The sequence below is a fragment of the Sebastes fasciatus genome, chromosome 2 (genome assembly GCF_043250625.1).
Source record: "Sebastes fasciatus isolate fSebFas1 chromosome 2, fSebFas1.pri, whole genome shotgun sequence".
Classification (NCBI taxonomy): Eukaryota; Metazoa; Chordata; class Actinopteri; order Perciformes; family Sebastidae; genus Sebastes; species Sebastes fasciatus.
Window position 1 is genome coordinate 34,202,783 of NC_133796.1, and position 464,807 is coordinate 34,667,589.

General features: G+C 39.8%; 10 protein-coding genes across 17 annotated transcripts; 5 read left to right on the plus strand and 5 right to left on the minus strand.

The window, feature by feature from the left end:
• The first annotated feature begins 14,960 nt into the window (after window positions 1–14,960).
• anp32a (acidic (leucine-rich) nuclear phosphoprotein 32 family, member A) lies at window positions 14,961–23,613 on the plus strand. Of its 2 annotated transcripts, none has more exons than XM_074621345.1 (7): window positions 14,961–15,207; window positions 19,404–19,553; window positions 19,637–19,759; window positions 19,852–20,050; window positions 20,150–20,259; window positions 20,345–20,399; window positions 22,349–23,613. In XM_074621345.1, the coding sequence occupies exons 1-7, from the start codon at window positions 15,154–15,156 to the stop codon at window positions 22,411–22,413; spliced, it is 756 nt and encodes a 251-aa protein (XP_074477446.1). In that variant the 5' UTR covers window positions 14,961–15,153; the 3' UTR covers window positions 22,414–23,613. The 2 variants fall into 2 exon arrangements, with proteins under 2 accessions (XP_074477446.1, XP_074477437.1); XM_074621336.1 differs by having other exon boundaries at window positions 14,964–15,207; window positions 22,346–23,613.
• Window positions 22,344–83,135, minus strand: coro2ba (coronin, actin binding protein, 2Ba). Of its 4 annotated transcripts, XM_074621326.1 has the most exons (14): window positions 82,986–83,135; window positions 82,526–82,663; window positions 80,561–80,674; window positions 46,270–46,470; window positions 36,484–36,600; window positions 33,807–33,956; window positions 32,930–33,094; window positions 30,910–31,026; window positions 30,688–30,792; window positions 29,651–29,747; window positions 29,239–29,351; window positions 28,646–28,736; window positions 27,560–27,699; window positions 22,344–27,301 (listed from the first exon to the last, which is right to left on the minus strand). In XM_074621326.1, exons 3-14 carry the CDS (start codon window positions 80,573–80,575, stop codon window positions 27,167–27,169), a joined length of 1,446 nt encoding a protein of 481 aa, XP_074477427.1. In that variant the 5' UTR covers window positions 80,576–80,674; window positions 82,526–82,663; window positions 82,986–83,135; the 3' UTR covers window positions 22,344–27,166. The 4 variants fall into 4 exon arrangements, with proteins under 4 accessions (XP_074477427.1, XP_074477410.1, XP_074477418.1 ...); XM_074621309.1 differs by lacking the exons at window positions 82,526–82,663; window positions 82,986–83,135 and having other exon boundaries at window positions 80,561–81,017; XM_074621317.1 differs by lacking the exons at window positions 80,561–80,674; window positions 82,526–82,663; window positions 82,986–83,135 and adding an exon at window positions 49,978–50,185.
• A 5,241-nt stretch (window positions 83,136–88,376) lies between these two features.
• On the minus strand, window positions 88,377–90,690 carry LOC141759355 (RING finger protein 148-like). Its single transcript, XM_074621356.1, has one exon. The coding sequence runs from the start codon at window positions 90,542–90,544 to the stop codon at window positions 89,462–89,464; it is 1,083 nt and encodes a 360-aa protein (XP_074477457.1). The 5' UTR covers window positions 90,545–90,690; the 3' UTR covers window positions 88,377–89,461.
• A 26,656-nt stretch (window positions 90,691–117,346) lies between these two features.
• Window positions 117,347–185,711, plus strand: itga11a (integrin, alpha 11a). Its single transcript, XM_074621370.1, has 30 exons — window positions 117,347–117,554; window positions 129,691–129,805; window positions 145,141–145,253; window positions 145,765–145,856; window positions 147,127–147,241; window positions 147,385–147,512; window positions 148,349–148,497; window positions 148,586–148,730; window positions 149,254–149,419; window positions 151,165–151,235; window positions 154,870–155,014; window positions 155,852–156,000; window positions 158,482–158,625; window positions 163,684–163,887; window positions 166,122–166,252; window positions 166,506–166,672; window positions 168,465–168,604; window positions 169,478–169,588; window positions 169,712–169,797; window positions 169,895–170,105; window positions 171,394–171,492; window positions 177,033–177,109; window positions 177,361–177,444; window positions 177,699–177,789; window positions 178,683–178,796; window positions 178,994–179,077; window positions 179,157–179,267; window positions 179,448–179,543; window positions 181,352–181,465; window positions 184,471–185,711. The coding sequence occupies exons 1-30, from the start codon at window positions 117,482–117,484 to the stop codon at window positions 184,546–184,548; spliced, it is 3,603 nt and encodes a 1,200-aa protein (XP_074477471.1). The 5' UTR covers window positions 117,347–117,481; the 3' UTR covers window positions 184,549–185,711.
• Window positions 185,712–191,397: 5,686 nt separating this feature from the next.
• On the minus strand, window positions 191,398–194,887 carry LOC141762118 (relaxin-3 receptor 1-like). The gene has a single exon (XM_074626039.1). It carries the CDS (start codon window positions 194,327–194,329, stop codon window positions 193,157–193,159), a length of 1,173 nt encoding a protein of 390 aa, XP_074482140.1. The 5' UTR covers window positions 194,330–194,887; the 3' UTR covers window positions 191,398–193,156.
• A 2,494-nt stretch (window positions 194,888–197,381) lies between these two features.
• adamts7 (a disintegrin-like and metallopeptidase (reprolysin type) with thrombospondin type 1 motif, 7) lies at window positions 197,382–303,415 on the plus strand. 2 transcript variants are annotated; one of them, XM_074621750.1, is made up of 24 exons: window positions 197,382–198,020; window positions 203,805–204,172; window positions 214,240–214,423; window positions 218,585–218,784; window positions 226,999–227,082; window positions 229,314–229,438; window positions 232,951–233,100; window positions 235,992–236,135; window positions 247,426–247,570; window positions 257,454–257,546; window positions 258,721–258,866; window positions 260,218–260,387; window positions 260,489–260,622; window positions 262,689–262,809; window positions 262,988–263,232; window positions 266,294–266,435; window positions 270,730–270,856; window positions 273,414–273,627; window positions 275,631–277,403; window positions 277,810–277,962; window positions 279,393–279,566; window positions 281,422–281,568; window positions 283,147–283,309; window positions 299,072–303,415. In XM_074621750.1, the coding sequence occupies exons 1-24, from the start codon at window positions 197,906–197,908 to the stop codon at window positions 299,215–299,217; spliced, it is 5,463 nt and encodes a 1,820-aa protein (XP_074477851.1). In that variant the 5' UTR covers window positions 197,382–197,905; the 3' UTR covers window positions 299,218–303,415. The 2 variants fall into 2 exon arrangements, with proteins under 2 accessions (XP_074477851.1, XP_074477858.1); XM_074621757.1 differs by lacking the exons at window positions 197,382–198,020; window positions 203,805–204,172; window positions 214,240–214,423; window positions 218,585–218,784 and adding an exon at window positions 220,004–220,050.
• calml4a (calmodulin-like 4a) lies at window positions 302,861–310,142 on the minus strand. Its single transcript, XM_074622167.1, has 5 exons — window positions 310,019–310,142; window positions 309,869–309,899; window positions 309,404–309,544; window positions 308,271–308,459; window positions 302,861–303,637 (listed from the first exon to the last, which is right to left on the minus strand). The coding sequence occupies exons 1-5, from the start codon at window positions 310,019–310,021 to the stop codon at window positions 303,540–303,542; spliced, it is 462 nt and encodes a 153-aa protein (XP_074478268.1). The 5' UTR covers window positions 310,022–310,142; the 3' UTR covers window positions 302,861–303,539.
• Window positions 310,143–312,218: 2,076 nt separating this feature from the next.
• cln6a (CLN6 transmembrane ER protein a) lies at window positions 312,219–325,650 on the minus strand. Its single transcript, XM_074622037.1, has 7 exons — window positions 325,513–325,650; window positions 322,654–322,774; window positions 322,434–322,532; window positions 318,805–318,993; window positions 314,854–314,909; window positions 313,396–313,518; window positions 312,219–312,611 (listed from the first exon to the last, which is right to left on the minus strand). The coding sequence occupies exons 1-7, from the start codon at window positions 325,632–325,634 to the stop codon at window positions 312,341–312,343; spliced, it is 981 nt and encodes a 326-aa protein (XP_074478138.1). The 5' UTR covers window positions 325,635–325,650; the 3' UTR covers window positions 312,219–312,340.
• LOC141759680 (neuronal acetylcholine receptor subunit alpha-7-like) lies at window positions 325,606–364,721 on the plus strand. Of its 3 annotated transcripts, none has more exons than XM_074621974.1 (11): window positions 325,606–325,755; window positions 327,059–327,232; window positions 336,472–336,611; window positions 337,481–337,525; window positions 342,560–342,669; window positions 347,709–347,788; window positions 351,320–351,487; window positions 351,605–351,799; window positions 360,150–360,236; window positions 360,632–360,741; window positions 362,445–364,721. In XM_074621974.1, the coding sequence occupies exons 3-11, from the start codon at window positions 336,516–336,518 to the stop codon at window positions 362,976–362,978; spliced, it is 1,425 nt and encodes a 474-aa protein (XP_074478075.1). In that variant the 5' UTR covers window positions 325,606–325,755; window positions 327,059–327,232; window positions 336,472–336,515; the 3' UTR covers window positions 362,979–364,721. The 3 variants fall into 3 exon arrangements, with proteins under 3 accessions (XP_074478075.1, XP_074478067.1, XP_074478060.1); XM_074621966.1 differs by having other exon boundaries at window positions 327,059–327,132; XM_074621959.1 differs by lacking the exons at window positions 325,606–325,755; window positions 327,059–327,232 and adding an exon at window positions 330,836–331,025.
• A 1,661-nt stretch (window positions 364,722–366,382) lies between these two features.
• On the plus strand, window positions 366,383–461,164 carry trip4 (thyroid hormone receptor interactor 4). Its single transcript, XM_074621945.1, has 13 exons — window positions 366,383–366,639; window positions 368,990–369,171; window positions 369,383–369,513; window positions 369,704–369,922; window positions 370,024–370,102; window positions 370,197–370,302; window positions 371,070–371,285; window positions 371,386–371,515; window positions 372,131–372,324; window positions 372,460–372,584; window positions 372,699–372,790; window positions 401,572–401,674; window positions 460,815–461,164. The coding sequence occupies exons 1-13, from the start codon at window positions 366,560–366,562 to the stop codon at window positions 460,877–460,879; spliced, it is 1,722 nt and encodes a 573-aa protein (XP_074478046.1). The 5' UTR covers window positions 366,383–366,559; the 3' UTR covers window positions 460,880–461,164.
• The last annotated feature ends 3,643 nt before the right edge of the window (window positions 461,165–464,807 follow it).

Genomic DNA, 464,807 nt, shown 5'->3' on the forward strand with positions numbered 1-464,807 from the left:
AATTTTGAATAATAATCCAAACTTTAAAAATGATCTTCACATAAAGGTATGAAATGCTGAGATATAGACCAAGTGTATATTTAAAAAAAAAAAAAAAAATCTTACACTCCTTCCTCGCGACCCCCCTTGAAGCTTTGGTAACCCCTATTGGGGGTCGAGACCCGCAGGTTGGGAACCAGTACTTTATGGCAATCCATCCAATAATTGTTGAGACATTTCAGTCTGGACCAAAGAGGTGGACCGACTGATCAACTGACATTCATAGAGCCTTAGCAATAGCTTGGCTAGTAACATTGCAGTAACTACCGAGTCATGCAGAAACCACTTGATCTATGAAAATATGCCTCATCCGATGCAATTGATCCTCTTTGCCTAATGCCAGCATACTGTACAGATTATCAGATCTGTGTCAAATGCTCCTCCACCTCATTATAAACACGAGGACACTGCTGCAGATTAGCACTCGGCAAATATGTAATTATGCATCATCCACCGTGTTGAAATATGATTAGCAGAGGCATGGATGTTTTGTGTGAATGTGTGTGAGAGACATATAGTCACAGAGAGAGAGAGCGATGGATGTTATAACAGAGTGTAAATGTGTCCTGTCTGTATGTACTGTATGATTGTATGTGCACAACAATAGGCTACTGTAGACTGAAAGAATCTCAGGAAGGTGAACAAAAGCAAACAGTATAAAGATAAGAGGTGAGAGGACAAAGCAGAACATATTGTGTATTCAGGGTTAAAGAAGCTCTGGCGAATGCATCAATACCAGAAAGGATGTTCTTTCCATGATTAATACTCCTAATGTTCTCATATGTCTCAGCTACAGTAAACCAAGGAGAGGTAGGTCTAAAATCTTCCCTTTTTGTGTGAACTATAGATCTCACATTGATAATCCAAAGAAATCTCATCCTACAGCAGATGAAACACAAGCAGCAACTCCACAGATCAATCTGAGCTTTTTAAAGAAGCCTGAATATTATTTTTCATGTGGTTTCTTTTGCATGCTCGTGGAGAAAAAAAAGCTAGCAGGTGACGGGAAGAGGAGAAGCTGGAGAGCAGCGTGTCTGCACGGTAACATCTCACTGCTCTAGTTGAGCAGAATGGAGAGGCCTCATTAAATTTTAATTGCAGCGCGATGCTGAGTGCATTGCCATCTACAGCAAGATGCATGTGACCTTCTTTTTTTCCTCTTTTTTACTTCTACCAAATGTGAGTGTGTACAATCTCACTTGTCCTCTTGTCAGCTTAACAGCCTTGTGATTAAATGAAAGGATGTCGGAGGAAACGCGGACTCGGTTCATTTTCACCATTTAGATTTTAAAACTGATACACAGAAAAACACTCTGAGCTGTTCAGGATCCCACGAGACTAATCTGCATTTGTGGATATACTGTATGTGCATTTTTGTGGAAACTGTTGCACATGTGTTAGACATAGTCTGCGTATAGCATTGCACTAAGTTACAAAAATAAACAAATATGGGATCAGCCTGCTTGAGATATGAAAAAAAAAAAGAATCTGTGTAGCTAGATTAATCTATGAAATACTACACCCAAGTTCTTCCCAAAAGGGTCATTCATCAGAATCAGAATCAGAAATCACTATATTGATCCCGGGGGGTTCAGTGGCTCTTATGTAAACATAAAGAAATGTAAGAAAATAGAAATAAAGAAGTAAGTAACATGTCAAAATATATGCATCATGCTACAATATTGTACATAATGCTACAGTATAAACACAATATATGTAAAGAAACATAAGTAAGTAATACAATTAAAAATATGGAATAAAAGGAATATGAAATATGTTCAAATATTTACATTAAGACGTGCAATGTATAACATATAACCACAATGCAAATAAGTAAATACAAAATGCTGAGAAGTGGGCTTTATTAAGTGCGTTAAATATAAATGCCAGAATGGTATACAAAAGAAATGAATACGAGTATTTCTTGAAATATACTGTAAATTTCAAGAATTAAATAAGAGTGTATATATATACGTATATATATACACTGTATATATATATATATATATATATGCCTGCCTAAGTGTTTCAATATGAACAATTTCCCACTTAAAGATGAGTGTTTATCGTATGCAAAATAAACACTGTGAGTCTCTAACAATACAAATCACACTCCAGCATCAAGAATAAAACCTGAGTCACACTGTTCTTCACAGGTTGATGTGAGAAGATGGAGTCACGTGAGCAGGAAGCAGCCTGTTCAGTATGCATGCTGGAGGAGATGAGTGTGTGTTTATCGTCTTCCTGTCCTGGATGGGTGTCGCATTACAAGGTATTGTCTCCAAACTGCCAGAATCAATTAATATGAATAATGAATGCCGACTGACGCTGTTTTCGTTGTGAGTGCTCGTTTTGTTCCAGCTCCCATTGTTCTCGCACACGCAGAGCGGTTTAATTTTGCAGGAGGTACAAGAAGCTAATTGTTTTATGGATAAAAGTGAATTATTTTTTATCGAGTTAAAAGGCGCCACATGTGTTCAACAAGCCTCACACCACAAAGTCATCATGCACTCCCCAGCAGCACCACGATGACTAAACATGATCCTGCTCTTAGAAAGGAGAGGGGCCGATCTCATCTCAGAAGTGGACTGACACCACTGAGGGAAATCAAGAGACATCGATGACATTACTCACACTACTAAGATCACTTTACTCACTTCAGCAACCACAGCTGGAGGACATATTAGCCAGGTCAACATGGTCACCAAGCACCAGCAGACACTGACTTGGCTCTTTACAGCTTGAATGCTGATTTTCCATTCAGCATTCAGTAAGACCACAAAGGTAAAATATGCTCATTGAAATCTATTAGGCCAACTAACAAGAACACCGTGAATCAGAAAGTAAGTCAATTGAACTAGTTTAATACGGCAAGACTTTCAAAGCAAATCATTTTATGTAAGTGACGAATCTAAAACTAAGTAAAGAGAGTCCATTGCCATGCTAACAGCTCTCAATGTGAGGCTCCACTTAGGCACAGCAGTGCTTTGAGCTAAATGCTTATATCAGCATGCTAACATTCTCATAATGACAATGCAAACACGCTGATGTTAAGAAATTATATTGTTTACTATGTTAGCTTAGTGTGTTAGCATGCTAACATTTGCTAATTAGCACCAAACACAAAGTACAGCTGAGGCTGATGGGAATGTCTTTAGTTTTGCCGATATTTGGTGGCCCGAGGTTAAAAGTCTGGAGATATACAGGCAGCAACCTCCACTTCTGAAAAGTGAAGCCAATGCAGAAGTGCCTTCAACTGTCATTCTATCTAATATCCAGCAGGGGGCGACTCCTCTGGTTGCAAAAAGAAGTCTGATTGTATAGAAGTCTATGAGAAAATGAGCCTACTTCTCACTTGATTTATTACCTCAGTAAACATTGTAAACATGAGTTTATGGTCTCAATCGCTAGTTTCAAGTCTTCTTCAATACAGCATGATGTTCATTTAGTAAATTATGGTCCCATTTAGAGTCAAATAGACCATCAAGCAGGGAATGCTTTAGGATGGGGCTACTTTGTTATTGACAGGTCGCTACCACGGCGTTGTCCGGTCTGGGAGTCGTCCGTGTTTTCGCCGTAGAACTTTAACCCTTTCACAGTGTTTTTTCAGGTCATGAAAATTAATTGTAACATTTTGGTCGCCTAAAAATGTCTGATTCAGCGTTCGGTTGTACTTAGCTCCACCCTCTCGTGTCACGTCTGGTTCCAAAAAAACAAGATGGCGACGGCCAAAATGGCGAACTCGAGGCTTCAAAACCATAGTCCACAAACCAATGGGTGACATCACGTTGACTACATCCACTTCTTATAAACAGTCTAAGGTTAATAATCAAAGTCATTTGGATTCATCATCTGGAAACTACCAACATTTTGTGATAATCCATCTAATAGATGTTGAGATATTTCACTTGATGAGTGAAAACGCTGACCTGTTGGTGGCACTAGAGGAAAAGTCAGGGGATCACAAAAGTCGGAGGGCTTCATCCTATGAGGTCAATGAATGTCTGTACAAAATGTTATATCGATCCATCCTATAGTTGTAGAAATAATTCAGTCTGGACCAAAGTGGTGGACAACATTGCCATTCGTAAAGCCACGCTGCTCGCGTGTCTAATAAAAAAAAACTCTTAAAAGTGCTTTATCAGTCCCATCTGAACACTGGTGCTCCACCCATTGTTGGAATCAGGCTTTACATGTGAACGATTAGTGTATCTCACTGTCCATGTACATATCGATAGTACTGCTCTTTACAAACACAATGAGGTATCATGCTTGCTTGACACTCTTCCTTGTGTTGCTATGGCGAGTTACATGGACGCATCAATTTTGCATGTGTCACACTCCCCGGAAGTAGGGGATGAAGTTATAAAGAATTCATTGCAATTGATATTAGTTGGCAGCGTCATGTTATTGGCTGTTCTGTTGTAAATAAATGGTGGTTGTCGACCTTTGACCCTGTGGAGTCAGAAAAGTTAGAGGCCTGATTAAATTTGAGCAAAAGCAAATTAAAAGCTACGTCAACCATTTTCGCCTGTGTAACTTATTGATTATGATGCTGTGAAGCGCATAGCAAAAACCTCACAGATTAAACTAATTACTTAGATCACTGGTTCCCAACCTGCGGTCCCGACCCCCACGAGGGTTCGCCAAAGCTTCATTGGGGGGCGCAACTCGAGGCCTTCTTGATTTTAAGGGAAGAAGACAACTTTTTATAAACATATACAGTTGGCCTAATCTCAGCATTTCATTCATTTCTGTGAAGAAAATTTAAAGTTTGGATTATGATTCAAAATAAAAATAAAATTATATTATTATATATTATTAGAAAATTAAAAATTAGAAAAGTACGCAGTTAAAACGACCAAAGAGCTAATAGAACAATTGGCGTCAGGGAGAAGAAAACACTGAATTTATCAAAAAAGAAGCCTTTTAAGTATGAATGATTGTTAAAAAAACAACAAAAACAAAAACATAATATAGAGAATTGTATTAAAAGTCCCTGCAAATAACAGGAAAACTCATCTCTGATGTAATATTCACAGGAAATAATCTGCTCAAAATTCATCTAAATCACTCATTTTACACAAATTTCCTGCAGTTATTGCGTTCACTATTTGGGTTAATTATAGTTTATCAGTTGTTCTGTACTGTTATTGTTATGCTTTGAATATATGAAATATCCATAAAATGTCATATAGTCAGGGCTCATAAGTTTACTCAATGCTAGAAAAGGGTCCCTTTTGCAAGGAGCTGTCCTAATGGAGCCCTTCAGAATCTAATAAGGGCATTTTGTAACTGGAATTTTGTTGGGAAATGCGTTAAAATGTTTACAGCAATTACTCTCATTAAATGTCTCCTCATTTTCAAAACACAAAGAAAAGGAAAATGTGCAACACATTTGTATGACATAGACTTTCAGATGCAGAGAAATGGTAGTAGAGAGAAAAAATATATTTTTTGGCCTTTGACTGAAAGGGTTGGTATGCATTTTTTCCACAAATGAGTAGTACTAATGGCGTGTTTAAACGTGAACTGCACGGTTACATTTGAATTCATTAGTTGGGGTTGGTTTTTGCAGCTCTGCAGGATATAGCTAAAGCGATCTATTCCTCTTTTCATTATTGACTTTTATCTCAATGAGCAATGAGTTTTTTCATTATTGACTTTTATCTCAATGAGCAATTAACGAGTTGTGATTAATTGTACCCAACGGCTGCAGGCTAAACCAGGAGCTCCAGATAGTATTTAAATAGGTGTATTAGGATGCATACAAAAATTTTACAATTGAGATGGTAATTTTCTCTGAATACCTAAGTGTGGAAAAGCATTATTTTCAACATCAGCCCAAGATTAAGGCCAGATCTGAAGAAAACATCTTAATAAAAATTATTACTTATGTAACTCACTGGGAAACTCATTCTATTCATAGACTGTATATAAGAAGTGGACATAGTCATCTTGATGTCACCCATTGGTTTGTAGACTATGGTTTAGATGCTTCAAGTTTACTGAGGTAATAAATCAAGTGAGTAGTAGGCTCATTTTCTCATAGACTTCTATACAATCAGACTTCTTTTTGCAACCAGAGGAGTCGCCTCCTGCTGGCTATTAGAAAGAATGCAAGTTTAAGGTACTTCAGCATTGGCTTCACTTCATTGGCTTCAGACCCGGAGTTGCCCACAGGTTTTTCTAGTTTTCTATCTTTCTTAACCACGTCGTGATGCAGTGCTGTTTTGACACTATATAGAGATTTCTTGTGCTTCATATAGTATAAGTCTGTCTTGTCTTGACAGTGCAGCTGCTGTTTTAATTTGACACAGTATATAAGCAGCAGCAGCAGCACACCTGCCTGAATTCTGCATTTAAAAACTGGTTGTTGCCCAGGAAAGCTGCCAAATCGCTCCAAACAACAGAAGAAACCCTTCACTCTAATCAAGTCTGTTCAGGTTTTATTTTCAGGCAGCTGCTGGTAGGAGATGAGTTAATTAAAGCTGACAACTAAGTAACATTACGAAAAAGATTTAATGCAAAATGTGTCCGTGTGTGAGCATTTAAGTTGGGGGTTACCACAGGCATAAAGTGCTGCCATGTGGTGAAAAGTGGAAGAGCTTGATTATTTCTGCAGCAACTGTTCCTCCCTGCCAACGCTGTGCTGTGAAAACAATGTGTTCACTTTTAACCTGCCTTGTTAAATCATTAATTAATGCATTTTGTTTTTTTACAAAAAGTGTGAAGATGTTGTGATCATCTGAAGATTACTGAAGGTGTTGAATTGTTCTTAACGGTGGAATTGAATCACAACTGAGGATTTTAATGCATTAATAATCTTCACTACAATAGACAACAGCGATGTCTATTGTAGTTTAATCCACAGTGTTAAACATTTCCAAAAGCTGCTCAACATGGACTGTTGGTGCCGTCTCTTCTTAACAAATATCACCCTCTTGTGGTGCATTCATTCTGTCACAAGCACATTTTCAACAAGCCTTCAATACTGTTTTCTTTACATATGATATGCACAATTACATTTACACTTGTTATATTTCTGTGTACCAAAGCCAGCCACATAAGAATAATAATTTTCACCAATATAATTCAACCTTGGTAGATTCTCAGGGACTGAAAATGATTTGTTAAACTCTACAGTGTGTTTTGAAATTGATTAACATGTTGAAGAAAATGTTTAATCTTAAACTAGGACCAGGGGTTAAAGGCCCTGGCTGATTAGACTTCTGCTCAGGCTGAAATAGACCCATTTTGACTCGTCTTCATTTTAGGAAAAGCACAGATGTTACTAATAACATTAACAATGGCTTTGTTGTATTCAAGCATCCCAGTTAGCCATACCACAGATTCAAAGTTAAGACAATATGACCATACCTGGACCCAAAAAGAAATTCAGCCATCATTTTAATCTGTGCTTTTCTTACTGTGACAAGTCAAAACATCTGTGAAAAAAAAGGGCTATTAGGTGAAGTTATAACCTAAGCCTAGCCTAGATTTTAAGCTCTGTGTACTTGACATCTGTAAATAAACATTACTTATACCATCCACAAAGGAGACATGTGATCTAAACACCGCAGTATCAAACATCAAACCTGTGAATTCACAAAAGATTATAAATGTAACATGTGAGCATGGTGTACATACCCCCGCTCACTGCTTGACCCCTTCTAAAGTAGGGCAAAAGGTTTTGCCCTTGTAGAAAAATTTCAAATATTTCGGCACCCTGGATTTCTAACCCCCAAAAGACACAACTAGACCACACTGTCAACCATCATACCAAATTTGAAGTTCCTAAATTACATAATTTTCGAGTTCTGCTCTGGAAACGAAAGTGTGACAGACAGAAGGAGCGCTGTATACCCCCGACTACGTTGTCGCGGAGGTATAATAATTCACCTAAATCAATTATGTGTTTCCAATAAAGTGAACCTGATTCTTCTACTGGGCAGCTTGCATTCACAAATCAGAGGGCCATGAGAAAATACAGCAGCTGCAGCAGATTTAAAAACACATGATTTGATAAAGAAGTGGCCGATGCCTCAGTAGAATTTGCTTAAAAGATCCAAGAAAAAATATTTCTATGCTGGCAATTCCTGAAAATACAAGTCTCAAGATTCTGTCTCCAACAAGTTGTTTTGGTATCTGAAGATCTAAATTGAAAGTCAGACGGACGAGAATCTTCGACAGAGAACGGCTGCATAGAAAATCAGAAGGTTTTTATTAAAGAGAATCATGTAAACATGTCTGCATAAAGACTGCATGCACAGACGCTTCTTTCAGAGTCTGCGCCCTCCAGCCGCAACAACTTGTGAGTTAAATACATTTGAGATTATTTGGATCTGGATGAGCCACATATTTTGAGAATGACTCTCCTGTGACAATAAACAGCTTCAGGCATATTAAACCATTTTTAAAAATTATTTCACAGACACAATTTCTGACTCAATAAGACACCAGTGGTCGTGGTGATATCAACTGATGTTACCAACAAAGCAATCCGATATCAGATGATTTCTGTTAAGTGTCCAGAGGTAATGGGGTTAAGGAAGCATTTCTCGTGTTCCAGTATTCAAGATAAGTTACTTAGTTCAAGCCAGACCACCATATTATGTGTCCTAACATGATTTCGGGCAGCATGGTGAGGCTTGCAGTCTGACAAATACACATCAGAGATATCTCATATTACGTCTTTCTGGCAAGTTAACCAAGATTTATACACACAACCCCGTGTTTGGCATCCAGAGAAGAGAACAAACCACAAAACAATCAAGCAATTGATCTTAAAAGTTATTTCTTAGACAAATTATTTAAATCATCTTGTCATAAACTTCACTCCAAGCAAACACAATCACCAGATCTCACAAAATGTCTGATTGTTCAACAGCAGTTTAGGATGAACACTGACATCAACACCTCATTCCTCTTCATATAAAAACCAGACGGCTGGTTGCTTCATCATCCACATCCACAACTCTCCACTTTACGTCACTGCATGACGTCTGCGGTTGCTTCAATTTATATTAACTTTACTGTACAAGTGAATTATCGGCTGTTATCTTGCTGCTTTGTAGCTCATTTGATCCTGGAGGATAATTAATGTTCTTAATAACTTTGTTAAGGATCTCATGCTAGGAGCCTCTTCTTTTGTGAAGTGAACCCAGTGTACATCTCCGGGGTCTGAGAAGTGAAGCCAATGTGGAAGAGCATTAAACTTGCATTCTCTCTAATAGCCAGCAGCAGTGCTTGAAGTGGAAAAAAACAAGTGCCGGTACCCCCCTCATTCACATGTTGGCGTGTGTATCGGCCGGTTTCAGCAATTTCTGTGACTTATTCTTATTTATTCTTTATTTCTTATTCATTATTATCATAAATGGGCTATGCATCTTCTATAGTAGGCCTATAATACTCCAATAATATTTACACTGGATCATTATAGCGGGGCAGTTAAGCACAACAACTGTGCATTTTGCGATAAAAGCAACACTTTTGGCACAGATGTAGGTTTATAAGTTATGAAAAGATATAGATATCGGGGCACTACTGTTTTTCCCTCTTTATTTTTCAATGGTGCTTTTTAAAAACTTTTAACCTGAGAAATAAAACCTGACATAACAGAGCATGGGAATGGCCATCACAAACTCATATAATCATGTTCTAAAACCTGATACACTTTCATAATTTCATTCATTATCCGTAACCGCTTATCCTATTCAGGGTCGTGGGGGCGGGGGGCTGGAGCCGATCCCAGCTGACATGTGGCGAAGGCGGGGTACACCCTGGAGAGGAAAAGTCAGGGGATAACAGGCGGCAACCTCCGGGACTGAAAAGTGAAGCCAATGCAGAAGTTCCTTAAACTTGCATTTCTTCTAATGGCCAGCAGGGGGCGACTCCTCTGATTGCAAAAAGAAGTCTGATTGTATAGAAGTCAATGAGAAAATGACCATATTTCTCATTTAAAGTTTGGTTGTACTCAGCTCCACCCTCTTGTGTCACTTTTGGTTGCAAAAAAACAAGATGGCGCCAAAAACAAAGATGTTGACGGCCAAAATGCCGTACTTGAGGCTTCAAAACAGCAGTCCACAAACCAATGGGTTGCTTCATGGTGACTACATCCAATTCTTATATACAGTCTATGGGTGAACCTGTGCATCCTCCCCAAATGTGATAGACATAGACAGAGGATTCACTTCTTTTAACTGATAAAACATCAGTGGTGGATTCAGACAATGACTCTTTAGTGGCCGGAGTCCACAGATTGTTATTACAGATTGTAAATTCATCAGGACACACGGCTGCTCATTAACTGTCAGAGGTTGGAGGTGGATTTGGCAAGAAGTAAGCAATCTTGATTTATTATTTTTCTATCTTAATTCTTTGTGACTTTTCACTAAATTTGCTTTGCTGTTTTCATATTTTCAAAATATATTTTTGAAATAGGATGTTTATTAAATTACATTAAATTCTGTAACTGTGACTATCATGAAAATGTGATAGTCAACATAATATCTCACACTGGATATGAATGAAAGGTCTAATTCAGTGGACTTAGAAAGACATAGAAAGCCTTATGTCTGTAGCAGACAGCTAGTTGCTTACTGGACTACGGATTGTTATTGTCTAGTCTCTATTTGCCCTTCCAAAAGAAAAGTATTGTTATGCAGTGAATGATGGCACAATCAAAGAGAGCTAGGTTAACTCTGAGCTAAAAGCTTGGTTCTAATATCTATATCATCTCCACACGGCTCTCAACATGGCAACGGCTGAGCGAGCAGCCAACGGTGCTAACAGCATGAACAGTGCAAACAACGACAACAGTGCTGACAGTGCTAACAGTGTCAACCTGAGGGGAAACTGGATGGTGGGTGGTCGGAACGGCGTTATCAGCAGTAACCGCCGTATGACATTGAGCGAAGGCGGGGAACACCCTGGACAGGTCGCCAGCTGTTGAACAATCAGACATTTTGTGAGATCTGATGATTGTGTTTGCTTGGAGTGGAGTTTATCAGGAGATGGTTTGAGTAACTTGTCTTAGAAACAACTTTTAAGATCAATTGCTTTTTGTGGTTGCAGTTTGTTCTCTTCTCTGGATGACAAACACGGGGTTGTGTGTATAATCACGTATAGTTTGAATGGTTATTCATGAAGTTGAAGAATTTCAAGAGGTCATTCTCAGCTCAATCAATTCTCTGTGGGTGTTTTCCAGACTGAAATCTTCATGGTGGAGTCGCCCTCTGGTGGTCGTGTTCCTATTAACCTCCTCATCCTAACCATCCCCACTGATTTGTCGGTCAGTACAAACTTTGTTCAAGCCCAGAGATTTATTTTGAATTGTAGTGCGGATCCTAAAGATGGCAAAGACACCAAATAAGCTTATAAAATGATGCACAAGACATCTAGAATATCAGATGGAATAGTGCAGCCATAACAATACCATTGTGTCTTTGGGTTTCAATATTTTCACTCATAGAGCTTGAATGAAGTGATGATACAAAACTTTATATGTGATGCTGTCAGAAAATAACACCACTTTCACAACCTTAATTCTATTTACAGTAACTCCTGATATAAAACTGCATTTTAAGAGGTCAAACAGAAAACTCAAAACTAATACTAGATCTCCATCTCAATAGATTTAAATTGTTTTGGTGAAGCAGCAGCTATTCTGCATTGCATTCATTATCTGTAAACAATGTTTTATTAATAATACATGGAAAAGTTAGCTTCATTAACCATGATTCATGTGTGCTGCTTTGCTAATGTGGCTTGTTTGACACTAATGGAGTAAAGCAGGGAGTTAATGTGTAGAGTTGGAGAAAGGCGACTGACTGGCAGACTGCCTCGGAGGCTGGCGAGGATTATTGACAGTTACTCGCATGTGTCCTTATCCTGAACATGTACATTATTTATCACACTAATAAAGTTACATGGATAAGGAGCGAGACACTCCCTCTTGATAACCATTGGCATGTATTTCTATTTGGTAGGCGAACGCTCCATTCAGGCTGTTTCATCATTTTCTCTCCACATCAGGTTTTTAATTTGCTTAGACAAAGCTTGTGGCTTCATTAGACCAGTTACTGTTCATCTCTAAGTGGATTGTGCTAGGAATGTGATTAGAGTCCCTCCTCATCAGCCTTTATGGTTTCTTTTACTCTTATAAACACATTGCTGGTGGTCACTGGCTCCACACTAGTGACTCTGCTTCCCCCTTGTGGATAAACTCTTCACAGCCTCAGACTGAGCTCTGCTGCCTGCTGACACTGACTGAGTTCATCTCATGAGAAGGCCTCTCAGTGCCCAAATGAATGGTCTTAAGTCAGAACAAAAACTCCATTTACTGAGGTTTTGGAGTGTTCGATTTATATAAATGCTTGAGAAGCTATGTATTTATTATTCAGATTAGGGCTGCAACTAACGATTATTTTCATGGTCGATTAATTTCTCGATTAATCGATTAGTTGTTTGCTCTATAAAATGGTGAAAAATGGCGATCAGTGTTTCCCAAAGCCCAAGATGATGTCCTGAAATGTCTTATTTTGTCCACAACTAAAAAATATTCAGCTTACTGTCATAGAGGAGTAAAGAAACCAGAAAGTATTCACATTTAAGAAGCTGTAATCAGACACTTTTTAATTTAGTTAATTACTTAAATCGATCGAACAAAATAGTGATTATTAATTTAATAGTAGACTACTAATCAATTAGTCATTGCAGCTCTAATTCAATTAAATCAAAATGCATAAGTTTATCATACGATTGAGAAAAATCACATAACTTTGAACATAAAACTGTAGTTTAATTTTGTATCTTATTTCATTTGAATATTTATTTATAAAAATTTCTGCTTGCCTCCCAACTCATATGAACTGATACTTATGTTAAACCATCATATCAGCACCTGCAAACTAACATCACCTACAAGTTGAGAAACGTTTTTTCTCTTCTTCTCTAAATGTATAGTAAAAATATATAAATGGGGCAGGATGAATGAAACAAGTGACGAAACTCATAACCTTTAATGTAAATACCAGTAATAAAGTAATTACACAATATAGGAACGGATACTTTTGGTGGAGATCCCCCCCATGGATTACAAATCAATAACATATTTATGTTTCATTTGTATAATATGTAATACCTTCAACAATTAAATCTACATGTCAACTTACATTTAAGTTATTAATGAAGCAGAGGTTCAGCAGTTTTTGTTGTTAAAAACTTTGGACAAGCCAGAACCATTGTAGAAATAAGTTGTACTATCTTTAAGGAGTACCTCAACAGTAAATCAAATTTTTAGTTTTTATATTATCTATAATAACTATAATTTATTTTGGTCCCATTCTATAGGGTTAATTGCAACAGCAGTTATCAGTCATTTTCCAGAAAAACAAAAAACAGGTAAATCTTTATTTTGTGTTTTTTTTCTGTGACATGCTTCAGTTTTGAGCACAACACCTTGTTTGTTTTGCATACTATTTACTGTTGTCCCCCCTTCTTTTCTTTTGTGAGTATTGGGACAAATGTATTATGCGTGTAATACCTTCAACAATCAAATCTACATGCTAACTTACATTTAAGTCTGTAATGAAGCAGAGGTTCAGCAGTTATTGTTATCAAGACTTTGGGCAAGCCAGTTAGAGAGTCAAAATGTTGAGTTAGTAAATGAAATATGACACTTTTTATACTATCTATAACTATAATTGATTTTGGTCCCAGTCTATAGGGTTAAATGCTACAGCAGTTATCTATTTTCCAGGAAAACAAACAAAACAAAAAACAGGTGAATCTGTTTTAAGTTTTTTTTTTTTTTTTCTGCAATGCTTCAGATTTGAGCACAACGGCTTGTTTGTTTTACATACTATTTATTGTTGTTTCCCCCCCCATTTCTTTTCTATTTTCTTTGCATGTCCATGTCACATGTGGGATTTAATCAGTTTTTTTCTTTTGTGAATATTGGGACAAATGTATTATGCGTATATGAATTACCTGCAATAATTAAATCTAAATTCTATTTGTGATGAAGCAGAGGTTCAGCAGTTTTTGTTATTTTTGAGTTAGTAAATTATTATCTATAACTATAATTGATTTTTGTCACATTCTATATGGTTAAATGCTTTACATCCATAAAATAATAATAAAAAAAAAGGTGAATTTTTATTTTGTGTATTGTGTTTTTTCCTGTCATGCTTCAGTTTTGGGCACAACGACCTACTGTTATCCCCCCACCCATTTAATTTCCTTTTACCTGTGTCACATGTGGGATTTAACCTGTTTTTCTCTTTTGTGAGTATTGTGACAAATGTATCATGCGTATATGTATTACCTGCGATAACTAAATCTACATTCTATTTAAGTCTGTAATGAAGCAGTTTCAGCAGTTTTTCTTATATTTGAGTTAGTAAATTAGATATACAGACACTTTTTAAAAAAGAATATTGTCTATGATAACTATAATTGTTTTTTGTCACATTCTATATGGTTAAATGCTACAGCAGTCATCCATCCATAAAAAAAAAAACCAAAAATAAAAAAACAGGTGCAATTTTATTTTGTGTATTGTGTTTTTTCCTGTCACATGTGTGATTTAACCTGTTTTTTCTCTTTTGTGAGTATTGGAGACAAATTAATCATGTGCATTTCATTTTATGACAGAATAAAACCCAAGAGCTCTCCATACTTACCAGTTTATAAAACAAGGCTTAAAGTGTGTTGGATGTTTAATAGTGATAATAAATGTGCACTGACAGACCTGAAGGCATCCCTCTCCCTCATGGTATGTATTCAGTGTGTAAAACATTAAAAGCAGCCATGTAAACTTAAGTTAACAAAACAACCAAACTTCGACAACAAAACCCCACCCAGTGTGATGAGGGAGTCCTCATTGGCCCTGGTGTCTGTAGATCCGTTCCCTCTCTATCTGGCTCGCCTCATTGGTCGGCGGTGACGACAATCCCGAGCCGTGCCGAGCGCCCGCCCACCGAGCGGATCAAGTTTGAATGAACAACAGCAGTCTGCTCTGGAGGGTGCTAGTTGCATTTGCAGTAATTATTAAAAGTGTGTGTATTATATCGTGTGTATCGCGGTGGTGTAACGCGCTGCTGATCCAGGATGGACATGAAGAAGAGGATTCATCTAGAGTTGCGGAACCGCACTCCGTCAGACGTGAGTTGATCCTCCACATCTCTCCGGTTTAACGCTGCTTCACTCTCTCAGCTAATGGAGAACCTCTCTGTTGTGTAGTCTTTGGCGTGAGGGATACAAAGTTTCTTGCAAGTTAAAAAAGATGATCTGGGTCACATGTTTGCAGGTTGCTTCAGGTAGCTTCAACTTTTAATGCACGACTCTGATGTGCAGTTTGAGAGGATGCAGCAGCTTTCTATACCAGCCGTATAAACAAGGCAAAGCAGTGTGAGAGATGAGGAGCCATATTTGTAACTTTTGATCTACGAACGCGCCCCTTTTTCCTCCTAGTTTAAACCATATATTGTTATATATATATACCCGCTGTTTGATGAGCTATATCTAGCATGCTTTGATTGGTGAGACGCATGTTTAAGTCGTGCAGTTTGGCGCGTTAAAGGATGCGGATACTCAAAGTCATGTCATTATCAATGATGCATAAAGATCACAGCCTCGAATAATCCGCCTTACAACTGCATCCTGCACCTAAAGGTGCTCGGACAGTCCAGTTGAGCTCGTTTTATTTCATGCATGAAGTGCATATTCAAACGTAGAGCAGGAGTAGTGGTGGTGGTGGAGAGTCTGCAGCTCCACGCAGCCAAACTACCGGAGGAGACTCCACGGTGCGCACAGATGGCCGAGAGAAAGCGGCGCTAGCATGCACCGTTACACCGGGAAAGGGCGACACACACGACGGACAAATTGTTATTTACTGCTGGTTGTTCGTTCAGCTGTTTTCATCGAGCCTCTCGTGGTATAACGACGACATATCCAGCCCACAATGACAACAAATGGTCGAGCCGCGTTGTTGCTCTAGTTTTCCAGAACTAGGACAAGCCGCCATTTTACCGGAGAAACAAAGACAACCCGAAACACCCCGATATATATCCCCGTTATATTCGACATACACGACGAACGAGTCATCATCATACCTTCTTATTAACAGAAGTCTATACACGCCTTTCAATCCACTCGGTCGACTGTTTTAGCAGCACAAGCAACAATGAAAGGTTTTGCCTGGCAGCTATCTAATGTGCTCCAGCTGCCCCTCCTACTCACAGATATGACCCTGTGCACGACTCGTAGCTCTGCTTCTCTCTCTGCCTCCGACTTCTTCTGACTTAATCGCTCTGAACCGTTCACACTCAGCTCTTATTACGTTTTTAACCCGGTAACCGGGATTAAAACAACCACCCTAACGTTACAAACCGTCTGTTTCAACTGGATAAGTAGCTAAAATGTAATATTTAGGCGACGTAATGGACGGAGTCAACGCATCGCGATAACTAGAGCGTTGAGAATGTTCCTACGGATTATTGATACACTGCATTCTTTTATAGAATCCTCGGTCCTCGCTGCTGATTGGCTGAGTCATGTTCGAGCCCGTTCTAGAATATCCGATAACAGCACACCTGTGACCGCATATCACTCTATTGAAATACTGTATCAATGCGCCGAGATCAAATCAACGTATAATGTATCAAGGACTATGTTGATGGAAGAACTCTTTATTACCATTAGCATTTGTGTTCAATTCCTTTTTATTTCAAGTGGGGTTTAATCAGTCTTATGAAAGTCAGTGTTGGAATAAGTATAAGCATTAAAATATACTTGAAATACCAAAAGTAAAAGTACACATCATTAGGGAAATTATTTATAGTTATTTCCAGTGTTGATTAATCTGTTGATTATTTTCTCGATTAATCCTTTAGTTTATAAAACGTCAGAAAATGGTAAAAAAAAAAGTGTCGATCAGTGTTTCCCAAAGTTCAAGATTATGTCCTCAAATGTCTTGTTTTGTCCACAATTCAAAGATATTCAGTTTACTGTCATAGAGGAGTAAAGAAACCAGAACAAATATTCACATTTAAGAGGCTGGAATCAGAGAATTTTGTATTTTTTTTTACTTAAGAAAAATACTCAAAACAATTAATTGGTTATCAAAATAGTTGATTATTAATTTAATAGTTGACAAATAATAGATTAATCGTTGCAGCTCTACACATTGTGCAGAAAAGGCAATTTCAGAAAAATATACATTATATTATTGGATTATAATTATTGATGTATTGATGGCATTGAAATGTGTCTATGGATAATTGATGGACTGCATTCTGTTATAGTTCCGGTCCTCGCTGCTGATTGGCTGAGTCACGTTTGAGGCTGTTGTAGAATCTCCGATAATAGCACACCTGTGACTGCATATCACTCTATTGACATACTGTATCAATGCGCCGAGATAAAAGCAACGTATAATGTATCAAGGACTATGTTGATGGAACTGTTTAACAGCAGGCTACTTAGCATTTGTGTTCAATTAGTTTTTATTTCAAGTGGGGTGTAATCAGTCTTATGAAAGTCAGTGTTGGAAGAAGTATTAACATGAAAATATACTTGAAATACCAAAAGTAAAAGTACATATCATTAGGGAAATTATTTATAATTATTTCCAGTGTTGATTATTTTCTTGATTAATCGTTTAGTTTATAAAATGTCAGAAAATAGTAAAAAAAAGAAGTGTTGATCAGTGCTTCCCAAAACTCAAGATGACGTCCTCACGTCTTGTTTTGTCCACATGATGCATGAACACATGATGCAGAAAAGGCTATTTCAGAAAAATAGGCCTTTATATTATATTATAATTATTAGTGTATTAATGTAGGGCTGGACAATATATCATTATTTTATCGATATCGTGATATGAGACTGGATATTGTCTTAGATTTTGGATATCTTGGTTGTAAAGGCTGCATTACAGTGTGCGATGTAATTTTCTGAACTTACCAGACTGTTCTGGCTGTTCTGTTATTTCCCTTTACCCACTTAGTCATTATATCCACATTACTGATGATTATTTATCAAAAATCGTAATGTGTAAATATTTTGTAAAAGCACCAATAGTCAATCCAATAATATTGTTGCAATATCGATATCAAGGTATTTGGTAAAAAATATTGAGATATTTGATTTTCTCTTTGTTCTGTGAACACATCACTTTAATGTTGCTGGTAAAGGTGGAGCTTGTTTGAATTACTCCATATACTGTTTGGTGGCTTACCTAATGATAATACATCCTAATTTATGAGTTGATTATATTTTGTATTAATAATTTCACTCTGCAAAGTAACTAATATATCAAATAAATGTAGTGAAGTAATAACTGCAATATTTGCCTTCAAAATTTAGTGCAGTAGATGTATAAAGTAACCTAAAATGGAAATACTCACGTACTTGAGTAAATGTAATTAATTGCATTTCCACCACTGGTAGAAGTATAGATCCTTTACTTAAGTAAACATAGCAATACCACACACTAAAAATAATCCCTTACAATTAGGCTACAACCAGCCTAAGTCCTGCTTTAAAAATGTAATTTAAGTAAAAGTACAAGTCAGCAAAATGTACTTAAAGTATTATAAATACAAGTACTCAAGCAACAAAATGTTATTATAATGTATTATATATACATTTTGGCATTTTAATGATGGTCAATGTGGAGCCAATTTGAACTACTTTATATACTGCTGGTCAGTTTAATATATACTAAAGGATCATTTTTAACAAGCTGGATATATTTAAACAAACTGAAACTGCAAAGTAAATAGTAACTAGTGGTGAAAGCAACGTAATGGAGTAAAAAAATACAATATCTCCCTCTGAGTGGAGTATAAATATAAAGTGGCAAAAATAAAAGTAAAAGTAAATGTAGGGTGTACTGGCCATAAGTTGACTGCAGATAAGGTTTTAAGGTTGAATTAGTGTAAATCATCCTGTGATAGCTTTCTCCTTAACTAAACACAACTTTTAAGTCAAAAAGTCTAGTCAGGAAAAATGTACTTGAATGGAACAGTAGCTTAAATACAACAACTACAACCAAATACTACTTTACATTTCATTTATTATGCAGACACATTTGTCCAAAGCGACTTATAAGTAAAGTCACATTCAACCTCAGTAGGAATACGAGCTTCTCATCAGAATTGTGACTGCGTCCCTCTTTAATAAAATAAAGATTTAAACCTTGAAACAGTTTAAACTTTCTATTCAATTTCTAACCAGACAGAAAGTGAACAGATACTTAACATATTGTAAGCACTCTGTATTTGAACTTTTATGTATTTTTGAACGATTCTTTAATTTAACAAAATGCTGACCGGATGTATTTGTTTGTTCTCCAGGTCAAAGAACTCGTTCTAGACAACTGTCGCTCAAACGAAGGGAAGATCGAGGGTCTAACAGACGAGTTTGAGGAGCTGGAATTTCTAAGCACAATCAATGTTGGACTGACGACAGTTGCCCACTTGCCGAAACTAAAGAAACTCAAAAAGGTGGGTGTTATTCTGTACAGAACACGTCTGTGACTTAAGGCTTTAAGTTTTTTGCATATTTTGATTGTTTAATTGCTCCACAGCTTGAACTCAGCGATAACAGGATCTCAGGAGGGTTGGAAGTTCTGGCAGCGAAATGCCCCAACCTCACACATCTCAACCTCAGTGGCAACAAGATTAAAGACCTCAGCACAATAGAACCATTGGTACGTGGGACCCTACAATACTTGGGGGGAAAGCACAATACACAAAGCAACTGGCTGTTATTATTCATCAAACTTGATTTTTCTTTTGACAGAAAGAATTGGGGACCCTGAAAAGCCTAGATCTGTTTAACTGTGAAGTGACAAACCTGAACGAATACAGAGACAACGTATTCAAGCTACTACCCCAGCTCACGTACCTGGACGGGTACGACAAAGACGACAAAGAGGCGCCAGACTCTGATGCTGAAGTTTACCCAGAGGGCTTGGATGATGACGAGGAAGATGAAGACGGTGAGTTTTTGAAACTTTCTAGCATCTCTTTAAGTTGCTAATATTGACGTTTGAACATTCGGCTGATAATTAACCCCCACTGGGTTCACCCTTATGTAGATGAGGAGGAGTATGATGAAGACACAGCACCAGGAGACGAGGAGGAGGAAGAGGGAGAGGAGGAAGAAGAGGAGAATGAAGAAGAGGAAGAGGAGGACCTAAGTGGAGAGGTGAGAATAAATGAGATTTGCACTTTTAAAAATGTTCAGTCTGAAATAATTATATATTAACTTAACCTTGTGTTTTTAAAAAAAGGAGGAAGAGGAGGAAGAGGTCAATGACAAGGAGGCTGACGATGAGGATGAGGAAGGTAAGTCAAATGGTGGTGACTTTAACTCAGAAGCTGTTCCATACTAAAGGTTGAGGGCGTGACAAATAAATGACACAAAAATGCGAAGAACTCGCCTGCGAATATTATATGTCTAGGGCTTTTATTGTGAAAGGTAAGAACGTAAGGAGTGGATCTGGTCTGCGCAGCCTTTGTCAAGGTTGAAAGGAGTAATAAAGTTTTTGTCCTGGGTCGGACTACGGAGCCTCAGTGTTGGTGTGTAATAAATATAGGCGCAACTCAGCCAGTTCCGCACAATGTGATTGGTTGACGTCTTTGTTTGTCAGCGAAAGCTCAGAAAATCGACCTTGAAAAAAATGACGTTGCTTTTTCGCCGCACAATATTTGTGTTCTGTGTGAAAGTATTAATGACAAAAACAGCAACAAATTAATGATTTCTATATTCAGTGTAACTCACCAAAGCACATTGTGTGTGCATCCTTGAACCCTAACAAACATGCTGAAAGCATTTCCTTCCACATGAAACATTTGCAAAGCCGACTTTTAACAATATTTTACATCGCATCTTGCTTACATCCAAGGTTGCGAGCTAATTTACTGCTTTTGTTGGTGCATTGCCACGTTTCTTTACATTTTACCACCACCGACTGTTGAGCAGCAATAAAGTATCACGATATTATGTTTTGTGATACCGTAACGATTCTCAAAAACGCTATTGTTTTTAATCGATAGTTTACATGCAAAAGATTAACTCAGTCAATACTTTATTTCATTTACAAAGACATGCGTCCTCAGTGTATGAGCCCTCTCAGAGTTGGGCTATGATGTTGTATGTTGATTGTGATAAATACAAATGCAGATCCCACTGTTCTGATTGCATAAAAAAGTAAAGTTTTTTTACTCAGATTTTATGCATTTGGAGGTGTGTTCTTTATACTATGATAGTTTTCCTAAAATTAGATTTAAAAATCGCAATATATCACCTTGCTTACATTACCTCACTATATCACAATATATTGATTCATAATGCCTGTATCATGATACGTATTGTATCGCCAGATTCTTGGCAATACACAGCCTAATCACGATACATTAAACTCTCATCAAGAAGGATTTTCTCTTCCTAATTGAGAAAAAAAAGGGAATTTGTATCAAATTTATATTGTGCAAACAAAATAGGGACCCACTTGTGAAAACATTGCTCCATCGCTCTACTAGTGGTCAAAACCTCAACAGGAAACATTTTAACTGTTTTTATATGAACAGGAAATGATACGATGCATGCGCCATGCAAAGACAATTAAACTGAGACTTTAGAATGAGACGGCCAATTAAACGTAACAACTGTTTCTGGAGCCGTTTCACCTCCAGCCACTGTTAATTGGGAATAGAGCTGCAACGATTAATCTATTAGTTGTGAAGAATTAAATTAATTGCCAACTATTTTGATGATTAATCGTTTCAGTATTATAATGTCTTTGAGATGTGGACAAAACAAGATGCTTGAGGACGTCATCTTGGGAGTTGTGAAACACTGATCGACATCTTTCACCATTTTCTGACATTTTATAAATCATACAACTTATCGATATATCGAGGATATAATCGTTAGTTGCAGCCGTAGTTGGGAAGCTCCTCGATTTCCTTTTGCGCATTGCTTAGTGGTAGAATAGTCTTTCGACACTCAAATTTTAGTTGTGAGATTACTTAATTTGTCACTTTTCCAGTGTGAACTCACTACACACTGCTTAGAATTAGTACATAGTATACATATGGGAGCCAGCTGATTCAGAAAATCTTTATTGTCCATCACAAAGCGATGTAAATTTGTCTTGTAATGTGAAAACTGTGTAGTTTGAGCCAGCATTGCTGTCGTCATGACGCAACAAACCTGAAAGAAGTTTAACAGGAAACATTTATTCGCTTCTGGTGTTTTTTTTCTTTTAAATGTGACTTTTATTTTCCAGAAGAAGAGCGAGGTCTGAAGAGAAAAAGGGAACTGGATGAAGAAGGGGAGGAGGATGAAGACGATTGAGAGTCCTCTTCAAGCTAAGTTGTGAACTGTTTTAAACTTGTATCTCCCAGTCACTTCCCAACAACCCCATGTATTTTCCCCCCAGTTTCATATTGCAGTAGGAGTGATTTTTGTTATTGGCCAGTCAGGTAGACGGGGTTGTCTGGAGAAATAAGTTAAATTTATGTACCTTTGATGCTCCCGTGTTCCAGTCTTTACGGTCCACTTTTAACTGCTTTGTGGACACCAATTTTTGTAATATCAAATAATAGCAAAGATAAACCTTTTTAAGAAATGTTTTTCTTTTCTCACCGTTTGTGTAAGACCAGTTTCTGATGACTTATGTATTTTAAGACCCCCCCTTCAAAAGAAAAAAACAAAATGAAACAAAAAAAGAGTGCATGTCTAATACATTTTAAAGTCAACTACTGGATTTCATGTATGGCTGTCCTCTCCTCGTCTTAAACTTATTTTTGCATTGTACTTTTTTTTTTTTTTTTAAATGTAAGTTATGTATTTGTAGTGTCACCAGTATGCCAATACTCTCTGCTGTCCTGGTGTGAAACTTCTGTCTGAACATGCACAGTGTGACCCTCACAGGGCATATTTTTAAATCATAGCAAAAAAATGTCTGCCCTTGTCAAAGCCGCTCCTCCTCCTTAAACCCTCAGCTTTGATAGTTCGGAAATTACGTGTTCTTGTAAATAATGACCAAATCTATTTTTTTGTATTCTCTTTGATGACGGCAGACATTGAACAGACAACGGAGTTGAAACTATGAATTGTAATAAGATATTAAATATGTATGCTGCTTTATCTAAAATACGCAGTGTGAAATTTCTTGGAATTTGAACATAACTTTGTATGCATAATCTTTCCATAAAGAGAAATGTTCAACATCAGAACTCATTATCGCTTTTTCCATGTTTCTTTTTCTGTGACACACGGGTGGCAATGTTTGAATTTGTGGTGGTAGTGTAGAGAAGTACTTGATATAAATGGAGGTTACAGCCGCAACTTATGTGCATTGAAAATTTATTGTTTCAAAGTGTAATCTCTGGAAAACTCTGGTCAGTTATTTGGACTTTGTTTTCACTATTATACGTACCGGTCAAATTGGCCTACCTCAGTGATTTTTCACTCCATGTTAAATCCACTGTCATCAGCCAAATTGTTTCTTTTTTCCCTCCCATTCACTTCAATAAATCCCTTTTATATATGTTTTGAAGTTTGTGGTCCTTGTTCAACATTAGTCAAGTCAAATGGTAAAGTGTATAGAGAGGCAAAGTCCCGCCCCCCTCCTGTGGACCACATGAATCACACATACAGTATGATGCTTGTCAATTTAAAGCATAATTTTGCAAGTCAAGAAAGTCGCAGTTTGTTGTTTGTTTATCGTGGTATCATTTAGTTTTGTTTGAAACCGCTCAGTGAACTACATCTCTGGTCTCGCACAATATACAGTACGTCACCAACACTAACGTAGCTATGACCACACACAAATTAAACGTTATCTGACCTGATGTGTTTTATCAAGCGACTCCTGGTCTTTTTATCAGCCGGGAAGCGAAAGAACGAGTAAGCCCCGTTGCTCGTGTGAGTACATCCCAGTACGAAACACAGACATCGTAGCTTCAGAGAGAGACGTCACTTGCACGACTTTTGGGTGTGTAGTCTTGCTAATTACGTATTTTCCCAGTCTGACAGTCCCAGTTTTACAACAAACTGCGACTTTCTTGACTTGAAAAATAATGTTTCAAATTGACAAATATCATATGTGTGATTCATGGCACAATTCAAACAGGATCAAAAAAATATTTGTCTCTCGCCGTTGACTACGGTTCATATTTTTTCCGAAATAAGGTCCCATGGTGGTCCACCGGAAGGGCGGGACTTCACCTCTCAATAGGGAATGGGAATATGGCGTCACCAACAGCCATTGGCCATTTTTGGAGGATAAAGGGTAAGAGTGCCATCTGCTGGCTGTTTGCAGCAGGTATCAAAAGCTAACACAAAACTCTACACAATGAATTGGATTCAAAAGGCGAAATGTATGTACAGTATATAGTTTACAGTCAGACACAAAGGTAGTCTTATGTTATGGGTTTCATTTTGAAAATACCTGTAGATTAAATATGCAGTATGAGCCGATGTTTTGTTAGTATTCTGTTAGTATAACATTAGATAGCTTATCTTTGTCTGGATGATTGTGTAGTTGGCATTTTGCCCTGTAGATCTTAATGTCATATACATACCCGTTTGTAAAGGGCATCGGCCTCCAAAAATCGACATATATTGAACTGCTGACAGGTGTTCACTAACACCAAAACACATCAGTAGCCATAATGGGTGACAAACTGTCATGATGCTCCTAATTCGTAATAATCAATATCATTAACTAACTTAAATTTTGTAATATATCGTCCCTTTTCCTCTGTCAGCTTCTCTTTATATGGGTATTTGTCTTTCGCATGTATTTTATACAATTCTGATGATGAACGATTGACAGATGACAGATGAATAGACCGGTGATATATAATGACTGCGTCTACCGTAGCGCCGTACGCTACCCCTTCAAAAATGCCGGGGTGACCCAGAATTCTCCACGATTCCCATTCCCTCGACAGGATTCCAGTTTTAGGTCATCAGATATTGATGATGGTGGAAAACTGATCTCGGATGCATTTTTCAGCAGTGACATGTGGAACTGTTATTCTATATCGAACCAGATTTACTACAAAAGACCAAACTAAGCAGATTTAAGTCAGGGTTTACTTTCTTGTTCAAAAAGTGAATTGATGCCAAACAAATTCAGAGGAACTGCCATGGTAACGCTTGTCTGTCCAAATTCAACATCCATTCAACAACTGTACATACAGGGTTTCAGTCATTTTAAAAGCCTTTCTGTCCTGTTCTCCTACCTTCCCAAAGATTTACCAGTTGAGTGGTTGATTTTAGTCCTCTGTACACCTACACGAGAAGCCCTGACGTAACACAACTCCAGCCCAACTGTCTCTCCACTGTAGCTGATCCCTTTCTGGTAGATCCCACTGTCTACTTTCACTGTAGCCTTTTATTTTTCCTGCAAAAAACATACGTATTTACCATTATTGTGTCAGTGGTTCAAGTCTACATTTAAAGGGTCCATATGTTTGTTTTTCTAACAGAAGCTATACAGCTTTGGACCCTTTATGTCCCCATTACAATGTGATCAGGGTAGACTTGTGACCTTCATTTCACTTTTTACTTACTCGGGGTACAAACTCCATTCTTGCTATTCATGCAGCCGATTCATCTTTTCCTTTTCTTAGTCCATCGAGAGCAGAATCGGTAATAAAACGAGGTTTGGGCCTGGATTAAAAGACACATGGCATGTTTAGCAGAATCTATTTTGCCAACTGATAGAACCAATGAAATATCAATCCAGCACCCAATGCTGTTAAATGGTAAAAGAGGTATTTAAACTGCATATTAGACTAAGTCTGTTGGTGGCACAAGAGGAGGAGGAGAGGCAGATGACCTGGAGTCTCTAGAGCAATATTACACATCTACAGTTAAACACATCTCACTAATAGTGATATACTTAGTTTAAATGTCAAAGGAGGGTTATTATTATTACAGTTTTCTGCATTGTTAGGAAAAGGCAAGATTCTATATATTTTTTTACCTTATCTGAAGTTATGTTGTTGGAGTCAAATACCATATAAGGTACGGTTTCACACATATCTTGCACCATTTCAATCGGAAACATTCAGCAAAGGTCTATCAAGCATCACAATCATTACTTGCGCAGCCATATCATACAAAAACAATGGGATTAACAAATATACATGTTATTAGCTAAAAAGGTAAAATGTGACAAATAAATAGAAGCAAATATACATCACCCCCCCCCCCCCCCTCCCCCCCCCCCCCCATCCTCAAAATTAGCCCTAAAAAACAATAACAGCCAGCAAAGCTTTCCTTGAGACTATATTTGAGTTAGTCCATCACCTCTGGATCCACGTCTCCTCTGCTGCTTTCCCACTATTTAAATAAAGAATAACATACTTAAAGAAAGTGAGTGAACTATCCACCCAGTCAATTTATAGCCAGCAACATCTGGAGGTGAGAAAAGAAGCTACGGGATTGGCAGTTCTGTGAAAAAACATGATCCAAAGCTCGTCTCGTCTGTCGGGTGCAAAAGTACTTCACGTGTCAACCATTTTGAGATGACGTTGCAGCTCGCCGCAAACTGTGTCTGCAGCAGGGTGTAAGGCCTTGTGGAAGGAAAGTCTTTTTATCCTCCAGTTTTGCCTCAGCAAAAAATGAGGATTAGGTGGTGGTTTGGTCATTATAGGAGGATGAGTGTGGAGGCTTTTTTGAATGGAGATCAAGGTATTGAATGATAGGGTAGGCACAGTGAGACAAACACTCAAGAGGTCTGGCAGAAAATAAGCAGATCATAACACTAGAGAGAGTGCTAGATCGAGAACAATTTGTAAAAACATAGATAATACCTAAATGGATTGGATCTCAAATCGATTTCTTGTTAAATCCATGAATACTGCCTTGCCTCCCTTTACTTATCATCTTTGTCATTATTACAATATTCCAGTAATTGCACCAGTTAAGACATTATCCAACACTTATCATATTATTGTGTGCACTATGCAGGGCAGCAGGAATGAAGTTATGATATATCAAAAAAGAGGCATAGGAGGGCTCAGAAGCTTGTTGGAGGTCAGAGTCGGGGGGGGCAAAGGGAGCTTTGCCAGTCCAGGAGGCTGAGAGGTCAGACGTTGTTGGGGCTAACATTCTTCAGGTTGTTGAGCTCCAGCTCCAGCTGGCGTATTCGCACGTCCTTGGTGGTCAGCTCCTCCTTCAGCCGCCGCAGTTCTTCCTGCTGCCGGAAGAACATCTTCAGGAGCTACGTAGAGAAAAACAATACATGTTAATATGCACCATGCTCTGTTATATGCAGTACAATCACCCTCACCAAGAATAAAAAGAAACACTGTACAACAAAAACAAATACTATGCTATAAATACCATAACTGCATCATTGAATTTGCTTCTATGTTTACTGCATAACTAGTTATTAACTCCTTAAAACCCCTTACAACTATTTCCTAAAACTAGTTCCATTAGATTGTTTTATAATAGAGGAGCAGCAGGCTAGAGATACCTCGTTCTCTGTCCTGGGTGGTACGTTCTCCAGCAGGTCGATGCCGTTCACTACCACACTCTTCTTTTCCTTCACTGGAGCCTTGAACACTAACTGGTTTGGCCGCTGGTAACCCTCCTTCAGGGACATCAAGACTGGGTCTGTTTGCACAAAGAGAGAAAAAACGTGAAAACAAACCCAAAAGCACAAAAAGGCTTAAGCTCTTCACAGATCACCAGATCAATCTTCTATTGCTGTTCCCTGTGTGTCTTCAGCTTAGTGTGTCCAACTCCTATAATAGTGACAGATGTTTAACATGTGGACATCCATATGTACAAGTCATCTAATATTAATAATAATAGTCAGTTCAAGTTGTATGATCTGCATTAAAATAAAGGGAATAATATCTGTGGGAGTTTGCATCATGTTGGTGACAATACCAGCCATATGTTCATGGGTGAAGAGTTAGCAACGAAATAAAGACACTGTGATTGAAGGTGACTGTATTTCGTCACCATGCTTTACTGTAGTTTCATTTTTAGAGTAGAGATATGTGAAAACACTTCTCTAATGACAAACTTTGTGCACAAGTCAGTATAGTCAAGGTCAAGCATTTTAAGTGACATAAACATTTTAGTTTTTGCAGGATATGTTGGTATTTGATTAAGATCTTTGCCTCACATTGGTTTATATTTGGCGAAATTAGAATTATTGCCTTGCGGTTGTTGCCTCTGCCAACCAGCCAAGTTGCACTTTACATCCATGTCTTTCCAAAATGTCATCACTTCATCATTTTATCCTGTTAGACATTTGTGTGAAATCGCAAAAAACGTGTTTTGTGAGGTCACAGTGACCTTGACCTTTGACCACCAAATTATAATCAGTTCATACTTGAGTCCAAGTGGACGTTTATGTCAAATTTGAAAAAATTCCCTCAAGACGTTCCTGAAATATCGCGTTCACGAAAATGGGACGGATGTGAGGTCACAATGACCTTGACCTTTGACCTTTGACAACCCGAAAACATAACATAGAAAAAGTGGCTTCTGTTAAAAGGTTGTTTCATAAGCCACCAAAGGAGCATCAACTGTTCCAGTGTGTGTTTACCTCTATTAATGCCGCTCAGCCATTCACTTGCAGACATGGCCGGTTCTGTTCCTGGTGTCATGGGGTAGATGTCCTCCTGGTATGTGTCTGACTGTAAACCAGGAAACATCACATACATTCTTATTTTACTGATTAGATTTGCTATCTGGATAAAAAAGGTCATATTAAGGTGTCTTAAACAAGATTTATTTGTCTCAAAGCATAAAATGTAACCTCTCTGCATGGGTTTGAAAAGATTCTTTATCCACACTAATGCCTCAGTGAGCACTTGGTCACTTACTGGCCTCTTCTTAAGCTACCAACACATTTGTTCTCAAGTCAAACCAGTAAATACAAAAAATTGCATTCCGATTAATTACCTCCGTCCTTGTTTGCTCAGCTCTGATGAGCTAGCTTACTCGCTGTGTATTTCTGCTCATTACATGCCAGAGTAGCTACTGTATGTCCGAGTGTTGCCAAGAGAGGTTGATTAAAGTCAGACAAAACTACTTAATGGCTCTTATAAGCTGGATAAATGTGACATATTGCAGAAATGATTAATAATGAGAGACCAGAGTAGAATCAGTTTATTCCATTGTTTCATTCCCACTCACCCTTCTTGGCACAATCATGGAAATGGGCTCAATCAAACCCTTCAGGGTGACGAGCTTGTAGAAGCGGAACACCTCGCAAGCCCCCACTTCCAGCCCGTGCTTCGGCATCACACCTGCAGACAAGACAAGAAGCGTGTGGTGACACAACCGTTTTGACAACATGACATATCTTCCCAGAATTTATGGCCAACAACAAGAGAAAAATATCAGCCTGCTCTAAAATAACAAGATAGTGGAGCTCATGAAGCTACACTGAGGGAATATTTCAATTCATCTGGCTCTTTATTTCCTTTAATGAATTTCATCCTTTCAGCAATAAAACACCACTTTTAGAGGAGTAAATCCACCCTCTCATCCCTAAAGATGCTTTCAGCAGGCAAAATCATATATTGCTGGTCAACAAGTGACTTACCGAGTCCTTTCTGTGGGGTCGGAGACCGGAACTCCATCAGGTATTGTAAGTACGGCTTCTCTGTGGTAATCTCAAAGTAACGGATGTTGCCGTCCCCCTGCCAAGGCACCAGAATGTGGCTATTACACTACAGTTCAAGAAGTAGCTCTTCACAGTTTCAACCACGTCAAGTTTTTTTTTACATTTGGCTTCTTAATATTTTAAGTACAGCCTCATCTTATTTGGTGCTGTGCTCTGATTCCCAGAATAAACTGTGCTGTCTTTGATTTAAATTATTTTTAAAAATGTTTTACCTACAATTTTAAATCACTGAAGTTAGTTTCAAAGTAACTAATACAATATAATAATATACTAATATAATAGACATTATCAGATATATATTTGACACTGACAGATCAAATGTATCTCATATTGTTTTGACTTTGACCCCGTTTGTTCAATTAATATATGAGGCACTTCCTCCTCTACATTTATTGTTAACGGGATGCAAAATGGCCTCATTTTGAATGATTTATTACTGCAAATTATGTATGTATGCTCTTGTAACTTAAAAAGGGCATCATTGACCTTTGTAGCTTATTATGTCAGCACTGATGCTATTTTATTCACCGTTAACATGAGGAATGCAGTGTGTTCTTAACTATTGTACATATTGTATTATTTTTATTATTCCAGGATGCCTAACAGCATCACGCAAAGGGACTGCTGATGAAAACTAACCTCTCAGCTAACTCGGGTACATTTACATTTGTTTGAATGTTGATTAACGTACATTGTCCCTTTTCAAATAAAAAAATTAAAAATTGAATTCAATTACTTTGTTTGGTATTTGCCATATTAATTTTGTACTGATTGCCTATATCCTGTTACCCTGTCAGGTAAATTCATAAAAAATTAAATCCTCAATGTGCTGTACAGCTTTGTTCATTTGATAGACTTCAGAGTAGAAAAATATGTCAAAATGTCTGAATTCAATGTGGATCTGAATGTGGTAAATCTGAGAAATATTATAGTTATGAAGAATAATTTGTGCTGACCTTTCCTGCCAGGTACAACATGTGTGTGTCGGCATCGTAGAAGGGAAACAACAGTCCTGAGAGGCCGTCGATGTCCTCCTCCACAATTGGCATGGACAAATCCTCCTGGGAAGAGCAACACACACAAACAGAGAATTAAACACGCACGCATGCACACACACACACACTCGCTCCACCCACTCTGGCATCACGTGCATGAGCCATATGGAGGTGTTGTCTGACCTGATCCCAGAGAGCGATCTGCCGGGTGTTCCAGCGTGAAACCCCTGTGGTGAGCAGTCGCTTCATGTTGCCCACGAACACCACTCGGTTTACGCGGTGGTTCTTATAACTGGCTTGCTGGTGGAGAAGCACACAGAGATAGAACATTAATGGTACATGCACCTGCTATTTATTCTTGTGACTATTATGTTGTTGTGACAATACAGAGAAAGGACACAAATACATTTTACGATAATTGCCACCCAGGTGGCATAGGCTCTATAATGGGAAACCCTTTAATATTTTAATGGCACTAAGTAAGATATTAATCATTCCATGCAGTTTTCATACAGTTATTCTACAAGCTTTGCATACCAGCATGAATATTATTATATCTCATTTACTTTTTAAATTAAATACAACAGCCAACAACACGACTCTGTTGGAATCTTTGAAAGTAAATCGGTGTTTCAGCTACGGAACATTTTCATGATTTGTTCCTTTTTCTCTCTTCCTGCCTGTTTCTACTCCTCCTGCTGCTGCCTGGTCTTGATCACCTCCACTTGGTGCAGCAGGGGTGCAGCACGCGGCTCTAATCAGAAACCATTTCATGGTGATCAGGCGGCAAGATCTCCAAGGTCAAACATTAAGTGGTTGAGAAGTGGTGTGGACAAGCTGCAGCATGTTTTTGTTTGATCTAACAGCAGGAAATATTCTTAAATCTATTAAGTGACCTTGATGGAAATGAATTTGACCAAAGATTTTGGCTTTAGAAATTGAATTTGTGATCTCATGGAGCTGCAATTTCTCCAATGGCTTTTTGTGGCTTAAGACCTGCATAAATATCACATCCCAAAACCATCAACATCAATCCGCTGCTATAACAACCACTCCTCTGGTTTCAGGCTTTCCACAAGATTTTGCATCCTGGTTGTAGGAGTTTCTCCCATTCAGCCACACAAGCATTAGTGAGGTTGGGCGATAAGGCCCGGCTCGCTGTCGGCAAACAAGTTCATCCCAAATGTGTGATGGGGTTGAGGTCCAGGCTCTGTGCAGGTTCTCACACACTAAACTGGGGAAATATTTCTTTATGGATCTCACTTTGTGCGTGGGGGCATTGTCATGTGCGCCTCTCCCAAACTGTTGTCACAAAGTTGGAAGTACACTATTGTGTAAAATATCAGTGTGCTGTAGCATAAAGGCTTCCCTTAACATTAATTAAAGTGTCCAAACTATGAAAAACATCTCCAGACCAAAAGTAAACAAAAGTCCACATACTTTATGACGAATTTGTCAACTACTAATATATGGACACTATAATTTTATAATGGTGGTAAATAAGATGTTCAGTAGAGGTGAAACATATAATCATTATTAGAGTTGTTCCGATACCGATACCAGTATCAGAAATGCGTCCAATACTGCCCAAAATTCGGTATTGGCGAGTACGCCTGTCTACGCACCGATTGGATATCACAATTTATTAACCCAGAAAAAAATTAACTTGTTTAGCCGGAAATCAATTCTTCTTTGCCGGTCCAAAATAGCAGCCTTCACTGTGCTGTCGCCCTGGATATATCATGGCTGCCACTGGCAACTACAGTTTTAGAGCAGCGAAGAAGAACTGATTGCAGGTAGTTTGTCACGTGACGACAGCAAACAACAACAGTACGGTGCTAGTGGAGAGTGTAACAGTAACGGTAGTGAAGAGTGAGGATAATGTACTAATGTAGTAAACAGCTGTTAATAATAATTATAATAACTATATATTTTTTTGAATCACGCTGGTATCGGATCAGTACTTGGTATCAGCCGAAATTGCAAGTTCAGGTATCGGAATCGGGAAGGAAAAAATTGTATCGGAACATCTCTAATCATTATTATTCAAATTTCATATAGTGTATATAAGGACAAATAATTAATATTTTCTTCAGCAGCATCAGTCGTAGCATCATTATAGGATATTCTTACATAACATAAACAGTTGTTCCCTCAACGTGCATGCACACTCCCATGAAAACGGCAGCCCCCTCCCGCAGACCTGAAGGACCGCCCCGGAGCGCGGCTCAATGACTCGCAGCTTCTTGTCTTTGCAGCTGGTGGCCAGCAGGCTGCCGTCTGTGTTGAAGGACATGCTGAGGATGACGTCAGTGTGGCAGTCGATCATCTTCACCGGCTCTCCGATCTCCAGGTTCCAGATCAGGATCTGACAGTCAGGAGGGAGGGAGGGATGGTTTGGGTGGAGCTGATTAGAAGGCTGCGGTGTTTGAATCAGTGATGTGATTATGTTGCGAGCTTGTGAATTTGTTTTTGTGTGCTACTACCAACACATCAGACAGTAGTTTCTGCTGGTATCCAAAGTGAAATGAGACCATATTGTCCCAACTCTGTTCTTTGGAAATCACTAACACAGTTATACAGGCCTGTTATTCAGGGAAAGTCGATACGCTGGGCGGCAGCAAATGATTATTTTCCATTATCGATTAATCTGTCTGTTAGTGCTTTGGTAAATCTATTAATCATTCAGTCTATAAAATAGTACAATTTGTCAGAGCTGTCAGAAGGTTTCATCTTTAGAGTTCATGTTTTATCTGACCGAAACCTAAAATTATTCAATTTACAATGATATAGAATGAAAAAAGGCATCAAGTCAACTAAAAACAGTTTGATTCATTTTCTGTACACCAATTAATTGATTAATCCAACACAATGGTATCTCTTAAAAAATACTTTCAACATTACAAAGTAACTCCTGAAACGAGCTAAATGACACACACATTGACAATATCTAACAGTATGTATTGCCTTTAACTTGCATTCAATGTTGGTTAAATCATTGTGCTGGCGATCCTCATAGTGCTGTCAGTGTATATTGTTTTAATTTGAGCTGGCTGTGTTTGCAGTCACTGATGTGGTACCTTGTAGTCGTAGCCAGCGCTGAAGAGGATGCCGCTGCTGGTGGGGTGCCACTCGATCACACCCACCCGCCTGCTGTGGCCGTACAGCTCCAGCACCGCCTCCGTCATGTTGCGTCTCAGGCCGCCCTCCGGGATCTCCCATAGTCGCACCTGCCACGTTCACGTACACACAGTAAATATAAAGGAATACACATAAAGCACACATATAATAAGCAGTGAAAAACATTTTTAGTAAACTGAAATGAAATAAAAACTATATCCTATAAAACCGCCAGGGGTCGCTGTATACCTCAAACCACCAACAGGTCAAATTTACCTGCTATTAGAATGCATTAACTTTCAAGGTACAAGGTTAATTTATTCATCACTCTACAGCACAGGATTGTAAAACAAAATGCTATAGTTGTAATCCCTTTATGCTACTCAGCAATACAGTCACAATCAACTGAGGACACATCGCTCAGTCCTGAAACCTCCATCAGACTCTACTTCACTCAATGCATCGAGCACGTCTAAGGCCTGATGAAGCCTCATTCATAAATCTCTTTGTCTTGTCCATAGTGAAGGTTAGCCTCTGATGCAGCTCTATCACGCACAGTAGTAGGCAAAAATACGTTGCCATAGCAACACAGAATGTTGATCTAAACGTGCAAAATTAATAGCGTGAAAATGACTGCATTAGGGGTAAGTTTTACCCGCTGACGCTTAGGCATAAATAGTCAATTTTTTTAATCTGGCTTTATCTTGACAATTTTCAACAATAAGAGGTGCGACATAACACATTTTTAGGAAAGGTCACAGACTGTGGGACTTTCGTGGGATATTTTATTGAAACAAAGTTACAATCGAAAAACAGCAGCGTGTAAATTTTACCCGTTCTAGTGTTAAGAAAAATTCAAACTAAACTGAAACGATATTGCCTGGGTAAAAAAACTAAAACGAATGTAAATTCATTTCAGTTTTATTTTTTTTTAACTATAATAGATCACTACCGAAAAATGTAGACAGTATGAATTTCCGTCAACTCTTGTGACATTGAACAACAGAAATTGAACAGACTTGACCTTCCAGGAGATGGCGCTATGTCGCAATCACTTCACAACGGACACTTAAAGGTCCAGTGTGAAGAGGACCTGCTCCCTAAGTAGATATGAAGGACTCATTCTAAGGTAACGAAAACACAACGATTCTTATGATCATGTGGTTATATGCTAAAGAAAACATAGTTATTAATATTATATTCCATTTCTGCCAATAGATCCCCTAAAATGTTACACACTGGTCCTTTAAGTAGCAGAGATTAAACATAGATAGATTAAACATTAAACATTATAGCCATTCATACACAGTTCTCCAACCATGTATTTTGTATGTATATGTAGCTACATATTTCTGAGACATTATACCTGGCCCTAATAAAAACTACTGTAAAACAAAATATATAAAAACTAAACCTTTCTGAGAAACCGAAACGATACTAAAACTAGCAAACACAAAAAACTAAACTAAACTAAAATGAAATCAAAAAGTTTAAAATAAAATGAAATAACAACTAATTGAAAATTCAACACATTGACACACAAAGGTACAAATTTCTCTGTAAAAGTCGGATTTTTTAGATTAATCAGAAGCCGCGTCTTACTTATATACATTCTTTTAATAACAGATGTTAGGATCTGGACACTTTCTTATTTTTCTGCACTTACTGCCGTCAGAGACATCAATTTAAATGCAGCGACAGATGAGACTTCAGTCTCTCTCTGTTTGAACAAACATCAATATGAAGTGTAGTGGTAGCAAATCATCTGATGTCAAAAACACGTCAGAGAAGAGATGAGGGGTTTTGTTTTGAAACAAAAATATAATGGACTGAGCCATGTTGGTTTTTAAAAAGCTGACTTTTCAGAATGAAACGGATCAAAAGGTCACCAAGTATTATGCTTTTATCAGAGGTCATTCCTATTTTCCTTTAATATGAGCTCCAATCTACAGTCAGTATGACACAGCTAGAGATCCCTCTGATCAAAAATAGCACTGGTATCAATGCAGCCCATTGCATTAGGATTAGACTGGATTACAGCTATGGCTGGAGGCTCTGTGTTGGACCAGAGGAGATTATCCTCCAACAAGTGAGAGTACTATACAGGACACAGCGCTGCCATGGCTTCACTATGCTCGGTAGAGTAACGTAACAAGTGCACGTACTGAGAAAAAAGGCCTACAGGTTCTTAGTATATCTTATGTAACATCTGAGATTAAGAGTCATACTGATTTAGATTTGATATTGTGTCTGATGTCATTCATGTAGTCAGTACAGCGAGTGGATTTGTGACTTGCTCAAAGGCTTTTCACATCTGTCATTTACCATTTTCAGGCCACTGGATCACAACAACAACCAGGTCAGCTGCCGGTCAAAACCAATCACAAGCTTGAGTCCAGAACCAGAGACCCTCTGGCCATAATGACCTGATGACCTCTTTGCCTTCTGGGTCAGAGGCTGGCAGTCAACCTCAGCATCTAACAAACTCATGATTTCACAGATAAGCTGGTATGTTTTTCACATCTTCAAAGTGTTGCAGTCATACAGAACCAACCCTTTATAGTCGTATATATCCTGAGCCGCATACCTGTCTGGTAAAAAGCAGACACTAAAAATGAGAGAAAGTGGGTCGCTTACCGAGGTGTCCTCCGAGCAGGATGCTATGATGTTTTCAAAGAAGGGATTCCACTTGATATCCAGTACTTTGCCTTGGTGGCCACACACTTTTGGGTAATGAGAATCCAGGCGGCCAGACTGAAACAGAGCGACAGAAAGACGTTATTTTACATTTACTTTTTCTGTTTTAGGGCAGTGGTTCTCAACCGTTTTCATGTCAAGGACCCCTAAATTGATGCACATTAGGTCATGGACCCCCATTGGATAAGATTTTTGCTTCAAGGACCTCCATCTGAAAAGATTTTGGTCGTTAGACATGATCAAGACCAGAATTCTATAGTTGTCAAACACAGTTGAAGAGATAACATGGAGGAAGGGTGTTTTAGGGTATCTAGCATGTAAGTGAAAAAAATGAAAATTTCTATTTATTCATTCAACCTTTATTTAAACTCAGAAATACGTTGAGATAGAGAGCTCATTTACAATAAAGCGAGTGAATTAATAATTAAAAAAATCCTAGGTATTAAGAAACACAAATAAGAGACTTAGATGAAAATGGTGATAAAAACTAAAAATAATAAAAAGTGAAATCACATCAGTGATTCAGACTGTATGAATCCTGAACAACAACAACACAGACCTGAGGTTATTGTAGAGGGACATCTGAGGCCCATCGTTGTTATTGCAATAACCCAGACAGTCCACAGAGGGGCAGTGGCTCATAACACCAGACGACACAAACCTCTTAATGTCGGTCATGTTGTCATCAATGTTTGATGTCACTTCAATCCACTGACCTCTTTTTTTATTTCCTCAGAGATTTGTTTAAGAGCGTCGGGTCATGCCTCACTGAAATCCTGTGCTTGTGTGTGCGTGTGTGCACTGTCCTCAGTGAACCCAGATGCATTATCAAGCCTTAACAAACTCTACTAGAATATAATAAAATGTTATTAGCAGTATTTCTACACTTTAGCTCTCAAAGAAAGATTGAAATAATGCATTTTCAAACACCAGCTATAAACAATAAATTTATATAACGTCAGGCGAAACGGTGAAATACAATCATACATAAGGACAAGTATTTTCTTTTGTCTGCCACTCAGAAATGTTATCTGCCACTTTTGAAATCTATGCGCTAAATGAAGGAATAACATTTTAGATCTGATGTCATTCAATGTTCGATATATTTACACAAAAAAACATTGTATACATCGTTCGAATTAGACTGTAGCTTCCGGGGTAGCCCTATTTTTCAGGGGGGGATGGGAAGGTATTGTACACATCCACGCGTATACATGGATGTGCCCACCTACATGCACAAATATACCATCAAACCACATACTCCTTCAGACGAAATCGACATGTGAGGTAGCCAGTGAAGTTGATACAGTAACGAGCGGGCGTGTAGCTCTATCCAATCACATGCTGCCCTTACTAAACATGTCTTTCTGTTGTGTGTTTTCCCTGTCCGCCAAAGTGGCAGATGGCCTGATCATTTTACCCACCACTGCCAAAGATTTGCCAGAATTTGGCGGGTGCTAATTTCATACCCTGGTTTACCCAGATTGATCATTATTAGCTTGCTGCTGACACCTAGCTGACAGTTAGATAGCATATCCATATCACATATTATCTCAGCAACATACTTAACAGATACAGTATAGGCTATATAAACATATACACAAAAAGAAAGCACATCAATAAATACTTTGTACTGTTAAATAGTTAAACACTAAAAAGCAGCAAGCAGGAAGTCTGCCCATAGAGAAATGTTTCAAGTTTGCCAAAGATACTGAAAGCTTTGCTAACAAGATGAGGAACACATGCCAAAACCAATAAAGGCCGATGTCTGCAAAACCTTGAAGTGGGACATCAATTCAGTCAATAAAAGAGGAAAGGAAGAGAGGAGACAGTGTGACGAAGCGAGACAGAATGATTCATAAACATAACTAACTCGAGTTAGCACTGAAGGCTCTTTGACATCACTCTTTAGACCACAATACATTCTCACTACACTCACATGGAAACGCAAATCTGCTCCTACATACACATGCAAAGATGTACATTTTAGGAAAAGTAAGAAAATAATAATAAATAAAATGACAAGCCAGGCTGCCAGGTTTCATGACGCATTACCTTTTTCTATAAATATTAAAGTGATTGGGAGGTTTTAACATGGCCTCAAAACATTAATAACACGGGATCTAAGGGACTCCTTATTAAGGTGGAACTAATTACCTGCAGAGAAATAATGTCTGTTGGGAACCACAAGGTTCAGAGGGTCCCTGAGGTAATGTGAGGAAATCACAAACTATAATGGAGCATGATATAAATAAAAGGTAGCTATCTCTTTTTTCTGAATATTTTCCCTTTAACGTTGGCTTCAAACACTTGATTTTAATGTGTTTTGTATGATATCATGCTATGTATTTATTTTGCATTTGTTTAATGTTGTGGCGTCTGAAACTGAAATGCTGCTGTCTTGGCCAGGTCTCTCTTGCAAAAGAGATTCTTAATGTCAATGAGTACTACCTGGTTAAATAGAGGTTAAATAATAAAAGAAAAGACCACAATCAAGAATAAAAGTACAAATTAAAATATGAATGAAAATAATGTTGCTAACGTTTTACTAATCTGGATGAGAAATAGACACAGATGTGCATGAGGCCTCATTGTCTTTCTGCTGCTCATTTCCTCAGACGACAACATACTGGTGTCACGCAGATGTGCAGGCCAGCTTCCAACAGCTCCAGTAAACCAGAGACACCACACTGTGATTGCTACCAACTCTTATTGATCTGTAATGTGCAAGGTTATTAAATGAAAAGTACTTCTAGTTTTGTATGATGCGATGTTTAGTCTCTGTACTCCTGTCTGAATTTTAACATTTGATGCCACAACTCTTTTGTGGATTTTCTTGCTCAGGGACTGCTGATGAAATTTAGCTATCTAGCTAACTCCAGGACAGTCAATGACTCTCCTTTGTCCCTGTTAAATTAACAAATAAATAAATAATTCTCAATAAATCCCCATTACCACTGATGTTCTGTGGTTACAGTATTGCTTCACCCTATTCCAACAGCAGTATTTTATGATTTCTCTGTCTGTAATATGCAATAATATGAAGGAATCAAATTATAGAACAGGAGGGAATTAACAACTAATGTGGATTCAATAATACAAGTTTAAGATTAGCAACTGGGTCTTTTCTATCCTGCTGTCAGTTTCTTCTCTTAATGAATTCACTGTTGCTGCAGCTCCACATCAGTGCTGCTGATTCAAAAGACTATAAATCCTAGCAGAGGAAAAAGAACATGCTGAGTCATGCTTATTAAGTTGAACTGATATCCTGCTGCTTTAGTTTATCACATGGTAATGGTCCAGTGCATGCTGTTGGTGCTTTCATATTGTACAGTATGCACCAGCAGCATGGTCTGCAATGCGGTCATTGGATCACTGTTTGCCTCGACAGTAGTTGTTCATAATGACCTCACAGTGAGAGTTTAATTTCATTTAATGGTCATAATATACTGTAGCAAAATAACATCCATACTCATGAATATGCGTATTGTGCCCACAATGTTGGAAATCCCCTTTCTATTTAGGCCATTAAAACATGAACACAGGAAATGACTCTATAAAGATGATGAAGACGTAAGTATAGGCATCATATTATATATATTATTACATTACTTGCGCTATTTTATGTCTTTGATTCTCATTTTGCTTTTACTTGTGTGATTTTCCTTTTTTATATTTACATTTTAATGAGCATTGTTGACATGAGACCTAAGATTTGCATTGCCAACGACTGCTTCGTTTGTATTGTTGTGCATATGATGAATAAAGAAGCTTTAAACGACATTAAGTCCTGCTGGTGAACCAAAAACAAAGCAAAACTAGCAGTTAAAATAAACTGCAGAAGGTTTATTTGAGGTAAGAAATATTAGCTGCTACTTTCCATTGTTGATTAATCTGCTGATTATTTTCTCAAAAAAATTGATTAGTTGTTTGGTCAATAAAATGTCAGAAAATAGAGAAAAATGCTCATCATAGAACCCAAAGTGACGTCTACAGATTACTATTATTTTTCTAACCAACAGTTCAAAACCTAAAGATATTTAGTTTATAATCACATAAGACAAAGAAAAGCAGGAAACCCTCACATCTCTGAGAAGCTGGAATCAAAGATTACTTGGCATTTTTGCTAAAAAAAATTCTTGAATGATTATCAATTATCAAAAAAAGTTGTTTATTATTTTTCTGTTGATTCACTAACGACTAATAATCGAGAAACTGATTCATACAACTCAATGTGCTGCGCACACTAGTGGTGCAACAGTTCAACAAGCCCACGGTTCGGTTTGTATTGCGGTGTTTGGGTCACAGTTTCGGTTTCGTTTGTTTTGAACATTATAAGAGAGGAAAAATAACCATTTCCAATGTGTTTGAACTCATATTGTTCAAACACACTATGAGTTTCAAACACATTTTGAACCCATAGTCAACTTTATGTAAAAAACGTTAACTCTGTGATATAATATATAAATAGATTGAGTGATAGTAATGAATGATACTTCTATATTATATTGAGCCAAAACACTTATTTTGTACATGAAATAAGGCAGTTTAGTTAATGGTCTAGTATAATATTATAGTATAGTATAATAGTAGTGGTAATAGTAATGGTAGCAGTGATTGAAAAAGCACCACACCCACTGACTGCCCTCTCTGTCTTTGTCTGAGGAGATGAAGAGGTGTGTGTGACCTTGTGTTGGTTTGTGTGCCGGTGTGTGTGCCAGGTGGTGCCAGCGGTAGTCCGTCCATTTGCTAACGGTGTTGTCTGTGGTGTGACCATATGGCTGTCTCGCCGGCTGTCATCATAATATGTCCGCCGTGCTCATAGCTCGCCATTAGCCAAACCCACCACAGAGTAGTTTGTGTTTCTAATGGAGCGGGAGGAGCTCATTTTGAAAGCTCACAAGTGTTTGGGTGCCTTGTGTAAAGATTTTCTATTTCTAGTGCTTATATTTTCATTCTTGTTTGTCTCTTTGCACTCTGCATACCATACCTCCTTCTAATTAAGATTTAACCCCATTCATTGATTCAGCACTTTGATTTACTTTTGATAAACTGCTTTTCACTCCACAACTGTAGCCTAAACGTCACACTTGATAATTAAAATTTTAACATCACAAAGAAGTGACCACTTGCCTTTAAAAATGAACAAATAATCACCTTAACTCTTCAACGCCATCCTTTCAACATGAACAATGAAAATAAAATAAGAAATATGCTTTTACTGCTCATCCTTTCGTTAACTGTCTCATACAAGGAAGCACTTAAATTTGCAAATTTATTGTTTTGATCAGAGGATACAATGTGAAACAGCAACCATCCTCCCACAGCAGCTGTCATCTGAGCTGCTGCTGCTGCTGAATATGAGAAATGTAATTCCTGAACTCGTCGACTCAGCAGAAACTAGAGGAAATGCTTCAGTGCAATGCTTTGACGAGGAGGAAATTGATCAAGTTTCAAGGGTCGTGGATAGAGTCATTGCACAGCATGAAAAATAGCAGAGTCAAATATGAGTTTCACTTCAAGAATGATTAGTTACTGTAAATGATAATGTGCAATAGGTATTTTTTTACCCTATAATCAGAATATACCATTAAACACTTCAATAAAGAAAAAGAAAATATGTTGTCGTTGTTTAGTGCAGATTATTTTCACTTTCCTGAGATGAATTCATAAAAATACCCAGCTGACATCCAGAAAATAACCACCTTAATCGCCTTTATGCAAACAGAGTCAGAAATAAAACTACTACTAACATAAACTCCTTTCTTTATATTCACTGTATGTGCATTTTCCTCTTCATGACTGGACAGACTTTCTTTCTCAGTAAATCCTCTATGTTTAAATTATACTATATTATATAATTAAAGTCACCTAGCAGTCACATGTGAAACCAGCCAATACGACCTTCTCTTTCTATCTTTGCAAGCAAGTTTATTATAAATCAACATGATGCCAGCAGCGCTACCTTCATTGTGTGATGCTGTGCAGCTCTTCTTCATATTCAAAAGTTCAAAATAAAGTGAGTTTCATAAACAAAGAGCGCTGCATCTTAACTGCCCAGAGACCTCTGAGTATTACCTGTAGCCTCACCAATTTCAAAGGCCATATCTGAGGTGTGAACAGTGTAGATGGACGAAATTAAAAAACACCTTTTCTTAAATGAGTTTCTGAAAGGTTATATCAAGTGATGACGTGAGCTTGTTATGCACTCTGTTGTTCTGTATATAAAATGATACAGCATTGCTGATGTGATGAGTTTATGTCTTCAGATCTAAAGAAAATAATGTTAAAGAAAAGGCTGACCACATCGTAGCACTTCACATCAGTTTACTCAATGATTCCTTAAGGCAGTGGTCCCTAACCTTTTTTCTTAGGGGACCCCCTTTTCTATTTCATATTACATTCGATGCATAACAATAACAGTACAGAACAACTGACACATATACAATTAACCCAAAAAGTGAATGCATTAACTGCAGGAAGTTTGTGTAAATCGAGTGATTTAGATGAATTTCGAGCAGATTATTTCCTGTGAATATTACATCAGAAATGAGTTTTCCTGTTGTTTTTAGAGACTTTTAATACAATTCTTTTTTTTTTTTTCATTTTTAACATTCATACATACTCAAAAGGCTTCAATTTAGACAAATTCTGTTTCTTCTCCCTGACACTTGGCCATCCTTCTATCAGCTCTTTGGATGTTTTAACTGCGTTAAAGGGGGAAGGCTCTGTGAATATAACCTGTGTTCAGGTCTTCACCGTGCCCTGATCCTGTTTATATCCTAAATAATAATCTAAACTTTAAAAATAACAATTTCATTTAGTTGCTCTTCATAGAAATTAATGAAATGCTGAGATATAGGCTTACACCCCTTAAAATCGAGAAGGCCTCGCGACCCCCCTGCAGCTTTGGTGATCCTGGGGATGGGGGTCAGGAACCAGTGCCTTAAAGCGGCAGTGGGCACAATATTTTTGGCATCATTGGGCAAAGATTTCATAATAAACTTTAAGCCGAGAGACTTTGGCCCATCACAGGTCATTTGAGAGAGAGAGAGCATTCCAGTTCCGGCTGGTGGGCGGTGCTTGGTATTTCTTCAACTGATCTCAACATGGCTGCCGGGTCACAAACTTTCTCATTTTACAGCTAAATAGTACACTACAAGATGTTTCTGAAAACATTTGAGGAGCGATATAGGCATTACAGTAACAGAATATTGATTCATATTTGATCAGCGCTGCCTAGTTTGACCGTTTGATCGGAAATCGTGAATGATCGACAGCCTGCTCAAAGACGGCAGCTGGACAGCAGGCTCCAGCTTGGCTCTGATTGGTTGTTTTCCTCCGGTATGTGAAATCTTGCAGATGCCATTAGGAGCACCGGAGGACACCGGAGGACACAGAGGCACATGATTTTTTTCAGATTACCTGTCTCATGCACTACGGTCAGGATATAGTGATTATAAAAATAACCTTTTTCAATGATATTTGCTCCAACCTGCCTCCCCCAGCTTTAAGGAAAAAGGTTGGGAAGCACTGACCTACATGGCAGAGTCAGTAGTCTGTCTTTTTCCATGACTGCACACCACATAGCTCATGAGGATGTGAAGTAAAATGTAGCCGAGGTCTCCCTGCTACTCAGCTTACTGAATACTTCTTCTGCCTGATAACAGCTTGACTCGACTCTGCTTGGCAGCTGAGAGCTTTTCAAGTACCTTGGCAGAGTCGCTCTTAAAGAGGCAAAGCACTTCATGGTTTCTCAGACCTACACTGTGAACTACAGAGTGGAGAGAGAGGCAAACTATATCATAGCCTCGTGGAAAAATACCACTCATATTTGTGCTGCACTAATACATAAAGACACACCAACAATCAGCATCACATAGGAAACACATGCTGAATACATGAGCACCTCAATTCCCTATAGGCACAATAGCAACATTTAGAAACTATTCTATACTCTCCATATCAAACTCAATATATCACCACCACATATAAAATGTTATTAAATGCAGTTCTTGGAAAAAAATACTTTCCATTTAATACTTTCCACGATTTATCACTTTACCATCAGCATAATACCTCTGTAATGTGCAACTGCGAGGCTTATCTTCCATATTAAAATCTGCAATACTGTTGTATAATGAATAATCCAGCAAAGGCAGTAAAGCAGAATGTATTTGCTGAATGTGAAAAAGAAACACATTCCCGTTTCCTATAATAAGAAAAAGAATTTCATGCTTCCCTTTGCAACAGTGCTCTTTTGTCCAGTTTATGGGAAATACCAGTGTGCCTTTATGTGATCCTATTGGCAATTCTACCCTGTTACAACTTTGGCTTTAAATTCTGGCTTGATGATTTAAGGTTGGCATGCTCTGCTATAGAAGGGAGGGAGAGTCTGTGATTTGTGTGAAAACGTTTTTTCAAACTTCAGGTCTTACTGTGCTGTGCAGTAGCTGAAACCACAGTAATCTGATGGTCTAAACCCTAAACCAATATACAGAATAATGCACCTCAACACCCTAAATGCTTTGACTCACAGTAAGTGACTCAAGCTGTGATCTTTAAAGGGCGAGTCCATCGGCGTTCTTAACCTTTTTTCCCAAATGGAAAAGCCCACTCAACCGTTAGCAAAAAGCTGTAACATAGGTTACCAAAGTAAGCTAATCGAAGCTAATCAATAAGGTTATGAATAATGTGAACACTAGCACTAGCTGAGTCAAAATTAGCTGGGCTAAGTTTGGTTAGTTTGGAAATGGAGTTGTATGTGTACACCTGTGTTCTGCGAGGTAAAATTACTGCTTTTGTGAATGAAGTCTGGTGACTTTGAAGAGAGCGATATAACGTCTTCAGTTCCCCATCGGAAAGGGCTGTCTGACGGCGAGGTAAAGCGGATGTGGACGGGAGCAACAGAAAAACTCATTTTAGCCACCTAAAAACAATCAATATCAGTTTAAGTGTACGCTATATTTAGAATATGTTCACTTTACCTCGCCATCAGAAAGCTGCCCTTTCCATCGGAGAACTGAAGCCGTTATATCGCTGTCCTCAAAGCCGCCAGACTTCATTCACAAAAATAATAATTTTACCTAGCAGAACACAAGAGTTGCTGGTCTACCGCTGCATCAATCGGTTAGTTTGTTTGTGTTATTGTGTGACTGTCAGATCCGAACTAATGTGGCGTACACAGCAGTACATTTCTTAGTTTCCATGCCGGTACTCTTGTCTGCTTCTCCAAACTGGGGGCATGCAGATGGCCAACCAAGTTACTGAAGGTAATGCACACTGAATGGATCAGGATATGTGTATATGTAGAACATCATCATGCAGAAACCTAAAGTACATCAGGTCAAGTGGGGAAAGTTTTTTAGAAGGGCTTGGGAAAATAGCATTTTGACGCTAAACCATCCATACATCAACCAAAATTTGAATGTTCGGATTTGAATACATAAGGAACACCACTGGAAAGCTACAGAATGATATAAAAAAAACTAAAATAAAAATAATGGGTCTGCCCTTTAACTAAACATAATGTAAATTTTGAATAATGTACAAATGCCCAAATACTGGAACTAACAACAACTGAGCATTTTAGCACACAATGAAACATCCCATATCTCCCCGACACTGAAGTGTACAGTAAGTAGAAAAAATACGCTCAGGGGTCTCCAAAGAGGGAAAGACCCCATAAATCAAACATCAAATCAAGAGTGTGGCAGTGCCAGTTACCTGGGCTACAGGTATAACGATGAAAGAGCCCCCGCCGGCACTCTCGGTGACGACTGCCAGGAACTTGGAGTTGACGGCACAGAAGTGGTTGTCATGGACGTTCTTGGTGATGGGGAACCCGTCGAAGCAGTGCTCCCGGTTGCCCACTTTTCCGTAGACATTTCGAAACTTGGAGCTTCGGTAGGTCGGACGCCATGACATCTGAGGAGAATAAATAAATAAATATACCAATTAGTTTAGGTTTTGTAATTTTACAGAATTTTCCGACTAAGACATGTGGGATATGCCGATATTATTTTAGGTATTTAGATCTTAGGAGCATCCTTTGGACATGTACTGTATACAGCACATGCGGAATATGCGTCTCAATTGGGGTTCTTACCACAGTTTGCGACACACGGCCTCTTGCCTGTTTGCGGCCAGCTCTGTGCGTCGTACACAAACCAACTAGCTGACAGTTTGAAGAGATACATGTCCAAAAGAAAAGCCCACATTTCTGGTTGGAAGGAGAAACACACCTGCTTTTAAACATAATGAAAGACTTGGATATCAACAGATTTTTGGATATGAGTAAATATCGCAACGCCAACCTTTTCAAGAAGGTGGTTGAAGAAAGTCCACCACCTGTTACGTTTATGCACGGCTGCATGTAAATGTGAATATTAGTGGAATATTCATTTTCATTAGCTATTTAAACAGCTTAGTAGGAATATTGTCTTTTTTGGAATGAGGGCAAAAAACTGAATATTTTGTGCATGTAAACATAGTCATTGTGTGTAGGCAGAAGAGAAGGACATTCAGCCAAGCTGGTGCTGTAACATCCTAAAAAACCTAATTACATTGTAAGGGAAAGTGATCTTTATCCTTTAAGCATCACTTGGAACTTGACAGGATAATGCAGACAGAATAAATGAAGCCTAAATGTCAAATTCCAATCTACCAAACCCACAGTAGCAGGGTGGGCTGTCCCATCTGTGCAGAAATGATAACTGTCACACATACAGTTGTGGGAAATCGTCCAAATTGGTCATGGGTGTGACACCTTCCAAGGGTGAAAACTGGGTTTTGACACCATTTCATGTTGCCTGTTGTGATTAATATGTCAAGAAGGAAAAGCAATAGCAAAGACATTTCTTCCAAATAACTTATGCACAGAAGAAGACAGCTGTATAAACCAAAATAACATATTACAGTATGTCCCGTTGTTCGTCACTCTATTATGGCTCACATGGATCTTGTACAACAGAAAAGCAGCCTTTGTTTGCAGCCACTACACATAACAAAAGAGAAGTGGTTACATTTGACTCAAGACGCTCCTTTTGTTTGACACTCCACCACAAGAAGGCATTTATGGAGCTCTTGATTTTTTTTGGCGTGAGCTGGCTCTGCCTAAGGACTCAAAGGTTGACCCAGTCACAGGAAGTGGATGTCAAATGCCCTTTGTTTGGTGTCGTTTCGTGCTAATGGCTGTGGCTACATTCTGAGAAATCTTCTGAAACCGGATCTGTTTATGAGAATGAATTCCAATGACATTACTGACGGACTATATCAGTTCACAACAGGATGATGGCGGGACAGGATTTACGACTCTCGTCAGATCAGTAGCGGCAATGCCGGATGACATCAGGCAGTCCTCTATTCAGCATTGTTCTTGGGATGTGAAGGGGAACTGGGGGGAGTGGTGTACACATGCAAATAGAAACATCCTCAGACCATGCGGCTGCCATTGTCTTTCCCTGTCTCAAACCAGACTGGAGAAATGAGCTGGCATCCAGTAGGCTACAGCACCATGGGTGATCACTTTGCCCTCCCTTCAGCACTCAAATAGCAGCTGTAGTGAGCCTGCAGCATTATTACTGTAGAACCACTGCAATTACAGTGTCACAGCATTGTTTCACATATGGTGCTGAAACTATTACTGAATTATTTAAATAGGCAAGAAAATTCATAGACAACAATTTTCTGCTGCTTTACTCTTCTGTTCAAATACATTTCAGAGAGAATATAGTACTTTTTACTCAACTATATTACTCTGGCAGGTACTAAGTAGTTACTATTTCATATTAAGATTTTATATACATTTATAATAAAATAGGAATTATTGGATGGAGGATGGAACCTAAAAAATAAAATGACTTGATAAATGAATATGTCATTAAATATAGCATATCTTTGTGTTAATTCTTTTATTTATTTACTCTTTTATTTTTCCCATTTATTTATTTACGTATTTATTTGTATTAAATTCTAAATGTATGTATTTATTTATTTTTCTTTATTTTTAAATGTATTTATGTATTTCACGCCTTATTTATTTTCAAAAACGTATTTATTTCTGTATTCTTTTCTTTATACATTTCTGCCTCATTATGCAAATGAGGGATCTGTCACTCAACGTGTGTCATGTCATATTTTAGATTTTGGCAGCTTCCGTCCTCCATAGTATTGTAATAGACTTAACTACTTGTAGTGGCTACTTGTCCAGAATCTAAATCAAAACAATCAGGCAAATGATGCACCATAGCAATGAAATGTACACAGGAGTCCACTGGTGATACAGATGTTTCTGTTTTCTTGTGGTTTATTTACCCTAAGGAAGCAAACTAAGAACAAAGAAATCATGGCTCCTCCTGCCTCTCTTGCTCTAGTAAAATAAAACCATAGACCCTCCCAGGTGCATGCAGGTCCAATACCAGCTTGAGACCTGAGTGCTGTCAAATTCGTACAAAACGAAGAACAAGCAAAATAAAATTACATAAAGTAGTTAAAATTAACTCTCAACATGACCAGCAACAAAATTAAAATGCTGCTTACACGCTAATGCATCAGTAATAATAACATAATACTATAATATATATAATAACACTCTGAAAGTACATTTTACTGGTAACACTTCTTTACTTTTACTTTGTAAGATTTGGAAGGTAAGATTTTTTACTTGTAATGGAGTACTTTTACATTGAAGTACTGCTACTTTTACTTAATTAAGGATCCAAGTACTTCTTCCAGCCACTGCTTCTTCTATCTGCTTTATATAATGTTGTTGAATATCTTTGGGTTTCAGACTGCTGGTCAGACAAGACAAGCAATAAGAAAATGTTGATAAAGAATAACCGTTAGTTGCAGCCCTGCATATACAATTCTACTGTGAGCAGGTCATTTGCAGCACATAAACATCTCACCCTCATCCCATTCACACCCAGACCGACTGCTCTGAACCCATGTCTGTACGAGCAGCATAATAGCAGCTTGTTAAAGAATTAATGTAGAACAGAGGAGCAGCAGAGAGTGGCCTGAGGGACGGTTAGAGGAGAGACTCGCCTGCTTTGAGCTCTCTTCACAAGGATGCTCATTCATTGGTCACCGGGAGATGGCACAGAGAGGATATCTGTGTGTGTTTCTTATCTCACGAGGGTTTGCAGCATAACAACACATGCACAGACACACACAGACCATGAGCAGCAGCAGCGTGCACATACACAAAAAACACAACAACTCAGAGAAGAAAGTGATCAACACAGATCATAAGACTTGTGCGTTGTGAGCATGATTCCCTCTGGGCTTAAACAGTCCTTCATAACTTTGCAGGCAGTTTTTTTTTTTTTATATTTTCATGTTTTATGCCAACAAGTTGAACAAATAAAACCCCATTACATCTCTAGATACCACACTAAAGTTCTCATAATCACCCTGAAAGTGTCACCTTACCTTACCAGTGTCCATACAGTGACACTATAGTCACAGTGTTGCTGCGGCCTTCTCAGACTGCAAACATCCACCCTCCTCTCTAAGCCAGCCACCAGGATCTCCTCTCTTCCTTCCTTTCCCTTCAAATCCAAGCAGCCAGCCTGAGTCTGCTCTACCTCCTTCTCTCTCATGTTTTCCCACCCCCCTCCTCTTTAAACTCTCTCTTCTCCTCCTACTGGTACTGATAGCTGGAGGGCTAGCACTCCCCCCTTTCCTCCTCTTACCCGTCTCTCCCATCCTGCCACTCAGCCAGCCCTCTGTCTCTGTCTGTCTCTAGCTCAGTTCATGCTCCAGCCCGGCCTGTAGTAGCCATTCATCCTCTCTCCTCTCCCACACACTGCTGCTTGTTTGGAATCACAAGGCCCTTCTGGGCTGATTCCCAGCACCACCAGCAGTTTTTCACTCCATCCATCCTCCCGTCTGATAATCTCTCATCTCTACTCTAATCTTTCACTCCACAGGTATGAAACCTTCCTAATTTCTGTAAAGACAGGTGGACACCAGAAGGAACGTTTGCCTTGTTAGCGACTGCAGCAGTGCCAAAGGCAAGATTAAAACATTTTCAGAAATAGTGCAATGCAATAAAGACTGTTACTTTTTTACAAAACTTGAAACATTTATAGACAAGGAACGTAGAAGACATCTCCCCAATAGAGTTCTGCAGGAATGAGTCCTAAAACCTGTAAATGAGTTAGCATGTTAGCACTTCCGGTTCCCTCGTCACAAAGTCAATGTTTTTTTTGAATGAGTTTTTAGTTAGATGCCTGTCATAAGGTCTGTGATTAACACAAGCTGAAGAGATTTTAACATTTTGTTCTACGATATAAAATACGTCAGTAAATATCCCACCTGTGATTTTTGAAGCTTTTTACATGTCTTAAAAAAGGTGGTTGCTAACAAGCGGCTAAATGACACTACTAAATGTCATCACGCCGACTCGTCCGCCTTTACAGCCTTGTTGTGTATACTCGCTCTCATGCGGCCGTGGTGTAGTTTGTTTATAGCCTAACGTTAGCGTTTTACTTCTGCCGACTGCATTCATGCTTCAAAAATCATAAAAGTGCTGTTCATTTGTTGAGATTATTTTATGGAACAAAACGTGCAAGTATCTTAAATGTTTGTTTGCCACAGAGCTTATTTTCTGCAATAATCATAAAACCAATGGGAAAATCCCATTGGTTTTTTGTTAAGGGAACCCAGGGTGATGCTATCTTCCTGGTTGGCCTACAAAAATATGTCATCCCTGCACCACACTTTAAGGAGTTGTACAATCAACAGTTGTCTCAAAGCTAAAATAAAATGTCATCTAACTCTTCTGTGTCTGTATCTTACACATACAGCTTACTGTAATGTAGCTTTATTCATGAATTCAATATCTTGTTTTTGAGCCTGTTTCATTTTTGGTGCCACACCTAGTGGACACAAAATTAATCCTCCCATCCTTTGAACAATCTTAATAGTATTAAAGTAGGGACATAACTTTTTTTCTGGGCATTTAATGATACAAATTTAGCTGTTAGTTAACTGAAATGATCATTAAAGTTAGTTATTATATGTATTTATAGGGGAGGTAAAGCTTTCACATTTTGTATTTTGTTCCCACATTTTGCTCAAAAAGACCTTCTCACACAATCTAATAAAACACAGCTGTGATTTTATGTTCTGTTATAAACTGTAATTACTTAATTGTGCTCTCAAAAAATAGTTTTTATGATCAGCTATTTACTTACCAATAAAGTGTTATCAACAATGAATGTTGTTAAATTGATCTTTACAAGCATGTGAAAGTATTTATAAATTAGAATAATGCCTCTTCAAAGTCTATTTATATCGTTCTAGTTATTATAACACATAGGAGCTGTGTGTGACTTAAGGACTAAAGTAATTAATAAGATATTGACCCACATATTAACATCATTATGTTACCCTGGTGTGAGATGTACAGTATCAACAAGGTGCAAGCAACACTTGAAATAACTGAAGTTAATTTGAGCATCAGTGTTTGTTCCTATTTAACTACATGACTCCATTAGGAACAATAATTACATTTTATTAAAAAAAACACTGACTAAACCTCCTTGCAAGGGGAGTATGTGCTATTTCCATTGAAAGAATATTATTTGGAAACCAGTAAATCATCCTATTGAAATGTAGATAATTGTGTGAGAGACTCCAGGACCTAAATCCCTGCCTTTTTCTCACTGACCAGCCCTGAAGCCTCTGTTCTTTCACCACAGACACTTTCTGAATCAACCCCTGGTCAGATCAATACACAGAGGCAGGTGTTATAGCGAAAATTGCATCCCCTGATGGTTGTCTGTGTGTTTGAAATGTGGGTGGAGCCCTGCAGGTTCACTGTGAGGGAGGTTTTGTCTTGGCCTCTTGGCTTGGTGTGTATGTGTGTAGTATACTAGTCTTTTATGTGCATGTGTGTCCGTTTAGGTGCCCGCATCCATGTCTGACCATGTGTTGTCTGTTTGCAGCAATACACATTTACTGTAGTAGCTTTCATGGCTGCGAGGCAGACCACTCCAGAGAGAAGAGTGTGTTTATTGACTTGTTTTTTTTAACGTCTTGCTTCAAGACATTGCTGCTGCTGCTCTGTGCACACTCAATCTTTCCTCCTCTCTCTTTGAGGTTTTAACCCTCTTTCCGATATCCTAAAAGCAGCAAATATTTGTGTCTCGGGTAAAAACAACTAACAAAATATAAAACTAGCTGTCGAACTGCAACAAACTACTGAATAAAATAGGAATAGTAGCAACATCACTTGGCTTTGCTCTTCCATCCTCCCAGCTGCAGTCCGACATCCTCTCTCCTCTCAAACTATACACGGTCAATGGCAGCATACTGACTCATTATGAACCATAAAAGGCCATTCAAACACCACCAGCTCAAATCAATGGGTTAAACTATTCCAATCAAGATTTTCTCAATGTTAGTGCCAAATAAGGAAGTAGGGCCATCTGAGCTCACATTGAATAGATACAAAAGGGAAATCCGCAGGGCGACTGCGTGTCACTCAGACACAGTGAAGCCTGTCAAGCCACCATGTCTTCCTCTCCCTTGGCAGTGACACTGTACAGTCATTTATGATGACTTCCCATCTCTGCGAGGAGTACATATCACAAAAAGCGAGATATCCCATTGGTTCTTTTGGCCAAATGTTCTCTCAGCGTGAAGTGAGAGCTTACACAGGAAGTGTCACAGCTTGGCTGAAAGCGCTAGAATATTTTCTGCACTGCTATGGTGATGTCTGATGGGACGCCTGTGGTCATAAAAGGCTTTTTGTGGGCTGTGAAGTTGCGGATTATTAGAGGAGAGTATTTGCATTTTACTAGCTATCAGCTGACAGTCAGCATCCTAACCCTATCCCACATAGTCACATTTACTTACAAGTTTACAAGTGAAGTTTATTTCATTATCAAATATCAATATGCATTGTCTAAATTTCCAGTAATGACAGGCTGAGTTGTCTTCTGAATATGGAAAGCAAATCCCAGGAACATGCTGCATTTGTCCAGAAAGACCAAAGAAAGAAATGCTGAATGAGAGAGATGACATTGAAGCTAGTGGAACAGAGGCTCGGTCGGACATGATGTCATAACGTACACAGAAGTTGGCACCTCATTGTGAGGCACACTTACAAGTTTCTATGAAATGAGCCCACTTATAGATCAAATCTTATACTTCACAAAAAATCAGCTGAAACTGAAGCATAGTGCCTGATGCAGACAGCCATGCATGCAATGGTTGCTTACAGCATCACATACACACACACAGTGAACAAAAGGCACAGCCAACGCTGCAGGCGATAGCAGCTGTGAGCAAGTGGCAAATGGAATAAAATAAAACAGAACTGAATAGATTTAACACACCTGCTCCAGCAGCGGATTTTCCAGATGACCAGTTCAGGAATGTTGGAAAGGTACTCTTTTATTGAGCCTGCACTCATTTCAATCAGTTGAAAAGAGAGGTCACATGAGCTCTTGGAACTCACTCAGTCGCTATTATCTGGCCCATTACTGTCTATTATATCATTTCTGGAGTTTCTCAAACAATTAAGAAGACACACAAACACACCAGGAAGGCTCAACCGTAATACATCACATTAAAGTGATCAGTAAGGTCAGGTACTATTCATGTCAGCCCTTCAACCAACAATAGCTCATGCACTCAACTGGCAGGTGGAGGGTGGGGGTGGTGCTACGAACTCCACATGTCACATCTGCAAAACTACAGTATATCCCCCTGTATTACAAAGCCTTTAAACTGGACGCATACCCACACAATGTCTCTTAAAAAGTCACAGTGGAGCACTGCAGGTGCAATTGTTTTACTGCATGCTGTGTAGGAAATTGTGCAGGTATATTATTGGTTCCATTGAAACTACTGATGGCACACAGAGTAGTTTCAAAGGTCAGCTATGTGCTTAATGTTTGACAACTTGAATGGTGAGGCAGGTGCTTCATTTAGTGATTCAAGTAATGATAATAAAACAGTAAATGCTGATAGGCCATGATGTATTGTAATGCTTAAAGGTGCTCTCTGTATGTTATGTCGATCTATCAGTCAGGCATTCACTAAAGTCATGTGATGCATCCCATTGACTTTAGTGACCTCCTGACATTTGTGGTTCAGAGTAAAATACGTTGACAACTATTAGATAAATTGATACAGACATTCAAGGTTCCTAGGGGATGAATTTGAATAATTTGAATGACTTTAACAACTTTAACAAGTGATCCTCTGACTTTTCATCCAGCGCCATGATCAGGTCAAATGTCCAGTATTTTGGTTTATGACCAAATACCTGCAAAACTAATGACATTCCCATCAGCCTCAGCTGCACTTTGTGCTAAGTGCTAATTTACAAATGTTAGCATGCTAATATGCTAAACTGAGATGCTGAACATGGTAAACATTATGCCTGCTAAACATCAGCATAGTAAATTGCCGTTGTGAGCTTGTAGACATGCTGATGTGAGCGCTTAGTTTAAAGCACCGCTGCGCCTAAACAGCCTACAGCCTCACTGAGCTGATAGCATGGCTGTAGTCTTGTTATACAGACTGTGCCAGCCACTGCCTTGGCGTGCCGTAGCTTGTGTAGTGGAGAAGAAGAGCAGAAAATAGCACAAAATTATTGTTGTAGCTGTAATATTGTTCAAAATAGTGACAAAACAACGCTCAAAAGCTAGTGGTTGAATGCCACCAGTAGTACGTTTAATAGAGATGGGACCAAGCCATTGTTTTGCAAGTCACAAGCAAGTCTCGAGTCTTTGCACTCAAGTCTGAAGTCCTAAACTTTGAGTTTTGAGTCCTAAACAAGTCATAATGCGATCTTTACCAAATATAATGCCATTTGCGTCTCCGTCTGTAATTTTCAACCCACACGTTTTGCATAGGCCTACTGCAATACATTTTTCGTTGACCACTGCATAGTTTTTGTACTCTGACAAAATTATCTTTGGTATCAGTTATTCCAACTGGCTGGCGCTCAGTAAGGTAACGTTAATTCTTCATGATTCTCTCCTGCAACTTGATCAGATGCTGTCAGATTGGTTCAAACAAAGTAGATCTGGGGAATTAAGTGTTGACTTGCTGGGAATGAACAGCGATTCAGAAAATGAATTGATAAATGACACACTTTTTAATCTTTGGACTTGTGGGAACGTATCAAGTATTTTCAAGTCAAAAGGCTCAAGTCCAAGTGAAGTCACAAGTTATTGGTGTTAAAATCTAAGTCGAGTTGCAAGACTTTTTTGATTTTGTTAAGTCGAGTCTAAGGTCATCATTTGTGACTCGAGTATGACTCGAGACCAAGTCATGTGACTTGAGTCTACACCTCTGATGTTTAACCTTGGTATAAAGTAACACGACCTTGAAACTCATTGAATCCATCTTTGTTAAGATCTTAGTAACAACAGTGAACAAAGTAGACAGTTATATTAAGGATTACTCTTTATACAGTCTTTGTGCTATGTATAGGAGTCTGGTGAAACAGCAGCCAGTGCTGTTTGAGTGTATGTTGCTGATGATAGGGTATTACTCGATGATAATGACAGGAGATGCAGTAGCTCAGCTAATGGCAGCTCTTAGGCCTTAAGCCAGCCCCATTAAGTAGCGGTAATGGTGCAAAGAGCGCACTATACCCAAGGACAGGAAACCAACAACCCAGCTGAAGGGCACTTATCAGAACACAAGCACATGGAGGAGTGGGTGTCCCGGAATCCATCCATCCATCCATCGCCGAGTGTACAAGGAGGTTGATGACAGTGGTGTTGTCAACCAGGTAATATAATTATTATGGATATACACTGTGGATTTCGTAGACATTTTGATGTGCTCAAAAATACTTATTTTTTTTCATCCTTTTCTCTATCACATACAATATTTGACATTCACACACAGTAACACACACACAGACACATATTTTCCAATTCCACTTAAAAGGTCAGTCATCGAAAATCAAAATAAAGGTCTAAATTAATAATCTCCCCTGTGCTTGCCTTTTCTTTTCCCCAAGGAGTTTCTGCCACGTGCTTTTTGGAGCATAATGATGTGAGCTGCGGGCCTCCCAGCCCGAATGACAGAGGGGGGATGTAAACTCAAGGTGAAGGAAAAGTCCAGAGGAAAGACAGGGACACAAAAGAGGACGTGTGAGGCACAGTGACAAAAGAGAAACAGAGATAAAGGGAGGCAGACACACTGTCTTAAAGAGAGAATAAGGGACTCAAGGTGAAAGAGAAGACGAGATAAGAAGAGAGAGGAAGAAAAGGCAGGGGAAGACCAACAAAGGATGATGAAATATTTAAAGAAACAAAGAAAAAAAACAGACAAAGAGGAGGAGCTGAGGAGGCTTTTACCAGACAGAGATTAACTCCCCTCTGTCAGACCACCTGCCTGCCTGCAGCACACACACACACACACACACACACACACACACACACACTGAGCCAACTTCAACTGTCTGGAGATAAATATATTAATATTTTCAGTATCTAAAAACTCACAACTGAAGCATTGAAATGATTAAAATATCAAAGTCCAAGAAGCATTTAAGCTTCATCTTTAATTTGTCTTTATCCAGACAGCTATTCCCTCAAATCTCTTCTAATGCCATTGAGCTATCATTTACTACATCAATTCCTCATACCTGTAGATTATATTTTTATATATTAAAGTTTACTTATAATACAGCAACAAAAGCTGTAATCATTCGATGTTGTTGCAGTTTGAGGCACAGTTTCCATTCTTTACGTAGTGGACATCTTTTGAGTAAAGATAATACATAAAGATAATTGAAATTGTGCTTAAGGAGAAAGCTTAAAGGCTTTTTACAGACTAAAGAAGGTTTATTTATGTCATAGTACACAAATCCCATCAGCTCTGAAATTAAATTCCTCTGGCTGTGGTTGAAATTGAGAAAGCTAAATGGCGCCGAGCCCAAGACACAGGAGCACTTTCATTAGATTATTGCAAATCATCACTGAAGTACGACCAGGGAAACAGCTCTGTGGAATCATTAATCATTCGGTCAGTTATGATTTCAGATCTGTTTATATATTGAGCTTCAAAATTTCAAGGTGATTGCGGACAGAGCACGTCGACTTGCAGGAGGTTGGATCGTTGGTCATTTAACCCAGAAACTGGAGACTGGCATCATAAGCCTGGTTTCCACCAAGATGTTCCTGGCAATTTTAGTCCCGGGACTACTTTTAAAAGGAACTAAAAGGTTTCTTTAGCCAATTGTTGCCTGCTTTTCCACCGTGGGCTAAAGACCTGCGCAATCTCTCTCTCTCTTTTTAGAGAAGCCGACAGTAAAACCTAACTTTACTTTTATTGTTATCAAACAAAGAGTGTTCTCCCCTCGTCCTAAAATGGTCTTAAATTGATACTAGAGTACTTCCTTGTTTTATGAATGAAGCGGTACATGAGTTGAAGCAGCGGCGTTGTGTGAGTGTTTGACCAATCAGCGACGGTCATCCCTGCAAACTCCACCCCAAAAGTTCCTGTACTTTCAGACCAGGGCCTTTTTGGGGGGTAAAAAAGCCCCCGGAAAGTGTCCCCGGAACTTAAGTTAGACCCTGATCCCTGCGGTAGAAATGCAATGAGTTCCTCAAAAGGTTCCTAGTTCCGGCAGAAAGTTCCTGTGATCGAAACAGGGCTATAATTACCTCTTGTGAGTCAAATACAGACAGTAGCTCTGTCTGATGGGCATGCTAACACTTTACCCTAACTATAAGTGGCTGAGCAGTTTCTCCACAAGATATTTCAAATGTGCTGAGGTGTGCTTATGTCTTGGTGCTCTCTGTGTATAATTAAGTGTACACACACAGGAGGCACAAAGAGTTGATCTTGTTCCCTCATCACTTATTAGGTGACCATACGTTCACTAAAGTTTAATTGAGAGCCAAAAGGGTCCTTTAAGCAAGTTAATCAATGCAAAACTCTGCAGTGCGCTGGTGCATAATAAGCAATTGTCACGGAAGACATTTTGGTATGTACCGTAAGTAAAAACATAGTTGTAAATAACAAACAATATTAATGGCTGAATTTAATTCAGCTGCTTCAATTTCAGTGTCCTGGTATTGTGCATGCTGGCTCACTGTCACACTGTCATGGCACACTTGAATAGAACAGGGACATCATTAATGTTATTGGCAACGCCTGTGCTTTTCCTACAGTACTATGACAAGTCAAAATATTTGCTGTGAAAAACGCCTATTTTTGCATCTTATAATTCTAAAAAGAAAGTCTAATCAGAGGATACAACATGGAAAGATGGAAAAGACTGAGCAGCCAGCCTGGTCTCACTCCCAGGGCGCCTGGGCAGTTGCCCTCGGCTTCTTGATACCGACACACAAGGCGCCCTTAAGCGTCTGTACTCCTGAGAGGCTTTCAACTAACTCCAATGTAAACCCGTCCGCGTCATTATTAGATGCTCAGAGCAACGGACGTGGTATAAAGAGTGAGAAAGTCCGCTGAGGGCGTGAGGGGAGGGAGAGCTGTTGGATGGGTCAAACAAACACAGTACTTTTACTCAGGGGACCGGCAGTCGAGTCCCATTTGAAACCAAAAGTTGAGTGATTTTTACTGACGATGTTATGTCATGTGATGCTACGTCATGGAGTCACATGACGTTACGTCCGTAGCTTATGTTGCAATCAGACTTATTTTAAGCCAAAGCATCATGTTTTTTCTAAACCTAACCAAGTAGCTTTGTTACCTAACCGCCACTGTTTCACAATGTTAACCACGTGTTACAACGTTAACTGCGACCGTTTCACAACATTAACCATGTGTTATGTTAACCGCGACCGTTTCACAACGTTGACTACACGCGAACCTTCTGTGTCAAGATACTACGCCATTGTAGTTACGCTGGGGCTTTCTGCCCAAACGGCACAATATGAGGAGTTGGGATGAGATAACGTTGGGTCAGCAACTGGTTACTCTTCTCCAAATTAAATTAAAACCATCAATCAAACCATTTACTGGTTCAAAGACTAGTCATCTCTAATATTTTAAAATCGTCTGATCTTTTCAGTATATTTTTGGCTCAGTTTTTCACATGTCCGGGGAACGCTACGTGTTCATCCAAACCGAATGAGGCACAAAGCTTTGAAGTTCAGCGACCAGATGGAGTGAACATCCTTTTCGTATCATAACCTCCTCCATCTATCACTTGTCTCTTTGCTATGTCCTCTCACTATCTCTTTCTCTCACTCTGTCTTCCTTCGCAGGATTGATTGGATGGATGGTGAGCGTGAAAAAGCGAAACCTAGACAGAGAACGTAGCCAAGACAAGTGCCAGACCATCTGCCTGGCCAAGGACTTCTTCATTCCAGACAGTGGCCGTCTGAAGGACTCGGGCTGCTAGAATACTGATCTTCCTCATTATTTATGACGTGATACTGCTTGGAAAGACATAGAAGAATATGATAATTAATCCAAGAAGGAACAAAATCAGAGAGAGATAATATTCGCTCACTCTGTACTGGACTCTTTCTTCTGTTGATAACTGATAACTAGCCCACTTTACGCATATTGTATACTGTGATGTTCAGTTCTTTGTTGTATGTCTTTTTGCTTTAAAAAAAGGAAAAAGAAAGTATACTTATCTGGATGTCTTGTATTATGAGGATCCAACCCTTCACAATAAAATTAATAAATACAATTTGAAACAGAAAGAGCTAATATTCATCAACCCAATTTCCAACAGAAAATTAAATCAAAAGTTTGTCATCTTGTTGACAAAAAATACATCGACATAAAGCAAACAATACTTTGCTTTCATTTTTGACATAGCACTTTGATTATTACAACATAGGTTAACAAACACAAGATTGTACTGAAATGAAATATTGACTTACAACCACAGGTTACAGTATAATAAATATGAGAGCAACTGTAGTAATAACACAAAAGTAAAGGAGTTTGCACAAAGAATAACAGTCTAAAGCCTCCCTGGTGATTCGTTGATGCTGCATACAGCGCCGGCATACACGCATCACACGCTGTGCCAGAGGGGACACAAACATCCTGGCTAACACTGACGTTTGCCACCGAGGTGTCGCGGACCTCGTGGTAAAGACAGCTCTACTTTGGAGCGATACTTAGCCCCTTTCCCAGTAAGCTACCGAGACATGTTTGCTATCAACGGATTCATCGCAATCTCAAGTTTTATATGATACCACTGTATGTCCACTATATTAAAAAACGAAACCCGCAACGGCCTTCAAAATTCCGTAATGCTAATGCCAGTCAGATGATCCACCATCATTGTCAGAGGGTTGAAAGTAAGCCAAGTAAACCAAGAACTGAGGAGGAGCATAGTTCCAATTTTAAGATTATGGTGATCAATGAGACAGGCAGGGTGTAACTAAATTATAACCTGGTTCTATTTTTCCCTTTTAGATGGGTAAATTCTGTTAGAAATAGTACTACCAGTAGGCTGCAGTTACATTTTTGGTCTATTCAAACAAGTCAATTTCATTTAAAAGATATATCAATGTGTTACTGTTACTGGTGCATTCTGGTCGGATTTCTTTTTTTGTCTCATAATCAAGGTCAATATGGTAACTATATTATAAGCAGGTTAAAAGGCTATATGTCAATCCTGTATGCACAAAAATAACACTGCTTAAGAACCACCTTAAGAACAGGTGGAGAGGCACCAGCTAAAATCTTGTCTTGGGCACCAAATTGGTTCCTTACATCAGACAGCATGAAAGTGTTGGAGGAACAAATTATATACTGTCATTTATTTATTGTTAGGGCCTTACCAATGGGACTAAAAATGTAAAGTTTGTTCTCAGGGTTATACTAACAGATTGGTCTATCTCTTTGTGAACAGTAAATGTTATGCAATATAAGATAATGAGATACAGTATATATTGTGTTGACATCTCGGCACAAGAGTGGTGCGAGATGAAACTGAGTATCCATTATTGAAGGAATTCATCCTCTGGGGAGCGTGAATGAGTAAATCGAATGATCTGTTTTCTAGATTTAAATTTTTTTCTTGTGTTTAGGTGGACATTTTGGTCAAATGTTGGTGCTACAGAAAAAGTCGGAGTCACCAGAAACGTCAGGAATCATCAGCGGGTGACCTTGAATTTTCACAGCAAATGTCTAGCCAGTCTGTCCAGTCGTTGCTGAGATGTGTTGCTATGGACCATACGTATTAACTAACTGGCTGACAGAAGGTGCAGATGCCGGATGCCAGCAACGAAAGGATATTATAGGGCCATTTGTCTGATACAGTTACCCGGGGCAATGAGATAACGAATGTCCTTGTACAGGAACCTCATACACGTCAATATCATATTAGAGCAACCAGGTCAGTTCTCTGTAATCTCTTTATGGTTACTCACTATTTAATGGACTAGTTGAGTCACATTGAAGGTGGGTCCATGGAATAACGTGTACTTGCACTCCAAGAGTTGTGGTTTGTTGATGCTGGAGGATAAATTGAGTAGCCAGAGAGGAGGACAGGAATACAAATTTACAAGAGCATACCAAAATAGAGCTTCTTCCTGACGTCATTAAGACGGCTAATTGGGCCAAAAGATTTTTCTGCTTTTGTTGCTTCTTCAACACGAATGAATGATGTCTCAGTCTATTATCACGGGCAGGATACAAAGAAGAGCAAATCTGTGAGAGACAAACAGATTGCAGCAATCCGGGCACCTTTGCCAGCTTTAAAGTGGGGGCAGGGAAACTCCAGATGTTCCTGTTTGTTCAGAGCAGCTGCCGTGAGGAAAGACTTCCAATGGTTTTTTTTCTAACACAGTAAGCAAGTTAAACCACAACTATAGCACAGAAATCAAGCCGGTGTGGGGAGATGGCGACTGACTGTGTATTGTTCAAAATCTGACAGGTGAGATGAGGAAAGAGATGGTGCTTGTCACCTCCCTGTGGTTACAACGACCATATGCACTCCTGCAAATCTGGGATAATCTCTCCAGTGTCTCTTCAATATTGTCTTTCTTAGCTTTCTGTTTCAATCAAGAAAAAAAAAAAGATATACCTACCTGCACTTGAAAAATGTGCACACACACAGAAGAGAAAGAGAGAGAGAAACTGTAATCGCCTTTGCACACATGTGCGAGCTTGTTAAGCCACATTTGAAATGACAGTATTCCCATATGTGGGTGAAGGTTAATGTGTTGTGAATTTGACCTATTTCAGAGGAGCCACTCTGTTGATGAGATCACAAAGAAAAAAAACTACAATACTAATGCTGCTGTCATTCTACATCCACATGCCTCCATATGCTTGTTTTTTTTCCCATTTAATTGGTTTATTATAAAGTTTATATAAGAGCATTCCGCTCACATGGCAGGACAGTTTGGCTAGCTAGCAATAAGTTGGATATCTATCATATGCTCGCTCATGCACATCTTTCCAGTCTGTTGCATTGATCTGTTTATTGCCAGCCTGTCAATTGGACCTCTACAGTACAGTATGTGTCCCAGTTTAAAAGGCAGCTGTAAAACACAGACCTCATTTCACCGTCCTCTATGGGGACAAATATTTAATTTTGGCTGTTATTCCAGAAGGGATTCTGTATTGGCACCAGCTACTCCCTGCTGGATCTGCTCACTTCCCCAGTAATACTTTAGCTTACTGTATAATCTTCACCACCCTCGTTTCTGTGTATCACAGTTGTTTGTGTGTGTATTACTGGGGTTGGTTGGACTGGGTAGTAATCTTGTCAAATGGATCAGTGATGATGCATATTTGGAGTGCACACATGACATATTTAGAGCTGATCTGTATGGTACATTGTTGATGTCTTCCTCTGACAACTTGTCAACATCACAACATTTCCCAGTGATGTTCAAAATAATAATATTATACTGTAGGTACATTTTCAAACAATTTCTTCCCACCAGAGTCTTCTAGAGAGCCCTTACAGGTATGAACTTGGGCATAAAGTTGAGTTAATTGGTAAAGTTAATTTCTATAAAATCACGTGTTATTATAGACAACTTTGCACCTTTATTGATAGTGAATTAATATTTTATATTTGCACTACTTTGTACTGCAACTGCTGCACAAAAATTTCCCTCGGGATAAATACAGTTCCATCTTATCTTACCTTAACTGATTAGCAGTGGCACTGCATGGGAAAAAATATAAGGAATCCAAGTGAGACAGATCCTTTAAAAAGGCAGTGTGAAAAAAGCATTACATGCATGTGTGTACTGCAAGCAAAGTTAATCTTTTTAGATTTGATGTTCTCACGCAAACCACATATTCAATTATTTTCAATGCAGGATTATATTTAGACTTATCAAAATGAATAGATGGACTGGACTTGTATTTATACAGCGCCTTTATAGTCTTCCGACCACTCAAAGCACTTTACACTACATGTCAACATTCATTCCCCCATTCACACACACATTCATACACATGGCAGAGGCTGCCATACAAGGTGCTAACCTGCAGTGAAGTCAATGAATTATTGTACAGCACAACTTAAAACCAAATCCAAGATGAAAATCCAAACAAGCAACTATCAAACTTCTGCACAGGCTGCAACACAGTCAAATGGGAGGTTTGACAAATAATTTGTTTTAGGAAAATTAGTTCAAATCCCAGGCAGGCCCTGTCCATGCAGTAGTTAGGGTTATTTTTTTTTTAACCAAAATCACAAAAATCCAGCTACTTTCACAATTTAGTCTTACAAAAGCATGGTCATTAGCTATACTGGATGACATGCTAACTCTCCTGGTTGTTTCATCTGAATGACCTTGCTCAGCTTGCTATCATTCTGTGGTTTCATTGGTGTGAAAACACAGTGGCTTCCTTTCACATTTTTTTTCTATTCCAGACCATTAACAGTTTTACAGTTACAAATTGAGGGGAGCCAACTTCACCTAACAAATTCATTGCATTTCTCTGGTGCAGCAGAAACATAGGGGTGGTGTGGTAGCAAGGCAGGATGGGGTTGGATCAGATGTATTTGCAGACTCACAGTAAAGTAAAGATTAACATTAAAGCTTCTCAACCCATCTTTCCACAGGGACCTGCTATGCATGCCTTTCTTTGCTGCTACTCTCAGCACCTTTCCACTCAAAACCACAACAGATTTTTTCCCCTGACGGTGTGGAATAATGTCTTTTAGCCTTTATTACCCTAAACTCAGGAGTTCCCAGCTCCCATTCCTCGTGGTAAGGAGCATTGCCAGGTGCGTACCTTGTGTGACAAAAGGAATGCAGAGACGTACAGGAAAATAACTACAATACCTGTCTGTTCAATGATTCTATATGATTCTAATTAACTGATCATCTTAAAGGTAAACAGCACCAAATGTATGCAAGTGGAATATATTCAAAGTTTATTTAGGTTATCTTGCCCGTCATCATAATTTGGTTTCCTACTATACGTTTACAATTGTGTCTATCAGCAACATGTCAAATCAAAACTTCGAGCTAAAAGCTGCAAAGAGCTCAGGATGAGGTGTCAACTCTCAGTGGTATCGGCAGTACTAAAAACCCTTTTACTAACCCGTTCTCACTCCCAACTCGTCAAATACCGCCGTTTGGTAAGTGCCCCTCGGCATCGGAAACCAACGCGTGGAGGCACCCTTTAGCGACAGTATGTGATGAACCGGGCTTTCAACTATGGTCAGAACAAGTGACGAATTATTAATAATGCGAGAGTCCGCTGACCCCGCAGGAGGGGTGGTGGATGGGTCAAACAAACACATGACTTTCAACCAGGACACCGGTGTTCGTGTCCCGTGTGCAACTAAAAGTAACGTTGACTTATTTTGTCCCGTCAGTCTTTATTCACGTGACTAGTCAGTATCGTCAGTCCCGTGAGTCACATGAGTCGCTAGTCAGTGTAGTTCAACCACGACCGTTTCCTAACCCTAACGAAGTGGTTGTGTTGCCTAAACCTAACTTCCTGTGAAAACGGAAGTTTATTTTGAAAATACAGTATGCAAGTAACCAGCGTATATTGACATGTTGTCCCCGGTCCGTCCAAAAGTAACGCAAGAGGGGTACCCTATGCGTCAGTCTCCGATGCTAAGGGGCACTGACCAAGTGGCAGTATTTGACAAGTTGGGAGTGAGAATGTGTTGCTTTTACATGACAGGGAGTAATTTTATTCAACTTTAATGACAAAAATATGATTTAACGGTACTTTATTTTTTAATTTTTCGTTTTGATCCTTATTCAACCTTAATGACAGCCTTTCCTAAACTAACTTTTAGCGGCATGAAACCCAACATTAATTAAAAAAAGTTGTTTTTCTGGCCATTAGGTAAGTTTTTCATGTGTGAATTTAAGAAAATGGAGCATCCAAATCTTTCTGCTGTCACATTATTCATTTTGTTGTGGAGGGATGCAATGAAACAGACAGTTTAAGTGTTTAAGCACATTTCAACTTTAATTACCCATCTTTTATTAGCTTCTATGCGAGTCAAATCTTGATCAGGTCTTTTGTGTCTCTCCCTTTCTCTACCTTTTCCTCTGCATTTTTGACACATCTTACTCTCCTCCTTTCTACTTTATCTCTTTCCACAAACCATCTACATAAATAAATTAACCTGCCACATCATCATCGACCCAGTAAACCCTCTCAGCTGCAGTCGGCACCCACGGTGAAGAAGCAAGGGGCTGGAATGCAGACACAGCTGGCTCTCAGCTGGTGAATCCGTCCAGTAAACAAAAACACACTGAGAAAATGCATACAGTAGGTCTAAATGCATTAATGTGGTATCCACAGGATTCCCCCCAGCAGCGGGCTCTGTTGTCCTCTAATCAAAAGTGTATAGATCTTCAAAGCCAACACAAGATTATAAAAGTGTTTGCTTAAAGTTTTCTTTTCAATTAGAAAGATGGTTGAAGTAGCTTTCTAATCAAAGAACAATGTCTTTGTAAATTTGCCTCAAGCGTGTTAATTTATCTTCTATAGAATTCTGCATGAATGGGCAATTTATCAACATGTTTTATTAATGTCATAAAACAATGTAGTAAAAGTGTTATGAATAGTAATCACAAATGTTAATAATTCCACAAGTAGCAGAGAATACAGTTCATATTTGACGTGACGTGGAGAAGTATGAATTCTAATGTCCAATCTTTTGTAAAGACTCTTTGTTTCTCGCCTCTGTTGTTGAACTGCCTCTTTAGACAGACAGGCATACCCACTGTGTTACCATAGTGACAGCAATGGAAATCCACACAGCTGGAATTAAGATTCTCCAAAAATAAGGACCGATTGACATTTGACGTTTCTCGTAAAAAGTATCTGGCAAAAAACTCTGAAGGAAGAATCCGATAACAGTTCTGTGAAATGAGTTCTAGTATAAATCAAGATGCAGTGTCATGTCGCTGCCAACACAAAAGGTTTGCGAAACTAATATAAAGTACCTTTCAAATTATACACTAAATATATCAACATGTAGAACAGTTTAAGATTACTGACATTATTTTGTCTTTATTATCTTTGCAGTTCCTCTGCCTCCTTTCTCCCATTTTGCAATGCTAGTAACTCCTCTGTTGGTCTGAGGAGGTGTAGATGATCAACATGGTGCTTCTTTTCACCTGCCAGCTCACCGGAGCGGTTCTGTTTAAGCTATCTGCCCCAGATCCCATTCCCTCCATAGGACACTCTGACCAACCATTAGGAGTCACTATAGTACAGCAAGAAGAGCACTCCCTTTTACCAACTTCCCACCTATGAACACTCCCAACACAGAAATGGTGAGACACAATTCTGGAGGACTGAACCCAGGTTTCTGCATCACCAGTATCTTTTTCCATGCACCACCTGGCATCTGATCTCTCCAAATGTTTGAACTCATAGACTGTATATAAGAAGTGGACGTAGTTACCGTGACGTCACCCATTGGTTTGTGGACTACAGTTTTGAAGCTTTGAGTTCGTCATTTTGGCCGTCGCCATCTTGGTTTTTGGCCGTTGCTAGTGATGTTATGTGCTGTGCCGAGGCTTCGGAGCATGTGTCCAGTAATCCTAGAAGTTTTCTGTGAAGCGCGTATCGAGGCTTGTATCGTTTTAGACCAATGGCGTCATTAATGACGCCTAAAGCCGAAAGATGGGAAATTATTGTTCCTGAATAAAAAAGAATAGAGTCTCCCCTCTATCATTTTATATACAGTAGTTATACAAGCACATTCACTGCCCTCTCCCGGTTAAACCACTGCCTCACATCTGTATTATATATGCCTGTTTTACCAATAGGTGGTTTCGTGTGCACATGAAGCCCAGATGAAGCCTTGTGAAATGATCCATTTGGCAAACCAATTTGCTGGAGAGCTTCAACGCTTCATGAAGCTTCATCTCGCCATCACTAGCCATCACTAGCAGTCACCATCTTGGTTTTTGCAACCAGAAGTGACACAAGACGTTGGAGCTAAGTACAACCGAATGCTGAATAAGACTTTTTTAGTCGACCAAAATGTTATAATTAACTGTCATGAACTGAAAACACACTGTGAAAGGGTTAAAGTTGTAAGATGAAAACACGGACAACTCCCAGACCGGACAACGCCGTGATAGTGACCTGTCAATCAGAAAGTAGCCACGCCCTAAAGCATTCCCTGCTTTATGGTCTATTTGACTCTAAATGGGACCATAATTTACTAAATGAACATCATACTGTATTGAAGAAGACGTGAAACTAACGATTGAGACCATAAACTCATGTTTACAATGTTTACTGAGGTAATAAATCAAGTGAGAAGTGGGCTCATTTTCTCATAGACTTCTATACAATCAGACCTCTTTTTGCAACCAGAGGAGTCGCCCCCTGCTGGCTGTTAGAAAGAATGCAAGCCTCACTTATAAGACTGATTGCTCTGGCCAAAGTCATTTAAACAAATTGCTGACACACCAGGCTTTATCTGTGGCTCAGAGCTGACACTTTCACCATTGACTGTATCCTTTATAAGAGGATTATGTATTTATGGTTCATGTGATCTCCTCATGGGCTCATCTGTTAGTTCAGAGCAGTGAACCACCATGACTAACTCCCTTTAAAATACATTTTTATAAGTTTTGTGCATCTCATTTTTAGCAGCATCGAACATCACAGATTGTAGAATGGTTATTAAAATATGTTAAATATAAAAGGAGAGGGAATAGTAGAGATATGTAGTAAGAAAGAAACCACATGAGGAAAGGAAATAAATGAGGTATTTTGTGTTGCAGAGAGACTAATATCTATATTTATACTGCTATCAGTGCCCAAAGGCAAAATACAGAGCTGAATTTGACCCTGATAAACTCCAATGCGGATGTCTGTGTGTGTGTGTGTGTGTGTGTGTGTGTGTGTGTGTGTGTGAGAGAGAGAGTGTGGGTGGTAGTATCATCCATCGTGGATGTGCTCTCACTCGTTGCCCCACTCCCCACTCATCGCTCTCTTATGTTCACTCAACTCTCAACTGTCTCATTCAGTGTAGAATACAGTTCTACCTACAGTATAACGCGCACAAAGATAAATTCATAGTCTGTATGTTCAAATGTCTAATGTTTGAACCGGTGCTTTATCAGCATAAGACATCACAGTACATCATACCTGACCACCACACCACGTGTGAGAAATAAACAAATCACAAAACATTAGGCGTCGGCACCAGTGATAGAAAATATCTCAAATGTGAGCTGACATTGCACAAGCATGCAAGAAATGAAAACACAGCAGAGTATACAGCAGCGCTATTGTCAGCCTCATGCCTGGGAATGTGATGTGGGATAAAATTACGTAAGTAGATTCCATGACACTTCATCAAGCCTCCCGACCAGGCGGTGAGAGAATGGACCACCCTGATTCTCACTGCAGTGGCACGGCAATGGCCTGCATAGTTGACATGTATTGACCGCTGCAGCTTCACCAGTGCAACTGTAGTGATACTCAAATGAATTCGAGAGTGCATTCCTTTCTTAGTGTGTCGGTTCACTAAACTGAACAGTTTTAACTAGAAGAGCTCCGTATACTGAGTCATTCCACCTGCTTTGTGACTACTAAAGGGACTGATTGGTTTCTGGGGTTGATTCCATTTTAATACAACATGCATCTTATCGCCATTATTCCTATAATCGGTTGTGGTAAATTTCAACTCCAGTAATTTCTGAGATCTGGGAACACGGCAACATCACACATTAGCTACCACTTTATTTAGTGGTGTTAGTGGTGTTTCTGGTATTTCAACACATTCTCATCCCAACTTGTCACATACTGACGCTTTGTCAGAACCCTCTGTGTCACTTTTCGGTCGCGGTAAACACATGCTCAACGTTGTGAATTAAACGAAAACACTTGCTTAGATTTAGGTAACAAAACCACTTTAGTTAGGTTTAGGAAAAAACAATATGATTGGGCTTAAAATTATTTTTTGTACAGTGAAAATGTGACTTGACGATGTGAACTAGGGACACAAATGAACAGCTGATTGTAGCGTGAAAGTGAAACTTAACGCACGGGAAACAAACAGCTGCGTTGTGTTTGTTGGAACAATCCACCTCCCCTCCCGCACGCCCTGTGTGTCTTTTCGCTCTTTAACCTACCTCACCACAGCACTTTCTCTCAACGTTTACTATTGCCACTGATGGGTTTACATTGTAGTTAATGGGAAGCCCGGTGTGTTTCATATTGGCACTAAAGGGTGCCTTGTGCGGCAGTATCAAACGCCGACGGGCATGACAAAGTTTACACCCTGGGAATGAGAACGGGCTTGGTATTTAATCAACCCTCATTGATATAAATGGGGTGGACAAAACAAAGTATAACATTGAGTTTTCTGATATAAATAACATCCATACAGCTGCTGCAAGCCATCCAATCTGTTTCACTGCACCATAGCCAGAGACACACAGTGTCACAGTCTCTGACAAAAGAGCCTCTTGTGTCGCTATAACTCTGTTGTAAAGGCCACAGGAGTTGAAGGACCCTAAAGAGGAAAGAAAGATAGATAAAGAAAAAGACAGATAGCTAGAAAAGGCCAAAGGGACATTAACAAGAGGAGAGAAGAGACAGGGACAAATTGGAGATGTCATGCAGATATGTAAAGCATTAGTGGAGTTCACTTCACAAACGAGAAAGGAGTGTTGCTCAGAAGGAAAGGAGGTGAGACGCAGAGTTTGAATCCATCTAGGTGAGTGATTAACTCCGCAAAACATCTCAGCAAATTATTTAAACTAGTATTAAGTCTCACTACCAGTTTTTTGCAAATGGAGTGAAATAAATACATTTTCTTAAAGTCAAAATAAATTGCCAAATTCTTGAAGAGACTGAAGCTTCTTTGAATTAAGTAACCTCATCTTACTTACAAGTACAAGATAACGGGTATTTTACAGTGTAAAAAATACATTATACCACACATCCAGCCCTTACACATTTGCCCCAACGTATCCTCATATAACGGTTCGTATGATATCTTACAAAGAGTTATTCCAAATTTTTCGTGCGTTTTCCTATGAATGTCCCACAACATGAGTCAATTTCCACTCGTTACATGCATACAGTCTTTTCAAAATAAATTTCGGTCTTCACAGGAAACAACTTGGTTAAGATTAGACAACAAAACTGCATAGTTAGGTTTAGGGAAAGATTGAGGTTTGGGTTAAAATAACAGTGGCGTAATTTAAGTATGGAAGTTATGTGACAAATAAATCAACGTAGTATTCTGGTTTTACACGGGGTATGAACAGCGGTCTCTCGGACAAAAGTCCGGTGTTTTTTGACCCACCCATCCACCCCGATCTCCTCCCTACGCTGTGTTTCTCGCTTTCTGGTTCACGATAACGTGAATTACATGCAAAATAATTTCATGGAATATATACGAATTACAGTGCATTACTTTTCGTAGGTATAGCTATGAACGTCGTGTGAGAACAGCCTGCTTGCACATGCAAAGTCAAACACCCACCTGTCTCTCAATGCACTTATTGCCTTGGCCCTAGGCCCACAAACAGGAAACACATCCTATGTCCTGACTGCTCAGACAGATTCCATGGGATGTGCACCTAATCTCAGCTGGAGGGGAAAGGAGATGCTGGTAATGGTCACTCTCTCCTGGATCTTTATTTCAGCTGGAGGATATTCACAAATAATTTCACATTTTATTCCCTCCTCTTATTTCAGCAACCTCCCAAAGGGGGAACCCAAAAATGAACATTTGTATCCAACAAAAGCCACAACAAAGCTTTCCCCTGTGTACTTTTCGCAATGAATTCAAGTCATACTTTGGTGGGAAAGTCACCTTTTATATGAGAGTCTGGATTGTGTGAATGCATTTACAGTGGAGGAATGATTTATGCAGTGACACAAGGAGAGAAGAGTTTCCCAACTCTTTTGGAAACAGGCTTTTCACACAGATTTGAAAAGTACAGTTTTCACAGACACTCACACACACTTATTGAGCTGGGTATAGGAAGCTTTCTGACAGGCAATGAGCTCATGAGATCTGAATGTCTTCCTGTGGTGAATGCTTTTTCTGTGGCTTTCTCACAACTATTTCCCTTTTCTCACACTTTTGTCTGCCCCCCCTCTTCACACACACACAACTTAGAGTGAATATAAGAAACAAAAAAGCTTAATTCTGGATTTAGGATTCTTAATCTGCTAAACTCTTGTGTTTTTTTCCTACTCCAGGAATAGCAGGTTTTGGGTTGCTAGGTTGGCGATTTAGCTCTCTTTTTAATGTGTGTGTCTGTGTGTGTGAGAGAGCGTGCAGATAAACATTAACCTTGACAAATGGCCAGTGGTCTAAATCAGACTCGATTAAGAGTTATGGTGGGCGAGGTGCCCCGAGTAAAGAATTTAAGACAGCTTGAGTGTGGATGTGCTTGGATTAGTGTGCACAGCATTTCTACAGGAAATGTTTATTTTCTATTTTGATTGGACAAATAATAAAAGCAGATAGTCACTGTGATTTGTCAGAGCTTTCTTATCTTGAAAGTTATCTTGAATCGTTTTATGCTATGAGGGTCTTAACAGCCTTACATTTAATGGCAGAAGCTGTACCATAAACACCCAACAGAAAATGGCTCTCAGGCGTCTTTCCAACCGCATGTGTGTGTGCCTGACATCGGAGCAGAGTGGGCCTCCTTCATAATTGGGGTGTTTGCAGATATGTAATTGCAAACACACTTAAAACAGCTGGACTGCTACTTTGAATTATATAGGATTCACGTCAGCATGGTTAAATATAAAGATTTTGCGAGAGAGAAACAAGTGTGTACGTGTGTGTGTGTTTGTGCTTTTATCTTTGTGAGGGTTTCGGAGTTTTAGACCTACAGAGTCAAAGTGAGAACATTTACAGCATCTAGTCTTCAAAATCTTCAAATGTGCAAAAAAGCAAACTTCAGGCATTCATGTGTAGAGGAGCAGGAGTATGTGGAGTTTGAAACAAACGGTTTTGACATTAGCAGGTCTTCATCAGGGGGCAAATTAAGAGACAACACCTAACGCTATGTCCACCAGTTCCGGCGAGGACTGCTAGGGGGCTCACTGCTCCATTCAACTGGCCGCTTGTTGAAAAAGTGTCTCCTTCCCACTGGTGACCTACCCAAGCGTGGAATGCATCTGATTGGTCCCTCGTTCTCTGCTTGCCATTTGAAACTGGAAACATCTAGGGCTGTCAATTGATTAGAATATTTAATCGCGATTAATCGCAACTTAATCGCAAATTTGTATCTGTTCAAAATGTACCTTAAAGAGATATAGGTAGATTTGTTAAGTATTTAATACTCTTATCAACATGGGATTAGGCAAATATGCTGCTTTATGCAAATGTATGTATATATTCATTATTGTCAATCAATCAATAACACAAAACAACGACAAATATTGTCCAGAAACCCTCACAGGTACTGCATTTAGCGTTAAAACAAATTTGTATTAACGCGTTATTATCGCGTTAACGTTGACAGCCCTAGAAACAAAATGGCGACCTGCTCATAAACTTTCAGCTACTCTGTGTAAACAATCCACCAAAATCTATTTCTGGAAACATTTGAGGAGAGAAATAGGCTATGCCACTGCTCAATCTTGTTTCATTTTAAAACCACATTGCCTACAGGGTTTGAAATTAGCCCCAGCCACCAGCCAAATGCTGGTAAAATATGCAAGTTCTTTAACAGAAAGCGCTGAGAAAGAAATGCGTGACCTTTTTAGCTTTAGCGTGACCTTTTTATGCATTCATTCAGGGGTCTGTCCTAATTGGGTAAAATTTGCAAAATCTTATTTGAAGGCTAGGCTTTTAGTTTGAGGGTTAAAGTTACAATAGGATTAGGGCGAGGTTAGGGGGGCCGTGCAGATGGTTAAGGTTAGAGTTATGAGCCAGAAAATGAATAAAGTCATGAAGGGTCCTCTCAAGTATAGTAAATACACACATAAGTATGCGTGTGTGGGTCCGTCCTCTGGGAACAGACAATCATTTATCACCACACGGACTCCCTTTAGTGTTAGCTGGGGAGCATTTTTGCTGGTGTCTAAAGGAACAAAAAGGGATACTCCAAAGGCCAGTCCTCCCCCTCCTCATCTCGGCCACTCCTCTCCTCCCTATGTGTCCCTCTGTCCTTCTCCCCAACCCCCCCCCAGCCCTGGCACACTACTCTTTCTGTGGTATCCAACCAAAAACAACTGGACCATTTTAGGGGTTGCCGTGCAAATCACAGCTTTCTAATCAAAGGGGTATTCAAAAGAACAGTCCAAATGGTCTGTGAAACTTTTTCTGTGCCAGCAGCTTGCCGTTATGCTTTAAGTTTAACCGTTTTCTAGATGCACAGAAATTGGTTTGAATCTGAAACAGAGTTCAGTCCTTCTGTGCTTTTTCCCGGCTGGAGGTCGTCGGCAGACGGAGGGTCGAGTGACCTCAGCCTTCTGGAGAGGTCACTTTCTTGAACAGGGAAATCCCGCTGCGGCCATTATGCCTCTCCCTTGAGCCCTGTGGACTGAGCCCAAACTAAAACTGACAGGAAGGTAACTCAGGGCAACGATCAATGCTAGAGCTCTGTTGTCCCCTGTGTTGGTGGAGGACACAAGTGGTCTTTTATTGAACAAACTGAGTAGTATTACTGTATGGGTTTGTTCTTCCTACTTTTATCTTATGTAAGGGAGCAGCTGTGAGCTGCAGGGTGTCATCGAGCTACTCTGAGATGAAGTCGAACCGTCTTGAGGATGTAGACACACACATTCACACAGTTTCAGGTCAAAAGACAGCTAAAAAACAGGTTTGCTGATATCACAAGATCTCTAATCCTCGGTACCGATTTAGTAGTAATGGAAGCTATCCACCCACCTCCACATAATGTGTCTGCCAACTCACATTTGTGCCCTCCCACCCACGTCCACACACTTGTGCACGCACAGACACACACACAATCACAAAGCAAATGAGAACAGAGAGTGTCCAGATATAGTAATGATAATCCCATGCTGTGCCCTGATGTGCTAGCTGTGTTGGCAGTTTTCTGCTACGCTGCTGAGAGTAGCATGCTGTATGCAGCACTAAGCATCTCACTTAAGAAAACCCTATTCTCTTAAGTTCATTTTAATATTCTACTCATTTTCACGTCACAGCCAATAGATTTAGAGTATGAATATTCTGCAAATAAGCGAGCTTCAAGTACTGTCAAAGAGCATTTTCTATGGAAATGATTGGAAGTAAATGTAAACACACATTCAAGGTGTATTAAAACTGCAAAAAGCAGCATTTTAGGAGTAAAACATGCAAAAACACCAGTTTGACCTTTTGAGAAAAAAAAACGGTCAAAAGTTTTCTGTGGCTAGTTTTTGCAATAAGGGCTTCAGAATATAAATACTGAATACGTCCAGATAGAAAAATCATTTGTGGGTCTCATGGACAAATATACATACTATGTACTTTTACTGTAATATCACCAAGTCGAGGGCCTTTGTTGTATCTCATACCTCTCTCTCTTTTACCATTTCCTTTCTGCCTCTCTGTGATGTGATTACAAACGGAGGCAAAATGCTGGAAAAACAAATAAATATTCCTAAAAACATTACCTGTACTTTTGAGTACTTTGTATTTTCATTGAAAACTGTAGCAAGTAGTGCATCATCCATTTCCTTCAGCAGTATTGAAAGTCCTTGTCCCAGCACTGTGGCACCATTGGTATTGTTACACAGACAGAGTTGATTCTGCTCATAAACCTACAGCACAATATAACATAATTTAGGGAATTCAATACCCTCAGGTAGTTTACAAATCATATTATGATGTTCAATTTGAGATGTTATGATATTTGGTAGCAATATCAGGCCCAAAGCAATTACTGCCAATAGACTAAAGTGTTAAAAAGCTAAAGAGCTTATGGTCCCGTCTCACAGAGGACTCAGTCCAGTAAGGCCACGTTTGAAAAGCAAAGGTCATGGATTTAAAAATGCAATGACCTATTTTCACAGTCAGAGGAGTGAATGGTAGTTTCTCTCTCTGTTTGTTGATCTCTCAATCACACATACATTTCAGGACTCACAATATCTCCCAGAGGCTCCCAAACTTTCTTAGACCATGGCACCCCTTCAAGAGCCACCCCCAAATATAACATCAATCATCAATCAATCAATTATTAATGCCACGACCAAGGTCGGTGGTCAAATATGAACACAGATGCTTATCGGTTTTAACAATTTTAGATATATTATATATTGTATCAATATTAACTATCTATCTATACCTAACTAATATAGGCCCTTTCTCAATCACTCAAAATAAAAGCCAACAGGTGATCTGCAGATTTGCAGAAAATGAATACAATTGAATGCGCTAAAATGTTTAATGTATTTCTTTCATTTCTGCAAACTTAAATTTAGCTTCTATTTAAGGTGTACAGGAATAAACAAACAAAAAAAGGTAGCAGCCATTTAATGGGACAGTCTGGGAGAGAGAGCACAACCTGCAGGTCTGACTCCACTGTTTTTCACTAAATGTCCTGATACAATTGTATACTGATTATTTTGGTGTGAAATGTTCATATAGACACGCGCTATACATCACATACATGCTTAGACCTTAAAAAAAGTTCTCAAAGTCTCAATTTAGTGGCATCTCTTGAGAGAAAATCTAATGAGTGAGGTGTACAGCAGCCCAAACATCATGCAATACAGACTGTGTTTTTCTTAGTGTTTGGTCTGATACTGGTATTGGTTGCCAACCTGACGTTTGCTATTTTGCCATAAAATTGGGGGCGGCTGTAGCTCAGTGGATAGAGCGTTTAACCAAGGTTGCCGGTTCAATCCCCGGCTACTACACTGTCTGCATGTCGATGTGTCCTTGAGCGAGACACTGAACCCCAAGTTGCTCCCCGGGCGCTTTACAGCAGCCCACTGCTCCTACAATGCCTGGGATGGGTTAAATGGAGAGGTCAAATGTCATGTATGTACCTGTATGTATATGACGAATGTAATAAAGTTTTAAGTTTATATATGAACATTTGTATATGTGAAATATTTTAAATCTGGTGATGCGTCACCAACATTTTATTTCGCCCTCTGTCTCATTTAAAGGGACTATTTGTAACTTTCAGAAATGCTTGTTAACAGCGACACCTGTGGCCGTTAAGTCAACGAAAGTCAGAGTTGGGTTCGCGCTTGCTCGCTCTACATAGACATGAACGAGCATCACTCAAAACAGTGAGGCGTAACACGTCAGCTAAAACCACAATATCACTCTATATTTCAGCTGCTTGACAGTAATGTTAGCTGACCAGACGAAGGTCTCTCCATGAATCACTGCTGATCCTAGTGTTGGCTTTTCCTGCTTCAGCGTCGGCGCTTCGCAACGAGTAACGTTATCGTCTCCCGACCGCAGCCGGAGGGAGCAGGGAAGACACCGGCACCCGGTCGGACACGATAACGTTTCTCGCTGCGGAGCTCCGTCACTTCACAAGACACGGGAAACCTCTGTTGGTCTGGAGGAGCTGCAGCAGTTATTTCTGCACAAACGTCCACCATTCACTAGATATTCTCAGAGCTAAACTAACTCTTCTGCAGTGTGTAGTGAGCGCGCGTTCACGTCTAGAGGTGGAGCGAGAACGCGCGCGCTGTGTTAGTGAAGGCAGGCAGGCAGAGGAGCAGTGACTTCAGCCACATGCGAGCGCGCATATGCGAGCGCGCATATGCGAGCGCGCATATGCGAGCGCGCATATGCGAGCGCGCATATGCGAGCGCGCATATGCGAGCGCGCATATGCGAGCGCGCATATGCGAGCGCGCATGTGTCCCGACCCGGCACATTAATACGCTTAAAAAGTTACAAACAGTCCCTTTATTGGGTTGTTGATGCTAAATGTTTTACAGCAAAAAAACAAACATCTGACAACCTACTAAAAGAGTACAGACACTTCACTTAGTTTCCAACTACTGAGCTTTTAATTAAGTTTTTGATTAATTGGGTATGCAGATGTACTAATTAGGTTGCAGAGATAATCAAGTGTCAATACTCCTCCTATAAATGCACTAATGTGTGTAATTCTGTGTTGTTTAGTTGAAGTGTTGGTGCTCATAAGCCAACGTGACAAAAAACTAAACTAATCTAAAGAGATGACATTACTGTCACGCTCACGCTATGCTATATCAAATCATTGCAAATCATTGTAAATCTATGCTGTGCTGCTACGAGGTCGTGCCAGACCACACACATCTTGATCTGATAATAAGTAGGCATTGCAGGGACTGTCTCTCCAGAATATTGTCAGTCTGTATCAGTGTGCTGAGGGGTAGAAGGCTTTTTAGCCCCGTCAGCATACAGGCTCTCGTCCTGCATCCCTCCCAAGGTGACTTCTCTGCTGTTGGCAGGCGTAGCCATGAAAACAGCTCCCTAGACTCTCTCTCTCTCTGCTTCTCCCACACACCCATCATCTTTCAGATACCACTGGGTAATGTGCTTCATACCTTCTTTTTTTTTACAGCACGTTTTTGTCTTTCCTTTTTTTTCCTTCACTTCTTCCTCCTCCTCACCTCGTTTCCATAATTGCAGGTATGAATTCAAAATGCAAGCAAAGGCAAAAAAAATCACGTGTGTATTCATTAAAATTCTCTTCAATGCCTTTGGCCTCGTCTACAGTCCGATTTAGGCTTTGGCTCAGTGCCAACACACAAGCACCTGACCTTTTCCTCTTTTCAGTTCTCGTAGTGGAGAACGTCCACCTACGCAGCAGCACACACACACACACACACACACAGAAAGGAAAATTGTACTTTCAGAGCGTCCGTCTGTGAATTTGTACTGCAGGCTGGAAACACAAAACTACGCCATTCTGCATTAATAGAACTTTTGTGTGCAACTTGCAGGTGTGTGACCATAAGTGTGAGTAAATAGGCCATTGTCCTGTGTCTACAGTAGGTCATCTATTTTGGTCCAGGTTAATTCTCTACATGGGAGTAGGTGTGCTAATTTCCTCTCTCTCTGTCTCTTCCCATTTCCTCTCTCTCTTTGTCGGTCTCTCTCTCGCTCCGTTAATTGATTAAGAGGATTTAACCGGCTGCCGCAGCGTTAAGCAGACTACGACCACCAACACACACTTAGGTGCACATAAACAGTCAACCAAGCAGGCTGACACACCTACTTTAAGATCAGCTTGAGACTGTTGAAACACACACACATATTTGTTGCTGTCAGTTGAGAGGACACTGCATTTACTTGTATCTACTCCCAGAAAACTTACCATAATATCAACCATATTGCTATATACAGTACCTAACCGCAACACATACCCTAAAATTTAGTGGTTTGCCTTGTGGGAATCTGCTTTACTTCCCCATAACGTGACTGAACAGTTTGTACATTTTTTCATGTGATGCTTCTGTCCAAAGTGATGTGCAAATGAGGCACAAACCAAGCCACAGTAGATCTCTGGAAAGCCACGATATGACTGAAGCTTACTGACACTGCCAAATTCCGAAAGTTATGTTTTCATGTGAAGCACTTGGAAATCCTCTGCAAGCAAGAATTTGCATATCATAATGGTAATCTTTCTGTTAATTAGTATTATAAATCACCATTTGTCAAAGCCCCCATCGGGCTTTAGGTGATACTGTACACTTTGCTCCCTGCAGCTGCTAGCAAACAAAACACCAAACCTGCTTAGCAGCTCTCACATTCTTACTGAAAGAGAAATGAACAAAACACCTTAAACAAGCAAACATGCCAAAAATGATCACTAAAACACTACATCTCTCAACAATCCTACACATATAGTATGATAACTGAGCTTGAAAGGCAGTCTTATACAAAATGAAAGCACCTAAAAGACACAGTTTAGTCTTCAAATGCCAGGTGTGATGTTGAATTTCTTCTCTGAATACCAAGTCTCATCTAAATAAAGTTTATACATCTCCTACACAGATTAAAGGGCTGCACGGTGGTGCAGTGGTTAGCACTGGCGCCTCACAGCTAGAGGGTTGCAGGTTCGAATCCGGCTTGGGACCCTTCTGTGTGGAGTTTGCATGTTCTCCCCGTGTTGGCGTGGGTTTTCTCCGGGTACTCCGGTTTCCTCCCACAGTCCAAAGACATGCAGGTTAGGTTAATTGTGGACTCTAAATTACCCGTAGGTGTGAGTGTGAGCGTGAATGGTTGTCTGTCTCTATGTCAGCCCTGCGATGGACTGGCGACCTGTCCAGGGTGTACCCTGCCTTCGCCCAATGTCGGCTGGGATCGGCTCCAGCCCCCCCGCGACCCCTAACGGGATAAGCGGTTGCAGATGGATGGATACACAGATTAAAAAAAAAAAAAAACGTCCTCATACCCAGAATGAATTGTTGCCGGCCTGTAATACGCTGCAGATTAGAGAATGTAATCACAGAATTTGATTTTGGTCTCATCATAACCGGACTGCATTTCTAATGGGAACACAAATTAACACACATCCCTCAGGCAACTCCAACACTACTCACAAACTCATCTCCTCCACAGACAAACACACATACACACACAAATGAGAATAACACCCTCAAATAACCTTCACAGCCCAATCCAACCCCAAATCACTGGTGACATCCTGAAAGTTGCCCCCCATCCGGAGCGGTCTTACCTTTGTGACAGTCATGCAGAATCAGTGGGTGAGGAGCAGGCCAGTGTCCCCTTCAAGCAGAGAGCAACGCCGCAGGAGTGGCAGAGTGATGAGGAGGAGAGGAGGGCAGCTCTGCTGAATATGCAGAGAGAGAAAAGAGGAGGGGACAGACAGGTTAGTGTGTCTGGCTCACTAAATACGAAAGGGCTGATTGCTGCTGCAGTGAAGTAATGGCTGGCAGCCGGCGTGCGGTTGGTTACTACAACAGGGAAAAGCTCCCCGCTAGGATACACCACTCCCTCCCTCCTTCCTCCTCCCTCCGCAAACACACACACACACACTGATGATGCACACAAAGTCTGGCTGCCCTGCTCTCTCACTCTCTGTCGCTCGCAGTATGATTAGTGATGGGCTAATACAGCTTATTGATGAGCAGTCAGGCAGGGCTGCAGGAGGAGGCGGGAGCAGTGCTGCCTGGGACAGGAGAGGAGAGGACTGCAGAAACAGAGACAGGAGGGAGGGAGGGAGGGAGGGAGTTGGACGCTGTGTCGCAGTCTGCTACTTAGGCATGGAGCTGGCTGCACGTCATCCGGTGTGTATGGATGTGTGTGTGAGTATCACAGGCATTGATGGGAGGAGACAAGAATATTTTCGATTTTTGCCCCGTTATGTCCAAACTACACCGAGTCTAGTTATTTCTATGAGTGAAAACATTATAGAGACGTAGACACATACACATGGACACACAAAAGAATACACATGGTAAAAGTTGTAAAGCTGTAGGACACTCTTTAACTATGTTCATCTCCTTAGCTTTCACCCAATCAATCAATCCATCAATCAATCATTTAAATCAACGCCTCCAATGAAACAGGGATTAAAATCAGTTATTAAAGCTTTTGTTTTATTGTCTGAGTTAGGGCTGCAACTAACTTTCATTGTCGATTAATCTGTCGAATATTTTCTCAATTAATCGATTAGTTGTTTGGTTTATAAAATGTCAGAAAATGGTGAAAAATGTCGATCAGTGTTTCTCAAAGCCCAAGATGAAGTCCTCAAATGTCTTGTTTTGTCCACAACTCAAAGATATTCAGTTTACTGTCATAGAGGAGTAAAGAAACCAGAACATATTCACATTTAAGAAGCTGGTATTAGAGAATTTAGACTTTTTTTTCTTAAAAGATTACACAAAGCGATGAATTGATCATCAAAATTGTTGCCAATTAATTTAATAGTTGAACACAATTAATTGCAATGAACATGTTTGTTTTGATTTTGTATACATTTGCTTTTTGATGATATACTGTATATCCCTACCAGAAAATATTCGTATTAATGTCATGATATTAATTGCAGCCCAAGATACACCCCCTAAACTTGATGCAAATGCAATCTGAAACTTAAAAACTTAAAACTTTATTAGAATCATCATATATATACAGGTACATAAATGAAATCTGACATCTGTATTTAACCCACCCTAAGCATTTCTTTAGAAGCAAACTGTAGTGCACTTACAGTATGTCCTAACTCTTTGCCTTCTAATCTTAAATTTCAAATGTTGTCTTAAAGTCTTGAATCCAAATGAATTTATTAATCCTGCAAAGGGAAAGGACACGAGTATAGAAGCACAAAGGCACCCACCCACACTCAGAGAGTAACACATCTTTGTCATACTAATTGTGTAAATAGAAGGATGCTAGAGACAGGCCAAGATTCCAACTCAGTTACCATGGCTGAACTTCCCATAGCTGTGTGAGACTCTTCTCTAGTGGCTGCAGCCCACAATACTGGCTTTGTTTTGTGCAGCTACATGCACGCACTATGTGTATGTTTGTGTGTGCACTGTAAGTGTCTGCACATGCTGGAGTAAAAGGTCACAAAGACAGACAAAGACAGACAAAGACAGAAGGGATCCATACTGAATGACATGATAATAATCCATTGCAGGCAGGTCATTATGGTTTTCTGTCTTACTGTGGTCACCCATATTTTCAGTCAGCGGTCACTTCGCTCCTCAATCTCAGTCTTTAGGAGCTTCATCTGAGGCCCCACTCTCAGCATTTCCTGTCTAGAACAATAGCATTTCCTGTGTCTGTGTGCATGGGTGGGGGTCTTCAACATCTGTATGAGAAAATGATCTGGATTACAATTATGTCACCAAAGTTGGGCTATGATAGTACAGTACTTAGTTGTGCCCACTGGGCACATATTATTGCTTGCCAAAGCTTAAATAGTAATATGGCAGGTTGTGCTTCTTTATAAGGAACACCTTCTATGGAAGATTAATGTGTTTGTGTTACAATAAGTGCATTGACAATCCCAGACTCACTTATTTCTTAAAAGCATTTTCATTACAACATCAAGTAGTTTGGCATTTCAGCCCATTTAAAAGAAGAGAACATAAGTAAGTTATTCATTTTTATAACCTGAGTGTGAAACTTACATGTTGTGCCATAGCACTGACCCATTGAAGTTTAATTCTTCAGGGTGTTCGAAGTGCGTAATGTTTCTAATTTACAGCATAAAAAGGTGTGGGAGGAACAGACATCATCCAGTGGGTGGAGGTGGCAAATACAGGGACCTGCAGACCAGTAAGAGCCATCATGTCACACATGTTTCACCAGATGTCTACGTGATCCTTCAAAGAAACTGGAGGCGGGGGGAGAAAACTTTAAAACATTCATAGAGAAAGTCAACATGTATTTATATCAACAACGTTTCTTTTTTATAAATGGAATAAGAAACAACAGTGGTCACTGTCTGGCTTGGCTGTATGCTTTAAATCCATGATTCCTTTCTGTTCCAGTGAATTATGGGGAGTCTGTTTTGAATTAGGAATTTAATTTCCTTGTTGTTTCCTATTCTGACTGTCTGACAGTTGTAACCTGGGGGAATCCACCATATTTAATAGTTTGCTGCCATCATGTGGTGAAGTCATATTATTACCTCAAAGTGCTTTGGCTCAGGTATTCCCAATGTATTTGAAGTTTTCCTTCTTTTATTTAAACATATGTAAAAAAATTGTTTGTCCCCGTCACCATAAATTACCTTAATCTGTGAGGACAGCCACTTCCTGAAGCCAGCCTGCTACCTCAACACACAGCACTTTATTTATTTAACCTTGATTCAGTCCTGGTAACTGGTGCTCCTTTTAAATGTAGCTTCTACTGGTGTATTGTGTTTTAATGTGAATGTCTTTTAATGGGCTTCAATGTGTCCTGTCTAGATGTAATATGTCATTCTAATGTGCCCTATTAATAGCAGTTTTTGCACATTTGAACCAAAGACAAAGGTCTGCCTTTTGTATGCAAAAAGCAGACAAAGTATTTTCTATTCAATTCTATTTAACAAGACAAAAATACCTTGTGAGAAAATTTAAACTACAATTTGACACCCCAAAGCAGGAAGCCCCCACAGCCCTCAACTCCGAACAGGCACAGGCAGCCACCAACACACAGCACAGCAGGTGAATTAGGATCAACTTTGCACACATCATGGGAGAAACACTGCACCCTAATGGAACACAATAGACAGTTTTCACAGCAGACATTATTACTTGTCATAGCAAGAAAAACACAGGTGATATTTATAACGTTTTAACGATGAGTCAGTTCCATCAAGTGTCTAGTAAGTTATTCCAGTGCAACAGTAGGCACACTACCAGGACCTCCACCACAGGAAGTGGAATGCAGCTCTCATTAATATCATTTTCTACACCTGTGCTTTTCCTACTGTGGACCACTCCAAACTGTAGCAGGTCACAATGTCCTCACTACGGTATCATACAACAGGATTTCATAAATTAGGTAACAGAAAAAAACACATTATTTGTTATTCCCCAATAAACCTGGAAGACTTGTGTAATTGCACTGCATCTAGCTTCTTAATAAAAACTACTAAATTTCAAATTAGCCCAGCGGCTAGCAGCTAACTGTGCTAACAGCACCAACAGTACTAACAGCAACAGTGCTGTTTTATATCTACTGACAGACCTAACAGTGTTTACCTGGGGGGAACCAGAGGGTGGGAGACGAGCGTTGTTTTATATCTATGGTTTATACTCCCGAAAGGCCTCCTACACACACAGCTCCGGACACCACTAATTCAGGTTACTGTCCACTGGGAGAACGCGCTCCACGCATGCGCAGTAGATCACTACGCTCGGGACAGGTGTTGCGTCGAGTAGTGTTCCCCTGAAGTCATGTACACAATATGCTGGCCGTTTAAGTGGTCGAGTCGTGAGAACACCGCTGCTAGGCAACAGCAATATTAACGTTACTCCACGTACTTCCAGAAGTACACTTCAATGTGGCGCACTGTGTTTACTCTGTACTCACTTGAGTAGTGCGTACATTTCAGCGGGGTAGGATCGTCTGAAATCGAATACTCTGCGGCGCACTGACCGGAAATGACGATCGCAACATTTCACCGCGGCTCGCTACCCGCCAAAATATCTTCTGAAAAAAATGAAAGCAGAGTGGAAATTACGTTTCCAACGTCGTCGCCTTCACCTACGATGTGTCCTCCTGTTGGCTGAAAATGCACCGGTATGTTTACGTATTGTTTTATTCTGTTATCTACGTCTGTTTGAATAGTGGTCGTGGCCCCGCCCCTTCCGCGGCGTAGCCAAGACGGCGACAGTTGAGTGTGGAACGTGTCCAGCGTTCCACACTCAACGATCTGACCGTTTTGAGTACAACATCCGGGTACTTTGAGTGCACTGCATTTTGCCGTACTTCCCAATTGGAACGCACTTATGCACTCAAAGTAGTGAGTGTAGAAGCCACAGAGGCTAACAATTTAACAAGCTCGCAAGTGGGTAACATAATGCAGTAAATGCAAAGGCATAATGACAGAGGAAAAAGATGAGGCTGTTGGGAATATTAACATTTTCCTCGGACATATTATAAAATTACTAAGAATTACAATATACGACTAAAATTACAATATATTCACTTATTATGTACCGAAAAATAAACTTCCACGGCCTCCGCCATTTCTGACAACGTCAACAAACAGGTGACAACTCGTAAACTCTGACCTATCAGAAACTTTCCACTTACAAGGTCGTGCATATTAAACACGACCGCATTTGAAGGCACCAATTTGGGAAAAACACTAGTGGACAGAGGAACAGACTTCGACATAACACCTGTCGGGACCATGGTCAGGAGGAAAGGCATGTCCCGCCCTGCTCTGCCTCTGATTGGCTCGTACTCGTTGCCTTCTTTTGTATGATTGGTTAGGTTTAGGTATGAGGAGTTTTTTGTTTGTTTTGTATTTTTTTTTTTATTGAAGATAATTCATTTACAAACATTAAGAACATTAAGACATTGTAATCTACACTCATTACTTCTAACATACAAGGCACAATTGGATAGGAAAGATAACTTAAATTATAAAAAAATAATATAATAACAAAAATAAAAACAGGGTAGAAAATAATTAAAGGAACAAAAAAAAGAAATGCATAAATAAATAAATAATAAGACTGCACTCTTCCATAGTAGCACTAGGGGTCATCATCATATATGTTCAGTTCTTCATAAGCTCTGAGGAAATACTTTGCATGTTGTCCTTTATTAGTCTTAAAGCACTGAGATGATTGTCCACGACGTCCCTTTTGAAAACGGAAAATAGGGGGTTAATTTTCCTCCATTTGGATGCATGGATGAAAAAAATTGCCAGGCAGTATCAGATTGTTCAAAATCAAGTCTCTCTTAATGTCATTCATGTTAATACCAAGGTTTAGGCATGAGGAGTGAGATTGGTTAGGATACGAATATCTTTGTAAGCCAATCAGAGGCAGAGTAGGGTGGGTCATATCTTCCCTGTAGTAGGAGTCGTAATATTGCAGTCAGGATGGCGTTCGTCAATTTATCAGCAGTAACTGCTGTATTGAGCCATCATGGTATGAGCACAGTGCAGAGCAGCAGCGATTAGCTAGCCAGTGGGGAACAGACACAGGGCCGGGCCGGCTAGTGTTTCTTAAAGCACAGAGAAACTCAGATTACAACTAGATTATAACTCACACAGAGGGAGAACGACTCCATTCTCTGCTCAAATAGGTAACCATTACTCCATTAATGTTATATCTTTACATAGCAAATAGTTGTTTGCTATATGCTAATGCTCTGAATTTTGAATTTAAATGTACAGAAGTTGGGCTACCAAACTCACCTTTTCTGAGTCGGCTTTAAAAGATGAGCAGGACTACCAACCCTCAAGGCATCAGGTAAATTAAAGGCTCAATGCAGGTTAAGCCAGATGTTGATCTATGGATTTGTCATCTGGCCAATCCACATTTACAGATCTATGTAGATTATGTGTAGTTATCACTCACTTCTCAGGCTGGTTTGGCAAACCTTCCCAAACAAACAAGGGTCTAAAAGGCTACAACAGAGGGCCTGTAATTGTCTGTGTATAATGGCTGTCAAATAATTACCGGCTTTATTTATGTGGTGATTTATTGATTTCAAGACATTATCAACAAGGACATTGGTAAATGATAAACACGAATGTTGTGTAATAGGGAGACATTTACTTCACTTCACTTTACAGCAGATGGAAGCCACTTCATATCGACTCCCTCATAGCTTTTACAAGAGAGTACTACTACTGGTTATGTGTCTCTGCAAACTTTTAAAACGATTGTGCTCTCTAAATTCTTTTAATTCTTCACCCACTGGTATGCAGCTCTCTCCACAGCTGATAAGCCCTGTAATTGCAGCACTTCAGAAAACAATTGGCAGCAATAAGATGTGCAGTTAGATTTCTAGATACCTGAACCTCTGCCAGCAGGCCTCACATTCTCTGATATATTTGCACATGGATTTCCTTCATTGTTTTATTAATCCTTTTGATGCACATCAGTGCTCAGTGGAATCCCTCATGATTCACAGTATGAGGCATCGTTATTCTGTAAATCGTTATTTAATCAATCCGCTCAGCAGATGACTGTTGCAAAAGACTAAACAGCTCCAGTAGGGACCCCTGTGCTTTGGCCCCTCAGCTGACTCACCATTCAGAAACCATATTATACTCACAGTCAATGTGATGACTAATATTGCAGACTAAAGGCTGCTTGCATAGGCAACTTAAAAACTGCAATGTAAAAACAATTTTATGTTTGAAGTGAAGTGGGCATACAGGGTTCAAACATGTCATGCAGAAACTTAACTGTAGCATCATTCAGTGGCTAAAGTTTTGGTTGATCCAAATTGCTACAAATGTCTCACCTTAAAGGAGCAGTGTGTAGGATCTAGCGGTATCTAGCGGTGAGGTTGCAGATTGGAACCAATTTAAACCTCTCCTGTGTGCCAAGCGTGTAGAAGAACGATGGTGGCCGACGCAAAAACGTGAATGGCCCTCTCATAGAGCAAGTTGTAGGTCATTTGGAGCAGAGCCAGTGCGTAGAGTGTGTGTGTTCGTGTGAAGGGAAGAGAGAGAGAGAGAGAGGTGGCGACAGTAGCAAATAATGTTATCGACTCCGGCCCAAGCAGGAAAAGTTAACAGTATTTGGTTTGTCCGTTCTGGGCTACTGTAGAAACATGGCGGACTCTGTGAAGAGGACCTGCTCCCTATGTAGATACAAACAGCTCATTCTAAGGTAACAAAAATAAAACAGTTCTTAGTTACAGGTGATTATACACTAAAGAAAACATGCTTATTAGTTAGGGCTGTCATTCAATTAAAATATTTAATCGCATGATTGTCCATAGTTAATCGGAATTAATCGCAAAATAATCACATTTTTTATCTGTTGAAAATGTACCTCAAAGGGAGATTTGTCAAGTATTATCAACATAGTAGTGGGCAAATATGCTTGCTTTATGCAAATTTATATATATTTATTATTAGAAATGAATTAACAACACAAAACAATGACAAATATTATCCAGAAACCCTCACAGGTACTGCATTTAGCATAAAACATATGCTCAAATCATAACATGGCAAACTGCAGCCCAACAGGCAACAACAGCTGTCAGTGTGTCAGTGTGCTGACTTGACTATGACTCGCCCCAAACTGCATGTGATTATCATAAAGTGGGCGTTTTGTTTACTTTAGTGTTTTTTTTTTGCTGTGGTGAAAACGTTACTAGCGGTAACACTGCTGCTCCCGCTTAGCAGCGATCCGGCCGAAAACCAAAACAGACGGCTCGTTTCTTCCTCTTTGGCAGTTTTGGCAGCAGCTTTTCTGGTTCACTGTGCTGTTTGTTACAGCGCCAACACAGTGACGTAATGCCGCCAATGCAGTTACAAATGACAAAAATCCATCAAGTGCAATGCTTGTTAGAAAATAGTGTTTTCCATGAAGACACCCGTCAGAGCTTTATCGAGAGCTGGAGGCGGAGTGAAATTTGACGGAGGCCGCCGCCTCGTAACTCTCTATGCAGGTAAAACCCTACACACACCCATGACACACAGTCTCCCAGGAGAGAGGTCTGGATGGGGGCGGAGTCTGTGACGTATGTGTGTGTGAGAGGGAGCCGGAGGAGAGAGGGACAGAAGGAAATGCCAAAGCGAGTCTCATGCTGGCGGGATGGCTTAAAAACATTACATGACAATTTGTAGTCGATGTTCGCGATATAGTCATTTTATATACCGCGTGTGGGACAAGCCGCGATACATCGACTATATTCGATGTATCGCCCACCCCTACACACATGCACCAAGACAGAAACAAAGCAAATGCAGTGTCATCCAGGCTAATTACACAAGGTCCATTAACATTTTACATCCTTGGAATTTCTTTTGAAATCTATTTTTAGCATGCCTGCATTACAAGATGAGGATTGTTTCACCTGTTGGAACATTAAAGTTTGATTCCTTTGTGCTGGTTCAGCGTATCTCAGAAAAATAAAGGGACTTTGACTGTGTCCTGGTTTGTTGCTGTTTTGTTCCCGTTGCTGTTGTTCATCTCCTCCCAGCCTCTGCGTCTCCCTCGAAGGCGCCGTTGTCAAAGCGATGCTGCTGTCTCTCTGGGTCAGGGCTCGCTGGGTCAGTCAGTGGGACTTCGTAAATGGGCTCTGCTCCCGTCACTGTGATCACAGTGACCTCTGGTGGTGACTCATCAGAAAGGCTCTCTATTGATTCCTCCTCAACCCCCAGGGCCGTCAGGATGTTGCAATTACACATGGGGCAGGTCCTCCTCTCCAGCAGCCAGGGCTCGATGCAGGCTTTGTGGAAGATGTGGTCACATGTTAGCACCGTCACAACTTCCCCTGCCTTGTAAAATCCGATACACATGGCACATACATGGGTCTCAGAGGTAGTTTCCTCATCCCCTGTCTTGAGTATGCGTACTTGTAAACGCCCAATCGCTTTCTTAGCCTCAGATTTCAGCCTCCTCTCACTGCGCCTATGCATACTCAGACGGCAGAGACGATTTACGTAGATAATCGCACAGGTGGAGGCTCCTATCACAATGATGAAGATGCCGATCAAGTAGAGAAAGTTGAATGAGACTGTCGGGTCTCCGTTATAGCTGCCTACTTCGATAATCATCCGCACATCTGTCCCATTCTTCACCAACTTGACAATCTCCGCGCCCTGAACGTTGCCAATCATGATAGCCACAATACCAGCTGCATCTGAGTGTGCCATGTGTGTGGTGCTGTTGCCACTGCCGTCCACATTATACACCACCACACCAGCTGCTCCTTGACGTTTGGCAGCATTGATCTTCTCACTGAAGGTGCAGTTGCCCCTTTTAACCAGGGCTATCCATGATGGGGAGCTGGAATTGCGATTGTAGACAGGATCTGAGCCACAGCCTTTGGGGTCTCCACTGGGAAGCGTAACAATACCCGAGGCTTTCTCCAGGGGAGAGTTACGACCGTACACCCCACACTCACAGTATTTGTCCACAGTCTCATTGTTGTTTTTAGCATAGCTTATTTCCACCACGGCAGTCCAAACCGTCAAGGCAGCTGAATAGTGAACAAGCTCTGACAAACACAGCAAAAGCAGCAGGCAATGTTGTGTCTTCTTACCCATAGTAACGCTCTTCTTAAAACAACAGGAAGCCCTCCGTTCGCTTCTTTAGCTTCTTCAGAACTCCTTTGTTTGTCCCAGTTCCTGGTTTGTCCGAGCAACAGCGGTCTGAACACAGCCACAGTTTCACCCAAGCTGCTGTCTACCGTAAATCTGACGCGAGCTATGCGTCAGCCACTCACCTCTCGTTATCTTCCTGAACCTTGAACACTGAACACTCCTCGCAGAGGGCAGGATGCTGGTATTCAACAAGTGGAACTAGGGATGTCACGGTACCAGAAATCTAGTAGTCGATACCAATACCAGTGAATTTCCACGATTCTCGATACCAATTTGATACCACGGTAAAAAAACAAACAACAACAACAATAAATCCCATGTAATTCAACACGCACTCTTTTATTAAAAACATTTGAACATTACAAAAAACAGAGGCATGTAGCCTTTAAGTAATACATAAAAATAATTTACCTATTTCGTTCATTTTGGTGTATCAGCGGCTAGTTATCAATCGATAGTCAGACGACGGACACTACATACTGACCGTGAATGCATCTGGTCCGTCAGCTCAGAGTAGTAGGAGCAGAAGGCAGAGGATTTATTGTTGAAGCGAAAAGCAAACGCACCTATTTGGCAATATTTCACGTTTAATCTCAATGCTGTAAGGGAACCATAACGTTAATGAGGTAATCGCCGCGAGGCAGATGGAGCCGTCACAGCCGGTGTGCACAGAGCAGCGGCGCCAGGTAGACCCCCGCAGCGGAGCCCCGCAGCAAAAGCGCTACCGGAGAGGCCAGACACACCGCCACCCGACGGTAAAGATCAGAGTCAGCGCTCTGCACATGTTGACCGTCATCTTTCTTGTAAAATGTCCGGTGTAATCGGTAACACCGGTGTTTATTAAGTTTATTAACCGGTGGGAAATTTTCCTCACTGTCACATCCCTACCAATGACCATTACAGGCATCGTACGGTATCTTCGGTACTGTAGAAAAAGAGTACCGTCACTTTTTTAAAATTTTGGCATCGACTCGGTTCTCGTGACATCCCTGAGTGGAAGTACACAAAACACACAGACCTGTGCTGATTCGAGAGCCAAGGAACACCAAGCGGGAGCGCAAGACGCGATAAGCAAACAATAAGGATAATTTCATGGGCATAGGTCAACAACACGGGACAATCCTGTGAAACTAATAAAAGCTGCTAGCTTTCCCTTGTGTAATGATGAGCAAAGCAGCTCTACCAGTTTTTCTTGCTTCGCTCGTTTCCTTCCCCTATTCTCTGTGGCTGAGATCACTGTTGTGAAAAGCAAACTGACAAGTATCACTCGTCTACCTTGTGGTTATTTGCTCTGAAAGACTGTTAAATAGTCTGCTTCTACCACACATTTCACACATACACGGACTCATTATAAATGTGACGAATAAATCACTTTAAATTTGCACACATCATAAAATAAAGGTGTTCCCTGTGTTTAGATACCTTGAAGCACTTAGAGAGCTTTATTCCACACAGCTAGCAGCATACCAGTGACAGCTGAGATGGAACAAGGCATTGTTGAGTTTCCATTGTATCTTCTTACAAGTGAAAGTACTCACACACACACACACACACACACACACACACACACACACACACACACACACACACACACACACACACACACACACACACACACACACACACACACACACACACACACACGCAAATTAAAGCAAGCATCGAGGAAACTGGAAAGGATATGGCGTTCCACCAAACAGGAAGAATCTCATTTAGTCTGGCAAGATAGTCTTAAAACATATAGGAAGGCTCTCTGTGATGCCAGAGCAGCCCATTACTCATCATTAATAGAGAAAAATAAGAACAACCCCAGGTTTCTATTCAGCACTGTAGCCAGGCTGACAGAAAGTCACAGCTCTATTGAGCCATGTATTCCTACAACCCTCAGTAGTAGTGACTTCATGAGTTTCTTTAATGATAAAATCATAATTATTAGAGACAAAATTAATCACCTCCTACCGTCAACTGGTACCAATTTATCCTCAAACTTAGGAACCTTAGAAACAGCTGTACAACCTGATATATATTTAGACTGCTTTTCTCCTATCGATCTCCACAGATTAACCTCACTGATCTCCTCATCTAAATCATCTACCTGTCTCCTAGACCCTATCCCAACTAAACTGCTTAAAGAAGTTGTACCTCTAGTTAGCACCTCTTTACTGGATATGATCAATGTGTCTTTACTAACAGGCTATGTACCACAGTCCTTTAAAGTAGCTGTAATTAAACCTCTTCTTAAAAAACCCACTCTTGATCCAGAGGTCCTAGCCAACTATAGACCTATATCTAACCTTCCCTTTACCTCCAAAATACTCGAGAAAGTAGTTGCCAGTCAGCTGTGTGACTTTCTACAGAACAATCATTTATTCGAAGATTATCAGTCAGGATTTAGAGTGCACCATAGCACAGAGACAGCACTAGTGAAAATTACAAATGACCTTCTAATGGCATCGGACAAAGGACTTGTCTCTGTACTTGTCTTGCTAGATCTCAGTGCTGCTTTCGACACCATTGACCATGACATCCTATTACAAAGACTGGAACATTTAATTGGCATTAAAGGAACTGCACTAAGTTGGTTTAAGTCCTATTTATCAGATCGATCTCAGTTTGTACATGTCAACGATGAGTCCTCCATGTACGCCAAAGTTAGTCACGGAGTTCCACAGGGTTCTGTACTTGGACCAATTCTATTTACCTTATATATGCTTCCCTTAGGCAATGTTATTAGAAAACACTCCATAAACTTTCATTGTTATGCAGATGATACTCAATTATATCTATCAATCAAGCCAGACGAAACAAACCAGTTAACTAAACTTCAAGCATGCCTTAAGGACATAAAAACCTGGATGACCTGCAATTTCCTGATGTTAAACTCAGACAAAACTGAAGTTATTGTACTAGGCCCTGAGCACCTCCGAAACAAATTATCTAATGATATAGTTACTTTAGATGGCATTGCCCTGGCCTCCAGCACCACCGTAAGGAATCTGGGAGTTGTCTTCGACCAGGATATGTCCTTTAACTCTCACATTAAACAAACCTCACGGACTGCCTTCTTTCATCTACGTAACATTGCGAAGATCAGGCACATCCTGTGTCAAAATGATGCAGAAAAATTAGTCCATGCATTTGTTACCTCTAGACTCGATTACTGCAATTCCCTATTATCAGGCTGCTCCAATAAGTCTCTTAAGACTCTCCAGTTGATCCAGAATGCTGCAGCACGTGTACTGACTAGAACTAGAAAAAGAGATCATATTACGCCTGTATTAGCTTCTCTGCACTGGCTGCCTGTAAAATCCAGAATAGATTTTAAAATCGTCCTCCTCACCTACAAAGCGCTAAACGGTCAGGCCCCATCATATCTTAAAGAGCTCATAGTACCCTACTACCCCACTAGAGCACTGCGCTCACAGAATGCAGGGTTACTTGAGGTTCCTAGAGTCTCCAAAAGTAGAATGGGAGCAAGAGCCTTCAGCTATCAAGCTCCTCTTCTCTGGAACCAGCTCCCAGTTTCAGTCCGGGAGGCAGACACCGTCTCTACATTTAAGAGTAGGCTAAAGACTTTCCTCTTTGATAACGCTTATACTTAAGCTGCTATAGGCATAGACTGCCGGGGGACTTCCTATGACACACTGTCATAAGGAACTTCCTATGACACACTGAGCTCCCCTCTCCTTCTGTATATACTCATGTCCCATGTCCATGTTGTTACTAACTTCATTCCTTCCCGGGAGTCCTTGTGCCTCCTTGTCTCGCAGCTAACCGTGGAGCGGGGTCACACCTGGAGTGAGGTCATACCTGGAGCGGGATCACACCAGGGAGCGAGGTTATACCTGGAGCATGGGTACACTTGGAGCAGGGTTTCACCTGGATCTTGGTGGTCTCCGGTATTGTGGCTGCATCTGCTGCCGCGTCGGTGCCTGCTTGACACCAACTGCTACCATCCCTAATTAACTACGTCTGTACGAGGGACTACCAATGCTAACGAGGGATTTCCAACACCTAATGACAATGTGGCAGCCTGGAGAATAACACTTCTCAATCACTGCCAAAGACATCAAGAGCTCCCAGCAAGCATGCTGATGCTGCAGGAACCAATGCACGGGCATCGATCGCAGGGACGTCCCACACCAATACACATGGACGTACTGAGGAGAGATGCTGGACAGTGCTGGCTTTCCGATAGTTGTATTATCACTCTTTCCATCCACCACTATTGGTTTTGTGTTATCAGCCCTACTTGTATTAGTTATTACAGCTGCTAGACTGCTATTGTGGCTGCTTCTATATCTCTCTCTCTCTATCTCTCTCTCTCTCTCTCACTCTATCTATCTGTCCCCCCAGCCGGTCTCGGCAGATGGCCGCCCGCCCTGCGCCCGGTTCTGCTCCAGGTTTCTTCCCAGTAATCGGGGAGTTTTTCCTGGCCACAGTGCGCTTGGTGGATCCTGTTGGGTCTCAAAACTATGGTGTACGGTCATAGACCTGCTCTACATATAAAGCGTCTTGAGATAACTTCTGTTGTGATTTGACGCTATACAAAAATAAATTGATTTGATTTGATTTGACACACCACAGGCCCAACACGTTCACTTCTAAATTAATATATAAAGCATTATTAAATAAAGAATCTTATGAATAATATACAGACAAATATATATATTAGAAAAATATTAGGGAAGGCACATTTTTAATATGTTCAAAATGTACCTTAAAGGGAGATTTGTAGGAAGTATTTAATACTCTTATCAACATAGGAGTGAGCAAATATGCTTTGTTTATGCAAATGTATGTATATATTTATTATTGTAAATCAATTAACAACATAAAACAATGACAAATATTGTCCAGAAACCCTCACAGGTACTGCATTTAGCATAAACAATATGCTCAAATCATAACATGGCAAACTGCAGCCCAACAGACAACAACAGCTGTCAGTGTGTCTGTGTGCTGACTTGTCTATGACTTGCCCCAAACTGCATGTGATTATCATAAAGTGGGCATGTCTGTAAAGGGGAGACTCGTGGGTACCCATAGAACCCATTTTCATTCACATATTTTGAGGTCAGAGGTCAAGGGACCCCTTTGAAAATGGCCATGCCAGTTTTTCTTTTGCCAAAATTCAGCGTAAGTTTGGAGCGTTATTTAACCTCCTTCCCGACAAGCTAGTATGACATGGTTGGTACCAATGGATTCCTTAGTTTCTAGTTTCATATGATACCACTATTTTCACTATACGTAGCTTTAAAAACTGAGCCTACTCTGACCTAAAATCGAAAGTTGTGTTAATGCGTTAAAGACATTTTCTGATCCCCCTAATTGTTAAACACTGGTCCTTCTAATATCCTTTTTTTTTTTACCAATATAGCCATAATCTGATAAATGAGGTTCTTAATCCTTCAATCAGGACATGTGTATGATTACATTGCTGTGTGTTCTTTTAATCCAGTGAATATTCTCCTCTGCTGTTCTTAGAGCTGCCTTTTTGGGCTGAGGTAAGCCCTCATTACAAATCTGTAAATCCGTCAGTAAACTAGTAATGGGCATCGCAACAAATCCACAGTACACAACTTCCACAAGCTCTCATAAAACACTGAGCCTTGCAACAAATTAAAATTAAATGCCAAAATATGTCCTGGATTGAAGCCTGCAGTATCCAGCTGCGTTTCTGTGTCCTGTAACTCTAACACATACTGCCAGGGCTCTAATCTAGTTTTTTTCCCCATCCTCCCAGAACCGTCCCGAAATAAATACGGACCGTCCCAAATTTAAAATCTTTGTTTAAATACATTATCTTTAGTTAATCATTCAAAGTGATGGGCACTGACAGTATGCTATGTGCGTGTGTGTGTTGATGTTGTCAAAGAGGTTTAATAAAACTCTCGTCCCAAATTCGTCCCAAAATTAATTTTAATCCTCCCCCATCATATGTTTTCCGGCCCCCTAGACGACAGGACGTCCTTAAGCCCGAGCCCTGACACTGCACATTACTCTTTTGCTCTCTAAGTCATTTCTGTGTTTCTTTTTCATTTTTCTGCCTTGCTGGCCGGCTGACAGCAGAGGGAGAGAGAGATTAGACTGATGGTGGCGAAAGAAGACGATGATATGTGACAAAGGTATGTGGTCCGATTTTAATCCAGATCTACAGTATATGGCGTGCACTGAAACCAACTCGACCACCAGAATGGTTCTTATTTACAGTAGAGTCATGGTTCCCCCCATTACTACCCTCAGCTCGCTCTCTCTCTCCTTCCTACCCTGACTGAGCCCCCCCTCCCCGTCCCAGCCTTTAACACTGGCCCACCGCATGATTTCCCCTCACAGAAATTGTTGCTCTAGTGGAACATTTAATGCACAGCAGCTCAAATTTCGGCTTCCCCGGTGCACAGCGTTGTGTTCCAGCCAGCCACAGTCTGCACACAAACCACTTCCTCTATCTGAAGCAAAGTGAGGAAGAAGAAGAAGAAGAAGAAGGAGGCGAGTAGGACCTTGAAGAAATGGATAGAGGGAATCAGAGCAGCTGATACAGGTCGACAGAAATAGGAAGCGAGTGGGGGTGATTGAGGTTCTAATCAACCAGACCTCGTAAAAGTGCACACTGCCCTCATCAGCGTGTGCCTCTTTGCGGAGGTGATGCATAGCTCAACCATGAGTAGACAATTCCACAGTTTATTCACTCAACGCACAAACAGTATCGCCTTCTCTTTAAGTCGTTTTCCAACGGTTTTTAATTCATCCTCTGCAGCTACGTTTCCCTTCCTGGAGCCTCTCATTTGCTCTATTTGTTCACCTGCCGGTCATTGGGGCAGATTTACGGAGTCGTCTGATGGGAAAAAGCCTCCATCCCTCCCGGACCCTCAGACCGTGATTCATGTCGGCGTCGAGGAGAGATGCTTCTGAATTGTTATAATGTTGTTATATTTTTAAAAAAAACATTGCATAACCTCTCCTCCTCTGCTTCCTGCTGACCTTGGCAACCCTGTTGTTGAGTTAAAGATGTATAAAGGTAATAGATAACGCAATTATGATGCATTAAGGAGGGGGATACATCAGTGATTTAGGGTGATTTATGTCTTTTGGAAAAAGGGGGAGCACACTGAGTAACCAGAAACACATATACATTCTTTCTTTATTCCTCTCTCTTTGTCACTGCATATCTGTCTCTTTTCCTCTCTCTCTCTCTCTCTCTCATACACATTCACCACACACAGAGCCTGGAAAACAACACACTCACATGAAGTCAACGACAGCATTACAAAGGCTTAACATGTGGTAGCAGTTATAGCAGACCTTTGCAATCAAATAGACATAAAATAAAGAAAAAAAAAAAACTGGAAACATAGTACACACAAGTACTTGTCAAATATATGTACAGCAGGAAGAAGATAACTTTCGCCCCATGTGCTTCGTTAAGGTCAGATACTTCCATTATGTGACATCAGAGACAGAAACGCTAAAACTGCTCTAGTTCACTCATTTTCTCTTTACAATAGCCTAAAGACTATATATTTGGCTCTCATAAAAGTCAGTAAGCAATAGGACAACACGTTCAAAACGTATAATTCTCAGAGGAGCATTCACTGAACTGATTGAATGTGTCAGTTTGGCCCCACTCTGTCCCCACCAATAAGTAAGAAGTGCCTTTTTTATGTTCATTTGGTTTCCATTAGGGGTACCACACTGTGACACCTGACAAATTTCTGACTAATATTTTATGGCTTAACTGTGCCATAAAGATATTGATATTCCACAGATTTTAGTACAAAGACTTAAAACAGACAAAAATATGTGTTTTTTTTATAATCACCCATGATTGATGAGTCAGTGACAATAGCTCCGTTTTGATCCCCTGGAACTAAGAACCTTTTGAGGAACTCATTATATTTCAACCGCAGGAACCAACGTCTAAATTAAGTTCCGGAGACATTTTATGGGGCCTTTTTTCCCCCTAAAAAGGCCCTGATCAGGGGCTAGTACTTTCTGAAAGTACAGGAACTTTCTAGATGGGGATCGTAGGGATGACCGTTGCTGATTGGTGAAACACACACACACAGCACCGCTGCTTCAACTTGTCTACCGCTTCATTCATAAAACAAGGAAGTACTCTAGTATCGATTTAGGACAAGGGGAGAACATTTCTCCTTGTTTGATAACATTAAAAAGTAAAGTAAAGTAAGGCTCTGCTGTCGGCTTCCCAACTCATTAAAAAAAGACAGAGAGAAAAAGAGAGAGAGGTTGCGAGGGCGAGTGGTGAATTAGAGAATAAAAAGTTATTTCCTGATTGTTTAATGGCAGTTACGTTCTAAAGTACAAATAGATAACCATCAAACACTCAACAGATGGTTTACTGTGGAGCCAGACACTCTTAGTTTCATTTTCCTCTGCTGCATTTCATTCATTACATCCAACGCGCATCAGTAACGTCTTTTTTTCTGTTTTACCTCTAACTAAGCAGGTCATCTGAGCAAGTTGCTTTGACCCTCTGTTGAGATGATGTAACAAAAACACAAGTGTGTGGATGTGGCTGTGTGGTCTTCCTATCTCAAAGGCAACAAGGACAGACAGGCTCACTCCTGGTCCAGCGCTAAGTCCAACGCTCTTTCTTCAATTAGTGCAGCTCCCGTCATTGCTTACACAGCTTGTTGGCCAGCCTGAAGTTTTCACTCCCCAGGCTTAGCACTAACAGGCCAGGGCTTATCACAAAAGCAGAGGAATGCTCTTGAACCTTCTGAAGAAGTCTGCGTCCCTTCCAGTGGGCTGCCAAAAGTGAAAACAATGACTGTTGAATGATGTTTGTCTACACTTGAGGGTCAAGAAGTCGGGTCGGTTGCTTGAAAGCAGGGTTTTTCCTGGCTCAGACTGGGCCTTTGAGGGTTGGCTACGCACGACAGTAAGCATGATCGGCCCACGTACAGTAACAGCAATGAGTCTGTGTTATAGAGCCTGACTGACACTGGATATTTGGGGCCGATACTGATATTAGGGAGTTTCTCTACGCTTCCTGACAGACTAAGAACTACTCCTGGGTGGTTCAGGAATCAAAAATCTCTGTGATTTCTTACAATTTTGTAAATTTCTTTGACTCCTCCTGTTTTCTGGTTTGTTGTTGCATTGTTTAGATCTGACAAATTGCTTGAATCCTAACTGCGAGGGATTGATTGCATTCCAACTTTCCTCCTGATTGTGTTTGATTGAGTTGGTAATCAAAGTCATGCGAGGTCTGATTAGTGCCAACCGCCAGTGGCATATTTCTGCCACATGGAACAAGTGACACAGTGTTGTTGAGTCCGGGCATTTGCCTTGATTTATTATGACATAAGGCAATTTAGAAGCAATTTCTGCACGACAGAGGTATTAGATCACATTTAACAACTCTAGGGACGACTCAAGGATATCACAAAGATATTAAACAATCAAAACGTTGCTCCAGGCGGTGTACTCCTTGAATACTTCATTATGTACATTATGTTATTTGATATTTTCCGGAGAATATTTTGGTTGATGACTAAAGCAGACATTTCAAATAGTTGAAAGATGCTGGGCTTGTTGCTCTAGATCAGTGGGCAACTGCGGCATCTGAAAAGTGAAGCAATTGCGGAAGTGCCTTAGATTTGCATTCTCTCTAACAGCCAGCAGGGGGCGACTCCTCTGGTTGCAAAAAGAAGTCTGATTGTATAGAAGTCTATGAGAAAATGAGCCTACTTCTCACTTGATTTATTACCTCAGTAAACATTGTAAACATGAGTTTATGGTCTCAATCACTAGTTTCAAGTCTTCTTCAATACAGCATGATGTTCATTTAGTAAATTATGGTCCCATTTAGAGTCAAATAGACCATAGAGCAGGGAATGCTTTAGGGCTTGGCTACCTTGTGATTGACAGGTCGCTACCACGGTGTTGTCTGGTCTGGGAGTTGTTTGTGTTTTCTTCTTAGAACATTAACCCTTTCACAGTGTGTTTTCAGTTCATGAAAGTTAACTATAACCTTTTTGGTCGCCTAAAAATGTCTTAGTCTGCGTTCGGTTGTGCTTAGCTCCATCCTCTCCTTCTGGTTGCAAAAGACCAACATGGCGACGGCCAAAATGTCGAACTTGAATCCACAAGCCAAACCACAAACCAATGGGTGACGTCACGGTGACTACGTCCACTTATCTATAGTCTAGACTCTATGCTCAAGATTGTCACGAGAAATGATTGCAAAGTTGTTCAGAGAGTCTGTTGTTGTCCAATAAAACCAGATAAAAGGAGCGCGTTTTGTCATTGTGACCAAAACAGTCCATTTGCAATCTGCTTTGCCTTATGAGGCTGTAGATGTCCTCTCTAATGCTTCATCATGTCGCAGCTAATAGCTCATATGTGCAGTCACATCTGTGTGGAAACAGCTGGTGTTTGGGACAAGTATTTGAAGCTCTGAGACACAATACAACCACACCATCATTTCTTTCTGGGTTAAAGACGAAAAACAATAATTTAATTGTCTAAATCTGGTCTATAAAGGGGTTGAAACAGACTGTTTCTCTGATCAGACAGCAGAGGCTGATAAATCATGAGAAAATCTAAAGGCACGTGACCGGTGATATAAAAGCAGAAGGAGCACTTTATGAAACTGAACATGTTTGTAACCAGAAGTCTTCAGGTACAAAATGGACTCAGTGCTCATAAACTGTGTAATTGAAGTGGGGGTTCCAGCTGTCAACATCTTCAGGGGGCATATTTACCTGTGCCTGGCAGAGGAAAGACGCTCAGCATGCAGGGACTATGTGCAGCTCTGGACCCTGCTCCTGGAACCGTGCCCTCCTCTTACTGTAAATCACGTAGCGGTAGGGGTCGTTGAAACCGTTTAAAAGTCTGAGTTGGTATTTCCAGCTAAACATCTCATTCCTGGACACCAGCTGTTTGGCAGAGTAAAAATGGGGCACCGACCAGCTATATATCCTGGTGGTTTTCCGTAAAAGTAGCCGTGCATTTTTTTTTCCATGGATCATTTTTCAGACATTGCTGTTGGTATGTGATTGTTTGCTATAATTGGCAAGGCTGTGGTGTGTGTGTGCGAGTCTGTATGAGCTGTCTGTTACAGAGCCCACTCCATGTTATATAGTCCAGCAGGTACTCCCCAGGACTTTACGTCTAATCATATAATGAAATCTAAGCCTGTTCAAATGTGTCTAAAAAAGGTGGCACAGGTTTTATGACTAGAATACAATACCTTCAGCTGTATGTGAGAATCAACTAATCTCTCCCAAAGCTTTATATTATTTCACTAAGACATGCATTTCATCAGTGAAGTCAGTTTAAACTACAGTATTATGATGAAAGAAATTACGACCAAATGTTTGCACACAAATTGTCAATTTTTTGGCGAGATATACGAGATTAATACATTTGCAACAAGTCTTATTGTTATTGTTTACAGTCCGATTAGCACCTTGAGACATGAGAATGGTGTGGGAGTTGAGAGACGACGTGTACGACCGGATTGTTTCACAAGTAGCCAGTTTACCAGCTAATCTCAAGCTAATAAAAAGCTGTATCATCATCAGACGACAACCGGTGGGTGCATTTCAGCCAATTGTGTTCTGCCTCTTTTGCTCTCTACACGGACTGTTTACCTGCATGCAACCAAAGCATTCATGCGTTCTGCTGTTCATCTCTTTGTCTGTCTTTGTATTACATTTTAGGGAATTCACGGGAGCATGAATGAGAGCAGATAGGGAGGCTGTTCTGTAAGAGGAGGACTCCATTATTCTCCATGTTAAGGGAGAATAGGAGGTATGTAGTTAAGTATGTTACGTAAGTTAAAATCACTCAGCTTTGACTTTTGGTTTCATGTGGGACACAAAAAGCGGTCTCCTGGGTCAAAGTCCTGGGTTTATTTGTTTCTTTATACTGCATCACCTGACTTCCTCCTTTGCTCCCGTCATTACTACAGCCACTACAAGTTTCCACCTAACAATAAACCTGTCTGTTATCTTCCCATACATATTAAGGTGCAACCATGCAAGAATTGATCTAATGTTAGATCTGTCATGTAAGACATACACAAGGACTATGGAGGCCCCCTCCACTATGCTCGATCATTAGTAGCTTGAAGCCATCCAAATCAAAATTTAACTTAATGTGGCAGGTGACACGGACCGGGGAAGGGGAGGGGCAACCATGAGGGAGGGTTGCCGATATAGGGCTACCTGCAGGAGGGAATGTTGATTGTGGCATTGATTCAGGCCGGTGGAGTGAGGCAGGTGCACACCTCCTTCCATGTGGCAGGCAGGGAACGAGAGAGCAGGAACAACGGACCTGTTTCCCTGCTGCGTTGAAGGCGGCTGGTAGTCGGTAGGAAAGTAGATCGACGTACCAGAGCATCAGTCGGCCATTAGCTGCTCTTGCCGTGGGACTGTTTTCGGTTTGCGTTTGTTTTGCTTTAGGGTTTATTTGCTGTCTAGTCCGCCCTGGCAAGTGAGCCAGTAGCGGGCAAAAAGAAATGCGTATTGCCCGCCCCAAGGGCAATAACAAAACAACAAAAATAAAGAAAAGAAACTATAGTTTCTTTTCTTTATTTTTGTTGTTTGTTTTGTTTGTTTTGTTTGTTTTGTTTGTTTTGTTTGTCAATCTGCCTACTTCCCCACAGTGTATAACCTTACTCAGGTTGAATCCCAGTCAGACAGCCAGGGCAGGCTTAAAGTGTGGGAATGGTTTTCAAATTGTTTGCAGTGAAATCAATCACGTGTGACTTATAGATGTGTGAATTCACTTAGCGTGTGAACGCCTTGATTTGCACTGTATACCAGTGTGTATTTCAGCCCTACCCTGTTAGTGAAGCTAGGGGCTAAACAGTGAGTAGGTTACAGCGGGGGATATGAATTGTAAAGTTACATTTCTGTAATTTAAACTTCTACTCTTTTAAGATACTCCTTGATTGTCATTCCTTTGCCAGCACTTGTGGTGGGTGTTGCATTAATAAACTATAAGACTGTGTAGTTTCTTACACATCAGTATGTCCTCTTTGGGACAGCACACACAACAATACTACATTAAAATCTGTAATCAACGTACAATCCCTCATCACCTCATCATGCTTGTAAACAACATGATATAGCTTTTATCTTTCTTTCTAAACAAAACCCCATTAGCTCATGGAAATATGTAGCCTGAACTTGATTCAGTCAGGGCTTTGTGCACATGTATGTTTTAATAGTTCTTTGTAAAATGAGTTCATTCTCTAGAACATGTGTTGACCAGAGACACTAATAACTTTCCAGACTTATTTCACATGTTATCATTTATTCTAATGAAACACTTTTTTAGCCTCACACATACTTCCCGGTACAACAACACACACCGCCACCGAACAGTGTGTGTGTCAAAGCAGCCGCCCCTACTATTTTCTTTGTATACCCCCAACACTGGTAGTGGCTAGACGCGCACCAGCGCTCATTGAAGCGCCACCCCGCAACACTTCACACCACTGTCCTATTTACAGCCTCGCCGCCTCTGAAAAAACTTTTTTTTTTTCCCACTCGCTCCCTGCTTGCTACATCTCGGCTCCGTAGCAGCTCTTCTTTCTCTGCTTCCTTGGCTGCTTGACTTCTGATCTCCTCACTCACCTCTTGCTGTTGCTGTCTGTCGTATATGTCGATGATTAGTGCCAGCCGCCAGTGGCATATTTCTGCCACATGAAACAAGTGACACAGTGTTGTTGAGTCCGGGCATTTGCCTTGATTTATTATGACATAGAGCAATTTAGAAGCAATTTAGAAGCAATTTATGCACGACAGAGGTATTACATCACATTTAACAACTCTAGGGACGACTCAAGGATATCACAAAGATATTAAACAATCAAAACGTTGCTCCAGGTAACCAGAACGATGACTAGTTGTTGGGGTTGAGCAATATCCCGAGCTATATGACCCACAATGGCAAAGAAGATATTGAACTTGACGGGTGTCATGTATGGGGGCCTTGGCTGACCTCAGGACATGACCCCCGGTGGGGAGAGGCCTCTGGTAACAGACCTACAGGCTTGGTCAGTTATCCATCCCCAATGGCCCATGCTATAAATGCCAATCTCATACAATACATACAATAAAATTGCACATGACTTGGTTTTTGTGTCCAAAATATTACACCCAACATTGTGGATGTTGGAAATTGTCATGGTCCTATAGGGTTTTTGTTATTGTGTGTTTCCTGTTTTAGTTTGAAAGTCCTCTCCTCTTCTGTCTTGTCTTGTTTTACTTCCTGCCTTTATTTGTTTCCCGCCTTTTTGATTGTCTGCCCTGCCCTGATCAGTTTCACCTGTCCCTCATTAGTCCTGCACTCGCCTCACCTGTTCTCACCTGTTCTCACTTACCCAGTTGGTCAGTCACTGTTTATACCACCTCAGCTCCTTTGTTGAGCTTCCTTGCCTTCATTGCCACTTGGAGTTTTGACCGTTAGTGTTCTGCCAGCTGCAGCTCTGTATCTTTTTGGGAACTTGTAAGACCAATGCCCACTTTATGATAATCACATGCAGTTTGGGGCAAGTCATCACACTGACACACTGGCAGCTGCTTTTGGCTGTTGGGTTTGAGTTTACCATGTTATGATTTGAGCATATTTTTTAAAGCTAAATGCAGTACCTGTGAGGGTTTCTGGACAATATTTGTCATAGATTTGTGTTATTAATTGATTTCCAATAATAAATATATACATACATTTGCATAAAGCAGCATATTTGCCCACTCCCATGTTGATAAGAGTATCAAATACTTGACAAATCTTCCTTTAAGGTACATTTTGAAGAGGTCATGGACAATCGTGATTCAATTAAATATTTAAATAGATAGACAGCTCTAATTTTAATATGATCGATGTTCCATTTATATCTAGTATCGCAAATATATTTGACCTTTTTACTATTTTCATTTATGCTGAGGTAATCACATTTTCATTTAGTTTTTAAAATCTCAACCTAAGCACTGAATTCAGGTTGTGCTCCCAGAGAGGCCCTCGCTCTATTCTTGGCAGAAGCTTTTAAACACAATGTACAGCACAAACTATAACTGGATTAGAAGCCGTTTAGTGCAGACACCTTCTGCTTGCCAAATTCAATAGTTCTGTTGAAAAATACAAACATAGTTAGAGAAACTGAATCTGTCTTCTCCTGAGCAAACCAACTGCCTAGCCTGGTACGAAAATAAACAGCCGCTTTAAACTCTCGTTGGAACAGTAGCTGCCAGGGTGTAAAGCAACATGAAATACCATCACACATAGACTTTCCCTTTGGAAACACCACACCACAAGATGTGTTGCATTAACCATCGGTGTGTTGTCATAAGGATTGCATTTAAAAAGTCTGTGAGAGGGACTTAACTTGGTGTTTGAGTGGTCGACCTGCAACAGACAATTGCGTATAAGCTTCGTGAAACCTAATAATTACAAGCAGAAAATTGCAGACCGTTCGGTTTTCCGTTGAGATCCAAGAGGAGAAAAAAAAAAGCAGAGTACAATTTTTCCATCTGTCTCACAGTAAATGTAAATGCAAACGCAATGAAACAGGAGCGCGTGTTCTCCCATGATGAAGACATGACGGAGGCAGAAGTTTATGTGAGACCACAGGACGTTATGACCTAAGTCTCTATACGAGAACTCTGTTTGAGTTGTGAGATGCTTGATTGGATATAATGTGGTGAGTGACCGTAATTCATTTTTGATATTTTTTTTTTCGTGGAAAGTAACACCACTACAAGAACGTGGTTTATATAAGAGGTGATTATATATATACGACTGTCTCACACTCAGCACTATATTGTATCGATTATAAGGAAGCAGACTGGCTTACTGACATATCGCACATTACTAAGTCGTCCATGGCAGTAATTTCATACGGGCAGCGAGGCTTTGTGTTTAAGCTAGGTGTCGAGAGACATGGCTTTGCCCCGAATCTGGATGTGTGAGCTTTGCGGCGTTCCATTGTCGTCCATCTTGTGGCGTGCGGCTTTAGTTTCCACATTAGTCTGTTTTCCACTATTGCTACTGGCACAACTCGACCTGCACAATGCTCCGCCAGAGATCTGGAAAAGTTAGAATGACTCACTCGAGCTCAGACAGAAACATTTACTTTGTATGTGGCTCCTTAATATGTTCATTTTTAATATACAGCATATTGAGATGTTCCGTAGGCATTGATGAGATTTTTTCAGTCACTGATTAATTGTTTTATTCTTTGGGAAATTCATGCAGTGTACACACGTAGTAACAAACAGAACCGAGCTGAATAGTGTGCTAAGTTGACTGTTGGCTAAAAAAACTGTCTTTGGACCACTGGTAGATTCATGGTTCCTGTGATGATTGTTCCTCTTTCAAGCTCCTAAATAGATTTGGACCTCCATGGTGGATAAGCAGCCGGAGATGACTGAAGTACAGAAACGCTTAGTGCAGGTCCTCTGAGAATGATAAATTTACATCCCCGGACAAACTATTAAGTGGCTAATGACACAGTGCTGGAGATTCTTCAACCAAAGTTTTTGTTCTTCAGCTATAGTGTCAACAGCATAAGTGCTGTGGTGACGTTCGTGTTTTGGGCACCCATGGACTTTTAGTGTTAAATCGAGAAGAAAAATAAAGTTCTATCCAACACATCCAGATTCATTACGTTAAGTTCCTGAAGAGGACTGTGGAGTTGGTATTGACGGCAGGAAAGTTCAAGGTTCAGTAAGCTGACAAAACCACAGTCAAAACCATATAAAGCTCTTATAGCTCATGTGTTCTTATACAAAATATTAATTAGTGGTGCTTAAACCTGCAGAAGGCGGAATGTTTTTAGCATCATTGGGCAAACATTTCTTAATAAACCTTTCAGCATATTGTTATTCTGAGAAAGTTTGCTCCGGCTGGTGGGCGGTGTTTGGTATTTCCTCAACCTGGCTGCCAGGTCACAAACTTTCTCATTTAACAGTACACTACAAGATATTTCTGAAAACATTTGAGGCGAGAAATAGGCATTACAGTCACAGAATACTGATTCATATTTGATCAGCGCTGCCTAGTTTGACTGTTTGATCAGAGTTTGCGAGTGATTGACAGCTGCTCAGAGACGGCAAGACTCCAGCTCGGCTCTCATTGGTTGTTTTCATCCGGTCTGTGACATTTTGGAGATGCCATTAGGAGCACCGGAGGACACCAGAGGACACAGAGGCACATGATTTTTTTTTTCAGATTACCTGTCTCGTGCACTACTGTCAGGATATAGTGACCGTTTTATAAAAATAACTTTTTTAATCATATAGGCTCCAATTCTACCCACTACAGCTTTAAAGTTGCTTTAATTTATTTATGGCATTATCACCATCTTATAAAGTTGTAATGGATTAAGTCTTAGCAAACATTCATCTAATTTTAACCTTTTAACCTTTAAACCAGGCCATTAAAAAGGCGTTATCGGTGGTTATAAGCCCCATAGATGTGGATCAGTAGGGCCCTGTTACACCAAATATTAGGTTTTATCATCTATTAACATGGTCGATCAACGAAAGAAGGAATAAAAGAAGATGACAGCGACCTCTAGCGACAGTAGTAATTATGTCAGGAGCAGAAGCGGAAGTCAGGAAACTCCATATGGGGTAGAGGTTGGGGGCGAAGAGTATTTCCCTAAACTTGACTAAGTGGTTTTGTTGCCTAAACCTGAAGAAGCTGTTTGGTTTGAGTTCAAAACATAATGTTTCATTCAGTTTTACTACGTGTTAGGAGGTGTTGCTTTCTCTTTTTCAATGTAGTAGGTGTAGTAGACTGACCAATAACGCCTATTTAATGGCCCGATGATAGTCACAAAGGGTGCATATTCACTCACCTTTTAGCTCCGGTTTGGTTTCATGGAACTCAAATATCTGAGTCTCTCTGTGCTTTTTCTCCATAGCCCCCCCAGTAACATTAGCTGCCTATATAGTGAATGAGGAGACAGGCTTTGACTCATTCTGTATATTTGTGTGCTGTAAAATAGGAAATACCTTAAAAGAGGCTAAAAATCTACACAGAGCTGCAGGTTTGAGCGTTAATTCTTCATGTCTTCGTTCGAGTTGAGCGGCCCTTTCACATGTGGCGACGACGGCTCAGCAGGTAGAGTGGGTCCTCCACTAATTACAGGGTTGGTGGTTTGATGCCTGGTTCCTCTTGTCCACATTTTGAAGTTTCTTTTGAGCACTGAGCCCCGAATTATTCCGATGGCCAGGCCAGTGCCTTGCACGGTAGCATGCTGTCATCGCTGGTTGAGTGAATGAGAGACAAATTGTAAAGTGCTTTGATTAAAAGTGCTATAATGCAGCCTGTTTGAATTTCAATTTGATTTAATGTTTATTTTAAGAATATTGATAATGAATAATGTTTTTTTAGGATTCTACAGCTTTTATCAAATTTAATTATTAAAGCCAGTGCTCAATAATGATAATAAAGATACATGTTGATTTTTTTTGAGAGTCAATGGATGACCGACATGTGAAAAAATTACATTAAAAAGTGCCTTAAGATACAGATCCTCTAATGGCCTCTAAATACAGGCTAAAACAATTCTCTAACTGGAGCGAAATAACTGGAAAAACCCTCAAATTCCCTACAAAGTTCACAATACAAATTGGGTACATTTTATGAGATAATATTTAGCCCAGTTCTGATTGCTTGGAGACATTTCCCAAAGCCATGCCTATCTGTGCCAGGCCTATTTGACTTGTTTGTGGTAACTTTCTGCTTTTCCTCTAATCCATCTCAGGACAGGCTTCGACCGTGAAAGGAATAATTCAGCAACTTAAATGAATGATGGCACTTGGTTGTCTATTTTTCAGCCAGCTCTGCTTATTAACCCACAAAATGAACAGAAGCTCAGCATAAAACTCTGCATTTCCGATTTGCAGTTCCCAAAGATACCACAGTGACTTGCACATAATGATATGTGGGATGTATTACGTATTTCCACTTCAGCTTAGCTGTGGGAGGACAGTATTTGAAGCTTAAAACCATACAGTAGATCTCAGGTTGAGTTTACATGATGGACTGTTTATTCTAAATGCCATCTTTGGGGAAACATCCACAGAACAAATACAGAACAACCGAAGAAAAAGACTGGTTCAGTTTAACAGACAGAAAGAGATCCTCTCTCTGTTTATTTACCCATCAAAGTATAATCTTGCTTCTAGGTGGAGTATACACATCACTTTCCTACAACAGAGGAAACTTCCTGAGCCACATGCATACTCATAACATACAGTAACAGCAAGAAAGGCTTCAAGATACACAGTAACCCCCAAAATAATTTAAAAAACATCAGCCTGCATTCAGTAAAGTAACAGGATTTCTGCCTGGCAGCCTGAAAACCACTGAATTCCTCCCGGCCTGCATTCTGTCACTCAAGCTCTCCTCATCCAAACCCGCTCGCATTGCTTTGATTTGTCTTGCTTCAACGTTGGTTGACCGTCTCCCCTCATTCCTGAAAGATGATTTAATACAGTTGGTGAAACAAAAGACAAAAGTTTAAATCTTTAACCATAATGAATATAATCCAGGATACAATTTGACATTGTATGCTTTTTAATGTTTTCAACATTTGCATCAGTGGAAATGAGCATGGTAGATTTAATCAAATACATAATTTAAGTACAGATTTGAGTTACTGGGTTGCGCAACTTTATATTTTTTACTTAAAACCATTTTAAAGGGAACAAATCATTCTTTTTATTTAACCACATTTATGTGAAGCCTGTAGCTACTGATTAGCATACAAAATAACCTTGTAAAAAAGGTTGTATTGTTACAGATTTCATATGTAACCATGTGTTGTTAAAGTTTGCCCCACAAAATGTCTCATTTGGCATAATGATTATTCGTAGTTTTCTATACTGTACTTACATTTTAGTGCTAATGATTTATGTAGCCTACCTTTATTTAAGCAACATTTTCAAATCAGGACTTTTACTAATAGAATATAATTTGTTATATTTTGGCACGTTTGCTTAAATAACAGATCTAACTTCCATCTCTGAGTATATGTCCAGTTTGCCTATTTTCATATTGAAATTAGTTACAATACGTGTACATAAGAATACAGAAATGTTAACCTGTGTTAAAGGTAAGGATGTTAATAATTAAACGCTTAACCGTTAACCGACATTAAGAATTTTTACCGATTAATGCTATCGGTTAAACGGTTAAAAGAAATATTAAAAATTAAATAAAAAGCTGAGCAAAACTCAGAGGAGCCGCTTGTCCCTTAAAGGAGAATAGCTGGTCCACCTTAACAGCCCACCTTAAGTGAGTCTGAGCGGGTTTTGGAAGACACAGGAAGTTGGCTTGGGTCTTGAGGAGTTGTAGCATTTACTCACCAACAAATAAACTGTACACACACTGCACTGCTATGTTCACAGCTATAACGTTACTGAAAACGTAATACTTACCGTTGTCACACACACATGCGGTCGGTCGGACACTCGCTAACGTTACACCGGGTTGACAGACCGGTTGTGTGTGACAACGGTGAGCATGAAGTTATCAGTAATGTTATAGCTGTGAACGTAGCACATACACACACATATGGTTTGTCGGACACATGGCTGACAACCTCGCAGCTAAACTAAATGATGCGGTGGAGGTTTCTGCTGGGAAAGTGGCTCCATGTGTCCATGACAATACACGCAGCATTGTGGCTGCTACAGTAACTCTCCCGGATGGGTGAACTGGGGACTCAGTTGTCTGTTTTGTGCATATACTGCCGCTGGTGCTAAATGATGGATTTTGGTTGGTGATGGTTTGTGCATCGCCTTATCGCTGCAGCTGGGTGGCTTGTTAAGCACTACAACCACAACACCGCTGCATGCAATGCAATCATAGATATGCTCTTAATTTAGCACCTTCGATTATATTTGATATAATAGATGGGGTCTTGTTTGGTTCATGTATTCTACAGCACATAATGCCTGACAGAGAGCTTCCTGCGGATGACCTTCCAACACTTTCTCCAGGTTAATGCTTTCAGCAGGGCTACTTGCTGGAACAGTGCTGTAATCTCTCCCTGCTGTCCTCACAGAAGAGGATACGGGGCCAAAAAAGAGCTGCTGGAACAGAAGCCTGTTTCAAAAAGCTCCTTGGAGGACTCTGAGTGTGTGCTCTGCTGCTTTAAAAACCATTCATTGTTTCGTCCTGCTCCTGCCTTACTTGGCTGTGATTTGTGGAAAGTAACATCTCCACGGGCAATAAGCTTCAGCATGTACAGTTGAATGTTTGAAGAACAGTTTCCAAGAAATATCTCAGAGAGCTGACAGGATACGGGGCTACAGACATAAAGACCGCACATGGACCTTCCTGTGTCAGTAGATGGGGGAGGCTTCACGCCCAGATCTGAGTGTCTGAATCTACCTCACAGTTGGTTCATTTTTTTCAGTCAAAGGGTGAACACTCCTTTGCATTGTTTTGGTGCTTTAGATCCCATGCACTTATGGGGAAGTCCATCCTCGGAGGCAGAGAGAGATCTGAGAGCGGAGCACACTTGTGTTTTTGGAGTTACATCCCCCCTTACTGACAGTGAGCTAAATGTCTGTATGACAGTTTTGGTTAGCAGTAAAGCGTTGGGAAGAACTGTGCATTTGCAGTGTATTTGTTTTTCCTGCCCCCTTCTGGCCACAGATCAATTAATGTGTCTTTAAAGAAAAGATAGAAAAAAATATAAAGAGCTTGTGTTTCAGGGAAGAACTTTGTGCCCTTAACTGTCAAAAGAGTTTTCCACTCAGTCATGAATAAAATTGCAGAAACACTGAATCAAATTGGAGAACGTTTGTGAAAACAGTCAGATTTAAATATAGTAGCTTTCACAATTGGCATGACTTTAAGAACTGGCATGGCCCTCCAAAAAACCTGCATCATTCATCTCCTACCTTGGCTGCTGAACTAATGCTTAAGTAATGATGCCTCAGAAAGAAGCAAAGCAGAAGCAGTTGAATAAAAGCCCCAGAGACCAGGCTTGGAGGTCTGAAGCATGACAACATTATGACGGGTGATAGATGGTGGGTTTCAACATGAGGCACGCACCCAGCCTGAACTCTGCTGAGGGTCGGCTATTTTCCTCTTTACGTCTTTACTTGTCCTGTGTCTGGTTAAAGCTCTCGTCCTAGCCTGAGGAGACAGTCCATACAACGCACACAAACAGATAATCCTAGGGTGATTGAGGTAATTGCTTGCAGTTGTGGTATGGTGTCGGTGAGGGCCCTGAAAGGTGAGGTAAGTGCAGCTCCCGTTCAGTATTCATTTCATGCGGCACTTATGGGACTCTGTGTGGCTTTTACGGACTTGAGGAGGGAAAAATAATAAGATTTCAAAACCCAATTATTCACACTGCGATTAGATCACCTCTGGACCCCCTAACTCTGAATATCTACATGGAAATGTAGGTTAACAGCAAAGCATTGGGGAGATTTGCCCACCACCCCCCTCAGGTCTTGAAACACTGACAAATAGAGCTGGACTCCTTAACTGCACTGGCACAGTGCCTTCATTCAGCAGATCTTAATTGTAGGTTCCTCTCCGATCTCTCATTTGTCTTACAAGCTGACAGTAGGAGATTCTTGAGCGATGAGATGGTACCCACAATACTGGAGGAAACAGTCCTTGTTATGAAACTTTTCATGTTTATGGAGAACTTTATAATGACTGCCAAACCTCTATAACTTCTTAATTTCCCCTCCAATTTGGGAATGTTTTATTCCGATAGAGTTCAAGAATGCTGCCTTTCAACGTTTCTTTGTTGCATTGTCTTGTTAGTCTGCTTGAGGAAATCACTGTGTGCTCGTGATGTAGTATACCCTTTAGACTTTGGCCTTAAAATGATATAATGTCAGCAGGAAGCACAACATAATGTCAGTGTCATGTTGATGCTTTTATAGGTCAAGACAGAGAAAAAGTACTAACGTCAAATGCAGACATTTGTAATGTATTCAACCACGGAGTATCACTTACTTTCACACACATATTGCAGTAACTCATTTCAAGAACGCTGCCCATTGATATTTACGTCCCCCGTGGTATGGCTATGAAAGCTTCATTTCCTGACTTGAAAGAAACAAGGGGGCCACCAGGCCACTGAGGAGAAGTGATGAAGAAGGCAATGAGCTTTTAAGCACCCTTAATGAAAGCAAGTCTTGATTATTTTTAAGTTTCTGAAGGCGTGGTTATCCTAAGTTGTTAAAGCACAAACACTGGCTTGATTTGTGTGTTCTGAGGTTGCTCTGTGTTGAAAAGAGAAAAAAAAGGGGGGGGGGGGTTTGATTGCAAACCAAGAGGAAGTGTCTGTTAGAGCCAAAGATGTCTATTTATCAGTTTGAAAGATTTCCAGATAGACAGCTGCTCACAGGATGGATATCAGATCTGGATGTGTAACATAGATTTATCTACATGATGAGTTTCACAGGCGCTTCCCAGTCTCACTTGGGCTGTTTGGCTGCCTGTCTGCTCAGAATACTGTATGTGTGGTACTCGGGGAAAGATGTACAGGATGCCTATTTCTGAAGGCTACAATACTTTAATCGTACTCCCTAACTCCTTCGTTCATCAATCACTGCCTCACCTCTTGGCTCCTTCAATATATTATCCTGTCATTCTGTTATTTTCAAATCCAACACACAACACCTTGTATAGTTTATCCAATAAAGTACACCAGTCTTGTCGTCAGCCAACCATTAATAAACCACCCAGTATCAACCGAGTCACCATCTTCCCCAACTTCACCAACATCAAGATCGGGATAATGATGGCTAAACTGGAACGTTATGTGATTATGAAGCTCATCTACTAATGGAGACAACACCAAAATATTGGTCTCCATAAATTAGTCCCACCAAACTGAAATTCAGTTTAGTTGTATTTTACTCTTGTAGCTCCTATCAGGGTTCAGAAATCTACTTGCCCAAAGTAAATTTGCACTTGCCCCTATACATATTGTTTTGTTTATTAGCGGTTATCAAATAACAAAATAATCCTGAGGTTTGCCCACATCCTCTATCGCCACCCAACTAAACTCCCATTTCCAGGAAACATTAAATGTTTGCTTGCGCTCCAGCTCACAAATTTAGTCTTTACCCACTGCCAATTTCTTGCAAGTGCCCGATCAGTACTGCACATGTGCAACTCTCAACAGAGATGAAAAGGAAACAAGATTGTTCACTCCTTCCATCATCAGCTCCGGAAAAAACAATGTGTTTAATTATTTTTTTCCACTTGTCCGCTTGGGCAATTGAGTTGCAAGATTTACTAGCGACACCTTTCACAATAAACATAGTCATTTGATCCTTTGTTGGTATGAAAAGATGCTTTTTAGCAGCTTTAAGTTGTATTTTATTCATGTAGCACCTTAATTACACAGTCCAACATGCCTTACAGAATGGAAGAAAACATTAATGAATATGTCCATAAAATAGATCACAACAATATCGGCGATATGACAAATAGTACCATTACTAGTAATAAAAGCACTCTTCTTTTTCTACTCTTCACATTGATACAATACACACAAAATAATTAAATGAGTTAAATGAGCATGAAAAAAAAATCATGTGCACCATCCACCATTCATTTCTGTACATGGCTACTCTATAAGTGGTTTATTATGCAGGTGTTAATGTATTTTATTCAATAGTCTCAGTCATTGCCAGTGTAAAAATCATTTTCCAAACCAAAGTGAGAATGAGGCCAGTGTTAAGAAAAGAAAAGATGTGCGTTTATGTGGCACACAGTGGTTAAGTAGTGAATTGGAGATCGACCAGGTGACCACAAATGGATTTCAGGAGAGCTAATGTACACAAACTGTGTCTTATTACATAAGTGGGTCATTATACATTCTGTAGTTAGGACTGGATGGTTCAGCTGCAAGGGTATGAGGTAACATACAAACCCCACATTTGCGTTCCACTGTTAATACAACGGCTGGTTTGTGGTCGTGCCATGATGATAGCATTAGTGGTGCATAGCTAGAATCTGACAGAAGACGTTTGAAAAGTCACTGATCTACTGTTGAAATATCTTTGGAAATGTTTTTTTGGTTCATTATTTAAATTAATTCTCTATCAAGAGAATCCCTGCTGTCCTCCAAGCTGTAAAAAATACATAAATAAAACATACATAAAATAAATCAGACTTATCTGTGAAATGACCTCATTTCTTTCAGGAAAGCCATGTATGTCTACAAATAAAGTTTACAACCTGGCTCTGATTCAACAATTTTTATTACATTTGTTCCACAGTAACGACATGTTTATTTTGATCTTTTAGTGAAAAGATTGGTTCTTTTAATTACTTCACACCTGAACCGCTCAAAACGTCATTCCCTTAAAATGCCTGTCTTCATAAAATTCCAGTGGTGGAAGAAGTACTCAGATTTTTTACTTAAGTAAAATAGAAATACCATGGTTTAAAAATAGTCCTGATTTCAAAATGTCACTTAAGTAAAAGTACATTAGTATTATCAGCAAAATGTACTTAAAGTATCAAAAGTAAAATTACTCATTAATGGATCCTTTCAAAGTTGTATATTATTATAGAATATTGAATTATTCTCTTTTTATCACTAATGAATACATTTAAGTAGGGCTGGACGATATGGAGAAAATCAAATACCACAATATTTTTGACAAATACCTCAATATCAATGTTGAGACGATATTGTAGGGTTGACTATTGGTGCTCACAAAAATATTTACACAATGAGATTTTTTATAAATAATCATCTGTAATGTGGATATAATGACTAAGTGTGTAAAGGCAAATAACAGAACAGCTAGAACAGTCTGGTTAAGTTCAGAAAGTGACATCACCTTACTGTAATGCAGCATTTAAAACCAGGAAAAGACACTTGTGCAATATTTTGATATCCAAAATTGAAAACGATATCTAGTCTCATATCACGATATCGATATAATATCGATATATTGCCTAGCCCAACATTTAAGTAGGGATGCCTCGATTAGTTGACTTATGAGCCATTTTGGTCTTAGTCAACTAAGCTTTCTTTAGTCGATTAATCATTTTAATGCCTTTTCATGTTGATTGGCTTATTTCTAGGAAACTTATGAGCACATCTCTGGTAAACACAAGATTTAAATTGGTATTTGGTATTTAAATTTAGTATGATTTTTTGTGGAGAAACTCAGTTTTACAGATCTGTAGATAAAATCAGCTAATCGATTAGTCGACAAAATACTATGAGTGTTAGTCGACTAAGAATTTCTTTGGTCGTGGACAGGCCTCCATGTAAGAGCTTTTTAATGTTGTAGTTTGTCAATGTGGAGCCAATTTTAGATACTTTATATACTACTGGATTAATTAGTAGTATAGTACTGTGTCGTGCCATATAAGCATATCATGTTGTTTATGTAAAGTTTTAACTAGTATCTATAATTGTCACATAAATGTAGTGGAGTAAAAAGGATAATATTCCCTTCTGAAATGTCGTGAAGTCAAAGTAGAAATTAGCATAAAATGCAAATACTCTGGTAAAGTATAGGTATGTTAAAATTGTAGTATAGTACTTGAGTAATTGTACTTGGTTACATTCCACCACAGAAGTGTCCACTAAAAAAAACTTTACCTAAAGATGATCCATTAGAGTCAAAGTGAGTTGAATGAGTGTGTATGTGTTGTGAGTATTCCTGCCTGCTGTCAGAGTGAACCTCCTTCTTCTTCTTCTTCTCCTCCTACAGTCCCCTCCTACTTCCCCAAGATATAGGCAGCGCTTTAACTTAGACTCAGAGTCAATCAGAGTGGGATCTTTAACTGTGCCCGCCACTGGCTCTCTTTGCCTCAGCCCACCACATACACACTCACAGCAATCATCACTCACACACACACACACACACATGCACACACATGCACACTTGCACCGGCAAACATATGGAGTACTACTGCTTCCTCCTGCTCTGGATCTGCAGCCAGCAGTTAGGTGAGTGAAATGTGTTTAGTGTTATTGTTTCAGTGTGTGTGCACTGCATGCATCCTCACTTGCTGATGTATGAATCAGACCTTCTGTCTGTCTACATGTAGCTTTGCAGTATAATAATGGCTCTCTAATTGTTGGTTATACTTTGACCCGTTCCAACAGCAACTGGAAACTTTGAGACTGCTGCTTTTTAAAGTTTTTTTTTTATGTGCACATATATTTTTCTCCTTGAAGGAGCAGTAATATTTGAATAAGTGAATGAATGGCTGCCTGTGTGAATGACATCACAACCTGACATCTTGACCCAGTATCATGGTAAGAGACAGGAAAAGCAGAGCTCAGTGGCTTTACTGAAGGATCTGTTGTCCCCCCTCAGGTCTACAGAGGTGCCGTGTGTGTCTCCCTGGAAGCAGAAATGAAAGCTGATGCTATCTTTTCACAGTCAAGTTTCCAGCGACTGGAGAGTTGTTGGTGCTCTGCCAGAACTGTGGTCAATTGCCGGTGAAATCACTATACCAGTAACACATCTAGGCAGGAGCAAAGAAAGAGAGAGGCTTAGAGTGAATAAAAGGCACCAAAAGCATGTTTTTTTTTTCTTCAAAACCCCCCCTTTAAATAGAAGTGATGCAATGCTACAGTTGAGATGGATATATGGTTAAGTTTTGAGCTCAGCATACTGTGGACTGTAACCACATTATTTAAACACACAGTGTGTTGACCAACGTTTCCATAGAATACTGTGCGTGTTGTCACCATGAAGAGTTTTCTTCAACAATGAAGCTTTATTCACTCCTTTTCTGTTATGCTGCATCACCCCGAGGTTAATACTGAGGTCTGAGAGCGTGGAATTTTTTAAGAAGTTGAGAAATGAATCAATCTTCGATTTAGACATTTGGTAAATAACACAAAACTAAGACATGGAGGAGAGGAAATCTCTATTGTAAATATTTGGTTTGATTTTGGAATTCGTTGGAAACAAGTTTTGGCCTGACGCCACAGTGAGGGAGACACTGACCTTGTAGCTGGAGTCTGCGGAGAGAGACGCGATGCTGGCTGTGGTGGGAGATGTTTTGGCAGACACATGAGAAGGAGGCTGCATTTCAGTCATCTGTTTGTGGAATCCTGGGGCTGTTGGACCAACGATCCCATCCAGATAACTTTGAGTGGGGCCATCTCATATAGACGACACGTCTAAACAGCGGGAGCCAGAAACTACTATTTGGCCTAAACACTATTTTTTCCCTGAGAGAACATTGTCCTACTTGCATACATCACCCAGATGTGTCCTCATAAGAACTATTCCAGCAGGATATGTCAACACAAGTTTATTTCTTAACTTAGAATTTCCTCATTTTAAGAAGTTCACTGTGGCCACTCCATGCAGGGATGATGTGTGCAAGAGTGCACTGAAAATGAAAATGAAAATTAATTACTGGCATACATATAAAAAACAATCTATTACTGGAGGCCCTCTAAAAAAACAAATGTATGTTCCATTAAGGCAAAAACTACAGTGTGCCAGATTCTGGGTGGATTAAGTAAACAGGAATACTGGATGAGGTGTCCTGATAATAAATGAAGCAGATGCCAAGTCCATTAGTTTCTTCATGGGTAAACCTCAAAATGCATGGTAGCAATTAAGTCATGGCCACTTCCCAAAGGAAATTTAGGAAGCTGTGCTTAGCTCTGTTTCACCACTGAGTTAACTGATAGCGTTTATTGTCGCCCACCTTAATATTCATTGATTTAATGGTAGTTTGGCCACTAGAGCAGGAGAACTCCAGAACTAGCTGACAGACACCCAGTCCTTACATAATATCACCGTATACAGTTTCTTGAATATGCACAGTAGTGTTTCTCGCTCGGCCCATAGACTTTACATTGTGGTGACGTCACACGCTTTTCTCAGGTTTACAAATGTAAAACCTTCATGTACTGTATCAAAAAGTCACAATAGAAATAGTCATAATTGACCTTGTTTGCAGTTTGAGGTGTCCTGTCAACACTTTTACAGACGTCTCTTTTATAATTGTGGTCTATGGGGAAAATGCATTTTGGACCGTGGGGGTATTTTTTGCTGCAATACCGCGAGTTGCCACACCGCGAGTCACCACTGGGTAAAATTGAAAGCAAGGCTGAGCGGAGTCACCGTATCCATGTCTTATTATTAGGGATGTCAAAGTTAAAGCAATAATAACGCGTTAAGGCAAATTTGTTTTAACGCCACTTTTACTTTTAAAGCTAGAGTGAAGATACTGATATCATATGAAACTAGAAAACCTAAGGAATCCATCGGTAACCAACCATGTCATACTAGCTTGTCATGAAGGAGGTTAAATAACACTCAAAACTTATGCTAAATTTTGTCAAGGAAAAACTGGCATAGTGATTTTCAAAAGGGGTCTCTTGACCTCTGACCTCAAGATATGTGAATGAAAATGGGTTCTATGGGTACCCACGAGTCTCCCTTTTACAGACATGCACACTTTGATAATCACATGCAGTTTGGGGCAAGTCATAGTGAAGTCAGAACACTGACACACTGACAGCTGTTGTTGCCTGTTGGGTTTTTGTTTGCCATGTTATGATTGGAGCATATTCTTTATGCTGAATGCAGTACCTGTGAGGGTTTCTGGACAATATTTGTCATTTGTTTTGTGTTGTTAATAGATTTCCAATAATAAATATATACATACATTTATATGAAGCAAGCATCTTTGCCCACTCTAAAATGACTAGATACCTTGTTTGTAACAGAACGACGCGTTTTCGGATCTTACGCCCATATCAACAGGATGATCTCATTTATCTGTTTTCCAACATTGTTACAACATTAAATCACTGTTAATTTAATTAGTTTTATGATGTGACAAAGTTATGGTGAAGGTTTGGTTGGGTTTAGCCACAGAAACAACTTGGTTAGGGTTAGGGAAAGATCATGGTTTGGGTTAAAATAAGTACTTAGTTAAGGTTCCATGGACGGTTACAAGAAACCAAAGTTGATTGCGATACATTACGATACAGGAAAGTCCAAAGTTTTGTATATACCTCCAACCACCATGACCTCTTCCCTATGCAGACTTTGTGGCTCTTTAATAATGTCACCCAGCTTCCTCATTTCAACGGACAAGACTGATCATTCCTACGACCTCTAGAGGGCGTTGCCACTTGAATATAAAGCTATGTAGTTTTGGGACATTTCCTGAAACAATTGATGCTGTTGTTTGTCTTGGGAGGACAGTCTCTAAAGAAAACTGTTTGCTGCTGCTGCTAAGAATGTGATTCATGAGAGCGGTGATGAGACAGAACCAAACTGTAAATTTACCTAAAACAAAACCACTGGTTAAAACAGCTCATAAGTCAGTGGAGATGGATGATAACTTTTGATTGGTTTCTGTGACCTCCTTCACATTCATTCCTCCAATGTTGATTGTGAGTGTGTTAAACAGTTGACCCAAGCTTTATATGGAGTGTCCTGTTACAGGATTTTAATGGACACATTTCCTATAAAATTAGTAAATTCCACGTCCATTGTATAAAACCAATTAAATGGAATTATCCTATTTACAAGAACCAATTTCTCCAAGTTTGAAAACCCTCCTGGGACGTCCAGCAATCCCAGGTATTTACTGTTTCTCTGCCAACACTGGAGGAGGTTATGTTTCACACATCTCTGTAGTTTTCTTTGTAAGATATCTTGATTGATTACAATTGGTCCAAGAATCAGATGATTATAGTTTGGTGGTATAGTTTGGTCAGGGATTCATTCCTTCATGGTATGTCGACAGATCTTTCTGTGTCCAGATCCTATTTTCAGATGTGAGCCAGTCTGTTGGCATCGACTGAGACTATTATGTCAGTAGCAACAGATACTTAGGGTGTAGTTGATATTAAAATGTCTCATCAAAATGAATAATTAAAGCAATTGGTTGAGTAACTGTCAGATCGTTTAGAAAATACCTGCTCATTAATCAATAGTAGTAGTAGTTTTACAACTTTTATAGGCTGGTGAAGTTCTGGTGTTACAGTTAATGTTGCCAAAAGCAATTAATGCTCTATAAATAAATCCACGTCATGTTGTTTCTGTAGTAACAAACTAACCACTTACTAACTCCGTGCAGATGTCTTGACAGTGTCATGTAGTTGTGTGTGATAGCTGGTGGTACTAAAGACTTGGTTTGAATCCCCGGAGGTCCTTTTGTTGGCTCAGAGGGTTAACGGCCTGTTAATCAGTGCCCAGTTGGCTGTTGCGTTTTGGGAACATCTGGTTTTAGATAGCCCGTGCCTCTCAGAGTATTTACGTTGGCGTGGGGTGAATGTGATATAAGGTGCCAAAATCTTTGAAAGTATATTGTCAAGTGTGAAGAATCTTTCCAGAGGAAATCATTGTAATGGAAACCCAGAATGGATCGATGGAAAAACAGTACATTCTGCTGCTTTTTAGATTTATTTTATGAGGAGACTTTGTTCTCATATTTGTTAAAACACCAGTCAGATGCAGTGTCTATACTCATCATGATGATACCGTATGTTTTCATAAATCCTAAACCATATTACAGTGCGTCAACTTATAAAAGAACTGCATCATGCTCGTCTGATATGTCTCCGCGCCAGCAGTTTGCACAACGCAACCCGCACGGCTGCTCTATGTCAGTGGGTCTGTGGTGGAGCTCCTGCAGCTTGGTGTCGGGCCAAAGGCAGCAGCGGACTAATGTGGGTCGCACCGGCAGCCACCGGCCTGAGGTTTATTTATTTGGGCATGAAAGCCGGTACACAGGAAACCCGGCAAGTCTCCGACCTCGCGTTAGAAGCTGCTGATATTACTGGGAATATTAAATTGCTCTGCCATATTAGTAGCTTGAAATGGAAAAGTGGATCACCTCCATTCTCATGCTTCCACCCTGACACTTTCCTATGGCTTTCACTCATTTCTGGGTCAGACTTCAGCCTTTCTGTGATTGCATCTTGGGAAATGTATTTTAAAGGGGCTCTATGTAAGAATCAGAAATTGCTTGTTAACAGTGATGAAACCTGTGGCCGTTAAGTCAACTACAGTCAGCGTCCTGTTGCTCGCGCTTGTGCTCGCACTATGTAGACGCAAGCGAGCATCGGTCAAAACAGTGAGGCGACACACACGAGACTGAACGTGATTGACAGGCATCATGTTGAACGTTAGCAACATTAGCAGCTAAAACCACAATATCACTATATATTTCACATGCTTGGCAGTAATGTTAGCTGACCAGATGAAGTTCCCTCCATGAACCGAAGGCCCGGCCGATGTTGATCCTAGTGTTATCTTTTCCTGCTTCAGTGTCTCGACCGTGGTCAGAAGGCACCGTAGTTTTGGTCTCCTGGGCCAGAGTCGAGAACGTAACTCGCTCCAGAGTAAACCCCCGTCACTTCACTCAGCAGCAGGAAACAAGACACGGGAAACCTCTGTTGGTCTTGAGGAGCTGCAGCATTTATTTCTGCACAAACTGCAACTTCCACTGAACATTCACTTGATATTCTCAAAACTAAACTAATTATCATCTGCTCTGCCGCTCGCTCGTTTTCTCACACACTCGCTGCCGCTCTCTCTCTCTTGCTTCACCACTCACTTCCCACGTGCACACACACTCTTCGCACTAGCTCTGCTATACTCCTGCAACACTAGTTTTCCCCGTCGGTCACATTCCTGTTTTGCCAGACGGGCTTCACTAGATATAACTTTTTTTGTGCTTCAGTGGAGTTTGTGTTGGAGTCTGAGTTTTAGTGGGAGCTGGTCATTTGTTGGCGTTGGCGGACTCCATTTCTAACCGAACGTTAGCTATGGTTGCACGCTGTTGGCCCTGTAGCGGAGCGTGCATGGCATCACATCTGTTGGACTTTCCTGGAAAAAGCATCCCGCATTCTTCACATTAAAAGCAGTCTACAGGCTGATAGAGGAAACCCAGAAAGTCGCAGAAGGTCTAATTTTTTAGATTAGGTTACAACCTGTTCACGCACTGGATTATATGTGTTAAAACTTACATACAGTTGCTTTAAATGCTTAAAAGTCATCCTAGCATTAAATCAGCTACCAGATCTGTTGACGTTCATGTGCTTCAGTTGAACAATGATGGAGAAACTTCCAAATGATACAGCTCACTGCCCCTCATTTGTAAAATGATTTATGCTGCACCACAATGTCAAGAGTCACCTACTGATTTGTATTTATTTTCCATACACCTATCTGTTCCAAACCAGCTATTTTCAGTCAGCCCTTTTATGTTTCTAGGTAAACAGAAACTCTAGGAGGATGTTTGGAGGTAGGATCAAACACCAGCTGAACATGTGAACCATTCATAGGACAGGAAATGAGCGACGTGGAGAATGTGTCAATATTTACATCAAGAGTCTGCCTGGCAGATACGGTCATTTATTTTAATGGAGGTTTTCATGAAACTGAACAAATGGTCCATGGTTGTGCCAATCAAGGTGTTGTATACTCCAGGTCATTTGACAGACTTGAGAAATGAACTCATTCACTGTGTGGCGCTCACCCCACTCACATCATTTCCTGTGGTAAAATTGTGGCTGGGATGCACAGGTTCACAGATGCTTACTGAGGAAGAGTGGGAGTACATATTTGGTTTGCTATTTGTTTAGACAACATATTAATTCTCCAAAATATTCACTATCTAAGGAATGCAGATAACTTCCGATTTCTGTTAGAGGATCATTTTTCTTCAAGGAATACAGCTGCTCGATATGTAATTCCTCCTCTGCCTTTCAAAGTGCAAACAACTAGAATACAAATAGAGCTTGTCTGCTGTGTAACAAACAAAAAGCTGAGTTGAGTTGCAGCTGTTAGACTGTATATAAGAAGTGCACGTATTCACCGTGATGTCACCTATTGGTTTGTGGACTAAGATTTTGAAGCCTCGACTTTGGCCGTCGCCATCTTGGTTTTTGTCTGTCATACTATTGTTTTTTTGGAACCACAAGTGACACGAGAGGGTCGAGCTCAGCACAACTGAACTCGACCAAATTGTTACAATTAACTTTAATGAACTGAAAACACACTGTGAAAGGGTTAAAGTTGAAAGACGAAAACATGGACAGCTCCCAGACCGGACAACGCTGACCTGTCAATCACAAGGTAGCCCCGCCCTAAAGCATCCCCTGCTTTATGGTCTATTTGACTCTAAATGGGACCATAATTTACTAAATGAACATCATGCTGTATTGAAGAAGACTTGAAACTATCGATTGAGACCATAAACTCATGTTTACAATGTTTACTGAGGTAATAAATCAAGTGAGAAGTAGGCTCATTTTCTCATTGACTTCTATACAATCAGAATTCTTTTTGCAACCAGAGGAGTCGCCCCCTGCTGGCTATTAGAAAGAATGCAGGTGTAAGACACTTCTGTATTGGCTTCAATGCCATCTGAGTTGTACCCCATATTACTACAGTACCGTATTTTAGGAACTTGGACACTTGTAAGCTTGATTAGAAGGTAATATCATGTTTATAACACTGATGGGAGTTATTTTGATTTCATTTGACCTGCTGATGCAGTAAAACATGATTTAAGCACAAAACTCCCTCACCCAGAGTGAAGAGTCCTTTCACCCTTTAGTGTCAAATTGGATTACTTATTCAGTAGTCATAACAACAACTGTCTTTTAGCTGGAGGTGGAGCACCAGAAGCTTGATTTCTAAGGTGAAGTGTGGGTGAGGCTCATCTTCATCACATAACATGCTATAATAGTGATAATGATCCCACAGTTCACTCAGAAAACTGCAAATCTGTTAATAAGAAAATAAGGCTAAGAAAAAGGCTCTACTATTAGTAACTTGTGTTCTATTATCTACTCCTAAATGTGTGTTAAGACAGAACACAAAGTGAATTTTCGAGGCAGCACAGAAAGAATCAGAGTTTCTTGTGAAGATAAATCAGAGCTGAACAAATAAATAAATACAAACAGGAACAGACTCGTTTTTTTTTAATGCCGTAAAAGAACTAGTCCATACGACGTGTTGTCCGATCACATCGGAAGCCAAAAGTATTGATAGCTGTTGTTCCAAAGGGCCACACTTGAAGGCCGTCACAGAGAGGGGATAGACGCATTACTCGTTTAAATACAGGGATAACATTTCACTTTTTCAAACAGTCTCCTGAAAGGCATTCATATAGTTTTACTTCATTGTTTCTTATACAAAGTGACAGAAATAGTTCTTACTTTGCTCAGCTGTCCAATCACTGGATAAGGTGGGTGTGAATGTTGGACTGTTGGAAATTGTTGGATGCAGCCCCCCCCCACCCCCCAATTCAACGTGAGAAAGGGGGGGGGGGGGGGTTCTGGAGCCATTGGACCATCTGGATGTTCTGATGAAATATACTGGCACCTTATGGGGCCTCCAAAGCTAAATCTTGCTTATGGTTGGCTATGGAGCCAAACCACAAACCGCTACACAACAAGCTTTTGTATTTGACACAGCTCCAACCCAACATGTTGACACTGAATTGACAATCAACTAAAATATATATAGAGGATTTCTTAAAACATAACTATTCTGTTAATTGTTGCATAACTTCAGCTGTCAAAGTGTTGGACTGCTTTTCTTTAGAAAGCCAAAGTTTTGTCTCCATCTAGCTGACAGTGCAGACTTTGATAGTTGTTGTTCTTCATGGACAGCCAACAAAAGCAAGCAGCTCCTGTGAGGTGTGTTTAAAAGACTCAGCTGTAGTTTTCCTAACGGCAGACTGGTACACATTTTTACGTCTGGGAAATTTTGGGACACACAGTTCTTGACACATCAACTAGTGATGTAATGTGGGTAAGTTGGGCTCCTCGGTTTATCTTGGCAATACAGATTAGTATCATTAGGATAAAAGTGAAAACAGATGCTAGACTCACAATTAATGGGATATTGGATAACATAGCAACTTGATCGGGTCAACAGGAATCATATTAGGAGACTCCAACTGTTTTTCTCCGCATGGCAGTAAGTAATAGCACGATACACTTAAATAATAATATATTTTATGTAATATTCTAACCTGCACAATCACATACTTGTGTTCATTAGGTATGTAGAGTCAGCTTAATAACTGCCAATGAAAAGGTACACTTCTGATTCAAATCATTACAAGAGAACCATGGGAACAACTGTCTTGATTTGACCCATAGACTGTTTATAAAAAGTGGACGTAGTCACCGTGACGTTACCCAAAGGTTTGTGGACTGTGGCCGTTGTGGACTTTGAAGCCTCGAATTTGGCATTTTGTCAGTCGCCATCTTGGTCTTTTGCAACCAGAAGTGACACTAGAGGGTGGAACTAAGTACAACTGAACGCTGAATAAGATGTTTTCAGGCAACCAGAGTAATAAGATTAACTTTCATGACATGAAAACACACTGAAAGGGTTGAAGTTCTGAGACGAAAACACAGACAACTCCCAGACCGGACAACGTCGTGGTAGCGACCTGTCAATAACAAGGTAGCCACGCCCTAAAGCATCCCCTGCTTTATGGTCTATTTGACTCTAAATGGGACCATAATTTACTAAATGAACATCATGCTGTATTGAAGAAGACTTGAAACTAGTGATTGAGACCATAAACTCATGTTTACAATGTTTACTGAGGTAATAAATCAAGAGAGAAGTAGGCTCATTTTCTCATAGTCTATACAAACTGACTTATTTTTGCAACCAGAGGAGTCGCCCCCTGCTGGCTATTAGAACAAATGCAAGTTTAAGGCCCTTCCGCACTGGCTTCATTTCTCAGACCCGGAGGTTGCCCACTGATTTGACCTCAGCTGTCATTTGTTATGGGTTAATTTGAATTTTACATGTTTTCCAACTTTGTTGAGCATTCCTTCACCTTGTTGTTTACATTTCACTGAATTTCCTCTTGCAGGGAAAAAAGGTTCAGTTAACTTGACGTGACCCCGGAGCCTCCCAGAAGGGGAGTGAGCGAGCTGAGAGTGGGGTCGTTTAGTGGGAGGCCGAGGGACTGAATAAGCCCAACAGTGTGTGGACAAGAGCCACAGAGATGTAAAAGGTGGGGGAGTTCGTGGTGATTCAAAGTTCATCTTCAGCTCCTACAAAACAAACTTCTGTGTCTCATTAAATCTGCTTAACTTTCCCTCCTACTTTATTTTTTTAATGTATTTTTTTGGCTCTGAAATATAATAGTTCCCTATCTAACTATCAGTGAGCTCTGGTGTAAAGTTCAACATGATCCTTGACCTTACAGTAGCTAAAACGTCAACGGAGCAACACCGATCGACACGCACACTTAAGATAAGTCTGGCAACTGGTGAGGCAGAGATCAGCAGGAGATTAAGAAGAAGACAGATGAACGGAGAGAGATGGATCGAGAGGAAGTCAGAGTGGTAGACGATTACGTTTTTTCCCCTTCTCCTCCGCCAAAAGGAAAATCTCACCACCTCCAAGTCCTCACTCAGAGCCCTCCTCTTTTGATGGAAATCTAAAAGCCAAATAATGCCATCACCATTAATTAGCCATAATGGGTAACTTGGTGACATGCAAAATCTGGGGAAAAAAATACCTTCTCCGATTGGTATTTTAATTGGAACCAGACATTCACTGCTGTTTTCTACCACCTGGTAAGCTGTCAAAGATGTGAGAGGAATTTAAGTACACAATCGGGAAAACAGATTGGCTTTGATCGGGTCCCACAGCAGCTTTAACTTGTTACCCTCTTGCTACCTGTCAGGTTACACTTCGCCATCTATTAACTGCAATATCAAAACAAAACTCCCTGCTGGGTCTCTTTAAAGGTCTCATATAATGCTCATTTCCAGGTTCATAGATGTATTTTAATGTTGCACTAGAACATGTTTACATGCTGCAATGTTCAAAAACCCCTTTATTCTTCTCATACTGTCAGCCTGAATATACCAGCTCAGAGGCTCTGCTTGACAGAGGCTGATTCAGAGCCTGTCTCCTCCCACTCTGCTCTGATTGGTCAGCGTTTCTGTCAAATCTTATTATTGTAATTTCAAGATATAGGTAATGATATGGTGCAGGTTGTTTTGTAATTTCTTCATATGGAAGGACATTTTCAAGAGCCTTTTCAGCTACTTCCAATAAATTGTAAATTACAGATTTTACATGTACATCAAATTTAGACCTATTATATGTTTTATGCCATACTGGTGCCCGTCAAAATGTTCTTATGGTAGTACAATATTGTTCATAGATGGTTGTGTTGATACTATGCTGCTTAACCAAAACCCCTCTGAGTCTGCAAATTACTAATGGAAGAAAGTCAGTTCTGACAGATCAGTTCAGCTGCTCTGCAACATTTATACGATTAGTATTTGTTTTCTTTATGAGGGAAGTCTGTGTTTAGACTGGTGCAGAGGGACAAACACACAAGAGGCAGAGTAGGGATTATTTTAAGGATGAGTAATGATGAGTTTGCAGGTGTGTGTTGCACTTTGGCCAGGTGCTGAGGACAAATTAATGTTAATGCAGTCTCGGAACCCAGCTATCCGTCTGACGATCTCGACCTTCGATAAGCTTTTGGGGGCAAGGGGCTATATTTCTGCGGTTCCAGTGTAGCCAGCAGATATCCGGGCCAAGACTTCCTTTTTCCATGCGCTGCTCATTATTAACAGTCCCATTAGCAACTTGAGATGCCAGACTGCAGTTGGAGTTGAGAGATGACGTGTAGGACCGAATTGTTTCACAAGTAGCCAGTTTACAAACTAATTTTAAACCAATAAAAAGCTAAATCATTGTCAGACGATAGCCGGTGGGTTCCCAGATTGCATTCCGGCCAGCACGTTCCTCCTCTTCTGTTCTCCACACGGACTGTTTACCTGCATTCAGCCAAAGCCTGCTCCAACGTGATTGGTCAATACTTTTCAGACTACAAATGGAAAGCAGAACGCTTCCGATACCAAATTCCTGTCACGTTGCCTACAGATTCTACTGTATGTGAACGCAGAATCTGTTTATAGAGATTAATGTTAATGTAAATGTTTCTTTCAGACTTCTGAGATACTACCATGTGACACTAAAAACTAGATGTTCCGTATAGATTATATTAATGATAGGTAGGTAACATCAGGTCATTGATGGCATCTTCTTTTGCCAATGCTGATGAAAATTGTCTTTTTCTTTTTCAAGGCTTCCATGACTGCTTCAATATTGACACAAAGAACGCCAGGATCATCAAAGGCCCTAAACAAGCCCAGTTTGGATACACTGTTCAGCAACACGTGGCTGCTGGAGGAGAAAAGTGGTAAGATATGATTTACACACTGCTGCTGCTATGCAATATATTATAGCTCGTTGATGTTTTGCATGGCATGAGGAGATTTTGGGCTATATTGCTTCCATAACATGTCTTCTTTCAGTCTAGTGGATAGAAAACATCCCAAATACACATTTAGATGTTTATTTTACTACGTCTTGTCTACTTGTGACTGTAGATTTGTCTTATATTCAACCAAAGTTAGCATTAGATAATGCCTCATTTGCATATTTAAACATAACATTTCAGAAAACTTGCAATACACAAAATAATTGTCTTAATGTAAGTAATCAACTGGGGAAGTTTCATGGTGATATCTATTAGTTAAAATGTTTTACCCTATTCACCTGTAGTGTCTTCAAAATGACTTGAATTTTACAATCCATATCTTTAAAGGCCATTTTCTCAAAATATTTTTTTTCTCAGACTCTGAGCCAGAAATCTCCACTTCAGCAGCACTTACATCCACCAAACTTTACAGTTTCATTCCTCTCTATATTCTGAAGGTTTTTACAGAGGGGTTTGTTCATATATCATTCATAGCCCGATTTTTAGAACATATTATTCCTAAAAACATGGTGAACATTGATGACAGTTGACAGTAAATGAAACAAGAGTTTTTAACCTGGCTTTATCCAATGTTGAGATTTCTGTTCTGGAAATGTATTAAATTTAATAAGATAATGCCTCATTTGCATATCTAAACGTACATTTTCAGAAAACTTGTAATTCAAAAAATAATTGTCTTAATGTAAATAATCAGCTGAGGAAGTTTAATGGTGAGATTTATTAGTTAAAAATGTTCACCTGGGGTGTCTCCCCTTAAAATCAATTGATTTCAGTAACTGGAAAACTGCTCTATAATTGACATTATTATGGCTTCTGACACCACAATGACCACTTGAATTACAGTGTCCAACTTCTATCATCTATACTTTATGGCACAATTATGATTTATATGTGTAGCTTCTGTAAAACAGACAGAGTTGACCTTTGTGATCTATGGCTGAGATTAAGAGGTCAAGTACATAATAACTGTTAAACACATGTGACAACAAGCTATTAATGCTGACAGACTGTCTGACTTGGCAGTGAGACATTTTTCCCCTCAGAATGATAGTGATCTACTGTACCTCTCCTGTGGTGTGCAAAGTTTCCTCCCATTAATTTGTGCTTGCAAAACAAACTGTAGTTGTGAGCTGGATACCTCACATTCATCACGTTACCTCATAGCACAAACAGACTCCTGATGCACGCTATTATTAGGCCAACTGGCACCGTGTGGTGGCCAAAATTAGTCTCTGGCTTCACCAAAATGTCTGGTAGCAAACAGTGTGCTAGAACCGATGCCGAGTTCCAGCTGTGCTTCTGTGTGTGTGTGTAAATCATTAGTTCTGTTTATATATATTCCCCCTTTTTTATAAGTCTGTTTTTTCTCTCTGACTTCAATGATTTCCAGACGAGGAAATGATAGCATTGGCAGTTTGTTTAAATGCTTAAAACAACCTTTGTTTACTATTTTCTGACAAGTGAATAATGACTGTCCCCTCCCAAGTAGCTTCATTTGTTAGGGTGGATGCTTCGGTGTCCAATGCATGTGACCGTGACCATGGTTTGCATCTTGTTTTAACCATGAAAGTTAAAGATTACCAGATATTTTCTTAACCATACACAGTCTCGGTTGCCTTAGGCCGAGTTCAGACAGACAAAAGCACTGTGTGAAGAAATGCAGCCCCCTCATTGGCAAAAAAAGTTAAACCTGGCTCAACTTTCGCAGCAATACAATACAAAACAGCTTCATTTAATTTTTTTTTTGAATTGACCAAATAAAGACATACAAACTAACATTGCTGGTATTTGTAACATGTACGCTGTATTACCGTTTACCTTGTGACCATTGTGACGAACATACAGTAAAGCAATTGCCGCCGTGCTAAATTTCCAGAGCAGTAAAATCCTTCCTCACGATAATGTAAACTGCTCTGTAGCGTTTTGGCATCAGAATCACAGTCAAATACACGAACTGGACTCAAACTGGACTTTTTATGCCTCCGTGCCGGCGTAAGCCGTGGCCGGTGGCATTTTGTTTTCGGTTTGTCCATGCGTACAATCGTCTGTCCGTCCCATTCTCATGACCGCGACACTTCAGGTACGCCTCAAGGGAATTTATTCAAATTTGGCACAATCGTCCACTTGGACATTAGGATGACCTGATTAGATTTTGGTGGTCAAAGGTCACTGTTACCTCACAAAACAAGTTTTTGGCCATAACTCAAGCATCCATATGCTAATTATGTCAATTTCACACAAATGTCTCATAGTATAAAATTATGAAGTGATGACATTGTGGACAGACATGGATGTAAACTGCAACTTGACTGGTGGGCAGAGGCATACGTAGAACCGAAAGGCAGTAATTCTAGTTGGATCTTATTTCATTGTTCTACAAGTAGCTGTTCAATCTTCTGGGCAAAATGTGTGTCCAGCAAGTGATCATCAAACTACCTATTAGAAAACCCTGAACCCTAACCATAAGGGTGATATTTCAGAAAACACTCACATCAGTTAAAGCATAAGGTTAACATAAGCGTTGTTAGTTGTATTTTATCTGATTATTGTTGCAACAACATTGTGGTAGAAGTGGGCTTTGGATCATTAAGAATTTATCGGTCATTATTTACCTCAAAGAACAGCTCAATGGTATAATTCTAGTTTTTACACTAAGCACTGCTCTGCTAACATAATGAGTCCAGTGTTCAGTATATGCAGTAAATTGCATACTGGGCTTACTGTCCCATGCTGATTGTTTTTACTGTTCCTCTTGGCAAGTCATCCATCCTCCATCACCCCTGGGCAGCCTGAGATATGAGGTATATAGTGTGTGTATGTGTGTATGTGTGTGTGAAAAGAGAAAGAGTATTGTATTCACGTAAAAGAGCTTTAGAATATTGCACTTGGCAATGACATCACTATATTTTGCTGCCTGATAAAATCCCAGATCAACTGTTAGTAACCTCAAAGTAAAAAAAGAAGAAGCTAGAAGCTGATTGAGAGCATTCCACTGTGTGTGTGTGTGTGTGTGTGTGTGTGTGTGTGTGTGTGTGTGTATATTTATATTTTTGTGAGGCCCAATTTGAGTTTTAGACCGTGAAACTGAGACATTTTTGGAAAGCGCTAGGGCTAAGATTTGATTTTTGGGTTGAACTTACAATCTCGAAGATCTCCGTTTTGTTCTCTTTGGCGACACTTATGGCTATAAGCGGTAATTGCAGGTGTGTTTTGGAATCTCACTTCCCTTCATTATGCCGCTTGTGAGTTTTTCTGAGAATGTCACCACAGACACCCAGTTCGTAATACTGCAAATGCAAGGGCTTTCATCAGTGGGCCACAAGCTCAATCATCATAGTGTTTCCTCATTCTGCGATAGATAATGACTTATTTCAATGAAAATCTTCAAGATTATTACTTTAAATTTAGAATCAGGCGCAGGTTCAGGTCAGGCTTGTAATGGTTACAGGATGTCTGGTGATTTTCTTTTTCTTTATTATTGTCAATAAATCCCACGAAATAGTCCAAAACCAACAATGAATTGATCCTACTAACAGGGCAGGAATTTCACGGAGGCCATGAGGGGCCATGGCCCTCATGCCCCATCAGTTTGGCCTTATGCCCCTCAAAAAATGATATGCCCTGCGGCCACAGTGGCCTTGATGCCCCGGTCGCACTGCCCCAGCTGATTTCGCCATTTTCTCCTCTTTCCTGTCAATACTGTTTTTAGACACCAGTGTCTTTTATTGTGATTCTGAATTCAGGCAACATCAAATGAAACGCTGCACACATAACCAGTGTTGGATTCGATTTCATGCCTGGTATTATCTGATGGAAAACCGGGCTATTTATGACGATAGTGTGACACAAATGTTAGCCCTGGATTCCACCAAGCACAGCTGTGCCGTGGCCGCCTGAGCTGAAAGCGGCCACTCCAGACAATACTTGTTTCCACCAGACATGGCGCATCGCGTTTCAGAAGCTCCGCTAAAAATATGCACCAAGACTCTTCACTGCTTGAGGAGATGCGCCCACAATCGACTCCTTCTACTCCGGTTAAAAACAGTTCAAAATCATCCTTAACCCTTAAGTTAAATTAATTATTTCCATGGACTATAAATCATTGTTTTATTTGACGGCCTTGCTGCCCCGACATTTGGCCTTTATGCCATAAAAGAATTGACAACACCGAAGAGCAAGTGGCCTTGCCCCTAACAATGTCTTTGTAGCCAAAGCCTGATAGGGCTTATTCCTCTGAGCCAAAAGCCTCCATCTGAAAAACTATTAAAAACACATCAATGAGTCACGCTGTTTCACTGTGAGTCCTTTCATCGTAATGAACAAGGGCACTGAATCGATCACCGTCCTGCTGTCATAAATACTCACTAACACACCAAATGTATATTAACCGACAGCTCAAAATAGTCCTTAACAAATGCACAGTTTACTTGTGATTGAGACGTTTGGCAAAAAACAGCAGTGCCTTTAAAAAAAAGTATATATTTGTGAGCAGTTTTTCAAGATGTACATCTTCAGTAGGAATCACACAGTCAAAATGCTTTGAGACACATTGTTGGTTCTGGTCTTTTCATGAGAGTTTTTTGGCAATAATGAAAATATATAACATCACTTATCCTTTCAGGTTTAGGTAAGGGGCTATGGAGTGCAAACATGTGTGTTCTTGGTGTACAGGCAGGGACAGTGACACACTTGGAGAGTGAAGTGACAAACTAGCAAGAGCTGCCAGCTCACAGAAGTCTTCCTTTTGCACATGTCAGCGAAAGAGTCGATTACACTGTAAAATCCAACTTCTTTACCATTCGGAACAACCGTCAGCCAACCATGTCTACCAGAACTGAAAGGGTCTGGTGAGGCTGATTTGTGTGGAGTAAAGGTCACCAGGGACGCTGAGGTAAATGTCTGAGAACGAGGTGAAAACATTTGCAGTGGAAGAATAGTGCAGCCCAGACTGTGCAACCAGCATCCAGACAAATGGAGCTACAGGGATCAAGGCTTTGGCTTCTTTATTAGGTGTTCATACATCTGGTATAAAAGTGCCTTTATTCATAAACAGTAAAATAATGGTAGTGTGGAAGAGGTGAGAAACTCTTCTAATAGGTGCAGGAAAAGAAAATATTTCCGTAAAAGTCTCCTATTTTTATATGTTAACAATGTAATAAAGTGTTGTTTCAGTATTGTGGCTCTTGAGTATACTGTCTATCTCAACCTACTGTGACCCACAGTGCTGAGTCTCCCACTTGTTTAACACCTTTGTAATGACTCGTCGTCTGTCTCCCCGGCAGACGACTGAGTCATCCAGCGGAGTTTAGTTTTGAAAAGACTGTTTAGTCAGTGCAGCAGTGTGCGTAGGTGTGGGTATGTGAACACACAGCTGCATGCACAAACTCAAGCTGTACAGTATATTTGTATATCAGTGTGTCTGTGGGAGTGTGTGTGCAATTGATAGTCTAACGGTTCTCAGCTGGACTCAGGAATGTTGCAGGATCTGAGAGAGATGTGAAAACACTGTGTTATTGAGTGGAAAAGGATCATTAAAATTATGTTTTCAGTTTCGACAAGACTTGATTTGTTTCATCTGAACATCTAAAGCAAAGATGTTGTTGCTCAGGGTAGTTTAATCTATCACCAGCGGGAGCTTGCCTAAATGATGTGAGCATCCACTCTTTATCAGACAGTTGTAGAGGAAGTATTCAGATTCTTTACATAAGTTAAAAGTAAAAAACATTCCATTATATAAAATACTCCATCACGGTACATAGGTCCTCTTTTCAAAATGTTACATAAGTAAATGCACATAACTATTCGCAGCAAAATGCACATAAAGGGATAGTTCAGGTGTTTTGAAGTGGGGTTGTATGAGGTACTTATCCATAGTCAGTGTATTACCTACAGTAGATGACGGTTGGTACACCCACAGTTTGGAGAAGCAGATAGAAGTATAGGTACGGGAGCAAAGTAATATAGTGCTGTGGACGGGGCTGGCAGCAAAACGGATTTTAGCCACCCAAAAGAAGGCTCACCTAAAAAAATCTATATCAGTTGAGGTGTACGCTATATTTAGAATATTTTCTCCACTATACCTTGCCGTCAGGTAGCCCTTTCCGACGGGGAACTGAAGCCGTTGTGTCCATCTATGCTCTCGCCAAAGCCACCAGACTCCATTGAAAAAACCTGTAATTTTACCCTGCAGAACACAGGAGTTGCTGGTCTACCACTGCCTGGATCGGTTTGATTGTTTGTGGTATTGTGTGACTTTGGTGAATCTGAACTAACCACACCAGCACCTTCTGTGTTCTTTGAGGTAAAATTACAGTTTTTTTCAATGGAGTCTGGTTGCTTTGACGAGAGCATGGAAAATGGCTTCAGTTCCCCATCTGAAACATAGGCTGTATCGCTGTCTCACAGCAAGATAAACTGTGGAAAATATGTTAAATATAGCGTACACTTAAACTGATATTGATTTTTTTCTAGGTGAGCCTTTCTTTTAGGTGGCTAAAATGTGTTTTGCTGCCGGCCCCGTCCACAGCAGTACATTGTTGTGCCTCCGTGAACTCCTGTCTGTTTCTCCAAACTGGGGGCGTACCGACCGTCATCTACTGTAGGTAACACACTGACTATGGAGAAGTACCTCATACAACCCCACTTCAAAACACCTGAACTATCCCTTTAGGTATCAATAGCACTCATTATGCAGAATGCCTTTGTTACAGTTATATATACGATAATGATGTATTGGATCTTATTTTCACAGCTCCATATACTATTTATTCGATTAAATTATACTGTATGAGTGTTCTTTGTTCACATGTTTTTAAGTAAAATGTCAATCTACAGAGAAAGTAGTAACTATAGCTGACAAAAACATGTGTGGAGTAAAAAAAACTGTTGCATACAATGGCAATACTTAGTACAGTACTTTGATTTATTTGTTTTCTATCACCGGTACCAGATCAGCGAAGTGATGACTTGTACTCCACGTGTCTCCAGTTTTCATGCGTGTCAAATAAGAGGTCTGAGATGAATTTGTAGGTCTATTTGTTTTCCTCAAGATGAATGTGTTGATGAGGCAATGATCTGTCTTTGCTGATTAGGACAAAATCTGCTCTTTTTTGTTTCAAGAGAATGAAAATGCATCTTTGATGTGCCAGACAGCAGAACATGTGCTCGCCAAGTGTCAGCATTTCAGGGGGGCATTTCTGTCTGGGTCTGTATTCACTGTATTTCCAAATGTGACTTAGATTAGTCAATTAAAATTGTATTAGAGTGATACACTTATCATAAATTGCAACAGACAGTCTACGCGGTTCCTTGCCATTTATGTCTTTTAGCTTTCTAACCTTCACTTAGGTGGATTCACCTCGACTGAGCTTTTGAGACTGAAAGAATTTAAATTGTTACAATCAGGGATGTTGCCTGTGAGCATCTGCGCTAGACTGCAGCGCTGTCAACTTTTCCAGTCTGATTTCTCATAACCCTCAGCTCTGTGTTTGGATAGGAACGGGATCACAGCTGGAAAGTGACTCTGTAAAAAAAAGCTTTTTATGACCCGAACCTGAAGTCAGAGAGGCATCCAGCTCAATTCGAAAGGCTTTCTTTTACGACCAAATATAGAAAGTAATGTTTGCTGATTCCAGGGTGCTTGAATAAGTTATTTACAAGAGCTTGTCTGTATCTGAGATATAAACAAAATAGAAAAGTATGTGTAGAAGAAATACAGCAAAATCATTTCATTATTTTTTTGTCCCCTTACCAAAGCATGTGGTATTTATGTTACCAGGAAAAAAACTGTTTTCACAGTTTTTGGCTTCAGAGACATCAAGAAGTTGAGACATCTTTGTCAGGTCTGTTGACAGTTTCTGTCCATGTCTGTATGCTGATAGAGCTACCAAGTTGTGGAAAGGTCACAATGTCAAGAATGTGTCATTTCCTCACATGTCTACTGAGCATTATGGTGCTCTAAACACTCTGCCAGAGCAGACAGTCTTTGGGGAGCTGAGAAGAAGAACTTGGGTGTTTAAACCTGATGGGATACACGGACCTGCATACTTGAGTCATACACCACAGAAGCCTCCCCTCTTTCTACTCCCACTGTTTATTTGTTCTACAGTTGTACCAGGTCTCCTCAATGGAGACCTGACCTTTCCTCTTTAGCTCAGTTACGAGTTGAGCACCACAAAGAACTACAGGGAGTCTGTGAAGTCTTTCAGCGCTGGCCTTGAATAGTGTTCCCTTTATTTAGCTCGTTTGCAAAGCTGCAAAGAAAAGTGTTTTTACACCTCCTGAACTCAGTAGGAAAACAGAATTTGATCTATTGAATTTTAGTACAGACACAACACTCACAGCCATCTGATGTCATCGGTTTGAAGGATTATATGCCATTTAAGTTAGAGGATAGATACCTGATACATTGAATATAACAGAAACAGGACAGTATAGTTAGTGAGGTTGTATCATGCTAACATCTGCATGGCAACATGTTCAAAATGACAATGTTAACATACAGATTTTTGGCAGTGAATGTTTACCACGTTCCCCATCTTAGCCAATTGGCAACCTCCGGGTCTGAAAAGTGAAGCCAATGCAGAAGAGCCTTAATCTGGCATTCTTTCTAACAGCCAGCAGGGGGCGACTCCTCTGGTTGCAAAAAGAAGTCTGATTGTATAGAAGTCTATGAGAAAATGAGCCTACTTCTCACTTGATTTATTACCTCAGTAAACATTGTAAACATGAGTTTATGGTCTCAATCAATAGTTTCAAGTCTTCTTCAATACAGCATGATGTTCATTTAGTAAATTATGGTCCCATTTAGAGTCAAATAGACCATAAAGCAGGGGATGCTTTAGGACGTGGCTACCTTGTGATTGACAGGTCGCTACCACGGCTTTGTCCGGTCTGGGAGTTGTCTATGTTTTCGTCTCAGAACTTCAACCCTTTCACAGTGTGTTTTCAGGTCATGAAAGTTAATCTTATTACTCTGGTTGCCTGAAAACATCTTATTCAGCGTTCAGTTGTACTTAGTTCCACCCTCTAGTGTCACTTCTGGTTGCAAAAGACCAAGATGGCGACGGCCAAAATGCTGAACTCAACGCTTCAAAACGGCAATCTACAAACCAATGGGTGACGTCACTGGGACGTCCACTTCTTATATACAGTCTATGGTTTTAGCTTAGCGTGTTAGCATGCAAACATTGGCTAATTAGCACTAAACACAAAGTACAACTGATCTTAATGGGAATGTCATTAGTTTTGCAGGTATCAGATCATGAAGTATTGGACAAATTTAAATGTTGACCCGATGATTGAACTATAAAATCTATGTTGAGCAGATTAACAAAGTTATTACAGTTAAATCTGAGGGCAACATGATTGTTTACCAAATGTTTTGGCAATGCATCTAATAATTGTTGACTTAAATGAAAACCACATGGTGAAGCTAGAGGACAAGTCAGGGGATAACCAAACGATTGATCCCCTGCGACCATGAATATCTGTACAAAAATGTGTGGTAATCCATGTAGATGTTGAGATATACTTTATATATTTTAAAAGTATTTTGGGGGACAGTTTAAACCTTTATTATAGACAATAGAGAGAATCTAGCCACGGGGGCGTCCCATAGATTTTTAGATAGTTTACTGGATAAGTGAAAACTTTGACCTTCTGGTGATGCTATAGGAAAGGTCAGAGGATCACCAAAGTCAGCAGCCTATGGGGACCATGAATGTCTGTACAAATGTCATCCAATCCATCTAATAGCTGTTTAGATAATTCCGTCTGGAGGAAAGTGATGGACTGACCAACCAACATTAGCCGCTAGCGTGGCTAAAAATATATCTTGGAATGAAGCATAGACAGCTCATCGTTTGAGCTGAAAGAGACCAGCATGCTTTGTGGGTCAATGAGTTAAAGCAACAAGCATGTGCTTCGTCATAAGTCACCCTGTCACTGTCCGATCAATGCTCTCAAGTGAAGTAGACACGCTAACCGAATGTCTTTGGAAAATGCTTATGTGACCATCACAATTCCTCAGATTTACGAGGCAGCATTAACAAAAGAACACATATCCTGTGAATGCAGACGAACGGAATGTGATGAGCTAGCGCGAGTCGTGACATCGGAGTAGCACGCTCATGTTTGGGGGCAGGGATGTGGTTTCACAGCATATACATCTCTTCTTTCCAAATATGAATAACATTACCACATTAATGACAGCCTGGGCTTAGAGATGGCGCTTCCTCAAAACCCCAAAATCCTGTATCCCCCGGTAACCATGGTAGAAAATGTCCACCATGCATTCATTTTGGGTCGAGTTATTTCTTTCAGTGTCATTACCATTCCTGCAGTGATGATGCACCGGGGCGAGCACTCGACCCTAATTAGCTCTGGAACATGAGTGTTTGAACAGCTTCTGGTGAAATTCAGGAGGCTCCGAGGACCGGCGTCCAAGTCAAAGGCAACAATGGTCCCTTTTCATCCAGGTAGCTGTATCCTGACCTGAACTTGTGCTGCAGTGTCTCCTCTTGCCAAACGGGCAGCAATAGCTGAAGCAATAATCATGATATTAATAGCTCTGAAAATATGAGCACTGTTGGAGCCACTGTGGGGAAAATGACTTCCAGAGTTTGTGAGACTTTAAAAAGTTGGCTTCAGGTGCAATAACAGTGGAGCTCACTACCATATGAGTCCCTCTTTGATGTGCAGTGACAGACTGTTTGAACAACATTTCCTCTTGTCCTCTTCACTGCTGTAAAATGTCAAATCATAACTACACTTTCTGTGTATATGCCCTTAAAATACCACACATCACTTTTACAGCTGCCCTGAAAGAAGCTCACAAATAAAGATGCCACATGACATTAGAAAATAAACTCCTGAAGAGTGAAAGCTCAATCTGGACCTTGGAAACAGTAGTTGAACAAACAATCTCACCGCAAGATTCACTTTTGTTCTGATCATAGAAATTGAATAGGAGTAGAGCGGGCATTCCCATTCAAATCAACGTAGCAGGATTGTCAGAGCAGCGGCCATTTTTATGTGTACCGTTGCCATTGCGACCGTTGTAGCAGGCGGGGCTAACTTTCATATAAACTAAACCGACTTACGGCAAGTCTTGGACTCACTGAGGTGAGGTTGTGCAGTGACAAATCCTAATCTACACACTCTTGTCACAGCATAGGAAAGCACCTTGCTATCGCCAGATGAGTGATAACTTTGTTCGGCTCATTTTCTGTAAACGGTACACTGGTTGCAGAAAATGAGTTGAACAGCGGGCTGGTGGCCAGCGGCAGCGCTAGGTCGATCCCAGCTAACTAGCCAGCCATCCGTCTTTGGAGGTGCGTTCGCTGTCTTCCCGGCGAGCTGAAACCACGCACGTCACAGCCCAATTGACATATGCTGTCACCATAACAACTAACATACAACAAATACAACTTTATTAATCCCTGCAAGGCCATACTGTAGTCTGGTGATGAATTGTATGAAACAGCTCCCAGGTCAACAAATAAAAATACAATCGATAGAAGAAATATGAAAGAACATAAATATAGATCTAAAGAAACAGACAGTAATGATGTCCACAGTTCTGTTTTTATGTTTTTATGTACTTTATATACAGTAGTGTTCTTAATGTTTGAACTTTTACAGGATGAAATTCCTATGATATGTTGGAAGCTTGCTGAGATTAAAACAGCATATTATAAAAAGGACAAGACGGGGGGCACTTCTGGTGTCCGAATTCAAATGAAAAGTTATGTTGTGTTGTGTTTTACAGTACGTTGCAGGATTTTAGCTTTTATAGCACAAGCAGATGAAACCATTTGACATTTGAGCTGAATCATTTTAAAGTTCTTGTTGAGTGCAAAGTCCAAATGCTTTTTCAGGCTGTGCTCATGAGACTTGCAGAAAGACAGACATTTTTTTTTGGACAAGGCGTTACTGATTTTTGGAGAAACTGTGAGGAATGTGTTGCAAAATGCTACAACAGTATTATTAACAAAGTCCCTAAGACGCCTTTGATTTCCACTGAAATGATTCACATCCTGTTATCTCATACTAACGTTATGCAGTACGCGCCTTTCCTACTAACTATTATCAAAGTGTTTTCTTGTGAATTTGGAGGAACTCCAGGGATCATGAGCCTGACCTACTAAAATACTTAAACTGAAGATCTGTCTTTCTTTAATTGTTTGACTTTGACCTAGAAGTTCATGGAGGAGGTTGGCCACGGTCTGCTTTTGATATAAAGTGGTGTCAAGTGTCTTTCCTTTGGGCCACCACTGAACTGGAAATTGCTCCTTTGCCCGCTGCTTCCCCTGTGATTTTCACTAGGACTGCACAGTTGTTTAAATTCCTAGTTGACCTACTGTATTTATTGGAGCTTTTCCAGGAATGTGATTAGTTTACAACTCGCCATTGAATGCTTGAATTGGTCAAGCATAGTAAATTTGAAAGAAAAAAGTGAAAAAGCTGCACAAATTCTTATTTTAAACAAACACCCATGTGAATAATGTAAATAAATATACCATTAAATGCACCAAAAAATATTATTAAAAATAAATGTAGGCATTAAGTAATTGATACAATATGAAATGAATTGATATTCTGTTTTAATTTGCTTCTTTATTTTAGGGATGCATCGATCTGACTTTTTCAGTACCGATAGCAATACCTGGGATTTGGCCAAAGCCCAGGTATCACTATCGAAAAAGTCGGATTGGTGCATCCCTATTAATGTCTACATTTATTTTGAATATTATTGTGGATATATTTAATGGCATATTTTTTGTGGAGTCATTTATTTATTTATTTATTCATTTTCGATTTTGACAGGTTCCATCCTCCATAACAAAAAACATACTGTGAGACAGTCTCATGTTGGGATGACATACTTGGTTCACTTTTAGGTCTCATGATTCTCCAGCACTGTGTTCAGTGTATTTCTTCAGTCACTGAATGCGTCCCTCATCATGTCAGCATAGTCATAAAATGTGATTGGAAAGTTGGAGCAAGAAGTGACAGTACACTTTAAATGGTAAATGGCTGCATTTATGTAGCACTTTTAGCCAAAGTGATTTACAATTTGCCTTTCATTCACCCATTCTCTGCCTTTTACAGAACAATTTAAATGTAACACTAAATTACAAAGTTCATGGCTGTGATTCTGTGATTATAAAAAACATTATAACGACTCCATTGTACCTATTTTATGTCTTATCTATTTTGGTAAAGATTAAATAATACAGCTGGAGTCTATTATGTGTGTTATTATTGCCGTCTTGTTCTCTGTATTACTTTAAATGATGATATTGTTGTATCTATTTAGGGTTTAACAGGTTTAATACTGTATATGGGTTGTACTTTATGTACAATAGGAAAAATTTCCCATCGAGATAGAGCTGAGGGCGTTCTTGCAGTGTCATGTTATCTGTTAACAACATATGTTAAAACCTGAGGCATTCGGACATTGAGTCTTGTGACTGTGAAAGTGTTGACATGTAGAAATAGTGAGGCATTTAATGTAAAAATATCACGTGATAAACAGACACACGTCACAAGACATATTGTGCAACCCTAAAGGACTTTCATGAAGATCGTCAATAATGAATAAAACAGTTTTCGTTTCGAACACGGAGAGTTTTCATCTCTGACATACATGTGAATTCTGGCTCCCTTTAAGGCCTTTATGCCCTCCGTCAGTCCTGAAGTAAACACGCCAGACTCCTTTATATTCTCCATCACATCAAGTCATCTAAAACCTTTTAGTGACATTTATAAGACCACACTGACCCCACACAGGAAACCCACTGGGAAGCATAGTGCAGGACTGACTCCTCACAAACACTACGTCATGTGAAGAGAATGTCCAGCACGACTCAACACACCGCTGTTTGAGGAAATCTAAATCCTATGATGGTCTATGACGATAAAATTCCTCTGATTTAACTTTATTCATCGGAAAGCCCTCATGAAATTAAATAGTTATTTATCAGAAAGCCCTCATGAAATTGAATAGTTATTTCCCTCACAGTTCCCAGTAAGAGGGGGGTTGGAGCTGATTCCAGCCTGAACAGACCAAAACATCATAAACCCATATTCCAGCACTAATTGCAAGACAGTTTGCGGGTGTTTTCTCATTTATATTCAAATGGTGCTTTCCTCCAACACACTTGTCACATATTCAGGTGTTCAAAGACTTTTTATACCTGCAAAACTAATGACATACCTCAGCTGTACTTTGTGTTTAACTCAACTCAACTTTACATATATAGCACCTTTCATTCAAACATGCAGCCCGAAGTGCTTCACATTCACACGCAAGATTAAAACAACACAGACAAAAGAAAATGCATGTAAATTGGCAAGACTGAAAATTACAACAACAATAAAATGTGGAAAACAAATACAAGTCAATAAAATAAACACCAAGGATACAATTAATATAAAACTTTAAAACTTAAGGCTATAACTCATTTGCAAATGTTAGCATGCTCACATGCTACACTGAGGGTGAACATGATAAACATTAAACCTGCTAGACATCAGCAATTTAGCATTGTCATTGTAATATGTAACTCAAAGCACAGCTGTGTGCCTATGTACAGCCTCACAGAGCTGTTAGTATGGCTGTAGATGCTTAGCCTTGTTCATTTACCCTTAGCCATGAGATTTTATCTCACTTTAACCAAGAAGATTTAGTTTCCTAACCTTAACCACCCTGTAACCATACTTTGGTTGGTACAGTAGGACATTGGAGGAATAAGAAACTGGCACACACATTGACACATTGACAGTAAAAATGGTGCAGATATGTACTATGCAATATATGTCACAAGATACCTGTGTTTCACCATATTTTTCTAATGCAAAATAAATTTCCCGTAGAGATATGGTTGAATCTTGAATATCTGGCTTGCAACTGGTTGTACTGGGTGAGACTGTGTGGAACTGTTTATGAGTGTGAAGTCTAGTGCTGCTGGACATGATTAAACATGCTTAGTTAACGTCCTTGGATAAATAAAGGTTTAACATCCTCTAGGTCAGCCCATGTGTTTTGCGTGGGTCACTTATGTTAACAGCCAGTCGTCTTCCCTCAGAGGATTAGATACCACACAAAGACTTACTCTTAGAGAAAACAAAATGAGTTGTCAATCTTGCTCCATCACTACTTAACTGTTTACAGACATTGTGTAAAGCACACCATAATATTGATTTCACATTTTCAGTAATGCTAACTTTTGGATTTTGTGTCTTTGCAGGTTATTAGTGGGCGCTCCGTATGAAATGAACGGCCTGTACCAGACAGGGGATGTTTATAAATGTTCACTGAGCAGACGAACCAATGGCAACGGTTGCTCCAAGCTCAACTTAGGTATAGTATCACAAAACACAACTCAATGTTTACCAGATAATCACAAGATACACCCAGTAATAGTGTCATTAAAGTACAACATCTGGATGCATGTGTATTCATGTATAAGTGTTTATATGTCTGCACACTTTTCTGCATGTGTCTCAGTAAACATCTCGGAGGCATGTGTGAGACACAAGTGTGGGTACCATACCAAACATTCCCCATTTTACTATTTTCTTAAATGGTTTGTGGACATTTCCACATGTGTGATATACCACACATCTCACCGCATGCTTCTTCATACCAGTTGCACATGTGTTGTGTTGGTTAGGAAGGCACATGAAGTTTTGTCAAGGAAACGTTTAGGTCTGAGGATGTAGACGCTGCTTTGGCTGCCCAGACAGCAATAACAAACCAAAGTCCCAGATGGTGGAACTTGTGTTTGGTCTCGGAAGGATAGTGCACGCATTTATGTATATATGAGTCTGTGCATCCAAGATCCTCTCAGTGAGATTCATTTTCCCTCAAGGAAGGATATCTCTGACCAATGTATCCGAGCGAAAGGACAAGATGAGGCTGGGGATGACGCTCGTATCGAACCCTAAAGACAACAGCTTTGTGGTGAGTTTAAACAGGACCTATTATGCTTTTATGCTATCTCCCTTTCCTTTAGTGAGTTATATAGTTTTTTTGTGCAATGTTACAAAGCCCAAATTCAACGCCATAGGGAGTTACACTCCCCCACAGAAACACTGCTCCTGAACTGCCTGAAACGCCTTGATTCAAGTCCTGCCTTCTCTTCTGTGATGGGGTGATGTCACAAAGTAACACATTTGCATAAAACCTGCCTATAGCACAGTGGTTATCAAACCGCGTGACTGGGGGGGAAATGTAATGCACAAATAATATTTTGATGTCTGGCTTTTTTTCACGGCGGAACAGTAAACAATGGTGTTCATTCAGACAGGTAGTCTGCAGTTTTAGAATGGACAGATATTTAGCGGTGGGAGATGAATAGAGACCAGTGTGTATTTTATGTCTGAAAACTCTGGCAGCTGACAGTATTAGACATAAATATATATAGAAGACCTTTAGAAACATTACATCTCAGTCACGTAAATAAAAAAAGTGGTTTGATCAAGTTTAATCCTCACCCTACAAACCTATTTAACAGAGTAGGACTAGCGACTGAATAAGAAACAACCATCATAGGAAAATGACAACTTATTTCTTCCCAAAACATTATTAGTTATATAATTAATATCATCCGAAGAAAAAGAACAGGTTATTATTATTTTAGGAAAGTTAATTTGCGTATTGTGTAAAACAAAAAGGGGGGAATGACGGAAAAAGTTTGAGAATCACTGCTATAGCAGCTAGTTTGGTACGTCCTCAAACAAAGGTAGTTAGAGCGGAGCTGGAGCAGAGTCCGAAGAGTTTGCTTCGACTAACCGATCTAAACAGAGTGGGCCAGCTGACCAATCAGATCAAACTGGGCTTTTCAGGAGGGGTGGCAGGAGCTCAAACAGAGCGTTTCAGACAGAGGAGCGTTTTTTTAAAACATTAGAGCATGTTAACATGTTCTAATACAAACCCAAAATACAAGTACGAACCTGAAAATGACCATAATAGGTCCTCTTTAAGACGCATTGGATTTATCATCTATAACATACAGTAATGGTCTGTTGCTGCAGAACTTTTTGAGTAAGAACACGTTTAATAAAATAGCCATCGTCGAAATGGAAAAAAATCCCACAAGATTGTCTTTTGATTACACGGTTGTCATACTGCTCTCTCCCTACGGAAGTTCTCTGAGAGCATGAACCTAACTTTCTGTAATATGCTGAGGTCGATAATGTTGCTTGTGTGAATGCTTTCTTTTCTGTTTCAGGCCTGCGGGCCGCTCTGGTCCTACGAGTGTGGCAGCTCTTACTACAGCACTGGAATATGCTCCAGAGTCAATGCGAGCTTCAAGTTCTCCAGAACCATCGCGCCTGCCTTTCAGAGTAAGCCTTAAAGTATATTTCCCATTTGACAAACATTCAGGGAGAGTTCTTCGTCACAGCAGGGGATTATTTCCTCATTTATGAACATCTGTTTTCTCCATGTGTTCTCTCGTGATTAAGTCCCATCTTTAAATGTTTTCCAGGATGTGAGACCTATATGGACATAGTGATCGTTCTGGATGGCTCAAACTCCATCTACCCCTGGTATGAAGTGCAGGCTTTTCTCATCAACATTCTTCAGAAGTTCTATATTGGACCAGGTCAAATACAGGTGTGTAAGGTGTACTAAAAGAAGATATTGGTAATGGTCATGTTGGATAAATTCAAATACTGGATTTATTCAAAAGTCTTTTCTTTATCTCAGGTTTATTGTGCCTGTGATATGTTCATGAAAGCTTGTTTTTTCAGCCGGTTAGACTGAGGGTGTTATCAGTGGTAATAAGCCTCATAGATGTGTGTCAGAAGGGGCCTGCTGCACGCACTAGTAGGTTTTATCATCGATTCACATGGGAGATCACCAAAAGAAGGAATAAAAGAAGATGACAGCGACATCTAGCGACCGTAGTAATTCTGACAGGAAACGTAGTTGTTTGTGTTCCCAAGCATTAAGTTTCACTTTCATTTTCAAACGTAGTTATTTTAAGCCAAAACACTATGTTTTGTTCCTAAACTTAACCAAGTGGTTTTGTTGCCTAAACCTAAACTAGCTGTTTTGTTTGTTTCATTCAACATGTTGGAACTAGTGCTGTCAAAATGAACGCGATAATTATGCGTAAACGCATTTGCGATTAATTGCGATTAACTATGGACAATCATGCGATTAATCCTGATTAATTATTTGAATCGATTGACAACCCTAGCTAGAACGTGTTGCGTTTAAGTTTCGCTTTCACTTAGTAGGCGTAGTAGGCCCCTACTGACCCACATCTATGACGCTTATAACGACTGATGACGCACATTTAATGAGCTGATAACAGTCAAATCGGGTGTTTTTTTTGTAGGCTACGATGCCGGGAGAAAATATTTAAGCATTACTGTAGTTCACTGCAAGAAGACGAAGCTCTTATTAATTGTGACGGATCATTGTCATTGTGTTTCTTTGGACAGGTTGGAGTTGTTCAGTATGGTGAGAAGGTGGTCCATGAATTCAAACTCAGCGACTACAAATCTGTCGAGGAAGTGGTGAAGAGAGCGCGCAGCATCGACCAGCGAGGTGGAGAGGAGACCAACACAGCTCTGGGCATCAACGTAGCACGGTACAGTTTGTACAAATGAGCAGCACTGCTTCACCACTCCTGTATTCTGTGATTTATTTTACTGAACCTATCCAACATGTTGTCACAGCTCACAAGCTTTCAAACAAGGAGGTCGGCGCGGTGCCAAGAAGGTGATGATAGTGATAACTGACGGAGAGTCGCATGACAGCCCGGATCTCCAGCAAGCCATCGAGGACAGTGAGAAGGATGGCATCACCCGCTATGCCATCGCTGTGAGTCTGCTAGGCCTATTATTTACCTGGGTTGGATGGCTTACACTTTATGAGCTTTAACTTAGTTTTCTCATGGCTGATAAATTTCCACTGCAGCATTAAAACATCATAAACATTAATGAAGTGACCTCATGGAGTTCAATGAAAAATGCAGGCAAAAACACTTGAGCCCCCTGGAGAGTTTCAAGTACTGTATAAGCATACTGGAAGTGCAGTTAAAGGTGTAAATGATCTCCTCCAAACCACACGCTTCTTTGGTTTGTGCCACTGCAGCTTATAGCACACTTGATCCCATCCAGGGGTTTAGCTGGGCATCTGAGTAAAAACTCTGAAGTCATTTGGTTGAAAACCAACTGGAATTGGTGACAGCGCTGGCATTGGTGTAGAAAACCAAAATCCTCTGAAACCTTCTCAAAGAGTGCTAATGTTAACCTGTTATAGGGCTATTCAAATGTGACAGATTAATTCAATTGACACTCAACTACTTTGTGCACGTACTGATAGATTGATCTTATCTTCACAGGTCCTCGGCTACTACAACCGTCGTGGAATCAACCCTGAGGCCTTCCTCAACGAGATCAAGTACATCGCCAGCGACCCCGACGACAAACACTTCTTCAATGTGACAGATGAGTCGGCGCTGAAGGATATTGTGGACGCACTTGGAGAACGCATCTTCAGTTTGGAAGGTTTTGCAAGGAATTCATTAGAACCACATTACATTACATTAGTCAGACACTTTTGTTCAAAGCAACTCATAATAAGTGCATTCACAAAACAACTAAGAGCGCTTTCACAAGCTAACATTCAGTCTGTTTTAATCAAACTCCGGTGCGGTTCGTTTGGGCGGTTGTGAACGCAGTATTTGTACTCTGGTGCGGACCAAAACAACTGGTCCGAGACCGCTTGTTAGAGGTGGTCTCTGATAATTTCCAAGCGAACCAAAACGCAGGCTACCTGTGTGGGCATTTATTGAGATGGACACAGGTAAACTACAGGTTAACATGAGTGGGAGAGGACGAACCTGGACTTTTGCAGAAGTCTGTTGTTTGCTTGACATCTCGGCAGCAGAGAACATACAGAAAATGCTAAATAAAGTCCACAAAATAGTGCAGTTTATAAAGTCATTTGAGATAAACTGGAGGAGAAGGGATTTGCGCGCAAAGCAGATCAGTGCCGAGGAGTCAAAGTGGAAACAATTCCACAGCAATATATCAAAGTCTGAGATTCCCTGCACCGAAGTGGCAGCTCTCGAGACGAAAAAGATAAATTTGCTCCTTCGTACACTCCCCTCAGCAACTTTTTTTCGTTTGGTCCGCTTCAATTTGTGCATTGTGAAACCAAACCAGACTAAATAGAAAACAAACCAAAGCATAAATTTCACTCTGATTCAGACTAGCCAAACGGACTAAGGCTTGTGAAAGTGCCCTAAAACAACTAAAAGTGTGTTCAGTGCTACAGTGCAAGTTCTTAGGACTATACAGCAAAGAAACCACTTAGTAATGTACTGCTACATTTGTATGAGCATCTGTTAACTCAGTCTTTGTTGATTTTCATATTTATCAGAAGTAGAATCACCTTTTTTGGTCAGGTATATGTACACAAACTATACCAGGAATTTGACCCAGGCTATTTTGATGTCATTGTACTTACACAGAAATAGAAATACAGCTAAACACAAGGACAACAAAGCTGTATACTACACCTACATATAATTATAATAATAATAATATAAGTATATATATATATATAAACAATACAACAAGAAACAACAACATACACTGTCTATAAGTCAGCAACACAAAAATAATACTGTAGTGAAATGGTGCAGAGTGCAAATATGCTGGAATAAATATTCAATATTGAAATATTGAATATTTATCTTTATCTTTAACCAAAGGACACGGTGGTTCTCTTTGGAATGATATAAACTTAGATAAACCTTAGATACAGTCAAAAACCCATGGTGGTGGTCACTAGCCAATTAATGGATCAGTCAATTTGACAGAAAAATGCTGTACGACAATTCTAATAATAGGTTTTAAAGTTATTTATCAAGCGGAAATGCCAAATATTGGATGGTTCTAGCTTCTCAAATATGATGATTATCTGCTTTTCTATGATTGTAAATTGAATATTTTTGGTTTTGGACTGTTGGTTTGATAAAATAAGCAATTTGAAGATGTCACCTTGGCCTGTGAGAAATTGTGATGGTAATTTTTAAAAAGAAGAGATTAATCAGTCATAAAAGTAATCATCCATAGCAGTGGTAATCCTCTCTAACTAATACTGATAAAATATCTCTTATATGTGAAAAGTCCACATAGAGACTCCAATCCCACGGCTCTTCTAAGGCTTTGATTGCGGTTGGTAGCTTAAATTTCTTTGCTGCTGCAGCGGTTCAAGCCAGTAAAAGAGTGACTTGTTTACACAGGAACCAGTAAGAACGGGACAGCGTTTGGCCTCCAGATGTCTCAGGCTGGATTTTCCGCCCACAACGTCGAGGTGAGTCTGACTCCTGCTACCCCGTCGCCTCATATCATCTGTCAACATGTACAACAGCACACACTGTCTCAATTTCTGGCGCATCATAACTCCTCCCCACAACCTGCCATTTATCACTTTCCAGTCCCCCCCTGAGGTGCCTGCTGTGTGGCCCCAGAGGTTTAGGTCATCCTGATTTAGGAGCCCCTGAAAGGAGAAACAGGCCTTTTTCCACTTCAACCGTGCAGCGACGGGTAATAAGACACCACTTGTTCCCCAGGGAAGAGGCTGAGACGGGATTGAGACCGTTCTGCTGCAGATCGGGTCGTTTTCCGCTTATTTCACCGAGAGGTTTTTGATTGTATCTGAGAGCAGATAGCTGCAGGTGTGCTGGCTTTGAGGGTGACACAGCTGGAAGAGGGAGATAAGACACATCTCCTCTACTGTACCTGCTGTTCAGGTCATTGATTTTCATTCTTTCCTTTCTGGCTCTATCCAGACTGTTTGCCAATGAAACTGCTTTGATTTTCCAGTTCTCCTTCACAGTGTGATTCGTCAAGGGAGGAATAAGTATATCCCATTAATGATGAAAAATAAATATATAGCACATTTTGCAGCTGGGCGGCAGGAATTGCTGGAAAGTCTCTCCACAAGGCCAGATTCCAGAGATGCTCGACAACACCAACCTGAGTGTTGAGAGTAGGATAACTCATTGGAAAGAATGTCGGGCCTTTAAAGAAGAAAAACAGTCCTGAAAGCCCAGATGGTTTTGCTGAATGTGACATGTGCCAACTCCGAAGGCTGCTTATGTCATATGCTATCTATATAGACGTTTCTTGCATCTGCATACACGGCAGTTTCTCTGTCCGCTGTTTGTTTTGTGAACTAAACAATGCTGAAAAATAATATCGCAAGGCTCCGTGCTTATTTGCAAAACTGATTCTTGTATTTACCACAATAAGAATATACTGTACATCACTTGTTTGTTAAGCTGGTATGAAGTGTATATATCCTCTATACACTTTTGTATGTTTATGTACAACCACAAATCTGGCTGAGCCAAAGCGAGGCTCACGGCCGTACATGCAACAGCAGCAGAAATAGGTCACTGGTTTATACTGCAAGGTTGAACTGTTTTGGGGTTTCGTTCATTTACCATGGAAACCATTTTTGACCAAAAACAGACGACCACATTGGCGTAAAGCTGCTGTCAGTGAGTGACGCAGTGCGAGCGTGGTGAGCACACAATTCCATCTTTCAGGAAGGAATCGCCTTCCAGCATAATATGCTCAAACGCTGGAAAATGTGTTGTCGGCATATTGTATACGGCAAGAAAAAAAAACCTGAGCTCATTAAGCAGAGGAACCCTATAATTACAGTGCCAACAGTGATACAGAGTAGGGTGAACCATGGATGATAGAAAATCCCTCCTCGCGTCTGCAGCTAATTGCACTCCCCGGTTTGTTTCCTTTGTTGAATGACGATTTAAAATACACACTAATCAAGATTTAGCAGTGATGTGATAATGGACTTTAAAGCAGACTTACTTTCTTTGCACCCTGTGGTTTGTGATTTTGTGAAAATGTTGTGCTGAAGCTTTTGTGTTAGCTGGGGAGGGTTGATATTGTATCTCAAAGGGGGAAAAGGATTCTCAATGTTCAACACAGCTGGGCAAATGGAGGAAACCAAAGCTATGTGCTTATTGTGAAATTAAATATATTTTTTTTATGTTCTTCATAATCTATCAAAGACTAAAAGGTCAGGTACACTGTTTCTTCACATTGAAATGGACCGGCATGCTGCTGTATACCGTTTCAACAGAATTGCATTGTTATTGGTTCCATGTTTACTTCTTGTCAGCTGATGTCATTCACATACACTGCAACAGGAAATAAACTGGGACACATTTAGAAAGTTTACGTTTACAACTGTGAAATGGTCTTTAGACCTGAACTGAAGCCGTTATATTGCTGTCTTCATAGCCACCAGACCAGACTCCATTCACAAAAACAGTCATTTTACCTCGAGGAACACAGGAGTTGCTGGTCTACCGCTGCATCGATCGGTTAGTTTGTTTAATTATGTGACTTTCGGATCCGAAATAACGTGGCGTCCACACAGCAGTGCATTGCTCTCCTGTCTGCTTCTCCAAACTGGGAGCATGCCGACTGCCATCTAAGTTACTTTATGTAATGTTAATACACTGACTATAAGGATGTATATATACTTTATATGTAGCAGCATCATCATGTAGAAACCTACAGGTCACGTGGAAAAAAAGCTTTTAGAAGGGCTTGAAGGGAAAACAGCATTTTGATGCTAAATTATACATAGTTTGATCAAAATTTTAATGTTCACATTTGAACACATAAGGAACACCACTGGGAAGCTACAGAATGATATAAAAACCTCTAATGCAGTAGCTGATGGGAAGTAAACTTGGACCAAAGCTGTTGCTTTAGCAACAGAATAGCAATGAAAAGGTCAGTAGAAGAAGAAAGTCAGATTTGTCCAGTATGAAAATTTGTATCATTTAGTTTTTTACTGCCCTTTGTAGTGGGAATTTCATGCTCTTTTAGCGACATCAAGGAAGTCAGTTGATGGAGATGGATGGCTCACATCATCTGAAATTACTGTCTGGAAACAGAGACCTTCAAATTGGCAACTTATTTAGTGAATGCATGGAAGAAAATCTTGTATCAGATCATTAAACTTGTTGATCATGTGGACTGATTCACAGCCGGTAGTTGTTCTCTGTTGCACTGTAAATATTGATGTTTTATATAGGGCTGGGTATTGGAACTCAATTCCTTTAAGGTATCGACCGAAATAACCCAGTACCAAGTAGTATCAAAACCCAGATATAGGAAAAAATGACTATTTGTATGGTTTTGCTCGCAGCCAATCCCCGCAAGCAGCACCTACAACCCAAGTTGAGCGCGGTGTAGTTGACGGAGTTCGCAGTTCAGCATGCCGAGATGCCACCAAAATGTTTGAAAGTATGGCTATACTAAATGTTTATGGCGTCTGATAAAAATAAATCTGGTGGTGGCGGTATTTTACGCAGCTGAATGCTTCCATTCACATAATGGGTATCAAATAAAGTAGAGAAAAACTGTATTAAATTAAGTGCTGCAGTATCACTATAAGAGTTCTGGTATTGGTACTGGCATTGTAATTTTTTTTAAACGATACCCAGCCCTAGTCTTATAATCCCATGAGGGATGGGCCATGAGATGACAGGACATTTATGATAATATTCAGTTGATTCATTCACCTTAAAGTGGGCTAGAGATTGGTTTCTACATCCCTCAACATGTTCTTGCTGTAGCAACATCTGCATGGAAGTGATCTGATGTACTGTCGGGAGAGAGAAAGTGGACGGATACATTTAATTATATTTCCTACATATTATTTTAAAGTAATCCATAGTGAGAACCTCCCCTGTGTTTATCACTGTTACCAAGATTACGTTTCACCACACCATCATTAATCTGACTGAAACTAAGGTGAGCCAAACACACAGGCTGTGCTCCCAAATGGTGGTCACACTTTAAGTGCATCGTCATCATCGTATACAGTAATTACCAGGTTGCGTGCGTGTGCAGCTCTATTACTCTGCTGTTTTGAAGTTAACGATGCCCCCCCACTGCAGGATGGGATTCTGGTTGGTGCAGTCGGTGCTTACGACTGGAACGGAGCTGTGCTGAAGGAAACCCGACAGGGGAAGGTGGTCCCACCCAAGAGTTCCTACACAGAGGAGTTCCCTGAAGAGCTCAAAAACCACGGGGCCTACTTGGGTGAGTAACACCCTAGAAGTGATTTTAATGGAGTGGAAAAATCATGACTGGATTGTAGTGGTTACGTCTAAATGGGAGAGAAAGTACAATGCTGTCATTGTAATAATGAAGGCTACGCTTGAATACCGTTTATAACATTTGCTCCCACGGCCACCATTCATGTTTACATCCTCTTGTCCGAGTTGAAGACCTGTGGTTTAACACTAACTATATTAGCTGCAACCCATCTCTATAAAGTGTACCCATTGCCCCAGTACTTCCCATCATCCAACCCCATCTCCCTCCACCACCACAGACCTCTGCTTTTACCATCAGCGGTTTGTCTCTGAGCTTATCCACCAGGCTGCCAATGGACGCCATTCTAGACTCAATAGTAATATGAGGTGGAAGCATAATTTTTGGACAGGCAGGGAGAAAGTTAAAGCTGGGAAAAAAAGGGGGTATGGAGATGAGAGATGAAGGTGGAAAAGTATACGGGTAAGTGGAATTTTTAGTGGGAAAAGACGAAATAGAAGAAGAAATCTGAGAAACCTGAGAAACCAGAACATCCAGTTCTGAGTAACTAAACGCAGCTCACGGAGTTCCAACTCCTCAAATTGCAAAGTTTTAAAATTTTTCCTTGAGTCATGCAGAAACCTGCTATGAAATTATACCTAAAGGTCAGGCCCAATCACTCTTGTTACACCTAAACTGTGGAGCAAAGCATAATGCCTCTGGTCTTTATTACAATTTGAAATAATAATTTATAGAACCATAGACAATAGCAGAAACATGTTACTTTGCTCTCTAAAGCTACTTCAAAGGCAGAATTAATGTGTGTGTGTTTTATACAACCAGGTTATACTGTGACGTCCGTGGTGTCGGCCAGAAACGGCCGTCTACTCGTAGCGGGAGCTCCACGATTTAACCACACGGGCAAAGTCATCATCTTCACTCTGAAGAACTCGGGCAACCTCACCATCCTGAACTCCCTCAAAGGCCAGCAGGTACTGTAGCATCCAGAGCATCCTGTAGCACTTCACCTACTTGATAAAAAGTCTATCAGCTGTCGGCCAGTTGCTCACTGATGTAGTCCTCATGTCTGCTTTGGAAGAATGCCCCAGTGCAACACGGAATGTCGTAAAACATTGTTATAAAACACTGATGAAGAGCAGCTTAGTTGGTTATAAGAGTCTTTAAAGGGATAGTTTGGGTGTTATGAAGTGGGGTTGTGTGAGGTACTTATCCATATGACGGTCGGAGCAACTCCAGTTTGGAGAAGCAGACAGGAGGTACCGCACGAGAGCAAAGTAATGTACTGCTGTTGACGGGCCGGGCAGAAAAACCTATTATATATAATATAATATATATATATATATATATATATATAATATAATATTTTCACCATTACCTTGCTGTCAGACAGTTATACAGTCTCCAACGGGGAACTGAAGCTGTTATCTATGCTCTCGCCAAAGCAACCAGACTCCATTGAAAAAAACTGCAATTTTACCTGGAAGAACACGGGAGATGCTACTGCTGCCTTAATCGATTAGTTATCGATCGGGGCAGCAGTAGACCAGCGACTCCTGTGTTCTGTGAGGTAAAATTACAGTTTTTTTCAATGGAGTCTGATGGAGAGTACGGCTTCCATCTACTGTAGGTAATACACTGACTATGGATAAGTACCTCATAAAACTCCACTTCAAAACACCTGAACTATCCCTTTAAAGCTCCTTTGTGTAGATGTATGTGATTATACAGTAACTTCTTACAAATTATTCTCATGTCATAGGTATTTGTAGAAAAATTAAACAATGCCGGTATTGTCTACGTGTTGCTCTCGGCCTGTTAGCAACACACATTGATGTCTGCCACAGTGTTGTTTTTGATACTACCACTGGGGGGCACTAAAGCCTGACCTTTTTGAATTCTATATGTAGTGGCTTTAAATTGATTAGTAGGTAACTCATTAACATTTATAAAAGGTAGAAGTAACTCACAATATGTAGCAAAAAATACATTAATTTTGCAGCAAAATCTATTCTTTCAAATGGAATCGCCGCAATCAGTGGATTTTCTTGCGGGGGCGAAGAAAATATGTGATATTTTTTCTTTGCGTCAAATTGAACTTTGACACACAAATTTGCGTCGTTGATCAAAACAAGCTGTCTTGTCAACGTAGACCTCTGAGGGAGCAGAGACCTGGAGAGCTGGAAATGGAGGAAGCTATTGTAGCTTATTAGCTGTGTTGCACCGTCCACTTTTATTTAACATAGAAACCAGAATCACAACTGGCAGAGTAGGACAATACTTTAACCAGATTTGGGGGATAGATATCATGTATCCAGCATATTCTGTATATTTAACTTTGGAAAGCATTAGAATTATTCCAATTCGTGAACATATAAAATAAGACAAAAAGGTCGGAAAAATGATCATGACATGCAGTATTTTTCAGTGGAAAAGGCCACAAGGATTTTCATTTTGAAATTTAACCCCAATAAAATGACTGTGCTCAACTACTACAGTACAATGACATAAACATAACATACTGCACTGATGGTGCAAGTCGACGTGAAGACAAATTCACTTTGATTTGGTGCTATAAATGATTATTGTTGATGTTATATAATTTTAATTTTAGGACTTTGAGTTTACATCAAATCATCTGTTGGGATTTAATCCCACAATTTGAGTCACTTAAATTTAAAAATAATCATCCTCTCAAGGGGACGTGGTTCTGTGTGTTAATGACCGCTACACTCATAACTGGCAGCTCTTCACAGGCTGCAGGCCTGAAGTGATCCTGCAGCAGCTTACATTGTACCTTGTCAGCAACAGCTCATCCAGAACAGCAGATGTTTTTTTTGCAGGAAACTTTCTTGATCTCACAACTCTTGAGAAAAAGAGCTTTTTTATTATTATAGGCAGATGTTTCTAATCTGAGAACTAATAGATGAGGTTCCGTCCAGTCCCGATGACTGATCCAGTCTGCCTTCGAAAAACTCTCACAGTCTGAGCATCTACAAAATCATTAGGACTCTCACCAGATCCCCATTTGTTTACAATATTCAAGTTCATAAACAACTCCAGATTATCGGTGAATCATCAAACAACATGTGGTTTAACCATAGACTGTATAAGAAGTAGACGTGATCAGCGTGACATCACCCATTGGTTTGTGGACTGCCGTTTTGAATCCTCAAATTCAGCATTTTGGCCGTCGCCCTCTTGTTTTTTTACAACCAAAGTGACACGAGAGGGTGGAGCTAAGTACCACCGAACGCTGAATAAGACATTTTTAGGCGACAAAAATATTACAATCAACTTTCAGACCTGTAGGTAGCCCACTGGGTTTTCTCACTAACAGTGGAGAAGAAGCCAAGAATTGCAGGGAATATCATCACCTAGTTGAATGAATGCTTTTAAAGGATTCAAACTGATGAATAATAAAGATCTTACAATGACATATACATCTGTTTCAGATCGGCTCCTACTACGGCAGTGAGATTGCACCTCTGGATATCGATGGAGACGGTGTAACTGACAACCTTCTGGTGGCGGCGCCCATGTTCTTCAGCGGAGGCTTGGAGAAGGGAAAGGTCTACATCTACAGAGTGACAGAGCTGGTGGGTATAAAGTCTAAAAACAATACATATAAGAAGGACACATACTGGGATTAATTAATTTCTGCCACAGACTTGGGTCAACACCTGTTCAAACTCCAGACTTTCCCAGTACTTTCTTTCCCACCGCCAGAAGTGTCCGGTGACCCTCGCCAAACCAGACTCTGTTGCATTCCTGCTCCACAGTTAACACGCTGACATGCTGCAGGCAGACATTTGACACATGACCTTGTCAAGATCAAATGTGCAGATCAAATGCTGCCATGCCAGCATGCAGACTTTATTAGATGTGTAGAATGAACTCAACAGGAAAGTATTCTGCTGGTCCTAAAGCCATTTCCAGCAAACCATTTGGAGGCGAGAACTTTCTTTAATAGAAGGAAATATCCCGGTGCTCCAGGTCTGTCTTGCTCATTGGAATAATAAATCTCTTCAGCTGTTTTGAATCCATTGAGCAGGCATGGACGAGGCATTTAAATATCTGGTGTGGCCCAAACCACATCACAGGTGGCGGGCCAAGCCTAACAGTCAGAAACTAAACACAAACAGAAAGAAATCACTCTTCACGACAGCAATGCTACATACATGTTCAGGGCCATTAATAATCATGATGTGGTTGATTCAGGTGTTGCTGTCGATGCTGCAGTGATGTTATTCTGGGAAACTATTTAAGGTTGGACACCTTGGTTCAAAAATGCGCTCCTGTGGTTACAGTGAATATTACTCATCCACAATGGGATTCTGCAGACCTGACTCGAATAAGCGTGCTGTAGCACTGAGCATATATGGTGCTATCAATTTTTAGCCATACTAGCAGCGTGGCTTTATTTATGGCAATGCTGGTCAGTCGGTCGGTCCAGACTAAAATATCTCAGCAAAGAAAAATATGTGTTTTTTATATCTGCCTGTAGGACAGCACCTCACTAGAATGGATGGGTGTTATTGAAAAATCTCTGCAAACATTTGATGGATTGCCATGAAATGTTAAAGCAGCTTTAATCAATATTTTTATGTCAACAATGAATCTGAACCTACAGCCTCACTCACAGAGTGCTAGCGTGGCTGTAGACTCTTGTCTTGTTTATGTACCATAAATAACATTCCTGTTTCTCATTCACTTTAACGAGGGCTGGACCCAATTATTCAACTATTTGATTATTCGTTCATTGGGTAGGTATTCAGTTTCCAATTTTGGGATTCAGATATTTGTTTTTTGTGTTTTTTAATCCTCTCGGGATTACAAAAACGCATAAAACACAAAATGCTTCTTATTCAATAACTAATAAAAATACAAACAACAATACTGTAGAATAACAGAATCCTTAAAAATGGACGCCTTTAATTAAACCTAAAGACACGTGTTACAGCGCTATGCTGTCCAACAGAGAAATGTCTGGCTGAGTCCTTCCAGAGTCATGTGATGGAGACGAGCCAAGCCCTCATCGCTGTTGCTAATGTTGAAGTGCAGCCCATGCTAGGTTCAGGCCGAAAGGGCTGAGAGGAAGTGACCGCAGGCTGCATTACGCACACATAATGAGCAGAGACAGCAGGTTCAAAACGCCGCCGTTTAGGTGGAAAGGGCCTGCAAATGTGACTTTGAGGTACGACTGCACTCGCACGTACACAGAGGAATGAGGGGAGGGAATGCTGAGTGCAGACAGAGGCGTGTGTTTGCTGTCCACACGAGGCATTTTTCACAGCAGACATTTTGACTTAGTGGGAAAAGTACAAGTGTAACTAATAACTTTAATGATGGCTCTGTTCTATTCAAGTGTCCCAGTGAGAGTGACAGTAAATCAGCATGCACAACACCTGGATCCTGAAATCAAAGCAGCTAAATGGAATACAGCCATCGTTCATTGAATTATTCATACCTGTGCTTTTCATACTGTCATATGTCAAAAGATGTTCCGTGAAAAAGGTCCATCATGACACAATTTTGTTAGTAAAATAAGGTGTTGGCCTGCTTTTATGACATGAGTCTGTGCTGCCTTCTAACCGAGAGATTAAAGATTTGAATATTCGCTCTCTCCGGAGCCCAAAAAATAGTATTCAGGACAGCTCTAATTTTAACACATTTAATCAGAAATGTCTGTATGGTATAGCTGCAATCAGTTATGGTTAAATTATTTTAAGTACAGGATAAGTACTTCAGGGATAATAACTACAAGTCCAAAGCTAAATGAAGTTGCCTAAAGTCTGGCAGCTGGTCAAAAATAAAATTCCACTCAGTCTGACAAAAAAAGAAGCTGCACTTTTAACTTCCTGCTGAGCCACTGCAGGCTGGTCGTGACCCTTCGTGGCCTCCATATGTTTCAGATTTAAACAGAGCTGAATATATTTCTCCCCGTTTCTCCATCAATCTCCCTCTTTGTCACACATGCACACATCAGGTAGCTACCTTTCCTAAATCAGCTCCCTTCCCATTTATTCAACTGAAATAACAAGTGAGCTCATGTTTCATCCGCCGACCCTAAATTATATTACGGAGCCGGGACGCCAGGTGGAGCAACGATATGCATGACTACTGATGGACTCAAGTATTTGGCTCCATTTTGTCTCCAGTCGGCTAGTTGCGTTCAAAGACAAGGATATTTTCCATCTGACTTTACACTCGCTAAGAATAGAACTTCAAATAAATACGCTTAAGCTATACGGCGGTCTTCAGTTCTTTTACGACCCAGAGGTAAAATTCTTGTTGCCAGATGTTTAAGATATTTGAGTTCAAAAAGGCTGAATTAAAGGATTATGTGGAAAACACAGAAGCGGATACAAACTTTATCTTTCGTTTAATTAGATCGAGAAAATCTTGTTTGTTATTTTTTCCTGTAAAAATTCCAGCATGATTAGTTGACTAAAGATGGTTTTGAGATAATTGAAACAACAAACCCAGCTGGATGGAGGACAGAGAGGACAACAATCTCTTCCTTGATCTTGTTATGAGACATCCGACAGACCATTAGAAGAACAGGTCAGCACTTTGACTGGAAAATTGAACTGTGCCAGAAGACATAGATCTGACATACAGTAGGACCTTCTCTACACTATATGTGCTATTTTAAAAAATGTATCTGTATATATGTTTATAGATGTTTGCATGTAAGGGTGATTTTCCTAGACATTCTAGTTGCCTGTAACATTAACGCCTTAACAGACTTACTTGCTGGTAGTGATATTGATTAGGGATGTAAGAAAATAACGACACACTTGAGTATCGCAATTAGGGCTGTCAGTTGATTAAAATATTTAATCTCAATTAATAGCATTATTGTCCATAGTTAATCATGATTAATTGCAAATTTTTTATCTGATCAAAATGTACCTTAAAGGGAGATTTGTCAAGTATTTAATACTCTTATCAACATGGGAGTGATCAAATATGCTTGCTTTATACAAATGTATGTATATATTTATTATTTGAAGTCAATTAAGAACTCAAAACAATAACAAATATTGTCCAGAAACCCTCACAGATACTGCATTTAGCATAAAAAATATGCTCAAATCATAACATGGCAAACTGCAGCCCAACAGACAACAGCAGCTGTCAGTGTGTCAGTGTGCTGACTTGACTATGACTTGCCCCAAACTGCATGTGATTATGATAAAGCTGGCATGTCTGTAAAGGGGAGACTCGTGGGTACCCATAGAACCCATTTTCATTCACATATCTTGAGGTCAGAGGTCAAGGGGCCCCTTTTGAAAATAGCTATGACAGTTTTTCCTTGCCAAAATTAGCGTACGTTTTGAGTGTTATTTTGCCTCCTTCGCGACAAGCTAGTATGACATGGTTGGTACCAATGGATTCCTTAGATTTTATAGTTTCATATTATGCCAGTATCTTCAAGCCAGTGTCTGGTGTTAAAACGGAGCCCACTACAACCTTTGTGTTAATGCTTTAAAGAAATGAGTGATGTTAAAATTAATTTGCGTTAACGCGTTATTATCATCTTAACTTTTTAACATCTTAAACTTTTTTTACTCAGATTTTATGATACAGTTTTCAGAAAATTTTATTTAAAAATTTGTGATCATGATCATGATATGTATCATATCTTGATTGTAGATTCTTGACAATACACAGCCCAACTATTGATGCATTGACTCAGGCAGTGAGGTAAATGTAAACTCTGTATGTATGTTCTGTCTTTGCTGGAATGTCCTGGCTGGGTTGAGTTTGGAGAGGTTAATGCTTTTTGTTTTCTGACAGTGTGGTTGAGTTTTGGCCAAAAGACCAATTTTCCAAAACACTGGCCACTACATACATGATATATATTCTATACAGTATATAAACATTAAGTATGACGCTGTAGAGAAACTCATAACTGATACTTTGCTGGAAACAGCTCCACAAGAGGGACTAATGAAACTAAGGAAATACACACTCATACTCAGCCAATTCAAAACCCTATCTGGGAGGCCCAAACAAAGGTGAACTATCTGGGTTACTACCCCTAAATGCACCAGTCCAAGATGCACACTGCTGTTGTCTTTGCAGTGGATTGTGGGAAGTGACCTGGCAGGAGACAGTGATAAGCTGATAAGTTCAGTTAAGTTTTTTATGTTGAAAGAACAGATTTAAAGATATTTTTTTTGTTTTTATTTGATACTTCTTGTGGTTTCTAGTTGAGCAAACGTTTGAGTACAATGTCATGATAACGTATTGGTTTATTAGCCACAACAATAGGGTCTAAAATAGTTCCCATGATGCAGCATTTAGTCCCGTTACTCATATATGTGGACACAGTGTCTGGGAGGAGAATCAACCTCTGGAAATACATGAAAGGTTTTTTTCATCTTGTGTTGTGGTTTGAAAATGTTTTTGTTCATTGACCCTGTTTGTTGCAGTTCATTTTTGGGGGGATGAGCAGCCAGAATATAGTAAAAAAAAGAAAAAGAAAAGAAAACTAAACTATCCCGTAAGGGGTGATTACCTTTTCTGAAGTGGGAACCAAAAGGAAACAAATACATTCTCATAGCACTAGACTAAGATGCTTTGTGTAACATATCAAATATTTTTATGATCATACTGATGTCATGATGTTTCCCTTCATCCCTCAGAATCGTTTCATCCTTGAGGGAGCGTTGGAAATCCATAATGGCGGCCAGAACGCTCGCTTTGGCTCATCGCTCGCTCCTGTCCCTGATCTGAACGGTGATGGATTCAATGACCTGGTGGTGGGAGCCCCGCTGGAAGACGACCACAAAGGAGCCATTTACGTTTTCTTCAGCCAGCACAACAGAATAATACGCAAATATAAACAGGTAGGAGGTGTGACATTAAAAGACGATGTCAATGTATTTGCATGTTTTCACCCACTGACTTTAATCACATATTACTGCTAATCATTTTCCAAAGCTTACTATATGATTTTTATTTGATTTACCACCTTCCAGGTAGCCATTCATTTAAGTTCATTTAAAACAAAAAATTAACTTGCAGCTTGAAACTTGCTTCAAGTTTCATTCTAGACTTGTAACAGTTCTGTACCCAGATGTGTGAGGTACTTGGTCCGAAAGGCCAAAGTCAGTCAGAGGCAATCTGTCAGTGACCGTTCTAATTCCCAGGGCGTCAAATACCGAGGCTTTTGGTGCCTTCAAATGGGGTCGTGTTTACGAGATGGGAAGTCGTGTACACGATATGCATGGCGTTCAAGTGGTTAAGTCGTGAAGAACACCGCTGCTAAGCCACGGCAATATGAACGTTACTGTCGGCGTCTAGAAGCCACAGAGGCTAACAGTTTAGCAAGCTAAACTGTTATCCCGTTGGGAATATCAACATTTTCCTCAGACCTATTATAAAATTACCAAGAAAAACAATATACGACTAAAATTACAATATATTCACTTATTATGTACCGAAAAATGAATTTCCATAAGCTCCACCATTTCTCACAATGCCAACAAACACGTCACAAGTCGTGAACTCTGAGCTTTCAGAAACTTTCCACTTACGAAGTCGTGAATACGACATGAGGGGGGACATTCATATGGGCCCAACTCATAAACACGGTAAATACGACCCCATTTGAAGTCACTCACGGCCATTAACGTTCAATACCTACGCACAAGGCACCCCTTAGCGAATAGACACCGGGCGGCGGGAGTACAAGGGAACACAATACCGCTGTTCGTGTCCCATGTGTCACGTTACAATCAGCTGGTCATTCGTGTCCCGTGTTCACAACTTTCAATGTCATTTTCACTGTACAAACGTAGTAGTTTTAGGCCCAACCATGTAGTTATTTCCTAAACCTAACTATAGTGTTTTTGTTGGCTAATCCTAAAGTGACATAGCGGCGGTATGTGACAAACTGGGATGAGAATGTGTTGTCATTAAGGGCAAAAAAAAACAGACAAAGAGCAAGAGGGCCAGCAGGAAACAGGCTGTAGTCATGAACAGACAGGCAGGTGAGTAGAACACTAGGTGAATATGAGGGAACGAGGGTCAGGTGTGCAGGTGGGTGATTGCGGGAACACACTGAGAGCAGCTACTAGATTGGTGGACATTATCAGGCTCTGCAATAACAGGAGACTGTCAGACACGAAAAACTGACAGAATGTGCAAAATAAGTTCATCTGAGGCAGCCTACTTTAAGCGACAACACTGATTTGATAAACAGAAGCATCATTGGAGCACTGTTGAGGCCAGCTCAGCTGTGATTTGTAGCGCGTCACGCAGCGACAAGTGTCGTGCGGCAGTTTGTAGCTTCATGTCACCGGCTTCCATTGAAAATGACTTTAAGCCTGTTGCTGTGTCACTTGTAGTGTGAACTGTATATATATAAAATAATTTAGAGTGTGTATAATCCACGTTATCAATATTTGATTTTTAAATTAGTTATCGTCAGTACCGGTATATCGCGACACCCCTGAAGCTGCCTTCACATGATAAGACATTTGCTCTTCACTCACCGCGAGGTAGGGTGCACAGCCTTGCAGAGGCGGCAGGTAAAATACTGAATGTCACCAAAAAGAGCACAAGGAACGCCATTCACTGTTTCTAGGCAACAACAACAGTTGCAGCTGTTATCTCATTAGTTGCACTTTGAAAAGTCCGCGGCAACTGAGGTCAAAGTTGAAATAATGGGAACTTTGAGTGCAGCGCTTGGTGGTCTTTTCGAGCGGTGTGCCACGCCAGGGGTAGCGCTCCTGCCTAGAGGAGCGGCATCGTTCTCCCCGTAGGAAAACAATGGCACAGCCAGCGCAGAACGACTTTACCGCTGATCATGTGTAGCTGCCTCAAGTAGCACTGAGAGAATATATTTCAAGAAATACTATTTTGGAGAGATGAAAGAACCTTTTTTTTTATTTTTGAGTGAATTCTTTTTAAATGTATATTTTACTATCATGGCTTTAAATCTGCATACTGTATTTCAACTGCACAGTTTAATTACACACGACTGCTCCAACAATGATTTCATCCAAACATTGTAAATTGTGGTTGTTGTCGTAATGATCCTTGTTTGCTCAGATCTCTTCTTCTGTCTGTTCCTCAGAGGATAGCAGCAGTAGATTTGGCTCCCGGCCTGCTCTACTTTGGCCGCAGTATTCATGGAACGATGGACATGAACAATGATGGGTTAGTGGACCTGGCAGTAGGTTCCCTCGGCGCTGCTGTTCTCCTTTGGTTAGTATTTCACCCAGTAAATTATACTGTTGTCAAATATATAAAGGACACTTATTGCCGTTATTTCTGCAAAAGTACGAGGCGGGCTCAGCTCTAAAAATACATTTCATCAGTTACTTTAAAGACATCCATCTTATCCCTGCCTCGCTCTTACATTTACTGCTAATAGAGAGTTTTATGTACGCCTTCAGAAAGAATAATAATTTCAAAAATATTATTGAGTCTCACGGGTAACACTGTTATACCCTCACAGGTCACAGAGTGTCATCCGGATCTATACCACCATCAGGTTTGAGCCCAGTAAGGTCAACATCTTCGTGAAGGACTGTCAGCGAGGTGGCAAAGACGTGACCTGCATGTCAGCCATTGTATGTTTCAACATCACCGCCAGGACGGCCATTCCTCCCACACAGGAAATTGGTAAGCCAGCAAAAATAATCCACTTCTGTGGAAGCATCTCGGTAAATCTTCCAAGTTCCTCCCCTTTGTCTTGGCCTGATGTTTGGCATCTTCCAGCGGTTAATAAAACCCTATCTCTTCTATTAGTAATGCAGAACCTTTTACTTATTGCACAACCTATGAAATCTACACACAAATAATAAGGCTTAAGAAAGAAAAACATAATTTCTGGGACAGAAAGATGCTGACAGAGCCAGCTGTGTTGTCAAACCTCTGGATATTGTCAAACCTCTAACAGATAATTTTTACCGATACGCTTGAGCAGAGAAATTTATATTTTGGATCTGTAGTTGTAGTTCAGCTGCTGTTTGGATTGTGATACATGACAGGATGAAACACGGCTGACTTTAAGTGAGAAGAGGCACTCAGCTCTCTGGATGTGTCCTTCATGTCCTCCTGGCTCTGATAGACTTACAGCACACGGCTTCCTGTATGTATGTACAGTATGATGGCTCCTTCCATTCAGAGTGGCGCCAAAGCGAAACGTTTCTTTACTAGCAGTAAGAGATTCTGATCTCACTGCTGTTCTCTGCCAAAGATAATGCTGCTGCCTCCAAAACGGGTGTATCTGAACCACACTGGTGCTGTCAAATGTTCATTTTATTGTGTGAATGCTGGTTGGAATGTAAGTTTATCTCTTTTTAAAAAATGAGATCTGTTTCTAGTAGTTTGGCGATGGTAACAACTTAATCCGATAGTAGCCCACCTGCGTGTAGCCGCCGGGTTTCTCTGCTCACAATTTGTTTTCAGAGATACGATGGCGGCGTTCGGTTTCACTGTGTATCAGGGGGGAGGAAGCAGAGGTGCGGGGGAGCGTGTTCTGAGTTAACCTCTCGAACCCCCGACATCTTTATCAAATCTATCAGTCGTGCCAAAACAAAGTAGAGCGAGACTTATCTTGTCTTCGCTGGTTACATACTGTGGAACACGTTTATTTAATTTTCCCCTCATTGTCGTGTCTGGCTAGTAATGCATGGCAGATGTGCTGGTGTTTGTGAGTTCGCTGTGGTCTGTTTGCACAAAATGGAACTATTTTTTTTCTGTCCCAGTCTAGTTAATCTTATTTATGCAAATATGTATTTACAGTATTTTAGAGGAAAGACTCAACCAACTACTTTTTAGATGTCTTTTTTGGGGGATTTGAGGTAATTCACTGATGACGAATGCTGTTGTGAGGCCAAATAGATAAAAAATCCAAGATAAAAGTTTAATCATTTATAAATTAGAGTTTCTCTAATCAGAAGGACACACACATTGTTGCATAATAGTTGATACTGCTATTTGTAATGTGGTGAAAAGTGGAGAAAAGCTTCCAATTTAGTCTCCATTATGTGTAAGATTTCTCCCTCTCTCTAATTCTCTAGTTGACCCCAAACCCAACTCATGCACTAGTTCACCCTGAGCACATTTTTCCTCATACCATGAAAACACGAGGCAATAAATGGAAAGCCTTTTAAACAATGTGGCTTGGAAATGACCCACTACTGAAGCCTGAGGGTTTGGATTCTTGTATATGTTGGTCACACATCCATCAGAGTCAAGCTAGTATTGCATCGCATTGCTAGAGTGATGTCATTTACCAAAGCAGCCTGATGCCGCCATTTGTCAATTAGTCTGCACTAACCTAAGTAAGAACAGAAGCCCGTCTATCTATCTATCTATCAATCATAGAAACATTTAACACAAATAGAATAAGATCTTTTACGATTTCACATAGAAGTATAATTTCTTAACTCTTCCTTTGACCCACCAGGGATCAAATATAATGTCTCCATTGCGGAGAGACGTTTCAATCCTCGGGCCATACTGGACAACCCCAACAAGCTGCAGCCTCAGAACCTGACCGTGTTTCCTGGAGAGGAGACCTGCGAACACATCTACTTCCACGTCATGGTGAGGCAAATGATGAGCGAGCAATGAGAGAATTGGCTTTAAAATGTTTTTATTTTTTTTTATTTTATTTGTTTGTTAAGTTTTATCTGTAAATTAATAATTCATCCAAGACTGTTGTATCCCAGTGTTTTACTTTATGTATTAGGGCACAATGCATCTAAATTTTATCAAAATTGCAATATGGCCAACTGCAATTTTCAAATCGCAGGAGGCACAATATTTGTTTAAAGTTGAATTGTGTGTCAAAATACCATTTTAAATTAAATATTGTGGTGCTGCAGAGATGTCCTGGCCTAACACTACACATCCCCATGGTACAGATCCCCACGAAAAATCACACCATATCCATTTAAATCGTTTTTTGTTTTTTTTATGAAAATGAGAATAATGATGTAAAAGTTATCTTTGCCTCTAATATTGCAAATCATATCGCAATTAGATATTTTTTCAAAGAAAAGAAAAATCCCTCAGCCCTACTGTATATCACTATATAGGTGAGATGGCTGAAAGATAAATATATTACGGTGAATACAGGTATATTCAGACAGACAGGATGAGAAAAATAATGTATTTTCTGAACATGAAAGCATGTAAACATGTCGTAGTTGTTGTAGTAGAAACCCAAAATACAAGTATGAACCTCGAAATGAGCACATGTCCCCTTTAAAACGTCATTATTGATATTGGTCTCCCACATTGGTCAAAACCAACGCACACTGCACATTAAAATGAGATCATAATCATATATTTTGATCTTTTGATACATTTATGTAAACTTTTTAAAAGCAACACATATTTGAGTGCCATAGATAAAGTGCCACGATAAATGAGTAAATCCACAGGCTAATCTTTGGACTTAATGTTCTGTATTAGGAGACCACAGACTACGCACGACCCATAGTGTTTTCTGCACAAGTGGGGCTACAAGATCCGGCCCAAGCACCAGTACTAGATGACAGCTGGCCCACTGTTGTGAGGACTGAGGTGAGAGACAATCTGACATCTTAGCCTGTCTTTGCTTTCACGTTATTAGAATGATCATTTGACTCTATTAAAGCACACATGGGAAGGAAAGGATTAGTAGTTTCTTCATGTCTCTTTGTCCAGCTGCCCTTCTGGAACGGTTGTGACGAGGACGACCGCTGCATGCCTGACCTGGCTCTGCAGAGTATGACCGACCTGATGAGTCAAAAGTAAGTTACACACATCACAATACACATTCACACACCCAGGTAAAACTACTCCTCAGCTGCTCTGTTACTTATGATTTCACTTGTCTATCCCTCCCAGTCAGTTCTGTGCGCAGCCTGTACAGTCTCGCGGTGCTTTCTGCCGCCATCTGAGTGAAGGAGGGGCCGAGGGATCTCTGCGGGTTCTGGAGGCAAACCGGAGGAGGATGGTGGTGGACGTCCGATTGGAGAACAAAGGAGAGAACGCCTACCATGCTCGCCTAAATATCACCTACACACCCAATCTACGCTTCTCTAGCCTCATAGTCAAGGTATATTATCATCAGCTAAACTCATTGGGTTCATGATTAGAACATATTTTCTTAAATTGTGTGAAATTGTCTAAAGTATTCTGAAGAGTCTTAGTTTTAACCAGCAGATGAGATGAGATAAATGCTGCATTTAAGCTACCAGTACTAGAGTATACTGTATTTATATATTAGAAAAACAGGATAACACTTTAATTTAATGCATTATAAACATAGTATAATGAATTATAATCTGCTTATAGCACTGTATAATTATAGTTATAAACACTCATACATATCTATAATGTTTTATAACAATAATCATAGCACATTATAAAGCATTTTATAATGACTTATACTCATAATTGCTGGTCACTCATTTTAGATTCAATGACCACTACCAGCTTGTACTGTAATGTATTATATCTGCATATACCCCATGAATTTCATTACTTCACTTAAAGCACCCAATGACCATTAAGAGTCATTTATAATCACATTATAATGCATTTTTAAAATATGATAATGTATTACAACTATGGGAATTATAATCCTATAAACTATGATCCTTGCAACAACAAAACAAATCAGTGAGTGAGCAGCAATTATGAAGTATTATGATACTTGACCTTATAAATCATTAGAAAATGCTATATAATGTGTTATGATTATTGTCATGAAGCATAAAGGATAGTTATAAGTGCTTAAAACTATGATTATACAGAGACATAAGAAGATATAAAGCATTATAGATTCTATTTGATTTGTATTATTATTGTCATGCATAAATAATATGCCCAGCCCAAACAGGCTTACAAGACACCATTATTTAGAAAATAAAAAAGAGACAGAAACAAGAGCAGCAACATAAATTACAAATAATACTAAACAAATAAACCATCCTGGTGTTTTTTCCAAACTTTAGAAACAAAAGTTAGCCAACTTATAAGTATTAAAATGAAATTTCCAATCCATTCTGTCATCGTCAGTGCACCTAAACATTTCTGGATTTTGAAATTTAATTTAAAATAGATATTCTTAACTCATCATAGTATGAACAATACAATGTGATTCATTTTCAACTTCTCCTAATAAGCATAATTCACACAACCTGTTGTTTTTAAATCTGCCATCTTCAAGGGTTAGAGGAAGGATTCCTGTTCTCAACTGTGCATCTAAAGACTTTTGACTCCTTGATAAATTAGCTGGAACATTAGATTCATACTTATAATATATAAGTATGTTTATAATGCATTATAGACATGGGCATCATAGAGAGTGTCACCAAAAGTTGTTGTCATTTTTGCTCCAGGACAACTCTGACATCAAAATCGAGTGTTTCGTTGAAGACAAACTGAGGAATGAGAAGCTCTGCAACGTCAGCGCTCCGTTCATGAGGGCCAAAACTCAGGTGAGATGTCACACTCTGAATCAATGAAATTATTATTAACCTTTTTTAATGCCAAAAATGTGACTGTGGAGTTTGTTCATGATTTGCTGTTAGGCCATCCACATTGAGACTTAACTGGCTATATGTTTTGATGTTGTTTTGTGAAAACAGTCAAATCAAAACTGATGGATTGGCAGATTTGCAGGTTCTGCACTAGTTCGAGAGCATTTTATTTTATTATGTCTGTCATTTTGATCCTGGGTATTTTAAGTCCAAGAAAGTCATATGTTTTAGGTGAGAATCATCATCTCTGTATTTATCTGACTGAATGGGAAGCAGATGTAGAAGTTGATCTTTCCAACCATAAGTAATTCATTCATGTTGGAGTTTTCATACTGATTCCCAAATATGATAAAAAAAAAAAAATCAATTTAGGTGGTGGCACTTCTGACTGAAATAAAAATCTGGATCCATGTCTGCGTCGCCGTCAGAGCGACCTCACAGCCCACACTGTGCTGCTAAAACATCGACGTGGGCCATATTAGATCCGAGGGGGCCCAAAACACATGCTGCAGGCTTCAGATGACCACGGCAGACCACACTGTTAATGTAAAACCCACAAGCCAACCAGAAGAGCCCAGTTTAGTTCTGGTCTGTGAGATCCCTTCTTTCTATAGTCTGACATGAAAGTCGACAGTGTTGACACTAAAACATGCCCTCCTGTATTTAACTTTCTAACTATAACCAATGTGAGTAGGAAGCAACTGTAATATAGATTTAATCTTAAACATTTCCTTATTATGACATCAGCTTTAAAAAGCTTCCGTGGCTTATCAAGACAAAACAGCCCATTAGAGGTTAACATCAACATCCTTATCTTAACTTATATCCTGTGACTCAACATTATTTACAGTTCTGTGCATAAAGGATGGTCCCCCCAAAGCGCATTAGGATGTTTAATACTTTGTGTAGTTTCCCAGACCAGTCACATGCTCTTAAACCTGAAGACCTTAAAGTTCAAGTTACTAAGCAGAAAGTGCAAAAGGGGACTGTGTTAATCAAAGTAGAAAAACAAAATGTTTTCATCAACCACAGAAATCAAGAAGGCTGCACATTCATGTTTTGCTGATTGCTCTATGCACCCACCTACCTTTGATGAATGAACAAACTTTATTCATACATTTTAACATTTAAAGTTAATAGAAAACAAACATCCTAACTAAACTAAACCTGTGTCAAGAATTTGATGTGATCCAGAAAGTCTTCCAGATTGTGTAAAATGTTTCTAGTGAGTCTTGTTGCTCACACAGTTGTCTGAAAGTGACTTTGCATGTTTTGAAAGCATTTTCTTCAAGTTTAAAGTAACTGTTCCTTATTCTGACCTCAAAATCAGTCAAGCAATACCATCTTCCTCTGTACCATAGACTGTATATAAGAAGTGGACGTAGTCACCCATTGGTTTGTGGTTTACAGTTTTGAAGTCTCGAGTTCGGCATTTTGGCCGTCGCCATCTTGTTTTTTTGCAACCAGAAGTGACACGAGAGGGTGGAGCTAAGTACAACCAAAAATGTTATAATTAACTTTCATGAACAGAAAACACACTGTGAAAGGGTTAAAGTTGTAAGATGAAAACACGGACAACTCCCAGACCGGACAACGCCGTGGTAGCGACCTGTCAATCACACGGTAGCCACGCCCTAAAGCATCCCCTGCTTTAGGGTCTATTTGACTCTAAATGGGACCATAATTTACTAAATGAACATCATGCTGTATTGAAGAAGACTTGAAACTAGCGATTGAGACCATAAACTCATGTTTACAATGTTTACTGAGGTAATAAATCAAGTGAGAAGTAGGCTCATTTTCTCATAGACTTCTATACAATCAGACTTCTTTTTGCAACCAGAGGAGTCGCCCCCTGCTGGCTAATAGAAAGAATGCAAGTTTAAGGCTCTTCAGCATTGGCTTCACTTCTGACACCCGGAGGTTGCCCACAGGTCTATACACCATAACAATTTTAATTAGCATCCCATTTGGTTGTAATTACATTATTATCAAGATCTCAGTAACATGGTAAATAGAACAGAACACTTTCTTCACTTTCATCCATTCAGAACATTTTCTCTCCACTTCAGCCTGGTGCACCAGGTGAAACTGAGAGTGAAAAAGATACTGAGAGTTGTTTTTTTCTCATCTGTTACTGATTCTCACGTTCAATTCTGCTGTTTCCAAGCCTTTCCACAGGCTTGTAATGTCAACGATATTTATGAGACTTCAGTGTCTTTTACAGCAAGGCATCAAGTTTTATTTTTACGAGGGTGATGTTTGAATTAACTTTGTTAGGGATGACACTGATAGTACATCGCACGGCGTAATTAAAAGCTATTAAACAGCGAGCAGATTATACGTAAGCCATGTTTTCCATTGATGTCTGAAGAAAAAGTCTTTCTTACTGATACAAAATCTGCTGACAAATTCTGCAGGAATGAAGTAATGAAGGTGATCGAAAGAGTTCATGAAATGTCCTAACCAACGTCATTATCAAAAACAATAGTCGTCTCCGGGGCAACGCAAATATCACTGCATTTCTCTGTAACGTTCCCCAACAACTGAACCAAGATGACTCCGGGTCCGAGTGATTCATACCAACTCATTCAGCCTGAACAGCGTCCAGAGCCACAAGGCTTTTAAAAATGTGGCACAGAGTTAAACAAGGCTGATTGTACGCCGGTGCTGCTGCCAAGCCTGCCCACACCGCTGTTTAGCTGAGGGAAAGTATAGGAACCTCGGGGCAAGCGTTTTAAAACAGCCAGTTATCACTCTTGTTTTGACTTTTCCGGTTGCTTTTGACCTGTAAAACTAGCATGTAAACTTTACTACTACTGCTGCAGCAAAGTGAGGTCTAAATTAAAAGTTCAAACCGCGGTGGTGACAAATGTGTTTGTTTCTTGTGGGCGTACGCAGAAACAGGGAACAGTAGTTATTGCAAATTAAATGCTTGCTGAGTGACAGTGAATGTGGACTACATCCACCAGAGGAGGAAGGGGAGCTTCATGCTCTGTCTGAATTTCCATGTTCAGCTATGCTGGCGCACGAACATCCTCTAGCCACGAACCATCATGTCTTCCAAACCCATATACCACCACCATGCATGTGTGTGTCTGCGCATTCTTATGTGTGTGTGTGTTTTCATCTAAACTTCTTCTAAATCACCGTCAACATAGATTCATCCAATTATTCTGAAAACATGAACCTTTCTTTTCTAGGATATTCATAACAAAGACAAAAACAAGGGATCATTTTCCACTAATGGGATATGATTATATGAAAATAGGCTGTGGTGGAAGAAGTATTTAGATCCTTTATTTAAAGGAACAGTGTGTAACATTTCAGGGGATCTATGGAATATAGTAATAATAAGTATGTTTTCTTTAGTGTATAATCACCTGAATATAAGAGTCACTACCTTAGAAAGACCAGTATATATCTACATAGAGAGTGGGTCCTCTTCACAGAGCCGGCTGCCATGTTTCTACAGTAGCCCAGAACGGACAAACCAAACACTGGCTCTAGAGAGGGACATTCACGTTTTCGCGTCGGTTATCGTAGTTCTCCCACACATTTGGCACATGGGAGAAGTTTCAGTTGGTTGCAGTCTGTAACCTCACCGCATCTTTAAATAAAACTATCAATTAAGGCTGTCAGTGTTAACGCAAATTGTTTTAACGCCTCTAATTTATTTAACGCATTAACGCAACTTCCGATATTTTTGGTTGTAGCGGGTTCAGCTTTTAAAGCTAGAGTTAAGATACTGGTATTACATGAAACTAGAAAAACCTAAGGAATCCACTGGTATCAACCATGTCATACTAGCTTGTCGAGTAGGAGGTTAAATAACGTTCCAAACTTGCGCTAAATTTTGGTGAGGAAAAACTGGCAAGGCCATTTTCAAAGGGGTCCCTTGACCTCTGACCTCAAGATATGTGAATGAAAATGGGTTCTCTGGGTACCCACGAGTCTCCCCTTTACAGACATGCCCACTTTATGATAATCACAGGCAGTTTGGGGCAAGTCATAGTCAAGTCAGCACACTGACACACTGACTCTGTTGTTGCCTGTAGGGCTTCTTAGAGTTTGCCATGTTATGATTTGAGCATATTTTTTTATGCTAAATGCAGTACCTGTGAGGGTTTCTGGACAAGTTTTGTCATTGTTTTGTGTTGTTAATTGATTTCCAATAATAAATATATACATACATTTGCATAAAGCAGAATATTTGCCCACTCCCATGTTGATAAGAGTATTAAATACTTGACAAATCTCTCTCTAACATGTAGTAGAGTACAATTATAAAGTAACAGAAAATGGAAATCCTAAAGTACAAGTGCCTCAAACTGTACTTGAGTATGGTATTTGAGCAAATGTACTCCACCACTGAAAATAGGTCTTCGCTTTTATATATACAGTATATGTGCTAAACTTTATGCATTCCTCTTTGGTCAGACGGAGTCCGTCAGGATTTCATTACGGCATGGAGGACTGTAAACAATGCTCGTCAATCAATCGTCCTCTCCTCTCATCTCCTCTCTCCCCTGCCTTCTCCTCTCCCCTCCCTTCTCCTCTCCTCTCCTCTCCTCTCCTCTCCTCTCCTCTCCTCTCCTCTCCTCTCCTCTCCTCTCCTCTCCTCTCCTCTCCTCTCCTCTCCTCTCGTCTCCTCTCCTCTCCTCTCCTCTCCTCTGCTCTCCTCTCCTCTGCTCTCCCCTCCCTTCTCCTCTCCTCCCCTCTCCTCCCCTCTACTCTCCTCTCCTCCCCTCTCCTCTCCTCTCCTCTCCTCTCCCCTCTCCTCTCCTCTCCTCCCCTCTCCTCTCCTCTCCTCCCCTCTCCTCCCCTCTCCTCTTCTCTCCTCTTTCCTCTCCTCTCCTCTCCTCTCCTCCCCTCTCCTCTTCTCTCCTCTCCTCTCCTCTCCTCTCCTCTCCTCTCCTCTCCTCTCCTCTCCTCTCCTCTTCTCTCCTCTCCTCTCCTCTCCCCTCTCCTCTCCTCTCCTCTCCTCTCCTCCCGTCTCCTCTTCTCTCCTCTCTCCTCTCCTCTCCTCCTTCTGTTTTTGTTTGGACTCCTGTAATGATTTCCATTTTCTTACACACCCATTGTCTCTCCTGTTTCTGTCTGTCTCCTCTCTTTTCTGCCTCTGGGCTCACATTTTGCCCTGAATCTGACTCTCACTCGTAGTTGTATATATACTGTATGTGTGTATGTGCGTGCGTGCGTGCATGTGTAGTCATGTCAGTCTGTATTTCCTACTTTGTCTTCAACTGAGGGGGAAATTCCCTGGTTTTCTTTAAGCAGCACCGACTGTTCGGCCGGCTGCCTGAGGTCAAAGCCCGCTACTTACAGCAGGTTATTGCAGGCTTTACTCCTTAATCCATAATGCAGGGCCTGTACTGTAAACGGCAGCATATTGAATCAAAAGAAGCTTCTGATCTTTGCATTCAGTGTTTTTGTTGTAAAAATGTAATGATGATAAACTGGTGAAACTGATTTATTTTGTTTTCTCCTCTGTGTAGGTATCATTTCGTCTTGAGTTTGAGTTCAGTCGTACCGTCTTCCTCCATCACGTCAGGGTTATCCTGGAAGCCAGAAGGTGAGAACCTTTATCAGTATTTTATAATGATTGACATAGAAATACATCTCCTGTTTGCATGGAGAGAAGTCCTAACTGATGCTAACGATCAACAAATCTAAAAAAAACACACCGTATATATCATGTGGCAAACTCGAGATAGAGATGAAAAGCTGCAATTGAGCTACAAGGATAAATATTTCATCTGGTGTGTCCCGCTGTAACATCATCGCTCACGTTCTTTGAATACTTTTGTCTCGTTCTCTCAACAGCGATGGCGAGGAAACGAGCACAGCTGACAATTTCAATGATATCTATTATTCGCTGAAATACGAGGCAGACCTTCTCTTCACCAGGTTTGTCAGTTTCTCAATGTCTTACCAGACAATGCATGTTGCTGAAGCTTTCGAGTTGATGGAGCAATTAACTTGGGTGTGCAAGTAACTGGAACAATGTAATGCTATATTATTCCAGATGCCATTGAATCAGTGAACATAAGGACTAAGGGGACTTTGCCATCATGTATTCAACCTGACAACATATGCAGATGAATGGAAGATGATAGCTCTCTCACATATTACTTGTTTGTGTTTATTCTGTGTTTCAAAAGGGATTCAAATCCGACTCGATATGACATCAAATCAGAGCTGTCACTGGAGGAGCCCGGCGTCATCGGTCCTCCTTTCAACTTCACTTTCCAGGTAAGAGCCAAAAGCATCAACATCACCATCACTTCAGTTTACTGTATACAGGAAAAACACTGCTTGGAAATCCATCCATCCATCCATCCATTAGCTATCTATTTCCAATTATAGCATTTAAAAATGTATGTGAAGGGTTTGGAGACTAATTCAATTGGAGTTTGATATTGCTTCTGCAGCTAGATCCATGTCCTCCTCTCTGTCTTCCTTGGCATGTGAACCTGTAGGGTGCTTTAACGTTTGCGTGTACGTTGTTTGAACAGTCTACTGTGAGTTTGTTTTATGTGTTTTAATTATTTTAAAGGAGACATAAGATGCTCATTTCCAGGTGCAAACTTGTATTTTGGGTTTCTACTAGAATATGTTTACATGCTTTAATGTTCAAAAAACTAATTATTTTTCTCCTACTGTCTGTCTGAATATACTGTACCTATATTCACCCTCTGTCTGAAACACTCCGTTTCTTTTGCCTGTCTCTTTAAGACCCCCTCCTGAAATAGCCCAGCTTGGAAGTAATTTACATTGTTATGCCTCCTTACCGGTGACAACAGTTTTGGGGTTGTCCATCCGTCCATCCGTACGTCCAGACGTCCAGTCTATTCTCGTGAATGCAATATCTCAGGAACATCTGGAGGGAATTTCTTCAAATTTGGCACAAACGTCCACTTGGACTCAAGGATGAACTGATTAGATTTTGATGGTCAAAGGTCACTGTGACCTCACAAAATAGTTTTTGGCCATATCTCAATAATTCAGATGCTAATTTCACACAAATGTCTAACAGGATAAAATGATGAAGTGATGACATTTGGGACAGACATGGATGTAAACTGTAACTTGACTGGTTGGCGGAGGAAATTCTATAGTTTCACATAGTTTTTGTTGTCTCTCAGATCCAGAACCTCGGCTACTTTCCAGTAAAGGACCTGCAGCTGAACATCGAGATCCCAGAAATGACCAAAAATGGGAACCAACTCCTGCAGATATCTGACTTCTATATTGACCAGGTGAGTGTTGAGCCTCAAAGTTAAAATAATAATAGCACATTCTTCTTCTATTCCTTTAATACAGAGCAATATTAATTCTTGGCTGTAATTTAACGCTAAGGCACTTCAACTCAGCAGAATATTATTTCACTGTTTACTCTGCAGACATGAAGTTGTAACATACTAACAGGTGTTTTTACTCTCATGTCACACCTCAGAGAGACGGTACGCGCTGTTTACCACCTCAGCACGTGGCACAGAGCAGGGCGTCACCTGAGGACCTGTCACGCTTCTCCCGCTTGGTAAAGTACAAACCAACCAAATACATTCCCAAGTAAGATTTTTATTTCCCACTGACTGATGTCTGGTTTCTTCACACAGAACCGATCCAACACTCTGACTCTGCCCATCCAATGCACCGCCAACGTGGCCTCCTACAGAGAAATCGCAGTCCGAATCACAGGAGCGCTACGAATAGATACCTTACACGCAGTGAGTATAAACCCCAAAACATGCATGCATAAGTAAAGTTGGAAAACCCCGGCTTTATTATAACACTCATGCATGCAAGTGCTCCATAAATCTTGCTGTAGCGACGACAGCTTTGTAATCGCTCAGCTGTGTGATGTGTTTGTGAAAAACTGGCAACGTGTTTTGATTTCCTCTCTCCAGCTGAAGTTTAAAATCCTGGAACTGGGAACCAGTGCATCAGTGGAGCTCCCCTCCTCCAGCCCCATGTTTCTACATGAAGAGAGCCCTGTCAGACATGTGAGTCAACAACAACTCATGCTGTAAACTGCCTCTGTCTCGGGAGTTTGATCCGACTCCAATCTGAGCTCATAATAGCATCATGATTTGATCAGATTTAGCCTCTGTCAGTGTTTTATGCTTAAGAAGATCATTGACTGAAAGTGTTAAAATAGTATCTGTAACACTAAACAAGAACACATTTTGCTGCAGTGCCCTACTTTATAAAAAGATATCAGTGGGCTCAGCTGTATGACTGCAGCAGTGTAGAATGAGACAGTAAAGGTTGGTGTTGGAGCACACGTGCTGTGTGGAGCTTAGGGACCGAAAGGACCAGCGGCACAACATGTAGAAGTCTGCACTCATACACTAATCTTTGCTGCCATCTATTGGCGAGTAACAAACAGTCATACCACATCTCTTTATTATGCTCGTATGAGCAATTACATACTGATTTATTTTAGATGACGTAAGCTCTGAAGGTATTATTAGTGTAAAAAGTTTAGTGGGGAAATGGATTTTATGGTAAACTTGGTTCTGATCTGTGCTGCAGACCTTTAATGTGCTAGGAAAGAAAGTTTTCAGCCCTGTTTCAGACCAATTTCCGAAAAATTCAATTCAAATGTATTTGTATAGCACCACGTCACATACAAAAGCAGTTCAGGGTGCTTTACATAAAAACAAAACAACTATAAAGCAGCAAAAAAAAGCAGCGAAAATGTGCAAATACACGCATACATCTATACCTACATAAATATAAAAACAAATACATATACATACATTTTAAAGGACTCCTCACACCTTGCAAACCCTCTATTCAGTCCTCTACCTTCGGGTAAAAGACTACACAGCATTAAGTCTAAAACATCTCGCTTCCACAATAACACTTATCCCGAGACAATCAACGTCCTAAATGCTTCTCCGGCTGTATAAACAAGAATTTGAACTTGTCACTTTAAGGGCATGAGCCATCTGGTGGCACTTTAGTATTTATTGTATGGTTACTTTATTGTTATTGTGGCAGTATGTTTTTGTTGTGTGTGTTATGTGATTATATGTTTTGTTGTTGAGCGCACCAAAGCAAATTCCGAATCAACTGCGGTTGATATGGCAATAAATTATTGAATCTTGAATCTTTAATCATACCGTACAAATATGGTGTCAGTGGTCGTTGTTTTATTCTACTTATGTACACGTCTTTGTGAATATCCCACGTCGGGGCTGTGAGTGTCCATGTGCTGAATAAAACTACAGTAACAAATGTCTCAATTTATAATTCAGTATAATCATCATCATCTCTGGATAGATAATTATTACTGTCTGTCAATGTCACAGCTGCTTTATCTTTAGTAGTAGTCATAACAGACTACAATACATGTACACTAGGGTACTTAAATTATATATATTACTGGATGTACGTTAAGGCTGGGCAATATCTAGATTTTATATCCATATGGTGATATGAGACTAGGTATCGTCGTAGATGTTGTATATGGTATTAACGTAATATAGCATAAGTGTTGTCTTTTCCTGGTTTTAAAGGCTGCATTACAGTAAAGTGATGTCATTTTTCTAAATAACAGTAATTTCTACATGTTCTATTATTTACCATTATCCACTTACTCATTATATCCACATTACTGATGATTATTTATCATATCTATATCGCCCAATACTAATGTACCTTATATTTTTATTTTTTACAAGATGAACAAATAAACTCTGCATTTTAACACATATATACAATAGCTGACTGAGTTCAGTTTGCATCTCAAAAAGAAATGAGAATTATTATTGATCTAATGATTCAAATCTTGTCTTGTCCACAGATAATATTGGAGATCAGGAAGGAGGGAGATTACAGAATCTCTAACTGGATTATCATTGGTAGCACGCTGGGAGGACTCTTATTGTTAGCCCTGCTCAGTCTTGCTCTATGGAAGGTAAGTCATCATCTAACACACAGTTATTACAGTAACTTCATATTTTTCCATGTGTTTTGTGTCTAACTGACTAAGAGGGACAACCATTTCTGAAATTGGTCCAGTTTTGAGGGAGAGCGCTGTAGGCAGCTGCAATGTAATCCTATTGGGGCAAGCTGGCAGCATCATTTACGTCCACTAAAAGTACTTGGTATTGCCATGGCAGGCTCTGATTGTTATTACAGTATAAGTGTCTGTCTTTCGTGGCTGCTGGTTACAGCATTCTCCATCAATACTGGACCAATTTAAAAAAATATTGTCCCCATTAGTCAGTAGGACAGTACAGTCGTTTTTATCTAACGTAGGTAATAACATATTGTTCTATTACCAAATTAAACCTAAACTATAGTCACAGCCAATGTAGGGCTACGCTGCCACCCTCTGGTAGAGACTAAAATAACTCCTGTAATGAGATATACTGTGCGTGTATACTGTGTTCCAATACCCATACTACCATGATATTTAGTATGCCAAAAAAAGATTTATTTTACATAGTATGTCAAATGCAGTATGCCAAAAATACCAGGACTACATCTGGTCACATTTTGCAGTATAGAAGCCAGCATGCTTTTCTGGCTATTCTGACCCACAATCCTCTGCTTAGCAGATATATGAGCAAGAGGGTCAAAGTTCAAGGTGCAATTTTATGAAGAAGTAGTATGTCCCAATTGTAGGCAAACTGCATGCAACAATACAAACTTTGTAAGGACAGCTGCAGTTCGTACTAAACATTAATTGATTTTACATTGAAAGGTGAAATCTGTAGGTGATATTATTAACTACAGAATTTCAGTATAAAAACAGTGTTTATATAGCTAAGGAAGGAAGAAGAGTTTGGCTGCCCCATTGTACAGCGTAAACCCCCAAGAGAGAAAAAATACAATAAATCGAACAGTTAAACCACATGAGTTCCCTACTGTACATGTGCATGTGTTCTAGTTGGAGAAATAATGGTCCAGCTATACTGTATGTCGAACCTCATTTTGATGTAAAATGTCAAACAAGTCAACAAAGGCGGCCTCACATTCATGGTCAATACAGGAGCTATTGACTGAAACATACAACCTAACTCCAGGCAACCAAAGATCATAAATATGCTTTACCCTGCATGGGGCAGAGCTCTGGGATAGAACGGCTCATGTTCAAAAGACGCCTCCTTTCACATAGAAATTACATGTATAGATTCAAAAAGGCCCTTTTTAAGGCAAAGCAAGGAAGTTTTTTTTTTCATTGTGCATCACCTTCCGAACACAAAAGTGTTTCAAAGAGTTTCATATGTAATTGATTTTTTTGTGGTTGTTATTAAATACGTAATTAAAAAAGGGGAAGTATTGCTTTACATAAGGCAAAGAAATGCATTCAAACAACCCTGAATAAACTGAAAGGTCCTGCACACTCGTGGTAAACCCACACAGGTGATTTCACTTCTTCCTGCTGATTAGAGCTCTTCTCTGCAGACTGTGTGTGTTTGATTGCCGCTTCCCTCACTCTCACTCCTGTTAGCTCCTTGCACCTGTTTGGTCTTCACAAATTACATGTTTATCTCCACACAGTTTGAGCAGAAGTCTAATCTACACTAACTGAAAACACATGTGTGGCTCTGCAGGCTCCTCAATAAAGGAAACAAAAGAGCAGTTGAAAAAAATAATCAATCAAATGTATAGGAAAAATTAGATTTTAGAGTTTAGGTGCTTAGCAGCTACATGCATTCACTGTCTTCACTGTGTCTGGTTCTGAAGCTGAAAACGCTCTGAAAACACATCTTTATATTTGTGACAAAGAAATTGGGGCTGCAAATAATGATTATTTAAATTGTCGATTAATCAGTTGAGCATTTTCTGGAATAATCGATTAGTTGTTTGGTCTATAAAATATCAGAAAATGGTGAAACATGTCGATCAGTGTTTCCAAAAGCCCAAGATGACGTTTTGTCCACAACTCAAAGATATTCAGTTTACTGTCATAGAGGAGTAAAGAAACCAGAAAATATTCACATTTAAGAATCTGGAATCAGAGAATTTAAACTTTTTTCTTCTTAAAAAAAGGAATCAAACCAATTAATCGATTATCAAAATAGTTGCCGATTAATTTAATTGTTGGCAACTAATCAATTAATCATTGCAACTCTAAAAGAAATCACAACTCTAGTTCAACAAAAGTTGCATTTTTTGAGCTTTCAACCACCTCTCACAATCTTCATCACATGGTAGTGGTGTAGGTGTCGTCAAGGTTCTTTGTTTGTCATTTCTCAATTCCAGTAAAGCAGTTATTGGCAATGAAAATTGGTCTCAGGTTCCTTCAACAACGCTCATAAAATATGTATATATAAAAGGGGAAATCACACAAGTAGAAGTAAAAGCAAAATGATAATCTAAGGCATAAAATAGTGCAGTTAAAATAAATATAAACGTAATTAAACATAAAACAGTAATGTAAATGTAAACTTGTAATTTTGTAGAAGACTGTATGTCAGATGGGAAAACAATGTAAACAGGATGTAGTTTGTATATGCATGGTAAGAAGTAATATATGTACACAGAGGTGTAAACAGGAATGTAGTGTGTATAGAGAAGTAGTAAATATGTGTGTATGTATGTCTGTGCAAATATACTGTACACACACACACACACACACACACACACACACACACAGAGAGAGAGAGAGGTGTAACAGTTTGTAAAACTAAACTAAACTATGTAAAGTATATAAAGGTAAAGTGGTAAAGTGTCACATGAACTAAGTGTGAAACATTGATCGCGTAATAACACCTGAGCCAGGTCCTTTCACTGATTGAAGACAGTAAGATGCCGTTGAAAGCTCAGAAAAAAGCTGCTAAATGGACCTTAAATTCAGACGGTTTTATCCCACATACTGATCAAATGGTCAAGAATGAACTTCCATGCACAATCTTATATTGTTAGACGGTACCTCTCGTCTAACTTGTCGACGTGTGCTCTCCCTCCCAGCTTGGCTTCTTCCGGAGGCAGAAGCCGAGAGACGAGGACGAGCAGGAGGCGAACGGGAAAGTGAACGAGGAGCGGTAACGCAGGCTGAGGGCCCCCAACAGACGCCTTTTCCACAGGGGACCCGACACTCAGGGACCAACCCACCTCCCCCTGCTCCCCAACACCACGGTGGCGCCGCATAGACAGCTCCGCATGACCGCTGAAGCAACGCTTGTTCAGTGCACTGGATCTGTTCCACGCCACGACCCCTGACCCCCAAGAGTCAGCACTGTCACACTCACTTAGCATTCCTGCACTGTTGCGACATTAGGGCCTCCTTTATATTCACTGCCCTCTGTGTCGAACCTTCACAGATCTTTGAGCTCTTGTTTTCTGGGCTTCAGGCTGGAGCTTTGGGGCTTTTTCCGACCATTTGAAAAGAAGAATAGAGCAAGCTTTTGATCGATCTGTCCCAAGAATTTCAGGCCACAATTTGCCCTTGAGGCAAGCGTTAGCCAATCCCTCTTTTGTCTCCTCCTGATGTCTATTTATTTAACTCTTATGGTCAATTTTGAAATACATGAAAAACCTCAAGGGTGACTTGCCGCCCTAAAAGCTACCGCAAATGTAAAGTTACTATACTGTATATTGAATTCGATGTTTAAAAGATTTTATCTGCAACATGTTCAGCTCACGTGCATAATAATTTATGAAGAAATTAAACTGAACTAAAGTTGCCAGAGTACAAAGAAGATTCACGATGTTTAACTTACAGAGACGATCTTTTTCTACAGAGAAGAATCTTCTAAACCTGCATCCGCTCTCCTTTTCTTTTAATATTTCCATCCTGGAAAACGTTAAACATTTGATGCACTTTTACTTTGTACAAAATTAACTTGAATTTTGTAAATAGTCAAGTACCTTTTTATACCCTTTCAAATATTATAATGGTTTTCAGTATTTTTGGTTTATGGCATTACTTTGTAACTTAAGGCTTTGTGTTACTGAACCCGTTACGAGACGTTGCATGCCTTTTAACATGCACTGCATCAGAGCAAAGGGATGTACTGCAGGCATCATGGATCTCAACATCTCATGAAGAACTGTAACTGAATGGTAAATCAGATAAGATGAGTCCAGTAAATGCACATTGTTTTCAGTATGTCAGCACCATCCTGGTGTTACCAACGAATGTCAGTTTGTCCTGTTTGATGAGGTGTGAAGAGCTGTAATATGCCTACAAATAAAACATTGTATATGTCGATGAATGTCTGTTTAATGAACACCTGAGGAGGTTCACCTGCACAAAGCACCGAAGCCTGAAGAACCAAGAGTGTTGTTCAAAAAAAACCTGACAATTAATCTAATGCAGAGAGAGAGGGCAGGATTATGGGAAGAGAGAGATATAGAGTGCTACAGGAATGAGTCCTAAAACATTTTGTTCTACAACATAAAATACGTCAGTAAATATCCCACGTGTGCATTTTGATGCCGTTATGTTTCTTTAAAAAGGCGGTTGCTCACAAGTGGCAAAATGAGACTACTAAACATCATCACACCGTCTCATCCGCCTTCACAGCCTCGTTAGTGTTATTATTGTTGATTATCTTGCTGAACAAAACGTGTAATCATCATAAACGTTTGTTTGCCACAGAGCTTATTTTCTGCAATAATCTAAAACCAAATGAACCAAAATCCCATCGGCCTTTTGTCGAGGGAACCAGGGTGATGCTAATTTCCAGGTCGGCCTACAAAAATACGTCATCCCTGCAGCACTCTATTAGGAGTACTAATTACAATTTCTCTAGAAGATAATTAACCAGCCAAAGAAAAGATGGTTGTTTATTAAAAAAAAGCTGCTTTTGGGGGGGACTCACAAGAGACAGATTACAAAATAATGGTCGTAATCAGACAGCAGAGGTCGAGATATCCTGACATTTGGTTCTTAGTCTGGGTCTCGCTCCAGAAACACTGGATCCTACATTTCCCATAATGCAACCAATCAATTTGTCCGACCATCCCTGTCTCAGTGTTAAAAACTCCAAGTCCCCTGTTATCAACACCAGGCTAACTGTTTTCACGGGCCGACTGCTTCTGCACAGGAGGATTAAACTGACCTTTGTGTGTAAAATCGGTGGAATGCTCCTTTAAGAACACGTCTGAGAATGATTCATGTAATACTCTTCATCCATCAGTGAGGGGCGATGTTGACCTTGTGAGAGCTCTCAAACTGAAGCCATAGAAGTCATTAGACAGTTTGATTACTGTTTAATTAGCAACTAATAATCAAAGTGGATCATAATGATATTTATTATATCATGATAGGCCTATATAATATCTGTAAACTGCATTAACTTTATGGGCATCTTTGAGCAAACTACAACTGCACACAACTAAAACATTTTTTTATTGAAAACATCGTTTGAGATGCTAAAATGCCAACAGCATCAACAGAAGATATGTATGTTAATTTTAAAGCCTCGCTGTGTGATATGTAGATAGATAATATGTTGCTTACAGCCTGGTTTAATTAAACTGGCAGGTTTGCCACATGGGTCATTTTCTAATTCAAACCATAATACATCATTCCTACCATCAGAGAACAAAACAATTTGCCTTCAAGCACAAAGACGGTGACTGTGTAGCCACCTGCTGATCAAACATCATTAACACCTACAGATTGGGATTGTTTTCAATGAAAAAATCTAGTTTATATGCAAATGGGGAATATTGTAAATTATTGTTGGTGTTGTTCTCTGAGATAACAGAAATAATAAGTCAACAGAGCTCCCGTGTGGCGGTGCTGCTGAGTGAATCTGTCTTTTGGGTTCAGGGATGCAGGTTGGATTCATTCAGCTGACACATGCTAACCATCTGCTGCTGACAGTGAAAACATATTGATCCTTGAGGGGGGAAATTAGATTGGTGCAGCTGCAAATGTAATAAGATTCAGCAAGGACAAAAAGAGACAGCAGACACACAAACCGAATCAAAGATGAGTAATAAATCCAGGTATACAAAACACAGTCAATACAGTCTATAAATGTAATCATGCTGCAGAACATGTGACAGTAGACAGACAGATATGAGAGAGTATGGATTCATTTCTGTGACACGTTTACTCATAAATGTTACTTATAACATCTGCGTGATTACTAGTTACAGTAAATGTGGATTAGTGGATGAAATGTGTGCTGAATGTCATTAAAAATGTGTGAATGTAAAACTTAAATATGAAAAATCAAGATTAATAGAAATTGTTGACTCAAAATCAAACCCAAATACCAGAACTGAAAGTAAAGAGTGGAGATTTCTTCTCATTTGTCTGCTCAGTCACCAGAAGGCAATGAATCTTTTGGGAAATGATCAAAAGAGCAATACAGGATACAAATCCTGCTGTGCACTGAGTGATAAGATTCGTCAGCATGAATACTCACCCATTAGCTTTTTAACAATTTGCTGAAGCATAATCGAAAAAGTACTCTAATGAAAATTCTTTCTCTGTTTGATTTTGTAGGTTACACAGTACAGTACGTGTGTGTGTGTCTCTTCCTGCCAAAGCCATCAGGCTTCCTTACAATGAGAACTGAAGTATTCACACCTCATGAAATGTCATGGAGAAGTTATGATGGTGTCATATGTTCTCCTAAAATGTCAAGTCAAGTCAAACTTTATTTGTATAGCACGTTAAATAACAAGCGCAGTTGACCAAAGTGCTGAACATGTACAGTACATGATGAAATTGAATACAAAGTAAACAACAATAAGAACAGAGCAAAAATAATAACAATAAAAGGTAACTTGGTTGTCTTTTTCAATGTACAGTTCAACTATTTCATATGAACTTAATTAGAGCAATTTAAAGGTATAATCCATGTTTTAACACAGGGATTAACCCTACATAAATAAACCTTTATCAATTAATGTTCTCTGAATTGGTAAGATCTGTATGTACTCTGTAATGGTTGTAAAACAGTCTTATTTTCAATATTTTTCAGTAATAATTTTATGATTTTCCATCTATAAGTCAAACTGAATACTTATCCAGATTACCTGTAGCTACTTGTTGAGGAGATAACCATGGAGGAAGTGAAACCTATGATCACAATAGTCACTCTTATGACTATTACTCACACTGGGCAAATAAACGATTCCCCATTTTTATGGGTACCCCCTGGAACTCCCTCAAGGACCCTTGGGAGTCCCCGGACCCCTGGTTGAGAAACCACTGCTTTAGATAATGATCTAAATCCACACCGCCCCGTGTACAACTACTTTACTTGTATTGCAGGTAAATTGCTGCTCGATGTACAAAATATATGGATTTTCTTTCTGCCTAAAGTAATGTATCTGTATTGAAATAGTTCTCTCTCTCTCTCTTGATATTAAACCAAAAAAAAGTCAAGTATTTAACAGGGCTGTCAAGCGATTAAAATATTTAACCGTGATTAATCGCATGATTGTCCATAAGTAATCACAATTAATTGCAAATTAATCACACATTTTTTTATCTGTTCAAAATGTACCTTAAAAGAAGATTTTTCCTTTTTTATTTAATACTCTTATCAACGTGGGAGTGTGCAAATATACTTACAAATGTATGTATATATTTATTATTGGAAATCAATTAACAACACAAAACAATGATAAGTATTGTCCAGAAACCCTCACAGGTACTGCAATTAGCATAAAAAATATCCTCAAATCATAACATGGCAAACTGCAGCCCAACAGGCAACAACAGCTGTCAGTGTGTCAGTGTGCTGACTTGACTATGACTTGCCCCAAACTGCATGTGATTATCATAAAGTGGGAATGTCTGTAAAGGGGAGACTCGTGGGTACCCATAGAACCTATTTTCATTCACACATCTTGAGGTCAGAGGTCAAGGGACCCCTTTGAAAATGGCAATGACAGTTTTTCCTCGCCAAAATGTAGCGTAAGTTTGGAGCATTATTTAACCTCCTTCACGACAAGCTATATGACATAGTTGGTACCAATGGATTCCTTAGGTTTTGTAGTTTCATATGATGTCAGTGTCTTCACTCCAGCCGTAAAACTGAGAAATGAGTGGCGTCAAAACAAATTTGCGTTAACTTTGACAGCCCTAGTATTTAATAATCAGTACTTTCCTCCTCTGTCACTCGTCCTGGGGTTTCTGCCTTTTTTTCACTGTTAAAGGTTTTTTTGGGAGTTTTTCCTTATCTGAGTCGAGTGTCATTAACGCTTCATGATTTTGGGTTATATAAATAAAACTGACTAAAGAAACAATAGGGATCATGGACTGATATTTACAGAGTCCCAACACTTGTTGTTTCAGGGAAAAATCTACAGTTTGGACACTTTATGATCATCACTGTACACCATCATCCCTGCTGGGGCAGACTCTCATTAGCACACAGACCTGGCAGCATCTGCCTGCAGCTAGGAGACTCCCTCAGCTCCGGACTCTCCTCCTGCGTTGTGTTTACTCAATCACCTGAAGAGGACCTGCGCCGCTGCCGAATGACAAGTGACAGCTGGACCCTCTGCAGCCACTATTAACCCTGGGTTTACCTGACACAGCCTCTGAATTCAGCATTGATAGCAGTACAGGCTGCACATGATGAAAAGGTGTTTGGAGCTGTGGTATTTAATCCATAAGACCTTCACTGCATGAATGCATAACTATAGAATTTCTCATCAGAATGTGCCTGCATCTGTCAGCGTGTCATATTCTCCCTCTTTCATTTGTGCACTGCTCAAGTGTCAAACTCAACAGTGCATGCATGACGCTTCTTAATAGAGAAAAGGTTTTTTTTTATTGTTGAAAGCCAAAAGAAAGAAATGTACCTGTTCTATCTGACAGGATGACAAGCTGTCCACATTCATGTTATTACCAGCAGAGACAGCGTGTGGCTGGTATTGTTTTCACCTAGTGAGTCTGTGTGTGTGTGTGTGATTTTGTCAATGCAATAGCGTCACAACCGTGCAAGATGCAGTCACAAAACTTTACAGGTGTGAAGTTGGAATCAAAATGAAGCCCCCCTCCCCCGGTCTCTAGTTTGATCGCTTGGACTCCCGTATTCTTTCTCAAGAATGACTCATCCAAACAACGTCACTGCCAAACAACGTCACTGCGCTTCCTTGGGTCCTCATCAGCACAACACCTGCCAAGTGTGAAGTCAATCAGATGAACCAACTCGTCACATACTAACGCTTTGGTGTCACTTTCTAACGAGCTGCATAGCCCAGCACGTCAAGCTATGATGCTCCACTACGGTCGCAGGAAACAGTTGGTTAACGTTGTGAATTTAAACAAAACCACTAAGTTAGGTTTAGGGAAAAACATCATGGTTTGGCTTAAAATTACTATGTTTGTAACGTGAAACTTAACGTCGTGAACACAAAGACAAACAACATGTTGTTGGTTTGTTGGGGTATCGAGGTCACCCGCTTGAACCAATCATGAGCCAAGCACGGCCGCAGCTTGTCAGCGAGAGAGACTCACAGTTGCCAATCATGACGTCTCAACTCTTTTTTATAGCATCAATTAACTAATTAATAACTAATCAGTAAAATGAACACTTGAAGATAAATCAGCGTGATAAGAATTACCTAAAATGACAGAAACCTTCTTTGGGAAAAATGTATTTGATGTGTACTTTGACTTTTTAGTTTGGCCTATGTCCCATCTGCTAACATGGAGGGGGCGGGATTTATGACCTATACTGCAGCCAGCCACCAGGGGGCGATCCAGATGTTTTGGCTTCACTTTTGGGGAGCTGTCATGTCGTCCATCTTTATATACACAGTCTATCCTTGGTATCACACGCCGAGGGAATGACAAAGTGTTGGTATTTGCATCCTGGGAATGAGAACGGGATGGATGAATGGCTGTCGAGGAAATAGAAGGACAGCACAGTTTAGATGCTTGAGGTGGACATTTTTTTATATACACAAAAGAAGTTTATAACTAAGTTCGGGAACAAAGACCACGCCTCAAACACATCCCATTTCCACACACAAAAGTATTTAAGCACACCTGATACATTCACTTCCCCATGACTCAGTTTTCACATCCCCCCCCAACCCCTTTTTCTTTTCTCTCTCCTTTTTTCTCTGTCGTCTGAATACAGGAACCATTGGGGGGCTCTGTTAAAATCAGAGCTTGTGAAGAGATGGCTCCTGATTCCCCTGGTTCCCTCTCTGCCTCTATAGCCAACACCTGTCCAACATCGCTCTCCTCCATCCATTCTTCCTCAACTCTGATTCCTCTTCTCATCCCCTCATCCCCTCATCCTCCTTCCTAACCCATCCCTCCTACATCATCATTGCTCCCCTACATCTTCATTATGTAATCAAATATTCTAAACCCAGATTGTTACTGACTTGGTCTTTGTTAGTGAATACATGAATACATGAATACATGCCAATCTTCTATTTAGAGAATTGACAATGCCCCATTGAAGACGAAGTTAACTTAAGTGTGAAATCTATAGCCACTTGAAATCAACCACCTCAGATGGAAAAGGCAATTTATTTACAGACAGACTTTACATGAGTAGAAACAACATTGTGATTCTATTTGAATCTGCAAGATCCATTATAAATCCTTCTTCATAATATAATCCCATGTTTTGCCAGTCCTGTGAGTCCTGTGTCTCCGATTCGATTCCAACATGGAGACGTTTGTCCCCTGTGTCCCCTGTCTCTCTGTTGTCCTGTTTCTGGTCCCTCTTCGCTGCCAATTAAAAGCAAACATTTCATAAAAGTCATCTCACAAAGGACAGAAAGAAAGAAAAGCTGAGTGCAGCTGCATTTTAAAAAAGGAGAGAGAGGAGAGAGAAACTGAACGCACGTCGGCTTGTTGGAATAAAGTCATTTCGTGAGACAGTTGTAAGGATTCAATAAATGTCATAGTTCATGTCATGATGACAGCCAGGTGAGAACGTGCACAGCAACTGTATGTAATTAAAACAAATAATCTAATTTGGGATACCAGTGAAAGCATTACGCACAAATCATGACAGTTACAGGTAGACAACCAGCAGTGGCGGCCGGCCAATAGAGGGCGTTAGGTCACACACAAAAAACATTACTACTACTACTAATAATAATAATAATAATAATTATAATAATAATAATTATACAAATTATACAAATTATATAAATTGTCAATATTTGTGTGTTTTGAATATGGAATACACCCAGTAATATGTGTAATTTGATTGTAATGTGATTATATTTTGTATTAATAATCTGAATCTGTAAAGTAACTAAAGTTGTCAGATAAATGTAGAGGAGTAAAAAAGTCTAATATTTCCCTCTGAGATGTAGTGGAGTAGAAAGTAGCAGAACATGGAAATACTCAAGTAAAGTACAAGTACCTCAAAATTGTATTTAAGTACTTAGTTACATTCCACCACTGAGTACATGTTATACTGTTGTGTTTTTCAAAGCATTCTTTACTCTTCCTGTTGGAATAAAATAATTGTTAATTATTTAACTGTAAAGTAGTAATGTGTTTTTGATACCTTCACTTTTTTTGCATTAAATCATACCAGGATGTTTGCTGAAATTGATTGGATGTGGAACAGCCCTATACCTAGAAAAATGTCCACCAGCCGCCACTGGAGCATTACGCACGAGTCATGACAGTTACAGGTGGACAACCAGAGCAATAAAAAGCAGCAGCTGTGGAGGTCTGTGTTTCACCAGGCTGAAGTTACTTGGCGTATGGGATCATGTTGTTGCTCGGTAAACCTTTCCGGTCTATGATGGACAGCGTGTAGTCTCCGTTGTCCAGACTCTGGAGAGGAACCACTCCCTGCTGGGTCTCTCCGTGCGTAAGGTACCTCGCTGCGCAGCTCTTGTTGTTTTTGGAGGTCGGAGCTGAGGAGACTCTCCAGAACAAGCCTCCGAGCATCTTCCTGATCTCCGGCCTCGTCAGACAGTACAGCACCGGGTTCAAGCAGCTGTTCGCATGCGCCAAGCACACCGTAACCGGGAACACGTACGTGTGCACCAAATAATAGGTCTTATCCCAGTCCACCGCGTTGAACTTCACCAAGACGCCCCAGAAGGTGATGGCGTGGTTCGGCATCCAGCAGCAGAAGAAGCTCAACACCACAATGGCGACAGATTTGGTGACTTTAGACCTCCGTTTGGGGTTGCTCCTGCTGCCCATGCTCCTGAGTCTCACGAAGCGCAGCAGCATCAGGTAGTGGACGGAGACGATGAGGAACGGGATGATGAAGGCTATGAGGATCTTCTGGATGTGATAGAGCGCCAGCCAGTCGTGTCCCTCTGGGAACTTGAGGAGGCAGAGTTTTTCTCCAGCCACCTCAGTCACGGTGGAGAAGATAGTGGTCGGAGCTGTGGCCAGAGTCGCAAACACCCACAGCACCGCGCACACCCACTTTACGCACCGAGACCTGCTGTGCGTCTTCTTCTTGAGAGCCGAGGCGACGGACCAGTAGCGGGTAACGCTCATGGCGGTGAGGAAGAACACGCTGGCGTACATGTTCATCACGGTGACCGACAGGATGATCTTACACATGGCGTCTCCAAACGGCCAGCTGAAGTCCAGCGCGGTGTCCACAGCCCAGAAGGGCAGCGTGAGCACGAACTGGAAGTCCGTCACGGCCAGGTTGATGATGAAGACGTTGATGGTGGACTTCTTACGAACCTGTCGCAACCTCATGAGGAAGAACACGAGCAGGTTGCCCACCAGACCCACCGCGCACACCACGGAGTACACCACGGAGATGAGGATCCGCAGGATGGGGGTGCCGTCCGCGCTCACGTCGATGTCCTCGAAACTGAACTTGTCATCATGTCCAGGTGAGCTCCGATTGTTCACAGCTAAAGTGCTGTGGTTGAATATGACGTCATCCATGTTTTAAAGTTGGGTACCTGGACTCACACCTGCTGCGTTCTGCTGCGCGCACTGCAGGAGACAACACCTAGACGCTACATACGCAAAGTGGCTCAGCTGCTCTTCATCCACATCCAGTGAGCTGGAGTCTGCTTTTATACAGGTGTGTCGCTCCTCTGCTGAGCCACGATTGGTCACACAAGACGTGACAGAAGCACACAGTCATACAGTCAGAAGAGAAAATGAGCGTAAAACATCCACCATCCAATGATGGAGAAGATAGAGGCAGGAATCTTGGAGTAATAAATGAATGCAAACTGGACTTGATGTTTGGTCATGAAGATGTTCCACATGTCTTCATCTGATATATTCTATATTGCCTGCATGTTCTTATCCTTTCCCATGTGCTCATAAGCCTGCCTGTTGCAGCGTGGAAGCGTTTGGCATCTCGGAAGGAAATCACACAAAAACAGTAATTGGAAGACTCTTTTTTTACTCGGTTCCCAGGATGAAATAGAGGCAGGAATCTTGGAGAAATAAATGAATGCAAGCTGGACTTGATGTTTGGTCCTGAAGATATTCCACTTCATCTGATTTATTATATATTGCCTGCACGTTCTCATCCTTTCCCATGTGCTCATAAGCCTTGTGCATGCAATGTCTATTGCAGCGTGGAAGAGTTTGGCATCTCTGTCCGTCTTTCTGTGTTCTGCCCTGCCAGGTTGATTTTCTGGTTGATTGATCTGTCTGCCAATCAACCTATCTTTCAGTTTGTAGCCATCCAGTATATCATAGCCGCACCTGCCTGAGGCGAATGGTCAGAAGCAGACAGTAACGCAGTCAGAGAAAATGAGCATAAAACATCCAAAATCCAAAAGGAAACACAAGATGGAGAAGATGGAGGCAGGAATCTTGGAGAAATAAATGAATGCAAACTGGACTTGATGTTTGGTCGTGCAGATGTTCCACAAGTCTTCATCTGATTTATTATATCCTCCTGAGACCCAGCCCATTGACATGTGTCCTCTGTAGTGGACATTTTGTCCACATGCATATCCCCTTACTCTTTTGACCTACTCTATCAACCCCTGGTGTATTGTAAAGAGGACATCATGGGCTTTCCAGTGATATGGCATGTGTGGGTTTTTTTTAATCAATTTGAATGTATTCTTGGTTTAATATCACTCTACAGCCATAATCTGTTAATTTTTTTAGTCTTTTCACACTGAAATGGTCCTGTGGTCCACTACAGTGGACATGCTATAAAATTAAAAATAAAGTTTAAAAAGCCTAAATTGTAAGATTTTCTTTTAACCTTAAATAGGAAGGAAATCACACAAAAAAAGTGATTGGAAGACTCTTTTTTTACTCGGTTCCCAGGATGAAATAGAGGCAGGAATCTTGGAGAAATAAATGAATGCAAGCTGGACTTGATGTTTGGTCCTGAAGATGTTCCACTTCATCTGATTTATTATATATTGCCTGCACGTTCTCATCCTTTCCCATGTGCTCATAAGCCTTGTGCATGCAATGCCTATTGCAGCGTGGAAGAGTTTGGCATCTCTGTCCGTCTTTCTGTGTTCTGCCCTGCCAGGTTGATTTTCTGGTTGATTGATCCGTTTGCCAATCAACCTGTTTTTCAGTTTGTAGCCTACAGTATATCATAGCTGCACCTGCATGTCTGAGGCATTGCATGTTTTTTTCAGATTTCCTCAAAAAATACTTCATTATATTGTATTCAGTGTTATTGTATTTAAGTATCTTTGGGGGTTTATTGAGACTGCTTTGCTGATTGGTCTCCAGGAATTTATATTTATTTTCCCCATCATGTCAGCTCATTATAGACCTGTGACAGGATGCTGGAGATGCTTGGGGACATGACAACTTTTCATCAAGAAAATTCAAGTAAAATGCAGGAATTAAGACCTGAAGAATAAAGTTAAAGTGGCAGTAGGCAGAATATTTTTGGCATCATTGGGCAAAAAATTCCATAATAACCTTTCAGCATATTGTAATTCAAGTGTTCTGAGAGAAAACTAAACTTCTGCACCTCATCATGGCTCTCGTTTCAGGCTTTAAAAAAATCTAGCCTGTGATGGGAGACTTTGGCCAATCACAGGTCATTTCAGAAGGAGAGCGTTCCTATTAGTTGTGCTCCGGCTGGCGGGCGGTGCTTGGTATTTCCTCAACAGATCTCAACATGGCCGCTGGGTCACAAACTTTCTCATTGCACAGCTAAACAGTACACTACAAGATGTTTCTGAAAACATTTGAGGAGAGAAATAGGCATTACAGTAACAGAATATTGATTCATACTTGATCAGCGCTGCTTAGTTTGACCGTTTGATTGGAGTTCACGAGTGATTGACAGCTGCTCAGAGACGGCAAGACTCCAGCTCGGCACTGATTGGTTGTTTTCTGGTCTGTGAAATCTTGCAGATGCCATTAGGAGCACCAGAGGACACAGAAGAAACATGATTGTTTTTCAGATACCTGTCTCATGCACTACTGCCAGGATATAGTGACCGTTTTATAAAAAATATGTTTTTTTAATCATATTTGCTCAATTTCTACCCACTGCTGCTTTAAGAATAAAAAGGCATTTAAAACTAATTACTGGTTTAATAAATTTCTTACGGACCGATGAGAATCTATTCTGACTTTGTATTACTTTTCTTATTATTTATTTCACATTTGTTTTACTTTATAAATGTACCCCTGACATGAACAATTTTGTTTGTATACATTGTTAATGCACTTAATATTTTCTCAAATTAAAAAGGTATATTATCCCTGTATCAGTGGTCCATAGTGGCTTCATTCCTCCACTAGAGGGGGCAATAAGCTCAAACAGATGGAGCTTAACAACAAAGTAAAACAATGATGGAAGAGTTCGGTGGGATTTTTTTTTCAACACAGACTTTATTCCACTTAAGTTAAAGACAATGTATTCACATGACTACAGAGGTTTTTCAGGTCAGGAACCTCACTGAACTTCCTTCACCACTTTCTACAGGTTGTGTAACAGACTGCAGTTTCTTCTGATCTGTCATCACTTCTCTGGCCCCAAGTGAACGCAACAAATATCCTAACTGGTCCTCGTGTGACCCAGTGAAAACTCAGAGGACCTCAGTAGTTTTGGGAGCCAATTGGATCGAAGCACCATATCGGATCTATTGGAGCAGCATTCCCCTTTAAGCCCCGCAGAGCAGCCCTGCTGAAAGATAGCCCATTGTCTTAAGTCCACCCATCTGTGGGGGTGGCTCTGCTGCTGCGGCGAAACTTTTTGCAGAGAAACATTTTGAAGCTGTCACTTGGCTGCTGGTAGGAGACTGATGGAGGACACAGAGGACACAGCAAACATTAAGAGTGGAAACAGACTGAGATAATGCATCAGAAGCAGCCCGAGGAGGCAGACCATGTCCAGGCCTGAGAGGGAGAAGTTCTCTGGGACTGTCACAGTTTAAAGTGCATGCTCGCAACAAAGCGAAAAAAAAAGTGCATCCAGCCCAGATGGAAATCATTTAAATTGACAATCGACGCGGTGTTAAGAAAGGCATTAAATGTTCCTTAAATACAGGCCACCGTCCTGACAAGATGACCCGTTTGGACTGCGGGTTTTACGCGTTTGGACACCTCCTCCTCATCATCATCATCGCGCTTCTGACGCTCTTGGAGAGCTGCACAACTCTGGGATTATCACATGAACCAGGTTAGTGAGCACTGAACACAAAACATCCAGGATATCGCCACGTCCTCTGCTGTTGTGGCTGCTTTTGTTGTGCACATTTGCTTCATCTAATTGAGGCCAGCAGTCCTCACTGACTGAGGAGTGGAGGCCAGCTGCGACTTGTGTTTACAAAGCATCTGGCTGACCATAGCAGTTAAATCCAAGGTTTTTGCAGCTTAGTCTGGTAGCTGGTGAGACCTTCTTTCCATTGACTCATCAGAGGTTTAAAAGCATCTGCCCTGCCCTTGAGCCAAAGTACAGACTCCCAGTGTAGCAGACACTGACCTCTGACCTTCATCAGCGAAGGTCAGGAAACAGAATTTCTCTTCAGGATGTATCATTGTCATCATGGAGCTGGTTTCCAGTGTATTAGTTTCTATAGGCCCTGTGGATATCATCACATCAGAGAATCAAACCTCTCTCGTCTCGAAGGAAACACTCCCCACACTTTCATTCTCTCAGTCTTTCCTTTGGTACAATTCACATTTCTCCTGAGATTACAGGTACAAGCAGAACAAAGAGTCAGTGGATGCACTCTGTCTCATCCTGTATAATTCAGCTGCAGCCCTTGAGAGGTAAACTAAAGTGCTGTTAGGCGTTATAGACAAGGATGTGTCGCTGAGGGGAGGAACCTCCCAAACACAGTAACGATTTCAGGTGATGCACATTGGCACAGGGAAGTTGATCTTTAAAGCAGCAGTGGGTAGAAATAGAGCAAATATGATTTTAAAAAGTTATTTTTATGAATCGGTCATTATATCCTGACAGTAGTGCATGAGACAGGTAATCCCCGTCACTTCACAAGACATGGAAAACCTCTGTTGGTCTGGAGGAGCTGCAGCAATTATTTCTGCACAAACGTCCACTGTACATTCACTAGATATTCTCAGAGCTAAACTAACTCTTCTGCAGTGTGTAGTGTGCGCGCATGCATGTGAGAGTGGAGCGAGCTGAGTGAAGGCAGGCAGGCAGGCAGAGGAGCAGAGTACAGCAGAGACTCTGGTCCTGGAGACCAAAGCTACAGTCTCCCCCGCGTACTATGACCGCCGCCAACACTGTTTAACAGACGGGCTTCACTAGATATAACTTTGCGGTTTTGGTGCTTCCGTGTAGTTTGTGTTGGAGTCTTGTCTGAACAGCGTAGCCACACGCGAGCACGCATATTTGAGCTCGCATGGGACACCGACTCAGATTGATTTATACATGTAAGAAGTTACAAACAGTTCCTTTAACATCTGCTGCTCGCATAGGGTGGAGAGGGCTCTAACAGGAAGTCCAATCATTTTGGAGCAGACTTTGACTGTGCTCTGCAGGCGGTTTCTGTTCTGAAGGCTGATGGAGTGGAACCAGCAGGTGATAGAGAATGTCATGATGCTCTCAATGAAGGAGTAGTCGAATGTTGTGAGGATGTCCTTGTTGACCCCAAAAGAGTTGAGCTCCCTCAGGAGATATTGCCGCTACTGGCATTTCCTAAGGATCTCCTCTGTGTTGGAGGCAAATTTCAGCAGGTTATCAAAGATTGTGCCCAGGTACTTATACTCCTCAACAGTCTCTACAGACATCCCTTGGATAGTAGTGGTGACTTCCGCAGCCAGATCCCTTTGCTTGTTGGAGAACGTCACTACCATCTCCTTGGTTTTGTTCACATTAAGTTCCAGGCAGGAGTTGTCACACCACTCCACAAACTCATAAAGAGCTGAGCTGTGGTGCTGGGAGGGGCCTGAAAGCAGAGATAGGAGGACTGTGTCAATTTGGCTGGTTGGACCTGCAGTCGTCTGTGTAGAGGATGAAGAGCAGGGGTGAGAGGACACAGCCCTGCGGGGAACCAGTTGACTCAGTTACTCAGTTGATTAGTTACATTAAGACAATTATTTTTTGCATTACAAGTAATCTGAAAATGTACGTTTAAATATGCAAATGAGGCATTATCTAATGCTAACTATTGGTGAATTTAGGAGAAATCAACAGATGCAAATAGACAAAGTAGTAAAATACCTAAATGTGTATTTTGGATGTTTTCTTTCCACTAGTCTGAAAGAAGTCTCAAAATTGATCAGTGCATGAAAAACTGTGTCTCCCCATAAACTACTAAGGACCCATAATGGAGAAACCCTGGGACACAGATCCTCTTCATAACACGTCAGAGGGAGTTTTTTATTCTTTCTTGGTACAGAATGACATACATTTTAGTAACACATGTAAAAGTGAGGAGAGGAAACCAATCCCCCCGTCATTTCTAGCTCTCTTGGTGAAATAAGTTTGTTGTGTTTCATGCAGTTACTGATATCATTTTACAAAGCGTATGTAGTTGATTTTGATTTACAGTGCATGAATAGGAACCTGATCAATGTTGGACCTCCTGGCAGCCACTTAAAGACCCCTGGTGGTCCCAGACCCCACACTCAGAACCACCTCCTCCCAGCCTGGCTACTCATGCATTTATAAGCATTTTCTTTTGCAAGTCTGATGGTTTCTCTTAATAGATTTTCACATTCCTTTCCTTTCCTCGTGGCAAATAATTGCTGAATGAAAAGCTGCAATGAAGTCTCTTGGATTTATAATTAACATCTTGTGTGTATTTTGTTAATTAATATGCTACATGGAATTATGGGGAAAATCCTTCATGTGTTATGAAATACCTCACATGAAGAGGATCCTCACACATGGAACTAGACAGCACGCCTCCATCAAGACCACATACTGTAAACATGTACTGTACATGTTTGTGGAGTAAATATTTAGACAATTTGTAATCTACTTCTGGATCCAGAATTTCATCAAAATGCACATAATGAAAGACAGCTATGCTGATTGAATGATGGCAGCCGTGACTTTTGCAATAAATCAAATCGTTTCCAGGAATATTATTATGCTTAGTTCAAGACTGAATTGTGAAAATTTTAAAGTGGAAACAGACAACTTTTCAACTTTTCCCCCCGAGCGGTTCCAGGTGGTATTATTGCTGAGACAACCGGATAGCTTTCAGTGTACCTCAGAGCCTACAGTAGCAACTACCAACAACACAAGGCACACTACGTTTCGTTTTCCACCGTTCCTCTGGTTGTTCTACCGTCCGCCATTTCTGCTTCTGGGGATAGTTACTGCAAAAAACTTACATTGATACTCTTTGGGGAACGCTACCGATAGCTACCGGGAAAACAAAAGTGCTATCCTCTTCCTGTTTTGGTTGCGCAATGGTTGACGCACGTCCTTTGTGCCGTAGATCGAGCCTTCGGTTTCCTGGGAGATTGTACCCGGTGGTGATATTACGAATCCTACCATAGCGAATACTACTCTGTCTCTGATTGGCATCCCCTGATATTCTTACCCTAACCCTAACCAATCTCATTCCTCATGCCTAAACCTAACCAATCCAACGAAGGCAGTGAGTACTAGCCAATCAGAGGCAGAGTAGCAGAATTTGTAATTAAGTGTCCTTGTGGCAGACAGAATTGCATAGTGAAAGCAAGGTTTATAAGGAACCAATCTAAACGCCGATGTTGTCATTATTCTATAGCCATTACATTGTGCAATCAACATTTACTTTGTAATGATAAAGCAAAAAACTTGTCTATTGCAATTTAAGTGATACCGACTCATGACTCACTGACTTATTGCCACCTTTTTAGTTTTTGCTGTAGCTTCTAGTACTGTATGGGTGAAGAGCCATCAGGTTTTCCTGCGCTGTAGCTGACAGACTGCAGGCGTTCATGAATAAAATTGTGAGGTGACCTTACAGAAGGTAAAGACTTTAAAACATGAGAGTTTATCTTGCTCCTCATTCAAGAGACATTCCAAGCAGCTGGTTGCCAAACACATCATCTTCCTCAGATCTCTGCACTGTTATATTCATGAAAGTATTTTGGCAGATAATCCTATGCAGGTCTGAATGGAGAGAGACCTCGTTTCACCTCGTCACAAAGCTGTGTGGAATCTGTGTTTGCATTCTGCTCATTTCTTTTGCATGACATTAAGCTAATGATGGTGTTATGAGGGCTCAGGATGGTCTTTGTACCTTGACAGATTATCTATGTCCATGCACAGGCAGCGTGTCTGGAAATTCTGATGCTACAAGGATGTTATTTGTACTTTGAGTATATGATATGATATGATAAATAATATGACTACCCCCTAGCAAAAATATCTGAAAATTCACATGGAAAATTAATCATAAAACACAATTTTAAAGCATTATGTCTTTTGAATACACCGTCATGTAGCAGGAAAGTTTTCATGATAGAAAGAGTGAAAACTTGTTGCTTCTGCTGTGACACCAACCTTTGTTCTTTCTAGGTATCTGTGTACTACACGTGGTACTAGAGCTGCAATGATTATTCAATTAATTAATTAGTTGTCAACTATTAAATTAATCGCCAACTATTTTGATAAGCGATTAATTGGTCTGAGTATTTTTTTGAAGAAAAAAGTCAATGTGTTTTTTCACTCCTCTATGACAGTAAACTGAATATCTTTGAGTTGTGGACAAAACAAGACATTTGAGGACGTCATCTTGGGCTTTGGGAAACACTGATCTACATTTTTTCACAATTTTTTGACATTTTATAAACCAAACAACTAATACATTATTGAGAAAATAATCGACAGATTAAAGCTGCAGTGGGCGGAATTGGAGCAGGTAATCTGAAAAATTATCATGTGCCTCTGTGTCCTCTGGTGCTCCTAATGGCATCTGCAAGATTTTACAGACCGGAGGAAAACAACCAATCAGAGCCGAGCTGGAGTCTGCCGTCTCTGAGCAGCTGTCAATCACTCGCGACCGCCGATCAAACAGTCAATCTAGTCAGCGCTGATCAAATATGAATCAATATTCTGTTACGTTAATGTCTATTTATCTCCTCAAATGTTTTCAGAAAAATCTTGTAGTGTACTGTTTAGCTGTAAAATGAGAAAGTTTGTGACCCGGCAGCCATGTTGAGTTCTATTGAGGAAATACCAAGCACCGCCCACCAGCAGGAGCACAGCCAATAGGAACGCTCTCTCTTAAATCACGGGCTAGATTTTCTAAAGCCTGAAAACAGAGCCATGAGGAGGTGCAGAAGTGTAGTTATCTCTCAGAACACTTGAATTACAATATGCTGAAAGGTTATTATGGAATTTTTGCCCAATGATGCCAACATTTTCTGCCTACTGCAGGTTTAATTTTAGAGCCACACCTCACACGTTTTCCCATGTGTACTGAAAGTGCATAACTAAACATATCACTGATTATTCAGTGTAATGAACTGAATTAAAAAGATATGCAATGTTGAGCAAGACTTAATCTCCACTGAACAATGAACTGGAGACGTTTTGTCGTGGGACAAATGTGCACTACAGTCATCAGTAATATTGTTCCCATCAGCCAGGCTGCTTGTAATCCCACATTTTCTTTACCCCTGCTCACCAAAGAGATCATTTCATACTGCCTTTCATGCTGCTGATTCAGCTACTTCAAATCACAGGAAACTAAGGAGTATTATTTTTATCAGAGGAATGAATTTCACCAACTTTATCAAACCTGCTGAGAATATACAGTCAAAGGAGGATAGTAGACAAGAATTCAGTATTCCTCTGTGTACACTGCAGCTGTATTCAAACATTAAGATGCCAGATGACAGATGAGACACCCATATGGGTTTGTTTAGAGCTTCCCCAGTTTTGTTTACAGCTTCACAGCCACATTAATTATTTAATTACCCTCGTCTTTCCCATGATTTATTAACCCATCCTCTCTTACATCTTCTCTTCCCACCACGGCTTTGACAGAGAGCCTTCTGCGGGATCTGCCTCAGTATGAAGTGGTTCACCCCACTAGAGTGGATGCCAGAGGTCACTTCCTGTCCAACTTCCTGTCTCACCACGCTCGCCGCGTACAGCGGCGGGAAGCCTCGGAGGGACCGGCGGACGTAGATCGAGTCTTCTACCAGTTGTGGCACAGCGGCCACAGTTTGCACTTTAACCTCACCCTCAACCCACACCTGCTGGCCCCGGGCTTCCTGACGGAGAGGAGGTACGGCGGCCTGGATGGCGCCCAGATCCGTCCTCCTGGATCCTCCCAGTGCCATTTCTTAGGTGAAGTGTGGGATGAGGCCATCGGTAAAGGAAGCGCAGCCATAAGTACCTGTGATGGACTGGTGAGTAACCTTTTAAAAGCTTGAAGTGCATTTGAAGTTGTATCCAGATGCAACTTGAAGGCAGAGGTGTCAGCTGCAGCAGAGGGCTCTACTCAGAGCTGAGTTAAGTGACTGTTATAAGGAGTTCATATCAAACTGTGTAAATGGATGTTCAGACCTCCTCTGACAACCCAAGGGTCATTTAGACAGCTACACACCCTGGATGGATTTTCCACAAAACATAGGTGTGTCTGAAGGTCTCTGCTATTCAGACTTGGAACTGAAGTGCTTTACTCCAGCCAGAAGATGTACGCAGTCGGACAATTTGTTGAAACCACAAATTGTCCCTATTTAACATCAAGTTTGCAAGCAGTGAAGCATATACTGTATATACTCACACCTGCGAAACCAACTATATGCTGTGTTCACATTACGAGCAACATAACGGCCAAGTGTGACCAGCTACATTGTCGGCGAGTCGCCGTTGAAGTGTTGCTCAAGCACCTGTTAACATAGTTATGTCGTTAAATAGCACTGGGAACTGGCTAACGGCATTTGTTTTTTAGATGAAACGGAACAGAGTGAGACAAAAACATATGATTTGTTGACGCTTCAGCCCGTCAATGGAGCGCTAAAAAAAGCGTGTCCGTAAAAAAAAGTGTTGGGCATCTATGGCAAGCCGTTTCAACATTTAATCGAACCACACTCCTATCTGTAATTACATTTTAGATATCCATAATCAGTTATCCTAGTCAAAATTGTCTTCTCACTTGTCAGACTGGTAATTATAAAGATATCCACAATAACATTCTTACATGTAGAAATTGTATTTCAAGATATCTACAACTTTGATTGTACAAGTCAAAACTAAATTTAAGATATCTTTAAATCCTTAAAAAGTGTAAGTAGCCGTTTTAACATTCAACAGCTAGACTGAATATGTATTGCACATATTCGTTATTCAATTCTTCCAAGTCAAAAAGAACATTTAGATGTCCACAATGACATTCTTTCTGGGACAAATGACGTCACTTTCGTCATTCAAGTGTATTGGGATTTCAACTTGTGTGTATCGGGCTTTTAATTGTGGATATCCGTGACATTTCTTTATGTATTTTGGATATTCAAAATTGTATTATGGATATCTGGAACGTTTTTCATTTTGGATATCTGAAATTGAAATTATGACCAGTAACAATTGGATTGTAGATATCTGAAATGTGAATTTTTCCGAGTAAGAATTGTATTGAAGATATCCAGAATGTTCATTCTAGATATCAAAAATGAAATGTGGATATGTGAAACTGAAAGCCCAATACACAGTTATGGATATCTGCAATATATATGTCTAGCTATTGAACGATAAAACGTCTTTCCATCAGTTCGTAGCTTCATGTCACCGGCTTCCATTGAAAATGACTTGTAGCCTGTTGTTGTGTCGCTTGTAGTGTGAACTCAGAATTAAGCTTTGTAGTAAACGTTTACTACACGTCCATTTTTCTATTAAAGTATTCACCGTGTAACTGTTGAGGCTGAAGAACAAAGTGACATTCCCTTCAGTGCATTCACAAGATCACAGCAGGAATCCAGCTATGAGCCACAATTTGCACGCTCATACTGTATTCAAAGACTGAGCCTTCGAAATGCAGCCAGCCATTCCTTTTCGTGCTCTGCCTCTGTGATCGTGCTCATAAAGGAAAGAATGTTTAGACCGCTAAAGGAGATGTCTGCGATCATCGGTGCATTCAGAGATATTAAATTGACAACAGACTATTTTTAATCTTTGACACCGAATTATCACAAATGCTGCATGCCCATGTAGCACAAACACACAATGACATTCACCAGCTCTCTGAATTGGGAAATTAATATGATTATCACTGAGATCGATTCATTCATCAGTTATCACAATGAATTATTAATGACAACCATTCTTAATAAATCAGGCTACTATTCGATGTTCTTGACCGTTTCTTATTTTTTGTATTCTTATTTATAAAAACAGCATATTTTTTTTTTTTTATGTTATTACTAAACAGCAATTTATGGCTTTTTTAACATCTTTTTGTTTCACACGTACTATTACAACCTGCTTTATCACTTATTATACGCAATGTGTCCAGGCCTTTTTCACAGGAGACATTTTGAAATGTCAAAGTAGGAAAAGCTCAAGTGTAAATACTAAAATGAATGATGGCTGAATGTCATCTAGATGCTTCACATGCTTTCAAGGTCCTGGTATTGTGCATGCTGGCTCACTGTGGGACACTTGAATAGAACAGAGACAACCTTAATGCTTTTCCTTCTATGACAGGTCAAAATGTCTGCTGTGAAAAAGGCCAAACTGGTTGAGGAACTGTGTTGTATGTTACCCCCTCTTCCTCCCTGTGTTTTCTGTCTGCATCTTGACTATACATTATCTTTTAAAAATAAAAAATACCCCAAAAAATACTCTTCAAAAAGGAGAGAGAGAGAGAGAGAGACAGAGATGTCTGGCCACCTCAGAGGTGTGGACAAGGCGCCTTTTCTCAGAAATTGAAACCAGCATGAGTCTGAATTCAGAGATCTTTCCGTGCATATCTTTTGAAGTTGAGTGACCACCTTAAAGGGATAGTTCGGATTTTTTGAAGTGGGGTTGCATGAGGTACTTATTCATAGTCAGTGTGTTACCTACAGTTGATGGCGGTCAGCACGCCTCCAGTTTGGAGAAGCAGACAGGAGTTACCGCCCAGAAGCAAATTAATATACTGCTGTGAACGCGGCCGGCAGCAAAACGTATTTTAGCCACCTGAAAGAAAAGCTCACCTAAAAAAATCAATATCAGTTCAAGTGTACGCTATATTTAGAATATTTTCACAGCTTTACCTTGCCGTCAGACAGCCCTTTCCAATGGGTAACTGAAGCCGTTGTATCAATCTATGCTCTCTTCAAATTAGGGATGTCACGAGAAACCGATACTTTGGTACCAAGTCGATGCCAAAATTCTGAAAACGTGACGGAACTTGTTTTTTTACAGTACCGCAGGCACCACGTTATTGTGTGACTTTAAAGGGATATTTTGGATTCACTAAAGGCACACAATAGCTTCTGTGCTGGTACTCCTATCTGTTTCCCTAAACTGGGGGCCTATACTGACTATGGAGAAGTACCACATACAACTCCGCTTCAAAAAATCCAAACTATCCCTTTAAGTTGCCACTCTGAACATGCTATATGTTTCTTCAAGCGGACGAAATTCCCATTGAGACAAGCCCTTGTAGTTCTCTGTTCAGTGTGCTTGATCATATTCAGCTGTAAAGCCAGGGTTGGCTTAATCGAACGTCAGACTTCCCACACTCCACTTAGAGTAGACAATCATTGCCTTTAGCTTGTAAGAAAAGAAAGTGCCATTTTAGTTTGTTATTGAGGGTCAATTCTTCCATTGATCCACACCTTTTCCCACAACAGTAAACTGAGTTCTGATTGACTGAGAGATTGCTTTATAGTACACCTAAGGAAGTTCTCTTTGTGGACTTGGCAAGCATAGTCATGTAAATACAATCTGAATAGAACACCATCACAACCTTCGACACCATCCATGGATTCATGTTGTATAAGGCTTATCCTACTCTCTCCACATCATAGGAGCTTTGTCGACCCACGAACCAGGACAGAGGCAATTGTTGTCTCACTCTTAATCCATTTAGTGATCCGCTGCCCACTGCTACTCTCACGTTTTTCATCTCAGCTGTCAGAACTCGACACGGCCTCCTGCTGCTAGATCCACTCTGCCTCAAGGTTATGTGTGTACAGAGATTCTCCTCCGCTCACCACAGCCTTATAGTCTTCCTGATAGCTTACATGTGTCTGGTCTCTGTTTGTGAACTTCTCACAAAGCATTTCTAACATCAGGCGTATCAATGACTTCATGTTTTTGTTCACTACACCCTTCTGTTATTAACTTTAAATGCTGTCATGCACAAAAATCGCAAAACAAAAGCTCCTTCTGACGAGCTGGAATCTCCACATCTTGCACCCATTTATACCCAGTTGACACACAGTTAGAGTTTTATAGATCGCACGTCTTACCAGCTCTAATGTTTAGCTGTGTAGTAGCCGAATGTCTTGACCTTGTCTGCATATATTAAGCTACAGCTGCATGATTCATTAGGCATTGAGCAGGTATACTAAAAGGTGCCCTTCAGAGGTTTCCTGTAAACAAACAAAAGTTACATTTATATTCAGTGTTTCTCACCAAAACTTATTGTGTGTATCCTTGAGGTCTTTTCGAGGTCTCTCCCTCCTCACAAAACATTTGCAAAGCCAATTTTTTAAAAGGTATTTGAGATATATTGTTTATATCCATGTTTACTTGCTTGCGTCTTTGCTTACACATTGCTGTATTCAATGGCACATTATGTTCACCTGTGGATCAGTGGAATAGTGGGAAACCACTGGCAGGACTGTGTACTAAGACGCATGAGACAAACTCATGAAAAAACTGCTCCACAGCGCAAATATAGGTCATAGACTGCTTATAAGAAGTGGACGTAGTCACCGTGAAGTCACCCATTGGTTTGTAGACTGACGTTTTGAAGCCCCGAGTTCGGCATTTTGTCCGTCGCCATCTTGGTATTTGTCCATTGCCATCTTGGTTTTTTTGCAACCAGAAGTGACACGAGAGGGTGGAGCTAAGTACAACCGAACTCTGAATAAGACATTTTCAGACGACCAAAATGTTACAATTAACTTTCATGAACTGAAAACACACTGTGAAAGATTTAAAGTGGCAAGATAAAAACAACTCCCAGACCGGACAACGGTGTGGTAGCGACCTGTCAATCACAAGGTAGCCGCGCCCTAAAGCATCCCCTGCTTTATGGTCTATCTGACTCTAAATGGGACCATAATTTACCAAATGAACATCATGCTATATTGAAGAAAAGACTTGAAACTAGTGATTGAGACCATAAACTCATGTTTACAATGTTTACTGAGGTAATAAATCAAGTGAGAAGTAGGCTCATTTTCTCATAGACTTCTATACAATCAGACTTCTTTTTGCAACCAGAGGAGTCGCCCCCTGCTGGCTGTTAGAAAGAATGCAAGTTTAAGGCACCTCAGCATTGGCTTCGCTTTTCAGACCCGGAGGTAGCTCACTGCTAGAGGTCAAAAACTCCACAGGGAACCTTTTAATGAAGTGGTTTCTTAGCATGCACATAACATACAAACCCTAATCCACTTATTTTCATCCGATTTTAGAGGAGACCAAATGTAATTTGACACACTAAAAATAAACTTTAAAGTCATTTTATTTAATAAATAATTGTTAATCTTTTGCAGACATTCACTTTCTGAAGTCTACAACCCACACACATCAGCAGACACATGGTATCCACATTGGTGGTGCTCTGCCAGGCCTGTACAGCAGCCAGCTACACTCATTGCTCATTTTGGGGCTTATTGCCTTCAGTCTGGTCTACAGCAAGTCAAACACACAATCAGCTGGACTGACGTGGCCAGTTACGACCATTCTTCTGTTTGGCCCCTAAATCCTCTGTGATTTTTTTGTCTTTACATTAGGGATTATTGTCCTGAAGATTATCTAAAGCTTCTTGACAAACTTGAAAGATGAGCATTAATGTTTGTCTGTGATTAATCAACATATTACATGTGTGTCTTTGTGATGGAGGAGTAATGAAAACTGCTGACAGATGAGGAGAGAGAGGCCTGTAGATTCTTTCTATATTGCTTGAGGTTTCTTTGTGTCTTTGTGGATGTTTTTTGTTCTGCTGTTGGAGCTGTTTTGTAATAATGACATGTCCCAGATTCTCTATTTGTCGTTTCTGTTTGCGCCCTTTTTGTGTGGAGCTGAAGAAAAGCGGTTGGTTGTTTGGAGGAGCTGAGTGTTGTACGAGCTGGTACCTGATAAAGTAGCTGCTGTGTGTGTGTGTGTGTGTGTGTGTGTGTGTGTGTGTGTTAATGTTCTAAAACACGAGTGCTGATTCTCATCTGCTTTATCTTTTAAATCATAATGAGGTTTTATAAAATGTCACTTTCACTTGAAAAGGAATCTGTTATCAGTAAGTGTGGGGTTTACTTATGTACAGTAAACTGTATATATGTAGCCTGTGGGGCTTTAGATAGCTAAGTATTCAAACTCTATGGTTTAAGAAACCTGTAGTTTCATCGTGGCAGGAGAATGAGTCATCGAACCAATCAAAGAACTACTTTAGTAATCAACAGTCTAAAAAAATATTTTTTAAAGGTGCTAAATGTGAGATTGGGAGCATTTCTATTGCCTCAGCACGGCTCTCAACATGGCGATCGCTGAGATGGTGGCCTGCAGTTGATGGTGCTAACAGGGAAAAATACGGCAACAGTGCTTACAGCGTGTTAGCTCTCGGGGGGAATCGGAGGGTGGGTGCTATGCTTCCGCAATGGTGTCGTCGGTCGGGACGGCGTTATCAGCTGTAATCGCCGTTTGAGAGCAGTGCAGAGCGGCGACCATGAGCTAGCCAGTTGGGCACACTCACATGCACTAATGGTACGTGTCCACCGGATCCGTCCTTTCCACGCTTCCCATTCATTGTATATGTAAGCAGCCGAGCAATGCATTCTGATAGCGTAGTGTTGTGTTTTGAGAGACGGACCGTCACGTTGGCCGCTACTCATTTGCATAAAGTTGAGGTCTAGGCTACTTTATGCAAATCAGGGCAGTCCGGTGCGACTCGCTTCCTCTGGAAATCCACCTAAAATGTTTTCAGAAACACATTTCGGTGAACTATTTTCATAATATACGAGAAAAGATTTTCCAAACCAGCTGCCATGTTGGTTCCGGCTTTAAAGCTGGGAGCAGCAACCCACGAGAGAAAGCGTTCGTCCAATCAGGTGCCTAGTTCCCAGTGGCAGCCCATCAAGCATCCAATGCTGGAAAGGGAGGTGATCCTGTAGACACGTACCTTAACATGCACTAAAAGTCAAGTGTGGCCAGCCCGGTTATGCAAAACAAAGCACAGAGAAGCTCTGATCACAACACACACAGAGGGAGAGTGACTTCATTCTCTGCTCAGGTAGCCATTACTCCTCTTTATTTTTACATAGCACATAGTTGTTTGCTGCTATATTAATGCTCTAGATATTGTATAGAGCACTTTTAAATGACTAGTGATTACTGATATATCTGTGTACAACTAAAGAAGCATTATAAGAGATAGCACACACCCCTGTGGATATTTGGTATGCGTTCAGTGGAGCGTTTATTGTAAGACTGTCAAAGTTAAAGCTTTAACTGTAAATTTGTTTTAATGCCCCTAATTTCTTTAACGTATTACTGCAGTCGATTTTTCCGTGGTTGTAGCGGGCTCAGTTTTAAAGCTAGAGTGACGATACTGGTATCATAGAAAACCTAAGGAATCCATCAGTACCAACCATGTCATAGCTTGTCGCAAAGGAGATTAAATAACACTCCAAACAAAGAAAAAACTGGCACAGCCATTTTCAAAGGGGTTCTTTGACCCTCTGACCTCAAGATACGTGAATGAAAATGGGTTCTATGGGTACCCACGAGTCTCCCCTTTACAGACACGCCCACTTTATGATAATCACATGCAGTTTGGGGCAAGTCATAGTCAAGTCAGCACACTGACACACTGACAGCTGTTGTTGCCTGTTGGGCTGCAGTTTGCCATGTTATGATTTGAGCATATTTTTTATGCTAAATGCAGTACCTGAGAGGGTTTCTGGACAATATCTGTCATTGTTTTGTGTACATTTTGAACAGATGCAAACTTTTCGATACATTTTCGATTAATTGTGATTAACTATGGACAATCATGTGATTAATTGCGATTAAATATTTTGATCAATTGACAGACCTAATTTATTGTCATGTGCACTGCACAGTTAAAACCAAGTTTTGATGTTTATTGAAAGTCTTCCTTTGCCTTTCGCTGAGTGCTGTTTACAAGGAAACACAAAGTATAAGAAATAAATACAAGAAAATAGATATAGAAGAAGAGAACATTATGTACAATATACAATACAAATAGATAGAGAATAATGCTTTGTACAATATACAATAATAGAAAAAAAGAACAGTGTAAGTTTTGTTGAGGTGTTATATTTCTGAACCATGTAGTGTTTGTTGACGCTGTTGCTTAAAAACAAACTGGATCTTATATATTTCTGCCTATAAATATGTGTATTTCCATCAGAATGTGTTCCTTGATGCGGTGGGATGCCACAATCCTGCAAGGTTTGGGTCAGGCTGAAAAAAACAATAACGTAACAACTCAATGAGTCACTGCTAGAAAAAAATGTTGCAGATGTTTTCTTGGTGACGGTGGTGCAGAGACAGCACTAACAAACAAACAGTGTGCAGGGATGAAGGTCAGAGCAGAAGGTCACATAATGGAACGCAGTTTATACAACTCAGTCTATATACTGTATAAACATTACAGCAATGTATATTCCCTAGTGTGGTGTGATTATAACAACAGTGTTTGCATCTTCCCTGTGTATTTATGATAAAAGCACGAGTCATCTGGAGTAAATAATGAGTAAAAACACAGACATGCTGCTGTTTTGCAGATATTGTGAAATCAAAATTACAGACACCACATGGGTACAAATGAATGTAATAGAAAAGCTACTACACAGGATTTAATTTCATTTCATCTGCTCCACTGCATTAGTCCAGTCAGTGCTGATAATGTTTTTCAGAGACAAATTAAAACAATTAAAAACAGTCTGAACATCCAATCTTCTGTGTCAATGTCTAGCTTAGTTTACATTTTAAAGCTGCTCTAGCTTTGTTACTGTATGTGTAAGAGATGGGAGTAAAAATCCTCTTTCTCTACTCGGCTCTCTCCGTGTGGGGCTGTACATACAGTATATATATATATTGCAGCAGCCCTCCTGTCTGAGCTTCAGTGACTCTGTGACAGCTGAGGGAGAGCTAATGGGAGCAGAGGGTGGACAGGAATTAAATATAGGGCGAGGATGGTCAATAGAAAAAAGGAGTGGGGCTACTGGAATTTGGATTTGGCACCGTGCCGACATGGTTCAGGGTGCAGCAATGGTTCAGGGTGCAGTAATTTATATGTGTCTTTGACATCTGATCTTTCTCCCATGTCAGTCGCGCCCTGGATGTCTACAGCAAAATCTAAGACATCAAGCTGTTTATACTGTTTCACTGGAAGATTACTGGGTTCAGTCTTTGTGTGCTGAAGACAAATCAGTGTTGTGGGCTTTAGTTATTGAGGACAAAATATTGTATCTATTGTATAAAAGAACGGAAAGATGGAAAGATTCCTTAGTTTTTCAGTATTGAACACTCTCAACGCTCGCTGCAACCCCTTCACAGTAAAGGACACCTGCTGATGTGATGAGTTTGATTAACAGCATCGTCACTCATTATGAAAGTAGTCAGCAAAAAAAGAGAGCAAATGTATGGATGGTCACACTAACAAGACATTGCACACATTCATTAAGCTGACAATATTGCAGTGGTTTGATTTAGATAGATTTAGATTGAGATAATAATAAAAAAAAAAATTAAAAATACTTGTTTTGTGAATATTGTACTGTGAAAATACTATATTGTAAAACCTGTGTGAGGATACATAGGGGATGTAGGGTGATCTATTAATCTGCCAGTTATTGTGTTCGTTAATTGATGAATAACATAGTGTATAAAACATCAGAAAAATGTGGAAAATAGCCATCACAATATTCTAGAGCACAATGTGATGTCTTCAAATTGTTCTATCCGAACAACAGTCCAAAATCCGAAAGTATTCCGTTTGTTGCAACAAATTCTCACATTTAAGAACCTTGAACCACCAAATTTTTTATCATTTTTGCTTAAAATAATGATATTTAACAATTAATCGATTATAAATATAGTTTAGTAGTTAATTTCTTTCGATCAACTATTTGATTAATGACTAATTGTTGCATCTCTATTGTGGCAGAAGATGAAGTAAATACACAAAGTACATTGTTTTGTTTGATAGTGCTGTTGAAATATGAAGCTATTTTTTGTAAATAGCTCAGTATAAAGAGATGAAGAGAACTGACCTACAGCCCTTCTTCTTTTTTTCCAGACAGGACTGTTCAAGTTGTCCAATGAAGAGTTTTTCATTCAGCCTCTGGAGACGTGGAGTGATGAGACCTCAGCACCACAGGCCCACGCCATCTACAAACGCCACGCGTCCCCTCCCTCCTGGAGTCCAGTCATACAGCCCATCTCAGGGAAGCAACCTCTCAACGGTACCTGTGGAATCAATAGTAAGGCACCTTTTTCTCACCACACACACACACAGTAACACTATTAACAAGTTTTATAATACTTCAAAGTTGTTATTCGCTCCTTGAAATTGTTTAAAAACATCCAGTCAGATGGCATACTGTACTGTACGTGAGAATCAGTCTGTATAATTAGACGTCATCATACCAACTCGTATCCACTGATTACACACACTGAGCACTGACTGATGAGAGTGGCGCTGATGAAGGATAAGATGTTCTTGTCTCTCAGGTTAGTCTGTCTCTGGCTAATAATTTGCAGTGATCAAAAGAATAAAAACTTTAAAGGATGTTTTTTTTTTTTTTTTTTTAAAGGGACTGTTTGTAACTTCTTACACGTATAAAATCACCCGGGTCGGTATCCCATGCGCCCTCGCATATGCTCGCTCGCGTGTGGCTACGCTGTTCAGACAAGACTCCAACACAAACTACATGGAAGCACCAAAACCGCAAAGTTATATCTAGTGAAGCTCGTCTGTTAAACAGTGTTGGCCGCGGTCGGAGTACGCGGGGGAGACCGTAGCTTTGGTCTCCAGGGCCGGAGTCTCTGCTGTACTCTGCTCCTCTGCTCCTCTGCCTGCCTTCACTCAGCTCGCTCCACCTCACGTGCATGCACGCACACTACACACTGCAGAAGAGTTAGTTTAGCTCTGAGAATATCTAGTGGACGTTTGTGCAGAAATAACTGCTGCAGCTCCTCCAGACCAACAGAGGTTTTCCGTGTCTTGTGAAGTGACGGAGCTCCGCAGCGAGAAACGTTATCGTCTCCGACCGGGTGCTGATGTCTCCCTCCGACCGCGGTCGGGAGGCTGAAACAGGAAAAGCCAACACTAGGATCAGCATTTATTCATGGAGAGACCTTCGTCTGGTCAGATAACATTATTGCCAAGCAGGTGAAATATAGAGTGATATTGTGGTTTTAGCTGACGTGTGTCGCCTCACTGTTTTTAGCGATGCTCGTTCATGTCTATTTAGAGCGAGCACAAGCTCGAGCACGACGCTGACTTTCGCTGACCATACGGCCACATGTGTCGCTGTTAACAAGCAATTCTGATTCTTACAAACAGTCCCTTTAAATGGAAACGTCCACTCTGCAGTTGCAAAAAGCAGTGACGTAGGTTACCAAAGTAAGCTGATCAAAGCTAATCAATAAGGTTATGAATAATGTGAACCCTAGCACTAGCTGAGTCAATGTTAGCTATGCTAAGTTTGGAAATAACTGAAAAGACTTGGATTTTATAAAGTGGGGTTTTATGTATACTTGCACTTTCTGCGAGGTAAAATTACTGCTTTTGTTAATGTAGTCTGGTGGCTTTGAAGAGATCGGTTTAACGGCTTCAGTTCCCCATCCGGAAGGCTGTCTGACAGCGAGGTAAAGTGGCTGTGGACAGGAGAAGCACACAGAAAAACACATTTTAGCCACCTAAAAAAAATTAAGATCAGTTTAAGTGTACGCTGAATTTAGAAAATATTTTCATCGCTTTATCTTGTCATCAGACAGCCCTTTCCAACGATATATTGGGTCTATATATCACTGTCTTCAAAGCTACCAGACGAGATTCACAAAAACAGTAATTTTACCTCGCAGAACACAGGAGTTGCTGGTCGGTTAGTTTGTTCGTGTTATTGTGTGACTTTCAGATACGAACTAACATATTTCGTCATGGATGGATGACGATGATACCAGTCCACAGCAGTACACCACTTCGCTTCCGTGCCGGTACTCCTGTCTGCTTCTCCGAACTGGAAGCATGCCAACTGCCATCTAAGTTACTGTATGTAACGTTAATTCACTGACTATTAGGATGTACAGTATATATATAAACTGTATATGTAGCAGCGTCATCATGCAGAAACCTACGTCAGGTCACATGGGTAAAAGTTTATAGAAGGGCTTGGGAAAATGACGCTAAAACATACTTTGACCAAAATTTGAATGTTTGGATTTGAATACATAAGGAACACCACTGAGAAGCTGCAGAAGGATATAAGAACCTAATAAAATAAAAAATAATGGACCTGACCTTTAAAGTTTAGTAGCTCATAAATCGCCAACTTCAAATTCTGAGTTGCCTCAATTGACCCTGACAGAAAATGGAGCGTCCTTGACAGCCAAGAAAATGTACTTTGAGTTTGTGAATGGATTATTAGGAATTTGCACATCTTTTATCACACGAATCAGTAAAAAAAACAAAAAAAAAACATTCCTGTCTCTTCCTGACGTCAATGCAGCGATTTTTATGCTTGTGGGCACCTGCTGATGTGAATGAAACTGCTGACAGAAAGAAAAAGGAGTACAGAGTATCTGCACAATTACCATACTGTAGGTAGACGGGTGGATAAATACACAGAGATGGATGGATGACGACAGTACCAGTGTGGACCAAAAAGAGTACAAACAGAGCTGCTGACACATATGTAATTTTGCGCGATAAGGCTCCAAGTAGGATCTGAAAAACGACTTACAACAACAGGTAAGTATTCAATATTCAGTGCTAATGCAGTATTCCAACCAGTGTAATTAAAAATATAGACTATTGATTATGTCTACACAAAAATGGACAATATGCACCAAATTGTATTTAACCTTTATTTGACAGGTTAGGGTGGCTGAGCATAGGCATGGGTCATATAGATACAAATCCACCATTACTGTACATATATGTAATTTTATATTGTAATATCAATTTATATTTTGAAATACTTGTTTATGCATAAATCAACCAGATCAAAATGTCTGTTTTTGTCTAATCCAAAGAATAAATAAATACCTGACAAATCAAGAAACTTCATCACAATGATGGAAATATCATATTTAAAGGGGCTATATGTAAGAATAAGAAATTGCTTAACAGTAACACCTGTGGCCGTTAAATCAATGATAGTCAACGTCCTGTTGCTTGCTCTTGTGCTCACACTACGTAGACGCAAGCGAGCATCGGTCAAAACAATGAGGCGACACACACGAGACTCAACATGATTGACAGACATCATGTTGGTTAACATTAGCCAGCTAAAACCACAATATCACTACATATACATTAGCTTACCTGTCCAATAGGACCAGCTTGGGATCTGTTTTGATATCCAAAACCAAACGAAGGTCCCTCCATGAATCGACGGTCCGACCAATGTTGATCCAAGTTTTCACCCCGATGTCAGTCACATTCCTGTTTTGCAAGACAAGCTTCACTAGATATAACTTTTTTTTTGTGCTTCCGTGGAGTTTGTGTTGGAGTCTGAGTTGTGATGGGGGTCATTTGTTGGCATTAGCGGACTCCATTTCTGACTGAACATTAGCTACAGTATGGTTGCACACTGTTAGCCCTGTAGTGGAGCTGAAGAGAGTAAAGGCACTCGCGAGAGTGCATGACGTCGCATCCATTGGATTTTCCTGGAAAAAACGTGCGGGGTTCTTCATATTAAAAGCCGTCTACAGGTTGAGAAAGTCGAGGAAGGTCTAATTTTTTAAGTTAGGTTACAACCTGTTCACACATTGGCAATAAAGAATTATTAAAAAAATGCTTCCATGAATCCTTTAATTGCAGTATTGCCCACACTGGTTTGCAAAATTGTCCACACTGGTCTGATAAACCCCCTACAGTATATGGCCCACACTTATAGCTTAACACACATGCTCTTTTACAGAAATGCACTGTTACTATAAATCAAATTATCATCATTAATGGAAAAGATTAACAGACAATTAACAAGGTACAGCATCACCTAAAGCACTCACAGGCAGGTTGAGGAGGATTAATGAGAAATGTCTTAAAGCTACAGACGGTTATTAGTGTTCAGATTTCCAGGCGGTATTGCAGATTATTCCATCATTCGTTCTGTGAGACTGCTGTTGGCTAAAATGACAAAACAATGTAGTTTCTGGTTGTGTTCTTCTTTCAAAAACAACATTATGAGTTTAATTTATTCCAAATTATTAGTTGTTATTTAAACATTTGAATAACACCTACTCTATTAACGTGATATATTAATAAAGAGAGGAAGAAGAATAAATGCAGTGAGGCCATTAGCAGGTTTTTGGTTCCAAGAAAAAACGGCATGTTAAAAGTCCTACCTGGTGTGCTATGTTGGCATACGCTGTGCTTCAGTGAGAACGTTTCAAATGTCTATTTCTGTCTCCAGATTCCCATCAAAGTTTTGAAGACACTGAGAGACAGCGGGAGCGGTGGGAGCAGCGGCAGCAGAGACGAAGGAGGAGAATTCATCAACGCTCAGTCAGCAAAGAGAAGTGGGTGGAAACGCTGGTGGTGGCCGACCCTAAAATGGTGGAGCATCATGGGAGCAAAGCTGTGGAGAGCTACGTCCTGGCTGTCATGAACATTGTAAGTCTGTGAAACCTTAACATTAACTTTTCCATGCATCAAAATGCATGTTGTTTGAGTTATAATTTCATTACCAATTTCAACCCACTTGATCTCCAAGCTTTTATCAATGCACACAAAAGTTTTGGGGAAAAGTCTCATTCATGAGAGGATTGATTCCACCTTTGTGTGTCTGCACTTTAAATATGACTTTTGGGGGGCATGCTCCTCCGGAAAAACATTTTGTAAAGTTGAATGCAAAAATCTGGTGAACTTTGAGAGCACAATGAAGAGGCTTAGATCTATGGAGAACTTGGCAAATCGGGTTGGTTACCGACAGGAGCACTGCGAAGCCGTGAGCCAACTTTACATTTGCACCTTTCCCAGCTGACCTAGAGCCGGTCGTGGCGAGCTGAATCCCCTGCGGCAGACTGTGCAGAAACCACCCGTTGAGAAGTGTAAAAATATTTTTGGTTCATTCTGAAACTGTGGCAGGTCGAGGTAATTAATGAGAAACACTGCGCTACACCATACCACCACCTAGTCTTGAGTGGGAAGTAAGCTATTTACATACGGCCACAACGTATCACTATGGCACTCAGAGCTGTAACTATTTTAAGATGGCGATTCGTAATTGACAGTGATGGTAGTATAAATAGATGCATTTATTCAAACATGCAGATTTATTTATTTATTTATTTATTCATTTATTCATTTATTCATTTATTTTTTGATCAGCCTTCCCCGTAGTACCCACGTGGTTAATGCGTAATATGCTCTCATGTTGGACTGAGGGCAGACTGGATGTTAGTGTGACTCACTATCACCTCTAGAGGAACAAGTGGTATTACAAGACAGGACGGGTTTGGGCTAGCTGGTTAGCATGTTCATTTCAATAGATATCTCTGTAACACAACATATAGACGTCTGTGACATAATGTCAACACTGTTATTGTGGCATAATCAGTCATGTGTAGGTTATAAAACAGAACCATTTCTTGGGTGTAATGCAAGTGAAGAGAGTTTGTCATGTTTCATATGTGTTTATAAGAAGAAAGAGTTCAATGTGGTTATAATTTAGGGTACAGTGTTATTTATTGCCAGTGTCATTATTAGGGAGTTGTTCCAGTAGGTGTCAGTGTCGCTACAGAAGCCGTGTATGTGAAGGGAGCGTCACAGCGAAGTCTCGCGTGAATACGTGAGATAACGAGAATCTCTGTGTACAAGATAGAAGCAGAATAAACTGTGTAGCGATGTCAACCGAAAGCATTATTTTACATTTTGCAGGTAAGCTGGTGATGTTAGTTAGCAATTCTGTGTTAGGGCAATGTTTACACTGTACTTCGGTGCCACTGTGTTCAGTTCAGTGAGTGGTTAGCGTGTGTTAGCGTCTGTTTTGCTGCTTCAATTTAGCCAGTTAGCCAGCAGCTAATACGAGGGTTACAGTCGCCATGGTAACATTAGTAGTAGCGCGGGGCGCTGGGAGCTTTGACAATGAGCCCTCGTGGGGGAGCCCTCCCGTTGCTCATATTAGCCTTTTGCTATGATTACTGTTTATGTTGTTGTTTACTGTTTATTAAGAAATACAAGAAATATGGTGTAATGCTGCTGAGCTAAGTTTATCTGAACAGGAAGTATTTCGATATAATACCCTCTAAAGAGTTTAGAGAGGGTGTAATCTTTGATTTTGTGCATTTCTGGCATTTTTGTTACTGTTCTTGTGAATAAGTGAGATAATGAGAATCACTGTGTACAAGATAGAAGTAGAATACACTGTGTAGCGATTGTCAACCTAAAGCATTATTTTACATTTTGCAGAACATCTTAAATTAATGTGTAGCACCAGACTGAGCCTGTGGGACGTCATTCTGTGCACCGCTACATTATCTCTCCACATTCTGTTGATAATGTTAGTTCACTTTTTAAATGTTTTAAACTAACATGCTGGCCAGGATCTTACACATTGCACCTTTAAAGCTAATGTTACATAGCAAAAATCCTCCCAGATATTTGGAATGCAGAGTTACAGGATGTTTGAACATCTTCACAGATGTTTTGGAGGGTACTGCAGTTTGGCACCAGAATCTGTTTCAGTTTTTCCATCCGTGTGTCAGGTAACACAATGGATGGATTACACTCTTCTCACCATCAGTGTTATTATTGCCACCTAGTTAGGGGTTAAGCAAACTGACTCCTTGTCTGTTATTGATTAGCACATACTGTAAGTGGGTTTTTCCAAAATAAAGTCATGTCATTGCAGCTACTGAATGTGCTTTCAGAGGACAGAATATCAGGAAAGGGAATTCACTGACAGAGAAGCCCGCGGATTAACAGACTTAACAGACAATAATACACAGAGGAAGCGGCCATTATTCCTCACATCCTCTCGTGGTCCTCTACACTCCAGCTTTGAACTTTAAAGACCCAAACGATTCAGCTTTGTGAAAACAATCTTGCACAGGATCAAGGGAAACAACCTCTTACCCAAACAATAAGTAATGGCATCATCTTCCTCAGCCACCAGCTGCTCCATTGTCTCATCACCGACGCCGTCGCCAAGTTGTCAACTTTACAAGAGGTTCATATTTTTGTATTTTGCCCTACTGTGTGCACCCAGTGGTATGATTTACACACATGTAACAGCCAGGATAGTCAATTTTAGCAGAAGCTCTTTCACAAAAATAGCTCCCAACTTCCTTTCACATGGTGATCTCTTATGGTTATTTATTGCGTTTTCTCTGGGATATTAATTACAGCCATATATTAACAAACAAACAGATCACATGGGCATAAAGAAAGGTGCAGTAGAAATCCAGAAAGCACTATCTACCCTTCAAGACTGGGTGTAAGTGTGCCATGCAGCATGTGGCTTGAGAGGAAACGTGTAAAATCAACAGCACATTGTTGCTTTAAATAGCCGCAGCTCTATTTTTATTCACAAGATAAACAATAGAGAAACATGGATAAAGATAGGCTGAAAGCAAATTTAATGCTGCTGTTAAAATGTGTTGCAAAGTTGATTCAGCTACGAGATGTGCACCACAAATAGCTGTGAATGGGCGCTACTATGAGACACAACAAGTTTTGATGAATAACGTCCTTTATGTCAAGTGCCTCAGTGTGCACAGAAGGTTTTAGTGCGTAGACGTTTTACCCGAGAACAAGAAAAATGTCAGTATTATGAGTGTTGCTTCTACAACTCTACTCAACTTTATAAATAACTTCTTGAGTCTGATGACAGATCAGTTAGTATAAGGTTATTGTTATTGCAGAATAAGGTGCTCTCTCCTGCTCCTCGGCATCAATCTGCTGGAGTTTCTCGACTGTATATTTGAGGTCATCCTACTTTATAGCCACTTATGTTCACTGGTTAAGTACAGCAGCATGTTAGCTTCAGCTGAACAGTGAAATACTTATAATACTTTGTTGAACAAAGCATTTGTTGTGTTGAAATCTAGTTAGAAGGTCGGAGCTTCATGCATAATGAATGAATGACTGCATGATTTATGTAGAGTATAGAATGGGGCTATTATTAAAAATAATCTAGTATTGTTTTGGACCAGCTTGCCTTTATTTGAGTGTGAACACAAGATAAGTGACGGCTATAGAAGTGAGACAGAGAGAGGTTATGATATGCCACAAAGGTCAAACATGATGTTGTGATTATAGTGTATGGACAGCGTTCCTTTACTATAATCCATAAAGGAACAGTGTGTAAGATTCCAGGGGATCCATTAACAGAAATGGAATATAATATTCATAACTATGTTTTCATTAGTGTATAATCACATGAAACCAAGAATCGTTGTGTTTTCATTAGCTTAGAAATGAGCCCTTCATATCTACATAGGGAGCGAGTCCTCTTCACAGAGTCCACCATGTTGCTCCTCCATGTTTCTACAGTAGCCCAGAACGGACAAATCAAACGCTGGCCCTGGAGGGAGACTTTTGTGTTTTTACGTTACCTGAAGGCCACCGTAGTTCTCCGACAGTGTTCAATAATCGTTGTCTTACTTCCGGCGTTACCACGGTTTTGCACTCGGCGGCTCACGTTGCCGCAGTCTTGGAAAGGGAGGAGTGAGCGAAGGGGTACTCAATTGGTTGCAATCTGCAACCTCACCACTACATGCTGCCAAATCCTACACACTGCACCTTTAAACAACCAATATTGCATAACAGCATATCCCAGGCAGCTCAATTTATCTGTGATAAACACAGATGAGCTTCTATTGTAATTGATACCATTTCTGTAGCCAGGATCAAGGTACACTTGAAATGAACGAGCACGACATGTTGTTTGAACACGTCTGAAGGCAAAAGTGTCTGCCACATTATAAGGCAGGACGGAAATGTTTGGGGGTTGGAGTTGTTTTGTTACACGCTGTGTAATAATCTGACAAGTATTTAGTTTGAAGCATACTGACAATCTTCCTTTTTCTAGCATCTTTACTTCTTTAGTAAATGCACTTACAGTCATTTATCTGTTACTCATCTGTGCAGTTTTTTGCTCCACTCAGAGGCTCATTACTGTCAATCTAAACACAACCTGTTGTGGAAAAATGCCGTTAATGTTGAATAGAAAATAATCCAACATATTACATCTGTGCTCTGGAGTCGATGCAAAATAGTGCTGTTATCTGCAACAGCAAGTGTGATGCATGCTTCCAATCTCACAAGGCACTTCCTGCAGAATATAATGAGACCTTTAAAGTTTGGTGTTGCTCTGTGAAGAAGCCTTTATTGAGCTAGGTGATAATGATGCTCACAGTTTTGCATCTCATCAGTGTGAGTCCCTTTCACCTCAGACCTTTGTTTCTCACTTCTCGTTTCTCAATATGTTGACTTTGATTGCTCCCCGTTCTCCAGTAATAAACCCCCACGCTGCCTCTTCATGCCCTTTATAAAGCAGAGCTCTGTATTGTCACACGCCACCTCAGCTCAAGACCACGAGTCACTTTCAAAGCTATAGGCTTATTTAAGTGCAGTCTATTTCTACACTCCATTCACGTGATTTTTCCAATGACAAAACCACCTAAGCAAACCATCTTCCTTTAGAATAAGGAATTATTCTAGGGTTTAGGTCGCCAGTTTCTACACAGTTCATGTTAGTTGAGCACAAAGAAACTCAAAGCTGCAGTGACCCAAAGTAAACTGACTACAAGGTTAAATGTGGAACATGTGTTGTAACATGTGCTGTAGCATTACTGGTGGGCGCTGATGTTGCAATGGAACGAACAATTGACTTTCACTTCTTGGCAATAGAGTGCTACAGGAATGAGTCCTAAAACCCGGAAATTAGTTAATGTTTTTTTTTAATTGGTGTTTAGTTAGATGCTTGAAATAAGATCTGTGGTTAACACAAGCTGAAGAGATTTTAATGTTTTGTTCCATGATATAAAATACATCAATAAATATCCCAAGTGGCTAGATGAGACTACTAAACATCACTATGCCGACTCGTCCGCCTTTACAGTCTTGTTGTGTATATTCGTGCTCTTGCGACCGTGGTGTAGTTTGTTCATGGCCTAACGTTCGATTTTTACTTTTCGTGATTGCATTTCCGCTTCAAAAATCATAGATGTGGTGTTCAGTTGAGGAGATTATCTTGCTGAACAAAACGTTTAAGTATCATAAACGTGTTTGCCACAGAGCTTATTTTCTGCAATAATCCAAAACCCGATGGAAAAATCCCATTGGCTTTTTGTCGAGGGAACCCAGGGTGATGCCAACTTCCTGGTTGGCCTACAAAAATACGTCATCCCTGGAGCACTCTATGGTTGTGTCCGAAATTCCATACGGACATGCTATTTAATACGCTTAAAAATGTGTGAGATTTTTAGAATGTCCGAAACCTTAGTATCAATAGTACGCCAATTGCATACTATTTCTGGTGAAATATTACAGTATACAATGCTGGACAGTACATTGGCATAAATATCCCACAATGCAATGCAATAGTGACAACAACCTTCATAACAGACATTGACGGACAGCTCTGTAACGTCAATAACTATTCAATTTAAGTGTAAGTATGAGATTTGTTTGATTCACTTTGCTAGTATTTTAAAATAATTCAGACTTGATTCCTACAAATCATCATTTGGTCACATGAGGTTGGCACAGGTTACCATGGTTACACGTCTCCAACTAGCAAGGAGGCTCACAGGAAGTGACGACGTAAATTACTGCTCAGTGCGTCCGAAAAGATACGTACTGCTCTTTATTTACACAAAAGTATGTTGAACGATAGTACACATATTGGGTAGGTAGTGCATGGTGTGTGATTTTGGACGCAGCCTATGTACATAAATGTGATAACACAAAGTCACTTTATGAATTTGATTGGATAGCAATATAAACAGGTTTACAGACATCCCGCCCCCTTCTGACTTAAAATTGATTATTTGCCAATCAGCTGTCAGTTAACGAGTAACGCCGCCTTCAAGTTCGGTTACATCAGTGACGCCGTAACATTAGGCGATGTTAACAGACTAGCAAGCACACAACAGATTTGACAATGACCTCAGCAAATAGCCAGGCCACAAAAAGGCAAAAAATACACTATTGGGTATCGTCAAGCGCCACTTCACCAAAGTCCAGTGACTTTTCATGGGACTTTCCAGCTGGTAGCAGTCTACGAACAGAGAAGATAAAGGAGCTGAAACAATGCTAGAAAGACCTTCTTTTACCAAACTGATGAAGAAGGACAAAACAGCAACAGAGGCTTCGTTTAGTGGCGCACATCCTAACGAAACACAAAAAGCCCTTTGCGGGATTGTAACAGAGGCGATGACTGTGGTGGCTGAAACATTATTAAAGGACCATAAACCGTAAGCAGGAAATTATGTCTGCTATTGGCCACATTAATTTAGTCAAAGTAGCTCTCAGAGTAAAACGGTTGGAGATCTCTGGTCAAGGCATTTAGACGTTCAATATTTAGTAAGAGCATGTAATAAATAAAGCGTAGCTCTAAAAGCTTTGGTGTTAAGAGGTTGGATTGTTGTTAAAAGGCTGGATGCACCTCTGAGGTCTGAGGTTATTCAATATTTGTATCCCTCAATAAAGGGATTCATCTGAATGACTCAGGTTAACTTGTAAATTGATCCTGTTCTGCTCAAGGTTTCTACCTGTTAAAGGGGAGCTATATAAATACAATTTAGGGTGAGTTGCTTAAGCTCCAGTGGGTGTAGGTCTTCCTCAAACAAATAAATCCATAAAACTATTGAAATTTAATGTCTTTCTAATATGCCTAAATGCATCACAACTTTTATAGTCTTTATTCATTATGCTTTATTTATTTATTATTATTTATAGTCTTATTGTTTGTTTGATGTTGTTTGATTCTCTATGTAACATTCAGACATATAAGCCTAGGTTTTGTAACAGTAATAACATTGTAAGTGGAAAAATGACTGAACATGGACAAACATTTAGCCTTGAGTGTTTAGTACATTAATTAAGGTGAATTTTAGGCCTTTTAACAGCGTCTTTTCACAGACTTTTCAGTGTTCCACATTTCGGACATGATTGTCCCACATTAAATAAATCAAGATTTGTCTGTGAAAACTTGGCATTAGAGTTCTGATATGTCTACCATTTCTTTTATGAGTGTGATATCTACATTTTTTGGACACAACCTGGGGATTTCGGAGTAGTACTGGGTTTGGATTTAATATATTGGCTTCATAACACAATATATTCCAGAAATCTGAAATGCAGAAAATGTCCCACATTAGGCTAATTCAACCTGATTGAATTCATAAAAGGAAAAAATGAATGAAAGAAATCAAAATGACCAAACACAGGACAAGATGTCTCTGAGAAGTCAAATGTTTCACTCATTGTGTCTTTTTAAATGTTGTGTTTAAGTGTGTGCATTGGCCTTGACAACAACAGTTAAATTACTTCCATGATCTGTAATACGACATTCTTTCTTTTAAAATATGAAACTTAATTTCAAGATCAGATTGTTGAGTGTTTCTCTATAAGGAAATTAGGAAATGAATGTCTTTCTACCACATACGACTCACAGCAGCAACCTGTTAGCCTTGGGTTACACAAAGGCTAATTATATGGAGCAAATTATACAATAATAATACAGGATACAATAATTATGTATCATCACCCTATATATTGTATAAATTGTCTCATTAGAATATTTTGATCTACCCACTCCTTCCCCTAACCCATGGTAGGTAGGAATCATGTTTAATGCAGTGTGTTTTTCTTTTTCAGGTGGCAGGTCTGTTCCGAGATGCCAGTATTGGAAACGCAATCAACATTGTGGTTGTTCGACTCATCCTACTGGAGCAGGATGAGGTAAAAACGTTTGTTATGATGATGAAATGTGGTTAGTTTGAAAAAAAAAAAAAAAAGTAATAAGCTTTATTCCTCAAAGGCATACTGAACAGAATGGGTATGTGTGCACACAATCAAGCTCAAAATAATTATTTCAAACTAACAGGTAGCTCGATTGAATTCATTCAAACACAACACACAAAGCCCAATCCTGAACTGTGTTGTAAAACTGAAGTAGTTTTGTTAATTCTCGTTGCCTCACCGCTTCACTTGAGGGAAAATCAAACACGACAATTCAATTCACTGCATTTCACTTTGTTTTCTGTGAGGAACTTAATTTGTGCTGTAGACAAATAGGACATGTAAAAACATATAAAACATGCATATAAAAAATAATACCTAATTCACATACAAAAGGTAAGGATAAAAAACATGGGGTAAGAGCCATGTTAAGAGCCGGGGGCAGGAAGTGCAACAGTGCTGACCTCCCGGTACAAAGTACAACCTGTTGTACTTCTACACTGTGAAGATTGAATTCAAATATATCATTAAGAGTGGTATCGATCTTCTCATCTAAGTCTTGGCAAGAAAGCAAATACTGTTAAGCGTGTTCCCCAAAATGTCGAACTATTCCTTTAACTTTCTTCTATGACATAATAGTAGCTTGAGTTTTAAATAAAAAGTGAGAGCGCTGATGCATTATAGCACAGACACTCTTACAAGTTTTGATATTTAAGTGTTTTTCTTGCCACTTTATACTTTTTATGAATTGATTCTTTATTGGAGACACTGATAAAGACAAAAGCAGATAAATGATAGATAAGATGAAAGATAAAATTCATACTGAATGTTTTTATATCTGTATTGTAACACAGTTTAGTCCATTTGTCCTTTATGATACCTGGTCCACTAGTGGCTTATCCATTAGCTTTAGTTAGAGGTGATTTATTTTGGAAAAAATACATAGTGAATTGCAACTATGTATTTGATGAGTGACACCAACATGTTTTATCTCAGTAGTTTCATTACCTTTTGATGCTTTGGATATGGAAGTCTGTGCCAGGCCCATTTTAGGGTTTATGGTGCCATTTTAAAACATAGATGAACATTTTCTTTGTAGATGGAATTAATTGTCTATGTGAAACTAATTCTGAAAGTCTAACAGGTAGTTTATGAATAAAACCTGTTTGAATAGAGTTTTCTGTTTTCATAATCACATTCATAATCACTTATACTACGGTTGTTCTAGTTCGAAATAATTTCTGCTTTTACATTGTTGGCCGCAGTCAACACTTATCAGATAGAACTTACATGTTTCCTGTATTGTCCTTCACAGCAGCAGATCTGAAATCAGGATCAGAATGAGAAATACTTTATTGATCCTCGGGGGGAATCGAGGATGTAACATGTAAATTATGTACATAATGCTACAATATAAACACAGTATATGTAAAGAAATATAAGTAAATAATAAAATAAAAAATTTGAAAATGAGAGTAATTACTTAATAGTAATATTTGCATTAATTAAGACGTGCAATATGTAACAAATAACCACAGTAATATAATAATAGTTATTACACGGCTGTGTTGAATACTCGATTATGATCGGTCAATCACAGCGTTCTGCGGTCTGTAATTTCTGTATAACAGACCGTTGCTATGTATAACAGACGGTTGCTATGGGCGCAGTTCTGATATCGGACTCTGGCGGACCGCTTTTGTCAAAATATTGATTTCTTCAGGAAATAGCCGTGTAATAAGTGGGATAATGTACAGCTAGCGGGTCATTGTTGTGCAGCATCGCCCTGTCCCCCTTTCACAACAATGACATTAAATACATTAACCCTTACACAATAAGATATAGATGTGGCAAAAACTAATTCAAGTGTAACAAAGGTGACAAATCAGCCTGAAAAAAATGCATGTTCATATGCATCACTAGTTATCCTGGTCATCGTGTGTACAAAACAAAACATATACAACACACTACTGTATGGTGCCATGTCCATTTGTCGAAGTGGGTGTTATTAGTGCACACTGAAAGGCTGCATTGAATGCTGAAAGCGGATGTGGTGCAATTTAGCTGCACTTAAAGCAACTACTTTATTGCATTTTCCCTCAAATAGAGTCTGTATTTTTCTCTTTCCGGTGCACTGTAAACAACCCATTATGGTACACTGGCTGCTAACTGTTGTAACTGTTTACTTTATGTTCTCTTCCCTTCATGTCAACGTGACACGTGGATAACAGGATGACTTAAAGATTACGCACCACGCTGACAACAGCTTGAACAGCTTCTGTAAGTGGCAGAAGAAACTCAACATGAAAGGAGAGGAACACCCACTGCACCACGATGTAGCCGTTCTGCTCACTAGGTAAATAAAAATTCAATTCACCACGCTCTTTTTTTCTTTCTCAACCGCACAGTATCACGTCTCCCAAGAGAGTCGATTCGTAATTGTTTTTTTATGATTTCATCCCAGAGCAGTTATTGATTTACTGATTGAGACGGTGGCAGAGAGAAGAATCAAAGCTGCATGCATCCGTATCTATTTGATATCTTAACAGTCACCAGCTGTAATTAACACTGCCAATGTCCTCAATAGATAAACTGCAGGTACAATGTAAAGGGGAAAAAAAAGATTAATCAATCCGGGTGATGAACAACAATCATCATCCACCCCTTACTGATGCAAGGTTTCTCCCTGAACTCTCATCATTCACTAAATAAGCTGCCAGTTTGAAGGTCTCCTTTTCAAACAACCATTTCAGACGATTTGAGTCATTCATACAGTATCGAGCAGCTCTCTTGTATCCTTCAAATCATTTAAAAAAGATTACAAAATTCCCAGTGCAAAAGGCAATAAGGAACAAAATTACACTCCTTTCTTATTTCTCTCAGATCCCACACTGGACAAATTCAATTTTTCTTCTTCCAAAGCAGCGTACCAACCTGTTTCATTATGAAGGAGAAGCTCTAATCTGGGCACAAATGGACCTCCTTTTCTGTGATAGATAAAGAACATCATTTTCAGTAAAAAAGGATCATTCTAATTTCACCTATTTTACTTCAGTTCAGTTTTGTGAATCAGTTTTCCCTTTAAAGATACATTATCACTCTTTCCTGTCTTAAGTATTTGATTTACAACACCTATCATACAAGTTCTTTAACCAGGGCCCATTTTGTTGTTTATCCCATTTAAATATTATTTTAGCTTGTAAATTATTGCCCATATTGATTAAATTATTCCAGTGATACTCAACTTGTGGCCTGTGGGTCAGATTTTGCCGGGTGGCACGTTGACCATTTTCTAATTAAAATGAAAATAAATTGATTCACAAATTTTATACTATTAATGTAAACAAGGTGACATAGCCACACTGGAAAGCACTGAAGTAGACCATCCATCCATCATCTGTAGCAGCTTATCCTATTCAGGGTCGCGGGGGAGCTGGAGCCGATCCCAGCTGACATTGGGTGAAGGCGGGGAACACCCTGGACTGGTCGCCAGATTATCACAGGGCTGACACAAAGAGACAGACAACCATTCATGCTCACATTCACCCCTATGGGCAATTTAGAGTCTACAATTAACCTGCATGTATTTGGACTGTTGGAGGAAGTTGGAGAACCCGGAGAAAACCAATGCTAACACGGGGAGAACATGCAAAGAAGGGCCCCAATAAAGGCCCCTGGCCGGGTTTGAATCTCCACCGTGCCTGAAATAGACTAATAGAGCTTTTTTATGATAAAAAGTGCCAGGGGAGGACCCAAAATGTTCACTGAAATAACTTGAAACTGACAAAAGTAATAATAAATAAAAATTTACTGAAAATTAACTAATGAAAATCAGATATTGTTTTTGAATTTTGGTTCAACAGAATCATTTTAAAAAACAAAGTAATGAAACTGGCCTGGACAAAAATTATGGTACCCCTAGAAAAGATTGAAAATAATGTGACCATAGGGACATATTAAACTAAGGTGTGTCCTGTAAATAGCATCACAGGTGTCTTCAAACTTGTAATCAGTCAGTCTGCCTATTTAAAGGGTGAAAAGTAGTCACTGTGCTGTTTGGCATCATGGTGTGTACCACACTGAACATGGACCACAGAAAGCTAAGGAGAGAGTTGTCTCAGGAGATCAGAAAGAACATTATAGACCTTCATGTTAAAGGTAAAGGCTATAAGACCATCTCCAAGCAGCTTGATGTTCCTGTGACTACAGCTGCTCATATTATTCAGAAGTTTAAGGTCCATGGGACTGTAGCCTACCTCCCTGGACGTGGCCGCAAGAGGAAAATTGATGACAAATCGAAGAGACGGATAATACGAATGGTAACCAAAGAGCCCAGAACAACTTCCAAAGAGATTAGAGGTGAACTCCAAGGTCAAGGTACATCAGTGTCAGATCGCACCATCCGTCACTGTTTGAGCCAAAGTGGACTTAATGGAAGACAACCGAGGAGGACACCAAATCATAAAAAAGCGAGACTGGAATTTTCCAAAATGCATATTGACAAGCCACAAAGCTTCTGGGAGAATGTCCTTTGGACAGATGAGACAAAACTGGAGCTTTTTGGCAAGTCACATCAGCTCTATGTTCACAGACGCAAAAATGAAGCATCCAAAGAAAAGAACACTGTACCTAATGTGAAACATGGAGGAGGCTCGGTTATGTTATGGGGCTGCTTTGCTGCATCTGGCACAGGGTGTCTTGAATCTGTGCAGGGTGCAATGAAATCTCAAGACTATCAAGGCATTCTGGAGCGAAATGTGCTGCCCAGTGTCAGAAAGCTTGGTCTCAGTTGCAGGTCATGGGTCCTCAAACAGGATAATGACCAGAAACACAGCTAAAAACACCCAAGAATGGCTAAGAACAAAACATTGGACTATTCTGAAGTGGCCTTCTATGAGCCCGGATCTAAATCCTATTGAACATCTGTGGAAGGAGCTGAAACGTGCAGTCTGGAGAAGGCACCCTTCAAACCTGAGACAGCTGGAGCAGTTTGCTCAAGAGGAGTGGGCCAAAATACCTGTCGACAGGTGCAGAAGTCTCATTGAGAGTTACAGAAATCGCTTGTTTGCAGTGATTGCCTCAAAAGGTTGTGCAACAAAATATTAAGTTAAGGGTACCATCATTTTTGTCCAGGCCAGTTTCATTAGTTTGTTTTTTAAAATGATTCTGTTGAACCACAATTCAAAAACAATATCTGATTTTCATTAGTTAATTTTCAGTAAATTTGTATTTATTATTACTTTTGTCAGTTTCAAGTTATTTCAGTGACCATTGTGGGTTTTTCTTTCTTTAACGGAAGAGTACCAACAATTTTGCCTACGTGTGTAAGGAAAATTAGATGTATTTTATTTAGATTTTGGGTTGTGCTTTTGTGTTAAGGCATTTAAAAGTTGTTTTGTTTTTTAACCTTTTTATTGTATGCATTTAGTGTTTTAAGATTAAAAAAAAAATAAAATAAAAAAAAAGTCCTCAGGTTTTTCAATTCATGTGAAAAATAGAGTCAGTGGTTTAATTTATTATATAAGAGGGATTTATTACATTCATGACAAACAAATGGTGGCTAATATTCTAATTAACATCAGTGAGACATGAAGTCGATGGAGTAGAAGCGCTGCTGGGTCTCTGTGGTAATCACATACAGGTGCTCAGTGAGACATTTGATGAGTAAATGCAGTTTGCAGCAGATTGGACTGTTCCCTTTGTTTCCCACCACCTACTGTATCTCCCGTAGTTTTTCACCTCCCATCGTTATCGTTTTTATCTGCTCTCCGTCACCTTGTAATTCACACCTCTGATGTGTCGTCTTTCATGTTGCCTTCTGAATCACCCGACATCTGGCCAACGCTCCACACTTTTCTCTTTTCACAGGAAGGACATCTGTGCAGCCATCAACATGCCCTGCGAGACGCTGGGGCTGTCCCATGTGGCGGGGATGTGTCAGTCCCATCGCAGTTGCAGCATTAGTGAGGACACTGGCCTCCCATTGGCCTTCACTGTGGCTCACGAGCTGGGACACAAGTAAGGCTCCACTGCGCACACACACACACACACACACACACACACACACACACACACACACACACACACAAAATGCACATTATAATGTTCTGCTTTACGTTCACATTGTCAAATAATGAGCAGAAAAGAAACAAGATTGCTTTCCGGTTTCCATTTAACTCTGATTAGTTCGCCAAAATGCAATTGATTGTTCGCCCTCAAGCTTTCTGTTCTCACACGGCACTGCAGTTTACTATTGTAACTCCGGCACATTTACCACTTGAATTTCTGAGCAATTTTTATAACACCAGGTCCTTGATTTCAGGCAGAAGTAGACAAAAGCAGGCCTCTCCTTTCTAGCTGACCTTTTCTGGCTGAATTAACTGTTGCTAGCAGATTTTATCAGCTGCAGCAAAGTTAGCTAATTAAACTTGCACTCATTAAGTTGCTCATTACGACTATTTTATCGCAATTCTTTCATCCTCTTAATTACCACTTTTAACATTTGTGCTTGAGGATTTTTTTTCCTCAAATGATTCCACAACAGACTTAGTAATTAGAGGAAATTAACAACACAAACAAAAACAAGAAAGCATAAGCTTTCTCAGAAAGGAACAACAATCAATAAAACAAAAGCCATATAAGGTAATCTTAAAACAGGGGAATAGCATAGGACTGGCTCCAGCTCCGAATGGGTTAAACTAATGAAAACTCATAATTAATATTCCATAGCAACCAGTTAGCTGAGACCACATGCAGCCCTCGTTTATACAGCTATTTGTGATGGTTTATGTGGGAGTACTTAGAGGAAACAGAAGAATGGAGGGGAAGCAGTTGCCATTTTTTAATCTATACTGTATGTCTGTCACTGAGGAATAAAGCACTGAAAGAAAGGCTCATACTTCTTATCTGAGACAGTGGGATTACAAGGGTGAGAATATACAGTAATTATTATGTAACATTAATTAGTACAGTCACATTATTTGTAATACAAACAATTTGAATTTTCTTTGAGAAAACATGTTTGCCCACATTGTTTGCTGTGGCAAAGCTTGTAGGTTGTACATTGACAGCCTTCGACATGTAATCTAATATCTAAAAAAATTATTCCTTTTTTTAATGTAACTAAACTATTGGATTGGATTTAAAGACCATCCTGATTTTTGTTTTTAAAAACAGATGCATATCCTGCACAGAGACCAGATGTTCCTCTAATTTAATTAAATTTATGCCCTCTGTATTTTGATTGGTCACATGTAACCACATTGTTTGAAAACAGGTTAGAGAAATAACACAAGCACATACAGAAGTCAAACCATCGACTGCAAACATTGCCTCCTATACTCCATCGATCCGTTTCCTAATTCTACGTGCAGCTTGCAATTATACTCCCATTCTCTTCAGACTAATTCAATTTGACTTCAATCAATGAAAACTGTGTGCGGTTGGTAGCTCCATCGTATTTGTTCATCTTGATTGTTGTGGTCCAGCTGAGCCTGACGTATACCTTTTTAAAATTACTTACTTACTTAATTTGTTCTCCACCATGTGTGTGCGGTATGTTTGGCAGCTTGTCCTGGATGTATGTTCAGAGTGTTCTTTGTTGAATGTACAAACAAGTCCTGTATAGACAGGAGCCCATTGTGAATACAGCAGTCCTTATAAGGAGAAAAATGGCTCCAACAGTGGACTGACAGACTGAGGTTGTTTTCAGCATTCAAAAGTACAATAGTACAAATATTCTTTTTTTTAAAGAGGACCTATTATGCTCATTTTCAGGTGCATACTTATATGTCTGGTTTCTACTAGAACATGTTTACATGCTTTAACGTTCAAAAAACACTTTATTTTTCTCATACAGGTTGTGCTGCAGCACCTCCTTTGACCTTCTGTCTGAAATGCTCTTTTTGAGCTCTAACTAACTTTGTTTGAGGGGGTGCCAAACTAGCTGCTAATTAAAGTGTGTTACTTGGTGACATCATCACGTTACGGAAGAAAAGGCAGGACTTCAATCAAGGCGTTTCAAGCCTTTCAGGAGCAGTGTTTCTGTAACTCCCTTTGGCATTTTGGCTTTACTGTAACTTTACAGACCTTTTACATGCACAAAAACTATATAACACACTAAAGGAAAGGGTAAAAGCATAATAGGTCCTCTTTAAAGGATGTATTTGTAGTTTTGTTACTTTCTCATAATTAGCTGATAGGAGCGGGTCCTCTTCACGGAGTCCGCCATGTTGCTCCGCCGTGTTTCTACAGTAGCTCAGAACGGACAAACCAAACACTGGCTCTAGAGAGAGGCTTTCACGTTTTTACGTTACCTGAAGGCCACCGTAGTTCTCCGACACACTTGTGAAACTGCGGTAACGTGAGCCGCAGAGTGCAAAACCGTGATACCACCAGCCGTTGTCTGACTTGCGTTGCTCCTAAAGTAGTGTTATTATGGTATGGATGACCTCTGAGTGAGGCGAACGGCGTTACCACGGTTTTGCACTCGGCAGTTCACGTTACCGCAGTCTTGGAAAGGGAGGAGTGAGCAGAGGGGTACTCAGTTGGTTGCAATCTGCAACCACACCACTAGATGCCGCCAAATCCTACACACTGTCCCTTTAAACTTTCTCACAATTCACTTATTTTTAAACCAGCATCTAGCAGCCATTAGTAGAAATGCTTCTGAAGGCACCGAATCAGCTGCTTGTGTCTCACTGCACTTGTCATTCTTGTTGCTCTGCTTTTTACATTAAAAGATCAAGAACAGTTTATTTGTTTTCTTTGATCACTGCTGTGCACTGATTTTTGTTGCTGTAATGTCTTTGTAGCTCACCACTGTTGCACTTGTAGCTTGAAGTACGTGTTATGTGTTGTACCCACTCACTTTAATTGCCCTCTCTGTGGGATGTGCTCTTATGTCGCAGCTTTGGGATTCAGCATGATGGCAACGGTAATGACTGTGAACCCATTGGGAAACGACCTTTCGTCATGTCTCCACAGCTCCTGTACGGCACCTCCCTGCCCAGGTGGTCACGCTGCAGTCGCCAGTATATCACCCGCTTCCTAGAGTGAGTGCCACACATGCTGTATGAATACATTGCTGTCTAACGTTTGACTGAGTTTGTGTGTTGTGTGTCACGTTTTCCTGTGTCCACAACATTTTGAATGCAATCATGTACTATAAAGGTATCGGAGGTCATCCGCAATATATATAGCCTGCACTATATGTACGGAAGAAAAAAGTTTCTGTTGTACCTGGGGTTCTATGAATGGATGACCTCCAGATTCCTCCGTCACATTGAATCTGGAGGAAAATTATGGCAGCTGGGTCTCACACTGAGGCATGCTGGTCACTGCTGATTATCCTGCACATACACGAGGGAGAGAGGCCAGGGGTGATACCTGACAAAGTGCACAAAGTCCAACTTTTTTCTCCTTGTTCTCCAGGCAGCAATCCAATACCAGCGCTCTCTTTTTCTGTATGACTCTACCTCACTAAGTGGAACTAATTGCGATCAATCATTGTATTGGTGGATGTGCACTGTACTAATCTGCATGTTATTATGTTGTGGACAGTGTTGACCTACCCAATATGTGTACTATAGTTCAACATACGTTTGTGTGAGTAAACAGTAGTATGTATCTTTTCGGACGCACTGAGCAGTAATTTACGTTCGAGAGCTTCCTCGCCGGTTGGAGACCTGTAACCATGGTAACCCGTGCCAACCTCATGTGACCAAAACGACGGTTTGTGAAAGTCAAAGTCAGAATTAATTTAAAATATATATTACACCTAGCAAAGAGAAATCTTATACTTAAATTGAAGCATTATTGATGTTACCGAGCTGTCCGTCAACGGCTGTTATGAACATTGTCATCACTACCATATTGCATTTGTGGGATATTTATGCCGCTGTAGTGTCCAGTGTTGCAAACTGTCATATTTCACCAGTCATAGTATGCACTTCGTGTACTATTGGTTTCATACAAAGGTTTCGGACTTACCAAAATAATCTAATTTCCTGTTTTAGCGTACTAAATAGCAGTTAGTATGGAATTTTGGTCGCAACCTTAGTCTTAGTCTTAAGACAAAATGATTATTAGTTTTAGTCACATTTTAGTCATTCTTACCTTCATAGTTGTAGTAGCGGAAAAACAGTTTAGTCATTACTTTTCGAAAAAAAATGTTCTCTCTTAAAGGGACTATTTGTAACTTTCAGAAATGCTTCTTAACAGCGACACCTGTGGCCGTGAAATCAACGAAAGTCAGCGTCGGGCTCGCGCTTGCTCGCTCTCAATATACCTGAACGAGCATCACTCAAAACAGTGAGGCGACACACGTCAGCTAAAACCACAATATCACTCTATATTTCAGCTGCTTGGCAGTAATGTTAGCTGACCAGACGAAGGTCTCTCCATTAACATGATTTAGATCTGATCCTAGTGTTGGCTTTTCCTGCCTAAGTGCAGGCTGAAGCAGCGGCGCTCTGCAGCGTGTCTCCCTGCTCTCTCCTCCCGCAGCTGGAGAGAGCAGAGGAGACACCGGCACCCGGTCGGTAATGAGAGGGTAACGTTACTAGCTAAGGAGCTCCGTCACTTCACAAGACACAGGAAACCTCTGTTGGTCTGGAGGAGCTGCAGCATTTCTTTTCTGCACTAACGTCCACTGTGCATTCACTAGATATTCTCAGAGCTAAACTAACTCTTCTGCAGTGAGGAGTGAGCGCGCGGTCACGTTTAGAGGTGGAGCGAGCTGAGAACGCGCGCGCTCTCTGAGCGAAGGCAGGCAGGCAGAGTTGGAGAGGCAGCGGCCACACGCGAACGCGCATATGTGAGCGCGCATATGTGAGCGCGCATGTGTGACGACCCGCTACATTTATGCGCGTACAAAGTTACAAATAGTCCCTTTAATTTTGTCAGCTCTTTTTAAAATGTAATCTTAGTCTTAGTCCTGTTTAGTCATTTAAGTCAAACTTATTTCCCATAAGATTTTATTATGGCTGCACGATTTAGAAAAAATATATAGCTATAACTATACTGATATTGCGATATTAGAGGGAATGATTATTCAAATTTTCACTGAGAAACATTAAAATGATTGTGGTGTGATTTTTGTGGGGATCTGTACTAAACAAGGACATCTCTGCAGCACCACAATATTTCATTTAAAGGTCACCTATTATGCAAAATGCACTTTTCCATGTCTTTTAAACATCAATATCTGTCCCCAGTGTGTCTACAAGTCACCATAGTATCATAAAAGACCATCCTCTCTCTTTTTCTCCTCCTCCGTTTGTCCGGAAATGGGTGCAGAAAAAAAAATCGCTTTTTTTCCTTCTCTTCTGACGTCATTAGAGAAATGCAAGCCATGTAAGGGTTTCCTGGTCGAACCAGAGAGAACCTTCAGTAGCTGACCCCGCCCCACAGCGCGTCACTGTCTCTCCTCCTCAACCTAACTTGAGCAAAGTCTGCAAGAACCAGCAGAACAGGCTTCATGTACTCCCATCATCTAAATATAACATGTTCTTTCACAAAGGCTTTATGTAATTACACTGTTTAAACAGATGATATTTATATATTATATATATTTGATGTCATGCATGTAGCAGATTACAGGTAGTAAATAGTGACTTGTAAGCAACACAACACATTTCTGTTTCACAGTCAAACTTTATTTGAGTTGACAGATGACAATATTAATTATTCACAGCATTTGTAATCATCTCACCTGTTAGTTAGTTATGTTAACATGGTACAGGAGAAAGTCTTCAGCTCTGGTAAACTATGGTAAGCTAAGCTCCGGTGGTCTGTAGTCATGGTAACACAGAGACAGCTACTACTGTAAATAATATACCATTACTCTGATCTTCCATACATTTATCTTTTAGCAGAAATAATGAACTGACTACTGTTTCACATCTTCTATTTTCCACCCTGATGGTCGCTGTGTTTACACACCGTGTCATAGCGGTAGCATGTAGCTAACCCGTTAGCATGTAGCTACATGCTAACGGGTTAGCTCTGTATCTCCCATCTGCCCTCAGCTGTCTGCTCTCCTCTGGGATGATTCTGTCGGTCATTTCTCACAGATGGATCTGTAAAGACAGACGTAAAACAGAGTGTATGTTTACGGTTTACAGAGTTGATGCATGAGGTAAACACTGAGTTAACTAACAGAGCTATAAATAGTATTATTTACCTGAGAGAAACCGTCAGGAAAACCTGGAATCTGGACCGCAGATGTTCATCATGTGTCGCCGATTTCTGATCAGATTCCTCCGGTAACGTGCGCTGGGTGAAGTTTCTGGTTTATAAACTTTAAAGTGGTTTATAAGCTCTATTCTAGCTGCTCTCTCTCCACTCCTCTCTCTCCACTCGTCTCTCTCTCCAGAGCTTCTCCGGGAGGGAGGGGGAGATAGTGACGCTGTTGTTGTTGAGGAAGTTTGATTGACAGAAAACGCTGACCAATCAGAGCAGAGTGGGAGGAGACAGGCTGTGAATCAGTGGTTTTCAGACAGAGGCTGAATTAGGCTCTGAGGCAGGCAGACTCAGGCTGCAGTATGAGAAGAATAAAGGTTTTTTTGAACATTGCAGCATGTAAACATGTTCTAGTGCAACATTAAAATACATCTATGAACCTGGAAATGAGCATAATATGTGACCTTTAAAATGGTATTTTTACACACATTTCAACTTTAACAAATATTGCTATTTCCTCCTCATCCTGCGATTCGAAAATTGCAGTAGGCCATATTGCAATTTTAATAAGAAATGTGATTAATTTTGCAGCCCTAGATTTGATCTTATCATTATCTGATGAAAAACACAGGTTGAATGATTAAGAATGCAGCTTTGCAGTTACTCCAAGTCTTACTGACTGCGCTCATTAGTGATGCGCAGTTCAGTCGCACCCACCGGTCCATTATTAGAGCCAAACCACCCGCCCAACATTTAGAAATATTCGTTAATCAACTACTCGACCCAACCCGCAAACTGACAACTTTATGCATTATAGTAGCACAATCAGGAATGAGGTGTGAGACAAGAAGGACAGGGATGAACTGAGCGCTGCAGCGGGGTGTGTGTGTGTGTGTGTGTGTGTGTGTGTGTGTGTGTGTGTGTGTTTGAGACAGAGAAAGTGGAAGGTGACGAAAATAAAGAAAGATTTTGGTAAAGTCTTGTCCTTTTTCGTTAACAATATTGCGTGCTTAATTGTGACCCTTGGTGTTTAATTTGCATTTATTGAGCTTTGTTACACATGTTATAAAACCAATTTTTTCCATGCACTGGTCTGAACGACTGGAAACAACGTGCTAATAATTAGGAAATGCCTAATTTGTTTGTTCATTTTACAGGAGCTTAGGCAGTCTAAATTTCACCTTTCTCACCTACTGACTCTACAGTTATATAAAACTACACGTGTATACAGTATATCTGTGTGCTTTACTATGTCTATTAACAGTAGAGTGTGTGTGTGTGTGTCAACTATACAGTCAGCTACTGTCTAAGACTTGCACTGTGACTCTGGCTTCAACAGGACATGTGTTGAATGTCTGAGATATTTCACCATGCACTAGTTGCCCCAGTTTCTCAGCTCCAAGCATCTGGAATTCATTTAGTGGGTGTTCAGCTACTTGACAGCATTGTAGCTTCTTGACTCCAGTGCGGAAAAAAGGGCCGCGGGGCGATATTTACTCTTGTGGGAGGTCGCTACACAAAGGCCACTAGTTTGTGTGTTTGCGTATGCATGTCTGGGCGATGGTAATTAAAAAGGAGACAAGAGAGTTGTCTCAGCACTTAAAAGCACCATTTCCCACACATTTTTAGTCAAAAGTTTGTATCATAAGTAATCCTTAATCATAGTAATCTCCTCTCGCCCTTATTGAGGGTCACATTTGTGCTTTTAAGTGAAATATTGTCAACAACTTTTGGAAAGATTCCCATTAAATTTGGTGCAGTAACTCATGTTCCCCACAGGTGATTCCCTGACTTTTCATCTAGTGCCATTATCATGTCAAAATTGTATTTTTTCCCCCCCAACTGGTTTATGACCAAATGCCTGTAAAGCACCCTCAGCTGTCTTTTGACCTCTGCGTCTAGCCAGCCACTCCAAAACCACTAAATCTCTGTTGATCATTTTCTTCACACGAGACTTGACAACTGATATTTGTCTTCCCATCTCATTGCTCTAAATGCCAGCGTTTCTCTCCATTTTCCCTGTTTTATCTCTCTCACTGACTGCAGCACAAGGCCTCTATTGTATATGGCTTTAGTTGTCCCGCAGGCCTCCACTGCTGTGCGCTGCTTCAGAGGTTTGGTCTGTAGGTGTTGTTTTATGTGGAATGTGCAGGGTCACACTGAGCTGAGTGGTTTAGATATTATCACATAGATGGGCTACTCATAAACGGAGAGAAACCCTTTAATGTCCAGAGGAGAATTCCTGAAAGGCCACAGAGGCCAAGTTGAAAGAAACAAACAAAAAAAGAATTTCATGTTCGTTTAATTGCTGCGTAGAGGAGTCACAGACGCAAAGAGCCTGGAGATATTTCACACATAATGTATAGAGTATTTTATCACAGCTCATATAATGATTGTAAATTAACTTTGAGGTGAACGTATTCAGGAAACAGTTAATTAATTGTGGCAAACATTTCCAGGAAAGTTGGCTTTGATAGCCGCCGCAGTAGAACCTCTGAGCTGTGATTCAGCGCCGAGGCACTCATGGAGAACATTTTAATTGCTGCTGTTCAATAGTCAGTGTGAGGTCATCTCAAATTAACTACTTTGTTAGTACGTGCTAAACTATCAGCTTCTGGAGTCAGGACTGTATTTTTAAATCTGATGTATCTATCTTTTTTATTATTTATGTTAATTAATGAAGGGAAAACATTTTCTAAAGGCATGTAACTACAAATTTGTGTTAAGGCGTTATTATTGCATTAACTTTGACAGCCCTAGATAGAACATATATTATTTATACAGTACTTGTTCTTTAAGCTTTTCTAATCATATTTTTATATTTACAATGGATGAATTTAATTTATCACCCGATTCTACAGTTCTACGGAGCGTTTTAGCATCTTCCAGCTCATTGTTTTGGTTTTTACGGCCTTGCGGTTTTTGCTTCACTCTCACCTCATCAGTGTGTTTTCAGATGCAGCAGCCAGATGTTTTCACCACTTATTCCACTGTACACAACCTGATCAGCACCAAACAGCAAACAGACACAGTTAGCGACTAGCTGGTGAACATAGTGGAGCTTTTAGCAGCTAAAGAGCCAGATATTTCCCTCAGGAATTAATAACCAAAACAGGGCTTAAAGAGAAGTGAATATTGGACTTACATTCATCAGGTGTCAAGAAACACGACTCAATACAATGCTAATGTTTCTCTGCATCTGCCAGATGTGTAAATAGGCCATATCAACGTCACAAGATGGTAATATGTTAAGTCTACAGCTTGTTGCGCTGCCTCCAAATGGCAAGAAAACGATTACTGCCGGTTTAAGTAGTTCTTTAATGTTTTGATTTCTTCCAGGTGGCGTAATTAGAAGACGCAGCATCACAGTAATATGGTGTTTTTGCGTCACATATGGAAGACATTTCTTTCCACTTTGCTGAATCAATGATAAATATGAGAAGGTACATTTTGCTCACATTCAATATAACCTTTTGATCGCCGTTGTTAACACATAATGAGGGAAAACATCCTGTGCTGGTTTTTAACGTCTTGTTAAGCGGCACAGCCCACTGATTTGATAGCAGCTTCTCACAGTAGGTCGTCAGTCATTACTGTGTAAAGCAATGTAGAAGCCTAGCAGGGTTATTCAAGAGTCACTCCATCACGTTGTCAGACATTAGATTTAATTTAAAGGTGCTCTCTGTATGCTCATTTTCAACAAAGGCCAAAGGACTAAGAACATCTGCACACTTAAGTTTGTCCTCACTTGGGCTCATCCTTCCTCACAGGTGTGCAGTGCAGACGGTCAACACTCAGTGTTGGCTAAATCCAGAACATGTCAGCTTTATTCAGACGCGTTTCTCCTCTATATGAAAACTCTGTAACACGGTAGTGCTGTCTATGAATCTGACTATATAGTCATTGAGGACTCTCAGTGTCATCTCCAGCTAGTTTTCCATGATTTATTATCTTATGTTACTGCAGATCAGCACTTATGGATTGACTAAAGCAAAATAAACTACAACTTGGACATACTGTCGGCATCTTCCCTTGGCAGATTTGGTAATGCAGCTTTACATCAGCTTGGCTGGTTAACATCATGAATGTGATTGAAATTCATATCACAGAGCTCACGCTTGTTCACAATGCAATTACCACAGGATCATTACAGTCCCATGAGAGCAGCCATCATTATGGATGATTGTGTAATGACATCGTCAAAGAATCAAATGATTCGTCTGTACATCAAAGAACTTTGTTCTTTCTTCAAGATGACAGTAACAGTATTTCACATGGTGAGGCTTTTGATGCCAGATGATTATCGCTTCAAGCTTCTGCGTGGGAGGAAATTAATTAATTAATTAGTTAGATAATAACTAATTTTTGTTAGTTCTTATCAGTTTTTGTAAAACATGCACTCTGCAAGTTATAGATAATTCAATTATTTAGTTATTTTCATTGAGTTCTCTTGTACACTTGGGGTAATACAGTATGCTGTATATAAATTTATGTCTTATTTTTTTTAAAAGATTATGTTTTTGGGCCTTTATTGGAAGGATGACAGCGTAGAGGCAGACTGGAAAGGGGGTGGAGAGAGGTGTATGACATGCCCGAGGCTGGAATCTAACCCGGGACGCTGCGGTTATACGACACGTGTTGTAACCATTCGGCTACCCCGGTTTCTACCTGTTAAGAGGGAGTTTATTTCTTGCCACTGTTGCAGTACAATGCATGCTCATGGGGGATATCTTGTTGGGTACAGTCTAGACCTGCTCTATAGGAAAAGCGTCTCGAGATAACTTCTGTTATGATTTGACGCTATATAAAAATTAATGAATTGAATTGAATAGGCCATCTTATCATTTAATTGCTCATTGCAGTCCTGCACAGCCACAGATACAGGATGTCTTTCTTTCTTTTTGTCAGTGCATTTGATTTATTGATTTCTGTTGGAATTTAAATGAGATTTCAGCAAATATAAAAAACATGTTTTGTTTAAGAAGCCCTAACTTTAATAGTAATAATATATTTTAACAAAATACTAATTATTGTGAGTGACAGAATTTAACATAATGGCTATGGTAATGATGGGTTGCTATAATGAGACATTCATCAAGTATTTAGCGATGACCTTTGCTGTAATCCGTCCTCTGGAAGTCATTTAAAAGTGATAATGACATTATTTCTTTCGCCCAAAGCTGAAGAAACCAGTCAACCATTTTCAGACATTGTCAGTCCAACCATCCGTGCTGTCACAGTCGGTAAAACTATTTTCAGTTCAGCTGTGCGGCAGCACTAATAGCTGTGCGGCAGCACTAATAGCTGCATCGCTATAGAGCCTAAGAAATCAGACTTAAGTAGCTGCAAGGGTGGCACAAACTGCACTGACTAACTATCGTCATGTCATATTATTAATACTGAAATGTAGTACATAAAACTATATATATGGACTAAATGATAATACTTGATAAGTTGGTGATGAAATTCTCTTCAAATAAATTTAAATTAAAGTGCATTTACAAGTCACAGAATAACAATTCATCTATATTAGTGGGTCACAGTTAAAGATGCAGTGGGTAGAATTGGAGTAAATATGGTTAAAAAAAGTTATTTTTATAAAACAGTCCTCCGGTGCTCCTAATGGCATCTGCAAGATTTCACAGACCGGAGGAAAACGACCAATCAGAGCCGAGATGGAGCTTTGCCATCTCTGAGCAGCTGTCAATCACTCACAAACTCTGATTAAACAGTCAAGCTAGGCAGCGCTGATTAAATATGAATCAATATTCTGTTACTGTATTGCATATTTCTCTCCTCAAATGTTTTCAGAAGCATCTTGTAGTGTGCTGTTTAGCTGTAAAATTAGAAAGTTTGCTCCGGCTGGTGGGCGGTGCTTGGTATTTCCTGAACTTGAGATCAGTTCAGGAAATATCAAGCACCGCCCCATACAGTGAGCATTACAGTAACAGAATAGGGATTCATATTTGATCAGCGCTGTCTAGTTTGACTGTTTGATCAGAGTTTGCAAGTGATCGACTCCTTGCCTCTGTTGAATGAACGTTCAATAGGAACCCTCTCTCTCTCTCTGAAATGACCTGTGATTGGTCAAAGTCTCCCATCACGGACTGGATTTTCTAAAGCCTGAAAACAGAGCCATGAGGAGGTGCAGAAGTCTAGTTTTCTCTCGGAACACTTGAATTACAAAATGCTGAAAGGTTATTATAGAATTTTTGCCCAATGATGCCAGAAATATACTACCTACTGCAGGTTAAAGCAATCAGTTTCAGAGTCCTGTCCACTGGAACAAGGAGTCGTTCCTAGTTAGCAGGTTACAAATCAAAACATTGGGTATTTTTACATGTTATAAAATCATTTATATATTTAATTGATATCAATTAAACTTGTTCAACTGTTTTAATTTGTCTTGGCTCAAGCACCCACTTTCTGCGACACGTGCCTCAATCTGCAGATTTTAATTAGACAGATACTTTTAATGTACTTTTGATTGAACATAATTGCTATACACTTTGTCTTCATGTTTTCTCATTTGTGCGATCGTACCTTAAATGATTCCAGCCTGTTGCGTCCACTTGATAAATACTGCACGTGTGTTTCGGGCAGAATGTGCGACAAGCCTCAGTAAATTTGTCCCTCTATTTTTTATCGACTCAATGCATTTTCTATAGCACGCTAAGAATTACTTACTCTCAGTAATTAACAGGAAATGAATACAGGAGAGTTAGACGAAGAAGCTTGTTATTTCTGTACAGTTGTACACATGTTTCCATTCCACTTGTGTGAGAATCTGTCCTCACTTGACATAGTGAAGTGAAAACAATTATATTCCATTCCACAGCCGACAAACCTATGAATGCAACACTATAATACAGGTCATTGATTTTCCTGGAAGAGTTCATTGTGATAAAACAGATTCAGAATACAGTATTCACCCTGGTATTCACATATGCAAAGACACCCATACTTTGTGTCTTTGCATGCTGTGGGAGGACAAGAGGTATTGAGAGTTGTTCTTAGCAACGAAAGCCGATTTAGACTTAGGTATTTACAACAAGCCAGTCAGTTTAATTTATACCACATGTTGAATGCATTTTCTTCCTCATAAAATATTTTTTAAAATTAGTTTTTGAAAACTTTGAAACTCCCATTGGTTATTTTCAGTTTTTTTTCCCTGCCATTGCTGGCACACTGCTGCGTTTCTTGGCGCGTTACCGCCACCTGGAGATAAGTTGAATAGTGTGAAACCAGTGGCGATATCTCAGGAATGCTTAGAGGGAATTTCTTCAAATTTGGCACAAACGTCCACTTGGAATCAAGGATGACCTGATTTGATTGTGGTCGTCAAACGTCAAGGTCACTGTGACCTTACTTCCATCCCATTGTTGTGATATCTCAGGAACGCCTTGAGTGAATTTCTTCAAACTTGGCAAAAACATCCACTTGGGCTCAAGGATGAACTGATTAGATTTTGGACCTTTTGACCTCAGAAAACACATTTTTGGCCATAACTCAAGACCTAATTTTCTAATTATGACAATTTCCCACAAATGTCTAATAGAAATAGCACGTGATGACATTTTGGACAGACATGGATGTAAAAAATTGACTAGTTGGCGGAGGCATACAACCGCAAGGTTTTAGTTTTAGTTTAGTTTCCAGTTTTGTTAGTGAATATGCAATACTAGAGCTGAGCATAAGGATATTTAGTACAAGGATTACTGAACTAATTTGGTGTTAAATTGGTAGTTTAGATCATTTCTCAACTGTTGATCTACTGCACTTCCCTGATATTATTTTGTAGTCAAACACAAAGGCAACATGGTCAGCATTTCTCGGATTACCGAAGAAGATTGTTGTTGCATTCATTTCTGCTATTTATTCCAAGCAAACTCTGTTGCCTCTGCCAGAAACTTGAAGTCCATTACAGTCAGGATACAGGATACTTCCTGGTGAAGACCTGCCCATCTCTAGGTGTTAGGAATGCAGTCCTTGTAAAAGCTTTCATGATTGAAAGTCAACTGCAGAAAGAAAAATGTATTTCGAATAAAAATGTTGCAGAATGTCACCGTGTGAGAATATAACAAAGAAACCTTTATAAACTGTGCTCACCAAACTCTTTTCTCTTTGTAACCATCCACCCCCTCCTGCCGCCCCTCACAGTCGCGGCTGGGGCTGGTGCCTTGATGATGCCCCCGTGAAGGATAAGCTGTCTCTGAACTTGGTGCTTCCTGGTGTTCTGTACAGCGCTGCCCATCAGTGTCGGCTGCAGTATGGATCTGGCTCCCTGCTCTGCGACGACATGGACGTAAGATTCTTTATAATGACAAATACATTAAAATAATCCATACAAAGCCATATACAGTTGTATGGAAAGCATGTGGATCTCCTGTATTCTCCTTCTTTTCTTTCCTCTGCTATTAACTTGTGGACGGTACACTTATGTCCTCATATGATGTTTTCTATTGTGTCCTGTCTTGTTTTTCTCCCACATGTCCTTGCAACAAAATGTGTTTGCTTTTGATTTGACCTGACCTTCTACTCTGAAAGCTCACAAAACATGTTTCTTTTTATGCCCACCGCCTCCACTATTGTTCCCTGATCCCATTATGCTTTATTTGCTGTTCAAACTGTACCCTCTAATTATTGTACCAGATTCTTCACAACACAACAACACAACACCAGTAGAACATCTAACCCTCTGTATAATAATTAATGCACTAAACCTACTTGAAATTATTGGGACCCATGCTTTACTGTCCTTAACTGATGTTCAATTCTAGTGTCTTTTTAGGAGACTATTAACTGTCATAAAAATATAACCCCAAAAAGGACATTGGCACTACCTTTATCAAACCAGAGTAGTGTCTGCAGGTCTTTTCAGGGTGCATACAGCATACAATAACCTTCAATAATAAAGTAGAGTGACACAATGCTTTTCCTTCCACCACACGCACCGCAGCGCATCCCAGAGGCGGCTCTCCACTCTGCTCTACTAAAAATAGTATATTTGCAAAACGTTCTCATCTTAACTCGTCACATACGGCTGCTTTGTCACACCCCTTGGCGTCACTTTAGGTTTAGATGAAAACTACACGGCTGGGCTTAAAACTACTACGTTTGTTAAGTGAAAATGAAACTGAACGTTATGAACACGGAACATGAACGATCAGCTGATTGTAATGTGAAAGTGAAACGTAACACACGGGGCTCGAACAGCGGTCTCCTGGATAAAAGCCTTGTGTTTGTTGGACCCATCCACCGTCCCTCCTGCCGTGACAAAGCCTCTGTATTTGATGCCCTTGGAATGACAACAGGCGGCTATTTTTGATGGAGCCGTGAGGAGTTTCTCTTTTTGCTATTACACGGATGCACACAAAACCAGCTCCTTCTCCTTCTCCCCCCCTCTGTAGTCTTTCAAGTAGGAGAAGAAATGCGAGCCTCCTCCTCCTGCTAACAGGCACTGCATGTGAAATAGAGATTTGAAATAATTAGGAGGTTGAATGTATTTTTAAAAACCAAAACACAGCCACAAATCTTTGGTCCATGTCGTTCATAACTGGACTTTCAGCGGCTTTAACTTTCTCTGTAGGCTACAGCACAACAAAATAGGAGATGACAACAATTAACAACTTACCAATATTGGTAATTTGTAAATAATACCAATAAATTATTTTGTGAAATAAACAACATTCTATTTATTTATTTCACTGATAGTTATATAACGTATTAAAAATAAAATCATCCTTAACCCTTCAGTTAAATTCATTATTTCCATGGACTTTATCTGATGGCCTTGCTGCCCCGGCATTTGACCTTTGTGCCCTCAAAAAAATGACAACAACAAAGGCCAAGTGGCCATGCTCCTGCAGGCCTGGCTTTATGGATTATTTAATATGTTCTGGGACTGAGGGCATCTTTTGTTTTTTATTGTGGATTGACAACAGGAACGGTGTCAACAGACCTGCTTTCACAACCCTCTGAACTTTACTGTGTGGTCATCACTCATGTGGTCATTATCGACCCACACCTGCTGGCCAGCTCCACAGTGAATTATGTCTCCAATGTTCCAACCTCGACTATAATGATCCCAGTTATTGTACTAAAGGTTTTGAATCTAGACTGGGACCAACACATCCTTCTTTACCAACATTCACTAGACAGTAACTGCTTGTTACTTAGAGGTTCAATAAATCCTTGTCTTATAATGGTTTTACCAGTTATAGAGTGGACATTAGGGCACTTTGTGCTATTCTGTCATTAGCAATTCATAAGAATGTTAATTCAGATGACACCTTAGATTTATCAGTGATGATCTCATCTCACAGTCTCACCATTGAGACGTAACGTATCCCATTTTTATTAACCCAGACTGGATATGACATGGAGGAGAATTGTAAATGAGTTATCCTCAAAAAGATCTAGTTTGTATGACGTGTTGTTGGACCTCGTCGGAGGGCTAAAGTGTTTATAGTTGTTCTGAACAGCCACACTCGGAGGACGAGTGAAAAAAGCCAGCCGTCAGAGCTGAGATGGTTTACAAGATAACGGGGCACCTTTTCAGACGCTCACTCCTGGCAGACCTTCATAATGTTGCACTCTGATGTTCGCATGAAAAATGACGTGGCTGTGAATGTCGGTTTCGGAAAATTAAGGCGAGACACCCCAGGCAAAAACATAGTTTTTTTATGCACTGGTCAGTTTTGTGATTTTGGGCTATTTTGCTTCCATAACATGTCTTCTTTCAGACTACTGGAAATAAAACATCCAAAATACACATTTAGGTGTTCATTTTACTACTTTGTCTATTTGTGTCTGTAGATTTCTCCTATATTCACCCAAAGTTAGCATTAGATAATGCCTCATTTACATATTTAAACATAAAATTTCAGAAAACTTGTAATACAACAAAATAATTGTCTTAATGTATGTCATCTAGTGGGGAAGTTTCATGGTCGTATATGTTAGTTAACATTTTGTATTCACTTGCGGTGTCTCCCCTTAAGGAAATGGTCGGACACAGCCCCCTCCTCTAATCCGACATTGGAAAGCCGTTGCGGTCTGGGGTTTCAGAAGCTATTAAACCGTCTGACAAGCGGGTCTGATGGAGCATACTGGAGCCTTAAGGGCCCCATGTGTTTTTCTAACAGCCCACTGGTTTCATTTTCCGTGCTGTATCTGTAAGCACCCCTCAGCATGGCCAGACAGAGCTGACATCCCTTTTTAGCACAGGAAACTCCCCTCTCTGCATCCATCAATCGTAGAATTATGACATGAGCTGGATTTAAACTCACTGCATCAGCAAAACGCTCATCTTACCGCGTAGCTGGTCGTGGTTACACGGGTCACGCATGGCGGGAGGACATTACAGCGACTGGTTTGAGATTATGGAAGATTAACAAGCCGATGATTAACGATGCTTGAAGCAGTCTCAATCATTCGAGCTCACTGCTGAAGAATCTCATAAACTTGGCGTGGTTGAAGTATAGAAACGATGCACACGCAGGATTTGCATAGCTTGACACCTTTAGAGGAGTCTTTCCTGTAGGCCGCCCCCTCTTTGTCGATTAGTCAACTAATAGGTCGTTTTGGTCTTAGTCGGCTAAGATTTCTTTAGTCGATTCGTAATTTTTTATGCTTTTTTTCACGCTGAATGACTTATTTCCAGGAAACTTCTCTGGTAAACACAAGATTTAAAGTGGTGCTTTTGTGCGATTCTTTGTGGAGAAACTCAGTTTTACAGATCTGTAGATTAAATCAACTAATCGATTAGTCAACAAAATTGTATGAGTGTTAGTCGACTAAGAATTTCTTTGGTCGAGGACAGCCTACTTTCCTGTGTTATGCATGTTTGAGTAAAAGTATTGCAGATTTGATTAAATCCTCTCTGCCTTCAAAGCGGTCTGTCTGTGTATTATGTCTGGAAGCAGATCTGAATCATCTATCTACAGTTCATCATCAGACCAGAGCAGCAGGACTGGCACAAAATTGGAGACCACACACGTGCATTTTTCCAACAAAGCAAAATAATTCCTCAAGCATATTGTCTCTATAAATAGAATTTGTTACATGTGCAGTTTTTACAAGCACCCCCCAGGATAGAAAAACAACTGTGGGATGCGTACACATTAACAATTTCCCATTCACTTAGTTTCTTGAGTTAAAATGTTGAGTGGCGCCTGTTTCTTTTTTATAGCACGGTAGCAAACTTGAAGTTTAAAGGTACCCTGTGGAGTGTAAACAAACAAAGTTGTGTTAACATTCATTGTGTCTCACCAAAATGAATGATGTGCTTCCTTTCGCTTGACTGACGTGCTGAAAGTGCTTTTTATTTTCCTCATAATGTATTTGAAAAGACATTTTTTTTTGGTAATAGTTTAAAATCGGCGAAAGGACATAAAGTCATTTGATAGACACAACCTCTTCTTTCACCTTCTTTTACGTTCATGTTTCCTGCAGTCGGCAGGAACGTGTATCTCAACGACCCCATGCTGGTGCACATACAGTAAATGTGAGTCAGCGTGCTTGTAGTGCATGAGATACAAAATGTGGACCAGCTCACGAAACATTGTCCCATAGTGCCACAAGTGAACAAAATCTCCATGAATTTCTAATCACAGTATCTCCATTAAAGTCCTTATAGGTCCCCTATCTTCTGTAATAATATGTTTCGTAATAAACATAAACATAAACATATTTTATATAGAATTATAGATTTCCATATTAATGACAAATATAGAAACATGGATGGTTTCAAGCTAGATTACCTGAAACAGTAAGAATAGTTTATGCCAGTCATTCCCAAAGACTGGGTTCGATCCACAGGTGGGTCACAGGAGATTTTATTAGGGTCACCAAATAAATAGCATTTATTGCGATTTATATCTGCAGCACGCCTTTGAGTCACATTCAGGGAGCCTGAATGTTGGTATTGTTCTGATAACTGTAACCTACTTATAACATTGACTCTAATATGAAAGGCTACTCTATTTGTTTTACTGATTTTACTGACTTTTTGAAATTGTTGTGCTGCCATAGACATGATGCATTCTCTTTTACGGACACTGAACAGAAATGATATAGAACAGCACGTGTCTCTTTATCCAGGCAGCACACGCTTGTTCGCTGTCCATTGTCAGAGATAGTAGTTGTGAATTCTGACCTTCTATCGAGTGCTGCTATCGTTCCATGTTTGACCTTGAACACAAGGTTGCATTGACAACAGAATAGAATAGAATGCCTTTATTGTCATTGCACACATTGTACAACGAAATTTGCTTTGCAGCTCTTAAAACATCATATTCAACATTCCTCACACATGTTGACACACCACACACAATCGCACACCTGCCATAGTTATACAAGACACTTTTTTAAAAAAGAAGTAAAGGTCAAGTATCAATAAATAGAAGTAACATATCAATACAAAAAAATAAATAAAAGTGGCAAATCCAGCACTTGTAAAGACATTATTGTACGTATACAGTTATTGCACATAGTTCAGCTCAGTGATGGCACTGAAATGAAAAAGGTTTTTGAGCCTGGATGTGCGTGTCTTTAATGCTTCGTAGCACTTTCCAGATGGCAGCAGAGAGAAGAGATGGTGGTTGGCAAGGGCGCCTTAATGCTCGGGCTTACCAGGGCTGAAGCTGGATTGGCCGATGAACGGCGGGGAGGAGGTGTGAGAATGAGAGTATCAATTGGTCAATTGATTAAAATAGTTAATCGTGATTAATCGCAAATCAATCCCACATTTTTCATCTTTTCAAAATGTAACTTCAAGGGAGATTTGTCACGTATTTAATACTCTTATCAACATGGCAGTGGGCAAATATGCTGCTTTAGGCAAATGTATGTATGTATATATATATATATCACTGGAAATCAATTAACAACACAAAAAAATTACAAATATTGTCCAGAAAGGTACTGCATTTAGCATAAAAATATGCTAAAATCATAACATAGCAAACTGCATGTGATTATTATAAAGTGGGCATGTCTGTAAAGGGGAGACTCGTGGGTACCCATAGAACCCATTTTCATTCACATATCTTGAGGTCAGAGGTCAAGGGACTCTTTTGAAAATGGCCGTGACAGTTTTTCCTCGCCAAAATTTAGCACATGTTTGGAGCGTTACTTAACCTCCTTTGTGACAAGACATTATGACATGGTTGGTACCAATGGATTCCTTTCTAGTTTCATATGCCAGCACCTTCACTCTAGCTTTAAAACTGAGCCCGCTACAACCTCCGAAAGATTGATTGCGTTATTGCATTAAATAAATTAGTGGCGTTAAAACGGATTTGCGTTAACAAGTTATTTTCGCGTTAACTTTGACAGTCCTAATTTAAAAGTTTTCTAAATCTGCCCTATTGATTTACAGAATATGATTTTTTTCTTGCCAAAGGTTGCCAGAAGAATTAAATGTTAAGACGAAGGCTGTGATATGTGTAAATAATAAAATAATTATTATAGCAAGTTTTGTTTTTAAGCTTTTTGGGTGTTATCTAGGCTAAAGTAATAGTAATGGTCCAAAATGATGTAAACTTGCATAGTTTTAGGTCAGAAACTGGGGATGACCTCCAAACCCCCACCCCACATATATACCGGTTCTTTGCCTGTGATGTTTGTAGGTTTTTAATTGAAAAGGCTGATCTTCTTCTGTCCATTGATGGGTGGTCCTGAATTAAAGTTGCCATGGCATATTATGAAGGGAAGGAAGGGCCTCCAAAACGTCTGTAGCCCCGGGGCGTGATCCGAAGATGTCTTCCAGTGAGGGCAGGGGAAATCTGATTATTTCCTGAGCTGTGTTTATGACTCTCTGGAGAGCTCAGTAGCCTTGTAGAACAGTCTTCTGGATGAACGCACGAGTCAGTGCTACATCTGATTGTTTTGTGTCCTTGGTTAAAGGGATTGTTGAAGTTGCTTGATACTCAGTTAGTTTGGGGATTTGGAAGGGTTTCTCTATTGATTTGTTGACTTTTTTGTGTGAGATGCAGCCAGCGGAGGATGTCAGGACAAGTCGTGATAAATCCCTGACATGGTGGCTCAGCTGGAAGGCCTGGGAGAATCACATCCAGGTTGTGAGCCCTTCAGATCAGCTTTTTAGAAGCTTTCAAAATTGGTGTGGCGTGTGACGACCAGTCACTGTGACCTGTTCTTTTTCTTTTGGAAGTTTAATCTCCACGTTGAGAATCAACACTGAGTGCCTTTCCCAGTCTTTATCTTTATGTTACCAGTCAGAACTAAGTTGGAGATTATTAATTGGAAGAGAAGCTAAATATTGATATAGATTTTATTGTTGGTCATGGGTGCGTTATTATACTGTATATGTTTATATGATACATCTTCTTCTTCTTCTTTTTTTCGCAAACTTATGTATATAACAGTCCTGTCTATTCTTTATCTTTGCTGTCCTGTTATTTCTATTTCTGTGTACGTTCAAGGATCAAGGTTATGTATTTGTCATTTGTCAGTTCCAGCAAAGCAGTCATTGGTAATGATGATCTTTGGTCTCAGGTTCCTTCAACAATGCTCATCAAATATATACAGTATATATAAAAGGGGAAATCACACAAGTAGAAGTAAAAGCAAAATAATAATTTAAGGCATACAATTGTGCAGTTAAAATAGATATAAACATAAGTAAATATAAAATAGTAATGTAAATGTGAATTTGTAAATTTTGTAATTTTGTTGAAGGCAGTAAGTACACCGAGAGAGATGCAAAAAACAATATCCTTGTATGTGCACACGTACTTGGCAAATAAATCTGATTCAGATTACTGTTAATTATTACATTCTGAAAGTTCAAATGCTGAAATCGTTTACATCTCAAAATGATTTCAGCCAAATGCAAACACATTCATCACAAATGTCGAGCAACAGCTACAATAATGGGCTCAGACAATTGCAGCGATCAGCCAAGGAACTCTTTTATAAACCGTACATTTGACCTTTTTGGTGTTATCGGTCATCAGATTTCACCACTGTGGAAAATAACTGCTTATTTTTGGTCTTTTGATTAATTATTGTTGCAAATACAGGCCAGACTGTTGTGTGTAAAAGTTCCTTTTACATCCTCAATGAGCTGACGTCGCTTTTCACGCAGGCACTGAGAGCTCGACGCACCGCAACTAAAGACAAAACATGCAAACACAATCAAATGAGGAAAACATGTTATCTGAATTTACAACACATTTCTTTATGCTGCACATGTGTGTGTTGTCAAATTGGTGAATGTGTTTCTGAATTTGCTCGTGTTTTCTTGAGTTGCAGTGCGTTGAGCTCTCTTATCTGCGATCAATATGTGCTGCGCGGTGAGGTTTTAAAATGTTGTTCAAAAGGTTGCTCTATGGTTGAGCTGTAACCTGAGAGACTGCACAGAGATGTACATCACAAATTATTAGGAAAGTGACACATTTGGATGATCACAAGTTTAAAGGAAAATTGTTCAACATTTTGGGAAATACACTTTTTCACTTTCTTTCTTAGATGAGAAGATTGACACCTCTCTCTGGGATTATGTGGCAGACTGAGAAATAATCCGGCACATAACCCCCCCCCGTAAAACCCCGACATGTCGCTTTTAGACGGTTGTAGAAAAGATCAAACAAACAAGTTTGAATGTGTTAATGAGTGAGCTTTAGAGGTTCTGGTTGGCAGACGGAGCCAGGCTGTTTCCCCGTTTCCAGTCTAAGCTAAGATAATTGGCTTCTGGCTGTAGCTTCATACTAAGCATACAGATAAGAGAGTGGTATTGGTTTTCTCACCTAACTCTCAGTGAACTGCTGCTTTAAAGGACCAGTGATAGCAGAAATGTAATATAATATTCATAACTATGTTTTCATTAATGTATAATCACCTGAAACTAAGAATCGTTGTGTTTTCGTCAGCCTAGAATGAGCCCTCCATATCTACATAGGGAGCAGGTTCACTTCACTGAGTCCACCATGTTGCTCTGCCATGTTTCTACAAAATAGCCCAGAACGGACAAACCAAACACTGGCTCTTGAGAGAGCCTAAATCCTACACATTTGAGTGTTTTTTAGTGTACATTTTACACACAGAAAAGTCTTAAAAGAGGACCTATTATGCTTACAAAAAATCTATATAACACACTAAAGGAAAGAGAAAAAGCACAAAAGCCAATAATCACTTTTGTGAATGTCAAAAAACAGGAACAGAGAATATTCTTCCTGTGGATATTGCACAGTTTTTATGTGGATCGCTATGTCTTGCAACTGTTTTACAAGTTTGTCCTACAGATCATCCTGTCCTTTGGCCTGATTTGCGTGTTTGGTAACATGCGCAAACAAGACCAAGATAGGTTGCAGCGCAGGATCAGGAGGTCGAGTCGGGTCATTGGGTGTGACCAGATGTCGGCTGCTCAGTTGCGTAAAGATCTCATTTGGAGTACGGCTGACTGCATCCTCATTGACCCGACTCGCCCTCTACACAAAAGGTTCCAACTAAGGAGAATAAGAGCAGCCAGGTTTAGCGAGTCTTTTGTTCCTTCAGCAATTAGACTGTTGGTGGTATTTTGCTCAGGGCTATGTGGAATGGTAATCCTTATGCAATCCTTGTAATCCTTGTAGACTTTGCGAGTGAGGCTTTGCTTCATCCGTTAATATTAATGACATATTTTTGTACTTGAACACCAGTGGAACTGCTGAATTCAGCCAATTTAGTCAAACTGTATACTGTAAGTTAACCTTTTGAGAAAAGCCTGTTTTGACAAATGAGACAAATACAACCTGTGCAGTGCAGATCCTTGAAGCACAGTTATTAAGTAAAACGCCAGCAGCTACAATAACTAATTGGAGAGCACTAGATGTGTTTTACATGGATGCTCCGTAGGCCTGTCGTCATTTAATTAAAGGTCAAATGCAGTTGTTTCTTTGTCTCTCTCTTCTCCTCCATGGTCTTCCTAATTTTTCCTTGTTTGGCACTATACGCCCTTGTAGGCAAAGGAGGAATCGGAAACTTAATGCAAGTCGCCATAGCTCTTGAACTTCTGCGTCCTTTCTGCGTGCACGCCGCCGAACCAAAACACGAGCCCGAGACCCTTGTTTGTACAGAGTTGTGTGCTCTGGAACCTCCTTCCAGATGTCAGGAGTGCAGAGAGATGGGGGGGACAAATATGATGTGGTAGTTAAATTAATAATAATCTCTCTCTGCTCTCCTAGAACGTCTGCAGCACGCTGTGGTGCACCGTGGGATCAACCTGCCACTCAAAGCTGGACGGGGCTGTTGATGGGACCAGTTGTGGCGAGGACAAGGTGAGTCTTCCAGTCCATGAGCGTGAAAGGACCGAGGCGTGGGCACTGTGATAAGATTGATGATTGTTTTATTGACAACCATCTGTGTTTGATTGTGTTTGTGTTCTAAAGTGAAGGACTTTAGGTCATGGGAGACTTTTCTATTTGCAGTATTTAGTTTTGAACTGAGAGAACTAAGAATTTCATTGGCAACACCTGCTTCACTGTTATTGTTGTGCATGTGACCGTAAAGATCTTGCACTTGGGCTTGAACCAGATGCCTCCTGGCAGCAGGTTGGCAGAATGAAATGAACGAGACACATCTAAGCTAAGTGATGTTGCTTTAAAGCTTTTTCTGCATTTTCCCATAGGAAAGTGTTTAGCAGAGGTTGTACAGTAAGGGGCCGTTCACATGTTGCGTCTAAAAACGCGTGGAGAACACCAGCCGCTGTCCCATCTTCAGTTTAGCTGACCTTTCAACCAGATGTTGTGTTGTCCTTGGACAGAAAGGGTGAAGCAGGTCCTGGAGCTGATTGACTAATTCAGTCGCATGACCTGTGGTGCGCTTGCTTATGTTGCAAGCAAGTCCACCACAGCGTATTAGGGCCATTTTAGGTAAAAAAAAAAAAATTTAATTTACGGAGCCAGGGGGAGGGGGGTAATATTCAGAGAAAAACTCTGAATTTCCGAGATTAAGTTGTAAATTTACAAGACAAAACTCGTAAATTTGCGAGGAATAAGCTCAGAAAGTCTGTGAGATTAAAGTCACAAATCTACAAGACAAAATTGTACAAAAGTTTTGGGTTTTCTGTCAAGGAACCACATCGCTTCACTTTGCAAGGTTGGATCAACCTCATCAGACCACAGACGCCGCCGCTGGCCATGTATTATGCCTGCAGTGGATGACCTAATCAAATTATACTTTAATCGGATTTAGCAATAAGGAAATGCTCATGATTTTATATCAGAATAACCATATTATCATAAAAATGAACTTAATAAAATGTAAACAATATCTTCTCAGCTCTCATGAAAAGTGCACAGAAAACATACATGTAGTGATATTTAGAGATATGTAATGTATCAGAAAAGAGTACAAAATGGTACATGCAAACCTTAAAAGAACAAGAAGATGAAGCTTGCAGTAAGTGTTAATTTATTTAATGATGTAAACTTTGCTGTTTTTTCTCACTAGTGGTGCTTCAGTGGAGAGTGTGTGGCAGTTGGGCATCAGCCAGAGATTGTAAATGGTGGCTGGGCGTCGTGGAGCGAGTGGTCGGCCTGCTCGAGAACGTGTGGGGCTGGAGTCAAGGGCGCCCACAGAGACTGTGATAACCCAGTGTAAGGTTTACTGTTCAGCCAAAAATACTACAAAAATGTTCTTTTTTTGAACTATTGTTTTACATTAACTTAGTAGTTAGTAACTGGGAAGGATAAGACTTAATTTTGAGCTAAAAAAAATCCTTTAATATCTGATAAACATAACATGACATCTCAGTTGTAGAGCCATGGGTAAAAGTCTGTTTAACTGTACTTAGAGGATACATTTTGAGTCTGTAATGTATAATGTAGTCTCTTTGTATGAACATAGAGAGATGAAGCCGTTTTGGGCGATACAAGGACAGATAATGATTGGCATTTGGATAATGAAAGGAGCTTCGGGCAGTAACTTAATTCACACCTTTCATCTTTCTCTAGATTGACAGTGAGAGATAGTCAAAGCTATGTAACCTTATGTAATCTACAGCTAGAGCCCAAACAATGAGGATGATGTTCTGTAGGGCTGTCAAAGTTAACTCGATAATAATGTGTCAATGCAAATTCATTTTAACACATTCATTTTTAATTAACCTTTTAAAAATCCGACAGGCCGCTGACGGACCCGGCTGCTATTCAATCTTTCAGAGGTTCAGTTTTACAACTAGAGTGAAGAAACTGGATATATGAAACTACAAAAACCTAAGGAATCCATTGGTATCAACCATGTTATAGTATAGCTTGTTGAGGGGTTAAGGGGTCCCTTGACCTGTAAACGGGTTCTATGGGTACCCACGAGTCTCCCCTTCACAGACATGCCCACTTTATGATAATCACATGCAGTTTGGGGCAAGTCATAGTCAAGTCAGCACACTGACACACTGACAGCTGTTGTTGCCTTTTGGGCTTGAGTTTGCCATGTTATGATTTGAGCATACTTTTTATGCTAAATGCAGTACCTGTGAGGGTTTCTGGACAATATCTGTCATTGTTTTGTGTTGTTAATTGATTTCCAGTAATAAATATATACATACATTTGCATAAAGCAGCATATTTGCCCACTCCCATGTTGATAAGAGTATTAAATACTTGACAAATCTCCCTTTTAAGGTACATTTTGAACAGATACAAATTGTGTGATAATTGCACATTTTTAATTAAATAATAATAATAAAATAATTAACTATGGAAAATCATGCGAATAATTACGATGAAATATTATAATCGATTGATGGTGTATATATTTGCAAAAAAATGTTTTATGGACTGTATTTGTTTGACATTGGTTTTTATTTGTCAAATGAAACAAAGGTTTTTATGCACAAAATTAAAAAACATATCTCCACTTTACTTCACCATTTTCCACCATATCACAAAGTTTTTAACTTAAAAGTCAACGAGCAGCACTGACGTAGTGTCTTTGACTATCCAACAGTCCTAAGTACCGAGGGAAGTATTGTTTGGGAGAGAGACGGAGGTACAAGATTTGCAACACCAAACCGTGTCCTCATGAGCTGCCCACCTTCAGAGACATCCAGTGTAGTCACTTCAACTCAGTGCCCTACAAGGGCAAGTTCTACAAGTGGGAGGCAGTCATCAACAGAGGTGAGCAGAATAAACTTCAGTCTGTGACGGTAAGTAGGCAAAGTGAAAAGAGTTATTGTTAATGTGTGGTGTTCATCACAACTTTGTGTCTCTCCTTTCAGTCAGCCCTTGTGAACTGCACTGCCGTCCACTCAATGAACATTTTTCTGATCGGATGCAGGACGCCGTCACTGATGGGACGCCGTGCTATGAAGGCAACAAAAGCAGAGATATGTGCGTCAATGGCATCTGTAAGGTATCAACACTGTACCTACTATTCCACATATTCTATGACATATACCTGCAAGTTTTGTTGTCTCGTCTTCATTCATTTGATTATTCCTTTCCTGTATTTCTGATTCATTTCCATGCATTTCTGCTTTGTTAGCCGTGCAGTATTTTTAGTTGACCCTCACTTTATTTTCTCTGCAGGCGAGTGTCGTACATTTGACATTCTACATGAAAATGAGCTTTGTTGATAGAAAAGCGCCGTTGCTGTTATCTCTCTGCTCTTGCCTATCACACTGGGCCAAAATGCCAGTCACTGATACAGACATTGTTTGGATACTGAGTGGACAGCAATCACAGACTTTGTGGCTCTGATTTCATGACATTTTGTGACATTTTTGTCAGGAAGCAACGTTTTCCGCCTTACCTGGAAACCATTTTGTGTTTAGAAGAATCACTGTAACATTAAAGGTCAAATCAGTATTTCGGTATTTTTCCATTAATCAACCTTAAAGGTGCTCAAATTCAGAGCATGAATATAGCAGCAAACAGCTATTGTCTATGTAAAGATACAGTATAGAGGAGTAATGTCTACCTGAGCAGAGAATGAAGTCACTCTCCCTCTGTGTGTGTTGTAATCCAAGAACCACACATGCATGTGAGTGCATGCGAGTCTCAGTGTGTGTGCACTACTGGCTAGCTAATAGGCCTGTCAAAATTTGTCAAAGTTTGAATATTCATTCTTAAAAAAAACACATAGGTTAGAATTAATCAAATATCTATTTTGTACATTAAATCAATGACACCGAGTCCTAACTGGCCGCAAGCGACGCAGCACTTTTGTCTGTTTCTATTTATTCCTGTCGCTCACTTTGTAAGCATTGCAATAAACGATGAACGGCTGACTGGTGAAGTTGAAATGAGGAGTTATCTATACGATGATACCGCCTCATTTCATTACAAAAACCTAAATAAAGTGACAACTTGGTAGAGGGACATCGCCTCAAAGTTTCCTACTTACTGTTGGCTATATTTTAAGTCCTTTCCAGTATAGATCACAATTTTAAACATGTGTTTCCTGTTTAAAAAGTACTACTCACCCATCTTTTAAGTGGTTACGTCTCCAGTCTGATCTCAAACGTACAGCTGATAGTTACGTGATTGGTTTACATGACGTATCGCTTGCCGTTAGGACACAGTGTCTCTCTCTCTTTGGCCGTGTTCTCTCCATCATTACGCTTTTTGTTGAATCATTCCTCGTTCAGCTTGACCTGATGTTACATTTAATTTTCAATTAAATAAGTTGTAGTTCTGCTTTTTTTTTTCCACTGTCGAATACTAATTTTCATATGCTAATATCGTGGTTTTTTAAATTAAATTAAATTCGTTTAACAGCCCTACTCGCTAATTGCAGCCGCTCTGCACTGCTCTCATACGGCTGTTACTGCTGATAACGCCTTCCTGGCCCACGGCATCGTAGTGAAGCTTCCACCCTCTGGTTCCCCCTTGGGGTTAATACTTTTAGCTCTCTTAGCGCTGTTAGCACCGTTAGCTGTGAGCTGCCGGCTCAGCCGTCCCCATGTTGAGAGTCGTGTGGAGGCAATCCCTCAATCGTACATATGCTCTGAATTTAGAATTTAGCGCCTTTAAAAATACAGGCCAAATTTTTTTTTTGAGAAAGCAATAATAGTGTAGCAGCTGTTGTCTGCCATCCTATATTTTGAATTCTGATCTTGTGGAACTAACGTTTTGTTTATTTGGGTTACATATTGTTCCGTTAACTCCACCAGTTGGGAGCAGCAGCAGCTCAGTACAGGTTGTGACAGTAATAATAAAGCATCACAGAACAATATAACTAGGATTTTCACTTGCATCACCTGCCTCATCTAAACAAGTCAAGGGCATGTGAGGTAAGGTGAGGCAGGGTTGTGTTCTGTGCTGTTTTTGTGGCTTTTACAAAGTGATGTACGAATGAACAGATCCTGTAAGTCTTTATGATAGATTGGAATATTTGGATTGAATCTAAAGAGATATCACTGTATGGTATTTCTAATTATGTATTATGGAGTTTATTTTGTTGCATGTGTGTTGCAGAATTTAGGCTGCGACTATGTGATCGACTCCAGTGCCGTACAGGATCGCTGTGGGGTGTGTCATGGTAACGGCTCCACATGTACAACTGTGAGGAGGACGTTTGAGGAGACTGAAGGACTTGGTATGTTTCCTCATAATTGTGGTTTAGCAATACACCTCTTTGTGGAAGATATTTTGATCTGGATGGTAAAAGCATAAAGCTCTCCAAGGTGGAATTTTGTCTCCGCCGTTTTCTTCACGCTGTATATTAGGATATCTTCTGCTTCAGTTTCACTTACTAAAAATGTAATGTCCTGTAGGCTATGTAGACATTGGACTGATCCCAGAGGGAGCCTGGGACATCCGCATTGAGGAAGTGGCTGAAGCTGGGAATTTCTTGGCGCTACGAAGTGACAACCCCAACAAGTATTTTCTGAATGGTGGCTGGACGATCCAGTGGAATGGAGAGTACAAGGCAGCCGGGACGGTATTCACCTACGAGAGGACGGGACACCTGGAGAACCTGACGTCTCCTGGGCCCACCATGGAACTACTGTGGATTCAGGTCTGATTAACAGCTTAACTTAATGCTTTGAGTTTATCTTGTCAGTCAATCAATACTGAAACTGCCTGTAGAAAGAAATCAAGGTGAATTTCTGTCAGCATAGCAATATGAACGCACATGTGGTGAGAAAACAGACCAGAAAGGTGAAAGTATTCAGTTAATTAACATCTAGAAACTCAAACCGATAATAACGTTGTATGTATTCATTCAAAATGAATTGGCTGACAAACAAAACCGTGGGCATTTGATGTAAACTGTGTAGCTAACATGGAGGAATCATATTCAAACTAAAGAGTGTGTCAGCGAGATTGCATGAACTCTTCTGGGAATGCAGGAACCCCTCCAACAATGCAGGGTCATTTTGACTTGTCACAGTAGGAAAAGCACAGGTGTAAATAATGAAATCAATAATGGCTGAATTACATTTAGCTGCTTTTATTTCAGGTTCAAGGTAGTGTGCATGCTGGCTCACTCAATAATAATAAATTGGTCTTCTATAGCGCCTTTCAAGAAACCCAAGGACGCTTTACAAAGATGGCATTCAAAATCATACTAATAAATAAAACAGAGGAAAACTGTAGCCAGGTAATTAAAACGAGTGATGTGATGGATTGTAGGGTTGGAGAAGGTCGGTTAGGTACTGAGGGGCATGGAGGGATTTGTATGTGAGAAGGAGGAGTTTATAGTTGATGCGGGACTTGATTGGAAGCCAGTGAAGGTGGATGAGTTTAGGGGTGATGTGCTGCCAGGGCCCAGTGCGGGTGAGAACCCTGGCAGCTGAGTTCTGAACATACTGGAGCCTGTCCAGGGCTTTGCTGGGTACCCCGGACAGGACTCCATTACAGTAGTCCAGATGGGAGGTGATGAAGGCGTGGATGAGGGTCTCTGCCACGGAGTCGGAGAGTGATGGCCGGAGTCGAGAAATGTTTTTGAGTCCAGGATGACGCCTATGTTGCGGACCTCGGAGGACAGGCAGATAGAGCTGCCATCCACATCCAGGAGGAGATCTCCAACCTTCCTGAACAGTGCCTTAGGGGCCACAACCATGAGCTCTGTTTTGCTGCTGTTAAGTTTGAGAAAGTTAGATGCACGCCTGGGTTGACTGTGGCTGGGGAGGAGCTGGAGTCACTGATGGTGATGAACTGTTTTCTGTTGGAGAGATATGATTGAAACCAGGAGAGAGCTGTTCTAGTGAGTCCTAGGTGGTCAGATAGGTAGTTGAGGAGGATGGAGTGGCAGACTGTATCAAAAGCTGCGGAGAGGTCAAGGAGGATGAGGATGGAGATGTGGCCGGAATCATCTGCGATAAGGAGTTTGTTGGTGATTTTGATGAGGGCAGTCTCTGTGCTGTGGTGAGGTCTGAATCCAGATTGTAGGGGTTCATAGAGCTCATGGTTGGACATATGCTGATGGAGTTTGGCGGCAACTGCTCTTTCCAAGATTTTACTAAGGAAAGGAAGGTTGAGTTAGTGTAATCGTTAGTGTTATTAATAACACCTGTGCTTTTCCTACTATGTCAAGTCAAAATCTCTGGTGTGAGAAAGGCCTAAACCAGGGACTGACACACCTCAACGGAACAGGGCCATAATTAATGTTATTAATTACCCCTGTGTTCACCTTGCAATGACAAGTCAAAATGGCTGCTGTGAAAAGGGCCTATTTTATTTCATCCGTATACATAGCAACATTTTTAAAAAACATTTTTCTCCTATAATCAGGACATTGTTATTATATATGAGAGCACTATACAAAAAGGCTGCCATCTTTATGAAAACATCCACACCTGAGTTGAAATCATTAAAGCAGCAGTGGGTAGAAATGGAGCAAATATGATTGAAAAAAGTATTTTTTTATAAAACGGTCACTTTATCCTGACAGTAGTGCATGAGACAGGTAATCTGAAAAAAAATCACATGCCTCTGTGTCCTCCGGTGCTCCTAATCTCATCCTCATCTGCAGGATTTCACAAACCGGAGGAAAACAACCAACCATCAATCACTCACAAACTCCGATCAAACAGTGAAACTAGGCAGCGCTGATCAAATATGATTCAATATTCTGTTGCTGTAATGCCTATTTCTCGCCTCAAATGTTTTCAGAAACATCTTGTAGTGTACTGTTTAGCTGTGAAATGAGAAAGTTTGTGACCCGGCAGCCATGTTGAGATCAGTTGAGGAAATACTAAGCACCGCCCACCAGCCGGAGCACAGCAAATAGGAACGCTCTTTCTGAAATGACCTGTGATTGGTCAAAGTCTCCCGTCACAGGCTAGATTTTTTAAAGCCTGAAAACAGAGCCATGTGGAGGTGCAGAAGTCTAGTCTTCTCTCGGAGCACTTGAATTACAAAATGCTGAAAGGTTATTATGGATTTTTTTGCCCAATGATGCCAATAATATTCTGCCTACTGCCACTTTAACCCTACCAACCCTCCTCCAATCTTGTTCATCAGCAATAAACTTCACAAATTCTGCAAAGAAAGCAACGAGTACTAGCCAAACAGAGGCAGAATAGGACGGGTATTCACGGAATGCCTGTGAGGAAAACAAAATAAATCAAAGTACAATAAATAGCAGGCCGTGCAACTGGATGAGAACAGAACATTTCCAAAAAACTCTCTTGCACACTTATTGCTAATGTGCCGATGGTTAAGCATCGCGTCCCTAATGTTGCCTACTCCTGCTCTATCATTATTATTTACAGCTATGAAGAAGACATACTGCCTAGGTTGAAAAACAGACAGAAAAATAGGGGGCTACTGAGCGGCTACAGAAAACTCTACCTTTCTACCTCTGACACTTTCCCAACATCTTTTAAAGAATTGCAGAACTCTGTGTCGTCGTCCTGTGCATGCAAATATGCTGTCTCCAATGAAGCCGTCCCTTTTTAATCCTTTCTTCATGCTTTGTCATATGTGTTGGAAACACAAAGAGGAAATATGTGAAAGAGATTTTTATTTTGTGAAGTAGTTCCTGGGGATGTTTTGTCAAGAATGGCTGGTAGTTTTCTACCAGAATTCATTTTTGGTATTTTATTTATTTGATATCATCTTGTGTTTTACAGCTTCTCTTTCAGGAGACCAATCCAGGAGTGCGGTACGAGTACACAATCAGTCGAAATGTCTCAGAGGACAACGAGATCCCTGCGTCAGTGTTCTTCTGGAAATATGGTTCATGGACTGAATGCAGTGTTACCTGTGGAACAGGTAAGAGGAACAACTTAAGGTTTTGTCATTGATACGTAGGTATGTAGACTAAGACCTCTTCCTAACTGGACGTGAGCGAGCGAACATCAGATGTCTCAGTTTTTCCCGTATATCCTATGTCCTAAGGGCAAAATCGACGCTGACAGTAACTGACAGTTTATCAATATCACTCTCTCTATGTAATAGAGACTCTCTCTATTTCATAGAGAGAGTGATATCGTTCATAGGATTTCTGGACTATTTTTCGCGCTCCATTCGCAGAGTTTGCTCGGTCGCTGTACGTTAGGAAGAGGTGGAAGACAGAAAGAGCGAGAGAGAGGCTGGTAAATCTTTCGCTCCTAGTTTTGGATGTGTCATGCCGTGGGAGGAGGGATACAAAAAGAAAGGAGTTTCACCAAAATGAGATTACTGAATATCTGAGGATTAGTTTTCAACGTTAAAAAAGCTTACAAGATTATCAACGACCCCACTCATGTCCTCTATGACTACTTTAACCTGCTGCCATCAGGAATAAAACACATAGAAAGAAGTTTGGTTTTATTACAGAAGCATTAGACTTGTGAGCAGCCACGGTACAAGAAATGGTCAGTTTACCTTGTGCATAGACTGATAAATGCACTTTTATATTTCTTTATACATACTAAAACGTGCCTTATGGTGTTGGATATTGTTGGCCAGGCATTGACTGGCCACTGCTATTAATGCTTGGGTATGTTTCTAACATATTTGTCTTATTGGTACTTTTTCTTTTATGTGTGCGTGTATAAATTGTCTGTGTGTACTTCTGTTTGTCGCTCGCTTGCCTTGAATTGCCTCTCAAGGGATGAATAAAGTATTTTGAATTGAATGTCAGGAAGCTGAAATGTGTGACGAAAATTCATAGAAATTTCATATAATGCTATTTCACATTCTTTAACTAGGCAGACAAAAGCCTTGACCTTTCTAATTGTAACTCAGTAGGATGACACCTGACAGACAACTAATCAAATAAGTATTATTAAGTACATCTTCTTCCATTATTTCTATAGAAACGTTAGAGGTAACAAAGAGGAGAAATTAATTGCAACTGACCCTGAAAAAAAGTTGGTCACCTTTTTGACCTCTTTTTCTGCGAACAGCTTTATATGCAAGTCATTCATATATAACTTAAGATTGGATAAAAGTACAGTACAAACATGACTGAGCAGAATAAAGGACGTGTCAGTACTTAAAGATGAAAGTAGCTTCACAAGTCAACACTACTCATATTTCATTTGTGTGATATACAAATCTGTATTAAGCTATTTATCAAGTTAACGATCCTTCAGGAGTCATTCTGTGTGGTGTTTTGTTTTCACTGATCTACCAGAAGAGCTGTAGTCTGACCTGTGTGATGGACCTTGAAGATCAATAAGTGGCTTCACAGTGTGTGTGACGAATATAGGGCTTGAAAGCTTGTCTCATTTTTCTAACTAGCGTTGCGTAAAAAATAACTCAAGACAGTGTTTTCAGAGACATATTCAAAAACAATAACCCGGCTTGACAGTTGAATTTGATCATGTCACCGCTTGCAAAAGCATCGAGCTTCACAGACTCAGGACTCTTTGATGTTTACTTTGCTGCACAGAAACAAATGCACACATCACTTTATAATAAAACCAGCTAACTGACATGTTTTGCACCCATTATGTACCTTCAAAATAAAAAAAACAAAAGAAGATGATTATGATGTGCTTCAAATTACTCCAAAAGGTCAGGCGGTTCTCATACACCGTTCGTAGCTTTACCTACAACAAGTAATGCACTGTAATTCGTTGACATATCCCACAAAATCAATTCACATATAATCCATGTAATTGTGGACCAGGAAGTATAAAGGTCAGGGTGGATGGTTGGGTCAAAAAACACCAGACTTTCTCCCAGGAGGCCGGCATTCGGCATTGATTTATTTGTCAGGTAACTTCTGTACTTAAGTTACGCCACTTCCATTGTTATTTTAACCCAAACCACAATCTTTTCCTAAACCTAACTAAGTGGTTTTGTTGCCTAAACCTTCCTGTGAAGACGGAAGTTTATTTTGAAAAGACTGTATGCATGTAAAGAGCGAAAATTGACACGTTGCGTAGGAAAACGCACGGAAAATGAGGAACAACTTTCAGTGAGATATACAAACCATTGTATGAGGATACGTTGTGACATAGTGTGTACATACTACAGTACATATCGAGTAGCATGTAATCTGTGACATGTCTCTCACTGGTGGAGTATTTTTTTATGATAAGATTTTATAAATAAAGTCTCATTTAAACAGACATGTGGTCACTGTGTGTGGAAGAGGGGGCACAAAGTGCAGTTAAATTCTGAACAGGTAAAATTGGGGCTCCCTAAAAATAATTGTAATTAAGAGTGATTATTTCATCAGCATCATACTATTTGGTTTCTTCTTTTCTCTGTTATCGGTCTGATACAGCCACTGTGTGTTATTCTCATCAGGATTATCTTAAACATGTTTCATTTGTACAGCTAGAATCAGGACAATTGACGTTAATTTGTGTATTTATTTATTTGTTCAAACAGCAAGCAAACGCAAAAATAGTGCGTGGTGTCGTGTGTGAGTATTATTTGAATCCAGTTCAACAGGTTTCTTCGACACAGCTTAATCTAAAGCTTACCTCCAGCTCCTTGTTGCCCTCGCTTCTCCTCTCTAGTTAATGAATGTATGTTGTGTTTTTCCTCCGTTTCTTTGCCTTTCTTCTCAGATTGCAGCTTAAATCAGAAATCATTTGATGGGCTGTCTTCTGTGTTTACGCGGTTGTTCAATATGTGCTTCTTTACGACCGTCAAGGCTAAAACCTCTGCGTATGTTGGTGGACATTTTTTTAATGTGTCGGCTGTCGAGTCTTTGTAGATTATAAAAATGTTTAATGTCTGTTCAGAGCTCCGGAGCACAGGGAGTTGGATGCAGGTTTGTTTTCACTGCAGTGTTGCACAGTTGTTTGTAATAAGGGAACATTGGCAGAGTGAGAAGTACCTGACCTGCCTTTTTAAGCATAATGCAGAAAGTACAGTATATTGTATGACTCTAGAAGTGCAACTCAAATATGTTTTTTTAACCTCAATTCTGGCTTTACTGTTACTGTAGAGCAGTGATTCTCAAATAGGGGTCCGTGGCACTCTGTTGGGGGGTAAAATAATTTGCTATAAATCATAAAATTGTGATCTAGCATTAAAAGTGCATATCTACAGATGGGGACCATTTGCGCCAATACAACAAGCATATTGTGTCCATTACTCCCACCATTAGCTTTGGGCCAATAGAAACTCTGATATGATTGTGACACACAACAAGAAAGTCAGCTTTAGACTGGTGAGTTTTAATATCTGGATTTATTAGGACGATGCCAGTCGTGCTACTGTTCATTTTCTGAATGCTTTTAATATCAATTACTGGAAATGTAGGCTATAAATGCTGTCAAGTTGAGTCCAAATGCAATTCCAATAAAATCACCCTTTGTTTAAAAGTGCAAGGTTGCAAATTTCCCCGCTGTGGGACTGTTGAATTTAGAAGAAAAAGGCCACATCATCCACATGGCTTACAGTGTTTTCCTGCATTTGTTCCTGCCTTATTTCTTTTTTTCTTTCTGTCTCCGTCTGCCTTTTAATCTGCGGTAGCCGTCTAGTCCTTTTAAAAGGCGTCTTTGAAGGTGTAAATTAGGCTCCAGCAGAGGCCACGCAGAGGTGAGAGGTGTCACCTGCTCTGACGGGGTGGAAATAGTAATAATGATGGAGAGAGGAGGAGATGCAGTAAATCTGTCACTCACAGTTTAGGAGACAAGTCCTTTCATGCACTGCTCTGTGCAACAATGCTGTCTGAAACCAAGGCCTATGGAAGGAGGCTGGGAAACGGGCAGGCACAGGTCTTGGGGTTTTTGGTATGACACATGCGCAGTGTAACTGGCGCTGCGGTCGTGCGTTGCGATTGGCTCAATTTCGGAGAGTGTAGACCAGATTTTACTGCGCATGTGTTTTACCCAAAAGATATGATACAATGATACAACGTTAACAGAAATGTGCATTTATCGATACAATTTTATTAGTATAGTTATGTGTTCCAATGCCGTGGGTCCTGGTTTTAAATGCATTGTTCTGTATGTAGTGATGTTATTTCTGGTTAGCTGTTCTTAATCACCTACTGGTGGCCTACCAGGTGCCCTCTGGGTAGAAGGCTATTATTACTCTGACTAAGACGAAGCTGGAAGATATATATGTATTAGTGTGTCACAAACGCTTATCTCCCGTCTCATTGGTATTCCAGGTGTTCAGAGGCAGATTGTTCACTGTGTGGAAAAGACAACTGGGATAGTGGAGGAGCACTTCTGTGACCCTTTAACCCGGCCTGACGATAACCAAACCAGCTGTAACAAGGATCCATGTCCAGCCATGTGAGTTCACCCTCCAGACACTATTTACAAAATGACACAAGCGGTATTCACAGGCAAACACTCGGAGATAAAGACACTTTTCAACCCTTGCAGCTCTGTAGTGTGCAAGGAAGCTTCAGTACCAAACCCCAAATTACTGTTGGAGTCACAGATTTAGTATTTTTGTACGGCGGAAGAGATGTCTTTGAAGTTATGATTTGACAATTGTAACAGAATAATGTGAAAAAGATAACAATTGTGTCCATGTTATAGCTGTTTTAATAAGAAAGATTACATATGTTGCTGTTTCTTTCAACTTGCGCTTCACATGAACAATTTTAGCAACTCAGCTGTCTGCACATGGCACCACCTCGACTGCTCCAAATGTCAGATACATGCAAGGCTAGGTGCCATTGTGCTACTTTAATCATATCTTAACACAGCCTACAGCTATCAAAACGTAAAAGTTTAATCTTCAAAAGTAGTTTGCCATTGCAGATTGGCAAAAAATAAAAAAATCTTACAGCTGCACCTTAAACCAGAGGTTCCTAAACTATTTTCCTTGAAGTCCCCCTACTTGTATCTAAGAAAAGCTGAGCGTCCCCCCCTCCAACAAAATCCTCAATTTGATTCAATGTATTAAATGATTTTTTCTTTATTAAATCAATTTATATAAGACGAGAGTGTGCTAGAAAGCATAGTACATACAACAAATAGTTGTTGTGCTTCTGTTTTTGTCCTTGAGTTATGTCTTGATGTCTGCAAGTGTTTTTTGAACTGATTGGAGGAGCTCTTGAGGACAAGGAGGACTTTAGAGAGAATAAAAGGTGTCCTCATATTTACACCACCTCTCCTGGATTGTATTTTCTTTTTTCAAATTTTCTCAGAATTGAAGACTAATTATGGTTATTACAGTGAGAGATGACAAGAGGGATGACAGGAGAGCTGGAATAACTGGCTGGACACAGCTGGCAGGTTTCTACTTCACTGAGCATCACCACTCTTCAGTCACTTTTCCTCCCACACATTTAATTGCACCATACCACAGCTTGTTAACTTGTGGTAGTATTAGCAGTGAAACAGCTCAATTTCCTATCAGAGGAGGACTTTTGTTCAAACGTATCTACAGATGCTGTAGGAGCACCAAAATGCACCGTTGTCCACTCTTTCTGTGGATATTACAATTAATATTGAAAGGACAATATTTGTGTTGTTCAAAGTTGCATGATGTAGGGCATCAACATCAATCAGTGATAAAGAAATTGTTTTAAGAATGGTCGATCTTTATGTCCACAGCTTCTAAATGACGTGTAAAGATGAACTATTTCCACTACAGTCTGTTTTTCTGTGACACAAAGGCTGCGTTCAAAATATCATACTGTGCACTACATACTCAATAGGCGTACTATCGTTGAACATACTTTTGTGTGAATAAACAGCAGAACGTATCTTTTTGCACTCACTGAGCAATAATTTACGTCGTCACTTCCTAAGAGCCTCCTTGCCAGTTGGAGACATGTAACCATAGTATTTATACCATAATTATATATTATGCCTATCAAAGAGAATTCTTATTCTTACAGTTAAATTGAAGCGTTATTGGCGTTTTAAAGCAGTCCGTCAACGTCTGTTATAAATGTTGTCATCACTACCGCGTTGCATTGTGGGATATTTCAGCATTGCATACTGTAATTTTATTCCCTGGAAATAGTATGCAATTCCTATACTATTGGTTTCATACTAAGGTTTCGGACTTACTATAAAATCTCCCATACTGTTTTAGTAATCTAACACTTAAGATTTTCATATGAAAAACAGAGTTGTTTTTTTTAGCAGTATCCATCCAATATATTGATAATTTGTATTTTCATTGTTTGTGGTGATCTGCCATTACCACTTTTCAAGTACACCTCAGGAACTCCCAGGAAACAGTGGGTGTACATATCACTTTGTGCCTGTCGTAAACAGCAGCAGTAATACCGTGAAGATTATTATTATATTCCTGCTGTTAGAAATCAGTAATTTTATGGGTAATTATTTGTGTGTAACTGCTTTATAAGTATTGTGTTTTTCTTAACTTTCTGTGTAGTGGCTAATGAATAGCCACAGTTTATTTTGCATTAAAGGACAGGCTAAATGGCATTAGCTCAGCACTTCAACTACACTTTCAAACCAGCCAGCAGTGTTTTCCTTTAAAAATAAATTGTGGTTTCATTTTGTGGTACAACACACACCACAAATCCACACTTGCTGCCACCATGATATTTGATAATGACATTAAAAACTTTACGTAATGCCGAGCTTTGAAACACAAACCTCCATGGATGAGCAAACTTTTCGCAAAAGGTCTCAATCTTTTCCACCCTGTGTCTCTATTACCTACTTACGAAGCGAGTACACTAATAATGGTTGTTTTTTTGGCTTTTTGCTCTTGTGTAGTTGAAGTAGCTGAAAAAGTGAGTCAGGGACTGAAAGTTTTGACAGGCAGAAATCTCACCACTAAAAATATTGTCATTTTCCTCCACAATTGTACCTTTTAAATTGGACATATTTGCCACTTTTGTGTCTGTGTGTGTAGATGGTGGGTCGGGGAGTGGCAGAAATGCTCGGCGAGCTGTGGTAGCTCGGGCCTGACTAAAAGGACAGTGCTCTGCATCCAGGCAGTAAGTGCTGAGGAGCAGAAAGCCCTGCAGCCCAGTGAATGTGAACACATACCCATCCCTGAGTCACTATCCTCCTGCAACACACACATTCCCTGCCCAGCAGACTGGACCACCGGCAACTGGTCAAAGGTCAGTCTGGTTTTCTGGTTTGTCTGCAACTGTGCTGTTTGAAAAAGGAAATGAAAATCTAAATTGTTCTTTATGTTGACCTTAAATTCTTAAAGCTACTTTCACATTTTCTAAAAAGGTCTTTCTGTGAAAGATGATGTTAAATTATGTAGAAATCATGGAGAATGTCATTCATGCACTTATCTTCTAGTTCTTTTGTTGTGTGCATTTCTTCATTTTGGCAGCATGTGTCACAACACATTTTCACATATCAAGCTTTTTCAAAATACAAAAGCTAAAGATGTGACTGGCATACAAACAAAGACCGACCCATGTTGCTGATTGCTCAGAGGCAGTATAATGTATTGCCTCAGACCTTTAGTTTCGTGACCAGAGCTGTAACTAACTACACAGATGTCATGTCTTTTGTAATTTTTGTCATATCCATCTCTTTTTTCACACATAAACAACTTTTTAGAAATGTTTAAAAATAAATGAATTAACTTTAAAAGTGCTACATTTTAAATTCAGAGCATTAATACAGCAGCAAACAACTATTGTCTATGTAAAGATATACTGTAGAGGAGTAATGTCTACCTGAGCAGAGAATGAAGTCACTCTCCTTCTGTGTGTGTTGTAATCAGAGCTTCTCTGTGCTTTATTTACGTAGCCGGTCCGGCCACATGTGCATGTGAGTCCCAGTGTGCATGCCCCACTGGCTAGTTAATCGCTGCCACTCTGCACAGCACTCATACGGCGGTTACAGCTGATAACGCCGACCATACCCACGGCGTTGTCGCAGAAGCGTAGCAGCCACCCTCTGATTCCCTCCCAGGTTAACACTGTTAGGTCTGTCAGCACTGTTTGCACTGTTAGTGCTGTTAGCACCGTTAGCAGCTAGCTGCCGGCTCAGCTGTCACCATGTTGAGAGCCGTGGGAAGCCACCGGTTCTGAAAAGCGAAGCCAATGTGGAGGTGCCTTAAACTTGCATTTGTTCTAATAGCCAGCAGGGGGCGACTCCTCTGGTTCCAAAAAGAAGTCTGATTGTATAGAAATCTATGAGAAAATGAGCCTACTTCTCACTTGATTTATTACCTCAGTAAACATTGTAAACATGAGTTTATGGTCTCAATCGCTAGTTTCAAGTCTTCTTCAATACAGCATGATGTTCATTTAGTAAATTATGGTCCCATTTAGAGTCAAATAGACCATAAAGCAGGGGATGCTTTAGGGCGTGGCTACCTTGTGATTGACAGGTCGCTACCGCGGCGTTGTCCGGTTTGGGAGTTGTCCGTGTTCTCGTCTTACAACTTTAACCCTTTCACAGTGTGTTTACAGTTCTTGAAAGTTAATTGGAACATTTTGGTTGCCTGAAAATGTCTTATTCAGCGTTCGGTTCAACTTAGCTCCACCCTCTCATGTCACTTCTGGTTGCAAAAAAGATCGCGACGGCCAAAATGCCGAACTCGAGGCCTCAAAACTGTAGTCCACAAACCAACGGGTGACGTCACGGTGACTACGTCCACTTCTTCTATGGTTGACAAATTTATTGCCTTTTAAGATGTTTCCTCAAACTGAAGCATGATTAACAGGCGTATTAACCGTATTTTGTGTTTGTTTTGATGCTAATTAGTAAATGAAAACATGCTGATATGCTAAGCTAAGATGTTGAACCTGGTCAACATTATACCTGCTTAACATAGTCATTGTGAGCATGTTAGCATGCTGATGTAAGCGTTCAGCTCATACTGTAGCACCGCTGTATAACCTCACGGAGCTGGTTGGGACCTCGAGGAGTCCCATAATCCAGGGTAACTAAAGATGATCAGGATTTTTTCTTCACAGCTGCTAGGATTTAGATTGACGTGCATAAGGAGCTGAGGCGACCAGAATAATCACAATTAACTTGTTAAAAATCTGGCTTACTAGATGTACTTCTTATTACAGTTATACCCTCAATTTTAAAGAACATTTGAAAAGTAAAAGTTTGTCCTAATCATGATCTGATGTTTTCTTCCGTGCAGTGTTCGCTGACTTGTGGAAGCGGAGTACGTCGCCGTAATGTCACCTGCTCTAGAAACACAGGGGTTGACTGTGACCCTCAGAAGAAGCCCCTCGCTGTGGCGACCTGCTACATCCAGGACTGTCCACAAGTGGTGGATAACTTTGGAGGCATCGACTGGTCTGGAAGCGGCTGGTCGAGCAAAGAAGTGCTCAATGAAATCAACTCCATACCTGAAGTCAAACCTCCTCCCAAACACAGCACCACCAGAGCCCAGCCGAGGAGTAATAATAATAATAACCTCAACAACATTGTCGAGGGAGATTTTCACTACCACAATAACATTGAAAATACCAACCAGTCTCCGGAAAATGGTGTTCAAGTTGATGATTTTTACTACGACTATAATTTCATCAACTTCCATGAAGACTTGGAGGATGACTTTGAGAGCGATGGGAAAGATTCAGGGGACGGATTCAATGCTCCGCAGGAGGTCAAGCCAACCGGCAGCGTGAAAGAAAATGCAGACATGGAAACTACAAGCGCTCCTTCAGCCATTTCTACATTTTCAAAGGCGTACACTTCGAAAACTGAAGAGCCACAGAACAGAAATCTGAATAATGTGAAGGACGATGGTAATGCAGCAACAGAGGAGTCCATGCAAACCAATTCAGACAATTTGGATGACCTTCTCTCTGAGGATTATCTACTGCCCGTGTCTACCACTCTCTCACCGCCATTGTCTACGACTCATTCACAAACACTCAAAGAGACGCATGATGAGGATGTGTGGTGGCCTGAAAACATTAGCACAATGCCTCGTCTGGTCTCCACTACAGAGGAGCCTACACAGGATGTGAAATGGGAGCAATATGAGGAGGAGGCTGAAAATAACTATGGCATTTTCACTGAGGCTGTTACGGTGACCCCTAGATATCGAACCACTGTTAATACTAGAACGGTGAGTGCTCAGGAGAAAGAGGAACATGATGATTATGAGTACAATGAAAAAAGCACATTAGGTCCGGATATCTCTGCAGACCAGGACGATGTAGAGAATCCAGAACCCGCAGGCTCTCCCACGCCAGCAGCTATAATTCAGGTTAAGACCGAACTGGACGAAAGAGCTTCAGAAATACCTCAAACAAGTAGTCAAACAACAGTATTTCCAACTGCCTTCACATTGGAGGATCTGGACTTGGATTTTAATAGTAATAGTACAGAATATGCCACTAGGGAGGGTAATTCATGGGACCATACAGACCTTGACCTCAGTACAACCTCACTTCCTGCCTCTGAGGCACCCACTCCTCTCCCTGTTCCCTTTCTGCTGATCTCAGGTAACCAAGAGGCCTCTGATGACTCCACACAGTTAACTGGAACAGAAATCATACCTCCTACAAATCTGGAGGGAGCCATTCGGCCTCCTCACGCCGATTTCCTGCCAGCTACAGTGAAACAGATGCCGACAAAACCCGCCTTCGCTGAAAGAACTGGAACAGATTCCACATCCCGAGCGCCATCGTCTCATTCAGCTGATTATGACTATAATGAAATAGTCATCCCCCCGATGGTGAGGAGCAGCAGTAGCACCGATCCTGGCCCTTCATACCAGCTTCCAACAAGTGCAGCAACCACTCCTCAGCGTAGCATTACACCAGTACAACACATGGAAACACCTGCTGTGCCCATTTTGCCAACCCATCCACCTATCCTGTGGCCAACATCTGCCCCAACTTCAGCCTCCACACAAGTCACTAGCGCTGCCTACTGGGTCACCGGCAACTGGAGCGCGGTGAGTTTGCATTAATCCACACACTGTGCTGTTGTACTGTGGGACCAAGCACACAGCTGTGGCTCATTATTTTTGACTCCGTCTGCTTTTATTATGCAGACACAGCGTCTAGGTTTGGTCCCTGCACACATTTCAATTCTTTGGAGACACCATTTGACCTAAAGCTAATGCAGCTAATGTCAGTTTAGGTAATGACTTTTTATGGCACATTTGACGAACGGTTCTGCTCAAACCCCTGCTGTGCTGCACGTGATATTTAAAGAATGTGCATTTATTTGCATATTAGGGAAATGTTTAAAGACTGACCCCAAGAAATCTCCGAATCAGTGAGGTTCCTTGTGCATGCTGGAGCTGTTTGTGCATCGGACCCTGTACTGATCTCATGTGTTACTACATTTGTGGGCAGTGCTCCACCAGCTGTGGTCTGGGTGCCATCTGGAGGACTTTGGCTTGCAGCACTGGCTCTGACTCTGACTGCAATCCGGCCAAGAGGCCTGCGCCAGCCCAGCGATGTTACCTGCGCCCCTGCTCCATATGGAAAGTTGAGGAATGGAATAAGGTGAGACTGCTTCCATATTGCTAAATAAATGTATGATATGGTCATTGTTTAATATATATTTTTAGAAGGGCTTCCCCCTCTGAGGCGATTAGTCACTTTTGTTTTAGTCTTAGCCGACTAAGATTTTTTAAGACAATTAGTCGTTTTCATTCTTTTTACATGCTGAATGACTTTTTTCCAAGACATTTATGAGCACATCTCTGGTAAACACAAGATTTAAGGTGGTGCTTTTGTGTGATTCAATGTGGAGAAACTCAGTTTTACAGATCCGTCGATTTAATCAACTAATCGATTAGTCGTCAAAATCGTATGAGTGTTGGTCGACTAAGAATGGATGAGGACAGCCCTAATTTTTACCCTATAATTCTTTAAGATTTTGTGTTTATGCACTGCAAAATATATATTTAAAAAAAAATCGTATCATGACATGGATTTCTGTATGTATCTGCTGTGGCTGTAGGGATATCGGTCCAACACGTTGGTCCAGGCTGAAATATCTCAACAACTATCAAATGTACTGCCATGAAATTTGGCACAGACATTCATGGTCCACAGAGGATAAATCCTAGTCACCTGCATTTATTTACAACTAGAACTATTGGATATATTGAAAAAGTTAACGCCTGCACACTCCTCCATGCCACAATTCTTATTGACTACGCTTCGATCCTACTTGGATCTTCGTCAGACCAAAATATTTGAAACTACTGGATGTATTGTCATGCAATTTGAACATTCATGTTCCCCTGAACTGTAAGAACTTTGATGATCCTTTATCTTTTCCTCTAGCGCCGTCATCAGGTCAAAATTTCACTTTGTCCAAATTTTTGGTTTATGACCAAATACCTGCGAAATTGACATTCCCATCAGATTCAGACGTACTTTGTGTTTAGTGCTAATTAGCATGCTAGCAGGCAGTAGTGTAGTGGAGGTTATATGGGGTATACCCACCTCTTTTTCTGCTCTTCTTCACCTATCAAAAGCCATTGGAATATATAGGAGAGTATACCCACTTCCTCCTCGGTAACCTACCCATCTACCTTGTAGTACACCCATCTCATCAACTACCACTACACCACTGCTAGCAGGCTAAACTAAGATTGTGAACAAAGTAAATTATCATTTGATTAAATTTAGATCAAAGGACTGCTGTGCCTAATGTATGTGCAGCCTCAGAGAGGCACTAGCATGGCTGTGGACTCGTCGTATATATTCAAAATAAACTCTGATAAGATTGTTTTGTATGAAACTGAAAATAAGGAGCCCTAAATAAGATCAAGAAAAAATGGAACTGCTGTTTGATAGTTCATATTAGTGGATGAGTGATGAAACCCATTAAAACCAGTTGCCTTAGACTCACTACTACTGGATACTTAAAGCTCCAGCAGCTCATGCTGTTTGAATAACAATCATGCCGTGTCTTCTCCCAGTGCTCCAAGAACTGTGAAGGCGGCATTAAATCACGAGAGGTCCAGTGTTTTGACTTGCGGGATCAACGGCCCCTACGACCTTTCCACTGCCGGGCCATGTCCTCCAGGCCACACACCCAAATGACCTGTAACCTACAGCCATGTCTCGACTGGTACACCTCCTCCTGGGGTCAGGTGAGTAATATGAAGCCAATAATGAGAGGCAATGTGAAAATATGCAGCGGTGCGTATTCTCTGGTTTTCTGCTTGACGGGAGAAATTCCACTCAAGGCATTCCCCGTGTGTTTTAAAATGAAATGGTTGCAAGAGTAATAAATAACCGTCAGGACATTTCAACACTGCATCAAAAGCGCAAACGAGATAACATGCTCTTAAAATATTTCACCCAGAGTTTTCTTTGCATCACTGCTCATATTTTTCAAAGCATACCATACAGTGTATTTTAATAGATTTTTCTAATGCATTCCTTCTTATCTTACTCGTAGCTATTTCACTTCTATTCATTTCAGTGCAGAATGAAAATCTACCTGCAAAGACTTGTTCAAAGGTTGTTTGAGATCAGATCACCATCATCATTACGGGTGTGAATCACCAGAGGCCCCACGATACGATATTATCACGATACATAAGTCACGTTACGATCTTGTTGCGATTTTAAACATTTTGCGACATGCTGCTTGCAATAAGATTTATTGTGATTTATTACCATTTTTCAACTTCAAATTATGCAGTTGTCAACATCTGTTTTATCTAATAAGATACTGTTTCTCTCTGTTCACCTCAGAGTTTTCATTCACATATCTTGAGGTCACAGGTCAAGAGGCCCCTTTGAAAGTGGCCATGTCAGTTATTCCTCACCAAAATTCTGTGTAAATTTGGAGCGTTATTTAGCATTCTTCCCGACAAGCTAACATGACATGGTCATATTATACCATACCAATCTATTCCTTAGGTTCTTTAGTTTTATATGATACCAGTGTCTTCACTCTAGCTTTAACCTTTGAAAGACAGAATAGCAGCCGTCGGATTGTTCAGAGGTTAATAGTTGATATAATAAAAGATCAATACTTGACGTCCGTGTATCGATACAATATTGCCACGCAAAATATTGCCATATTACGCTGTATCGATTTATTCCCCCACCCTTAATCATCATCATCCGAATCAGTCTTCTGGGTTGATGCCTTCAAGGTGGGTACAGTAGATGGGAGGTTCTGAGCAGCATTGCATTCACAAGCTGAACTGTTTGAAAAGCAAACCCAGACAGTCAACCGTTAATCATACTGTAGTTGGTATGAAAAGTGTAATATGAATTTGGTGGCGTATTGCAGTTGCTGTTAAGTAGTAGTCTTAGATTTTGTTAGCTTCTCACAAGTATTTGAACTCACCAACAAATAGTCTTTCAACCATGCAATAATTATGTTACAAAAAAGTGATGAATAAAAAGTGAAAATGGTCACAATTGATGGATTATCTATTTGAAACAAGCGCCAAGTCTCTGCAACTGGATTTTTATGTTGTACTGTAATCAACAACAAGTGGAAATTAAAAAAATACATACAAAAACAAATAGTCTGTCAATGGCAGTGATGTAAAGTATACACAGTTAAGCCTTTTTCACAGCAGTCATCTTGACTTGTCATTGCAGGGTGAACACATGTGTTAGGGTTTAATAACATTAATTATGGCCCTGTGCCAGGGTCCTGGTATTGTACATGCTGGCTCACTGGCACGACTGTGACACAAAATATAACACGAACATGATTAATTTGATCAATTACACCTGTGTTTACTCTGCAATTACATGTCGAAATGGCTGCTGTGAAAAAGGGCATAGGGTAAGATAAATACTGGTATGATACTTTAATTGTGCACAGTCTACACTTGATAACACCTTTAGAAACCTCTTAATGCATACCATTTCCTCCGTGCTCAGCAATCAACTCAGTCAAGGCTGTATGAAGCTGAACGTATATACATATGTCTGTCATTGTGTGTGTGTGTGTGTGTGTGTGTGTGTGTTGTTTAGTGCTCTGAAGTGTGTGGGGGAGGTGAGCAGCAGCGTATGGTCACCTGCCCTGAGGAAGATCGATGCGACGAGGACCTTCAGCCCAGCAACATCCAATCGTGTAACAGCCAGCCTTGTGCTCAGTGGCTTACTGGATCATGGGGACAGGTGTGCGCACACACACACACACACACACACACACGCACAAAACAAGAACGAATAACCCAGCGGGACATATGATTTAATAGACCAATTTCATGAAGAATATTAAAATGTACAAATCTATCAATGATTCATAATGTCCATCCCACTATTCTTTTTCTAAACCTCTTATCGTGTTCAGGGTCACAGGATAAACCCTACAGTGTTTTACTGTGCAGAATGTCAGTATAACTAGTGGAGACCAACAAGATAATACTGACTGGCAATTTGTAGTAAACCCCGATACTGGCTCAGAGATTTTATATTTAATGATTAAGTGAAGGAGTAGGTGTGGTTATGTGTGGAGGTGTCATAGTAGACTTCGGTCAGACCTCGGCCACTGAATGTCGTCTCTAACCCGTTCAATCGTCAAAAAAGTAGCCCTGATTTTAATTTCCATTAAGGAGCGTGGCTCCTCAGATCCTCCCTGTAATGTTCACCGACTGAAGTGTTAGATGAAAAAATAAAGCGCTCAGTCAACAAAATAAATGTTTTGACCATCTAAAACTATCTGGATTGTATGAGAAATCATGACATGAAAGACATCTTTTGCAGCAAGAAATACGAACTCATTAAAATATATTGTCTGCAATACAAGTCAAAGTTTATTATGGCCCAATATCACAAAGCATGCCTCACAGGGCTGTACATATAAACAGCAACATGTGCAACATTAGCAAAACACACAACAAACATATATAAGTCATACATACAAGGCATTACAAATGGAAAAGTTAGACACACAATATATATATATATATATACAGTATATATAATAGAAACAATAGCAACATTTGCAAAATATATAAAAACATATAGAATTTTAAGTTGGATTACCGTAATTAGTATTTTAAGCAGACTAAGTGAGGTTGAAGGCTGATACGAACAGCTGTTGTGAGTTTACTTTTGAATGATTCGACTGAAATAGCCTCTCGAATTTGGGTAGGAAGACGATTCCAAAGAAGGGGGGCTTGCTAAGAGAAGGCCCCGTACCACCTACTGATGTTTTGTTTTTAGAATAGTCAGGAGACTGGCATTTTGAGATCATAAAACCCTAGCAGGTATATGATGAGTGACAAGAGGTGATAAGTAGGTTGGTGCAAGTCCGTGTCATATTTTATAAGTTAAAAGTAAGATGTTGATGTCTGATTTAGAATGTACAGGGAGCCAATGTAATGAAACAAGAAACGGACTAATATGATCACATTTTCTAGTTTTGGTTAATATCCCAGCAGCAGTATTTTATACAAGTTGTAGTTTGCTAATAGTTGATTTAGGTAAATCAGAGAAAAGTGTATTCCGGTAATCAAGCTTAGATGAGACAAAAGTGTTTCAGCATCAGCCTTGGAAAGAATGGGAGGAATCTTGTTAATGTTTCTGAAGTGTAAGTATGCAGTCTTATTAATTCTGTTGATCGTGGAACCAACTATTTGTAGAGTGAGATCACAGAATTTATTTCTAATCTGCTTTGGAACAAGAATTAGCATTTAAAAGAAGGAAGTTCGACAACATCCATTTGAAGGTTTTTCTAAACCCTCTCTGCAGTGTTCGGCTTCCTGCGGTGGCGGAGTGCAGCGTCGACTCATCAAATGTTTGAACACAAAGGCTGAGACGGACGAAGAAGTGGATCCAGCTCAGTGTGACCACGAGCTGCACCCTGAGAGCACCGAGAAGTGTAACTTACAGGAGTGCGAGAGCGCCGCCTCTGGTGAGTAAATCAACATGGTGAATTCATTATACCTGCTTAACGTCAGCATGCTGACGTTAACATCGAGCTCAAAGCACTGCTGTGCCTAAGTTCAGCCTCACAGAGCTGCTAGTATGGCTGGAGGCTGATATTTGTGGATTGTTGTGGTATATTCTGACTCCCCTCTGCAGGCATCCATTGTATACTAGGCCAGTTGTGCCATCAAAGTGATGAAGATGATGATGTAACGTTGTGTCAAACCTTCTGCATGCGGATGTGCTTAAATGGGGATCCCCTGTTGGTGGTTCATCTGTAGTTAGTCTTATAGTTTGTTTATCTCGTAGTGTGTAGATCTTTCATTTCCTTGGTTATTATAACCCAAACACAGGAAATAGTCTGAGATCAGTGTTTGATTTACTTTGAGATACGGGAAAAGTTGATTGACCGACATGTCAAGTGATTGCTGTAGGGCTTTGATTATATGGCATCTGGAAAAGCAATTTACACAAGAGAAAAGGTATGACCTTAACGTAATAAGCTACGGGTAAAATGTCAATTTCCGCTGATTTCCGTTCACATCGCTGTTTGACTGTTTATGCACTTCAGTGGGGATAATCAGTGAAATGTCAAACTAAAGCAATAAACAGGAACTCGAACATGAATTATGGTCATGATTCCTGAGAACTGGACATGGAATACACAGAATGTAAAAATCCACCGTCAAGCTTTGAGAAGATGCGAAATAAGCAGATGCCCAGATGTGTTTTATGTATACAAGATATTTATCTCATTCACTATTAAACCATCTGATGGCACCAGCTCTTTTGTCCATATGAAGCAGTGTGCTTTGCCATACATCAACAGCAGCATTGATATCACTGGGAATCCACCAGCTCTTCCTCTAATGATGCCACATGACAAGACCAGTGGAAAGGCTGACTAGAGTAGCCTCAAAGGTCTTCTTTGTTAACTAGACAGTGTAAAAAAAAAAATTCCAACTTAGATAGCGTAGAGGAAGATATGTGCAATCAAAGAAACTATTCACATCAGGAAAATTATAGGCTGCAAGTCCTCCTTCGTTTGCATTATTTATGACATTCCCATCTTTTGCTTTTCTGTCACACTGTACCCCAAAACCTTTCACCTACAGTAGATCAAAGTTTGTATCTGGCTTTAATGTGCATGTGTCTTTGAAGACGATGACTAAGAAAGGCTTATTTTTTGCTCCAGCAGACGTTATTTGAGGGTGCAGAGAAGAAGCGGGTTAAAGCTTTTGCTCAGTTTTTCAGCAGACAGTAAATGGTCCTCACAGCTTACTGTTGAACATGAAAGTCTTGTAACAGATTGAACATGGAGCTTATTTCATAAGATAAGATAAGGGATAAGATAAGATATTCCTTTATTAGTCCCACAGTGGAGAAATTTGCAGTGTTACAGCAGCAAAGGGGATAGTGCAGAAACAAGAAGCATCAATAAAAACAAAAATCAAGATTCAACACAGTGCAAAACAAAAGTAGACAGGCATACAAAATATGAACAACAAAAAAGGGAAATATAAAAATAGGGGAATATAAAAAAAATAGGAACAATACAGTATTGACAAAAAGGAGACTACTAACACAATTTCACAGGTAGAAATATGATATTGCACAGTGAGAATGAAATTGCACCTGAAGTATTGCACAGTATGAACCGAAGTTGCACCTGACCTATTGATAGACAGTTGGTGTACAGCAGCTATTCTCAACCACTGGGCCGGGGCCCACTGGTTGGCCTCAGAGAGACACCTAGTGGGCCGCGAAGGTGCTGCCAAATGGTTAGATTAACCGCTATTCTGTATTTCAGAGGTTGTAGTGGGCTCACTTTTAAAGCTAGAGTGAAGATACTGGCATCATATGAAACTAGAAAAACCTAAGGAATCCATCGGTACCAATCATGTCATGCTAGCTTGTCGGGAAGGAGGCTAAATAACGCTCCAAAATTAAGCTAAATTTTGGTGAGGCAAAACTGCCACGGCCATTTTCAAAGGGGTCCTTTGACCTCTGACCTCAAGATATGTGAATGAAAATAGGTTCTATGGGTTCCCACGAGTCTCCCCTTTACATACATATATGTCACAGATGCAGTGACACAAAACGAGCAATTTTTGAAAGCAGTAAAAGTGTGTGGAGAGGAAATATGACCCTGAATACTTTGGATTTAATGGCAGGCCGTGATGGGTGAGGGTAAGCTGAATATGTATGTGGGTCATTACACCTGACAATGGCATCACAAATATTTACAGCCCAGTTTGTCATTTATTTGGGAAGGTGATCCTTGCAAATTTTTTAACAATCGGAAGTTGGCCTTGAGTTACAAAAGGTTGAGAACCCCTGTTGTACAGTATAGTGCAGTTATTGTCAGTTTTTGGTGTGTATGTGGTTTGGTTGGTGATGGTCATTTCATCACCCTCGTGAAGTAAATACAAAATAAATGGCAATAATCTCCAAAAAAAAAAAACACTTTTACAGATCCTTTTCTATTTGTGCCGTCTGTAATCAAATAAACATCATTTACAGCTTTTTCATTCAATTTTCTAATGCCGGCCACAGCAGTTCAATGGTGGATATGAAATCACAGGGTTCCTCAGAGGGCAGCCTGTTAGTTGGAGTTTGAATTGTGAAGGCATATAAAAGTGTTATGGTAAATATTTGAGGCGTATGATGAAGTGGCAACAGCTGGCCATGTTAGCGCTGTGTGTGATCCTCCACCTTGGTTAATTATTTGTTTGTGTGTTTTGCTCCAACAAGGCAATCAGATGGTTGCAGATATTCTTTTTTCCACCCTGTTGTCAAGGAAAGCCTGGGAAATTAATGTTTCATATGTGAAATATTATATTCCACATGTGAAATGTCTGACATATCATGCGTGTGCATGTGCTTTTTTGATAAGAGTTTTACATAAAACCCCATTCGTTAAGAAGACAAAGGAACCAGCAGACTGAATCCAAAAGGCTGAATTTAGTTAAACAGTGCCGTGCATCACAATGATAGAATTAAATCCCCCTGACATTAAAATGAATTTCAGAGAATGTAACATTGACTAATGCCTCATCAGGGTTCTTGGTGCAGATCGGTAGTGTAAGTACGTGATGTTCCCCAGCGTGCAGCCTGCTGCCTCATACTAAAGCATTCAACCCCTCCAGATGAAAGACATCTTCAGCAATCAGCATTGTTTTTCTTACAAAATATAAAATGGTATCTGTGCCAGAAAACATTCAAATATATCACCTCCTAAATTAATAAAGGTAATACCTGTTCCTGATTAATTGTTTGATTGTCCATAGTTGGTTGTGACTAATTGCAAATTAACCTCACATTTTGTATCTGTTCAAAATGTATCTTAAAGGGAAATTTGTCAAGTATTTAATTCTCTCATCAACATGGGAGTGGACAAATATGCTGCTTTATGCAAATGTATGTATATATTTATTATTGGAAATCAATTAACAACAAAAAATAATGACTAATATTGATCCAGAAACCCTCACAGGTACTGCATCTAGCATAAAAAATATGCTCAAATCATAACATGTCAAACTGCAGCCCAACAGGCAACAACAGCTGTCAGTGTGTCAGTGTGCTGACTTGACTATGACTTGCCCCAAATTGCATATGATTATCATAAAGTGGGCATGTCTGTAAAGGAGAGACGAGGGTGGCACGAGCCCCTGACTACGCTGCAAGCAGCAATACTGGGAGGCAACTGGGAGCCAAGCAATCGGCCCGTTCCAAACGGGCACACGCCACGAACTGGCACTGCACTAGTTTCTCAAAAAAAAAAGTCTACACTTCATGCACCTGCCAAATAAATATATGTGTTTAGCATGCTTTCAAATGGGGGAATGTTTCTTCTGATATACAGCAGCATTCATGTTGAATCTCTCTTTAAGTATCACTCCACACCAGAGCTGAATTAATTCAGAGCCATTCAGATGCTGCCTTGAACCAAGAGCCATCACGACTGTAATTGGATGCAGATCAGAAACATCTCTTAAGAGTTACTGGAGATGAGACGTGATGGAAATATAAAGTGATGGAGCAGAAGGTCATCTTATCTCTCGCATAGACTATACATATGTGCGATTTTCCCAACTACACTTTTTGTAGTTTTCTTCTCCACATCTTGAACAGTACCGGGTGCACGGTAGTGGCACGTGCCGGTGCTTTGTTTCTAAAGTTTACTTAATAGCTGAACATAAATGTCAGCAAATTAAAGTAAGTAAACTCTATATCAGTACTACATGAATTTAAAGGTATTTCCATGTCGACAATGAATGAAGGAAGGCTTATCGGCTCTAACTTGAGCAACCTATCATCTGACATTAATAAAAGTCTGGCCATGTGTCAATATACTGTTCCCCGCTGTGATATATTGACCATCACAATATACCAGCTAAATCGATGGCCAAGAATGAAACTGCTCTTTGTCTTACTGTACATCCATGCTTTTGTTAGAGCCTGTAGGGAGAAAGCTGCTCCAAGTAGCCTCCCAACAAACATGAAAGCTGGGAGACTGGAAGCTGCACAAAGAAGCCGTGGCTTTCATCAGTTTAGTGTGAAACCAGTACAGTGACACGAGACATGCGTGAGACCACATGTGCAGCTGTGTGAGCCCAAGACAGATTTTCATTTTTGTGTGACTGACAATACATCTGGGCTGAAGGTCATTAATATCCCACGAGGAAGCCCGGGTTGGATAGCAGTAGGAGGATAATATGAAGTCGATGTGAGTCCTTCCTTAACGGGGACTGTACACATGCTTTTGGAGCATGGGGTGTATTCACCAGGGCAAAATTACCATTAGTGCCATTTTCTCCATTCAGATGCGTTGATTGAGCTCTTTTCAGTGCGTCACCCTACAACCTCAACTGCAGCGGGGTCACTGAACTCCCTGATCCTGAGCTCTGACTCCTGAACAAATGTACATGTGATCAGATAAGTGTTGTTTCAGTTGCTGTTTGCCTTTGTACATTAGACAATGTTGATTTGATTAATCAGTCTTTGTCACTGCTCTCGCCCGTATCTCAGGTCTAAGGTTAAGCTAGGTTAGGTTTTTTGGTGGGGTCGGCCAGTTTGTTTGAGCCCACCACCTGCTGTTTGAAGTAGTTTAAATAAACCAGGAGAATTTGCCGGTCGAAATATGATACTTCAGGAAAGATACAGAACTCTTAAAGAGTATCTCTTTGGTTTTGACATTAACCAATTACCATTAAGTGCATCCAGACATTTTCTGTGGTGTGCTTTTGCCAGGAAACCATCTTTGGTGATTAATCCTCCTTTTCATTTTGCACACAAAATGTGGAAAAGTGAAAAATATTTTAATATTTAATTACATTGTGCTCTTTGTCTTGCCTTAAAATGCCTTGAAAAAACGTGATTTGGTGTTTTCTTCTTACTAATAATTCTTAAGAAGATAATAACGTGTTAACGCTAAATCATTTTAATGCCACTAATTTCTTTAAGGCATTAATGCAATCGATCTTTCGGAGGTTGTAGCGGGCTCAGTTTTAAAGCTAGAGTGAAGATACTGGCATCATATGAAACTAGAAAACCTAAAGAATCCATTGGTGCATGTCATACTAGCTTGTCTCGAAGGAGGCTAAATAATGCTCCAAACTTAAGCTAAATTTTGGCAATTTTGGCCATTTTCAAAGGGGTCCCTTGACCTCTGACCTCAAGATATGTGAATGAAAACGGGTTTTATGGGTACCCACGAGTCTCCCCTTTACAGACATGCCCACTTTATGATAATCACATGCAGTTTGGGGCAAGTCATAGTCAAGTCAGCACACTGACAAACTGACAGCTATTGTTGCCTGTTGGGCTGCAGTTTACCATGTTATGATTTGAGCATATTTGTTATGCTAAATGCAGTACCTGTGAGGGTTTCTGGACAATATTTGTCATTTTTTTGTGTTCCTAATTCATTTCCAATAATACATATATACATACATTGCATAAAGGAAGCATATTTGCCCACTCCCATGTTGATAAGAGTATTACATACTTGAACAGATAAAAAATGTGCAGTTAATTTACGATTAGTCGCGATTAATCATGTAATATGATAATCACTTATATTATCATATAAGTTGGACCTGTTTGGTCCAGGTCACCCCATACACACCATGTGGACACCCAGCTCAACACAACCATGCGAATCATAAGCGGGACTATTCGTTCAACACCACTCCCCTGGCTCCCTGTCCTATCCAATATAACCCCCCCACATATCCGGCGAGTAGCATCTACTCAAAGGATGCTTCAAAAGGTCGAAGACTCTCCCCATCTACCAATCCATGCAGACATCTTCAACCCACCCACTGCCCGTCTTCCATCTAGACGACCGATATGGAAGAATACCCCACCAGCCGACTTCACCACCCAATCAGCTTGGGAAAAGGAATGGGAGTCCAAGGATGTCCCAAACAAACATCTGGTGTCAGACCCCACCCAACAGGTCCCTGGCACCAACCTGCCAAGGATACAGTGGTCAACTCTTAATAGATTCAGGTCCGGACATGGCCCCTGCTTGGCCAGCCTTCACAAATGGGGCAGCAGCCCAAGCCCATTGTGTGCCTGTGGAGAGGTGCAAACAATGGAACACATCATTGAAGCTTGCCCGCTCCACAGTCTAAAAGGAGGGTTAGACACCCTCCATACAGCAGACCCGGAGGCAACTGCATGGCTCAAGGACTTTGCATTCGCTAAATAAAATACTTATATTAACATGGCAGTCTTTTTAAAACAGCGTATTGCTGACACTATGACAAAATTAATTCTGCTCAGAGGATAACGGGCAGAGGAAAACCTCCAAACCTCCAAACAGTCCTTTAAGTTGTAAAATGAATTAAACCTGTGGAAATGTCACACATGACAGGAGGAACCTGGAAGGTACCAGGGCCAAAAGTAGTTCAATGATATTCATTTAAACCTGGAAATTTGGAATTTTATGTATGTTTGAGAATACAGCAACTCTGTGGTTTTCGATGAGGATCCAAAAACACGGGACAAGGAGGTGGAGCGTTTGGTGCAGGTTACATAGCTGATTTATTTTTATTTTTATTACACATGACTGTGTGTAGATAATGTCTAATGCAATAGATCTCTGTAGAATAGCAAATATTGATAGGTACATAAGATGCGACTGGGTGCTGGTTGGTTCCTAAGTTAGACCTGGTCTTTGGAGAGGGAGAGGTCTTAACCCAAATCCCAGAGTTCATCGTCTCATGTTAGACTTGACATGTGTTCTTGACTACCGCTCTTGACTATTTGTGTGCAAGCTAAAAGAAATGTCTAACATACAGTCTATGATCTGAATTCAGTGTGAGGACCTGAGGAGTCTGGGAACGGCAGAAGGAAGAGTAGAAGAAGGTCAAGTGGTGTCTTTGCCTGCACAGTTTCCCACAGCACTGAGTTACACTGGGAGCTAATGAGCTACAAGTTTGCGGTTGAAAAGATAAAGAGGTGAATCATCGATCATTGAGGCTCGGTTTCAGAATTCATATCAAAAGCCTCTTTAAAAATGCTTCAGTTTGTGTGCGTAATGTTTCTAAGCGCTTAAATCTCTTTTCTTTAAAACACAGCAGAAATTACATGCGGACAAAAAACACTTTCAAAATCTCTAATCTCCCCAACCCACATGGTCTTACAAGACAACATAAACTACTGCTGCACTAGTGAAACATTTGTCAGCCATTAACTAAACTTCTTACATTACATTTCAAACAAAGAACTTGAACTGTTATTATTAATTTAATAGTATAAAGATATATAATGCCTGTTTAAGAGTCTTCTCCACACCTCAAGAAATAATTACATAGAGAAAGAGAGATATATATATTGAGGCCATGATTTATTAATTTGTGTGGACAAGATATAATTTGTTACCTCGGTTTAATTAAATCGTTTTGATTCATTTGTGGGCACAAATTAAATCATTCAATTAAATACATTTTTCTCTCTATGGCCACTCCCGGACTTCGTAAATGGGGAAGTATTGAATGTTTATGTCTATGTTATTGGTGTCATAAATGATAAAACTAACAACATGCCAACAATGTATGTAGTAATGATTAAAGAAAGTGAGTAATGGTACACCATTCACCCGTAGGGGAGGCCCTGGAGGTGAGAGCAGAAGGCTAAGCTCTTATCCAGCAGTTGTCCAGTGAACTGAACCAAATAGATACTGTAGTGAAAGAGCAGCAACATTTCCACCTCCGTCATTGGACATTAGATATCCAAGCCTGACACTTTAAAGTGTCTATATTCCATATTTGTATATGCTCTTATAGCATTGTTTTTGGCCACAGCAGGCCGCTGTTATCAGTGAAGAAGCTCTAAAAAATAAAACACTGTACACTACCTGCTCTGAAACACACGTTTCGCAACTAGCTGGTGACAGGGTTGGAAAGCAACTTTTTTGTCCACCTGCCACTGTGGCTGGTGGATTCCAAAACCTAGCAGCCATTCAACAGATTACCATTGTCTTGTTGGCTGGTGAGTGAAGCAAATCTAGCAGCCACTTGCATATTTTACCAGCATTTGGCTGGTGGCCGGTGCTAATTTCCAACCCTGGCTGGTGAACATAGCGGAATGTTTGGCAGATAAAGAGCCAAAAACTTCCCTCAGGAGTGGGTAGAGACCAAAAACAGAGCTAAAAGGAAGGCAAATATTGGACTTTCATTGACCAGGGGAACACAAATGAATGATAATGTTCTTCAATAACTGCTGGATGTGTAAATAAGCAACTGTTGGCCACCATATCAACTTAAAGGGACAGTGTGTAAGATTTGGTGACATCTAGTGGTATGGTTGCAATAACAATAATACTACTTTAGGAGCAACAAAAGTCAGTGCCCAGCAGCAAAGCTACACTTCTGCCATTTTGGACTGAAAGCGACTACCGGACGCCAGTAAAACATTCGCCTACAACGAGCCGTACAAAAGTAAAACAAAATTATTTCTATTCTATTGTCATATTTAATGTCTCTACCGAAATGGCCTTTGTTGAACAATAAAAATATTATAAGCGTTTTCAGTCCAAAATGGCAGCAGCGGCTGTTGTCAAAAAACACCGGAGTTTCATCTCTTTGATTCTATACTCTTTGACCACGGTTGTGCACTCTGCAGCTCACATTTCTGTAGTTTCACAAGCGTGTCAGAGAACTACGGTGGCCTTCAGGTAACGTAAAAACGTGAAAGACTTTCTAGAGCCACTGTTTGGTTGTCCGTTCTGGGCTGCTGTAGAAACATGGCGGAGCAACATGGTGGACTCCGTGGAGAGGTCCCGCTTGATATGTAGATATGAAGGGCTCATTCTAAGCTAACGAAAACACAATGGCCATCGCCCTCCAGTTTTAAGTAATTAAAACACATATAGGGTATTTATATTCATCAATAAGAATCAGAGCACCATATGTCTATGATTAACAGTTCAGCAGCAATACTGTTGTTGTGCAGTGACCGTTCAATAAATACCATACCTAGCTTATTTGTTACCTATAATGGAAGATGAGGACATAATGGTCATGCTTTCATATACATCAAATAGATCTTTTCATTGCCATTCGGTTGCAAGGGCAACAACTTTGATCAAAGTGTACTTCCTGTCATCTGCTGCATTATACAAAGGGGGCCCATTATAATTTTTTGAAAATGTCTAAAGAGATCATATCTTTTGTGCTCATGCTGTGTTTATCTGTTCAAGTTGGTTATTTCCATTCCATATGTAGATTACTGTAGGTCATTCAACAGCCCTTCACTCTCTTCCTTATTCAGCTCATTTTTTCCCTGTCTCGTTCTTTCATGATGCTATAATTAACCCTCTGTGACCCTTGGACAAAAGGATGTGTTTTGTAGAAAACAAATGCGAAGCGACATCCACTTATGATTCTGATGCATGGGTGAGGGGCTGAATACGGGTTACCCATGAACAGGTTTTCCTTGTCACCCAGACCAATGTTCTGTATTCCCAAATTGAGAAAGAAAAGCATGTTACTGTGGAAGTCCCACTGCCCCTATTGTTCCTGCTCTATATGGGGCATGTTGGTGAGTGGGTCAAAGATAGAAAACAGGAAATGCTGCGTATTGAGTTGCAGCTGTGGCCTTTGTACCCCGTTGATGTCATGGAGTTCCTCTGATCTAAGTGACATTGGAAAGTCCAACTTTTGAGAATTGCTTTTCACAGCAGCAGTGGGTTCAGTATTACAGTGTGTATAGGTCATGTTAGATTCAGTATACCATGCTGTGTTAGGGCTGGTCTCCAAGTCGGGTTTCCGCACACATCATTGTAGTTTGTATGAGAAAGTTGGTTTTGTCTTACTTATACAACCGTAGAGAGGAACACTGGTACATTTCTCCTTGTAAGGCCATATATTATACAAACTGCCTCCTTATTTATGTTCTCTACTGACTCTATCAGTAGCTGCAATCTTCGGTCATGCGGACAAATTATGTACATCATTCCTCGAACCTGCACCGTCTTTTGTGAAAGTGCTTTTAGAGTTTTTGCACCCTCATCTTGGTGTGACAGACGATAGCCGGTGGATTCTGAGATTGCATTTCGGCCGATGCGTTACGCCTCTTTTGCTCTCCACATGGACTGTTCGCCTGCATTCAACCAAAGCCTGCTCGAACGTGATTGATCAATACTACTCAGACTACAAACAGAAACCAGAACGCTTCTGATACCAAAATGTTGACCCGCTGCAGAATCTGTTTTTCGAGATTATTAGTTTTCCAATAAAAATGAAAAGAAACAACAACAAAAGAAAAAAAACATACACACCAAAAATTACAAGCCACAAACCATAACACTGACTTTAGCGGCCGCCGTTACCCAACGCGACACAGTTATTTACCATATAGATAGATGAAACGTAAAAGTCTCCCAGGCATGCTTAGCTCCATGACTCCCCCATCACTTTTAGCCAAGGTGACCTCAGTGTTATTGCTTTCTTGGCTGCTTTTCCTGCTCATCACTGCTTCTGAGATGGCCACCAATGGGACCTTGGGTAGTCAAACATGTCCCTCCAAAAGCTAGCCAATCGAGGGCACTTCCAAAATATATGTGTATGGTTTGGAGCCTCCTCTCCGCACTTCCTCCAACATGCACTTGTTTGACCCGGGTCTATTTAGGAAAGGATGTGAGGGGTTCTGAAGAATCTGTTTTTCCACTGGAGCTCTCTCCGTAAGTTCACCTTATGAGTTTCTGAGGAGATATTTTCCCAAACCTCCTCACTAATTTCCAATTCAAGCTCCCCCTCTCATTTTTGTTTGATATGAAGGATGTTTTCTTGTTTCATACTATAACTCTCTGTATCAGGGTTTCCCCTCAGACGAAGCTTGGGAAAAGGCGCCCCTTCACCCTCCTTAGTTTAGTTGCTTAGTTTTTGCTTAAGTCCTGGATTCCTATGGGATCATGATTGTTATTAGATCCCATAGGCACTCAACAATTGGGCTGTTTCACATAATTTCAGACTACACCAACTACATCAAAAAGATCTGTCCTAAGGCATTTATTGCTTTCTGACTCTGGGGGAAGTGGGAAAAACAGTAATATTCCCCAAAACTACTGCATCTTTTTAACCAAATCACACACATTCAGGCTATTCTATGTGTGTTACTAATGTCATATTTTTTTCATTTCCACTCACTGAACCTGTTTGGAGCCCTCCCTGGGGAGACTCCCACTTAGAAGACCTCAGCTCTATATAGATCGGGTATCAGACTCTTTGTGTGCTTTCTGTCTTGAATCTTTAGTAAGTATGGAATCATTTGTCTTTTTAACCATTAACATAACTGTTTCACTTTTCTTTTCTTTTTAGTTTCCCTTCTAAAACAGCCATCTGCTGCCTGCAGTCACCCACAGCTTTGGGACTCCTGATTTATACAAAATGCATCAATAATTTAAAGGTTCTAAATTCGATATTCAGAGCATTAATATAGCAGCAAACAACTTTTTGCTGTAAAGATATAGAGGAGTAATGTCTACCTGAGCAGAGAACAGAGTCACAAGTCCAAGCTTCTCCGAGCTTTGTTGAGATATCCGGGCCGGCAGCGCTTTTAGTGCATCTTTATGAATGTAAGTGTGCCCACTGGATAGCTGACGGCCACCGCTCTGCACTGCCCGATCGACAGCGTCGTTGCGGAAGCGTTGCAACCACCATCCGGTTCCCACTCAGGTTAACACTGTTACCTCTGCAGCACTTTCACCTTTGTTTGCACTGTTAGCACTGTTAGCTGCAAGCCACCACCTCGCCGTCGCCATGTTGAGAGGCAATAGAAATGCTCCCAATCCCGTATTTAGCAAATTTTAAAGGGTAACTTTGTTATTTTTCAACCTGGACCCTATTTGCCCATGTTTTCATGTCTAAGCTTGTTATAGCTTCACATGCAGACTATGAAGACCCTGATGAGTAAAGATTAATCTTGATCTGAAGGACTTTGAGCTGAGTGTTCAGACAACTTTGAGAAAGAAAATATTTCTCTCCAGAAATTGCAGTTATGTTATGTGCTTTTCAATGCCTCAATGCCAGTGACAGCTATGCCAGCTATCACTGGCATTGAGACATTGAAAAGCACATAACATAACTGCAATTTGCAGGAGGTTAGCTGACGTGTAATACTTATGTTGTATGGTAAAACCATCAGCCGTCGCCTCTGCCTCTGAACTCACCTGAACTGAGATTACAGCAGGAAAGTGTGGGTTGTCTTACTTTGACAGTTACAACAGAGCAGTATTTGTGGGAACTTTCAAGGACAGGTGGTAAAACTAACTTAATTCCTGAAGGACTTCTGATTCCTGCCCAGTTAGCTGCTCTTTGAATGAGAAGACAAGGAGTGTAATACAAGAGCAATATGAGACTCTGAAACAGTGAGTGTCTGATGAAGTGTGACGATTCAATGACAGCCCACGCTCAAATCGCTGTCTGGACTGTGTTTTCAATTTCATGCTTCTGCTGTGAGAACTGCTGTAATTTCAAAGACCAGGCAGGAGATAGTCAGAATGTGTGATCTGGTTCACAGATACAAACCTGCGTACACAAATGTCTTTGTTTTGTAATCACAGTAGGTTGTCTATTCGATGTACATTTGTGGAAAAGCCCACCAACAACCTGGTTAAAAAATAGATTAGATGCTGTAAGCTCTTTCTTGGCAATTTGATCACGTACAAAGCCTGTTAAAGTGGGATAGAAAAATACGGACGTCCACTTCTGCAGGAGAATAGTTTCTGTTGTTGTGGTTATTGATCATCTGAAGTAGGGCTGGGTGAAATATCGTATATAGTTGATGTACTCCACTTAAAAAAAGACGTTCCCACTTTAAATAATTGCCATGGTCTCTGAACATATGAGAAATGCCTGTTTTTAGCTGCCCGTAGGAAGAATGAACATGTAAGAGTCTGTACATTCTGGAGGAAAAGCTACTTTTCTCTTTTAAGAGCATGCCACTTATTTGACTGTAGTCTGTTGTCTCGTCTCTCCCATGTGTGTGTATCTCATTCACTAACATGAGTCGCACTGCTTATCGGAATGCACAGATTTCATTGGCCGTGTAGCATCACGTGAGAAGATTATAATGCGTTTAAAACTAGTTTCTTGGGCCGCAAAACCAGTGTCGTAAATGCTAGAAAAGGTGCGCCAGTTGAAATATAAACGCTCTGTCAAAATTTAATAAGTAAGGGATAATCTGCAGCGAGTTCAAAACTATGACCCGCTAGCTGCACATTATCCCGCTTATTACACGGCTACTTAAGAAATCAATAATTTGACACAAAAATGGTCCTCCAGGGTCTGACATCAGAACTGCATGCGCCCATAGCAACGATCTGCTATAAAGAAATATAGGATGTAGAACGCCGTGATTGACCAATCAGAATATAGTATTCAACCAAGCCGTGTAATAATTCTCAATAATTTATTGGTTATAGGTCCGATATAAATTGAAACTAATGGATAGTTTCATATTCTTCAAGTCTACTGAAAACATCACTTACATGCCTACATGTACATAGCAACAGTTTTTGGTCCATACTGGCTACCAAGACATCCCTTCATAATGCAATCCACTGTAAGCGATGGGGGACAAAATCCACAGTCCTTGTTCTGTGAAAACATGTATTCCATAATTCAGCTGAATTAGATTAAAATGAGGCTTTAGCAGTTTGAGTTTGGAAAACCAAGAATGTATCATCCGGGGGACACAAAAAGGAGATTTCATACCGAGCTGCAGAGGAGGGACAGTAACACAAACAGGACATTTTGTGGTAAAAGTAGGGACGCACAAATCCAGCTTGGTCTCGACACGGGGCATCTGCAGATACTCAGTAACAATTTGATACCAGTGCTCTCTTTTTGCCACGTTTAAAATCTCATTGCATAGAAGTTATTGGGAAGATTTTATGTAAGTGTTACTAAGGAACGCTGTGATGCTTAAAACTGAGTAAGTGGCCCACCGTGACTGAACTAATGTAACTGAGAGCGGAAACGATGAATAATGACATTGACAAAGAAATTATATTAAATGTGGATCAGTCCTGTCTGGCTGATAGTCCTCTTAATAGAGTCACTATTGGCACAGATAGAGCATTCCTATTGAAAATACAGTGACTTTGGAAAGTACCCACTTGATTTGTCGAACTCAAGCTATTGAATACGTTGGCCCCAAGCGGCAAACTGTAGGGGGGTGAATTTTTAGATAAGATTAGATTGTTTATTATATATTATATAACTAGCTGTCTGCTCTGCTGCGTCATCTAGGCCCGCGTCAGCACACCGTCCATCCACCTCTTTGCCCATTTTTGGATTAGCCGGGAGTGAGGTTGTGTTGTCACTGCCAAGATGGCGACAGCCGGAGCGGCTGTTCAGAAACCTATGGGTGACGTCACGGAGACTACATCCATATTTCATATAGTCTATGAGTGGCCCTGAGAGATCAACGCATTACGAATTAAGAAAACACATGCAAATAGACACAACACAAGCAAATGAAGAAACATCTTCACCAATTTGACAACCAGGGGACACTTAAAAGTGATGCACACGGCTGGGACACGCAGCACTTGTTGTTGCCATTTGTGGCTTATGAAGTCATTGAAGACGACTATCCATTATTGTGATGGCATGACTCAGATATTATTGCAGATATGTGCTGTTTAACTAACATTAGCTTTTTGCTTATTATTATAATTTCTGAATCATGCCATCATAATGAAGGATAGGTGACTTCAATAACTTCCTAAGCAACAAACCATGGCAACAACAAGCGTGTCACAGCCGTGTGCGTCACTTCTGTTGGTCACAAAGCTGCTCATCATCGCAACTGCTTTTCTTTATTAATTCTGAATCAAGGTCAAACTATATTTAGCAGCACTAAACAGCAAATAAAAAAAAAACATCCAACAATAATGAGTGTCCTGATTGATTTGATTTTTTTTTCCGTCTCTGAGCAGTGTCCTCGTTGTGTTGTCCGTAATTTTTAAAAGGATGCAGAAAACAACAGAATGAAAGAACAGAGACACTTGTTTTACCAGGCATGTGTGTTCATTTTCAGCTTCTACAAACTCTGATCAGAAAGAAGTCCTCTAATAACCTCTAATAGTCCTCTATATCTGACCTCTGTTTGTCACCTCTCTCTCTCTCTCTCTCTCTCTCTCTCTCTCTCTCTCTCTCTCTCTCTCTCTCTCTCTCTCTCTCTCTCTCTCTCTCTCTCTCTCTCTCTCTCTCTGTCACCCACACAGGAGCAGTTTGCCTCCGCGATCGGCTAACGTTTCGTTTCTGTCAGACTCTCCGCTGGCTCGGCCGCTGCCACTTGCCCACTGTACGAGCGCAGTGCTGCAAAACCTGCAGCCAGCGTTCCCGCTCTAGCCGCACGTCTCGCCACTGAGCTGCAACCAAGTAACCACTCATCATCAACAGCAGGTCAACACTGATGATGAAATATACTGTATATCACCATCAACAATCTGAGCCCTTTCCTGATGTCTTCACCACTATAGACTAATTATGATTTAGTTCCACTCCAAAACTCTGCATGTTTGTGCCGGTGGTGGTTAATAATTGGAAATATAACAAAGCGTTGCCTCTCTCTCTCAGCAAAACAACGAGAATGTAAATATTTGTTTGCACTTTTTATATTATACAAGTTGACCAGAATGACAATTTATGAATCAACAGATGTGGTGCTATACTGTATAAGGGCTCTCCTATCAATGTAATGCATTATTACACATGTAGATAAACCACTCATTAACCTTTATGGTTGGTACAATGCTTTCATTTTATTGACAGCAGCAGATTAAGACAGACAGGTAGGCCTGTACAATTCACAATGCTCTTTTTACGTATAATGTGGTACAAGTGTTATGAAGCAAAAAATAAGTGGTGCATAAATGCTTCATGTGACAATTATAAATAATTGACTGTTTGCTAAGCCCCTCCCCCCCGTAGTTACTTATTTTTAGGCCAGCCAGGATGTTAGAATCGTACTGGTTCCCTCGACAAAAAAACAACGGGATTTTTCCTTTGGGTTTTGGATTATTGCAGAAAATAAACTCTGTGGCAAACAAACGTTTGACTTCAAAGTCCCCATCCGCTTCCAACTTGTAATTTGATTTGAACAACCTCTGTAGTCTCATTTTAAGACCCGTAAAAGCCTCAATATTCAGTGGGGTATTTACTGACGTATTTTATGTCGTAGAACAAAACGTTTCTGAAAATCTCTTCAGCTTGTGTTAACCACAGACCTTATGTCAGGCATCTAACTAAAAACCCATTGACTTCCAGATGAGGTAACTGGAAGTGCCAAAAGGCTAACTCATTGCTTTTGGTTTTAGGACTCAATCCTACAGCACTCTATTCACACCACTTCAACGTGTGTAGAGATCCAGAGCTTGACAGGCCTGCAGTGCCTAGTTACGGTTGCTAAGCTATATTTGGACAATCGCTGTTCGGGGGGGGGATTTAGGAAACAGTCAGTTGGTATGTTTGATGTCCGCAGCAGCTTATAAAAAGCCTTTTTGAAGTAGCTGTATTAGTAACAGCTATGTTATGTCACACACGCAATTTTTTATAAAGTCACAAAGTAAAATGTAAAAACAATGTAGTGGAGCTGCAGGAAATACTCGGTGCTAGAAGCCACACAGGCTCCGAACAGTTTGGGTCAGGTATTGGCAGGCCCAGTGCCTTATCTACTTGAATATTGGATCATTTGAGTTAATGTGAGTCAAATTCAGCATTTTAGAATACATGTATTTTTTTTAAGTGATTGTGAAATTATTGAAAATGGAGGGACTCGCTAAGTCAGTGTCATATCACATTAGGTTTAGCTCGGTGTATTAAGGAATTAGCTATAAATATATTATTTTATACTTTTGCGAATGTGTTTTTTTAGTTTAGGAACTGAACTCTTATTGACACTCTTTCATCTTTTCTGCTCGTTCCTGCATTCACAATCATTGTTAGCACTGACACGTACGGTATGCCGTCTGCAATTCAGAGTCTTTTCCGCATTGAAAGGCACTTCAGACTTATCAATGCAGTCCAGCCCACGCAGCTGTGTGCTAATGTCAAAGGAAGGAAAACCTTTTTGCTATATTGAACAAAACAATCAATTCTTTAAAGGAATACTTCAACAACAAATTATCATTTTCAAATCAATTACACCCCCGTGTTACCTTGAATTCTTGCACGCCCTATGGGGAAAACAACACTCCACCACTGACCCAAATCAACCACAGAAGACACCTTTAAAACTCTCAAATCCATTAGATTTATTTACAAAGATCTACAAACAAGACAACAACACCAAATCCTAGGCTGAGAGGCAGCGAGACCAGCTGTTCCCTCTCTCCCTTCTGCTGCTGCCACAGGAGCTTTTAAGCATTTCCTTCCCAGGCCAGGTGCACCTCGCTGAGCAACGCAGCACACCTGGGCAGAGCTGCTGCAGAGGGAAAAGGGACAACAGCACAAGGAACACATGCAGCCGTAACAACTGGATAAAAGTTGTGTGGGAGTTGTAAACAGATGTTTTGATACAGTTTTACTGTTGTTACACACAGTTGTTGTTTACTTTATTTCATCAAGAATTTCCTCCGTCTTTGATTCTCTGCGGAGGCGTGCGAGAAAAACAATGTTCTCTTCAAGAATTCAAAATAACACAGGGTGAGTAATTGATAGACAGATATACGGCTCATTCTGTTGGTGAATTATTCCTTTAAGCTGAGTTAAGGTGCCTTTAGGCTATATATCATCCTGTCAAAATAGCTGCTGAAGCAGTGCTGAAGCAGTGCTGCAGCTTTACAGAGACATTTGTTTGCTAGAAGAATGGAACGTTAACGTGCCTTTGTGTTTATATATAAGGCATTTGTTGAAAGTATTCTGATTTCTCATGTTGCAAAACCTTTTCATTGACGTACACGCTTTCCTCAAGCAAGCAACACAGGAAACAAGTTACAGTTGGAGTGTAGTTACATCTCACACAGTTGAAATAATGCAGTAATAATTTACTCTTAATGTGTATTAAAAATAAATGATACCTGCCTTATATATTACATTTTTTATGTGTTTTTAAAGTACATTTTTCTTTAAAAGATTACAGGTAGGTGCTGGGAACGTAACGTTCATATGCTGCCTTGTTCAGTTTGATGTCTCAAAATTACGTCCATTTGAAGTTCTCAGGATTCAACTGATCACACGATAAGCCCTTCCCTCCTTGGTAACCGTTGCTATGCCTGTCAAGCTTTTCATTTTACTCTTTATTTCCAATATTTTTCACTGTTTCTGTTTCATTGCAATCATAATAACTATGATTTTTCCCCTAAGGTTTGGGTAGGGAACGTTATGTGACTGAATCATAGAGTAATGTATTGAGAGCTGAGGTCACAGATGGAGCTAAGTTACATGATACCATGCTAACTCATGCAAGAAAGACTGAGGCTAAAGCTTAAAGGTGCAACGCAAACAGACAGTATGTTTCACTTTTACCAAACAACAGGTTTCATGGATGAGGATCAGATGGGTTTGGTAAATGTATCTCTGTTAAATCTCCCCAAATCCAGTAAAGAGCAAGGACAAAACCACTAACCTTTGACATAGTAGCATCTGGGAGCACACTCCTCACACTCATTAGATGTGACAGTCTTAGTGAATAGGTAGGGCTAGCAGTTATTATGCCGCATCCCATTTACCTTGGAAACCGGAAGTCGGAGCTAGGAATGACGTCACGCAATTTGCGTACTACGGTTTTGTACATACTAAAACATCTCACATACTGTTTTAGCGTACTAAATAGCATGTTAGTATGGAATTTCAGACGCGACCATTGTTTACAGCAGACATATACTCGTCCTGGTAGGAACAGCCCAGGTGGAAGCAGACATTGTTAATGTTATCAGTTACACTTGTGCTCTTCCTGTTAGAACCACATATCTGCTGTAAAAAAAAAAAAAAAAAGGTCTTTCTATTCCTCACACTTTTATTCCGGTGTTTTTTGTTTTAAAGGGCAAAAAAATGAATTACTAGTTTCGTCATGCACACCTGTTAATTTATTTTTCAGAGATAATGTAGAAGACTCCAAACCTCGACACACCTGCCATGCCCAATTACGATTGTTAAACTGATTGAACAATCAGGGGAGGGCTGTAAGGGTCAATTAGATTTGTAATGGGCTGATGAATTCACATTCCACTTAGAAACATATGAAACACAGTTGACTGCAGGGATTATGCAAGCCGTTACCTTTTTCTAAATTTTTGGAGTGATTGTTTCTGTATCTTTTCTGTTGTTCATATTTGTACATTTTAATGATTATGTTGGTTTCCAAGCACAAAATCCAGACTCTAGCCGAGTGGCTAATAATAGCTACTAAACACATTTTACAAAGCAATCAGTTGGCTAACTACAATCTCTTAAAAATATCTCACTATAAACTCCAGTTAAATGAACTGTTAATAGGTCATACAACAATTACATGTTTCTGAGAAAATGTTATTCATGTATTAATCAGTGATGTGTTATTATTACATATGGATATTTATATACTGTGCTTTATACTACGAAATAAAACTTTTGAAAAAAAATACAAATTACAAGTCACTTATGTTTCACTTGATGTTCACAAATATCAAATGTCTGACAATTGAGATATCTGCACACTTCAACCATCAGGTTCAGTGTCTGTAAAGTCACTTCCCCATCATGGCTGAAAGATCAGTAATCGACAGGTGGCAGCGTCACCATGTGGGTGAACTCTTCATAGTTGACGGTCCCGTTTGACTTGACGTTGGCCTCTTTGAAGAGTTCATCCACTAGACGAAAAGGAAGACAGAGAAAACAGCTTTGTAAGTGGTATTGACAAGAAAGAGCGCTGCCTGAAAATGAATTTGTCTGCAACGATTATTCAGAACTGTGTGGGGTTAGAGTCTCTGGTGTTCTTTACCTGTGGGAGTTTTTGACTGTCTGACAACCTCCTTCAAAGTTTAGAGCTGCCAACAACAACCATAACCTGTGTGCTGAGCCAGACTGTTATTCCTGGAGTTATCATTAGCAAAACCAAAATGTTTCACCTTTATTATTGGTGATTTCTACTCAATTTAAAGGCCCACAAATGTTTCTTAGTGGTGAATTCAATTATTTAACATGAACAACTTTTTTTCAGGGAACCAAAATGTACTATAAACCTGTTATTATTATTAATATTGCTCGGGATGTTTAACACAGGGGTGGAAAGTAGCTAAGGAGATACTCATGCACTGTACTTAAATACAATTCTGAGCTACTTGTACTTCACTACGATTATGTATTATGCCATTGTAGGTAAAAAAAAATAAAAATAAAAAGCGGGGAGGTGGGTAATGTTTCTGAGAAGTCATAGATTTATGAGAAAAAAACTTGTATATTTTTCCATGTGATTGCCTCCCATTGGTTGATGATACCATATACTGAAGATGAGGCCACATCTGCTTTGTCTGTTTCCTTTTAAACCTGACGAAGAGGTCGAAACATGTTGACTTTTTAATGATTTAGCCACTACAATAAAGGCTTTTTAATATATTTCCTTCCTCGTTGCAACTTGTTTATGGATTTTGGAGTGCCTGGATTGCCTTCCTGTCCATCCTGATTTTTTTCCCCCCGTTTCCTAAGAGCACCTGACAAATTGCCTTACGGTTGAGCACACAGAGCAACCAGAGAGATCTCTTTCCAGTCTGTCGTTGTGTCCAAGTCCCACTCAAGGAGGTAGTCTCGCTGTGAAATCTGAATATCTGTATACCCTGGCTCAAATAAATACGGGTGGCCAATGAATTCAAAGACCTCATCTGCATTGTTGAAATCATCTAAATATTCAGCCATGACATTGGAAATCTTTTAGATAACACTAAGCTACGCTTTTTGTACTCCAACACAACAAATGCTGCGCGGCTGGCACTGGATGTATTCCACTATTTCACCGTTGTCTTCCGGAAACACATCACCTCCACAGATTTCAGAACGAGACTTCTCCTTGAGCGAGACTCTTTCCATAATGTCAGACACTTATAATAACACTCAGTCTCTCATGGGAAAAATAAACATAGTAGCACCATAATGCAGCCTGTGAGCAGCTGCCATCTACAGCGCTCTCCCTCTACTACTTACCTCTAATTCTCCCTCTAATACTGGACCAATTTCAGAAATTGTTGTCCCCATTAGTCAGTTTGACACAAAAACTTTGGAAAATAGGGTCTTAATTGAAAAATCACAAAGGTACCCTTTAAGGAAGCAGCTTGTGATTCCCAGGGAGATAATGAGCTGCAGTCTAAAGTCAGACTCTCTGTAGTCAGAGTGACGGTGGATTGTTTTTCTCTGTTGGGTTTTACAGTGCCACAGAAGGAAGTAGTGAATGTGACACATGAAAGGAAAGCACTCTTTGTGATTATTGTCAGGTGAGGAGGGGGAGAGCGGTAGAGACAGGCCGGGCTGGAAGCCAGTCTTTTGACTGAAATGTGTATTGATTTTTCTCATCTCATGGGTACAAACATCTGTTACAGTCCTCTCCAAAACAAACTCCAAATCCCCAACCCCTCTTTATCAATCTGTCTTTACCCCTTGATGTTTGGCATTCACTGCAGTCACAAAGCATTAGGACAGAGTTGTTATTCATTACTTTGATTCTCCACTGGATTTTGAATTAAACAATGACTGACAATAAGTTGAAGGGTATTTTGGGGTGTTCACATTCGTATCGGATGAACAGTGTTCTTACACTATAAAACTGAATAAATTCAAAATACTCAAAACTTTGGTGGAAATTGATTACATCAACATATTTAAGTCAACTAACCTAATTTTGTAAAGTAAATAATTATTAAAATGTACAATGTAAAACTTAAAAGTTTAACTATTTTTCTACTACGATACTTCAATATGTATTGTGATTCAATATGTAAGGGATAATGTACAGTGAGCCGGTCTTTGTTGTGAAATAACCCCCGACAGGGCCCTGAAGGGGTTTATTTCACAACAATGACCGGCCATCTGTACATTATCCTGCTTATTACACGGCTACTTACTTAAATCAATAATTTGACACACAAACGGTCCTCCAGAGTCCGACATCTGAACTGCGCCCATAGCAACGGCCTGTTTTACATAGCAACGGTCTGCTATAAAGAAATAACAGGTCGTAGAACGCCGTAATTGACCAATCAAAATTAAGTATTCTATAAAGTTGCGTAATAATACCGTTTATTGCGATTTTTATGAACTTTTTTAACACTAGACCATGGAAAGAAGTTGAATCATACACTTCTAGGGACGTTTACTTTGGAAAATATCTAAATTAATACCGTAAAAATGTTAGATTTTTAGTATGTACAGACGTAGGCAAAGTTGTTGGTACCCTTCCGTTAAAGAGAGAAAAAACCACAATGGTCACTGAAATAACTTGAAACTGACAAAAGTAATAATAAATAAAAATGTACTGAAAATTAACTAATGAAAATCAGATATTGTTTTTGAATTTTGGTTCAACAGAATCATTTTAAAAAACAAACTAATGAAACTGGCCTGGACAAAAATGATGGTACCCCTAGAAAAGATGTAAAATAATGTGACCATAGGGACATGTTAAACTAAGGTGTGTCCTGTAATTAGCATCACAGGTGTCTTCAAACTTGTAATCAGTCAGTCTGCCTATTTAAAGGGTGAAAAGTAGTCACTGTGCTGTTTGGTGTCATGGTGTGTACCACACTGAACATGGACCACAGAAAGCTAAGGAGAGAGTTGTCTCAGGAGATCAGAAAGAACATTACAGACAAGCATGTTAAAGGTAAAGGCTATAAGACCATCTCCAAGCAGCTTGATGTTCCTGTGACTACAGTTGCACATATTATTCAGAAGTTTAAGGTCCACGGGACTGTAGCCAACCTCCCTGGACGTGGCCGCAAGAGGAAAATTGATGACATATTGAAGAGACGGATAATACGAATGGTAACCAAAGAGCCCAGAACAACTTCCAAAGAGATTAGAGGTGAACTCCAAGGTCAAGGTACATCAGTGTCAGATCGCACCATCCGTCACTGTTTGAGCCAAAGTGGACTTAATGGAAGACAACCGAGGAGGACACTAAATCATAAAAAAGCGAGACTGGAATTTGCCAAAATGCATATTGACAAGCCACAAAGCTTCTGGGAGAATGTCCTTTGGACAGATGAGACAAAACTGGAGCTTTTTGGCAAGTCACATCAGCTCTATGTTCACAGACGAAGAGATGAAGCATCCAAAGAAAAGAACACTGTACCTAATGTGAAACATGGAGGAGGCTCGGTTATGTTATGGGGCTGCTTTGCTGCATCTGGCACAGGGTGTCTTGAATCTGTGCAGGGTGCAATGAAATCTCAAGACTATCAAGGCATTCTGGAGCGAAATGTGCTGCCCAGTGTCAGAAAGCTTGGTCTCAGTTGCAGGTCATGGGTCCTCAAACAGGATAATGACCCAAAACACAGCTAAAAACACCCAAGAATGGCTAAGAACAAAACATTGGACTATTCTGAAGTGGCCTTCTATGAGCCCGGATCTAAATCCTATTGAACATCTGTGGAAGGAGCTGAAACATGCAGTCTGGAGAAGGCACCCTTCAAACCTGAGACAGCTGGAGCAGTTTGCTCACGAGGAGTGGGCCAACATACCTGTCGACAGGTGCAGAAGTCTCATTGAGAGTTACAGAAATCACTTGATTGCAGTGATTGCCTCAAAAGGTTGTGCAACAAAATATTAAGTTAAGGGTACCATCATTTTTGTCTAGGCCAGTTTCATTAGTTTGTTTTTTTAAATGATTCTGCTGAACCATAATTCAAAAACAATATCTGATTTTCATTAGTTAATTTTCAGTGAATTTTTATTTATTATTACTTTTGTCAGTTTCAAGTTATTTCAGTGACCATTGTGGGTTTTTCTTTCTTTAACGGAAGGGTACCAACAACTTTGCCTACGTCTGTATGTAGTCAGAGATGTCCCGATGTCAAATATATCAGTCATTGTCAGGAATTCTGGGGCAATATGTATATATGTAGCTATTTCAATGTACAAATATGGGACTTTTACTTGAAAGTATCTCTAAATTGATACAGTAAAAATGGTTGAGTTTGTGTCGGTATGTAAAGCGCTACAAATTCAACATGGTTCATTGGTTGTTGGTGTTAATACCTTCAAATTTAACCTCATAGTTTGATTTCAAATCCAGTGTGTTTTTATTACAGAGTCAAATAAACTGTCCAAACATTTACAAACATTGACTGCACTGTAACTCCGAATCAAACTGTACATCCATGTGTTCACTGTGGGTTAAAGTGTAATAACCTTATATTGATTACAAAGGTTTTTGCTGTAGCTTTGTATCAACACTCAGCAGCTTCCTCTAGTCTTTTCATCTTGCTCATTTATTAGACTCAACATGTACTTTACCTTCTTTATGTGTGAGTTTCTCCCCCAGCATGGTGAGCTTGGCCCGGAGCTCAGAGGCCTGGATGTACCCTTTCTTCTGTTTGTCCGTCATCCTCAAGGCCTCCAGGATTTCTGTCTTGGGGTCTTCTTGTTGCATCTGTCTGTGCATCATCGTCAGAAACGTAGAGAAGTCCAGCTCACCTGTCTTTTCTGAACGGGAATGTAACACAAATATTAGGTCTGTGACAAATAATAATGAAAGAGTTATATTTAACGTGCAATTAATTTGACTAAGGGGCACTTGGGAATACGAATATTGGAATTGTAAATTTTTTCTTGTTGCTCTTCCTATACCTTCTCCATTTTTTTGTTTTTTTACAAGCAAAACAGCAGGTTTCGTCGGTGTTTATAGGCCACTTGGTCATTTAAAAAAATATATATATAATTGCATTATAAAAGCCATGAGCTCAAGATTTTACAAAAAAAAAAATAATAGTAATGTATATAATGAAAGAAATGGACGTATATTTATAGAGCTGCTACGATTAATAGATTAGTTGTCAAAAGGAATGTGAAATTAATGCAATAATAATGCATTAATGCAAATTCATTTTAACGCCACTAATTTCTAATGCATTAACGCAATCGATCTTCAGCCATCTTCAAAAGTTTTGACAGTCCCAGTTGTCAACTATTAAATTAATTGCCAATTATTTTTGATATTCAATCAGTTTCAGTAATTTTTTTTAAGAAAAACTTCCCCAATTCCCATCTTCTTAAATGTGAATATTTTCTGTTTTCTTTATGCGTCTATGACAGTAAACTGAATATCTTTGAGTTGTGGACAAAACAAGACATTTGAGGACGTCATCTTGGGCTTTGGGAAACACTGATCAACATTTTTCACTATTAATCGATAAAAAATACAAACAATAATACTAAACAGATTAATCGACAATGAAAATAATGGTTAGCTGCAGCCATATATTCAACAAGAACAATTAGAGTTCTCTATAAGCACCACCCAAAATAACCATAGACAAGTAAACACAGTTCAAAACAAACTCCACCTCCACCGGTTTGACCTCTTAAACCACCGTCACCCTGAAGAAGTTTGACTGGCCCACAAACAAATTAGATTTGTTGTACTTTACCGATTTTGTGAACCTGTAGATGTCTTTCAATTTCACCGAACGTGGGGCTTGTACCCAGGCAGCGCATAACTGTGATCAGATCTTTAACAACAATCTTGCCCTTTTGCTTCTTGTCATACAAGGAGAAGCACTCCTTGAACTCTGCAAGGGAAATGGAAAAAGTACTGGATTAAATCAGCATTAATTTCATTGTATTATTTAGTAAGGGACATTTTCAGCATAGTTTATCCATCATACAGCAGGTTAACTTAGAAACACATTGGCATTACTTCACAGGAACTAATGAGACTGAACAAGGTCGACCTTTGTTCCTAATGTGCTTCCTTATTTCCTTTTTCAACATGTATTGATTATTAAAAGATAAAGAACAGTAGTTATGGAAAAGACAGATTGGCAAATAGCACATTTCAAACATCATTAAATAATAGGTAGAAAATAACCTGTGGTGCTGTAGAATACTCTTACCATTGATTTGAACTGGTGTGAAGAATTTAGCCTGCAAGGTGACAACAGTATGATGTCACTTGGCAGGTATGTAAGTATACACAAAAAAAAACGGTTACATAAGAAAAAACATGACAAAAAGGCTGAATGGAAATAATTTCTTGCTCTTACCATTGTTGCGGTTGCCTTGTCTCTTTCCAGGAAGAAGAGAGTTTCCTGTGGTCTACGTCACCTGTCCCTCCACCTCTGTTTAAAGTCCACCACCTGTAAGCCTCCACGTAATTTAATATGCGTTGCTGTGGAAACGCAGATATCAGATCCACAGGGCTGCATTGTCCTTTCCCTTTCAACCCCACCACTCAGATAAAAGGAACGGACCAATTATTACCAGTCACCATATGATACCTCTGTGTAGTTTGTAACCACATAAATAGTAAGATTTTAAATCCTTTTAAAGAGGACCTATTGTGCTAATTTTCAGGTATTTGTATATACTTGTGTTTTTGGTTTCTACTAGAACATGTTTACATGATTTAATGTTCAAAAAAACTTTACTTTTATCATACCGGCTTTGCTGCAGCAGCACCTCTTTTCACCTGTGCCAAACTAGCCTTTATGCAAATGTGTTACGTGGTGATATCACCACGTTACGGAAGAAAAGGTGGGACTTCAATCGAGGCGTTTCAGGCAGTTCAGGAGCAGTGTTTCTGTGGGGGAGAGTAACTCCCTTTGGCGTGGACTTTGGACTTTGTAACTTTAAAGAACTTTTACATGGACAAAAAACTATATATCACTGAAGGAAAGGGCACAAAAAAACCCACAAAAGCTTAATAGGTTCTCTTTAAAGGCAGAATGAGTAGGATTGTCCTAAAAAATCAATGTATAGACTGATACCAAAATAATCCCTCTCAATCATCACTTATGACCCACTAGAGGTATGTGGCTTTATCTGCAGAGACGCTGCCCTCTGCCTGCATTTTCTTATTTTGCTGTGTTTGGGACGTTTCTGGGCATCAACCTCTATAAAAACATAGCGACTAGGGGCCAGATTGTAAGCACGCATCCACGAGGAAGCTACGAAAATGATGACAGTGCTGAAAAAATGCCAAGCGTACAAAGCATCGTTCCAAAACGAGAGTGAATCCGTGGTTGGCTCTCAGCTGCTGGCGAGCACTCTAAACCTAACTGCGATCAGGGGGGCACGTGGCGGGGAGGACGGGCCAACTTTGAATGTTGTGTTTACAAACCACAAACGACAAATCCTACTCATTCTGTCTTTAACTACATGTGTTAACAAATAAAATTGTTAAGATAATATAGAAATGTATTAATCCCAAAGGAAAGTATTTTGCCAGAGATTGCTCAAAATTACAACATAAGAATAAAAATCAAATAATAGTAATAAATATAAAATGTACAAGAAGTCATATTTATAACAGTGCAAAATAGAATAGCAATAAGAGTAAGATACATTTAGTAAACTAAGAAAGAAAAGTTACAACATAAGAATAGAAACAGGACTAAAAATATAAAGTGTATAAGAAGTAATACTAACACCAGTGCCTAATGGAATAACAATAAGAGTAAGATCAATTTAGTAAAATAAGTAAACCAGTGCAGTAAAAGTAATATTGTACATGATATTGAAAATGATAGCTCTTTATAAAGATAGTTGATTTAAAGCACATTCGGGGTCAAATAAGGTAAGTTAATAGAAAAATGTGAGTAATAACCAGCAAGTAGTAGAACAATTTCAACATTTTAATTAAGATAAACGTACATAAAATGGAACCAGTGAGGAGCCAGTAACTAAACAGTATTTTACCAGCAACAAAATCATCTTAAGCAAAGGAACAATACTGTACAAAACTGTACAAGAACTCAACATGTAAAAAACAAATCCGCAAAGTAACAATTTAACAAAATAATTGTTTGTTTGTATCCCAAAAGTAATCTGCTCGTGTTTCCTTGACCTTTTGAATAATGTAAAAGCATCTGTACAATAGTCTTCTTTTCATTGTGAACACTGTAATAAACACATCATGACAAAAATAAAGAACAGTAGGTTGTCAATGAGTGCATGTTGGCAGTAGGGCTGGATTATAATAGCACTAAAACCACATATGGAAATGTGATAGTTCACAGCTCTACTGCCTGAATGAATTGACAATATAGATTTCATTTAAATCTGTCAAAGCGTGAAACCTTAAATACCTGAGACAAGTTATTCTTTTTCTTTAAATTATAGCTTTTAAACAGTTTTTCTATTTAGTATTCTGTTTTTAAATCATATTTTTATACACTTTCTTTCTATGCCTTTCTGAATAACTGTACTTGTTGATTACTTACAGTAATAGGGTCCCAAACCCTCAGGAAATCTGCTGAAGAAAGAAAAGATATGAATCAGCCAGGTCATACAAACGTAAGTGGCTTCTGATTCAGATCTCTTTTTTTCTTCAAACCCAGAGGTATTCAGACCTGGCCGGATGTAACTCAATGGTTCTCCTTGATATGTAAGGTGTAGTAGGACCAGGGCTCTGGCACATAAATGAGTCCGGGGTACTTTTTACGTAGCACCGGGTCGTTCCACAGATAGGCCACCCACAGCACCACCAGCAGCACAGTAATACTGAAACTACAGAGCAGGAACAGGCCGTTGCTGTCTGGGCTGAGGCCTTCACGCTGTTGATGTATCACCATGCCAACCATGGCAAGGAAGGTGAGGAGGAAAAGTTCAGTGATTTGCCCTTCAGTGACCAAGTACCTGGAAGAAACGAAGAAACGAAGAAACTTTAGACATCTGTTGTACAATGAAAATGTTCACTTCACTCATCACATTAGCTGTTAAATTCCAATAAAAAATAACTGCTTTTCCAAAAAAGTGATGACTTTTTGAGGAGAGCAGCATTGATTTGAATTTCTGCACGAAGTGAAGATGGAAATAACAGCTTGTTTTCATCCCCACAAAAGAAGCCATATGGTGCTAAAGTACACAACCATATTCATTTTGTTGAATATAAAATACAGACACTAAAATTGTTCCAGTCAGTAAACAGTGCGACTTAAATTGGTTTTGTCAAACTTTCTTTTTTGTCATTATGTAAGTGACCTTTTGTAAACAATGTATTTGCAAACACTACATCACACTGTTTACTGTCAATCATCTGACAACAGAAGGAAATGCTCTGTCTAAATGCTACTTTATTATGACATATGTCATTTTCTTTATGTCAAAGATATCCTTTATTCACACTTTCCTTCTCTTGAAGAAAAGTGTGAATAAAGGACATCTGTTGCTACTGCTGCTTTCATACCGATCTCCATTCGCTATCTTTGATTACGAAACTAAATTGAAATCAAGTACAAAGCCCTTCTTATGTCATGGACAGGGGAGGTATTTCTAAAATGTGGATTTACTAAAGAACACCATCAGATTTCACTGATCCTTTATAGATTCATATCACCCAGGCTACTGCAAAGACAGCCTTTAAAAAAAACATGTATTCATGGACACACAAGGTATTCAAAGACTTCAGAAAGCGACTGACCAATAGTAGAGGGCGCTGGGTCCCAGCAGCACACAGCCCGAGACAGGGATCTTCTTCTGTTCTTTGTCCTTGGTGAAGCAGCCGGTGAAATACATGAAGAGAATGATGAAGAAAGGAATATACCTAGAGCAAAACGAGAGGCAGAGACTGATTAGATTCCAAGATTTCTTTGTAAAGGGATGATGCAAATCTGGCACGGCTTTTCACTCAAAAGATAATTTAACTCAACAAAATAAACCTACTAGAACTGATAATAAATTGATGATAAACTGATGATTAGTCAATCAATCAATCAACAAAAAATAATTTGTGACTATTTTGATAATTGAATGATTGTTTCTGTCATTTTTTAAGTAAAAAATTGTGACAAAAAATACCAAACATTCTCTGATCCGACCCTCTCAAATGACATTTGAAGCATATAAAAATGGACAACATGACAGCTCCCCAAAAGTGAAGCCAAAACATCTGGATCGCCCCCTGGTGGCTGGCTGCAGTATAGGTCATAATCCCGCCCCCTGCATGTTAGAGGATGGGACATGAGCCAAACTAAAAAAGTCAAAGTACACATTGAATACATTTTCCCAAAGACGATTTCTGTCATTTTAGGTAGTTCTTATCACGCTGATGTATGTTCACGTGTTAATTTTTCTGATACGTTTGGTTTTAAATGAGTTACTTGCTATAAAAAGAGGGGGAGACGTGATGATTGACAGGCTCGTGTATTGTACGAGAGAGGAGATGATACTTTAACTTTCCATAACCGTCACGAGTATGTGTAATAGAACATGTGTCAATTTGATCAGAAATGTATTTACTGAGATATTATGGCTAGTTGATGTGTCTTTCTAGCCAAACAGCTACTGTGGTGCTAACGTAGCAGCTAAGTGGCTCATGCTAACAAGACAAAAGTGAGCATGGCTCACATACCCCCGCTCACTGCTTGACCCCTACTAAAGTAGGGCCAAAGGTTTTGCCCTTTAGGAACTAATGGTATTAGTCTATTGAGCACAATGTAGCTGGTTATTAGCTCACCTTCCTCAAGTCCAGGGTGCTCTAAACATTTTGGGCACCCTGGACTCCGAGTTCTGCTCCGGAAACGAAAGTATGACACGCGAACGGACAGAAGGACGGACACGCGGAGCGCTATATAACCCCGACTACATTGTCGTGGGGGTATAACAAGCTGTGGCCGTACTCAGCTCGTGATTGGCTGGGGCATGTCTGTGGGCGGGACCTTGATACCGTGGCTCCAGCCCCTGATCATTTTGGCTTCACTTTTGTACAGTGGGAGGAAGTGGAGACGCGCACACTGCTCGTATGACGATCTCCACTGTGTTCAAATTCTCTGAATCTACACTTTAATGGATTTCTCAAAATCATGTGTTTTCAAAAACACAAAATTCATAACAAGCAGATTTATCATTCACATTTAAACAGTTTATCATAAAGACGTACCACATCAAGTGTCCCAGCTGTTCGTCATAATAATACAGCAGCTCAAAGGAGTCAATCTGTGAGGGAAGGACAAAAATAAATTAAATGTTACCAAATAATACAACATGAACAGGTATGTTTCAACTGCACAATATACTGTATGTTATTCTGCGTTGGTAGGGAAGCACTGTGGTCTTATGCAACAGTGCCACCTACTGTTCTAGTATGAATATGATGTAAATCATATGACATGGCCTTCACAGTCATAGTTAATATGGCATTTATACTGTACATTTCAAGAAATATTCTTATTCACTTCTCATTTATACTATTTTTGCATTTATATTTAACACACTTTATATATCCCACTTCTCAGCATTTTGCATTTACTTATTTACACTGGTTATATATTTTATGTGTTTGATGCACATATTTGTATATATTTCTTATTTTTATTATTTTTCTCTACATATATTGTGTTATATTTCTGATTGATTCATTCACCAGATCTCAACCTAGTTGAACGCCTAGTTGGGCACCTTGTTAGACGGCGCACTCACGCCATCATCATCAAAACAAGAAATGAGGGAATCTCCTTTGCCAAGGCAGCCGAAGACACTTTGTTTGTTTTTTTCCCATACATTTTTCATCCATCTAGTTAAACACCGCGCCCGTTTCACCAAGGTAAAATGTATTGATCGACTCCTGCAATATGTGATTAATCCCACCTGCTTTTTGCTCCACTATGACATTTATTCAGGCACTCCCCAAACCCTCTTGACGCTGTTCACATTTTCCTGTAGGGCTGCAACTAACGGTTATTTTCATTGCAGATCATTCTTATTTTGTCCACAACTCAATGATATTCAGTTTACTGTCATAGAGGAGTAAAGAAATCAGAACATATTCACATTTAAGAAGCTGGAATCAGAGAATTTGGGCTTTTTTTTTCTTACAAAATTAGTCAAACCGATTAAATCGATGATCAAAATAGTTGGCGATTAATTTAATAGTTGACAACTAAACGATTAATCGTTGCAGCTCTATTTCCCTGTTCAGTACCTTATTTTCAAAATGATTTATATTAAAAATTTAGTGTCAAATCTTTCTTCATCTACATTCAGTTTTAAAAGCTGTGTGTGTGATAATATAAAATTACAACAACAATTGCATTGCTTCCTCTGAGGTCAATCCTCATTAAAAGGTGAATGTGCTAATCAATTAATTCCAACATTTAAATCAATGCCCCTCAGGACCTCTTCATGCACTTTTATAATGTGGCGTTTAATCTCTTCAAAGAAATTCTATCAGCGATGCACTTGGCTTCCTCGTAATTAACTGAAAAAAGAGGCATTACAAATAATTGTTGCTTTTCGACATGCATCAATGAGTATGAAATCTGAAAGTATTATGAGTGCACACACTGTAGACCTGCAGACTTGTATAAACTAATTGCACTGCTCTTAAAAACAAGCAAATAATAAAACAATTGGACAGTTGGTTTGAATTTACAAAACTTAAATTAAACAACTGCTAACTCTGCACTAAAAGCACCATATAATCACTTCTCAGAGTTATAATTTCAGGCGGGAAAACATCATTCCTAGTGTGTATACCTGAAATTAAAGTTCAGTTTGTTTTGATATATTGAAAACAGGGTTTGGATCATATGTAAGTCATCTAGGTATCAATGATACATGTATTACACCTACATAAGAGGCACAATAGGATGCTTATTTGCATCCTATTGTGCCCCTTTTGTTATTCCTTGACCAGACAAACTCAAACTAAAAGACATGTAAGTCTACCAATGATTCACCAAGTATTGTGCAAGAGGTCACTGAATGCAAGGACACCATCAGTAATAGACTCTATATACTGTATAGAGTCTATACTATATACTATAGACTATTGTATTCTGTCACTGCAGCACCTGTTCTCTCGCTGAGCTATCACTCAAAATGCTCTGAAGAAACAATACAAAAATGTCTTCCAGCTTCAGCATCACTTGTCCCTGAACAGGTTTCTTAAACGTCCACTCTTAATACACTTAAAACAAATGTCTCGGTCCAAATGTATGGTAGGGAGTAGGGAATCAGACTCTTGAACAACTACACTTAAATTAATGTTGGTTGTAGAGTTATCACGTTATTGCAGTCCATCAAAACATGTTTTATAATTTCTGGCCTTAACCTGATCTCTCCCATTAAAGCAGCAGTAGGTAGAATATTTTTGGGCAAAAATTCCATTATAATCTTTCAGCATATTGTAATTCAAGTGCTCTGAGAGATAACTAGACTTCTGCACCTCTTCGTGGCTCTGTTTTCAGGCTTTAAATAATCTAGCCCGTGACGGAAGACTTTGGCCAATCACAAGTCATTTCAGAGAGATTGGCTGTTCATTCAACGGAGCTGTCAATCACTCGTGAACTCCGTTCAAACGGTCAAACTAGGCAGCGCTGATAAAATATGAATTCATATTCTGTTACTGTAATGCCTATTTCTCAGTTTTCAGAAACATCTTGTAGTGTACTGTTTAGCTGTAAAATGAGAAAGTTTGCTCCGGCTGGTGGGCGTTGCTTGGTATTTCCTCAACAGATCTCAACATTGCTGCCGGGTCACATTTCTACAGTTTAACAGTACACTACAAGATGTTTCTGAAAACATTTGAGGCGAGAAATAGGCATTACAGTAACAGAATGTTGATTCATATTTCATCAGCGCTGCCTAGTTTGACCGTTTGATCAGACTTAGCGAGTAAGTGACAGCTGCTCAGAGATGGCAGGCTCCAGCTTGGCTCTGATTGGTTGTTTTCCTCCGGTTTGTGAAATCTTGCAGATGTCATTAGGAGCACCGGAGGACACAGAGGCACGTGATTTTTTCCAGATTATCCGTCTCATGCACTACTGTCAGGATATAGTAACTCTATCCATATAGTGACAGGATAGAGTTAAATTGTATTTGTTCCAACTTGCCTACTTCAGCTTTAACCTTTTGTTTGCTTTTGTTCTCGTACTGACAGTCATACTAATGGTTGCACCACTGGCCAGGAAGCAGTAGAGAGAGATACAACAAGACCTCAACCTTCAGAGCTTGGGGTCAAATCAAGCCATTGCCAGTCTTAACATGAACAAATAGACCGTTTCAATGGAATGACATTGCTCGGCAACAGCTTGGGTACATGTTTACTTCCTGTCAGCTTATGTCATTAACATACACTGCAACAGAAAATATACATCAACAACTTTGAAATGATCCATAGAACTTTTCATTGCCATTCTGTTGCTAGAGCAACAGCTTTAGTCCAAGATTATTTCCTGTCAGCTACTGCATTAACGAAGACTGCAACAGGAAATACAAAGGGGCCCATTTAGAATGTTTATGTTAAGTTTGAAAAGGTCTATATACTGTAATAGTCCTGCCTCCTTCTATCCTGCCCCAGATGTGCCAAACATCAACCTTTAATATCTTGTTGACAACCACATCATTGTCAAAGGTATGATGCTCTGTGTTTAGTACGGGAACCAGGATGACAAAAACAGATGTGATAGCAATGACAGAGCAGAGAGAAAAATAAGCAACACTCCTGCACAGCGGTATCAATTCTGCTCGATCAAACAAGTATGACGATACTGATGTTTTGTGTGGCGTGTTGTTGTCAGTTTGTGTCATAGGCGGACAAGAAAAGCTCTTTTTCTTTTCTTTTTCTAAGGCACTGAACTGTCTCTGGAGTCACGACAAGCAACACAAACAGATTTTTGTTGTATGACATTATGACAGGTAATAAACAAAATATATGAATAAATTGTGTAAAATGTGTATAGGGACCAGTAGTTGTATCACCCACTAGCCAAACATGACCAGCAGAAAGAAATACTGAAAAGGAAATCTGACAAGATTTTGGCAATTTTCTCAGGGTATCATCATGGAATAAAACTGTACCCCACTCTACTTAAACAAATCATACACTCACCAGTGAGGCCGGTTTGAGGTCTCTCATGATGGGGTTCTCTCTGACTGACAGGTGGAGCCGGTAGTCGCTCAGGATGAGCCGATGGTTGATGGAGTCTCCCACCAGGTGGATGCTGGCTCCCATGACAAAAATGATGATGCAGAGGTAGACCGCTGAGCGAGGCAGCACTTTGGGACTGCGCTTAATCAGCTGAATGGAGGAGTAACACACACATTCGGTATATATGACACCAACTTATCCATTACTGCTTCAATTGTTTTAGTTACAAGACTGCGGTAACGTGAGCCGCCAACCGTGATAACGCTGTTCGCCATCCTTACAATAATAACACTACTTTAAGAGCAACGTCAGACGGTGGCTGGCGGTACCAAGGTTTTGCACTCTGCGGCTCACGTTACCGCAGTTTCATAAGCGTGTCTACAGTCAGTGTTCTTCAGGTAACATAAAGACGTGAAAGGCTCTCTCTAGAGCCAGTGTTTGGTTTGAGCAACATGGCGGACTCCTTGAAGAGGAACCGATCCCTATGTAGATATGAAGGGCTCATTCTAAGCTAACAAAAACACAATTCTTAGTTTCAGGTGATTATACACTAATGGAAACATAGTTATGAATATTGTATTCCATTTCTGCTAATAGATCTCCCTAAATGCTACACACCGTTCCTTTAAGAAAAGCACGTAACTTGCTTTATTTCAGATATTTCAGCCTGTTTTCTTCCCATTTCTCTCTGCAGTTCTTGTCAGTGCTATGATGTGGCAGACTGCAGACATTCAGGAATCCCTCCCCAGGTCTTTGTGGTTGTGTGGAAGAACCACACCAATGTGCCTTGAAAAGCAGGTATGTCACTTTGGGCTACCTTATAACTTTGTGTCAAGTGTCAATTTAGCATTAGAAAAATCAGCAATAGGAAAACAATGCACAACATCTTTACTGAGGGCATTTTGATACCCAACGTGAACCGAGGCGAACCAAAAAGGGCCTGTATCACCTAATGTAGTCAGGCAGCTTAGAGTTACAGTACCAGTAGGCTTCACTAAGAATACCATTAACATGTCGGATAACCCGTCTCATAAAGCTGATAATCAACCGGCTCACTTAACCCAGGGTTTGCTACACTATGATTATATTCTAGGGATGCCCCTTAGTCAATTAGTCAACTAATCGGTCATTTTGGTCTTAGTCAACTAAGTTTTCTTTAGTAGATTTTTTTATGCTTTTTTCTTGCTGAATGACTTATTTCCAAGAAACTTATGAGCACACCTCTGGTAAACACAAGATTTAAAGTGGTGCTTTTGTGTGATTCTTTGTGGAGAAACTCAGTTTCCCAGATCTGGGGTCTCATTTATAAAACAGTGCATAGGATCCATACTAAAAATGTACATGCGCACAAAAGCCGAAAATGGCGTACGGCAAAAAAAAATCAGACTTATAAACCGTGCGTACGCACACCTGCACGCAATGTTCCCTTTATAAATCACACTCCACCTGGAAATGTGCGCACGTGAATCCGCCTCATATTCCGCCCACTACACGCCCACTTTCAACCATAAATGGTCGATGCAAAGCACCTCATGAATGTTTCTGCATGTGAATGAGCATGTTGATCAGTGGTTCTTTACGGTGAATCACGGCGACTACCGAGAGGAAGACAGATAAAAGGAGTTTTTCTGACACAGAGATGGAGGAGCTTGTAGGTGAGGAGGTCTCTGAACCCTCGTTCCCTCCTGATTCTCTCATTCACGTCACGTAGTCCTCACAGTGCCGGTATATCCACCAGCACCATGCAGCATGTTCCGAGTCTCACCGCTGTGTTTATATATTTACAGCAATCAGACTGATCCATTCACTTAAAGTGATCAAGACAGTCAGTAATATCCCCCACCTGGATATCATTAGAAAAAGGAAGTTTGACAGGTGTACACTATTTATTTATTTATTTAGGTTATGGTGAACTTGTCCTGCATTATGATTAGGACTGATAATGATAATGAGGATATGGAGAGTAACGATTGTGTGAGAGCTGTCACTGGCTTCATTTACACACTTTGTTAATTTACACAATCCATAGTGGTGAAGATGTGCCGGGTGGAGGTGACTGGAGGAGGCAGAGTGGCGCACCGCAGTGGCGCACTGGAGACAGTCTGATAGTTGCATCGGATAGTTGTTTTCATTTTGAATATGTATACTGTATCTGTCCCTATCTAATAAACCATACATAAATTAATAAGTCATGTCATCACTGCAGCGATTTTACACAACAACTTTATGAAAACGAATATGGTACTTGGTGATATCTGCACACTATTAGAAGATATTATTAAAACTGTTGGCGCTCATGTTCTGCCATTCTTTAATGCTATTTGATATAATCTTGGATTTATACAACCTATGATGATGATTTCAACAGCTGCTCCACAGCACAGCTGACTGCGACTGTCGGTAGTCCGGTCCTCTCCTCTGAGCTCCAGAGGTGGAGGACGTGATGGAGACAGCGCTGATGAGATATTGAGCGGAATTTGCTTTGGGGTTTGAGTTTATCTTTCACATTTGTAAGGTGCTTATGGAATAGTTATGGCCCACTAGCACAAAGAACACTGCTGTTTTAAATGTTTATGATAAAGTGGATATAAGTATGAAGTGAAATTAAATGTGTGAGAGGCATCATTATAGGTATAATGACATTTAATGTCTACAGTCTGGCTTCAATTCATCTGCGTCTCCAGTTTCCCCTGCCTCGGTGCCTCCATAACATGCGTACGCATGGGTCAAAGTTTCCGTACCGGTGCGCACATTCTCCCGTCAAGTTTGTTTTTATAGATCACAACTGTTGCGTGGGAAGTGGCCCCGTTTTGTGCGTACGCAACGGTTATAAATGAGACCCCTGTTGATTAAATCAACTAAGCGATTAGTTGACAAAATCATATGAGTGTTGGTCGACTAAGAATTTCTTTGTTTGAGGACCGCCCTTTTATTTTCACATGAAAGAGACAGAAAAAAAGGCTTCAGCAGGCTACATACAGAGTGTATGTAAAATATTTCTTATTCAGTCATGTCAGGTTTCCCTGCAGTGATGGAATAAGAGTGCAAAGGCGACCCGCAGTGAACCAATCACTGTCAGGGAACCTATCAGGAATGTAAGACTTTCAGCATAATTGATATGCAGCAGTAAAATGTCATTCATAATTGGCCCCTAGTGTTAACCGTGTCTTAAAGCAACTGGTTGTGCTGCAAATATGTTCTGTATTGCTCATATGAATGTCATGGAGAGCAAAGTGATTTCCTGATATGAAATGAAAAATGTTTTTGTGCTCTTTGTCACTAGCAGCACTCGTGTCCATGCTGGGGTCTATTATACCCGTCTGTTGATTGGTTAGTGTTAGTAGGTAGTCTGTTTACATGTTTTGTTCTGGTGGCTACCATGGAAGGCCTGCTTTTAAAATGTAAAAGCTATTTCATTAGGAAATTATGTGTTCACTCACGTTTGGGCTTAATCGGTCTTATATGGAGAAGAAAAGCAAAACAAAATGCATGATTACATTATGACATTTTTTAGATATACTGTGAGAGTAACTTTATTGTCTCATACTGAATATTATTAGTGTCAAACACTTTGTTGTGTTAACACTTACCTTGAGCATTAGGAATGGTGTTATGACGTTATAGGCCATGTGGAAGTAGTCTCCAACACCGGGCCTGTTGAGGGGAAACCACTCCACAGGAACGATAATCTAATACATATATGATGACACCAAGAAACAATTTGGTGTTCATTGCTGTGTGAAATGTCATTTTGTTTTGCACTATTTAAAACTGCATGAGGTGAGTGAAACGTGCATTGATGCTCCTTACCGTGACAATAGGCCTTCCAAAGTCCAGTATCCAGTTCTGCAGTGTCAGGCAGAGCCACAGGTCAAAGTGGAAGTGCTTATTTTCCTGCTCTGGCACATTTTCCTTCAAACCATCAGGAGTGCTGTCAAACAGACATTGTGTTACAGTGTAAGTTGCTGAAATGAAGCAACATTACAAAAGCAAAGGGCAGCACAGAGGTTGAACGTTTAATAGACATGTTGGGAATACTGTAGTAAAGTAAGGTTTACTACATAGTGTTTACTACTGCAGTAAATTCAGGTTAAAACACACGGTGATCTTTGCTGCTTTTTGCTTATCTACTTTATTACTATTTTATGGCTGCAATCTATTTATTTGAATTTTCTTATACACAACATAACATTGGGCAGTGACATATGTATCCTCACAACATATAAGAATATCAGCAAGTCATAGCAGAGGCATGAAGTCCAAAGACAAAAAAGGGGAAAAAAATAATTAAAAATAATGTTAAAACATGATTAACTACTTGCAAAAAACAAAATAAAAAATGAAAAATGAAAAATGAAAAAAAGAGAGAAACATATAAAATATATACTTTATTCCTATTTTAAGTGTTTGACCACATCCGTCATATAAAAGGTAACTATGCACTTTGCTTAGCAATAATCATGTGTATACAAAGATGGTATGCGCAGATTTTGAAAGCTCCGAGTGCACGTCTTATGACGTGTTTGTTGACGTTGTCAGAAATAGCGAAGGAAACTCATTTTTCAGTACATTATAAGTTAATATGTTGTAATTTTAGTCGTATATTGTTTTTCTCTGTAATTATATAATATGTCTGAGGAAAATGTTGATATTCCCAACGGCCTCATCTTTTTCCTCTGACATTATGCCTTTGCATTTACTGCGTTATGTTACCCGCTTACTAGCTTGCTCAATTTTAGCCAACAGTAACGTTAATATTGCTGTTCCTTAGCAGCGGTGTTCTCACGACTTAGCCACTTGAACGCCAAGCATATTGTGTACACGACTTCCCTTGTTGTAAACATGACTTCACAAGTTTCATTTTAAGGCATCAATTGTTATATCTGCCATTTTGTCAGATCTGTATATAGAAAACATAGTTATTAATATTATATTTCATTTCTCCCAATACACCTTTTCAAACTTGACAACATAAACATTATAAATGGTCCCCTTTGTATTTCCTGTCGCAATGTTTGCTAATGCAGTAGCTGACAGGAAGTAAACTTGGACCAAAGCTGGATCAATTTTGTGCTGGCTAAATGTTGTGTTTTAAGGTATGGATGGCCCGCCCAAGTAAAGTCTATGTGTGAGAAACACTGCTTCCAATCGCTTATACATTTACATTTAGTTTATGTTTCACAAAACTAATATTTTTGTTGGGCTGTAAGTACTGAAACAGCTAAAGCAGCTAAAAAGGCTTTTGAAGCAGATATTTAAAAAATATATATATATAATATTTTTCATGTGAAACAAAGTTATATTAAAGTTTGTTTCATAAATGTGTATGATTGAATTTGTGCTCATTCGAAGACACTGTAATGAAATGCTGAACGACTTTGAAACAGCTCAGATATTTATTTATGACAAGGTCTGTGTTTCCCTGGCATAACAGGGGAATAAAAAACAGCAAAAACAAAATAAACAAAAGACTGGTAACAGCCAAATCGTTATTTTAAACCGGTATCAGCCCAGAATATCATAATTGGTGCATCCCTAATTTGCTGTATCTTATTTGTTTGTTTTATTTGTCTAAATCTTGTTTATGGTATCTCATCTTTTTCTGATTTCAGCATTGGTCAACATCATTCAATTTGTTGACCAATGCTGTTTTCACAGTTTCACAATTACTTCCACTTAAAATCTCAAAGGCAAACTGCTGTTTATTGGAAGTGTGTTTGGTTTGCTGCACACAAGCATACTGAGGCCAGAAAGAGATCATTCATTTCCAACCGAGGAAGGGACCTATATACAGCTTCCATGGATCTGCATCTCATCCCCCCAACAGGCACCAGCAAAACCTGTAGAGTTAATTGGCAAAATACTAAAATACAGTGAGGTGCTTTTTAATAGATAGATAGATAGATAGATAGTAACTTTATTGATCCCGAGGGAAATTCAAGTTTCCAGCATCACAGTTCCATAGTGAAAAACATGTTAGTAAAAAGGCAGTTAAAAAGTTAGTAGTGCAAAGTACAAAGAAATATACCAGATATAAAAATACAAGGAGATGAAGAAAAACTGTTAAAAGTGAATATAGTGCAGGGTAACAGCTGTGATACAGGACTATTAAAAGTGAATATAGAGCAGAAGAGACTGTTAAAATGAGTGTAGTGCAGGGTAACTCCAGTAGCTTAGTCTAAAGTGCACTGTGTGCATTATGTCTGCCTAATATCAGCTGTAAGAGTATGAGCCCGTCATCCAGCAGCATTCCTTCACACACACAAACGGGCATCTGGGGTCTGTTCCATTGTTGTTGTAGGTGCAAATATGCATTGTGGCGTCAAGGTGTGTAACAGGTGGTTCAGTCATGTGATAGAAAGGCCAAAGACTGACTGAAGCTAACCACAACCTCCAGTAGCAGCACATCTATTTATATCTGCCAATGCAACCCAGTGTTTATGCAGTCAGTTCCTGTTTATTAACCACAAACGGCTACTTGACAACAAACACGTTGATATGAGCCTGGAAGTTAAGACAGTTACTATGGTTACACCTTCGAATCTGCGCCCGTTATTCGCGTGTCCAACCGTTAACTTTGTCTGCAGTCGCGCCGCCTCCAGTGTCCGTTAATAACGTAATAACGTAATAACGTGAAACGTCAGCCTAACGTGAATGAAGTTTACAAACCTAGTATGTGTTTTCGTTTCGGTGCCTCTACGTTTTCGTATTTTCGGCTCCGTGTCATCTGCTTTCGGCGGCTCCGTGTTGACAGCCATCGTTGGTTTAGTTAGTTCTACAGTAATCATCATCTTGCTGTCTGTCACTACCAACCATTTCCTGGTGTCCGCCTTGTTCCCGCCTCACCGCCTCATCCACCAATCACAGCGCAGCAGCCTTGTCGAGGGCAGCGTTAACCCTGAGTCATGACTGGTAGGCAAACTCACCAACTTCAACCCAAATTAAAAACAAATCAAAAACATGTTCTACTTTGCCAAAGCTGTGCAGTATGGGGCTTGAAGTGAGCTGGATTTATTATAGAAATGTTCAGTGCTTAATTATAATTCATAATAATAATTATTATATTATTATTATATTGCTATAATAACAATTATTATAGTAATATAATAATTATATTAATTATATAGTTTATATCATGTTTATTTTTGTTTATAGCATATATTGTATATTGGTAGAATTTAATTTGTTTTATTCTTATTTTATTTTATTCTAACGTTTTTATCAATTCTTTGTTATTATACTGCTTATTTGCACCAACAAAAACAAAGCAAATTCCTAGTGTATACCTCTTACACAATTCTGATTCTGATTATTATATATTATAAAAATTGCATTTATACTCTGCTTTAAAACAAAATAAAAAAATTAATAAAAAATATCATTGCATTTTAAAATCAATAATTATATTTCCATATCCTGAATTAATAGAGTGCTGCAAGGATGACATTTTTGTAGGCCAACCCAGAAGGTAGCATCGCACCAGTTCCCGCAACAAAAAGACAGTGGGATTTTTTTGTTGGATTTTGGATTATTGCAGAAAATAAGCTCTGTGGCAAACAAACGTTTATTATCAACAATATAATATTCACAAATGAATACCACTTTTATGATTTTTGAAGTATAAATGCAATCGCCAGAAGTAAAAAGCTAACGTTAGGCTATAAACAAACTACACCACAGTCACATGACACAACACCACCACTAAGCAAAAGGCAGACTACTGTTCAGCGTGATGACTTTTAGTAGTCTCATTTAGCCACTAGTAAAAAAAAAAACACCTTTTTTAAGACACCTAAAAGCTTCAAATTTCATGAGTGGGGTATTTACTGATGTATTTTATGTCGTAGAACAAAACGTTTTCTTAAGCTTGTATTAACCACAGACCTTATTTCAGGCATCTAACCAAAAATCTATTTTTAAAAAAACAGTGACTTTGAGACGAGGGGACCGGAAGTGTAAAAATGCTAACTCATTTCCGGGTTTTATGACTCATTCCTGCAGCACTCTATAATTCATAATTTGAAAAATAAAATTGTGTCCCTAACCCCATCCAATGACACCTACCCATAACCTAACTTGAGTCCAAACATGAACCGCATGTAGTATCACCACAGGTAACACTATTTGAAAATAAAGGAAACATCATTCAAGGGGGAACAGACACAAGACCAGCACACTAACACAGGTGTTCTCCATTACTGTTTACTCTCCTCAGGTTGACACTGGGCGGCGCCACGCTGGGAGTTACATGAGGTCGCCCAAGTGAATGTACCAATAACAGTGATGAAGGTAACTTGCCCCACCTTATCAGGTGCAAAATGAGAGAGAGGGAGGTGTCAATAAAACAGTCTGCAAACGCCCAAACTGTGGTTTGAGAAGAGGTCAAAAGGTCAAAAATTAAACATTGCAAATCTTTTATTATTCCAGTGGCTTACAGCTCCATATAGTAGCCATGGAGGTTGGGGTAGCCAATTCATTTTATTAATTACACCTATGCTTTTGTTTTTACTGTTACATGTCAAAAGGCATACGGTTCCTCTGTCTGTCTACTAACCCTCAGTCCCAATATTTTAATTTATTTACTTCTTTAGTACAACATTTGTGAAGCAAACAGGTAATCATGGAATATGTAACCAAAGTAATGCTTTTTGTTGATTTACAGTCTTGTTATTAGAAGTAGTCCGTTGAGACAATACCTCCTGTTGTGGGGAATGCTATTAATAATGATTCAACCATCTGTTGTATGCTGCTCAGTTGAAAGCAGCAGTATGAAAGGATCTGTGTTCTCTGAGGAGTTAACAAAACAACAAAAGCTGCTCTTTGTTTTAAACTGTCCAGTTTTAGCTCACTTATGCATAAACAGCTTTTACTAATCTCAACATGTAAGCAGCCTACATCAATTCATTATTCAGCATCGAGAACTGAGACTAACAACTTCACATTGCTAATTGCCTCTGTAGCCTGGGAGGATTACAGATGTTTGGTCTCCTATAGTTTTTAGGGAAGGCAGTCTAAAACGTGTGAATATATAATGACGAGGTAATATCGACACAATCATGTAAAATAGTTCAGCAGCATGCTGAGTTTTGGATGCAAATTTGAATCTTTAGCAGCTTAACTGTTAAAGCACTGTCACTTTTGAAACTACAGTTCCTGATAGTCGTCCTGGCTCCTAAATCTGACATGCCTCACTTGTTTCTGTTAACAAGCCTTTTGCCACAAGCAACATCCCCTTATTTGATTTAAATAGACGCCGTGATGGAGGGTGGAGGTCCAACTGGAGCTCAGAGTGACAATCTTGACAATCATTTTTACATTTTTAGAGATTAAAGTATCAAAAGCCTTTATTAAATACATACAACTCCATTAACAGAAAATGGATGAAACACTATTATTAAATCTTTAAATGTAAACCTGTTCAGCCAGGCCTTTGATTAAGAATGGTTATTATTTTATTCACTTATTTTATTGTATTTAAGTTGTATGATTTTATTCTATTTTATTGTTATTTTATTGTATTTAAGTTGTATAATTTTATTCTATTTTATTATACATTTTATTAATTACTTATTTTATTGCATTAAATTTGTATAATTTATTCTATTTTATTGATATTTTATTAATCACTTATTTTATTGTATTTAAATTGCGTAATTTTATTCTATTTTATTATTTTATTAATCTAGTTTTTACTTCACACTGTTTTACTACTATTACCATTATTATAGATTTAATTCTTTTTTTAAATACATTTTTTATAATTTTATTGTCTCACGTGCATTGGTCTCAAATTATCAAATTGTTAAATTGCTGAACTGTTTCGCCTTTCCTGTTATTTTCATGGTTCACATTGTTCTGTCTTATTTTCGGCTTGTCAGTCATCTGTGAAGCACTTAGAACTGCACTAACCTGTATGAAAGGTGCTGTACAAATAAAGTGTCATTGATTAATTAATTGATAAACATTGACAGTAAAGCCTCATATTCCTGACAAGACTAGTAAGCAACATTTAGATGGTTAAATATTAATAATATTGTCACACACACACAGGCACATGACCAAAACCTTATTAGCAGTCTAATAACATTTTGACTTTTGTATACATTTAATTACTCTGCCACACTGATAAAAGCATGATTAAATGTGTTCGGCAGAGTAATTATCATGTGACTACAGTACATCCTTGTCACGGGCTGAGGAAGCATATCATTTGACATGCAGGGCACATACACTAGCCTCACTACCTTTTAATCAACTCTTTTCAAACCTGTCTCGAGCAGAATATATAGCGCCATTAAATTAGTCGCCACGATCCAAAACAAACACATCAGAGGGCAAATTACATTTATATTTGTGTTTACCTTCAGGTACAGCGTGTTTATGCAGATATCAGCTCATGCACGTGTAGTGAAGGTTAACCACCCGTTCAGGACACCTATTTTATTGTGGTATTGTTGGTTGTGTATTTGTCTCTAATCTGGCTGTATGGTGATACAGGTGCTGTAGAGGTGGAGGATGCACCATCCAACCATCCAGGGTGAAGTGTTCCCTGCATCATGTTGCGTATTGTTGATATAGATTTTTTTTTGTTCTGTTTTTTAAGAACTGAGGTCAAAAATGAGATCGATGACCTTGGACCACAAAACAATCTGAGCAGCTGAGTCTCCCTGACTTTGACTGTGGTAAACACATTTGTTGGGGACAGGAAGTAGCAGTCAGAGTATCTGTAAACATCAAAGAATATGTGCAGTTCTTACAAAATTAGACTGATAAACAGCAGAAAAAGAAGTATCCATGCATCAACTAAACTTTCAAAATACAGCTGTAATTCTGTTCAGTCGCCAGCAGATGTCAGCTTTTTTTGCAAAAAGTTCATGTATTGTAGCTCAGTGTGATGCTGTACAACTTTTTTTGGTAATATGTATTTATTCATTTAGCAGGTACAATGATTTTTTCTATTATTATTTAATTATTTTTTCATTTTGTCCCCCCTGATCCCACATACCATTTAGACATTACAACATACACATTTTTATTTTATTCTTATTTTATTGTTGGTCATTGGTGCTTTAAATATAGCCTATATACATAAAATATTTTCATATACACCTATTGTTTTCCACTACTTGTATACATAACATTCCTGTCTGTTCCCCACCTTTATTTGTCCAGCTTTGTTGTCTGTTCCTAGCTTTTATTTAAATTTTTGTGTAAGTACGCTTAGAGAGATGCATAAAACCAAAGTCAAAGTCCTTGTATGTGTGTACTTGTCGAATAAAAACTGATTCTGATTCAATTTAATGACAAAAAGAAAAAGGAAAAATTAATATTAAGACAAATAATAATAGCCTAATAATATAAAAATAAAAAAACAAGACGGGAATAAATATAAATATATATAATTAAATATTATAAAATAATAAATCAATTAAAATTATATAACCAACCCTTACTTTTTAACATAGTGGATAAGTTAAGGAAAAAACAAAAAAATATGCAACACTACTGCACTGTAAATGATTTTAAATGTATTCACCAATGTGGTCACCAGTTAGTGAATGCTCCATTTGTCCCATTCTGACTTTAACTAAACTAAGTAATTAATTAATTATGACGCTGTACAACTTTTTCAGCATCCCTGTGCATCATCTTTCAAACTCTTTAAACTAGAAAAGTGATGCAGTGGACAAGCAGATTAGGCTCTATTAGGCCTAGTTAGTGACTAATAGACAAAAACATGCATTTGCAGCAACAGTATGTTCCATATGGAGATGGACTAGACATGTTTGTACGTTTCTAAACATAGACTACTCTACAGTATGTAGTATATACAGAACTAGTGTTTTCCTCTATCAGTAGGAGCATGGTCAAGCAGAGAGGCAAACTGTCCTACTGTATGAGTCCTAATGCTGCTACACATCTCATGTCTGTCCTGCCAAACAGCAGCTATTCATTAGGAGGAGGAGTTATTTAATAGACCCACACACACACACAGACAACCACACAACCACACACACACACCCACACCCACACACAACCACCCACAGTATGATCATCCTCGCATCCCGGCAGGTTCACAGATGAGCTGAGAGTGTCTCTGCTCTCACTGGTCGCTCCTCGGTTCAACATGGACTCAGTGAATCTGCTGCTCCTCCTCGCAGTCGCCTCCTCCACAGTGAAAGGTACAGTAGGCTCAGCTCTCAGCTCTCACCGTGCGCTTTAATTGATCATTAACTCCCCAAAACCTGGGGGGTCTTTATTAGGAGGCTGCTTGTTGCCTTTATCTTGCGTTTTCTTTGCGTATTGTGTGTGCGTAATGAGCCTGCTGCGCTCTGGATTGATTTGCATTGCCTACCTGTTGTGTGCCAAACACCAGGTTTTGGTAACATTGTCGTTATTTATGGTATTTTTTTTTTGCTATTTACTAGTAGCCTATATGTAAATATTAACTAATATAAAGTATATTATTGGGGGTTATTTTTCTTCTTTTTTTAACCTTTTAATGAACTTGCATTAATCTTTATTAAAACAGATTCTAGTAAAATTGACAGAAGTATATCAAAGTTAACCCCTTTACTTATCATTCCGCCCTCTTTTTAGAGGACTAAAGGTGGGAGACTGAGGATGTTCAGGGGTAGATAAATAGTCAACAGTAGATGTCACATAGAGGTGGTATACATCATCTGAAAGCTGAACCTGGAGGTTAATTTGAGCTGCAGGTCAGCACTGTGTGTCAAGTTGTTCCAGTCATTAATAAGAAATAACAATGAATTAATAAATTAATCTATTCAAATAAATCCTGAAAGTGTTAAAGAGCGTAGAACATGATGAATGCAGAATTGATGGTCTTTCCCATGCTCTGTTATGTCTCATAAATTGTTGCAGCAATTATCAGATTGATACCATTTGTTGCAAAGATTTGGTGCCTAATTTAACAAATTTTTTTTTTTTACCATTTGTGAATTGATAAAAATGATCAATAATCCATCCAAAATACCACATTAAGACACCAAGACCTTGAGGAACACCATAGAAAAATCCATGCTGTGATTTGGTATCAAAAACTTTTGACATTTGGAGATTTCTGCAAGAATTGCATTTTCGGCGATTGGATGGCGAGCACTTCTGTTCTGGAAACTGCTCAGAAACTCCCTTATTGTCAATCTACATAGGAAAGCCATCCATCCTCTGAATGCTCTAGGTCTCTAGTTTGTGGTTGTAAAGTTTTATGAGGCTGTGATTATCCTAGAGGTCACCACAGGTCATTTTCTGACTGCTTGTTTTTTGCCCTAAACTGCATGTGATTATCATAAAGTGGGCATGTCTGTAAAGGGGAGACTCGTGGGTACCCATAGAACCCATTTTCATTCACATATCTTGAGGTCAGAGGTCAAGGGACCCCTTTGAAAATCACCTTGCCAGTTTTTTCTTGCCAAAATTTTGTGTAACTTTGTATCTTCCCGACAAGCTAGCATGACATGGTTGATACCAATGGATTCCTTAGGTTTTCATGTTTCAGCCCGCAACAACCTCTGAAAGACAGAATATCGGCCAGGGTCGGAGTTTTAAGGGTTTTTTAACCACCCAAGTTTTCAACCACTCTAGGGTTAGGGTTAGGGTTCAACCCCTCAGAACAATAACCCTAGCCCCGTAAACCGCAACACTCATCAGATATCATAATGGTTTTAAGACAAAAATTACGATTTTTATTTTCATAGATAACTATTTATTATAATATAAATAAACAATTGGTCCCTGATATTATTGGCTTAAAAGTTTAGTCTGTTTCAGCACAACGAGAGGGGTGAAACAGGTATTCATTTCTTTCTTTCTTTATGTGTTTATTTGTTACCTCAGTGCAGAAAATGAGAAAGGGCGCCCACTGACATTTTTTGTCATTATTATTTATCTTTAGAGGGTGACCAGCACCCCCCAGAAGACCCCCTAGGCAACAGCCTATATGGCCTTTGCCTTAAGCCGGCTCTGCTTCAACGATGCAGAAGGCTGAATGTGGGCTAACTGTATAAAAGTAAAGACTTGCATTTCCATGTGATGTAACAGTGCAGCCATTGGTTTTGTGCTTGTGTGTGATTGTAATTCATGGAATCTTTTTTCTCTTACTTTAAAGCTGTTTGATATGAAATATGTTTTCACATGTGCAGTATGTAGTAATGTAACAACTGAAAAACAGGGTCCCATTTGCAGCCTTTCAGTAATGCTTTAAGTGCACATTACATCATAGGTTTCATCATATGGCCTCATAGGGCTGTACTGTATGTCTGTCAACGCTGGACTTCTTGCAGCTTTTACAGATGCAGTAGTGGGAGGTTTCTCATGATTAGCTTTGAGGGAGAATTGCAGTTTTTGTAGATAGAAATGAGGAAAGTAGCACGGCATTATTATGTATTTGTATTGTTTTCCTACATTGTGGATAACGATTAGACGACTAATTGACCGTTTCGGTCTTTGTCATTTAAGATTTCTTTAGTTAATAAGTTGTTTTTAATGCTTTTTTCATGCTGAATGACATATGTCCGAGAAACTTATGAGCACATCTCTTGTAAACACAAGATTTAAAGATCCGTCGATTAAATCAACTAATCGATTAGTCGACAAAATTGTATGAGTGTTACTCGACTAAGAATTTCTTTGGTCGAGGTCAGCCCTAATAATTGCTGTCCTCGACCAAATGATGCTTTGGCAAAATTGCTCTTGAAACTTTCATGTCAATAAAGCCCCTTTGAATTTGAGAGAGAGATTGAGAGAGGGATTGACACAAACAGTCTGAGAGACAGCTCAAGAACACCGGAAATGTCACACTAAGTTCATCATTCAAAGACCTTCATTATATTAGTCAGCTGAACAACAGTTTCTTTATTAAAACCAGAGTAACACTGTTCTTGTTGTGGCTTTCACACTGTGTTGCAACGCGTTTCCACTGCTGCTGTGTAGGGCTGGGAAATATTACAATATATACCATCAAAATGATATAGAAATGTCTATCATATATGTTTTTCATTTCTGTCGCAATATGGGCTCGGCCTGTATTTAGTTATTTTTTCTCTATAATTTCACTTAAAACTCTCCTGTTCTTTTTGCACTCAAGTTCTTACAATGAGAAAATACTCAGTACTTTTCATTTTGTCAAGTATTTAATTCACACAGGAATATAAACTTATGGTTTACCATGTGATTATTTTATATAGATTTATTTATTGAATTACCAGAAAACATGCTATATGTAAGGGATAATGTACAGCGAGCCGGTCATTGTTGTGAAATAATCCCCGACAGGGCGATGCGGCTTCGCGTCGAGGTGGACCCCCATTGTTATTTCACAACAATGACCCGCCTGCTGTACATTATCCCGCTTATTACACGGCTACTTAATTAAGAAACCAATAATTTGACACAAAAACAGTCCGCCAGAGTCCGATATCAGAACTGCGCCCATAGCAACGGTCTGTAATACTTAGCAACGGTCTGCTATAAAGAAATAACAGACCGTAGAAAGCCGTGATTGCCCAACCCTACTGCTCTGTATGAGCTTCACACCCTGCGGCTGCAGGACACACATCACAAGTCACCCCATGCAAATTTGAAGAACTCTGATAAAAAACAATCTAAGGAACACTGTTCTTTAAATGTTAATCAGTTCACGAACCCTTCAAGACATGCTGCGTCTCATCAGTTTTACTCAGATCTGCTCTAAATTTTGAATATTTTGATGGAGGCTGTTAATTTAATGGCAATCACTGACTCAGACTCTTCAGTCTGCACTTTACAGGCACTAGTTAATTGAGGCTTCCCCCTGGAGTGAAGTATAAAGAGGCAGATGGAGGGAAGTCGTGTTAGTGTGTGTGCACATAAACGCACGTCTAAATGTCTGAGCACATGTCTGGGGTACTTAAAGCTCTTGTCCATCTCTCTGATTTAATTAAGAGGTAGAAAGCTTCTCTTTTTTGTGGCTCACTTTCAGCAACATATTGGCAACATATCAGGAAATGTCCCTTTATTGGTCTTATAGCCAGTAATGTACTACAGAAAACGATCTGAGGACAATAACACACATTGATGTCATCTTGCTGAACTTCATAGTGAAATCTGATTATGGTGAGGATTGGAGGTGGGGCAGATCTACAGGGGATTGAGCCACGGACACAAAGACCAGCTTTCAGCTAATCTTTCAGTCTGTTTTTTATGAAAGAACCGGATGCAACGGAGAGCAGAGGAATGGAGAGATGCCTACAGACAACAACATCTCTGCCAGATCATCGGGATAATGTGCTTCTCATAGGTGGTTTAGGATAATTGGGATGTGGCCATTAGTGAAAAGAATAAATGCTGCCAGAAACGCTCCATAACTCATGAGGGGATACGAGAGTGTGTTGAAATGAGGTCTGATTTGAGATTGCACAGTGAGATGAAGCCAGCAGTCCTGGTGCTGGATTTGGATGATTGCCTTGTCCGGACTGCATGTGTTTCACCACCTTAGACTTTGTTTGAATATTCCACTCTGACTTTGATTTAACTAAAAAAAAGACCTCGCCAAACATGAAATGAAATGCAAAACGATTCCAGAGTGAGAGGTTTGAAAGTCACCTGGTGTAAGGTGGAGCTGGAGTGGTGGTGGGTACCTGCGAGATTATAAATGGTAAGAAGTTTAATATTGAGCCAGAAATTCAGGCAGGGATTGGATGATGTGGGGATGAGGTGAATGCAGCTTTGGCTCAGTCTCATCTGTAGACTGGACATAAGAAGTGGACGTAGTCACCGTGACGTCACCCGTTGGTTTGTGGACTGCTGTTTTGAAGCCTCGAGTTCGGCATTTTGGCCGTCACCGTCTTGGTTATTTGCAACCAGAAGTGACACAAGAGGGTGATGGCTTTTCATGTAACGCCATCATCAGGTCAGTATCTCAATTTGCTCAATACTTTGGTTTATGACCAATTATAAGTCGTGACATTTACATCAGCATCAATTGTACTTTGTGTTTAGTGCTAATTAACAAATATTAGCATGCTGACAGGCTAAACTTAGATGGTGAACTTGGTAAATGTTACCTGTTAAACATCAGCATGTATAGCATCGTCACTCTGAGTATGTTAGCACGCTGGTGATAGCATTTAGCTGAAAGCACCACTGTGCCTACTGATGCACAGCCTCATAAAGCTGCTTGCATTGCTGCAGATTCTTAGTTTTGATATTTTGGCCACATCTTTGAGGATAACTGCTCATTAACATGGTGTTTCTTCACCACATTGCACTTTTCCAGAGGTCACTTTAATTGATAATATCAATACTGTGATGTCCTCTTTTTTATTTTCTATAGGTGAAATTCTTTCTCTGTTTGTTCCAAACACACTGCTTTCACTGTTGCTTGAAAGAGAAATCAGTTATATAAGGGAGACATTGAGCTGAAAGCAGTCGCAGACAGTCATTAAGGTCGGTTTATAGTAGAAAAGAAGGGTTGTTTGTGCTGCAGGATGGCTGTGTAAATGGGAGTTTGGCAATGCAATTGAAAAGGAATAGTCAATAGATGTGACTAACAGTGTCTGTCTTGCTCATTTTTTTCCTGAAGTGATGATGAAAGAATATTTATTGTCCAGGTTTCTGTGTCCTCTGTAGTTTCTCTTCAGGGGCCGGACCAGCGCAGACTGTACAAGGACCTGATGAGTGACTACAACCCACTGGTGAGACCCGTCTCCAACGACTCTCAGACTCTCACCGTTCACTTCGGCCTCACCCTCATGCAGATCATGGACGTGGTACGTACATCATGACTCTCCACACATTACTTTGCATGCATACAGTATGCACTGCACAAGGCGGTGCTATGATGACTCACTCTTGTTTAGGTGATAATCAGTTATCATTAATCAATGTAAAGATTGTCTTCTCTTCACAGCTAAAATCAATTCTCATGTCAAAACATTCACTTTTCCAATATGGGTTATTTTATTGTATTGATCAAGTGTTCCAATTATCTTCCATACACATTGATCGGATAATTTACATCGGGATGTCTTTGAGTCATAAATTGAAAGTGTAATTGCTCAATAGAAGTCGCTGCTTAACAGTCAATTATTTTTCCATTACCACAGCCCTGAGATGTAAAGCTACTGTGGACGTTTATGAAACTTAAACTGAGAAGATGCTAGGGCTGTCCTCGACCAAAGAAATTCTTATTTGACGAACATTTACGACTTTGTCGACTAATCGATTAGTTGATTTAATCAACAGATCTGTAAATCCAGCCCGTTCTCATTCCCAGGGCGTCAAATACAAAGGCATTGTCATGACCATAGGTGTTCGATACCGCCGCACAAGGCACCCTTTAGCGCCGGTATGAAGCGCACCGGGCGTTCCATTAACTACAATGTAAACCCATCCGTGGCAACAGTATACGCTCCGAAAAACTGCGCCGGGAGTGTGGTGATGTAGTTTAAAGAGCAAAAAGATACAACGGGCGGGCGGCATAAAAAACGACTTATCGACTAAAGAAATCTTAGTCGACTAAGACCAAAACAACCGATTAGTCAACTAATCAAGTGAGAGGGGGCAGCCCTAGAAAATACCTACACCAAAATACCTGAATAATAATGTTAATAAATATGACTTCATCATTTCCCAACAGGATGAGAAGAACCAGGTTTTGACAACCAACCTTTGGCTACAACTGGTAAGACTTTTCCCTTTTACAATGTATGTAAAGTCACAGCACAACCTTATGGTTACACTTAAACAAATACTACATTTGACTACTTACTACATTTTTATTAATAAATCTATCCGTTTTCTGTATCTATTTATCCTGCTCATGCTCACACAACATACTGGAGTCTATCTGAGCAAGCACTGGGGGAGAGACAGGTGTTTTTTGGGGGGTAGTGTGATGATTATTTCTTGGCCGTGACTTCCTTAAATCCTCACAGCGACGACAAGACTCCAAAAAGTGAGGCACATAATCCCCCCAGAAAACACAAATTGCGTTTTTACACTTCCATTTATGTAAGATTAAAGAAGCAAGATATAAGGTGTCAATTAGTGAGCTTTAGAGATGCTGGTAGGTGGATTTTGTTACCTTTGGAAAGAGCCAGGCTAGCTCTTACCCCTCATTTCCAGTCTTTATGCAAAGCAAAGCTAACTGGCTGCTGGCTGTAGCTTCATATTTGCTGTCTGGACATAGAGAGTGGCATTGATCTTCTCATCTAACTCTCGGCAAAAATGTGAATAAGCATTTCCCCTTATGGCCAAACTGTACCTTAAACTTTAGCTTTTAAGCTGGTATTTGGTTTGTGCATCTAATCACAATAAATGTGTAGTTATTGTCTTGGTTATCAAATCTGCTGGAGCCCAGTCTTTCTCCTCCATGCAGTGAGATGAAGTGTATGATGAAGTGTATGTTTTATCACAACCTGTCCATTGTGTGACACTAGTTCCCTGCTGCTGCTGCACCGTCAGCAAGCTGCATCGAGGCTGTTTGGTTTGTTTTAAATCACTCTGTGGAATCACAGCAGCAGTCTCACTCAATCTCTCTCCCGGCACAATCGACTTTGGCTCTCAAACACAAGATAGAGCGGACAGCATTCACAGTATCTAGCCTACCGTCTGTTAGCGCCGATATGTTGGCTTAGTCAACTTGGAAAGTTTAAATGTCCTAAAAATGTTCATATTTAAAAGTCACTTTGAGACATCAAAGATGGTTCTAAGAAGATTACACACTCAGTCATGCCAGAGAGTAGTGATTATACGATTTCAGGGGAGTGTTGGAATGAACACATAATATAATAATAATAATATAATAACATAATAAATACACTGACAATTGTAGCATTTACAGCATAATGCCATAATTTAGTGGCATCAGGTGCTTTGTTAAGGACAGCTGAGTGGTTGCGATAATTTTGTTTTGCCCGTTTTTTGGCCTGTCCTGGGGCTGCCAGTGAGCTTCATTAAAACTGGTTAGACTGTATCCAGTATAAGAAGTGGACATAGTCAGAGTGCCGTTTTGAAGCCTTGAGTTCAGCATTTTGGCCGTCGTCATCTTGTTTTTTTGCAACCAGAAGTGACACAAGAGGGTGGAGCGAAGTACAACTGAACGCTGAATAAGACATTTTCAGGCGACCAAAATGTTATAATTTACTTTCATGAACTGAAAACACACTGTGAAAGGGTTAAAGTTCTAAGACAAAAACACGGACATCACCCAGACCGGACAACGCCGTGGTAGCGACCTGTCAATCACAAGGTAGCCACGCCCTAAAGCATCTCCTGCTTTATGGTCTATTTGACTATGGACCATCATTTACTAAATGAACATCATGCTGTATTGAAGAAGACTTGAAACTAGTGATTGAGACCATAAACTCATGTTTACAATGTTTACTGAGGTAATAAATCAAGTGAGAAGTAGGTTCATTTTCTCATAGACTTCTTTACAATCAGACTTCTTTTTGCAACCAGAGGAGTCGCCCCCTGCTGGCTGTTAGAGAGAATACAAGTTTAAGTCACTTCAGCATTGACTTCACTTCTCAGACCCGGAGGTTGCCCACTGGGTTTAATGGAATAGTTCAACATTTTAGGAAATACACTTTCTCTCATATGTGTCTCTTAAATATAAGGCTACAGCCAGCACCTGGTTAGCTTAGCTTAGGATAAAGACTGGAAACAGGGAGAAACAGTCAGCCTGGTTCTTTCTGAAGGTAACACAATCCGCCTACCACCACCTCTAAAGATCACTGATTAACACATTATATCTTCTTTGTTTAATCTGTACAGCAAACCGTGCCAGGCTTGCTGTTTCCTCCTGTTTCTATAGGCTAATCTAACTGGCGGCTGGCTATATCTTCATATTTAACATATATAAAATATGAAAGTGGTGTTGAACTTCTTCATCATCCCCAAATGTCAAAATATTACATAACACCAAATGTCAAAGTAGAAGCAGATAGGAATATTGGAGTTAGTGATTGAGATCAGCATTTCTGTTATAAAGGGCAGTAAATTGGTGAATCTGACTCATGGAAATGCACTTTATTCTGAATTTACCATGTGTGCTGTACAGGTGATTCCACCCTCCCTCCGTGTGTTTTGCTCAGCTTTTATTAGTGACTGACCTTTATATTTCCTCATGCTGACCACAGCCATTATTTGAATACCATGATGGTTTGAATTTTATTAGAAATGGATTATAGATCTGAATACACAAATCCTTATAAAAAGCCATTTAATCAAGATGTAAAAAATCAAAACAGGATGTGTTTTAGCCAAACCAACCAACTGTACCAGTCTGCTATACTGAGCTGGAAGTCTGGATGGGTTTTGTGTTTGTTTTTCAAAGTGTCAGATATGGTGAACAATTCAGTTTTCTACTCTTGTTTTCATTTACTCACTTTAAAACATGTCAATCACAGATTGTGTTTTTACAAAATGGCTTTCTGTGTGACACTGGAGTCAAATATCCAGTGCTTGAAGTGGGAAAAAATAAGTGCCAGTACTCTCTTATCCACATGTTGGTGTGTGTTTGACTTTTCCTAGTGCCACATTTTACATCATCCAGTACTTCATTATTTTCATGACCAAATACCTGAAAACTAGTGGCATTCCCATCAGCCTCTGCTGCTCTTTGTGTTTAGTGCTAATTAGCAAATGTTAGCGTGTTAACACGTTAAACTAAGATGTGGCTGTAGACTTTTGGTCTTGTTTGATGACAACATATTATGCTGATCATGATATCTGCCAAAGAAAAGACACAACTGTTATCTTCTTGGTCCTAGAAGTAGAGTAATGTGTTTGAAATCTATAACCTGTAGCTGATTTATAAGTTTAGTTTGACACTCTGGTATTATAGTACAAACTTATAAACCAGTGCTGAATACCTCATGCCGTTTGAATAGTAAAAGTAAAAACATATTTCCTCGGAAATCTAACAATTGTATTCCTCACCAGATGTCACTGAAACCTGGCTCAGAGATTGAACTCAATTCTTGTAGCGTGTCTCTGCATAATGTTACCCACAGCTGCTGTCACATACATTTATTTTACCCATTATTGTAACTGGGATTGGATTCCCGTCTCCTATTTTGTTCGATGTGTGCATGGATGACCTATCGAAACAATTGAATGGGTGTAACACAGGAGGTCTTGTTGGAAACTCTGCTATCAATCATCTTATGTATGCTGTTGCCAAAAAGAGGAATGTCATGGCAGTCAGAAGTAGAGAGGACAGGAAATTATTTTTTCCTGAGTATCACTTGTGCGATATTCCTCTCATGACATGCAAGGAAGGAAATAAAATACCTAGGCCATTTTCTCTCTGATGATTTGAATGATGACAGAGATATTTATCGACAGTGTTGTTCTCATTCACTGTTTGCACTCATACCTATGAAAAGTAATGCACTGTTTGTATATAACCAACGTAATCAGGAGCCAGGACGTGAACGGCTGCTATTAAAGAAGTCAGGTGATGTAGTATAAAGAGTCCGAGGTCGGGGTGGACAGATGGGTCAAACAAACACCAGGCTTTCCCATGTGAAACCAAGTCAATGTTGACTTATTTTACCTTACTTTTGGTACGTAATTTGCGTACTTCACTAACACCACATGCGTAAGTTATGTAACAAACGTTCTTATTTTATGTAAGAAACGTACTTATTTTAATCCAAACCAGGATCTTTTACTAAACCTAAACAAGTTTTGTTGCCTAAACAGATTCTGCATTGCAGGGTCACTGATCGCTCGTGTTGCTGAACATTCGTAGGAGAACGAATGAAAAATGAAAATTTACTTTTTCATAAGATATCATACAAAAGATTTTATGAGGATGCGTTAACTATATGCTCAGGCCCATATGTTACTTTATAAGTTTAGTATGTATCCTGTCAATGTAAAATGTTCATTATTTACAGTTTTCTGCACACCTACTGTATGTTTACACCCAACTCGTCACATACTGACGCTTGGTCAGGACCCCTTGGCGTCACTTTCCAACGAAATGAGTAGCCCAGCGCGTCAAACTATGACGCTCCACTACGGTTGCAGTACACACTTACAGTAAACTGGTTAACGTTGTGAATTCCACGAAAAACACTTGCTTATGTTTAGATATTTTTGGAAAAGCACTGCCCGCGTCCTTTCGCGCCCATGTAAATCAATTTGCTCACACAGGACGCAAAGCGCCACAGAACTCCGCGGCTCGCGATCTTCAACGAGAGTTTCAGCGGAGCTCAAACAGAGCGTTTCAGACAGAGGTTGAAAAGAGGTCATGCAGCACAGCTGGTATGAGAAAAATAAAGCGTTTTTTGAACAATAAACCATGTAAACATGTTCTAGTAGAAACCCAAAATACAAGTAAGCACCTGAAAATAAGCAGAATAGGTCCTCTTTAATCAGCCCTAGGAAGAGCTGCACTCCCTGGACTCCCAGGCTTAGAAAACACTGGCGAGATAATATGATTTTTTTTTTTAATTTAATGATAAATTGTTGTGGTTTTATCTTGTATTTTATTTTATTTTTTATTGCGTATGGCCTCTTGTTAGTCTGAAATAGTTTGAATTGAATTGAATAACGGCACTAAAAAATACACTATTACAGTAAATCCCAGGTTTTCAGACAAGTCTTACCAAACGCAGAGCCCCATACAGGTTTAACGGATATGTTGAAGATATATATGTGAAATATAATAAATGAATGTTGTTTCTGCATCCCACAGTACTGGGATGATCATTACCTCCGGTGGAATACAGCAGACTATCCAGGTGTGGCCAATGTGAGATTTCCTGACCATCTCATTTGGAAGCCAGACATTCTGCTGTATAACAGGTAGGTGTTGTAAAGACAGAGCCGCTGGGCGCTGCTCTGTAATTGGATATGCAAGGTGTCACACTCAGCATGCATGCATTGTCCTCTGCACAATATAATGGAGGGGTCTCAGAGGGATGATGCTTTTTGGATTTTTGTGTTCCAGAGTTAAAAAAAAGGTTTTTACATTGGCGCCGACTGTGATACAGTAGACACAGCAGAAATGATTTTTCTGAAAGGAATGATTTGTTTTGGCTCTTTTATTTTGTGCCGAGAATATGAGAAATACTTAAGGCTTTATGCAAGAACCACATCACTACTAACAGATTCATCCTTAGTATCTTATCTTTGGTATAAACAAAATATAAAAGTAGTCCAGACAAGAATCATGCACAGATACCTGTAAAATAACCTGTTTGCTTTAATAATTAAAAACCTTGCGAATTAATTATTTGAAATATGTTACTGGATTCAACTAAAATAAAAATTTGAGTAATTAAATAAAACCTTCCTCTTGAGTGCCACCCATTTTTAAAGACGGTCTTTTAGCCTCTAATTTCCTGTCTTTTGACTGCTAAATTTATTATGTTTTCATCTTGCTGATTTCTGACAGCAGGACTTGAAACTCTGTACTGTGAAGTTCTTCTTTTTGCTCTTGTTTAACATTATTGTCAATGAAACTTGCCCACAAATGGAAACAGAACAGGAAGCCTTAGACAGCAATATGGGGGCGTTGGTTTTGCTAATGATCAAATCTCGCAAACACGAGCAGGTCAGGTGGCATTCATCAAGTTGAAACAAGCAATTTAGAACACGTTTTTGCTGTTAAGAGGGTTTGCTGAATCTGATGGTACAAAGTAAGAGAGGCTCAGCACATGAAAATGAAAAGGTTCTTGTATGAGACCCATTTCATTAATTTAAAGGTCAAACTTGATTTTTTGGAAAACATGTGCCTTCATATTGTTGGTCCAACCAACACACGAGTTGCAGCAAACATCTAGTTATTTACTTATTAGCCTAATTTCAATTTAAACCCCATTTTTTAAAAGGATAACTTTGGTATTTTTCAACCTGAACCCTATTTTCCCATGTTTTTCTGTCTAAGTGACTAATGGGAACAATACTTTTTGAAACTGGTCCAGTATTGAGGGAGAACGCTGCAGCTGCTAAACAAGCTATACTGTAATCATTAAGGGCAACCTGGTACCGTCATTTTACATTCACTAAAAGTGCTTGTTTTTGTCACTGACAGGCTCAGATTGTTATAAGAAGTGTCTGACAACATTATGGAAAGGACGCTACAGAGAAATAAAACCTTTTGCTTTCTGTTTGTCATTGTGTCATGTGACTAGTTGCTGGAAGACAATGGTGGAAACGTGAGTGACAGTTGGAGAGAGGGGTGCCACGGGACACCAGTGTTATCAGAGTTTGTTGTGTTGGAGTACAGAAAGCATAGCTTAGTGTTATCTGAAAGATTTTCAATGTCATGGCTGAATATTTAGATGATATCGACAATGTGGATGCAACACAAGATTTCAGGGATCGGATCAAGCGAAAGGTATCAAAAATGTTTTACTTCTCTGTAGGGTCCTTTCCATAAGGTTGTCAGACACTTCTAATAACAATCTGAGCCTGTCAGTGACAAAAATAAGCACTTTTAGTGAACGTAAACTGACGCTGCCAGGTTTCCTCAAATGATTACATTACAGCTTGTTTAGTGGCTGGCGGCTGCAGCGTTCTCCCTCAATACTGGACCAATTTCAAAGTGTTGTCCCCATTACTCACTTAGACACAAAATCATGGGAAAATAGAGTCCAGGCTGAAAAATACCTAGTTATCCTTTAATGTCTCACCTATAAATGGGCCATATTTGACAAAGCAGTATTTAGGCACTAGTTTTAAGAAGAGAGGGCTATGACAGCATACACAAGCAGTTAGTAACTACTTTGTTTCCTTCAAAATAAATCCCAAATAGAATAGAATATTATTTCACACCAGAGTGTAAAATTGCCTTGAGCTCACCAGAACATAAAAGCAACCTGAAAAAAATAAATATATTCAGGTCAGAATATGTTGAAATATTCAGGCTTTTGCTCTTGTTTCATGAGCTCTGCAATACATCAGACCACACGTTGTCACAGGACTTATTCAGAATATCCTGCGGAAAGCAACCCACACGCAGAAAATGAAAGATAAATAAGCCCCACTATTGCACAAAACAAACTGAAACCTCATTCCTTTTGGAACATTTGCATTTACAATTTGTTTAATTTACAATTTACAAGCGTGGAAGATCAATATGCATCAAGCGAATATACTTAATTAGGTTAGGTTAATCAGAGATGTTGCTATAAATTAAACAATGTATGGCTCGTACTGTTAGGTAAGCTTCAGACACCGTCCAAGTTTAGTGGTGCCGTGCAGTTTAAATTTATTCAGTACAGTCTGGAAGAGAGCTTTGGAGCAATAAATCATTCAGACAAATGAATAAACTTTGTACAAATAAGCCGGGAGAAAGAGCATCTTATTATATGTCCCTAACAGAAAATGCTACACAGATCACCATTAATCAATCTTTAAAAGAACGATCTGAACAGATCACATTAGAGGCACTCTACTCTCCCATCGACTAATGATGGGAAGAAGCATTGTACTTCATTTGTCATTGTCCCTCTGAGGACAGCCTTGATTTGAGACTCTGTGAATTAGACACTGCTGAATGTTTAGGCTTTTTTTTCCCTTTCAACTTCAGCTCAACCACGCTTCAACCTCTGGGGAGTTCATTTAGAGGGAGTGAACTGTGGGTATAGCAAGGGAGAATGAGGGCGACCACTGAATAACCATCTCCAGGGAAATTTTGCATCATTTGGGGCTCTTCGTGTGCTGTGTACCTGCTTTCTCTAACTCATTATGCTGTGTTCACACTACAAGCAACAAAACGGCCAGCATTGCCTGCTACATTGTCTCGGAGTCGCCGTTGAAGTGTTGCTCAAGCGCTCATTGACGTAGTTCTGTCGTTAAATAGCACTGGGAACTGGCTAACAGCATTTTTTTAGGCGGAAAAGAACAAAGTGAAACAAAAACATATGATTGGTTGACACTTCACTGCGTCATCGGAGCATTGTAAAAAATTGAGACCAGCTCAACCAGAGACATTTCAGAAAGGAGACGGTGCACCGAGAGTCAGTTTCTGGTCTCTGTGTCACATGGGTTTCGCCACTGCCCCGCCACGAGTCTATTAACTAAGTCAATTAAAAAGAATGTAGGAAATACAAAGATTTACTTCAAAAAACGTATTTCAGAAACACGTTTGTTTGATTGTTTTTGTTGAACCTATTCTTTTCAGTCTCCTCCACATTGACACAGAGCTGTGCACTTTAACGCAGTGATGAAGTGCGGCATGTGGCGAGCTTCCATGCAGTGTCTATGGAAAGCTGTGGCGGCTGCTCCTGAGCTTTGATTCTGTGGCGAAGTGCGGCCAAACTAAAAGTTGGGAAATTTAACTTTTAGAGGCAAAGTGCGGCCAGAGAGGACCCGCAGCCAATCAGTGAACAGATCCTGTGACTTCTGTGACATGTTGTCCTATGTTACAAAGAATTTCTTCTCGCTTGAAACACATGAACACGCCTCCCGGCTGCAGGAAAATTTAATTATTGTGACGAACCGCACTTCACCGCTGCCTGGTGTGAATTTGACTTTTTTTGCATTTGCAATGCCCCCGGCAGCCTTTCTTACAGCCACAACTTAAGAATTCAAGGACTGACTGACCAACATATTCTCACTCCTTACTTGTCAAATATCGCCGCTTGGTCAGTGCCTCTCGACATCGGAGTCCGACGCACGGGGTACCACTCTTGCGTCACTTTTAGACGGATCAGGGACGGCCTGTCACTATACGCTCGTTACATGCATAGTGCCCTTTCAAAATAAACTTCCGTTTTCACAGGAAGTTAGGTTTAGGCAACACAACATCTTATTGTACTCTTTCTTGTGTCGAATAACGCCACGGGTGGGTTTACATTGGAGTTAATTGAAAGCCCAGTTCATCACATACTGCTGCTAAAGGGTGCCTCTGTACGTCGGTTTCCGATGCCGAGAGGCATGTACCAAACGGCCACAATGGTCCATTCAACCCCAGTCTGTTGAGAAGACATACAGTATTTGGTGCCACCTCAAGTGCTGGTCCCCAGCAGTGTCCTCCTTGGTATACTGCTCCTTTGAGTCAAGTCAAGTAAATTTTTATTTATGATATGACACTTTTCATATTGAGCAGGTCTAGACCGTACTCTTTACAGAGGCCCAACATTCCCCCATGAGCACACAGTGCAACGGCGGCAAGAAAACAATTCCCTTTAACAGGAAGAAACTTCCAGCAGAACCAGATTCTGGGAGGCTGTCTGCCTCGACCAGTTAGGTTAACAGAGACAGAGAGAGGTGCATCCTTAGTGGGGGGGAATCATTCAACATTCCTCTTCCTTTCTTTATGAACAACTCAAGACGAGCTTGATTGAGCTTGAGTTGGCTGCTGGTGCGATCGTAGAGGAGAATTGTGAAGCGCTCCACTATGGAAATGACCTCCTCTGGAAATGACCTCTGGAAATGACCTCCTCTGGAATGCTATTTACGATCTCACTCTCTGGGGCACTACTGCCGTATTTCATGGGTCTTGTCAAAGGCACCAAAAAGCGTTCCAGAGGAGGTCATTTCTATTGTGGAGCGCTTCACAAGTCTCCTCTATGATCGCACCAGCAGCCAACTCAACATCAATGAAGCTCGTCTTGGGTTGTTCACAAAGAAAGGAAGAGAACATTATTGGAACATTCATTTTCATTTTCAATACAAAATGATTTCTCATCATTATTATTTTATATTTCCACCACATCTGTCCCGCTTGCTGTCGGTGGCTCATCCAAATGAATGTTGCATTCTCATAATTAATAGCGGCTCTTGCAATGTTTATATCACTGTGTGAATTTATTAAAATGTTTTTCCACTCAAGCTGTACTCTGGTTACAGTTAACTCTGCAGTAAATACTGATGTAGCTCCCTGTCGTCCACAGTGCTGATGAACGATTTGATGCTACTTTCCACACCAACATTTTGGTCAACAACTCTGGCACCTGTTCCTACTTGCCTCCAGGTAAGAGTCATAATCTCAGTCCTTCGTCATTGGAAATGTTAGACGTTGAATCATTGCTCCTTTCCTCTGCTGTTTTCTTTTTTGCACATAAAAATATTTAAAAATAGTCACAGATGCTACTTGTTCTGGGAAACACCTGCTATCCACAGTTAACTTACATTAGCAGCAATGTAAAGATGGTCTTCTATATTGTATCTAATAAAAGACATGCTATTTTTTAATCAAACCACTTAACTAAACCTTATATTCTACCTCCAGAGTCGGAAAGAGAATGCACATACTGTAAATATGTGAAAATTATATTTAATGTGATGAAAAGTAGTGATGAGGTCTGGAGCACACAGTTATAGATCTTCTAAAAAAAAGTGGTAAGAAATACAAAATCAAGTCCTTAATCAATTGTGGTAACAATCATACTCATACATAATAAAACATTATAATAAGACTCATACATCATTTTGATTTCATGATGGTGCTCTCAAGCTGTATTTATACATTGAACATAATTTCTTAATTTAAAACTAAATTAAGAAATGACGCTATCTTGATTGTTTTTATGATATATATTTATATACTGTATGCCATGGCAGTATGTCATTGGCTGTAAGCAATGCCCAGAACCTGTCACTCCTAAAACCGTGTTAACGTTGTTCGCCTCGCTCAGAGGTCATCCATACCATAATAACACTACTTTAGGAGCAACGGAATTCAGATGGTGGCTTTACACTCTGTGGCTCACGTTACCGCAGTTTCACAAACGTGTCGGAGAACTACGGTGGCCTTCAGGTAACATAAAAACCTTGAAAGGCTTTGTACGCCACGCAAACATCCACAGTTAGGTTTAGGCAAGAAAACCACAAACTTGGGTTCAGACAAGAAAACCACTTAGTTAGGGTAAGGGAAAAACGTCACGGTTGTGCTTTATGTACGTACATAAACTAAGTAAAATACGTACGTAAACAACTACAGAAAACACGTCACCAACATTAATAAAAAACGTGACAATCCAACAAACAACAAAAAGGCAAACAAAAGGCTTTTTATACGCTAAGCGCCTTGTGCATTATCGTGGCATTTATACGCCTTTTCGTGCGAACGGGCTGGTAGAAACATGGCGGTGCAACATGGTGGACTCCATGAAGAGGACCCGCTCCCTATGTAGATATGAAGGGATCATTCCAAGCTAACAAAATCACAACGATTCTTAGTTTCAGGTTATTATACACCAATGAAAACATAGATATTAATATTATTTTCCATTTCTGCTCAATCCCCTGAAATGTTAAACACTGGTCCTTTAAAATGATCGTATCCAAGTAACAGTAATTTCATGTGAAATGCTCCGAACACACGGATCCATCACTATCGCACTCTGTCAGTGGCACTTTGAGCAGCGATGCACTTTTCCTGAACCAGCCTCTTCTGACCCACTGATGCCAGACTGTGCAGTCTTAAAAGACAAATTATGTAAAAATCACCAACCCATCTGTACAAACACACACACACACACACACACACACACACACACACACACACACACACACACACATGCATGCACACATTGAAACAGAAGGCCTTCCTGTCACAGCTGGTGATTACTGTTCTCTCTGGCAGGCTCTTCTTCCCTCCTTTTTTCTCTTACCACGCCAAAGCGCTGGCCTGCCTCGCCGCAGCATCTTAATCAATACCGGCGTAAATAGCTCCATCATTGAATTTCTTCTGGATTGATTGCCTCTGTCACAAGCAAATTGCCTCTCAACTTTGTTCCAAATGAACCGTCATTGAATGCCATATTGGCGCAAAATCAGTCGCCACTTGAGCTCAACACAACTGCATTAAATGAGTAAATCCGTATGCAGATGTGACCTTGACGGCCGTTCCAAATAATTTCCTGATAACATGTCTTTGTCACTGAGGTTCATTGCAGTAAATAGTCGTTTTTTTTCTGCTCCCCATCTCTATTCACTCCCTGCTGAGGTTTATCATTTTCACGGCACCGGGAGAGACCTTGTTTACTGCCGACGTCTCATATCTTTCTTAAATGTGGATGGAAATTAGTTTGGTGCCAGCTTCTACTGAAGGATTACCGGCCACTTTCATCTCATTGTCATATTGGATTTTTTACTCTCGTTAGGATGGATGGCACTTGGACTCCATATCTCGTCGGAATAAAACCTCTTTAGCTGTTGGGCGCTGTCATTTCTTTTTCCCATCTCCCTCTGCTTCGTATATTGCAGAGTAGTTAAGACTCTATCAGAGCTCTGAATACCACTCCATACATTTCTGTCTGTCTCTTCAGTAGCCGTCTACATTTGAAGTACATATCAAAGCAAGTCTTTCTTTTAAGGGGAGACACCCCAAACAAAAACATTGTTTTTCATACCCTGATACATTTTTAGATTTTGGGCTATTTTGCTTCCATAATATGTCTTCTTTAGCTGGGTTTCCACCTAAAGTAGTCCCTTGGACTACTTTTCAAGGAACTAAAAGGTTCCTTCAGCCCACTGTTGTCTGCGTTTCCACCGAGGTCTAAAGACTTGCAAAGATTAGACAAATTAGTCCGCTGATTGGTGGTCGCAGTGGTAAATACACTCTGCAACCTGCAGTTCAGTGTGCCCGCCTGTTTCATCTAAAAAATACCCTGGAAAAAATAAACGTTTGGTCTCACTGCGACGATATTTACTGCTGCATAGTATTTACTGATGCACGTTGGATGTAATGAATGAATTGCAGGGGAGGAAAATGAAACTAAGAGCGTCTGTCTCCACAGTAAATCATCTGTTGAGTGTTTGAGGGTTATTTATTTATGCTTTAGATTGTTAACGCCATGAAACAATCAGAAAATAACTTTTTATTCTCTCATTCACAGCACCACCACGCTACGTCTCTCTCTTTTCTACTGCTCGCCCTCTCAGCTTGCTCGCACGATCTCTCTCCGACCGCAGAGCCTAACTTTAATTTATAATGTTAGAAAACAAAGAGAAATGTTCTCCCCTCATTCTAAATTCGGTCCTAAATCGATACTAGACTACTTCCTTGTTTTATGAATGAAGCGGTACACGAGTTGAAGCAGCAGTGCTGTGTGTGTTCACCCCGAAAGTTACTGTACTTTCAGCAAGTACTACCACCTAACCAGGGCCTTTTTGGGAGTAAAAGGTCCCAGGACTCAATTTAGACCCTGTTCCCTGAGGTCGAAGCGCAAAGAGCTCCTCAAAAGGTTCTTAGATCCAGGGGAAAGTTCCTGTAGTCAAAATGGCGCTTTTCAGACTAGTGGAAAGAAAACATCCAAAATAGTAATTTTATTTTTTGTTTTACTACAGTTTGTCTATTTGCGTCTGTAGATTTCTCCTAAATTCACCAAAAGTTAGCATTAGATAATGCCTCATTTAAATATTTAAACATAAAATTTCAGAAAACCTGTAATACAAAAGACAATTATCTTACTGTAAGCCATCAACTGGGGAAGTTTCATGGTGTTATCTATTAGCTAAAAATGTTACCCTATTCACCTGTAGTGTCTCACCACAACAGGGATCTTCAAGAGCACCTGCCACATCGATGTGCGCTGGTTCCCCTTCGATGTCCAGAGATGTGACCTGAAGTTCGGCTCCTGGTCGTATGACGGCTGGTCTCTGGACTTGAAGATGTTGGAGGCAGACATCACCAGCTACATCCCCAACGGAGAGTGGGATCTTGTCGGTAAAGTGGGAACCGGTGGCCTGTGAAGAGGATTGATATTCAAAATTCAAAAAGTGTTTCCATAACTTTTCACTCCATTTCCTGCCAGAGTAGACTGTGTTTTGCTTTGCCTCACAGAGGTTCCCGGACGGAAGAACGAGCGTTTCTACGACTGCTGCGAGGAGCCGTACCCTGACGTCACCTTCACCGTGGTGATGAGGAGACGGACCCTCTACTACGGCCTCAACTTGCTCATCCCGTGTGTCCTGATCTCCACTCTGGCCCTGCTCGTCTTCCTCCTGCCTGCTGACTCTGGAGAGAAGATCTCACTGGGTTAGGAACACACACACACACACACACACTGTAAATCATTTGTCTGGCTCTGCTTCATTGCAGAAGTGAAAAGTAGTGCTCTCACTCACTATTGTTGGGAGATGACATATTGTAGTCACATTAAGTAGTGCGATGCAACTTTTTTTGGCAACATTGCTGAAATGCTCAACATGTCATTAATGGCAGTGCAGAATTTTCTGCTGAATTATTCCAACAATGGTTTTACATTTTAAATTTACCACCATTTCATTATTTATTGTTTTTAAACACATTGACCAGAAAAACAGAAACGCCTAGTCACTGTAATGCAATCCATTGCAACTGTCCAATAGAGAGCTAAGTCACACCCCTTCCGGGGGACCACCATGGGACCTTATTTCAGAAAAAATATGAACGGTAGTTGACTTAGAGAGACAAATATGTTTTTGATCCTGTTTGAATTGTTCCGCGAAACACACATATGATGTTTGTCAATTTAAAAGATGATTTTACAAGTCAATAAAGTCACAGGGTCTCACTCGTTCTTTCTCTTCCCGGCTGATAAAAAGACCAGGAGTTGCTGGATGAAACACATCAGGAAAGATAACGTTACATCTGTGCGTGGTCATAGCTAAGTTATCTAACTAGCTATTGTTGGTGACGTATATTGTGCGAGACGAGAGACGTAGTTCACTGAGCGGTTTCACACAAAACGAAATGATACTACGACAAACTGTGACTTTCTTCACTTGCAAAATTATCTTTTAAATTGACAAACATCACATGTGTGGTTCATGGAGCAATTCAAACGGGCTAAAAAAATATTTGTCTCTCACCGTTGACTATATTGTACATATTCTTTCCGAAATACGGTCCATCGGGAGGGGAGGGACTTCACCTCTCTACAGTACATTAAATTCTTCCCTTGTGAACTTATTGACCGTTTCAACGGAATTGCATTGCTAGGCAACAGCTTGGGTCCATGTTTACTTCGTCAGCTGATGTCATTCACACAGGTTGCGTCCGAAATTCCATACTAACATGCTATTTAGTACGCTAAAACAGTATGTGAGATATTTTAGTATGTCCTAAACCTTAGTATGGAACCAATAGTATGTGAATTGCGTACTATTTATGGTAAAATATTACAGTATAGAACGCTAGACACTACGGTGGCATTAATATCCCACAATGCAATGCGGTAGTGACGACAAAGTCACAACAGACATTTACAGACAGCTCTGTAACGTCAATAACGATTAAATTTAACTGTAAATATAAGATTTCACTTTGTTACTTATAACATATATTCTAAATTACAAATAGTAATACAGACTTTTATTATCACAAATAGTCGTTTTGTTCACATGAGGTTGGCACGGGTTACCATGGTTACACGTCTCCAACCAGCGAAGACGCTCTCAGGAAGTGACGCCGTAAATTACTGCTCAGTGCATCCGAAAAGATACATACTGCTGTTTATTCACAAAAAAGTATGTTGAACGATAGTACACATGTTGGGTATGTAGTTCATATGCGATTTCAGACACAACATTTCACCACCATTGCAACAGGAAATAAACTGGGACCCATTTAGAATGTTTCTGTTTCCAATTGTGAAATGGTCTATATTATATATTTGCTTAAATACTTAATATTTACTTTAATTTTTTAACATTTTGCTTAAATTGTTGTTGACAGAGGGGTCGATTCAACTCGGTGGCATTTTTATTTGATTTGCAAGTGGATCTGGAACTGCATCAAAATACACATAGTAATATACACTCAAGTCATTCAAGTACAGGCGCCAGTTAATGAGAACATTCTGAACCCTATGTACAGTATTTTCTAAGCTGTGTTAGTTTCCAATCATTGCAAGCCAAAGCAGAGATGATTTATTTCTGTTGGCTCACCTCTGTGTCCCCGGGCTGCTGCTAGGGGGCAATGTTTCATATTTGTAGACTACATGAATCAGAAACATCTCTCTATACATGTTTTACTAGACCTATAAGTTTGACTGACTGCCTTTCTCACCTCAGTGACCTGCGTTGCACCTCTCGCTCAACTTTCCAACATAAAAACTTACACACAACTCTCACATACACACACACACACACACACCATACTATCATATGCTGCTGTTGCATTGGTAATATAATGTGTAGGCAGGGCTATAGTCAAGTGCAACTTAATCAAATCCAAGTCAAGTCCAAAACCAGGTCCAGTCGAGTCTGAGTCAAGACCAAGTCCTACGCAGTCGAGTCCTGTTTAAGACCATAATAGGCAATAGTGTTTTTCCAAAGCTAATATAGTGATTAATGAGTTAGGATGGACAGAAATAATGTATCTATAAACAATATTGATCTATCTTCTAACATCAAACCAATCAATGCATAGAATTTAGGTTTGAGGATCATTATAGTCTAACGCAGTGGTTCCCAAACTTTTTCTGTCAAGCCCCCTTTCGATGATATACGAACATTGTAAAATTAACTTCAAATGTTAAAATTGAAGTTAGGAACAGTGCAACAACTTACATTTCCCCATTTAACAGTAGATTTTTCAAACTGAATTAGTGTGCAAGAAAATAAAAAATCCGACATATAGAATAATGACTGATCAAAGACAAGATGTGCAAGTTACTCAGTGCTTTCTCTGCATAGATCACATTCCTATGCATAGGCACATTCCTATTCCTACATGTAAATTGCTTTACATTTCAGTGGGCTTCATACTGTCTGCCGCCAGTATTTTAAGACACACAACACACTGGGGCCTCTCTTCTTGGCCGACCATAGTGCCTGTAAAGCCCAGGGACAGATATGCCTCATTATATTTTCTTGCTTTTACCTTTTTTTGTGCCGTTGTTGTGGTGGTCGCGTCGCCTGTTACAGCTGTACCAGACTTGCCATCTGATTTGCGTTTCATACCAGTCACAAATCTGTCCATCTTGGTACATCGCTTCGTTCCTATCTCTTATCTTTTTCTCTTCTGTGTCGCTCTGTGTCTTTCTCGCTCTCTTTGTGTCGCTGTATGTGTCTTTCTCTCGCTCTCTCTGGTTTTGCCGCTAGTCGGTCTGACACATGAGCCGCTCTGGGGGGCGTGGTTGGAACACAGTGCATGTCACGTCGGTTCCGCTTGATTTATTTTTATTTTATTTTTATTTCTTAGGTGCAACCATATGATATAGTGCCTTATCTTTACAACTTGTTTGCAATTGTATTTGTTATAATTTTATTTTATATTGTTTTACCAGTGTGTGTGTGTGTGTGTGTGTGTGTGTGTGTGTGTGTGTGTGTGTGTGTGTGTGTGCGTGTGTGCCACTTTGTGTTTGTGTGTGCCTGTGTGTGTGGGTTGGTGATGAAGCCGCGCCCCGGGAGCGCCCCCCAGTTTGGGAACCACTAGTCTAACGTTACATTCATAAACCTTGAATTTGATCAAATATTTGCTACTGACGTTTCTACCATGGAACCACCTCCAATATGCCCACAAACAGGGACATTTTCATTAAGTTGCCGTTGAAGTGTTGCTCAAGCGCTCATTGACGTAGTTATGTCGTTAAATAGCACTGGTTAACGGACTGTTGCTGTGTCGCTCGTAGTGTGACTCTACAGGTCATTTTCAATGGAAGCTGGTGACATAAAGTTACAAATCGATGCTCGACACTTGTCTCTGCATTACGGGTGTGACGCGGTACAAATAAAGTTGAGCTGGTCTCAACTTTTTTAAGCGCTACAATTACGACCAATCATATGTTTTTGTTTGACTCTGTTTTGTTCCATCTAAAAAAAAAAATGCAGTTAGCCAGTTCCCAGTGCTATTTAACGACATAACTTCGTCAACGAGTGCTTGAGCATTTCAACGGCGACTCGCCAACAATCTAGCTGGCAACGCTGGCCGCTTTGTTGCTTTTGTTGCTCGTAGTGTGAACGTAGCATAAGAGTTGATATGTTGCCCCATAACAAGTCTTTTGTACATCTGATCCATTAATAGTTTCTGGATGTTGACACTCCTTCTTGATGGTGCCTATAAGTGAGGTGACAGATTTTATTGAAATGCTTTTACTTCAAATTTGTATGTCACCATTACTGAACAAATGACTTGACTCTTGAAACCCTGAATGCTTTATTTTATAATTTCATATTCAAATGTTTAGGGGCTGCATGGCTTTCTGCCATGTTGACTTGTTTTAACTCAGGTCAAAGAATACAGCTGAAAACTAATGAGATCATAATGAAGTTAAAATCTTTTACGGCCCAAGTGGTTTCAACACAGAGCCAACCATTCTATTATTATCCAATTTTTCTCCATCTACAATAAATTCATATCCCCATTTGTCTCCTGGGTAATCAGCCGTCCTGTGAAAAACAATGTTTTTTTCATTAATCCACTTCCTCTGTGGCCTTGTGAAGTAATCTGATAATCAGTGCTGAGTGACTGACTGAACTGTCAGTGGACCGAGAAAACGCTTTTAATCTTATCTCAATTGTCACAGTTGACTTGAATGTTTGAACCCGTTTCATGCATAAATTACACAGGCTTGGTGGAGGCAGTATCTGCGGGTGGGTGGTAGTGGCGTGCGTGTGTGTGTGTATGTACTGTATGTGGGAGTGGGTGGGGGGAGTGGAGGTGTTGATTTATGCAGTTTGTGCCTTCCTCAAATCATTAAAGTCCTGCGTTGCAGCTGGATTCCTTCATTAACCAAACAGTGCTTTATAGAGCCAGATGTGTGTGTGTGTCTGTGGTTCACAGAGTTATATTCCCTATATGTAAACTGTGCGTGTGTGCGTGTGTGCGTGTGTGCGTGTGTGCGTGTGTGCGTGTGTGTGTGTGTGTGTGTGAGTGTGCTGGCTCATGTGCTCACAGATCTACTGCATATGAAGTCAGTATATCAACCCCGCCTCGCGTTGACATTATCATTTGAGAACGGTGAACTCTCATTGAGGAATGTGTTTTCATGGCAGCATTTATTCCCAGATTTAATTTAAATAAAATTGGGCTGTCGTGAGAATTATGTTTGTAAAATGCACAGATGGATCAACAGGAATATTATTGCGTGTGAATCTTTACTGTCATAGTCTCTGCATTATACATCTGCATTTTTCTCTCAGTGTTGTAAAGGGTTGTTTATATTAGAAGGTTCATCAGCAATACTGTGTTCATTGTATTCATTTGTTTAAAGAGTCGGTTCATCCAAATCACAAAGCAAAAACATATCTCCCCATGTGGTATCGAGCTATGCATATGGTTATGGTTTTACTTTATTTTCACCTCTGTACAATGCAGGTAAATTAAATTAAGTTTGTGGTGCTCAAAGCATTTTAAAGTAACTTTCAAAAAACTGATCAGCAACATTTTCTTGAAACTTATTCATATTTTCTTCTTTTGGTAGAAAATAGTTCCTAATTATCCAGATCCAGTATCTGACGCATTATTTCTGTTAAGATAAGTTGCTTTTGAGATATTCAGATGTAATTCTTAAAAACTTTGGGCAAAAATGTCATCAATAAAATGAAATTATGTTCATGGCTGAAAACAACTAATTAGAAAATAGAAAAATACTGTATGGTTTTTATAATTTGGGTCAACGAAGGCTTAAATACGGAAGCCCTGAGACGCGAGTGAGGAAAAAATTAAACAGGTGGGAGAAAAATAAAAGTTTTGCCAGGATAATTGTTCTAAGTTACTTTTTTCATCTGTAAAAACAGGTGAAAAAAAGTTTGCCAGGTGATTATTATTTTATTTAATTACTTTTTGTCAGGATGATTTTTTCGAAGTGTTTGTTGTTGTAATACTCATTTTGGCCACAAGAGGCTTAAAATTCAACTAGAAGCAAATGATGCTGGCAAAGCCTTTTGTCACCTGTTCTTAATTCATAAACACAGGAGAGAAAACAATTTAGATCAGACTTGTCAAAATGGATCACCAGATTTTTTTTTTCACTTGCCTCTCAGGGCTTCCGTACATAAATATTATTCTCTTTAAAATATAGTATTAGATATTATATGTACTGTAAACTACTCATAGCCATTTGAAAGGATTCACATGCTCTTCCTTGTTCCACAGATATAAGAATATATAAGAGAATGTAGACAGCAGTTAAGTGTTTTTCACAGGTGCCAAATGTGTATCAGCATACCTGCAGATAATTAAGATGTGACTCTTAATCCTGCTGAGAAGTTCAGTCTTTTAGTGAGACAGCCAGAGAGCCGGTGGCTTAGCGATGTCAGCTCATTAGTGAAAACTCTGCTCACAGGTATTTTAAAGATACCAGTTTGTCTCTCTGTGCTTGTACCTTCTCGTAGTCAGTGACTGTGACACATTATAAGCTTCAACAGCTCTGAAATTCTAATTTCTCCTTCACATTTAGCTACAGTGCAGTACCCAATTGTGGAAGAATAGCATCAAATTTGAAACAAGGCAAAATTTGCATAAGAATATAAGGCATCAAAAATGGATGGGATGTATTGGAGGACTTTACGCAAAATAGCAACAGAATAGAACAGAGTACAATACAACTGGAAACACTTGAATAGAATTAAACAATGAATATTCATAATATAAAAAATCTGGGAATAGCGCACTTAATCTTTTGCATATTATTACAAAATGATTTTTAAAGGTCCAGTGTGTAGGAATTAGTGGCATCTAGTGGTGTGGTTGCAGACTGCAACCAACTGAATACCCCTCCGCTCACCCCTTCCTTTCCAAGCGTGTAGGAGATCTCTGGTGGACTTCAGGTAACGTAAAAACACAAAAGACCCTCTCAAGAACCAGAGTTTGGTTTGTCAGTACTGTAGAAACATGGGGGTGTAACATGGCGGACTCCGAGAAGTGCATTTATTTTTTCCCCCAGGAGTGTTCTGCCTAGTCCCACCCTACTGTGCTCTGATTGGTCAGTATTACTGTACTGTGATTGGCGGATTATCTGGCAATAGCAATGTGCTTTCCAAAATCCTACACACTGGACCTTTAAGGATGGAAAAGTGTGTTTGACTGTCATATACAGATGTGCCTCCATCATTCATCTGATGCGATTGCCGCAGCGTTATTTTATTCAGCTGATTCCAGCACTAGCTGCAGTGCATGATGCATAACATCCAACTTATGCAGACTTGTGGCAGTTGTCGAGGAAATTATATTGTTTTTATATCTGCTACCATATCTAATGTGGAACATGCTTTACATTATATGTCCTACAGCTCGTTATGCATTTAATACAGTGCTTGCCTTTGTCTAAAATATGGATACTAACGTCCTCTCCCTGACCTCAGCCTTTACATCCCCCTCCTAAGGTTGACATGCAGTGTCATGCCACACACACACATAGAAATGATTAACACAAGAACCATAATCTAATCATAAGTTGTAAGCACAAGGATTCTTCCCAAAGGATGTAAGCTACACATGTATTTGCAAATGCATACAAAATAACAGCATGCATGAATAATGATAAACATAAATGCTTCATGTCAGTTTACCTTCACACAGATTTCAACATCAGAGAATCATTACTGTCATAACTATGTGATTTGACTTTTCCGTGAACTTAAAGGGGAGCTACAGCCCTATTCCTATGGTCTAAAGGTGTTTTCATATTAGGTACTATTGATTCGTACCGTGACCGTGTACGAAAAAAACCTGCCCTTTCAAAACTACTCGGCGACTGCTAGTACAGTTGGTTTTCACACCTGATGCGAACCGTACAGTACCGAAGTACACATGAAACGAACCCGAGAACACCATTTCAAGTGGACCCAGGCACAGATCGACGAACCATGCCCGGGTACAATACACAGTGTTAACACTATACAAACAAACTGGACTTTAGGGTCAAGTGTACCCTGATCTGGGCCTGAGTCCCTGATGTAAAAGCCTCCTATGACAGTCCAAAAATATAAGTAAACATGAACAACTCCCTCCCAAATCCAACAACTAGAGTGCTAAAACTCAAATGTGTGATGTCACAGGGTATAAAGTATGAAACTGCTCCTTAGACAATGAATGGGGAGAAATGTCATAGGTGACACTGAGAGCACGCAGAGGAATGTTCTGAGTATTATGGTAGTATTATAGTATTAGTATTATAGTATTATGGGAACATTTTCTTGGGTTCATTTTCTCCACAACTGACAACACTACAATAGAATAAAGATCTTTTGGTATAAAAAAAGAAAACAAACATTCTGTGGGTCCACAACATTAGTCTCCCATTCATTGTCTAAGGAGCAGCTCCAGACTTTACATCCTATGACACCACAAGTTTGATTGAACTTTCCTCGGCCATGGAAATAACATATTGAAATTCTTAATTTCGCTGGTGTTCCCCTCTAGTAGTTTTGTGTTTACTGAGATTTGGTTTCCTTCCCAGGCATTACGGTCCTGCTCTCCCTGACTGTCTTCATGCTGCTGGTTGCAGAGATTATGCCCGCCACATCGGACTCTGTGCCTTTAATAGGTAAGCCGGATAAAGTTAAAAGCAGTCGCTATGGGTGTCAACTACTATCAGTGGGAAGACATGGGGGGAAATTTCTGTAGTCATTTTTCATCAGGGTTTCTCTTATATCACAGTGTTACTAAGTTTAAGCAGCCATCCAATATTTGGATTTCTTTATATAGAGGTCTGAGTCACCATGTTTGAAACAGTGAAATAAAAAACATAGTTTTTTTTGCATTTCTCTGAGACCCATAAAGTGAAAAGTGTGCTCGAGGCAAGAAAGGAGTTCTGTTCTCTTGGACCATGAACTTACCTTTTTTGCCATTTCACTTTATCCTCATGTTTTCTCCTCGTAATGTTACCTGCATCTGTTCTACTGAATCCATTCTTATTCTCTCTATTTCTTCTTCACCCAGCTGAGTACTTTGCCACCACCATGGTCATTGTTGGTCTCTCAGTAATCGCTACAGTTGTGGTCTTACAATATCACCATCATGACCCTGATGGAAGCAAGATGCCGAAATGGGTGAGTGTTGTTTCATATTAAACCATTATCTGTGATTTAATCCCCATTAACACCACTTTACTCATTTCCTTCTGGCCACACCTCAAAATTGTGAGTACGTCATGATAAACTGTGGACATCTGCTGATCTTGTTTTTTATTAGGTTATAGTCAATTTGGCATCACTTACAGTGGTTTATTGAGATTAATATGCATTTGCTCGTGTAAGGGTTTAACAGGCATAAATATGCTGAGAGGTCTTCACGTTCATCAGGAGGATTCAGAGTCTGGCTAATGTGTTTCAATAAATGTCTTTCTTTCTTGCACAATGAGGCCTCCTGATATAATAACATAATGAGAAGATTTAGAGTCAAAGAATACTACAACAAAAAGCGGAGTGGTTACCTTCAGTGAAATGATTATACCTTTTTTACTTAAAGGTCCAGTATTGTAAAAGGTGAGATTTTCATGTGTTTTCTTTATTATAAAGCAGGTTTAAGTGCTATATAACTACTGTGAAAATATTGAAACGCTCAATCCATGGAAAACTACACACAGCCATATTTAGAAACTGTGCCTTTGAAACAGGCCTTAAGGATTTCTGTAACTTTGTGATGTCACAAATCTACAATATTTCTATTGCATATATACATTCTAAATGTGTCAAATGTTGCGTCCGAAATTCCACACTAACATGCTATTTAGTACGCTAAAACAGTATGTGAGATATTTTAGTATGTCCAAAACCTTAGCATGAGACCAACAGTACGCGAATTGCATACTATTTCCGGTAAAATATTACAGTATGCAATGCTGGACACTACGGCGGCATAAATATCCCACAATGCAATGCGGAAGTGGCGACAATGTCACAACAGACATTGACGGACAGCTCTGTAACGTCAATAGCGCTTCAATATAACTGTAAGTAAAGATTTCACTTTGCTAGGCGTCATATATATTTTAAATTAATTCAGACTTTGATTCTTACAAACCGATATTTTGGACACATGAGGTTAGCACAGGTTACCATGGTTACACGTCTCCAACCAGCAAGGAGACTCTCAAGAAGTGACGACGTAAATTACTGCTCAGTGTGTCCGAAAAGATACATACTGCTGTTTGCTAGTACACCTGTTGAGTATGTAGTGCATAGTATGCAATTTCGGACGAAGCCCCAGTTTGTTTCTGTTTGCAGTGTATGTGAATCATCAGCTGACAGGAAGTAAATATGGACCCAAGCTGTTGCCTAGCAGGGCAATTTCATTGAAATGCACTAAACGGAGCGTTTCAGACAGAGGGTAAAATACAGGCATATTAGAGACAGTATGAGGTAAATAAAGTTGTTTTTTTAACATAACAGCATGAAAACATGTTCTAGTAGAAACATATAATACAAGTATGAACCTGAAAATGAGCACTTTATGGGACCTTTAAACAAAAATCTGAAGGTGTGTATCACAACACCAATCAGAAACTGGTATTTTCTGGGGCCATGGTATAATCAGCTTTTCATTGTGATTTTGGAAAAGTGACGCTGACAAGTAGAGCACCTCAGTGAAATGTTGAACTGATCTGACTTCTGAGTGAAAATTCTTGAAGTAACCCAAACAAATTAGACGTAAAGGATGAAGGATGAAAGATGAAGATAAAGATATATGTTCTTTGGTGGATGTATCATATATAATTTATAGAGCCTTATTAATGTTTCGTTTGATTCCAAAGACCCGAGTGATCCTGCTGAACTGGTGCGCCTGGTTCCTGCGTATGAAGCGCCCAGGTGAGGAGCGGGTGCGTCCAGCCTGTCACAACAAGGCTTCACGGAACAGCCTGACCAGCATGGAGCTCAGTGCTAGCGCCTCAGCCCCACAATCCACCAACGGCAACGTGCTTTATGTTGGCGTCCGAGGCCTGGAGAGCATCCACTACTCCACAGCCGCCACGTCGTCTGACTCCGGGGTCCGGCTGGTTGGACGAGCAGGTGAGGATGAGATGCTCCTACCTGCAGGTCACATCTCCTCAGCGGGCGGCGTGGAACCGGGGCTGGCCAAGATCCTGGACGAGGTGCGCTATATTGCCAAACGCTTCCGTAACCAAGACGAGGACGAGTCAGTGTGCAACGAGTGGAAATTTGCTGCGTCTGTTATCGACAGGCTTTGTCTCATGGCTTTCTCACTATTCACTATCCTCTGCACCATTGGGATCCTCATGTCAGCACCCAACTTTGTAGAGGCCATTTCCAAAGACTTTTTCACTTAAAGGGGACATATCATGCTCATTTTCCAACCCGGTCTCAGTCCAAACTCGTCAAATACCGCTGATTGGATAGCGCCCCTCGGCATCGGAAACCAACGCATAGAGGCACCCTTTAGCGACAATATATGACAAACCGGGCTTTCAACTAACTCCAGTGTAAACCCACCCATGCCGTTATTCGACGGTTGGAGAAAGTGACGTAGTATTAATAGCGTGAGAGTCAGCTAAGGGGAGGGGTGATGGATGGGTCAAACAAACACAAGACTTTCAACCAAGAGACCGCTGATCGTGTGAAACTAAAAGTAACGTTGACTTATTCTGTCACGTCAGCCGTTAGTGACGTGACTCGTTGGTGTCATCAGTCCTGTGAGTCGGTAGTCAGTGATGTTTAAGTCAATCAGGACCGTTTCCTAACCCTACCTAAGTGGTTGTTTTGTCTAAACCTAACTTCCTGTGAAAACGGAAGTTTATTTTAAAAGGAAACTATGCATGTAAAGAGCGTATATTGACACGCCATCCCTGACACGTCCAAAAGTAATGCAAGAGGGGTGCGCCGTGCATCAGTCACCAAGCGGCGGTATGAGACGAGTTAGGAGTGAGAGTGTGCTGCATTTTCAGGTTCATACTTGTATTTGGGGTTTCTACTAGAACACGTTTACATGCTTGATGTTCAAAAAACACATGATTTTTCTCATACTGTCTGCCTGAATATACCTGTATTCACTGTCTGTCTGAAACGCTCCGTTTTAGCGCCTGTCTCTTTAAGACGCCCTCCTTAAAAAGCCCAGTCTGCTCTGATTGGCTTATGAGAAAAATATGGTGCACCTTTGCAAAGGTAGTTCTCACGCTGTGGGCGATATATTCTAATGAGCCTGCATGTGACAGAGGAGGGGGAGCCAAACCTGAATGGCTTGTTTAATCACATGTTTCTGATCTAGGCAGCCTACAAAAAACTGACTGTCTTATGTCACAGTTTGTGGGTTGGTAGGCACTCCAGATACCCAAATGGATGTGCACAAGCTCTGAAAAAGTGAGTTTTTCATGATATGTGTCCCCTTTATCAGGAAACAATAATACAGGCCTGTTTCAATATCTCTTATCGCAGTGTATCCATTTGTAAACTCATGAGGCAGTAATTTGGATACAGTTAAGTCTGCTATATGGGACGTTTATATCACCAAATATTTAACCATACGTAAAGCAAAGTCAAATTGAGGACTTCTAGCAAAATGTATGTCATGCATAAATACTTTAATTCATGCCTTACATGATGTTGATGAAAAGGACCATCTTTTGCCTTTTATATTACACAGCCTAGTGGCATATTGAATATTAAAGGAAAACATGTAAATCATATCCTCTTGTACTATTTTAAAATGACTAAAAATGCTGATACTACAAAGCATTGTTTAAGTGGTGTAATTTGCTAACCTTCAATGAATGCAACTGTGGTTTGTTATGTGATGTTACCTGTGTATTATTGTTCATTACAATGCATCTATTATCACTAAATTCTACTCCATATAGAAAAATAACAGTTACGCTATCTTGTACTGAAATTTGTTGCATCACATGAATACTTGTGTATCCCAAACAGTTCTGGTTTGTAAGTTGCCTTTCTATAACATTTTATAATGATTAAAGAATTACTGTGAGGTCAAAATAGTCATAGTTCATTCAAATTCATGATGTTTTTGTTGTACTGTGACATTTCATAAATAAATGCATCTTTTTTCTATTTGAAAACGGGGACAGCATTTCAAAAATGTTTTCCTGCTGTACAGAGCTGTGTTTTGTTTACCATTAAGTATACTATTGCTCCTCCATTTTTTATTTGGACTACAAATGACAACCTTCACCTTTGCACTGTTAGATTGAAACAGACAACAGAGACGGATTAATTTGACAGGCTGTTTGACATCCAGCCAGATAAAGCCAAAAACTGCTTGCCAAAAGTACTCCAATACAGCTCCTGCAGCATTATGTGGAGGGTGATGAGTCATCGGGTTGCCTTCATCTAGACTGAATGAAAAATTGCACTGAACAAGAAAGTTGTTCCAACCAGCTACAGAAAATAACGCCTTGAGACAAGAAATCAATTTTTAAGTGATTAGAGCGCACATAACTTTCCCTATTCTGTAAATGTAAAAAAACTAATTCCAGAGAAATAGGACTGTACAACTATGTGTGGTCTTTAAAACTTCCTGCAGTCCTGCATTCAAAATTGATTTTACTTTAGTACGTATATTCAAAATACTCATTATGTAGAATGGCCCATTTCAGAATAATGAACATTATATCATTGGATTATAATTATTGATGCATTAATGTGTGCATCATTTTAATGTTGCATTTATTATATATAATAATTTTAGTTACTTTATATACTGTTGCTATTGCTTGTGAATGTATCCCTCTGGGATCAATAAAATCTTATCTTAATCGATAATATATCATAATTTATTATTATTATTAAATTATTAAACTCAATAAAGTAGCTAGTAATTAAAGTCATCAAATGAATAAAAAATAAAAAAGTACAATATTTGCCTCTGAATGTAGTGGAGTAAAAGTATAATGGAAATACTCAAGTTAAGTACAAGTACTTAAAAATCGAACAGTACTTGAGTAAATGTACTTAGTTACTTTCCACCACTGGCTAAGCCATACAACAATAATGCATTGAAATGTTATTGTAATAAAGAAAATAACCACCTCATTATGGAGGAAGTCATTTGGTACTGTACAGTAAATAACGTTACTGTACAGTTCTATCTGAAGGCTTCTGCATTTCACTGCATCACAAACCTGCCACCTAGTGACTGAACTCAACAGGTACATTCAATAATAGCTACACCTGAACAGTTGAGTCTAACTGAGCCGGAGATAGAATTATCTTCGATCCCTGACAAAATAGTGACTCAAATCAAAATTAAAATTGAAATAAGCTTTATTGGCATGAATGTTCAGGTTACATTATTGATGAATAATTACATTTCACAAGGAATAATCACAAAATAATCACAATCACAAGAAAAATATCAAAATAATCACAATCACAATATACCAAATACATTTTAAATATACATTATTTTACAGATGTAGTCAATCAGAAACATGTTCAGAGCTTGTAGCACCTATTATTCTATGGCAACAGTCAACATGTTTTGCAGATAATATTGCACATTGATTACTATGGTATTCTCTGAGGAGCAGGGAGATGGATAAACTCAGGATATATGTTATTTTTTTTTTCAAAGAAAACATCTCTCACATCCTTATATTTCTCACAGCACAGTCAGAAGTGAGATTCAGACTCTTGTGTTTGGATATTAATATGATGGGAAGCCGTACTGACGGTCGGGAGGAACCTTAATCCCACAGTACAGGTTGTTTTCCGGATGGGATTCTCTGCTGCCACGCACGCAGTTACAATGGTGTGTGCGCCTTTGTTATGTCTCCGACTGGAAACACGTTGATTCAGCTCTGGTCTGACACGCCACCGACAGCTACATTACATTACATTAGCTCTGAGCTCTGAGCTCTGAGTGTTTCTGATCTTTGAGTGCTGTTAGTCTGTGGACATGTCGGAGGCTCTGCTGCAGTGGTGTGTGGACCAGCTACACCACCTGTTCGGTCTGGAGGCGTGTGAAGACATCGTTCAGTGAGTGACGTCAACGATAGTTAGCTTCAATGTGACTGTAGGAGAGCTGACAGGCTGCTAACAAGCCTACAGCTGCTAGTGTGATTATTAGCGTTACATGAATGTAATGAATGCTGTGTGTGTGTTACATTTACCACTTCCTTTGATATAGCTCAATAAGTCTGTCTTTCCATCTGTGAGAGTAACAGACAGCTGTACAGGTGTAGTAGCTGTATCTATGAGCTAACCCCTGTACTGTCATTAACACTGTCCTGTTTGCTGCTGCCTTTCATTAAACCAGATAATGATCTTATACTGCACTAGAGCTTTTACTCTTGTGTGTTATACTCTATTTTAGCTTCTATCCTAGCTTTTATTTTTAGATTGTTTTTATTTTCTAATCTTTACTGTTTTTATGTTTATATAACTGTTTTAATTATGTCTTAATGTTCTTTTGCACTTTCAATTGCCCTGTTGCTGAAATGTGCTCCACAAATAAAGCTGCCTTGCCTTGCCCTAGCTTGTCAGGCTTTATGAAATCAGTTAAACACATGTTTCCAGATGACACATCCTGGGTGATGTCACTTTGTATCTGTGTGTGTTTATGTTGACGTGAATGATCAGATTAAGTTTTGTAGTTGACTTTTGTAATGATGAATAAGACTAGGAGATTTACAAAATGAGTAAATAAGGTAAAAAACATTTTAAATAAACAGCCTGGAAACATTTTCAATGGCATGTAATGTCCCAGAGGCACTAAACTAAAACACCTGACATTGTTTGCAGGTGCTGGTTAGTTATTACAATAGTCAAGTCAAGTCAAATTTATTTCTATAGCACATTTAAAACGACATGAGCTGACCAAAGTGCTTTACAGACATAGGCAGAATAAAAACAGGTCAACAGAGCAGACACAACCAAATCACACACATCCACAGACAGAGACCAAGATACAAATCCATGAGTAAAAGACTGTTATAATGAGCATTATAAAAAAGGCCAATTAGTAATCACAATGCAAGTACATTCAAAAGCCAAAGAGAAGAGGTGGGGCTTGAGCTGTGCTTGGAAAGACTCTGTAGAGGGAGCAGATCTGATGTGGTGAGGCAGTTACCAAAGAATAAACAGCAGGCAATAAGAAAAAATAAAAATAAAAGGTAATGGTGTCAGGTCCATGTCAGGTATGGATCCTCTGCAATAGGCTCTTTTCACAGCAGCCATTCTGACATGTAATTTCAGGGCAAACACAGGTGTAAGTGTATTAAAAAATTATGAATCATTAATTATATTAATTATTATAAAATTAATTATAGTCCCGTTCTATTTAGTGTCACAGCCAATCAAGTGATCCCTGACCTATAGGCCCACCTCAATGGAACATAGTTAATGTTATTGTATAATAACTGTGTTTACCCTGCAAAATCGAGATGGCTGTTGTGAAAAGGGCCTATGTGGACCCATGCTGTTACTGGGTCGTTGTGCATTTGGAGGCCCCACATCTGTTTGCTCTATCCGGACCAGATGTTATGATATTGTAGATTTGTTTCAGATCTGGCCCAGTCTTTCAGAATCAGATTTAGAATCAGTTTTATTCGCCAAGTACATACTGTACATACAAGGAATTTGACTCCGGTTTTTATGCATCTCTCTAAATGTACGTACACAGAAATAGAAATAACAGCCAGGAACAAGGACAACAAAGCTGGACAAACAACGGGGAGGGATAGATGAATAGGAATAGTTATTTCTTTGCTATCACAGCCGGCACCTGAAAGACAAACATATAAAGAGACACACACACACACACACTGCTTGTTCATTCCCAGATCTTACTTTTTATTCTGTGTAGACATCATTGACATTGTTTCAACCACAGATAGTTTTCAAGTATAGGTGAATGTGAGAGGAATGTGTGAGTATGAATAGGTTGTGATCAATACGCACAATCATTTTCTAATTATATAAGTGAAATATTGAGGACAATAAACCCAGTCTTCAATAGTGCTCTGTTGTACTTACACTTTTCTACACATCAAAGTCAAATATGCAAAAAAACAACTAATAACTAATTTATCAAAAAGAAAGAGAAAAGAAATACAGTACACATCAGGCCTATTGAATAATCCTAAACTAAAAAAATCCTAAAAACTAAACTGTAAACAAATACAAACAAATGAACTGTAAAGTACCCTTCAGTAATGCACAAGCAGACCATTAAACATTGCTGGAAGCCTCACAGGTATAAAGGAGTGTTTGTAGGGATTATTTTTATTTTTATTATATTATTTTTTAGGTCTTTAATGTTTTCAACATCCACCTTGACAATAAATGTTATTAAATTAAATGGTTATTGTGTCATCCTGCTGTCTAGATACGTTCTAACCATCGAAAATGCTGAAGAAATTCAGGAGTATATGGGAGACCTCCTGCAGGGCACGGATGGGAGAAAAGGGCTGTTCATTGATGAGTTCCTCCGCAGATGGAAGAAGACTCAAAGACAGGCCACAGATTCCTCGAGTCTTTTCCTTCCCATGGAGTCTTTTTCATCATCAGGTAGGCTGTCTGATGTCTGCCATTGAATATGTTGTGATTTAAATTGTACAAAAAATACCTCCCAGTTGTTAAAACCTGCTATGAAACTACAATGCAAGGCACTTAGGCATGACTAAAACACTGTCAATAAATATACATTGTAATTATTAAAACTGATCTCAAATGCGTTATCCACAGTCTTTGTTGAAGGTAATTTGCTCTCCTTTCCTAGATTCACCAGACATGACCAAAGATAGCCAGAAGAAGTCTAAACGTAAGGGCCGTAACAAACAGGAGACGCTGACTGTGAGCCAAACAGAACCTGAGCCAGAGGCAGTCAAAACCCCCATTGACCTGATGAGGGTGAGTACACATCAGCCCTAAACATTTGTTCTTTTATCACCTACTTTATGAAGGTAATTCTCATGGTTTGAGGACAGTAAAGACACAACACATTAAGTTTACTTGTAGATGATCCATTTCATTTTATTGTATACCTCATCTATCTATTTCTTCTCCTCTTGCTCCCTCTCTTCATGTACTACTGTCTCAGGCCCAAGAAAACAGCAGCACTTCTTCAACAAAGAAGAAAAGTAAGTTTGTCAGTCTCTATGCCAAAGAGGGACAAAACAAGATGTCCATCTTACTCCCAGGTCGACGTGGCTGTGAGTGCCTTGCCCAAAGGCACAACCTTATCAACAACTGCATCAGCTGCGGTCGCATTGTGTGTGAGCAAGAGGGCTCAGGACCCTGCCTCTTCTGTGGAACCCTGGTATGTAAGAATTTCCTTTTTTTCAATCTACTTGTGGTGCTGACAATCCAATTTTCTGGTTTAGTATTCCTTACTCACTGATTTTTTTTTATCTGATTCAGGTCTGCACAAGAGAGGAGCAAGAGATCCTGCAACGAGACTCCAACAAAAGCCAGAAACTAAGAAAGAAGCTTATGGGAGGTGAGAGTCCAAATTAGTTAGAATTATTAAATACTAAAATCTATGAAATAATGAAGTAGATCGATGCATGAATTTGTTTTTACTTTGGTGACAGACGGTGGAGAAAGAGATTTTCTCCCACACCAAGAGGCCAAGATGAAGGCTGGCTTGGAGAAGGCTGTCCAGCACAAAGAAAAGCTGCTGGAATATGACCGGAATAGGTATCATAAAACACAATCACAAGAACGGATAGGTTTACTGCTAAGTGTGCAATGTCTACACTTTAAAGGTGCTAAATTCCAAATTCAGAGCTTATCTATGATTGAGGGATTCCCTCCACACAGCTCTCAACACGGCAACGGCTGAGCCTGCAGCTAGCAGCTAACGGTGCTAACAGCATGAACAGTGCAGACTATGGCAACAGTGCTGACAGTGTTCACCCGGGGGGAATCCAAGGGTGGTTGTTACACTTCCGCGATGACGCCATGGGTCGGGACAGCGTTATCAGCGTTATCCGCCATAGGAGAGCAGTTTAGCTAGCCAATGGGGCACGCTTACATGCGCTCACATGCACTAACATGCACGTGCGGTTGGCCCAGCTACGTAAACAAAGCGTAGAGAAACTCGGATTACAACACACAGAGGAAGAGTGACTTCATTTTCTGCTCAGGTAGATGTACTACTGTCTCAGGCCCTGTTTTCTTGGGCCTGAGACAGTAGTACATGAAGAGAGGAAATAGATGAGGTATACAATAAAATGAAATGGATCATCTACAAATAAACGTAATGTGTTGTGTCTTTACTGCACTCAAACCATGAGAATTACCTTCATAAATACCTCTATATCTTTACATAGCAAGTAGTTGTTTTCTGCTATATTAAAGCTCTGAATTTCGAATTTAGCAGGAAATTTTGATTACTGCGGAAGATAATCATGAAACGTGGTGATAGCACTTATCTATTTATTTACCGTCCCCTTCAACTCCAGTGTCAGGAGAACGCAGGTTCTGGATGATGAGTCGGATTACTTTGCTACTGAATCCAATCAGTGGCTGTCACCCAATGAGCGAGAAAAGCTGAAGAAAAAGGAAGAGGAGCTGAGAGAACTTCGCTATGCCTCTCGCAAGGACAGGAAGATCACGTTGGACTTTGCTGGTAGACAAGTGCTCGATGAGGGAAACAACCTCAACGAGTATTACGACAAGTAAGATCATCTGACGCCACTTGAATCAAGGCTGCAAGTGCAGATTTGTGTTGTGTAGTCGCGCTAAACAGCTTCTCCTTTTGAAATGTTTGCAAATTAGGTTGGATGAGACCCTCATGGCTATGAACAGCGACTCTCCGTCAAAATCATCAATGTATTCTAAAAGAGAAGGTGGAAGGCAGACCCTCGGAGAGCTGGTCAACCCCAACATAATGCAGTCTGCACCAGAGGTAGGTGCTTTGTGACATTTATACTGGGAGTAACAATGTTGTTACCCTGTGTATTTACACTGCATATATGTCTTCTATAGACTTCTCTTTTGTAGTTATAAAACTTAATTGGAACATCAATAAAATGGGTTGAAAATTGATAGCTGACCGCTGTTCTCATACACCGTTAGTAGCTATACCTACAAAAAGAAATGCACTGTAATTCGTATATATCCCAAAAAATCAATTCTTATGGTCGTAAAGTATGTTTGTACCCCGTGTGGAACCAGAAGTTAACGTTGATTTTTTTTGCCACATAACTTCCGTACTTCCTAAACCTAAACCTAACTAAGTAATTTTGTTGCCTAAACCTAACCAAGTTGTTTCCTATGAAGACGGAAGTTTATTTTGAAAAGACTGGAGCGTAAATTGACACGTGCATCACGTGTTGCTGGTAGGAAAACGCACAAAAAATTAGGAAAAACTTTTCATAAGATATCATATGAACCATTGTATGAGGATACATTGTTCTCCCACATGTAGCCTGAGCTTGCATAGTACTTTTTCCATCATGAAAACTGTGCAGAGGATATTCACACGGATTCTAGTAATGAAAATGATGAATGCATTTTCCAGTGGGTGGATGTTGGAGGCAGTGAAAGGCACAAGAGAAACATGAAGCAGGGAAAGAGCTCAGCAGTGGACAAGGGAGGAGAAGAACGCCAAAAGTTGCGGCTCCAAGACAAAGACATGCAGGAGATGGCTGACGGGGGCTGGTGCCTCAGCATGCACCAACCGTGGGCCACGTTGCTGGTCAAAGGCATCAAGAGGTAAAGAGCAGACTAAATCCCAAATGGGCTGTAAATACCAAACCAAATTGCAACCTAAAAATCCACAATTTAAAACTCGTCCGGCCAGTGAAAGCAGAGGTAACATTGTATTTTGTGTGTGTGTGTGTGTTAAAGGGTAGAGGGGCGAACTTGGTACACATCCCATCGGGGTCGTCTTTGGATTGCTGCTGCAGCCAAGATACCCACTCCTCAGGAGATTGCTGAGGTGGAAGCCATGTACCGCCACGTCCACAAGAAAGGTACACAGCAAATCACGAAATAACTGTGAATACTGGAAAGTATTTGCTCCTAGCTGTTTTACATACAGCACTTAAATTGAAGTGTGACCATGTGTGCGCTTGTTTTCTGTGCAGGGCCCAGGTTTCCTAAAGAATATCCCACCGGCTGCCTGTTGGGCTGCGTCAACGTGAACGACTGCCTGTCTCAGGAGCAGTTCAGAGAACAGGTCAGTGAAACATTACACCACCAGACCAGAATTATGAGCTTAATATAACTTTCATCAACAAATCAGAGATGTGGGTGGCAATCAGTGGGCTACCTCCAGGTCTGAGAAGTGAAGCCAATGCTGAAGTGCCTTAAACTTGCATTCTTTCTAACAGCCAGCAGGGGGCGACTCCTCTGGTTGCAAACAGAAGTCTGATTGTATAGAAGTCTATGAGAAAATGAGCCTACTTCTCACTTGATTTATTACCTCAGTAAACATTGTAAACATGAGTTTATGTTCTCAATCTCTAGTTTCAAGTCTTCTTCAACACAGCATGATGTTCATTTAGTAAATTATGGTCCCATTTAGAGTCAAATAGACCATAAAGCAGGGTATTCTTTAAGGCGTGGCTACCTTGTGATTGACAGGATGTTACCACGGCGTTGTCTGGTCTGGGAGTTGTCCGTGTTTTCGTCTTGCAACTATAACCCTTTCACAGTGTGTTTTCAGTTCATGAAAGTTAACTGTAACATTTTGGTCGCCTAGAAATGTCTTATTCAGCGTTCGGTTGTATTTAGCTCCACCCTCTCGTGTCTCTTCTGGCAAAAAACACAAGATGGCGACAGCCAAAATACCGAACTTAAGTCTTCAAACAGCAGTCCACAAACCAATAGGTCGCTACGTACACTTCTTATATACAGTCTATGGTGGCAATTCAGGTCTGAAACCAGGCTATGTCTCATTATAAGGGGAAGTGATGGACAAAAAGACTTGAATAAACGTGTGAAATAATGTCACACAAACCGCTGTGGTGCTTAGTGAAGTTACTTTTGTTACATGTGAGTTTTATTCTTGAGTTGAGTGTCAAATATAGGCAAAAATATGTGATTCGGTTTTTGGCTGACTTGGAGGACTGTTTGACGCTGTTGCTGTTTTTGTTGTTATTTTGTGTTGATTGCTTGAACTCTTAGAATTCCCATCCTCATCCTCCTCCTTTTCCTGCCCGTCTGCCATTGGAAGCTATGCTAAATACTAAATTCCATCTCATCATGTAATGGTACTGGAATTGCATGAATATAATCATGGAAATTTTAACACACAGACCTCTTGGATAGTACATTGTGATTTGATAGACATCCAGAGGCTTCTTTCATCCAAGACCACACAGTACAGGACACACAGTCAAACAAGGGATGTAACGGTACACCGTGGTATGAAAGTTGACAGTTAACATACCGTGTAGATTTGCTTATCTTCGGTATTGAAAAAAACACAAGTGTGTGTAAAACATACAGACAGGAGCAGTCTGGCTGTGCTGTTGCGCACCTACAGTATATGTTAATTGTTAATAATCATAGTACATTATTTTAAAAACTCACAGCTGATGTTATTTTTCATGCTATAGTGCTGCTGACATGTAAACTAACATGCTTCAAATATAAAACATTATAGTTACATTACAATTTTTTTGATCAGGTTTATAATTCTGTTCTCATTCCTTTAAGGATCATTGTAACTGATAATAATAATAATAATGATAATAATAATAATAATATTGTAATACCGTGAAACCGTGACATTTTCTGAGATGGTTATCGTACCATGAAAATCTTATACTGTTACAACCCTAAGTACAACAACATAGGAACACACTTAAATCATTGTGAATCACCGATTTAAAACAGTTTTATGTGTTTCAAGGATGACGATAATTTTTCTTACACCTTTTCTCTTGTATTTCTTGGACGTTTTACTTAGAGACACTCTATTTGACTGAGTTCACCATGCATTTTGTGCCGTGTGTGTAACGATTGCTGCAATATCACCTCTTACCAGCAGAGGTCAGACTGCACCTTTTCACCAGCATCTCTCTGCCAGTTTACAGCATTTCCCACTAGAGGCAGTATGCACCACAGGAACAACCACTGAAACACAAACACAAGCCCTCATTATCCCAGTTACCTCCCACCAAAATGGTTTACATATACACATCACATAGGCATCAGGCTGTTGTGTTTATGCAGCATACATTCATAGCAAAAAGGGTGTATTCTGTCTAACAGCTACAGGAGACATGAATAGCAAAACACACCCTCTGATTACTAATAAAACAATAGAGTGCACTGCTGCCCTCTATACTTTTCATTTCATGTCTTCCATGAACACTTAAAGCGAAACCCACCCTTAACCAGAGTGTTACGAGGACTCTAGTGTGACTCTGAATATGTGATGTGGCAAAGCATGGAAGTGGTCCACTGGCAGCCTTTTTGGACTCATAAACTGTTTACTTGAGCTTTTACACCCAAATTGATTTAATTAATCGCAGTTTCACCAACTATAAACTGGAAAATACACCCTACTCCCCATTAAGTCATCATGTGTATACAGAGTGGCTCTACCATTCGCCGTCAATGGAACACATTCTAACTTAATTACATTGCCATTCTCGTCCTGCCTGTTTTGCCTCTGGCTCTGGGAGAGACTTCTCAGTCTGAGGTCCACTGGTCTCATCCTTTTAGAGAGTACATTATATGTTTGTTATTATTAGAACCGAAATAATTAATCAATTAGTAAATCGCCTATTATGTTAATTAATCGTTTAAATCTTTTTTTTAAGCAAAAATGAATGCAATCTCTAAACAAAGACACACCCTTGTATGATAAGGTCTCAGTTACTTCTAATTATTTTGATGTTATGTATAAACACCTAGATACGTTACTTGTCCTGTCACACAAACACATAGCTGTAAACATACATTATAGTGAAACTGTATAAACAGGAAAAAAACACTACACATTGCACAAATATGCCCCAACCCTGCAAAGCTACAAGCCCTCATACACATGTACACACACGCTCGTATGCAATCATGAGATGATGAGATACTGAAACACATCACATTTGGAGATTGCAGTCTTCTGTTCCAATTTAAAAACAAAAACAAAACAGAGCGGTGGAAAAAGCAATGATCCCCTTTCAGGATGTACTTGTGTTTCCGTGCATCTCTGCACAGACGTTTAACATGTCTGTCTTCCTTCTGCATAAAGTCAGTTGTCTTATTTGTCTGCGTTTGAGTAAAAAAAAATGCTTTAAAATGTGTGCTGCTACATAGTTTGCATTCTGACTGATGGGACCTGTAAATCTAAGGGCTTTCCCCTTTTGTACTCTGTCCTCATTCTCTCCTCCACCACTCATTCCACCCAGGGCTGTAAAATCATGTTTGCAGGCAGTGTGACTGCCCTTTCATCCTGTGAAAGGGTGTGTGTGCGTATGTGTGTGTGTGTGTCCACTTGCACAGAGCAGCCATAAATAACACCCCCACCCAGCACAAGGCCCCTCAGAAAAAAAAGAAAGAGGCAGATGTAGAAAATAGCGAAGCAACCAGAGAAGAACAGCCTAATGATGGTGCTGAACAGTTGGTTAGTGCTCATTCCAGTCACCATTTTAGAGGAAAAAAAAGCAGAGACTATTAGCTGTTTAGCATTTTAATCTTGCTTCCTTTCATGTAAGCAGAAGAGTGCATGTTGTGTGAGTGCATAGTAGCACACAGCTGAGCTGCTGGGCGAGTGGGTGAGGTGTAGGATTTACTGTCCTGTGCTGGCAGTTGTGGGTGGTTAAAAGGGGGGTGGTGAAGGACAGACAGCCATTATTCTTCAGGCTCTTCTAAATCTGCCCCTAGTGATGTATGAAATATTTAGAGAAAGTGGAATGTGGGAGGATCAGGAGAGCACGAGAGAAACACTATGAACGCAATAAATGCAGTAAATGTTGTAAATATTTGAATATATCACTGATCCGGTGTGATGGCAGTCATTCCCCTGTTGGGGCGCTGTTGTACAAAGCAGCACCAAAAAACCTGATACCCTGCTGACAGACAGTGTAGAAAGACCACCCCAGGCTGAGCAGGATTTCCATCTGCTTGACTTGGACCAATTCTTTCCCTCATTAGAAACTGACTGGTGTATTGATCCATTCTCCACATAATCTCTCACTCCCCAGCCCCCCGTACTACTGATAATTGGCCAACCATTATGATCTGTGCTCTGTCTCCTCACCCCTACCCCCCAGTGCTCACTCAGCAATGGGTGTAGATGCGTGCCTGACCTGCCGACTGCAGAAGGCAGGGAGGGGGGTTGGGAAAGAGATATTTCAGATTGAAAATTGGAATGTTTTTGCTGGAAGAGGCAGAGTGAGATAATTAAAAAGGATGAGCAGAGAGCTCTGGCCAAGCTAAGCAGGTTTATGGGCGGTGGATATGCTGCAGATGGTTTACTTCACACATACAAATGACACTCAGCTGTCCAATATTTTAGAATTGCACATAAAATGAAGCATTACTATATTTTGAGTACAACATTTATTTACACATGCACAGACCCATTCTCAGTCTTCAAAATGGTTCGCAGCGCAGGCAAAGGCACATCACATCCCACACAGAGCTCGAATCGCACCATCAACTTACTCCTGTGGTGAAAAAATTGATTGGATCAATCCACACTCTTAATAAGGGTCGGATTTATTCCTCTGTTGCAAAGACCATATCACCAGCTGCAGAGCTACATGGCTTTGTGAATACAAGTCAGAGGTCTAGTCTTTTGGACGGGCATGCCGAGAGCAAAGCCAGTGACTGTTCAGTGCTCTATTGATTCATATGAAATGACTACGAGGGCAAGAAAGCAAAGGCTTTGTGTGTGTGTATGTGTGTGATTTGTACATATAATATCTAATCAAAGGACTCTAATGATGAAATGTTGACATAGTAATGCAATCTGGAAGTTTCAACATTTACAGAGGTTTTTGAACAGTAATGCAGCCTAACGTTTCACAGATAAGCATGTTTTATTAACCTCAGGTCTGTTGAAGGCTGACATATAGCAGGTCCCCTGGCACTGTATGTACAGTATATCAGATAGACACATATTTGAGACATGGCTTGTACTGGATGGTTTATAGCAGTGGTCCCCAACTAGACTAGACTCAGGTTTCACATTGCCTTGATCAATAAGTCAAGATCCACTCACAGGCTATATCAACACAAATTCAGTTGTATTTCACAAAATGAAAACAAAAGTAAGAAATGGAGGAGCACAGGTGTAAATAATTAAATTAATGATTCCATTTAACTATCGGCTTTAGGGTCCCTGCAACGTTCAAATCTGGGTAGAATGTCCCCCCACTAATTTTTAAATACTTAAGATTCTTGCATGCGGTCTTATTTACAGTGAAGGCAAAATACTTGTAGGTTTTTTCTTCCTTTTGTGCCCTCCTCTGCTTTGTTTGGGCATTCATACTGTCTGCATATACAGTATGTAACAGTATCATCTGCATACAGTATATGTAACAGTATCATCTGCATACAGTATATGTAACAGTATCATCTGCATAGTATGTATATTTATGTATGTATGTATGTATGTACATAAGTATGTCCAGGGTTCCCACAATGTGAAAAACATTAAATTCAAGGACTTTTCAAGGATTTTTCAGGCCCACTTCCATCATTTTTTAAAAATCTTTTATTATCAAAATATAAGAAATTTACAATATGTAAACACTTTTGACAAATTCAAAGGACCCAACATGGCATAGTTTGAGACAAAGACCAAGGTTAATTAACACCACTAAGAATTTTGATAATGAGAAATAGCAGGGTTTACAGAAGATCACAGACAATAATTTAAAAATAGAGCAAGGCTTGAATGTGTGAACACTTTTCAACTGTGCTGTGATACGATACAATGATGGCAGACTAGTCTTACTTTCTCTAACACAGCACAGCAAAGCAATAAATAAAAAACAAATATCAAAAGAACAATTTCCATTCTTGCACAAAATATCTAAATTCAAACACTTTCAATGACCCATGTCTGTTTATGTGTATCTTCAAATACTGTCAAGGCATTGATTTCCCCCCTCAGATTCACAATATTTTAAGGACCCATGGGAACCATGATATATGTACATTGGAACAGGAAATACAAAAGGACCCATTTCGAATGTTTATGTTGTCAAGTTTGAAAAGGTCTATACTATGCAGATGATACTGTTACATACATTTACTGTATGCAGATGATACTGTTAGTTACATATACTCTATGCAGATGATACTGTTACATACATATACTGTATGCAAATGATACTTTTACATAATGTATACTGTGCAGATGACACCATTACATACAGTACGTATACTCTATGCAGACAACACTGTTACATACATATACTGTATGCAGCTGACACTGTCACATACTTTGGATGTTTTCACACTTGGTCCCTTTCAGCCCTCCAAACAAACTCCTATTAGTCAGCATTTTTTGCACATATGTGAACACTCCAAAAGAACTCAGACCCCTCTGAAACGAACCGTGCTAAGACCTCCTCGGGAGGTGGTCCTAGTAATGTTTGCTTCAAGTTCGCGTTGCAGTTTGCTTAACCTGTGCATTGTGAACACAAAGCTCTCCATGTCCGCTTTGCTCTTTGCCATACCTATTTTATCCCTTTGGGCTTGCCATTGCACTGGGATGCTCAAAAGAGTCAAGAGCAATCTGGTTGGTCATCCTCATCGCTCCAGCTGGAGTACGATGATGCAAAGGTTCTGCTAGATAAGGTGGCACCAGCCCATTTAAAACCTTAAAAACAAGCAGTAAAATCTTAAAAATGAATAAATGGACAGGAAGCCAGTGGAGGGAGGCCAAAACTGATTGAACAGCTGAAGAGAAATATATTCTGTCATTTGTGTTTTAGTAAATTTTTTACCAATTAACAATAATTACAAAAACACAAAATGGATGATAAAATCACACAGTCATCTCGAAGGCTTTACGTAGATCTTAGATACTACCCTGATAACACAATCATTGTCTAGTCAGGATTGGATATGATGTTTAAAATGCAGGTCCCTGAGTCAGTTAAATGTTTATTTCCCTATCCAAACTGCACTGAGTTGTTTTCATTTAAATCACAAGTCAGTGTTGCTGTTTCTATTATGTCAATCTCTGCGTCATTGCATCAATGCTCAGACGTCTATATTGTACTTTTATCTTTTTAAGCCTCCAGGTAATGAAACAATCCTTTATTTTGTTCTTCGTTGTAACTTTCAGCTTCTTCATGAGTTTATATTTAGCCCCATTATTGTAGAATGTACTGTATACACTATACTAGAGCTCAGTAGATGTATGCACACCAGTGCATGTCAGATTACAGAAAGCATTGGCTTGTAGCACATCACATAGCTGCAAGCTTAGCCACTTATCTGTTAAAATAAGTGCTGGTTTCTGTGGAATTCCATTTGTGCAAGCTCTCCCTGTGACCTCCAGAGTGGAGCTCCCGTGCTTGTTAGGCCGGCTGGAAGCTCGGACTGATGCTTGCGTTTCCTTGTGTGGTAATGTGATATTTATATGCTGAAAGCCTTCCTGCCAGCATGCCACACACACACACACACACACACACACATACACACATACACACTCACAGGATATATTGGATGCATTCCAAAGGAAGGTAAGTCAGGCAATGCTATTTTTTTCTTCCCCCTAACATTGCGTGAATCCATAGCGGTGGCTGCTCCCCTCCCCCTCCATCATTCCATCTTCATATTTTCCCCCACTTTCCCTCTAACAGTATGTTTTACAGGTCAGGGCTGTGAAATTGTATGTGTTCGTGGAGAAGTCAGATTACGCTCAGTGAACAGACATGCACACTTGCATGCAACTATGCATCGTTCTCTCTCGCTTTCTCTCTGCTGTCTCTTTCTGTGCAACCCTCAGTCACACACACTCACATTCCTCCCCTTCCTCCCTTTTCCTTGCTGGGCAGTTTGCCATGACAGAGAGGTCAGACATCATGTGATTCTGCAGTGGTGTGTAGAATGCATTCAGCCCAGAGTCCCCAGGCTCTGGATGACAACCAACCAAACCTCAGTCACAGGTTTTCAACAGCATGAAAAATACATAGAACCATCTGCCAGACTTGAAATGGTCTGCTACACTGTTTAGAATTTCACTGCTGTCCTTAAACCACTTCATTGAATGTCACACAGTTCCTGCTGTTGAGGGAACTGTCAGTGAAGCCCCCCTTTATTATCGCTCCTCCATTTTGTTCTGCTCATTTACCAGGACTTGTTCCTCTCGCTGTATGCTGATCACAGGAACTTGTGGCAAAGATAAAGGCAACATGAGTAATTTCAGACAGCTTCCTTTGATGGTCTGAAAGACAGCAGTGTTGATGAAAATAAGTCAGAATCAAAGAGAGGTAGCTGAATACCAAGCTGTATGAAGTGTTAGGCTGAATGCTAAACAGGTTCAAATTCTTCTCTCTTTATTCCTTGAAAATGATGTGATCGTTGTTGCTCTTTTAAATCAGACCTCTTCAACGTAGGACTTATTTCTAAGCTGTAAATTGTGTTTTGTCTCTTTTCTGAACTGGCAAAATGTCATAGTCATTATGTAGTCATTACTCCAGTACAGCCCTTTAGAGCATAAACAGGAAAGCCTGCAAGGCACTATAATATTATATTATATTATATATATATATATATATATAATATAATATATATAATTTAATATTACAGTTTTGACCAATATTATCATCTGTAGCAGAATGACAAGATATGAAACTTTTTGAGTTAACCAGTTCTTGTTTTGCAATTGGTGGATTGAAAATAAGACAATCTAAATAACAAAAAAGAAATAAATACTTTTGTTTTCTTACCAGGAAAACTCATTGGTTTATAGTCATGAAGACGAATTCTATATTCTTCATTTTGTTAATTATAATGTATTCAAGATTTAGGGTAGCATTTACCAAATATTACCTGTTATGTGGCTAAAATTGCAGTCAAATTATTACTGGTAGTAAGTAACCATAGACTGTATATAAGAAGTGGACGTAGTCACCGTGACGTCACCCATTGGCATTTTGGCCGTTGTCACCTTCGCTTTTGGCCGTTGCCATTTTGGTTATTTCCAACTAAATGTGACACGAGAGGGTGGAGCTAAGTACAACCAAATGCTGAATAAGACATTTTTAGGCGACCAAAAAGGTTATAATTAACTTTAATGAACTGAAAACATACTGTGAAAGGGTTAAAGTTTGAAGGAAAACACGGACAACTCCCAGACCAGACAACGCCGTGGTAGCGACCTGTCAATTACAAGGCAGCCACGCCCTAAAGCATCCCCTGCTTTATGGTCTATTTGACTCTAAATGGGACCATAATTTACAAAATTAACATCATGCTGTATTGAAGACGACTTGAAACTAGCGATTGAGACCATAAACTCATGTGTACAATCTTTACTGAGGTAATAAATAAAGAAATAAATACAGTCTGAGTTCTTTTTGCAACCAGAGGAGTCGCCCCCTGATGGCTATTAGAAAGAATGCAAGTTTAAGGCACTTCCGCATTGGCTTAATTTTTCAGACCCTGAGTAGCCCAATGTAATAACGGATTTTGCAATACTCATAATAGTATTTAGATGGATCAACTTCCAGAGGCTTTTATTCTACCGCAATATATACCACATATAAAAGAACTAGAACAAATTCACAAGATAAATAAATATCTCCATCCCAATTATTCCTTTGGAGTTTTGGTCTCTGTTGACTTTGTTTATTATAGAAATACCTTTTGTCTTTATATTTACCTCATTCACACATTCCTAGCGCGCTGTATAGTGAGCTTTTCCGCTAACACATTTTATGCAATGGTGGATATAGCATAAACGGAAGAAACACCTTCCAAATAGTACTAAATATACTGAGGGAGGGTAGTAAAGAGAATCAAAGGAATTAACTAAAGCCAATGGACTGGAACCATTACAGACAAAACTTTAAAAGCCTGTTATTTTGTGGTTAAAGTATGTTTAGCTGTTGCTGTTTTTGAATAGGTATGTTAGCAATTCCTTTATATCCCAGCAGATGTAACGTGAACAGCCTTTTTGATTTTAGTTTATGGCCTAGTCGTCTGCTTCTCAGTTTGTGTTCTCTTTGAAATAATGGCCCTGGCTGTGTTAAACAATGTTTGCATAAAACAGGAAAAACGAGACCTCTGTAGATTTTAATGTTGTGATCTATTTAGTGCCTTGCCACAGGCAAACTCCAACCCCCCACAATAAGCTTTAATGAAGCGTAGAATCAATATGTTTGACATTTATCTCCCATCTCCACATCTGGTGTTTGTTGTTGATGCCCCAAAATGGCTCCTCATGAGGCTAAGTGTCTGTGCCAGTTTTCTGGTTTGGAATGAGGAAACGAATGAAGGTTGTGTGGCGCAGTCAGTAAGTACTTTGCACAAAGTCAGTTGGCGAATGTGTTTCCCTGCTATGGTGTTATCAGGAATTGGATAAGCTCTCAATTTAATCATTATTCTTTACGCCTGTTCCCATTCAAATGCGAGGACAGACATTACTTCACTCATTACGTCGAGCTGATTTTGAGTGTTTTTGCCAGCATTCCACAGGCATGCCTAAGCAATTGCTTTATGTCACACATGCCTGTGTGTGTTCATTTGAGAAGAGATCTTTATCCAGCCAAGCCCCGACCCAGCAGCAGTATAACCACAAGTATCTCTCCTAGAGAGGGAGAACCAGAGAGACAGAGAGCGAGAGACTCTCTGCCACTGCAGGGTCAGAGATTACAAACTCAATTGTACTCTGCTGGATGACATGTCTGCTCAGCAACTTCCTGCTAGCGACATCAGAGGGGAGGAAAGTGGAGAAAAAGGGGGAGGCGAGGGAGGACGTTCAGGCTTCCAACGCCATTAATCTTTCTTTCTTTGTGTGCAGCAAACTAAATATAATTGCCCATCAAGCCAGTGAGTCTGACTTCCTCCCAGGATGTAATCACTGGAAAAAAAGAAAGGAAGAATTTAAACTGAATAACAAAATACAACCCGTGCATGAATTTGAAATGAGTATCTTTAATCCTTATTTGTCTTTACTCTTTAGTTTGTATAATTTCAGTGCCTGTTCCCCTCTGATATTTAATATTTTTATATTCTAAATAATAGAGATAATCCAATCATGCTTATTAGGGTCGATATAATCTCTATTAACAGATTCTGCATTCACATGTAGAATCTTTAGGCAACGGCACACGATTTTGGTATCGGAAACATTCTGGTTTCTGTTTGTAGTCCGAGTAGTATTGACCAATCATGTTCAAGCAGGTTTTGGTTGAATGCAGGTAAACAGTCCGTGTGGAGACCAAAAGCCAATCTTGGAACCCACCAGCTATCTTTTTGGGATTGTTGATGTTCCATACAGTTTTGCTTTAGCTGGCCCTCAAAGTTAGCTCAAATGCTGTAGGCAAAGGCTTATATTACAAAAAAAATTTAATATCTCCTGAACGCTTTGTGCTATTGGTACCACATTTGGTGGACATGTATAGATATGATGTTTGAGTGACCATGACAAATTTGGTGCCATTTGACCAATGCATGGTGCTGTAGCAGCATCTAACTTTAAAGGAAGGAACCTCTGTCTGTCTGTCTGTCTATGTATGACGTTTGTTTGCATATCTTGAGAACCGTTCATCCAGTGACCACACTTGGCGGGTGCAAACGGCCATACCGCAGTTCTAATCAACGTTGCAAGCAGCACTTCTGGGGGATGTTCCCGGATGGGCATGCGCTCAAAACGGGCACTACTGTTAGAAATGCCACAACAAATTTAAAGTGAATTAGGAGCATTTTCGTCAGCTGGGCAAGTAAAGTGTCTACCTGAGTATAAGGTTCAATGGAAACAAAGAGCGTGGCTGTCAATCTGCTGTTGAACAGATTCTTCCGCTTCAGCTCATATGAGACCATATTTCTTGTTTTCCGAAGCAAGATGATGACAGAGAGGTGCTGATATCTCTTTATTTATAGCGGAGAGTCCGTGCAGCAGTGCGTTTGTCAGATCATTCACAGACAGCCCTGTGCTGCCTAATTTCAGTATGTTTTAACCCAGATTAGAATTGTTGTTCAATGTTATCTGACCAAACAGACGATCTGTCTTGTAATATTTACTATGTCATTATTCATTTGATAAGCACATTTCCATTGCCTATTAGTGGTGTAATTCTTTATTGATCGCTTAAATTGTTTGGATGGAAACAACAAGCTTTTTAAAGGTACTGTGAGGAACTTTTAATTCAATTTAATACTGATGCCTTTATATGACCTACATGAGTAAACGGCGAGAATATTGTCTATTTCTAAATAGTTTTACTTAATGCTTTTAATCTGTACCACTGCGGGAAATCAGACAAAATCATGGAGGTTCACCAGAAACCCCTTCAGCTCAGACTCTAGTGGAGCCTTTGGCAGCAACCAGCTCACTGTGGACAGACCCAGGTATTTACATCAAGAAGCTTTTCTGTAAGTGTAACCAGCAGTAGAATAGGAAAAAAATTGAAATTCATGAGACTGGCAACAAGTTTCTCCATTCATCTGTTTTGTGACCACATTAATGGGATCTTTTAAGAGGTTGAGTCCACAAGCTGCCAGCTAGGTGCTGCCAGCTGTTGTCGTGGGCATCAAGTGTTGCCAGTGCCTTTTATAAATGATCTGACTTGGAAATCAGTAACAAACACAGGTAGAGAGAAACCAGATTTTAATCAAATCTTATAACCAAAGGAAAGTTTTCCCTCTAATGTTTCATTTTGTAATTCAAAGTACCAGATGTGTGTATTGAAAACCGCTATTTGACCTGTTGTTCTCATAAGAAAATCACATTGCTTTTGGCTGACTGTCGGTGACAGATGTGTTCATATACCGTATCTTGGGTTCAGGATCTTTGTCCATTAAAACAGTGACATGTAGTCATACACAACGTTGAGCTGAATGTTGTTGTTTGTCTAGTGTATGAGTCCCATTAGTCTCACTCAGTAAATGTCTTAATTAGGGGATTGTGCCTGCTATGAGCTGCTGTTGATGTAAATGGCAGGAGGAGTGTGATCATTATTTTCAATGAGGCTCCGGTGAGATGTGCTGAGGGAAGCAGGGAATTCACAGTCTGCCCCATATACACCAGGTACCTGCTTGTGATCAAGCAGAATTAACATCAAATATGATATGCTTTTTCCTTTGTGTAGTGATGTCTCGCTGACGCGTCTTTGCCTTCATGCTCAACTCTTTTGGGCCAGCTTTCAACTTTAGAGCTGAAGGGTGAAACTACAGAAAGTGTCTGAGTACCCACAGACACGCTATCTTACCTTAGAATGGATTATTTCAAAAGTGGCTCACTCTTTTAATAAGAGTACAATCCAAATACAGAAAATGTACACGCAGTTCACTTGAATGTCACAATGAAACTCTCAAACTCGATCACACCATTAGTCATATGACATAACTTACTAGAATTACCGCCTCGTGGTTGTATGCCTCCGCCAACCAGTCAAGTTGCAGTTTACATACATGTCTGTCCAAAATGTCATCATTTCATAATTTTATCTTATTAGATATTTGTGTGAAATTGTCATAATTAGCATATTAATTCTTAAGTTATGGCCAAAAACGTGTTTTGTGCGGTCACAGTGATCTTTGACCACCAAATCTAATCAGTTTATCCTTGAGTTTAAGTGGACGTTTGTGCCAAATTTGAAGAGATTACCTCAAGGAGTTCCTGGGATATTACGTTCACAATAATGGGATGGATGTGAGGTCACAGAGGCCTTGACCTTTGACCTTTGACCACCAAAAGCTAATCAGTTCATCCTTGAGTCCTAGTGGACTTTTGTGCCAAATTTGAAGAAATTCCCTCCTGGCGTTCCTGAGATCGCGTTCACAAGAATGGACTGTACGTACGTACGTACTGTATGTACGTACAGTACCGGCGTGCGGACGGACACCTCAAAAACATAATTCTTCCGGCCACAGCTGTCGCCGGCGCAGAGACATAAAAAGGATGTAGCATTGTTCTACGGGACTCCATTTCATAGGTAGACAAAATCACAGCTGATTAAAAAACGGACTGACTTGCAGTTATGTGTGATTTCCTGTAAAAGAGGCACCAAAGTTTCAGCATGTGAGAGTATTGTTGTTGATATCTTCTGGTATAGATACAGTAACTGCATGAAAAAAGAATGCTGCGTAGGGACACGTTTTCTAGTTTTTACAGATGAATTAAAAGCTAGAAATCCATTTTATTAGCTAATAGTTTCCTAATCAAGCAGCAACAAGTATCATATAAACATATATCTAGATTTAACATACTATGCTATTGAGTCATTCATTAAAATGGGTATTGAGAATCGATAAGGAATTTGCAGTCTTACTCCCTTCGCTGCCAGCTTCCACTATTTCATTCCTTTGCCATATTTAGTGAAAGTACTTGAAGCACATAGTGCACAAGCTCTTTTGCCATGGTCCACTGGGCAATTTGCCATCCAATGCTTTGGCAGGCTCCGTGTGTGAAGTAGAGTATTGATTTACATGCAACATCATTTTCTCTCCCTCTCAAATTTCTGGTGGTCACTGAAGCGAGAATAAGATTCAGCATAATTACTTGAATAATGCTGGCACTTCACATATCTTTAAACTGTATACGTTGCCAGTGCTCGGTGTTTAAAAAAATATAGGCATGATATTAACTCAGATTAACTGTATCCTTGGTCATGCCGTGCCATTTAAATTAAAAGCCTGACCTGTTTCGTCATTCACTTTGAGTCCGGACGTCACTGTAATAATATTGGACTTGCCCTAAAGCAACTGAGTCATCCTCTCCTCTTAACACAAGTTCAAATAGACTGCGTGAGAAGCTATTTGGTGTTTAACAGACAGTTGGACAAGTCAAAACAATAAGCACATCTTTATCATCTCTTGCAGGTTTTTATACAAACGTTTGTGTAGAAAAATATGATGTAATGTAAGAAAAAGATGATTTTAGAAGTTGGTATATATGGAGAGAACCATGTAGTTGCAACACAACCACAATAATGGGCAAAAAGTATTTATAAAAGGATTTTTACTAGTCTTCCAAGAGAAATAATGTTTGATATTTTATAAAGTATAACTAGTATTAGTGCTCATGTTTCAATTGACTGTTCGCTAAAGCGATTGTCCAATCATATGTTTGCAATTGTAACCAGGCAGGTCAGGCCTGTCAAGCTTCGTATTTCTTCACATGCCGAAGCGGTCTGAATGGGGCTGTAGTGGAAATACAATACAACTACTGCTCCTTAGTTACCGCTGCTATACTCATCTTCGCATGGCATATATGCACTTTACAATGATACGGTGGCAGATTTACTACTTGATATTCAAAGTCATTTTTAAAACAACGGGTCCTTGATTTCAGAGGCAGAAAAAAGCAGCTTCTCATTTCTAGCCGGCGACCTCCAAATTTTTTTATTTTATCAGCTAGCTAGCTAGTTAAAGGTTAACTTTGGCATTTGTCAACCTGGGCCCTATTTCCCCATGTTTTTGTATCTAAGTGACACCAATTTTTGAAATTGGTCCAGTATTGAACGAGTACGCTGCAGACGCTAAACATGCTGCAATGTAATCCTTCGGTGCAGTTGCGTAAATGTACGTCCACTGAAAGTGCTTGTTTTTGCCACTGACGGGCTCAGATTGTTGTAATAAATGTCTGACAACATTATGGAAAGGATCCTACAGAGAAATAAGATGTTTTTCTTTTGCTTGATTCGATCTGTTTGTTATTGAGTCCAAGTCCCGCTCAAGGAGAAGTCTTGTTCTGAAATCTTGTGTCGCATCCACATTCTCGAAAACAGCTTAATATTCAACCATGACATTGAAAATCTTTAAGATAACACTAGGCAACACCTTCTGTACTCCAACACAACAAACTCTGACAACACCGGCACTCCTCTCTCCAACTGTCACTCACATTTCCACCGTCTTCCGGCAACAAGTCACATGACACAATAACAAACAAAAAGTGAAAGGTATTTCTCCGTAGGCTCCTCTCCGTAATGTTGTCAGACACTTATAGTAACAATCTGAGCCTGTCGGTGGCAAAAACAAGCATTTTGATTGGACGTACGATGACGGTGAGGAATTGCCACCAGCGATTACATTGCAGCGATTTATAAAAACATGGGAAAATAGATTGAAAAATACCAAAGCTATCTTTTAACTAACTATCTAGCCACAGCTGATACAATTTCAAAATTCTCCAGTTAGAAATGAGAAGCTGTTTTTTTCTGCCTCTGTCTGAAATCGAGGACCAGTTGTTTCAAAAATGACTTAGAATTTCAACTAGTAAATCCGCCACTCTATCATTTTAATATGCGTATGTGCCACTCGAAGACGGAAACAGACGGGCATAACAGCGGTAACTAAGGGGCGGTTGTCTAATTTTATTCCAATGAAGGTCTTCATTGTTCAGAGTCTAAGATAGTTCAGGGCTGTATTAGTGTAAGGAACATTCAAGTATACATGTAATCTTTCAATTGTATAACCTACAACATATTTGATCTCACTTGCAAAACCTGTAACAGTATAAATAGAAGAGGACTTGTCAAGAGCTCTTCTTATTCAACACCTTGTGTTTAACAGTTCACTGTGTTCCCCCTTGGAACGCATCAGTCGGATCATCTTATCTATTGTAGCACTAACCTATGGGCTTAGAGAAACCTAAAACTGGCCTTTGATAAGAATCAAGGGACAGCCTTTCCGTCTGTGCTCCTTTTCTCAGACGGCGTTCATTGCCAGCCTCCAGAGAAGGAGGGAAGAGACAGTTATTTCCCACAGCGGCTGAGTGAACACAGATGGGAGGGCTGTACCCCAGTGTCAGAATATCAAAGCAAATATTCACCTTAAGAGACAGACACGTTCATAAACTCCCCGGTCCTTCTCAATTTCCACTTTATGAAATCAAATGCCCACTGTGAAGTGGTTTGTTACCTTACTTAAAACACAAGCCTTTTTTTGCTGACAGCACCTGTGTTAAGGAGAGCTGGATTTGTGGCACCGATAAAAGGAGATTGCGGTGGAAAATAAGAAGTTTTAATGCCTCAGATTCCCTGGAATTTTTCTTTGAAGTGGAGGTTTGAAAGCAGACATGGTAATTGTCTCCAGGGGGTTCTCGCTGCGTGTTTGAGTGTGTGTTTTGTAACGGAAACTACTAAGTAGACGGTTTGACTGTGAATTTTCTGTAAATGCACTGTAGGTGTCTGATACTTCAACTCAAGTATGATAAGAACATCTACCTATTTTTTCACGTTTGGGATTTGTCACTTCTGTTATTAAACATTGCATAATATTTTCTCACCATGTCAGCGTTTCAGAAAATGTAGTTTTTTTCAAAATGCCATTTTCCGCTGCATTTTTTCCGTTTTGTGAGAGTCCTGCAGTCGTCAAACAGAAGCTTAACTGTGAGTACAAGAGACAAACCCTTTTCCTTGGAAAGTTCCAGCAGTTAGCTTGTTGAGTCTAAAAAAAAAAAACGTGACTGTTGTGAGGCAGTCTTGTTTTCGTCTTGCCCGAGGGCCACTGCAGGAGGTGAAGTCATAAACATGGCTGGGAAAGTGGAACTGAGCTAAGTGAGGAAGTCTGTGTGAATCTCCCTGCAAAAACACATGACTTCACTACACCTGTCAGCACTAGCGCTAGCTAAAAGGCTAATGTGTGGACTTCTCTTTACTTACTTTTTTTTTTGCAGAGCTGAATTGTTATGCTCATGAAGCAGGGGAGTCGCAAAATTAATTTAATACTTCTTGCTCCTCGGTCTTCCAGGGAATTTTAATAGTGGGATGGCGGGCTGGTGGCAGCTTGAAGTCATTTACAACAAGACAATAATGAAGCCTGAATTGCTGACATGCAGAGCTGTTTCTTGAACTAAACACCACATTACAAATACACCAAAGCATCCTACTTGATATCAGTAATTCCTGCAGAGATTCATCACTTGGTAGTTAATGTTATTGTCACATTGCTGTGATGGTTTGATTAAAAAAAGACTGTAATTTATCTCAAAGTACAAACTTACAGATGTAGCTTTGTACTTTGAGATTAATTACAGAGTTACATATGTTGTAACTTTACTTTTTTTCAGTGGGAAATGTGTGAATTGACCTTTTAGTTGTACTGAAACAGGGAGCATTTTCAAGGCAAAGGAAATATGTAGGGTTTTTTTTTCGCAGTTGAGCTGACTGACTCGGTGGCAGTAATTGGAAAATCGTGGCCCTGGTGCTGAGCTCCTAATAATGAGACATGTCTCTCGTTGTGTTGAGGGTATTAATAATGTAGAAATTCAGGAGCCAGTGTTGGACACTCCTAGATAATTAATGTTCACTCTCCAAACTTGACACCAGTTGATTCTGTAGGTGAAGGAGTATGTTCAATTTTTAATCATCACCTTGCAACTCGGTGTGCCTGAACTCCAAAGAAAGGGACAAAGTGAGTCACGCTAGCTGGCTGTTTAGAGGGATCAGGTTGGCATTGCTTTGGGTTATAATGTCACACGGCACCAGTGTGATCCAAAGCGTGTGTGTCCATACTGGCGGAGGCTACATGTGTTTGCTCCGCTTGCTTCCAGTTTTAAAGGGCTTGTAAAAGGTGTCTGAGAATGCGTTGGGCATGTGATGGTTCCTGTAGCTAAAGATAAAAACTTGGTGTACAGACATTAATCGCAGTTAGGTTATTTTAGATTGCAATTAATAAATGGGTACTTGTAAACTCACTAGATGTATAAAAGCGAAGGATGTCTAACTCCTCCTATATTTGCATTATAGATTATTCTGTCAGTTATCTTTCTTGATTAATCAACTAATTATTGGTCTATACGTGTCCGAAAATGGCTAAAGCCCAAAGTGACTTCTTAAAATTTCATGTATCGTCCAACCAATGGGGGATGTGGGAAATATCGATACAGCATAGCATCGCGATATTTTGCATGGCAATATTGTATTGATACATGGACATCAAGTATTGATCTTTTATTATATAAACTATTAACCACTTAACAATCCAACCTCTGCTATTCTGTCTTTCAGAGGTTGTAGCTCAGTATTAAAGCTACAGTGAGGATACTGGTATCATATGAAACTAGAAAAACCTAAAGAATTGATTGGTACCAACTGTATCATGCTTGTCAGGAAAAACATTAAATAACGCTCCAAAGTTACCCTACATTTTGGTGAGGAAAAACTGGCTTGGCCATTTTCAAAGGGGTTTCTTGACCTCTGACCTCAAGATATGTGAATGAAAACTCTGAAATGAACAAAGTGAAAACTGTATCTTATTATATAAAACAGATGTTGACAAACTGCATAATTTACAGTTGAAAAAAGGTAATAAATCGGAATATATCTTATCGCAATACTCAGCATATTGCAAAATGTTTAAAATCGCAATAAGATCGTATTGTGACTTAAGTATCGTGATAATATCGTATTGTGGGGCCTCTGGTGATTCCCAGCCCTACCAACCAATAACATAAAACTCACAGATATTTCATTTGCTATCACATAAGGCAAAGAAAAGCAGCTCAGAATTGAGAAGCTGAAACTAGGGAATGATTGACCATGATAAATGTAATTTTGGTTGAAAAATGACTAATGATTATCAAAATAGTTGCAGATAAATGTTCTGACTATCGACTAATCGATTGATTGACTAATTGTTTCAGCTCTAGTTAGGACTGAATAATACATTTGTCAAGTTGAGATAGTATGCGCTCTGTACAACAGGCATTTTAGGCATGAGCAGAGCAGTTATTATTATTATTGTTAAAACACATATCACTTGGTCCTTGCATTTCTTTGGCAGATTATACAAAGATAATATGATTTCTATTAATGCAAAAAGATTCCAGTTAATAAAACAAACAACCGAAATATTGATTAATCCAAAGATTAAGACACATGCATACATGATGTCCTTGTTTTCCAGGAAAGGGTAAACATGGCTGAGAAACAAAACACAATGTTCAACTGAAGTCTAAACGGCGAATGAAATCAATTATGCTTCTGGCTACATTTACATGCATGGTGTAATTTGGCTGTTTGCCACACTCCACTAGAGATCCTGTTTAAACTGTTTACATGATCCGTTGATACCTTGCAGTCGAGTCTCTTTGTTACCATGAATAAACCAGTTGAAAAAATATTTCTATCCACCTGAGCTGTCCTTTAAATATCTATTGAGTTATCGCAGCCATTTTTGTCTTCGCAATATCATCTCTAACACACGGATAAACAAAGATGAGCACATTGGTTTTACTAAATATTGTATCAATAAGCCTGTGCAAGTCTGAGGTCGGAAAGATCTGAAACCAAAAGTGGCTTTTTAGTCCGAGTAAGATGTGTTGTTTTAACTACGTTTCATTGAATTCACAAATAAAAGCTGGTACTGAAATGATAAAATAAGTAAAGACCAAGGGAAGAGAAGTAAAATACAACATGTGTGGTACATGTACTGTAATGGCTGGCATGATAAATTCTGCCCAATTTACATTTTTACGCCACGGCTGCCATCAGTCCAACACAGTCAAGCGATATTCTTGTTACTCGTTTTCCCTTTTAAACAGAAAACGCTGTTCTCACTCACTGTTCCACCGTTTCATTCATTCTGATCAACTCTACTTGCCGCCTTTCATGATGTTAAGCTGCTCTCAATGAAACTCAACACTTCCTGCAGATGTTTCACAGTAAATGTGACGTGAAAAGATTATTTCTCCTGAACTGCTGGAAGGTTTTTAACGTGAAGCAGATGGAGGAATGAGTTTGCGTTACAGCATTAAACAGCAGATGGGAGGAAATCAGAAAACGGGGAGGATTCTTACCAAAATACGATCAAACGCAGACATAAAACGGGGAATTAGAAATAAAGACGTGCCTGTCATAATATCCTTTCTCGAATAAATGAACAATTTGCGGTGTAACGTTTACGCTTGTGGACCCAAATTGAGGCTCATAAAGTGCACAAATTGGTTATTTTCCGTCAAAAAATAACGAAGATGATGTGGCAAACATTAACTGTCTAGAGTCACGACTGTCCCATGTATGAGCCGCAACCTGAATATGTCATGATATAGACGCATTTGTCTTAACACAGCACTGTAAAAACTTAAAAAAAATCTGATTAAACAAAGAAAGATCCATTTAAACGATCAGCAAACAAGACTAATTGACTCATTGACATAATTTCTGGTTTTGAAGGATGTAGTCTGCAGTTCATTTTGTGTTTTTAATCATAATACACGATATATACATGAACAGTATACATATGTGCATGTCTGTTGTCTGCGTGTGCTCTCATCCTGTGCTGTGCAGCCATGGAAAAACAAATAGTACACTTACAGTCGTGCGTGCAAAAAGCTGACTGGCAGTTACAGTACAGCGTTTCCTGAGGGCAGCTGCATTTGTTTGAGGGTTAATGAATGCCAGAAAACAGGCTTGTGTTGTTTGGTGAACACGATAGATTAAAGAACGATTGGCGAACGATTGCTGTTGCGTACAGTTCCCAACAACACCCTTTTCACCTCCCACGTGTAACCCATAGCTCAGAGACAACCCATCTGTTTCTCCAGCAGGGTGAAACCAGCCCTGACAGAACTGGCTAAGCAGTATTTCAAAAGTGTCCTTTTCTGGGAAGACACAGTTGGCTTTGTGTAGTTCCCTATCTATCAAAATCTCTGCCTCTGTGTTCTCTCCCTCACCTTATACCCTTATTATCCGTCTTCTTACCGAATCATATTCCTCATTTTTACTCTCTGGTTCTCCCCCCCCCCACCCCCCGTCTCATTCCCTGCCTCCCTCCCCCCTTGTTCCACCCTCCTCATTTTTAAAAGCCACATGCTCCCAGCCCGTCTGGCTCAGTTGCACCCTGCCAATGAAGGGCTTTTTATTGGGCTGAGATTGAGTGCAGCCAAGCAGGGCCTGGCTAGAGCTGAAGCTGGGGCCAGCCTCGCCGTCCCCCAACCCCCCCCCCCCAACCCGACTGCATAGCCCACTCCACATGCCTGTTCTGGTCTGGCCCTGTCGCCCAGAAGGAGATTACTTGTCTCTGCTGCCCTTAATTGCCGACAGCAGCTGAAAAGAGCCGGAGAGAGAGACATTGTAGAGAGAGGAGAGGGAACAGTGTTGGCTTGTCGAGCTGTTACTTGACAAGCTTGGACTCAAAGGTTTGTGTTCCTGCTGTCAAACTCTGGCTCTGTATTAGTTGGTTTTTATTAAGATGGATGTTGTTTTCATCAAATGTTGGTAGGAAACTGGTGGTATTTTGGACTGTACTAAAATAGCACGGTATGTAGAAGGCAGATGATGTTGTTGAGGAAGGAGAGCTGATGAAAGAAAGTCAGCGCATGCTACTTTATTATAAGGATGTGTGGTGGTAAGAGCAATAGGACCACTGTGCCCTCTTACTGCCCTCAGAGCCACTGTTATTTTTCATAGCCAAAGGCTTCCTTCCAGCAGCCTCTGCCCCGCCATCCCATTTTACTTTTTCCAATGAACTTGTTAATTTCATGTTATTACAGTTGGTTTTATGTTGAATCCCCTCTGGCTTGATCCCAGCAAATTAAATAGTGGGCAGTTTATTGAATTGACGGTCTCTGAAGGAGCTGTGAGGCTGTATGAAGTTTTCACCTCCTTCCTTTCCCTGTTTAGTATTTTGTATTTAGGTTTTCATTCAGCTTTGCTGTTATTATAATGTTTTGAGTCCTTATTTACGGCACGTTGCCTCCTTTTACCAGCTTCAGCACAAGGGTGTAAATCTTTCGTTATCTGACGATTAAATTCAATTTGATTCTCGATTCAAAGCGATTCCCGATTCCGTACATAGGAGTGCTAATTTCAAGATCTACTCCAGTCTGCTATGCACCAATAAAGGCGGTGTGGCAAATTACAGCATGAAAGCAGAGTAAAGTGTGCATGAGATTATGGAGTTTTTATATTTTGAAAAAGTCATATCAACCGATTACAATAATGTAAACACACAAAGGCAAAAAGTAACATTGATTCATGATAAACTTGCACAAATAAACTTTTTAATTAAAAGAGTTTTTAGTATTTATCAATTCTCAGTGACTCCATCAAATCATAACAGAAGTTATCTCAAGACATTTTCATATAGAGCAGGTCAAGACCATATTCTAGTTATTCTAGTTATATAGTTCAAGTTATACAAAAAATAAAAATGCTGTTACATAAATAAAATTGGTAGGCTTTGGCTAGCTGCCTTTTATTTCAGAAACTTGCCAATTGTACACAAAATAACACTGTAAAACTGGTATTTTGTGTGATTTTTCATCTCCCACAATAACACTTGACACAACTTTGACTCGTAGTTTTACTGTCCATCAGTTGCAATATCTTCTTTTGTAGAAAAAAAGCAAGATGTAACATGTTATTTAGGGAGCTCTAGAGGAGCTAGGGCTAGCTGTTTCACCCCTTTTCCAGTCTTCAGACAGATTAAAGAAACGCATGCGAAAAATACCATCTTGGTGTGCAAAGACCTTCACGCTTAGCTACAAAGCAAACAAGCACATTTCCCAAAATATCGACCTCTTCCTTTAAGAGAACCAACTGGCTGAATTATGCACACAAATTGATCAGCAGTTAACACTAAGGCAGAATTGCACTTTTGTTAAAACACATGACGGATGACTAGATTCATCATGAGTTGGCATGCTGGCAAGGTTGAGGAGTATTTGTATCTATTTCCTGAAATCAGTTTGGAAGCCGGCCATGCAGTAGATGCAGTTCTGCGTTGAACACGAGCCAATAAGTCAGTGTTGTTTATGAGCAACTAGAAGCTGCAGAGTCCTTGTCTCGCAATTGTCTGTCTTCTACACTCCAAGTAAATGGCCTGAAGCAACCGACCAGTGATACTCAATTCACACGGAGGCATTTTAATGCACCTGTCACACTATACATACAGCCTCAGATCTCTCCCATGTCAAACACATTGGTCCCTCTACCCAGAATGCCGTAGGGCTGTAATCCAGACCTCTAAGAAACCGGCACACTAAAGACTCAGATCACCTCTAACTGAATTATCAGCCGCAGTGTTTCACGTAATTCCACTCAACAATTTCTTAATTCCCTACCTGTGTTTCTCAACAAGCTCCGCTTTAATTGCATTTGTAAGCAGGTCCACTCTGACTACATTAGATCCTTCCTGATGAATATGGAGGGCTTTAGCAAACCCGCTTGTCACACAACCACAATGTTTCATGCCCTTTTGATTAACATGGAATGGAAACAATTAGGTGGGGGAGGTAGTGAGGCAAAGCAGCACATTCAACAGCTTTAAATGCTAATTAGCTAATGGAGGATGAAAGAGGCAGGCAACTGGCGGGGTTTCACATGAACACACTCAAACTCCGGCTGCAGCCATACGCCCGTTTCATCTGAATTCAGCAAGACCACCACCATTTTGTTTCCTTGAGCACCTCCGACAATACAGCCATCTTGTGAGATTTATTTTGTAACGATCTCAAACGAGGCTCAATTCATCTTTTCAAGAAGTGCCTCATCATGTTACTTTACTACCTTTTGAATCATCTCTTATTCACACTTTTAATCGCTACTTTTTAGGTATGACACATTTTCTTCTGGCAGCACTTCTTTAGATGATGATCACTCTCAGATCAGAGAAACATTCACGGGAAGTTCAGGATCATTTTTTTGATGTGCTTTTTTTCTCCCGGGCGTGCAGGCATACCACTTACATACAAACACAAGCCCCTTTTCAGACATGAATACGTACAGTTTAAATGATGGCTTTTTGCCATTCAGACATAGGTGTGTTTTACATTAATGTTCCTTTCACATCGGTTTAACTTTTCACCATTAACTAAATTAGAGAGCGAATTCTGCTGCCTGTTTTTATAAAGTCTGATATGCAGAAGCACTGAATGACAGGAAGTTTAAAGGTGCTAAATTCGATATCCAGAGCAGCAAACAACTATTTGCTATGTAAAGATATAGAGGAGTAATGTCTACCTGAGCAGAGGATGAAGTCGCTCTTCCTCTGTGTGTGTTGTAATCAGTTAGTACATACTGTATGAGCGTGCCCCACTAGCTAGCTCACGCCCGCCGCGCTGCACTGATCTCATACAGAGGTTACAGCTGATAACGCTGTCCCGACCGACGGCTCCGTCGCAGAAGTGTTTGGCCGTTGTTAGCGTTGTTAGCACTGTTAGCACCGTTAGCGAGCTGCCGGGTTGCCGTCGCCATGTTGAGAGACGCTTAGATGCAATAGAAATGCTCCCAATCCCGTATTTAGCACCTTTAAATTGGGATGTTTAATTCTTAATATGCACACGTGCTGCATTTACCATTTTTCTGGTAAAGGACAGAGCCCCCTGAGGCAAATTTGTGATTTTGGGCTATACAAATGAATTGACTTGACTTGATATTCATTTGGCATGAATGAAATTTGAAAATATGTAGAGGGCGTGCTGGTATGATTATTACTTTGGCTGCAAGAGGTGTTTTTTTTAACCTCTTCTGCTCTGCAAGAGGAAAAATATTTTTTATTTTATGATTTTTTTAAGATATTGATATCCACAACAACTTGGCTTCTTAGATTTTGTGCCTAAGAGATGATGATTGAGATATTAGATTTATTACAACGACCTTTGAAGGCAGAACAAGCACCCAGGTCTGTAATTGTAGTTCCAATCAAATCACTGGTAAATCACAGAATTATATCCGATTTTGTATAAATCTAACAATGAATGACATTGACTAATAGTTCTTTAAAAGTAATCGTTGTGCACGACGCTAAATCACGCTGGATTAAAGTGTCGTTCTAAGTGCCTAACGTGGACACTTAAATGAAGACTCAATTAGGCTGCTCACCTTAGTAAGCTATTTGAGAAGAGCTGCATGGTCTTAACCGTTCACAGGATCGATCTTTACATTGTAGGTGGAAATGTATGTCCCCTCTGGCTAGTTGATAAAAGAAGGTATTCCTTCTTTCTATTTGGTCGGAGTAAATTGCTACAGTTGGACACTAGTTCCTCAGTTGTTGTGAACTGAAAGGGATGTATGTATTCGGGTAGAAAGTGATTGTCTGAGGTCCCACATATAGATTCTTTATTGAATTAAGGCTAAATATGTCTGTAACAGAGGGGTATTTTCATTTTTAGCACACATTACTCAAATAGGAGTAAATTGTGCATTTCTTGGGGACTATTTTCAGCTGCGGATTAATACACATTTGGTGCCCTACTGAATATTTATGGCACCAGAATATATGTGGGATTGACTCAAACTAAACTACAGTGCCCATGTTCATCATAATGAAAGAATATTACTCCCAGTGCAAAGACGTGGTCTCATTTACATTTATAAGCCTACAACTGATGATTATTTTCATTATTGATTAAGCAGACAATTATTTTTACAATTAAACGCTTAGTCGAAAAAAAATCTGAAATGACTAAACAATCCCATCACAAGTTCAAATGTCACGTGTTTTTAATTGTTAATTGTTAAATTGCTTGATTTGTCTGACCAACAGTCCAAAACACGACGATTGATTATCAATTAATCCAAATAGTTGATGATTCATTTTCTGTTGATTGTCTAATTGATTAGTCGACTAATAGTTTCAGCCCTAAAGCTACAGTATATAAGGCTTTAACTACATAGTCAACAGTTGGACAGTAAGATAAATTCATTGTTGGTTTTAAAGGTATCCTGAGGAGCTTTTTACAAGTGTTAGCGCTACGGAGCATTTATTGTTTTTCCCCTGAGTGGGTCCCACAAGCATAAGCTTGTGGCAGACGCGATGCACATTCCTGTCAATGATTTCACACTTGACACAATGGTTTAATGCTGAATGTAAACAGAAACTTTGTTTGTTCACAAGAAAACTCCACATGGCACCTTTAATCTTTTTGTGGGATTTGTTGACGATAAGAAAAATACAGATCATTGTTAGCCTCTGTTCCTGGACTCACAAGCTTCTTCTTGTTTAACCCCTGATAAATCACAAATAGTTTTGTTTGAGGGCCGTCGAGGGATTTTTCCATCTCGGAGAGACAGCATACTTGACTGGGAGATGTAATTTAATTGGAATCACTGTGTCGTTTGGAGGAGGAGGAATCAAGGGGCTCTTTAAGGATCCCTATCACTGTCTAACTTTGAGTGTTTACATATTTTATCACTCACCGGTGTATTACACTCAAGTCGACATGGACTGTAATCTGAAATAAACATCTCTATCATCTCTCCCCAGTTTGTCAGGGACCATACAGATGGGTTGCAGACTCTGTTGATTTCCCTTAAAAGCCCCAAATTTGTCACAACCTCCAGTGCTCCTTTGAGGGAGATAGAGAGACTGTGAATAAGAGACAGGGGGGGAGAGAGGAAAAAGCATGCTGTCATGAAAAGAGCCGCTTCCTGGCTGGCTAGATGCAATCATGGGCACTATCTGATAGCGCCGGAGGAAATTGGATGAGCTGAGAGCCGTTGGCTGCCAGTGATGGGAAAGATGACTCCTTTGTCACTGTGTCAGTCAATTCCATACTCTCACCTGAGAGACCAATCAATAACACGGGGGGTAGACGGGTACGCTGTGGGCTGCTGTCAATTATGTGCTGTAAAACATCCTTTCCGTCTTAGGGATGAGGCATGGCGTGGTATATGGTATGCATAAATATGTCATGGATGTGGTTAAATAGGACGCATTCCTGTAAATCTAGAAGTAGGCTTTTAATAAATTATGACATGGAAGTTAACGATTCTATGTGTAATTGCTAGACGAACACATAAATATTGTACACATGGTCTTAACAGTTTTATTTGTGTGTTTGACAGGGTGTATATCCACTAGAGCTGTCAATCGTTTAAAATATTTAATCGTGATTAATCGCATGATTGTCCATAGTTAATCGGGATTATATAACATGTACCTTAGAGGGAGATTTGTCAAGTATTTAATATTCTTTATCAACATGGGAGTGGTCAGATATGCTGCATTATGCAAATGTAGTATATATATTAATGGAAATTAATTAACAACACAAAACAATGACAAATATTGTCCAGAAACCCTCACAGGTACTGCATTTAGCATACAAAATATGCTTAAATCATAACATGGCAAACTGCAGCCCAACAGGCAACAACAGCTGTCAGTGTGCTGACTTGACTATGACTTGCCCCAAACTGCATGTGATTATCATAAAGTGGGCATGTCTGCAAAGGGGAGACTCGTGGGTACCCATAGAACCAATTTTCATTCACATATCTTGAGGTCAGAGGTCAAGGGACCCTTTTGAAAATGGCCATGCCAGTTTATCCTTGCCCAAAATGTAGTGCAAGTTTGAAGCATTATTTATCCTCCTTCACAACAAGCTAGCATGACATGGTTGGTACCAATGGATTCCTTAAGTTTTCCAGTTTCATATAATACTAGTATCTTCACTCTAGCTTTAAGACTGAGCCCGTTACAACCTAAAGATCGCACTTGCGTTAATGCGTGTAAAAAGTTAGTGGTGTTAGCGTTACTATCACGTTAACTTTGACAGCCCTAATATCCACATCTGAAAAAATAGTTTGGATGTCTTGGATTTCGGTGCTGGTTGTAATACATTTTGTCTCATCTTTGCTGCCCGCAAGTGGTGCAACTATCTCATTAGCAACCGCATCATTAGCTGTGCAATTATAGTGCATAAAACCCAGAGAGACTCATAACAATCAGTTGCTGTCGGGGCATGTGGTATTACATCAGGCATGGAGGACATTTCGCTTGATGTAGGTGCAGAGACGCTCACTGAATTTTTCATTACCGTGATACCGGGCATCATGAGATTTACCATATTCTGAGCACAATGTGGTCATGCTAGTTCTGTGATGCTAAACTGTTCTTTCCTTCCTTCGCCCTCCCCCCCTGCAGCTCCCTGATACCTGTGAGGAGTCTGCTTCCCCATTCGTCTTCATCTGCACCAACCCCCACGAGCTGCTGGTGAAATTCCCCATGAAAGGGAAGCACAAGATCTGTAAGTCCTACTTCTTTCATGTAAGGGGAAGTGAAGTGGATGAAATTAGCCTGAGCCCACTAAGGATTTCTTCTTTTTTTTTTTATCAGCCTTCTCCTCTGAATTTGTATGCGCACACACATGCATAAATGGACCTGCAAAAGAGTGATAATGCCAGGCACAGGGTCTGATTACTATATGTTATATGTTATAAAATTACACGCACAAAGTGTTCTCCCGCCACATGTACAGATCGTCTCTGAGAGCCATCTGTAAAGACGGGGATTTTGCTGTCAGGTTGCCTGGGGGACAAGCCAGGCCTGGATGTGCAGTGTTGTTGCTGTATTGTGTGATTTATAATAGGACTCAAACACATTTTCCCTCTGCTGCCATAGCCGCTGCTGCAAAATGATGTACCTGCAAGCTCTTTTGTTAATATTTCAAAACCCTCTAAAGACTTGAGAGGATTGTTTATGCAGCTGTGCCTCTTTCAGATCTTTCCAGATTGATGGAAAAAAGCTTTTTTTGAGAGGCTTAAGGTGAAATGTAGCAGGAGCTGTGTCTTAATACAATGGATATGATGACCGTGTGTCCATTTTTGTGAAAATTAGAAACATTTAAAAAGGTTTTAGAGACAGATCTGACCAGTAAAAAGAAACTTGTTGTATAGGATTTTAGCAGGTCTTTAGAAATGTGTTGAATTTGATACTGATATAGAAGGTTTCAGAAGTCTTTGTCTCCGTTTTAGAGGTGGTCAATATGTTGCACTTTGCTGCTACACGGGCTACTCATGTATTCCTGTACTTTATTTTAAAGTCTTAAATTGTTTATATGTTTCATTCTAACTGGCATTAGCGTGGTCTTGAATAAAAGGCTTGACCTGATGAAACATGCTGACGCATCGTTACAGGCTTGCTGTCGTAAGCACAGATCGCTGTAGGGAAATGTGCACCTACATTATTTAAACCTACAGTAGCTTGCGGTTTTATGAATCAGCAGCTTACTTTCTAGCGGTGGTGAAATAAATATGGCTTTGTTGAACTTGCCCGTAGTAAATTGTTAACCATTAATAGACTTTATGATTCGTTTTTACAGTACCTACAGCCTGTTTCAGGCTCAAACTTTCCCCAAAGGGACAAATACTCAACCTTACGGATTTGTTTTCTGAAAAAAATTATCAAATGCTGTCTCAGAAAAAAAGAGAAACACTTAAGTAAACCTTTACTTTATGGTTTTGTTTTGATGACCTCATATTAATACCATCCATAAAGACATCATACCACGTTACCTTTATTCTGAACCAGTGGTATTTTGCATATCATTGCCTGCCAGGAGGTGTATTGGTACAATACAGTCTTCCTGCTTTGTTCCAGCTCTGACTCTCACATGTGTTATTTGATATACGTATTCTCAGCCCGTTGTTTAGTAATGCAGCCTTGTGACTGATGTACTTATTTTAGTTAAACTAACAGTTAATATCCTGCAATTAGCAACACAAAACTCCTTACAAAATGTAACAAATTCACATAAGAGCATTGATATCCCCTCAGAAATGGAGACAGACACCAGTTGATAAGTCTGTATGTACTGTACCTCACTGGATGAAGGACAATGTGTAATTCAAGAACCTGTGAAATGTTTTTGGTATCGGGGTCCCATCACATAAATCAAACCAAATATAAAAGTTTTTCATTATGACTTGTTTAGGACTCAAAACTCAAAGTTTAGAACTTGGGACTTGACACAAGACTTGCCTGTCTTGACTTGGGACTTGACTGTCTTGACTTGGGATTTGCCTGACTTGACTTGGGACTTGCCTGTCTGACTTGGGATTTGACTTGGGACTTGACTGTCTTGACTTGGGACTTGCCTGTCTTGACTTGGGACATGCCTGTGTTGACTTGGGATTTGACTTGGAACTTGACTGTCTTGACTTGGGACTTGACTTGTAAAACAATGATTTGGTCCCACCTCTGCACCAAAGTTATTTACCCCTCTATTATTACAATGTGTTTATGGTACCCATCATACCTCCCGTAGCACCATGTCTTCATTCTGTACATGTGTGTACAGTTTTGCATGCATTGCATGCTTTTGTCATGTCGTGTGCATTGATCACAACGTGCCCCCTGCTCTAGCCATTAGCCCGGCATTTGGATCAGTTATCCTGACCCACTGGACCTACACAGTCCAGCCTGTCTTATTCTTCTGTCACCAGAGCTTTTCACTATCTCAGTCTCTTGCTCTCTCGCCCCCTCTTCCACCTCAATTCCCACTGCATCTCACGGGTCACGGCGTTGCCGCTCATCTTACTCAGGGGGGCTTAGCACAAGTATTTTTTGCTCCCACAGCAGCTTACATCGACAAGATCCGCTTGTCACTGGCATTGCCAACCATCTCATGCCTCATCAGAATGAGCCAGAAAAAGGCTACAGCTCCCTGCTTTTTCCAGTCCTTTCAGCAGTGCTTTATTACATAACACGCACAATTGTTGTTTTCATTAGCGTGTTAATCGTTAATGTGGTAGATAGTGTGAAAATATGTGTGGCGGCTGAGATGGATTCTTTCATTAAGCAAATCCTGCAGTCATGCTGTGGAAAAGTGGGAGCCTTGATAAATATTAGCTGGTAACTAAGTAACGAGCCTTGACATTATAAAACATCAGGTTGTCAAATGCTAGCTAGTCATCATGGCTTTTCTTGTTTATTATTTATTTACATCCCCATTAACTGTTACCTTGGCAACAACTGCTCTTCCTGGGGTCCATTTGAGATATACATTCAGTTCAAATGCTTACACATAACGGCTATAATCTCCATCCATTAAAGTCAGTATGACTTCAATTTCATTCACCACTAATCTGTTTGCTACTCAGTGATGAAAAACATTTTGGTCTAATTGCTTTGCTAGAGGTTTGTTTTTCTTCACTTTGGCTCTTCTGCATTTTGTGCTATATATAATCATTTGCAGCTGCTTAAAGGCATAGTTTGGGTGTTTTGAAGTGGGGTTGTATGAGGTACTTATCCACAGTTAGTAGGTGTATTACTTACGGTAGATGACAGTCGGGCGTGCTCCCAGCATTGAAAAACAGACAGGAGCACCAACACCGGAGCAAAGCAATACAGTGCTGTGGACAGGGCCGACAGAAAAAGTTATTTTAGCCACCTACAAGAAAGGCTGCCTTAAAACAAAATCAATATTAGCTTAAGTATATGTTATATTTAGAATAGGTCTTTCTTTTAGGTGGTTAAAATCCGTTTTTCTGCCGTCCCCGTCCACAGCTCTGTATTGCTTTGCTCTGGTGTCGGTACTCCTGTCTGCTTCTCCAAGCTTGGTGAACGCCTTAACCCTGACCTTAAAAATGCCTGAACCATCCCTTTAGGTTTTTTATAAGTATGGGAATTGTTTTTTCTGACAAGCAAGCCAAACAAATGAGCCGAGAGCTGCATAGTGCTGCAGTCCAGCGTCTTGTTTCTTGTAGGATCGGCAGTTCTAGCTGACGCTTTGCTTTACTGGCAGTCTAGTAATATTGCATATTACAGCATGGAAGCTGGAAAGGACGAAAAGCGAGCACACCCACATATGGTTGAACATTATTGGATGCATTTGGCAATTATCAAATAATGTGATACCCCTCCAGACAGTTTACAGTTGGCTTTGTAGATTATATGCTAGGCTATGCTAGGCGCAGGTTGATCAGTCATTACCCCGTGGAGGAGTCTGTGACATTTAAAATGGCATACTGCCACGGCTCACTCCCTGTAATAAGGGATGTGCATTATGGTTTATGGTCACATCCTGTGTATCTGTGTGTGTGTGCTTCTGTGTAAGCTGAAGGTCAGTCTGGGTGTTGAAAGCTATTTGGGCTCTCTGACATGAACCCACATTTCCTTTTCCCTTCCTTATAGCTATCCTTCGCTTGCTGCATGGTTTTAATAGCCTGACATCCTCTGTATGATGTGGCTATGCACACACTGCTGGTGTGTACATAGCCACATAGTAAAAGTGAAACAAGAATCATACACCACTGAAACATTTTCTCCGTGTAGAGTTTGTTAGCTGTACTACAAAATGCCAAACCAAATCTGCTCTCCACCCTATAATAACATTATTATTATTTTTTTAATGAAACTTTTAACTTTTCAGCTCCATTTCTTGTAAAAAAAGATAGATAAAAGATAATCGCTATAAACATATTCTGCATTCATATGCAGAATATGTTTAGAGATTTTGGAATCGGAAACGTTCTGGTTTGTAGTCCGAGTAGTAATAGAATAGTAGTAGTAGACCAATCACGTCTGAGCAGGCTTTGGTTTAATGCAGGTAAACAGTCCGTGTGGAGAGTAAAAGCTGTGGAACGCATTGCTAATCGGACTGTAAACAATGAGCAGCGCATGGAAAAGGAAGTCTTGTCGCGGATATCTGCTGGCTGCCGCTGAAACCCCAGAAATAAAGCCCCTTGCCCCAAGAGGCTTATCGTTCATTAGACCGATAGCTGATGGGTTCCGAGATTGTATAAAAGGAAATTACCCTCATCAGGCCCATAACAGATTTTCAACAGTAGTCTGTTTTCCTCGGTTACAGAGGACAGTTCATTATCTTATAGCATGCAGGTATTCATGAGCGAAATCTTTTGGCCTCATACTGAATCTCATACCAGTTGGAGGCATTACAATTAGCCACCAAACATTGTTTAATTTTATGACTAGAATCTAGGGGTGGGGGAAAAAATGTATACAGCATGGTATTGCAAATATTTTATTATATAAACTACTAACCTCTTAACAATCCACTATTCTGTCTTTCAGAGGTTGTAAGATACTGGTACTGTATGAAACTAGAAATCCTAGGAATTGATTGGTCCCAATCATGTCATGTTAGCTTGTCAGGAAGAACGCTAAATAGCGCTCCAAAGTTACGCTACATTATAACGAGGAAGAACTGGCTTGGCCATTATCAAAGGGGTCCCTCGACCTCTGACCTCAATATATGTGAATGAAAACTCTGAGATGAACAGAGTGAAAACTGTATCTTATTAGATAAAACAGATGTTGACAAACTGCATAATTTGCAGTTGAAAAAAGGTAATAATCACAATATATCTTATCACAATACTGCATATTATAAAATGTCGTATTGTGGGGGCCTCTGTTGATTCCCACCCCTACTAGAATCTGAACAACATCCTGTAGTCTGGCAGAGATCTGAGGTCAGACTACTGTAATCAATCTACAGTGTGTTGGCAACACTTTTGGTCAGGTAGGGAGTTTGTTCACAACATAAACCATTCCTGTTCCATCCCCTTTGTCATCTTCAACTGAATTTATTTAAGCGTAACTTTCGATTCTTCCAACTCAGTATTTGTAGAACTATTGATCACCGTCCATCTCAGCTGAAATTGGTAGCCATCATGCTGGGACTGTTGTTGCTCAACGAGCCTGAAGCTGCTACTTGCTGTTCTGGCGGACACAGCATTAGGTAACCTGAGAATTATGTTTGACCTTCCTATTATGATGCCTCCGAAGAATTAAAATCCTATTGCTTCCGAGCATGAAGGGTGGATAGCCAGAGTAATGTTCCGTGAGTGAATCAAATGGCCTTAAGCCTTGTTTAAAGAGTGCTCGACCAGCAAGAAAAAAAAAGAAGCGTGCAAATCTCTTGTACAAGCACTCCCATATTAAACTGACTAAAGCACTGAATTAGTCAAAGGAGAGCAACAGTTCAAGTGTTCAAAATGTGGTTGATAAGCTCAAGGCATCTGATGCCTTTTGTTCCTTCTTGGGATAATTTGGCAGGCTTCAAAGTAATGCTAGTAGAGTGGCTGAAAATGTTATCACGATATTAAAAAAAAATCAGCTCTGTAGTGTGCATTTGTTCTATAAAGATTCATCCATTATAGAAACAAAACAGAACGTCCTTTAGCAGCTTTAGAAGCAGAAAAGGTCATCTCCAGCTCTTCGCTCAGTTTGGTGCCGAGCGTATAACTCTTGTGATATTACATATGAATTCAGCGAGTGCTTTGGGAGTACTGGCTTATCTTTTTCTATAAAGATTAGTCACTCTGATGGCTCTCCGGCAGATACAAAAGAGCTCTCCTTTGCTGAGGTTTGATCCAACTACAGGGAAGGAAGTCATGGATATAATTGCTAAGATGAGAAATTCAGCTCCAGCTGCAGGTCATGATGAGATCTTTTTATCTCGACTAGCGTAAGTCATTGACATATATATATAATCTCAAAATCTCTGGAGAGTGGAGTCATTTCAAAGGACCTCAAGGTCGACAAAGTAGTTCTCCGGTCTTAAGCCCAAGGCGCTAACATCATTTTCTTCCACTTCTTTAGATTATCTATTCTCATGTACAGCAGAATCCAGTTTACAGCCATTCAAGCCGTTATCAATAGCAAACACTCTTTGGAATATTCCCACACTTAGCCAGGTTTTTTTACCATGTATTGAGTGATGTTTTATTATTATTATATTTATTGAGCATGAATGGAAATATGTACTCTTGATAGGTTAGATTTGACATCATGAGAAATGGAGTTTCTCTTATTTTTACTGATGGACAGCATTAACAGCCATCTCTGTCTTATTTGTGTTGCATTATACCATTCATTAAAACAATATAAAGAGGTTCTCCAAATGAAGGTTTTCTTTTTCTTGCCAGTTGGATCTGGCTGTCACCAGCAAAAACAAATTGCTTAAACGTGCACGCTGTTAGTAGTATATTGTAAAGCTCAGAGAAAACAATGGGCTGGGTAATTATAGACCAATTGCACCAATTTACCATCGTCAAACTAGAGGACATTTTTTATTTCTCTTTTCTCCCCAACAAAATTAAGCCATAATTTCTCACGTCTTGTGAGCTCAGTTATTGTGCGATCTGGTCTGTCTTTATCATTATTACATGTTTGTGTACGGGAAATGTTCTCACCGTCTTGAATGGCCTTAAAGGTCTCATCCTTCAGGTGATACCGGCGGATACTGGTGATAACAACAAGTGCAGTTCAATACTACAGCAATCACTCCTTGAGCAGCTAATTTGTCAGACATACAACAGCTAAGGGACACTGGTGTATCTGTTTTAGAGGTGGGAATCACCAGAGCCCCCTACATACGATATTATCACGATACTTAAGTCATGATACGAGTATTGTGCTGTGAAGATATATTGGGATTATTACCTTTTTTCAACTGCAAATTATGCAGTTAGTCAACATCTATTTTATCTGATAAGATACAGTTTTCACTCTGTTCACCTCAGAGTTTTCATTCATATATCTTGAGGTCAGAGGTCAAGGGACCTTTTTGAAAATGGCCATGCCAGTTTTTCCTCACTAAAGCTTTAAGTAACTTTGGAGCGTTATTAAGCGTTCTTCCCAACAAGCTAACATGGCATTGGTACAAATTGATTCCTAGGTTTTCATATGATATCAGTAGCTTTAACACTGTGCCAATTCCAACCTCCGAAAAAATAGCAGCCGGGCCCAGCGACGGGCCGTCGGATTGGGAAGAGGTTAATAGTTTATATAATAAAAGATAGACACTTGACATGTGTATTGATACAATATTACCACACAAAATATCATGATACTATGCTGTATTGATTTTTCTCCCACCCCTAAACTGTTTACAGTGCAGCCAAACAAACTCATGTTGTTTTAATAAAGAAGTCAGTCAATAATTGGCCTTTTTTTTCATCACGCCGTGAGCAACCGTGATGTGATTTCCACACAATAGCAGATAGCCTTAATGACAACTTCATTGCGTTTACTGTGACAGCTTCACAATAAAAGCTACCCCGTCTTTCACCAGTTGAATGCTTTTAATGTGAAGCAGCAGCAGTAGGAATTGTTGGGTTTGCATTAGCAGTAACTTAATACAGCTCTGATACAGAGTTAGCAGAGTCAACAGCAAGCGGACTCGCATCAATGAGATGCAATTAATACAATAAAATATGCATACCTTGGGTCCCTCGTGCATGTGAAGATAGGGCCCGACGATATGGCCAAAAATGTTATCACCATATGTTTTTTTATATTGCTCAATGTTGATCATTAACACAATATATATTTAGTAATAATAATGCTCAATTTACAGTTTTAAGAGTATTCTCATTCTCATCGACACATCTTATTGGCCATCTCACTGCTGCACGCTACTTCTGCAAAATGTTAACTGTTAATTGCTCACTGGGCAGAGCATGCGCACCAGAGACTTCCACCGGTGGAGCCGGCTAACTTCCGGCTTACCCCTATGCTAACTTGAATAACTTAAAATAATTAAATCGTGGGGGTCTTCAAGACTTTCCAAATGTTATCGGACCGAACTGATCAAATTCTGACAGTGAAACGAGTCATTTTGTGGTGGTTCTGACGTTCAAAACAATCTATCCACCGTGTTACAGTGGTTGTTCGTGTAGTGTTTTTGTAGGTGGAGGAAAACGGATTAAAAAATAACTTTATCAAAATATAAATCTCAAATTTATCATCGTAGAAACTTTTATCGTGAACATTTTCAAGATCCTTTTATCATCCAACCCGCTCTGTGCAGATTATTTTAACCATTAAATGGCGGACTGCCACTAACAATGAAAAATGCTATATAGGGCAGCAATTAGAGAATAGATGCCATAAAAGGGGTATGGTTTCCTTTTAACTACTATTCTACTGCTCAAATTCAATTTGTTTGATGGACTCATCACAGGGATGATTAGTGGATGACACTGGGGCTGCAATTTACACTATATGTAACACTAATCCACACAAACACATATAATAGAGCAGCAAAACATACAGTAACTTATTCACTAGTAGCTACTGTATGCTTGTCTCGTGATTTTGTCTCCATGTGCTCTGTTAAAAAATGCAGGCCACTGAAATCCAGTACAATACATATTAAGCACCCTTCTGGGAATAGCTTGAAGCAAAATAATCTATATTTACTTGTTCCTGTGTAACAGCCACGTGCCGAGGGACTAGTGAGTGTATATCACATATAAATGATTCTCTTTATTTGTTTGTTATGCATTCAACATCATATCCCTTGTACACATTGCACTTCCAGCTCTCTTTTCAATATCATTTGCATTTTCCACGCATACATTATCGAGCTGTTGCAATATGTATGGCTTTTATCCCTCAGGTTGCACCACATATGGAAATAACACAATATATTTCGAGGGAAAATATTGCAGTTGGATTTTGCTCCTCTAACCATCGGCTGCACAGTTACCTTGTGATTACCGCTTTGTTTTATGTGTGAAATCGCAGCACCATGGGATTGCAAATAGAGGAAGCCAATTACCTAACAAATGTCCACCTTCTCTCCTGAGGTGGTCGTGATTTTTTTTTTTTTTGTCTCCTCTATTTCTCCCCTGCACTCTTCCTCTGTCATCCACTGCTGGGAGACAGAAAGAGGTTAGAGCGACGGAAGTCCTTTTTTGATTATTTATTCATGGATTTTCCATTTAATATTCATGCCTTTTTCAGGACTATCTGGGTGCAGAGGAGAATTCGCTGCCTCGGAGGCGGCCGGGGCCAAAAATCAGGTTTCAGCTCCAATGAGCCCGGCGGATGAAGGGAAGAGAGAGAGGGAGATAGATAGAGAGGGAACAAGAGAGCGGGGTTTCATGTGTTCTCTAGTAAATGAGAGGCAGGCCTTGAAGGTGACAGGCTGTGTTTATTACTGATCTGTCAGCCGGTTAATGGGGAGAGGAGAAGAGAGGAGAGAGGAGAGAGCTGAGAGCTGAGTTGAGCTGTTGAGCAGAGACCAGAGCACACAGGCATGGGAGCAAGAGGGAGCCCCAAGCAATAAACTTTGCCATACTAGATGTGCTTGTCCTTACAGATTCACTGACAACACTCCTGCCTGCTGAATTGCATTCGCTGAACTAAATTAATCTGTAACAGTATTTTGCTGCATTGTTATGAAATTTGTACAACAGACAATAACGGAAAGAATGTGCTGTAACCTATTTGTGACATACTGTACTTTCTTAAGCCCCAAATTATACATTTTGCATCCACTTGGTTGCAATCATTTCATCATCTGCCCATGTCCGCGAGGGTCTGTGCGTACACATCTGCGTATGCAGACAGGCTGAAACACGCTTCTCCAGGCTGCATGTAGGGGAACGTACACAGGGGGTGTTCAGAGACATTTTCTTGGCTTTTTCTTTTATACTTTTATACTTTTATACGATCAGCTTGCTTGATGCTAAGGGCTTTTTGAGATTTGGTAGGTGTACACATTACTTTTCTGTGAGCCTTTGTGAACTGCAGTTTCCCATGGCACCTCACTATGTGTAGATTCACAGAGACGTTTACGGGAATCTTCAGAAGTTAATTAGAAAATTCTAGTTTTAACAAAATCATGTCCACATCCATTACGGACTAAATCTGGTCCTCTACATGTCAAAACAACGGTCTCCCACTTTCACCTCAACTACAGCTTTGGTAGAAAACAACCAGCTTGAATGCACGAAAATACATATAAATGACACGATAATTCTTTGAGCTTGCATTTCTTGCTTTTTGCATCACATTTGTACGACATGTTATCTGTACTGACTGCAGTGTAAACGCATCCGCGTAAATATGCTACGATCAGAGCTACTGACGTAGAATAAAAAGCGAGAAAGGCCGCTTATGGCGGGCAGGAGGGTAGGTTGTTGTGTCCAACAAACACAGGACTTTCAACCAGGAGACCGGTGTTTCTTTTGTAAATTACGTTAGTGACATGTTTTTTAGTGACGTTTGTGACGTGTTTTCCATAGTTATGTTACGTTGTTTCCGTATTTGACTAAATTTACATACTTATTTTAAGCTCAACCATGATGTTTTTCCTAAACCTAACTAAGTGGTTTTGTTGTCTAAACCTAAGTGATAGGTTTTGTTACCTAAACCTAACTGTAGATGTTACCGTAGTTTTGTTTTGCGTGGTGTACAAATGACACGCAAAAAGCCTAAAATGCGTCCTCATGACACACGCAATGCCGTCGTAATGTCGCGCTATTTATACGCCTTCCCATGAGACCGTGTTAAAACACTTTATACTTGGTTACTTTTCCAATATCTACAGAAAAAGCACAAAAGATGGCTATTATGAGGGAAATTAATTGTTACCTTTGCCATGGAGGTTATGGTGTTATCAGGATCAAGATCTCAACAGTGGTGTAAAAGAGCAAGTGATTAGTTTTTAGTACAGATAAGGATCCAGGTGCATATCTTAGATTTTGTTCAATTATCTCAACATTTCAAGATACACTAGATGGAACATGTTTTGCTATATCCTCATGTTAATCTTACTGCACTTAAGAAATATTTGGCATATTTTGATGTAGATCTAGATCAGATTTTGATGCATTTTATATCATTGAAATAAATTAGTTTTAGTGCTGTGCAGTCTTGACAGAGACATGCTTTGCCTGAGAGCTTTGTGTAGTATTTGATTGCGCTTGAGCCCAGAGGTTTTATCAGCTGCCCTTGGTAATGAAACCTCTTGGTTTCCCGTCTCAGCAAAGGGTGAAAAGCCTGTGTAAAGAAATTGCTCTTTGTTGTAGCAATAGATTTGTCTTTGCTTATCTCAACTAAGCATTGTTGCCTTTATCAGTCACCATTACAAAATCCATATCAATCAGCATTTGACGTGCCTGTGCTTTCTTTAGTGTCACGTTTACTGCATGAATGGCATGCTCTCTCTCTGCAGATTCTATTGAGTTGTTATTTAATGTAATGCTATTATCGTGTGTTACAGAGCTTCGTATGCACATGCTGCCCTGGTTTCAACGGCTATCTGTCTCTGTGTGGTGAATGCATTTAGATATAGATGTGTGTGAGAAGCTTATTGTGTCCTTTGTTATAGATATAGATGTTACTATATTGTTGCACAACCCAGTTTTTCTGATGATGCCTGAGAGGGTTATACTCCTGAGGTTAAAATTGATTTAGTCTTCAGGAATATACCGTGGATGAAAGTGTAGCAAGGAGAGTAATGCCTGTTTCATGCACTCAGCACAGTGGATTTAAAAAACATCGGCTGTGGAACCAAATTATTTCCGCAGTACAAGTGATTTTTTTTTTTTTTCCCTGGGAGAGAAAAAAATAACTCAAAACCCTTTTTTCACACGCAGGCTTGGGCCCATCACAAGTAGTTGTTTTCATTCTTACCTCAGGCTCATGGAGTGCACAGCTAATCATTCATTCCCAGTCCGTCCTGATCCAGGGTTTGAACGCTGCTCTTCTCCTCTCAAAGCAGCATCACAGATTCTTCTATGGTGTCACAATCTGTATTTATATGGGTCAGTGTACATGAATGGAGACACACAAGGTACACAAACTGCACTTAGTGGCTTCACTTCATCACAGTGCTTTTGCAACTAGAATGTCGGTGTTTGGGTGCATTATAAATACTATAGCAGTGCCCGTTCGGGAGCATCCGGAACGGGCCGATTGCTTGGCCCCCAGAAGTTGTCTTTGCAGCGTTGTCGAGAACCGCGATATAGCTGCTTGTACCCACCAAGTGCGAAGCTGATTGGATGAACGGTTCTCAAGATATGCGAAGGACAGTCATATATACATACACAGACAAAGATTCCTTCCTTTATAGTTAGATGTTGCTACAGCGCCACCTATTGGCCAAATTGGCACCAACTTTGTCATGGTCACTCAAACATCATATCTACACATATCCACCAATTGTGGTCCCATTAGCACAAAGCGTTCAGGAGATATGACATTTTTTTGAAATATAAGCCTTGCCCAAAGCATTTGAGCTAATTTGAGGGCCAGCTAGAGCAAAACTGTAGGGTTAGGGTCAACAATCAATAAAAATAACTTTATACGGCTCGGTCCAGACATGTTTTGTACCAAATTTGGGGCCGATTGCTCAAAATTTGTAGGAGGAGTAGCAAATAATTTGGCAGAAAATCAGTATGGACGCAAATGGGCGTGGCTTATATACATAAATAGATATAATTTAGTTTCTGAGACTTATGGTTCAAAAGTTACAAGCCAAAAGTCAATTTTTATAGCGCCACCATCTGGCCAAATTGCACCACATTCGACACTGCACTCCCTTGGGTCCCCAACAATACACCCACCAAGAGTGAAGTAGATCGGATGAGAGGTCCTCGAGATATACGAATAACAAACAGAAAGACAGATTCCTTGCTTTATAGTTAGACGTAGCTCTCTAACACCGATTATTATGTGCAAATACAAAATGTATGATGCATCTGTCTCTTTTGTGACTGGACCTTTATGTTGGTTGCCCTCTGTTTTCTGTTTTCATTCCCACATTTCCTTTTGTTTTCTCTATTTTGTTCATCTTTTCTCTCCCTCCGTCTTTTGTCTCCGTCCTAAGCCTGTCAGAGTAATCAATCTGGCTCGGCACTGAGAAGGGGGATGCAGACAGATGTGCTTTGCAATGTGATCGATGTCCTTGATTAGTGAGAGATTACTCCTGTGTGTGCGCGCGCGCGTGTGTGTGTGTGTGTGTGTGTGTGTGTGTGTGTGTGTGAGAGGTCTGCTAGCTAGCATGAATGCAGTTAGTGTGCTGCCTTGATTTTGTTAATTTGTCAGGTTAGCAATCGAGGATCAATAGGTGGATTATTTGCACAGTTCAAGAAGCTGACGGAGGTGAGGATGTTAAACTAGACACAGCCAATGAGTCACTTAATGTCGTTAAAAAGTGTCGGTGGATGTTTTTCCACCCAACTGCAAAGTGAATATTACACCAAAGTCTGAAATGTAACAGAACAGTGAGTTCCTTGTGAACCTCGATGGAAACTGTATTTTTAGCAATACCAATACTGATATTTGAGAGTTTGAAAAAAATTGGCTGATATTCTTTTTTCTTTTCATAGATGCACAACATAAGCTATTTTTGTTTCTTTTTTGAAAGAATTGTAGCCGTAATACACATAATGATAAAACACTGAGGGACACTTAACATTTAACAAGTAAACGTATGTAATTTATGTAAACTTATTACCAACTATGTAATGACGTCAGTGTTTCTAAATCACCATCAAGCATCCACAACATATTAGACATGTCTTTACTGCAATTTGTTGTTACTTCTCTGCCAACATATTTGTGTATATGTTCACATATACCAATTATAGCCAAAAAAACAACAATTTTTATAATCAGTTTAGTTTTTTTTCAAGCAAAAGTAACGTGATTAAATATGAGGATTTGCAGCTTTTCTTTGTCTAATGTAGTAAAACAAGACATTTGAAGACTGCACCTTGAACTTAGGAAATTTCTAACAACATTTTTCAATATTTTTTGACATTTTATAGAGTAAACGATTGAGTGTCTGTTGAGCCACTATCCATTGCCAAATGAGGTAACATAATGGTGATTGAGCATATGGTCCACTGATGAAAGACCTTGCATTTGCAGTGTTACGAACTGTGTGTCAGTGGCAACATTTTCGGGAAAAATCACAAGTGGCGCACAGTTAGTGACGCGTTTTCTATCACCCGGCAGTGGTTGGTCCGCCAGAGAGGGTAGGCGGAGCTGACGCAACACACACGCTCTTCAACTCTGGCTTTTTTTTCCCGCCCTCTGCTAGCATTGCGAGGAAACAGTTAATATGGCCGAACAAACAAAGAAAAGAGCGATGACTACAGACGATGAAACTAAAAAGTTCAAATCCAATACCAACTGCAAACTGACGTCACACAGACAGTTACTGCTTATCGCCATAGGTGTCGCCAAAGTAAACGAAGCGGAGATATTAGAGATTGTAACTTTAAACAAGAAAATAATAGTTAGTTGCAGCCCATATACGATTTATCTGCGATAAGATAAGACCAGAGGTCAATGTATCAGGCTCTAGGTCTTTGTATTTATTTATACTTTTAATCCGACAAAATAAATGAATCTGTTTTTCCCTATGTCAAATTGTTATTCAAGAATTTATTTGTATACTAATGTTGGCCGTATTTCAGAATGAAATGGGTGGGTGATATGGTGAAAGAGAAAAAATTGTTGCAGCATTATCTATTATCTATTGAAGGATTATTTGTACTATTTTGTCAAAAGCTTTTTGCAACAACAAAAACATAAATAAGATAAGTAATGTACAGCCTGAAGGTGTTTATTTCACAACAATGACCCGCTAGCTGTACATTATCCCGCTTATTACGCGGCTACTTACTTAAGAAATCAATAATTTGACATAAAAATGGTCCTCCAGAGTCTGACATCAGAACTGCGCCCATAGCAACGGTCTGCTGTAAAGAAAGAACAGATCGCAGAATGCCATGATTGACCAATCAGAGTCGAGTATTCAATAAAGCTGAAAAATTTAATTAATATCAACACTCAGTAACCAGTTACAGCATTATAACCACTCCGCTACTGTATCAAGGCGCTCCAGTTTATTATATTTTGAATCAATAAACTGTACATGTTCTTAAAGATTTCACTTACAATATGCATATAACATGTTTTAATGTGCTCTGCAGCAGTTTGTAGCAGTGAAAAGTAATTTTGTTGAAAATGATGTTTTCGTTGGGCACACTTCAGAAAAATATGACATTACCTAATAATGTAAAGAGTAACCTGTGAAAAGTATAAACATTGACACACTGCTACCACAAGGCCATCAACGTTTCTATCAAAACACGTCTTAACCAATATAATCACCTTACTGCACTTGTGAGAAAGATCAACAGTGGTAATTCCTCTCAGAGGAGGCTGTCAGCTTTCCATCAGCTGTCAGCGTTTTCACTTTGCCTGTTTTCAAAAGAGCATGCGATTCTTGTAGTTTCTCTCCCTCTGAAAAGAAGCAGACAGATGTAATAGCCATTAGCCTCGGGGAGAGACAGCACAGATGTGTCAACAAGGCTTGACTTTTACAGTCCAAGTGAAGTCTGAGCAAACAGTGGCTGTGTAGAGGCCTGTGTGGTTGAGCAGTGATCCAGGGACACGGTCGCACGGCGTTGCCTCGGGACTCCAAACAGACCGTGACTCTAGTTCTCATTACAGGAGTGGGTCAGACCACCCCAATACAGAAAATAAATAATGCAGGGGAAAACCCGAGTGCTGCCACCTCACTGACAACATCCACACACCCTCGTCCTTCATGAATATGTGGTTCAGCTTTTTATATACTCCGGCTGTGAGCTGTATTTCTTATTATATTCTTTGTATTTTGGTAGTTTTGAGATGATGTGTCAGTCATAGGCTGTAACTAACAATTATTTTAATTATTGATTTATTTGCTGATTATTCTCTCAATTAATTGATTGATTACTTTGTCTATAAAATGTCAAAAATATTGAAAAATGCTCATCACAATTTCCTAAAGCTTTAATTGGTGTTTTGAAATAGCTTATTTTGTCAGACTAAAGGCCTTTACACACCGGAGCATAACAAATAAACAACACAAAAATGTGAAATACTCGCCTGTGAATATTATATGTTGAGGGCTTTTATTGTGAAAAGTAAGAACGGAAGAAGTGGACCTTTTGCCTGCGCTTCCTTTGTCAAGGTTGAAAAAAATAATAAAGTTGGCCATCCTGGTTCGGACTACAGAGCAAATGGGTTCTATGGGTACCCATGAGTCTCCCCTTTACAGACATGCCCACTTTATGATAATCACATGCAGTTTGGGGCAAGTCATAGTGAAGTCAGCACACTGACACACTGACAGCTGTTGTTGCCTGTTGGGCTGCAGTTTGCCATGTTATGATTTGAGCATATTTTTTATGCTAAATGCAGTACCTGTGAGGGTTTCTGGACAATATTTGTCATTTTTTTGTGTTGTTAATTGATTTCCAATTATAAATATATACATACATTTGCATAAAAAAGCATATTTGCCCACTCCCATGTTGATAAGAGTATTAAATACTTGACATATCTCCCTTTAAGTTACATTTTGAACAGATAAAAATTTGCAATTAATCGTGATTAACTATGGACAATCAGGCGATTAATCGCGATTAAATATTTTAATCAATTGGCAGCCCTCAAAAAAATATATTGTCATGCGAATTAATTGCACGAAAACATGCTCCCAACGTGTAAATGCCTTAATAGTATAAACCCCCCAAATATACAGTTTACTATCAAATGTGACAAAGAAAAGCAGCAAATCCTTACAATATATAAAGTGGAACCAGTGACGTTTTGGCATTTTTGCTAAAAAAAAAAAATCCCTTAGATGAATAATCGATCAAAATTGTTGCCAAGTAATTGTTTTAAGCTCTTCCATCAGTCTGTGTCCGCCATTTGACAAATCCAAGTATCTACCTCATGTAATCTAAATCCACTCATTCTCCCGTCTTACATTCTCAAGGCCTCCAAAAAAAAAAAAAACTCTAAAAATCCAATTCCTTATCTTAATTTGATCTCAATTTCCTGTAGCAGTTGCGATGGAAAGTCCGAGATGAAAGAGTTTGAAATTCTAATTAAGCTGTAATGGCAGCAGCAAGTTGATATTTTTCCTCTCTGTACATTTCTCCCTAGTCAGCCCTCTCCCCTCCCTGTATGTTTAGCTTGATCTCTTCAAATTTATTTCCTACTTTGTAACTAGAGGCAAGAGCCCTTGACTTGCTGCCCCCACAGCCGCAGCTAAGGCAGCCATTTAAGTTGTGATTAAAAATTAATGGTTGAGTGAGAGGCAGCAGAGAGGGAACAGGGGAGGGCAGCGAAAGAAAGAGACAATGCTCGAGCGAGAGGATGGGCTGTGGAGAGGGGAGCGAGCCCAAGCAGCAGCTGCTCCCTGATAGAGGGTTGGAAGGTCTTCTTAACAACTCTGCTGTGTTTAACTGCTCTGCTCACACCCCACCATGAATATTGCATTACCGAACTATAGGGCTCCTCGTGTTACCCCCACTGAGTGTTCAGCAGACCTGCAGCCACGGTGCCGAAGCATCCAAGTCGAACCTGCCCCCACTGTGGGAGGGAGGAGGGGTATCCACATTTAAGCAGACACACCACACAAACCAGACCAGCTTACACACCACATAATTGCCAGACTGACTCAGAGAGGACCCCTGTCTCATTGCATGTCACAAGCAATTAAGTTCAGCCACAAAAAAACACGGAACAATATTTGTTGGCATTTAAAAGCGTTGTTTTGTTTTGTTGACATGTGATCTCTGAGGAAGCCGTTTAAAGAGACGATTTCCAGTTCCTGAGCAAGAAAAAAAAAGGACATAGGAATGGTTTTCATTAATACACACATGCATGGCCGTAGTTGTTTGTTTTCCGTTTTAATACATTTTAGCTCTCGGTTGACGCAAAGCTTTCTGAAGAAGGTCAGTTGAATAAAGGGCAATCAGTTTGAGTCTTGCCTAGCCAACTCAGCGCAACATCAGTCTGACTCTCTGGCCATTTCTTTAAAAGCGGAACAGAAATACCATGAGACCACACAAGGTCCTGACCTTGACTTTACCAGATGATGAGTAGTGGCACTTACATCACGGCCTGCCCTTTTCTTCCTTCTGGCCTCTTTCTCGATACCGTTTCATTACAGCATTTCTCAGAGTCCATTACCCGCTGATACGTGCACTCATTCACTTCTGCCAACATTGCTCCCCTGTAGTGTGGCTCATTCAGGATTGCAGCTCGTATCGCTTTGATTGCAATAAGCTATCTATTTAAAAACATCAAATAAGACTGAATGGAAATGTGTTTTTATTTTACAAACAAGGTCTGATTTTTGTAGTTTTGGCCATCACTCTTATCAGTTATGGTAATAATTTAGTCGTTACTGTCACGCCAAGATTCAATTAGCTTAGCTTAGCACAAAGACTGTATGCAGGGTGAAACAGCTGGTCGCTCTCCAACATCAGTTCTAAAGCTCACTAATTTAAAACATTTTATCTATTCAATTGAATCTGTGAATAAAACTAAATGTAAAAAAAATGCCAGGCTGGTTGTTTCCCCTCTACTTTCAGTCTTTATGCTAAGCTAAGCTAATCGATTCCTGGCTCTAGGTCCGTAGTTAATGCACAGACATGAGTCTGAACATCTAACTCTCAGCAAAAAAACAAGGTGAATGTTCACCAAAATGTCAGACTATTCTTTTCACAACTTGGAAATGTCCATGTATTTGCTTGTTACACCGTAACACTGCGTGCACAAAAAGTGCAGTATAGTGAAGGTAGTAAGGTTTGGATTCACCTTCATTTTCACTTTCAAATAAAAGTTGTATTATTGTTCATGTTCGCCCTGTTCACTCCACTGCAACGCTGTCTGTCTAGCCAAGTTTACAGATATTGCCCTGTCTTAAAAGTAGCTGAAAAGAGCAGTTCACGGTAGTTAAATGTCATTAGGTATTTAACAAAATTCCGATTTAAGTAATGAAGCTGAATATCACGTTGACTGCACCAGAAGGTTTGGATTAGAACCATTAAGTGAGGCAGCCACATCTTAATGACAGTTTTTTCAGTTAAAAGCTTTCTAAACACATTAAACTTGTCATAAATTCAGCTTGATATGAGAACTGGTAATTAATTTGAGGTCTGATTGCTGCTCAACAAAGAAGTTTCACTCCCATAACTTCTAAATGATGCATTATATAGGAATTTGTCATATGTTCTTGGAAAATATATATATATATATATGTTTTCTCCACCATGTGGATTTTTTTTTTTTTGATCAACAATGACGTATTAGCGTTAAGGAGAAGCTACTGTTCAATTATTGCACACAATGGGATAGAAAACTCTACACTGGAGCTTTGCTTGTCACAAAGAGGGCACTGTACATAAATCTCCTGAAGAGTAAGGTATGGCACCAAGAGAAATGGATGCCATCTAAGAATGTCAAGTTTAAGGTATAATCAGATTTGTAATATGCACTTGACACCTCCTCTTCATCACCCACCTCCTTGTTGCTACACTCTGTTCCTTCCGTTCGTTCCACGCTTCTTACATAATTTGTTAATTCTGTCCTATTTCCTCTGCTGCTGCTGCTGCTGCTGCCATCACTGTTCTTGCTTTAGGTCTTATTTGCAATGCTAATGAGGCGAGGCAGCAAGTAATGGTTTGTAGGGGGACAGAAGCTGCCTGTAAAGATGGTGATATGGTAATATGGCTCGCTGTGGCATACGGACAATTCTCTAGGAGAGTGGCTACATCATTGCACACGCAGTGTCATTGTGTAAATGTTACGAGATCTCATGAGCAAAACTAGAAGCCTGTAGAATCTGTTTAAAGTAGTCATCATTTTGAAATGAGATGTGTTCGTTCATACATACCCTACTAAAAAACATATCAAATATTGAAGTGTTACTTTTGCAGCACTTAAATCATTGTTGATGGTTGAATTCCTTTTCTGTTCCAGTTTTGATCCAAAAGTTAAAATCAGAAATTATTAAAGAAGTAATCTTAAAGAGTAAATAAAGAATTCTGTCAAACGCACCATCGTTCATCATGGATCTAAATTATAGACATTGGTCATTATTTCTCACTCAAAATCAGAATTGGCTGATAATTTAATCAGGAAGATTTCTAATATTCTAATATTTCCGTAATAATTTATTGGGAGTAACATCAGGTGTACAAAAACATACAAATAGAGCACAAATGTAAATGATTGTTCCCAATATTTTGGTATTTTCCCCCGAAAGCCCCCTCTATACCCAACCCTCACCCGTTAAAACAAAAAAATATATAGTTAAATCTTTTTTTTTTAAATGAAAGAAAAGAAATTAAGTAAAAAAGTACACATTGACAGTAACAATAATTATGGGAACTACAGTACATACTACTACTTACATAAATCAAACTTTAGGATGTCATACAATTTAGCTGATGGAGAGAAATACATTTCATATGCCATATGCTACTATTTCTAATGAAAAGAATCCTCTACTATCGGCTTATCTCTGAGTCTCAAAAGTATTGAAGAGAAAAGCTAGCTGTAATTTCAAGCTTGCCCTCACCTTTCCTTTTCCCTTCACTGGAGATAACCAGATGATTCTTGATTAAGGCAACAAGTAAGGAACCATTACTCGATTTCAACCCAAGTCACCATCAAGCAGCTTTCAGTATGCAGCTCCCCACTTATCTCCCTACTGCCCATGTGATTAAAATTACAGTCACGCCAATAGAAAAGGCAAGTAAATGGATTATTGAGCAAATGTAAGCGGCTCGCTCTACAGAGCTGGCTGTGTGTGCTCGCTGGCCAGACACAGAAAATCAGACAATAGAAATATACTGCACATGCCAGCTCTCAGATGAGTACAAGGGCTATTTCATTTATTGTTTTACAGATGTATTTTTTTTTTTTACTGGGAAGGATTTCAAACCACTCTGTTTACAGTTGGTTTTATGCCAGCCTCATCTCTTTGAAAGGTGAACACATGCATACATATGGGCTTAACTATACTCTTTGAACCTTTGTTCCTACTCAGGATTGTGATTTGCAAATAAAATGTTGCCAACGTGGTAAACATTTTCAATCCCTCTTGTATTGCCCCCCTACCAGGTTACAAATATCTGATTACAGCCAAACCACTGGGAAAAAAGTAAAAGCACACTTAATGAATCACTGAAGCAACAGACTAACTATTGGACTGTATATATATATAACTCTTCTCCAATGTGCCATGCTTTATTTCCCAAATATTTTAGGTTATTTTGACCTCATTAATCCGTCAAATAGTCGTGTGAAATTCTTTTTCACTTCACGACCCCTTACGGATCTGACCTGGGGGATACTGAGATGAATCGGCTGAAAGCAACACAAAGAAAAGACGACACCAGTTTTCACGGGGATTGTAAGATAAGATAAGATAAGATAAGTTATACTTTATTGTCCCAATGCAAAATTTTGCTCGGGCAATAGCGCTGCACACAGCTTCAATCAGCTTAAAACAATACATTACAGTAGTACACCAAGAAACAGTAGAAAAACATGTCAAATATTTCACATTCCCTGAGAAAACTATATATACTGTAAATACATAGGAATTAAAAACAAGACATTACAGAGGCACACCAAAGACGCAGTAGAAAATCATGTTCAATATCGCACATTCCCTGAAAAACATACATATGAATACATAGGCAAAACGAGAGAACCGTAAAAGCTTTGAGACATAATGCAAAATGTCACAGTGCTTCCTTCCTGTTAACTACACAACCAAGGATTCACCTGTTTTCTTGTTGAGAAGTGTTATAGACGTCGGGAGGAAAGAAAGTTTGAAGCGGTTGCTTTTACATCTGCTAACTCTGTAACGTCTAGCTGAAGGTAATAGTTTGTATTCAAAGTGCAGAATGTGTGACGTGTCCTTCAGAATTCTGTGTGCATGTCTGACAACAGTACTCTCACAGATAGTGTGAAGGGACGGAAAGTCTTTCTGTTTTATCACTTTCATTGCTGCTTTCACCATGTTGTTGATTCTCGATTTTAACTGGACTGCGAGGGTGCCATACCATGATGCCATACCATATCTAATGATGCTTTCCAGCACAGCGTTGTAGAATGTTAACATGATCTGGGTATCCACACCGAACAGGATACCCATTTTTATACCCAAGTCTCTCTTTTCCTGCAAACATGGTGTCAAAATACTTTGATAGATGCTATAATCAGAATAAATATGATGTACAAAGTAGCTTTAAAACTGTGATCCATACAATTCACATTAGGTATGTGCAGTAAAGTAAGAGAAATGAGAGGTTTTGAGAGCTACCTTTCAGATATTGCAAATATTTGGTAGCAAACATATAATATTACATCATCAACATACTGTGCAAGCTTTTGATGTGTGTCACTGATTATAATTCCCTGCATTTTCTCCTATTTTGCCAAAAGTCAAAGTTAGATATTCACAATATAGAAAAAAGCTTTCTTAGTGTCAAGACTGGTAAATAGAGCATTTCATTTATTATTCCTAAATATGAAGACAACATATGAAATGATATTTGGCATTCCCATACAATGATCATTATGAATTAGATCTCAATGTAAGGAATCTAAAATGAAGGAATCAAATCTGTAGACATAATAGATGCATACAATTTTTCCTGGTTTGGGACATAATTTATTCTATATGAGATACATATGCAATTTTTGCCCTTTTTTGTTAAAACGGTAATTATCACTTTCCTCCATTAAAGTGGAAGAGACGTTTTCTCAAGTGTCCAATTAATTGAAGAGTAGCGGTATCAGATCATCTCTGAAGACCTTATTGCTCTGAGCTGGTAGACCATCCCTGGTGTTTTGTTATTTTTTAATTTATTCAGGACAATGTCTAGTTTGTCTTTTGTTACTTTCTAATGTCTATTTTGATTTTCAACAATTCCATTTTTATCAATTAGTGGAGAAGCAGTCCTACACCCTGTCGGGGCTCCCTCTTGGCAGACTGAAAAGTCTTCTTCTTTCTGTTGATCTGACCAAACAGTTTGTCTCATCCCACTTTGTTATTTTTCCTTTGTTTGTAGTCCGGGGCTTAAAGGGAAAGATGGAGTGAAGTGGATGGAGTGAATGGGTTGTTTGAGTTGGATGAATGAGAACATCAATGGGGGGGTGTGCATATGTTTGTTTTAGCGGTAGACAGTGGATTGTGTGTGTATGTACATGAATTGTGTGTATGAGAGGGATTATGCTTATCCTATTGTTGAAAAATAACAAGATAAAACTGGCATATGGTTATACTTGCCTTTAAGCCTCTTTTGGACTCGCTCAGCTCGATCTCCATCAGTTTTGCTCCAATGTGCACCACTGAAGACTCCAGGTTTCCTGTGGTGTTTCCACAGCATGTCCTTCTCTTCTATGGAGTGAATCAGGGTCTCTTTTAGTTTATCTTCAACTGTCAGACACACATAGTGTTTTCAGACATGTTGAAATAATGGTATGAAATTATATGTTTTCAGTGCACAAATACATAAGAATAAAATAAAAATGTTTATCAGCAAGTCAAGTGTTCTTTAAGTGTTAGCAATACAAATATTGAAAGACAGAAATACTGATGGCTATACATGGGCTGGATGATTATGTACAGTATGTACATGTATACAGGTCTATATACTGCATGTAAAGCGTTTAGGACTTATATTGACAGTGACAAATGATATGTACATATTTTTTTATTTTTTTTAAAGTTAGTGCATTAAACACTGGAAGAATTATAACAGCAGCAGTGGATATTTTAGTGTTAGAGGGTTTTAAATATAAAATATTTAAAAATTAAATTAAATACGATGTAGAGTCTTTCAGAAGAGATGGTGCCTGTGGCTGTCCCCATTGTGCACCAAGGATGGTGTGTTCACGAAGGCTGCAAGCTGTAAGTGCTTAGGTTACCCTTGTGTGCCATATGCACTGTCTGAGTAAACAACACACAAACCTGTCAGATGTGAAATGTAGATTACGAGAGTACGTTTTACTGTGTGTGGTTGCTAGATAAACGACAAAGAATGCGCAACACTGTGTGCAGAGGATATTTCTTTTTCATGGTCCAAGACATAATTCTTCTTGGATGATGCTCAAGAATATTACGAGGGATGAAAAACAGCTCTAAGAATTGTAGATGGCAGCAAATTGTAAAGGGACGAGCGGAGCCTCCAAAGGAAATCACTTTCTGTCTTATGAACTCAACTTGTTTCACATCCATGAATTTTAATAAGTGTTTTGAATTGGATTGCAACAGGTCAGTGCTGGGAATTCATTTATTTACTGAGGAAATTATTTTACTATTTCTCACTCAGTTGTGGCGTATTTGCCCTTAATTTAGTATTTGTTGATTTGGCATTTTTATATCTAAAATTTTTTTGCAGCCTTTTTCACATGGTTCACCTTGTAGAATCACAAGACAAAGAATGCTACATTCCCTATACAATATGCAATGTGTCTCCTTAAATAACCGGAAGTAGAGCGGCAAAAATGTGTTAATTAATTGATTAGTTGATCGAGAGATGGTTCCAGAGGCTCGTATGTGAGAATTAATTACTTTTCTTGGTCTCACCTTATAGTTAGTCTTATATTTTGGGGGGGTTTTGGGCTGTTGGTTGGACAAAACAAGACATTAGATGATGTTGAATTGGGCTCTAGGATATTGTTATGGGCATTTTCACAGTTTTCTGATGCCTTATAGGCCAAATGATTAAACAATTCATCTATTAAATGCAGAAATCAGTCAGTTCATCATTATTTATTAATGTCTATTGCTTTTAGTCTTGTTTTAGGATATCATTTTAATTTTTCAAGACTGGTTTAGAATATGTAGGGTTGTCAATCGATTAAGATATTTAATCAAGATTAATCCCAAATTAATTGCAATTTTTTTATATGTTTAAAATGTACCTTAAAGGGAGCTTTTTCAAGTATTTAATACTCTTATCAACATGGGAGTGGACAAATATGCTTGCATTTATGTATATATTTATTATTGGAAATCAATTAACAGCACAAAACAATGACAAATATATCACAGGTACTGCATTTAGCATAAAAAATACATATGCTCAAATCATAACATGGCAAACTCAAACCCAACAGACAACAACAGCTGTCAGTGTGTCAGTGTGCTGAGTTGACTATGACTTGCCCAAAACTGACTGTTAATCATAAAGTGGGCATGTCTGTAAAGGGGAGACTCGTGGGTACCCACGGTTTTCTAGTTTCATGTGATGCTATTATCTTCCCTGTAGTTTTAAAACTGAGCCCGCTACAACCTAAAAATTGCAAGTTGCATTAATGCGTTAAAGAAATTAATGGCGTTAAAACAAATTTGCGTTATCACGTTAACTTTGACAGCCCTAACAAAAACATAACACATTTAATACACATAATCACATTATGGTGATTTATTTTGTATTCAGCATTTTATTTAAAGCAGGTTAAAAAAAGATTTAATTCATTTCATGATGTTGTATTCATATTTTCTCTGCCTGTAGTGTTTTCCATGACAACGCAATTACATCCATAACACTGCCAAAAGCACATTAGACAACTGGTGCAAAGGTCAAAGGCAGTTTGGCTTGGCGTGATTCGAACCATATCTGTTCCAAAAACAGCTGATCAGACTCAGAAAATCTGTCTGACCTTCAGGTCAGGTTCATTAAGCAGGCTTACAGAGTTAGCCAGCTGTCAAACATATTCCCAATTTCTCTAGCAACAAGAGAGAAACACCAGAAGTGGTAATTCAAGCATAATAAAGACTGTATTCATCGAGCTCTTGCTAGCAGCCACTGACCACTTAATATTAGACCTTTCTTTTCCTTTCAGCACAAATTTAATTGTAAAATGTGTGTGCTTGAGTAGCACGCCTCTTGAAAAGGCTTTTCACGTGAGATTGCCTGCTCCCCATGGGGGTACTGGAGCCGCGGCAAACAGACACAGAAATGAGAAAATTAAAAGATAGAATGCAGTTTATTCCAGTCTTTAGATCGATGTTTCCAATATGATGAAAGACCTCGCACACACAAATAAGATTAAACAAAGATATATGTGCTGCGTGAACTTGTATTAACACATTTGTGCCCAAAGGCTCTATTTAGTAAGATAAGGAAAAACACCACAACATTCGTTCTGATTCGTCAAAATTCTTCAAATTTGGTACAGACATTCTTTGGGCAAGTATGTAACAGTGCAACTTTTACACTTTTAGATCGCATGAAAAATCACCCTTTTATTAAGAGTCAAAGTCAGATTTTTTTTAAAATAGAACATTGTGTTCATTAAATGTTTTCCATATGTAATATTTCTTTTACACTGCATATGTGTGCATATCTTTGATATTCAATTTGTTATGAGTTCATAGATACTAAATACCTGATTGTGCTCCTTGTAGTTTCTGAGATATAGCCATTTTCTTATCATACTATATCTAGTCTTTGGGCACATAGGATTACTGTTTTTTCCTAAAATATCATGTCTATTGCAAAACCAGTAGTCCCACGTGCCCAAAAACTATAGTATGATAAGAAACACACTTTTCAACCAAACAGTTTGACCGATTTGGAAAATTTCTTCACATTTGTGCTTATAGGCAATCCCAGACAACACTTCCACCAAAGGAAAGTAAAAAATTTCAGTTGCGGGAACAAATGGGTTAACTGTCAGTCTCTAATTGATGCTACATACTAGGGCTGCAACTAACAATTATTTTTGTTGATTAATCTGCACACTAATTTCTTGATTAATTGTTTGGTATATAATTATCAAATGTCTTTGTCCTTCGTCCAACCAACAGTATAAAACACAAAAGTATTCAATTTGCAGTAATGTCTGAAATTAAATAACCTGGACCTGTTATGTTTTTTGGCATTTGACCTAAACGATTAACCATTCATCAAAATAATTGCCAACTCGTTTTCCGTCGATCAACTGTTCGATTCAACATCCAATCGTTGCAGCTCCGTTACACGTGTGCTGGAGGGAATCTGTGGCGCAGTATCAGAAGCAAACCAATAATCTATATATTGCTTGAGGATAGCGGAGGCAAATAAGTCCCTCGGGAAACCGTAAAGACGGAGTGTGTGACACTTGGATTGACTCTCAGCAGAAACAGAGGCAGTGTGGTCTCTTAAGCTTATAGAAGGAAGTAACAGTGACTTCTTCCAGCTCTGCACTCTGCAGCTATTCACTGTATGAGCTCTTAAGTCTTTATCTCACTCTTTCTCTCTCTCTCTCTCTGCCTCACATAACCCTCTTCACACTTCGCCTGAGAGCACCTGAGCTTTGAGGAAAGGACACATAAATATATATATATATATATATATATATATACACACACACATACACACATACACACATATCAACTCCAGCTGAGCCCCCCTGCTTACAGTGGTGTTAGGACTGCATCTTTCTCCCTCAGCTGTGGAAATAGCCAGATTACTGATGGCTGGGAACAGATAGACCCCAACACCATGAGATTTATCAACAGAAAAAGAAATCCGTTCATGTTTTTAAGCTAGACTTTTATTAATCCCTTTTCTTTCTAAATGAGTAAGAGAAAGCATTGTATTTGCACAAATGTTTTTGCTGTGGGGTTGGACAGGTTATCACTAAAACTCCCATGACAACAGTCTTAATATTAGTGTTTGTTTTCTCTTTACCGTGGTTGAATTTTGCCGCAAGCGTCGAGCCAAACCTCTAATTGTAATCATTCATCTTAATGAAAATCTTGGATCTGGTCTTTTAAACCAAAAGTATGTCCTCTACTGTTGACTGTGAGCCAAAGAATGAGGGGGAAACCAGCCAATTTAGATGAAGGAATAGACCTCAGTTTAGAGAATAAAGGAAGAATTACCATAGCAAACATGAAGAAGATTGCCTCTCAAACCATTTTCCTCCTCGACTGCTCAGACTGCACTCACATCAAACAGCTGTGCTGTCTGAAAAGGTCAAAGTCAGCTGGAATCACTTTGCTTCTGTGAAATCTTCCACCTTGATCTCATGGCCTAATTATTTCAAAACAAATGTGAAACAATACCACATTCGCCACACGGTGCAACACAATCCACAGAGAAATGTTGGAAATGTATGTTTCACAATTCTGGATCAGCCAATTAGACTGTTGTCAGGCTATTACATATACCCATAGATGTGGGTCAGTAGGGGCCTACTACACCCAATAGTTGGGTTTTATCATCTATTCACATGGTAGATCACCAAAATAAGGTATAAAAGTACACGACAGTGACCTCTAGTTATGCTCTAATTATGACAGGAGCATAAGCGGAAGTCAGGTGCTGTAGTATAGACAGTGTGAAACTCCATAAGGGGTGAGACCATGTTTCCAAAACACAATGTTTTTCCCTAAACTTAACTTAGTGTATTTTTGCCTAAACCTAAAGAAGCTTTTTTGTTTGTGTTCAAAACGTTTCATTCAGCTTTACATGTTAGAACATGTTGGTTTTAAGTTTCACTTTCACTTTTACAATGTAGTAGGCATAGTAGGCCCCTAATGATCCACATCTATGGTGCATATGGCGACTGATAACGTCTATATAATGGCCTGATAACAGTCTAATCGGGTGCCTGCATAGATGACACTGAGGCCAAGAACTGAACCGTCACAGAAGAAGGACATTACATTTTATTGATGCCTGAAGGAACAGGTTTGTGCAAGGGACAAAATGAATACAGTCTAACAGGGAGGTATAAAATACAATATTAACACACAAATAGAATCCAAAAAATAGCTTTGAAACAATATATGTGCAAGGGGAAAAAATATAGTAGAGAGAGCAAAACTGCAATTGTCTGTTTTTAAAATACCTCCGGTCGCCTCACAGCCACACATTCTCTCATCTGTACTCCACCTCTTCCTGCAACCCCCTCCCCCACTCCCTCATACATGCCTTCCTCCTCTTGCTAATTATCAAGTGTGCTGCCTTATTCCTCCAGCAGCTTGTTAAGCTCTCCAGGAGCATAGTTGACCCACTTTACAAGTAGATCTGTAGGCCAGAACCCTGCTGATGGCTCCTTTTCTCTCCTTTCAGTGAGCCCCACAACACTATGTTATGGACAGTTAACCTGCATGACAGATACAGTCACATAGAAAAACAGCAGTGGCTGTTATCTATAAAAAAAAATGTTTAACACAGTGGTGCTGCTGCTTCCATATTGTTTGCAACAGAGAGCAGATCCACTTGTGAATAAACACAATGTAGGAGAACAGTAACAAAGAGTTTAATGTTTTGTAAATTATCTCTTTAAGGTGAAAATAGTTGATCTGAATCAATTACAACATGATGTCCTGCATTTTGAAATATTTCTTTGCATAACATTTTAAACAAATTCAAGCTTAAACATCTGTACCGTGCCGTGAATTACAGCAAGTCTTTTCTTTGGTTTGCATTTTCCCTTGTGTTATAATTGGTCATGGTGTGCTGCAACTACAGCAAATGTCAGCTGTTTGCTAAACACACAAGGACGCTATTGTTCAAGCTGATGCCATTATACAGTACTTATCTGGTAAAGTTGGAGTGCAAAATCCCCGTGGTGTGGTTTGCAGTCACATTCATCAGTAGATGTCGTAAGTATGTTATTAAATGTCATTTGCCTCCGGTTGTTGAGTGCCAACTAGAGGTACTGTAGCTCAGGTCTAGTGCTGCCTGTATTTGCAAAGAAACGCAAATTAATTATACTCTTCACTTGTTTGATATCCAGGATTTAAGATAATTATAGCATCAATGGATGGATTAATGGTTAGCATGTTAATGTGGTAACGCTGTCATGTAAGAATGCTACTGTACTGTGTTAGCATTTATATCAAAGTATAACTGAGGCTGATGGGAACCTGCTCAGTAGTTTTAGAGGTATCCTGTAATGAACAAATGTGTTGCAATAAGTGGAAACTTTGACCAGTTGGTGGCGCTAAATGAAGTCAGTGGATCACCAAAGTCATCAGCATTCATCCCGTTTGGAACCTGAATGTCTGTACCAAATTTCATGCCAATTCATTCGATAGCTGTCCAATAGTTGTTGGTTATACAAATGTTTGATTAGTACGACAGCATATTAGGGCCATTGTAGCTAAAAAAAACGTTATAACAGAGCCAGGGGAGGAGGTTAATATTACGAGAAAAATATCAGAATTTCCAAGATTAAAGTCGTAAATTTAAGAGAAAAAACTCAAATATTCTCTGAGATTAAAGTGGTAAATTTACAAAAAGAAACTAAAAAGTTAATGAGAAAAAAACTTGAATATTCGCTGAGATTAATCATATGAGTTTATGAGTCATAGATTTACGAGAAAAATATCAGAAATTCTCTGCAAAGATCCTGAAAGATACATATACGTGTTTTCTGTCATGTGGTTCCTTGACAGAAAAGACTTTCCAAAATGATTTTCTTCTCGTAAATTTGTGATGTTCATCTCAGAGAATCTCTGAGGTTTTTTCTCACAAATGTATGACTCTATAATCTCAAGAATATATATTTTTTTCTCATGAATTTGTGAGTTTTTTATAATATATATTACTCCCCTCCCCCAGCTCCGTAATGTATTTATTTTCTTTAACCTACAATGGCCCTAATACGTCGTCGTAGATTAGAGCCACATCATTAATGTGGGTAAAAATCATCCTTGGTATCAAATCAATTTATATTTTCAGTGCAGTCTAGCAGAAATAGTTTTGTGACAGACATGAACTTGAATTGTATTTACATAGGCATTCTTCTCATTCATAGGCAGCTATGTAAATCATTAATGTGACATTTTTACGATTTCAGCCACACCTCTCGCCCAAAACACATTTGTGGCTGCACTGACGTCTGTTGAGGCTGTGCTAAAATATCAAATTACATCTCTTTGTCTCTGGTTTTGTCCATGTCATCAGTAGCTGTTAAAGCGTTTTTAATTTTGCTTCCACTATTTCACATCTATCTATGATAATAATATTTGGGGCAGAGGGGGGTAATATCCCGAGAAAAAAACTCACAAATTTGCGAGATTATAAAGTCGTAAATTTACAAGAAAACAACTCTGAATGAGTGCAAAACCATGGTAATGAAATATAGTGGGGTATTTTTGTTAAGGAACCATATCGCTTCACTTTGCAAGGTTGGATCAACCTCATCACACCACATATGCCACCGTTAAACACTGCAGTAACATGAGCCACTCAACATCCATCCATCCATTGTCATCTGTTTATCCGGGGCCGGTCGCGGGCCCAGCAGGCTCAGCAGCGTATTCCAGACGTCCCTCTCCCCAGCAAAGTCTAAAGACATGATTCACCATAATCTGTTGTTCAAGTCAAGCAGTTATGTTATATGCCTTTTCTCTGTTGTTTTTCCCTTCACACTGGCACAGTGACATTTAAAAGCGCCAGTGTTCAACTACGGTAACGCAGTGTGTTCGGAGTCTTCTCAATTGTTCGTCTCTGCTTTCCTGTAACTTCTACAGTATTAGCATTTACTAATGTTCATAAAATAACACAGAAAGAACATGGAAGAAAATGTATATATGTATCTTTCGGGACCTTCGCCTCGCTCGGAGGCCAACCTTACCATAATAACAAATACTTAATGAGCAACGAAATTCAGATGCCCTCCACTATTTTTCCGAGTTTTTTTCTCGTAAATTTATGACTTTATATTCTTGCAACTTTGTGAGTTTTTTTCCCTCATAAATTTGCCACTTTAATCTCAGAGAATATCCTTTTTTTCTCGTAAATTTATGACTTTAATCTTGGAATTTTTGAGTTTTCTTCTCTGAATATTACCCACCTCCCCCGGCTCTGTAATTATTTTATTTTTTACCTACAATGTCCATAATACGCCATCTGTATGTATCAAACTTAGTATTCCACTGAATAATAAAAATATCAGGACATTTAAAAAGAAAAGAAAATACTATGTTTTGGTAAACCACAGGCAGCCCTCCTAAATTTGGCCTAATCTCTTGTATCCCCGTCTCTTGTCGTAAACTACATCAATATTTACACAGTAAAGCAAACAGAGACAACAGTGCATCCTATTAGCGCTGTGAAGTAAATATCAGTGCCCCCATCATGCTCGGCTCCGACACAGACAAGATTGGAATATGCAGCTCCAATTATAAACCTGCTTGTATATCCAACTCATCACTGCTGATGTTGCCTGAAGCCCCGTCTCAATGCCTCTTCTTCTCTGAAGGTTACACCGTGTCCAACTCGTCACACTCAAGCCGCCATTAACACGGCTCCCCTGTAAAAGCATGGAGTCATTCTGAAAATTTCCATCATTAGCCGTACCTCTTCTATGCCTCCCCACCCCCACTCTTCAGCAAAAAAAAAAAAATCAATAGCATCTGCTGCCGCACAGCTAAGCCTGCTTCATTGCTGATGGAGACAAACAGCGGGTGAGCTAAATTGATTAAGTATCAAGCTATTTTTAGAGATTGATGATTTCTAAGTTTGCCCATATTGATGAAACAGTAAAATAGGAGCAGAGCATCGAATGCTTTCATGTTCTGATGATTTACACAAAGAAACAAAGAAATCATCTGCTCTAACTTTGGGATCAAATAAACATGAGCATGTAACCCATGCCTGCCACAGCTTTTGAAATAATGATGAAAGGGCTTCAGCACGCTGGGTGTCTGTGCAAGCGAGCATTTGTCACATGCCTACAGTGGCGGTGGGTAATTAACGTGTGACACAGCTCGCTGCTAAGCTAACAAACAATGCATAGAAGAGAGCTAATTGCGTGTTGTGGCATATTTGCGGTAATTATCAACCCCACCCACCTCCACAGCCACCCATGCACTATTGAAATGTTAGCCTCTTTAAGTATTATCATAACACACGTGACAGCAAACTGTTAATCAGGAAAGGGCTTTACTTCCTTCGCCATGTGTCCCCTTCCCCCAGCTGCCTCGGTTTATTTGCTCTGCATCTGTTTAGTGTTTCTTTGCCTGAACAACAGAGGGTTGCACCGGTGGAGGAAGTGTTTGTGTATCACCCTACCACTATAGGTTTCCCTGAAGCTACATCCACACTAATCTGTTTTCATTTTAAAACTAGGGCTGTCAATCCATTCAAATAGTTAATTGCTAATAAACATTTTTTTATCTGTTCAAAATGTACCCTTAAAGGGAGATTTGTCAAGTGTAATAGTAATACTCTTATCAACATGGGAGTGGGCAAATATGCTTGCTTTAAGCAAATGTATGTACATATTTATTATTTGAAATCAATTAAAAACACAAAACGATGACTGATATTGTCCAGAAACCCTCACAGGTACTGCATCTAACATACAAAATATGCTCAAATCATAACATGGCAAACTGCAGCCCAACAGGCAACAACAGCTGTCAGTGTGTCAGTGTGCTGACTTGACTATGACTTGCCCCAAACTGCATGTGATTATCACAAAGTGGGCATGTCTGTAAAGGGGAGACTCGTGGGTACCCATAGAACCCATCTTCACCCCTTGAAAATGGCTATGACAGTTTATCCTCGCCAAAAATTTAGCACAGGTTTGGAGTGTTATTTAACCTCCCTTTACAAGCTAGTATGACATGGTTGGTACCAATGGATTCCTTAGGTTTTGTAGTTTCATATGATACCAGTATGTTCACTCTGGCATTAAAACTACAACCTCCGAAAGATCAATTGTGTTAATGCGTTATCGCATTAACTTTGACAGCCCTATTTAAAAGCATTACTTTTGCTACGTTTATACTTAGCGTCCACACTATTCCGGCGTTTTCAAACCTCTAAAACAGAGATGTTTGAAAACGCTGTTGATGCCGTTTTAGTTTTAAAACTCAGAGTTTGCGTTTTAATCTGGAAGGACAGAAATGGAGACCTTTTGAAAACGATGACGCAGACAACCACATCTCATCAGTCATGACGTGTCATTCCCTGATTTGTCACGCCCTATCACGTGAACCTTTTCCAGAAGAAAACAAGCGACATCAGCCTCGACCACCAGTGGTTAATTTCAACATGGATAACGAGTTACAAGCGTTGCTGACCTTGTTGTCTATGCCAGTGATTCTCAAAGTGGGGTCCGTGAAATAATTTGCTATAAATTATAAAACTACGCTGTATCATTGAAAAGTACAAATCTAGAGATGGGGACCATTGGTGTCCATTACTGCCACCCAGGTTAGCTTTGGGCCAATAGAAACTCTGATATGATGGTCACACATCACGTCAATCTGTCATGAATCAGTCTAAGCTACACTTCCGCCATTTTGGACTGAGAGCGACTACCAGACGCCAGTAAAACGCCACCTAAAAATGGCGTACGAAAGTAGAAAAAATGATTTCCCTTCTATTGTCATATTCTACCGTAATGGCCTGCGTTGAACAATAAGATATTCTAAATATAATAAGAGTTTTCAGTCCAAAATGGTGGCAGCGGCTGGTGTCAAAAAAACACTGGAGTTTCGTCTCTTTGCTTCTATACTCTTTGATTTCATTCAGGACGCAACAAAGGGGTCCTTGGAAAATATTCTCCCCTTGAAGGGGTCCCTGACCCCAAAAAGTTTGAGAACCCCTGGTCTATGCTAGCAGCTGTTGTATAGTTAAATTCTGCATTTTATAATGCTACTACTGACTACATGCGCAGGATGCCAGCTATTATTCAAGTGGTTTGCATCAATTCCTGTGTCCAGCGCTACTTCCTCTTTACACCGGCTCGCGCATGCCCAGTGTACGTGAATGGTCCTGCGTTTTCAGGCGTGGTAGTATGGACGGAGATTAATTCTGAAACGGCCCTAAAACGCTCGTCCGGACGAAGATCTTATTAGTGTGGATGTAGCCTGAATTGTTGGAAGTTGCCATAATATTAATGAATCGTATCTATATGCACAAGCTTCTTTGTGAAGCTGCACACCTTATTCGTGCACACCCATGTGCGGCTACATTTATGCCGATTGTCTGCCTGCGCGCATGAGAATAACATGGCTCAATTTCCATTTTTATGAACAATCCAGTTACCTCTGTCAGGGAGACTGATGGAGAGAGGTCTGCTGGATCAATGTCATTGTGCCTCTGGCATGCCAAGGAGCTTGTCCACTGCGTTACTGCTTCCTTTGCTTCCTCCCCCGCTCCCCAACATACTCACACACACACACACATACACAGCAACAAGATCAAGTACATAGGCTTACACTTTGTCACACATGCACTATTTCTCCCATTCTTCCCTCACCATTTCTCACCCATCAGTAGACAGGATATATTCTGACATTTGACAGGCCCATCAGCAGTTTTCCTCCTCTCACTCTACAGACAGCTGGCCTGCAGAGACCAAACATAACCTTGAGCTAACTTAACCTTGAGCTAAATGAGCTACTTAACCAGACCCAAGAGGCTCCTCTGATATTTGCCGGTCATGTTAGCCATGGGCGCTGGAGAACCTGAGAACGAGAACAAACCTGGCGCCGCAGCATTTGTTAGAAAAACATGACAAACAAGGTTGGTCACTTCTAAAGCCCCAGCTGTTTTTATTTTTGTCAGGACTGCTTCTCTCACCCACACAGAAACACACACCATTTGGCGCAGGCTTTTATCCAAAGTAGTAAGAATTGTGTGCAGTGGGGGTGGAGGCAGTAACCCTGGCAGTGTTTGTGCTCCTCTCTCCCCATTGAGCTGTACAGCACCACATGGAGCACGCAGATAGATAAATCCTCGAGCAGTCTAAGATTAATCAGAAATGATGGTGGCTATTAGACAATGTCAGGCGAGTAAAACGCGTTCCCCGGATTCTTGTTGATGTCAGTGTAAGAACACAACTTGCCAAATTAAACCCCCCTCTGGGCTTTTATGATAAACAGCATGAAGATAGGCTGGCAAAGTGTAACGTCTTTGGATTTGACTGTCAAAAAGAAGAATTCATCCCCAGCATGTGCTTGTCTAAGACATGTGAGGCAGAGGTTTTGTTCTATTCACCCACTGAGGATCTTAAATATTTCAAAGATGTGAAGCATATAGCAAAGACCTTGTGTCTGCTTTGTGTAGATGTCATATAATAATCCATATACAGTATATAGGACCCTGCAAAAAAAGGAATATATTTGGCTTAGATACTGTACAATTGTGCATATTACCCCCCGAAAAAAAAAAACATTCCGGTATCAATGTTTGCTAAATTATTTAGCGAGGTGCATTAACATATCTGTTATTTCTCTGAGAGTGCTGCACAATCAATAATGAGAATCTATTTGTGCTGTTCTCTCCGTTTATTGCTGTTGTTCTCTGTCAGATAAATCGCATTCAGTCAGAAAAGAAATCGGAGATCCATAAATGAAGCCACACTTAGTTGGATTCACAGTGTTTAACAGTTATTGTACACTATTAACAGAGAAACTCTCTGAATGCCAAGTTTCCACTGATGACCTAATTAAGGTATGTTGTTTCCACAGAGAGCAGAGACCCAAAAATGCAGCTTTTTCAAGGAATATTTGGACACTTTTTTTTTTTGCTGAGGTAGTTTGCGGAGTAGATTGATACAACCTTCATGTTTGTACGCTAAATATAAAGCTTTAGCCAGAGGCCTATTAGCTTAGCTTAGCATAAAGACGCGTAGGGGGACGTTGCAAGCCTAGCTCTGTCCAAAGGTAACAAAACCATGTACCTCTCAGACTCACTAATTAACATGTTATACGTTGTTTGTTTAATCTGTACAAAAACCTGAGATGTGAAAATGACAATCTGTTGGGAGTTGGGACTCTTTCTTTTTGCCTCAGTGATTTCCTGGTGTTATGTCCTAATAGTAGAAAGTTACTACTTCTGGCCAAGAAATAGTCACGTTAATCATAAAATAGCACATACCATCCCGTAAAACCATTTTGAAATCATTTTCATTTTATGCAGAGAATGAACAAGATCTAACATGTTAATCTGTGAGCTTTAGAGGTGCTGGTAGGCAGATTTGGACCTTTGGACAGACCTATGCTAACCGTTTCCCCCCCAATGCCAGTCTTTATTCTATGCCAAGCTAACTGGCTGCTGGCTTTTGCGATATATTTCCAAACATCTTCTCATCTAAATCTCGCCAAGTGAGCAAATAAGCTTATTTCCCAAGATGTCGAACACTTCCTTTAAACAGAGAAAATTCTCTGAATGTCAAGACTCTGGTGACTTCATTATTGAATTGAGTGCCGAGTCCCAAAAAAATGTTGCTTTGTTCAACATTTGAATAATCATGTTGTTTGTTTTTAGTTTTAAATTAGGAAAATCCCCAGTGCACGTTGCTGCACGTCCAATCCTAAAATAGATTTAAGGTATTATATTTATAGAGAATATTCAAAGTTTCAGTAGATTCTTGGTTTTCCTCAGAAGCGTGTTGTTTTGTCACTTATGTACACATATTTTATTTCTCTGAAAACAAGAAAACGTTGTTGGATTTGCACTAAATTAGCTTTAACAGTCTGATTTTCAAATGGCTCATTGCCCAGTGTTTGAAGTGCAAATGTGAGTGTAGCTGCTGAGTCCAAAAGCAGTGTTATAAAGTATTTATGAATCAAGCATGTCGTAGACATGCACTGTACGGTAGAAATTTGGATAATCTGCACGTATTTGGGTAGTTTTCTTTCTTAATATATACTGTATATTTATATAGATATATGTGTATGTATGTATTTGTATGTATATGTATATATGTATATATGTATGTATTCAAATATATATATATAGGTATATATATATATATATACCTATATATATATATATATATATATATATATATATATATATATATATATATATATATATATATATATATATATATATATATATATTACACATCTTGTACTTGAGCTGACTGTTAAACAACAAGCAGTACTGTACATCACTATGCAGGAACAAAGCAATGCACAAAGCTTCCCATCTCCTGACCTCAAGTCTAGTGTGTGTGTGTGTGTGTGTGTGTGTGTGAGAGAGGGAGTGCGTTCCTTCCACCGTGTATCGGTGTGTGTGAGGAGAGAGTGCCTGCAGGGGTGTCAGCGGAGGTTTAAGATATTCAGCTTGCTGTCAGCACCGACACATTTCTCCCTCTGCACCGCTGCACAGATATGCAAATCCAGCCTCCTCAGAATGCAGAGCACCAGATCAGCTTCAATTTATTCCATTCTGCTCTCTCCCTCTTTCTGCACTCACCCTGACGCTCTGTTCTTCTCTGTTTCTCTCTCCCCCTCTCCCTCCGTCTCCGCTGTCTCCATTCTGTCTTTGGTTTTCTCTTTTGGTCTTGGCTGCTCTGTTCGTGGCATATGCCCCCAATGAGGAATTGTATGGAGGTGAGAGGGATTTCTACGGAGTCTAGGCTTAGCGCACAGAAGCGCTTCATTCTTTCAATCTAGTACAAGGTACAAGAGGTGCAAGATTGCCTGAGTGTGTGTGCATTTGAGCACTCTTACATGTGTGCGTGTGTGTGTTTTATTCTCGGCGTTGTCGAGGATTGTTTGTATTGTGCACACGCAACAGTGTACCTCTCCCTTCCCTCTTGTTAATTACCAGCGATAGAGCAGCGGCGGCCTACATCGCTAGTGGTGAAACACAATTAGTCAGTTGCCAAGCTGCTCTCAAAAAGGCTATCTCACCAACACACAGTGTCATCAGTAATCTAGTCTCAGCATAATCTAAATGCCAATGTCTATCCGCTGTGATCCATCCCCAGCCCACACTGCATTTACATTCTAATTAGATGTGGCCAAGGCCGCTTTATAAGGACCCTTTTTAATAACACGGCTGTATTCACCTTTTCAGAGTCCCATCGCGGCTGTAAAAAAGTGGGCTACACTTTATATTTTGTCCCTTTGACATTGTGGCTACTGAGGATTTAAGTAGCTTTTTAAAGCCCTTGGCACCCGAGTGTGCGTAGCCTGACAAGAGGTTTTCTTGTCTCTCGAGGATGAATTGAAAATGGAATTGTAAGAGATGGAGATGTAGTGTCACAGCAGGGATGAAACGCTAACATACTATACATAGCACATCCAATGTGTCCATAATGAAGCATAAAGGACGTGTAATTGTAGTCCTAGTAGGATTGGTTTTAACATGTGTTTGAATAAGGAGCTCATTTCCCTAATATTCTATGTTATAACATTGTCCTAAACAATGATGATACTAATAATAGTATGATTTAATTGCAATTAGAGCTACAACTACAACAACGCTTAATCTGTTGATTGTTTTCTGGATTCACTGAGTCATTGTTCCATAAAATGTAAAAAAATATATATATATTAAAAGATCTATCACAGTTTTTTAAAGCCCAAGTTAACGTGTTCAGATGTCTTTTTTGTCTGACAATAGTCCAAGATATTCAGTTATTTATCCTAAAAAAAAGTAAGCAATCGTGCAAGTATTCTAATTCGTAATGCTGAAATAACGGACTTCAATACATCAGACCGGCAATACGTCATCCAGAGTAGGCTCACATGACCACGCCCCCTTTTGGGGGAAAACGATCTTGTGTCCCTCATAGACGGTGACAGAGTTACTGACAGCAACCCGGTAATAGTAATAACGCCATGCCGAAGAGTTGCTGTGTAGTTGGTTGCACCAACAATAAATCCCAAAACGCTGACCTGCAGTTTGTTCCCCTGCCGTGTCCTAACAAAGATATAATAGAGCGGCTTTATGTCTTCAAGCTTTAGACCAGACCAGCATTGCGTCATCGCCGAGGCCGCGCTCCTTTTTGGGGGAAAGAAACTCGCTGTCACAGGAGAGAAAATGATGAAAAGCTGTTGTGTAGCGGGTTAACCTAGGCTTTCACACTGAGATCTGAGGCACGTATGATACGTTCATATTCACTGTCAGTGTGGTTAAATGGCTAAATGATGCTGGTGACAGTGACTAGCATGGCTAGCTAACGTTAGCTTGAGTGTGAGGCTGCTGCAGTGATACAGTCATACATTAACGTTATAGCAGCATCAGACCGTCATCTCCAACTAAATCTCAGCCTATAGATCAAACAGTTGGCTACTAACAGGTTGGTTATTTACAGACAACATAACACTCTAACGTGATTCAATCAAATATGTATAGAAGTCTGGATGACAAAATATCCGGCCACTGTGTTGGACGGGGGAAGACTGAAGCAACATGGCGGCGATCAACCTTAATTTATTATGGTATCGCGAACGCTCAGGTTCATGCAAGGTCACAAAGTAATTTTAAGACATGTGTATAAACAAACGTTTCTTTAACAAGAGATGAATGCATACGAATTTGTCAAATTACAATCCAAACATACAGTACGTCAAATTGCATTGAAGTCTATGAGATCTACGGTTTTCTTTCCCCCAAAACGAGGCGCGGCCTTGTATTGTCTTTCTGCAAAGTACTCGTATGTGCCGGTCTGACGTATAATTAATCAATAATCAAAACAGATTAATCTTCAATTATTCTACTAATTGTTTCCGGTTCAATTGTAATGCACTTTTTATGAAAAGTAAAATCTCAGTTACATTTTAAAAAACAAATTTCAGACACATCTTCAAATCCTAAATAGTGGATCCAGTCCGCCCTGGTTTCACTCTGTTAGATTAACGTTGCTATCTGGGTGTAATTAGCTGTTCTTTTTTTTATAATTCTATTGTATGAAAACCCTTCGTTTCTAATTTGCTGAGATTTGACAGTTGTTTGAACAACATGCAGTCTCCGGGCTTTCACAGTGTTTGGAGTAGCTGGGACGTTGGTGACAACACGTTGTTCTAACAAGAAGATATTATAGAAGCTGATGTGAAAGGAATAAAACATCATCTGGGTGACTGCCCTCATTTTCACTCTCGTGAATGCTTCCTCGAGGGTGGTGAGGAGTCTGATTGGGATGCTAGATTTTCTCATCACCAGTTTTCATTGCAAACTGACAAGAGTTGATTTTACCAGCTGAGAAGATTACAGACAAGTGAAGATGGGCAGTTTTTCTCACAAAGCGTGTAGCTATCAGCCAACAGCATAATTGAATATTTAACTTGTTTGTAATTCTGTGATTTAGATCTAAAAAAAAAGAAGCAAAAAAAAACATTTTCTAACAAGTCCTCAACTAAATACAGTGTTTGTAACTGCCCTCTAGAACGGCACACATTTGTGTTTTCTGATCCGACGCCCCTTTCAGCAGGTCAACATCATTTTTTAAGTGCTTTCCAAAACTGTTACAATCACTGTGAAAAAAAAAAAGAAAATATCTGATTGGACACCACTATGGTTTAGGTTTGTTTAGGTTTTAGGCACAAAACAACCTGGTTAATGTTCAGGACCAGTCGTTGGCTGTAGTTGAGAACAATCATCGACCAACGTTGACCGTCAAGGACACGGCAAGCAAACAGCAGTATAACATTATTCACACTTATGCCTCCTCTGCTCCCAACGGACAAGAATCCTAATTCCTTCAGGCGCTACAAGGCTTTGTGTCTTGAACATAAACATATGTTGTATTTGGTAGGGGTGTAAAAAAATACTGATACACTTGAGTATCGCAATATTATGTTTTATGATACTGTGTTGACTCTCAAAAACATTATCTATTTTTAATTAATAGTTTAAGATACATGGCGGACAGTGGTTCATTTTGTTTTGTGTTTAACCTCCAACTGCTAGATAGCAGTGTTGTTTGTATCTATCTATCTATCTATCTATCTATCTATCTATCTATCTATCTATCTATCTATCTATCTATCTATCTATCTATCTATCTATCTATCTATCTATCTATCTATCTATCTATCTATCTATCTATCTATCGTCAGCCATTTGACTCTTCCACTCCAACACAACAACGTAAACTGAGACAGGAAGTAGCGTAAGGGTGCAGTGCTAACTTTCTTTTACTCAGAGTTCATGCATTTTGTGATGTGTTCTTTATACTATGACAGTTTTCCTAAAATTAGATTTAAAAAATCGCAATATATTGCCTTGCTTAAAGTATCGCGATATACGCAATATCGTAACCCCTATATCATGATATGTATCACCAGATTCTTGTCAATACGCAGCCCTAGTATTTGGGGATTTGCTGAAATGATTGATTAGACCTGTCTCGATTTTCTCTATTATCTAATGTGTTGTAGCTGAAATTATACAGTATTTCATAATATTATGATGCTCAGAATTCATAGGAAATTGACAAGAGCAGTGTGATCTCACTAAATTGAGTTTGGTATGTTTTGTCAATCCTGAATACAGTCTTTTAGTCAAATGTGAAATACATGTCTGCATTTTATGTGCTACTCTTTAATCCTGGCTCTTCTGATACACCGTTTGTAGCTATACCTACGAAAAGTAATGCACAGTAATTCGTATATATCCCTCAAAATCAAAATTTGTATGTAATCCAAGTAATCATGAACCAGGAAGTATAAAGAGCGACAAACTCCACGTAGGGAGGAGGTCGGGTGGAAGGTTAGATCAAAAAACACCAGACTTTCGCCCAGGAGACCGCTGTTCATACCCCGTGTGAAACCAAAAATAACCGTTGATTTATTTGTCACAAAACTTCCGTACTTATGTTATGCCACTTCTGGAGTTTTTTAACCCAAACCACAATCTTTTCCTAAACCTAACTAAGTAGTTTTGTTGCCTAAACCTAACTAAGTAGTTTTGTTGCCTAAACCTAACCAAGTCGATCCTGTATGTTTCCTGTGAAGACAGAAGTTTATTCTGAAAAGACTGTATGCATGTAACTAGTGGACATTGACATGTGTTGCTGGACATTCGTAGGAAAACGCATGAAAAATTAGGAATAACTTTTCGTAACATATCATACGAACCGTTGTATGAGGATGCGTTGTTCAAACAACCTGCATTGGTTCTTTCCTAAATTAAAAGTATTTAACTCTCTTAATACAGAAGTGCATTGTTACCACAAGGTTAAACTGTTTTGATGATTGTGAAGTCTCAAAAAGGAACATTCACACTTGAGCAATTAGGTTTGGAACAACTTACCACAGTGTTTGTGTGACAGATTTCAGTCAGACTTATTATGTTCAAGTTGGTTAAAACTGTCTTTTTGAGAGTCTAATATGACTTCTGAATTCTTCTGTGTGGTCTAATGAGCTTTGAGCCCTCATGGATAATACATGAAGCAGTGTAGTGATATAGAGAAAATGGAAATTCAAAAGTTAGCTTCACTGAATCCATTTTTTGGAGACATCTCTGAGTTTATTATTACGCATGACCACTTACAAAGATTGCCTCTTTTAGCCAATTGTGCATTCTTGGTTTTAAATATATGGAGAAATGTACATTTAAAGCAAAAATATAGCTATTAATGATACTTCAGAAATGTTGCTTTCTGCAGTCTGTGTATCACAAGGTTTTCACATCTGAAGTGCCGTAAGCTTTGTCTGTATTACACTGACACTGCACTAACTGTGTCTATCTCTAGTGGAGCGTAAAGCCAGAATAGCCTGTAGTTGGATCCAGTAAGTGAATTAGAGATTGAATTTGTTTAAGCAACATCTTTATATTCTAAAGCATTAATGCTCAGACACAGCTCCGTTTGGAAATGCTAAATAGATCCACGAAGCACAGAGAGTTCCTGCCCGTGATCTTACAATATATTCATACTTTAAAAAGAGAAGTGACACAGGGCACAGAATTGATTTGATTCTCATCTGTAGGGCTCATGTCGTCTCCTTCTCTGTTGTACCCGTTATGAGGTTATGAGTGAAAACCAGAACCCGGTGGCCATGACAATACAATATACTTGAAAGGAACAAATAATACAAAACATGCGCTTTATTTTACACCACATACAGCCTCAATATAATTCACTTAAAAGGCGACATGATGTGATGAAAAGTCTGAGTTAAATATCTCTGAAATCTCTTCTTGTTAAATCCGGAGCTCTATTTGCAAAATATCTGTAGATAATTAGAAGAAATGTGTTACAATATGTGAAGTATTTCCCACGATGCTTCAACAATGCAGAGCTCCAGTTCTCTCAATAACAAACTGTACAAAGTGCAGCACCAGCTTATTGTGCGAGCGTTGAAGAGAAGTGATTGATAAGCTGCGAGGCTCCGGTCCTATTGTCAAGAATCACTCGTGGCTGCAGGGGGAAACCTGCTCTCCCTGTTAGGGATCAGCAGCTCGGGCAACTCCCAGTAACTGATGGACCGTCATGCTCGGTCATTACAGGTTTCCCAGTAATTGTGCTTGTAAATCCAGAGCCGGTGTTTCTTTTAAGTTGGTGATGTTTAACTAACGGCGCTCTTCAAAAGAAAGGGTCAGGCATCAATGGTGCTATGTGGGAGCGGGACATGTAACACATGGCTTCCAGAAGGAACATCCATCTGCTCATTCATTTGTATTCAACAGGAAGTGGTATGAGAGCAAACTTTGAAAATATCTCAGAATCTCCTCTTCTGCTACATTATTTGTTCACAACAATTAGTCGTTTGGTGTGTCCGTTACCTCCCGCCAAAAATGGCTTAATGGTAATCTATACGATATCCAGCATAGCTCCCAACCTCCGATCTCCCTCAGGTTAACACTATTAGCTCTTTCAGGAATCTCACTGTTTCTGTTGTTTTCACTGTTAGTTCTATTAGCTGCAAGCCGCCGGCTCAACCGTCGCCGTGTTAAGAGCTGTGCAGAGGCGATAGAAATGCTCCCAATTTTGCATTTAGCACCTTTAAATGAAAAATAATTAACATGATCTTCATTAACATATCCCACGAAATCAATTCACATGTAATCCACGTAATTGTGAACCAGGAAGTATAAAGAGCAACAATCACCATTTAGGGAGGAGGTCGGGGTGGATGGGTGGGTCAAAAAACACCAGACTTTTGTCCAGGGGACCGCTGTTTGTATCCCGTGTGAAACCAGAGGTCAACATTGATTTATTTGTCACGTAACTTCTGTACTTAAATTACGCCACTTCCGGAGCTTCTTTTTTTTTATGTCCCAAACCACAATTTTTTTCCTAAACCTAACCGAGTAGTTTTGTTTGCCTCAACTTAACCAAGTCGATCTTTTCCTAAACCTAACTAAATAGTTTTGTTTCCTGTGAAGATGAAAGTTTATTTTGAATTGACTGGAGTGGAAACTGACACGTGCGTCAGGTGTTGCTGGAGATCCGTTGGAAAATGCACAAAAAAATGAGGAACTTTTACTTTTCGTAAGATATCTTACGAACCGTTGTATGAGGATACGTTGTTTGTTTACATCGCCAGGCCAGCCTCGCGTGCCTTTCAGTGCATGTTCGTGCATGTGAGCATGCCCCACTGGCTAGTTCAAAGCTGCCGCTCTGCGCTGCTCTCATACGGCCGTTCCAGCTGATCACGTCGTCTTGACCGACGATGCTGTTGCGGAAGGGTAGCACCCACCCTCAGATTCTCCCTCAGATTAACACCGTTAGCTCTGTCAGCACTGTTGCTGTTAGTATTGTTAGCTGCGAGCCACTGCGTCAGCCGTCACCATGTTGAGAGCCGCGCGGAGGCATTGAATGCTCCCAATTTTAAGAATAACATGATCTTCAATAATCAGCTGTAATAACACATGTTGAAATTTGGCTCTGCAAGAATCCCACACAGTCACTTTTACTTGTTACCATTTTGTGCCAGAAATTGAAGTAAAGTGAGTGCTCACTAGCCCTTAAAGCCAGACTCAATTTTAACTTTTAAACATACAATTATGTAACTTTTGACTATGTAGCTTTTGAAGAACAGCAGCTACTGTGGCAATTAAATGCTTTAAATTTAGTTCTAAAACCGTGTAACACGAGCATAAAGGGAGCAAACTGACATCAACATTAGCCACCCAAAGCGACTGGTCCTACCAGAACAAGTAAGGCTGTAACTGCTGAGTGAACTGATGCGTTTTATTGCTTGTGAGTTCAACTTTTTATTTGCAAGAGAATAAAAGTGCCATTTCATCTTTCAAAAGTTACATAGTCTTGCCAACAACCCGCATTCAGTCTGTGAGCAACTTTGTTTATTAGGGGAGGCTTCATTTTGTCCATGTGCACGGAGCTCTTAACATGTGGATAATGTATTTTTACTGCTCTGGTATCGTGTTTCGGGGGAGCTTAGGGCAGAAACGGCAGTGAATTCTTATTAAGAGCCCATGAACGTAAAAACAAAAACCATGTCAGCTCCAAGCTGTTTTTGAAACATTTATTCCGTATTTCCAGAGGACTGAATAGACGCAATAAACTTTCAGTCTGCGCTTGCCAGGATATCTGATTGGCTGTCGACAGTCAATGACTCCTGAAGGTTTTAGTCGTGTCCAACGTTCTTTGGCTGTCAGACCTTAAACTGTTCACGCTGCAGCTGAGCTTTTCCTTGTTGTTCAGCTGTACAGGAAATTAAGCAACTTTTGGGAAGTTGTTTATCATGTATGTTTGCGGTGTGAATGTCGGGTAAGAGGGGAAGGAAAGACAGTTGATGGAGCCAAGTGACCTCAGGACTGAGGGGAGAGTCATTACATTCAGCATGGAGTTCGTGTTGTGGCCTTTAAATATAATGTGACCACAATTTGGAAGTTTTAACATTATAACAGTGTCAACAGAAGGCTAAGTAATGATCATCGACCAAGTCCTCAAACGTTTTAGAACCACAGACCCATTCAATGTAGGCTGATGTATTTATTTTTACACCCAGAGTAGCCTCCAGCATGAAATCAATATGTATACTGTGTGACACCATTGTCTAACTCTCAGTTCAAGCTCACACCATTGGATTGATTACCGCCAACAGGCTCCTTTCCCATTAAATAATCACAATCTGTGTTGGTGGAGGAACTCATCCATTATATACAAAACATTCATACATTTAACATTTTGCTCTGGCTCCACTTCTCTCTCTGCCTCAATTTGCATTTTAACTTTGGCTCATATTTGCTGAGGCATTTGGGAGTCGACCACAACTGAAGTCTTATGTTAACTGTCAATGACCAGTGGAAGTTTGTAGCCCTTAAACACTGAACCAACTCCGATTTTAACTGCTTGTCAGGATGTTTGAACCGCCAACCCTCCAAATATAAGCTTCGCTCTGTAACCTGCTGTGAGGCCAATATATATATACGTCAAACACAAAGTGCTGTTCCGTCAGTGTGAAGGCAGCGAAATACAGCTGGAGGAGGTCTTCATCGCTCAATTTTGTAACTTTCTGAAACTGACAATCTGACAGTCACACTCACTTTCTGCAGCAGCTAGCCAAGTACGTGTTGGAAAAGAAACTGGGCAGAGCTCCAAACACAAAAATTCCTCACATTGCAGCCTGTGCCTCTGAGCCGGTAGTGATCGAGTCATTGTGCTTTCAGAGGAGAGGCAGGAGAAGTGAGACTGAAATTACAATCAAATTCCCAACAAAAGTACATAGAAAGATATGCAGCAATAAGCAATTTACCCTTCACCTCCACCCTTTATTTTAATCAGAATTGCACAGCAGCTGCTACTAAACACACACCAGGGAACACAGCAACATTTGTACTACCTGTACATGCAGTTATTTTCTGTAACCTGATCATTGAAGTTTTGAACTGCCCTTACAATTGTACACTTATTAGAATAGCTTGCATTCAAACGTGTGCATACCGTTGGGAGATGCTACCGCAGTGGTGGCGACTTGGTTACACGTGTATTGCAATCAGCTGAGAATCCCGCCTACACTGAGGGGGTACTATCCACAGTGGAATACCAAATAGAGGAAAGGACCTGGTACCAAATGTGAGTCGAGTCGAGTCGAGTCGAACCATACAGTGGAAATGAGGCATACAGTGTGATTGCTATAAAGGTATTAGCAATGAACTGCTAACACTTTAAGTCCCCTTATTTAGCATTTATAAGCAGTATACAAACACATGCATGTAGGGATGTTAATAATTAACCGTTTAACCGACATTAAGCATTTTAACCGATTAAAGCTATCGGTTAAAACGGTTAAAAGAAATGTAAATAATTAATTAAAAAGCTGAGAAAAACTCGTCTGGTCCACCTTAAGAGAGTCTGAGTCGGCGTTACAGATACAGGAAGTTGACTCCCGTCTATAGCTCTCTTGAGCGGAGGAGTTGTAGCCTCGTAGCATTTATTCACCGACACATAAACTGAACACACACTGTCTGCTACACCTACGTTCACAGCTATAACGCCAACTTGCTAAACTAAACTAAATGTGCGGTGGAGACTTTTATTGGGAAAGTGGCTGCGACACTACACGAAACATCGTGGCTGCTAAGTTAACGCTCCCGGACGGGTGAACTGGGGACTGTCTGTTGTGCTCATACACTGCAGCTGCATGTGAGGCAAAAATCTTGTCGGTTAACGGTTAATAATCGGTTAACGAGGGTCGGTTATCGCTTAAGAAAATGTTTCAAAATTAGCATCCCTACATGCACGTAAACATTTAATAGATGGTTTATAACACACTATAATGTAGTTGTAAGCAAATGTACAGTATTTGTCAATACATTTTTAACTGTAATGAACTTTAGTCAGCCTCCACTTAAGGTTGTGCAACAGGAGTTATAGTTGTTGGCAAATACATGAATAAAGACTTATATCTGCTTACAAAAAAAAAAAAAAATTAAATAGGGGGACATAAAAAGTGTTGCCAATAAACTTAACAGTCAATCGTAGTTTTTTAAGTGGAACTAAATAAGTTAATCCTCATGAGGAGGTGTGGGTGGAGTGAGTATTGCAGATAATTTACATTTCACAAATTGAAGGAAATTTTTAAATTGCTATAAATTCTCAAAAGTGTAATTAATCCAAGACCACACGCTTATTCAAACCGTTCGCTTATACTTATTCTTATTCTTATATTATATCAAACAAAGTTGAACAAACCACAAAAGGCAATAAAAAAAAGAAAAGTAGTGCACTGATAGCAGGTAGAATCTCTGTTGTAGTTTGCATGGGAGCACTTGCCCTCAGTGCTCCACATCCACCCACCAACTAGCCCCACCTCTGCTGTCCCCGACTTGTCAGACACTGGTTCTCTAGCGAGTTGTGATGAACTGTCATGTGCGTGACTAAACCGGCTCAACACTGTGCTGTTGGTTGGAGAAATCACTCATCCATTACAGCCCCTCAGTGTCTGTGAAAACAGCTTCAGGCAGGGCGGTTTGGACCAAGACATGGAGAGAGACTGTTTTCTCTGCAGTGGGAAGCACGGTTCATGCTTCTCCCTAACCCCTTGCAAACAGCATGCCAACGCAAGTCTCAAACAGCACCTTCTCTATCCACTTGTAAATTCACCCGCTCGGCAGCACAGGAAGGGAATGTAAATTAGGTGTGACTAACAGCAAGATGGGAATCCAGGCAGTTTTTCCCCCTCCTCTCTCGCTGTTCTCCCCTGGCTACCGAGGGTTTTGTACACATCCACTTTCCTGCAGTGCTCCAGGCTGTCGGCTTGGTTTCTCGTACAGAATGACTTCAGCTGGAGGTGTGCTAAGCTGAGGCCAGATAAGGGAAAGAAGATAGAAGGGTAGCGTTGCTGAGCTGAAGTCAGAATGAAGCCTTTTTAAAAAACCTATTCGATTTTTCATGAACTGGGAGCCCTTTCGCTTCATCTTCAAAATCATTGGACCAGTCATGCTTCCTGAAATATGGGAAATTCAACTGCCCATGTGATTCCTCAGAAGCATTTTAGCTGTATTGACTGCTGCAAGCTTTGTAAACATTAGGTACACTAAATTCTTGTGTTGAAGGATCAGGCTGGTGATATTTTTGTCATTGCAAACAAATCCCATGAAAAGACCAAAATGAACAATAAATTGGCCCTACTAACAGCGAGTACAGCCTGTGTAGCCAAAGCCTGATATAGATTATTCCTCTTTGCTATAAAGATCCATGTCCACAAATATTAAAAACACATCAATGAGCCACACATTGTGTTCATTACAACGAACATAGACACAGTAGTTTCAGTCCCACGTACACCAACCTGGTGCACCCATTGTATATAAATCTACAGCAGAAAATAGTCCCCAAGAAATGCAATATTTTCGTCATTGAGCAACTCTGCAAAAAACTACAGTACCCAGTAGACTGAAATATCTCTACAACTATCGGTTGGATCGCAATTAAATGTTTTACAGACATTCCTGGTGCCCAGAGGATGAATCCTTTTGCTTTTAGCACCACCAGCAGGTCAAATTTTTCACTTATCCATTGAAATAACTCGCCATCCCCGAAAATGATTGGTACAAAATGTGTTATCGACATTCATGATTCTCAGACGATGTTTCCAACTGACCGTGGTGATCCCCTGACTTTTCCTCCAGCACCTGCAAAGCTAATGACATTCCCATCAGCTTTGGCTGTACTTTGTGTTTACTGCTAATTATTATCATGCTAACATGCTAAACTGAAATGGTGAGCATGGTAAACATCAATCCATCAGCATGTTAGCATTGTCATTGTGAGTATGTTTGCATACTGTTGTTATCATTCAGTGCAAAGCTCCGTACAGCCTCACAGAGCCGCTAGCGTGACTGTAGACTCAACGACACAAAAATGCCAAATAATCGCCTGTGAATAGTATACAGTGTATATATAAGGAGCGAATCTGGTCTGCGCTGCCTTTGTCAAGGTTGAAAGGAGTAATAAAGTTTACCGTCTTGGTTCGGACTACGGAGCCGACGCGTTGTTTCATAAATATACCCGTTCCGTACAATGTGATTGGTTGATGTTACATTTGCGATGCAAAAACTCAGAAATATGGAGCACGTTCGGAAAAAAAAGTATGTTGCTTTTTCACTGCGTAATATTCGCGTTCTTTGTGAAAGTATTCTTGACAAAAACAACAGTTTGAAAAAATATATTGACGTGCGAATTAATCGCACAAAAAGGTGTGCAAACGCCTTTAGGCTGCATTTACACCAAATCAGGCGTTACGGCGATTAGCGCAGGGTCATGCGATGGTGTGGGAGTGTCACTTAATGGTCCATTAATACCAAGCGACTGCACAGCGATTAAAGCGGGGGTAAGCAGAATGTTTTTGGCATCATTGGGCAAAAATTCCATAATAACAGCATATTGTAATTCAAGTGTTCTGAGAGAAAACTAGACTTCTGCACCTCCTTATGGCTCTATTTTAAGGCTTTGTAAAAATCTAGCCCGTGACGGGAGACTTTGGCCGAAGGTCCAATGACATCATTCTGCATAATAAGAAGCCATGTGCTTCTGTTTACAGCTGTGTGCGTCTGTGCTCAGCCGGTCAAATCCACGGCCATTACGGAACATGTCGTTGAAAGCAAAGAAAACAAAATCAAACATGCTAGACTTTCTGTCGGGACGTCGTGAGGCGGGAAGTCAGTAAGTGTAGAGAAACGGATAAACACATCATTGGTTTTGGTTGATTTGTGAGATTTGACACAAATTAGAGAAACACCAGCTTTATCTACCAGAACCCTGAAAATAAGTGTGTGAACTGAAGATTCATCAGTTCATATGAGCTTTTCTATAAACTACAAATGTGTAAAACGCCCTGGTGGAATATATGCCATCCCATCTGTTCCTTGACACCATCTTTGACTTCAAACCATTAAATCCTGCCTTTTAGTTTCAGAGCTTTCGCACTCTAAACTTCTTTTTACTCTCCAGGCAGTATACTTGTGATAGACGCTGAATTGGTTATTGTGGGAGCCCAGTGGGAATCAATGTAACAGATACTGTTGAAGGTGTTACATTCAGTCACAGAGCTGCTGGTGCTCCACTTTTAACTTCCCCCTTTTCTGTGTCATCATTTCAAGGCATGAAGACATTTCCTCATGTCAAAGTGTGTCATCAGAGGAGTGTATCAACATGTGGATAAAGTGTATATGCATAGCTGCTCTAGGTTTATTATCCAGGTGCATTGGGACCGATGTGTAATAAAAAAGACTCTCGCTATCGCATACTCTCGCAGAAAGAGAAACAGCAACCAGACAATTATTCTTGTGATTATTACTGCAAGGAAGCTGATGGGCCTGCATGTTATTGATGTCAGGGAGGATGTCAATGAACCTCTATTTCAATCTAATAAATACTCTTTGCACTACTGCCCCTGGCTTTGCAAGGGATTATGTGAGTGCGCTTTCCATCAGCGATGAGCTGCATTCTCCCGCTGTGTGTAATGGGAATAGTATGCAGTCATATTTGTGAATATGTAAGCAGAGTATCCGAGTGTATGAGCGTCTGTGTGGCTGTGTGTGTGTGTGTGTTTTACGGTCTGGATGATGGAGCGCTAGCCCTCTGCAGACAACCTGTGCTTATTTTATGGCCTCCTCCCCAGCTGCAGCATGTGGGCAATAAACCTTTCTCCAGCAATCTCCAAACAGTGCAGCAATCAATGGGAAATTATCTCAGCCAATCGATGGGCCAGCCTTTCTATTTCTCCCTCTCTCTACCTCTCCCGCTGTCCTATCTGTATCCCTTTCTCCCACCACCCCTCCCCTCATCCCTTCTGTCTCATTTTTGCTGTCTCCCTGGTTTTTCCACCCACTCCTTCACTCCCTTCCCCATCCCCCCACTTTTACTTGCATTCCCTCCAGCTCTCTCTCTCGGCTCCGCAGCACCTACTCTGAAATGCGACAGCTCAGCAGCTCCAGAGCCATTAAGGAAAGCCGCCCTCACCCGAGGAATATGTACCACTGCCGGATTGGCTTTCCTGGTGAATATAATGAGTCTGACTTGTTCATACAACCTCTGACAGACGTGACAACAAGGGCAACTTACTGCACTCTGTGTCGTCGTTGTTGCTGTTGTCCTTGGTCGTCCACGGCCAGCTGCACAAAACGTTATTTCTCCATGTTTCACTCAAGGATGTATTTTAATAAGTTGAGAAAATTGCCTAAAGGACACTTCTCAAACTTGTTTCTCTGCATTAGAAAAAAAATACTAAGTGGTTTCCAACATTCAGTCCTTTAAGCAGCGTTAATACTCTAAAGCTGCTACGCTGACAGAACTGACATGACAATTAACTGTTACTTTGGCTTCATTCACACACACACAAACACTGGGGCTACATCCACACTAATGCGTTTCTAATTCTCTAATTCATTTTGAAACTGAAACTAAAATCTCCATCCTATCGAGCGTTTTAGGACCATTTCAGAACTAATCTCTGTCCATGCCACCACCATGGATGTATAAAGAGAACTGGATACAGCGTCGGAGGCGGGCTCCCGTTCAATCCTACTAGGTTGCTCAGTGGCGCATGAAGCCAAAACTGCTCGACTGCCGAGTGATAAAGTACCCGTATCAGCCGACGATCTTCTGCATCCAACGGGCCCATAGAGCAGGCGCAGTAGCGTTTCCTTTAACTCCCAGCCCTCGCTCCAGCCTCGGTCTGGGTCTCATTCATATGAACGGAGGAAGCAAAATAACTCTGGATTCAGCTATTAGTGCGTTGTACAACTTTTAAAACGAATGAAGAAGCGAACATGGGTGTCTGCATCATTGTTTTTAAAGGTCTCTATTTCTGTCCGTCCAGACTGAAACACAATCCCGGAGTTTTAAACTAAAACGGGGTCAGTAGCGTTTTCAAACATCTCCGTTTTAGGGTTTCAAAAACGCCAGAGTAGTGTGGACATTAGGCGTAAACATTGCAGAAGTTATCTGTTTTAAAATGAAAACGTATTGGATTGGAAGCCAGAGGAAGCAGGCTAACTCCAGTGATAACCCCTAACCCCTTTTTTAATAGATACTAGAATCATATTATTTGCGGAGTATGTGAACACATACAAGGAATTTGACTCTGGTTTTCTGTTGCTGTCAATGTACTTACACAGAAAAATACATATAGCTAAGAACAAGGACAACAAAGCTGGACAAAGGTAAAAATTACTATGTAATTAGTATATACAGATATTAATATATACAAAAAGTATCTATATATTAAACAAAAAACAATGACAACAATGAAATTATTTTATATTTTTATTACACCTTACTGCAGTTTGCTCTACGGAGCTTTATAATGTTTTTCAGCTTGCTGTTTTGTTTTTTTGGCCCCAACTGGTTCGCTATTCCCGCTCTCACAGAGCAGTTTCAGCCACAGCAGTAAGCTATTTTCAGTGAAGAGGCTCTCAAAACTGACTGTAAGCCACCTGCCCAGCACTTAATAGTAAACAGACACAGTTAGCGACTAGCTGGTGAACATAGTGGAGCATTTATCAGCTAAAGAGCCAAGTACTTCCCTCAGGAGTTGAAGACAAAGACAGAGAGAATATTGAACTTACATCTGCCAGGTGGCGGGGCGGCGATGACTTTGAATAAATGCTAATGTTGCTCCGTGTCTGCTGGAAGTGTAAATAGGCAACTGTTTAACAACTTCATAAGGTGATAATATGACAGTGTTGGGTTTACAGCCAGGCGGCAACCTCCGGGTCTGAGAAGTGAAGCCAATGCGGAAGTGCCCTAAAGCCAGCAGGGGGCGACTCCTCTGGTTGCAAAAAGAAGTCTGATTGTATAGAAGTCTATGAGAAAATGAGCCTACTTCTCACTTGATTTATTACCTCAGTAAACATTTTAAACATGAGTTTATGGTCTCAATCGCTAGTTTCAAGTCTTCTTCAATACAGCATGATGTTCATTTAGTAAATTATGGTCCCATTTAGAGTCAAATAGACCATTGACAGGTCGCTACAACAGCGTTGTCCGGTCTGGGAGTTGTCTGTGTTTACGTCTTACAACTTTAACCCTTTCAACTAAAAATGTCTTATTCAGTATTCGGTTGTACTTAGCTCCACCCTCTCGTGTCACTTCTGGTTGCAAAAAACCAAGATGGCGACGGCCAAAATGCTGAACTCGAGGCTTCAAAACCGTAGTCCACAAACCAATGGTTGACGTCACATTAATATACTGTCAATGGTTTACGGTCGTGTCTAAGGTAGCACGCAAATTGCATTGCGTTTGAGCGCGCCCTCCGCGCACCTACATTGAAAACAATGGATTTGAGGGCGCAAAAAACGGGGCACCTGAACAGCCCTTTACAGTATCCTTATAGGAATAGTAGAGCACTTGAGGCTATTTCTGAAACTAAAGTATCAGGAATTCTGTATTTTCTTAATTTAATTGGATATTGCAGTCACACATAACATTGTGTGAGTTACTCATTAGTATTGATAGCAATGCATTTTATTGTGCCTCTTCAGCCAGCCGGTGGCTTGAGTGGGGTCATAGAGCCAAATCAAGCATTGCAAATACATTAAATATTTTGTCTTGTTTTATGTAGTATTATAACTAAAAAAATGTTTTTTTGGCTCAGAGATCCCTAATTAGAGGACTTGTATTATATGTCAAAAAATCTGATCCATCACTTCACATCAATACTCCAAAAAACATTAACTTTGTGCACGGTGCATTTTCATTTCAGCATCCTTCTGTGTCCTTGGAAGTTGAAGAATTTCTCATTATGCTGGGATGCACATGGGGCTAACTGTGCTGACATTAGCCAAATGAAGAACTAACACAGTAGAACTGCTAAATGCTCATTCTGTGAGTGCTTAGTTTGACTTATATAATCAGCTTGTTTTCATATATGCTCATACACAACATCTCACAGAAATGTCATGACAAGGAAAACTGCCCGAGGCAATTTCCCATAATATTGACTCAAGCTCTCACTCGCACAACACCCAGAAAGAATCAAGCATGATGCAATTCTGTTATGGTGGATTTATCATTAAAGCAATCTTGGAGAACTGTTTGGCAGCATTCACCCAAACATTCCAGATGTGTTTCCACGCCTAAGCAGAGCGCTCGCTCCTGGCAGAACAGACAGTCACTGACAGCCATTCAGACAGGCTTGGAAATGGTGAGCAAACAGCACTTCTCCTAAACACCTTGTTTATGCTGCTGCTACCCACAGAGTTCAGCCATAACGTGACAACATGAAAAGAAAGCACAAGTGACAACCACCACCCCTGCCTGTCACACTTGTATCATGTTTTCCCCCGCCTCAGCCATGGGGAAAACAGCCAGCTAATGCCGTGGTTTGACAAGCAGGAGGCTTGTGTTAGGCAGAGACACGGGGTTATTATTTGTCTCGCAGTTAAGAACGGGGTCAACACAGGTTATCAAAACCCAGCTGAGGTTGTTCTGCACAGAAAAAGGACAAAGCAGCAGACCATAGTTTCTGAGCTCAAATGGAGGAATTTGATATTGTGAATGATATTGTGATATTGAGAGAGAGAGAGAGAGGTGTCACAGTTCCAGTATGTTAGGAGTTGAGCTGCAGTCAGTGGCTGCAGGGGTTTTGTTTACACACCATAGCTACAAGCATTTATATAAATAGCAACTTGATCAAATCCCTCTTTCAGATTCTCAGCTGTTAGCATCTTTGTAAACATTCTCATCGGAGCTTCACATGAATCCTGAGCAATAAATTATAACCATGGAGATTCTCACAACAATGGAGGCTACTGTATTATGGCTTTGAAATGGCTGTCTGATAATCAGCAAGTCCATGCAGGACAGGTGCTGTAAGCTGGTTCAGCTACCAAATCAAAACAAGAGGTTGATGAAAGAATTCTCGACTGTTACATTCTTGGCAGAGCAAGAAACATGCATAGACATTAACATTCCTCGGATGCATCAGTGGAGTTGACTGAGAAACGATTGTATAGTGTAATGTTTATTAGTTACTACTGACAGCACTTCCTGCTTTCCTTTGGTTTTGATTATTCTGTTGACGCTTGGTTCAAATCATGTCTTTCTGCTAGAGTTCAGGCTGTTGTTGCAGATGGCTTCAAATCTAGTTGGTTGATAAAAGTGTCCCACAAGGATCAATATTAGGCCCCTTACTATTAACTAAATACATGAATAATATTTATTTTCTAATTAGAGCTGCAATCATTACTATTAAATTAATTGCTTTAATTAATCGGTATTTTGATCATTTTTTAAGAAAAAAAGTCAAAATTCTCTGATTCCAGCTTCTTAAATGTGAATATTTTCTGGTTTCTTTACTCCTCTATGACAGTAAACTGAATATCCTTAAGTTGTGGACAAAACGAGACATTTGAGGACGTCATCTTGGGCTTCGGGAAACAATGATCAACATTTTATAAACAAAATAACTTATCAATTAATTGAGAAAATGATCAACAGATTAATCGACAATGAAAATAATCGTTAGTTGCAGCCCCATTTCCAACTAAACATTGTAATGTCCATTTTTATGCTGACGATACCATCTTGTATGTCATCATCTCTTCTGCAAACCAGGCCTTCTCCAGATTACAGACTCTTTTATTTATTTTAATCTTGTTCTTAACTCCAGACAAAATATAGAAGAGTATACTATAGAATGCTTTTCACAAGGGCACAGAGCTTTGATGTCCCTACTATCCGTATAAATACTCTTATTGGAAATCTAATAGACACAAATTCGGCAACATAGCAGAATATCCCTCACAAAGCTTATACAAATAAAAAAGCTTTTGTCTCCTTTCAAAACAAAAAATCAATCCACTGTATTATCTACACTAGATTATGGTGATATCCTGTATAGTGCTGCCATTACCCTTTTTAACCAAGGGATGTCATTTACCACAGAGCCACTCAATTCATGACTCAAGACAGCTATCACACTCACCACTTATATGAAAAAGGTCTGATGTTCATCCGTGACACCCAGAAGGCATTAGCATGCCTGTGTTTTCATTCATACAGCCATGCTATCTGTTGTAAATTGCTGAGATACTTAACATCCTTGGTTGATTTCAAAGTGAACAAACATGACACCAGATCACAGAATTGGTCAGCTTTAAACGCTCCACATACCACCTCTGAACCGGGGAAGATGTTTCCGATACTATGCACCTTAAACTGCAAAACTAGCTGAAGTTACAGACACTCATTCCTCTGAGGGACGTTAAAGTTCAGCTTATTGATATTTTTGATACCATTTGTGACCGTTTATATATGTGAATGTGATGACCGCTTTCGCATGACTGAATTGTCTTGCTGTAATCAACGTATCATCATCCGTATGATATCTTAGGAAAATGTATTCCTCATTTTTTTGTGTGTTTCATTACGAATGTCGAGCGTGTCAATTTCCACTTCAGTCTTTTCAAAAAAAACTTATGTCTTTATAGGAAACAACTTGGTTAGGCAACAAAACTACTTAGTTAGGGTTAGGAAAAGATTGACTTGGTTAGGTTTAGGCAACAGAACTACTTGTTTAGGTTTAGGAAAAGATCGTGGTTTGTGTTAAAATAACTCCGGAAGTGATGTAACTTAAGTACGGAAGTTACGTGACAAATAAATCAGCGTTGTCTGCTGGAATACAAACGGTGTATGAGAACATCCTGCTGTAATGTACTGTATGTAACTTGTATAAGAGTTAAAAACATTACATGCTACATTTACATGTAGCTCAGTATTATGTTTTTAACTAACATGCTTTTGCCATCTTTTGTGTATGTGGTCTTTGTTACCATTGATTAATACCGAATGTACATCTATATAACTGACTTAAAGGACACCTTCTTTTACTGCCAACAAAGGTCGTGGTCTAAACGCTCTTTGCTGTGGAATAAAAGGTCTGATTGGCCTTTTACCTCATCATCTCTCTCTCTCTCTCTCTCTCTCTCTCTCTCTCTCTCTCTCTCTCTCTCTCTCTCTCTCTCTATCTATCTCTCTCTCTCTCTATCTCTCTCTATCTCTCTCTATCTCTCTCTCTCTCTCTCTCTCTCTCTCTCTCTCTCTCCTCTGTCTATCCGAGGCCGCCTCTAATCAGCCGGCCTTGAGCTCTCAGAAAGGTCACTGTCCCTTTGATGGTGTTTTGATTCATCCCTTCCTCTTTTCTCCCCTCCCACCCTTCCCTTTCCACCCCCTTTCTCTCACAGGGAAGCTGGAGAGTCAATACCACCAGGGTGCCAAGAAGGGGCTGGTCCCATCAGCTGCAGAGTGACGTCAGGAGGAAGAAGCTGAGGAGGAAAAACAGTCTGATCTCACGGGAACATGGTTTTCAAAAAATGGCTTCATTCTCCGCTGGGTTGTCCTGACATTTTACCAGGAGTTATCAACGCTGACATATTATCAGTATCAGCTCTATCAGATGGCATTTGCATTTTACAGGATTATTGCTTAAAATTTTGCAGTACATAGACATATAATCATTTTTGACCAATTTCTACATTCTGCTTTGTCTCTATTTGATTGTTTGCAGAAATAAAAAAAGATCCTTATAATTTTATGCTTGTCTTTTCCAATTATTTGTCAAAATAAAAATACAGATGTCATCTTTTAGAAAATGTTCTACCATCGTCTATTGGTTTCTCAAAGCACAAGAGATAAACTAGAAATGGCTTAATTTAGTTTTAATTTGCTCATCAGGTTTTAAGAGACAACAGAGACAAAAATATTACAGCTTCATTTTTAGTCAAGAACCTACAAACCACAAGATAAATGCAGTCCCACTCGTCAGAGGCAGGCCCTTCTCACACCTACGACCATTTAGACCAACAATAGCACCGTGTTAAAAAAAACAGCCTTCTCATTCATTTCAATGAGACCATTTCATTGACACCGCAGGGGAGGAGGGACGCAGAGGAATCCAGCAAAAACAATGCACGGCCGTCAAGCAAATATGTTGATCCTGGCTCATCGGCGTAATCCAGCGTCACCCGGCAACACACTGTTTAGACTAATCGAATACAGTACATGCATGTGCACATTCCTCATAGCCTTACAGCGTGTAAAGTTTTGCATTGTGGTAATTATGTTGTTTACCTCACAAGCATTGAGCAGGAGGAGGAAATTACTGCTGCCGCAATAACTTTTCAGAGTTGTAAATTCCTGCCTCAAAGGAGTATAAACCACCGTCTGATAAGCCCTCAGACTCGTGGACTTATTACGCCCACACGAGGAAAACCTTTGGGTTCTTTGGACGCAAAGATATTCCTTCCCTTTGAATCTCTTGTGCACGTCATTTGAATCCAGCATGGGAATGACAGACTCCGCCACTGACAATCCAAACTACTTTATAGGGAGATATCTTACGAGTGTAAATCATAGTCTGTATATAAAAATGGACGACGCGTCTCCACTTCCTCCCACTGTACAGAATTGAAGCCAATTTACCATGGATACGGGAGCTGTCATCTTGAGATTTTGACGTCATTTGGAGCCAGAGTCTGCGCAGTAGTGATCGGGCGGTGGAGCCGCGGTATCGAGGTCACCCGACCGAACCAATCGCGAGTCGAGCACGGCCGCAACTTGTCAGCGAGAGAGACTCCCAGCTGTCAATCATGACGTCTCACCCTCTTTTTATAGCATCAAATAACTAATTCAAACCAAACTTATCAGAAAAATGAACACTTGATCAGTGTGATAAGAACTACCTAAAAGGACAGAAACAGTTTGGCTCACATCCAATCCACTAACATGGAGGAGGCAAGATTTATGACCTATACTGCAGCCAGCCACCAGGGGGCGATTGAGATGTTTTGGCTTCACATGTGAGGAGCTGTCAAATACAGTTAATGGCTATAGCAGAATAAACGGCAACCATAAATAGTTTCAAAAAGTGGGTTTAATATGGTGACAATTTTAAGGGGTTATAACTTTGAAGGAGCAGTGTGGAGGATTTGGCGACATGTGTGGATGCAGATTGCAACCAACTGAAACTTCTCCTGTGTGCCAAGCGGGTAGGAGAACTACGGTGGCTGAAGTGAAAAAGTGAATGGTCCTATCTAAAGCCAGTGTTTGGTTTATCCATTGTGGATTACTGTAGAAATATGGCGTCCGGCTTCGTGAAGAGTAAATATAAACGGCTCATACTAAGGTAACGAAAACACAACAATCCTTCTTTTCAGGTGATTATACACTAAAGAAAACATACTTATTAATATTCCATTTCTGCCAACATATCCCCCTAAATGTTACACCTTGTTCCTTTAAATAGATTTTGATAAATTAGTTTTAATTAGTTGTGGGCAATGCAAAGTCTTCATTTCTCCATAGATATTATTAGTGGCAACTTTCTACCCCCTCAGCCATTAATCCCACTCTTCCTAATCACAAAGATGCTTCAACATGATTGTACATCACAAGTGTTGTATTAACTTAAGTTACCGTATTAAGATAAGAAATCCTTAAGGATTACACCAGATTTTTCGCACTGTTGAGTCCTCAGTATAAAAGCATTCCAGCGCTAAGTTTTTAGTGCCGTTGAAACCCGAACAATCAGGCTTTTACAGACCTACACTCCAGTCTTGAATTAATTATTTACTTTGATAGTTTGGTATGACTCGGTAAGACTTGGGGCCTGCCTTTCAAACAGCATCTTCACTTTCTTTAAAAACAAACCAATCTTCAGTAAGATGTCAATCTCTTCAGGAACGTGCACAGACTACGACCTCTGAAATCATTTATTGAGGTGCTTATATCCAAGTACACACAGATTTGTGGCATCTTCATTATGAATTCTTTCCTCTGGTTCAAGTGCTGTTGTGACAGGCTCTGATTGATATTCTGCCAGTGCAATGTAATTTTGTATTTCAACATTTTACCTGTTCTTGCGTTGCAGTGTGTTTATTTCCTTCCAAATGTGTTGAGTGGCTCTTTGACTAAGCTGTTTCTTGCCCGAGGGCGTATTTCACCATGGTTTGAAAAGCATAGCATGAATCACCAGCACGCACACACACCCATCCCGAGTTGTTATGTTTTTGCCTGTGCCCGGCATTGTAATTCGCTGTTGATTAGCTTAGATTTACTCTTGTTTGAGTTGCAGATTAGCTACAACTCTCTAGCTCCACTCCATTCAGCATGAGAACGCATAATTGCACCAGCCCTCCCAGTAATCTCCCACCCAGAGAATGTAAGAGGTCTCTTTTGTGAAGTTTCTCCATAGAAGGTGGGTTTTTCCTTCAGAGAGGCTGCTTAAGAATTTACTAAATTCAGCCCCCAGTGAATCAACGATGACAGCTACTTGCCCCGTGGGTGGCCTTTTCTTCTGTCTCCCAGATCAGGGGCATTTCTCTGGATGAGAACAGACATCCCAAGTTCACATAAACAAGAGCCCTGTGCCGTCATGCCGAACAATTAAAGCACATGCAGTTTTTACTAAGCCTCTTTAGATAAACCATAAGATCATGTGCTGTTGGTTTTTCATGCACAAAAGATGTGATGTACTTGTGTGGAAGAAAATGCTCTAGGTGATCCATTTAAATATAAAAAAAGCCATGTTGTCTGAGCTACAGTGAGCTGCAACAGATGAAATCAAACACCCTGTTTTTAGGGAAATATGTTTATTTGCTTTCTGGCAGAGAGTTAGATGAGAAGATTGATACCACTGTGTTAAATATGAAGCTATAGCCAGGAGCCAGTTAGCTTAGCTTAGCTTAGCATAAAGACTGGAAATGGGGAAACAGCTAGCTTGGCTGTGTCCAAAGGTAACAAAATCCACTGAGCATTAGACGTCTTTTCAACATCGCCTCTATGCTTTAGCTCTGATATAGACCACGTGATTTATTGGCTATGATTTTAGACCATATTTATACATATACATATAAGAATGCATTAAAAACCTGTAAATATTTAACATAAACACTGCACACACCCGCGTTTACACTACAACTTACGTTTATTTCTTGTCATATACACAGATTCACAGATTGAAACACCTAGGCTAAGACCAGACGTCTACTAAACTTTCACTTTTCAACCTTGAATAACCTTAATCTAAAAGGATAATATACATCTATTAAATGTATTTTCAATGTCAAATTGCTCAGTGGGAATCCACCTACCAGCACCTCTAAAGCTCACTAATTAACACTTTATATCTCATTTGTTTGTTCCACACAAAAACCCAAGTGTACTTGTACTACAATTTG

Coding starts and splice junctions, on each gene's coding strand:
- anp32a (XM_074621336.1), top strand. CDS start 15,154: ATGGACATGAAGAAGAGGATTCATCTAGAGTTGCGGAACCGCACTCCG. Junction 19,760..19,851: donor TCAGCACAATAGAACCATTG/GTACGTGGGACC, acceptor TTCTTTTGACAG/AAAGAATTGGGGACCCTGAA. Junction 20,400..22,345: donor TGACGATGAGGATGAGGAAG/GTAAGTCAAATG, acceptor TTTATTTTCCAG/AAGAAGAGCGAGGTCTGAAG.
- coro2ba (XM_074621301.1), bottom strand. CDS start 50,147: ATGAGAGAGAAGGAGGTAGAGCAGACTCAGGCTGGCTGCTTGGATTTG. Junction 46,471..49,982: donor GTGTCACTGTATGGACACTG/GTAAGGTAAGGT, acceptor TATTCTCCTCAG/ATGTCATGGCGTCCGACCTA. Junction 28,737..29,238: donor CCATGATTGTGCCAAGAAGG/GTGAGTGGGAAT, acceptor CCTGGTTTACAG/TCAGACACATACCAGGAGGA.
- LOC141759355 (XM_074621356.1), bottom strand. CDS start 90,544: ATGGGTAAGAAGACACAACATTGCCTGCTGCTTTTGCTGTGTTTGTCA.
- itga11a (XM_074621370.1), top strand. CDS start 117,482: ATGCACACTTGCACCGGCAAACATATGGAGTACTACTGCTTCCTCCTG. Junction 177,110..177,360: donor GTTATCCTGGAAGCCAGAAG/GTGAGAACCTTT, acceptor TTCTCTCAACAG/CGATGGCGAGGAAACGAGCA. Junction 177,790..178,682: donor CTTTCAACTTCACTTTCCAG/GTAAGAGCCAAA, acceptor GTTGTCTCTCAG/ATCCAGAACCTCGGCTACTT.
- LOC141762118 (XM_074626039.1), bottom strand. CDS start 194,329: ATGGATGACGTCATATTCAACCACAGCACTTTAGCTGTGAACAATCGG.
- adamts7 (XM_074621750.1), top strand. CDS start 197,906: ATGACCCGTTTGGACTGCGGGTTTTACGCGTTTGGACACCTCCTCCTC. Junction 236,136..247,425: donor TATATCACCCGCTTCCTAGA/GTGAGTGCCACA, acceptor CGCCCCTCACAG/TCGCGGCTGGGGCTGGTGCC. Junction 281,569..283,146: donor TTACTGGATCATGGGGACAG/GTGTGCGCACAC, acceptor CCCTCTCTGCAG/TGTTCGGCTTCCTGCGGTGG.
- calml4a (XM_074622167.1), bottom strand. Junction 308,460..309,403: donor TCTACAGGTTCACAAAATCG/GTAAAGTACAAC, acceptor ATTCCCGTTCAG/AAAAGACAGGTGAGCTGGAC. Junction 303,638..308,270: donor GAAACTCACACATAAAGAAG/GTAAAGTACATG, acceptor CTTTTCGTCTAG/TGGATGAACTCTTCAAAGAG.
- cln6a (XM_074622037.1), bottom strand. CDS start 325,634: ATGATGATTACTGTAGAACTAACTAAACCAACGATGGCTGTCAACACG. Junction 318,994..322,433: donor CACCATTCCTAATGCTCAAG/GTAAGTGTTAAC, acceptor TCCTCCATTCAG/CTGATTAAGCGCAGTCCCAA. Junction 314,910..318,804: donor ACCTCAAACCGGCCTCACTG/GTGAGTGTATGA, acceptor CTTCCCTCACAG/ATTGACTCCTTTGAGCTGCT.
- LOC141759680 (XM_074621959.1), top strand. CDS start 330,971: ATGGACTCAGTGAATCTGCTGCTCCTCCTCGCAGTCGCCTCCTCCACA. Junction 347,789..351,319: donor CTGTTCCTACTTGCCTCCAG/GTAAGAGTCATA, acceptor TCACCACAACAG/GGATCTTCAAGAGCACCTGC. Junction 351,800..360,149: donor TGGAGAGAAGATCTCACTGG/GTTAGGAACACA, acceptor TTTCCTTCCCAG/GCATTACGGTCCTGCTCTCC.
- trip4 (XM_074621945.1), top strand. CDS start 366,560: ATGTCGGAGGCTCTGCTGCAGTGGTGTGTGGACCAGCTACACCACCTG. Junction 369,923..370,023: donor GCCTCTTCTGTGGAACCCTG/GTATGTAAGAAT, acceptor TATCTGATTCAG/GTCTGCACAAGAGAGGAGCA. Junction 370,103..370,196: donor AAGAAAGAAGCTTATGGGAG/GTGAGAGTCCAA, acceptor CTTTGGTGACAG/ACGGTGGAGAAAGAGATTTT.